The following is a 493,960-nucleotide window of genomic DNA, read 5'->3' on the forward strand; positions in this document are numbered from 1 at the left end:
CTGCTGGTTTTGCCAGCTGCAAATTTTGTTTGTTGGCTACTGGTGAAAAAATATCTAATCAGCGGAATATCCCCCAGATGGGGAAAAAACATGCCAGTGTAGTTTTTTGCAGACAGATGAGTTGTACTGCCCACATGCTGATACAGCTTCCTGAAAAGCTTTCTATCATTACAATATCCTGCTAAGCATGTGCCAGTAGTAAAACAAGTGTTGCTGAACCCAGGACTTAATTCCCTTATTGATTCCACAAGCTGACGAAGACCAGTTTGGTCAAGGTCAACACAGCAAGTCATACAAGCATGTAGTTGTTACTGAATCCACCCTGTCTTTGGGTAAGAGCTGCCATGGGTCACAGCGTCAGATATTCAGGTGAGGCTCATGCTGATGGCGGCTCACTCTTCCAAGCCAACACGCCTACTCCCTTTCCTCGAGTGCTGAGAAGCGGGACATATTACCTCAGACTTACTGTTATACTTCAAAATGGTCAGACAGGTTTAGCTCGGCACACACCAGGCAGTTTCCTGGCACTGTGTATAAACCTACCATCACTCATACTCCATTTCTGAAGCATTTGTGAATGGGGATTAAAATCAGACTACTGTTTGCTACTGCTGTCAGGCACCTGCTTGGCAGACTGAAAGCTGCTGTGGTTTACGAGTTTATACATGAGCAGATCCAATGTCATTGCCCTGTGGGTGGCAATGTCCATCAGAACACTGGGTCTTGATACTTGTAACAGTATCAGCCACCCAGTTTTAATCCTCTAAGAACAATCAGAATATATTTTCTCTTTAACAAAACTGATTTCTTAGCCTAACATCATGATATTAAAGTACCAGAAAATCTTAAAAGGCTGTGAACAGAATCCGCACGTTACAGCAAATCTAACCTGGTAATCAAACAGGGTCTTAACAGGACTACAACCACAAATGAAAGCCTTTCGCTATTATCTTTTTTTTTACATTGCTTCTGCTGCTTAGAAGAAAACCTTAACGTTTATGTAACATTTATTTGTGTTATTAAGCAATTTGCAGATGATGGCATAGAGATAGAATAAACAATCTCTCACACTCCAATGACCACATTCAAAATTGCAATTTATTAACAGAACATGAAAATATTCAAATCTGAAATGTAGCTTCAGTGTCTCATCTATACCCTCACTGTAAAGATATCACTAGTAAATCACTGGGGTTTTAGAGCTGCAGTGACTTGTCCCTGTAATAAAGCTATACAGGAATAGCAGTTTAAACTCCAAAATAAGTTGAACTATCTGCGTATTTTTACCTTAAAAAAAACCCAACAAAACGAAACCCAACAAAAATTTAACAGCTGTGACATGATATAATGCTAGTTTGGAATATACGTACATGAGAATAACATCCACAGAGGTTTTCCTCTTAACTAAACAATTCAAGATATAACCCAGTGCCTCAGTGCCTGTAAAAGGCAGAGAAAACTTTCTACTGAGTCCAGAAGTCTGGGATAAGGACCATATTCAGTCCAACAAACCTCGCAGTTGTCATTTATATATTACTCTGGTTCATGGTAAGCATGCAAATGAATTAAGAATAAGCCAAAAATTAAAATATAAATATTTGTATTAAATTGGCTTTAGGCTTGGAAACCAATAATCTGCATCCCAGAGCAAGATATATGCACAATATCCCTCAGACAATATTATCTTACCTCTCTATACACATGGATTACATACAGCTGTAAACTTTTCCATAACAACTTTGTTACTTTACCCTCAAAAAGGTGGCAGGATCAATAGCCCAACTGAAGTGCATCTACACCAGTGCATGCAGCATGGGCAACAAACAGGAGGAGCTGGAAGCCATTGTGCAGCAGGAAAACTACGATATAGTTGCCATCACGGAAACATGGTGGGATGACTTGCACAACTGAAGTATTGCAATGGATGGCTACAAACGCTTCAGAAGGGATGGCCGAGGAAGCAGAGGTGGTGGGGTAGCCCTGTATGTTAGGGAGTGTTTTGATTGTCTAGAGCTTAATGATAGTGACAATAGGGTTGAGTGTTTATGGGTAAGAATCAGGGGGAAGGCCAATGAGGCAGACATCATGGTGGGAGTCTGTTATAGACCATCCAACCAGGATGAAGAGGCAGACAAAATATTCTATAAGCAGCAGGGAGAAGTCTCACAGACACTAGCCCTTGTTCTCATGGGGGACTTCAACTTCCCAGATGTCTGCTGGAAATACAACACAGCAAAGAGTAAGCAGTCTAGGAGGTTCCTGGAGTGTGTGGAAGATAACTCCCTGACACAGCTGGTGAGCGAGCCAACTAGGGAAAGGGTTCTGCCAGTGTACTGGTTTTGTGTGGCAAGTGTTTTGGTAGTGGGGGGGTTACAGGGGTGGCTTCTGTAAGAAGCTGCTGGAAGCTTTCCCCATGTCCGACAGAGCCAATACCAGCCAGCTCTAAGACGGACCTGCCGCTGGCCAAGGCTGAGCCCATCAGCGATAGTGGTAACACCTCTGGGATAACATTTTTAAGAAGGAAAAAAGTTGGGACAGATGGAAGCGGCAGCCGGGGAGAGGAGTGAGAACACGTAAGAGAAACAACCCTGCAGACACCAAGATCAGTGAAAAAGGAGGGGAAGGAGATGCTCCAGGTGCCAGAGTGGAGATTCCCCTGCAGCCCGTGGGGAAGACCCTGGTGAGGCAGGCTGTTCCCCTGCAGTCCATGGAGGTCCACGGTGGAGCAGATCTCCACCTGCAGCCCGGGGAGGACCCCAAGCCGGAGCAGGTGGGTTCCTGAAGGAGGCTGTGACCCCGTGGGAAGCCCACGCTGGAGCAGGCTCCTGGCAGGACCTGCAGATCTGTGGAGAGAGGAGCCCATGGAGCAGGTTTTCTGGCAGGACTTGTGACCCCGTGGGAGACCCACGCTGGAGCAGTGTGCTCCTGAAGGACTGCATGCCATGCAAAGGACCCATGCTGGAGCAGTTCGTGAAGAACTGCAGCCCATGGGAAGGACCCATGTTGGAGAAGTTCGTGGAGGACTGTCTCCTGTGGGAGGGACCCCACGCTGGAGCAGGGGAAGAGTGTGAGGAGTCCTGCCCCTGAGGAGGATGAAGCAGCAGAAAATAACGTGTGATGAACTGACCGTAAACCCCATTCCCTGTCCCCCTGTGCCGCTGGGGGGGGTTTGGTAGAGAATCCAGGAGTGAAGTTGTGCCCGGGAAGAAGGGAGGGGTGGAGGGAAGGTGTTCTGAAATTTGGTTTTATTTCTCATTACCCTACTCTGGTTGATTTGTAATAAATGGAGTTAATTTTCCCCAAGCTGAGTCTGTTTTGCCCATGACGGTAATTGGTGAGTGATCTCTCCTGTCCTTATCTCGACCCACAAGCCCTTTGTTATATTTTTCTCTCCCCTGTCCAGCTGAGGAGGGGGAGTGATAGAACAGCTTTGGTGGGCACCTGGCATCCAGCCAGGGTCAACCCACCACAGCCGGACCTGTTGTTTGCGAACAGAGAAGGTCTTGTGGGTGATATGATGGTTGGAGGTCATCTTGGGCACAGCGATCATGAAATGATAGGTTTTGATTCTTGGAGAAGTAAAGAGGGGGTGGTAGCAGAACTGCTACCTTGGACTTCCAGAGGGAAGACTTGGGCCTGTTAAAAAGGCTGGTTGACAGAGTCCCTTGGGAGGCAGTCCTGACGGGCAAAGGAGTCCAGGAAGTCTGGACATTCTTCAAGAAGGAAATCTTAGAAGGAACAGGAACAGGCTATCCCCATGTACAAATAAAAAGCTGAAAGATGAGCCGGTGGGGAAGACCAGCCTAGCTGAACAGAGAGCTTTAGCTGGAACTCAGGAAAAAGAAGGAGAGTTTATGACCTTGGAAGAAGGAGCAAGTCACTCAGGAGGACTACAAGGATGTTGTGAGGTTATACAGGGAGAAAATTAGAAGGGCCAAAGCCCAACTAGAACTTAATCTTGCTACTACCCTAAAAGACAATAGTTTCCCAGTTGGCTGGAAGTTAGCAAATGTGATGCCTAGCTATAAGAAGGGCTGGAAGGAGGATCCCAGGAACTACAGCCCTGTCAGACTGACCTCGGTGCCAGGGAAGGTTATGGAGCAGATCATGCTGAGTGCCATCATGCGGCATGTTCAGGACAACCAGGACATCAGCCCCAGTCAGCATGGGTTTATGAAAGGCAGGTCCTGCTTAACTAACCTGATTTCCTTCTATGACAAGTTGACACACTTAGTGGATGAGGGAAAGGCTGTGGATGTTGTCTACCTATACTTTACTAAAGCCTTTGACACTGTTTCCCACAGCATTCTCCTGGAGAAACTGGCTGCTCATGGCTTGGACTGGCATAGTCTTCGCTCGGTAAAAAGCTGGCTGGATTGCTGGGCCCAGAGAGTGGTGGTGAATGGAGTTAAATCCAGTTGGCGGCTGGTCACAAGTGGTGTTCCCCAGGGCTCAGTACTGGGGCCAGTTCTGTTTAACATCTTTATCAATGATTTGGATGAGGGGATCGAGTGCACCCTCAGCAAGTTTGCAGATGACACCAAGTTGAGTGGGAGTGATGATCTGCTTGAGGGTAGGAAGGCTCTACAGAGGGATCTGGAAAGGCTGGATCAATGGGCCGAGGCCAACTGCATGAGGTTTAACAAGGCCAAGTGCCAGGTCCTGCACTTGGGTCACAACAACCCCATGCAACATGACAGGCTTGGGGAAGAGTGGCTAGAAAGCTGCCTGGCAGAAAAGGACCTGGGGGTGCTAGTCAACAAGCCAGCAGTGTGCCCAGGTGGCCAAGAAGACCAGTAGCATCCTGCTTGTATCAGAAATAGTGTGGCCAGCAGGAGCAGGGAAGTGATTGTTCCCCTGTACTCAGCACTGGGGAGATCACACTTCAAACACTGTGTTCAGTTTTGGGCCCCTCACTACAAGAAAGACATTGAGGTACTGGAACATGTCCGAAGAAGGGCAACAAAGCTGGTGAGGCATCCAGAAAACAAGTGTTATGAGGAGCGGCTGAGGGAACTGTAATTGTTTAGTCTGGAGAAAAGGAAGCTGAGGGGAGACCTTATCGCTTTCTACAACTATCCGAAAGGAGGTTGTAGTGAGGTGGGTGCCGCTCTCTTCTCCCAAGTAACAAGCGATAGGACAAGAAGAAATGGCCTTGAGTTGTGCCAGGGGAGATTTAGAATGGGTATTAGGAAAAATTTCTTCACTGAAAGAGTTGTCAAGCATTGGAACAGGCTGCCCAGGGAAGTTGTTGAGTCACCATCCCGGAGGTATTTAAAAGATGTGTAGCTTAGGGACATGGTTTAGTAGTGGACTTGGCAGTGCTAGGTTAACGGTTGGACTTGATGATCTTAAAGGTCTTTTCCAACCTAAACGATCCTATGATTCAATGATTCTACTATACAAGAATTCCTGTTTGAGACTGCTTTTGCTGACACAGCACATTTGTTACTCCCTATCCAACTTCCAATTGCTGGCCAAGTGAAACCTTATTAGCAGAATATTTTGATCGGGAAGAATGTTATAGGACCAACATTCAGGAAGAGTATGTACATTTAACCCTTAACTCAAGAGAGACTGTAGTCACAAAATTTGACATTACCATGCCAAATTGTGCACTAGAAATAATACGCTTCAAACAAATATTCATGCCAACACTGCAGTGCACATATGCCTGTCACAGTTGAGGAAGCCTTCACAGATGGCAGCAGTGTACTTGCAGGGCAAAGCAGGCTTGCCAGTTCCACTGTGCGGTGTGAAACACGAGCAAGTTTTCCTTCTTCTGACTATGCTATGTATATGGGTACAATGAGAATGTGCTGTCTTCGCTGGTTAGTGCTTAGCTCAGCTTGTAAGATATTTCTTTCTTTTGACGAGGTAATAATCTAAGAGACTTGGAAGTGATGGGTTGCAATATGTAGCCCAATTAGTCTTTTCTTAAGTCTATGAGAAACTGGCTTAAACTGGACTAAGCTGAAACAAGGTTAATGATATGCACAGTGATTGTAGTTCTTTCTTCATTAGACCAGTTTTAAAAGTTGAAGTTAAACTGCAGCATCTTTCTCTGCAGTCTAGGTTAACATTCACTATCCTGTCTGCAGTTAGCAAAGACCTGTTGTAACATTGCTTCCTGATACTTTACACCCACACTGACTGGGGACAGACTGGTCACAGATGGCCACACTTCAATTTAGGTCCTTAACATACAGGTGCAAAGCCTCATTTGTGACAACTGATCTGAACCGCACTTCATTTAATGACATACATACGCAAAGGTCTAGAGCTGGTCATAGCTTGAAGCCCTCTCGTCCCTTTTATCTGACTCAGAGAACATCTCACTGCCCTCCCCCTATTTCGACATGTACATATGAAGTCTGCTTCTTCAAGGATACAGAGTTGAAACAAAACATACTCAAAGATGTAAATAAACACTTGCAAAAATATTCTGAAAAAAATGTATGCAAAGAAAATGTATATGTTATCTCAAACCCAGTATGGTTTCCGTTGCTAAAAAACTACTGGAATTCATAGCTTTCCAGTAGTTTTTCAGTTGCAGTAATATGCTAGGGCTTTTAGTATGCCAGCTGATAACTGGGATGGGAGTAACAACCTTCTTGCTGAAATTTTGAAGCAATCTGTGTGGGCTGAATGGGCTACCAGTGAAAACTCCTATGGCCAGCACAGCTTTTAGCCCTAGCACACTATGGCCTGTCTTTTAAAAAAGCTCACTGTTCATTTGCAATCATTTAATGGATTGTTCTGTGCACCCAACGGAAGCCAACCCGTAATGAATGGCACTGCAGAGATCTAAAGCATCCAACCTCAGTTCTGAAAGAGTGGATTCATGCCCACTAAATACAGTAATAAAAGCCCATTTATTTTCTTATGCACTTTCCCTAGTGCACTGGAAAATGTCCTGTCTACTTGCAGCAGTATAAAACCTGCACAGTGCAAACTCTGAGATTTGCGTCTCCAGACACTGGCTTTATCATATTTTAACAGTAACCCTACATCAGTGTAAATGACAGGAGATTTAGCCCAATATTATGTACAAAACACACCTTCATTTTGCAACTTCTGCAAGTTCAAACTCATCAGCCCCTTGCTCCAGAGGCCCCAAGAATAGTGGTATCATCTTTGCACAGCAGGCAGAGTAATAACAGCAACAGAAAGACATTTTCTCAGAGCTGAACAATGTCAGAACTTTTTGCAAAAAACCAAAGCATTTTCTGAATTGCAATATTTGTCACCTTTGATACATACACCTAATTTAGACTATTTGGGCTCAAAAATAACTTAATTTATTCTCCAGTTCTTTGAGGTATCAGAGATGGTATTTTTCGTGTCTCAATTTTCTCATAAGTATGCAGTGTGTTTGGTCAAAGAGCTTTCATTACTGACAGTTTTCATAAGGGGCCTTCACCTCCAGTGAGGGTGGTGAATGTTTTCTCTTGAACAGAGTTAGTATGGAAACTTCAATAGTCTTTCTGTAATGCCACAAACTATATAATTGATTTGGAAATGATCTGTGTTAGGGAGCATCATGAGGTTACAGGTACTCTGTACTACTTTTCTCCAGACAGTAGCAGCATTAATTTTCCCATTCACTTGAAAAAAAAACCCTAAAAACCCCAAACTTTAAGAAAGAAACTCTTGCTTCGTGTTACCTGACACACATGCCTATGCCCCAAGCGTATTTTCTTTGCTTAACTTTGGTAGCATGAGTGAATGCAATAGATTACAGCCCGAAGTATAACTACTATTACAGGATTTTTTTATTTTTAAACTCTCCGCTAGCTTAAATGATTAAATCACAGAGTAGCTAGAACCCAACATATGTGATAGCAGACCAAAACTAGAAAAGCAGATGTATGTAAAGAAGCTGGTAAAGCAAGATGTATTTTTCATCACAAGAGTAGTTCAAAGGAAACGGTAAGGCAGTAAACTTTCAGTTCCCACACTGCAGAGGACTCAGTCTGCTATTCTGTGACAGAGCAGAGCACGAGCTCTTGCTGAGTCAGAAAGCTGCTGAAGATGTGTGAGTGTGGAAATGCTGGTCTGCAGGCAGGCACAGTGAGTCACACTGCCATTTGATACAAGCCAATAATCTGCAAGGAAGATGAAAAGACCAGGCAGAACTTTAGCAAAGGCAAAACTCTACAGTGAAGGAGTTCAGCCCTTTTTCCAAAAGTTGTTCCTCTTTGCCCATCCAGCTAACAAGACTGACAACACAGATAAAGAATACTCTATCATAGTGTATTTGGAAAGCTTTATGTACAAAATCAATCTCTTCCCCACCCCCAAATAAAGGGAAATATGCACATAACAACCATGCCAGAAAAAGGATTTTTTTCTAGATAAGGTGTGAGCAAATTTTATTTACATGTAATTCACTGGCTGACTGGCTGTAGAGTCTAAGGCAAGAACCAGGGGTGAGGCAAATGTAACCATTTAATGTCTGTTACTATATGCTATCTAAATATTGAACAAAATCTTTCTCCCTTTTTTTTTTTTTTTGTCTAAACTGTAAAAGCTTTAAGCTTTTCAAAGAATTAAGTTTTAGATATTATTTTCAAAGCAGTTTAAATGCCTGAAGAACCTCAGCCCAATTTTCAAAACAGATTTGCACACTTGAGACCTGAAGGGCTCATATTCTCAGAGGCAGCACAGTGCTTTTCAGAATTTGGATCAAAAACATTTTTGAAAAATAGAAGCCTGGTGAACATTCATTTCCACTAGGGAAGTCACTACATGAAGCATAATAAAGAGCTTAGGTGGAAAGAAGTCACACAATCACTGGTGGTGGTATTAGTGCAAATGTACAACTGCGTTGTGTGATGAACAGAGCTGGGCAGCAGAGTGGTACTGATTATACATTGATCATTTCCCTTCTGACATGAATTCCCCCACTGCAAATGCTGGCAGAGTTATACCAGATGTACAGGTAAGAATTTTCCCTGCAAAGGAAGCTGGTCTTTCAGGATAGCTCAAGAACTTAAATTTGGATGACCCATGTCTCTGAAGAGATAAACTGCATTTATTATGATTGCAGGTAAGGTTCACAAGACAGAGTTTCATTATTTTCTCTTTATTAGCATTTTTTATCCATTATAAAGAAATTAATTTGAAAAGATCAGGGAACTGAAATGGAAAGGAAACCTCATTACTTATTATTCGAGGTAATGTATACTAGATCTGCAAATGCCAGGAAGGACAAGTAATATTATGTGTGCAATACTGAAACTTGCAAAATGACTGCAGCTATTTCATCCCAATTTCACCAGAATACCCAAACCAAGCAACAAAAACCTACATAAGCCAAACTGTCCCAACAGCCCTGTCACACAATCATCATTAGTGCAGTGTCAGGTTTATGGTTGGACTTGATGATCTTAAGGGTCTATGTTTCTGTGTGTACCTTTTTGGCTCCAGAAGACAACATGCGTGCTAAGAGAGCACCATCACATTCAAAATAGACGCAGAACCTGTGGCATTTAGCACCTACTTGAAACACGCAACTTTCTGCCTCAGCTTTGTTCTGCTACATTTCCACCTTACTTCTCACTTGATCCTGTCCCACGACGTCCCAGAACTGAATAAAGATCAGTCCCCAGGGTCATGATAGTGGCTTTAAATATGAAGTAGAATGAGTATGAAGTAGAGCAGAGAGGAAGACTAGCTACTATTTACACAGTATAGACACATTGCTCAGATTACCCTAAAGAGACTCCAAACTGCAGCAGATGAAAAAAATAGCTCAGATTTTAAAAGTTGTTCACTGTGAGGTTGCTTATTCTTGTGAGCTGCTCTGAAACAAAGAAAGCCTAAAAAACTAGCTGGCCAAGATGAGAATGGGTGTATTTTGCGCTGAAGAATGGGGCAAGAGGGAAATTGGGTGGTGCTCGTTGGAAAGACAAGTGACTTCACAGGGGACATGAAGAGTGACTTAGAAGTCCCCAGAAATTGAAGTATGAGAAGAACTGGCTATGGTGGAGACAGCCTGCCCTTAAGAGAGACAGCAGGACCAGTGCCCTATACGATGTCTGGAATCTTTTAAGTACTATATCCATCTAAGTTATACGAGGTTTCTATCAAAAGTTCAGCATACCGTGAAGATCACAAGTTTAACAAAACTGATGTCCAGTTAGGGGTCAAACTTTCAAGAGCACATGATGGAATTTCTAGATCTCAATAGGTTTCCAAGAGTTCACCTTAGTAGGAAGGAGAAGGGGAGAAAGATAATGGAATACAGTAAAGATCTGAAAATGAGGGGGTTTAGAAACAGATATGCCACCTTCTGAAAAACTTTATCTGCAAAAATGTTCAGCCAACAACCTCGATGGCCACAATTTGCTGAAGAGTTACAATAGAGCTTGTGAATACGATGATAGGATTGCTCCATGAAAACAAGCACAACATTTTTGGCAAAAAATCCCTGAAACTGTCAGGTCTTTTTGGTTTTTATTTGCAACATTTGTTTCAATTATGGCCTATATGACTGCCTAAAACTCATTAAATTTTTTTTTTTTTTCTTATTTTACTGAAACACTTGTCTAACTTGCAAGGCAAACTGACAGACCGCTGATTCTGCAGAGGCAACAAATCAGTATCAAGAAAGATGACCTCCTGGAAGATATGCTTAGGATAAGCCTGAGCAACACTTGCTATCAGTTTGTAAAGAATTATTGTCAGTGGTTGTGTTGGTGGGTTTGGGGGAAGAAATACATCCTGTCCCTCCTTACAGTCCTGCAGTAAGCACAGACAAGCTCTTTTTCATAGGTGATAGTGATTCATCCTCTAACCTGGTGTACCTCCTCTTCCTTCTGTGGTTTCACAGCAATTGATAGCCTTATATGGCCTAACACGATTGGTACTTACATACAAACTTGTAAGAAACCCACAAGTGGTTCCTGGTGGTATCTATTAGCTCCTCATTTCCTGTGTGAGTTACTGGCATCTATATTTAAAACAGCAGCTGCTGGCCTATCAAGCCTCCTACTTTCTCACTGGGAAAACACTTTTAATCTCTGATGAGAATAGCCTAATAAAATAGACAATGTGTACTGATAAAAACAGAGTGTCTATACCATCATATAAAAGAAAGGGATTGAGTTTGACTTCATGTAAGGCTCTTGTAACTCTCAGCACATTGTTTACAGGAAGAGTAAGTGAGTAGGAGTGCTCCTGGTTCCAGAGAAGAAGTACAGCATAATACATTTAGCAAAGGCCAATTACTGACTGACTTCCAGATGCTACTGCATTATAAATAGCTATCTTTAAGATAGTAATTTATTACCGTAAGCTAAACTGACATATGCCTGAAAAGAAATTTACTCAGTTAAAAAATGTTGGGGAAACCAGCTGATTTCACCAGGAAAGGATGCAGGTTAGGGATATTTTGAAATACCTCAGAGTAAAAATACAGACTGTGCATTAAAAAATGATGTGATTGTACCATTTCTGTGTGGAATACCACACGCTGCATGCAAAAGAAACATCACAAGGGTGGAACAGTATGGCACAATTACAGTGTTATTAACCTGAAAATGTCTGTGAACTATGTATGTAAAATATTAGCATCAAGAAAATACTTAAAACATATAGGGTTTTTTGTCAACATCTGAATTATTTATAGCGTAGAAAAAGTTATTATGTGCATATCAATTTTGCTTAGGCATTAACTATTACTTTACTACTTTGCTTAAAATTCTGCCTGCACCTACAGCTGTATTATCCATTTTTATGATTCACAGCTGCCAGCAGTCCTTGTTGGAGTAATACCTCTCTGAAGCACTCCTAGTACTAAAGCAACTGAAATGGCAGATTCAGCTTTCAGCTTTCAGAAAAGAATTGCATAACCAAATAGGCAGCATATAACAAGATATGCCTTGAGCTAGTGTGCTGAAGTTACGAAGCAAGTTAAAAGAAAGGCTGGGAACGTACATGAATTTCAAATTAAATTACAGACTAAACACTACAGTATGACCTAATCTGCTCCCATAATTCTCCTTTTCCTTATTTTATTATTGTGGGAATTTTCTTATGACTTAGCTGAGTCCTATTATTATAACTAGCCTTGTGCCTTCTAAGAAAACATTAGGGTGCTCTAGTAAAATGAATGGTAAAACTTCAACTGTAAAAACTGTGGGGCAGGATTAAGATGTCAGTATAGATCTTTGATGAAAACTTAACCACAGGATCTCAGACATTAAGACTGAGAGATACCAGCAGGTAAGGGAGACAGCCTTCTTGGGTAGGTTGTCAAGCTTACTGTGAAACCCCTTGCTCCCAACCAACCCCCCCTCCCACTCCTATAATTATCTCAAATCAGCAAGACAGTGACAACTAATTTAGCTTATGAAGTTGACAGGTCTTCAAAAAAGTGACTATTATTCTATCTTCGGTCCTGTTTGTTTCATTGCTGTCTTAATGACAGTTTTCTATTCTAGCAATTTAACGGTTGGTTAAATGGTACCTATGTGACCTGGCAACTTAAAACCTACCAAAGTTATTATTTTCCTCATGAAGAAAAATAAGTTAACATTTCTGAGGTACAAATCTATTTCCATAATTCTATAGTTTACAGAAGGTGTTTATATGATCCTGAACAAGCTTTGTATGTTTTGCAAACTTCTAATGTACTCCTCTTGTATCCATGCCTGTAGTATTGACTGCACAGTAATACCTGGATTTTAATAACTCTGAAGTGAGAAAACATACTTTACGTGTTGTACCACTCCTCTCACATATTCAAGAGCACTTACTTCTAAAAAGAACAATCCAAAATTCTGTCAGACATGCTCAATTCAGCTGCTTTGAGTGTGGTTTAGACGCTGTGGATTATGTGCTTGATTTAAAACAAGGGAAGTGGAACCAGGGACAGGTAAGAGCACAGTGCTGTTCTAATAAGGCTTTTGAGCCTCATTTTCAGAACTAGAAAACCCTACAACTGCACAGGTGCAATTACTTGCTGTGACAGTGGCTGCAATCAACTGAGCAAGTGATGTGTTCAGGCACACTTTTACAATTGAAGTGTAAATAAGGTCACCTGTACATGCAAATCCTTCAGAAACATCAAAGCTGCAATAAGTTTACTTGTGTCCTGTCATTACCCTCAGGTAGCAGCATCAGATCCCCTGAGCTCAGAGAATCCTCCAGCCCACATAAGTCAGAAGTGACTTTTTAGTCCAGGTATTATTCTTCCTTGTGAGAGATTTTAATGAAGTTATCTGAGCACATTCTCTCTTCCCCTCTTTCAAAAACCAAAAGCAAACTGTAGTCTCTTTTCCCAGGACTTCCACAGGATATAGACTACAACAGCAGCTTTTTTTTGTGCCATCTAGTGACACTATACCTGAGAAAGACATCACCATCTCTTAATTTCTAGTATCATCTCAACTCTCTCTTGCAAATGCACTAATTCCATCTCTTCAAAGCAATCATCTGTATTAATTTGAAAGTCAAAAAGTTCTATCAACTATTGTGCCAATGTTTTTAAGGCATCCTTAAAAATGCAATATTGCAAACTCAAGAGAGAACAGCTATCACCAGGACAACTAAGGCTAATTATTGCAGCTTCTTCCCTTCAATGCACAATTTACCTGCAAACTCTCTCCCAACAGCAACATTTCCATTTGGGTTGGTGGAAAGCTGCTTCTCTTTTTACCACTGTTGGATGTGCTTTCAAAAATGGTAGTAGCATATAACTAGTGAAATGCAAAATTCCTTGGATGTAAAACTCTTCCCCTCGCAAGTACAAATTTACCAGCTTCTAAGCCCCCAATGCTTGCAGTTTATCACAAGTTCCCATCCTCAGGGTTCATTAAAGAATTCAGAATTTACTCCAAAACTCAGTGAAAACATCATATCTGTCTATGGACTTCAACTTCTTCAGGTTTTCTGAAAATGAAGTTCACAATGACAGCTAAGTTCTGCTTCTGAACCTTTCCAGGCAATTAGAAAAGTAGGGATATATAGTTATATCAAATATGTCCATTCAAAACTGCCTTGATAGGAAAAGTCTTAAGCCTGGAGTGCAGTGGTCTGCACTCAGGAACAGCAAGAAGTAAGGTAATGATTCAGGTTTTCAATTTCTTTAAAGCCATTATTTTTTTGGGCATAAGGAAATAAATTAGAAAGCTCACTTCTTCGAAAAACCAATACTACACATATTTGTGTAATATTTGCAAATACACCTGTTTTTACAAGTACCCTGTAAATTTGTAAATACAGTTCTGAAAACACATTCAGGTCACTTTATAGCACATATTGACTGACTATAGCTACATACATGTGCATTTTTCCATTAAAGAGGCAACATTTTATCATATTTTAAGTATCATTATATCATCACAGGAATTTCCTAGCCAAAATAATTACCTTCTTTCAATCCCATGATGGGTACTGCAAGGAGTATAGAAGTAGTATTATCTTGAGACTTTTTTTTGGAAATCTATTTTTTAGCAAATGTTCTCTAAATCCACTATGAAGCTTGTATTGCTAACCTCATTCTGTCTTCCAAAAGGGTATTTCCCTGGAAAATTGCATAATCTTAAACAACAGATGAAAAAAGCAAGCCAAGTAAAAATCTTTGGAGGGATTCAGTTCTTATACTATTCTAATTAAAAATTTTGCAAGCAGCTTAAACAAAATGTATAGTGACTCTCAACTGACAGACCCACTTTGAAGAAGGAAGTGAGTTCAAAGATGAGGAATAAGACTGGTAAAAGGATTAGAGGGCACAAGACAGAACTTAAATTGCAGTAGGGTTATAAAATTGACTATGGGCTTGAGATTACATTTGCTAAAGCCACTAATGCTGAAGACTCCCACCGAGTCTAATGGAGTTAGGATCCATCTCTGGGTAAGAAAAGGCAACTTCTTACACAACAACTTCATTCTGAGTACGTGCAATGATTCAAACCATTGGAGCCATGTGAAAGAAGGAAAAAGTTGGCTCATAACGTCTGTTCATGCAGCATTTGCCATGGAGAACACTAACAAGAAGGTAGGCAGTTTGATCAGATTTTTATGTTTGGTAGGCAGAAAAAAGTTTAATTCAATTGCACATCTACTGGAGAGATCCTACAAATGACTAAACATAAGCTTAATGCTTTCTGTTGCCATCTTCCTATTACGCACATGCGTCAGAGCTTGGGTGATGTCCTTCCTTTCCTCACCATTTCTTTCTGTCAGTCTTCCAAGCAGGGTTGATGATCCTGATAACATTCCTGAGAAGAGGTCTTATCAAGGAGTACTGCATTTAGACTTGATTTCTACACTAAGGGACTGGAAGAATGAAACACAAGCAAAAGAGGTAATAGTAAAAAGCACACAAGGGAGTGACATCCTCCTGAAGCCCCAGGATCTGAATTCTGCAGATTACAGAAATCTAAATCAGGCTGAATATATTCTACTGAATGAACTAAAAAGTGAAAGGGTAGATCCATGTATTAACTCACTGAGACATCTGCACCTATCATGCCTTCAGGAAAATAACCTTTGAATACATGTTCAAGATGACACGTAATAGTATGTTAAAAAAAAGACAAAACCATCACCACAGCTATAACTAATCATAGGAAAAATTACAAAGACCATCAATCTATTAGTCTACATGGTTATACACTATTCTCAACTAATATAAAGCTCATACAATAATTATCAGATATAATCAACTAAGTTACCATCTGCAGATACAGATTTTTGTGATTAGGGAAATATAAATTAACAATGATGTAACACCACCTTCATTTTATCATTATTCCATGACTCCTGGAAGCTTGGGGAGATTAATTATTTACAGAAGAACTATATGAAGGTGTATACCCACATATGGGACTTTCGTGGGTTTTTTTTCTGTCAGCTTCACAGGAAGATATTTCCTTAGCCAGAAATGGATAATAAGCCTACCCATGCCTGCTGCTCTCCTGTTGCTGTATTTACTGGCTTGCTAATCTAAATGAACAAATGGAGCATGGGAAACAAGCCAACAGTTACCATTGGAGACTTGGCATCATGATGTATGCCATTGGGTCACATTTGTTTTCTCCTTGTTATACCAGCAATGTAAATAGTTTGAAGACCCAAACTCCACACAAATGAAGAAAAGACCTTACCTTTTTGGATAGTAAGCATAGAAGAGTATGTGATGGAGACTCATGATTAAGTACATTTATTAAATATATTCAAAAGACTCAGAAAGAAATACTAAGAATAATCATATGCTTTAAATTACAACATCCCTTTGTTTGAATCAACAAAGCAAAATCATGGATAATCAAAAAGTCACCACAGTAACAGGCTCTGCTCCCCTCTTTGTATGCCTGTTGGCTGTGGAAAACATCTTACAGCTCCCAAGTTCCAGATCCAGCCTGTCTGTATCTGTCCTGAGCAGAAGAAAAAAGCAGTCGATGCTTTCAAGTTCCTACTTGTACATGGATGATGGAGTCCTACTATGAAGTCTGTTTTGAGGACAGGGAGAACAAGGTGAAGGCAGGCTGTATTAATGTAGATACATTGACATGGCAATCTACTAACTCCAGATATGCTATGCTGCAATTATTTTTAAAAAAGAAAACAAAAACCACACACACACTCTTTTAACCTTTTTTCCACTGCACATGCTTCTGTCCTAAAGGACTGATGTATCAGCGTCAGAGAAGCAACCAACCATCAGAAGTGTTTCAAGAGTTAACTGGGTATTGAACTCTGCATTTCAGCACCTCACTAAAACAGCACATTCTGCGCTCAGGGCACAATGTGTGGACTTTCTCTTCCACAGACCATTGCTATAGAGCTGGGTTACTGATATTTTTTAATCTGCTATCCTACCTTTTTTAAAATCTCAAGCGCCTGCAGTAAAAAAATGAGAGGAATCTGTTGCATGACTACTTCTTACTATGGAAAATTAAAAATCATGCTTTTTATAGCCATGGAATAATTTTCAGCAAAAGATTCTTTTCAGTTTCTTAAATAGTTAACAGACTCTAGCTCCTCTCTGCAGCAGTTGCTCAGTAAGCTGTAATTTTCTTGTAATTGGGAAGATAAAGGTATGGCTGAAATTCATGGACTTTCAGCATTACAAGCAAGTTTGGTTGCATCTTCCTTTTAGAGACTGATAAGGGAACTATATTTAGGAAGATTTGTTTGTGTTTTGTTTTTTTAAACACATACGATCAGTATCAAGTGTGCTAAAAACAGAACTCAGGATTATAATGGCAGTATCAGAGTGATAGGCTCCAAGTCTCAGTGTTTAAGGCCATAAGGGTCACCTGACCACACAGTCTTAGCTTCTGTATGTCACAGTACATTAATAACTTGTCCACAAACTTTCACACTGAAGACAACAACTTGCGTTTGGGTAAGATGTATCTAGAAAATTGAGAGCTTCCCACATAGGTAAATGAAGTGCAAAGAAAATTCATTACTCTGTACACTTCTGTTATTGCGAATATTTACCAACTGTAGAAATCGGCTAATATTTGCCTTTTGTTATGGATATGATGCCATGTAGCTTATCTGCAGGAAAGAAAATATGGGAGGGCATGAGTTGTAAGTATCAAATCCACAGTTTGCCCCCTCCAAAATAAAACCTCACTGATAATCTAAGGCTGAAGCTTTGGTTTTAGCTGCTCAGGTTAGAAATGCATTTCATTATTGCAATAGCTTGTTGTAAACTGATTTTTATATCTGCCTAAAATAATTAGGTGCTTCTATGCTACTGGACATCAATGAATTTTTGGTGTCTGGCTTACTTAGGCATTTTTCAAAAATGCTGCCTAAACACACTATTCACAGTACACAATAATAAAGACAGAGTATTCTTGTTTGGATCATGTCAGGGGTGGGTTACACTAATCACCTTTTTCAAGTCTGAGTGCAAGTTTCCTTGAAGTAAGATCTATCTGGACACAGCACTTCAGACTAGGTTAATCTCAAGCCCTGAGAGTGAGCTCACATTGATCACAAATGCTACCTGGATAATCATAATGGGTATCAACAGTCACAGGACTCTTCCCACCCTATCACTATAGTAAACACTCCTCCCCTCACCCCCCATTGCTGTGTGCACAAGAATATACTGGAAAGAATCTCCTTCAAGGACAGATTGAACTCATTAAAACACAATGATGACTCTAATTTCTTATTTCTGACTTAAAAACCCACACTGCACCTACTGTTCCAGATAAAGATCCCCATATACTAACCAGAAATCTTTCAACAGCTAAAACAGTTAAAGCTACCTTCAGGATTAGTTTTTGGGAAACTCAGCAAGGAATGACAAATGGATTTAAATCAAGACTAGTTTACCGCAACAGAAGGCAAAGACCAAACTGTTGGTATTTCTGCCTCCCTAATATCCCTTATGAGAGAGAGAGAGAAAGAAAAAAAACACAAACAAACCAAAACAAAACAAAAATCCCAGACCTGTCTGCCAGGTAATGAACCAACTGTTTTTGATCAGCAGAGTAAGATTTCATCCACTGTAGGGATGAATATGAAAAAACAGAAACAAAAAATTTGATGAATTAGATCTCATGGTTCAGGAGGTAAAAAACCCAGAACAAATCAATAAAAGACTGCCCCTAAAATGCTACTCCTACTCATAGCATCAAGCTGTCATTTGTTTCTTTTGGGTAATACTGAAATTGATTGGAACTGAGTGTAGGATGCACTCACAAGAATAAAATATTTGTAAACAAAAGATTTTTATTTCATTACAGAGCTGTTAGACCTGGAACACTGGGCAAATTCCAATCTGTGTAATTACATTCTGTCTACCTAAATTCTCTCTGCAGCCTTAATTGGAAATGATGTTTTTCTTCATTTCCTCTCCTACATTATGGTTCCACCACAGAAGTGTCTGCACTTGAATGAAATTACTTTTTATAGTCAGCATAAAGGACAACCTGGGACACAAGGATAGAACAGAGTTGTGACAAATGTAAAAGTGACAGAAAACTTTCCAAGTGGTCATTATAAGAACCTTTTAGACTCCTCTCTGGTGAAGAAAAACAGGAAAAAGTATGCTTCTCTTGGTATGTCTGAAACCAGTTAAGATTTCTCCCCCATTTTCTAAATAAATCATCAAGTATCTCTTGTTAAGTGCTAAAGCAATGAGTGTTAGCCTCCCATACTAATACTGAAGAATTCACACTTAGTTTATTCTTAATGATCTCTATATTGCGTGTGATGAGCAACTGTATTAAAGTTAAAAATCACACACAAAAGCTAATGAATGTCATTCTTAATAAGTAATGTATGACTTGCTAAATATTTATACTTAGGTGAAACTAGCAATAAAATAATCTTACTTTGAATTAGCTAAATATCTTCCCCTTCTCACTCCCCTCAATCTGAAACAGATGGCCAAAGCACTCATTTACTTTGCAGAAGTTACACAAGGAGACTGAAGAGTGTTCTCACTCACTAGTACTACAGATTTTCAATAACTTTTTTTCACTAGTTGAAAAGAAACTGTGGAAAAGTGAGGTGTTCCTCATTTCCTGGTAGGAGGCTGCAGGAGTATATTTGCATATGCAATCCCTAAGATCCTAGACTCCTTCTAAGACTAAAGGTCAGAAAGAAAAATTGCTACATCAGTTGCTGTAACATAATGCATATCTGTACACTTTACAGCACACAGCAGTGTCAACTATAAACAATGTACTCATTTATTACAAAACTGCCAACAGTGAAGCAACAGATTTCCCACAAATCATAAAGCTGAATGTTTTAACTGTCTTACATTATTGATATATCTATGCTTGTGTGTGTATATTTATATAAAATATATGAATATATGAAAACGTGTCATCATTAAATAGTCAGATAAACTGGAATATATGTAACTGAAATGTTAAGCATAAGAATAGGAATTTTAAAATTTGTCTAATTTAACGTCCATGCTACAATGTAATTGAAAAGCAAAAAGATTTAAGCTTTCTTCACTTAGCATTCAAATCTCTTCATAGAACAGTACGATAGAGTTTCTTCCCTTAATTATGTTAAAGAGCTGATTTGTGAGCAAGGTCTGGCATTTCATCTTGCAAGGGAACTTAAATCTTACACAATTCTCACTGAGACTAAACAGACAATGTGAATACAAGGACTTTTCTGTTTACAGAGTGAAACAACTTGATCTGACTGCAGGCTACTGCAAAATCTGCCATTGGTTACACTGATCAATGGAAGACAGAAAAGGGCCTTTAAAAAAACAATATAGAAAGAAATAGAAAAAAAATAAAATACAGTACACTTCAGCTTCAAATTGATTTGTTGCCTTTAAAATCCACAAAATTCAGGCTTAGCAAATGCAGAAGTTCAAGAACAACTTAATCACGTATGAAACACAACAGAATTGCAACATTTCCCTGACTGACTTATGACCACAGGCATTCCAATATATCCCCAATTCTCTGTAAACACGTCAGAATAAAAAGACTAAATAATGAAATTATAAATACCAATGTTTAATTTGACTCAATATGGTTTCCAGCACCACAGGATGGTAACACCACACAGATGTGAATGCATTCATACTCACATCTCTAAAATGTTCTCGTACCTCATAACCTCATCACTACACTTCTGGGAATTTCACCATGCCATCAAAACACGATTAAAGGCGGCCAACCTGTGAATTATTCCTTACTCAAAATGCCTGCCATCAGCTATTACCACTAAGGGGTCAGAAGTATATGATCCCTCTTTTTTGCCAGCATTTATGAAGATGAAGCTGGCCTTAATCAAGATGATTAACAACTCTCTTTGAAATGGCGGGAAAAGGCAGCAAACATTCCACAAGGTTCTCTTCAGTCTTTTTGGCTAGAAAGAATGTGGTTAGGACACAGGAACCCAAGGAACAGCTTTGCAGTAATTGAATATAAGGGGGAAAAAAAAAGCCTAAGGATATTCAGGATCCAGTGAAGAAGGTAGGAAACAGCAGGGCCAGACAGCAGCTCTTCATCCCAATCTAATAGGACTGATGAGCCAGATGGCAACCGTAAAGAGAGTATCAAAGAACTTTAGGAAGAAAATAAAATACCATTGCAGCTGGAAACAGGTTTATAGAAAACTAGTGTGAAGGCCAAAGGGACAGTGAAAGGTATTGTTCTCATGAGGAGAAAAATTACCTTTGTTGCAGTAAGCTATTCAGCTTCAACCCAGCTTTGTTCCATTTTCACTCTCCTCCAAAAACTCCAACTCTTTGGCATTCCTCCTGTAGGTGGGGTGGCCTCCTACTTACCCTACTAAATGTATAAAGCTGATAAAGAATAAATAACACAAAGCACCAGAAAACATATGCTGCATTTTTAAATGACAGTGAAGGTTATAAACTTCAAGCATAAATTATGCAGCACAGTGAACAAATCCAGATCAGTGCTGGCTTCATTAGTAGCAATATTAGCATACTGCTACTTTAGACATAGCCACTGCAAGCATGTCTGCTGTAGCAGTCATCTGCTCAGAATGGCTACATTTCACAAAATATAAAACCAGTACATCCAAAGAGAAGAGTACTACCCCCAGGGTGGAATTCTGTAACAGAAGAGAGAGCACTGATACAAGAGAGTTCCTTTCTTTCATATATCAAGTGGCTGTTACAGCCTTCAGAGGATGCCAGAAGTCAATGTTATTATTGAGACCTCCAAATCATTCTGAATTATGTTAAAAGTCTTGTAACTATCATGTAACCATAACACCAAGTCCTTCACTCAAAGTCCCTGCTCCTCACATCTAGCTGAAGATTCAGCTCTCCATAATTTTCGTATTTTCCTGTCTTATCTTTCATCTATCACTGTCTAAAGAACAGGATGACAATTAATGCAATCCTACTTTTATAATACAGCTTCATCAGAATAAGCAGCTGAAGTTCAAGTAGAAATGACAATTATGTAACCTGTAATTACTATTTCTGCCTTAATCAGAAATGTTGTTCTGAGACACTGGTCAGTGTAACGACACTGACAATTAATAAAACTAAAAGGGATTATAATATCCAAGAGAGTTAAGTCTGATTTCAGATGTCCAAGCCTACACCTGTAAGATGTCCTGGCTATCAGCTGCCTAGACGGTTAGCCTTGTAGCCCTAGCTTAGATGCAGCCCACACTACTTGAAGAATACGACGAACTTGCTGTGGGGTATATGGCAGTTAGTGCTGAACCAGTGCAAACTTTCCACCTTCCTCCATCAATAAGAGAGTGTAGCAAGTTTTTGAACAGTTTCACCCATCCCTACCCCAAAAGAAGCTCAAAATAAACACTAGCCATGATAAAAAAAACCCCAACATATGGCACTCAAACAGGAAACACCTCAAACTTGTTCTCCAGTGCTGCCAGTGGCTTGCTAAGTGGTTTTGGATGCATCACTGCAACTCCTAGGTGTTTCCAGCCTCAGTCTTTCCTGATTATACAATACATACAGCAGTACAAGTGTTGTGTTCTAATATTAGCTTACCCAGACACCATGTTTAAAGGGAACCAGTCATAGCCAGCATCAACAGGTACTACCATCATGCAAGTAACAAAAGTCAGTAAGAATACAACACTAAAAGTTGCATGCCTTTAACAGGGTTTTGAAGGCACGTTTCTTTCTAACACACCAATTAAGCCAGCTGAGTGAGCTGTCATTTAATCCATTCTGCCTCTGGTTCAGTACCTCTAACAGATGCAAAGATTACTTAAAGGAATACTGGGAAATGAAAAATCTCAGTTTCTTCTCTAGAATGCACACTTCTTGCATTCATCTAGGCAAAGTATCCAGAAATGGATGGGTTTATGCACAATATCAATACTTGGAACATTTGAAGCCACAGAGGTCTCTTCGATCTTTCATTCGGTTTGCAATTGAGAAAGCAACCACCTCACCCTACGCAAGATAAAAATGAAACAGAATTTGACATCACGTTAGAAAGGATTCAATTCAGTTCAATACAACATGGTATCAGAACTGCAAACCACAATACACAATGCTGCAAATGAAGAGAAATTTACTTCAAAGGTTCTTCACTTACAACAGATTTCAAGCAGCTAAACTCTTCAAGATAGCATCCTGCTTACTGCAAATTAATCTGGAGATATGGATCCAAGGTCATCACGTTCTTCTAATGACCCAAACTTACCAAATATTAAACATTATACAAAGCAACACAGGCCACTGCTGTAACAAATGACCAGACTATTCCACTTTGATCAGCATGGAGTCCCATAAAATTATCAAGGAGCTTAAACTTGTTTACCAGATTACAGTAATATAAAACACAACTTCTCAGCTACATTGTCCCTGAAACTGTAGTGCCCCATTTTTTTTCCAGAATTAATTTTATCAGTTCCCAAATGCTGTATTTTGAAGCTAGAAAGGATAATTAAAGTTGCTGCTTACACAGCCTCTTAAGTCTCTGTATCATCTTTTCTCTGTGCTGGAGATCAAACAGGATCCTCTCCCCTTAGGTAACTAGGCTACAGAAAGGACAGATTCTTTCTTGACTAACATACCACATGGTCATAAGGACAGGATGAACATATTAGCAACAGCAGTGTTGGCTGTATTCTGATTGCAGGGTCACTGCCGCCTGTGAGGGTGTGGAAGGCAGAAAGGACTTTGTATTTAGCTCTAACAGCTTCTCCTACTCTAAATAATTTTACTTCAGGTACTGGAAATTTGTTCTGGTGTTTAATGAGATGCAATGGAATTTGGATCTCTCCTTTTAATAAGGAACTTTTCAAAACATACCTGTGTTTAGGGCTTTGATAGAAACCATTTTGATTCTGAATTTACAGTTCCCTCATAGTTGACTAATTATGGGTCATTAATAAGACAATAAACCACTTTGATCCTGATTTGATTTAAACCACTTAAATTGAAGTTTGTCCCCTGTGACGAGTATCTATGTACCATCAATTTCCGAGTAACATTCCTGATGGCCTCAGATCAATAATCCACAAAAATAAGACACTAGGAAGTAAAAATCCTTAAAATTAAGTATACAAGTATAGTAAGACTGGATTTTGGTTGATGAGTTTGGGAACTGAGCTTGCAAGAATCCACTCGATACTCTTACAGTTAAATTATTCTGTGGCCTTGAATGAAGCGGAAGGTTATCGTTTCCCCTAATCAGAATTTTGCCTAGTTTGTGCACTACTAAATCTGGAAAAATAGTTCAAACTTTTGTGCAAATGCTGTATTATGAAATCCATGTTTGCTAATTCTTGCCTGTCAATGTCAGTTACATGCTATAGAGGCTGCGGAGGCAGCAGAAGTCCTGGTATAAGAATACACAGGTTTCCTGTTCTAGCAAGGCTCTTTGCTTGATCCCACATTTAGGAATTAAATATTAAGGAAAGAATTCTACTTTTTGATTAGAAAAACCAACCAATCAACCCCCTCGGCCCTCCAGCACGCTGTCCTCCTATCTTGTTACTTTCAGGAGATCAGGCATCCCCACATCCTTCCCTTCACATGATGTCTAAAGGCAGGCATAAAACTCTCACAACCACTTTTTTTAGGGTTGCATTCACAAATGAATGTGCATTTCTATTTAGTTATTTATATTGATTTATTTAATTTCCCTGTCCAATTATGATAAGTAGACAGAATGACAAAATCATGGCCTATCTAAAGTTCAAGCACAGTCCTGGCAAGTACTTCTTTCAAAAGTTGTCACTCAGTTCGTTTACAAATTGTACTGATTTGGAACAGGTTTCTTCCATACTCTGCCCAGTTTTTTAGTGAACAGATATGGCTTTGGAGAATCAGATCAATGGGTCTTTGAGTCCAAAGGAGAATGCTAATGTGAACCGGGATGCAACACGCAGGTTTCACCATGTAATGAGTGTGGCCAAAGAAAGTTGCAGGTAGTGCCTGAACCTCTAGAGTTCAGTGACAGAATTCATGCAAAAGGACCCACTCATAAATTGAAAATGTATCCATGAAAACATGTGGGTGCGTTCACCTTTTTTTAATGATTTACTAAGAATTTTATACACTAGAAAGTTAACAAGTTCACAAATGCTTGGCAATTTCCAAAATTTGCTCCTAAATGAGTTACAACTTAGCAATTACTACTACCTAAGTAGTCTTTCAGGTCTTTATATACTTATATATATTTAGTCTGTATCTACAGAATTCCCATGCAATGAGTGATAGTACTTCAAAGAGCATTTATTTACCATTCTCCAAATTCATAAAACTAGTTCAGATTCTTTTTCTGAAAAAATTACAGATCAGATCAATTTTCACAATTACAGAATAAGTCCACCCATCTACTATTTAATATACAATTTGACTCCCATAACGATGCTTCAAAATGCCAACAGAGGAGATATGTTCCTCACTATTACTCTGGAAAGCAAGTATCTAATCTGAATTTCTGCCAGATAATTCTAAAATCGGCTGTTTGTGAACAGCAGATAATTTTTAATTAACTCCCAATACTACATGAAGCTGAATTCTTCACTACTTATGCATTTCTAAATAGGTCTGCATTACGGCCTCAAAAACAAGAAGTGTGATCAGAAATCTGATATCAGTTCCTTAAAGAGCAGAACAAGCTACTTAATATTCTGGTGCTCCTGCAGTTTGATCTAATCCTCAATGAACTGTAGGAATGACAAAATATTAATTATGGACATATTTTGCTTCATTATTTATGCTTCATCCAAAAGGTAATGTTTAAGAAACAAACCCCTCATGCTTAATTCTCTGTCATCTTTTTGCTAATTATCACAGCAGGGGGTTGTGAGTTGAAACCAAATCAGCTGACTCCTACTGTTTGCAGCCTCTCAAACATGTTCTGCTTGTAAGCTGTACTTAAAGCAGGTATAAAAGTCGCGTTTGCATAAGCTCACACTCCTAACACTGAAATACTTCATTATTTTTAATTTCAATGACAATCTCTCTCTCATCTGGATTTAACATTAACAAATGAAGTCTGCACCTCCTCTCAATGGAGGGATCTTTCTAACACCCTTCTCTGCAGAACTATCTAACCAGGATATCTTGTTTTGTAAGGAACGGATGAGTCCATCGACAGATATTTAGGGAGATGCATATTGTTTACCAGCTAGCACAGTTACTTGGAAGTTGCAATGGGAGGCTGAGCTTCTCCAAGGAAAGCTCCATATAGAGGACTGACTCATCAAGCTACTTGGAAACGTCCCTTGGAGGAGTCTCCCTCTACTGTTTTGTAGGATGCTGTGGAGACCAGCTTCACAACACAGACCAGTAAAACATCCTTAGTCTATCACCGCTTCTACACATTCCTCCATCCGTAAACTGCCTACACCTGGGGACAAAGAGACTGTGCACTAATGGAACTATCCATCAAGTGAATACATCTATTGATTTAGACCATAAGGATATTAAATCTGACTGGAAATGGATACAAATATTCATATAGACACTGATGACATGCATGTAGTCCTTTTCCTAGCAATTATCTTTATGCTAGTTACACCAAATTTTCCCCTCTTTTTTGAGATCCAAAGTAACAGACCACAATTTTAGAGATGAATGACAAAGGCACACACAGTATGGCATAATTCATCCCATAATATTAACTCCTTTCTTTAGGGAACAAGAAAGCATCAAAACAATGAACTAGCAATATGCCAGAAACAAAATGGATGTGATGCTGCTCATAAAACAACTGCAGTACCTCTTAATTGGTCATTAATTCCAAGTTAAAACAGCAATGCTTTTGTTCCCCACTGCTGTAAAATGTAATAAAAAGGATTTTGTCTCTTTTCTTCCCTCTTATAAATATTCTCTCTACTTTTTGAATCAAACAATTGATCTAATGATATCTTTGCAGGTACATTTCATGAAAAAAGTCTGCTTCATTCACAGCTACCTGAAAAGGCAAATAAGTAACAAAAGTTTAATTTGTTTTGCCCCTTGGTCAAGTTAAAACAGTCATTTCTGTAACTTTCAACAGTACTGCAGCTTCTTTACGTTAAACTGCTTGCAAATAGTTGGCAGAGACCTGTCAAAATAATGTGCTTGGTTACTAAAGTATACTGTTTGACTGCAATAACTATATATAACACAAGGACAGTTAGTTCCACAAGTGGCTATCCTGCCTCTGCACCACTTCCAAGCAAGTGGCAGAAAGAATTCTTGGCTAATGCTTTGAAGAAACTTACCAGCTACAATGGGCTACCTCAGAGCCCAAGCCAAAGTTCATGAAGTCTTTTCCCACAGCACAGCAAGCAACAGAGTTAAAACAAAGAGAAAACCCCATACTAATTTTTTCAGAGAGCACCTAGCTGTGAATACAGAGATGAAGATTAAAACAAAATCAATTCTTTCTAAACAATTAAGCACAAAGAAACCCCATGATATGGTCAGCACTGCTGAATGGCAGTTTTGCAATATCATCAAAGTGTTTTGCAATTATTCTTGTTGAAGACTACAAGCTAAATCTTTGGCTGATATTGATGCATACATGAGCATCATTTATAAATTTCCCCTGAAGACCTAGGAAAATTCCATTAGTTGTTTAAGAAACATACTCTGGAGCTTTAAACTTTACACTTTGACAGCAAAGAACAAATTTGTACATCCACATGTATATGTGAGTATATATATTTATGCATGCATACGTATATATACACATACATAATAACACACACACCCCTACACTGGACATTACCTTTAATTGTCCTTTTTTGCCGGTCTGCATCTAAATACATTTCTTTTGACACTTGTATCCAAGCCTCTTCTTGTAAGCATTCTACAGACTTGCAGAGGTATATACGTATTGATAAGCCCCTCAAGCTGCTATTCTTTGTACGCAACCAGCGAACAAGCACACACAGAACATTTCATCATTGTGCTACAGATGTGCATTAGGGGAACACAAGAAAAGTGAAAAGCAGTATTTTCTTTTCCTCCTACACTAATTATCAGAGTCTCCCAATATTCTATAAGTTTATACTAAAACCAGGATATGACAAATAGTCTTCATCTGCCCTAGTTAATAATTTGCAACTCTGAAAACATCAGCAACATTACTAGCAGCATTAGTATTAATTATGCCTAGAGAAAAAATAATTACAACGTATTTATTCTAATTCAATCCTTTTGTTTATGTTCAAATCTTTCCATCTGAACACAAGACAACCACTTTCTAAACTCTGTGCCTAGGTAAGGCATGTCATACAACTGACCAGACAAAGCGCCTGGGTGAAAAACAGCATTCTTGTTGTTAACGTTACAGTGGTCCTGCAGTTGATTTTCTCCTAATAAACACACAGGCAAAACATCACATAATTTTGCCCTATTCTTCCTAACAGCCATATGCTATATGCATACAAAATCAGGCAAATTTCCCTTTTGGACTTAGAGCTGTTCAGTGTTGCTCTGCGCATCTCTTGTATTTGGTTTGGAAACAAACTCAACTCAAGCCTACCTGGCTTGGAAACCAATGCAAGCTAGAAGCATATACTGGTTTTTGCTCTGGATGGTTACCACAGAGACAAGGTTCACAACAACAAAAGACACAGCATTTAGTGGCTGTTAAAAATGCCTGTTGCTGCTGAAGCATAGGACAAGATCCATGTCTCCACGTATTTTTGTTGGCACAATAGCTACTATCTGGAAATGATGCTGCAGGTGGTATAGCTTTGTTCCACACTCCCACTAGTTTAGTCGTAGGAAGTCCACTGTGGTTTAAAATTATCTGGTCTTTGAGTGTGGAACTTATGGAAACCAAGATTTTTAGCACCAACAGTCTCACCATCAGCAGACTATATGAGCTATGCCACAGGACTTTAATCTGTCTTGGTAAGATGTTGGGAACTGTGCTGATGGCTCAGGATTACAGAGCACAAACAGATCCCAGAAGTGACCTTTGGAGGGTGAGGGTACGTGGCACTAAGGTTTGAAAAGGGGAAAAACAAATTAAATTGCTACATCACAAATAACATCTGGCATAAAACAGTGGCTCTCGCTCCAGGACTACCCTCATTGAATTGGGATATCTGGTCACCCTACTCATGTCATCTGTGCCTACTTCATCTTGATCCTTATAGGTCTGTCACTGGTTTATTTCCTTGTCAGTCTGAGCAGAAGCAGGAAGAAAAGCTCTGGAGACAATTCCCTTCCCTTGTAAGACATGAGCACCCTGCGTGATTTAGCAGCACTTTCACTTATGGTATCATTCACCTTTTCTAGGGAGTTTCAGTGAGTAAATTAAGCTTCCATACACTGTATAGATACTTGCTGTAAAAAGGTCCCAGTCACCCAAATTTATTTCTAGTCTTTGCTGTTACCCTGGATGCATAATCATAAAGCACATACCTGCAATGTATGTTTGCATGTTCCATTTCATCCTCTGCAGAACATGGTTATAGTGCTTATATAAACATGGTTATATGTGGTTAAATATGGTTATATAAATAGGTTACAATTATGCATTATAAATCAATGTACAGTACTGCACAGTGGAAAAACATGTTAAAATATCACAGGGGATGCATACTTATATTACGCGTGAATAATTACTACCGTTTAAGCCACGAATAACATAAGCAGAAGTTGTTACGTGAATGCTGGAAACAGGTTTTACAGCTGAGTGGGAAACAGAATACCATTTTAGGCAAACAAAAGAGCGTCATTGTGTCTTGTACAAGGTCTTGTAGTGAAAAAAAAGTTTAAGGAAACAGTACACTGGTAATAACATTTAAGTAATTGCTATATTCTGATGCATCTAAAAGTGCTGCTATTCTTAAGCTGGTTAAAAAAAAAAAAAAGCTAGCAGAAGTCTTTCATTGCAAAAGTGGTGATGATTCCATCATCATCACTCAAAGCCTCATTTATTGGGAGCTAGGAACAAAGTAAGTCAAAGAAAGCAATGAACAATGAGATATTTATTAAGACTGCATCATAAAAGTGACAAGTTATAAATTAAAGCAAGCTTTTAAAAAATTTTTCAAGCTATTTTAATAATTGTTTCAAGCTATTTCTTTTTTGGAATGAACAGTCAACAAAGGAAACTGCAGACATTGGCAAAGTGAGACTGGCAAATGAAGAGTCTTGTTTGTTTACTGGGATAAAATATAAATCTCCTTCAATCAGTACCAAAATGAATTAGCAATAAAAGTGCGTATTCGCAAGAGTATGGTCATGTTAATTATTAATCCAATAAACACTAACTGATCACTACTATGAAAAAGCTGATGCATTGCTAAAGCTCTTTCTGATCTGTTTCAGCCACTTGTTTTAACTGAAACAGGTCAGACAGGGTTCATTTAAGCAGCTGAGCTGACAGATCTGATGGGTGGCAAGTATCTGGGAGAGACAGAAGTAGGGACAAACACTGCAGTCAGAATTGAATTGATGAACATGTTGTGAATGAAATGAAACAGAGAAAAGAGAGCATTCTTACAATTTTATTTAGCCATGACAAAAAAGGATGCTGATTTTCAATGGTGCTTACTGTTACATTGACACCCATGGACAGAGTATTCATTAAAAAGAAAAAATTAATTCTTTAGGTCCTAGGTATCAGGTAACACTCATATGGGGAAACAAATCTCTCTACCAGGATGGCCAGTTTCTGTCTGGAATGCAATGGGAGTCTCTGTTGCCAGGATCCTTGCAGGATCATCTTCATCTGGATTGTGAGAGACTACCCAGACCGTTCTTCTGCTCAAACCTCACAATCCAGCTGGCCCAAGGTCCTACATAACCACTCCAGCACATGCATAATCCATTGCTTTCATCTTAACTGTATACGACCATTTTGACACCCACAGGCACAGTTTCATAGAGTACATACAAATGTCTTACCTATATTCAATTTGACCTCTTCTGCAGCCAGAACTCTCTGGGACACTCCACTCAGGGCAATAATTTAAGCATACAAATTGTACTAAACACAGCAGGAGTTGGCATGGGGAATCTTGAGAACCGACTAGAATTCCCACCTGGAAAGATCCTGAAGCCATCAGTCAAATACCTCACTGTGAAGGAGGCTGGGAGTCCTGTCAATCACCCAGATGCAAACCACTCCATTATCTCCTCTATGCAGGTGATGAATGAGGGAGTTCCTGGATAACCAATTAATGACTTACATGCAGTGAGTGTTCATATAGGGACAGTCCTGATATCCAGTTACAACACTATTATAACTATAGAACAAACTTAATTTTCTTTCTTACAACTCAAATCCCACAGCTCTTGTCACACTTACTATCTCAACTTCCTACTGATTTCAGTCAGAGCTCTGGTGATCTCTAATTGTCTGTAAGCCTCACAGAGAGATCATTCAGTACATTCTCAATCAAAAAACAACTACTGTGAGAAGTAACAAACCGTTTAAGCTACATGATAACATAATAAGATGCATATGCTTCCTTTAAGGCTTGCTATATTGTGAACGACCTTGATTCTTTACTAGATACCAAAATAAACTGGTTTAGAGGAATAATCAGTGTTCCATCAGCCACAGAACAAATACAAGGACTAATGCAAAGGAGATTATTTTGCTTGTGCTCAGATCAAATCTGCATATTAATCCTAAAGCTTAACAGAGAGAGGTTAACCTCAGTGGTGATGCATGAGGGTGATCTTTCACAAAAGAAAGTCTCCCTCAAAAACAGAATAACACAGGAAGAGCAATGCTCTCAAGAAAAAAAAGTTATAGGTTCTCAGAAGATGAAAAGTCCATACATTATATCCAGAGAACACATTCTTGTTCTTTCTAATACTTTTTTTTTTGGTTGGGAGAAATAAAAGAAATGGCTGCTTCTTTGAGTTTAATGGCATAGCTATGCTCTTCTAAAAGCCACTCAAACTCACTGGACCGCTGATGATAAAACTGTCACGAAACTGCTTTATTTGCTCTCTAATAAAGCAGACATATAGTCTGGATATATTTCAATTCCTGTCCAGCAAAATTTAAGCTATTTACCTACCCACCTGTTTTTTCTCAAGGGTTTCAGACTAACACACATGACATTTAATAGAAATGTTTGCAACCATACTCAAATGGATTGCTTCAAAACACTGAAAATGAAACTGCCCTTTCTTCAGGCTCTCAGGCATTGTTAGAAGGCTGCTGACTGCAAATGAAGGGCTTGATATTGATCTCCTTTACCTATCAGTACTATAAACCCCTTGACATGAACAGAATTAGTATGATTTATTTAAATATATAGAAAAAAACCCTGGTCCCTACAAGTTACTGAGTGTACACAGAGTACAAACTACATCCAGGGTAGCTGGATGCAAAGAACATTACCCTCAAGGAGTCTGATAACATTTAGAAACAGACTAAGCCTTAAATTTGCATTTCCTTGTGTGTATTACATGATATTACTAGCTCAATATTGCCTAATTGCAGTATACTGCATTTTAATTAGATATATGAATGCAAATTATAAATTAAATGAATAATTATAGAATAATTACTATTCATCATGAACATTTACTATTCTATTTCACTGGTTATCTGAGAAGTATTAAAAATGAAAAGCTATGGAGCCTTGCAGGGTAGAAATACCACAATTGCATTTTTAACTAATTCAGAGTTCTCATTCCTTAACTCTCTCAAAGAAATGCAAACACTGTTTTTATAGCTTAATAAACAATGTATTTTTCTAATTAAAAGGTTTTTCTACCAATTTATTATTCAGATCCCAAGTTCCTTTGCAACACATTCCTCTTAAATGAAGGATCTCCGCAGACTGCAAGATAATAACGGAAATATTTCCATGGCATCATGAACAGATGACAGTTGTCAGTGAGCAGAGGCCATATGCCAAACTCCAGTGTGTTCAGTTCTCTGCAGCTTTTAACACAAATGACACTTGGGACACCCTTGACAAAGCACTACTTAGAGGCTTACATGTCACTAACAGTGTACACATTCAGCAATAAAGGAGCTTTTTCTCCTACAAGACTTTCAAAGTGGCAATGGGCAACTACTTATTCTCTCCCCTAAAAGATCCACTCTCTTTTTTTTTCCTAACCCCAAACAACCTGTACAAGGGAGTGACATTAAAAATAATGAAACCATTACTGGGTTTTTTGTTATTGTTGTTAAGCTGTAAATAATTGTATATTTATTTAATTAAAGGCAAAGGATTCCCTTTTCATAAGCTACCATAGAGAGATTAAATATGGGGCAGATTCAGACTGGAATCACCAATGAAAACCTAAAGACACCTAAACTGAATTAACCTAGATCTGTATCAGTGGCAATTAAGTCAGAATCTAGCCTACCAGTTAATAGAATAAATTAAAAAAAAAGAGTGATTGTATAGATCTAGCCTTGTAGGCAATACATCCTACAATTCAGATAGAGGGAAATTCTGGAAATTGGTAGACGGAATATTTTGAAGTTCCTGTGGTTTTGACACTAAAGAGATACATAACAACGGTCAACTGCAACTATAGTATCATCTCAAAAATTTTATGGTTTAATGCAATAGTTAATTTTCTATATACATTAGCCTGAATCAAATGCCTGAAATGTCCAGGTTTATGCTTCAAAGTCTCTATGTTCATGAAAAGGCTAAATAAATGAAAACTCCATGATGTCAGAAATATTTTAAATCTATGAGATTAGTATATCCAGAATTCTTCTCACCTCCTTTATTTTAATGCTTTCTCCACTTCTGAAAATCACAAGTATTTCTAAAACCAAAAGCCTTCCATCACCTGAAAATGGGCCTAAGTATGAGTCCTTTTAATTGGTGGAAAATAACTTAAGAGTGTTTTTCCCCCTTATACATGATACATGATTCATAAACACCCAGAAACCTTTTTGGTTAAATTTTAAAGTGTTCTTATTTTCATAAAATCCTAAGGGGAAAAAACAATGCAACATTACCTTTGCTGGTTGCTGTAAGTTGATACAACACATTTATTCTTAAATTTGAGAGAATAAACAGAGGGACCAATGTGCCAGAGTTACATTGTAGGGTTTGGGGGTTTTTTTGGTGGTGGTGGTTTGATTCCCCCCCTCAAGAGCACTGTTGTTTTTAGCTGTCACACAATCACTAAAAATCCTAAAATTTTTAATTAACTTATAACTCCAATTAAATGTCTGTTTGCAAATTGGACAACTTTTCCAAAACACACATTTTCACATGACATAATGACACAAGTACCATTTTAATTCACTTTAAATACGTGCTTCTCATTGCTCAGTGACCATGAATGGTGGGCATTCATTGTTACTGCAGTGACCTAAAATGTAAGCCCTTCAGCTTATTATTTCTTGCTCTTTGATCTCAGTAAGAGTGGAGTTATTCTCTATGGTTGGGTACCTAGGCCAGTCAGGCTACTCAACTGCTTAAATACGAGCATGTCAAAACCTGTTTGTTGCCTAAAGTCATATACATTGCTCTCCCAGTCACTGACAGCTATGCATCACTAAAACTGTAAAACTAGACTTTTACCACTAGAAAAACTTCTGGTAGGTAGACAATGATACACAGCTATCTAACACAGGTTCATCTGTAAATGGTACTGATACATACAGAGGTATTGCTGCTGTGGTCTGTAAATCACCAACATAGTGATGCAAAATACACTGTTGTAAGACCTAACTGTAAGTAGTATTATCCTTAGAGCAAGTAAGTACATTAAAAACATGCTTTGACTTATTTGGAACACTAGGGGATAATTACTTCCATTTCTTATTTTTTATTCAGAAAATGGTATATGCCTTTGTACTAGGTTGCATGCTTATGGAACACCCAAAGTCTTCCGCTTATAAAATTTGCACCAGCATGTGGTGACACTATGATCTATCGTGACATGCTGCTTCAGCTTGAAGGATGCTTCATAGAAGAAACTGGGATGACAAAACATGCTTTCACATGTCCCTTTCACAATCAGAAAGATTAAATCACTAAGAAAAAGCAGAATTCACCTCAGATATATATTGAAAGGGATATTTCTTGGAAAAAAGAAAACAAAATGACTCTTTGTAAGTGCAAGGAAGAAGCATGTAGTCTGTAATTACTCTGTAGATACCTTTCTGAGTGAGAACGTACACAATGCTTATATTTGATTCTTTTCAAGCTGATGTAGCACACTAAGTTAAATAGGAAGATACCATGTAATCTGTCAACAAACATGTAAGACTAGTTATTACAAAGGATGTACCTGAAGGGGATAATTATCAGTGCCAGTGATTCCCAGTACAGCTAGATCACTTGTATACTCAAATCCTTTTTAATTGTATGCTCAGTACTGGACATTTTAAGTGAAACCACTGCCTCATCTCATTTATATTGTCCCTTGATCCCAGTGAGGAGACATTATGTGTGAAGACAAAATGTGGCCTTTAACACACATCCTGACAGCGACAAAATCCCCTGATGATGAAATAGATGGCGCTCTCTTGCACCTCTGGACTTTCTCAATATATTTTAGTGAGCAGTTAATCAATTTTTTGTATACTTGAGGAAGAAAATATGTGATCCTACTCACAAAAGTCTCACATGGGGAGTGTGTAGTGTTTGTTCCTAAGCGACATGGGGGCGGGGGTGGAAGAAGGAAAAAAAATCAGCGTGCAGTTTTGAGCTTTCTAACCTTTCCTATAATCTACTTAAAAGACAGAAGCATGCCTTTGGCACATGTTATAGTCAGAACAGCAGTGGAGCAGACATAATGGCACATAACTGACACAAATTCTGATTCTGTTGTGGTAATTACAGCAACAGCTTTATGATTAGGAAGCTCTCTTCACTTTTTTTAAATTTGCATTATTCCTCTCCTATGCTTGATTTAGTGCTTCAGTGGTACTTACAATTTGTCACTACCTTTGCCTGTCTGATGTTGTAGTTGGATCTACAGCCCATTCTCAGTGATGCATAGTTCAGTATTAGTAAAGGGCATGAAGCTGGTCCTTCCTTTGCCCTGCTTCTCTCCCTGCTCCCAGTCACACTAGGGAAGCCACTTACGTCAGGCTCTGTTCTGCTTTCTGCTGTTTAAAGCAGCCCACACCTACTCTCTACAGAAAACTGCTTACAGGCTTTTCAAAAATGATTTTACTGAATATATTCTTATAAGCCTAATTTACATACAACTTGTACTATACTGAATTTCTCTCCCATTCTTATCTCCCATTACCTTGGATAATTGAGAGATGACTAAGTAGTTCTATTAATTGGCAAGTGTATTAAATGTTTTGAACTGTTGCTGTAAATAGGGCTCTTTCCCACTGTGAAAACATAAAGGCTGAAATGCCTTTCCTAAGGCTTTTGGTTTGATGGGTACACTCTTCTTGAACAAGAAACCCCACACTTTGAAACAAGGCCTGGACAAGCAGATTTAGCACAGAACTGTCCGAAGCTGTCTTCCTCCCCAACCACAGTGCCAGAAGAATAGGGTGCTCTGGTTGTGCAGTTCTCTAAGGAGAAGAAAATGGCTGGCAGATCCACATGGCATGATTTCCCTGATTCTTTACCATTAGTCTTTATATGAATTAAAATATCTGAAATGCTGTCAGAGTAGCACCTATTACAAAACCTGTTCCTCCTCTTCCATGTGTCTTGTAAATTCTGCTTCCTCTGCTAAGGCAGGTCTGGCTAGAAAGTGCTTTAATGCTAAAATCAAAATTCAAACCTCTGCATGCAAATGCTTTTTTGTTGGCACTAATTCAGTTAATTCATAGCTGTAGAGACATTAAGTATGACCTGCCAGGAAGAGATCACTGTATTCCACATTATTTTCGATACATTACTTGTATCTGAAACAGAAGAGACTTCATGCCTGAAGAATTATCAGCCAACTAAGCCCATAGTTGATTGAGCATGAAATCTTTTTATAATCAAAATGATCATCCTGTATCAAACCCACTTCCCAAAATTCTTTTTGACATAAAGTATGTACAGATGTCTTCCAATGTATAGGGCACAGAAAACCTTGACTGAAAAAGTCACTAAGTATAATGGCATGCTGACAGGCAACCGAATCAACTAGAGAGAATTCATCCAATGACAAGAGGTCACCTGCTGATTCTTTGAAACATTACTCATAAGTACATTACTTTCTAATTACATATTCAAACACCATTTCAGGGATAACCTGAACATAAGACTTTTATGTGAAATGTACAGAAGATTAATCAGTATATTAAGAAGCATATGCCACAGCACTTATACAGACAATAATCCCTAATAAGTAAGAATCTTATCACAAGAAAAAAAGGAATAGACTTTAATATGTGGAACATGATTAATCATCACCCTGTAAATCACTATATACTAGTCCCCCAGCTCCTTACATAATCCTCCATCTTCCCCTTTCAACTGTTTTTTTGCTACACTTACAAGCACAGAAACAATCTTACAATTTCCTTTAGGCTTTTACACAGGCTTTGCACAGCCCATACAGTTGTAAAGTCTTCCATAGCTACAGTTACTCAGCACACACATAATTAGAACTATCAGAATTGCATTGGGTAGTTCCCAACATAGGAACTGCTAGATTCAGAAAAAAGACAAAACTGGAAAGGCATACAGTATGTGTTATGTTGCCTTGATATGCTGAAGGTCATAGCAGGAGAACACAGCTCTACTGATGTGTAGGGGATGGATATATTGTTGCCAAATTAACTTTTGGGAGAAAGTCTTTAGGTCACTTCCGGACTCCAGCACATTTTATAGTTAACTATATTTTAGCCACACTACTTTGACTTTGGAGCAAATGAGCTGTCTTGCTGTACTCTGATCAGGTTATCCAGAAAACAACCAAAAGCAAGACCTTGCTGAAAACCAGATGCATCTGAAAGCAGAACTTTCTGACTACACAAATAGCATAAAAACATCTTATACAAAGCAGAATACTGGATTAGCATTTTATTTTGGATATGGGCACCGTAACATAAAAAAAAGATTTTTATTTTCTACTTGTCATTTTTAATTGCATCAAATTGAAATTATTTCACTGCATCATGAGACACTGAGCTACATTAACCATATGGTGCTAGTCTGAATCACATGATATAACCCTTACTCTCACTACCTATCACTTTAAGACAGCAGCATACAAGCCAGCATGAAAAAACATTTCTGTTTGATAGGGGTTTTTTTTTGTCTTAAACCCACATCCCATGCATCTGACACTTTCTGTGAATTAAGTGTCAGGAGAGAACAGAATCTAACATAGAATATAATCTGAAAGTACACCTAAGTCATATACCACTTCTTCAGTTAGCCACTTAAAAAAAAATAAATTAAAGAACACCCCTGTGATCAAATGTAGCAAATCTGTTTAAGTGTTTTGGATTTAATTAAGAATTAAGAGATTGTATTTTGACTGAAAAATTAAAGCCAGACTGTGCATGGATCTTCCTTGATCTGGGGGAGCCTAAAAAGGCTGCATGAGAAGTAAAATAAGCTAGAATGGAGTTAATTTGAATATATTCAACTAACCACTGGGAAAACGCATCAAGAATTTTTTTTTTTTCCCTGTCACTTGAGGCCTTCACCTCAGGATTGCAATATCTCTAAAACAGCTATTCAACTAGAGTGTACTGGTATAGGAACAGGTGATGAAATAATCAGAAAGTCTTCAAACTCTCTCTATGTATATTAAGTCTATGAGAAAATGAAATCAGGGATTTATGCAGAGTATGTGCATTATGTTCACATTTTCCACATTATCTGTGTGTTTTCATATCACCAAAAGTGGTACATTTTTTAAGATTCACAGCAGTATACTTGAGGCAGATCATATTAACTTTCAGTCCACTGAAGCTGACAAAATGTAGCTCTTGCCTTGCACACCGAAATTTTGCTGCTGGTTCCAGTAAAAGCAGCATTAATCTCATTATTAGACAAACTAACATTTTGCCATTTAAAAAGTGGACTGTGCTTCAGTTGTAGAGGAAAAATAGCTGATTTCCAAAAAGCCCTGTCCACAGATTAATGGGAACCTATATACTGATATACTTCATCAACGAAGAGTAATACATCACTCAAACTCTGGATGGATACTATCAACCCAAGATGACATTCAATATCAGGAAGAGCACCAATGACTAGCCCTCTTCTCAATGTTTCAAATACTCTCCTGAAAGTTGGACAAGCCTTCCGCAGCTACAATCCCCAACAAATAGTTAAGTCACAAGAGAAAGCTGGTGTTTAGATATAACACATCTTTCCTAATAATCCATTAAATATTATGGCCATAGTTTACATAAGAAGTGTATAATTATTCAACAGGCAAATGTGATGTACTGTGGATAGATGGAAAATTCCAGTGAAAAAGGGTTAACTTGATGGTGTGAGAAAAGGCATGCCACAACAAATATTATACTCCATAGCATACATACAGTATGTCTTGTCAAGAAAAGAAGTAATTTATGCTCCTTTTACAATTTATACCAAGTTGTCATCATTAAAGAGTGAAACAGAAACAATTAGATTCTCATACAGTCCTAAAACTCTCTCTGTGCTTTAGGATGCAAAATTGCAGTGAGGGCCAAAATTGCATTAGGGCCATATCTGCCACCTATCATTACCTTTAAAGGCTTTCTGGATACTAGTACATGAAAGGGTTGGAAGTGAAACTCAAATTCAACAGGTGTAACTCATTGGTGAGTCTGTAGTCAATGCTATTTGTTCCTGTTGCTACTCTTTTAACTAAAGTTGTAAAGCACTTGTGGTTATCAAAACGAAATGCAAAGTCCAGATTACTTTAAAACAAAGCTTGACTAACAGATTTTTAGAAAGTTAAATCTTAACACCTAGTCTTAATTAAATTGTACTTGAGAGAGCAAACAGTTAAAGGTTTTGTCTGTGCTGGTTATTTAAAATATGAATAGCATGAAGATGTACAGAAAAATCTACCTGTAATCAAGATGCAAGTTGGATTTTAAAATACAGTACTCACCCTAACTCAAAATAATGCTCAGGGTACTTGGTCTGTCTAGGAGTCCAAAGGAAGCTACTTCTGAAATATTACTCATCTCACAGCATTATGAGCAACGCAGTACAACATTATGGAAAAGATGTAATGGCCAAACTTTTTCTTACGCTCTATGCAGAGTCAATACTGCCATGTTCCTACTGTTCAAATTAACCAGGCATTTACTGATTTATCCAAAAACAATTTTTGCCCTTGTACTCGCACTTCTAAATCTTCATAACGCATACTCTGTGTTATGTTCTTCTACTGAAAGTTCAGATCCTTGTTTTGAAAATCAAAACCATACAAATTGAAGTGCAAGTAAATATTACTTTTTCATATTCATTGGTAATCTGCTACCACTAGTAGGTAAATACAGATGTTCTTGATCATACTGACTAGCACCCAGTCTGTACAATACCCAGCTCACAACTTGATAATCAAGTATCAGACTACCAATCAGAGTAAGTTGGTCATACCCATTTCAACTCAATTAAGAAGTTGAACTGACAAGACTGTTGTGACAGTAAACAAAAACAGCAATCGTTATACACCAGGAGAGCATGCATAAGAAAAATCATACACCTGCAGCTACAGGATATTATATATACCATCCCAAACTACTGGGGGTGGGGTAGGGGGGGTGGGTGCAGGGGAAATAAAAAAAAAAAAAGGAAAAACCTTATACTTACCTCTAGCTCTGCTGGGACATAGATTCTTATGTTTCCTAAGAAGTGGCCCACATTAATATGCAATGATACATGCTGAAAAGAGGTCATGTTCTTATAAGCTCAGGTGACCTGGAACAACATTAATAAAACAATTCAAGGTTAGATTTATATGTGCCAAATTTCAAGCTGCTGAAGTATTCTCTGCATGTAGCATCCAGCTTTGGAGTTAAAGGTATTTCAGTCAGAAGCTCTTTAAATTTGCATATTTTTAAAGTAAAAACAACTGGTTTTATCAATAATCCCACACAGAACCTACATTAAAAATGTTTGTTGCTGTTGTTGTTGTCATTGTTTTTTAAATCTGCGTAATGTTAGAATAACTATATTCTTCTGAAATAACTGTTGGCTTCTGGAGTATTCAAACAGCTTTATCTGCAGTTCAGTTACATAATACTTTCAAAGAAAACCTTAACAGTACAGGCTGGACGTTTTTCAGTATTAAAAGTAATCAATTCTCTATTTGAATGGAAACGACTAGTATATTTGTACATTATTTACACAGCTATAGGCTAACAAATATTATATTTACAGTGTGACTTTGGTTATTTACGGACAGTAAGTGTTCCCAGGAAAGATATTTCAAGACTGGGGATCCACTTAAGCACCACAAGAATGAAAAATGCATTTCAAATAGACATATTTGACACAACAGAATGAGCTTTTGTGACAGTTCTTGACTGTCACAGCTAGAGGAATACGGACATTTGAATTTGCATCTTAATTTTTTATTTTATTGAAACAGCAGTCATTATACCACATGTCAAAAACCTTTCACTCTTTCTCAGCTATAAAATATAATTTAAGCACTGATGTTACAAAGTTTAAAACAAGTTAGTAGTAACAGACTATTAAAATTATCATACTGCATACAATAAATATAAACTCTGAAGGACCTTAGTATTGAGAACATAAATACAGTACAAAGATCATGGGGTTTGTAGAGCTCATTCTAAGTCAAGAAAATGACAACAGATGATCCAGGAAGGCATCTCAAGGTTTCTCCTTGCAAGTTAGACTTAATGAAATAATCCCTGACAACACTGATGTTACTTTACACCAGGAGTTCAAGTGTATTTGCTTTACATGCTCAAGGCTGATGACTAATTTTAAATGCTGACTTTTATAGCACATTACAGTGTTCAGTTGGACAACAGCACAAAACTGAGTGGATGGATTTTAAATCACAGCTGAAATCAGAAAGGGGACATTCGTGTGCATGTATTATTACATCAACACTGAAATTTATAACACTGGAGAGACAATGGGTTTTCTCTACAAATTACACAATACTCACTGTGCAGACCGTAGTTTTAAAGATACTTAATCACTTACTCTACCTTTTTGCATCCACTAATAATTCAGAAACTTTCCTTCTCCTTAATTTTCTGTTTTTCATTTTATTACAGAAAGGATATCCCAAGTCCTCAAAACTCTATTTCCTTTTTTAAATAAATAAACCTAACAGAGTGCTGAGGCCATAACCGTGGGCTGAGTAGTGCAAAGCACTGAACATCCACAGCAAACCAGACAATCTGTAAACAAGCAAGCAGATGCTCTTAGCATAGCTTGGCAGGACTGTCCAACTTGCATGAACTAGAAAGCCACTGTTGTTGAAATCAAATTAATTTTTTTCCACTACAGCTAAGACACAAAGAAGCTGCTTTATACTGAAAAATAAAGCATCAGCATAACTGACATAATTCCTGTCGAAGAGAGATCTTTGATTGGTTTCAACAACAGATAGATCACATCTTCTGAGAAGAAACTGCTTTACAGTAAAGGCATAAACAAAATTCTTAATCTATTTAACATAATCTTTTAAAACAATTATGTTAATGCCTTACTTCACCCTCTCAGCAATATTAATAATGTCATGAATAAAAAAAATAACTTCAAATTTGTACCTGTATTTCAAGGTGAACGGCACTTAGACAGACTCTGTGCAAACATTAGGTGTTTTTAAGTAAGCCCCATATCTATGTTAATGAGACTACAAAGGAGACTGTATTGTTAAGTACTATACTCACACGGTCTATTGCTAGTACATTAGGAAGCTAACAGCATGAATGACCTTGAAGAATGTTAACACTCACCAGAACAGCATTGAGCCAGCCCCTGCCACAAAACTACATTCTAAGTATAAACAAATCGGTATAAAAGACTGTATGTGTGTGGAAGGAAAGGAATCTGGGCGCTGAAACTCTGGGTTACCTCTGCAGTGAAACCATTCTGCACATTAGTAGAGATGTGCTGCATAGAGACAAGTAGCTTACTCATGCTTTTACTTCGCTGGTTCATCCTATGAAGCGGTAGTAATTTACACCTGTTCTTAAGGGGAAGGGGGAGACAATATAGGGAAGATAGGTGAACTGTTATCAGAAGCCTATTTTGATCATATAGACAGCTTACATAACACTGCAGCAAGCGCCTGGGAAGCCCTGCAGAAAGACTGATAAATGATACCATAATTCTACAAGAAAAGATAACTGACATGATTGATACTGAAAGACAGATTGATTGCACAGACTAATATTCAATAAATATAAGAAAGAAATGAAGGTAAAAAACTATTAGAAACACTAACAATATAGTAATAAGGTAATAGGAAATCAGGAACGGCTTGAGGTTCGGTTTTCTTTAGGAGCTTATAATTGTCTCTGAAGCTGAGACATACAGAGTCAATTGCCACTGAGGTGTCTTTTCCTTTTCAAAGAGTTACTTGAAGGTTATGTCAACCTTCTTTCAGTAGCATCACAGTCCATGTACTGCTACTCTTATTATTAGGAACTCAGAACTGTGGTAAAGATTTTTCTATAGGATAGACAACATAACTTAAATGAGAGACCTTACCACATTGAAAAGGCACGGTTTAAACTGGTTAAGTACTATATCATGAATCATGGAGCTGAAATTTAAGTTCTCTTGCTATATCAAATTAATCTGATTTCAATTTTAGAAATTGTATCAGAAACTAATATCCAATAGGAATTTTGCTAGAATAAGACCTATAAGGCCATGTGCTATTTGTCAAATACCATAGCAAGTGTGTTAATAAATATTATTTACTTCATAAAATTCTTTAAAGGAATGCATTACCCAAACAGTTCACTGACAGAGAGGGGAAGGCAGAGAACATGAACGGATCTGAATAGCAATTTGTACAGTAATAAAATAATAATGGCGAAACAGTGACTTAACGTGACACAGAGCTGAAAAGACATCTTGTCATCTCAGCCATTTCTCTGAAAATGCAAAACATTCTGCCATTTTCCAGTGCACATATGTTTGTAACACTTTCCTGAGCAATCTGTGAATTGTAACATAAATTGTACGTGAAGTGTAAGCTGGTTACAAGAGTAAAACGCTAATAGAAAATATAATTCATTTGTCGTACTAACCATGCAAGTATATGATGAATTACTGTATTTATTAGGTCTCCTAGTATAAGCACATAGCACACTGATTGATGGGTATGGTGCTTGTGGAGATTTACTAAGAAAGTTCTGAGTAATTTGAAAGGGTATATGAATTAGTTTGCGGTTTATGCTTTCTTCACCTTCTCATGGCTTTTCTTGTTGCCCAGACTCATGTTGTTTCCTTGGTGAGTCCACCTCATCCATACTTTATACTGAACTGGTACAAAGAAATGCTTTGCTGACTGCCTTATGGTACCACTTCAATAACTGCTACATTCTGCTGATAATCTCACAGTTTGCGTATATTCTACCTTAACCCAGACTGTATTTCACTAATAGATAAAATGTATGTGCTTGCTATAGACCACTATAGATCCTTTGGAAGGATACTGTCTTAATATAAAGTATCTCTCCTTCATCATAATGTTACCCCCTTCATAATTATACTTGCTTCATTATATTAATTTCCTGATTAACTGTTGAAAAAAATTTGTCTGGTTCAATAAAAAGCTTTTGGACAACAGAACTGAAACTTTGTTGAGTCAAAGACATAGGAAAGAAATTATGACAAATTGTGTATATATGGTGATACAACATCGTAAATCCAGTTCAGCACAGAACTGATTCCTTTCACATTGCACAGCATCACAAGGGAAAGTCTCATGCAGTCTAATAAGCATCCTAACCTTAGCCCAAACCCTCAAGCAAAATCTGGACATTGTACCATGCCCTATCACAATTGAATATAAGCTCCTTTGTGCTTATACAAAGTTAATTATACAAGTTTAAATAGGAGCAGTGATCCATACTTAAGGGGGGTTATTTGAAAGTAAAAAAGGATGACTGCATTTATTAAAATACCTAATTCTTTCTGTGTCCTTAAGAAGCTTCACTTTTCTTAACCTTACAATCTAAAATGTTAGTGTTTCTTATTTTAGTGTTTAGTTCATAATTTTGCTAGATATAAGAAAAACAGCAAATGTACACAGTTTAAAAGAAATGTGGAGGTGATTGCTCATTTGTGCTACTGAATTGGACCCTAGTTATCTTCTTCCCGGTCTGCTGGTGCTACTTTACTTCCCAAGTTTCAAAATGAGGCTGGGATATTTAAATTTATTATGGATATGATCTATATATTCCAAATAATGTAAAATCTAAACTGCAGCTATGGGATGCAAAAGATTGTTCTATGCTTTTTGTGATTGTTCTTAGTTAATACACAAATGTTAAATATGATGAAAATTCATTTCAGCATTTTAACATTAATATCAATTATCTATTTATACGCCCCTGTGAGATGGGACTCTATTTTTTAAGCTATTTTGAGATAATAATTTCATTGTCTTCATTTAGAGAAAACATGATTTTTCTCCATGATACATTTGGAAACAGTTCTAAAATTACATTTAGTCCCTCATCTCCATCAGTCATAATTTACTACTTCTTTTCAACATATTTATTATAATACATCACATTTTATTAAGTCATTCTGTTCTTCCCTCTGATTTGGCTTACAGGCTTGTTTGGTTGGTTTGGTTTAGGTTTTTTTCCCCTATGCCTTCCTACTACCAAATGGACTTTCAGTCAAAGACTTGAGGAGGGAAGAATACTCAACATCGGCTCTCATCTTGAGCATCACAGATTGAACCTGTAATGTCAGCAGTTCAGCAGTGAACTACTATTACAGAGGGATGTCATGGTTTAACCCCAGCCAGCAACCAAGAACCACGCAGCCACTCATCCCCAGTGGGATGGGGGAGAAAATCAGGAAAAGAAGGAAAACTTGTGGGTTGAGATAAGAATGGTTTAATAGACTATAAAAAGAAGAAACTAATAATGATAATGATAACACTAATAAAGTGACAGCAGTAATGATAAAAGAATTGGAATATACAAATGATGCACAGTGCAATTGCTCACTACCCGCCAATCGACACCCAGCTAGTCCCTGAGCGGCAATCCCCTGCCCCCACTCCCCCCAGTTTATATACTGGGCATGACATCACACGGTATGGAATACGCCCTTGGACACTTTGGGTCAGGTGCCCTGGCTGTGTCCTGTGCCAACTTCTTGTGCCCCTCCAGTTTTCTCGCTGGCTGGGCATGAGAAGCTGAAAAATCCTTGACTTTAGACTAAACACTACTTAGCAACAACTGAAAACATCAGCGTTATCAACATTCTTCTCATACTGAACTCAAAACATAGCACTGTACCAGCTACTAGAAAGACAATTAACTCTACGCTAGCTGAAACCAGGACAAGGGAGAACACACCTGTCACCTTCATGGAGCAATCTCAACACCTCATTGCTGTTTGAAGCTCTAAACTTGACAGTTAAGTACTGAAGGGTTCTAAGGAAGAAGATGATCAAGGAGTAAGAACAAGCACAGGCTCATTAAATTATGGCTACTATGCATATTTGTAATTCAGATTCAGTAGCTCAAATATTTATTTGTAGAAAAATAATAAAATATACTAAGGTAGGTGGTGAATATTTTGAAATATACTTCTGAGCAACCACTATGCTGTGATAAAAAACAAATCATCTGGTGCCTAAGGTAAGAGAACCCAGAACCTGATACAATACCCAATGATTCTAGTGAAAGCACATTTCCATGCCACTGCAGTACATGCTGAATTGACTTTTAACACTTCAATTCTAAGCGTCTACCCCTGTAAAAGGGCTACACAAACTTGTATACAAAACTAATGAAGTAGTTTAGACAATATAATTTGAACAGCTCTTTGCTTTTCAGGGTCCCAAACCCACCATGCATATCTGGAAATCTATCTTCTTCCCAGAAGTTTCTATTAGCATATCAATGAACATTTCACCCTCAGAGCTGTCTACATTCAACAGAGCAACTTCTATTGAGTGCAGTTGTAGCAAGATTCATTCTTTTGCTTTCTGAATTCAAAATACAGCAGATAGAATAATCTTACATTGCATATTAAAGTGTTTGTATTATCAGGTACAAGAATGACTGGAAAATTACAAATTAAAGCCCCAAGAAGGTATACAAGAGAAAACGTCGTTTTCAAAATTAGAGAAGTAGTTCTGTATTTTTATAGACAGATGAGGAGCTATGTCTAAGACATAAGTTTGCAATCCTTGAGTACAGTGTGCTTATGCTTGTGCCAATAAATAGATCCAAGGCTAGTAGATACAGTGCAGCCTGGAGTGCTCAGAGCCTTAAGGATATATGTGGTAAGATTTATTAAATGATAAAAGGACAAGGCTGCCCCTGGGTGATGAATTGGAAAGAACGAGAGAAGATAATGAGCAGGTTTTGCTTGTTTCAGCAAAGCTATATTGATGTGTCCAAGTAAAAACAATGAAAGAGTGACTGTACAGACTAGCTGTTCTGGTCAGAAAACGACAACTACTTACCTGTTGGGATAAAATGATTTAAATTAAATAATATATCAAAACCACTTAATTCGACATACTTTCTCTTATCGTTCCATCAGTGCTAGTCAACAGTGATTTTCAGAAAAATGATGGTCTTTCCTCCACTGCTGCCACGTTACAACACAATAACTTACATTTTACTTATTAACATATACTAATTTATTATCTTCTTCACAGTAAAAAAGTTGAGTAGGCTAAGGATTCAGAAACAGAATACACTGGGGAAAACAGCTTATTTAGTGCAAGGGAAGTGTACTTCTATAAATTCATGGTTCCAGGAAATTTTAATTTTCAAGAAAATCATCTATCTAAAAAAGTAACCATCACTGATTTCAACACTTCTCCAAAAAGCATTCTAGAAAATATATTTTAAAACAGTATTAACAGCTTACAAAAGAGCATTTGCCTGCATATCAAAAAGAAAGTTAAAAATATTATAAACTGATTTGTCTACAGCACAAGGACAGTTAATAAAGAGGAGATCTGATACCACATTTGTAGCACATAGTTACCATTGACGCCATTGTTTCATTCACAAGTGTTCTGTAACTCAAGGGAAATAGGATTGCTAACTGCTGAAACGTTGATTATGTAAGAAATACCTAGCTAAAATTTGCAGATCATTGTTTTGATTTTAATAATCCACATGGTCACTGCCATGAAAATCATTGCTATTGGATCAATAAGAGAGTGCAGAAATAACAACTGCATTTACTCATCGGTACTGTGCTTCATTCACATTGTAACATCCAGGTAGTTCCTATGTTCCTTGTTGCAGGGACTATTTAAATATTTGCAGATTCGTATTTACAAGGAAATGAAGATACATGAGCAGGTACTGTTAGTCACATCTCTAACTTCTGTCCCATTTTTTTTATCTGGCAGTTTCAGTCACTAGCATGAAACAGCTACTCAGCACAGCCACAGTGTTCACCTTCATTCTCTTAAGAAAAGAGTGTGTTCTTGATGCACAGTGCCCTATGCTCCAGAGATAAGGGATGGGGGTCAACGTTGGACATGCAGAGTTCAGCAGTTAACATAAGAAAGTGCAGTTAGAAAGAAACCCAATAGCCCACGTAAATACCAAAGATATCTGAACAAATGCCCTACTGTCTGTTTTGGATCCAGAAGAGAGATGCACTTGGGGTCAAGACTTCCACTCCTTCCACATCAGGGAACACATGCCCTACCATGAGAGATCATTTCTGAAGAGGCTAGTGGACTAAATCAGGGGAATCTCCTGTGGTAGCTCACCCACAGTAATATGGTACTGTTATCCTCAATCAATAGGTACTCACAGCTGTAACAGATTTTTTTTTTCTTTTTTAAATAAAATCCTGGTTTTTGCACTATAGTTAACCAGGTGTGTTACTAAAAAAGATGTCTCTGAATAGACAGTTATATCAATTCAGTGCTGATGCACGCCTCAAGAGGCAGCAAAACCAAACAAACAGGAAAAAAACCAAGCCCCCAGAAAAAGTGAAGCTACTCTACACATTGTTAAGAGAACAACTTCCATTCATTAAGGCTGGCTCCTGCATTTCTTACAGAAGCAATATTTCCAACACAGCCTTCCTAATGAGTCATTCCTAAGGATTCCCAAACAATCTGAATTCTGCTTGTGGAAAGTTGAGAAAACATATTCAGCATATGAAAAATTGCTCACTCTTCAAACAAAACACATGCACCAATTCCATAAGAACTTTTTCCTCATGCTTAACTCCACCAGACCTTTCAAGCTTTATCCTGAATGAGTTACTGCTCCTTCTGTTACACAGAGGTACCCTGAAACCTGTTCATGCCTTCCAGACTTCAATCTTCTGCTGTGCCTGCATTTCTAGTCTTTTGAAAACCTCCACCTATCTTTGAGTGGCTGATACTGGCTCCTTTCCACAGCTCCACAACCCAGTATAGCAGAAACTTTGCTAGTCTCATATTTCTTTATTCCCAGTGGCAAGTCTGCAGATGAGGACAAAGTGCAAGAATCCCATTCATTCCTCACTTATGCATGAGTGCTAACTTGACAAACACTGGCACGAACACATCTGGTAATAATGGAGGAAGACAGGCAACATTTAATCCATCTTTTATATCCTTTCTTCAATGAGGTGACACAGAAAACTCATTGATTAGCCATTCCCATTCATTCAGCCAAATTTTTGCTTCAAGGGGTGAAAGGGCAAAATTGAATTTTGCATGATGAATTGAAACAATATAAAGCTTGCTAATGTGCAGCATTGTATGGAGTTTGTATATAGGTGAAAAATAAAACTAATCACTGGTAGAAGACACTGTGATGAAGCCCTTGTGAGACCTTCCGTGGTACACAAGTCTCAACACCGCAGTAATTGTGCCATTTTTTCCACAGCGGATGTACAGTGTCATGCAACATTACAGACCACCCTGTAAAAGTTCATTTACTTACAGTCAAAGGAGTGAACATAGCAGTTGGAAAACAACAGGGCATATCAGTACAGAATACACTAAGTCTTTCTAATTTGTTTTCTTGGACAATGATTATATTATATAACAAGAGATTATGTCAACAAAAAATTTGATAAATGTAAAATGCTATTTTAATTGCTGATGCTTTAAAACATTCCAGATGATTGTTTCATACTTAAATTTCAAAGCACTTAATGTAGAGCCAATAAAAGGAAAGACTTTTTTTCTTTCCATTAGCTTTTAATATACAGAAGAGTCAAATCTCAGATTGAATTTGAAGGCTCCTGTATTTTCAGTGTAACAATCCTATTAAATTTTGATACTGCAGTTTTGCAGGATGTAAGGACTGTACGACAGTAATTTATAGCTGGATATTATAGAAATCTCTGCTTGACTACAGAAGTGTATTTTGCTAGAAGCAGGCAAAGTAATTTATTAATGTTTTCAGCACATATTGAAGTTGCACATTTGAACTCAAAATCCTTTAGTACCCAAATGCTTGAGAAATGGCAGTTGTGGAATTGTGGTGTACTTGCTTTAGGGAGAACGGCCTATTTCTTCTGCAGAGTATTCAGTTTGAAAACAACTTTGCAACAAAAAAAGTAACAACATAACATATCACTATGTAACAGACTTGCTGTCCATAAATTTCTTCCCCTTCCTCCTCCTCTCCCTACCTCAGTATAATTCTTCAGGCAGGAAATTTTCTCCTAGTGATGCAAACACAGCTAAACTAATTTCCAATGGAGAGGTGCATTATTTTTTACCTAAATCATTGAATAAGGGAAGCTTCATTTCTTTGCTTACTTGAAGCTGTGGTAAATGCTATTGTAACACAGCTGCTGAGTGATAATCTGTTTTGGACATTGTATTGAGTACTAGGGATCAATCTACTGATGCATTTTGGGATTGTGAGTATTTCTTCAGTTCAGTCAGCAATGAAATGAAGATTCCCATGAGATCAGGAAGGGAGCATACAGGGAAAGAACGTATCAAAAGCAACAGCCTTTGATGAGTAAGTTGAAGGTTTATGATTTGGCTGTTACGTAGCCACGTCTATTTTAATTTAGGAATGACATGACTACTGCACATCAGAAAAACAAACATGTCAGGCCACAATACTCCATGACATGAATTTCTTCCAAATAATGAAAATTGGTATGTCTTAAATCCTAAAGAATGTCTGTTTAGGGGCAACACTATTATGACTTCATTCTACTTAGGATTGAGGCTGCAGAACAGATAAATCCAACCAGCAGAAATTCTGTTCAGTCAGATTATTTGTGAACTACACAGAGCCAGATCACTAACTCCACGTTCTTCGGCTATCATTAGAGGTTTCTCAAGCTGACAAATATGATTCTATATATTGCTGTTACTACAGGTTCACAAAGGCAAGTTGACATCTTGAGATTAAAATCAGAAGATGCAACTTCATTGATAGGTAACATATCAAGCAGCATCAGAATTGAATGATGATAAGAATGTGGAAATAAATCATCTCAAGCAACAGGATGAGCTGCTGCCACTCAGCAGCCCCTAAACTGAGATGTCTTGTCTAAAGTAGTGGCATTTTTTCTCCATCAGTTTCTTACAGCATGGATATGCGATTTCATCTCAGAGGTGAGCAAAATGTGTCTTGGTCAAGCAGAGTTCTCTATTTTAAATTGTGACACCAAAGGCAATATTGCATGTTCTTCAAGTTAGCCTTCTTCAGGAAAATAACACACAAATGAGCACATTAAGCTCATTAGGTGCACAGGGTGCCCATATTTCTGACAAACAAAACATACAATTCTGTCTCGCACAAGGAAGAACTCAATGAGAACTTGGTGTACATACTCACACATACCGATCATATAAGGACACGTGGTCTGAATTTGGGCTATTCTTTTAAAGGTTTGCCAAGGATATATGTAATATGCTAAGGAGCTTCTACTATTCTGGTGATTAAAAATTCGTGCACCTATTAAAAAGTCACTGAACATGGCATAACCTTGAATATATTTACTCTCACACTATATTCTGTTCCCCCCCTTTTACAAATGGGAAGCTGTGGTACACAGAAGTCTGTAGTGGAGATTTGGTCCTCAGTCTAAAAAGTTTAGTGTAAGCCTTGCTATACATGTTTTCTCTATTAAGGTACTTTAGAGATTTAAGATATGCAGAAAACTTGAATCCGTTTTAACCTGGTGTCGTGGTTTAACCCCAGCCAGCAGCTAAGCACCACGCAGTCGGTCATTTGCTCCCCTCTGGTGGGATGGGGGAGAGAACCAGAAGGGTAAAAGTGAGAAAACTCGTGGGTTGAGATAAAGACAGTTTAATAGGTAAAGGAAAAGCCACACATGCAAGCAAAGCGAAGCAAGGAATTCATTCACTACTTCCCATGGGTAGGCAGGTGTTCAGCCATCTCCAGGAAAGCACGGCTCCATCATGCCCAACGGTTACTTGGGAAGACAAATGCCATCACTCTGAATGTCCTCCCAGTTCCTTCTTCTTCCCCCAGCTTTATATGCTGAGCATGATGTCCTACAGTCTGGAATATCCCTTTGGTCAGTTGGGGTCAGGAGTCCCGGCTGTGTCCCCTCCCAACTTCTTGTGCACCCCCAGCCTGCTCGCTGGTGGGGTGGTGTGAGAAGCAGAAAAGGCCTTGGCTCTGTGTAAGCCCTGCTCAGCAGTAAGGAAAACATCCCTGTATTATCAAAACTGTTTCCAGCACAAATCCAAAACATAGCCCAATACTAGCTACTATGAAGAAAATTAACTCTATCACAGCCAAAACCAGCACACATGGGCAACCCAAAATACCCATTTTTTTTAAGTCTGAATACCAGATGTATTCAGACACATTTTTGTTGCATGTGAGTATTATATACTTAACAGCGATGCAGCACTGAATCCAAAAGTAGGCTCTAACTACTGCACTAGGATTTTATTTAATTATATCAAAAATTGTTTCATTTATTTCTCTTTGTTTACCTCCATATACACATACACTTGAAAGAAGGACATCATAATATAGAAATTGTGGAAAGCCTCAAAACGTAGCTAAGGTAGCCATGCAAACGTTTAATGACATTTTTGTCCTTCTTTCTGTCAATTCTCACCCCCCTGCCCCAAGTGAGCGTCAGATCAAAGACATTTCAGACCTGGGTTGATAAAGGAAGTTAAGTCCTATGGAAGAACTATCCAAATTTCTCTTTGTTAGGCTTTCTGCAGGAGACACCTCTAATAAGGGTAGTTTCCTGGAGTGCGTCAGTACAAGAACTATTGAACTATGAGTTGGGCAGAAATGTAAGTCTGCCCCAGGCTATGATGTTCATCATTAGCTGCTGCAGGAGCTTGTAATGTGGACACAAGTTATCAGATGCTCAGCTGTACTTCAGCTGTGAAAATGGCAAACAAAATTAGTAACACCAGAACATACTGTCTTAGCAAAATTACACTACTAAATTGGGAATGACTGATTAGTCAGATTGTACTCTGTTTGGTGAGGCATGTTTTACAGAACTATATAGAAAGCATTTATACAGATCTCTCATAACAGCTCTTACTCTGAAATGCAACAAACTACAACTAAAAAAAAAGTGTGATTGCATATTCTTGGCACAGCAACACTGCAACCTGTCTTTGCTGAAGACAGACTGCCAGTAATTTTGTTTACATAACTTCCATACATGCCATCTGTCAGTAACTCTCCAGAGACCTCTCATTTATTTCTAAAATTCCCAGCTATATCTGACCCATTAATTAAAATGAGGGATTAAAGAAAACTAGTGAAGAAACATTTGCCTTTAATATCACCTGACTGGAAACCAACTGATGAACTTCAATGTTTCTACGTTTTCTTATATTTTCCCATATTAAAGCTCCAGATAGTTTTAAGCCATAAATATGAAAGGTCTAACTTTTTATTTATTTATTTTTACACACCTATGTATAAAACCTTCCAAATTTTTTTCATCTTCCAACTTTCAGTCCATAAAATTTAAAGAGACTTCCCATTCTCATGAGCTTTAGCAAATTACCAGCAGTAAAAATATCGGGTGTCAATACAGACAACTCTTCTGGTCTAGAGGAAATCATACAAACACATGTAAATGTTTACATTTCCCCAACATCATCAGTTTGAGAATAGAAGATGCAATTTAGAAGACTGAGAAAGAAATGATACAAGGACATAACTGATGAGTCAGATCCATGAACAGCATACTCAGAAGGTCAACTTGAACATACACAGACATCAGATGTGAATTGTGAGTTTTGCTGTAGGGTTAACTTGACTTACGAATGGTAAGCAAGGATGGATGATGGAAGACAAGTTGATATGGGTAGTGCTTAAATGATCTCCAAGTGAACAAACATAATAATGGGCAAATGTAATGAAACAAGAAGAGAGTTGATAGGGGAGACAGACGTACAACTTAAGAAATCTTCTACTTCAGCCTCCAGAAAGATTAGCAAGGTATTGAACAGAAGGATCATAATCCCCTTCACAAAGCAAATTAGTATCACTTGAAATTGAAGGTAAGGTTGCCAGTAACATTTAATCCCTCAAATATCTGTACAGGAAGGAGGGGGGAGAGTGAGAGAAAGGTGGTGGTGGTGGCGGGGGGAATAGTGTAAGCGACAGATGAAAGCATCTGGGTAAAGAAATACATTATAAGAGGGGAGTGAAGATTTGTTGACCAGGATCAGGGCAGAGTTTAAGGAAGAAGGATTAATACTGAAGGAAGACCAGATATACTCCATGGACAGAGCACTGTGCAGGAGATAAAGCTTAGGAGAAACAGCATGAAGCAAAGTATCCAAGCATAAAAATTCTGTAGAGGAAATGTTCGGTACAATGGCACAAGAATGATAGTTTCCAAATGACTGCAGGAAAAATGATTTTAACTCTTCTTGTTTTATTAAGTTTAAAACCAGAAAAGCTTTTAAGTTTTACATCTTGTTGAAGGTTTCCAAACATTAAAGAACTGTTTCCATATGTTAAAGTGAAGCTGACTACAGATGCTACAAATGGACTACCAGTTTGATCTGCTACCAGAAAGACATGCCATCAATTCTGCCAAGTTTAAGCTGGCATGTCACTACTGCCTTTACTGTGCTGCAAAATTTGTTTCCATTTGCATTACTGGAAATCTATGTAAAGGAGATCAAAACTCATAGTGCTAACCTCTGCATAGACAGCCATAGCAGACATACGTTTCCCCAAATCTAAATAAAAACCGAAGAGTTTTTAAAGTTATATAAACAGTTATAAAGGCAAAGAAAGCAAATTAAAATTGCAGTTTTGTTTCTGCAGATACACATTTTTAGCAGCTTCAATGCAACACTCTTATAAAAATCAAGACAGCAGTGTCACACAGCAACTCACCTGCAGAGCTACAGGAAGAACCCAGGGCTGGTACAGCCTCTGCCCAGTGCATTGCCACAGGACAATGCCCTCAGCAGAAAGGCTGTAACATCAACAGCTACAGGATGACACAAACATTACAGACATGATGGAGGTATCAGGCTACTGATATGCATCTATTCTGAGATACCAAAATATTTTATCAATAATTTTCCATATACATTTTCCTCAAGATATATAAATCAACTTTATTCTGTGAGCAGTGGCAACCATTTTTTAATTATTTCCTGAATTTTGATCTTGTCTTTCTAACAGTTTAAGCATATTCCCCCGTCCCGCCACCCCCTTACCCCCCCAAATTAGCAAGAAGGCTGAAAGAATACAACAGGTAAAGACAATTCAACCTTATTTATAATCTGTAAGATTTTGTGGACACTGAAGGCTAACAACACAAGTTTGGAAAATTTTTGTAAGTCCTACTATGTGTTTCTGACAGATGGCTTCCGAAATACAACAGCTGAACTAACTGTATTACAAAAGGAAGACTCACCAACAGCTAAATTAACACCTAAAAACACCTGGTTATTTCTTATCGAAGCTAACAGACGAGAGGCCCAGGTTAGGACACAGATAGGGAGTTATACCGGTAATAACTGACATTATTAAATTTTTGTTTGTTTGCCTGCAATTTCAGCGTTAATTTAAAAGATTGAGGGATCTTACCAGAACACATCAAAAGACAGAAAGTCATTATTTTACAGAAGAAGAGTACCTAATTCAGGATAATTGTACTGTAACAGCCCTCTGGCAGTTTTCATTCTCTGGGAAAATTGCCTTCCTTTCATGATATTGTATAACCCCATCTGCTATTATTGCTCATTTGCATTTTAATTTTATGAGGAATGCCTTCCCCAAAACCAAACACCAGAGTTTCTCTTCTTACAAAAGAACGGAAGGCCTTAATGTCAGAAGACATAAATGACACCGATGTCTCATTTATATAAACCACAGCCAATTCAGCAGAAGAGTTGGGCAGCACTGCAAGTTAGGACTATGCATGCAATGATACAGGCAAGGGAACAGACTCCTGGGTATATTTTTATTGTGTGGTGCAATACTGAAGCAAGAACATCACAGTTTATGTTTGTGTACAGTACTAACTTGATGATTAAGTAGCAATGAGAAAAACTAGAACATCTCTTGTTGTAATCATCTAGACATACCTAGAGACCTACCTTCTGGATTGTAAACTATCACATATGTGGATAACACACACAGAAGCACAAAGTGCAAAGAGGTAATGCAGCATTGCAAGAGCCTAGCCAAATGCCTGTTTTTTATCCAGGTACTTCTTAATCACTGCCACATCTCCTCCTAGCTCTGCCATCAGAAAGCCTCCTATTCTACCACTGTGAAACTCCAAATCTTCTGCCTAGTGAGCAAAGAGATGCAGAAGTGGCCCTACTTAACTGGGATTCAGCGTATTTGGTCCCAGTTACCTCCTGCCCCACCTCTGCCAGTTCTGCAAGTAGGCATTATGATTAAGCTGCTCTCCAAGCACCCCCAAGATGTTTCCTAAAGCTGGTCATGAGTTTCAGTTACCTTGTGGAAGGTACACTAATGCTTTAAGCGTACATATTGCAATACATCTACTAAATGGCACAAAGTTGAAATTTGAATGACACATCCTGTGGTTCAATTAGTGCTACATTTAATATCAAGTATGTGCCTGTAGACACTGTTTCCTCCCTCTTGGCTTGCTTTTCCTGGACCTCCTTAAAGGCAAATAGTTGATAATTTTTTCTCCTGACTATTAGACAGTGACAGAATTATCTGGAAATAAATTCTCATAACCAAAAGATGGCCATCACAGGGGGAGGAAAAAAACCTTACTACTCATATTAATGACAATTTTTGTTTAAATTTACTTTTCTACAATCCCTTTAAGTAGGCCCTTGTTTAACAAGGGGAACCTGCCAGTCCCTGTGAGGTTCCCCCCACAAATTTAATGAAATGTCGATTCAGTAAAAATATTTTAATTTCACTAAATGAGAAAGGATAAAATTTCCCAAACAATATATTTTCAATTTTCCCACTAGGAAAATGTTTTTTTTGTTTGTTTTTTGTTTGGTTAGTTGATATTTTTTTAAAAAAAAAAACCTGCTCTCTAAAAAATGACCTGAAAACAATCTCTTATGTATAACAATGGGCAAAAGAAAATGTTTTCAAAACTACTTTGCTTACAAACCCAAATGACTATCCAGGAAGGAGGCGGGGGGGCGTTAAGAAAAGGTAAAGATAGTGGGAATAATGCTTTTCTGCCTAGCCAGCTTCACATCTGATACTGGCTTTATTCTTCTGCTATGTTACACAAAAAGTAGCACAATAAACTGGTTTTCAAAAATTTTCTCTAACCGCTACTTTGTTTTTCTGTGCTCATGAAGGGAAAAGCCTCCTTTTTGTATTTAGTGGCTATTGGATACACTTAGGAGATAAAACTGTTCAGGACACAGGACTGATATTTTGACGTCTGTTTCCGGATAAATCATCATATGACCTATCATATGATGCCAATAATTTAAATTCTGCCTATGAGTTTCCTCTCTTGCTGGAAATGAGGACAAATAGTATACTTTCCAAAATACTAAGATTTACAGTATTAGGACTGATTGCCTACCCTAGTGTATATTTCCTATGTCTAACAATTCTGTTCTCCTGAAGTATTCTAAGAAACACAGACAATACCCTGTTCTCTGCTGATTTGCACAGGCCCCCAAATTCTCTTATTCCAAACTCTGCAAGATTTGCTGCCATGCTTATGTTAAACAGCAGCAGCAGCCATCCGTATTTTTCTCTGCACATAACACTAGTATTAAATAGAGGATAATTTCATGCTTCTTTATCATTCATGTTTAACATATGACTTATATGGAGCTTGGCATCTTTATGATGCCTCTGTAGCAGGTTTTATACCCAGCTTTTATCAAATATTCTCATCTAATCGTAAATACTTCCATGAGCCATGTAGCTGGCTATAGATGTTGTCAGTGAGTCCCACTCTCTGCCAAGTTACTTAGTGCTGGGGGTGGGAGAAAGCCCATTTACCATACCAGCCCATAACCATACAATGACACTCCATGCAACTTGTATAGCTGTAGCCATAGCTTCTGTATTCCACAGTTGTTTCATACGCTATGTTAGGTGTTCCCTAGCACCGAGTTCTTTTTTGTGACTCCACCAATATGGTTTACTCTTGTGGCCAGCACTGCACCATGCTATTTGCTGTATATTCTGAGCAATATACATTTTAATTAGGAACACATTGTAGGAAATTGCTACTGGCACACAAGGTGCCAAGTTACAGAAGTTTGGCGTGTCTGCCTGCATCATGAGGTCTGAGTAGATACTACCCCTAATAAAAAAAGTTCTGAGAAAATACATCTTCAAATCTTTTTCTTCTCTCCCTCCTTTTTTAAACTATTCTCCCAGGTCACAGATTATAATTTCTTTTGAAATTGTTACCAAGAACCATTGAATTTCTACAGAAACAAAAGCAGGAATGTTGCTTCAAAAGTCTACATAACTATGCAGCTTCTAACCTAGCAATAATTCTTCCAAGGCAAAACAAACTCTCTTAGAAGTTAGTGCCACAAACAAGTGGTTTTTAACCTCTTCCAAACATATGAACAGCAAGGAGAGAGCATTTATCTCTTTGATAATTTAAATTCACCATCTCTATCTCAGGGAACTGTTTGCAAAAATAATTTATGTGCAACTGTTTAACCCAGATTGATTACAGTGCCAAGTAATATGTCAATTATTTGAGACATCTAATTTACAGTGTCACAATAGATACTTTACTAAATTTTGCATTCATCTGTCACAGCTGTGTTCAATGATTTGACCCTGATTAAAATTCAGACAGTTTCTTTCTGTCGCAATTCTTTTTGATATCCCATTCATCTTTAGAATTTCAATAAAATTGGGAATAAAAGAGGAACATTCTAGCCTCTATTTACTGTATATACTACCAGTTGTCTGCAGACCCTTGCTATAACAGTACAGCACAAGGGGTTGACTGTGTTAGATCCTCCCCTCCTCCCAAGTCTTTCAGGAATGAGACAAAGAACTCGGCAATAACCCCCTCTCTTCCACTGGCAAGACCACATGGAGTGTTACAAACAAAAGAAATCAAAAGCTTCAAAACCTCATCACATGGAAAGTCATCTTCTAACCATACTGTGAGCCAAGACTGAGGAATTATGACTGATAAAGCAGCCTAGAACAACTATAAAGTTGATTCCAGAATCCATGAAAGCAGTGATGTTCTTACTGAATTATGGAGCTTATCATAGCACCAGCAGGGAAGAAAATGGGAATGCAAGAATGTACAGTGTTATCATTTAAAGAGACAGGCTTTGGTTGCCCGAGTGTCACCTGCATGAGTTATCTTTTGTTTGTTTGCTCGGGAACAAATGACCCTTCCAATTGCAACCGTGTAAGACATTAAAGTAGGAAGAAGACTGAACCAATCTTTCCTCTCACATGAGAGCTTACAGCATACGTTAAATTGCTACAACAGCTTATTTCAGTGACCTGATTGTATTTAGGAGAAATACAGAGAAATAGGAGGGAAGGCTTTGGTGATCGTCAGACTGCATATAAATCTACTGGCTAAAGCTGTCAACTGAAAGATAAAAAATTATTTTGTAAATCGACAGTTGAGTATGGAAAAATAAATAAATAAAAAAGCATCTCTGAAAAAGAAAACGAGAGCAACTGGAAATTGGCTTTGAGAGATGGTATTAGATTGACTCCTACTGCCAAAGTTCAAAACTGTTAGGCACAGATACTTCCTAACATAAGAAACAAACCGAGCATGGGTTCTTCAGTAAAAAGAAAAGATAGCAAAGGCATCTTTTCTTGATGATGAGACAAGCTTTATGTTGAAAAAAAAGAGAGAACTTCATGCAAAACTGTGTATCTGACTAAAATTCCTCCAGATCAAGCTATTAATATGCCTCCATTTCCTGTCAGTATAGCAAACTGAAAGCATGACAAAAACAATTAAATGGTGACAAATACAAGCAACAATGTCACAGGCTAGAAGGCCTCAGAAATTTTTCAAGTGCAATGGGATAAATGAATGCCAGTTTAAGAATTGCAATGTCAGTATTAAATGCCTTTCCATACACTTAAGCAAAGGATATGACAGACTTCCTCACATAGAAAAATTTCATTGTAATTTAACAAAATTCTTGGTTGCTGCATTGTCGCATCCACAACAGAAACATTATTGCAGCCCAACAAAGCTACGATGATCAGTGGTACCAAGAAAACACATAACATATGTTGACGTTTGGATGAAAAAGCCAACTACCCTGAGATATGGTGTTTGCAACATCACGTCACCTGACACTGTCATACTGGCCAAAAGAGAAAATTAGAATTGCTTAATGTTCTGATACAGGTGCTACCTCTAAGTAGTTTGACAAAGATAAATATAGATGTAAGAGATGTACTAGAGCCCAGGCATGCCGGCAGGAAGCTGGGCTCTAGTACAAAGTGAGATATTACTGGCAATAACTGCCTTTAACTATGAAGGCAAAGGCACAGCCTTACCTATTAAGCTAAGGCACAGCCCTGCTTGCCAGTGAAGAGAAGTCAGGAGCTGTGCCAAATGTACAGGTTGGATCTGGTCATAAAAACAGTACTAAAATATATATACATAGCTGATGCCATTCAAATGACCTGTGTTTTAAGCTATCAGTTTTTAGCATCTACTGTCAATACAGGCATGTTTTTGAAGAACTCAGAGTAATGTGATTTTATAATGCTTTATCAAAAGAAGTAGCAACAGGTGTCTGCAGGCAAACTCCTAGTTTCTTGAGGTTCTAATCCCAGGACCAGTGATTCTACCATGATGAATACATGACATGGAAGGCGAGGACAGGGGAGCAGGGCTTGCCTCGCCTTACGAAAAGAATGCTGGGCTGGATGGCAGTGGCAGGGAATGCCACATAACCTGCTTGCTGTCTTCAGCCACCCAATAGAGGTTACAGCAAAGACTCTTTTTGGATGTTCACCACAAAAGGTTGAAAGGCAATATTCACAAGCTGCAGGTTTTTTATTTTATCAAATTAAAAAAAAGGCAGGAAGACAGATGGGACAAACTAATAGATTTTTTTTCCCCATAATTCATCTATAAAATAGCAATAACCATAGAAAGTATGAAACAGGAAAAGGGACCATCACTGTGACCTCAATGCTAATAAAATAACAAATGCATAGTGCAAGTATCATTATTTGTTGTACAATGTTTTTTTATTTGATAATCAGATTCTTTTTTATTTTAGCATAGCATCAGTAACAGAAACACGATCAGCGAAGCCTTTGATGAACAGATCTATTTTGTGTCCTTAGACAAAAGCAAAATATGGTATTTCAAAAGACAAGAAACAGTCCTTTCGGTCAATATCTAAACCAAACTTGTTTTCCTTGACTGCACTCTGGGAAAAATCAGTTCTTTGGCTGACTAAAGACATGTTTCTAACCTTTAAACTTGCTACCTGCAAGGTTCTTTTATGGGATTCCCTCCCTCACTCTTGTACCTGCAGTATTTCAGTAGAATGCTAGAGATATCACTCATTTTTATTGATTTATCCATGCATTTACTAAGTGTTGGCTCTAGGACTTTCCAGACAATGACAAAATGCAGTTTGATAACCCCCATCCAACTGTTAATTGACATTTCTATCAATAGCCACCATCAAGACAGGAGGAAAAAAAAAATCTTTACTAAATTACTTCCACCAAAAATGTCAGTTTCAGCAGGTGCTAAGATTAATTACAGACCTTTGGCTCTAGCTACATAGATCTCAAAAGAAAAAAGCAACAGTTTTTAAAGCCTCTGCTGACAAGAGAAGCTAGGTACTAAATTGTGACTCCCAATTTAGGTTAAATTAATGCAAAAATCAGTTACTAAACCTAACTCCTGATCACATCCTCCCATGATGTTGAGAGAAGTCTAGTGCAGAATAATAACACTTGCCCTCCCAAATTCACAAGCAGGAAACGTGTTCTGAGGAGCCAGCATCTGCAGGGAATTCTTCTAAATCTTTGAATCCTGAGCAATCTGAGCAAGCTGCAACAATTACTTATAAATCCACTGCTAATAAGATGGATTTGGATAGCTGATTTTTCTAAAAATAAGGTAAGAACATTAAAAATTACTGTATATCATTTTCATATACCTTTTCTAACTGTTTCAGAGTATCATTTATTCTTAAGGTTTTTACAGAAAAAAAAAATTATTTCATGGACAAAACTATGGAATTTTGACCTATTCTGTAGCCACTGAGGCCACAGATTTTTATATATTTCCTTTACTTACATCAGAAGCAGAATGTACATATTCTCCATTTGCCACCCTTCCTGATTCTTGACTTCAGTCAGACTGTTAAAAACTAACTGTTGTTTAAAATATGCTAGATGGCTATTTATTGTTATAAATAATTTAGTTAATTTCTATTAATAACATGGTTGGCTGCTAACAAGCTCTAGAATTGCAGTTGTCAAAAAGTAAACATGTGAAACCTGTGAAAGGTACCTTGGTCCCAGCTGATGTGTTTCATTCAAACTTACCAGGATTCAAATAAGCAAGAGCACCACAATCGCCCAGACCTCCTCTGAGCAGTAAGATCCTCAAATAAGATCAAAACTCACAGATTTTATTTCACCAGGATTGAAACACTTAACCTCCTACATAAAAACAGAAGCAACAAGCAAAAAAAAAAAAGTAAAGCAAGGGGAAAGCCAAAAGAGAAATAAAAAAAGTGGTTTAAATAACTCTTCTCCTGCACACTGTTAGGAGTACTTTAGAAGATGCACTTTTAGGAAATGAGGGGGAAACACATCAAATGCAAATCACTGCAAACACCATTAACTATCACATCACTGCCCTGCCCACATTTTCAATTTCAAATGAAGAACATGTAGGTCCCTAGACTGTATCACATTCTGCGACACCTATACAAGACTAACATATTAAATCAGTACCAAGCTTCTTGTTTTGAACAACCTTCTTGCACTCACAGTAGAAAAGATGAAAAAAATTGACAGCACAAGTAGTTTTCTTCCTAAAATGCTACTCCAACCATTCCCTCAAGTGTCTCCATCCAGACTTTCTAGATCAACTCACAGAAATATTACAGAAGTTTTCTACATATAGAGGAATTCTATCATCTAATTTCACACCTTTTGGGTTCTGCATTAGGAAGTTCACAATGCTGAATGCAAATATTGTTATCTTTTATATCTATAATTGGATTTAATCCAGATGCTGTTATTTATTTTCTAAAATAAATAATATTGCCCATCAATACTTTATATCAAGAAGGTGATTACATGTTCAAGAACCCATAGACAAAAGGGGTCATCTTTCATTCTGGTTTGTTTAGTAACTGAAGACTGCCAAAATGTATGCAATTAGCCTTTTCATCTATGTTTATAGTAGAATATCTGGAGAAAGTAAGTAGCCCTTTTTTGTTGCTAAGAACTTTTGTGCCATGTGTGTGAATGCATCTGAAGTACAGCAACACAATTTGCAGGAGTTCTACAATAGTGATAAACATGTCTTAAGAGCTATTAAAGTTGTATTAAAATGTTTCAGATCATATTTGAAGCTTTAAAAGCAGCTGTTAAGCAATGTCTTGTAGTTCTTAAATATAAACTGTATTTTATTTAGATTTATATTCAAGTATTGGCAGACCAAATACTTCAATGTCATTATGACAAGTTGCTATAGAAATCATGTAAAATGTTTAAATCAGAAGCTATGGCCTCAGAATTATTTTTTTTTCTTATATAGTAACACTTCAGTCTTTAAAAACACTATTTGTCAATACTCTTCTATTAAATTATAGTCTCCTTAAGAGAAAATTGCTTTTTGATTAAGAAACCATGAAAACATTGCAGTAACTTATGAAGTTTTCTTTCAGTTTTTATATTCTCTTTGATTGTACAGAAACAGCAATAGCGATAGCTCTCTAATTTTGTGTATAGCCATCCATATGGCATACATATATTCTTTAAAAATAGAAAATTCTGTCTTTTGTCCTAAGTGTTGTCATTTTTTAAAAAATGCACTATACAACACTAAATGATATACAAACTGTGTATGGCAACGAAAAAGTACGGTACAGCTCACAGTCAATAGCCAAATCATCCACCAGCTGTTCCTCGAAGTAAAATGCATTCACGTGAATCTAGCAGATACGACTTACTGATGAAAAGGGTAGCCATCATTCACTGGGAACTTGTTTTTTTCTTAAGATGGAAAACAATACAATGTGTGTCTTCAAAATAAGTATTTTTCAGTAAGAGACTTCCTTTCTGAATTCTGCTCAGTGCCTGTCAAAAGACAGGGTTAGTGATAGTCACGCAAACAAAAATCTGACCACTGTAACAGATTAAACATATATAGATAGGATGTAAAATTAAAAAAAAAAAAAAAAAAAAAAAGGTTTTGGACCTACAGCATTGGCCTCTTTCTTCCTCCTTGAAAAAGCATTTAGGCCACTGACTACAGTCCTACAGCTACCAGATAACTTCTGTCTGTCTATAGGTCTATTTTTGGGCTAGAACAGACAAATCTAGAGAAGAAATTTCCAGACTCGGAAAAAACTCGGATCTTAGTCTAAAAAGACATGCAGAAGAGTGAAGGAGGAATTCCTGTCAAACGCAAGCACAGAATCTAAGCTCAGAACAACTCTCTCTATTTCAGTATTGGCATGTGCATTTCTCTAATGCTTGGGTTTAATTCCCAATAGTTTTTTGAGTCATAGCCAAGAAAAAAAGTCTCTGCACAAAGACAGGGAATTGTGAGAAGGCAAGGAATTATCACTGTCCATTTCTGGAGTTAACCTTTCAGGTTTCCTTAATATGCCTCTTTGAAGAGCAGAGTTACTCGGCAATAATGTGATGGCACTTAACATGGTACATTCAGGACTAAAAATTCTGAAGAATTCTTTCTTTCTTACCAGAAAGAAGAGAACGAATTCAGTATTACCTTTCAAAATTTCTCAAATTTTCCATAGGTTAGCCTATATCATAGGGGACACAATACCTGATGATCTGGCTGCACTTTGCAGAACTCCAAGTCACTTCCCCATTACAGCCAAACAACAGATAAAAAGAAAAGTAATTCCTCATTTCATGTTCAAATGCAAGTGTATGAGTTAGAAATAAGATGACAACAGCGTTATGACACTATGTTGTGGTTTAACCCCAGCCAGCCACTAAGCACCACACAGCCGCTCACTTACTCCCCACCCCCAGTGGGATGGGGAGAAAATTGGGAAAAGAAGTAAAACTCGTGGATTGAGATAAGAACAGTTTAATAGAACAGAAAAGAAGAAAACTAATAATGATAATGATAACACTAATAAAATGACAACAGTAATAATAAAAGGATTGGAATGTACAAATGATGCACAGTGCAATTGCTCACCACCTGCCAATCGATGCCCAGTTAGTCCTTGAGTAGTGATCCCCTGACCCACTCCTCCCCAGTTTATATACTGGGCATGACATCACATGGTATGGAATACCCCCTTGGACACTTTGGGTCAGCTGCCCTGGCTGTGTCCTGTGCCAACTTCTTGTGCCCCTCCAGTTTTCTCACTGGCTGGGCATGAGAAGCTGAAAAATCCTTGACTTTAGACTAAACACTACTTAGCAACAGCTGAAAACATCAGCGTTATCAACATTCTTCTCATACTGAACTCAAAACATAGCACTGTACCAGCTGCTAGGAAGACAACTCTACGCCAGCTGAAACCAGGACACCAATTTAAATAAAGTGCAATATGTGACAGTTAAAATAGAAAAGAAGTCCTGATTTCCTAAAACTGAGTTTCAGTAAAATATTAATAATAAAACAATCCTTACTATAAATGAAGAGTAGAACCTGAAGAGTTTAACTCTCATTTGGGTAAGTTATACATACTCTTCATTAATCAAGATTTTTTTTTTTCTTCCAATTTATTACTCTGCATAACAAGCTTTTTCTCTGTTACTTCAGGACTTATTTTCAAGAAATAAAACAAACAAACAAAATCTATAGCCTGTAACAGGCAAATAATTCAAAGTCAAAGAAGTGAAAAGACATTTTGAGCAAATTATTTTCCCTTCTCCTTTCATATAATTGCTTAGGGTAGGATGCTGATATTTCACCTCCTTGATAATGGATATGAATTCCCTAGCATAAAGCCAACTATACAATAAACAACAAATTCATACACTTTAAAAGCTCTGTTAAAAACAGATAGCAGTGGCCAAGAAACCAACTCTGACACTGCACTGACAGAATGACAATCAAAATAAAACAGAATTGCAGTAAAGACCGTGAGATTGAGATTATTATTCTCTTCTGGCTTTGTTCCAGGACTTGCATTCAGGTCAATTATCTTCAATCGATTACTGAAGAACAGAACAAGTTACAGAAGGCAACTAAAATGATAAAAGGATAAACTAAAATGAAATTTACCACCAGAAGGGATGTTAAAAAAAAAGTAAATAATGAAAAGAGGTAGGTTGCTTTAGTCTAACAGTACCCCCAGATAAATAAACCAAAACAATAACCTGCCCCTGCACCTTCCAACAAATTTCCATCAAGGACAGAGCAGTGAGATGCCAGGCTGCACTAAATGATGAAAGCACCACTCTGGAGATGTTTGTAGTCACAGGAAAGCTGTCAGAAACTTATTAGGCCGAAGAAAGGTTCTTCGTGCAATACAACCTTAGTTTCCCTAGTTTCTTTGTCTCTATCAGCCTTAAACATATTTCAGTTGTCCAGTCTTCCTATTCTACAATGTTTCTAGAGATTTTATCCAGAGACAGTGGAATCAAGACAAACAGGTTCAAAAGAGCCTGCTTAGGCTAGTTCTACATCACAGATATCCTTTGTCTGAGGTGGGTTGCTTATGCTTCACAGCTCCCTTGGGTTGCTTTCCAGTTCTCCCTCCTTTAGCAATATTAAAACCACTACTGCAATCTTTTAAGTCCACTGATATTCAGGCTTAAAAATAAACCTTTGTCATTTTCTGTAAGATCATACTTTGGACACCCCTCTTATCTCGTTCTCCAGAATAAGCACAGTATTTTCAAGAGACTTTAAAGTTATGTCTTGTTTGTACAAGACAAGTATAAGAATTTAATTTAGAGCTACTTTATTTATAGCTATATACTACAGTAACTCATCTACAGAAAGGCCAAAATTAAACATACTTTCCAAATCCATTAGCATTGAGGAGCAAAACATTTCAAGCTCCTGTTTTTTTCCCTTTACTAAGCTGGTTTTCCAAATCACTGAAACTGCTGGTCTTCGTAGCAATTCCAGAACACAGAAGACATTTGCAATGTAGGTCCACCAACTGTAGACCTGTTATAGCACTGTAAGAAGGATTTGATCATTTGGCTATTTCTATTCTTTTGATCTTACAGAATTTTCACTGAGCTCCCTACATCCCTTCTTGTTGCAGATAAAGTATACAACCCTCATTGTACAGTTTTACTTATGAGATTTGAATATATAAAATGCAACATGCATTTCCATGAAAATTACAGTAATAGCATGAACTCTACAGCATACAGCTCTAACAACAGCTTTCAGATGAGATGTTACTGACCATTCCAGAGAAACGGAGATCTATAATGTATGGATAGAAAGTGAACCTGTACCAACAACAACTAGAGGCATTACAAGCAATGAAGGATGAAGATTCAGTTCCGTATGCAAGAAGTGTCTGCTTCATGTCTCATCACCACTGTCCACCTTCCAGGATACAGCTCCATACAGGAGCGTAAGTCAGACTGCCTTGTAATTTCCTGCACTCTAAAAGCCAAGGGATTATTTCCAAAGCATCATCATGAATGAGATATACCCCACCAGTGCAAGCATAATTTGACCTGATTAATAAGCTAATAAGTTATCATTGTTCACTTTCTGCCTTTTGCACCTCCCCGGTGAGAAGGTATCATTGTCATAACCTGCCTTTCAGTGGGGGTTCAGTAACATTAATCTCAAAGACAGCTAACTACCCACTGCTACCAAAAGCATCAATTACGTGCGAGTTTGACATGACTTGCAAATTCTGCTGGTGAAGACAACAATCTTCCTTTCTTGTTACTAACTGTAATGGCTGGCAGGCAAATGGGGGTAGGGAGGAATAATCTAAAAGATAAGCTTCTTTACTGAGAGGTTTAACAAAGTTTAGTGATTTTTACGTCATAATCAGTGCTGTTAAAATTATTTTCTGGATAAAAACATTCATCAGCATGTGACTTGGGTTTTAAAAATACCAGATATGAGGGGAACTGTTTCATTACAATGCTACCTAAAGGTTTAAAATCTGCACAATATCTGTAAGAACAAAAAAAGGAGGAAAAAGAAAAGATAAAAAAGAGTTGGACAAAAAAAATGAAGCTTTCATCTTGTGAATAATCTGTAGGGGAAAGCTGCACCTAATTAAACTGCAAAATTGAAACATAAAAATTCTTATTTTTAAATAGGAGATAAACTTGGAAATAGTCTGAAGAAAAAACATATGGAATTTTTGGCTGCATCCCTTAGTTACTCACAATTCTTGCCTGACACTTGCTCACTGAATTCGCCAGCTACTTTTTAACAAAAAATGTAGGCAGAGGCAACTCACGGAGTAGATTGTAGAGAAGGACAACCCTGGTACCTGTCACTTCTTTTGTGCTCCTTCTTCTAAACAGGTGAAAGTCAGGTGAAGAATCACACTGCCACCTTCAACAGCTGTTTCTGAAGCAAAGCTCTCCATCACACCAGGAAGCTCAGCTCAGCAGCTCCGCAGTGTAATCTAGTTTCCACCAGAATTACAGCCAGGAAAATACATTTCTCCTTCACATTCTGATTACAGCATTTCTCTGAAACAGCTGAGCAGGACCACTGCTTAAAGCAGTTCATATCCTTTCTCACTGGAATGTGATAGAAAGATAAGCCATCTCAATACAAACATCTCCCATATATTGCCTTGGCCCAGAACCAAGGCGCCCTGGAACATAATTTCTAGACATCACAGAAACCTGAGGAAGGAATGCAAGTCACAGCAAATAGAACAAGGACATGGTTCCCTACCAAAGACATTAAGAAACTACTAGCTTCTTGCGATGACACTTATAAATACCTTCTGTGAAGCAAATTTTAAAAGACAGAAATGTCACCTCAACACGTAATTCACTCTGATAAAGTCCCCATCTTAATGTAGACACAAAATCATTGAGTTAGGTGGCTAAGTAGTAGCTGTGTACACAGGTCTCTTTATGGAGCAGGATCCAGCTTCTCACTCCTAATGGATATTAAGAGTCAAGAGATGCCTTGGCTTTCAAATGTCTCTCCCCTATATTTATTCTGCTATTTGTGGGCTAAAGCAAGGTAAACACCCTCTTAAATATTTCTCTTCAAAGGGCAAGCGAGCCGCAACAGGGTCTCAAACAGCCTTATAAGACTATAAGGTCTTTTCTCTATAAGACACGCTTGAAACAGGAAGATTTGTAGACAAGAATAAAGCATGCTCACCCCTTCTTTCTTGTATCAGAGGCAGTCCTGACATACCATTTGTTTTTGCTGTTTACGAACTATTTGTATGAACCATGGAGGAATAAATGAGATTACAACATTTGTTAATTCTGTTGACTCATCCAGAATGGGAAGGTTATTATATTAATTTGGATTTACATCAACTAATACCAGTTTACCCCAGCCCACTTGCATCAGTATACCAAATTATAATGACTGGTTTTAAGCAATCAGGCACACAAATACACTCTATTTTCAGTTTAATTCTATTATACTTAAACTAATGGCAGTAGTAGGTCTAAACTCACTCTTGTTGCAGGTTTTCTGTAGTTTGCCAACCTCTGATTATGTTTTGGTGAAAGCTAGAGCTACCTGGCATTCACAATGGCAAATCATTATCATCAGCATCCTCCTCTGCCAACATATTTGTCCTTACTTGCCTCCCTGCTCCCACCATCATAAATATAATATAATAAACACACAATTGCCCTCAGAATTTCATTCACAAAGAAAGAGAAAAATCTCTTTCTCAGCAACAGTTCTATTAGCTATACTCGGACAAACAGGACTAAGCAGCAAGTAAAGTCATAGAGTTTTGTTATTAAAGGAAGACAACATTCACAGAAAGTATTCTCTATGGGCACAGCATTGTACTACATAAACTTGCCTACAGCTTAGTGCAGCTTGCAAAGCTTATGCAGCAGTACTTTAAAATGGCAGGCTATTAAATGCCAGTTTTTAACTGCTCAAGCAAAAAAAAAAACAAAAACCAAACAAACCAAAACAAAAAACCCGGAAGCTTATTTCAGCTAATTGCTTTAAAATGCTAAGCCTCTAGATTTAAGGAATCAGTACAAGACTAACAAAGAAATCATGTACAGGTACGCACACACATACACAAAACACCACCCACACAAAATTAATAGATATTCCTGGATAGACATCCTGCGGTAAGCAGCTTTGAGGCTAACAGCTTCTTTATTGATCAGAACCTCTGATGTAACTTGACATATAGCCAAAAGGCTCAAGCATTTTGCTGAACAGGACTTTGTGCAAGTAGATACTTAATATGCATATCATGGGTTTAGTGACCCTTCTGGACTGGTTGATTTTTAAATTACTTTTCCCCCTTTTTGCTTATTAGCCTTCATTTCCAGAGAGGTAGGAATTAATGATCCTTTTAAAATAAGGGAATAGTTTAAAGAACTGTGTTTATCACTCAGATAATTTCTCTGAACATGCTATTGTGAGGTTCCATAATGACCACTTCCCAATACTTGTAGTTCTGCTTGTTCAGTCTACAGTAAGACTTTTTTTTTTTCTTCAACTGTTCTGAAAACTCCTAAAGCCAAGCCACATTGCTCCCTTCTCATGCACTACCAAAAGTAATAAAGATTTATAGGTCAAATTATGACCTCAGTAACATCCCAGCAGCCCATTATTAATGACAAACTTGCACCAGTGTAAGAGAGCAGAAGCATAAAAACTATCTCACTGATAAAGCCACAGGAAAAGACCTGTATTTCACTCACACTCAGCTGTACTGATTCTCCAGTGTTTGATAAAAAAGAATATGAAGATATATTAGAAAAAAAATTAAAATCTTTGAAGTGCCCAAGGAAGAGTCCTTGCACTCTCAATGTGACAAAAAAGGTCACGGAGGGATCACACAGAACTTGCCATAGAGGTAAGAACTGGACACAAAGGAGTCAGTAGAGAGACAGTTCAGGCTAAGGGCAGCATGGCAAAGACTCAGAACAGGAAAATGGGAGACAGGTGCTACTTCTGCAAGGTGGTGTATCACCCCCTCTTGTTCCAGTCCTCCCTCCAGCCATAGCTGCCACTGCAACTTCAGTTAGGATGCAGATTTTATGATGACTCCTTGCATGGTGTTCACTTGCACCTCTGGATGCACTAGGAGGAGCTAGTAATAGTCATCTTTACATGTGATAGGTCTATCTTTAGATTTCCAAATATGCCCCCACCAATGACCAGGAAGCATATCTTAATATGATTCTAAACAAACTTTACAAAGCTGATGACATTCGACCTTTACTATACTTGGAAATTGGTAGAGTTGATTTGGGAATTTTTGAGAACCACTTGGAATGGCTACCTTAATTTAAAGGCTGTTTATCTCATTTATTCTTAATTATCTTTTATTTACACACAATTAAGCACACAGCATCTACGTTTGGAAACTAAATTTTATTTTTAATAAAAAATTCTATAGATGTTAGGAACTGGGACTGATTAAGATGCAACTGCTGAAGCCAACTTATTGATCCCAGCATTACATATGGAGGTATGTAATTGTTTTCTTTACAGATGCTACTCAATCTGTTCAACTGCTTAGCAATGTTAAATGGCAGCAATTGACTTGTGTGGAAAAGATCATTTACAAAGGTCCCAAGAGAGACATCAAAGGTTTCTACATGTAGAAAAACTCCAATTTAAAAATGGCTGAAAATAGCTCAGAGATATTATTTTGGTGATATCTAGTCAGAATGCCTCTCTGATTCTACTTATGTCACTGCATTTCTACTGGTATCACATTTTGCTTTTGCTTATTAAAGCAATGAAATATGAAAAGCAAATCTATTGCAGCAGAAATGTATTATTACAGAAAGTGTGTTCAGAGCTCTGCTTGGGAAAAAGAAATTGATTGTAATTATTCCTATATAATTGATGCAAAATAAGCAGAAAATGTATTATCTAGTAAAATATCAATTTCCATGAAGGAAATTTAACAGGACCACATCTCATCAAATTTCAGACTTCAGTGAGAATTTTGGTTTCACTGCTTCCCTTGGGATAAACTGATGTTGCAATGTTCATACATTCCTAAAATTAAAATGATGGCATTGTTAAAGTACTATGCATTCCTTTTGCAAAATTCAGTTGTTTAACTGAAAATCAACTTTACCTGTACACTAAATAAATGCAAACAATTCTTAGTTATTCATCCAAGGTACAATAAAGGTGCAAAGTCATTATGCTGGGTATATACAAATGTGGCTGACAGATCATTATGGCCCACTTTCCCGGTAAGGCACGAATTGCTTATTTACAAAAAACCTCCCAAACCTCATGAATGTACTGTTCACTTTCATAGTGTTAAAGGGACCTCACGATCAGTGATGTTACATAAAATTTTCTATGCTTAATTCTGCTCTCATTTAAACCAATATAGCTTACACTAACTTTGTTGTGCGCCTCATGCGTCATCTAAGCAAAGAAAAACTGATCAGGAAAATGCCTTCCTAGTAAACCAGGATCTGAGTAACAGCACCATCTAGGGGTATCAGTTTCTGAAGTGACATTTAACCATAAATTATTTGTATAGAGCTATTTTTAAAAGCTTTATCTTCATTATATTATCATGAAGCAGTCTGAAGAACTTTGAGTTCTTTCTCAAAGCTTGTCTTGCTATCCTGTTCAGAGCATTGAAGGGTTGGGTTGGTTTTTTTTTTAAGTTTTCATTTCTCTGTTGAAATATCAACTCCACAAGATAATCGATCAACAAATCAAACTGACAGAAAGAATTTAGAACCACAACTTGAGCAATCATAACTACACTTGACACTTGTTATTGCAGTATTACATAATCATGTTAATAGTTTTAAAGTTAGTTATTTCTGAAATTTAAATGGTGCAATAAAGAGAACCAGACTGTGTGTTTGAGGGGTTTCTAGTGAAATTACTGTACTTCTTCCCTTCACTTATGGCAACACAATATTCCATACCAAAGGCACTGTTTCAATGCAGAGAACTAATTTATTCTGCTGCTTAAAATCTTCAGGCTTAGAAATATCAGGCAAAGTACACATTTGCAATAAGAGGCAAGTCAGACAACTTGCATAAAGAAATGAAGAGAGAGTGCAGAGCAAGACAATCAAACCTCATCTCTCCCCATGGAATGACAAGGCATTTAGAAAAACTGCTTTGGGAAATAAATCTTTGGCAGTTATCACACAACCTGTAGTGAACTTCCCCACAGGTCTCTTAAAATTTGAGCACTGATACACACTAAATCCAAGTGAGGGTTGTCACTGGAAAAAGGTCATGCTGTTTAATTTTCAGCTAGTCAGCTGCTGTTCACCATGCAGCTACATGAATCCTCCTCCTGACTTCCAGAAGGAATCTGCAAACAGATAGTGCTGACAGCCCCTTTTGGCCACAGTCCACAGAGCTCAGGCTAACCAGCAAACTGTACTTAACACATTTTTCTAACAGTTTCCAAAACCTGCCTGATAATCAGCATGGTGATAAGAAAAGAAGCATGGAAGAGAGCAATTTGGTTAGTTTATCCCTTATCTTGCAAGTTTAAAACCTCTATCGGTTTCAGGTTGATTGGGGAAAAGGGCATAGTGCGTCTCAAGGTTTTAAAGTTCCTTGTAGAACTGCAGTGAAATAGAAAATTCTAAGTAACAAAAAGCAATTGAGTTGTTGTCTCCCTCTGTACTGTGAATATTATTCTACACAAATTTTAGCAGTGAGTGAGCCAAACAATATGGGGAACACATCAGCCCTTAGAATTACGCTCAACTTTTCAGCACTGCAAGACTCATTCTGAAATCTAAAATTAAATAAATGGATTCTGTAAATAAATTTCTTCAGTAGAAGTCACATTTACTAGACATTTCCTGATGACCGCCATGACTGTATTATGTTAGAAACACACTTCCATATATAAATTGTACGTAGGACTACTTTGCACAGGGGAATCCATGCCTGCAAATCCTTAATTTTTAATAGTACATTTGATGAAATGGCTATATTCTCACATATCAGCACTAGCAAAATAGATTTATTAACCTTAACTTGGGATCATTTATGAAGATCAGCTCAAATACCTGTGCTCAACCAAAATAAATAGATTCAGTAATAATGCACAACAAATTTGTATCATATATCTCTCTACCGTCAACAGAAATTACATCAACAATCTAACAAGACCTGTTAATATAATATACTGCTCTCACTGTAGTTATGTGCACATGCGTGAAGATTCTGCCCTGTTTCTCTTTTCCATGGCCCAGGAAAGTTATGAGCAACTGGAACACCTCATTAGGAATATAAACACTGAGACACACAAAGGAATGCTCTAGCATACTTTGCCTAAGATCACAACACTGAACAGAATACCTGCTGCCATGTATCTAAAAGTAATACTAGTCTAAGTCCAATATATTGCTTTTATATTCAAAACTCTGCTGGAATTTTCTTAGACGGTCTTCTACCAAACACACATTTTCTGCACACATGCACATGATAACCATCATCTTCACATACAGTGAAGATGCAGTATTCATGTAAAACACAGTAGCTAATTTATTATTTGCATTTTATAAAAATGAAGTAGTATTCATGTAAAATGCAGCAGCTGATTTATTATAAAATATAGTTCATATATAATAATGTCCCTACTGAGGAATTCTTCCATTTTTATATTTCATACCTCAGGAAGCAGCCTAGAACATATTTTATTATGCTACAAATTTCTGTAGCAATGTATATTTAGCTACCTTAATTAATATCATCTTTCTGAATATGGGAAAGCCACAGCTCTCCATGACAGTATGCCTTCAGCAATTTATTTTTACATTGCAGGTTCTAGCTGCAGCAATGACACAAAAACTCATAACAGACCAGTAGTAACCTCTAGTACAAAGAAAATGAGCCATTAATCTGCACTGCTACCATTAATCAGTATACATAAGACCAGTGGATTAGTGGATGGAGGTTTAGTGGGTGGAGGACATTTAAATCCTCAATTCTCAATTTACTGTGTCTTGCACACAATGTTTAAGGACTTCCACTCTGCCTCCGCCCCAAGTGCAACTGACACTGTTTTCTACAGCTCTGCAGAAGGAAGATCAGTAAGTTTACAATATAGTTCACCATGTTCATACACAGCATCAAGTCAGCCTTGGTTTGAACTGCAAGAAGTTGGGCATGTGTAAGCAAGTTAGTGGATCCACAATTAGAGGTCCCAGTGAAGACCAACACAAAGTCAATTTTGATAAAAACAGTAACCAGTGTTATTTTTGAACATGGGCCCACAAAGTTGAAGTCTCAGGCCATAGTTTGAAGGGTCCTTTACAGCCAGCTATCAGCGTGCAGTAAGTCTCACACATCAGGATTCAGTGTATGGACATAAGACTAAATTCAAGTCCCTTGCAGGTTTTTTTTTTACATCGTCTTTGACATCTACAGGCACATTTGCACAATGATTTCTTATCTGGCTAATGGTATATGACCTTTTCTAATGGTATGTTTGAGGTAGAGGGGCAATACATAATAAAAGACTATTAATAAAAGACTTTGTCATTTAACTGTTGTTAAATATCATTAAATGACAGTGTTTTGATCTACAAGTAACATTTTGCTTTTGTAAAGTTCTATTCTATGCTAATTCTATTCAACAATTTTTAACTGTTGTTCCAGAAAGAGATCAGTATCTTAAATGGTGTAGAACTTGCACCAAAAATAAAAAATACTGGCAATCCAAAGCTTCTGCAAATACACGCCTAAGTCTGTTACCTTTTGAAACATCAGACCAGAGCTGTGTAACTCCAGAAAAAGAAAGTGTACCAGCGACAAGTAGAGAAATAACCAGAAAATATTGTGTACTACTACTACCATCACAAGTCAGAGTCCCCACACTATGAATTGTGACTGTAAGTCTAACAGGCTGTTAGAATTAGTCCATATCACCAGGAAATACGGATAGATAAGATTGCTCCAAGTTATGGGTGTATTAAGCATTTTTTAATTATTTAATTCCCTAGGAGCATTCCCTTTTACTAAGGGAGGAAATCTATTATTACTGTAATGACTAGTCTTAGCTGTACTAATTTTTAGAAGATTACTAACAGCTGTTTGTAATTTTAAAAGAAAAAACCAACCAACCCCCACCTCATTTATCATTTTAGTAAATGAGACAATTGTTTTATTCCCAAGGATTTTTTTTGCTTTTAACATCTCCTGCAGTCTTCATCTATTTTACACTTTCCTTGGACCTCCTCTCATCTTTTGGAAACCAAATAGTTTCCTGTGTAACTCAAAGACAATACTTAGATGTATCTTTCAGAGTGTAATGTCAACCTTCTTTCTCCATTTTCCACCTGTAATGAAGTTATTATACACAAAAAACCCCAATCTCTCAGTCATCTTCTATTCTTTATAGAGAAAATAAACGAAGTATTAATGGTTCCTAGTTTCTTTAGACATAGCAAACATGGATCTATAGCCTATGGCAGTTACCATACAATTAATCATTTTATGTACATTAGATAGATACCTAAACACATACACACACATAAGGAAAAAGAGAAGTACCAGCTATGTAGTACCATATAAAATTAATTCTATACCACCAAAGATCTCCTATACCTGAAGCTACAGCAGCATACAGGTAGGTTTGTACTGGATATTAAATGGGTGTCTTCTCTTTGTTTACATTACAATATTGTCTAGCTTTGGACAATCCATAGTACAGCCTCTCCTAAGCCCCGCTTTTGCTCTTAACAATTGGCAAGAACTTTCCAACTTCACCTCTGCCAAAAGTAACCTGTCATATATTGAAATAGTGCAAGACAAGTTGTTAAATAAGCATATGTAGCTAACGAACCTCAAATCTCAAGAAAACTTTCTTGTATGATACCAAAATATCAGTTACTGTATTTTACTATGAATATCTCAAACATGCAGCGCAATGGTACCAGATAATTGAACAGCCCTGAAAATGATAAAATGTTCTGAAGACAACACTGTAAACACTCCTAGACCTTCAGAATATTAATGTATTATTTTCTTGAAAGAGCACTACAGTTTCTTATTAAAACTTCATTTTTGATTGTGTTTCTAGTCATTAAAATCTAGTTTAATGGTACCATTCTGCACTGTCAAGATATTAGCATTTTAATAAAAAAAAGCTCAGGCCTACTAAGGCTTACATAAAAATTAATGCTGAGAGAGTTCATGTGAGAAGTCACACAGAGGAAGACAGGGTGTCACCTGTTTTTCCTCTTGCAACAATAAACAAGATTTCATCGAGCATTCACCACTGGAATTACAGGATCTGTAATTTATGGCCAAAAAAGTAGGGGAAGAAAACGCCGTGTTGTCTAAGTCAATCCATTATGGAGCACTGCTGTAGCTCATCTTGCAGGTTTCCAGCACAAAGTTAGCTTTTTAAGGATAGCAATTGCTAGGCAGCAGAACAACTATTTTGCAATTCTGTAATGTTTGCAGAGCTCCTTCTCGCACTGTATGCTCCTTTCACTAGAAGAAGAAACTCACTTGATTCATATAAATCCTGTGTTACTGGAATCTAGACAGACAAATTGGAAGGGTGTTATAAGAAGATAAAGCCATTCATATAATTGGAAAGAGCGAGGAAAATGAATACTTTCACATTGTGACAAAGACTCCTGATGTCCAGAACAGACCAGATGACGCTTTACTTTGCAAGGTCTCAGACAACACATCTGTCACAATAAACTGCAAAACCCCCTTTAATTTAGCAGCCAAGAGATAGAGGTTTGAATCATCCCTCCTGGGACTTCAATCTGAAGCTCCAGAAAGACTTTATATTTCAAAGTTGATCTTCAGACCTCAAAGGAATCAGTTCTTACTATTGCTGTCATTGAAATAAATAATTTTTCAAGTGTCACAACATTTTTATGGTAGCAAAGTATTTCTGTCTGTAGTAATGAAAGCACCTCTGTAATAATAAACACACAGCATTTATACTCTTTTATAATATTTGAAAAATTACTAAAATGAGCTCTGCTTCTAAAAAGTAAACGAGAAATCAACCCCCATATAACAACATGTATATTTATATGAGAAAGGAACTTCCTTCTCTAGTGTTACTGTATAATAAATGCCAATCAGCTTTTTTCCTGAAACATAAAAATGTCCTATTGGTGACTATTAACACAGATGAAAACCAGCACATGATGGACTGAAGATATACAATCACAGTCATATCACTATACTTTCTCAAAATGGTAAAAGCATTATAAATTCTAGTACATTCATTTACTGAATTGCTGTACTTTTTTGATAAACTCAATAAATATTGCTAATGCACCATGCTTCTCATTAAATTAACAGGAGTTTATTGATTGAAGCATATGACTGCAAGCTGTTTTTCTCTTGGAAAGCAGTAAATATTCAAACACAACATTGGGTCGGTAAACAAATAATGCCCTATTCTCTTCTGATGCAACTTAATCTCACTTTGCTAGAGGAAAAAACCAACACACTTTTATTGAAAAAAAAAAAAAAAAGAGTTAACTGATGTAATCAGAGTTAACTGTAATAGGAGCTAATGCAGGGAAGTTAATGTGAAAACCTACAGGGTAACAAGCTCAGTTAAGTAACTAAGTAACTAAACGGTAAGTATTCCACATCATGTAGCAAAACCTTAATTCATCAGCCCCTACAAGGTAACTATGTAGGTTCATTATCGTTTTAACCCAGTAAGACTGCAAGAAGGAAGTTCTCTGAAAATAAAAGAGTACTTGCAAGTTACCACGAGAGGCCCAACCCAGGATTACTTACTCAGACCAAACTTTCTACCAGTGCACATTTGGGATTCTTTATTTCCACCCAGTATTTTTGACACGTGCATCTTAATAATATATATGTCTGTGTATATACATATATACAAATTCAAATATTTGAAGCAGGCTGTGACTAGCACAGGGCAGCCCCTGAGCTCTTCCCACAGAGGTTACCCCTGCAGCACCCCCTGCTACCAAACCCTTGCCATTTATGCCCAATACAACATCTTTGACCTCCAATACATCACTGATTTCCTTGGGCTGTACCTGACGATTTACTCCTTGCATTTTTGCCTGTCACATATTGCCCAGTAAAGAAATTTCTGAATGAGTGCCCCTCCCAATGACTCTCTAGGCTGCAGCTTGCTAAGTACCAGCACGCAGAGCACCTGTCAAAGCAATGCAAGCCCTTGCAATGAATCTGTCATAGAAATATTGACAACAATAAATAATCTTAGAAGCATTTCACCCTTCTAGAGACAAGCAGACAAGTTCATTGTAACTCAGATTTGTAATCCAAACCTACCTCTTTTTGCTCTAAATGTTCAAAGACTGCCTAATCAACACTTCTCAAGCATAACAATACTGTAAATCACTCCTGCTCTTTCCCCTATCCTCAGGTCACCCAGAACACCCTAAAAAACTCTTTTGGATTTGCCACAAATGCCCTATGAAAGAGACAAACCTCTAAAACCCAAGTGCATTATTAGATATCATATATATCAGCAGAATTTATTGAATAAGCCCTCATCTTTTTATATTACTTTATTAAACCACTCTGCGGAACTAATTAATTATGAAATACCTTAAACTGGGAAAGGGAACAGCATATGCAAATTAATGTCATAATCACTCTTCACTAAGAAAGAAAAGCGTATTCTGCTAAGCTCCCCTGTATTAACAGACATGATCCAGTCAAATATCACTGAAAATGGCTAAGAAAAAGGGCTGGACTTGCCATTGGAAAACATGCAGTTTACATCAGAAATTTGCCCTGTTTGCATGTGTCCTGGTTTCAGCTGGGATAGAGTTAATTTCATCCCTAGTAGCTGGTATAGTGCTGTGTTTTGGAATTAGGATGAGAAGAATGTTGATAACACTGAGGTTTTCAGTTGTTGCTAAGTAATGTTTAATCTAAAGTCAAGGATTTTTCAGCTTCTCATGCTCAGCCAGCGAGAAAGCTGGAGGGGCACAAGAAGTTGGGAGGGGACACAGCCAGGGCAGCTGACCCAAACTGGCCAAAGGGATATTCCATACCATATGACATCATGCTCAGTATATAAACCAGGGGAAAGCTGGCTGGGGGCCACTGCCTCAGCTGGGCATCAGTCAGCAGGTGGTGAGCAATTGCATTGTGCATCACTTATTTTGTATATTCTAATTCCTTTATCATCATATTATTATTCTTCTCCCTTCTTTTTCTGTCCTACTAAACTGTCTTTATCTCAACCCATGAATTTTACTTTTTTTTTCCAATTCTCTCCCCCAGCCCACTGGAAGGGGCAGGGAACGAGCAAACGGCTGTGTGGTGTTTAGCTGCCTGCTGGGTTAAACCACAACAGCATGCACTGTTGTTTTGTTTATTTTAATCACCTTGTTTTTCATTGGAAAAGGAAGTTTAATGAATCAATATCTAAAATATTAATAATTTATCCTAAAATAGAAACAATTCTAATGTTTCATGAGAAAATGGGCCTATCTTGTTTCTATAAATGGTCTGGACCTCATACTGACAAAGGCTGTGCTTGGGCAGCTTTCAATCAGAAAAACAGAGTCCCTGGTATCCTTTTCTCTATTTTGTCATCTCAGCATTGAAACCTTCAGATAGCTCTCTACACTATGCTATACCTGCTCCCCCCATGTTTCGACTGGGATTTGTGTAAAGACTATCAATCATCACAAGAGGAAAAAAGCAACAACAACATAATAATTCCACCACTAAAAGAGACAAACATAGTATTCAAGTTCTTTTAAAGTTATGTTTCCTCTATTCTGCCAAAATCATAAAAATGTAGAAGTGATTTGAGCACAAATGGTTCAGTGCAGCACTATCATTACCACAGTGAGAGAACAGGAGACTGGGCTGAACAACCTTCCCCTGAAGGTTTAACCTCTGGTCTTGTTCAAGTTCTCAGATACTTCAGGAACTTGGCTATCGGCCTGTTTCCTCAGTCCTGGAAAGTCCGTAGCCACGTGATTGCTTGTGTTAATGTTCAATGAATAATTTCTAATTTTTTTACATCCTGCAGTGCCTAAGTAGTCAGCTGCTTGAGAGCTAATTACTCATTCCTTTCCTTTGAAGAACACTTTATGTGCCGTCCTTTGAAATGACTGCCGTAAGGGCACAGTTCTGCAGCACCCCTTTATACTACTTTACACGAGGCTTTCCACAATGTGAGGACCAAGACAACTGACAACAGAACACCAAAGGCTGATTTGTACATAACTCTTTCTTCAGCAGTGGTCTACCACAAACGCCTCAGTTCTCTTCCACTGCAAGTATAACTATGAATTACCTGTGGAAATAGCTTTTACTGTAGTCACCACGATACCAAGCTTTTGTCCAGAGCACATAGTAGTAATTGTGCTCTTCTTCCATTTCAGGAATGAACTCAGAGGGCCTCAGTAGTCATCCATTGCATGAAATCCTATTCACATTAATATCAAACATACTTAACAGGTATGTTTGTAAACACTTTCCTTTACTGTCAGGAATAGAAGATCCATTAGAAAAAGCAAGCAGGCCCTGCAGCTAGAATCCTTTTTCCACTTGATGATGAAACAGAGACTTAGATTTTTACAGTGATCATATTTATGGCCAACAGTCAAGGGACAAGAAAAGTCTTCTCCAATAGTGTCTGTCATCTACTGAGGCTCTCCAGTCTTGTTTTGGGAAACCCGCGGTCACCACTGCCACAGCAATTGACTGCTGCCATCTAGTGCATTCCCCCTCTGGCAGCTGCTGCTTGTACTGCAGAACTCTTTCCCTAGACCAGTAATTTTAGTTATCATCTTCAACATATTACAGTTACATAAAAGTCTCATATAAGATTGCCAATAGTTCTCTGTTCCTCAGGATATTATTTTCACATTTTCTTTTAGGAAAAGCATCTTATCTTCAAAACTATGCATGGATATGAGGAATGGTTATCAGGGCCATGAGTGTACTAACAGGCCTTAACAGCCCTGACCAGTGTCACCTGGGGCTGCCCTCCACACCCCCTGCAGATGGGCCTAGGGGCTCCATTTCTGCTTGGGCCATTAGTCCCTGCCTGAGCTCTCACAGTTATGCCTATCTCCAGCTCCGCCACTGCCATGCTTGTGCCTGGCCACGAACCCCACTGATCTGGATCCAAACCTGTGGGCCGACTTCCTAGCTGGACCTTGACTCAGTCTCATCACAATGGAACTGTCCAGTAATGACTGGGCTGTGTCTGACTCTGGCTACCATCACTGGGCCTGATCCTGACATGCCATTCAACTTTCTAGCTTGACCTTGGATCTGCCTCATCACCACAAACTTCCCTGGTGATCTAGACTTTTGGTTGAACATGGCCACTACCCCCAGTCCTGCCCCACCTGCATTGGCTGGCAAAGCCTCCATGCCCCCCATCCCTTAGGGAGCAGCCTGACAATCCCTGCTGCAACCTGACAATGACAACTCCATAATTCATTTATATTTTTTTCTTTTTAAAAGAGACTGCAAATGCTAGTGTCTTTCACAACCTTGTGAGAGGGCCTCATCTCTGTTTTACATTATAAAGGAAATAAAATGGAGCCAGGTCAAGATAGTTCTCCAAGACTGTGTATTGTCTGCTATCACCAAAGCTGACTTGCAGCGTTGTGTTCCTCCTGAATCCCAGTGCCATCACCACAGAGTGCGAGAAGCAACTTAAGCAAAGACACAGACTTTCGTAGCATTGAAAAAATCCAAAACCCTACAGCACTGTGTACAGTTAGGAAAGTCATAGATAAAATACTTCTGAGGTCTAGATATGAAAAATGAGAACCACGTACTTGCTAATACTTGTAAATGCTTTGATGGAAGTCAAATTTATCTAATTAATCACTGTTCTAAATAACTGTGAAGTACAAGACTTGACTTCATAATAATAACATGAAGTCATTATTGTATAATTTCATTGATCATCTGATTTTCTGTTTCACTGGATCATGTTCCCCAAGCATTTGTAATAATAGTAAGAATTAATAAGTGTCTTCAACAGAAACTAATTAATTTCAATTTCAAGCCATATCGCTGCTACTCAGGTTCTTAATGAGAAGATAATCCTACATTGCAGCCAATATAAAATATTTTCCTTTTTATGTTCATGGCTGATTCAACATGGGCAAAAGATTTTTATGCTGAAGCTAATTTTTTTTTAAGTTTCCAATATATCTAGATAAATACTCAAATAGAAAACAGACTGCCAAAGCAGAGTTGATGATTTACCCTGATGCTGAGTCAATACACTCTGATGCTGAGTATCTGCCTTCAGAATAAAAAAGGACTTCTTTCCTACATGGTACTGAAGATGCTGAATAAGGTACAAACCAGTTTGAAAAGATGCATCACAGACAGAAAAATAATGTTCACTGAAGGAAGCTCACACTGAAAACAAGACATGTATATTTTTCCATTGCAATTTATACTTGCAAGTAAGAAGGGCATACATTATTTCCAAAACACGTGAAATAGCCACCTTGTATAATTTCTATTTTCTGAATGTGAAAGATCTTTCTATTTTAGTCACATTCTGCAGAGCCATGAAGTGACATCCATCATTACTTGCTCACTGAGGCAGTATACACAGGAGAGAGGAACATTTAAAATGATTTAAACCAAACTTGGAAAGACCCTTGATGGCTTTTGAGTCTTTTAACTTCCAATAGACCTTCTGCCTGTAAAACAAAAAAAAATAAAGGAAGCCACCCTGGCTAAAGCAATCTTGCACATTATTGACTTAGATAACTGGCTTCAAGACAGCAATTTTTAAGTCACGCTGGAAAGCTGAAATAAGTTAAGGGAAAAGTCTCCCCTTAACCTCTCCACACATTTTTACTGTAATTGTAACATTTATCTTGCTGTTTGAGAACAAACTGCACAATTCCAAATCATGTCATAACTATAAAAGAACTTTTATCAGCCGTTAAACTTCTGTTACATTAGCAGTCACTCGCCTTTAGAAGTTTCACTAGAACTAAAGAAATCTTTGGGATTGACCTATTACCATTCACCTGAATAGAAGAGCTTTTCAAAATACAAGTAATCTCTGTCCTGAGATACGAACATGTACTGTACATCATCTTATGCACAGTTTTCATGCCAACAGACATCAATGAATAATCATTAAGATGACAATATGAAGGTATCAGAAATTTGGGAAGTTATTTTAAAATGTTTTAGCACTTCATAAATTATTTGGGTTTGCATTTACTACTAACATAACATGTGCCTTGCAAGGAACTCCAGCCATAAATCAAGATCCTGATGTGCAAGGAATCAGAAAAAACACGGAGCAGAAAACATCTCTGTACAACTGATTCCATGAACTACAAGAAAAACAAATAGCAAAAGAGACTGAAGGCAAACCAGAAAAAACAAGGACACTGCACTAAAGTTTTCACAAAGCAACATTGCCTGTTGATGACAGTAAAGCTCAGAATTCAAAAGAACAAAGAAATCTAAGGCTTAATTAATAAAATGGTGGTTTTACACATGCAGTGTAAATACAGTGGTGCAGATGACAGCAGTCACTTTAATCAAATTTTTACACAATACTGGGGGTTAATACCATATGTTGTAACTACTACCAGAAAACTTCTTTAGTTTCTTAAAATTTGGGTTCCAGGGAATATTTTTTGTGGATCACAGCAACTCAAATGAACTAAAGCAAGATTGTAGCTTTTGAGATGCTTGAGATTTAGTCCCTCTATTTTTCATTTACTGTATGCCCCATCAAGGTGTCTGAACTCTCCAAATGAAGCAACACTTTGGCAGAATTACATGGTACAGAAACCTGTAATCTGTTGGTTTGTAGTCATTAGTTCCTTCCATAGACATTGTGTTTAAAAAAATTAAAGAAACCAGTGACAACATTAATATTTAGTATACAAAGGTCTAGTAGGGGAAAAAGAGTTAAGTCCCTATGACTGAAACTGAATGTCACTGTCCAATGCTCACAAACTCCACATATAGAGAACCAATTTTCTTGGCAGTTCCCAAGTTCCGAATACAATCTAGTAACATGGATGTAAGGTAACAGACACATAATAAATAGTGCAAATATATCATATAATAGCAAAAACATCTGCAAAACTGTTAATGATATCAAGGTTTATTTAATAAGGAGGATGTTACCAGAATTCAGGAGCAGGCATCTTGGCACAAGAAATCTAATTTAATATCAGGCTGCTTTAAAACTTACCACTACATTGTTAGTTTAATTTAAATGGTTTGCAAACAAATTGGAACTCCAAATGAAGCCTGCAAACACAAAGATTAACCCACATATTACTTCTGAAAAGAACTTAAAATAGAATACTGCAATGTTAGGCTTTTGATTCATTTCTATGAAAGGGTGAAATACAGCTCTCTAGTATTCACATTACAGTGAGCATAACTGATTTGCTACTTAGGGTTTTCTTTTGGTTTTTTGTTTGTGTTTTTTTTTGTTTTTTTTTTTTTTTAAATGGGTTTTTCTTCTTCTCCTTCTGGAACACTCACCTTTACTCAAATCTTTCTTGTATTCCACTTAGTTCACTGACACCTTTCTAGTGGGCTCACTGATGGCTGTTTCATCAACTGTAAACAATCACTGATTTCAAAGCATCTTCACAAAACTGCCTTTTATCACATCCAGAGCTGCACTAGATGAAACTCCCAAATAAATCTTATTTTTAGCATAAATTCAACCTTTTCTGCCTTAGAAAATATGAAAATCTCCCATTGTTATCCCCTATGTATCCATCTTTCTTCACTTTAAAATCCTAAAAAGAAATTGAAGTCTTTCATGCTCACCTTTCAACGAAATCCCCCAATGGGTGAGTAGGAAGGTTCAGTGCTTGCTATAGTATTAACTCACGGCTAGTGTAAAAACTCCATAGCAGGTCAGGAACGATGTGGATATAAGAGAACAGCGTCCTATTATTACATTCACCCATACTATCTTGCTCTTAATTAACACTGCATCATTTCAAAGGGTAACACTAAAACTCTATTTTTAATTATGAAAGCATCCTTTTAATTGAAGGCCTAAAAGGCTGATCTTCTTCAACTATCTTGAATGCTGGTTTTGAAAACAGAATCATGGCTCACCCACTGTTTAGGACTTGGGCCATTTCCTGCTAGAACATGTTTTATTTCAAAACATTAGTATTACTGTTTGGGACTCCACCTACACTTAAGAAAGGCACTCTACAAGTAGTAAGTCAGTCTCTGCCATTTGACGGTTAAAGACTAGGAAAAGGAGAGGGAAGATGTGGTATTTCCCCCACCACTATCTCCACTGCTGCGATTTCTAGAACAAGAATAGAAATAGTACAAAGAAATTAAGTAATGAAAGAGTGAACAGAAATCTCCCTAGTTTCACTGTAGTACCTCATTCAGAAAGAGTTCTTTCATCATCTTCTAGTCCACAGAAATACTTGCCCACATAGGTCCTAAGCCACTGCCTTCTGGAAGCCTGGAGGCTATACTAGAAAAAGGACTGTTTGGCCATTTGCTTGTTCTTCTGTTTTAAGAACTCATTATTCAAGACAGGTGCATTTGAGTCTCTACATAGCATGATTCCTACATTGAACAAAGTGGTTTAAATCAGCTGCTTTCATTAGAACTGGGTTGATTTATTCTAGCTGAGAACTCTGGGCTACTGCTCTTGTTGACAAAATTCCGATGTTACTTTCTGTTCAAGGGTTAAGCTTTGAAGGTAATTGTCAGTATAGGCCTGCTCACAAGTCTGGACAGAATTAAAAAAAAAAAAAAGCACATTTTTCTTTTGGACTGATACAAAGGATGTATCTCAATTTGCACCATTAATCTCTATAAATGAAAGGATGGGATTTTTCAGCCACTGGGGTAGACTCCTGCCAAAGGAAATCACCTACAGCACCTCCAGAAATGCTTTCCTCAGGATCTTTGAGCAGCTTTGTGCTCTATCTGCACAAACATGGCTTAAAGGCAAAATGTGATCTAAGGTTTATGTAAATGTTCATTTAATTTAGGATAGAATATTCAGTGTAATGTTTTCCAATCACCACCTACTTCAGAAGATGCTGCAGAGTCACCTAATATACTCTTCCATCCCTGGAGACTCAGTGCTTAGTATTCTAGTCTTCCGTTTCCCAAATACAAGACCGCTACTCACTTTGGTATGCAAATCTTAGGAGTCAGGAGACAAAAATATCCAAATTAACAAAAATGAGGTGGCTAATTATGTTTCCTATTTACACACATCAGACAAAATTTTTTTTCCCAACTGTCTGTTTGCAATTGCTAGAGCAAGAAAGTTTCTTTCATAGATAAAATCCTGTTTATTCCAACTTTGGTTTGCTTGCAAAGCTGACCACTGCCTCCATATATACCTTCAGAGATGTCATGTAAAATTCTGAGCCCTGCTTACGTTTTACCATTTAAAAGGAAAACAATCAGGTAGGTTAAGCCCCTGTAGTATGTAAATTAACACATTATTGTTCTTTGAAGACTTAGTCACATTGATGTGACAGAAAAAATAGGTCATCCTTTCACACTCAAGCTCTTCACTCTTAGGACTCAATTTTCATTGTTTATTCATCTGAGTCAATAGGCTTGAATTGCTAGGATTTCTGCAACAGAATTCTAGGCAATAAGAAGAAAAAAAGCCACTAAATTTGCCAAAAAAGATTAATTTGTAATAGACATGAAACAACATGCTCAGATTCAGCCAAACTATGTGTTATGCAGACTGCAGATATGGATGTGTAACTAATACTAGCATAAAGGCCATGCTGTAAGAGTTGTCTGGAATAAGGTAAAGAATCCTTGTAAACCACATTAAAAAACCAACCCACCTTGGTCTGCTGTGTCATCCTCCCAAGACTCACTATGGCCTGCCTTATCACTGAAGCCAGCACTAGAATACCCACCCACACCCTGTTACAAATACTAAGAAAGTTTGGGCCAGGATTTTTCAAAATTGACAACTTTAAGCAGTATAGAAATATATAAACTTAAATGACTAATTGCATATACATTAAAAATGCAATTAAAAGCTTATACTGCTTTTAGCATTTAGATTACTTCTTTTTCCTTTCAGGATAGCCATTCTTGGAAATTTTACTTTCACATAGGACATTTGCTGGTTTCCCATAATTTCTGATGAAGAAACTATAACAACATTTATTTTGATACCATTTGTTTTGCATGTCACAAGGACTTTTAGATAAATGAGTTTGTCACTATAAATGGATTTCTCAACCTCTCAAGCTTTTATTTTCTTAAATCATAACAGACTTTCTTCAAGCAGGATTTGATGGCAAAATATGAGGAAATCAAGTATAGCAAATAAGCTAGAACTATACAAACATGGTTTCTGTCATCTATCATGCATTAAAAATACAACTACATACCAAGAAAAATGTATTTAATCTTTGCACACTGCAGACAACCTGACTGAACAGAAAAAAGGGAAAATTATCAATGGGAACAGACACCATACCAGCTTCTTTAGATCCTGGAAATATGAACTAACACATTCCCTAAGATCTATATGTCACCCAACATTTCATTTGAATCGCAGAAGTTCACATCAGGGTACAAACGCATGTCATCCTCCAGAGAAGTGAAACGTATGGTAGGACTAGGTGGCATGTGGTACCATTAGCAAACTATATCCTTCTTCGCATCTTCAGAAAGCAATTTAAAATTATCGTTGACACACCATCTTTTGTGAATCCCTGCCTCTTCTCTCCCCTGCCACACACAGCTTACAGCCATGAGGCAGTTTCAAAAACTATCTACGCTCAGTAGATCTAAACACAGAAATGTGTTCTGCATCTCAGATTACATTCTTATATGACTGAATATGAGTACAGAAGCTTTCATCAACTGTTGATGGCTTCCTTTGACATCTAAGTCTAAATGTTTTCAAATTGTGAAATTTCTCTAACAGTCTTTGCAATTTACAAATCCAATGCAAAATTCCTTGAGTTGGGCCAGACAGTGCACAGAAGAAAGTAGCTGTGCACAGACTTACCAGTCTCACATGGACCCTCCTCCAAGACCCTCTGAATTGGAGTGGAGTGTGTATGCACTGTTGGACTCTGCTGCCAAAGGAGTCTGTATCAAACTTAAAATTTCTTTTAATATTTCCAACATAGCTGTCTTCTAACCCAATCAAAATGAAAGCAAGATCTTTCACACCGGAGTATTTTTCAGCCACAGAAGGAAACAGTATGTTTCTCTCCTTAAAAATCTTTCTACTTTATGTGCAGCCAGCTGTGCAAAGCCTGGGGACAGAGCAAGCATCTTGTATAATCACACCTTCATGTTTAACTATTCCAGGCAACATGGAGAAGCGCAGTATAAGGGTGAATCACAAAACAGCCCACAGCTTCCATGTATACTTACGCTTAGCATCAGCAGAACGAATACAGAGTGGAAATCACTTCCCCAGACTACAATAACAATTTAGTCCACAAGTTACTAAGAGGCGACACACAGAAAGACTGCAAATATCAAGAACTTTATTAGGACATATATCTGATACACTATCAGATAGCTGTACCAAATAGTTGTATCAACCAGAATGGTCTTACTAAACTATTCAATTCAGTATCACTGCCCCTAAAAACTGAGTTCTTTCAATTAAAAGATGGGAATATGAAGAGTTACTACTCTATCATATAAGGGGAAAACAGTTAAATGCCTAAGTCCCTGAAGATGGACAAGATTCAATTTAAATTGCACTAAAATGTAATAATCAGTTGTGACAGACTGTGGATTCTTCTATGCTACAGGATCTACCAATTGTTCAGCACTTTCAATGCTACTACAAAAGAAAGTAAAACTAATCTATGTTTACGTACCTAAGTAACTTTCAAATTACTATCAGTAGGAAGCCTCAAAGTGTTTTTAATTATTTTTTTTCTAATGATTCTGCTCAATACATTCTGAACAGGGTGTTTTAACTTCTACATTTAAGAACAGTCAAAAGTAACCGACAAGGCCCAAAAGCACATTATTAATTGCAACTCCAGATCTGAAAAAAAGATTGCCTGCTCTGCAAAGCCCTTCCAAAGCTTTCCAACATGATCTCTGAAGACTTCTTGCTGTGGTTCCCATAATAAAACACTTTCAGCAGTGAACACTAACCTTACCATGCCTTTTTGACCACTAGCAAAATTAACTGTATGCCTCTATTATTCAAAACTTGTCTATAACAGAAAAAAAATTGGTGTCTTCTGTTGGTCTGTGTCTGGAAACAGCTGCTTTTCATTCAGGTAGAGACAAAACAAAACAAAACATATTGGTAATACAATTTGAGGAACATTTTTACATGATCCAGCAGATAACCCATCCGGCACGTGTCGGGGCAAAAGATCAAAAAATCATCTGAGCCTTTCTTACATGCATATGAGATCATAATTCAAACTTAAAACCCCCTCCATTTTCATAATAAGTGTACCTGAGTAGGGGAACAAAACACTGAGGTGTTTTAAGACACCTGTACATTTCTCAGGATGCAGATAGCACTGCATGCCGAGGCAGGGGGAAGAAAGGGAAGCACAGAGCAACAGCGAATCAGTCCTTCATATATAGTCAAGGACACCAAGATTTTGCACCTTGCAAAATCAGCAAGTAAATGGTTAGGTCTAAGTACTTATTTTTAAATGAAGTGTCTGCATGCAAAAAATTTATAGCTCTGCTCTTTTTTCTCCCTGTGTAAGCAAAGAAAGAGGCACTAACATTAACTGGTGTAGTCATGGTATTTTCAGAATGCTCCTCAGCCTCCTTTGTATTTAAGGATATTTCAACAGTAAAAAGTCACCACAGTTGCACGGAAGATCAGGAACATTCACCACAAAGGATTCAGCCTCTAACAGCAATCACTGAATACCTTTAACTTGATATGTATTAGGCATGGACTGCATTACAAGTACAGTCTTCCAATAATTATTTTCTAAGCAAGGCATTCAACATGCTTGCGAGCCCTTCTGCTACAACCAGTGCTGCTTCTTGATTTACTGATCCATAAAAGATCAAAAGATTAAACTAGAGAGTAATTATATGAAAAAAAGTTCTATCAATAAAGTGGTATGTACTGCAAATGCTTATAATTATCCCATGAAGAGTAGAAGTTTATCTTCTCTAGATACTTTAGTGGCAGTATTTTGATATATTAACACTGCAAAATTTACTTTGAAATCTGCAACACTACACATGAGTAAAAATTAAGCACTTCTGTCTGCAAAGGACCATGTCTTTCCCCTCCCTCCCCCAACACAAATCCTCAGTACAACTCGACTTGAATGACAATGACTTCCTCTTTGAGAAAAGTGTGTTTGCTTCATGTTAACACTGAATAGGAGTGTAAGAGTGGAAGTAATGGTGACATTAATCAAATTTAGACTCACTCAAAACAAAGAGTCCAACTTTTGAAGAGATATTGGCATTTGTCTTTGACAGAAGAGCTATTTTTATTATCATCCAGATTAAGGCTCTAGAAATAAAGGCCACATTCTTGTGTTCCTGTGAAGGATATATTTAATGGTGAGCTAAAATTTTGCTAAAAAGGTGAAAAATTGCAATTAATTCTACTTATTTCTAGAGAGAAATTTACATATACCTTGACCTCATCTGAAAAAATACACAGCATTTCTACTAAGTTCACATTTAAAAAAAAGGGGAAGAAACTGGAAAAAAGTCTCAAATTTTAAGACTTTTTGTTTGTTGTCTACCCAGGAATGGCACTTGGAAAGGAGTATCTTCGCAGCAGGGAGTTGCCTATTAGGCAAGGCCACTTACTCATCTAAAGAAGAATAAAAATGACTCATCTGAAGAAGAATAAAAGATACAGGAACCTATAAAAAAAAATTAACTTTCTAAAGAAATGGATCCATTTTTACAAAAAAAAAATTTTTTTTTTTAAGCTAATGAAAGAAAAAAAAACTTTCAACGAAAAAACAAGTCAGTTAACAACTCTCCTAACACTCAGCTCAAAGCACGCAACAGACCTGCTGCACAGCATTGCTCCATTACCGACAGAACCAAAGCTGGGGCTTCCCCATAGTCAAATAATGCCCAGTCTTTGAAACCAAAAGTCACAACAGACTTCTAAATCTTGTCCAAGTGTAGAAGGGCAAACAAGTAATATTTAAAATATCTGGCTTCTGTTAAAACATAATCACCCTGCTGACAAAATAAAAAGGGTATAATGTAATGCATGTAATAAGAGAATTCTTTCTGCAGAAGGTTTTGTTTACCCTAGAAAAAGTTACAATCTGGTCTCTTTGGCAGATACGAAGATATGATGTTGTTCCTTCAATAATGAGAGTTAATGCTGTGATCACACTGATAAAACTGATGCTAATCAGAATACATTTATACTCAAAAAATTGGTCTTTAAACCTTTTAGAATCCCATAATGTCCAAACATAGATCTGTCTTCCTGTAAGGGCTGACAGTTAGGTTCCAATACATAGAAGAAATAAAGCTGAAAAAGTATTGAACTTGGGTTATCATCACATGTCCAGACTCGGATCATGGCAGTTAAAGAAAAAGAACAAAGGATTGTCTTCACTCAAGCTAGTAACTAATTATATATCTGCCAAAATCAACTGATGCTACACTGGTACAAGAGGCAAATAAAAGATCAGAACTTAGTCCGCTGTTAGAAATACCAGCCTTCCACTGCTCGGGACTAGACAACTCAGTACTTTCAGTCCAGATACTCAGTTCCAGGGGAGCATACCTCAGGTTCATAAATTACTTATATAGTCATTATCATGCCACTTAAAATAATGAAATTCTTTTTTTCCTTGCAGATTTGCCAGAGGCAAAGATGTGAGCCAATCTTCATCTCAAGTGTTCGTCTACATTAACTGCCTTTTGCTATGACTTCATTCTTCCTTCAGTTTTTATTTATAGAAAAGTAATTTGAAAGAAATTTCCATTACCTACTCACACATCCAGTCCTCTGAAAAGGGCATTCTGACTTCTTGTTTTTAAAGTCTTTTTGTTATATAGGGATCATTTCATATTTTATTCTCAGAAAGCAGGTGCATGCACCTGCTCAGTAAATTGATTACAGATTATTTCACTACATAATGACATAACCTCAGATATAAGGAATGTAATAATTTTAAATACATAATATCCTGAATAGTTAAAAGCTAGCCCCAACAAAAGGGAGAGATTTATTTTACAAGGCTGTTTAGCCAGCTGCGATTGGAGTCTGCTACTCAGTGCATCTTCTATCACCATCACCTGTTCCAAATTCCTGAGAAAGGGCAGGGTAACAAGGCTCAAGAATGCAAAAGTCCATCATTGGGGTTACTACGATACTGCTGTTTCCAAGAGCTCCAAGAAAGCTAATTAGAACTTTACTTTAAAGCAATATGCTCATTGGCATATATGGGTCTGTCATTAGAAAAGAGGAGATACATCAGACTGTGTTCCATTATTCATATTATAATCCCACTTTTTTTTTTAAGATACAATTAATTCATGAATTAGAACATACAAAACCACAGTGGCTTGGCCCCAGCTAGCAGCCAAGCACCCACACAGCCACTCACACTCTTCTGCTAACAGGATGGGAGAAAATAGGAAGAACAAAAGGGAGAGAATTTGTGGGTCAAAACAATGACAGGAAAAAAATCACTCACCAATTACTGTGGAAACAAAACAGACTTGGGGAATTTAACTTAATGCCAGTTAACATTTTAATTACCGACTCAGGTATTTAGAAATGATGACAAACAGTTAAATAAACACTTACGGAAAACACTTTTCCTCCCCCTTTCCCGGGCTCAGCTTCACTCCAGACACATCCCCTCACCCCACTCCAGTCTCCACTCCCTCATCAACCCTGCAGGCTGCAGTCAGTCCCTTCAGGGGCAGTACCTGCAGCTCCACCATGGAGCACCTCCTGCTACACTGGCCTTATTGTTCTTCTTTCTGGACACTTTCTGCCCTTCCTTAAATGTGTTCTCACAGAGGCTCAACCAGCTTCACTGATGGGCTCATGTATGTCCTGCAGTGGGTCCATTGTGGAGCCAACTGCATCCCGCACAGGCCAGCCCCTGGCCAATTCTCAGAGAGGCCATCTCTGCAGGTCCCTCCTCTTGCCACCACCACCACAACCTTGCCATTTACGCCTAAGAAAAAAAAAAAAATCCAGGTAAAAAAAATTCTTGAACTCTTCCTTCCTGCCTTTGCAAGGGTTAATCTGTATGATTATTGGTTGGAGCCTTGGAAGAGGAACTTGCATCTAGAGCCAGCCCCATTTATTCTTTTGGCTCTCCCTGCCTACATTCAGGCGTCCCTCACTGATAAGCCACATTCTCTGACTTGCTTCCAGCCCATCTGCCCTGCCAAGGACAGCAATGCCTAAAATCCTACTGAGAAAAGAACGAAGCATGCCTCTATATACAAGAACCCCCCATTCCTGCAAATGGCAAAATTGTACCATTCCTACTCAGTTTCCCGTGGATATAAAAGAGGCATTTCATTTATACAGTGGTTTGGATATTGTTATATGTTCACTGGACCAGTGCTTCTGCCTAGCTGACCACAAAAAGTATTCCTATATGTATGTGAAATTAATTAGTTTTATACTAATCCACAGTGCCACACTGCAAGAAAAGAAAGCAGAAGAAAAAGATGGTATACACTGACAATATTCAGCTTGAACATAACAATTTTCACCTTTCCTTTCCAGGGAAACTGCCACAGTCAAAGCTTACTAATCACATAGCCATTACAGGACTTGTCATCCTGCTTTTGCAATGGTCAGATAATTAGATTTCCCTAGCACACAGATTACAAAGTTGATTAATTCTTTTCCCTAACTCCTCTCATCAATTCCCCTCGTGCTTCTGGCAAGTCTGAGCAGAATCTGGTCATAGATAAGCAACTGTATTTCAGATCCTCTCAAATAGAACAGATAGCTGTTGAAGATTTTTTTTTCTTTTTTAAATTTTGCTCTCATTAGAAAAAAAAATTGTTGAAAACTAAGTAAGTGAAACATTTGTTTCAAAGGGGCGTTTCAGACTTTTTTTTTTAAATATATTTTTATATACCTTCTGAATAAGCACAGTAGCAAGGCATAGTTTTCTGGACTTACTTAACAAGTGGAACAGACACATTGCTGCTTTCAGACTTCATCTCACTCTTCCAATAGGAACACAGTGAGCCACACCAAAAGGTACCTGCTGCCCACTATAACTGTTACCACCTCTGCCTCACTCCTGCTCCCTGTCCCAACCCTGCTTTGCGCCCCATCAGAAAAGAACACACTGAAGGCAAAACAGAATGAGAAGCCATGGAAAGCAGCATAAGAAGGCAAGGGCTGATACCAAGTCTTTCTGAGCCAGGGTCCAGCTCCAACTGTTTGGAAGTCAGAGACTTTATGAACCAGTCTCTGTACTTAAAATCACTCAATAAATTTATTTTTCATGAATTTACTTAACCTTAAGTAGATTTTTAGCATTTGCACATGCTTTGGGGAAGGAGTTTCATAGCTTACACATCACTGAAAGTACCTTCCTCTGAGCTTACTACCTTCATTGCATGTTCTGTTACAAAAATTACCAATTATACCCTCTTTCCAATATTTTACAGACCTTTATCAACATGTCATCTTAGTCATCTGTTTTCCAGCCTTTTCAGTCTATTACAACTCTCATATTGTTCCCTGTTCCTTTCCCAACAATTCTGGACATTCACATCGCTTTTTACCAGTCCATGATCTTTCCACAGAACTAATGTTACTCTTGAGGAGTTAATGGGTCAGCTTATGGCTCATTGCTTCATATGCAACATTAGGATTTCCCCATCCATGTGGATCACTTAAAATTCCATGTAGCTCAACATAATCTCACATTTTAGCATCCAGTTTCTGGAACTCTTCAGCCTTTACTAGTGTAAATTATTTAGTATAATCAGCACTTCTGATTAAACTTTCACTCCTTTACTAAGCCTCTTACACAGATACTGTATTCCCAAACTATAACCTTTGAGTTCAGTCACTAATGTATTTTCAAAATTCTACAAGACAAACTCCTTCCTTATGAGCCTATGTCAATATTCACAGAACTACTCAGTCCCAAGGGCTCATCTAATGTTAATGTTGTAGCCAATTCAAGGATTAAAGCAAACTCACTAAAAGCAAAATAAAGCAATTCATGGACAAGATACATGGGTTCACCTCCTGTGAGCCCCACAGAAATGAAGAATGCTGGTGGATAAGAAGTCACATTAGGCACAGTGCCCCAGGATCATTCTTCACGCAAATTAACCTGACACAGGGGGGAAAAAAAATAATAAGATTTCTGAGATTAAAAATACTCAAGTATGAATGATGAATTAAAGTGATCTATAATTTTTGTCATGAACCTTAACAAAATTTTTGCACAGGGATACTGGTCAATCAAGACTTGTTGTAAAGTCAGTTTGATTGTAATCAGTTCTAGCATCTAAGAAACACAATCACAGATGACAAACTCAAGTTAGATCAGGTACCACACTGAATTGGTCAACTTAAGCAGTTTACATGCCAGAACAAGAAAACCAACAGAACTAGATTCACATTTTTTTATAAACTTAATACTGAAGCAAAGCACAGGAGAGCAAAAAAGCCCCTAACAGCTCTCTTGTAACACTTTCAGTCAGAATCAAAGTTATCTAACCATTTAGACTGCACAATTAGAACGAAACAGTGTTTTAAACTGGCCTATGAAAATAACCTCCCTGCAAGATATAAGAAAATAATCACAAAAATAGAACAACTTCGCAACTATCATAGCAGAGATTTTTGTATATACTTCAATGTTACGTTAAGTTCTTACCTTTAACAGGGTCTCAAAAGAATCCACAGTGCAGATCCAAAGAAAAATTTGTCATCTCAGCACCAGGCAATTCTTTCAGATCTTGTAAGTGAGACACATGGGTTTAGACTACAGGTATCTAACTTAATCTAACTCTAATACTGAGAGAAAACTAAAATATCACAGAAAGGAAATTCCCTGCCCACTGATACCGGAGCTTCATAAGATGGTCAGCAGGAAACACTGATGGCATGTGGATTTATCTTCTCTTGATTTTTGACACATCACTCAGTGCTATTAGGGAGTTCTTCCTCCTAGTTGGGAGGAACAACCTGGTACCCTCTGCAGAAGAAAAAAAATTAAAACCATTCTTAAATTTTAAAGTATGCCAGAGAAGGAGGGCTGCCACTACCATCCTCCTTCTCCCCCCATTACCTCATTCTTCTAGGAGTCTGATGAGGTTCAATTCCCTCTTCCACCTTAATTTATAGCACCTGTCCCCCAGGAGTATGCTTCACAACCAGGTAGTTGCTTGTTGTGAAATTCACCTACTGAAGCCATTGGGCTTTACATACAGAATTTTAAGAGTCAAGGAGAAAGAGCAGGGGCAAGGTCTCTGACCTGGAGAAGAGGCCACATGCTGTAAGTGCCATGTGATATTAAACAGCCTCTGAATAAACTAAACAGCAGTACCTGCAGCAAGGATGAGTTCTTCCAACTGAGGATCATAACCACTAGATGGTGATACTCTTCAATGGTTTCTTTTTCACTGATTTTCTCTATACCAGAACAGATTCGTTAAGAGGAAGAGAAAGCATTTGTACCACAAAACACCAGGGTAAGCCTACTTACAAAGAAAAGGGAATAAAGCTCAAGCCTCCAACAACATGCAGAAGTAAAACTTCCCAAGCACAGGGAAAACTTTTCTGGGGGAGGGGACCGTGGGGAGAACCTATGCCTTAGACCAGGCAACAGCTGAACAAACATTGTGACAGTCTGACAAATTATAGCTAATGTCTCAAACATTTGTTGAAGAATCTGGTGGAGAAAACAGCCTCTGCAAAAGCGCTGGAGTTTCGTGAATGGGAAAACGTGGCTGGAAGAGAGGCCCACGGAGGGTGGGACCGCACTTCTCCAAAGCCACAATTCCTTATCTTCAGCAACCATGAGAAGAAGCACAATGTATGTGCCTGGAGGAAAAGCCAGATCATGGTCATGCCTGCAAGGAGAGAGAAGCAACTCCCCGATGACTCCAAAAACCCACCAACCCATTTCCAGAGAATCCTGGGAATGTGAACTGCGCATGTTGAGACCACTGACTCATTTCTGGAATGTTCCTGAGCTCACACTGTGCTTGCTCAATGATGGCAAACCCACACCTACAGGGGCAGACCCTTTAGGTATAAAAGAAAGGAGGACAAATTCTTGGCGCACGCCCTCTGGAACTGGATCTCTAGACTGGCTGGACCCAACGCTGGACCCAGGACTGGTGAAATCCTTTTCTTCTCTCTTCCTCTCTCTCTTTTTTCCCCACAGACCCTATACCTCATTCTTTTAAACATAAACCGTTGACCAAGTCTGGGACTAGGAGTGGATCCAGCTGCCCCTGGGCTCCTCTTTGAGAAGGAGTCTAGAAAGCAAGGGGATCCACTTTGAACCTCATGACCCAACGGGAAGGCTCTCCTTATTTTTTCTTTGAATTGATGCCCAAATAAGTAAGGCTTATGTATGGTTAGCATGTGTTGTACAGTTCACTAACATAGTTCATGTTCCTTTTTCTGTTTCTTTTTCTATACCTTCTTTCTCTTTTCAAATGGCAGCTTAATGACATGATGCAAGGTTCATATTGATAAGTTCACTTGTACTTGGGCAAGGTTAGCTTGGCTGAATAAACATTGATTGTTGTTTGAACTCCCCCGGTGTTGTTTCACCTTAATTCTGACAAAGGAAATCCACGAACCTGAGTCGCTCCAACCTTGGGACTCGACAAACGTTTAAATATTAGAGTTGTGCATTTAGGCAACTGGATTCCAGCTCACATAAACATTACGTTCTCATACCTTTTTTTTATTTAGTCTAGATCTGGGTAACCAACAGTTTTGTCTTCTGTCGAACACAAATACTCTACCTTCCCTAGTTCTAGCTACCACAACTGAGAGTCACAATATGTGAGAACATGTATCATGACACCATGCATGTTTTCTAATGAACAGCCTTCAAACCATACATGAAAAAAGGAAGCGTGTTAACACCCAATGCAATGGAAAGTGTAAATAAATAGTATACTGTGACTAGTTTAAATGGACACCCGCTCGAGAAATAAAAACCTAGCACTGATAAACTGCAGTTAAGAATATGAGACTCTTAAAAACTTGTGAACTTGCCAGAGATACATCTCCTCTGCACCATCCATCCCCATAAAGCAATCTGAAATGAATATCCTATGAAGTGATGAATATCCTCTTAATTCAGTTGAGTTGAAATGTCTTGAAAAGAATATGAAACATGTTAAATCAGCAATCCCAAATTTGTGGGCAGGTTAATCTGACAAAATGGTAACTTTAGGAGAGTAATTAACAGCAAAATGACTCTGCAATGGTTTCAATGCAACTCAGTTCATGAACGTACATTAACCTTTAGCCATTTTATGCATAAGGCATGCAGCAAATGTCTGCTCTGCTCAGATCAAATTTAAAGTAAATACACATTTAGATACCTGTGAACAGCTATAGGGTTTCTTAGAATTCACATTTATAAGACTGCATGAACTTCCAGATACATGCTTGTACTGAATTCTGAAGATCTGGGACCTTAAGCAGTCTTTTTTGAGGCGACATCTTTCACACTCATATTCAGTGACAGAAAGGTTTAGGAATTGCTTTTTTGGGAAGAATTTGATCATTTCTAAATACAAGAATTTATTCAACATAAGGTAAACATTCTTCTACCTCTTAGCATTGCAACTGAAAAGTTCTAAAATAAGGGCTGTCCATTCCAATAGTGAAGCACATCATTAAATAAAGTTTGAGGAAGCTTGCCTGAGCACTTTACCCCCTCCCCAGTAATTATGCAAGTATCAGACATTTGGAGTTGTTCGAGAAGCTGTGTAGAAACCTGAAGCTTGAAGGTCAAAGACTAAAAAAGAAAAAAACCAACACCCTAGCAGATCTCTGAAAAGAGAAAAGAAAGAAAACCAAAACAAAACCCAAACAAAACCACACAACAAAAGCAGCAATCCTAAGTCATTAACTCATGCCACAAATTATTAGTGTTATTTTCAAGTAAGAAACAGGAGCAGTTATAAGGAAGATGTGTAACAAAATGTATCTTTCTGAGTATTTTTTAAAATACTGCAGTTACATAACTTTACCAACCGAACTTCTGATTCATCAAGCACCCTATACTCTACTACATGCAATGAAACTTTTTGAGATTGTAACTGCAAGATTTGTTTAGGTGTTATACAACTCTCAATGGAACTTGATTTTACTGTATAGTCTCCTCTCCCTATGTGATTCCTTTGAATTAGATTTGTAATTACACTGCCCTTCTCTTCTTCAAGCAATATTCGAAATTAAATATTCATTTCCACCTGTTAAGTAATGTTTAAGCACTGGCTTAAGGAAACACATTACTAGTGCACAATTTTTATTCTTTCTCATTCTTCACTACCCCACAAACGATAACATGGAAAAGAATGCCCTTTCTACTTACTAATACAGTTATGTAAGTCAATTCTACAGTGCATAACAAGGCATTGCTATCAAATAAATATTATGTAAGAGATGCTAGTGTTACTCTCTCTAGGTATTAAAAGTCTCAGTCGCATTCCAAACATGCGCCAATGTTTGAGTTCACTTTTCCCAATTCCTGTACCTTAGAAGCCAGATTTGCTTATTCACTATCCACTCCAATTTTCCCATTCGGGAGAAAGTTCAGGAACTTGAACTTTAAGCTGAAGTTCTAGTATAGCGACATGCCTCCAGGGCCTAGATCTCTAAAGCAACACTCAAATATCTAGAGAATTGTGCATCCAAGTGGAAGTAACTTTTATGCAGAGAGGTACTAGAAAAGTGTAAAACTCCACTGTTAACACCAGCCTGAATTTAGTCTTCATAGCAGCTACCAGATTTGACTCTCTTGAGCAGCTGAGACCCAAATGAACACTTCTATCTGTCCAGCCACTGAACCTTTATATTAATGGACATCAGGGAGGGAGGAACACACTTGGTACAATATATCTGAGGCGGACTGGACAAGTAGTGTTTAGAATATGAAAAAAAATTAAATTAGTACATTTCCTTATTTAAAAGAAATATGAACCTATAAGCAGTAACCTCTATTTTTCTAGTTTGGAAACTAATTAAAGCAATCATTACTCAAATAACGTCATAGTTTGTCAGCCTTGACACATCCTCAAACTATTTCTAGCAAACAGAATTGAGCATTGAATTGTCTTATAAATTGATTTTTATTACTTACTGTTTCTACTAAGGTGGTTTCTGTTTGGTACACTGAGTTCTTCTCTGTTTGACAAGGTCACGCGTTTACAACATTATAGTGCACAGTTTGGACAGTCTAAAATATTTGTGGCATGGAAAACAACATTGTCGATATAAACAGTAAGCAACTGCATTTCCGTTTGTGACATTTCATGTTCTTTTTTATACCATTTTGCCAAATATCATTCATAAATTTCCAAAGAGTTCATTTCAGTTAATTCAACACTCAACATCCTAATAATCTTCTAACATAATACAGTATACTGGGATCAAAGCCAAGCCTTTTATGAAACTACAGAACACTAGAAAGGTATTTACAGCTTCAGTCTTGAACTGATGTATTCATAGAGCCTCTAGAGCAGAATCTGGACAGAAGCAGGTTTTGGGATAAAATGCTGATTTGAAGGATTTCTCATTTTTTCAAATATCTCACAAAGCAGTAGTATTTTTGACAGAATATTCATGCTGTTTTGATGAGGGAATGAGAAGTCTGAATGGTTAACATACACATAAAAGCTAAAGGAGAAGGCATAAAGGAGAGAGCAAAGCATCTGCTCACTCTTCCTCCTCTCCAGATAGACAACAGCACACTTCTATTTTCTTGTGCTCCTTCCACAATATAATTTTCTTTTTCCTTGTTCTCTCCTCCCTGTACTACATTGTTCCCATAGTCATTATGGTGACATTTAGCTACTGAAGCAAGACCATGTCAGATGCCTTTCACTGCCATAAAAAAAAGTTCTGCTTTTAGTCAAGCTCAGGCATACTTTGTTCTCTTGAAGCAAAGGACTCGAACATGATCTTTTTGCTGGCAACTTTCTGTCCTAGTTCTATCCAGTTAAACTCCAGTGGGATGTTTATGCTTAAATGGCTGTAGACAGATGCAAGAAAAAAATTAACTAAAGTGATTTATAGTTAATCCTTCAAAAGAAATAAAGACTACCAATTTCAACTGGGTTCAACTGGGTTAGGCTGCAATGGAACCAAACCCTGAATCCTATCCAGCAGCTGGCATTAAATGCTTAGTTAATCAAGCTTAACTGCAACTATCAATCTATCAGTTGCTTAACTGCAACTATCATTGCTTTCTGCTTTCCATGGCACATAAGGGATTAGACTTTATTATGAATGACTTACAGATGCTAAACCCCTTGCATAAAAAATGGCTGAGCCTTTAATGGCAAGTATACTATGGACAATATGTATTTTACTTGTTTAAAACCCTAAAGGTACTACTTCAGCTTTCCTTTTTTCTAGATGAAGATAACAATGTTTAGGTTTATTATCATTATTGTTCTTCATTTGCAAAGGAAGATCACAACAATAAGCTTTTAACTCTGTAGACAGTAACACAGCTGCAACTCATACCAGTTTGGAAATGTAGGCATTATGTTTGGTAGTAAACTCATCGCCAGTAGGGAGTGTGTTGAAATGAATCATTACCTTGAGATAGTACTTTAGGAATATTATTGTGAGCTCATTCAGATACTTGCCACCAATTGCAGCTGCTTCTTAAAACTTAATAAAAACATCATGAAAAAAAAAATCTTGTTCAAAAAAAGCCACCTCTGGACTAGGAATTCTCCAGAACAACCTAGAGAAAGAAAACATTTGAATTCCTTTGAATACTGGCATGCATCCATCTGCTGTACCTCACTGTACCTGACACTTCATGAATTACATTAGCAAGCTGTGGTATTTGTCTCAAATAGGGTCAGAATACTTACTGTAAACAAAAAGAAGAAATAATCATTCTCTTGCTGGGCAACTTCCATGACCCAGTACTTTCTCTTACCATTGCAGCACAGCCACCTTGTAATGGAAATGGATCTTGTATTAACAAGCTCTAAGCTCACTAAAGAGTAGTCTTTTCATACAGAATTCTTCATGAAATTACAAAAATGCTATGCATTCTAAGGCATGCACTTACAACTCTAATTTTAAGATATCTTGGTAGAAGCCAGCTGAAATTAGTGGCATGATCACATTATCGATTAAGTCATTTTACAATAACACACTTCATTAAGAAAGAACCAGAAAATACCAACAAGAAAAAGGGAAGAGTGAAACACCCCAATTTACATTAACCTTCTTCAAGAATGCAGAGATGCTGTAGCAACACTCTGACCTATTTGCCAGGATCAAATACTTGATTAAACTTCATTTTTGTTAAACCAGCTGTATCTTTGCATCCTTTACTTTTAAATAAGTGTTTCCCATCGTTGATCTCTAAAGCAGTCTCCAATAAGCAATTTAATACTTGAAAACTGTGAAAGCACAGTTATTCTGTTAAACATGATCCTCTGAATGGAACTTTGCCCAGTTCTGATTTATGACCATTAACTATACTTCAGTTTCAATATCATCTGATAGAAAGACAAATTAGCATTTTCTTAATACAATTTCTTCAGACGCAAGTGTGTTGGGAAATCCGCAAATAAATGTATATCCCCTTTGTTCAAAAAGTTTTGTTGAGCCATTGTCCTTTGTGCTCCAAGATAAAGATGACATTGTTTAAAACAGTGCTGCATAGCAATGCAATAATCTTGCTATAAATATTAGACCAGACAGCAGCCACAACCTCATTTTACTATGTTGTTACAACAATGGAAAAGAAAAAGCAACATCAAGAGGCAATCTTTCTCTACAAATGTTGCTAAAATAATCTGCCGGTTTAAAACGTCAAACAAAAGCCAACAAAAATCCGTATTGGATTTAGCTCTCAAAGGGCTATTCAAGTGCATGCTGGCTACGGAACCATCTCTACTTCAGGACTGAGAAAATGGTTGGCAAGGGAATCCACAGGAAAGGACAAGAAAGCTCTGCAATTGGAAATTATAGTATATATAGAAGCTGCTCTTTGGATCATTTGCTGTGGTGAAAGACACTTGCATGCAAAGGCCCAGCCCTTAAGTCTTCTTCAGAGGCTTCCCATGGTGTGCGTGCATGCTGGACACATGGCAGAATTTTTCTCTGTACAATCTGGAAACTGAGTTAAGCTCTCACAAAGCAATGGGTAACGCAGCAAGTTCTTGTCTCCGGACTGTTACATCTTCTGAGTGTATCTGTTCACAGCTTCAAAAAAGATTATTTTTTCATTTAGTTTTCAAACAACATTCTCACCACTTGTAACGCAACAGCCGGGAGGTAGGAACATGTGAGGGACAGAATATGTAATCATTCCTACAGAAACCTCATGAAAGGGAAAGCACCTTAGAGATTTGTTGTTGTTGTTGTTATTTGGGGGGGGGGGGGCGACATTGCAGTGTTACAAATCTAACTTAGATAAATGAAATTATTTATATACAGCAAACATGCTGTACTTTGGACTTCTATGTGGAAGAAAAGTGTTATATTCATTATTACTGTATTGGGAGAAAATAGAAATCAACCACCTGATCCACATCCCTGCTTAGAAACTTCCCCTAGCAAAAATGATCTGGATTAGTGGCAGAGAGGGTCTTCCTGGGAGATTCAGTACTGCCCCAGCCCTTTGACAGAAGAACTAATACAGGTCTCTTCCACTAGTTCAACAGAACTGCTTGTGAAGTCTCTTCATTATGAAATGGGGAAGGTACTGTTAAAAATTTGTGCTCCCAACTTTCCAATTTTTGGAAAGCATACTGCAATGTTCTGAAAACGAAAGGCACTGTACAAAGAAAACTCATGCTACTTCTCAAGCACATCTAAATGCTGACTTATATTGAAAAATAAAACAAAAACAGATGAGAGTAACAAAAAAAGCACAGCAAAACAAGCCAAAATGGAGTGTTCACACTGATATTAGCTGTAGTCATTACTGACTGTCATTTGACATCAGAAGTTCAGTTGTGGAAAAGACTGTTTTTCTTCACAGCATTAACTTAAATGAAAATGAATGGATTAAGTTTTATTTCAAAATTCTTAGCTTTGCTTCAAGTGCCTGAAGGCTACATGTTGCCTCAGACTAAATGCATCCACATCAAGTAAAAGGGAAGTGACCTTCTCATACAGGTGCTCTGTATGAGCACAGACTCTGAAAATGAAAGGATCTAAGCTTTAGAATTAAATTCCTATCAAAATTTTCTGTTGTTGTTGGTAACGTCAGGGAAAAAAAAAGGTTGCAGCCAGAAAGCAGGCACAGCTTGGGATATATTCAGTTTAAAGCATATTCAAATATTACCATGCAGATTATTAAAGCACATTAAACCACAAAATGGGGTATGTAACTGAAATACTCGTGTTTAAATACAAGGTCCCATGATACTAAATTTATCTAGATGAAAATACTTATCAAGACTCTTCAAGTCATTTTCAAAAAGTGGCAGATTTTAGTTTCCAATAAATATTAATAAACTCAAACTGAAAAAATAAAACTGTTCTCCTTTAGTAAAAAGTGACTTTGCATCTCCTGTGTAATGCTAAGAGGCTGTAGAGCCAAACTGAAAGAAGCAAACTAGCTGACAACTACTTTCAAGCATTTTATTGCATTCTTATTCTGAGTGATAAAAAGAAAGATGCAAATGCTGTATCACATCAGCTATGCTGGCATTATTATCAATGAATCCAAGAAGACTCATGCTGAATTATACAATGTCTTTCCAACACAGGACTGAAAAGATGCCAAATGTACTGATATTGTGTTAATGTGGAGAAACTACAACTTTATAGCTGGAAGCAGGGGGAGGAGAAGGCAGTCATTCCTCTGCACTTCTAAAAGAAAAATCACCAGTCTTCCACAGCAGAACTGAAAAGGAATGGCAGAAGTGGCAACTGAGTTTTATAGCACTCTTGGTCTGATCAGTTATTGCTTATGCAGACAGCCCAGCGCTTCAGCCTTTTTGCTAAAAACATTCATAATCACAGTAGATTTACTGTTCAATTTCAGTATGTTATTGAAGCAATTCTAGGAAAACTGACAACTCGGGAAACATAGGACTATGCTAAAATGTTCAAGTTTCTGATATTGCAGAAATCTCACAGTAGAAAAGAAAGTCTGTACTTCACATAAACACCGTAGAAATTCACACCTAAAGAATGGCATATCCTAGCAATTTGTGAAGGCGTGCTATTTAAGTGAAACAACTTTGGATTATATTTCTCTTGCTGTTCAAGAAGTGTCGATGGACTGAAAATTCAGCCTGCAAAAGATAGAAAAGGCATGCAAGAATTAGGAATCAGGTATGCAAGAAAGATGATAGAAAGAATGAGTGGAGTGGCTTTAAGCAATACAGGCCTTTGGTTGGAAAAACAAATATACCTAAAATAAAGCTTCAGCCCGTGGTTTCTCAGGCCAGATATCCAGGGCTTGTCCATAAGAAGTAACAGAGGTCTCCAGAAAATAAGACTGGAGGATCCACTTTTCATAACTAGGGAATGCATACAAGAATGCACTTCCTATGAATACATATTTTAAAATACATGTTTATTAAAAAATCCCAAATCAAACAAACAAAAACACCAAACAAAAACATATCCCTGAAGTGGGATATGAATCTAGCTGAATGACAATTAAACTATTGTTCTGTAGCACAGAAACAAGTACTCAATTCAGAGCTCATTAAAATCAAAAGAAATTGGAAGGTCTCAGCAAGGGGAGGTTGTATATAAATTTCATCTGCTTACCCACTCCTGCCAGATCCCCAATCAAAACAGTCTTTTCTGTCAGCATCCCCCCTACTCCAAATACACGTTTCCCCAAATTAAGCACAGCCTATTCCCTGTTTCACAGGATACAGAACACCCAAGACAAACAGAATCTCTTGATTATTCTTATCATTATTGCTGTACTGTACAGCCAAGAACAGAATTAGTTTCAAAAGACTGCTTAGTCCATCTTCCTGTCCTGAGGCAAGATTCAAAAAGAGGTATCTGTCTAAACTATCCTTATCCTACAACAATTTCACCACATCCCCCCAGTCAGAAAATAATTCTGTTATTTACACATGTTAAATGCAATCTTCCTTCTTGAAAATTATACAGCTTTTTTCCTCCTATCCTTGCAAGACCCTCTTACTGATCAGTACCTCCTCATGATCAAAATAATTACATCAAAAACCCTAAAACAAATTCACACTGTGGACTGTTAAATCCATGTCCAGCTTCCTCTTCTAAAATAAACAAATCTAATTCATTTAAAAATTGGTCATAGTAGATAGAGGCAAACACTTATTTTGGTTTACCTTTTCCAAACTCCTTTCAATTTGCCAGTAATACTTTCCATGTGACACAGGATTTCAGTATATATATTGTCAGTGCTAGTGAGAGAGAAATCATTACTCTTACGTGAACTCAGGTAGTTCAAAAAAAGTCACTGCTGGAAGTGCTACCTGTAACTATTCTTTCAGTTTGATTTTCTGTAATGCAGTTATTCTCCAGTTTGCATTTGATCATTTAATTTTACATTCCAAATGCAGTATTTTATAATGTAACCTTTCTCTAATTTATTTCATTTTGATTTCAGATTACAGTTACAATTCACAATTTGGCTTTCTAATCTTGCCCTTAAAAGTGCTTGCATAAAACACAGAGATAGCATAGGTATTCACGTAAGCACACATCAGCAAGAATTAAGAACTTAAGAAGCTCATCCATTGTCTGCATGTCTTCCACACACATATTATCTGTTGCCCTCATTCTTTACTTAAATTAGTAACATAAGAAGTATTTTATGCTCTGCATCCAAGTCCCACAGGCTGTACTTACCAACCTGGTACAACAGCATAACTTATCAATTTATGTCAATTAAAAGAACTATGTGTCAAATTGCTACAGCAAGATGATGATTAAAAATGGGCACTGTGTTCTAAGTGTTAGAATGTGAAGCACGCACAGAAATTCTCCTTCTTTTGGAAGTAATCTTTCAAATAAACACCGTTTCCCAAGGTTATCTATATCTATATAGATATCTATAGATATAGATAGATATAGATATCTATATCTAACAACTATAAAAAAGTTTGTAGAACATGTGCATGTGTGTTTTTGCTTGTTCTCTCCTTCACTGCTTCGTTGTTAAAATAGCATAAAGGTTTACTGCTGCTATAGGCTCCCAATTATTCAGATTTTTGAGTCAAAATACATCAGAAAAGTCTGATTGGATCCTCTTGCATTTATATAGCTGAGCGCACCACTCGCCAATCTCCAGGATGAAACTATGAAGTATTACTGCATTTTATTGTCCAGTCTTAGCCAAAATTCAGTGCTGAGCAAGTTGGTTCAGTTACCAAGCAAAAATAATTTTTCAGGCAGGTGCTTCTCTGCAATTAAGCTAGACTGGATTTTACAAACTCTTGTTTCCCTTTATTCTGCAGCAGCCAAACTGCATTCACTCATAGTTAAAAGCCCATCTGACCTAGTGAATTTATGGCAGTCTTTTTTAAGCAACCCACATTCCTGCTACTTGTTCAGTCTGTATGCTTAGCGTACTCTCTCTTTCTAGGGCAATAGCAATCATTTCCAAGAAAACTTAACCTTTACTTTAACTGTAAAAAAAAAAAAGAAAGCATTCTTTCCACAAAGCAAACAAGAAAGCCAAGAGACTTTTTCATACAGCAGGAAATCTGGTTCAGAGAGAACATCCTAGCGGTGGAAATACAGTATGTGACGATTTTAGCCCTTTGCTCATCTCTACTGCTTCTAAAAACAAGTTACCACATAGTGGGAAAAGTATGTTGAATGCTTCTTGGAGAAACAGTAACATGCTACTTTTTTTTGTGTTATCTGTATTTTGATTTTAACTAAGTAGGCCTTTTGATCTATCTATTTGAAGTACCTTCTGCAGTCTGACACCACCTGACTGTAAATTAGAACTAGCAGCAGCTGTTTCAACTGGCTGCCGAGACCAGCAGCAATAGGTGTCACAGATTGTAGGCAAAGAGCTGCAACAGGGGTGGAGAAGGCTATGTGGAACTTACACAACTTTAAAGTTCTGGAGATGTAATAAAGTGAACAGTCCTTAAGAAAAAACAACAGAGGATACCTCAGACTTGCTCCAAAGCAGCATCTTTGGCTCCAGTAACATTTTCTTCCACCAGCATGTTTCTTCCCATTTCATTCTGAAATCAGGTCTGTCCCTTCCAAAGCTTATGCAAAGCTGCAGCAACAGGCAGCCATGTTCTAAAGAAAAGAATACAGTTTAGTGCACTTCCCAGGGGAACACACTTTTAATACAGTTTTGACACTCTCTTGCACGTAATAGTAGATCTATTCATACAACAGAAAAGTTTTTGACCAGAGACTGCCTGATATTGCAGCCTGGCACAGCTCCCTTAGTTTCAGTGGGATTTTGCTGATTTACTCTCCAACCACCAGATTCATGGATTCCATAAACTCTTACTACTGATGTCAGAGTTTTCCAGAATAAGGAAGGATACCTTCACAAAGCTCCACACAACACAATGCCAAAATGGTTGTTTCTCCCCGGCAAACTTCTGTGCTTTCTTTCAGCCTCACACCACAGGGACATGTGACAATATAAAAGCCAGCTAGGAACTGTCAGCATCTGTTTACCATTTCCAGAGCCTGAGCAATACAGACAATAGCTGCTACCTCTTCCTCACAAGGGCTGACTCTTGGTCATACATCTTAATATAAAGCAAAAATAATTACCTGATGCAGACAGTTCCCTATGCCAAAAGAATCCGACTTCCACTGGATTAATATAACACTGCTATCCACTGCCATTTCAGTCATCTGACTTAAGATTCAGGAACTAGAGATGCTAAGGTCCAGGTAGTTATAATCCACACAATTGCACAGGATCATTCACTAAGGTTTGGGGTGATATGTTTTTGGTTTTTTAAACGTATATAGCAAGAAAACCAAATTGGAATGCTGGGGAATTACATTACTTGCATTTATTTATCCAAAGAATTTGCAGAGCTACATTTCACAGATACCACTTTCAGATTACAGCTTACCTACCACACTGGAGAAAGTTTATCTGTGTTCCAATTAGCAGTTTGCACTGGTTTTCGCTGTGACAGAGTTAATTTTCTTCGTAGTAGCTAGTATGGGGCTATGTTTTGGATTTGTGCTGGAAACAGCTTTGATAATTCAGGGATGTTTTCCTTACTGCTGAGCAGGGCTTACACAGAGCCAAGGCCTTTTCTGCTTCTCACACCACCCCACCAGCGAGGAGGCTGGGGGGGCACAAGAAGTTGGGAGGGGACACAGCCAGGACTGCTGACCCCAACTGTCCCAAGGCATTTTCCAGACCATACGACCTCATGCTCAGCATATAAAGCTGGGGGAAGAAGAACGAAGAGGGGATGGTCAGAGTGATGGCATTTGTCTTCCCAAGTCACCTTTAGGCACGACGGAGCCCTGCTTTCCTGGAGATGGCTGAACACCTGCCTGCCCATGGGAAGTGCTGAATGAATTCCTTGTTTTGCTTTGCTTGCATGTGTGGCTTTTGCTTTACCTATGAAACTGTCTTTATCTCAACCCACGAGTTTTCTCACTTTTACCCTTCTGATTCTCCCCCCCCCAGGGCGGAGTGAGTGAGTGGCTGCATGGTGCTTAGTTGCTGGCTGGGGTTAAACCATGATGCAGTTAGTCCGGTGCAAAGCAACTAATGAACTTACAGTTACTGGACACCAATTAAATTGAAAGCACACTATGTGATTTTCTTGATAATTACTGGTATGCTTCTCTGATCCATTTGCGTACATATGTCCTAGTAATTGCAATTTCAGTGCAGGTGCATTACATTAATTTCATATTTTGTGCACTTTAAATATTTACTTTTCTATGCCTTACTCAGAATTACACAATGAGTAAGTAGGAATGCAGTATGAAAGTTATTTTAATATTAGAGTAAATTTACTTTTGGTTCCTGATGTACCCTATTGGATTTTTCCTCTTTTGAAAGTCAGAGTCTTCCTTCTTCAAATATTCACTTTTCTTTTAATATACCACAACCAAAAATGAGTAACAGAGAACAAACAAAATAAAACAGCCCAGTGCAATGAAGGGAAGATCAATGGAAATTATCTACAGTCCCCAAAGCTGTGCCAGACATTTATTTCCTCTCCTCCACTCAGCAACTGCTTCAACTTTATACCAAAATCTTGGCTTTGGATCTCAAGATTGCAATCAAATCTTCTCAGGCATTTCAACTGTAGAATTCATCTGGCTGAAGACAACACAACTCATGTTCCAATCTCAACATTCCTCATAGTTCAGAGAAAGAAACTATGAAGCACTTCCCTTCAACTTTCTGAAGACCATCAACAGTAACCAACACTCCAGACTCTCACCTGTTATGCTCTGAATCCACCCTACTTCAGTAAGGACTGAACATTCGTCCCTAACCAGTTAAAAAGTCTCCAGAGCAAAAAGCACCTTCTGGCACACATTCAGCAGTGGAAGCCACTGACTGGAAGCACTGATGACAGTTCCAAGTTCATCTTATACTTATTGCATATCTGTCTTCACTTATAGTTGTTCCATATTATTCATTAAGTTTTTAGAAATCCATACATTTCTAAAAAATCCATAATTTCTAGTAAAATAGAAGAGTAATAATAATAAGGGGTTGATACATACATACAGCATTTTTCTCTCTTCTTTCATAAATTACATATGGAAAAAACATTGAGACAAAAAGCTCTACTGAATAGTAATTTGTTCTTGGTAAGGAGCATTAACATCACCCAGACTTAATTTGCCCATGCCTCCAAATCACTGGTAAAGACAAAATCCTTGCTATTTAGAACCACTGGAGTTAATGAGCCTGTTTTTCTTCTGGCAGTCAAAACAGAATTAAAGGTCTAATACAATTTTACTTAGGTCTTATTTTCCTTAGCAATCTAGCACATAAATGATCTGAGTCAGTTCAACATAGAAGTGTTCTCAACTTACTTGAGAGAAGTATGTAGAAAGAAAAGCTCTATTAGAGACAAGTTCAGCACTTAGGTTTGCAAGTGTTAACTCCCACAGAAGCCAGCAGCAACCAGTCCCCTGATAAAAGCCTCTCACGTTGTTTCACACAAATGCAAATTAGTAAATGAAGAAGAATTTTCAAAACCAGCAAACCAAGAAGGATGGAACTTCCCTTCACTTCTACCAAAAGCAAATCTAGTACCAGGATTCCAAAGGAGACATCTTCTGGGAACGTATTAGAATTATTCACTTGCATCAAACCTACTGCTCAGGAAGAGACTGACTGCTGATACAGTGAAGGAGAAAGCACCTTGGAAACCAGAAAACAAAAGCTCAAAACAAAGAGAAGTGGCATTTCAGTATGGGTACAACTCCTGAAGAAGGTCAAATTTCAGACCTTAACAAAAAAATTCTCATTTTGTGTCTTGACATAGTGAAAATGTAAGATCCACTTCAATCTTCTGAGCATCCATCTACTAAAAATGAGCTGTTTAACATATAATTGCAACAAACTGTATTTTATAATATGGCAACAAGTAATAGTTGATGAACAGTAACTCAGTTAAACAATTTAACATTTAAGATTTAAACAGCATAAACGAGGTATCTACATGTTTTTAACAAGGCCTCTGGGAATTTTTAAGTCAAAACTATTATTATTGTTGTGTATCTCATTATCTGTAACCAAAGCCTTGACTGCTAGCATATGGCCACTTATAACGAGAAACACATAATCAGTCAGAGAACAAAAAAAAAAAAAAAAGAAAAAAAAAAAAGGCAGAGAGACTAAAAAACTGAAGGATTTCAGCACTTACTTACCAGGCTGTTAACTGCATGATTTAAGTACATCTTTTGTGTATTTACTGCCTTCATTTTAGATGCTTTTTTCATCACTTAATCTTGTGCTAGGTACACCACAAAAATAAGTGCAGTTTCCTACTAGCTGGATTATATTATGTCTTTACAGTGAAGAGTATCTTGCGTGCAGTGTCCTGGTTGGCTCACTTAGAGCATTAAGGTATAGGTCATCAGGATCAATTAAGTACAAGGATCTATCCGAGTACAAGACAGAGACGGACTTAGTAGACGGAGTCCAGTGAAGGGTTACAAAGATGATTAAAGGACTGGAGCACTGCTCATACACAGTGAGGCAGAGAGAGCCGGGACTGTTCAATCTGGAGAAGAGAAGGCTCGGGGGGGATCTTATCAATGTGTATAAATACCTGATGGGAAGGACTGAAGACGACGGAGTCAGGCTCTTCTTAGGAGTGTGCAGTGACAGGACAAGAGGCAATGGGCACACACCGAACAACAAACATGAAATTCCATCTGAAAGTAAGAAAACACCTTTGGATGATATTCAAAACCCGACTGGACACTGCCCTGGGCAACCTGCTGTAGCTGACCCTGCTTTGGGCAGGAGGGATAAAGTAGATGGTCTCCAGAGGTGCCTTCCAACTTCAACCATTCTGTGAAGAGCTTCTAACTTTTTTGTGGATAGGTGTTATGCCACATTCTCTCTCTCTGTGTGTATATACCTCAAAACACCCCCACCAAAACCAACCAAATCAAAGGTGGCAGCTCATTCTTAATGCTCAGGCCAGCCTAGCTATTTTAGAAAATAGGTCAGGAAGATAGCACTGATTTTTCTGGTTTTGTTCCTCATTGGAACATGCTCTGTGGAGAGCCAAAATTAAGTTTTTCGGTTCTTTTAAGAGCAGTTCTTTGATTTCACCTCATCAATAAACTCTCCATAATGGTTTCCTTTGGTTCCCATTTCCTTTTATGACTATGTGGCTAGCCATAGCTACATAAGACTGCCTACATAAGAATATTCTGAACTGACAAATTAAAGTTTAACATGGGAATAGGTTGTGGAGTCAGGCATTAAAGATGAGCATTTTGAACTCAACAATTAACCAGTGCAGGGTTGCACACAGCTTATGTAACTGGCTACAGCCTCTGTATTTAGACAGGTCCACTCTTCGCCCAAATCATGGAAAGTAGTGAACCCACTCAGTTTGTGGCCTGAAACAGGCAGCCTCTGGTAATATGAAATATTTCTCATGCTACTCAGGCTTGAAGGCTCTGACAAATTACAACACGTATCGTGACCACCTCGCTTTTGAACAAAGATGAGGAAAAAAAAAAAAGAGTACTGCATCTGCTACAGGACTCCTAATTTCACATTGCATTTTTAGTTTAAACATAAAGAACACATGGGAGAAGAACAAGGAGTTTATTATCTTAAAATTTTATGGCTTAATAATTCAAGTTCTACTTTTTTTTAAAAAAACCCTATGTCTATTAAACACTTACGGACACAAGTCTCGGCACCTGCAGAGCCCAGAAAGAGAAACGAGCGCTGGTTTCCCGCCCGCGGCGCCCTGCTCCGCAGCCGCGGGGAAGGAGGCCCAGGCTGGTTCCGCGCTTGCCCTGTCGGTGCGCACCTCCAGACCGCGGAGGGGGGGGGGGGGGGGGGGGGGGGGGGGAACCCACGTTCCGCTTCACCGAGACCAGCGCTCTCCCCGTAAACCCGCTCAGAATACGCGGGGCGGGGCGGGGCGCTCGCTCCGTCCGCCGCGGGGGCTGCGGCCAGTCTCCCCTCAGCGCGGGGCGGGGCCGCCCAACGGCCGCGGCAGAGCGCGCCCGCGCCCGCGCCCGCTCCGGAAGCAGCAGGCTCGCGCCGCAGAGCCGCGATTTTGAGCGCGAAAGGCACGAGGCGGCGCTTCGCGGCAGCAGCGCGTGCCTCACCGCCCCCCTCCCCCCCCCCCTCCGAGCGCGCAGGCGCGAAGCGTCCCCGGGGCACGTCACGTGTGTTTGATCTGGTGAACGCACCCGTAATTATGAATTTTGGAATAAAATGCTAACTCCAAATACTGGTAACTTCCACTTGTCTTGAACTGCGCGGAACTTCTCGTAACAGCAAAGATGAAAGGTCAAATAACATGACGTTATCTCCAAAAAGGTTTAGGTATTGTTTTTCTCCCTTGAGATTTCACCAGTTTATAGTAAAATTATAATGAAATTTGTAATGAGCTGCCCATAGTGCTGGTCTGGTTGTGCCAGAGTGCGGAAAAAAAAGTACGGTCCTTCATCAGCTACCAAGAGAAACTCTGCCTAGAGCCTGCACGTTCCCTCAGCACCCAGGATACTTGTTTTACAGTGTAAGACATCGTTTTATGGTATGAACACACTTCAGCTGCACCCACGCTTAGAGTACTTTACTGTCACATTGCTGATTTTTCACTGGTAATGCACAAACTCAAAAATAGAAGCAATTACAAATGAAGAATTACAAGATTCAAAAACTCAGAATCCCAGCTCAACCAAGGCATAGCAGCTGCTGCTGCTCCAGGGGGTTTATGTCCCACTTCCCAAAAATACAAACCAATTCTTTTGCCGAGTCTGCATGGGGAAGTGGCAGAACTTCATCCTGCAATTTTACCCTACAGTTATATGAGGGAATATATCTGGGGGCAAACCTGCACAGGAAACGCACAGGCCCTGACAGACCACCAGGAAATGGCCGCCCTTCCCCTGTGTCATACGCGTGATTATCTTCGGGGCAGTCTATCGGGATGTTGCTATCGCTTCTGCAAGGCTGTAACGCAGGTTATTGCAGCCTTTTGCAACATCATTTTATTTTGCCCCCTCCTAAATCTGAGTAAGGATTCCCTTAGTGTGTTATACTCTTGCTGATGCCTGTACTTAATTCTCAAGAAACTCTGGAAGAACAAATCAAGCAAATAAGAAATAAACCATGTCACATAAATTAATCTTGAATTACTTTATTTTTCACAATAACAAAAAATAAATTAGTCATAAACAAAAATAGTTAACATTTTTTCATCAAAGAGAAAATGTATACAGTATGAAAAGGATGCTGTACAGTTCTGGTTCAGGTGCATTGCCATGGATACATATTCCTGAACGAGTCAGAAAGCAATTTGCCTCTACTCTCCCCCTTTAATTCACTCAAGGAATTGGCTAATCAGAAAGTTTAGAAAATTGTATTATGGATTTACAGTATGACATATATACAAAAATATATATGTAATACCTGTGCTATAAAATTCCCTAAAAAGCTGGGTTAGTATAATGAAAGAGCTGGACAAAATTTGAATGGTATATGCAAATAAATACATATTAGGTCCCTTTTAATAAAAAATCTGCCTATTCTAAATATTTGAAATATTTTGGTGCAGTGGCTTGTTCCATAGACACAGCTCAGAATTACATATTTCCCATAGACATCTTGTATTTACAAATAATGACAAAATAAGTTATAATAAAGTATATCCTTCTGCCAAAATCAATTACGAGGGTCAAGTAGACAATTTTATACATATTAAAAAAGTTAGGGTTTCTTTTGTCTCCATTCCTTCCTGATCCTCTATGTAGATCCTGAGTGACTACAATGGGACTTCACAAGCTCCTACGTACCCAACCCCTGCCAAGGCCACTGGTCTCACGAGACCCAAACACACCATGGACAAAACAGTTCAGGGCAAGTAGCAATGACAGACTGTTGCTGGAAGATCAATGATTTCTTAAAATTAAGCTCCCCTCCTCTCCAGATATAGTGGTAGATATCTATAACCCATTATAGTAAATAGGAATATAGAAGATTGGGAACTCACATTCTTAAAATTGTCTGGTTGCTAAAAGCTGAGAAGCAAAGAGCTGAGTTCAGGTCTGGTGTGAGTTCTCCTAAATGGAACTTTCTCCCTTTCACCAGGTCTGAATTTCACCCACATTACTGAGAGGTTATAATGATGACAAGTTTGCTTTAAAATATATTGAAAATGCTTAGTCGATGATTTTTCATTTCTGATATAGAAATAATTATTTTACTCCATTTTCTAAACAACAGCTAATGTATCCCCCCCAAGCACACTCTGTAAGCTTAGGAATAAAGGAATTTTTCTTTTCAGTGTTCAAAATTTCATGTTTTGCGTTCCAGTTACAGACATGTACATGAATTATCTGCCCAATAGACAGAACAGCTCTTAAGAAGCTGAAGACAGTAAGTGTAAGTTTCAAGAAAACCAGGTAGACACACAGTTTTTCCTTTCTGAGTGTGAAGAGGATAATTTTCTTTTTTTTATGCAATAGATGTTAGATGTGAGAATGAAGGGCCACTACATACTTCAACAGCTGTTCAATCACAGGTTCATTGCACAGGAATTAATTCAGTAGGTACTTTAATACTATGCATTAAAACTAGCCAACATGGACACACACACACACACACCCCCACGCACAAAAATATCACTGGACTGGCAGGAAAATAGCTCTCTTAATACCTGGACTTATTTCTAACACAGATTCTTACCAACCAAATGGCCAGTTCAGGATTTTGAGTGATTCTGGCAAAATTGAATATTGTCATCCAAAGGACAAAAGGAGGGAGGTGAGATAAGAGGAAGAGGAGGACACTTGTGGGTGTAAAAGGGAGACACATCAGCATGAGGATGAAGAAAAGCAAAGCCCCGGAAAGCACATTTTACTACTTACGGTGGTATAGATTATAAAGAGTGGAAGCAAAGTATTTCCTTCAGGAAGGCATAACCTCCCCTTTACTAGCCATAAGCCGTTTCCAGCACCCACCTCCTTCCTCCCTCAGTGGTAACCATTGGTGCCTTCTAGGACTCAGACATAAGACAAGTAAGTAGCAAGGTCCTGGCAATACTGCTGCCCCATGTGGTCTTCTGTTCTATGAGTTTCATGTACTTGAGTCACAGCTATACTGACCACTTTTATCAAGTCTATGAACAAGTAACGTAAAATATGTCTTTGCATTAACATGTCATTAACTTAACATGCTCTGCAACACGTTGCTTTTTTTCTGTATAAAAGAAACAAGCTCTGAACTACACCATATTGTCATGAAAGTGGGATCTAACCAACAACATTAATGTTAAACACTGCTTTATTCATGCAGAAAGTTCTCCATTTGCTGAAGTATTGGGGAAAAAAAGAAAATAGATTATGTGTGTAAGGAGGACGACACTAGTTCCCTGTGCAGGGATACTGAGGTAGTCCTGCATCGAGCCAGTGGGCATACACTACAGCTGGACTTCAAGGCCAGCAGGCTTGCAAGAACACCCGTCTCCTGCACTGCACTCCCCAGCACTTGACTGCCTGCTAACAAGCCCTTTTCTAATTCAGAGCCCTAGGGACTGAAGGTCAGAGACACTAAAGCAAATATTAACTCTGTCTCATTGCTGGCCAAGTCAGACAAAGGTCATTCTCACAGGAGCAACCCTCATGTTTCCACGCCATCATCTTCAGTTTTCTCAGCTAGTGAGAGAAAGGGAGAACCCCATGAATTCAGTGCTGCTAGTAAGGGCTCTCAAACTTGGCACGGAAGTGCTATACTCAATTCAACCTACATATGCTTGGATCTGACATTGCGCAGGAGCTAGCAAACCCTGATGGACCCTTGATAACTTGAGGAACAACTGCACCAGCAGTCCTCAATTCCAGAAGGAAAGTACTTTGAGACACACAGCCTGCTCTGGATCAAGCTGATTTTGGCCAGCTGCACGTCTGCAAGACATGAAAGCTGTATGCTGATTTTACCCCTATAAGCACTTAGGCTGCTTAGACTGTTTAAATCAACAATCTACAGCAATCTTCCTACACTTACTCTGGTCTTACTGGATTGTGTAAGGTGAAAATCTTTAAGGCAAGGAAGCATTTTTTTCCACCATTCTGCAGGCTTTTGACCAATGTTAAAATATCAGAAAAAGAAATTAAAGCATTCAAACTCAGAAGCCTGCATCATTTCTTACTTACATTGGTTCTACACCTGCTCTTAAGTCTACTGCATTCATTAAGGCCACCTCTGATTTACAGTGAAAGTAAAATCAGGCCCTTTGCAGGCATCATCCTAAACTGGTGCACTGCTCTATTAAAACAAACACTTCCTATAGTCACAATTTCAAAAGTGCACTTTGTGTGATGGTGAAATCTTAGCATAGCACTTACTTTGTGTAAATAATATTAGTACACTGAAGTGCTGAAAAGAAGGGTTCATTACTTCATTTTGCAGGAACAACTATTTTGATTATGCTGACACAAAAGAAGAGATGATAAATGATTAAGTTCAGCAACATCCTGGCAGTTTCCTTATCATTGGATGTTTAATTAGATGAATCAATCTTTTGTGTTTTATCTGGTACATCTGAAAATGTAGGGTTCGGCGTTCGGAAGATCTCGCGATGTCACGGAAGGTTAGAGGGTTAGTCGCAGCCTTGTGATGTACCTGTAATCCCGCCTCCCCTTGTTAGTATAAAAGGAATTAACTGCGCAATAAAAGGCGGAAGTTGGCACTCACACTGTGTGTGTTATCTGTCTCTTTCCCTGGTCCGGGCCGACCAGTGATCTATGTAGCGAACACTACATGAAAACTGTCCCTTTACTAAAGTACAAATTGTATAACCATAACTCACTGTGTTCAATTCACAAAGCTGTATACCTATATATAGGTGTAATACAGGGTTATATTGCTATGTGTATGTATATATTCTTTGATATTTAGCTCCTTTAGTGGCAGCTTAATGGAGCCTACAAGATGATAATCTCTGTAAAATAACCCAATGGCCATATATTCCAGAGCAGAATAACATATTTTATAAAAGACCAGAATCACCTGTCTATATGCTGAGTCACTGACTGTCTCACAGCCAAAAGTGTGTGCGAGCAGGTTATTTTCTATGAACTGATTGCAAACCTGATTACCTCTCTGCATTTCATTCGCCTTGTGGTTTTCAGAAAGCCTTTTTGTGGAACAGGTATTTCCCTCAAGCTGACAGGATACACTTCCTTGGGACAAAAGAGACAACAGCAAAAATTATATACTGTATGTCAAGATTTGCTGCAATGAGATATCCAGATTAAAATCTGTATTTACAAATAGTGGATTCCAGAGTTGTTTATGCTGCACTTTCTCCATACCACTCTTTGGTCAAGAATCTAAGGAATATAGTATGATCACAAATCTGTAAGTTATCTTCATGGATAAATCTTCATAATGCGGGGGAATAGGGTTGTGAAAGATTCATGAACTCAAATGAAAGGTTTTCTAATTAGCACTTCTGTTTCTAACAGCTTTGTATCAATTGATTACAGAGAAAAAGCCCAAACCAAGGTGTACAGAAACAGCCAATGACATTATTAGTTTATAGTCACAAAGAGTAACTTCAAATTTTAGGGAAAACACTTCTTCATTTCACTTAGCCAAACAGTAGTAGTTCATCATGTCCAAATATATTTTTCACAAGTGACTGAATCAAAAAATCTAAGGTTTGTCTTAATCCAAGGCAGCTTTTAGCCTACAGGAATTCCACCTTCTGGTGGCTTCCAGCACACGAACTGATGTGACTAGTACCACACTCAGCAACCCATTCTCTCTTCCACATCCTCTCCACCAAAGCAGTAAGAAGAAAAGAATACACAATGAGGCTCAAACATGGCTCTTCATCAGTAGCAGGACACCTTAATCACTGTTGGATCACATCACTGGGAGTGACTTAACATAGATTATTAAAACTGTTTTTCAACTCAGACAACAGGCACCTTAGAAATAGATGCACAGTTGGTTATCACTAATTTACAAGCAATATGCTGTAATAAACAGCTGAATAAGCAGAGGTGTTCATTTTTTTCCCTCAGCCTTATTTACACATTTGAAAGACCTCTCAGGTAAAGGCTAGAGAATGTGCAGATTATGCAAAAGCTTTCATCTGCACTGCATAGCACATTCTATTTGCCTTTAGCAAGTCCCGGGGTTGAGTACAGTAATTGCAGAAATGAAAAATCACCACCTAAATTCAGCTCTAAGTCTGGAGTCTTTCTTGAGTAGTAGAAAAGGAGTGGTATGAACAGATCTGCGGGATGAAACATCGACTAAAGAAAGACAAGTATGTTGTAATAACTGATCAAAACCTGAAGAATGTCAATAGCTAAGATCTCCTTTTTACAGATACTCAGCTACTACACTCATACTGCTGCCTGATACTAAGAGTAACAGACTACTATAAAGCACAGAGGCCTGCATCCTTTGGTGGTTGTTTCAGAAACTGGTGACATAGCCAGACTAGGTCTGGACAAAGTACTTTGGTACGGTAGTTGTTAAGCAATAGTGCAGAGACAAGACATTAGGCAAGATACCAGTTCACTGAAATAACTGCCCTACAGGAAAGAGACCTTGCCAATGGCAACAATCACTTTTTTTATACCAGCAAAGGCTCTTCACCTTTCTGGTAAATCTGTCTCACTGACAGCTGCAGTTGTTAAAGACTTAAAAGGCTAGATACTAGTGGCACTCTGGTAGGTAATATATTTTAAAATCCATACAAAATTACAAAAGTGTAACTTCAAGAGTTTATGAATTAAATATAAAGGCACTTTTTGGCAGTCAAGTGTATATATGTTTGCTGCCTGAGGACAGGAAGTTAGTTCAAAGTACAACTGAGAGAGCTTAACAGTGACTCTAATTTATTATGAATGGACTGAAGTAATTAAAATATACGTTCGAGTGCTAAGATAGTGATGATAAATGGGTCTTCAAGTGTCTGGTTCTTTGTGAAGTAATTTTTCTCATGTCCATGTTTCATTGATTTAGTCATCTAATTTAAGGCAGTCCAAAATACCGAGTAAGAGTAAGCACTCAGAAAATAATGCAGCAGCTGCATCCATACTGGTCAAATATCTCCAGTAGTTGCCTGTGATTGATTTAGTTTTCATTAATTTCACAATACTATGGCTGGTATGTTCTTTAAATAATTATCTGATGAGCAGGTGCAAAGAATAGTATCATTAAAAATTAATGCTTTAGAAAGATCATGGTTTCACAACAAACATTTTAAAGAAGTTAACTGCACAATAACTGTAACTGAAAGGGTGTGAGATTTAACCATAGTCTTGATGTACTCAGCAATATAAAAGAACATCTCTAAGAAGCTAAAACCTGCTGTAGTCAAAACAGTAACTCTGTTCAAGCTCCATCCAAAGACTGACATTGCCGCTTTAAGTCGAAGAGTATTTGTTATCTACGTCCTAGAAACCCCGACTGTCTGTTTGCCACGCGTGTACAGGATGCACAACAGGCTGTTTTGTAATAGGTGTAGACACAGAGCCGGGCCTGAACCACCACATTGCAATTGTAGTATTTATCTTTGCAGTTCTCATCTGTGGAGAAAAAGGGAGAGAGAAGAAACTGAAGAAAACAGTATTAGAGCAACAAATAACCAATCCCCTTTCTTTTTATCATGTAAAATCCCTTGGACCTGTATTTAAACATTCATTGTCAGGTTAGAATAGGCTACCTATGCAAATAAGTTAGATTATTCGGGATTTTCTACATTTAATATAAAGATAAATAAAACTGTGGAAGAAATGTACCTATCCCCATTTACACTGTTGTGGGTTGGGGGGAAGGGGGAGGTGTTGTTGCTGGTTTTTTTAAACACAAAATTTGTCTTGAATAAAGCTGATAGGAAAGTATTCTTCACTCAGGTACCCATCCACTTCATTTTTAGCTTCCCAGGAACTAATCTCTTGTGGCAGTGTACAGATGGCACCAGAACCCGCAAATGTTATTTTCAAGTACTGACGAATCTAAATACTGGAAAATAGTAAACCATCTCCCTCCTTACAAATGGTTTAAAATAACTAGATTAAAAAAGACAAAAAATCATGTACTTAACATTTCCCATTTTTCTAAGCTGTTAGGATGTGGTTTGTTCACATTTTGAAGTTTTCCTTTACAACCAACAGGGTTAGAAATACTCTTTTAAGTGACAACTACAATTTTCATATGATCAAGTATGTAATCACAGAAACTGAGGTGTTAAGAAAAAGACTGAATGACAACAACACTAATAACAGATGTAAAAATGAGCAATGCTGTACCAATCTGTTTTAAATAAAGAAAACCAACACAAATACAATAAAAACTTTTTAATAATATTGGTATACCGGGTTTTTATATAGTTATCTTAAATTATGTTGAAGAATAATTCTCAAATGAAAATTGTTGTAGTATGTAAGAGTTAAAACTGGTTCTAAATACTTGCATCTTCCTTTCCTTAGTCATTCTCATTACTATTAAAATCAAGTCTGTATGAGATGAATGACTAATTCCAATGCCAAATTATGTATATGTGTATATTTACTATATATAAAAGGAAATTGCTTAATTGCCTTTAATGTCTTAGTTTAACGTTATTGGGTCTTACAGAACCTGTTACCAAATACAGTATATCACACATGATCCTTTTTTTGTTTTAAAGACTGCATTCTCAAAGGTTTCTCTTGGCAAAGAGGCTGCATAAAACCACCCTATATGTACCATTTTCACAGAAGCAGATTTCTCACATTCTCAGCAACCTTAAAAGTAAGCCAGTTTCTTACATGTTACAAGGAAAACGTTTTTCATCAGAAATGAAAACCTACTTTTACACCATAGAGAAGAGCTGTATTTTGTTTAAAAATAAAACCCTGAACTTGATAAAGAAAATATACTCTAAAACCTCTACAAAATTATTAAATACTTTCTCCACTAGATGGAGTTAAAACAGAAGCTTCCTCTTCCTTACCTATTTCAGGGATACAATCTTGTGTGTTACATGGTTCTTTTTCTTCAGGTTTAAGCTGTGGATCACACTGAGTACTGGCTGTCATGTCATCTGATAGACACCGTACCTCTCGAACCCGAAATCCTCCTTCACAGGATTTGGAACACTGGAACACAAAAGCTGAAGTTCATGAAGACCATATGAGATGTGCAAATACAAAAAGAAAAAAAATGGGAACCTTGAAGCCAGACCCAGGTATTGCTGTAGCCTTTTATCAACTTCACCACTTCTGTTGCTTTTTGTTCTCCAACTATAAAGTCCCTAACATACAGGTGCAATTTCATTAAAGGTTCAAAAACATTTTTGACCACAGGGGCAACAACTGGACAAGTAAACATGGTAGACACTGCGTAACTGAAAGAATATTTCCCTTTCTGAATTTATTAGTTAGCTTCTTGCTCGTCTAATTAGTCTTGTTCTTCTCTGATTATTTATACATATCTCCCAAATCTACTCTTTCCACAGCATTCATGTTTCTTACTTTAAGAACTACCTGCACTGAACTTTACTACTTGACTGCACTACTCTCTTGCCTCCATTTATATACAATCAGGAATAATTTTAATTGTCTTTTTTCTAGCACTCAATTATTCTTCACTTCTTGCAGCACAACAATTTTACTAAGCATAGGTTTCTTTGAATTTCTAAAGAAAATATTTCTGTGCTCCTTCAAAGTCTGTTATGAAGCCAGAGACTTTTGTACTTGCTTGTCATGGTATTTTTAAAGCCAATTATTACACATTTCTGCCCATACTGAAGCAAATCCCCTGTTGACTTCAAGAATTTTGCCTGAGTGAGGTCTTTGAGATCTGGCTCACTGTCCAATTTGACCTAAATGCTCACAAACTTAATTAAAACTGTGTCATTTCTAATGATTAAAACCTTAATAGCCCCAAACTACTAAGAATGTTTCCTTTCTGACTTTTTTGGCACAATTATTTCTTTTTCTAACACTGCAAAACCAACTTATCGCTATCATAAAATCACATTGTAGCAAACTAACTAAAATATTCTCAATAACGTATTCTTAAATTGCTCTTTCATCTTTAAGTACAACCTTTTTCCACTTTAGAAAAGACACAGCCCCCTGGAGACAGTAATGGAACACTTGCGGTTTTTGTATAATTACTCATTACATGCCTGTATAGAATATTGTAATTATCCCACATCCGACAATAAGTTCAGGTTTGTAGAGATCTTAAGGACTTAAAATGGAACAAAGACAGAATTTAGATGTTACATACAACACACTACACAAAAGCCAGCATTCTGCATTAGCCAGACATTTAATCTCCATGACTGAGAGGCCACACCATTTATACTAGGTCGTATTAAAAAGTCTGCTAAAGATATGGACAGGTTCAAAAGCTAGTACAGGGCCTTTGAACCAGCTATTCTGCTCACAGCTAACCCCATAATCCTTTCTCTTCAGGTCTCACAGTAAGAAAGACCACATACTCTGTTGATAACAGTAACAATATCAGAAGGAGAATTGAAAAACACTTAAGAGTATGATCTTGTGAAACCTCAGCTAGCATATGTATTTGTTCCTACAGTGAAGATGGTCACAAAGGCTTAGAACTTTAAGGATTTTTAGACACCACTTCTTAGAAAGTAGGGACTTAAACAGTAACTAGGGATCTCTAAAATAACTGTCCGATTCTGAGTCTTAGCACCTTGTTTCTTCTGTGCCTGCCAAAGAGAGCATTTATTTTCACTTTCAGAAGGAATCTATCTGCCGCATTCTATGGATGTGGACAGCTGTATCTGTTGTGGCTACACACCTGCAGGTTCACATTTGAAAACAGGTTTGCTAAAGGGTTAGTTTAGGTTAAATAACTTAGTAAATAGCTCAGTAAAGAATCCAAAGAATTTCCAGCAACGTGAAAGAACATACTTCAATCTACTCGGCTTTATTATGAGCCTAACTTGGATGTTGTTTCCAAATAAACATCTTTACCTACAATTAAGGAAGAAAAATCAGGATTCCCTTCAGCTGACTTATTTTGTTAAAACCATTCTACCTTCTTTTCTGCTTTCTAGTGCTGCCAGTAGGCGAGTCAAATAACTGAGCATTTAGTAAAAGAGAAAACCAAAATAATTTCTCTCTCATGTCATGTGGATGAGGTATTTCCAAAGGTTCCTGACTAAGGGAACTCAAACAGAAGGCATCTGAGGCGCTTCCACATTTCAGAGCTGTCATTCTGAGTTTGATTTAAGGCTCAAGGAAAGGTGTAAGTTACTGCATTAGATATGATGTCATCTTAGTAGTTTTCACACCATTTTTCACTCCAAGATGACAATGGACTTTCTGATTTTCATTTAGGAGAAAAATGTTGATTTTTTTGTAAAAATCCAATAAGCTTTGTCAGGTATAGGAAATGATGGAAAGATAGATGAAACCAAAGGATTTTGTGGCACTGGTGAATTTAGCTTACCCACTTCCAGGGGAAACTGAAGATACATGAAGCTCTACAGTAAGTTTTCTCTCAGTAAAGTTTTAAGTATTAGAGGGAAGAGTTTACAGTAAAATATTATGGTAAAACTGACTTTAAAAACCGAATACATCCCTCATTCATTATTAAATGCTCCCTAATTGTAATGAAACTAGAGGCCTGAAAAGAACTTCTAAATGCACTACATAGTCCCATTAAGGGGCAAACCAACTTTATAAAACAGGAAGATTCTTGGAAGAAGAGATCAGTGATGAAAAGACAACTATGCAGTGTCTCTTTCTGGTCAAGATACTTCCTAACTTTCCTAAGTTCCACTAGGTATAAGAGAGTATGCTTTCTTTTTAGTATTGTTCCTGTGCAAGATTAAGTCAATTTCATGATTAACAGTTTTATCCAAATGGTGTTCCCTTTCAATATACATGGAAAAAGATGTATCAAACAAAACTAGATATAGAAAAGTGTGATAGACTTACTGTGCTCCATTCTGTATGAAACCACTTAGATCCACAGGGTTTGAGGTAGCAGGATTGCTGACTGGGAGGTTTTTCCAAATATGAACATTCATAAGGGTTCAAAACATCAAAATTACCTTCAGTTTTCCTAACACAAATGACTTCTCTCTGTTGAGATCCACTGCCACATTCAGTAGAGCACTGTATCAGACAACAAAAAAAACGTGGTGGAATTTGTTATTCTACTTATGTCCTTCAACTTGTTTCCAAAGTAACATGTTTCTCCATGTTATTTGTTTCTGAAATAGAACAACACTCACACATACACACACACATATACTTGCATTTTAAATGAATATTCAAACAGGAAAATTTGTAAAGTTTTGATTATTCCCTATTCTTGGACACATACCTAGACACTAACATCAAAAATCCATTTCTTTTCCACGTTCTTTCCTCAGTAAAATGAACTGTATCTTTCCTTCCATCACTGGCATATGTATGATTTAAAGAGAAAGGAAAAGGGTAAAGTATTCATTAAGTTTCTACAGTAGGGTTTTTATCTCTCAGAACCAGAATAGTAGCCTAGATAAACCTTTGGTTATTATCATTTTTATGTAGTACTAACATAGTAGCCAGCAGTCCCAGCTAGGAACCAGGACAAGAAAATGCTGAAGGATATAGTAATGACTTAATTAATCAAGTGACTAATGACTATAAGGGTCAGGTACTACGTATTTAATTTTTAACCTTAAAAATGGTTACAGCAGTGTTGCAGTTTAACCCCAGCTGGTAATTAAGCACCATGCAGCCGCTCACTCACTTCACCCCACCCAGTGGGATGGGGGAGAGAATCAGAAAAAAAAAGGTAAAACTCGTGGGTTGAGATAAGAACAGTTTAGTAGAACAGAAAGGAAGAAACTTATAATGATAATAACAATAATAAAATTACAATAATAGTAATAATAAAATAATTAGAATATATAAAACAAGTGATGCACAATGCAGTTGCTCACTGCCTGCTGACCTGATGCCCAGTTAGTCCGCAAGCAGCAATTCCCCCCACCCCCACTCCCCCCAGTTTATATACTGGGCATGACGTCACATGGTACGGAATACCCCTTTGGCCATTTTGGGTCAGCTGTCCTGGCTGTGTACCCTCCCAACTTCTTGTGCCTCTCCAGCCTTCTTGCTGGCTGGGCACGAGAAGCTGAAAAACCCTTGACTTGGTCTAAACACTACTTAGCACCAACTGAAAACATCAGTGTGTTATCAACATTCTTCTCATACTGAACCCAAAACATAACACTGTACCAGCTACTATGAAGACAATTAACTTTATCCCAGCCAAAACCAGGAAAAGCAGTTAAAACTGTACTTCTCTGAACTTTTATTCCACGTGGTACCACAGACTCAAAACATATTTCTAATTATTTTTATGAAGAAGATGACATATGACTGTAAGTGTCAGGCTTTTGAAGAAATCTAAAAGTGTAGTTTTACCTGTAGCTACACAAAGAAACTGGTATTTATTTTTCTAATAAGAAGAGAAGCATAACTTACTTTCTCCGTAAACAGTGATACTGCTTCTGCTGAAGCAGGATTGTATGCACTGCACTGAACCTTTGAGGGTTATAAGGTTAGAGCACAGTTTTGCAGCTTTGCAAACCCCACATTCTGTGTGGTTTTTAGAAAATGCCTTGATCTGTCAGGGTGTTCTTTTCATGTTTGCAAGTATCTATCTGATACAGTGCTGGTTCCAGTTCTGAAAAGCAAATTTGACTCACATGGACTCTTACTGCCCATTTAAAGGTTAAATACACACACAGTACTGTTCCTGGCACTTGTAAAAAGGTTTTTAGAAAATGATTCCAGCAACACATTGGTTTCTACGTTGCGTAAAGGACTATGATTTTCAAAGGATTTTTCTAGCCTAAACCAATCAAATGTTATTAAAAGTGGCGACTTTGTTTATATTTTGGGTGGAATTTATGATCCCTTTACGAGATACCCACGAAAACCTTGAGCTGAATGAAGAACCTTGAGATGAACCCACCCAAATAAATTCTACAGGAAATAACGTAACTGTGCTTCCTTTAACACTGAGCATCTCTGTCACTGCTCTCTTTTAATGGTTCATCCAAAAGACAGCATCTTAACATTCAGCCTTAGCTCTAGCAGAGTATAATACATAAGGTCATCCACCAGTGCTCCTTCCTGCTCTGGTCTACTGCCTGCTTTCATTTTGGTATTTAGAAGTCAGGATTTGCCTGTCAGATACTTCTTTTAGATAACATACAGAAAAGACTTTGTACCCTTGGTATGCATCAAACAATTCAATCTCATGCAAAGAAAGAAGGTGAATTAGCTTAAAAGAACATGAAATTGTAAAGGATGGAAACTTTCTTATTCTCAACAGAATGGGGAGAGTTAGGATGACTTTACTGAATGCTTCTCTCTGTGGTAGCAAGAATGGATACAAAGTTCCTATTCACCTGCACTGAGTGGTGTGAGTAACCCAGATTTTTATCTGTTACTAGAACTGCAGCTAAGTATGTTTTAAATATGATTTTGTTATTACTCCTACACAGTACAAATAATTATCACTTACACTCGAAAGCATTAGCATAGTAGTAGCCCTGTAATCTCCATCTCAGCTGTACCAGTTTAATTTCCAACTCCTTATCACCTGGAATCTGAAATGCAGTGAGTTAACAGCACAGCCCAGACACTTTTCCCTAAGAACTCCATGAAGTGCTGGTACCAGCAGTCCAAAAGGCTCTCTAGGCTGTATGAGAGCCTACGCAAAGGGATGTAAATGTCTGGGCAGCCGCTGACAGCTTCTGAAATGTCTTTGTTCCTGACAGCAGAAATGTTTATTTAGAAGACAAGGACTATTGAGATGTGGATCAAGGGAAGAGTTTACCTTGAGGAAAGAGCATCAGGATACAGGCCGCTAACCAAATTTTGTTCTTTTCATCTATTATCATGAATTTCAACACAACAGTACCGAAGCCAACTTTTAGGTTTAGCCATTCTTTTTTGTCTTATTTATCTTTTGGAAATTCCCTGTATATATCTATGTATCAATATATCTATCTCCCTGCAGATATGCATGATCACAAATGCTCTACTTTAAAAGGTGAGAATCTGTTGCTTTAGCATTCACCTGAATATGCTAAGCAGCTTTCTGTTATCTTTCATTTTATAAATACACCGTGTCAGTAGATGACAAATAAAAATGAAGGTACAGACGAAGAGAAGAACAAAATCTAATTTTCATCGAAGTGAAAAACCAGCAGGTGCTGAAAAGTATTGAACATCAACTCAGCAAAATAGAGAAAAAAAATATCCAAATATTCCACAGAGATGTAGAAATACCTTACAGCACACATCTTCATCGCACAAAAATACATTTTTTAAAATTAAAATACCAGCAGAAAATAAATACTTATGTTCGATATAGAGCTTACTTGTGTCCAGCCCCCAGCAAACCACTCCACTTTACCAGCACAGGGTCCATTATTACAGGGAGTCGTTTCAGAGGGTCTGTTATTGCCACAGCCTTCCAGAGGCAAACTGCTGACATGGTTCGTCATACAAACCACTGAACGCGTACGGACTCCATCACCACATTCCGCAGAACACTGGGGAGAAAAAGACAGAACACGTTCACTAGTCCATCCTCCAGACCACACAATGAAATGAGGAGAAGCAACAATCAAGAAAAGTAAATGATTTATGCGAAGTCAATTATTTTAACTTGTAATTCAGCTGTAGCAAATTATCTTACAGTTTCATACTTTTGAATACACTACAAGTAGTACCTGTCCTTTACAGTCACAAATGAAAGAAACTGAAGGATTCGGGAAGAAAGAAATCTGGTTTTTTATAGCTTTTAATTAGCTTTCTTACTTCTCCTTCCTTCTTCCTGTCTGTAAATTCTTTCAGTTTTCATTTTATTCATCTTTTTGCATACCAATTAACAGATCTGAGAAGGGATAATTTCAATAAGCAGCTTTTCAGACAGCAGTCATATTTCAGCCTTTGCATTGTTCTAGGAGTTTCTGCTCTGACCCTTCAAGCTGTCAGCCAGGTGAACTCTTACACTGGTTAAAAGGACAAGGCTAGGGCTAGGAAGACTCTGAGGGCTGTGGCTTTGGTAGTAAAATGACTGCAAAGTGCGTCCTCGAACTTTTCCATATAATGAGTTGACAGAGTATGAGAGCACAATAAAGTAGAAAAAGATAAAATTTTTTTGACAGGTGCTTTCAAAAGATTCAGGTAAAGCCTCAGCAAATAATTGTAACTACCACTAATTATTGCCCAGCCTGTTTCAAGTGTAAGTTGTTAATTAGTTTCTTAGCAGAAGCGTTAATTAGCAGAAGAGGTGAATGTAGAAGCTTATGTAAATTCAATGTTGCTTTCCAATTATATGACTTCCCAGTAACTAACATTCACCATTCTCAGATTATCACTGCTAAATTCTGAAAGCTCTTGATAAATAGTGATATGCAGATTCTTATGTCACATATTCAGATATAGTATACATGTCATCCATAAATCATGCAGGATAAATTCCACTTGTGCCATTACAGTTTGGTCGTTTCATCTACTTCAGTGGGAAAGTCTCCAACATTCCACTGTTCTAGGCAGCATCAAACTATTGACATTTAAGAAACAGAAACTTGCCAGGGAAATAATCAATTCTTGTGTTAGACTGGGGTTTTGTTGCTCAGTTCTTTCTTAATCTTCCCTTTCTTTCTTTTGCTTTTAAAAGGCATTTGGCATTTCATGTCTAGACCATTAAAATAAAAAAAACCTGCACGTGCAGCATGCTGAAAGATATGTATATAATTGAATTTAAACAATTAAACCCAATTATATTACACATGCAAAGAAAACCACAAATAAGTATGTAGTATATGGGAGAAAAAGATGCATTTGATTGACATTTCAGATTTTATTCTTAACATACAATGTAACTAGTTAGGAGAAACTATTACTTCCACAATGAACAGTACATTCCTTGTGAATAAATGTAACTCTGTATTGGAATTTTTTTTTTAAATTTTATTGAAAAAAAGTAAGAATGATTCAGAGAACTGGTAATGAGACACAGAGTTGACCAGTAGCTTGATTAATAACGGGTTTAACTAATACAGTCATCCATCTTCTGAAAAGAGAGACCAGTGACTGAACGTACAATTGGTTGCAAACTACTCTTCACTCACTTGCACTGAAGAATACTGGTTATTCATGTGAAACATGTAGCCACGTTATATTTATTCCACAGATACAGTATAGAAAAACATTTTTCCTATCAGCAAGTTAGCTTCCTTCACAAGATGTTCAAACAGAAGGGCAAAGTTTTACTGAAATGGAATCGCCAGAAAACTAAAAAAGTGATTTAACTTTTTACAAGTCATTTTTTTAACAAACAAAATACAATTTGGTATAACTAGAAATTCAGAATTTAAAGAGATGCTTATGTACTCCACAGAAATAGGAAAAAACTGCTCATTTCAGTTTGAAATGGTTTCTTCCTCCATCTGCAAGATCAAATAATTAAGTTTCGCTTAAATGATGCCTGTAAGTAACATAATAAACCTTTTTTGTTGGTGGTGCACAACGAAATTTTCCACTTTCACACAGATATGTAAAATATACTTAATCTCCTCAGCAAACCAGATCTGATGCCTAAAGAGGTCTGTTCAAAGTAAACTGGCAAAATCTTGATGTAAATTGTGCTACTAGTGAGCATTTTCCCATTCATGTGAACTAAAACTAAACTAAACTAAACCCATTTCAAACAGTCCACTCCTAGGTAAACTGACTGTTTAACTGAGCCCCATAAGATGGCTACTTTTCAAATCCACTGTACAGAAATAAATTTTGTGGTTGTTCATATTTTATCCTCGGCAAGCATGTTCAATTATATTATGCATAGAGAACTATGCATATACTCTGCAAATACTTTTCTTATTTCTAACTAATTTTCATTTGACAATCTAATTTGCTTTTCTCCTTTGCAAGCCAGAGCTGGGAACAAGTTTAGTCTACAAAGTCATCCAGAAAATCTCCATAGTCTTATGTTTTAAATGATTATGCATGAACTAGGCTTACATATCAAATAACAAAGGAAATACCAAATGGGAAGGTATAGGGTTGTCCCACCCTCTGCTGCAAGATTTTACTACAGATTAACTACCCTCAAAGGATTTACAAAGCAAACTTAAACCTGAATGTTTCTGCATTAAGTATTTGGTTTTTCATGTTTTTTTCTTCCTTTCAGTAAAAATCTTCCATGTGAAAGCCATGATTTCCAAAGCCCAAGGCAGAGAATAGGGAGTGTTTGGATAATGAATCCTCTCCCTTTGGTTTTCACAACTGACACACCCACTACTTTCAATTCTGTGCCATTGATTTGTTGCATTAAATACATAGTAACTGCCATAACATAACATTGTATGGCATGAGGAACTTTCACAAGCTGCAACTTCTCTGTTCTGGTCCTATTATTAAAGATATTTTGTTTCACTGTCTTGTTTTAATTGGCAGAAATTCCTCAGAAACCTTAGTCTGTGGAACACCCTCCCTAGATTTAAGGAGTCTGCCATTTCTCCTCTTCCTGAGGTCCTTCCCTCATGAGTTCAGTTTCAGAAGCTTTCCATTCCCATTAAAAACTAAAAATAAAAACCCACCCCTAATCCAGTGCTCTGATAGTTGTCAGAAAACAACTGTAACAGCAGTGCAGGAAAATAAGGCTAGTTCCTGCAAACTTGGAAAACTGCAAGTGGAAGCCTGAATTTTTGTCACAGCCACAGGGCATGGTAGAGCAAAAAAACCCTTTAACAGTGCCAGTTCCCTTTCACTAATGGCCAGCCCTACTCATTACTGGGGCAACAGACCACAAGAAAGAGGCAGCAGGAAATCTACCTCGAAGGTCCTTTCTCCCAGGTCTCAGCATCATTGCTAGCCTTAATTAAATTTTTAAACAACAACCAATTGAGTTCTGGTAAAACATCCCCATTTTGCAGGATTTCTGTCTACCACACTTCAACCTTCATCATCTTAATTACTCTCCACAAGATAGTAAAGTTTTTTATGAATCATCCTCCTAATGTTACACTACTGCAAAAAATAAAAATGAAGATAAAAATGAAACACATTCATGAAACCCTTTAGCATTGTTTGACCTACTCTGACAAAATCCCTTTCAGAAGGGATTTTAGAAGGATTATATAACCTTTGTTTTCCCAATAATAGACTAAGAATTGTATTTCAGAACCTCACTTCTGCTGCAGTTCCAAGACTAGGAGCAGATTTTCAAAGGACATAAAACTGTTGAGAGCAGCCTTGATTTGTTAAAAAAAAAAAAAAAAGTAAAAAAAAAAAGGGGGGGGGAATGTAGTCAGAAACACAGAAATATCCTTATGTATTGCCAAAACACTTTCTGATATCTGGATTTAAATTATTTCCCTTTAGAGTGCATCTATGCATATAGTAGGTACTGGATCAGAAGTCAAACTATCCCTGTATTTAGTCTAGCAGATCCATGGTACACTTCCAAGGTAACAAAAGTTTTGAAATATGGTCTTAGAATTTTTGGACGCTTCAGCTGGAACATGATTGCTTCTACATACGCATTGTTACTTTCTTTACATGTAATTGGTAACACTGTTGGTACTTAGATATTACTCATGCTCTCTGAAGTAACATTAGGGAACGGACTTCTTCACTATTCTGGCTCACACAACAAATAAGTATCACTTCCCTTGGGAACTGTAAGGACTTCTCAGGGCCTGAGCGCACCAATATGCCTTACTGGCCCTGACCAGTCTCACCTGGGGCCTCTGCCCACGCGCCTGCCTATGGCCCAGGGTCTCCATCTAACCTCAGCCCTGGACCATCAGTCCCCGCTTGAGCTTTATCAGAGATGTGCCTGTCCCCAGCCACAGCCTGGCCATGGGCCTTGTTGATCCCTCACCCTTGGACTCACTTCCCAGCTTGACCTTGACCGTGCCTCATTACCGTGGACCTGCCCCAGGATCACTGGGCTGTGTCTAACCCTGGCTACTGGCACTCAACCTGAGCTGTGGATTGATTTCCCAGCTTGACCTTGGACCTGCCTCATCACCGTGATCTTGCCGGATAATCTGGACTCTCGTTTGCCCCTGCCCTGCTGACGTAACTGGGATACTCTGGCCCCTAGCTGGCAAGGTTCCTCCCTGCCATGCAGACTTTTATATAAGCTAATTTTCATCTCAAGCAGCTGAATTGTGACAAGGAGAGACCAGGTCTAGAGAAGGAAACAGAAATCTCCACAGGTCCTGGCCGCCCTTCTATCAATGTCTCCTTCAAAACTCTCCTGGTTATATGTTTCATTGCAAATCATGAAGTGAGTTACCAATTTATACACAAAGAATGCAAAACTCTTATTTCCATATGATTCCCACATGAAATCAATAGAAAGGGGTATTTTATCTTGTTTTCCTTTTATACTGAAAATAAACAGCGATAATCAAAAATAACAAAACACCTGCAAAAGCTCCGTGGTGCTCTCTTTTCCCTTGTTTTTTTTCAGGATCTAGGAGATTTTATGTGAGCTATCCAGATTTAAATAAAAAACAGTGAAAGGCAAGTGTGAGCTACAATATTCATTGGTGGTTCCATATCTGAGTGGTCAACAAACCCACTTGTACCTGTTAGGTAATGCTTTAGGATTGTGAGGAATAAAGCATTGATTTTTATGAAGCATGCTACAGTTCTCTAATGGAGGATATTACAGAAGCATTGCTGTTAATCCTTTTAATGAAGAGTGAAATCCAGAGCATGTGTTTGATCTGTTTTGATTTTGTTCCCTGATGTGCAGCATTTTTTCTTTCTTCCCAAGATTTTATTTTGGCCTCAGAATCTCATTAACATCTAAGAATTGTTTGTATTTTGGCTTCTTTTCTAAGTGTGCTCTAAACATAAAATGAGAAACAAATGAACAGAGGAGATGGCAATGAGGAATAAACAAAAATGCAAGAGGGGAATGCTCCAGTTAGCTGGAAGGAAACACCCATGAGTCTCCCCTTGCTGTAAATCAGGAGAATGCAGTTTCCCATTCTGACCCATAGGAGAAGTAAACTTTCCAGCAACTAGAGCTGTCAAAGAATCAGTCATGTAAAATGTTTGCAAGAATCTTATCTGCTCCCATCAATCCAATTTTGTTGCTAACTTCAGTAAGGTTCACCAGCTTTACTGATTAATGGATGCAGTTTGGTGGAACTCTACCTTTTTAATGCAGCATAACATCTTAAGAGAATTATGAGACAGGAAGCTGTTTTTCTACAAACGCACGTAAAAATATCACAAAAGTTTGTCCAGACTCTCTACAATCAAAAGGGGTTAAAGATCATGTAGAAGACAGAGCCATGAAACTTAAGTTAATTATCTTATTTATACTCAAGATAGAATAATAAATGTAAAGACAGTCACATACAAAGTAAGATGAGTCTCACTTTGCTGCTAGAGACTTTTAACCTGTAATCTTTCCCACTGAAGTGAGTAAAAATTTCTGTTTCTCTCAGGATCGAGCCTGGGAGATATCAGAATATATGTTTAGTCTACTTCATAGACAAATAACAGAGCATATACTTTTCAGAAAATAAGGGTTTGTTTCTTAAGGATGAATTGCTTTCCTTCCTTCCTTTACTGTTCCACCAGCGTGCGCATGGTAGCTACACAACTCATGAGCTTTGCAGGTAAAAGTGTGTGTGTGTGTAACATACCTACAATGGACTCTGATACCTGTTTATCAAAATAACTCATATCAATAACTGTATTGTTTTAGGAACATGGAGGTTTTTTTAATTACTTAGGATTAATTATATGTATAAAGAATCAGTCTGTGCAGTAACTGAATCCAAGAAGGTCAATGCCATGGTGGGGAAACAGGTGGGCCATAAAATACATAAATATATGTTGTGGGAAAACAAGACGGGAGAACATGGCGAGAAGGCAGCCAAGTGTTATTTATGGAGTAAACCTACATATAGCCCACCCTGGGAAGGAGACACAACTACAAACAACTCTGTATATGCTCTGCAGGTTTTTAAGTGCACATATGTTGTATTGTAGAAGCTATATTTAGGGAAATTTAATGATATAATCTTCCAGTTCAGAACCACAGAAACCATTAATGAAAATGAAGGCAACTAACATGATTTTGCATCAATTAAAACTTTGCAAGGTTTCAGTAAAATAAGAAAACCCCAAATCTTTCCACCAATCCTAAATTAGATCCTGTCCTTTTCTTAAAACTCAGCTGTGACTATTCATCTCTTTGTCTCCCTGGGTTAAAGAATACCCTTGTCAAATTCTGCACAAATATATATCACAGTTATCAAATCCTGAAATTTAACATCTGTTGGCAGCAAAGACAATTGTAATTTTTATGTTACTGTGCTTTTTCGCTAATTAACCAAGGCTATATTGTAATGCCCCATGCATCACATAAATCCGGACATGGAAGTTTGATATATCCCTTGCTGAAAGAGAAAGTGTGTGCCTAACTGATCTCTGACAGGCCTCTGGAAATCTGTACTTGCTGATGTGCAACAGTACACATTAAGTGTTTGCAAAATGGGTTCAGAAAAGTACAGGCCAGGCCTTCTCTTATGGCTGTAACCAAGTTTGAACTCAACCATTTCAAAGTTCCAACGTTCTCAAAAGTTATGATAAGTTCTTTTACCTCTTATTTCCAGCCACAGCTGAAATGTCAAAATACAATGGGAAAGACTGTTCCGTGGTATTTCCAGCTGGGACCTGAAGTAGGCATGTAATAAATCTCACAAAGAACGTCTGTTCTTGTGAGATTTCCACCACAGTTTTGCAGACTCGAGAGGTTTGAATAAGCTTTCTTTAAGCATTTGAACTTTTGGCTGCTTATCTGAACCATTTGTGGCTGCCCATCGCTGATCTATGCTTATTGCTGAAGTGTGGCTTGGCTTAAAGTACTTTTTAAAGAATTGTTTGGGGAAATTACACATGCAAAGTCCATACACCTGGGAATGCCCATTTCTATTCCATGTCAGAATTCTCCTTTTGTCTTTCAGTAGAAACACACTCCTCTACAGTGAGAGACTTCTGACCCTAAAAAACAGCCCCTGAAAGGCACAATAAGAAAGCTAATGGCTAAAGCCCTGACTTTGCAAAGCTGTTGACTACTCCTATATTCCACTGACTTCCACTGGAATCACTGCCACTAAACATCTCTGAACATCCAAGTTATAAGGTATGTGTCAACCTTAGAAGATTCTGCACATTCTAGCCCAAATCTATGTTTTTCCTGAAATAAGCTGTTCCTTCCATTCTCTTTGTGAATTTAACTCCAAACCCACTGCTGGCAGAAGTGATGGTGAATAATGCCAACTACAGTAGCAAGCATTTGGAAGAAATTAATTTGTACACTTACATAAGCTGAGAAGGTAACAAAATCCATTCTTTACTCTCTGACCCTAAAACGTTTGTGGTAAGAAAAAACTCCAACATTTTCCACATTACCTGCTTCACTTTTATGTCTCATTTAATACATATAAATAAGCATAATAACATTCTACAGTCATAACCTTCAGCTACAAAACCTAATTCTGCAGAGGACAAAATATCAATGTAGAATAATGAAGAAAACATTGATGCTAGAGTCTTCACTGGAATGTAGGTGCTTTATGTGGTGGAACTGCACTGATAGTAGCTGGGCCAGCTTTTTCAAGAAAGATGTCTTTGAGGGCATCTCATTTTTCTCTCTTACTTGTAAAACACCACTTTAATAGCACTGTACAAAGAACAGGTCTACAAGCTAAAAAAAAAAAGAAAAAAAGGCACTGTCATTTCCCCTACAGCAAAACCTTCACCATTTGCACTAATACCTGTACTTTACCTGGTAACTTTCTGTCCATGCTATGCCAGAGTGTACACTGAGTGAATAACAACTGAAAAAAAAGTTCCAATGACAACCACAAAGATTTATTAGTGTATAATTTATTTTCTTCATAAAATCTATTTGAGTTGTCTGGAGGCTGAAAATTTTGCAGGCCTTTAATTGTAGCAAGAGTCTGATCAGCCTTTTTAAAATTATGTGACATACCAGGTACCTGTCCTACTTGTGAAGTTCCTCCTCCTTCTCTGCATCTGAAACGTGGAAAACCTTCTGAGTGTCCAAACTAATGCCTAACCTATGAGCCAGACATTCCTAACTTTCCGAGATACTACCACAAAATGATCTAAATATTGAATCTGTGAAGTTATGAATGTAATCTTACAGCTTCGATGATAAATTATACTATTTGTCTGCCAAAACAACAAGTCAAAGAAAAGGGAAATGCAATCAGGATTTTACAGATTGAAGGCTCAACTTGTCTACAGATGAAATTGGTATGCCAGCATCCACAAGAGGGACCAAAATACCAGGCTTTTCTTAGCCCATGTTTGTAAGCCTTTTAATGAAATCATATAAGTATCACTACTGAACAACAACTCTGAGCCCAATCACGAAACAAGGTAAATCACCACTGGTTTAAAATTGCTTTCATGTGGAGAATCTGACTCATTAGAATAAAAAAAACCATTCATGTTCACAAAGTACAAAAGCCTGAATCAACCTTGCCTGAGTTTATGAAGTTGTTCCCCTCTTTTCACAGCTATAGGATAATGTCCTGAACTTAAACCCAGACATCAGGCCTCAAACTTCCATCCCTTAAAAAAACAGTAGGGAAACTTTTAGAGTCTGAATCTTGAGACTCAGGGCTAAGCAAGGCAGAATAATAAATCTCAGCACACTCAGTATTTTGGGAAGTTCAGACACAGAGCCAATTCTAAATCCAGATGTTTGGCCATGTACCCGCACGCTTGCCCTTTCTGTGCATTCTTGTATCTAACACAAACTCAAGATGCCCTTGGGATCATTATTTTTTGTTTGCTCTTGCCTGTTTAACAGATCAAGGATAAACACAGAAAATAAGATCACTCCTTTTATGGCTGTACAGATGTGTATTTTTAAATTCTGATGCAAATAAGTTGTTTTAGAAGATTTGGCAGCACAAAGATAATAAGAAGCCTTACCCTGTCACTCCACTCTGTAAGAAACCAGCTCTTAGCACAGGGACCCATGTCGCAGTTCTCAATATCATTTGGCCGCAGCTTCATGTTACATTCCTCATCATCAACAATGTCTCCAAGGTTGCTGACACATTTCACATCTCGGGTCCTCTGCCCCACTCCACAAGGCACTGAACACTGTAACAAAAGGGAGGCTGCATCAGGACTATGCAAGAACTGCAGAGGTATATGGGGGAGCTGGGAATGCAGAGCTCAATTATTCCTGCTAAGACATCCACAGAAGCTATAGAACTACTCTAGATTGCTAGGAATAGGGAAAAAAAACACATTAGTAGTTTTAAATCATATTCTCAGTCTGTAGAATTCTACAGTATACTATGCAGATACATTTGGAAAACATGTCTTCTACAGGCCATGCTGCAGCTTATCAAAATGAACTGCTGGTATTTGAATAGCAGGTTGACATATTCTGCAGAATTTTGATCTTGACCTATAAGCAGATATGAAGCAAGAGAAATGCAAAGCAACACAACTTCTGAATCCCTCTTAGAAGTAAAGGTTGCCTTCTCCTGCCCTCTTTTCTTCAACCTCAGAGAGTGCTGACGGCTATCTCTGCCTGATATCTGATATCTCTGCCTGATGATGTGAAGCATCCAGATCATGAATCAAGATGGGAACATAATTTTCTGCTGTGTATGCATGATATGTTTTGATGAGTCCTGTAAACACTCTAAAATTCAAGGGGGAAATCTCTGGGAATCTGAAGATTAAAGACTGCAGTACCTGCATACAAAGGTACTGAGCAGAGCTTCCGAAGCCAGCCTCATTGTCTTTTCCCTGCTTTTGAATGCTTAATCATGTCTACTATATTTACATGTTAAAGTTATTTATCATGTAATATATACTCCCTACAGCAAGATACCTCACAGACTTCATCTTCAGACTGCAGCCATTTCTTCAACTGTTCATTCTAGAATACTGGCCAAAACCCAGCCTAGATGTGTGAGGTCATTAAATAGCAAAATACTAATAAAAACAACTACTGCATTGCTTATGTCATAAAGGGGGCTATTTGTCCAGAGTCACTCTCGAACTCTAGTCTGCTGCCTCCAAACTTAAAATTACCACAATGCCATATTTTCTAATCAGATTTAGATTAAAGTTTTTGACATTTGTATCTCAGAAAAAAATGGTAAGCACATGAAAATCTTAAGATGGGCTTACTTTTAAGATCACAGACCTATCTCCAAAGGGAGAACCTAACTGTACTTCAGTAACCACAAACACAAATAAACGTTCTACTGAAACCAGTTTGCAAACTCAATTGCTCCTTTCTTTATGATGGATCTTCCTCATGCCAAGAACTTTAATTTTACTTCCAAGAGGAAATTAATCACAGAATTTTATTGGAATTATATTTATATTCAACCAGCTGCAATTTCTAAAGCATTTGTTTAGCTTGATTCACCATATGCAGTACATGCCTAGAGGCTCTGTACACTGAAATACTTCTCAAAATGTAACAACACACAAAACCAGCTCCCCTTTTTCATCATCAACACAATAAACCAATCAAAACTTTACCTTTAATATAAATGTTACTGTCCTTTAACTCCAGATGGATTTTAATTCATCATGAATAATGAATTAACCAACCAATGTGTCTTTACATTTGTCTGTCTAGGTATTTCTAATTTTTTTATCAGGAATATATCAACGTATCACAGATACTTCATGACTAGGAAGGTAACAAAGCCACCATCAGCCTCAGAAATGCAGCCACTGAGGGAGTTAACTCACATAGACTTTACCGTGGGGAAAGACCCACTATAAAGCCACACAAAATCTGCTGCATGACTCTTAGCCTACTGTGACTGTGTGGATGGAAAGCTGTCCTGCTACTGCCAGTGCAGCTAGCCCATGCACAACACACTGTGTGCTGCAACATGCCTTCCAGCACAGGCTGGGGGAATTAGGAGCACGGAAGCACTTCAGCAGAAAGGAAAAAGGTTTAAGTTGAGGGTTTAAGCTAGAATTTTTCACTGTCTATCCACCCACATAATTCAGCAACTCTAAATTTTTTTTGCTTGTTTCAGAGCTAACTGAAAGAGATTTGTTTACCACTATGCCTAATACACCAGGATATTTTCTCTTTCACACAGTGGCCATGAAAGTATCTAGGATGGTTGTCAGGCTTTTGTAAGCAACACAGAAATTAAGGCTCAAAACTGTACCATCCACATTAATCTGAAAGTCTTGGCATAGCCTCAAACCAACTACAGTAACAGCAACTACTGACTCTATCCTTAATATATAAATAAGGTTAAATAATTCCTGGAACTAAACTCTACATGCTATGAGAAAGAGCAGTAAGTTTGCCACCGCAGGCAAACCTATCAGGACCATCTCAACTCTACTTCATATAGTATTTAAAAAAAAATCCAGCGCTCAGAAGGCTTGTGTACTTCTGTACACGCACATCTGTGTGTTTTGTACTACACAATCGCTCTTCTTCAGCTTCTTTCTGGTTACTAACAGTAAAACTTTAATGGTCATAATCAAGCAGGGTTTTCTTGAACTAAGATTCATATATTTCCAAGGCTTTTCACATTACACTTCCCTGTTTTAAACAAAAACAAATTTCACGTTTGATTAGTGATACCTGGAAGAAAACTCTTACTCTTTTCTGAGGTTTTATGCCCCACATTAATCAATCGTACTTACTGAAGTCCACTCTGTCCTAATCTGCCATTCACTGCAGATCTTCAGCTGGCAAGTGCTGGTTGTCTCTGGTTTCTCCAGGTGATGACAGCGGTATTGCTGAACTGTCAAGGTACGATTGGCATACATTTGCCGGCATAAGATCTGTCGATGCTGCATACCAAGGCCACATGTTTTGCTGCACTCAGACCACTCCCCTATATCCCAGCTAAAGAAAAAAAAAAATGATGTATTTTTTCAGTAAAGATTTCTTGAATACTAATCTTAACAGAAGTCAGATGACATGATTCAGACGCTGGTACAGAATCTTACAAAATAACACGCCTCTGCATGCATAACTTAATCCTTTATGAAGACAATGTTATATACATGTAACCAATCTACCTGTAGTGGTTGATAATAATAAGCATACATACAGATTGCACAATTCAAGGTTTCAAGACACATTACAAACATTAATTAAGCCACTAATAGCTAGGGTTTTTTTTTAAAGAATCTATCTATAATATATATTATTGCTCTAATGACACTTCCCAAAAATTTAAGATATGTTGCATAAAATTTTTTTTCAGTAAAGGCTCTAAAAAAGGACAATACAAAAAAAAAAAATCACATAATGCATCCAGGCATTCATTCATCAGTAAAACTGAAATAGCAAATGATAAGCAATGAATGAATACATTTAATTTTAGAGATGAAAAAAATCCTTAGATGTATTTTTCTCATTCCAAGATTTTACTGTATTTATTTAATCACTTTTGTATAAACATATAATTTTCCCCTTTCAGTTTTCATTTCAAGCATGAAGACATACACAACTAAGGGAAGTATCCAAATTGTTCACACATTTTATTGCAGAACTCTTGTGGAGAGCAACCAAAATCTCTGTATTCTTTCTAATAAATATTTACACAGCTTTGTTTATATTCTTGATATTACCCTGTGTAAACAAATGAAGCTGAATTAATATGAGTTGTTAGAAAGAAAAAGGTGAGAAAAATGCTTGGTAAGAGAAGACATCTCCAAGCAATCGGCTTCAAAAGTTCCTGAGTATCTCATGTACACCAGGAAACTGCTTGTCAGGCATCTCTAACACTGTAACAGCACTTACACCATTAGAAACTTCATGGTATAAGTAGTGGCCACTTGCTGCTAGAAGAGAACTAAAGAATGTAACCACAAGAGAGATGGAAAATACAGCTGCTGACTTGAAATAAAGTTGCTACAATAGCAACTGGGTTTAACCCTTTTCTCTTCTTGGTATACACCCTGGATGAATTGACCCCCCCTTTTTTTTGACTATTTAAAAGAAGTTGCTTGGGCAATTTTAAGTCACAGTGTCCTGATGGCAAGTGTCTTTTCAGAAGGAAATCACACCTGAGCTGGTTGTATTAGTGTGCTGGAAACAAGGACTACCACTTCAGAATCCAGTCTTCAAGTTGAAGAACTACTGAATTGCAGGAAAGAGAGGTGATGTTTATGAGAGAGTTGTTGTGAGCACTGTCAGCCTCATCTTAAATATGACACCATGGAATGAACAGGAGGGTACTATCTCACACTGATCCAATGTGGAGTGATATAACCTACAGAGCCTCTTCTTTAGACAGGTATATGCAGAAGCCTGTCACTTGAAAAAAATGTACCCATAGAGAGACCACATATAGTGTGTATGCCTGAACAATCACAGAAATTTTGAGAAATTACTACGCTCACTTGTTGCCAACCTCTCTTTTGTCTTCTCTGAATGCTATTGATCCCTGTAAAGGGGAAGAAGGCCACCAACAACTAAGGAAAAAATATCCACTACACTTTATGACACAAGTACATAGTACTTAGAAGTGCAAACTAATTTCCTACTTAGAATAGCCTCTTTCACATGCAAAACCTCAGTGACATTGGCTTATTTCACTTGACTTAAATTGTAGTATCTTACAAAGCTGGACATGGGAAGAGGTTGCAGGCCTCCTCTTCTGGAATGGGTTTGGTGCTGCTGTCACAGTAACTCTCAGACACCTCCTCGTGAGTGATTCTGTTTACGCAGTGGAAAACTGGATACTGTGACCCTGAAATGAAGAAGAAAATTAGGCGATGCATTGCAAAACACTCTGCAGTCATAACACTAGCACCCAACACTGATGCAGAAAGGAAAAGCATAACTTAACAACAGGAAACATAGACTAAGATTTTATCCAAAATCTCCAAATATAAGTGAGAGCTGAATGCTATACTGTTTCCATTGTAGTATAAAGTGACGTCCTTAGTATACAGAAAGTACAGCATGGCATTGTAGGAAAGGCTGACAATACATGCTCCTTGGTTTGCATGACATCTTTATAGTGCAGAGAGTACAAACACTAAGTATTCAGACAATTTAAAAAAATGCAGCCAAGCAGCCACAACACAGGCTTGACAGGAGGAAAAATTTAGCACTCATTCTGTTGTGCTCCTGGAAATAGACTGAGCCTCCTTACTTTAGAGTTATGTGGTGAGTAAACACATGAGAATATTATTCACTTTACTTGTTTTTTTGAAAAGATTCATAACATAAAGCTTACAAGTTAAACATTACTGTAGACTACAGACTCACTAAAAATTACTACTCTCCATATTTAATGCTCTGTCTTTAAATAATTTTCATGCTAGAGCAGAAAGACAGAACTCTACTTCTATTACTATTGCAAATTGACTACCAAAATGATGACAAAGAGCAAGGTGCTAACATGCCTACTTGTATTTTTTAAGTGAAAAGTTGGAGTACATTAACAAGTTTCCTGACCCAGGTGATCAAGGAGTCAGCCAGGAAAAGTGCTCTGCTACACCTGATACATAAAAACAAGGAAGAAGTAGTCAGGGATGTGAAAATCAGCGGCAGCTTTGGCTGCAGTGACCATGAGTTCAGGATTCTGAGAGGAGGAAGCAGGGCAAAAAGCAGGACCACAACCCTGACTTTCAGAAGAGCAGACCCAAACCTCTTCAGAGATCTGCTTGGAAGAATCCCATGAGATAAAGCCCTACAGAGAAGAGGGGTCCAGGAGAGTTGGTTGATATTCAAAGACCACTTCCTCCAAGCTCAAGAAAGGTCTGCCTCAACAAGTAGGAAATGAAGCAAAGGTGGCAGGATGCCTGCATGGATAAGCAAGGAGCTCCTAACAAAACTTAGACATAAAAAAGAAGTACAAGAGGTGTAAGCAGGGGCAGGTGATCCTGGAGGAGTACAGAGATACTGTCTGATTGTACAACCCACAACTGCCAGTTCAATCACTTGAAGCTAGACCCACTGACTTAAAAATTGGGTGATTTTAGTTGGTTTAGGCTATCCTACAACAACTAACTCCAAATGACTAATTATTTATTGGTATTGAAGCCTTATTAGTGCAGATACTCAGAATTATGCAGAGAAAAAAAAAAACACGAACAGGAAAAGTAACTCTGAACTCAAAGAGAAACATTTTCCTTAGGATGAACCTAACTTTCTTCCACAGAATGAAATAAGCACAAGTGGAATGCTATTCAACCAGACAAGCAGATACACAGTTTACATTTCTTCCCACAAACTTTTCCTGGAATGCTTTCCTCCTTTTCCTGGAATGCTTTCCTTCTCAGATTTCTTGTTTGTCATTTTGCCTTTGAAATGCATGGATGATGTGTGATTGTTCTGAATAAGGCTGATTTTTTTAAGTAAAACTGACCTTGATATTAACAATATACTTCATAATGTGGGGAAATATAGTGTACAACCTAAAGACAGAGTCATAAATGCCTAATTCTCAGTGTTTGCAATCAGAAACAGAATGAGATAAAAAACAAAATTCAGGTGGTTTAAGCAAGCACTTTTTCAACAGAACTCATATTGCTCACACTCGCACTGCTCTTGTCTGAAACACCTATGTTTATCTCAGAAAGCTACCACTGTCTCAGGAATGCACCCTATATAATGGTGTTTCTAGACCATGCATCAGAAAGATTGCAGAAAAGTGTTTTTTTAACATGTTACTGGCAAGATAGGAAGAAGCAGGGCACAAGTTAACAGTACAGTAGCTTCATCTTGCCGCAAAATTAACTTCTCTTTTCCTTAGATCAAAATGTATGTCTGCACATTTACAAAAACCAAACTGCCATGCCTCTGAGTCAAAGGCAAAAAGAAGTCCCATCTTGCCTAGAAGACCTAGGCAATTTGCATAGAAAACTCGGCTGCATCTTAGTTGGTATTTGTGTCTAAAAACAGAGTAGAAAAGGGCTAGGTTATAACAGTTAAAGCTTACGTACCTCAAATGTGGGTTTACTAAATCCTGCACTGTCAGTGACACTGATTCGTAAGATTATCGACACTACAAGTCTTAGGACACTGGATTGAAGATCAGTTTTCTCCAGCTTTCCATTTCTAACTATCCACTTGAACTTGCAGCCTTTGTCTAAGATCTGTGGTTAATTAGCTCCATGGTTTTTACCTCCTGGAGCTCAAAACCTCTATAGATTTAATGGTAACTGCTAAATAATTTTTTAAATTGTATTATCATATTTTGTGATTAACAATTGAAACATCTCATCCTGGGTTTACTGAAGTCAATTTCCTTTGTCATGCAGCCAGCAGGTAACTTATACTTGTGATCAAGAAATAGAAAGAAAGGAGATCAATACATTCAGCTATGTATTAAAAAAAATATTGCACCAGAGATCTGTAGTAATTCTAAATTATAACTTTATAACTTTAAATAAAATAAGGGTGGCCATAGTTGATGGTAACTGTTGGCTGGCACACTTCAATTTCAGGATAGAAAATTTAAATTACAATTCCCACTGAAGTTATATTTGTTCAAGAATTTAATTCTATCAAAAGCAAGGCTTTGTATCTCACCAGCTAACTTACATTAATACTTCAGAAAAAGCTAGTATATTTTCTGAAACCTAAGGAAAAAATCAGCAGTTTGCACTCTTTAATCTCCTTTCTAATTCTCCTTTAAAAAAGTAACAAACATGCTGCCATGGCTGATAACAAATTATCCCAAAAAATTTCCAAGGTGTAGATAACAGTTTTAAGGACAGGTTGTGCTCAAAGAAGATGAAGTGAGGTACTCCTCCTGTAAGATCTTTCAGACAAAATCTGGAGGAAGTTCCTTTGGCTCCAGGACTGGAGGAATTGCAGTGCACCAGCCCTCTTCTCTCTGGACAACAGAGAGGGATAACACGCTACTTCACTTCACTTCCCTGACAGGATGCAGTAGCAGTTTCCACACTGTCCAAATTCTAGCAGATCTATTTGCTCAGTCATCTTAAATGGAAATCTGGGACAAGAGTTGGTGGCAGTTCTCATAGGAAGCATTTTCACTTCTTAAAAAAATGATACTAGATTTTTTCCAAGCCAAAGTTTTACTGAAAAGTGCTTTGCAATCTCACAGCTTTTCATCAAAACTGTTAATTTATCCTTCCTTTTTCCTTAGGTAGCACAAAAATAATATTTCTTTCTTTCTTCTTCCAACTTAAAATTTTCTAAAGTTATTTAGTTTTGACAGGTTCATTTTGGGGAAAAAAAAAAAAAAAGAAAATTAAAGACCATGTATCATCTACATTTCTGCATGAAGAAATAAAGTAGCAGAAAAAAGGAAAACATGGAAAAAAGAAAAAAGAAGGAAGTGTCCTATATTGAATCATAGAAAATGAAAATAAAGCCTTAAATAGCACAAGATTTTTTTCTGATTTTTTCACTCCATTTTTTATCAGCCTATATAACTTAGTTTGACTTGAAATGCCTTATGGGCATCAGAGATTCACATAGGCTTCTCACACCAAGATCACAAGGAATGTTCATACAGTCTCAACAGTGTCAGGATCCTACTCTCAAGGTCCAATTTCTTTTGAATTTATCTTAATCAGAACACACACATGTTCTCCAAATTACGGGAAAAGAGATACTAATTTTTGACAGTTCTCTTGTTGAATTTCATGGACTAAATTTAAGCTGTATAGGAAGCTGAAAGATATCCTTCGAATTCTGTTTTCCTACAATTTTGCTATCATCATTTTGACTCAGATTTCATTAATACCACTGCCAATGGCTACTAGATCACCGAAGAAATGGCAAGAACTATGTTCAAATGTCCGTAAGGTCCACAGGAAATACAACCGACTTCTACAATGTAAAGGAAGAAGACATTTACCCTGATGTGTTCCTGCAACTGCATCATAAATTACCTTATTTGGATACTAAAATTCACTGCGTATATGATAGTTCAGACACTCAGCAGGCGATACTCACTGATTGCTACTAAACAATAATCAGGTGCAATTAAGGATTCTGCCCATATGACTTCTATTAACGGCACATAGTGTATTTAAATGCCAACCAAAACAATTCTGGTTTACAATCCCTCCTTTTCTCCACAAAAAGTCTTCTGACTTTTATAGGCTGTATTTTAGCTCTAACACTTTTGCAGTAATTTCTCCAAGGAAAAAAGTTTTCTCAATATATTGGGAAGCAATTTTGACTGGTATAAATATTGCTGGATTTTTTTAGCTCTATCTGTAGCTGTAACATAGACACTCATCTGGCCTTGGACCAATTTGCAAAGCTTCCTCTCAAACTAATTAGGAAGCAAACATTCTCAGTGTATATGAACTGGTGACGATCAGCTGAGTTCCCTCCCTGGTATGTCTTTATCTCAAAGCTCTGCGATTTTTTAGGTATGGTGATGGGTGGCTAGGTATAGTACAAAAGATTTCACTTCTACTATCACAAAAAACTTATTCGCCAAATAATTGCTTGTGCTATGCATTATTGAATTTGTGGTCACTGTGAACGTCTTATGGCAAAGATTAATATGGCAAGCTCAAAGTAGTGTATCCATCACATCCCAAAAGCCCACTAATTACCAGTCCTTTTCCATCCCTCTTCCTTCACACTTCTCCCCTATGAAAACCTCAGTTTTCTGAAGTCACATTATTGCTGTTCCAATGAGGAACATCCAATGAGGCAAAGATATGGCTGATGGAATCCCTGTGAAACCTTGCCGTAAAGATCAGAAAACTATTGACAAAGACACAAAAAGCACTGAGGGTGCATCTGACAAAGCTGGAGAGGCCAAATGGAAGGATAACGGATGCCAAAGAATGTTGAGGAAAGCAGCTGTGTATCAAGGGTGTGAGAGAGAGCAGCTTGCCATAAAACCCCGAAATATTTCCTTCAGAGGCAAATGCCATATATTCCCTTTTAGTTTACATACTTTGTATTTATTATTTTTAATTTTGTTGTTTCTACTGATTTAAATACAAGCACACATAGTAGTACTGACATGTCTTTTCCTTGTAAGATAACAGAAAACACCAGGTCCAGCAATGCTTTGTGCATACAAGAGCTGCTGAATAGTCACACTGCTTCTTCTCTCAATGCTTCTCCTCTCCCACGCTGGAATCCTCCCATGTGTCATCTATTTTCTGTGCATGTTGTATGAAGCACTTACCTTTCCCACATGTAGTAGTGCACTCAGTTTTTCCAATCTGTTTCCAGTTGTGTTCTCGGTTTTGTCTTGGTGGTTGCACAGCAGGCACCTGGTTTTCTGGCTGATGAGAAGGAAATCTTCCTGGCTGAATAACTGGAAAAGCTCCAGCTGACTGTCCAGTGAGAGTGTCTGTCTCCCTGTGCAAATCCTCATCCTCTTGATTTGTACTTTCTGGCATTCCTAACTGACCATTCAAGGGCTCCCCTGATGATGGACAATAACAAAAAAGTAAAATAATGAGCCTCACTTGCAAATATCAGTCTATGTTTTCATCCACTAATAACCACAACTGGAGCATCATTAAACTTGAAAGCAGCTTTAATCTGCTATGCAGAGACTTCCTAATAGTGTCCTGCGAAGATTGTGTTGTTTTAAACTAAGACAACCAAGTCTCAGCCAGCAAATACATGAAAAATTGAAGAATCTCCAAACGCATTGTAGCATTAATGCACCCAGTGTCAAAATTTCCCAAAGTTTTTTTTGTACCATGCTCTGTATTCTGTGCCTCCCCATGTCACAGCACAGCTGCTCCTCATTACAGACTGCAAACACACTTAGAAATTTGTCAAGGCAAGTAATGAACATTAAAAATAGGTCCAAACTCACTTGCAAATTTCCTACTGTCCTTCAGAACTTCATACAGTACACACAGACATATCCACAGCTCAGTCAGGAGCACGAGCTGTCCATATTCTAGCTTGGGGAGGCAACAGCTTTGTGTTTGATCCTCTCCAGTTGGGAGAGGAAAGAGAAACTGCAAAGGATTGTTTTAAATTATCTCAAACTCTGAAGAGAAAACTCATGTTCTATTTCATTTCTGAGACATGGTTACAACACTCCAGCTCATGCAAGGCCATGGTTAACATTTTAACAACAAAATTGTTAGTATGACAACAAAATTGGAAGTAGAAATATGTGAACAGATTCCCTGCTACAGTATAAATAATCCCTGCCAGTATTAATTCACTGAAGTTACCAAATCTATGGCAGACTTCTCTTCCAACACATAGGGTGAAATTCGGGGCCTCTCCCACATCAGTGGCAGCATTTACATTGAATTTAATAGTATTAATTTCTCCATTAGCTTATTGGGTAATGAAATATGTTTAATAATAGGAAATAGTGGCATTTTACCTGGCCTCCTGTGAGCAAGCAACTGAGGACTAATGACATTGTCTCCTGGAATGATATACTCATAATGTATACCCGGGTTAGGCTGCTGATGTATCATCTAAAAAGAAAAACACCCATATATTCACTTCTTCCACTTGTTATATTGCTAATGCTTAAATATGTACTTGAACTCATCAACTACGTAACATTATTTATCATTGGTCAGAATAGAAACAATGGTTAATGACTGTCTCAAAAAATGCAAAAAAGGTATTTATTTCTGGAAAAAATAAGAAAATACAGGTTACTATGTGTGCAAACAGAGTTAGCTTGTGATGGCAGAGAAACTATTTCTCTAAATCTTCTCTGAAAAATGTAAAACTGACATGCTCGGGGCCAAGGTGCAGCTGTGGGCTGCACCAGCCACAGCCTCGCCTCTCGCCAGCGTGGGCAGCAGAGGCTCACACCAGGCCTCAGCAGCAGAAAAGACGGTCCTAAGGTCACCAACGCATTCTCAGAGAGAAGGAGCTTGACACATGCCTGAGGAAAGATAAGCAAGGAAGAAATAAATCAGAGAAAAAGAAATACCACAGACCCCAATCTACAAATCTAACCAACTGCCTTTTTTAAGGTTTATCAGTTGAACTTGGACCGAGCACAGGCAGACAGCACATACGTGTTATTCTGCATGTACCATCTCACAAATCAAACTGTTCCTTTCATCACTGTGCAGCTACCTCTGCACCACTCAATGGAGACTCAACAATCAACTAGCTAAAATTACTAACATTATGCCGCTCTTACCATAAGCATTGCTCAATAGAGATCAAGTTAAAAGACTACAAAGGCCCATACTCGTTACAGCATCTGAAGAGCACCCATGCAACCCTCCTGCATCCTTCCATGTTAATTTTCAATTGAATGAAGATGTAATGTAAGTGCAGACAGACTCCCACTGCTTTACAGCTAGCCACAACAACTCTATCAAAGTGTTCTTTATGAAACACAGGCGGGAACCATAAGCTTTTCTCCTTGTAAATGTGAAAATGAAGCCAAGTGGTTTCAGAACACTGCTGCACAAGCCCATGTGAGCTGACACGAGCACGCCTCTGAAAGTCTGTGCCACTTCTTGTATGCTTGTTTAAGCAGTTAGGCATAATAAGAGCTGAGCAAGATATGACTTTATGAAAGCTTTTTAAAACTGCTAGCAGCACACTCCATACCCAACTGGCTTGTATTACGTTGCTGCTGCTGAAAGCCTGAGCATACTCATGCTAGAAATGCAGGGATGCCATCAGCTGCTAATTTCACTAGTTTAGCTTTGATTACTTAGTACTGCTTCTACTAACACTGCTGCTCTAAAAGTCCTGAACTCTTTATGGGGATTGGTCTGGTAGAAGCCTCAGATTACACTATAACTTAAAGTACCTTTTTTTTAAAAAACAAAACAAAACCAAACAAACACCAGCTTGCACTAGCTCTTTGGTTCTGACAAATCATGGGCCAGAAAGAACAAAGTCATACTATGCCAATGGCTTTATGACCCAGCAGAGCGCACTTACGCGTCATGGTTTTGCTAAATTTGTCACACCAATTAACACCAACTAGGGATTCAGACCTCTGTTTTTCCTTGTGTCAAAATCACTTTTTCCTTGCCAAACATAATAGCTGTTCCTCTTAACTCTGTCCCTCAGAGATCATTCACTTTTCTGAACCATCTAATAATGCATTGCCTGTAATATTTTTTTGTAAGGGTTGGTCCTTCCCATGTCACTTTGTTATCCAAAAAATACACCTTCTTTGTGTTTGGTCCTGAGAGAACTGAGCACTGTGAAGCTGACTTCAGCGGAAGAGTACGCCCCACCTTCCAGAACCAGGACCCTGTTCTTAAGATGTTTCCAGGAACAGCTTTCCAATGGTTCCTGTTTTTCCCATTGCATTTCTCAAAACAACTGACAGGCACATTTTATAAAGAGCTTAACTGATGAAGTTCCTATGAATATATTGTCACAGCTTTCTTGCAGGAAAACACCTGGCTTTATACAATAGATTTGCTTTGACTTAGTGCACCTAAGTCTTTGTAGCAACGTATACTACACACTGGGACAAAACTTGCATCTCTTTTTATCTTGCTAGTTATAACCTGCTGTAACTTAGAAAGCTTTTTCTCTAAATTTTTAGAGTGGAAGAAAGACAGCATGATCTCAGAAAAAAGGAACAGAAAGCCATTTGGAGTTCCCATCTGCAAATCTCTTCATTTTTCTACACACAGCATAAAGATCATGAGTATGGATGAAAAGAGAATTACATGATTCAGGAACTGCACGACAAAGTCTGAAAAAAGACATCTGTATCTGCACAGCTACAAATTTCAAACCGGTAACAGAGGCTGTGTCATACCGATGACTGATTTTCTTACATCTAGCACTATCTATTTTTATCTTCTCACACTATATTGAAAAATACATGAAACTGTCAGGTTATAATGAATTGTAGTATTCCTCATATCTACAAGAAATATCTCAGATAAGAGTCCAGTCAAATTAGATGTGGCAATCCACAGTAGCAGCCACAGAGCAAAACTGATAAAGCTATGCTCATCATGCCAGCTTTCTTATATGCATTGCAAAAGCAAAAAAAGAGACTAAGCCTCAACTAAAACATTAAAATATGATAAATTTAAGCTTAAAGTTTTTTTATGGTATTACTTTGGAAATATCTGTTTAATCCATTTCCTGATCCTTTTCTCTCTGGCTCATTAGGTATTAGGCATTAATCAGCTGACAATAAAAACTTAAGACCAAACCTCAGCTCAAATCATCCTGTAACTACACAATGACACATGTATTTTAAAAACATGGGACTCTGCACTGCAGAATCTACAAGGCCAAGCATTTAATCTTCTGGGCTTTTGCCAGTCTTATATTACAATCAATCAGAAATTATCCAAAAAGAAGTAATGTTTGCATAATTATTACATTGCTTTATTAAGATACCATATAGCAGATGGGGAATAACTTTGCCAATATCTAACATTTCCCAGCTGAGTAATCAGGGTAGTTACTACTCATTTTTCAATGAAATAACCCAGCACACTCACTTTTCCACTCCATATTGCACTTAAGGGCAAAAAAGCCATAGCTGGATGAAACAACCGTATCACCAGTTAACCTAGTTTTTCCAATGAATGAATATTACCTTGTGAAAGTATAATCTCAGAACACACCATTTATCTTTGAAAAAGTTGTAATCAATCCCAGTTACATTTTTTATTTCAATAATCTGTAAAAACCTGTCCCATCTGAAGTAACCAGCTTTTTCAATACAATTCCCCCCTTAGCCACAATTTGCCTTCTCTCATCCTTTCTCAAATGGCTATTATCTATGGTCTCCTAGCACAGCTTTGTATTAAAATCTCCCTGCTTCAAATCCTACATTCTACAGTTTTTTGGACTTACGTTTGTCTTCAAGAAAATTGAGACCATATCACTCTGTGAGAGGCCTTGTCTGATTTAGGTATTTGCTTCAGTTCACTGTAAAATTAAACTATGCTAAATTTTCTTGAGTAGGAATGTATCCAGAGAAAATCCAGTTCACAAAAAACCCCCGGATATTTGTATGCTTTATCTCTATTTTACTGAACAAGTAAAATTTGTTTTGCTGGATCAGTAAAGTCTGAGAGAAAAAGGCTTCATTGTTATTTAGATTTCCTATGACTTGGAGCAAGATGGGAACAAGAGCAAGCAATAGTAAAATATAAAAAATACAGTTTCAAAATTAAAGGAACAAAACAGTAATAAAGTATTGGTATTGAATGCAATATGTGTTGCATGTTAACAATGAACTGAACAGTTTTTTTCCATCAGGAAGATTAAATACAAGAAACTTACATAGACATCAAGGACTTCATTTGTTGGACCATCAGCTAAAAATGACTCTCCTGCAGTACTGGAGATTTCATTTGGGCGTTTATAAGTGAACATTGTCCCACCACCTTCATATCTCCCAGGTCGATCAATTGCCCAGTTTCCATTGATGATGGACCGTCCTGATCGACTCCGCAATGCTGCAGAGGATGGGGACAGAAACACAAGGACTTTGATCAGAGGAAATCACCTTCACATACTGGTGCCCAATCAAATCCCCAAAGGTGCATTACACTGTTAGGTGTTCTCTGATGCCAGCGGACAAAGCTGTGTGGCTGCTGAAAAGAACAGAGTTATATTAGTAGTAGCACAAAAAAGCGCCAAGCTTAGAAAACTTTGTCCGAACGCTTGGTATGTTTATGCTGCAAGAAAAGAAAGAAAAATCCAAGGTAGCTTGGCAACCTTTTCCAACAGTTTCTCACAGGTTGTCATGTGACTCTCAGCGAGCCAGTGGCATACACTGAACATACATGGATGCCAAGGCAGTGGCTTTCCTCCACTTCCTTCTCACTGAATTGACTATTTTGTGATTAGACAGAACAAAACACAGAGGCATATATAGAAAATCAGTACGTTATACAGTGCAGAAGCACCAAACAATTTAGGGACACATGAATATCCTGGGTTGCCAAACATTCCAGTTATTCTTCATGAAGCCATTTGGCTACTCCCTCCATTTCCTTTTCAGAACACAGTTATTTTTGCCAGAACATCTGCATAGCCCTGATCTGCAGCACTGTTTGGAATGACAAGCTCTCTGAAAATGCCAGTAGGATCTCTTGCATAAGGAAAAGTGACTTTGCAAATCAGATACTAGCCAGGGAAGGATAAAATATGGATTCAATATCCAGTTGTGCAGTGCATTCCCTTTGTCACCATGGGCAAGTCACTGATTTCTAGGTGCTTCTGCTCCTTCCTGTTCCTACTTCCTTACCTGTCTATGTGACTATAATTTTAAGTCCTTAAGGTCAGAAGCTCCCCACATACATGTGCCTAATTTTATGCAATATTACAGTTATATATTTTAAAATATAGTAGTATCTTGAGGCCGAAACCACATCAGACATTGTTTAAGTACACAGGAAAGACATGACCCTTTCCTTAAAGGCTCTACTCACAGATTTTCAATGTTATTATAAAAGAATTTGCTTTTAAACACAGATTTTAAAACAGACAACAAAATCTACTAATAACCTTGGCTGTATATTTCTCGGCAGTTTACTTTTTAATGCAAATTCAAGGCACAAATAATGCAAATTCAAGGCACAAACTTTGAAATTATAAAAATTTAGGGTCAAGGAGCCAGTTATTCCTGAGACTGTTTCTTCTTTGTCCTGTCACAACTGCGATACTAAAGTTAAAATAGTCTCAGCATTATACATAACTATGCTGCTGGGAAAAATTTAAAAAGCCTACATGCATGGCCTAAATGATGGGAAACTGAATTTATGCTGTTAATTCCTAAGTAATACACATTAGAGAAGAAACTTAAATTGTTCTTACATATTCCAGACATTTGAATTAACTTTATTAATCAATAGAAGCAGTCTTTCTGCTTTTGCTGCAGGCCTCTCAGTGAAGAACATCAGCGTGACCATGTGGTGAGAAACAGTCACAAAATGTCAATGTAAAGGCATGTTATGTTAAAATAAAAAAAGACAGCAATAGAGAACCACACTGCAAATATTGTTGTTCTTTTATATAAATTAGTTATTTTAAGTGCAATACTACTGCCACATTTCAGAATGTCAATCACTTCGTTACTCTTCGAGTACCCCTTGTTGAAAGAAAACCTTCTGTATTGAGAAAATTCCATAGTTAGAGATAAAGATGCAGATAAATACAGAAATATGGATTAAAAATGAATTATTCCAATTCAAAACAAGAAAAAATAAGGGAAAGTAATGAAAAATAGGTTTGTAAATTCAAAAAGAATACTTTTCACATGATGTGTGTCTATAGGCACAGATTCAATCCAACAAGAAACTGTTGAGGGGAACACTTTAATAAGATACAAGAAAGGGTTGGACTGGTAGATTTTTTTTTAATTATTAAAAGTAAATAGCTGCAAAGGAACATCCTGATATTTAAGTTTGAACTTCATAATATCCTATGTATGTTAGGCTGAGACCTATAACTTGAGCAGATTATTTTCTATTTGCCAAGTGTATATTCTTACAGCATCTTATGAAACACCTTACTGTTGGTCAGCACAAAATACAGGAACTGGACAGATCACTACCTTGATCCACAGGGCAAGTTCTGTAACCCTACTAGAAGACTGAGCTGATATCCAGGCTTAAAGAGAATACAGCACAGAAGAACTCAGAACAGAACATACTGGGTGAAGGGACAGTGACACTATCAGTGTCCTTGCCTTGTTAAGTTGCAAGATTCAAAGTCTTTTTCCCCTATGGAAGTGGTTGCTGATAACTTAACTCTTTTTAATTCACTTAATATTGATGAAATTGTTTATAGAAGATTACTTGTGTTTTTTAAAAAATTTTGTAAATAGTGCTTAGATACCATCATGTACTTATGTCTCTTGTAAGTCCTTACCATTGTTATTCGTTAATGAAAAAGCAATGGTTCATTAGACAAAGTGGGTGACTTTATCAATCTTCAAGCCTCAACCAACTAGAATTTTCAGTTATGTTTGTGATTTCAAGTCAGCTTGCATTAGTTTGCCTTATAATACATGCAGAAACAGAGGTATGCAATACTGATACATTATCTAACTACTAACAACAGATTTGAACTGCAGTTGTATGGGCTTTATTAGTCATCCCTGCACTAAACCGATACAGTCACTCCTCTAGAGAGGCTAAGGACTCGGCAACCTACTTTTTCAAAGTGATACGAGAACATGTGTGCAACCTGCAAATTTAAAATATGAATTAGTTTAGTCTTTATTAGTAGTATCCCAGTTTGTGCAAGAAATTTTTTTAATAAGATCGCATCTGTTTTTCATTAAGAGGAAAATAAGGTAGTAACTGAACAGAATGGGTATAGAAGTAGATAATTTAAAAGACTTCACATTATTACATTCCATACTTTCTACACTGTAAAGATTTTTTTTTTTTTAATCATTCTGGACAAAATGTACGATGGAGGAAGGTTAAGGAATAAAGCAGTTGGCTACCACCAGTTCCGGACCTATGAGAAAGAAGCCCATATTGTTGACAGTCTTTACTTCCAAGGAAATACATAGGACTGCCCCTGTCCCTGTAAAGAGCCTTGATGGGTGAGGTTTCAAACTTTGACTTCTCCCTATGTAAAATACTCAGTGGATCTGAGTGGCTAGACAGAGCTGCACCCACATAAGCTCAGAAGGCATGAGTCATGGTGGACAGCTTCCCACCTTTCTGGACTTCTGAAGGAAAGCAAAGTTAGCCTGTATCACTCCCAGTAGAGCACTAAAACAGCTGGCATAATCAAGAACCTGGTGCATTTGGCTTGCAGCTGAAGTAAAAAATTTAAATAACATTAATGGCTCTGGATCAGACCCTGTAAAAATGCATTCACGCATTTTGAAATTTTATTTTATTTAATGCTACATGATTATTTTCCCAAGAGCTATCATACATCCACTTGCCTCCCAGGTCTAATTTTCTGACACATCAACAAAACAGTCTCTATACCATGAATATTAGTTGAAAAATATTTTATACAACATCAGCCATGAAAGTGGCATTATCATTACTCACATAGTGCTGGGAGGAAAAATTACAGCTCACATACTATTGGATATAGGTTAAATATGAAATCCATTCACACTGTTTACATGCTATTTACACTTGCTACATTTTAATTCAAACAACTGTGGAGTAAATACTTCTGCAAAATTTATTGGAGACTGGTTTTACATTGTTTTTTAATATGGAACACTTCCTTAACTTTATGATCTGAGTATTTTTTCTTATACTGCTGCTAAACAAATAAAATAAATGAATTCTCAAGAGCTCAGAAAAAAAAAAAGAGAGCTGGCTAAGATTAAATTGTTGTTAGTACTGAAGCTGTAGAAAGATGGCTGTCTAAGAAACTGAGAGTCCATTAAACTTTCATTTCAAATCCATCATATGACAGGTCAGAAAGAGGCCTCCCCATAAAAAGGGAAAATGTGCCTCTTTTATGTTTTGATCACTCTGCAGCTACCACCTCAACTCTGCCCCCTGAAGAATTTTTATGGTGCTAATATTTTTAGCCAAAGCATGAAAGATTACGAAAAGCTTTACCATTAACTCCTCATGAGGAATTCCTCATATAGTCTGTAGCTGATTTCATCTATCATTCATCCTTCTTAACTAAAACCGTGTTGTTTACAGTGGCCTTCAGTAATGTTTTGCACTAGAGGTACGTAATATTTCAGGATACAAACTCTGATCAAGACTTCTGATTGGTCTACAATTTGATGGCAAAATCTCAATAGGCCATACATTAAGACTTGTATTTCAAGTATCTGAAGACTATTAATTTTCTACAGTTCAGCTTACAGCTCTCCTTTTAAAGATATTTTGCAGCTCCCGTCTTCCTGTTCAACAATTCTATACAGCCTTCCCTACAACTCGGGGAAAAAAAAAGTGAAAGATAATTTACATCAAAGGTAGTTGATGCAGTGGTGCAACAGACTGAAGTTCTGTAAACAATGAACTTGCATCCACTTTCAAGGTCAGTATTTCCAGTTAGAAGTTGATGTTTGATGGTTTATAAGAGTAACTTTTGTAATCCTAATTTAAACTACATAACTACAACCAGAATATTAAAAAATCCATCTCTACACTACTTTAAAAATAACTGCATTACCATAGTTCCCTTTCATTGTGTTTTTCAATCTAGTCAACTTTCTTGATTCTAGCTCACTGAATGTTAGCGACCACTTCATACTCTCAGATGTATTAAAAAAACCAAACCAAAACAAAACTACAAAAAAGTTTGCAACACTCAGAACTAGAAAAATATACAAAGATGTGAACTTAGTATATGTCAAAGCTAGGCTACAAGTAAAAAAGACTCCATTATTATTATTATTATTATGAAAAACATCATCCAGCCTGTATCAAAACTTTCAATAAAACTTTTAAGTATGTAACAGTAAATTGAGAATCTTACACAGAAAAAAATGCACTGCTCTTTACCATATACTACCCCAGCTGTTCTGGCATAAATCAGTCACTCCTCTTTGTCCTCTCCCTTCAGCTATAGCTAATTTAACAGCTAAGGTGAGTTTTGGTGTTCCAGTTTTTAAAAGTTTCACTCAACTTTTTCAAATTGGCGATTTCCTTATTAGAACTACAGCATCTCATTTACAGTATTACAACCAAAAAAACCCACACCACCTTAAAAAAATCAGTGTGGATACAATTCAAGTAAATGCATTTGCTCTTCTGCTCAGAACTCTCCTACCTTAGATTAAGTGCCTAGTGTTGCTCAAGCAGACAGAGAGGAACTTGGAAAAAGTTGGTACCATTGCATATCTCCTAAAGACAGTTATCAAAAATATGCTCTCATTCCCATGACAGCAGCTAATATGCATATTATTAGACATAAAGTAACTGCCTGATTAATTTTCTGCTCCTCTGTAATCTCCCTGTTTCCAGGATAACTGTCTGCTCTTTAATGACTCAGGGTCCCACTTGCTTAAAACTGACCAGGAAGTTTTTCCAGCGCTTCTCAACTCTGAAAACAAAGTAAATAGCTGCAATTTGGCCATCTTAAGATGATTCACCTGCAATATAAAAAAATATTAACCTGAAAAATAAAATAATTCACTCATGAACTGTATGTGTGAAAATAACTGCCTTGATGAAAGGAAAATGTCATCAGTCAGTCACAGTGGAGTAATGGTGAGTCAGTAAAAGAGTATTACATGTACAGACCCACTGCAAAGGTTAGAGGAATAACTCTATATGAAAACTCCTAACATACTTCCAGTTATCAAGTTAAGTTTGAACAAAATTAGCTTTCCAGATATTTTTAAGTACCTAAGTTAGTAACGAGACTCATTAAATCTACAGCAGAAGAAGATTTCAGGACTTCCAGAACTTCTCATTTTACAGTAAATTCACATTATGCAAGGAAAGCCTCTTCTCGTGGCATTTTCCTAAGTCTACTTCTGGGAAAAGCCCCAAACATTTGCTTGTGAAAATTAAAGTTCACATAAACTCAATGTAAAAATACATTCAGCTTGAGTTACAGAGCAAAGGTTCATACCACATCTTCATTTATCTCATTATAACATAATACAACAAAAAGAACAAAAAGAAAGTGAGCAATTATATAGGAACATATGGCAGCTGCCTCTGTAAGATACGTAATTTACAGTGTATTCATGTTAATTTGTCAGGTATTGCCAACCTGTGCCAACAATTACACATGTGGAATTGTTACATATCAGGCAGCATCATTTAAAGATACTCCAAAATACAAAGAGAAAAAGAGTGTCTCTGTTTTTTTTTATTCAGATTACTTAAATATTTCTGAATATTGACAGAAAAAAATGCCAGAAAAAGATTCAAGCACTTGCAATAAAGGTAATAATTAATTGAAAGTAAAATCAATAGCTTAGCATTAAATACTAAAATAAACATTTCTACACATGCAACCCCCCCCGAATTTTATAAATACCTGAGTGGTTAGCATGAATGAATGACTTAAAATCTAATAAATGGGTTTTGAACATCTGCTGTGAAGGTGCCAGGCAGTTTTCAAGGGAAACAATTCTGGGGAGCAGAGTATTTACAGGGAAAATTACTGTGAAATTTGGAATAAACCATTAGTTTGGATTTTAATTTGGTGGATGGGTAAGGAAAGCAACAATTTCATAGAACTATATGAAGGACAGCTATCTGAGCAACTTCTACAACAATTAGTGCACTGTGCAAAGTAAAATAAGAGTTTACAATTTATTTACCCTCATGTTCCTCAAATGTAGGTTTTCACAGGTCATTTATGTAAACGTTCAGTTTTAGTCAATGCAATGTTAAACACACCTTATATTATATAAAGTATGTCTGGTCTGGCATTGACAATTTATAAAATAGATGCTAAATGCTTTGTATGATCCAGAAAGAATATACACGCACTATTCCCAGCACAAAGTCCCACCCGTGCTTCAGAAAACTGGAAACATCCCAATCCATAAAAGCATTTTGATATATTTTTTAACCTTACTGCTGAATGACTCCTATGTTTCTAACTATTTCATATCTGAAGAGAAATATTTTATGTGTGGGCCTAGTACATCACTATCCACAGTACATTTTCACCCAAAGTTGCAGAGGCACAGTACCAATAATAAAATGAAACCTCTCAAACCTGGCAACAGCACTAATATTCAGAATAATACAGTACATTTATTTTCTGTCCTAATGCCTTTTTGTCTGGGAGAACAGTGTCCTAAGTCCTACTTAATTGCTTTACAAACCACATAAAGTCTTTCGACAGACAGAATCAAATTTATTTCCCATATATTAAAATTATTAAGTGTCCTTCATTTGGTCCTGGTCCAAAGAGAGAGGAAGCAGAGAGTAGTTCCTCTCTTCTGCGAAGAGGACTGCATGCTTGTAACTGTGGTCAGTGGGAAACAAAGTGAAGGCTTGTGCTGTTGAAGTTAATTGCAAATGTCTCACTGGTAATTTAACCCAGGGAACCTTGACAAGCTGCAGATGCACTCAAGATGCAAGTCAAAGATTGATAAAACATGGTAAAAATATTATTCGATAAATTTCCTCAACAAAGGCAGCTAGAACAGGCAAATGGGTGAGATGGATGGGGATCTCAAGCCACATTTGTTTTGCAGCTGCCAATTAAACCAAAGCATTTTATAGGCAAAGTGTAGCAACTATCTTATTTTTCCACCTCACCACAATTTTTATTTGACACATCACATTTGGAGCATATTTTTGGTATTTTACTTTAATAAGTTTTTTTTTTAAATTCTGTTGCCATTTAAGTCCCATTAAAATGTAAGAATGTTTTGGCTGAACTAGTTTTCTTTAGAAACACCACCACTGTGTGGATTGTCCGGCCCAGAGTTCACAAATGAGTTTCACCATGTCTAGTGCACACAGGCAACTCATGGGGGGATACAAAAGTGAGCCAGCCTTGGGTTGCCTTGAGGCCCTGTCTCTCTGCAGAGATGTCTCACGGGGAGCTGTGTAGACAGCTTAGCCCTGGGTTGTCTGATAAACCCTAAAGTAAACAGGGCAGTGGCTGCACCATTCAAAGAACCAAAACCCGAACTGAGCCTTCAAATCCCTTAACAAATAGTATGCCCTGAGTCTCAATCCAACCACTATCCAGTTGCTGAGGGAGCAAGGTAAAAAAAAACAAACGCAAAACCTGGAGGGTTTCAGCTTCAGTTTCAAATGACAACCTTGTGTATTCAAACAATCACAGACCAACAAAGGAAAGATAAGGGGAAACTCCACTCAGATATACATAATCCATTTAGGCATATATCATAATCCACTCAGACATAGTCATACACACCATCCCACAAGTCAGGGGGTAAAAACTCTAAGATTCAGGTTGGAAATGGTGGGAGTCACTTCTCTAACTATGCAGTTGGCTTGCGAAGGAAACCCTTCCCCGCTCCTTGATCGGGATGCCGGTCAAGGTAACTTCCCTGGGATTGAGAGCCCTTACCTGGAGGGGTAAGTGAATATTGTTTATGCTTTAAGTTTATAAAAGCGTTTGTGGTTATCTGTGAATCGCTTGTGGTTGTAATAATGTACTACTCTTGCCTTAAAAAATTGCAATAGTGCATTCCTCCATTGTATCTGTAAAACCTGCAATAGTGGCATGTTAAGTCTGTAAGTGAACTTCAAATAAGTTGTTTGCTTGTACCTTGCAGTTAAATCTGCAAGTGAAGTTCAAGTCGTTTGCTTGAACCTTGCAGTTAAGTCCTTTTCCGTCACAACCACCTTCCCAGCATCTTCAAAGAAAGTGCCCAGAAACAGCTGCCATAAATAATATGACTACTTCTGAATAAGCACTATGATGAAAGAAGTGAAAGAAACACACCACTTCTACTACTTATTTTTCCTGTATGAAAATACATTATATGGAGCTTTCAGAGATAAATCTAAAATATTCACACACTGGATTATTAAAATCAGTGCAGAATGGTAGATCTTGTACCACTAAAGCATAAAGTTACCCTTTGGTGAAATCTCCTGTGAGATAAGTCAGTCAGTTTCATGGTAAAAACCATGCGTAACTTGGCAGTGGGAATGTAATAGTAAGGGAGACTTGGAAGTGGCTAGTTTGTTGGAAAAGTCCAACAAATGGACTGCATCAAGCTGGCCATTAACTCTGAACAGCACACGCTTATAGCCTGTTGACCAGCTGCCATACCACAAGTCGAACTCCTAAAATCACTGGCTACTTCTGAGTATCTATAGGTTATAAAACTCTCTCTCCAAAAGTACTTGGAAGACAACTTTTAAAATAGAAAAGTAAAAGACACTTAAAAAAAACCCAAACCAAACCAACAAACTATTCAGTTTTACAAAACATAGCTTGCCTTCACGCCTCTCAGCCTTGCAGTATGGAATGCCCAATACATTTTAAGTCAATAAAGAAAGAGTGTATTGACCATAGTCTAGAAATACTGCATAGTGTATAGTTACTAGGCTACTTAAAGTACCTCTGATGCATAAAGAGAAGAAAAGCCAAATGCCTAAAGAGTCAATAACCTACAGTTTTAAAATAATGACATATGCATCAGTTCAAATGGATTCTCTGAAATAACTCCTTTCCAAAAGCATAGATGTTTGCAGATTATTAGAACACACCTTAGTTACAGAATTATTTAGGAGGAATTTGGCACGGTTCTTGTGAACTGAATTACGTATTATTTGCTGCTGACCTTTTGAATTCAAACTCCTACTGAGGTCATGGCAAAGCTCCCAGAGAACTCCAGGCTTAATTCAAGAAATATTAGTAGGACTAAGAATCTCATAATCAGCAAGAATCAAATGATCTTTAACAGTCTGATCCTACAAACCCCTTACTCTAGAGCCAACTGAGGATACTAGAAAATGGTCAGCAGTTCATTGACTGGGCCCTAAATTAATATCAGATTGTATACACTTAAGCTGAAGACAGTATCTCTGCAGGTGGGACACCTTCATCTCTTGCACTGTATTTGGTTTCTTCACTGGCAACCAAAACAGGGCAAGGGTACAGATCTTCTATGACAAAAATGGGGCATCTTCTAACTGTGCATAGCCAAGACAAAGTATTGCTGAACTTCTAACCATTTTGGAAGTTCAAAGCCATTACTGGTCACTTCAACAGTGTCAGAAAGGACCCAGATCAGAGAGTGGGACTTTCCACTGGGAAGTACTATATGACCTTATATAATCCTAAGGTAGAAGAATACTTTCTAATACAACCTTCAGGACAAAAAATCCCTTGTGCATGCCTCCACTATTCTGCAGTCCAGGGATGACCAGAAGCAAACATAACACAAAAGCATAATACCACTTTTCATGTGTTCTTCAGATCCTGACTGAAACCAAGAGTAAGCTGGATCCTGTGGTACCTCCAGTCCTTTTTCAAAGCCTAGGAACCAGAACCTTCTGCACAAGTATCCAAATTTGAGATACTTATTCATATTTGGATCTGGTAAGCATCTGAAATTCTGGTTCTCTCTTTCTATACAGTTACCCAAAATAGTATAATATAGACCCCTATCCTTACAAATCGTAATAATTTTTTCACCTAGTAGGAACTTAAAAATCAACTTTTTAGAAATCCAGCAAACATCTTTCCTTACAGCTTTGAATAGGTTGGCCATATGTTTATTTCCCAAAGATATTGTTGCATGTTATCCATGAACTTAGTAGTGGTCATAACATTACCAATTAAGTATGACACATAGGATTTTTGCTAACAGCAGCATTCGAGCAATTGCTTAAATATTTTCATAGTAGAGAGTAGATAAAAATGGAGATAAAAACATCAGATTTGCAATACTATTACAAGGAAATGATAATTCAAGTATACTATTCTTTCCAAGGAGTGGCTTATGCAGTTTTCTTTCATATCTAAAATATTAACAGTAGACTTCAGATGAACATTACGTTCTTCAGCATAATCCTTCTCAAGGAGTTTTTCTGATATTGTACTTGGGGAGCTATCATATCATATCAAATCAAAGAAATCCTGTTTCATATGAGAATAAATTTGAAACAGTGAATTGCATTAAACCGATTTTGCCAAGTTTGTCCTGAAGTTCTATTTTGGCAGGTTTTATCCTTTCGCAGTGACACAGTTAAAAAAGAGCCAGTACAAGAGATTCCTGCTCTGCTGTCTTAGGTCTAATTTACTGCTGTTTCAGTTGTGAGGGAACAGGCATCTTCTGGATGCATTTCCTAATGATTATGAGAGCCATCTTTTTTTTTTTTTTCTAAAAAAAAATGTGATCTAGTAAATTTGTATTGATTTGGAGACTGGACACGTCATCTTTAGTGTTAGAATGGGAATAGATGACTTAATGGTAGAGTTAGAACAGGTGGATGAGAAATCAATTGAGCTGATGGAAAATTTATCTTCAACATCTATTACTGGTTATAAGTTGGCTTTTCTGAATCTGCAGTTTTGTACTGCAGACCTATGTTATATATAGATGTCACGGAACAATCTTCATTACTAATACTAGATGAGTGTGCTGGAATCCAGTTCCTTCAGAGTTCATTTACACTTTGCCATTCATCTTGCTTGGCCACTTTTCCACAATGCATCCAGCAGGCTTAATGAAAACAGCATTGCCAATTCTACTTCAGTTTCTGGGCAATTTCCTTTTCTGGATTTCATGCAATCACCAAGCGCTGAGATGTTCAGAATGCAGTTGCTTCCAAGGACAAGCTTAAAATAAATAACATTTGTTAAGATAGTTCTTTAAGGCCTCATCCTCCTCCTGTCTTATCTATTTCATTTAACCTTGGTTTTGGTCCAAAAGAATCTGACAGTATTTTAAAATACTTAAGATTCTCTGGAAATGTCCTCTAGTTGTGATACATTTTTCTTTTGTGTTTGACTGTTACAAGCAAGTCCAATATTAATGAACTGATAAAGCTAAACTACAAAGGCTTTTTGTGCTTCATTTGTCTGCTGTAAGCTGTGATCTATCTACATTTCAATTCTGAATTATGCACAGAGACGTGTCAGTGATTGCAGCACTGCATTCACAGAAGACAAATTATTGTAAACTTTTCCAGTGCTTTGTTGCCTGGAGAACACATGCAGTCTCCTAACTTTTCATTTTAGATTTTCTGACTACCATTCTAAGCTCCCCTGCAGCCCACTGTTAAAAGCGGTCTAAACCCAAACAACTGATTGCCCTTTCTACACTATCTACAGCTGTTCTAGATGGTAAAGCTCAGCAAACAAGACCAGCCAAACGCAAAAATCCAAGTAATATTACTTTGGCACGAAATAAAATGTTTTGCTTTGGTGTCAGAACCTTAGTACCTTTGGCCCGACTCTGAAAAATGTAGATTGAATTTGAAATTTAATTGTGTTAAAATAAAAATTTGAAAATATTGTTTCACAAACAACTGTTGCTTTCCTGAAAGAGCTGTGGCCACAAGTACTAGACGAATTTGACACAGATGTGTACGTAGTTTTCATCCTGCCTCAGCCTTTTGTTGAACTTCCTACTTTTTGGCAGGTATTTCCCAAATTTTAATTACAATGACAAGAGAATTTTGGATCACTTGTGTAATTCTCTTTTCCTCTCTATGTATCAATTTATCAAATCTCTAGAGAAGCAGCATGGGTGAAGTTTCACAGTAAAATACTGCTGTCAATATAATTTATTTCATCACAGTTCTGAGATTGTCCTCAGAGAAAGAAGTTTAATCTTGCTCAGAGCTCCTCATGTGCCTGTTCTTGCAGATCGTCTCAGGCAACAAATCCCACTATAGCTTTCAAAAAATTCGTGATTTTTTGCTACCTGCAAAAAGAAAATACTATCTACTTGCTTAAAGGTAAAGGTTTTACAGTTAATCACTGCAAGCAGATATGCTCATTTTCTGCCACTGCAGCGAACAGTCATTTATTTTCCTTTTGGAGTATTCATTAAACTGTTGCTCTCTAATTTCCCCCTGCTGATGCAGCTTTCTCTTCACTAAGTTATGCCTGTTCCTTCTTTTCACTTCTGACTCCAAAAGCCACGTTGATGCATCAGCACAAGTAAAATGCTGGGGCAGCAAAGCAGAACAGACAATTAACTACTACTGCAATGACTAATATGGGCTTTGAGAAACAAAACTGATTTATCATATAGCCATACAATCTATTCAGGCCCAGACACTACAGCAGGTTCAAAGTCTCGGCAGCTTTGATAAAATCTCCAAACAAATTTCAGATTAAATCTGCATGTTACAAAAGGGCATGCATCTTTAGCTTCTATCAGAAGAGGATGCAGTATTTCCCCATGTTTTTTAATACAGCTTTCCCTGATAGGTATTAATAATAGCCAACTGAAAAACACATTAGCTAGTCTACCCTTCCTCTTTTGTTACGTCTCTTTGATGAGATGAGAAGCAAAATGAAACAAACACACTCTCTGACTACTGTACACTTCAACTTCCAATACTCTGGCACATGCAAGTTACTACAGAATATGCATACAGTGATATATGACATGGCATTTGCAAAATATGTGATTATATGGCATTTACTGTGCTTCAGTGTCACTACTGCTCTCCCACACATCATACTCAATCCCACTGGGGAACAGTGTGCAACAGTGAAAAATCTAACCAGGGACCTTTGAAAGCAGATATAAATAGTAGTGGTAATCAACCAGAGGATGTATTTAAATCCTTTTACTCACTCAGCTGCTAGAGTAAGACTGTAAATGTATGTCTGTATATGGGCTGGAACTTTTGAAATAGGGAGTTCATGAAGCAGATTAGATGATGCAAGTAAAAAGGTTAATTAAAGCAGAATTTCAGCATTTTGGCAATTCTTCCACTGCAAGGCATAAGCACTCCTTATGAATTGCATCTTGGGCTTCATTTTCAGTTTTTTTTTTTCTATTATTGCTTCCCCTCTTTAAAATTGCTCTGATAAAAAGCCTTTTCCCATTTTTCAAATGGGTGCTTTTGAGGGATTGATGACTTTTAATATTACTATTCATAAATACAGAATTAATAACATTTACATGACTCCCATGCTTTCCATAGGGAGTAAGTTACACAGAGGCAATACTCCCAAATGCTGAGATACGACTCTAAATAGCTTACCTGGAGCATACAATTCGTTTCGAAAAGCATTTATTGTAGGACATACTAATATTTACTGGGAAAGCAAATGAAAGAATAAGAGGAAACAACAGAGATGAAGTTCATCTTTATACTAGTGTTATGTTTATGAGGTCTCTAGCACAAAAATAAACCTGCTAAGTCCTCTCTAGCATGATAGGCTTTATTGAAGTTCAGAAAAGTGTGGAGGCATTAATGGTATGCTGTTAACTATAGATGCAAATGTTGCTTTGTGTAAGGATCTCAACAACCACTACCACAATTAAAGATACAACAATCCAATTCTGCACCAAGGGTGTTTCAATTCCCAATTTGTATCAAAGTGTATGGACTGCAGTGAGTGAAAAAATCCTGTAAGAAATGACATAACTCTTAAACACAGTCATTGTATTTTATGAGTAGTATATTATAGTCCTCTGTACTGGAGGGGAAGTAAGAGACAAGTTATCTGAATGCCAGCACAGTATTTGTTGAGGGTAAGAAACATTCCAACAATAACTGAAAATGAGCAGGTTTCCCATTATTCTGTAAATCAGCTAAACTAAAAGGACTTGCACAACTAATCTACACAGTGACAGTATATGATAAAGAATGATGACCTTTCCATTTATTTTTACATAGCCATTCTCTATAATTATATACCTGAAATACATATTATAAAGTACTATTAGCATAATCTATAAAAAGCTCATTCTCTTTTAACATGTACAGAAATTTCCCTTGAGTTGGAAGGGTAGGAGGAAATGACTGAATTCCCAATTCCACTAAAGTCACTGTAAATATTCTGCTGTTTTCAATGGTATATAATTTTACCATTGTTCAGGTTCATCCTGAAAATACTGAAGAGGAAGGGCTGGCAGAAAAGTAGACTGAATGAAATGAAATGAGGAGATAAGATAAAGGACAGCACTAAAATTCAGAGGAACAGAGAAAGAAATCATGCATGTCTTGTATCTGTAGAAAAATTAAGTTAAATGTATATGCAGTTGCACATCTACTATTCTGTTTTAGGAAATACAGCACCTCAGGGGAACTCTTGTGGTTCAGAAGGACACAGGAATTGATGAGCAGAATGTAACTCATAATTGTGGGGTTTCTTCTATAGAGAACTTCAAAAAGTCTTTTCACATTCTTACTTATACATCCTTAATTTCTTTCTTTAAAGAAGGCAGGGCATAAACTAAGGTTAAGGTTTCTAAGTGGCAGTCTCAGAACTTTAGCTCTTATAAGGCTTAACAAGAATTTCAGTCTTACCTCAATGAAAAAGCATGGCTTGAATTTTTAGCAACATATTTCCTACCATCCCTCAGTAAGATTGGGAAATACTCTTCACTGGCAATAGCTGTAAACCAAGTATTTAGAAATAACAAACAACATTCACGACTAGTAGTCTCCAGGAGGTATACATTTCCAACAGAGCATGTGATAGTTTAGCTATGCAGTTCCCACTGAACCTGCAGATTATAGTATTTGGCTTAGTTACATAATTTCAGTTAGAATCTGGTTCTTATATTTCAGGAGTTGATCGGACTGCCTGCTAATGGCTCTGAACGTGATAGCTGAGCCTTCTGGCACAGCTCAGCTGCACATTGGTTAGCCCAGCACAGAAACTCAGCACACATTTGGCCTAAGTCCTATGGGCAGATAAATGCAATTGAATTATCTTCTAATCTAGACACTACTTCAGTCAGAAGGGGCAGATTAGTGAAATGCACATGTGCAAATACCCCACTCTTTCCTCCAGCTGGCATAACAAAAAATGTTTTGTACCTCTTTGCGCTCCTGACAATTGCCAAGAACTGGAATAGTTCTAAGACAGCTAAGTTAAAAGAGCAGATTGTGATATCTCAGCACTGTATCTCATGAAAATCAAAAGCTGAAGTAGAAAGAATTATTAACTGCTTCTTTTGTTTGCTAAATAGCTTTAATTCCTTGCAATGAAGAACTGGAGCTAATGAATATTCCTAAACTGTTTTGAATTTCAAGTGGAATTGCTCAAGAATTTGGGATGTTCTGTGTGGTAAAGTTGAATGCTGTAACTCAAAACACACAGATCTGTGAGCTGCAAAGCACTGTTCCGTCCCCTACCTTACACATGAATTCCTCTGGCTCAAAGTCTGCCATTCCCACTCACTGGAGGGCTTTTGAACCTAGTGTCTGATTTCAGGAAAGTCTGACAAACGTGTTGACGTCTCAAATACAGTAACATTTGAACAAATGCTGACAACAGGATAGAGGAGAGATCTACAATAGTTCTCCCTTACTGAAAAGCAGGTTACAGCATGAGCCCGCAGCTATCTGCAACGCCAGGCCAGCCAGCTGGGCCAGCAGCATATGCAGGGTTTAGAACCAGCGCCAGCACACAGGGACGATCTAACCGGACACTGGCACGGAGACTGAAGTTACTAGACCAAAGAAGAGAGCTGAGGTTATTATGGGTGGGGGAATATTGGCTTTGACTAATTTAGTGGCCATTATGGTAAGGATACAGCAGCTTTCATTAATTCAGTGGCCGTTACAGTAAGGATACAGGCTGCAAAATAAACCAAACAGACTTTGTTCCGCTGGCCATGTTCGGCCCTGAAAAAACGTTCAATTCTTCACTTATTCTCTCTTCCAATAAAAGCTGACAACAGCATAGTAGATCTTGGTCTTCAGCTTAAAATAACATTAATTTATTATAGATCCTCCCGAGTATTTGGCTCTTAGCAAAGAATAATAATATATACACTACTGAAAGGCTGTCTCCATTTACCTGAGAACACTTTGTCAGAAGATGAATTCCTGGCACAATAAGGTGGGTGGTCAAAGGAGAGCTGGAAATATAGCAAGTCAATTCAGCACTGGTATCCACTTCCCTCATACATTATTTTCCGGCTATAAAGGCTCAGGCCAGTCTCACACATGTTATTGTTTATGTCAGTCCACACATTTAAACATAAAAAAGATGTTCTGGGACTGAACTGATTTGGTATTCATTTGACAAAGCTATCAAACCATGTGAAACACAACTGATACCTGGAGGTAAGCCCAGAAACCCAGAGACATGACAAAAATGGAAAAAATCTCATTTTATTGATGATTTTAATAGGTCCAAGAACAACAAAGAATATGACTGAATTATTTCATGAAAAGAAGCATGGGATTATCCCAAGTACAAATCATTTCAGTGTATCGCTTCTCATTCTATCGTTGTTCTTTATTCCTGAACTACCTATTAAGCTAATGAAACAAAAATTTTCTCTGATCAAACTTTTTCATGGAAACACAGAAAAAAATTATGGATTTGCAAGTTGTGAGTCTATCTCCAGATCACTAAATAAGTCTGGCTAATTAATGGCAGTATTTTGTCTGCAGTATAGATAAAACAGTGGAGTCCAGATTCTGAATAGATAATAGAAGAAAATGAGTTAGGTATCACTAGTCCAAACTATGTAATTATTTTGCCATCAGGAACTAAATTAAAGTTTTTCCAAGCATACGTGGGAAAGAATATATAATTAATGAGAAAATTGTTTTTTTCCTTCTTTTACCAACAAGTTATTTCTTTTCTTCCACCTACACTGTGCAAGTAGAACCTCTTGCAAAGTGCTCTGCAGACAGTTGTTTGCATTTCTCAAGTTCGGTCTTCTAGACTTTCTGGTTCCAGTCCCATAGGTGTCCTGATCAATACACTGAGCAGAGATTGTTATATATATACAGGCTAACACAGGCCCAGATTTTCCAGAGGAGCTAGAGGAATCTCAGTAGCAACAACAGGCCAAGTTTATGCTCTTAAACCATGAAATATGACCACAATGAATTTATCATGCTGAACATTAAATAGTCAACATTTCAGAAGCAAATTTCATACTTCTTTACAATTCCACCTTAGAAAAGAAAAAACCTTGTCTTTATCTTTGATTAATTCTTATTAGTTTGATAATGTCTATCCTCTCCCTTTAATGAAATGTCTCCAGTATCACTTTTTCAGAACTATAAAAAGTGAACAGCTATAGCCTTCATTTTTGTTTAAATCAAAATTTATATAATATATAATCTATTTCTTCTGCATTTCATACAGCATTTTTCACGCTGTTTAGATTAACAGTGAATTTAGGTTTTTGTAAAAGTACATCTAGTAAACCTAGTTTCATACTCAGCTGGGAACATGTTTTCCATATTTGAGATAAATAAGTGTGTCTTTTTATGAATGCTGTCTGTGAGTAAAGAGCTTGTTAAATATCTACCCTCCCAAAAGTCATTTAAACTGCCTTTCTGTTAGAAACACAAACTAAATAATTACTGCAATGGCAACAGGTTAAACATATCTAGAAAAATACTTCATGCTACTGAATGATAGCATAGATTCTTACCGAAGTCTTTAACTTTGTATGACCTATTTCAATCTGAATCAAGTCAAAAATAGGAGTTTTATCAGGGAGAGGGTAAATATAGAGAAATCAATCTTCTTAATCCATTTCTTTGTGGGCTAGACCATAATGATTGCCATAATTTAAAGTGGTTACATTCACAGGCCACTGCCAAGTCCTAAATCAAAGCACTGATATTTCTATGAACATCGTATTCTGCTGAGTGAGTACCTTAGAGATCCTCTCCCATACCCTAATACATTAACAGAGCAAGCTACCACTACTTTGGTGGGTAAGTTGTTACTATCTGCATATATTGTGATCCATAAATGACTTGTAGTATAATTCTGCAAACAAACTGGACTTCAAGTGCCATCTTGGGGTTGAGTGCCACTCTTAACACGTTGGCTCAGAGTCTGGAATCCTGTTGGGAACAAAATGAGATCAAAGTGGCTGGAACTGTCTCGGAGAATGTTCATGCTGCATGAGGGAGCCACTGCCAGTGCAAAAGCCTGACTCCACTCTCTTCTGCAATGTAACACAAAGGTGAAAGTATGCCGTTTGTTTGCTTTAAAGTGGGAAAGGACATGGCTTGGGAGAAACTCTGCTGTACTGCACTGTAATTTCTGCTGAACAACCTCCTCTCCTTCTTCTCTCCTCCAGTATAATTCATAGCCCAAGTGACCCAGAATCAAGGATCCAAGATCTCCTGCTCAGTCCCCTTCTTCATTCAGGCAGACCTCTGCCTACACAGCACCGAAAATCAAGTTTGTCAGGTGACCTCCTTGTAACATGAAGGTCACTGGCAAAGCACCCCTCATCTTCAAGCAGGAAAACATTTCATCCAACACGTCCATTCGACCTGCAGCCTGTTTATGCTTCACAGCATTGACTCCAATAGTTAACCATGTAAGCACTAGTTCAATAGCTAACCTGCTACTATACTATTAATATTAATGATGAAGCACCACTGAAAACTTGGAACTAAGAGCTCAAGTAAACTAAAACAACCTTTTAAAAACTACTTTTCTTTATGGGTCTTACTTCACCAACCAAGCTCTCTGTGTGGCCTTTGTTTAATTTCAACTGTTAAACTGGAAGCATACAATGCATTTTCCAATTTACCTCTTATTCCTGACTAATAAAATACAGAAATGGTCTAACTACTGACCAAAAAACTAAGAACATTTTTTTTGAGAGAAGAAAGCCAAAGATGGTCAACTATATAAACTTAGGAGAGTCTTTAGGATCCTTTAGAGGCTAGGCATGTGGTATGTAACTGCTTTATATACCGCACAGCAGGGCTGGTAGTAACTGCCAAAGTTTGCAGAGCTTGTATAGTTATTTTATAACATAAAGCAACTGAATTTGAGAAACAGTCATTCGATAAAGCTATTGAGTCTCCTACATTTAAAAACCCCTCTTTGTCAGAGATGATTATTACCAATCCAAGTAAACAGCAATCCACAGGTACTTCTCTGATGACTTTTGATAGATCTATAAATCCAGGTTAAAATTCCCCCTAGCATTTGTAGAGTGAGGTTTTGTTTGAATGGGGTTTGGTATTTCCCACTATACTGCCTTTCATTTAGCATCATCTTTCCTTTACTTTCTCCACTCCTTTTATTTCTTTTCTATTTACACATTTTTTGTTTCTATACTAGCCGCCACAAAAAAATCTAAACTAAAACACAAACCCTGCCCACCTCATCAGAAGAAACCATAACCAGGTGATCCAATGTCTCTTCCACTCAAACCAATACAATCATTGCATACATCTGCATTGACACTGTCTTCTGCTTAATGCCAACCCCCCCCAAACCCAAACCCAACAAAAAACCAATCAAACAAAAAAAAATATCCAACAAGAAAGCCAAGGTAAAAAAGGCATGGAGTAATACTGCAAACCACTGCCATATAAATAAGGTACTGGCTGAGCAACACGCAAAAAGGATTTCACTGGCATAACATACACAGCCAAAATGCAGCAAATACTGTTGTCTGAATGGTGAAATTCTGTGAAGCTCGGTATTGCCATCCCGCTGATCAGCTAACGGAGTTTTCTTTTTTGTCAAAGGAGTCGTTCAATACTCTTCTCAAATATATGATGTAAAAACACTGTTTCTTTCCACTTCTAAATGCATCATGAAGAGAAAGGCTGCAAGGCTTTGTAACACCTTTTTTCAGTTATTAAATTCCAGAAAAGATGGATGCTAGGCGCCTCATCAGAACTGAGCTCAATGTTAATCACTCTGGGACACATAATTCTATTTCTATCATCACTCTCAGTTTGGAGTACAGCAGGAAGCTCAGCACTTTATCCAGCAACTGATGCTGTGAACAACATAAGATCTTCAGTGCACCCATCGATAACCAATAATGGTTTCCAAGGCTTACTCAGGCAGGGTAGGAATATGAAAGCAGCAGAAAAAGGGCAACACACAATTGGATTACATTTCTAGAGAATGAAGATCTTATATACCTATTGCCCAAAAGCTGTAGGCCCTTAATTTGTGTTTGTACATGCATACATACAGGCCTGGGACTCACCAACATACCTGTGTTAAAAACTGTTCAAAACCAAGAAATATTGCTGCACTCTGAGTTGTCTACAAAAATCCCCATTGTCGCCCTGGTTGCCAATGACCAAAAAAGACAGTATGTTACTGCAACCTCAGCTTCATGTAACTTACCAAACACAACAGATTAATAATTTATTCAAGAGCTCTTCTCCCATCTCTTAGGTTCATTTTTGTCTACACTAAATAGGAAGATATCACAAATCTGATACAGTGAAGGTAACATTTCTCATTTAAATTGGCAGACTGAAATACTATTCATAGTCTTCAGTATGACATATTTATCTGTCTCCTTCTAATCAATCTCTGTTTCAGTGTTCCAAGTTCACAGCCTACTTGATTAACAATTATTTTACTTTCAAACTATCATGCTTACATTATTTAAGGACCAAAACTGCTAGGGAAAATATCTGACCACAAATGAACTAAATATTAAAGATCTTTCTGAGCAATATTGATATGCATATATTCCAAGTCCAGTGAGTTTCAACGCTGCATACTTTTCATTTATAATCCTATCAAAGATCCACACAGTAACTTCAGTGCTTAACAGCATTTCCTGATTAACTTCAGTCAAGACAGAAACAAACCCCACACTAAATACCAAAACACAAATCAGTTCCCTATACAATGACTTACTGTCAGATACAGTTTAGGATAGTGGTCGCTTGAGAGAGAAAGGAATTTTTGGTTATTCAGTGGAGAGATAAACTATTTTCCATTTTCAAACTAGGATATATCCACAAATACCGATGACTTTATTTTATTTTGCCTTTCTCTTCCATTCATTTAACGTGTCTTTCTCTTGACTCAGTCTCACACAAAATCTATTCCATGTGTTTGCAAGTATATCTTCATTATAGGTATTATTACTGTTATTATTACTAGGTTTTAAAGCTCTTTATTCAAATCAGGTGTTACTACATATTGCTTCACTTCCCGAGCAAAAAGCCAGGCCTTTCAGCTCGTCTAAGGCTGCACAGTTCCAATGAAATCAATGGCACCATTGTAATTTACAAGCTGCTGAGGATCTGCCCCTGCTTGTTTGAACAGCAGCTTTTTTACGTCCACAAGCACGTAGGCATAAAAGTCTGCCGAAAGTTCAAAAGCATTTTTAATTTTTGTGCACTGCTTTTCAAACACATTTAAAGTTATTTGGGCAGTAGAAAAAACACTTTTTCCAGCTTGGCTCCAAAAGTGTTTAATACAGTTCATTGCAGTAAGAGTGCTTAACGGGCATTTTCAGGCTGCTCCTTATCCTGCTCACAGGATCGTGAGGATTCAATTAATTAATGTCAGGAAAACACTTTGAAGATAAGAAGCACCTTCTGCAACGATTTTCTCAAAGAACCAAGGAGCTTTTGTTTCAACTGCCAAATTCTGGATGGAGGCATGAAGTACAAACCCATACACAGCAGAAAACACTACCAAGAGAAGGTGAAGGAGGGCACCCTTGCACAGCAAGAAGTTTTAGTCACTGTTCCCACCCTTCCCTCTGGAACTATTTACCATGCTGAATGGATTTTAAGTGCTCACTGGCTACACTGCTATTTATTATCAATTACAGTGTCCTGAAATACTTTTGGAACATCTTAACGATCTATTCAAGTCTGGGAGCCTTTCAAAGAACAAGAAACCTGGGCAGCTCTGCTTATACTCAGGCCCTATGTATGCAAAACTATGCACAAGATGAAAGGTCTGACCCGTTATTTCATTCCCTCAGAAGATCAGTTCTAGGATTTTTCTTATATTGATTTGGACTCTGAGAAAGCTGGATCATCATGACAGTCAAGAGGTTCAACATAAATATTTAACTCAAATCCACCATCATTTCTGCTGGGGATGCAAATATGCAACACCTTTGGTAGCACCCTCACTTTCACCTCTGTTGTGAAACCCAACACTTTGCAAAAGATTAGTATAATTTATCTGACACAACATACTAAAACAGAATCTGTACTTCAGACTCTTAAGTGTTTTAGACCAATTAAACATATTACCATTAACATTAAACATTTGCTTGAAAACCTCATCGACATAGTATATTTTTAAGGCTTTAAGTTGTCAGTGTCAGCACATATGCAGGCCTAAAGAATTCCACTATTCCATTATTCTGCACCATTAAAAAGAGTAGAAATTTCACCCTTGCAAGTGGTAGTACTGAACTACCTTAGAAGGACAGAAGAACAAGAGGTGAAAACTACAGCTCAGATATGAAAAGCTGTTTTTCAGTTTTCAAGGGGAGAAAGCCATAGTATGGCTGCTTTATACTGGAGGAGGGAAGAAAAAGCACAAGCAGGTGGCGATGTGTAACAGTTATCAGTTCTTGTTAAAATCTAAATCCAACAGGAATTTGATTCTACATATACAATATCGTACCAGTTTTAAGACACAGGTATACCAAAATGAAGGAGCAACAGATGACTTGCGTATGAGCAGATGCTACTGTCAGTGCTCACTCTTCAGTCCTGCTAATTCATTCTACCTCTAAGACATGATGAAAATTCAAAAATAGTAAATGAAAATGGCACAATTCAACCAAGCGAAAAGAAAGCAGCATTAGTGTGTGACTAATGACACTAAATTCACCAGGAAAATCTGCATCCTCAGATGTATACACAAAATATACTAACAAAATACTAAAGAAAATTTTGGACTTCATTATACAGTAATGTTGTATCTGCTCTGTCACTGTATTCCTTTAACATGCAGCACTCTCAGTTTTAGAATCTTACCTTGCAATCTAACAGATAACTTATTAACTCTTTAATACTAAGGAGAGTGGAGGGTGTTTAAGCTTCTTTAGAGAATACTCATCTGCACCTGCAGAATTAAGGCCAATGGAGATGTATCAAACTAACTCTGAAGCCTAGCCGGGTTCCAACATGCCTGATTTTGGTTGGACTTCACAGGAGCCCTGACCATATTACCATTGTCTTTTGCTTAAAAGAAGTGATGAAGCTAACAGACTGAAAAAAGCCTTCATCAATTCATCTCCAGAAAAGTGTTAAATTGCTATTGCTTCATCTGCATTAGGGATGATACTGAAATAAAATGCAAATGCTTACATCCAATTCCACACTCTCTTTTTCTTCCTCCTGAATCTTTAGAGAAATTGCAGGGCGGGAACAAAACAACTCCGTTTGATTTCACCTTTGCTTCAAAAGTATACGCAGTGGAGGTAGAGATGCTAAAGACATAGCACACATTCTAAACCGAAAACCAACAGAGACTAGTAAATTTTAAGATTCCTTATTTGCTTTGTTTCTCAGTTTAACTTTCAACTTTAGCCAACAAAATCTAACTCAGGAACATGACTCTGGCAGGATAGAGTATCAAACATCCTAAGGCATCAGACTCACCTGATTCTCCATAAATACAAAATAACGTTCATCTTCCAAGGTGCATAAAGAAAGTCACATTGCTGTTTTCTTAAGCATTTGAATGGCTGAAATAATTGTCTGGTTTTATTTTTACAATAACATTGTGTTCTACTTGTTAGTATGCTCATTTCACAGTCTGTTAACGGAAGACAAATAAAGGCAAAGAACCAAGATACAAGCTGCACTGTCCTAAATAGCTTGTGAAAACACTACTTCTGTTTGTTGTATGGTCATCGGATGTACTTCTCCCTGGGTTCTGGGTACGCACCTCTTCTGACACATGAACTACCACATGCAGTTTGTTACGAAGAAGCACTCCCAAAGGGCCACCATCAGTACAAGGTAATTCAAGGTTAATCCGAACACATTAATAGAATTTCCCATGTTTATCTTTTTAAATTAAACTACCTACAAGGTTCATGCCAACGTACTAAATTACAAATACATGACACTTCTTCACAAACTAACAGAATGGAATAAAATCCTGTATTTTCCTTTGCAGTTCTCTAAAAACTGTCTTCTGCACAACGCTCAGAATTGAGCCCACATTAAGAGGCACGGGGAAGGAACCCTCTGTTTCATTCATAAACCAGTGAAACTTTGTTTTTAAATAACTGACACACTTTGCAGTTTCAATGCACAATACCTCTCCCTCTAATAAGAGTTAACCACTGGTAGTAAACAATAAACTAGGTGTGTTGCTCATTAGGATTGTACGAACAGTTTCAAAACAATCCATGAAGAACTGTTTTGAACTAGACACTCAAAAGCTTTAGGAATGAACTATGATGTGCTATTAAGAGAGACAAGGGTTACAGGAAAAATTAATTTCTCACTGTATTAATAGATGCAGTCTGAAGAAACCTCTAAGTTCTTATGATTACATGCTTTTTTTCAACTGCCACATTGGAGACATCTTTTCAGAAGTCCACTTTATTAAAAATGCAACAGAAAATGATGATGTTGGAAAGTTACAATCTCTTAACACATATTTAAGACTGCATCATGCTTCTCAGTCTTTTTTTTATTGGCAGAAGAAAACTGAAGAAAGGTATTGTCTGTTTATAATGTAAATTTGAGTTCAAACCAATCCCCATGGCTTGGCCTTCCCCTGCATTAATTAGGCTTGGGGAACGAAAGAAGTATTTGGTAAGAATAACAAAAAAAATCAGAGGGAACTATTGTTCTGGATATGTAACAACCTCTTCTAGCTCTGCCAGACACTTAAGGAAAAATCAATCCCTCCAGTCCTCTGGAATATGAACCTAAAAGAGAATGATGAAGTGTTATGACAGAAACTCAACAGTAAACTTATAATTCCACTTATTGAAAGAATCTTTATTTTGCAGTAAGACTGAACATCTGCAGACACATTATACACTAAGATGTTGTTGCCTTAAGTCCTTACAAGCAATTTACAAGACAAATGATGGGGCTTCTTTTTGCCAATAAAAATGTATCTCTTCCCAAAGTTTTCCAAAGCTCTGGTATTGCTTATCATTTAAATGTTATGCTTTGGTTAGAGTCCTCCTGCTCAATGAACAGCCCTGCTCCTGCTCCTCCCTGAGGTTTAACCTCCCGTAATTTCAGTGAAACTCCTGTATAGAATCCTTATTTTAAGTTACCTTCAGGTGTTCCCTGCTCTGTACCAGCTACAGATTTTTATAGGTGCAGAGGAAATAGCTGTAGCTGTAGCCTTGTGCCAGAGCAATCACTTACGCCAACTGACTGCATGCTGACTCAAAGCTGTGTATTATTTTCTTTGGTAGAAGAGCTGGTGTAGGTGAATGTAGGTAAATGAGATGGACTGAGGTCTTAACCTCTTAATGCAGACTAGCTGCAGCTGGACTATCATGCCCTTAATAAAACCCTTTATTAGCATTTTGTGGTTACCAGTGGCCAACAGATAATCAGTTTTTCTACCTCAGGGTCCCTAAGCCAACTCTAGACCAGCAGTGCGAGCTGGTAACTTTTGCCAAGTAGCTCACTAAAAACAAGTACAGAGTCTCACAGCAGACATTCACCTGACCCAGAACTCTCAGCCACACTACCAAAATTTTCACAATTACAGCAGTATGATTATAACACAAATATGTAAAATAAATGGAGCCATGACTGGGGGGGTAACTACTGCTGCCACTGGTACAAATATGAAAGGAAGATTGGGTCTGTTAGGATTCTAAGCACCCAAATATTTCTGACACAAAGTGTTTGAAGTAATATTCGATAGAAAACAAAGACACTGGGCAAGTTCAGAAATAAAGGATAAAGTTTAATCTCCCTTGACTAACCTAATCACACAGTCTATAAATCAAGTTTTAAATCCCCATATATATTGGGTATTAGAAAAGACTTGGATTTCTTTTGGAATTTAATGCTGCAATATAAAAATATTCTCTGCAGATGAAATCTCTTTATTGGATCCAACCATGAAGCCACTAATCATGTAGAATTTCTACTGGGTGATTATTTTACTAAAAGAGATTTTTAAAAGGGTAAGAAACAAAAATGTTGAATCTGAGAAGTTCAAAGGGAAATAAGAGAAGCAATAGAAAAAAAAAAAAAAGAAAAAAATATGTTTCTTTTACAAAATCAGACAAAGATGTAAGAACACATTCTATCTGACCAGATCAAGGGATGCTTAAGGAACAAAGAAAGGTTTTTCGCTATCCAAAAGAGAATTTTGCTCAGAATAAAATAAGATTAGGGAATCAAAGAATGCTGTACAGAAATATCTATGACAATTGAAACCAGGTTCCCAACCATTTTTTTATTAAGTTTTGTTGTGTAGCATTCGAACAACTATTTAAATTAGTATCAACCTCTCCTCTTGGCAAGAAAAGGACAAAATGTGTCTTCATGTGATTTGGGAATTTGCCTAGGGATAGTTTATGAATTTGGACTGACGCCGGTCATTCTTTATGCATAGCTAAGTCAGAGTACAAAATTCATTTTGAATTAAAATTTGTAAGAAGTAAGAGAAGAAAAGTATTGTATCAGACCCATGACTAGCAAGGTAAGACCACTACACCTTGATCACAACTTTAAAAAAGAACATCCTTAGTCAAAGTAGTGTTTACTCCAGGTAAAAAGACAACTGAGCAACAGATTACGTATGATGGACTTCAATCAACTCACAAAGCTAATGACTTCCGAAGAGTACATGACATTTCCAAAATGGTCCCTTGGTGGCCATATTAGAGACAAAGAAGAATGGAGCGAAAGCAGAAAGTCAGCTGCATTTGTGAGAGGAGAATCCATGTTACTGAATATTCGTCAGTGCCGTGAAATGTATGTGTCCTGGTTTCAGCCGGGATGGAGTTAACTGTCTTCCTAGTAGCTGGTACAGTGCTATGTTTTGAGTTCAGTATGTGAAGAATGTTGATAACACTGATGTTTTCAGTTGTTGCTCAGTAGTGTTTAGACTATGGTTGGGGATTTTTCAGCTTCTCATGCCCAGCCAGGGCACCTGACCCAAACTGGCCAACGGTGTATTCCATACCATGTGACGTCCCATCTAGTGCAGGAACTGGGAAGGGGTGGGGGGCAGGGATTCGCCGCTCGGGGACTGGTTGGGTGTTGGTCGGCGGGTGGTGAGCAATTGCCCTGCGCATCATTTGTACATTTCAATCCTTTTATTACTTACTGTTGTCATTTTATTAGTGTTATCATTATCATTATTAGTTTCTTCTTTTCTGTTCTATTAAACCGTTCTTATCTCAACCCAGGAGTTTTACTTCTTTTCCTGATCTTCTCCCCCATCCCACTGGATGGGGGGGGAGTGAGTGAGCGGCTGCGTGGTGCTTAGTTGCTAGCTGGGGTTAAACCACGACAGTATGCATCGCAAGATGCTCAATTAAAACACACTGTTCAGAAGAGCTTAGATTTTTTAAGAAGCCTTGAACAAACTATGTATTGATATTCCAAACACTGCACTAAAACCAACATTGGAAGATGTATTTTCATGCAAGCTATCTGACTGTTTGGTTGTCAACTAGAAGCCAAAAATAATCTAAAACTTTGAGATCTAAGAAGCTCATGTTAATTGGGTTCAGATTAACAAAAATTGTTCAAACAGCCCACCTCTTTCATTTTTTAATGCATTTTCTTTGAAATTTTGCATTGAAGTTCCTTGGTTCTGTCCATAACTGGAAGCAGAAGTATAATCAAAACACTGTGGAAAAGGCTGAAATTAAAAGATTTTGGGGTCTGACAAGAAGCAGGAAATACTGAAAATCTTGCAGAGTCAGTTCTCCAGAGGCTTCCAGCCCAAGAGGGTCTGCAAAGTCATATAAGCAACCAGACTGCTGGGTGCTTTACAAGTCAAACTGAACAACCAGCCTTTCTGAGTTTCCTCTCACTATTTTGCCTACTTCTTTTTATCCCTTTCCCTTCCTTTCAAAACAACCTTTCCATATTTCAAGAGAAGGAGAAAAACATTCCTTCAATACAGAACTTATGCAACAAGCACCTCAGTGGGACTCATTGCTGCTGGCTGTTGTTCAGATGATGTATTTGCAGGGCAGATCTTCAAAGCAACAGCAGGCTTCAGCTGGTGCACTGCTGTAGTGATAGCTGTTTTTATAAGAACATTGCTTACAAACAAATGTTAAAAAAAACCAACAAAAAAACCCAAACCCCAACAACACCACCTCTGTCAAATGATGACAGAACAAGGAAACACAGGAAATGAAAACATGATTTCTGTGAGTTCCAAAACTGGTCAAACCCATTGTCATCAATGAACAGGTATGAGCCAAAAAGCTTAGCCAATGGGTGCTGGAAAGAAATAGTCGGTTTTCTTCAAATGCAGAGGAAAAAGAGGAAAAAGGCCAGGAAGCCATTTACCTGGAAAAGCAGCAACACGGAGAACTGTCCTTGAGATTCAGGCCAGATGGAAAGCCGCTGGTCTCCCAGGCCAGGCACCCAGGCTTCTTGCTTGGCACCCCAACTTAGTGCTATCTCTCAGCAGATCTCCCACAATCAGCAAGCAAGGAGAAACTTATTTAAAAGCTTGTAAGTGAAAACATCCATGGCAAGCAACATGCAGAAGACTATTTTGTAAGACAGTAGTGGAAAGCTGTGATACAGAAGTTAAGGCTTAACCACTTTTCTAAGGCCAGGGGAAAGAGTAGTTCCCATCACCCAGATGAGTAACATGGTCTGCCTTTTTTTTAAGATCTGCCATTTAATATATAAAAAAGAATAACCAGCTTTTGAGAAAGCATTTCTTTTGTATGTTTTCAAAATGTGCCTACAGACCACTACACAGAGTGTTAGATATTAGCTGGCTGTTAAATGAAGCCAGAAGGGAAAAGGTCACCTTGGAATTTACTATAATAAGATAACCTTGCCAGAAACTCTAAAATGTCATTATTTAAGCAACACCGGTATTGAAAAAATATATGCTCAGCAAAGAATAATGTCCTAGATATATTCTGGTTCGACTACAGGTCATTAGACTAGGTAAGACTCTTGTGCAACTTGAATTCAGTGGAGTTGAATTCATTAACACCAGGGTTTAATTTCACCTAAAGTCTTAACAACTTCAAGGGTTTTAGTAAGTGATCACCCTAACCAAGTAATACATATTGGCTACAATAAGATGAACATTTATTTAGTGAAAGAAACTCTCCCTGCAGAATATAAATTTGAAACTATTTTCAGGACAATAATTCAAACAATATGTAAATGTAGGGGCGTGTGCATGAAGAACCAGGCATCTTAGTAACAATCTTCAGGTACGAAGTGTTAGAAACATAGCTACTGCACATTTCTATCTGTCTTAATATACTGTCTCCTATTAGCTTTTAACCGTCTCGCATTAGAAGCAAACTTGCAACAGTTTTTATTCTCCTTTGTAATTTATCTACACATGCATTATCCTCAAACATAGGCTGAAATCCAAAGGTCAAATACTGGCATAACCTTCAAGGACTTCAAGTAGCACTGTATCAGATTATAAGTGAAATCCCCTTTACAGCTTCAGGAGTGTTCACACTGGATTTTAGATTGCCTCCCAGCCTATACCTTACATGAAGCTGTCCCACCATGATTCAGTGGGAAAATCCAGTCCTGGATTTTTCTGGTTTTCTTCTTTTAAATTTGATGATAAGCTCATCTTGTTTGTCAAAAATCATTATCTTCTAAAGGCTTTTACAAGTGAAAGATCCTATACCCTCCCTGGCTTTGTGTGTCCTAGAGGTTTACCTAGCATCACCACAGAAAAGGCCTTCCAAATCACAGAATGAACCAGCCCACGTGACAACACACATACAACTGTGGCTAGAAAGGATAAGCAGTAATCTCAATTGTCCTGTAACCTACCATTACCTTTTAGGAAGGAATGGTTGAATAAATAGAAAATTATCAATAATACAGTTAGTATACAGAAGAAAGTACAAAGACTGTTTAAATGTAACACAGTGAACACTTCACACTAGCTATGACTTTTTTAATAGGGAAAAAACACGCTCATTGTGACAGGAATATGACCACAGACGGCAAGATCCAAACTCAGACTGACCCAAAAAGCCTTGGCAGAATACACTTCTAAGACTTCTACCATCTCCAGGCATAAACCAGATACTCCTCATGCCTCTTCACCATTGTCTTGAATCCTCCAAACAGAATGTGATAGCCAGACTGGCTATGTTAAAGGTAAGTATCATGACCCAAAATAAGAATAGGTTGTAGGCCGCACATCCACTGAAACTATAGTTTGCAGAGGAAGACCATGAAATGATCGAAAATCACCCATGTAAACAAGTTTTGCCATAACCAACTAACCACAATACTGTACTTACTTTTCAGCTTAAGGAAATGTAACCCATTTAAAGTCTCAGGCCAGCATATGTAGTCTAAATGTAAATCCTGAAGTGAATCTGTCAGCAATTAGTGTAATATTAACACAAATGCACTGGACTGGGTAGATGCTAAAAAAATGCATGTTTGTCTGATCAGACTCTGAGCTTCTGTGCATGAAACAACAGTCATGTTAAAGCATTTTCCTGGATAGCTCAGCATTAGACACTTTGGTACTGAGGCTGTTTTTAAATCCATGTTGAGAAAGACAACTCTCTTAGTAGACCTGTGTTAGTTTGGGATTAAAGCATGGCCAAGCAGAGAGCAATTAATTCAAATTATTATTAATAAATTATTAACTACAACTAAGCAACCAATGCTAACTAAACTGAATTAAGTGAAGTGGAAAAAATCAGAATCTTCTCTGCTCATCAGGTCTCTTCTAAAACTGACACAGAATTGAACTTTTTGAGGTGGTCAAAAATTGGTTCAGCTTCTGTTAATGGCCAATTTTGTAGAGTCAGAAAATACCTAACCAAAAGTAAAATCTGAAGCACTGCAGGAAAAGACTGAGAGTGGAAACAAGGAGATGAGGCAGAAGCAAATGAGCAGGAGTTATCAATCAATAATAGCATTACCATGCTTTTATAGGAACGCTTGGCTTTGCAAACATTTTCCAAAAAAACAAGTTGTTCCTCTTTCTGTGTGGTATTTCCTGACTCTTCAGTTCAGTATTCAGGAAATAACTACACAACAGATTTGCTAGGATTCCTACTCATAAAAAGTGTACTTTACGAATATTATTCAAAATGTTCTGGTTAAATTTACACAGAGATTGTAACTGCCTCTTCAGCTATTAATAATTTACTCTGAAATTTCCTTATGGTTTGAACTTGCTGCACATAATTTCAGTTTACTTAAGAAGTGATTCCTTAAATCTTTTCTTCACAGTTTGGAGCACATCATCGTCTGTACAAAGAAATGTCTTTGTTGTTTAACTCCAGCAGAGAACAGGCAAGAGGACCAAGGACAAAAGGTAAAAAAAACAGTTATTCTAATCCAGATATTGTAATTACATAGTTTATAAGTAATGCATTCAGTAAGCTGTATATGTGAGAGAGACACTCCAACTCTTATGCATAGACTGACACATACAGGAATGCACTCAATGAATAATATACACGATAAGTAATACAAGGTCGAAGTCCCTCTGGGGGTTTCACAAGTCCATCACAATAAACACACATAATAGCATAGATTTGGGTTGCAGCACTTCCTAAACTCAAATGAAAAAATTGCAGATTTTGTCTCTGAACAGAAATGTAAGAATTATCTATGGTGCACTAATAGCTCTCACTACTTATTTGGGACAGCCACTGAACCCAATGCACACCTAAGCACTGTAACAAAAGTTTATTATAAGCAGATCCCTTGTATATAAACTAACTGACAAAATAGAAGAACTATCCTCTGCTGGCATATTCTTGCTTGTTTATTCCAAGCCCTGAAAATTCAAACACATATCCTCTCTCCTCCATATTACTATATGTGTCTGTTGCAACTTTTTTGCACAGAAACCTTTAATCTCGTATAAAAATTATAAGAAAAAAATCATTAAGAGCAATTAAAAAAATATATATTTTAAAGTGTATTAATCTAATTAGCACCACATGAAGGAAATCAATTACTTAATTGCTAACATATAAATTATAAAAATTTTCATATGATCACATGTAATACAGCAGTACCTCTAACAATGTTTATCTTCTAAATTCTCTGCCAGTGTTCTAATCTAACCCCTTTATTTGCTGTAAGTTTGATTCTCTAAACTGATTTCAAAATGTTCCTTTAAGCTCAAGAGCTGCTAACAATATTTCATCATGAGACATACCATTTGAATGTTATCTGCTGCAGGGAATACTGAATCAAAATATTTTTTAGAGAATCTTTTTACAGCCCCTTTACTATCAGCCACTCTTGTTTTCATATGAGAAATTCCTTAAATCCATATTCATGCTCAGGCACACCAATATTCACAAGAATGCTATTAACATCTCTTGGACTTTTGTTTAAAAAAATATTAATGTGTAACTCTTAGTTTAATTACAAAGACACTATATTGGCATGTGCTAATAGAAGATGCCAGAATAGCAGAGTATCATTTTACAGAAAGCAGGGAAAATGGATTAGATCCAAAGATCTCCTTATCTCATTTAGTGGCTGAAATAACTTAATTCCATGAAAAAGAAAATTGAAATACATAATATATCCTAAAGGATAAAGAGCTTTACAATTAGCAATGAAATAAATCTCACTATGAAACGTCTTTGTAGTAAACAGTATTCAGGTAAGGCAAATGTTAAAAGAGACTTGCCAAAACTCTAGTGTATATACTTTCATAAGGTATCTCATAAACACCTCCTGCCAACGATGGCAGGCAGTATGGCTGGTACCATTTGCAGAATCAAATCTCAAAGTCATATGACTCCTGATTCAGACAACTGCTCCAGAAACAAACTGTTGCTTGAGTTACAGGACATTACCAGATTCCTTCCAATCAGAATAAGTTCATTACACATGGTAAGCACATTTCAAAACTAATACATTTTCAACCATTGTATCTTTCATTCTTGTATTAAGCTAAATTCTATTTTTTACTATTGATACCCCCTAGCCATCAGATTCTCTTGCTGTTAAGGCTATGGATATGGGTAACAACCAGCTTCTTTGAATTAGGTTCTCAAGACCCAATATGCAAAAAAACACCTTCCAAATAATCGCTTCGGATTCATGTCATTTGGCTTTAAAATGTTGCCATTATCCCAAATCCCAATCGCAAAGATGCTGAAGTATTTATCCTCAAAACCACATGTTTTGCAGCGTAAGTGCTGTAATGTACTGGTCCCACTTAAGGTATTATTGTCCTACTTAATTCAGCGGCAAGCTTCCCATTTCAGTGTATGAGAACTGGCCAGCTGATGATTACCAGTGGGATAAAAAGTATGTCTTTGTCTCTTTTCTGTACAAGACTAGCATGTGACATAAGTGCTTTGCCAATGGAAAAGTTTGTCCAAGGTCAGCAGTTCTGTAGCCGAAAGGTCTAACACACCAGCCAGTAAGAAAGTAATGCTGAAAACTACTTTGAGAAGCAAGTCATTCTGTACATAGCTCAGGACTGTACAGCCTATAGCCTTGTTTACCCTTTATAGAGTCTAAACCTAAATTGTAATATGTAGCTTTTGCTTCTAACTGTAAAAAAATACCAGAGTAAATATACAGACTGATTAATACATTATTAAGTTATTAATAGCTATTATTTAGCAGTCCAAAACTGAACTGCTTTCTTTCTGAACACACAAACACACACACACACACGGAAAAAATACAAGATGTTTCCTGGGTTTTTTCTGATCTGCCTTATGGCTCTGTTAGAGGTAGTTCATTTTGTCTCACTAAGAAACACCAGCTAATGTTGCAGGCCTTTCTCAATTTGACTGTTAAAATATCTCCTTTATCAGATCGACACTCTTCCTACAGTAAAGATCTTCAAGAAACAGAAAACCTAAAAGGATTTTTAGCACCGGGGGTGGGCTGGGGAGAAGAAAATATTATGTTTGTGCTGTATGAAATTCATTCATTCAAAAACAGGAGAACACCTCAAAAAAAGAAAACATAAGCAGAAGAAAACAGAAACAATGTTGTTGAAGGTTTTTAAGGTATACAGAAATAAAACAGTATAGACCACTAGATGCGCAAGAAATCTATGATTTTGTAGTTTTTGTGAAGTTAATTATAAAGTTATATGAACAACCAGTTGAACAATCACTGAAATAGGCTATCTCCTTTAATCTGCACATTCTGACCACCCAGATAATGACATGTTCCAGAAACACTAAAAGCTTCATGTAGCACTGTCATGGTTTTTCTTTTAACAAAAGTTCACTTTCAAGTAGCAAGAACTTACAAATTTTATTCTGCAACCACTCCAACTTGTGTGCAAAAACCAAAAATGCAATACTTAAAATTAGTAAACCTTAATAAGCTACCATCATATTCAGCATCATCATTAGAATTATGCTTTTTGTGAGGGTCACAGGTTTTGCAACAATGAGCAATAAATAGATTACTACAAATAAATTCACAAAAGCAGTATGGAGAGACTGTCAAATGTTTGGATGACTTTTAGCTGAGTTTGAAACTCTTTGGGTAAGAAACCTCACATTCTTGCCTGCTTTTCCAGCACCTCCTGATTTTACAGAAATACCTCCTTGTGAAAACACACTTTCCTGATTGCTTAGCTGCTTCGTACTTTTGAAAAATCAGTGAAAAGGTGTGGAGCTTTATAAAAATTGTTTAATGAAACCACATGAACTCAAGACAGTCTCCTGAACACAGATAAGCAGGATAACTCTGACTCCCAGAAACATCTGCTGTCATCTTCTCAAAGAATTTTAGTGACCTTGAGCTATGATTTTGCATTGAAGAAACCATAAAATGTGCAAAGTCAAAGGAAAACCAAAAGCAACTAACTTACACTCGTTGCAACAAGAAGAATGTTGCTTACAAGCAGCTCTGATGCCTACAGCTGGACTATGACAGAACAGGGACCTGAAACTTCAGTTTTGCAAAGCACTCATCTACATGCTTAAAGGAATGGCTGCTGGGTTGTTTTTCTTGTTGCTGCTGCGGCGTAAGGATGAGTTTAAGATTTTTTTTTTTTTTTTTTAAAGTTCTTAAGTTTTAAAGACTTCTGCTTATTACCATAAATACAGAGAAACCAGTAAATACCAGATCTGAGTTTTGAAGCTTACCAGCTCTACCAGTGTTATGTGCTCCATAAAAATGTGCATGTCTAAATTTTGAATGCTGTTTTATCAGTGAGAAATTTGTGACCATCAATATACCAAAACCCAACATCCCAATTACCATTTCACTTGTCCAATAAATTGCTTGATAAATCTTTCTCTATTTCCATTTTTCTGATCTGTTAGAACATGTTCATTCCTGTCCTGGTGCAACTCACCTGCCTCAATAAACAAGCTTATCATGTACTGGTGTAAGCAGAGAGGCTGGAGACCTTCTAGCGGGAACTACAGCCTCAAGAATTCCTAACAGGGGAGGGAGCTGGCAAATTTAGCAGACTAAATCCATACTAGCAGCTTTAAAATGAAACATATGAAATGGATTAAAAAAAAAAAAAAAGAAAAAGAAAAGAAAAGAAAGAAAGAAAAGATGATAGCATAAACCAAGAGCTCAGGGGATAAGGAGTAGCATGGGAAAGAAAAACTTTGCCACTTTCCCATACATGCCAACAGCCTGGTTATTTTTAAGCAAAAAATGTTACTCTTTTTCTGTCCTGCCCATTCCAAAAATGTTCAAGTGGCTCAGGATATTTTAACATAGCTAAGGGAATTTTTCTGCCAGCTCTTTTCAGATGCTGGCATGTAAATCTGACAGAAAAATTACATTCAACTTCATGATTTTATATATTAGTAACGTGGCTACTTTCACTGTTCTGCCAAGTAAGTTGCTTTCTCACCCATTTTCTACCAAATGTACAAGTACCTATGGAAGCTCTTTAGATAGAATTATTCTTTTATTTCATCATCAAACAATTTAGTATTGATGGATGCTATACGAACTGTTCACATCAAAAAATGAATCCTAGTCTATGTAAGTGTATATAATGTATCAAAAATACATTTGGGTGAAACCAGGACAAATTAGAACTGATAAGATCACCCTATAAGAGGTCCAGAACATTTGGTTTTCTTAGACTGTGGGTAGCTTGTAATATTTCTTCACTTTTCAAGAATCACTTTTTTGGTAAAATTATGGAGTTCGCATTACAGTTCAAGCTGTTCCCCATAATAAACTCCCATCTACAGGCAAATATTTCTGTAGAAGTAGTTACAGCTCCAGCAGGAATTAAGGAGAAGAAAGAGGAAAAGAGGAGAGAAGCAATTCAATAATGAGCACTTTCCTTTCTTGTACTTAAGCAGTAGCTGAGATGCTTACCAGCCAGAAGTGAGATAAAGTAGCTGTCAAACAGGAGTACTGGGATTTGAAACTTCCAGGAACATCCAGATAGTTCTAGTAATAATGACACCAAACTAGCAAGAAAGGCCTCGTGTAGCTCCATTTCTATTATTTGCTATGGCAATTTTTACGACAGATCTAAGGATGGACTGACAGGTGAAGAGAAATTAAGGGGGGAGGGGCAGTTTTTACAAACCTTAACCAACTCTTCTCTCTCCAATCAGAATTGGCTCCAAAAAGAGAAGCACAAATGTAGGCAAACTACGGGCTTTGTAACCTGGGAACATGAGAGGTTACAACAAGGAATGGCACAGTTCATAAATGCACACAGGACAGACATAGATCTGCAGATAACCTCCAATTTGCAGCATACTAGACAGATCTAGAAATACACCACAAGATGCTATGATTCCAGAATCCTCTATGGTTTTGAATTAAGGACCTGCTTCAGAATAAACAATTGTACAAAAGACCTTGCATTCTGTGGATACCACCTCAGTATCACGTTACATTATCTCAATACAATCTTGATATACTTTCACTTTAAAAGAGCTGAATTTTTAGGCAATCAGAAGATGCTCTTTTCTCCTCAAGCAGTCTCGATACGCTTTACATAAATGAGCATGCTGCTTGGCTGGATTCTCGACCACTCAGAGGTTAATGATGTGGGAAGCGTAATCACCACAGCGGAACCAACTAATAGGAAACACCAAAGCCAAATCAGACAGACAGGGAAATAGATTGGAACAGGTCTACAGTGTTTGTCATGCGAGATCAAGCAAGAATGATAAACTGCCAGTTAGTTCTGATCAAAACATCTGTTTAATGATTCCTCCACCACCCCCCACGCCCTTCTCCTCTCTTGTTCTTGACATCTATTTCACACTGCTTAGAAGGCCTTTCCTGGCATAACCTCCACCCATTGCATTGCACTAGCACACAAAGAATGCTTTATTCACTGAGATGCAACTTACCCAAATAGTTGTTGCTCTTTGACATCTCAGTAATGTTGATTTTAGTAGCTCCTTCAGGAATTTCCACTATCTTGTGGTAGCCAAGATTTGTTAGCGTGTGTTTGAAAACTCCAGACACAACCTTGCAAGCAGTGTTGTCCCCTCCACATATTCCACACTTGTCAATCACCTTGTCTGAACCCAGATAGTCGTCACAGCCAATGCTCTGCAAAATAAAGTAAGATTTCTTTTTCCAAGATGTTGTAACTGCAAACTTCAGACAGAACAACCAAGGACAGTATGACTTTCAGAGAACATCCAATCCTGAAAAGATTTTGTGAATTAGCATTTCAGCAATTTCTTCCCTCGTTCTTTCGTATGCAAACAGGCAATAAAAAACAGAGGGCTCACAGACTTGGGGATTTCAAGTTAGCTGAAAGGTTTTTACAGCCTACTACCAAAAATACCAGAACCCACTAAAGAACACTAATGCATTCATCATTGCGGATTACACCCTCCTCAGCTGAAAGAAAAGAATCTCTTAACAACATAGTTCCTGTAGCTCCTAGTCAGAAAAGAGATGAAGAGCTATGATTTTGATATGATCCAAGACAGGCTTTTTACTAAAGCAGAACTACTTTATATATAAAGTGTCATCTTAATCTCCTCTAAAATTGAGCACTGAGCCTATTCTCACCAGAAGAGGTTTCTAAAAAGTCTTTATACTGTGTCTAGACAGTTATAGAAGTGATCCTCCTGTTCACTGAGTAGGAAATCTTCAACCCACTCAGTAACACCCACTTGGACAAGGTAGTTTAAAAAAAATTTAAATAATTTAAAACAATGTAAATTAAAGGGCAGGAAAAAATGTTACAGATTTGACACAAGCCAGAAAAAAAATCTTTCCAACTTACTGCACTTTAAAAGTGCACATATGGTAGAGACTATCTCCTCTTTTACAGAAACATTTCTGTTCATTGATCTTGCTGGTTTGTATTTACAGACTTTAAATAACATTTAGGATGAATACTTACCATCTACCTAAATGATTAACTGGCACATGTGAAAAAGAACTTCTCATTCAGGTAAGAATGAAATATTACATGAGACAGTAGAACAGAAGCTTATCACATAATTTATGAAATGTAGTAATTCGATGGAAAACATTCAAAATAAATGACAGAGTATTGTTCTATTATTTCAAATAGTCAAAAATACTTATAAATTCTTGCAAAATTCTTGATGAAAAAAATGGTTTATTATTGTTTTACGGTCTTTGCTGGAAGCAAACATCCAAGTAAGAGGGGGAAAGAAAAGAATTTTTTGATACCACCAACTTACAACATAGGGAGTATCTTGAGCCTTGGCATCACTGTATTTCTTTCCTATTCCCAATATTAACACTTGGCCCTTGCTGTGAAAAATGTTCTAAACTGCAAGCCAGAGTCTGCTTAGTTCCAATATAAATATTTAACACCCAACATGTTTTTTATGACTATCCAAGAAACACAGATAAAACCATCTAACTCATCATTGCCAGGATCATATGGAGCTTGACAATGATATCTGTTTGTAGTCATGAAACAAGACAATGAAGAAGATTCCCAAACACTTAGTGTTTCATGGTGGGATAACCTGGTAACTAAAAATCTGTTCCATCCTATCAAATCTAGTGTGAGCAGATTGTTGCATGATTTCAAAGATATTTTGGATTCAAATAGAAATATTTGGTTTAACATCTTGCATTTGCATTGCTTTGGGGAAATCTTAAAATCATGTACGAGCTCAATTTTTGTGCTTTGCCTCAAAATGCATTTTATTACTAACAATGTAATGCATTTGCTTAAACATAGGAATTACAAGAGTCTATACCAAGTCATACAATATGATTTCAGACCTGCTAAAACAATCTGAAAAATGTGAATGATCTAAATTTAAGACAGCTGTGCCCCATGACTGATTAATCTCTGTACTAGTCCTCCTTGAAGGATATGTTGCTGAGAGAATTTACACTTTCTCTACTGTCTATTTTTTGGATGGAAATTTATTGGTACTTAGCATCAGCCTATGTTATATAGTGACTTCCAGGAAATTTCCACTGCCAGCAAGTTGTTTTATGGAAGGAATTCTTTCAAGTATGAGGTGTTACACAACATGAATTGCTAGCGTAAATGTTTAATGATGTTCTCTACCACTACTGAGTCCCACACAGGTTAATACAAGTTTCTTACTCTTAGCAAATAAAAGAGAATAGAGAAAAGTGTGTTTCATTCCTTGAGACCGTAACGCAGAACTACTGTGGGTCATTCTGAATGGAACTACTTTTCACAGAAGCACCACAACCAATCAGTAAAAATGGGATTCCTTTGGAGGGAATAAGTACCAAACCTGTTTTAAATTCACATGTCATTCTTAGTCAAATGTTGACTGACATACAGAACAGCTGTCAATTTTTGGCTGTACTATTTGGAATTCTTCCCATATAGGGTAAAAGGAGCCTGTGTCACAAAAAGTGCCTGTCATGTTTAAATGCTCTTTCAAATAAATGACTGAGAAAGATACAAAGAATGAATTACTGGAGACAAGGAGCTAATAATCTGAAACCAGCAACTGACAATGAGGAAAAAACCACAGAACCACAAGTATATAAATAAGATTGTCCTGGTTCCGGCTGGGATAGAGTTAATTGTCTTCATAGTAGCTGGTACAGTGTTATGTTTTGGGTTTGGTATGAGAAGAATGTTGATAACACACTGATATTTTCAGTTGTTGCTAAGTAGTGTTTAGACCAAGTCAAGGGTTTTTCAGCTTCTTGTGCCCAGCCAGCAAGAAGGCTGGAGGGGCACAAGAAGTTGGGAGGGTACGCAGCCAGGGCAGCTAAGCCAAACTGGCCAAAGGGGTCTTCCATACCATGTGACATCATGTCCAGTATATAAACTGGGGGGACTGGGGGTGGGGGGAATTGCTGCTTGCAGACTAACTGGGCATCGGGTCAGCAGGTGGTGAGCAATTGCACTGTGCATCACTTGTATATTCCAATCCTATTATTATTATTATTATTATTATTATTATTATTATTGTCATTTTTTTGTTGTTATCACTATCATTACTAGTTTCTTCTTTTCTGTTCTATTGAACTGTTCTTATCTCAACCCACGAGTTTTACTTTTTATTTCCTGATTGTCTCCCCCATCCCACTGGGTGAGGGGGAGTGAGTGAGCCGCTGTGTGGTGCTTAGTTGCTGGCTGGGGTTAAACCATGACAAAGATAAACAATAAGATAATAAATAAATAACACAAGATAAATAAGATAATAAATACAATAAGATAATAAATAAATTATATATAAGTGCACTCTGTGTAATATATATGTATTTTACATACCAATAGAACAGGTATTTAGCAACAAATTACAATTTTACGACAAAAAATTAAAAATCTTTACTAATGTGTCTACTGAGGCTTCCATGGAAATGATGTGCTTTAAAGATGAATATTGCATAGATTTCAGAAGAAGAGGGCAGTTGTAACTAATACATTCTAGAAAACCTTGACGTTTGCTTAATACAGTTTAGGCAAGCATATAAAAATGGCTGTGTACTCTCTAATATCTCCAGATCCAGCAAGGATATCATATAGCAAGGCTGTGTCCCACATTTTCTATGGGAATCTCCTTCTAACTGTATAAAGCATAGATTTCTAGCACTGACGGGCCATGACATATTGGATCAGACACCTGTTACTCATCCAGGACTCAATACTTTGGATGTCCTGGGCCTTGGTCCAAAGTAATTTTCGGAAGATGAAACAAACACCTTTCTGACAAGCTGATTCTTTTTTCTCTCTGCTTTTAAACAGCTGCTTGAAGCTGTGCAGATATTTGGAATGGTCGTCATCCTTGTAGTACTAGGCTGGTAAACAGAATTCTAACTTCTCTCAGGATGCGGCATTCATTACATTTAAACACATGTATACACAGCAAACATAAATCCCCTTACCACATTGCCTAATACACTGTGATACATCAGCAAGAAAAAATGATGTCAAGGAAAGAAGCGATGCAAACTGGAATCCACTGTGACTGTTCCTTCCAATATTTGCTGTTGGAACATGAATAAGTCTTAACTATGTCAATAGATATGAAGATCAGAAGTTTTGCTAGATAAGCAGATAGGTCTGATATCTCACATAGCCTCCTTGTACAGCTCTGGCAGGTTGAGACGTAAAGTGGGTGCCAAATACATTAAAACCCAACTTAACAGCCCAGTACATTCTCACAATGGTGAAAGAAGGCTTTGGTCAATGAAGAATTCACAGTTGTTTTTCATCATGTAATACACATTTAAGGAAATAGGTTTGTGAATATGAGATGAATGAGAAGACAAAGGTAAATGTATTCTGCCCACCAAAAGGATTTTGGACAGGACTACTGCAAGCTGCTCCTTGGCTATCAATATGAGGAGGTCTAGGACACACCTGTCCCTTAAAACATTTTCTTGCAAAGTGCTGCTTCTTAGAAGAGGTACTTTTGACTTGCATTACCTATGCATCTTCTATATCACTCAACTATTTTTACAAAGTGGTTCAAGAAACTCTTCTAAGTTACGAGTTAGCATGAAAGACACTCTTCAAGAATTACAGCCAACTGTATGCCAAAATTAAATAAAAACTCTTGAGAGAAACAAGGGACAATCTGGATGAAATATTCAGTGGTGGACTTAATAGGGATTTAGGACTATGTATACAACAGAATGGGGCTGGTGCCAGGCATCTGAAAACATGAAGTGCTGATCCTTGAAATAGAAAACAGATGTTACAATTCCAGTACTAAATTATTCTATTAAAAATCACAATCTATGTGGTAGAGTGGCATAAATAATACAACATGACAATAACCTGCCTCTGTTGCTTTAGCTGCACTGTATTATCAGGTAGAAAAGCCACAGTTATGAGTTGTAATATATTAACACCATTAACTTCAAAAATTAGTTAAATTGACCGATAGTTAGCCAAAAGCTTTAATATGTAACTAATTTGGAGTCTGGGCATCCACGGAGCTAGAAAGCAAAAGAATAAAATGTTTACCAGAAGTCATACTTAAGTATAAGTAAAAAATTCTAAGAAAAGGGTCAGGGACAGTTATGGATATACCACAGCTGATCCAGCTGCTAAAGAAATGTTAGGCAGGGTAATGTGAGAAGAGTAATCAGGCAAGGTGCATGGTCTAAAACACCATTCAAGAAGCTAAGTGGGTAGCAGAAGAATACCTGGCTACTGATGGGAGACCTGTTTAACATCATATATTATCAATAAATCCTAGTTCTACAAATTGCTGAGGCTACTGCTAATTAAGTCTTATATGCTACTGTCCTATGAAACAGAGCTTCATGGGAGCCATCATATCTGCTGATCTGCTTGAGCAATACAACATCTCCCTCAACTTGGAATCACTGATTTAGCCACCAAGAAACATGTACTCTTTCATCTGCTCTGTGGAATAAATAGAAGTATTGAGATTAATGATTAGCATTGTGGGTAATTTCTGGGGGTTAACTACAAGATATGATGCCTTTACTTTTAAGTTACTGTTTCTCCTCTCCATATTCTAAAAAACTTGGTACATGAGTCTTATAGGGTGGTATAATGTAACAGTATCAGAACTAGTCATACCTCCTTTCTCAAACTTCTGGTCATCCTTCTAAAGTAGTTCAACATCCTTTGATAGTGAATCCAACAAAAATAATGAAATACCGAGACAATTAAAACTAGCTTTGCTAGCTGATAATATCTTCTCAGTATTCTAATTTGCAGTTAAAATATTTACTTGTTTTCCCTTCTATAAAGTGTCAAACTATTCAAAACTATATTTTGAATATATTAGAATTTAAACTGTTTAATACCATGTAATTTCTACAGAGAAGCAGGATTACATGAATTATTAAATATTATACTGACAGAAAATATTTCCTAAAAATGACTGGATCTAATGCTAAGGATTAATTATTTGCTGCATTTAAGGAACAAGAAAAATAAGATCCTCCAAATCTCAGATCAGGTGTTTTGAGTCGTTTTGCCTTGTAAGTATCCAGGCACCTGAGCAGCAACTAGTAAAAATACTCTGTGGTTTACATTAGAAGAATATTACATCAGGGTAAGAAAATCTGCATGTTCACATAAAACTGCCAAAGCAAATGGGTAATCCATGAAGCATTACCAACACATGGAACGATTAACTTTAGCACACAAATCCGGTCACATTAGTTTGTGTGGAAAATAGAAAGACAGATTTAAAAGAAAAAAGACATCCCATAAGTGAGTCTAGATGCTTCTCTGTTAGTATTTAGCTCTCATTTGCTGCTACCTAGTTTCATTTGTACTCTTAGTGGCTAGAAAATGAAACAGATTATTCTTAATAATATATTATTTAAATCTGAAAAGAGATACAAAATGGTGATTGTGTGGCATACAGAGAAATGAGACTCAGATGTGAACAGAATAAGAACTATTCTTATGCAGTCTGCCACCTAAGACAGGGAATACATAGTTGTTAGATGTATGTATTAAGGGCAAGCAAGATGTCGCACAGATTATTCAGTTTACCCACAAGGTAAAATACTCTACAGACACTTTTCATAGGCACCTTACCAGGACTTTAAATTAACAAGCAAGGATTAAAATCCAAAACAGGATACATGACTCCAGAGAAATTCAACACAGAGGGCACATATTCTCCTAACAGTGACTGCAAGAAATAAAGTAGACTGCCCACATCCTTAAACCTTTAACAAAGACCATTTGATAAAGTATTTTGAAATTCTATCAGATAGAGGTTTGAGAGTTTTGATGTAGGAAAACTAGCTGATAAGTCATAAAGCTAGTACCACCATATAAGTCATCTAGCTAGCATTATCAAATATGTCACCCTTACACTAATGTTATTTTCTTCTTGCTTTTTTTTCCTGGAATATCTATGAAATGGTCTGAAAAGAATAAATATTGAGGCAGTAACACTACAATTCAAACTCCCCATGGAACTACTCTTGTCAGGCTTCATTTAAAACAAGCCATCTTCAGAATTAATTCAGAATGATATGAACTTTTGACGAGAAGATATTTACTAGGACTGATTAAGGATTTTGCAAAATTTATATTTAGCTTCCCATTGACATTCAGAGAAGGAAGACAGGATGAATCGGTTCTAACTATATAACTTTTTTAATTAGGTATCACAGACTGATCCAAATGTCAGGAGTCTGGCATTTCCAGCATTCATATTGTAAATCTGCATATATTGTACTATAAAGGAACATCACTTTAAAGCAAGCCAAGATAAAGCAGAATTAATGATAGACTGGTACTGAAATCATTATTTTGAACTTCTGCCATTGTATGATGCAGAAAAAACAAACAAGGAGGAAGAAAATGCTTTAAAACTGACCTGTAAATAGGTAATAACTTCAAGGTTATGTGGTAGATGACTCAAACATCACCTTCTGAACACATAGCTATTATTTTGCTTCTTGTGCTTCTCAGGTCCATGAGTTGAATCATTTTAAAAAAAAACAGTGGTTTTTTTCCCAGGTATCTTGTTACTTCTGTAGCTTACTGTGTTTTCTTATAATTGCACCTAAGTAATCCATTCCAAGGATGCACACTAGTAACTCTGAATAAAGCACCATCACAACAAAAAAAAAGCAACAGTCACTGTGCTCTTCATCCACATAAGCAACAAATGGTAATACATAATGTGTGTGTGTGTCTACACAGCTATACACTTGCCCTGAAATGACCCTTATTCTGTCATATCTGCACTACAAGCTATATAGCCTGGTTTCTTTCCTTCCTAAAAGGAGGAATTGACCCATAATAGATCAGCAGTGATACATGTGATGGACTAATTCTGCAGTAGCAGCTTATTGAGCAGTCATTATTGGTTGTTATTGTTGAGGAGATTCTGCCCTACAAACAGTATGGGAACAGTAAATCCAACACAAGTTCAGTATCTGAGATAAGATTTTCAATTCTCCCACTTCTCTTCCCTTCTAGAAATTACTGTTTTCCTTTCATTCTCCTAGATGGTCTATAGGATTATTTTCACTAGTACAGAACAAGAAACATGGAGTACCTTATAGCTCTTGGTCTACTGTTATTATATTCTGTCAAACAAAGCATTTAGAGAGTAGACTATACACTGTAACATAAAAATTTCCCAACAGAATCATGCTACTAATTAGTACTGCACTATCTTCTTAGGTTCTGTTGGCTGCGTGGCACTATACAACAACAATTTAGTGCTTCACTTGCCACTAGCTTAATTTAGAATTTGTCAGTTTAATTTAGAATTTGTCAGAGAAACTGAAGTTCCAGTGAGCTATAGCAAAGTCACTGGAAAACTGCCTCTTCTGAGTTGTCTTCTCCTGGTTTTCCTCTTCAGCAAGACCGCCAAGGTCCCCAGACACATGCCTAACTGAAGTCCATAGAAGAAAACGTTTCTACACTTACCTAATCCCTCCTTTCAAAATAAATGAAATAAACTATGGCAGCTCTGAGAACAATAAAGGAGAAAAGTAATTGTAAAAAGAGGGGGAACATTACAAATGTTTTTAAAGTTAGTTTCATTCGGCTTTTCCCTAAACTCTAAAAATTTTCCTGAACATGTTTATTCAGGTCTACCAAAAAAAAAATGCTCATTCAAGCACAAAGAAATCATTCCCAAAATCTATGATCACGCTACAGCTGAAAGTCAGGAAAGATGTCATAATAAGCTAGAAATACAGCAAAAATTTAACAGAAAAAAGGAAAAAGCTAAGATTCTTAACAGATGAATAAAGGGAATATTAGAGCCACTTTGGGGAAAGTTGAAAGGTGACAAAAGCATGTAAACAAGACAATTCTTCCATAATTTTTGGTCTTTTCTACCAAATGCTGGAACCTTATATTTTTAACTAACTCCTGCTCTACTTTGTTCATGGTTCTGCTGTTAAGAAATTATATTTGACCTTTTTTTATCCCCATTTTAATAAACTGCTTCCTATATTCTAGCCAAATTTCTAAGGTAGACTGAGCTTTTCTTGCCATGTCAGGTGTCTTCTCCAGATACAGTCTGATGGTTTTACTTCCCAAACCTTTCAAACAGAAATGGGAAGACATTATCTTAATAATTCAACCAGTAATGAAATGGACACAGTTGAACTCGCACATTAGAAATTGAGTATTGCCCCCAGGACATATATGTGAAGTAACCATCTATACAATACATAAAACAGCTTCCCAATAGCTGAGATGCTAACTTAAAGACTTCTTCACTGACCAGGAATGTAACTGCATTTTTACAAAAACAATGCTACTGTATATTTTTGTAACAGTTTCATTAAAAAAAACAACTTATCTATAAGAGAAATCAGCTTCTGTTTTGTGACAACATACAAAGCACTTCATCAGCAAGCCAAGGAAGAGATTTTATGTCCTGGAATTTTTGTACTGATTATGGCATAAGTATAGCCTGGAGATAAGTAGGAATTTGTGGCTGCATGTGCACAAGCAGTTGGAATGGTTGGCAGCTAAACAGCACACAGACAAACCACATGGTATTTACTCCTAGAATACAGGCTTGAATTCGAGTTGGCTAGAGGGGAAGCTCCAGATCCTCAGGGGATACTTTTAAGATAAGCAACAGATACTTAATATACCTTGTATCTGATAGCACTATCTTTAAGTTACTAAAAAGCAGAAAAGTAACTAGAAATAATTAGAACCTCTGTATTCCTCAGAATAAAATTTGGGTTTGTGCAGAGGACAGAAATGCCCGAGTCAGGGCTTGCTGTTACAGGCATCATTGTACCTAGGCATTAGAGACAAGGCATTCCCCAAAATCCTGTAAAAACAGGGCATAGCTGACCCACCCAGTACCATGAGATGTCACAACACCATGTCCCACAGCAGAATACAGCTACCAGAAACACAGGAAACGCCAGGATGGCCAACAAAGAAAATGCTACAAGCCACACATATGGATGGAGACTATTAAGCCACCCTCCAAACACCACAGTCCATCACTCACGACAAAGTCCCAACCAACACAGGGACGATGATTGAGCTATTCAAGAGCCACAAAGTACTCACCCATGGACATAGTCAGGAGAAGGGGTAAATAAGCAGCCACCTTTTCAGATTGTTTTTAAATCTGGAAAGATAAGATTGCTAGAACAACCTGCAGTCACACTGGAGGTGTGTGGGAGAACCCCAAACTCCTTCCAGACATTAAGTCCCAGACCATGCCTCCATTATACCACTATTTTCACTTGGTTTCCCGTATCCAAACTTAAAGCTGCTATTGACATGTCACTCCAAGAAAATTGTTTTACAAGTAGAACCAAGTTAGAAACTCTGTTGATGCAGAAACCAGGAAAAAAGCCTAATTTTCCCTAGCACTATAGGGCCAACACAGCTATGGGAAAGTGAGAGTAATTTCTTTCTGGTTTGTGCATTAACTGAATTATTAACTAGACTCCAATTGTAAAACACTGATCTGTAGGAATGACACTTCAATAGCAGCTTAACTACATTTCTAATGCTCTTCTCATAACTTGTATTTTCTGCTTCCACAAACATACAATGAACAATATAAATTTCTCTATTATAACTTACAGAAAAGACATTGACAAATACTTTCTAGGAAGCTCTCCTTGCAGTATTTAAAGCTCAGAATACAGTATATAGATTTCAACTAAGTTCACTGAAATCTGTAGGAATCTTTGAAGCTGAACGAGGCCTTAGGAGGAACAGTCATCTAACACCTACAGAGCTTCTCCTCTCAGTGCTCTCTTGATCCTGAGAATGTATCATTACATGCTTCCAGTATTATTCTGCCAACTTTTATGCTATAAGCAACATCTTGTTTCTCACTGCATCAGGGGAAGGGGGGGACACACACGACAGCATTCATTCAATCTCAGCTATTCCTTTCTTCTACCATTATCACCTCCCTCCTGTTGCTGCTCATTGATATACTATTTACATTCTTGAGAGCACTAACGACTCAACACTGTTTTTTTCTTTTCTTTCAGCTGCTAACATATGCTTCATTTCAAATGGATACAGACTACAGGCTGATCTAGTTACCACAGCTTTGTACTGGTTTTGAACATGTACATAGTCATTTGTGTTTACAGAAAATACTCAAATCCCACCATTCAAATTGACTGCAAATGGTTAGAGAGATGGCTGAAGCAAAGGGGAGGAAGACAAAGGCGAAAAACGTAAAAGAGAGCCCAGACACAGGCTAACTAAACTGCAGTTTCTTCTTTGTGAATGTAATTCTCCCAATATTTGCTCAACTTAATATACTGGTGAAGCAAATGCTGCTGGGTGTTTTTTTGGATTTGTTTTATTTTAATTTCTCACCTTAAATGCTTGAGCAGATCATTGGAACCATTTAAAAGTAATTTACCCTTCCTAAACATACTATTTGTTTCCTTTGTGCATTTTGTTCAAGGCCTTTATTGTCTTGTTAAATCTTCACTTCCGTTTCCAGTTAACAGCATTTTGGTATTACTTAGAGGTGCTGTAATTTTTTTAAACAGACATTATTTGGAAAGCCCACAATAGAGGAAATTAAAATGACTGAATTCAGCAACTATACTTCATAATGTTCACTATTCCATGACTCTAAGAACATACACTGCAAAGCTTTTATTGCATTGCCATGACTGAATTTTATTTATTGGCTTTGGGAAATAGCAGCTTTTCCGTTCTCTCACACCTATAAGCAAATTCTGAGCACCAAGGTTAGTTCATTTAAACAGAGAGCTCTGCTTTACATAAAAGCTCAACACTGAAATGCTGCCATGCAGTATCAAAGCCTGAAATTCCACCTCTCTACCTGATGCAAGAGAGCCCTAGGCATTTTGAGGCACTCATTTGTTGGCAGTCAGACTGTCATTCAGAATTTATAAGCCTTTGGGCAGGAGCATGACAGAAGAAAGAGCTCTTAAGGGAAAAAAGCATATACAGGTAACACAGTATGAACTGCTGACAATTAAAAAGTACATGTGCTGGTTCATGACATTGCATGAATTATTGTTATCGAGCCACTTTCATACAAGGACATTTGGGGTTACAACATAAAGAGCTTGTCTCATTACCAGACATCTGGGATTTCACTCTTATGGCATTCTATTATGTTTTACTCAGGACAAGTTGCCAGAAAACACAAGTCTGCTCCGTTATACATTTAGAAAGTACTCTGCCCTCCACTTTTACAGGATTCCTTGCTTTTCCTCCTCAGTCCTTAAATGGATTCTTCTTTCTCCTTCCCATTCAAAAACCATGCATGGCTGAAGTCAATCACAGCATAAAGCTGCTCAGCTTTAAAGGCTGGTGTTTTATTTTCTTACGGCAGCCAGTTGCACTCAGTGTCCAACTCTCCTTCCTTTGAATATTCCAGACCTCCTCATGATGTAACATCTAGTGGACGCTGGACTTTTTTTTCTTTTTTTTTTAGCTCTCTTGTAGTCCAATTGTTCTAAAAGATGGTTCATTACCTTCATATAAAATGTCTCACTCAGTGACCATGGTCTAGACACACTCAGCTGAGCGAATGCAGCAGGTTCTTGAGCCAAGGATATGCAGGGAGCTCTGAAAGGATCAGTAAGATTGTTTTCTTCTGAATCTTTTCTAATCCTGCTCCCCCCATAGTTAATAAGCAAAGTATACGTGCAGCAAGTAGTCAATATTCCAAAATTTGTCCAACAATATCTACTTCATGCATATTTGTATTACATTAGTTACTCTTGATCCAAATCCCACTGAATCAGTGGAAAGGCTCCCTTCAAAATCAGTGGGATTTGGGCCTAGGAATTAGCTCTAGTCTCCAGTGAAATGCCACCTACAAAAGATAAAAGAGGAAGTGTAATTTACTTGGAATAGCTTACTGAAATCACAATTTACTTCATGGCCCTTTGTAAGTGTGGAGGATTTTCAGCTTCAAGTTGTGGGGTTCATTATACCACAAATGCAGCATGATTAATGGCTTTTCAGAGCCCTTTCACCTCAGACGATAACTTAGGAGGTCTCCATGGGGACTCTTTGTCTGTATCTAGTCTTATAAAGGTCTTGAACTCTGAAGGAATATAATGTTGTTCATTTTCTCATTTGATTTATGATTCTACTGTTTAGTCCCCAAATTTCATCTTAAGTTAAACAACCCTCAAGCCCACCAGGACAAGTACAAAAAGCTAGATGATACAAAGAAAAAAAATGTTAATGCTATCACCGATAGCCTTTTATACTCGGTGGCTGCTTCACAGATACCTTAATCTCCTTCACACTTTTGCCACTGGAAATGATCATTGTCGTTGTAGCCAGAACCAGAAGATTTGTTTTATCAATCCCAATTTACCTAACAGATTTACCCATCTCAATGTTAAATTCACACCTGCAAACACTGTTATTGACTTTTTAGCAAAGCATTTAGTATGTAAATATTGTTGTCTATAATAAACAATACTCTTTTTTCCTGTGTGTGACAGAGGCTTCAAGCTAAAGCCGTAAATATTTGCCTTTCTGGGAGTTCTCTTACACACTAGTTCCCTCATTAAGATCTTGCGTTCAAAGCTTTTAAGAACCATGCCAGTGTTGCTGTCTCAGAGGTTAGATATGCTTTTCCCCAATAAGTCTGAGAAGCTTTCACATGTGTTTTTAGTGATAATATCTGTTCCCCTTTCTGTCATCTAGTCACAGAACTTGCTTGCAATTTCTGAAACAAAAGTTTGCACATAAGCTCCTGAGGCCAAACTGCATACTGAATCCTTTATTTGTTATTTACAACATTCTCTCTCACATAAACAGGACTGTAACTAACTCCAGGATTTATCTGAGGAGTCTCTAAGAACTGATACAAGATTTAAACTAATTTAGCAAACACTCCACCCACCTTTAATAAAGTATGAAATCTGAACGCAAGCTTTGCTGCTTCACTGATCTGTGATTCATCCATCAAATATCCATTTGGGTAAGACAACATCTAGATGTACACATGTAATCCTGTTTAGCCTTTTGACAAAGAAACTTATGAGAAAGTCATCTTATTAGAGTTCTTTTGATTTGAAGACCCGTTTTGAATCAATTTCTTCTTCACCGATCCCACAAAAAGACAGCAAGTTTTGTTGGTCCCCAATGCAACACAGAAAATACTGATGTCATTTAACACACAGCCTGGAACACAACTGTGGAAGCTAAGGAAAACTGTCAATGAGAATGGGAAGAGCTGGGGAATCACGCCCATCACGGAGACTCAATTCCGCTGCAACTGAAAACGGGAAAATTGGGCAAATAATTAGGTTGAATAATGTCTTGGGAAACTAAACATAAAAGACAACTCACCAGAGAAGCAGAAAGTGAAACTAGAATGTTTTTTGGCTCATTTCAGGTTTCCAGTTCTGGGCCTGAAGCTGCTTAGGTTCAGTTCCAGTTAAATCAACATCAGTCTTATATAAGTTGGGTAACACGGTTTGATAAATCAGCCCACATTACGAAACATGAGAGAAATAGAAGTATCACATGATGAAAGCAGGTTTACAAAAAGGGGCTTGGGCCAGGAAGGCAGATTGTGTTTAGGAAGCAGGAAAAAGAACCAATATGAGCACCTCTGAGATTTCAGTGCTGCAGCTGGTAGTCAGAGCAGGACTGGCTAGAAATTCTGGCATTGCACTCCCAAGGAAGGTGTCCGGAAACACTACAACCAGAGCTTGGCAGTTGCAGGATAACCTGGTTTCCCAGGCTGTGAACTAGACAAAGCTGAGTTTTGTTTATTCCCTTCTTCAGATCTTGTGTCCCACTCTTGGGAGGTTAGCTGCCCAGGCTCAAGGCTAACTTTCAAAATGCAGCCATCCAGCCTTGAACCACAGAGCTGAGATGCCTCCTGACCTCCTTTTTCCCAGGAGGTGCTTCTAAGGTCAGGGTCTTGCCACTGGTCTCTGAGCTATGCTGCAGGTACACCTGTGCATCTTGTACCACCCTGATTCTGACTCTGGTCCTGACCTGCTGACTTGATTTTCTGGCTTGATGTAGGATCTAGCTCATCATTAGGGATTGGCCTTGCCAGCCGGACTGTTGGCTGAGTTTAGCAACCATCAGCAGACCTGTCCTACTTGCTCTGGAACTGGGGACATACACCCTTTTTGGTAAGGCCACCGTCTGCCTGGTTTGCTGTGATTCTCAGCTCCAGGTTCACCTTCTATGGATCAGAACGCCCTTGTTGTTCCTGACAGAGCAAACTGACCAAATTAGTATTTCTTTTTCCTCTGGCTGTTGAACTACCTCACTACTCCAAGTTCCAGTCAAAGGAAAAGAGATCTCCTGCTTGCTTAAGGAATAGAAAAAAGAAACCCAAAATAAGAAAATGAATATTGCTCTAGACAAGCTAAAACTCTCTGAATCAAAACAAGCAGAAAATGCACAACTTCAATTTTTTTCCTGATCAGGGGAAGCTTGCACTGTGCAGTTGTTACCTACATTTTACTGTATGGCATGATGTAAGACTGCAACCAACAGTGATTCAAAACCTAGGCAGTCTTGAAGCTCTTAGTAATGTGTAATAAGAAGAAAACAAATGTAGAATATATCGGTTCCTGCATGCTCCTACATTCTTTTTAAAGTTAAGGGGAAACAGTTTTTTCTTCTTAATCTTGGAATGTTAAATGAGTTGACAAAAAAATGATCCTTGAAAGGTTTTAAATTGCTAAACAAAAGGCTGTATTATTTAACACTACTGGGAACAAATGCTTGGTCCTCTCTCAAATAGGGTGGGGCTATCTGGTGACTATTAGAGGGAATCTGAAGAGAACCCAGAGCTTGAGTAGCTGAGAAAAAGGGAAATTTACTAATTAAAATACTTGGGTTTGTGCAATTTACAGTCCTTAGTAAAGTTCTATATATCATGTAACAAATTGCCATTCAAACCAGATCTGTGATCCACATAAGCTAGCATTCAGGATCTTAGAGTGACCAACAAAGTTGTTTCAGCAAGAACTGCAAAAATCACGTAGTAATCCATAGTAAGACTAGTAGAGTTTGGCATTATTCACAGCCAATGAAGCCAATGGTATTATGTTCTTTGACTTCAGAGATTTCTTACAGAATACTCATATACTGATTAAGAAGGTAAAGTCTCAGAATATCAATTAACAATACTGGAAAATACAATAAATCAAAATCCTCCAATCCCCAAAGAAAACGTAACTAATTTCCGTCACAGAATTTGAAACTAAATTTTACTATTGTACCTCACCAATTTGTGTCCTATAATGAGATGCAAGATTAATAATGTTGTCCACAAGGTGGCACTTAAAATCCTTGTGAAATCAAAATGTAGAAGGTCCACACACGCAAAAAGTTAATTTCTCACATCTAAACACAAAGTTTGTATTGCTCTTCTTTTCAAATTAGCCTCTACTACATGAGTAACAATTACTGCTATTTTATTATTGGTAATATGTTCTTAAAATTTATGAGTCAATCCAAAGATTTGTTTTGGTTTGGGAGGTATTTAACCTGAAATAAAGTGTTATACAAAGCTGAAATGGAGGAAAAACTCTCTAACTGATTTTTCTTGCATCATCTGCTCTCCTTGTCTGGAGACCAGGTGGACTTCATTTATCAATCTTTGATAAGTATTTTAATCTAAATCCTGCTGTCTGTCCTCAAAAGGAATCCTCTTTGACTTCAAAGTTGACATCAACTGGAAATTTGCCAAGTCACAGGAGTCAGCCTCTCCATGGATTTGATAAGGCAGAATTATGTCAATTCCATGGTCTTCACAATCCAAAATTTACTAACAAATTAAAATGACTTCTGGTTTTAAGGGTATCAAACAGAAGTAAATATTCTGTTTTTTTCTATTTGCTTGTATTTTTGTGTATAATTAAATCACTCCCACTGAGTCTGTGGAAATGAGTAGATAAAGATCAAATTACAGAGCACCTGAGAAAATTTTATGTACACAAATCTTTGGGACCAGATAGGACACAACCAAAGGTGCCAGTGGAGTTGGATGACATCACAGTGAGTTCATGACGATTGGTGGCAATGCCCAATGACTGGAAAAAGGAAATGCCATGTCCATCTTCATTAAGGGCAAGAAGGAGGACCTGAGACTCAGTTGCACATTGATCATCTTTCCTGGTTTCAGCTGGGATAGACTTAACTTTCTTTCAAGTAGCTGGTATAGTATTATGTCTTGGATTCAGTATGAGAATGTTGATAACACACTGATGTTTTCAGTTGTTGCTAAGTAGTGTTTATGCTAAGTAGTGTTTATACTAAGTCAAGGGTTTTTCAGTTTCTCATGCCCAGCCAGCAAGAAGGCTGGAGGGGCACAAGAAGTTGGGAGGGGACACAGCCAGGGCAGCTGACCCAAACTGGCCAAAGGGATATTCCATACCATATGACATCATGCTCAGTATATAAACCAGGGGAAAGCTGGCTGGGGGCCACTGCCTCGGCTGGGCATCAGTCAGCAGGTGGTGAGCAATTGCATTGTGCATCACTTGTATATTCCAATCCTATTATTATTATTATTATTATTATTATTATTATTATTATAATATTATTATTATTGTTGTTGTTGTTGTCATTTTATTTTTGTTATCGTTATCATTATTAGTTTCTTCTTTTCTGTTCTATTAAACTGTTCTTATCTCAACCCACGAGTTTTACTTTTTTTTCCCCCGATTGTCTCCCCCATCCCACTGGTTGGGGGGTGGGTGAGTGAGCGGCTACGTGGTGCTTAGTTGCTGGCTAGGGTTAAGCCACGACATCACCCTAATCCCAGCCCTCAGAAAGACTGCAGAGCCAATCCTTCTGGAAGTCATTTCCAAGCACACAAATACAAGGCATTTACTTCAAGAATGTTTTTGAAGAGAAAGCATTAAAAGCTTCTGAATGTGTCAAAGATAAACCTTTCTCCTCTTCATTTTCCTATTTTCCTTACCCAAGTCCCTCTTCTACCCTTGCCTCTTCCAAAAGAAGGAAAGTGAAAATACCACGAAATGATATAAAGAAATGTGAAACCACAAAAAAGGAATGATTATCAAAATAAAACAATACCAGTTTTCAACTGTTTCCACTGGACATCTTGTAAGATGATCTGGATCACTTCCTTTTCGTATTTTCCGTTCGAAGTTGCACTACCAACTAGCAATGGTTCTTTCTTTTCTCTTAATAATTCCATTTATATCTCTGTCAGTTTTACGAGACCCAGTCTTTGTAGACCAAGCAGTAAACTTGATTAAAACTGGCTAGATGTAGACATCTATATTTATACCTTCAAGAATTAAGGTTTCATTTATGCACTACTATTAAAAGCCACACCATCTTTAAACTAAAACAAACATAAAGCAAATATGCTTTTATTCTTCCAATACCAGATTTCTTTTTCTAAAGAAAGCCTTGAGCATCTTTTTCAAAGCCAAATTTGTATCATGGACATGTCACAGAAATGAAAAAACTACTTTAAAACAATAAACTCAAAATTTTAAATGGTAAAAAAGGCCAAGGATATTTGGCAAGAATAGCTCATTGCTCATTTTCTCCAGATGAATATTTATGTCTAACAACTCCTAGCTCTTTTATAACCAAGCAACACTGTAAAAATAAAGTCGGGGGTGTTTTTCCCTAAGTAATGGCTACGTAAGTATATAGCTGAGAAAGAAAATTATAAACTTAGAAGTATGTCCCTTTATACCACTAGTACCACTGTATTCACTCAGAACTGTACCCCACATATGATCTATACCCCTCCCTTCATTTGCATGTGCAACTTAACATTAGTGTATTCTCTTTCTAATGGCTCAAATTCACAGCAAGTAGTGAATATACCTCCACATACCTCAAACACACACAAATTCAAAGAAGTAAAACAGAAAAATGAATGAGGAGCAACAAGGTTAGTTAATGAAAAAGCAAACCCAAACATTAGAATATATACTTGACACAGAGTTTCAAGCCCTGTTTGAGCAATTTGAATCTTCTAAATTTCTCACTGCGATTAAAAACATTTGATGCACAATACTGAGGAGAGAATATTAAAAAACAATTTTGACATACAAATGATGATCCTCTCAGATCAGGCACTTCAACCTAGGTAAAAACTGTAGGATAAAATTTAACATGAACGTTAGTAAAATCAGATCTTAACAGAATTCTACACCAGAATGAGTAAAATACTTAGCTACAACAAAATTGTGCAGCTCTATCTATGGGGCTTTATGGCAATGCATGTCACATGCATATGTGACACACTCCAGAAGACATTAATTTATCCACAAAGTCATTTATGATATTGGACTGGAGGGGCTAAATAAGTCATTAAACACATGCAGTATTGCTTTCGTTTGGTGTTTATGTTCTAGGCTTCCCCTTTAGAACTTGTAAAAGGAAACTTGGATAAAGAGGGCATCACAAGAGATACTAACTATGAAAGTCCCAAATTTACTAATTTCACTCAACTGGAACTCACAGAAGGGCCGCACATGTAATCCTTTCCCTCTACACAGGAGGTACATTAGATTAGTAACAAGAAAGCATGTATTGCTTTGGCATCTCAAAGCTTTGGCTTCTCATCTTTCAGAATTACAGTTTGCGTTAGTGGACTTAACATTCCTTTCCCACAGAGACAGTTTCTGACACTTCCACTTCAACTCCTGTTTCTTGTCTTTGATACATCTCTCTCCTCTCCACTAGGGAAGAGCCTAGCTTTGGAGGGGCTTTTTTCCCCCCAAGTCTAAGCAAGGCTGCCTAGAGATTGGCTAGATGGTTCTCTCCTCAACATGTGAAGAAGCTGAGGATAACAATACTGGTTTTCTCTGGCCACTGTGAAAATGTTTGACCTTCACGTATGAACTTACAGATTTAACTCCTACAGTTAGATGAAGATTATTCCTTTCATTGCTATCTGTGACAGGTATTACATGAGACACCAATGAAGATTTTATGACTGCTCGAGAGTAATAGCTAGCATATGCCAGTACATCCCCTCTCCTGGTGGGATCCCCACCAAATATACACCTCATTCACCAGAGCCATTTGTCAATGAGAAGAATGATACAGATTTCCAGGAATTTATATCAGCTTTGCTGATCCATGAGGGAACGAAAATGTACGTGCTTCATAGCATTCTAATAGAACAGCAAGCAAATTACACCACACAGCCAGCTTTTTAAGCATTTTACTGTGTGAGGTACTTAACGTGTACAAACAAAAGTGCAAGGTTCAGTGGTGCATGTCCTGCAGTGGAAACAAAATAAACAGGGTATTCAACAGTGAGGAACCATGCCTATACTTGTAGAGCGAGAGATACCTTGAGAAAACTTCCAAAGGCAGAGCACAACAAAGATAGTGCAGCCTGCTTGTCTGTCTTTAACATCTCTCGTGTCTTCAAAGTTGCAGCCTAACCCTCATTTGCTTTACAAATCAAAGGAGCAATGTTGAGAATTTACATCCAACCACAGGATAACAAACAGCATTCTAATGGCTCTCACTTGATTTGTGGTTAGCTATAACCATAATTTTTACCCCAACATTTGATCTTACTTTGGCTTTCAAATATTTCCTGCTGTCCACAGACCTAATGCTCACAAATCTTTGATGCTATTTACAGCCCTTCACAAATAGATTGTGGTCATATCCAGATGCTGCCCACTTAATTAATCACAGATTTTCTACCTGCACAATAGCTGTTTTCATTACCTATCTGTGCTTTATGTTGAACTTCATTTTGTCAGATACATTTCAGAGAGCAAGAAGAAACAAACTATTCATTTTTGACAACTTTAAGAATCCAGATGACATTTATAGTATCTAGATATGCACCAGTTTAATGAAAAAAAAGCTACTCGCATAAAGACATATAAAGACTCTTTCACTAAGACATTCAATGGTTTCTTGCTGGCTAGAGAATTACCTGAGAGAAAAAAGGTTTTATTCTTGTTACAGTGGAAAAAGTAAAGCCATCCAGGAAAAGTAATCATGAAAAGATGGTCTTAAAGATATCAACTAGTAAAAGCTAATAAAAGGCAATTAAAAATATAAAGCATGCATCTCACGCTGATACCTCTGATAGCAAAACAATTTCTCTCACATTGTTTTTGTTCTAAGGAAAGATACTATAAATGGGACTTGTAGCTCTCCCCATACACAGAACCAATTTAAGGTTTATGAAATCAAGCTAATCACCAGCAATCCCACAGCAATAAAGAGCAGAACTTGAAACAGCCTGTTGCTGGCTATTGCCTTATCAAAGTAAAGATAGCTATTCAACTTTGAGACCTCTACTCTACAAACAGCTTATTAAAGAAGTTTGTTACTCAAGTGTTTTGAAGTGGCCAAGTTAGTAGTGTTTAAGAGTGAAGGAGATTAAGATGTGTCACCATAATATATACATTCCACTGGAAAACATGTATTGAGGGCAAGTGCAAGGCTTATAGGGCTTTTTCTTCATTTGATCGTATACAATTCAGTCAGCAGCACTCATTTCTGCCTGGGTTAGAAGAAATCTGTCTTAACCATTCAGAAGCCTCTAGGCACTGAATCCAACCACAAGCACGTGACCATAATATAGGAGACAACTAGTTTTACCACGCCTGGACCCTAGGGTCAGTCTGTTCACATACGTATCTCCTGCTAGAGCATTCAGAAGCACATCTAGGGTCCTGGGGCTTCATTTTTGTGTCTTCACACTTTCAAGTGGATCAAACTGCTCACATTCATCAAGGATGAGAATACTGTGATACAAAATACAACCAAAAAGTACCTGAAATTGAAGGTTTGACTATTTTTTTCATCTGAACATTACCTCTGCAACTAGAAGGTCCATATCCAAAAAAGTTCTAATGCTCAAGAGTTACCATAGGTTCAAATGGCATGTGCATCTCTATAATGCACAAATTGTTTTTTCACTTCAGGACACTTAAAACCACAAGGACAGTAAAGTTGCTTTAGTCTGAGACCAGACTAAATCTAACCTGAAATAAATTTTCCAAATCACATATAGTGAAGCACTCATGCCTGCTCGAATAGAGTGATCTGCTGCAAATATGCCAAATTACTTGATATCACAGAGCCAGCAAGCGTAAGCAAACTTTATGCTTCTATTTCAACGCAACCAGGAAAGCAGAAAACCATTTCAGTATCTAAGGTCGGATACCAACTCCACACATTGTAATGCTCTTGAAGAAGGTTATCTTTTTTCCTGGAATCTGTACACAAAGATGAAGTGTATGTTTATAATGTGGATCATAAGGCTAAGGCCTTCAAAAATGCAGACAGGGCTTCATGTACAGATGTACCAAACCCACTAACAGTGCAGTCTGAAAATTCATGAAACAGTTCTTAAAATCTAGCCTAATTTGACCTTGCTGGTAATGACAAGAAACAGTTAAATAAAATAATACAATTTATATCATTGATGTTAACTCTAAGCCTTTTCAAAACACCTCTTATCTAAGTGGCTAAAGCTAATGCATGTCAGTACCACCCTGATCATATCTCGGTATTATTGTTGGCAAGTAGTACTATGCCCATTTCAGGATTAAATGAAGGGTCTCCAGAATTCTCTTCAAAAGCTTGATATTTCAGAAAACAAGTGTAAAACACAATATAACCCATCCAAAGATATGGCTGTTTTCCCAATATAACATATCTACTCCTTACTGGCCTCAAAAGATTGCATTTTAAGTTTTCTCCTGAACTCTTACAATACCTACCATTATTACATTCTAGTTCATGAATGTCATAAAAAGCATAAACAAACAGTAATAATATTTGAAGATAACATCAGGAAGAGAGCTGAAGAACACAAATAGTCTCAGTGGTGACTTAAGTTTAGAATAGCCTCCTGAGCATTTACAGGCAAACATTCGCCTCTACACACACAGCAGTGAGAGTCTCTGCTTCCACAGTAAGTATTTAATTGTTTGAAGAAAGGTTCTATGGCCTAATGATCTCTGTGATGCTGGTTTTATCCTGCCATGTAGGAACAGGAGACAGAAAAATGGACTGGTAGATTTCCTGTTTGAATGGTGGAAAAATACAGTCTGTTCCTTCTAAAAAATCAGAAGTGGCAGAGCAGCAACTCCACAATGCAGCAGACATTGTCAATGTCACAGTCAGGAGTGGAATCCTCCATTCAATACAGTTCTATTTTCTTTCTATTTTATATCCTTGGTGCTGAACAGCTACATAGTATCAGACCAATTAACATCCATTTATACCACATGGGTGATTTTGCACAAGCATAAATGCTTTCTCTTTTTGAAGAAACTATATACTCCATGGAGCTGTAACTGAAATACTTGAAAAAAAATCTTTCAAACTTACAGGGTCAAGTTTTCCACTTTTTAATAAACAAAACAAAATAGATTTTATCCTTGCAAAGCTCTATGTGAGCTTGCATCCTGAAATACTGAAATTCTGCCTGTCCTGTAGAAAATAACAGCTCTTAAAGCATTTAAAATAAAAGGGGGGGGGGGGGGAGACACGGATGGACGACAATTTATGGCAAATCCCCTGCAAGAGAAGTGGAATCTAAATGCTCTGTTGCTTTACATACTCCTGTTGACCAGAATTGAGGAAAGGAGGCAGTACACCCTAGCTCTGTTACACAAGTTAACTACAAAGCCCGTCTAATATTCAGCCATCTGGATTTCTGGCTCTACATCAATGCTGTAGGGGAAGGAGATGTGTGAATCCAAAAGGGAGGAGACAACAAGAGCAGGGGATGTGATGGCATAAAACAGCCCTTTCCAAGTCTGTGTCTGCATCACAAGTAGCAGAAACAGGAATACCCATTTCCTATGAATGCAAGCAATACCTGAGAAAATTTCTTTGTGGAAGACTCCACACAGCTACAGATCACTTCTCTTTAGGATCTTGTGTGGCCCTGAGCATTTGTCAGACTTTTTAGACTGACCTTGAAAAAGATGATCCTTTGCTCTTCAGCCAGCGAGGACTGGATTTAACTAGTGCTTGTTTCTTAACATGGTGTTACTGTAAGGTTTGTGCCAAAGTACTATGCTGAGATGCAAAGAAGCAAACTTCAGAAATATCCCATCTGATAAAAAGAAAAAAATAGAATTTACCATCACGTGAAACATAGTCTTTCCAGGAACTGTTTCTTACTTATCTGCATAAGCTCTTCCTTGATCATCTTGCAACCAAGATGCTACAGGTCTGCAATAGATTCCCTTGGCTCACATCCTTCACTCACGTTGTTTTACTGTTTCTGGGTTGAAAAGAGTTTAGTTCAAATAACTTCTTGTCTATACAGTATACTAAAACATTGTTTTAAATACACCTGGTTTGTACTGCAGTGAGAATTTTCCTCACCTACATGTGAGAAATTATTTGCAGAGATTAATTTCCTTTTTGCAACATGATTTTGTGGTAACAGACATGGGATGAAAAAGTAGTAACACACCATCCCTACTTGTAGAACTCACGTTTGAAGATGGACAGAATATATTTCTGGAAAAACACTTAACTAAAACTATCCATCTTTCTATACCAATGAATATAATTATATAAAATAATAGTGATATAGAATACCATCATTTTAGACAAAAAACAGCCCTCCTTTTCACTTGTTTTAATAGACTGCTTATATGGGACTAATCAGTTTACATCATTACACGTTTTTCATGCTCAAACCCTATCAAATAATGCAATTAATATTTTGAGTGACATTTCTGCAGCCAGAAACCAGGTGGCCTAGTTTCAGCTGGGATAGAGTTAATTTTCTTCCTAGTAGCTGGTAGTGTTATGTTTTGGATTTAGTATGAGAATAAGGTTGACAACACACTGATGCTTTCAGTTGTTGCTAAAGTAATGTTTATACTAAGTCAAGGATTTTTCAGCTTCTGATGCCCAGACAGCAAGAAGGCTGGAGGGGCACAAGAAGTTGGGAGGGGACACAGCCAGGACAGCTGACCCAAACTGACCAAAGGGGTATTCCGTACCATGTGATGTCATGCCCAGTATATAAACTGAGGGGAGTTGGTCTGGGGGTGTGAATTGCTGCTCAGGAACTAACTGGGCATTGGTTGGCGAGTGGTGAGCAACTGCATTGTGCATCACTTGTTTTGTATATTCAAATCATTTTATTATTATTATTGTTGTTGTTGTTACTATTATCACTATTATTTTCTTCCTTTCTGTTCTGTTCAACTGTTCTTATCTCAACCCACGAGTTTCACTTCCCCCGCCCCGGCCAATTCTCTCCCCCATCCCGCTGGGTGGGGATGAAGCAAGTGAGTGGCTGCATGGTGCTTATTTGCTGGCTGGGGTTAAACCACGACACCAGGGAATTTGGTTGTTCCTAATTTATCCATTCTCCTCTCTGATAAAGTCCAGTTTTAGGATGCTGATTTTCCTCAAACCCAGAGTTGTAGACCAAAATCCCTTTTCTAGGCTCCTAAACCTATTCAGCCAACAGTGAAGCAGTTTCTCATAGAAAATGAAAACTTAAGAATGGTCTTTCTACAGATAATGACACTGAACATGCCAAGTTCCTTTCTCAGTTACGTCTCTTACATGACTTCATGGGGTTTGCATAGGGGTTAGATTTAGAAGCTTGAATTACAAAAGAGTTCTTTTTGAAACCTAAGGATTTTTTTAAGCTGTTACTTAACTAAGCTGTTTTAAATATCTCAAAACAGACACGAAAAGGTAAGAAATACTAGAATTCACTGTGAGGAGACCTCTCTATCACTAAAAATCTAGAATAACTGCTTCCAAACCACAGAACACCTGTTTGGAGAGAAAAGACAGCCAACACTTTCAGCGTCCTGGACAATACAGACAACATACAAGTCTTCCACAACTGTTACTAAGTTCTTGAACAACCTTAACCAGAGTTGCAAAGTAGACTGCTGTCCTGACACTCTATTGTTTTCCCTTGTTGGGGAAACTCAAGGGCTGGGAAATGTAACCAATACTTCCTTTACAAGTAGAATTTGGACACAGGGAAGAAAATGCCCTCTTGTCAGCTTGTATAAATTTACAGGAAGGTCCTGATTTGAACAAAAAGACTTTCCTTAATGATGTAAGAGAAGATAATCCATAGTTAAGCAGGGTGCAGGTCTTAATTGAGCTTGACTTGGTCTCTTTTTACTCTTCCCCACACCAGTGCTCTTCAAAACAAAATAAAACGTGACAGCCAAATTAGACATGCAGCAGTGAAATACAGCTTATTAACTCATTCTCATAGGCTTGTCATTCCAGGATGCAATTTGTTATGTTATGAAGGAAATTAACTAGTCCTTGCCTCCTGAACTACATAAATATAGAGTATTATTAAGTCTAGAAGATACTGTAAATGGTTTCCACTGAGCATATGGTACAGAACTGGAACTATATACTAGCAACAGTCTTGACACTTTCAACGGAGTTTTTAATTCCCTTCAAAATTTTTCAACGTTTTCATATATTCTAGCACAGTTTCTTGATATTTGAAGGATCAAGACTTACGATCAGGTATAAGCAAAAAGCTGTATTTAGTTATCTTGATATATTACAATGCTACAAACTTTAAAATATTTTTATTTCTGTTAATCAGAGAGAAAATGTGCAAAACATCAGTGACAAGGTCCCTAAGTAATGGAAAACTGTATGCATTTCTTTGTTTTGATTGGCATACAAATAAGGAAAAAAATGGGGCCTAATGCCTGCCTCAGAAAAATATGTTCAACTTCACCATCGTGTCAATAATGACTTCATCCTTAATTTGCACTAGAAGTTCCTGGTTCTTAGTATTTTCTTGCTAATGTGAAGATACTCAGGTTAGCAAAAAAGTCCAAGTATGAAGAGCTTCAGGAGAATCTCAAGGCAGTGAATGATCAGGCCCTTTGTATGATTAGATTCAATGGACAAAACTCTTCAGCTATAGTACAAGAATACAGAAACGTAATAAAGTCATGCCAAGTCAGATCAAAAGTCCATTATTCAAAGGCATCAACAACGGATGCATAAGAGAGATCCTAAAACCAGGAAAAATATATGTTATTTTGACAGTGTATTTTTCCAGGCTGTATTTTTTATTTGAGGCACAAAGACTTCCTAAGTCAGATATAATGTCTTTCATATCATTTAGTAGTCCTTTATTGAATATGCTTAGCTTAGTTCCTAAATTTTAGCAGCTCTAATTCCTATGCCAATTGAGTTCCACTGTTTAACTACAGGCCATATCATTTTACTTTGAGACTAACACTAGGTAATTTCTGCCAATGCCTTCTAGTTCCTGTATTGAGAAAGACAATGGCAATCATTTCCTCTTCACATTCTCCATGAACTCTCAAGTTTTATATGGACTTCACTCAATCATTACCCAAGTTATTTTTTTTCCAGATGGAAATGTTCAGCCTATTAAATTGCTGCTCATGCTATTCCATTCCCTTGTCATCTCTGTTGGCTTAGCTGCACCTACTGTTAGTTCTAAACGGTCCTATTTGAGATGGGGAGCCCACACATTTGAGATGCACATGCGCCATGTGTATGTTTTTCTGTCAATACATACTTATACATAGAACCACACACAGAACAACCTATTCTGTTTTCCATTGATTTCCTAATTGCTAAATTCTGATTTGCTTTTTTACATTTTACAATGAGCTGACATTTTCATAAAAACATCTATGTAAGTCTGTTTTTTTTCTGAATGGCAAACTAGTTCACTATCATCATGGTTCTTTTAATTGGGGCTATCTTTTCTTCAGTGGATGACTTGTCTTTAACTGTGCTGAACAGTATAAGCCTAAGCCACATTGCTAAAAACTACTATTTTTTTCTACTAAGAAGCCTTAGAACTGTATGTTCTAATACTTGGGGTTTATCTCTTAACCAGTTTCTTATCTATGGTATGACCTTTCTTCTTACCGCATCACAAACTAATTTATTTAAGGGCCTTTATTGAAGGAACTTGCACAAAAGCTGTGGAAATCCAAGTAAGATCTTCCTTGCCCCGTTACATTGATATACCCCTTCAAAGAGCTTCAATAGATTGGGTGAGCTTGATTCCCCTTTAAAAAGTAAAGCAAGCAGTAACATTCATTACATGTGAAGTGAGATTCCCGAGCACAAGGTCTTATGAAGTACAAATTATGACATAGTATCAATTTATACATGAGAGGATTACTAACACTTCAAAACAGTTTCTGAACATTACAGAAATTTGGGAAAATTCACATTTAAATTGGAATTCAAAGTTTGGGGTTTTTTCCCACTCTGTTGTGTTTGTTTCAATACATTAATTATCTTCCTCTTCCAATCTCATTCTTTGAATACAGCTTCCTTTAGTGCTTATGCAGAAGGCTGTTACATCTAATAGCATTTAAAAATCTAATTGTTTTTAAGATATGCTGTTAGGAATGTTCATTTCTCAAAAGTTCAATCCTGTTTTAAATATCATTATAAGCTCTGCTCAGACAGAGCCACAACCACATTCACAGTGTTTTCTCAGGGTGGAACTCATTAAAGGTTTGGTTAATTTTGGCATGCTAAGCAGAAGTCTGATATACCTGCAAATGAATGCAACTGCACCACTTTCACAATTGATCCAATTATTTATGAGGTCAGCCCACTGCTGTCCCCCATAGTGTTACTGTATTGTTTGCTCTAAAATGCTTTCAGAAGGTAACTCCTTCTGCTACTACCTTTCTTCAAATCACTTAAAAGTGTTTGATCTCGAACACTGTTTCCCTGCTTCAGTGGAACTATTTCTCAACATCTTTCTTCTTTTTCCTTGAATATCTTGACAGGTCAAAATAGATATGAAAACTGCAGGCAATTTTACAATGTGAAATCTTTCCCCAGAGCATCACCCATTTGGAATACCCTGTGAAAGTCACAGCAACAGCATTTGGATTCTTTTCTGATTTTCACGGTAGCTCATCTATCTCTTTTCCCAGAGCACTTAGGTTCAAAGAGTTGCACTTAGATTCATGCAGTTCTTCAAACAATTTTTGTGCTATAGGAAAGATAAACAATAACTAGTTTTTGAGCTATTGAATTCCATTCAACTTCTACATTGCAGTTGTAAATGCTGAAGAATGCACAGGCTGCAGCACACAGTAACAGACTATGCCTGATTGAGAAACAAGATCTGAAAATATAATGGGCAATTTGATATCACAAATGCCACCTCAAATTTGATTTCCTTTGGTTTTCCTTTGGTTGTTAGTGAAAAGGTGAGAATCAAGCTAGGTACATCAAGGGCATTTGAGAAGTACTGAGAATCTCTCCTTAGTGTGGACTCAACAGCTGTTCAAATACTCAAATATGAGTTTAAGTTTTGTTATGTCAAACATAGTCTGAATTTCAAACACAACGATACCTTGTTGTAAAACAGGAAAAGAGTTAAAAGGAATGTAATACTATGTCTCCTAGATTACTAGAAAATGGATACATATGCAACAAAGGTCAGATTTCAGGAATTTGACTTGCGTTTCTTACTGCCTATGGTGACCACACAGTCACCGTGTACTTCCTATATCCTTTGTATCCCCATCACTACTTTAACACAAATCCTGCCGCTAGGATACAAACAAGTTTAATTTGTGGACAGTTCCTGTAAACACATTACATGAGGTGGAGTTCGCACTATGAGTACTTACAACTGCAGCACTGCCACTGGCCTACTCCTGGAGCTACATCCAGACTGCACAAGGCATTCAGAGAAGGAAGTCATCAATTTATTCAGTCACTGCAGTTTTGTCTGCACATATTTGTATTAGAGAAGATATGAGAAAGAAGCACGGAAGTTTGAGCCAGGTTATCTTCCCAGAGAGGTACATATATTACACAAGAGTGGACAGAGGGCTGTCTGTGGTTTTTACATGATGAAATGTCCTCTGAGTCACATCTAGCATCTGTCAGCTCTCAGGCCTTACATTTCCCCAGCTTCAAAGATGATTGCTGATGATTCTGTGTCTTTTAGGCATTTCTTTTTCCTGGACTGATATACTGGAGAGAAGAAAGGAAGGAGCTTTGAGTAGTCATCTAAACATGGATCAGGTATTTGGATATTTTCAGCAAAGATGAATTAGAAGACAGAATATACAAAAAAAGTTGTTTCTCCTATTATTTGAGAAACAATTTTGACGACAGCATTTTTTTACATGTCAAACACAAAGGTTAAAAAACAGAGATATTACCATTGTCATTCTGAGCCTCACTGATTACATAAGAAGGGATTGTGTAGCAGGTTTTACAACTAACTAGATGAATAAGAAGAGAAGATAAATGGAAATGCAGCAGTTAATTTTGTCTACTCGAATCTTGTTCTTTTTATTTCCAAGTTTTTTTCCCATGACACCAAACAAGATAGCTTTTTTTGTTATTATGTAGACACTCCCTCCCCTCCCCAAACCTGCAAAGCAACAGGTCTCCATGAAGAATTATTCTATATACAATTTTCAAACTCAGAAAATGTTTCATTCAACTACTGTGACAAGAATTATATTTCTCTGACAGGCAGTCATCGTATTTGTCACCTTCCCACTATTCAAAAATATCTGGAGGCCATTTATCTTGACATTGGAATCAAATCAGTAATGCTTTCAATTGGAGAAAAAAAATATATCATAAGAACAAAAAATAATGACATAAGATTTGTCCACATTACCTCAGCATTACTCCTCTACATGTAGCATCTATTACAATCAGTACACACATAGGTCACAGTTCTAAGAAGCCTGTAGAATGAAATGGTGGTTTTTCTTCTTTGTGCAAACGATACATCTCTGAATAATTAGGTATCAAGGTGCATCCTTCCCTTCCTCCTTCCCTTTCTTTTTCAGGTTATGAGCAGGAAGTTTTGTAGACCATGTCGTAAGTAAAAGCTGAAGAAAATTAATGGAAAACACTGGTCCTTGGTCAGACTCCACATTACATTCCAAGTTGTACCTGTGCAAGTTTTATGGTTGTGGTGGGTATTGCAGAGATGTGACCTTAGAAAACCGTTAAGGAAGATTGGGTAAGTTCTCTGAATGATCTGAAGGACCATGCAGAAGAGAGACTGTTGTCTGAATAGATTCTACCCATATAAAAAAAAGTGCTTTTCTGGTTTCCTAATAAAAACACGTTAGGAGAGGTTTTCTAATCAAAACACAACTGAAGATTGTTCTACAGTGAAACTAGTCTCTGTATAGGTTTCTTTTATTGCCAAAGGTCATACATGTAAATCATTCTACTCTAACCACAATATGGTATTAACAGTGCTGTGCTGCTAGGCTGCCACCAGCTTCATACTATTTAAGTGTCAATGGCATGAAAACTACCACACACTCTATCAAGTGCACTTAATTAAGTACTGGAAAAGTGCAGAGAGAGTAACAAGAATTTACTTATGTGTATATGTATTATAAAGAAATACAGCTGCATATTCTAGTCTAACATGTTAAGGACACGTTCACATTCTTTCCATCGTCAATTATTTTAGAAAACACAACATGTGTTTTTGTAAATATCCATGTCCAAGGCAAATGATCCTATCAAGATTTGTTTTAAATTCCATTTCCTAGACTAATCAAAGTTAGCTCGGTCTTGGAAAAGGTTCATTATATGCACTCATTCTTTTTTTGTTTAATTTACAAACACTACATGTGAGGCAGGGCATGTGATCCTATGCACCTTCTATTACTATTAAAGATTTCTACAGCTGTGAGTCTTAGGACCACACTAGAAATTCTCATCACAGATTTCAACAAGTCAGTCTACAGATATGTGTGCCCAATTTCACACATGGAACTGGTTATGCCCCCTAAAGCTGACACACACCCATTCCAACATGCCAAAAATCACGTATCAGCAACCACACACCAACTATTTGAACACTCAGACTCGCAGTTTGTACATGCACTGTGACAAAAACATGGGTTCCAACTGAATGGATGACATATAAAAAAATTATTATCCAACTTTCCATGCTGATCCTGTAATTAAATTTGTGCACAGGTCTCACTAAGTGGATCAGTTTCCAGCAGTAAGGGGGCCAGCTTCATCTACCATTAACTCAGTGAGTTTAACCACTCCAACAGATGCTCTGTATGCCTTTTCAAGTTTTTTTTAACACATTTGAAAATTTCAACCCAGATTGAAAAAAAAAAAAAAAGTAAAAATTGCACAAAGGAAAGTTAGTCTGCAAAGACTTCTGGTTTTGATGTCGTTAACTTATTCCTTCAAGAAATCTGAACTGTCTATATTGAAAATTACATTAAAATTGAGAAGCAAGACAAACTCTCCAAAGTGTCTATTGTCTGATAGTAAAACCGTTAATTTCTCATCCACTTGCTCTTTCTATGGGTCAAACAAAACGTATGAAGTGTCTCTGCACTCTTTTTCTGGATTTTCCTTTACACAGTGCATCAATAGCTAGCACAACTGAAACAGTCCAGGGCAGCAACATTAAATTACTAATAATGATCAAAACCAGGCAATTGTTTTAAATTCCTTTTAAAACAATGCCTTCACAAGGCATTCATTAATCAATGAATGCTTAGATACTCTGATGAAATGTGTAAGTCTTAATAAACAAAAAGTGAAGATAAAAAAAACAACAACATTGTTAAGATTCAGATGAGACATGGGCCTGAATTTTACTGTGCAAGCTCATAGCTAGTTTTTATTTTATTTAAGTATTTCTTGCAGTCTGTGTTATGACAGTGTTGATTCCTCAGGATTCAGTACAGTCCCCTCCACTGATGAGCAGAGATAAATGAATGCCAAAAATCTCTCAGAGCAGTAGAATTTGGATTAAAAATAAAATGCCCAGAGGCAAAGCAAAGCATAGTCACTGCTGACCTGTTTCAATCTTTTTCTCTTTTACTGAAGAACAAAATAGAAGTTAAACTAACATAATCTGTTAAAACAGCAAATCTCGAGTTTTAACAGGTAACAATTTGGTCACCTCATCCAAGTTCTCAGTGGATTGTAGAAACCTAAAATCCCTGAGGCAGATACTACACTGCACACAGTTTATAGACAGGTAAACTGAGGACAAAGGAATTAAATAACTAGTTTCAGCCATTACTAGCATTACAACTCTTGTGACCTAGTCTAACATACAGAGAATCCAACTCTTACAAGCTCTTTTTTATGGAAAAGAAATGCATGCAAACTTCTGCAGAATCCAATTCATAGTTAAGTACCATCACATGCCAACACTGCTCCCCAAGATACACAAACCTCAGCTTTCTAAGCCACTCAGACTTCTCAACTATCTTTGCTCTGTAACAGGAGCTTTACAAGTTTTACCTGCTTGGTATGTGTAAATAAACGTCCCTATGGGTATACTGTATTTAACAAATACTTGCATGTTTTGCAACTTCAAAGAAAGAAATATTTAATATTTTCTGAAAAATAAGAGACCATATATAACAGTAGCCTAGTGTAGTATTCCTGCAAACTTCTGTTTCTTCCATATTGCTTAATAATACAGAAGTCAAGAATAGAGACTGTGTGAGCTACCCTTGAGATGGGGGAAGTTAGATCCACTGTCTTTCTAATTCCCAATGTGAAAAGAACTCTGGCCATTGCCAGTAGACTAGTCCCAACTGGCTTTACACTAGGGTTATGTTTATTCAAGTGTTCTCCTTTATGAAGGAAAAACTTGGCTTTATTTCAAGATAAAGAAAAAAACCTCCAAGCAGCAAAATATTTTAAGGACAGATGTCTGATCTTGAAACAGCAGCTAACATAGCCGGAATATCTCTGTGCAATAACCACTCATCAGCCCTCCCTTTCAACTGCATGTATTTCTTTTTATCCACTATGTTGCTCACAAAGAAGTAGCACAGAAAACAGTGTTCCTTATTATCTCCCAGGACAGCTTTAATTAATTCCTTTAATTCTAATAAAATTTGAAATTCTGTAACAAGTGTTGCTTTTTTTTTCCTCTGGGGGTTTAATTATGCCTATTATACCTGGAACTGTGTTACTGAGAACTATGACGTACATGGCCCAAACAGCAGCAACACCCAGGAACTTCATGCATAGGGGATCTCCTATGAACCCAACTACCACTTTGACCTTTCTTCACCCTGCTATGCTCACTGCCACTTGGCTGATGTCTTTACTTCCTCTCCACCTTGGTGTACCCACTTTTGAGACTCCTTGCGCTGATGCAATTTCATCCCAGGAATCTTTCAAGTTACAATTTAGCTTAAGAAAAAAAAAAAAAAAAGAAAGAAATACAGGCAGAGCTGCTAACTATAGTAATGGCTAATATTTTTAATATTTTCAAATGCTTTCCAATAATATCCCTGATGCTTTTAGATAGTTATAGCTCTGTCAAAACTTAACAACCCGCACTGAAAATTTCCTTGCCAACAATTTACTTGAAACAAGCTGAACATTTCTTTTCAAATAAAAGAAAATAGACAGTAAAAATAATTTAGTTTTTTCAAAAAACTAGGATTACAGAAAATTTTGTGTTTTGTAAACATTTTTAAAAAGAACTTATAACTAGTTTACTCAGAAATTCTTGTACTTTTCTTGTTTAAGATCAGGGGCTCAACATTGGCAAGGAGGCTGAGACAGTATCAAGGATGTGCTCTTTTCTCTTATGAAATGATGTCCATGTCTAGTCAAGATTTAAACCCCTGAGTATCACCATGACATCTCGTCAACACAGACTTGTTAAGAATTGGGCAGCACGACACTAAAAAAATACCCCAGCCATACTGTGCATGCTCCAGAGTTTCAAGTGAGTTCAAGACTTTGCCTGCAATTGCTACTGTCAGGAAGGAAAGTGCATGAAAACAGCCTGCTGTCACTGAAGCAGTAAAAGCAGCTCATAAACAGTGTATTTTACTGTAATGACCAAGGAAGAGACAGTCAGTGGGTGACAAGGACGAAAAGAGAAGCTGGTGCACAACTTAGAGGAAGCATATTCTCCCAGCACAGGGACAAAAGAAGAGAGGGTGAGTAGTTTACAGCCAGAACCTGCAGAAACTGCAGCAAAGGATCCCGAGTCTTAACACTTTAGCTGTTCAGCAAACAGCTGATATCCAATGACTTTTAAACACTTGCTGGCCTCTATGAGAGTCAAGGTGAATCCATGATGTAATCTCTGGGGGAGCAGGTCTTTAAAAAACAAAGAAAGCTCATATGACTGTTTCAAACACAGGAAAATTACAATATTAAAGTATATCTGTCAATATGCTCTCAAACTCTCTTTATCTACCAGCATTCTCCCTGCCCTGAGCTGGAAGTGGTACCCCCCAGACAGGACAAAGTAAATTTTAACAGCACCCCTATCTGCTTTGATGGCACCCCAAAAGCCAAGGGATTATCTAGCACTGATATGCTGCAGCAAGAACAGAGCTGTTCTTTCAAGAAATTCGTATTCAACAATAGGAGGTATTTTCCTAGCTTGACTTCTACACTAAAAATTATAATCTATTATATTTATCATGCTAACAGCAAAGTACATGCATCTTTTTCCCAGCACTTCCGTTCTCAGAATGTACAATCCATCTGCTAGTAACTTAGCTTGGCCTCAGGGATTATGTAATATTCTCACTCACTGTATGGCACCAATTACACACAATCTCAGTTTCAGTCGTATTTTAGACATTTCAAAATCTCTCACTCCAAACTACCAGTGAACGCACTGATGTAATTTAATTATTACACATTCTTTGTGCCAAGACATGACACTTAGGATTAACTACATAGTCTGCCCATTCTCGATCCCCAGCAAAATCACAAAAACAACTACTCTTTAGGCTTATTCTCTCTACTCCAAGTGCCTGATAAAGTACATTACAGGAAGCCAAAGTAACACCGCATTTCTATTCAAGGCAGATACACATTTAGGCTCTTGCTGGAAAGAAATACAAATTTTCCTCTGGCCCTAAACTGAGGATTTTCTTCCATTTAATTCTGCCTTTTTAGAACTTATTACTCTGCCAGTGAGTGCTTTTCAAATAGAAAACTGTTGATTCCTTTCACTTAGCTCTATTGTATCTACTGTGGCTTGAAGGCAAAAACATTACTTTGCTAGCTGCTGTGAAGAATTTGAGTCCCATTCCTTTTTCAATCTCGCATGCTTTCTCCAATCTTTTCTCTCTACTTTATCACTCAAGTATCTGTTTATTCATGGCAGGGAGGGGAAAAATGATAAAACACATGTTGTACTTAACCTTTTAAATATGTTATCTGGGTACTTAACAGTAATTCCGCTACTTCATTTGTTGAAAAAAAAATAATTCTCAATCAGGCAAACTCTGTGGAAAAAATGTATCATTTTTCCATAATATTACTCAGCAACAGCTAATGAGGTGTGTGTACCACCTAGCTAAATTTCCCAGTGCCTTTGGACTGTGATTTATTGAACTGGTCCTATGCAACCAGCAGGCACTCTGACTAATATTTAGGTTGGTATAGCAATTTTAACTGTCCAATGTAAATACAAATGCCCATCACAACATGAACAGTGCAAATTCTCTGACATCCAGCCAGGCACCCCAGACAACTGTTCTCCTGACCAAGACTGTTCTGCTTGCTCTGTCTTCTAGAAGGCCACAGCTCAAAAACTCTGGAATCACTTTTATGCTATTAATCAAAATAGAATTAAAATCCATTTTGAGCACAACTACTCATCTAAGCTTTTATGGCACATACAATCGATGAGAGAATTTAGTTCTGTATCCTGATCAGATTCTAACTCGCTTACAAATTTTCTCTGAATTTGAAATAGTATTCAACTCCTTATAAATGACGTTTAATTATTAATTTCCTAAAGATCTACTCTAATGCCCACCACAATATAATTACTGGCCAACTGTAGAGACACCAGACTATCAGGTATGAAGAACAAAGAGATTTTTGATATGTAAAACCATCTAAAAACCTACAAGAAGCTTTGTCTGTTGCAAAGACCTCTAGGAAGTGAGAATAACAAAACCTTACTGAAAATAAGTATCTTAGACTAAGGCACATGAGACTTGCACAATCCCAAGTAAGAATCCTTCTGCTGAGAAGAAAGAGCACTAAGCTACATCTTGTGTTTTGTTATTTTAAATTAGAAGAAAAGGAAAACCCAGAAACAAGACCCGCTTTACTTATGTAGGTGTTACTATAATTTGCTGAGAATATGGTGGGAACTCCCTTTGCTTAGAAAAACTTGTTTCAGAAAATGTATTCTATGTAAAGAATAGAGGGGGCCTAAATTCCACCCTACATTATTCCTCTGACTGCCAAAGAAATTGTCAGTACCCAAATGCAAAATGAATCTATAGTCTGTGCAGTTCTCTAGGATCAGTTCAATTTAAAGAATAGCCAGTATTTCAGTCAATGAGATTACGTATTTTCTTTTACAACAGGCAAAAGTGAAGAAGTAGGTATGTTGTGCTATGAAAACTTCAAAATTTTGAGTGACAGTAAATCTTGTCGCCTACTATCTCAAAGCAAAATACTAGCAGACAGTTTATTACATGCCCTCTTCTTCAGTGCTTTTTTGATTACAACAGGAATTCTAGTCTAGGTTGAATCAAATTAATTACTAACTAATAACAAATAACTTTAAGACAGAAGCATACATATACCACCCCATCCTGGTTGTGCCAGTTTAAATATTGTGCACACATATATGAAATAGAAAGTAAGGCAAATTACCAAAAGGTCAAACTACCTAAAACAATATGATCATAGTTACCAATGTGCACAACATAAAATGTATGGTGACTGCTAATAAAAAGCACTACTTGTCTCTAAGTTATCTCAGTGTCCCACATATTGCAGATATTTTATACTGTTCCACACAGAGAAACATATGAACTATTGCTGAATAATAATTGCTAACCTATGTTAATTCCTATATAATAATTGCTAAAACACTGCTTAAGTAGTCAGGTAGGTTGTAGCCAATGGGATAAGTACATATACTTTTTTATACAACACAAAACAAACCCTTTAGCTTTATGTTTATGTTGTCTTTAGGCAACATAAGAAACTCATCCACACACGTATCATTTCTGATGAACTGAGATATACTCCACTTCTGCCAGGCTTATGTGCTTCTTGTAGTCCAAATTTGTTAAGAAGCAGACGTTCCCCACTGACAAAGGACAAGGCTTGTAAGAGTAGATACAGAAGTGACCAGCTCCATCATCCTTCCAAGTGTCTTGTCACTTTGTTTGCATCTTTGCTTTCACTAGTGCTTAAAAGTCTACCCATATGAAAGAAAAAGTCATAAGGAACAGAATGTTTTTTACCATACAGCTACTTAATGGTCTTGGGATACAAACACATTCTGTTCAGGCTTGCTGAGCTTAACTAGACAGCCACTTCTCCAGGATTTGCTGATCAGACTGAACATTATAAAAGCTATCATGCACATGCAGTGGAATGCAGGGCAGATGAAAAACAAAAGCCTAAGCAATTTTAGGGAATCTTTAAACATTTTAAAATGTTTGCTTACCAGGAATACTAAGCAATCCTGTATGAAAAAAACATCATTTAAATTCTATTAAATGCTTCAAAGCCGAAAAGTCACCTTAACAAAACATCCCAAAGACCTAACCCCCCTGCAAGTTTTGACTACAGTGGAGATCTGACTCTGAATGAGGCCCTGAATAAGGTCTTCAGGACCGAGCTATAACTTAACAAGGTGTGCTACAAATAAGCAGAAGTTAAAAGAAAAGTATCATAAATGTGTGTATAGTAGCCACAGAAACTACAATACATCCCAGAAAAATATGCTAAAACATCCACATTTAAGAACTTAGAAATGCAGTTATCTTACCTAAATGGATGCCACAAGGTACCTCATACTGATATTTCATAAACAGCTTAATAATTAGTTCTCATAAAAATGAGACTATTGTAGCATCCACCCACATTAATTTATACAACTGCAGAAAAAAACAAACACCTGAATCATTTCCTCATTCCAGTTCTGCAATATGCCCAGACTTACTTGACACAAAAAAAACCCCACCCAAAACCAAAAAAACCCCAGCCACCACTCTGCTCTTTCCCCTAGCACAAAGTAGTACAAAACAAGTAACTGCAAATGCAGGTAGTACAGTGTCAATAAAATTTCTGGCAAACTTGGGTTCTTCCAATTACAAAACAGCCAAAAGATATACAAGACCAGCCAACAAAATACCAATGGTAAGCAAGGAAAGAACCAGCCAAGAGAACACACGGTTTGGTTTCCCATCTGAAGAAGGAGAGAAGGAAGGGAGGTGAATTTCCACCTGGAACAAATTCATAAAATAGTCCAGAGCACAGAATTGTGACAGCTGTATTTGCTGTTACACTGAATCAATATCCTGATCAAATTTTCCAACACTCATGCAAGCATCTGTTTTCTGCATTCATACCTATGTAAATATTGAAGAAACACAGCTCTCTCCCAAGCAATGGGAGGAGCTTGCATACACTGAAGAGCAGAATTCTCTAACCTCAGAGGAACCACAGTAGGTAGGGTTTCCCAGCATCTGTCTACAAAAGTGGTGGGAACAAAATTTTCTAATAGTGTGATATCAGCATGCACAATCTACATACAGAACCATTCACAACTAACCATGTCCACCGTTTCACCAGCTGTATTACACAGTAAATTGATCATATGTGCACAAAGCAGCAGAGTGACTGAAAAAGAAAAATTTTCTATGTACCTAATGATACATGAAGCATATGTCATTTCAAAAATGTATGCAATAATACAAAAAAGTATTTAAAAACCCATAACAAACTAGAGATGAAAGAAAATACAAACACAAAGGAAGAAAAAAGGAGGGGGGAAATGAATTAATCAATAAAACTGTACCACTATACAAAGAAAGTAAAGAGCTGCCCTCAGAAATAAGCTGAAAGTCAAGCAGAAAACTAAGCCCAACCCTTTCCTAAAGTCCTAAAATTGACCTAAGTCAGCTAGGTGGTTATAAATTTAAAAAAAAAAAAAAAAAAGTAGTAAAATGCAACTAATGCTTTCAAAACATTAAAAATTACAATTTCACACAATCTGGGTCTTTACTCCTACAAGACTCACCTGAACAAAACAGCTCTCAGGAGTAGTTTCTAAGCAGTTTTATTTTACATAACTTTGGAACCGGAAAGTCACAGGATGATGTGCTCAGTAGTCCTTAAAAGAATTAGGGAGCACTATCAATATGTGCAGTACCTACTTATGCCAAAATACCTGAAGGACTCTATAAATTGCCGTCAACAGTCCTTCTTGAATTTGCTGAAAATCATTATTCTAATCATAGCTATGTTATTATCCAGCATGTGTTTGCAGTCATGCAATACAGACAACTCATTGTGTAAGAATAAATATATTTCCACATGAACATTCTAGACTGCATTTGTGTTGCTTACCTCTACATTTAACATCAGTATCATTAACAAATTAAATAAAATAGATGAAAAATTTGCCTGATAGTTCAGTTCAGATGAAACTCCGAAGCTGTAATAAAAGACAGATAGTACAATGTTGGTTTAATAAAATTTACTGTAGCCAGGAAAATAGTTAAACAGCATAAAGGAATTTAAAGTATGTTGCATAATACTACTACACTGTGGTTTTAGTGACAACAGACTGGCTGTGAAATTAGAAGAGATTGTAAAGACATCAGTGCTGGCTGAGGAAAATCGGTTTTAAGGTAAAGAACTTTAATTAAAAGATCAGCAATTAGATCAGCAGAGGATACAATGAGACAATTTAATAAGCAAGCAAATTGCACAGACTAGTCTCCATGCTGGTGCCAAGTCTCTGTAAAAACTCTTAAAAAAACAGTTTCTTGAAATATTCCAAAAGACAGTAAGACATAGAGTGTCTTCATAATATTTTCACAGAGGTAAACCATAACACTGAATGACTGAGTGACACCTTCAAAATGACACAGAAGTCCACATAGAGAATTGTACCAAAAATATTAAGACTGGTATGGATGAAAATATGCATGAGCCCCAGAAGAAACAGCAAAGCAACAGTTTAAAAAAAATGGCCTGGGTTGGTGACAAAGGAGACACTGTTCCTTACAACAAAACTGAGGAACATGATGTTTACGTCAAGAACAGAAAGCCTGCACTGCATCACGACTCACCAGTGGAAGACTCTGTACTCTGGCAAAAGCAGGAGGGCAACCTGGCTGCAGCAGGTCATGTTTATCATTCCTTTTCCTGTTGGTGCAACAGGAAGACTGTTGCTGTGAAGTTACCCTTAACAAGAAAAAATGGACAATGTGCAGCAACTCTGCTTTGGGTTTATGGAGTGAGTTTCTGAGTCAAAAAGTCACTCCTAAATAGCTATTAGGTTAGAAGAGATCTGTTGAAAACCTAAGTCTTCCTCACCAAGCAAGAGACAACCCAGGAGACAGAGTGAGGACTGGACAGCCAGCATTCCTTGCCCTCCACCTTGCACAGAAGTGAGCCCAGCCAAACCACTTTGACAGATATGTCTTGGTATTTCAGAGTATATGTGGCTATGTGAGTGTGAGTGGTAAAATCAACTTGCCTCGAGATTTTACCACAAAACCCACCTTCTCCTTCCATAAGATACTGTATAGAGAGTTTTATCACCTTAATTTCCTACACCTGTAAAAACTAAATACAATTCTACTGTCCATTTCCTGACATGAACACAATTGTTTTTATTTATTCTAGTTGAGCTCTTTTCTTGAACTACATTTCATCTGTTGATGGTAAATTACTTTTAAAAGACTAGTAAAATGCAGTATTAGGGTAAATAATGAAATACCATCATAGCCCTATGTACTCTTTCTGACTTAATGAGGACACGTTCAAAATTCTAGCAAAAAAGAATCTACTTCATGAAGGCAGATGCATATCATTCTTTACTGCTTCAATATTTCTCAAGTGGTTTTGCCATCTCCCAGTATAAAAGGATTTCTTTTCTGGATACAATGAAGATGTCACTTACTACAATAGCAGATAAAAACAACACAAACATTAATGCTTCTAACGGAAGATGGTAGTTTTCAACAAGAAGACTGCTGTAATTTCAGCAAATTTTACAGAGCAGTGATAAAAGAGAAAAAGGAAATTACATGCTTCTCAAAAGGAAGCTGGTAGAGAGAAAACTGCAAAATCTTTAGTATCACTGCCTTTTTAACCCTGAACCACTTGTTAACTCACACTCACATCCTCTTTCAGTACATTCTTTTGAGGAGTGAATGCAGACTAGACTAGTCCATCACCGATTCTTGTAGGTAAGAGAGAATTCTTGGAACACCCAGATGGGAGACAAGCTCAGCCAAATTACCAATATTGCTACTGTAGTTGTGATGATTCTCTTTCCAAATCCACAATTTTTGGCATTATTAGGCAAGAAATGCAAGGACTGACAAACAAATGAACAAAAATTACAATAAATTTATCGCACTTCTGCTTAGTTCATTTTTGCAGCGTATGACGTTAGTGGAACTGGCATACCACACATAACCAACCTACCTTCTGATCAAGCTTAAGAAGCAGATGACCAACTATTCTTTAATAAAAAAAACCCTTCAATATAATTAAACTTCTACTACCTGCTGAATCCTTAGTAAAACCAAGATACAATACTTTGCACATTCATGGCAATTTTGCTTAGCTATTACTACTACGCAGGTTCATATTGCCTAAGAATCCAGCACCTATTCTAGTTTTCTAGAATGCACACCTCAAAGCTGCTGCAGCTTCCAAAAAATGGAGTACAACTTAACAATTCTCTTTTATGCTATATGCTATTTATTGTCAAGTAAAAAGTGAAGTCTGTACTAATAAAAAAGTTGTTGGGACTGGCTACAAAAGAACAGTTAAAAAGAACTTAATGAGACTATCTGCAATTTCCGGCATCTCTAACAACTAAATGGATGATACTGGCTTAATCTTTGGTTAAATGGTCTAGTTAAATCCCTTACAGCAATTGAAGTACTTGACCTAAAAATCTGAGTTCCCTTCACTGTGATTGCACACTTAATATCTACTGAAACTTTAAAGATAGAGGAAATGAAGTAAGTGGCTTCCATAGCTTAAGCCTGACTAAAGGAGGTATCGGTATTGGTCTTCAAGACTTTGCTGAAGAAATTCCCTTTGTTATCTGTAAGCCTTTCAATCTCAGCCTTAGTGAAAGAAAGGAATGAAAAGAAAAAACAGTACAAGTAGTTCACATGCAGGACACCCTTCATCAACTATTCATGAGGCAGCATGGAAGAATCTTCCAGCCTGTATGAAATTTTACACTGGTTGCCATAGGTTGTTGCATTTGAAAGCACTTAATGCTTCACTTCTGAAAAGCAGCAGACAGGAACTCAACTCCAGATGAGTGAGTGGTTGTTCCACAACACCCAACATTTATACACTGCACATCTGTTTGAACTTTAAACTGAAGAAAGCTAGGGTAAATATCCTCATGAAGACTCACCATCCTTTACCACCAAAGTGCCACTTGGCAACAAATGAGCCACACTGAAAAATGTTTATGTAAAAGTTATCATCAGGACTCTTTTACAACACTTACTGTTTCACAATGAGCTGCTCACAATTTTCAGTATGCCCTAAGACCTTTTCTTAAGCTTTGCAGGGTAAGCTCCATAGCAAGCCATATTTTCTTGTTAATTTTACCCCCAGAAAGCCTCCAATCTGTTAGATAAAATTTGGAATACTTCTTTCTAGAGTTCTAAAACTTTTCCTTATCTTCAGTGAAGTTGAAAATCCATTGTTGTTATTATCAAACCAGCCATCAGTTCTACAACAAACCATTTACAGAAAACAGTTTCCCTGGCACTGTTGAAAGATGTTAATGGTTTAAAACTGTTAATCAGAGAGAGACTATATTACTTTAACACCAACTATGAGTATAATTTTAATCTTTAGAGAAAATCACTAAATATATGGAATGGTAGACACAAAGCAACTTTAAGTAAAGACTGTTTCTTAATGCCAGGCTGGTTCTCCCACCACCACCCTCTTCTCAATCGGTAAGTGTAAGCAAGTGCAAGTAATTGAACCATCTGATCACTGGGAGTTAAATGAATTAAAATTTAAAAGAGTTAAATTAAAAGTATGCTTCAGCAGTTGGGAATTAGAATGCATTTATGTCTGTAAGTAAATTATCATTCTGAATTAAATCAATCACTACTTCAGTCTTGCCAAAGTATCAGAATACAAAGCATAACACCTACCCCCATTCTACTTACTGCTCAATTCAAAATTTGTTCTCTCACATTTCTAAATTCAGTCAGGACTATATGAGAGTCCTAATTTCAAGGCTGTGGAATAACAGATAGTTTTCCAAGACCTGTCCTCTCAATTTGGAGAATGACTGCAAGTCTTATTTATTATGCTTGGCTCACCAAGCATCACTGAGTATTAATCTCTGCTTCCTGAACTGTTAACACCCATTCCCAAATATCACAATTTTTGTCAAAAAGCAGAAATGTTTGACTTTCTACTGATTGACTGATGTGCTTGGCCTGATATTCTCATTCTTTATGGATATATAATTAGGAATTTAAGCTAGATTTTACTATTTTGTAATCCAGCTTTTAATCGCATAGGTTATAAATAACTGATGTGTAATATGTAAATGACAACTCAAAGATAATGTAGTCACTACTAGTAGGGGGAATTACATGAAACACTTTTTAAAAATTTCTTCAAATTTTCTTGTTATTTCACACTGATAAAGCACAGCAGTGCTTGTGGTAATGATAGTTCCAATGTGAGGTACTTCTCCTTCATTGGAAAATTCTGCATTACAGTCTTAAAATTCCCAGATCTTTGCAGGATCGGTCCAGATGAGGTTTTGCCAACGTCCCTCCTGCTCAAGAAGTGAGGGTGAGCTATGTGGTAGTAGGGACCATTGTACCCGTCAGACTACAAAGACAGCATGTTAGAAGATTCCATAATCCAACGTCGATGCTGAATAAGCTGCCTGAAGTACAAACTAATATGAAGCAGAGCCATAAGTTTCCACTACTCTGTGCTCTGTAGCGTTAAGACCAAATAGATATTCAAGCACACAGTTAACAGGACAGGAGGAAAAGTAATTCTCTGCTCCTCCACTACACTGAGCAAGATCAATGACCAGGAAATTCAAGGAGTTTATGCAAGGAGCACAGACTTGCAAAACGTAGGATCAGGAAACTTTATAAAGACCACAGAATTTGGCCTGTTATGTACTTACCACATTACTTTTAAAATATTTTCTTTCTGAAGAATTTTTCCCAGATTGCAACCACCATTTCAAATGAAGCTGTAAAAAAGTCACTACATGATGTTTCCTACTATCTATTTATTAAAAATCTCTAAGCACAGATTAGAATTCAAAGAAATCAGGACGCAAGTTTGTTTCCACATATCTGAAGATTAGTTTCCAAAAGAATGATTTCTGTTATTCTGCATACAATGCATACAGTCTCAGTATAAAGAAAAGACGTATCATAAGGGTTTTAGAAACCTGATGCTAGAATTAAGAAAGAGTCTAAATATTCTACTCTCTACCCTAGAGCAAAGTTAGCAGCACTTTGAAGTTCTGACACAAAATCTTCAAAGTCTGCCTAACATTAACAAAGAGTTTGGGTTGACATACACTGTTTAAAAGGGACTATGAAATCCGTAGGCCTGAATAAACTATCATGGTTTAGGATCCAGCCCTTCCATCCCCTCCCTACAGTCCTGTGTGGCTCCAGACCTCCCTGGCAGACTTCCCTTCCTCCTAGCTTTGGCCACAGGATACACCGCAGGATTTATATCCAGAGGCAGGGTTTCAGGATGCCAGGGTTCAGCATGAGGTCTCATCAACGTTTCCCTGTTCTGTTTCCACATTCCTTTATTTCTCCAGCACTATGCAGAACACCACAGATTAGAGCTACTGTGGTACCTAATCTAACCACCAACGAAGAGAGCAGATAAACTGCTCCTAGAAAAGCAAACACTCCTGCGCAATTCCTATCAACCACCACCTTGGCCCACAGTAACATTTCAACAGGCCGCATTTATGACATACCCAGCCTCTATGAGCATGAAAGCACAAAAAACTAATTTCACAAGAAAAATTCCAGGCTTCACATCCTGTTCAGTATCGAACTCGTCAATTCCATTGTACCAACAGCCAGGAAGATGCTACTGCTACATTTTTGCTATACAAGCACTCCACGCTTGCTTCTCCAGTATCTTGCATTTTGCTTCAACACAGGCATGAAGGAAAAGTGGGTGTAAAACACTAATATTCTGATTTCTTAATATTTAAAGCTTATTTTGCACTGATGTGTAAAAACATATGCTCTTCTTGGTACCTGGGCAGTAAACACTGTGATGAGAAAACTGTTCTAACTGTATTTTACTGGACAACCTTTTAAGACAAGTTGTAAGCAGTAAATAATTTTAAGATGGGCTTTTTGTATATTTATTGTATTGGGTAAATAAATAAAAGTTTCCTGGACCTGGTTCAAGGTTTTTATATTTGTGGGATATTTGCCAGTCTTTGTTTTAAACTTAAAGCAAGAGAAAGCAAGTACAGTGTTATATTTCACAGAACATCTATTCTGTTACCGCATGACAAAAACACCAACCATACTAATACTTACTCTAATTCACTGAAGAGTATCCCCTTAAACTTGGCAGTAACGTACAAAGAATTCCAAATGTAATTCTTAACGTCCCCAGCCCCAGACACTGGCAGAGTTTAGAAGCCAGGATTTCTTAAAAGGAATGCTTTTAACTTCAGCACTAACAGGGCTGAAATTATTGTAGAAAAAAGTGTATTTCCTTTTACCTTCAAACACCCACTGTCTTCTGTGCAATTCAGCCCAAGGTTATTGAAAACTCTATGTTCTACATTTGGTGATCCAAATCCTTCAGTCTTTACTTAGGCAAAACTCCCGCTGAAGTCAGTGAAGTCAGTGGGAGTTTTGCCTGGGTAAGAACTGCTGGGTTTGGCTCAGAACATACGTGGTGGCTCTGTAAGCTAAGGAGAATGTGAGTGAAAGTCATTGCGGCATGTAAGTAGCTCATATTTCCAGCCACGAAAATCATAAACTACTTCACAATATACAAAATAGCATCTCAATAATTTCATAATACTTACATTATGTTGTAGAATGCATATGACAAAAGGAATAGAGAAAGGCTTGTACAACTATTGATAGAGTTAAGTGACCATGATGATACTAATTCTGTGTGCAGTTACAGCTTTTCAGTACAAGTTCTTATTTAGCAATCATGAAAAAAAAAAAAAGGGACCTAAAATAAAAACTCCTCTAAAAAACACGCAGGCAATGATTACTTGAGCGTGCAGCTCTGCTTAGAGCCATGTATCTCATGAGTGGGAAACTCTGCTTAAAGCCATGTACCTCATCTTATCTGTGTCCTGTTGAAACCCATGGGATACTATTCTTCAGTATGTCTCACAGCCACACTAGAAAACTGTGGAGAATATCTGAGATATAGAAAGATTTAGGTTCAGAGAAATGCTTCATAGGAAATAAAACACTCTGTTACCTAATAGGTAGAATATCACTGCTGTGACATGTCTGTCCTGGGTCTTCAAGGCATCTTACCATGCTTGCACTTGCCTGAGTAAATATATTCTCTCTCACAAATATATACATGCACTCTGTGTGAATTCTCAGATTTGGACAGCCCTGAACACCATCGGTACTGTGACAAAACAGATCTGGGGACTTTAGTAATGGTTTAAGAGCAAAACCTGGTACAAACAGAAGTGAAATAATAAAAAAATTTACAGTTAAGCACAAATTTGATTAAACCAATTTTAGCCAACCTTCAACATTGCACAGAAATAAATTTTAAATATTCTGCTTAATTTTTAATTTGCTTCTGCATGTTTCCCTTCCCCTCCCTTTTAGCTTCTTTTGAGATTCAAGTTCATAAATAGCTTTCCAACCTTCACAAAACTCAACTTTTCATAAATTAACTGAACTTTTTTGCTCACTTTGAGCACAAGACCTTGATAAAACTGCATGACATAACACTATCAAAGAATCTAATACCTCAAGTTCTGCCTTTTGATATTTAAGTCCTACTCTTCTGCTCTGCCAGTATGCATGTAAAAAAGCTGAATCTGCTACCTGAAATTAATTATCACAGACATCTAGACCTCTCCCTCACTTCTTGAATGGGGACTTAAGGATTCAGGCTCCACCCAGGCAGCCAAATTTAAAAATTAATAGGAAACAGATACAAATGTCTTGCATACTAATTTTCTACCTCTCCTCAGTATTCTCTGTTCTGTATGTGTAAGAAACCAAGACAAAGCATTCTCACCTGTGTATCAACCACACATAGCGTTTTTCAAAAGATTTACGTAAGCTGCGATACTCTCTACACATATGTTCAGACAAATTAACTGGCTTGCTAACTGGTGGAAAGTCCTTAATTCAAACTCAAATCTGAAAGTTTTAAAAACAACTTTTCCCATACTCAGTATATTTCAAAAGAAAGTTTAAACCTTTCTAATGAACTGATGGAACTATACAAATATTTCAATTGTCCCATCATTCTCACAGAACTGTATGCAGTCTTACTCCACTAGATACAGAATGAAGACTACTTTTTTAATAATCTCTCTGTAACATTTAGAGCCTATAGACTTAAATGATAGTTTAATTTTTTATTTATTCTTTTGTTCCACCCCACCTGGCCTCTTTCCATCCAGGTTCATAAGAGCACTTTGGGAGACAATCATATAGGACAAAAGTTGTTGCAGGACTTCAGCAAGAGAAGCCTGTAGAAGACAAGAAGGATTTGCTCCAGGGGAGGTGCCACACAAGCCTACATTCCAAATATCAGAAAGTTACATTAATGGAAAACTTGCCTGCACCAAAATCCTATGTCTCATTATCAGTTAGTGAGTGCTCTTGCCCTCCAAAACCTTGGGGCACAGGGCTACCACCTGATTGCCTTCACTTCCCACACTACTCCTACTGCAAGTCCTTCATGACTTTCAGGAAGGGAAAAACTCCAGCTGTCCCATCCAAATCAAGTTATTGTATCAAAATCTAAACTAATTATACTTAAGGGGGGGGAAACAGATGCAACAGGATGCAAAGTAGTATTTCCAGAGAAGTTCGGATCTGTAATACAGGCATAGATTCTCATCTTCCTCACACAAAAAGTTGTTTTCTGTAAAAAGAAATCTGTCGTCTTTGTACCTTCAATGTTTTCAAGTAACAGGAACAGAAGGGATTTCTCCCTCAGGTTTATCTGAAGGAAGTTAACAAACACATTGACTTTCCATTTGGGAAGGAAGCCACATGTGGTAATCTGTTATGATGCCACTGCTGTACTTGCCTAAAAAATCTGGGCAAAGGCAGCTAAATATAGGGAATTTGTAAAGTCAGATGGTCCTGCAAATGTATTAGCATGCACGGTTATCATACACAAAAGCAGTGAGGACAGATTTTATCTGGGAGATTAAGATGGGAAGAAGGTACCAACTTGTGCCACTTCACACAGCGAGTGGGTTTAAACCTCTGTGGCATTTTTCTCCTTTTCTTTTCAGCAAGACTGCTGAACTATGCTGCAGCAGATATTCCGATCAGTTATGCCTCCACCTGTTTTAAAACCACTAGAGGAATTGAACTCTCTGCATTGTTGACACAGACCAGTGCATTTCAGAAGGGACAAAGCTTACAGCAACAGGAAACAAGTCAGGGGACAAATGAATACTATTACTTTAGCCTTCTACATAATTGAAACCACTAACTCTTCAGATGAAAAATAGATGCTGTTCTACCAGGTTGCCATGATAGATCTTAGAAAGACACAGACAGTTCTACAATCTTCACTATAGTGTTCTTCAGTGAAAGGGAAACTTGGAAATAATAAAGCATTTTCTTACAACTGAAGCCTGACCGCAACTGCTGCCAATTCAACAGTAAACTGGCTTCAAGTATGTGGAGTCAGATGGTTTCAGCTTCACCACTACAGGGAAACCAATTCTGTAGCCTGGCACAATCACTGTCTGGAAATCTGCCACGATTGTGCATTGAGTTAAGCTCCAGACAGACTGCAAGGGCTGAACTTTAAACCATTTGTATTTTTAACATACACAAATAAATTTATAGATGCATAAAAAAATGTCATGCTTCAGGGATTAACCTCTAATAACCTCTCTTGCTATGTTAACAAAGACATTTAAAATCTGCCTCTCCAAGTTACATAGGACTCAGGTTAATGAAGGCAATTCAAAAAGAAATTTTAGGGCCTCATTATATCTAATAAGGGATTAGTGACACCAGCAATTTTTAAGACCTTTTGTGGACACTTTGATGCTGCCCTGGGGGTTGGGACTCCCTCATTTTACCTCAGGATTCCCAGATGAAGGTAAGTTTGGCAAGGTGAATAGAACGTTACAGAAGTGAGTGGCATGTAGGACTCAAAAACAGAAATAATTTTCAGAGTGTCATGACATAGAGCTTTTATTGTAGGCACTCTACCATCTAACAATTTAGCATTATCCCTGTTTAACAGACGAGAAAAGTAAGGTTGGCCAGGTAAAGCAATCTGCCTTAAGATTGTAGTTATTCTCATGAAGCAGAGTTTACCAAGGAAGAGTACCTATGGCTGAGTAGTACTTACGTGATGCTACTGCAGCTACAGACACTCCCAGAAGTTTTCCTCCTCTTAAGTCAATCAAAGGTAAGACAAGAAATATATGGCAGGACAGGGACTAGTCAATGGGAAGTTTTAAGATCTGACCAGTTTTAAACACACTGAAAACTCCAATGGCTTACCTATACATTAGAGACAGACACCACGGGCTTTCGTAACAGGACATTATGTACAAGAAAGTGATCCTGCTAGCACTCCCAGTCAGAAAAAGTTGACAGTATAAGCCTGTCTTACCTCTGTTAGAGAATCCATACAGAAATTACCTGTTCTGAATGTCACAACTTCAGAAAAACTTTATTTGAAATATCTAACTAGACAACAGAGGATCCATATGGGAAAGACCCCTTAAATTAGTGTCGGGCTGCACCATCAAAACTGAAGCAATTACAGAAAGTAATGTATTGACAGGAAGAAACTAAAGCTGGTGAAACAATTCTGATGACATTCCAAATCAGAAAAAAACCATCAGAAGCTTGCCTTTTCTCTTAGTTGCTATTGTAGAACTGTTTCCAAAATCACTCCAATTTTTAAATAGAAAATGCAAAAGGCCTTACAGAGATGTTCATGACCTTACATATTTTCCAGGAAATTGTCAAGTATTCAGACTATTCGAGTTTTGTAGGTTTATTTCCAAACAGAAGGCATATTCCTAAATTTAACTACTTGTCTCGGAACCTTCAAGGACAGAAGGCAAAAAAAAAAAAAAAAAAAAAAAAAAAAGGAACAGAGATGGAAATTATCAGGTTTAAAAGAAAGTTCATAAGATAAGGTGACCTGCAACAAAAAGTTGAACATGCTTACCCACAAGGACAATTCTAATCTTATATTCCAGTATGACTATTAATGCTTCCATTTTTTGTCTAGACAAAACAGTAAAAATACTTAAAAGTAGAAAATACCAGGGAGAAAATTTAGTTACATTTTTTAGAACTTCAAGGACATGAAGTTTAGTTTGACTTACGACCATAAAGTTTCTACAGTTTGTATTTTATCTGAAAAAGTTCAACAAATCCCTAGTAGAAACCATTCCACAGGATAGATGTAGAAAAGAAAAATAAAACAAAAAAAACCCAAGAATAACCCAGCCACCCAATTGCTAAAGCAATCCGTTCATGCATCTGATAACATTTTACAACTGTTGATGTGACTTCACAGACTGTGGTCTGTAGTTTGGACTTTATGCAGCCTACACAAATACACATCAAGGCTGCAATCCATCAAAAATTGTGTATACTTAATTGAGAAGCAATATCGCATCACATTTTCTATCCAGAAGATACTATAAAATACAATTAAAATTAGTAGTTCACGTTCACTGGTCTTAGGGACGCAATATATACCAATATCACATCAAGGACACTTTGTCAATAACAACTCATAAAAGAATGAGTGAAAAAACAGTTTTTTGTCTGATTCAGGAATTATTTTAAAATGGTATGTTCTGATGAAATGCAAAGAGACCACAAAGAGACTAAATGCTTGCATTTATACATACATCTAAATACACTGGTAAGCAGTGGATAGTTTTTTTTACAGAAAAGCTGTTACTTATTTTCTAGATTGACTGTGTATCACAATTACAGTTATATTAATTCTTCATGGTTTAAACAGCTTCAAACTCAGAAGTCCATAATTCATATGCAAAGTTAAAAGCAGACAAAAGGGAGAGATACACAAGTGAAGTGACCTCTACGTACATGTCCTTGTAGGCAACCAAACAGAAAGACTACAGCGAAATTGTTTGGAACAAGTGAGTATGAAATTTCTTACATAAATTAGCTGAGAAAATTTTCTAGGCCTACCTAAATGTCATTGCAGTAATCTACAGTTTTAGGGCTTAACTACATGTGTATGCTCCAAATATCTTAAGATAAAAGTAAAATGTTGAATTAAAACATGAAAAGACTTAGAAATGTGACAAAAGTTATAGCTATTATCAGTATTCCACTTTCATTAGGCTTTTATTTACAACTGAATCTTACTTATAAAAGTGTTTGTTATTGACCATAACACATGTATGAAAAGTTGTTGCATTTAACCTCCTCCATGCTACCTTACGTTTACAAACAGCCACAGAGCTTCATTTGATTGATACTACCAGGACCAACAAATTATTTTTATGTTTATTTGAAGAATCTGTTTTGAAATGAATGTTAAGGTATGATACGTTATCAAAACAACCATATCCAAACAACACAAATATGAGAAAGTAGTACATATTGTGGATTCTGTTACTTTATGGACTACAATACCTCCCGCCAAGAAGAATCTCTCACAGTTTAGCATTGTAATAATGCATCTGTGTGACAAAAAGTTTAGGAAAAAAGATAACCTTTTCAAGTATAAAAAATATGAAGACTTCACTTATTTTTTTGTTTACATACCTATGGATTTCTAAATAGAAGTATGCTATTACTAAATTAAAATGCAAAATTTTGATTCAAGCTTTAAGCCAATTTTATAGAAGGAAGAAACCCCACAGGTATTTACTGCACTGAAGAAAACATCTCTGCTGTCAGCCTACTTGCCTATAAAACCACTAAGAACAGTAAACTGTAAACCAAAATCTGCAGGGAGGTAAAAGCGTACCTAAAAAAAATTGTCAGTAGCTGAATAGTGCTTTGAATTTTTACTTTTGTCCTCCAGAAGCCCTGAATCTTAAAATCACGCAAACAAACAAACAAAGCAGCCAAAACCCTCTCCCCCTCAAACACCACCATCCCCCAAAAGCTATGGAAGGCTTTTTAATCCTTTTACCATCATCACTGTAACCTGCTGAAGCATCCAAGCGAAGACGTCTCAGAGTTCTATAACTGTCAGGTAGTTATCGTACAATAATTTCAGATCGGATAAAAAATTAACTGCCTCTTCATATCTGTAAGTCTGACAATCCAGTGAGTGAATAATGTATTGTCCTGGGTTCCACTGGGACAGAGTTAATTTTCACAAGAAGCTGGGAGGGTGTACAGCCACGACAGCTGACCCGAACTAGCCAAGGGATATTCAATACCATATGACGTCATGCCCAGGATATAACTGGGGGAGCTGGCCAGTGGGAGGAGGGATCGCAGCTCAGGAACAGGCTGAGCACTGGGTTCCAGGTGGTGAGCAACTGCATTGTGCATCATTCACTTTATACATTCTTTTATTAGTATTATTGTTATTATTACTACTTCTCTCCTTGTGTCATCCTATTAAACTGTCCTTATCTCAGCCCACGAGGTTTTACCTTTTTCTTCTGATTCTCCTCCCCATCCCAAGGGGCGGGGGGGGGGGGCACATGGGGGAGGCGTAAGTGAGCAGCCGCATAGTGCTTAATTGCCAGCTGGGCTGAAAACACAACATGTAAAAACAGTGCTAATTAGGCATCACCTGATCTCTGAGACAAAGGCTTAATATTCTCATAGACCTAAACCAAATCACGGCAAACATCTCTCTGTTTTTGGGTTGGGTTTTTTTTTGTGGCAGGGGGCAGTCTGAGGGATACAAGTATAAAAGAAGTAATTTCATGAAGTTAATACTTTATCATACTAAGACAATGATGCAGAGGAAACTATTGGACCAATTTACAACAAAGATGCATCTTGTTTATTTCCTTTTTTGGGTTAGGCTTTAATTAATTCTGAAGCATCAGAAATCAACAGTGAATGAGGATCAATTAATCAAAGGACCCTGATTCTTGTATGGACAAGCAGAGTTGCTTCTACCATGGACTCAAGTCAATGAATAAATAACTATCAAAGCAGTAAAACTCGTCAAATTTTTCTTTAGTTATAACTTGGTTAGCTTCTGATATTTTTCATGCTAAACTACTGAATGCTGATTAAACAGGTTTTCTCCCAAGCATAAAATTATGAGTAGCTCTGAAACTCTTTTTTTTCTTTGAGGAAGAAAAGAGATTTTTTTAAACAGGAAGAACAGATGCGATGACTTCATTTTAAACGTCGTTACAAAGTCCCTCTTAACAATGTCTTCATTATTAATCTCAGCACTACTAGTCAATTGCAAAAAATGTTACATCCCAACATCTGCACCAGCAGGAACTCTTAACCTAATTAATTTTTCACAAACCTCACATGTCTGAAGATGTCATTTACCACAACATCGAGGTCTCAAGACACTGCATAAGAAATACACACTTAGAAAACATCCTTTACAATCATGCTTGAAAGTCCCACACAATTAATTTTATTCCTACCTTTTCCTTAGTTGCCAGTAACACTGTGATCTTAACACTGTTGGAAACATGGTTCCATTGCTTTGTGTAGAAATTCCTGTCTTCAAAAAGTAATGCTCACTATGGTCCTATCTGAGCAAGAAACTCACATATGCTATTGCAAGGGAACTTCTCACACAGTTGAAGCTGTGAACATGTTCAAGTACTTTGCTGAACAGGGCATGTCTCTGATAAAGGGGTACCAAAATTTAAGTGGTATATCATTTAATTTTTAATCACAGCTGATGTTGAAAAGTTAGAAATTCTAGTCTTCACTAGTAACTATAACTGTCATGATTACCAAACAGGATGACTACCAGGAAAAAGATCACAACACCTGATGCAATCTTTTGCTTTAAACATAAACATCCTTTGTACTTAAGACAGGTAAAAAAAATAAAAAGAGGTTACGAAAAAAATTCAAAAAAAGGAAAACTGGGATAATCCTGTAATAACTGCTGTAGTATCACAAAGTGCTAGGACATAATCACATATTTTTATTTTCCTTAAACACACAACTGGAAAATACTGCTTTTGGTCTTTGATTTGGCCTGAGAACTCATCTACTGCAAGCCCTTTGAAGCCATATACAAAGACTTCATCACGTACAGCATGGACAGAAGATGACAGAAAAACTTACACTAACCACCAATGATGGCACACACAGCAGTTCTATCATGTAAGAACATTTACCATCTGGAAAAAAGAGGAACAATAAGGCTGAAATAACACTCCCCCCCCCATGCAGTATTAAATAGTCATCCAGCTTACAACCCAACTTTCCATGAGACTGGTTTCATTACACATCCTGACTGAAACGTAGTTTGATTCTTCCACCCATTGGCAGAAGGTTGTTACCCAGGCAGAGCTGTATGTGATTAAGTGGTGCAAGGCACATGCCTGGACGCTCCTTGAATTACACACAGACCATTCACCAGTCTCCACCTTTTGACAATGTTTTAAAATTGGGGGTGGGGGGGAATAAAAAACTTGCTATGCCACAGCACTTTTATGAATGAAAAAGGGGCAGCATTAATCCTGAATTTTAGCACTGCCAGTCTAAAATTTAAAATGGTTTGCACAGTTTAGTCAGCTCTTACTATTTTTAGATATGCCCCACACCACAGGTTTTTTTTCCTTCCTTATGTTGCAGGACACCACATTTATTTCCAGATTCTCCCAACCAATACATTTACAACTCAGCCATTGTACAGATGTTTGTACAATGCATATAGGAAAACTTCCACCTAACCAAGCCAGCAGGATTTGGCTAATGACATCTCTTTCCTAAATCCCAAGTTGCTGAGAACGAAACCCCATTTATGACAGTTTTAAATCAGTAACAATTTGGCTTTCATCATCTTCATCTGAGCCAAGACTTCACCTTGACATTCCCAATGCTGATCCTCTACTTTTGCTTCCCTGCAATGTCTCCCTAATGAAGTCTCCAATAGTTTCCACAAGGCTGATTGTTTTTCAGGTCATTTCCTTACTTTCCTATGGATCCATGGCCAAATCCTCCTAAAGCAAACAATGTTTTAAGCAACAGTGTTCACTTCTTACTTTCTGAAATTTTGCCAAACTGTTTATGATAAAATAGAAATGTCCTTCTGACTTGAAGCAGAATTATCAGCATTTTCTAGCTACATCAGTTTGTTAACCAAGAACTAACTTCTTATCCTTTATAGGGAGATGTGAAAGTTCTACAGACTTTAACATGCTTGCTAGGTATTCCCAGCTTTCTCTTCAACAGAGAGAACAACCCAGTCCTGAAACTTGAGCGAGTACAGTGCTATAAGCATTGAAATTTGTTCTTGCAAGTTCTGAAGTGTTTCTTCTTCACTAAAATACAGTTTCACCAGCTCTTTAATGCTTAGTTAGCAGCTGGAAACAGCTGCAGATGTTAACTTTTGATCTCATCTGCTATCAATCAATTCTTAAAATGAACGGTTGCATATATGGCTACACCAACTGCCATTCCTTCCACAGACAATGGACTTCTGGGCATCACAATACTGACTTCTGACAACATGGAAAAACGCATTAGAATTTTCCAAGTAACACTTACTTTTTCAGTACACTGTATCTTGTCTTGTAAACAGGTATTTACTAATTATTCTTTCCTAAAATTGCCTTTGGGAAAATCATAAAAGAATTAGATGGTTCTTTTGTCACAAGTAGTATCTATTGCAGTGAGAATGACGAAATTAAAATTAACCTAATGACTCAATGTATCCACTACTAAAGCAAAAATGATGGACAGAAAAAACCCACACTTAACAAATAACATTTATTATCACCTTTAAAATAGTGTGATATTTAGGTAGTTTGTTAGGAGTGAAAACAAAGAAGAAACCAGAACTGTACTTGACAGATTCCTGGTCTGATTCTCACTATGAGTAAGGTCTTCCTTTAAAGCCTCTCAGGATTGGCACAGCTATGTGAAGAGATATTAGTACATCTAAAAATAAGGCTACTAATCTTTCCAATTTCTTCTGAATAAGTTATTACAATTGTTTACCTTTTTTTTTGAACCCTAAGCATGGTCTTACTTAGTTATTAACCATTTTTAAGTGGTTAGAAACTGATTTCTACCATTACAAATAAAGCATCATGACAACAGTTGTCACTCCTAGTGTTTCTCACTCTCATCTGACAATTAGAAGAGGTGGTCATTCAGAAAGAAAAGGAGGACACAACCCAGCCTCTGCTGTCTTGGTCTTACCAGAGATAATCCCCAATAGCCACGCTATGACAGCTGGATGCATTAGTATTTTCTTCATTCCACTATCAGAATGGTCTAATAGTGGGGTTGCTTACCATTTTGCTTTGCTTTAGCTTTGTTAATGTCTTGAACCATAGTAAAACAGTTGAAGAAATATCCATTTCTTATGTTGATCATTCTTAATCACTGGTTTCTTTGGTAGTGCATTGTTCTTCCCAGTGCCATCATATCACCAATAACCAAGTATCTCAATGAATGTAACACATTACAAGCATTTGGTGTATGGTCTATCAGGGAGCCCAAGGATAACATTGAATAGTTAACCTTGAAATACTAGACAATCACCTGAGTACCTGAAAATTTCAAAAGGACGAGAAACAGCCACGAAGCAAATGATGTTGTAATCACCTCATGTCACAAGCATGGTACGTGTGTGCTGTCCTTAATGGTGTGGGGCTACTATGCCCCGATCACTTATCCTCCTCCAGTTCCCCCACAGTGCCAAGAAAATCTGTGCCTGAGGTTCTCGGTATCAAAATACATAAGCAAATACTTAACAAAATTGTCTTCAGTTCAACAGATTGGCTCAAACAACATAATTCTACCATTTCAGCAAAGAATTTTCCATTTAATGAGGAACTAAGAAAAGTTATTTATACAGTTATTCTGTGTCCTTGTGCTTTTCTAGAGGATATTGGCTCACAGCTAACATCAAAACAGTTGGTGCCCCTGGCTAGAATACTTCACTATCACCTGCTCATTCGAGCACTAAATAAATCTCAGTTTTCAAGTACTTACAAGCAAGAGTCCAGCACGTGTTTCAAACGCTCTATTCATGCACAGATGTTAATACACCATCCATACACTGAATGTTATCAAATGTGTTTTTGTTGTCTCTGTAGCAGTTATTTAAAACTTGTTTCGAAAGTATACTGAAATTATTGAATTAAGAGAAGGAAGAGATCTTTCCTTAGAGGGGGGGTAACTTCTCATGGTAAACCTATTAACTGTTCGGGATTAAAATGCAGCATTTCCACATGTTTTTACCATTGCTTCTTTAATTTCAACTTCCAAGGAGCAAGGAGGCAATCTTGTATTAAAATACCAAGCTTTCTACTGCTGTGTTATCCTTTACCTGTGATGACTTACATAGTAGTCTGTATCTTTTCAAAAAACAGTCCTAAAAAAACTTTTAAATTTTCAGTGAAAGAACTGGTTTCTAACCAACATGTTTTAACAACAAAATAATTTTTCCTTTAAGTCAAAAATGTTAAAGGATTTATTCCCACCATCATGACATTTTGGGAAGAAATCTCATGAAAAATGGAAGCAAACATTATGCTGCCGTCAAAAAGCAGTTATGGTTGGAAGGATTAATTTATTGACTCCTAATTCACCTCGCTCTCCTGTGTCTGCCAAATAGGTGGGAGTGGAAATTTGTCAAACGCTTCTGTCTCTTGATAAAACCTTCCTCACAACCCACATGCTGAGAAAATAATACCTGTAACCCATGAAGAAACAGATTGACAGCTTCAGGCAATGACATACACAGGCAAACCTTTAATTTAATACTCTCTCATGCTCCACTTTCATGTGTCTCATTTAGAAAGGGTCTTTAAAGAGAAGCAATGTAGCTGCTGTCAGTGATATAATTGCTGTGTTGGTGCCTTTGGGTCCTTGAACACACCAGCAGATGATGTTTGATCCCTGCTGCTGTCCTTTGGCAGCGATGAATAGTAAGTGATATGGAAGGAACAGTCAAGAAAGCTACAGATCAAGTAAGGACAGGGATATGTCTCACACATACCAGTCCCCTTCTATCCACTGTCTTTCAACCATGCAGTGAAAATATGCTTTATGTTCCTGATCACAGCATAATTCCCTCCAACTCCTGACTCACAGGCTCTGAGCCACAGCTCACTGAGCACTGCTAGTAATCCATCTATAGCAGTATACCTGCAGGAAAGCTTGTAGCAAAATTACAGTCTTGACTTTAACAGCAGGGCATTTGTTTAGTTACTTAGCACAGCCTCTTTTGTGTGCCAGGTCTCGTTTCCAGAATGGCCCAGGTGGCAAGAGGCTGGGTAATTCTATCAACTAGTTTCCTTAAAATGTACATCATCCACGTAACATTGCTGTACACAAAATGAAAGATGAAGATAATCTCAGATGCGGGGTGCGGGGGAAGGGGAAGTGTTTTAAGAAGTGATATTACTTAAAGGCAACCACCAGGAGTTTACAAGAATTTCCATTCTTTTAATTAAAGATTTTATGAGTCTTGGAACACATTCCTGTGCCCTATTATACATCAGAGCACTTAAAAAAAAATTCAGAGCCTTGTAACATTACCATAAAGAGATAGCAAAACCAAAGAAATGTTTTTTAGAAGACCTATTTATACAATGACTGTTATGATTTTAAAAAAATTTACAATTACAGGGCATTATTTTACTTACTAGATTTTATTCTCCCCTTTTCTGTTGTTTGTGAATACCTTTCAATACATCCTAATACAAACTACCTGCCTCCTAAATTCATTGCTCCATTTATACGCTCAGCATGTTTGGAAAAAATATTAAAATTCTAGGAAATTCAAGATAAACTCACTGTGCCAGAAGAAAAAGCATTTACATTGCAGTGATAAAAATACATTCATTGGCATTCGATTTTAAGTGAATTATTACTTCAAAAAGCAAAGATGGAAAAAAAAAATAAAGCAAGTAAATCAAGAGGACTGATACTGGTAATGAAATATGATAAAGAAAGTATTTTGCGAACTGTTAGTTTCTAGGTAAAATAGTATTTCCAGGTGTAAAATTCATGGTAAATTCTTTAAAACATATGACTATCTAATAAGTAATCCAACAAGTTTCTAGGACAGCTTTCCAGAAAATGGTCTATGAACCATGTCTAAGAAACAAATTAGCTCATCCATCACACGTAACCATATATTTGGTAATGACTTAATGAATTTAGCTTAACTATGGTAAGACTAAGCATGATGCTGTAATTACTGTGGGAATTACTGTAGCCCTCAATCTGTCTTTTAGATGTTTATAGCATGGAACAAGAAGCTCAGCATAGCTTGAACCAGAGCCCAAAGTCAAAAGGCTTTGGATCTAGGCCTATGATCTGAGGGCTACTAAGGAGGTATCCTTACAGACTTCTGCCAGTACACACCGCTCCGCTAATATTTCAGTCCTGTCTTTCCCACAAGAATAGGTAAGGATACGCAGTATAGGAAGAACTAAAAGTCCTACAGAAATCTTGAGAAGAAAATTGGAAGAACATTTATTCCACCTAATCACAAAGGGTGAAAGAATACATTTTGAGCCATTTTGCTAGAACGTAATTAACTTTAAAATGAACATCCTACTACACTAAGTTTACATCAAAGTTTTTAAAGCAAAATAGGGTAGTGTTACTAATACTGCAGTTGAGACAGACAACAAAGCTAGGAAGAGTGAGGCAAGAATGCCAGAGGTCAAATAAACCTGTTCTGTAGTACTTACAGCAACAGCGATACACAGCATATTCTTATAATTTGGCCACGTCTGTGGATATTTACTTGACAGGATTATTTTTCAACTATGGTATGTCTCACTTTCAGATGTTCTACTGGTGATGTCAGCAATTACTGCCATATGTAAATTACCATCTGTTTTTTTTCTAACTCCAAACAGGGCAATTTTAAAGTAAATCCAAATAACTTTCTTTAATGTATGCTAAATAAATAAATGGTTCAGTCCCTCCTTAGTTACCAGTGCACAAAGGCTCTCAAACATCCTCATGCTTCAAAAACAGAAGGGCTAAGGGTGACATTTTATGGGAAAATATAGTCAAGGTGATGCATCAATTTCTCAGAAGAATCAATGGAAGCCCTATTAACCTTGGCTTGCAGATGGGAATACTCAGGTACAGAGATGAGAAATTTATTTTTGTCAGTATGTCAGTGGGAGGAATTATGTTTTCTTATATGCTGGCCCCATGAAAGTCAGAGATGGAAATGCTTGTTTCATTGGGTCATATCATGTGCTCCCTGCCTATAACTGAAGAAGTTGTACCAGTAACTGTAGCCTGGTGACTGAGCAGACATAGGTTAACTAGTTCATTTTCTGGCCGTACAGAGTTTCTTTTGAGATAGTGCTAGGATACAAAACCATTAAGGTGCTGGAAAGGCTAATTTGTCAAGCATATCTAGAAGTTGTTCTTATTGACAACTGTTTTGAGCTTCTGAATGGTATTTTACCTCTGTGGCCCAGGAATTTCTAAGAGCTGAGTAACAGCACTCCCTTACCTTACATGACTGTGATAAGGATAAGAAAATTGAAGACAACGAAATCCACAGATAAAACAGTTATTAAGGCCATGCCAATACAGCTGGTAACACAAAGCTGAATGCAATAAATGGGGATCGTTAACAGTCATGTAGCGTAAGCATTGTCATGTTCATTCTCCACACTGTCCCTCCACAGAAATGTACTGAAATTTCATTAGCCTACTCTTGTGTGACCTGCTGATTAGCTGTCTCCCCATGCCTCTTCACAAGTACACACCATTTGCCACATGTGCATCAGGTTTGCCCATGTAACACCGGAAGATTCCACTGAGTAAGGTCAGAAATTTTACTCCAACAAGTCAGAAGAAAGAGAGTTCTTCCTTGATAAGAAAAAACTCAGTCAAGAAACAGTGTCAAAAGGGCCATGACCTCAAGTTGTTTGTTGGTTCGGGTTTTTTTCCTCTCTTGCTTAAGCAGCCTATTTCTGAGATCAGCAAGGGAAAGCTCCATTCATATTGTACCACACGGAACTAAGTCACAATGCTGGGATGAGCTGTACTCCCCAGCTAACCTCAGAAACCAATTTGGCAGGCAGGAAAGAATTCTACACAGGGCTACACATACCCTGAATATGTTTTTTTTAAAATGCTCTATTAAGGTTTTCTTCCACAGCCCAGTAGAGCACAGAATTAATTCTATACATACATACGCATGCGTATAGGCACACATGCAAAGTTTTAGAAGCAAAATTACAACTTCAAGCTTACAATAAGGATCACAGGTCTTTAACAAGGTAGGAAAGATAATAATTAGGAATGGGAGAAATGGTTCAGGTCTAACAGAAACTCTCTTTAGTATCTTCTGAAACCAAAATAATCTATCTACCTTTAGGCATGAAAGAAATCAGTTTACCTAGAAATACAGTGTCAAAAACATTCATTTTCTTGTAACTTATTAGTATATTTTCTTTTGGCCAAAAAGGGAACCTTGTCTCTAAGTGCAAACTGTGTGTATTTTGGATTAATGTCTGAACCAAATCTTCTAAAGTTTCTTACTAATTCCTTTGCCAGTTTTTCAGTTAAATATGCTTTGGACCTGTAAGTGTTCACAAGTTTCTTGCAATGGGTTGCATTTGTGTACTGGGGCTTGTGACACCTGAACCTGTTCAGAACTGAATGATCTTTTAAAGTGTTGACAAGCTCACCTTGCCTCTCTGGTGCCTGTGGACAAGTTACATACTGCAGAGAAGACAGCCACTGTGAAAGCAGAAATGAATGGCAGCTCATGACAATAGGGTCCTCTACATTTCTGTGTGTTTATTCCTGGTCTTGCAAGGTGGGACACTGTAAAATAACCGTTCCAAGTATCAACCCGTAAGCGACCGATCAGAACCAGCAGATTCTGTAGCACGCAAAGATTCAGACTCAAAAGTTGCTCAGACTCCCTTACACATTTTAACAGATAGAATGTTATGTTTTCACCCTCTTTATGCCCAAATTCCAAAGGGAAGCATTTACATCTGCGATTAAACAAACATGGCATTTATAATAAAAAAATATATTAAAACAATCTTTGAGGACATTGTTTAGTATCTTCTACTCTTCATGTAAACTGCTTCATGAAGGAAGCTAAACAGTATCTAGTATTCAGATATTCTCAAAGCTAAATAGTATCCATACATTTAAAACAAAATTTTGCTTCTATAAACAGCTTTATTATATTAACTGTAGCAAAACATCCTGTTATCTGAACAAATACTATTCAAGAACTGAAAAAAATTAGGTTTAAATCTTACAAACCAGTTGCCATTCACTTAAACCTGTTCAAAGTTCTGTGTTGTCATAGATCATGTATTTTTATGATTAGTGAGATTATGATTACTTGCCACATTAAAATACAGATCAAATCAACATTTAATTTACACATGAGGCTTAGTTCTGTTTGTCCACACATTTTGTCAGCTAGACTGAATTTTTTTAATGCTAACAGAAACCAATACAAACAAAACTTGAAACTGTACAATTTGATTTTGCTTTTTTGCTGAGGAGGCCAGGCTGGTGACTTTAGTACATTTGCATAGTTTCACTGACACCTGTACTGATTCAAGTAGTACTGACAGTACTGATTCATGGCCAATGTGTACAAGATTAAAGAAGCTACTAAAATGGGAGGGGAATTCAGCTGAAACAACTAAAATCTCAAGGAAGGTGAAATTCTCCTCTGAAGATACAAGTATCTATCAAGTATACTGAGAAAACTATTTAAAAGGCTACCTGCTTCCCCATGAGTGAAGAATAACTATGTGCTTAGGAAGACTTGAAAATACGGGGATAGGTTATTGCTCAGGAAGACTGTCTAGTTGCTCAAAGACTTCTCAAGCCCAATGTATCTAGTCAAACCAAGGATTTTCATGCCAGAGATGATTCCAAACCACCAGATTAGTAGTGGGAAGGAGGAAACCTTAACTAAGTATTGTTTTGAAATTAGGAGTTCAGGCCTCATGCATTCTGCATAGTATCACCTCTTTACACCGCTTCATCTTTATTTTCTAAATCCTCATCACACAGGTTTCCCATCCGACGCCAACTTAGCCTTAGCTCTTTCTCAGTCACAGAAGATAGCAGTACAGTCTGTTGATGAGGACAACTGCTCCTGGACAACCCAGGGAGAAGGAAGCTGAACTCTATCTAGCAAGGCTGATCCTGGAAGGAGGTACTAGCTAGAGCTCCCAGCTATGGATGAAGAGAGTCAAGCTCATTTCCTAAGAAGCACACGAAAAAAATTTTGGTTTGGCCAACTGCAAACACAGTATAAGCTGCAAAGCTGTACACCCTTATTTCCCTCCTGAATGGAAAAGTGATGCAATGCAGTTTCACTGACTTCATGCCAAGTCATTCCTTAACAACAAATGAAAAGCAGAACATAATTATACACACATTAGAACAAGTGTTAGGGGTTCCTTAAGAGTTACAAGGGTAAAAACCTAACAGTTGGATTTTTGTAATTTTCTGTTTCTTGAACGGTCAAAGTTCTGCAGCATTAAAACACAGAGAGCGCAAGCTGGCAAGAAAAGCAACTTCCCATTGACTTTATAATCTATGACAAACTGACACTTTTATGAGCAGAACTTTTAGAAATACATACCTATAAATCAATTAAATATTGAGAAGTAAACAGAACAGTTCAAAGGAGCACAAAACTACAATACAGGTTCCTTTTAAAAATGGCTTCTCACTTATTTTCCCTGTCTTCAATCCACTGTCCGTCCACCATGGGAAAAAAACTTAACTGAGTAATTTCCTAGAGAAATAATATTTATGTAGCCAAGGTTCTGCAGCTGGAGCAGGGAAATGCACAAAATAATCGGGTGGTCTCTTACAATACAGGACAAAGAATTACTATATTAATAATAGTAGACACAGTATATTTTTATTATATGATTTTCAAAATTAGCCATATGAACATAATAAAGGCAAAAAATTTCTCACTACCTACTAAAACCTACAACCTAAGATTCATTGATAAAGTAACAGGCCATTTCTCATATTCTGTCTGCTGTATTAGCTGAAAAACTAAGAAGAACACTACAGTTTAAAGTACTTGGCATATGGATCACAGCACTAAAACATTCCACATTGCACTTTTACTGCAGAAATTCATTTCCAGGTAAGAACACAGCATTGCTTTTATTTTACTTGCTAACGAGGATAATTGGCAGGCAACACTGCTGCTGCTCTAGATTTGTTCTTTATATGGATCTCTGAAGACCACATGTGCATGTGGTGGTGACAGAAATATTTTCCATATGAGCCACCACACATTTTAAGGTCCCTCAGTCTGGACAAGGTGAGTCCATCTATCATTTTCTGTGCTCAATAACTATCAACCAGGAAGTTAAAAACTTCAGTGACAACTAGAGGGCAATGATCAGCTTCCAGTTGCTCTGATCATCAATCCATTTAAATCCCCTGAGCCTCTGCTGAAAATTTTCCCTGCTTTAATTAGATCAAAGGCAGCACAAGAATTCATTAAAAGACATTTTCTTGAATCAAAACCATTACAACTTCTCTTTTTAAAACACCCTGAAAGCAAAATACAGTTTATATCTATAAATGAGCTACATACGAGCTACATGACGAGAGCGTCAACCACAGACTGTTGGACAAGGTGCTTTTTCCAGTCACTTCCACTTTCTTTTACCAGGGAAAGTAATTGCTCTGGACTTTATTAGGCTACTATAAACTTATGACAGGGCTAACAAAAGACAAAGCTCTAAAGCAGAATCACTGTTTTCAGAAGATTTACTTAAGGCAGGCATATTATGGAACAAAACTGTCCAATGATTCCTTTAAAATGCATAACTATACATCACATTTCTGTTAGAGTGAGGGAGAATGAGTATCAAATGTGTTTTCTGCTAGTAACTTCATTAGATGGAATATTTTGTATCTAATAGTACTATGCTTGATGAATTATTTCCTAAATGACAAAGAAGTAGGTGAAATTTTCTGCTTTGGTATGAAATAAGAACTTGATGAAAAACTTCTCTGATGAGAACAAAAACCTGGAAAACTGCTCTTCATAAATCAAGTAGCAACTTCTCAGAGCATAGCAAGGGCTGTTCTATTCCATTACTTAAAATTTCTTATATTAAGAATGCATAAAGTCCCTCTTTAAAGATCTGACATACAGTTTAAAAAAAATAAAGTTCTTTCTGCCCTGCCACATACTAAACATTACATATATTTGCACAAAAAGGTTGTTATTAAAATAATGGAACCTGGAACTTTTACATGCTCACATCCCCAAAATACATCCTTTGTAAAAACTTTTGTAATCATGCAAGTTTTTTGTAGAAAATCTGAACAGAACACTACCGTCTACTGCTGCAAAGAGTATCATATTTCTCTGCATGTTAGTAAAGAAAAATTCACAAATTAGTCATCTCTCACAGAAAGCATATTGTATATCAAATCAAAAGAAGCTAACTTTCAAAATACTCTCCCTTAGTACCTATAGGCTTTTGCAAAAAAAACCCCAACAACAAAACCAAAAAACCCTCCAAACAAACACCCCCCCCCAAACAAAACAACCCCCAAAACCTAAACCAAAACAAAACAATAGCTTTTTACACGTGAAGCAAACAATGCAATTCTAAAATCTCTGGCAACACAAAAATCATTCAAAATCCGTCTTAATAGCTAGGAAGAAAATACAACTCTGACAAGACGATTTTTGACAAGACATTATACTTTGCTTACCTCGCTCCCAGGTCTTGCTAACACTGCTGTTTGAAAGCAGAGCAACGTTAGTATCAGGTAGCTGACAAACATTATTACCCAAAGTTAGAGCTACCCTGGAGGAGAAAACCCTCTGCCAAGTACTAACAGCTAGCAGATGCACTTGTGTCTCAGTATCAGCCCCTAGTTCTTCTAGGTACCGACTCTTTCTCCCTCTCCCCCTTTCTATCGCACTCACTGTACGACCAGGAGCTTTGCTCTCAGCCACTGCTCTGAAGACAACTGGTAAGTTGATCTCTTCATGTAATGACTTCTCCCTGCTGGGGGAGGGGGCTCAGCCAGCAATGAGCTGGGGGGCTGTAGTTAGTATAAAGCAAAGAAGGGGAGGGACAGAAATGGTCACTGCCAAGTTATGCATCTGCTGTGATTCATGGAACAAGCTAAACGGTAACCTTTAATGCACGAGGAGGTTTGGCAATGCGTTATTGACTTAGGCAGGCATGATTGGAGAAACAGGCTAAAGCAGCTTGCAAAAGATGCCTGTTGATGGTTAGACGGCATGTGCTACTTAAAGGCACAGCACCTCCTTTTAATGAAGAAGTTTATAATAAATAAATCATAAATTAAAATCTAACCAGGAAGCAGCCTATGGTTTTACAGTCAGCCCTCCATCAGCACAATCCTGCAACCTGCATGGCCTGATCCTGCCAGGGACTTGGTCAGAATCTACTAGCTCCTACTCCTGGCCTACAGGGAACCCAAGTGTCCATTTGCCCTCAAGAATGTCACAACTGCTTCCTGAAATGGACACTCATCCTTTAGGATAATCCTGGAGCAGGATATGGATGTAATCTCTCTTTCTTTTTCAAATGATAGCTGAATAAAAGAAATTTTGATTTGTAACAGTTCAATCCATCAAATAACCTGCTTTGACTAAGCAAGCAGAAGTGCAAGCCTTTGAAAATAAAAATCTTTTTTTTAGAAGATGAGTAAGACCTATTTTCAAGTAAAGAATAAAGCAGTATTGAAAGCCTGATACAAAGCTGAATTATTACACCTTGCAAGCAGACCACTGAATATTTGTCCCAAGAGTTAGTAAAATTGGAAACAGAGCTATAGAAGTTGGAGGGCTTCCCTTTAGTTGAGTATGTCTGTAATCTCTACGCAATAGACATTTTCTTATGGTAAACTAAGCAACATAAAAATACAGAATATAAAACAAGTTTTGAACCCCAATGATCTATCACATGCAACAACAGGAGAGAACAACTGGTCTATAACACATACAGGACACTCCAGTCCTGTATTCCTTTTCCTTCCCTTTCTCATTTTACTTTTTAACTTCTTCTGACTTTACTGTTGCCTATTTAAGTATTTTATCATGGGAATGTGAGACGTTATGTCTTCCTTAAAGTTCCAACTCCTGAAGTCAAGAAATCACACTATATTCTCATCTTTCATGTAAATACATATTTCTTATCCTTATGGTTGCAGGGGAAATCTCAAAAATTTGACCCAAGAATAACCTGGTCTCGTATGTCAGACACTAAACCACATGAACTCAGAACACAGGTACTTTAAAATATCTCAGGATTTTAGGAGGCAGGAAGTGAAAATTTTGGTGAAATTGAGAAGCACACCATTGCCATGTATTGGATTTCTTTTTATAATTTGGTAAGCTTTGTATACACAGCTGAATATGTCAGACTCCTCACCCTGTTTTTAAACTAGCTTTACCAACCATTCTTTTCCTCTGCTATGAGAGGTGAAAGACACAAATTCAAACAAATCATAACAACAGAATACTTTCATGTATTAGAGAGCTTTCAGAATTGTAATTAAATACAGTCAAATTCCTACACTTGTATAGAAAATGGGCGTTCTCACTGCTGCTAAAAGTCCAAATTCTGCTGTATTTGAATTTGCATATCTGGTTCTCCAGCATAGTTAAATCTGACCTGTATTAACTAGACATCATTGTCACTGCACCTCTTCCTTCACAGGCCTTTCCTTTTACAGGCTACTACTATTGTCCATAGAGAGTACTATCTTTTCTCCTTCCTAGCTGGACTCACAATGCTGTGTCTCTTCCACTTCTACAGAAAAACCTGTCCTTTTTAGCCTCTCAAATCAGCAGACCACCTTTCGCAGGTCATTACGCAGCCTTGCAGTGCCATGGTTCTGGCAGCATTACTGCCACTATCTCCTAGCACTGTGTTCAGTGAGGGCATGCCAGGTAGGAAGCAACGCAATGTAGGCCAAGCAGGACTAGGGCTCTCAATGGCAGAAGAGTCCCCTTCAGCTGACTCCCCTCAAGGGAACAGTACAAGCTTAAGATTTAAAAAGCCAGAGTGAGAGTTTCAGTACAGAGCTCATGAGTGACTCTTCCGAATGATCTGAATGATCTTAGGGAGCCGGGCACAGAGTTTTAAGCATGGTGACTGACAGCCAAACCTGCAGTTTTTGAAAACTTGACACTATAACCTTAATGGCACTTTCTGACAAAAATCATCCAGAACTCTATACTACTATGTTGATCTCACATATACAACATCTCCCTTCAAGACCTGAATGAAAGAAGCATTTCTCCCCTTTTTAAGGCAAACTGAAGGTTTGCAGGTTATACCATTGTGCTGACAGCTAAATGTAGAGCTGCTGTTACAGGTACTTTGTACACAGGTTGCCCATGGCAAAGTCTCCGGACTAAAAATGTAAAGCCAAATAAACTTCAGGAAATTTTCCATCAAAAGCCTGTCAGGAAGCCAACCTGTCCTTCCATATTATTTTTTAAATATCTAGATGTACCACAAAAGAAAAAAAGGATAGTAAGCAAACTGCCAACTAAACCAGAGTTCAAAACACTTTCAACATGAGAGCTCCAACTATGACACTTAAAACTACAGTTGCAGTGCTTGAAAAAGTTTTAAAAGAATACACTATTTCAGATGTTGCAGTTTGTAACAAAAACTCCAGCAATGAAAGTTGCCTCATGCAGATTGACTACTGTTTCCATAAAATGAAGCTTTGCCTTTTTGTGTGGTTCTTCACAAAGTGAACTAATTTTTGTGAGTAAATATATAGCATAGGCACAAAATTGCGAATCCTCTCTTTTTTAATGGCAGGTAGAAAAGTAAAATTAAAAAAATTGGGAGTAACTGTGATTTTAGTCTTCTCTCTGCTGATCATTCCAGAAAGCAGTATATCCTCTGTAAATAATAAAAAAACCTTATCAAAGTCTAACTGAATATTATTAGGATGAGTTTCTGAGTACAGAAAACTGTACTACATTCCCATTTAATAAGTCATATAACTAATTCTTTCCATATGCATTTAATCTTTCCTCTACAAAAATATACAGGCAGAATTCCCTGAAGTCCAGAAGCTGGTATTCTGTTCTCCGTAATAAGACAAGATATCTGTCCATACCTGCTACTACGTTTTCAAGCTTTATCCAACTGAACTGGATGGAATTGTGCGTGTTCACAACCACAGCCTTTCTTTGCAGCACAAAGTAACTTGACACTTAACACTATGCCAAACTTGCACTGCTGCAACCAAGATCAGCACTCCTCTGCAAACCTCAACAATCACTACGCTAGTACAAAACTATTCGTGCAACAGAAAAAAATCAGTTTAACTGAAGAGCTACTTAAGATATGAAGTTCTGCAGTAGCAGATAGAGAAACCAAAATACCTTGCAATAGTAAGATGGAATAAATAAAATATCTCTAATTTCAACACAAAAGCATCCTTGCTTTTATTTAGAAACATACAAACATCGCAAAATAATACCGTTATTATTTTACGAAAATAATTTAAATAGAAAATCCAAAATTATATTTTTTTTAAATCAGAAAAAGACATCAGGATCTTTTGAGGAAAGTTCCTGTCTCTTATCCTCAGAAATTAAAACATACAAAATACACAATGGATCTTTGGATAGTACAGCTCTCATTAAAAAAGTACTGACTTTCATCTGTGAACAAATTAACTGTCAGTCTCAAGGAGTTTTTAAATATCTATCAGTTTATGAAGTTTGCTTACTAGCTACCTCCTGCGGCAATTGCACCTAAATCTCAAACATGGAGAAGTTGTTAAACTTATCAAAAGCAAGCAATTTCTCTTCCAGGTGTAATAGCCTTCCTGTAATTCAACGTGAAATCATGAACACCATGCTTAGGTAAAATCACTCACAGTTACTTTGTTCTACTAAAGATATATTTGCTTAGAAAGTTGACCAAAATCCTAATATAAAAGTAATAGTAAGAGAAAACATGAGTCAAAACAACATTTTAAAGACTTCCTTTCTACTTGCTACAGCTTTAACATTTGTAGAGCTTAACTCTCAAACTCTTAAAGCCAGATAACATGAAATATAACTACGTATTTCAGGCTGAATTACTTTAGAACAAGACAATGATGATTTCTGTGTATTTACAAGTATTAATATGTACAAGTGAAAAATCATTAGTCTAATTCACATTTTGTCACTACGGGTGCAATGTCAATGCCACTGAATTTGGGAGGAAACAGAGGGTTGACTGGAATGTCCGCTGGTACTCAGCTGAAGCGTAAATGGATGAACTATTTAAAGGAAGATGAAGGCTGAAACAAGTCTGCCACTACAGCACAACCCACAAGCCTTTTATCTGTTTCTTAAAACAAGTATTTAAAATATCATTCTGATAATTTGCTTTGGCCAGACACCATCTTCCTGGAATTATTAACAGGAAAAGCAAATTAAGTAGACACTGCATATTCTATTACCATTTAAGAAAAGGTGTTGGTTTTTTATTTCAATGTTCCATATAAAAATTTAACAGAGGAGAAAAAAGGCTGAATGTACTAGAAATTTAGTGCAAATTACAAGATGCTAATGAATAACAAAAGAAAAATCAAGTGGAAAATCTACTATATTTTGGTTTTATTTAATTGGTCATCTTCCCCAATTAGTGATCTAAAGATTACTTAAAACAAAAAAGGAACAAAAGTTTAACAGAGAAAGTCTTATATGCTTGAAAAAGTCATGTGTAAAGATGGCTGCCACATTTAAAGCTGTCAGATAGGCATTGCCAGTAATTATCTCATTTCATTTTTTCCAGGAAGCATTACCTTCTGAATTTATTATTCAGATATTTTAAGGTTAGAATAAATTACTGCTGCCCTTCAGCCTGAACTACAGAGAGACACTGGCCATAAAACTTCACTAAAGATTTCTTCTATGACTTTTCTTGATTTAAAAAAAAAAAGTTTGTGTTTAATTAAACACTTGAAATAAAGAACTCTCTTGCCACCAAGTCAGGGAATTTAGACTGCAGAAAGAATGTATTTTCCTTGAAGTCAAAACAATATACTGAGGAGGATGCATGCGGAAAAATGCCACTCCCTGCCCTGCCTTCTTGGATTCAGGAAATAATGCAGCTGAACGACAAAGGGATTTCTTTACCCCCATGGAGGCTTTTACATCCACTTCAGTGGTTTCTGCATTTCACTGGCCAGACAGGGTGAAGAAAGAGAGCAAGAGATTCTCTCCTATACCCTCCCTTATACAGTTAAAGCATTTCTCCTTGCTATTGCAGTCCTTTTGAAAGAGGCATGCTCATACGCACACTGAATCTCAATTTCATCAGCATCTCTATCTTTTCTTGACCAAGAACAGAAGAAGTAACAATAGGTACAAGAAGGACCAGTACGGAGTATTTGGACGGTTATACATGCCATTTAACAAAACAAAACCCATACAGCTTGGGAAGGAAGTCAAAAGCGTGAGCGATGTATTACAGCCTGAAGGTTAAGTACATGGAGCCCTACGAGAACAAACCCCAGACACTAAGCACCTTGGAGGAAACAAGTCCCAGAGCCTCACATGTATTTCACTGCATCTCAGCATTTTTTCTTGAAGTTTTAACTCAATTTAAGTATTTCAGATACTAATGCTTCTCCAAGTAACTCCCAACACCTTATTCGTACCCTTTTGCTCTAATTTTTTATTAAGAAAGCAGCTGAATTCACATAATTTCTTGTCCAAAGAAACCTTTAAGGTGATAGTTATGTCCATAAAAGAATTCCATCCAAACCTGAAATATCGACTGGCTACCAGAATACACCATTGCATGAGGCAGCATGTCTTCCACCGTTATCTTACATAATGAAGCTAGGGATAGTCTTTTCTATCTGTATGTCTAATCATGTTTTTGATCCCACTATACAGTTATGGAAAAGACAAAGAGATGCTGTGGAAGAAAGACCTTTAAAGAGGTTTTAATAAATTAGTTCATACAGTCACTTTGTGTCCTTCTAATGCTTTTATTAGTTAACCACTTTCCAACTTACCTTTTAACTTCTATTCCTGCTCATTTCCCTTTCTAAACTGAACGATCCCCATTTTTCCCCTTGTTTCTCATCTAAATTCACTCCAAGTTCTGCCTCTTGCTCTGTTCCTCATCTTTTTCTTTCTTTGTTGTGAGGAAAGTACACTGTTAAAAAAGTATTATTGCGTCCTGTGGAAATGGCATTGCAACACAAGTTTCAAATAGGCATTTGTATATAATTAGGTCAGCCAAGTTTATGATACATCACTGGAAGTTTGTCAGCTACTTCAGTAATAACATGTTAGTCTTCATTATCATTTTCTTTTTCCCCTCTTACTACCATGATACTGGCAGTGCATGGTGTTTTTAAACTACGCTCAAACCCTGAAAAGGAAATCTGAGGATTTCCTTCCTCTTCTCCCTACTCAACTTTTTAAAGCTCAGACTTGTGATTACAAAGCAAGACTTTACTGAAAAGGTCCACCTTCAAAGAGCTGAGTATTACCCTCAAACTGATTTATCATCTTGAATCTTTCCTTCAGTACTAAATCTATTATCCCTTTCTCTTTTCTGGCATTACAGCGTACTAGAGGGAGGAAAAGACCCTTGGTTGTCACCTGTCCAGGGCTGGGCTAGAATGCATATTTTTCATGGCCATATTCCAATTTTCTGCATTTTGATGATAGAATTCTGGTTTATATCCCAAATTCTCAAAGCACCTCTTTGCCTCCCCAGACAGTAGTTGCATAGTGCAAGTAGAATAAGACAACATTTATGAGGCATTCCTTCCTCTGCCCAACGCTACATTTTGACTACAGAACAAGTGGCCACCATGCTTTGAACCAATTTTTATGAATACCATTCATTTTGTGACAAAAAATTTTCTCTCCGCATTTGTTAATCAATGCCTTCTGTTTTCCTAATAAGGCATTAAGGTTTTTAGCACCATATTCTGGCCCTCCTCACACTTTATTTTAATATTATTTTCTTACCTATTTTCATAACACACGATCCAACATAATTCATGCCATCTTCTACCTCTTCCTATACACAAAAAAGTGGTGAAACCAAAAGGAAGAGTTCTTTGATGGATCAAAACCTTAATCTCTTTCTTTGTATGCATAAAAAACAGACACACATTTCTTGAAAACTACCTCTTATCACACTACTTTCACATAAGGCATTTTGATCTGTGTTTCATGTTGAAGTGTAGCAAATGAGCAGCCACATAAAAATAGGAACTGAAGGAAAAAGCAGGCCTTACCCTTTAAAATATTTGAACTGGTTCCTTTGCACCTATCACAAAACTGGAATAAACTACTTGGTACCACTGCTATATTTGGATACTTTACCTAAAATAAGAAATGGGACTAGGCCTGTTTGACCTTTAAAAAAATAAATCCCCTCGAAAAACTTTAAATAATCTTTAACTAAATCAAATTAATTATAAATTACACAAAAAATGCATGTCTATTTCCAGGGAAAAGTAAGCCTCCTCCTAGAGAAAACATTCTAGATATAAATTTGAATCATGGTATTTCCAAGTCTTTCACTTCTTCATGAGAGATAAAGGCTGATACTTTTAACTCTACATGTAGAAAGTATTTTAAAGATATAATAAGGAAAAAGGTGAGGCCTCTGGATCATGTAAGTATACTTATTTTTTAATTACAAAAACAAATAAACAGAGGTCCTGGCAAAAAAGCACCAAACTGCATGATGTAATAGGCCATGACCAGAATTATAAGGAAGAGTCTTTTTTTCAGGTCCAAAACTACAACACATGAAAACTAGATTTCAGCGCTAACACACATTTTCCCAAGTGTCCAGCTGGCAAATGGCAAACTACATCAAACATGCTGTCATAAAACAATGGGAACAAGCTGTCTCCAAGAGAAAACTAATCAGTTAGGACTGCAAATGTAATCATAATTTACAATTTCGCTTGGAAATGTTCTTGAAATTCTTTCAGAGGAGGAAGCCCTTGTAGAACATGTTTTCATGCATATACTTTACCTGTCCTGTTATTTTCTACATTGGTAGAAATCTCAAAGCCATAACGATACTCTTTTAGACTGGGGAAAACAGATGTAGAAAGAACTTTGAAAATCATTGTGAGTCCTCCCCAAGAGTGGATCAACTATAGCATACTAGTCCAATATGCAGGTAAGAAATGTGTAAAAAACACTATGGTAAAACCTACATTTGCAAGAAATGAGCATCATCTGCCAACTAAAGATGAAAAAAAAGCTCTGCAAAAGCTGGCCAACTATTTTCATGCTTACTACTTAACTAAAGCAGTAAAACAGTATCAGTCAGCCTTCAAAAACTCTGTCAGGGAGCAACAACAGCTGGCTGCTCCCTAAAGGGACGGGGAGCCAGGCATCAAGCATGCCAACAAGGGCAGCAAGGCAGGCACCTTCACTGGCTAGGACTTTGTCCCACTGCCACAAGACGGAGCGGGGCAGATCCAGGAGTGGCACGCAGGGTCAAACAAGAGTCAAGATCACTGAAGAAGTCTGTGGTGGTGGGGCAGGTCCAAGGTCAAGCCAGGAAGTCAGTCCATGGATCAGGGTGCAAATCAGCAGGGTCCATGGCCAGGTGCACGCATGGCTGTGGCTGAGCTGGAGAGAGGCACATGTCCAAGGTAGCTCAAGCAGGGACTGAAGGCCCAGCGCTAAATTTAAACGGGGCTACTGGTCCCATGAGCAGAGGTGTCGGGGGATGGCCACCAGGGTGAGGCTGGTCAGGGCCATTAAGACTGATTAGCCTAATCAGGGCCCTGAAAGTCTGTGTCTATGACAAAATTCACATTTCTAATCACGTGTATGCAGGGCTAGCAATGGTAGATATCAACTAAGCAAAAGGAAGAAGGTAAGAGGCTGTATCAGGCAGCAGATAAACAGTCTTGAAATAGAGGTAACCTTGAGAAGGGAGCCAGTACTGTATACATTACACTATTTAGGGGACAGGACTAGATCAGCATTCCTCCTAACAAAAGAAAGTAAACATCAGACCAGCAGTCATACAGCTGGAGCACCAGAGCCAAGGACAATTCTGTAGCACAGGCACCTCTAGTTCTCTGATGTCACAGAAGTACTGAACCACAGCTTACTTCAGATCCAAAAGAAGAAGAAAGGAAGAAAATCTTGGAAGACTTGTAATCATGATCAAATTGTACTTTCTGTAGTTTATGGGAATACTAGGTTTCTCCTCTCTTCTTCTGACAGAAAAAATGAAAACAGCTGTTGTGTTGCCAAAGGAAATGTATATGCTTGGCTGAAGACTTGAGATTTAACTGCAATACTGATCAAAACACACTGGATTAAGCACTCATCCTCAGACCAAATACAGGAAGACAGAGGAGGAAGATTTCCAAAGTAATTTCATTACACAACCCAGATACCTGAAGTGAGCAGAAAGAACTAATCTCATAGTAATGTAACTTATGCTTTGGGCAGCAACCACACCCCAACTTTTCTCATCTAGTTAGAAAACTCCTGAGCCAAAGACCACCTCTTCCAATAAGACCATCTGGTCTGAGCATACTATAGCATACAACCTGCCCCTAATTGCATTGCAAATTAAAAGAATTAAAAGAATTAGCACTAGCCTGGGTCAAAATCTACCTCATTTTTCATCACTGGGGGTCCATGCCAGGTCAAGAACGCACAGCACCAACAGATCAGTTACACTGCTGGTGCAAATAAGGTACAAATTAGAAGCACAGCTGCAGTGCAAGAACAAGGCTTCTCTTTCTCTGCAGATGTATGCCATGGAAAAAAAAAAGAATGAACTCTTTTAATTAAAGAGAAACTGTGTGTCTTTACTGTCTTGATGAAAACAAAATTCTGATTGCTTACATAATAGATTTTTGGATAGTTTATCTTATAAATGTGCTTGTTTTTAAAGTAATCACATTAAACAGATGTTGCCCATTAGAACCAAATGAACTATCAGCGCACGTGGAGTCTTCCAGCTGTCTGGACTCTAGACAGTGGTCCCACATGCTTAAAAGTTTGGGAAGCACTGAGGTAGAGCAGATACCTGGACTTCGATTTTCTAGGTGTCTTGCAAACACGCATGTCATTTACAAAGAGAAAATGGCCATTTCTTGTGCATGGTTGATTTCTACAACACAGAAAATTGGAAACATACAGCTACACATTATGTTAAATCTTGAGCTAGATGTCTTGTATATGAATTCTGAAAATTCATATGCAGCTCAAACTAGATAACAAGGTTCTTATAATAATTATGCATTCCTGTGCCTCAAATATTTCATTTACTATACGATCAGCCACTCGCAAAACTGATAAATACTTGTATAAACAGCTGATAAGTCTCTGAGTACTCAGAGCATGTCCAGTATAATTTAACTTGAAATTTGTCCTCCTGAAACAGACAACTGAAACAAGTTCAGTACTGTCAAATTTTCTCATGGGACAAACAGCATGCCTAAATTCAGGAACAGTTTTCTACTATATAAGGAGGAAAGTTAAGCCCAAAATGACTGCATGAAATAGTTCAATACTCTGAAAACATTTTTTTAAAAGTTAGTTAGCATGCCATTTTATTTTTAAGCAGTTATGTACAATTTTAGCTACAGAGCTAAGCCTACAGTATACAGTGTAAAATCTCTACATAATGGCACAAAATCTGGAAATACTGTTTGCTGATAACAAGGTGTAAATAAATATAATATGAACACTAAGGAAAAAAAAAAGAACTTTGCAAAAGGCCACATAGAACAAAGGAAGTGAGGAAACATTCTCTATGTATATTTTGAAAGACGCAAACGGTGCTGATTACTTTATCCCCATACTCAGACTGTCTACGTGGGTTAAAGCTAGCAATAACACCAGTTCTAATCTTAAAGGCCCGCAGAGAGACATAAAACTTGACTGTTTGAGAAATCTGGTTGTAAAAGCACATCTGTGCAGCCAACACCATCACATGGCTGGAAAACAATCAGAATTCCAACAAAAAGCAAGTGAACAAAACCACAGAAAATTCCTTCAGTGTAGAAGGAAGATTTCCTTCTGAAGATTTCCTGCACAGTTCCGAGTCTTTTCAATACTTCATATCTGTATGGATCGTGTCTTAAATAATTTTCAGCCAATGTTTCAGGGAAGACTTCCTCACAATGAACTATTCCCCAATGAATATATCACTTAATTTTTACATACAGCTCCACATGCTAGCTCGTGTTCAATGAAACAAGTAATGGAACTCACCAGTTAGTTATTTTCCTAATGTAACAGCATTATAACCCTGCCATTCCATTGGTAGCATATTTAGTTTAGATTTGACTCGCCTTTTTCACATATATTTTGCAAACCACTTATTGCTGCTCTTTTAAATACGCTGTCAAGGGATTAGTGCAAGCATCCAGAACAGTTACAAAATTAAATTTTTTTTAAAAAATGGGGGGTGGGGGGGCGGGGGGGTGGAGAGTATATCTCCCATCTTTAATTTTTTGTTTGTTTAGAGTTTGGGGAGGGGTTTGTTTAGCTTGCTCATTTCACTGTGGATATTACTGTAAGAAAAGATGACTCTTGAAAGATAATGAATTTAAGTGATACTTCCCATAGAAAGGAAACTCTGGCAGAAAATAGTGTCACATAATAGCCAACATTATGATTACACTTGGGAAAGCTGGAGAGAGATTTCTCAAGGCATCAAAAGGACACAATTATCCTACTATACAGATCTCCAGGTTATCCCAACAGAACTATCACAACTTCCAGCAGTTAAAAGAGAACTTCCCAAGAGAATTTATGAACTTCATCAGAATACCGAGATTTCTAATGTGTCCTGGTCTCATGGATATGGTCCAAATTGTTAGTTACAGGAATTTGTCCAAGTGACTTTAACCCAAGATTAATTATCATTTATTCAGAATCACCAATACACACTAGCCAAGTATGCATTACAATCATGCTCCAACAGGAAAGAAAATGCCATCTTCATTCATAATTCGTAAGGATTAGGATTCTTCTAAAACTGCTTATCAATCCAATTACTGATGACCTTAAAGCACTACAGATATTTCAAACTTCTCCTCATCTGACAAAAGAGATTCCAGAAAAAACACATCTCAAAAAAAGAGACAATTATTATTTTGCTGCCTACAACTGAGAATATTTCTGGTACCCAGGGGCCTGCATCTTAACAAGTAAGCCTGTGGCGTAACACAGATTTGAATTTTCTTTCAAACATTCTCTTACATTCAAAGGTTAGTAGTCTAGCCATCAAGTCATCATTCATGCCAGCAGTCTGTCCATTAATTTAAAAAAGAATTACTAAAAGCTATATAGCAACCCAATGACATGAGCTGGTGGAGGATGGTAAGTATGACTAATACCACAGCTACTCTGCTGATGTATTTGGAAACCACTTGAAGATCAAACTGAGAGCTTGCCGTGATATTAGACAGCTGCATGGAGAATGCTGTTTATTAATACCCATCATCTGGAAAAAGTATACACAATACATAAATTCCCCAACCTACAAACAAGCAAACAAAAACAGACACCATTTCCAAACTGGCAGTTTTATTTTGTCTATGTAAGTTTGTAGATTTGTCATTACTTGTTTTAGAAGCAAGTTCACAATTAAGTACAGTCATTTTCTCCCTTTCCAAGGAAATACACCAAATAAAGTGCAATGATAGGATTTTCAGCATATGTTCTTACCCACACACAATAACAAATATCCAAATAAAGTTTTGGACTGTTACATGTAGAATCTTTTAAATTTTTGTGTCCTCAAGCCTGCAAAGTAAGTAATAGTTTTATAGTGTCTTAGTTAATTTATATGTAACCAGAAAAGGTGGGATTTACTGAAGATTGTTTGCTTCTCTTTCAATCCCAGTAACCATTTCTTTCATTTTTATAGTACCATAGACTGATTTTTCCCTTCTTTCTTTCTACTGAAAATGAATTACATTCTTCTCTCTTGTGTAATGTTTCATAGATAAAAATTCACAGTACAAAGTTCTACACAATATGCTGGAATAGAAGCCTAGTTCATACAAAATATGTATTGTTTCAAATTGTTAAATGCATTATGTGCAAGTAGATCAAAAGAACCCTTTAGTATACACGCTAAAAACATGATAGTAAATGGCATTACACAAATTCAATCTGCTGTGGACCACTAACGACTACTTATCCAAAGCCAAAATAGACAAGGATTAAATCAAGCATTAATCTATGAATTAAAGTATTTATTATGAAGTATTATCATGGAAGACTAGGCATTTATCCTAAAAAGGCTTTTAAAATCTCATTCTTTAACTTTCCAAGCACTCCTTTTACAACAAACAGATTAACGTTAATCTAAATGTAGTATTATCCAGGTGCTTTTTTACAGCTTTTCCAATCCTTCACCTCAATGTTCTCAGCTATCTTTCCGTCTCTGACGTCATTTTCAAATAGACTTCTCTGTAATACCCATTAGTCCCTGTTTCCTCATGATCTCTCGGCTTGATTGTTACCATCAGATAACAAAACAGCTACTTTGCCAATATCTTAGAGGGGAAAAAAATTACTGCTTTTCCAACAAATATTTTTATACAGCCTGACTGCTTGGGGCATGGTCTTATTGGTATATATTAACTTTAATGTAAAACATTTAATCTAAGTGCCACATACTGCTCATTTTTCTCTCATTTTCCTGTCTTGTGACATTGGAATAGTAGAATCAGCAGGTTCTGTGTGAACTAATTCTTAGGACATACAGTGAATTGCCACTTCTGAAGATTTTTTGCAACCTAGAGACACTAAAGTAAGCGTTTACTAAAGACTAGATTTCAATTTGTAACCTTTATTTCTAGAAAAAACTGACCTTTTGCTTGCCTCTAAAAAAACTGTAACTGTGAAGGATTCTAAGTCAGATACCGTACCCATTTTTACCTATTAAATATTCTAATATCCATATTTAGAAAATCATCAATATATCTAAGAAGAAAATTTCTTAGAAATCCGTATCCAAGATCACTATTATATGCATTATTAGGGAGATCATAATCAACTTCAAGAGTATTAAGAGATTACCAATTATGTCCTTCAGTACGTCTATCCTACTACCCTAACACTTTCTATCATTGCCTTCAAATTTGTGCAGGAGTCACAGACTATATTCCTTTCATTGTGGAAAAAAAATACAGTACACATACACAATTCCACATCTAGCTTTCATGCTATTCACTGCCAAGGCAGTTTGGCAAGCAGTGAAGATATTTCAAAGGAAAACATATAGGGCCTCACTCAGCCATATTAATGCTCCTTCACATTCCTCTTGCAATATTATACTGCCCACAAGTCTTATTTAAGTACATCTTCAGCAAGCACGGCTTTCAAAATTAAGACCCATGTGGAGAATCCAACATCAGCACCAGCACTTAGTTTTTACCTTCACAGAATAGCCATATTATTAAAAGAACTTGTAGTTAGATGAGAACAGAAAGTGATGTATAGGTTTAGAATTGGAATAAAACGTAAGTTTCCCAACTAATTTTAAAATGAAGAAAGTCTGCTGATGTCACCCGGTCATTTTGCATAATAATAATAATAATAATAATAATAACAACAACAACAACAACAACCCTACAGACTTAAATATATAAGCAAGCATCCCACAGCAGCACTGCAGAGAGTAACTCTAGACAAAGAATTATTTTTTTTTAATGAGCATAATAGAGGGGAAGTGGGCACTGTCCAATATATGGCTGAAAAAAATAACATTCAGACACCCCTTCCCCAACAAACGTCCTCTCTAAGCATGTTTATGTTATGCGTAGTCTAGCACATTGTTTTAATTAGAAGAATATATAGGTTTTTAATCCAAAAGAGAGTAAACACCCATTATGCTTAATTTAACATTCCTCTTACAAAATGAAAATCAACAGGGAAGTTTCATCAATTACAGCATGGTGCATCTTACACTAAAAGAAAAATGAAAATTGTCAGAACTATGGTTCTGAAAAAAAGTGCTGAAAGCAAAATATCCTCTTGCATTTATTTATGTAACAAAAAGCAACTAAGAATTTGAAGCCAAACTCATCAATGTAATTCCTAAAGCATAATGAGAAAAGACATCAGATAACAGCTCCTGTGCAATAATTACTGTTACTAGTTTATCAGATGTGACCAGAGTTGACCACAGGAGAGTTTAAAAACATGATTTTAAGGTAGCTTTGTTTTTACTTTGGTTTTAGTAAGATCACAGAGAACATTTTTATAACAGTCAAACTTTTCAATGTATTGCATGCTGGGCCCATCTTGGTCATATTTGTACAGTACGTGTATAAGTGACAGATTCATAACAAATTTCTGAGCTGGAAGTTGCTTTTGAATTACTTTCAAGTTCAGAAAAGTGGATTAAATTATGTTAAAGAAATAGAATCATTTAGTTTTACACAAAATTAAGTTCTAATGAATTTGCTCTAGAAGAGACTTGTTATGCAACTTGATGATCTTAAAGGTCTCTTCCAACCTAAACGATTCTATATGATAATTCTGCATCTAATCCTGTAGTTCTGCCACAAACTCAATCAGGCTTTAGCATGCTCCCAGTTTAATACTGCTATTACTACTCACATCAATCACACGATGCTTAATCTGAACATACATGTGGGGACACTGTAATACAGAAATACCCAGGAATAAATTGAGCATATCAACCTACCTATTTAAGGAGATTAAACGCACTACAATAGTAACAAAATAAACACATCGCTCTTCTGAAATGGACCGATATTACTTTTTGCTGTCTCTTGTATCACACTTTTGCAAACACCATCTTAAGATTTTTAGACGAGCTCCCTATCATTTCACATAACAGGCTACGAAGTCTTAAAAATGCACTTAATTCTGTCTCCATTTGGAAAAAAACACAGCAAAACCAAATTCTTGAAAATGACCTTAAAGTCCCTCTTTGTAGATCAGAAGCTGGCCAGGGAATAATCTTTCCTTTTACAACTAAAATTCCAATCAAGTCCGAGCTTAAACAGATATTCAGAAATAAAGAAAATAGAAAAATAGAGAAAATAAAAATCCTAAACTTCTATCTGTGATTAATTCTACTTTCTTCTAATAATTGATGTCAAAATCCTCCTTCCAACTTACATATACACACAACTGTTCTTTGGTGAACACTATACTGCTTACAGTATACTGCTTATTAGTGCAGTTTATATAAATATAAACAATACACTGCTTACACACTATGCGCAGAGCTTTCTTCTTCAGTTGATTAAAACGTGTGCTCATTGCAGCCATCAGCCATGGGAAAGCTGAAGGAAAAAACTGAAATCATGATGATAAAGAACTTCTTTAGCCTTCAAGGAAAGCATCCTCAGGGATGCTCCATTTAACATGTAAACAGCAACAGCTAGAGCTACCAAACCCAAATATCAGGGGACATGACATTCTGTCAGCAGAAAGTCCGAACTGTGACCATTGTCCATATGGAGATTCAGCACTGGCTTTCATTTTGCTGGTGCTTTTTACAAATCTGCCTTTTTTTTTTTTTTTTTTTTTTTGGCTTGAAGAACTGCAAATGCACAGCACCTCTAGGGTCTGTATCTTGTTCAACTACAGCCTGCTGACAGACTGCTGAACAGCATGACCTGTCAATTCACAGGGGATCTGACCACATCGACCTGATGTATTCTGGCAACCTTTATCATCTTAAGCTGTCCTTTGGAATACCTGTTCTACATCTCAAATTGCCTTTTCCATACATGTAAAAAAGGTTGGTGTAACTTTGTAGAATTCACTAGGTTGCAACACTGGGCATAATGTTATACACCTGGATAGCCTCGACAAATACACAAAAGTCTTTAATTCTCCCAGGCTAACATTTCCAGGAAGAAAGAAGGACATGTTTTAGAGGAAGAGATGAGGCCTGAACATACGGTTGCCATAACCAGTGCAGTGTAAGTTAATAGAGAAAGACTGGAAAGAAGGATAGGGTGGCTCATCCAACTTCTCTTCATGAATACATCTAAGACACACCCATAAACACCATATAAACAAACCAAAATATCACAAGCATAACAGGCCTAAAGGAGAAAGAGAAGGCCTTTTGCTAATTTTCTAGCTAGCAGCAAGCCCAATATCCCCCTTTGGAAAGGGAGCTGGAGGCCAGTGGCAATAACAGAACAAATTAGCTTTATTGGCCTGGAAAGTTTATGATTAGCATGGGAGGTCTGAAGCCTGGTGATCACTACAAAAATAACATTTCACTTCGACGCACATCTATCAACTCTCACTATATTAAAGTGTTTTCCTTTCTAAATGTGGGTTTCAGCTGCCGCGTCTGGCCACCATGTGATATGAAAGTGATGATCTTTAGACTATGTAACATACTGTTTTTCTAATCAGTATTTTGTATAAGAGAAGTTAGCAAACAGTGAATATTCTGTGTGCTTGTGTGCTTGCAGTCATTTAAAAAGACTTCAAACTAATATAAAATACTCATTCTTGGAAACACATACTGGAATATGAAGCACAGGTTTGCCACTAGAAGCAAGACATTTTATGGCAAATTGAGTGGACAGTTCTGATTTTTTTAAAATGAAACTACAGAAAAATAGACAGAAGTTGACTGCATAAAGCAAGATCAAAAATGCACAGTAAAAGTGTATGAACTACCAAATGTTCACCATGTATCCACTATCAAACATATTGGAAAGAATTAATTGTTGGGTTGGCAGGAGTACAACACCTTAGGCACTTCTGCAATAAAAACGTCAGATACGACGAGCAGACAGTATGATACAGTATTCTTCTTAAAGGTTTTAACATTTGTTATAAACTGATATATTATATAAGCTAAATCTTGCTTTGCAGCTATCTTCAGTATTTTTTCAGCCAGAGGCAAAAAACTCTTTACAAATGTGCCACCTCAACCTCTGACTTGAGCATATGGGATTGGCTTCCCTAAACATGGGTTGTCTTAGGTTTACAGTGAGAAAGAACTGCAGTTGTACTGAGAACCAGTTAAGGAATATATGTCTTGAGAAGGAGGCAAAGACATTTACATAGCTGCTGGTAGCTTACAGCTTCATGTTTTGTTGTTATACAGCATGTAAATCTCCCACTGTCCCCTCATCGTTGTGTAGTATGAGAAGGGTTAATGGTGGTCTTGCGTCTACGGCAATAGTCAGGGAATCTGAAAAGTTAGGTTCTTGCACCTAAGCACAAGTGAAATGAGCTGTGTGTGTTTCTAGATAGACATCCACATACAAATATAACCCAAGATCAAGTTTAAATTTTAAGACTAGCATTGAATGAAGACCAAATTTCATAATTTTGGAGAAATTAGTGAATTTAGAGAAAAATTAGAGATATTTAGTGAAATCTGACACAGATAGTAAAACTATCAGGCTGGATTGTGATCTGCAGATGCAGTTCCAACCATCACTTCCAAAATTGTAATGATTTTATATTCAACATTCCTTCCAGTCCTAAACGAACAGAAAGATGAGAAATAGAAGTGTTAGAAATTTCCTAGATCCCACATACACAACGACAGCTTCCCTCTTCCACAGTCTCTGTGCAGTTGTTGCCAAGGCAATTACAGAAAGGCCTCTATCAGTGTTTACTGCTTATGTGTCTCTCTTCTTATTGGAGAGACACGCAAATGTCCTTGTGACTTCTTTGTGCAATATTCTTTCAGCTAGTGGAGGCACTGGCCTAGTTATTTCTGCAAGGTTCTCTTCTAGCCCAGTAGTTATTTGCAGGCAATCACAATAGCGACAACTCTGCAAAGATTTTCCAAAAAGTACCAAAAAATTATATACCACTTAAAAGTATTTAGAAGGCTTTGAGTATTAGCTCTCTGCAATATTCTTAGTAAGTTATTTTCTAAAACACTTTAGGTGATCCCCAGTTCTCCTTCTTATGCAGACACATCTCAAATCCTACACAGAAATTAACACAGATTCCAAACATTCAAAGCTGACAGTTTCTATGTGCAGAATAATGTATGGGTTAAAAAGTTGATTGGGTATTACAGTTGATGAGAGCATGTACTATACAAACAATAAAACTGAACAGATTGATTTGAAATTCACATTAGACAGCTCAAGATAAGCTTCTGCATGAACTATTTGTCAAGTACAGCTGTCAGGATTCTGTGATCAAATAGCTGGTGACACTAGGGAAATGTAGTATACATTGGAAAGTTGGAAATTATTTCAGACTGCTGTTATTATGCAAACAAAACAAAGTGAAAGTTAAGTGGAATGTTCTTTGTCACAGCTGAAAAAAGGAAGGGCACATTTCAGAGAGAAGTGTCACTGAATGTCTATTGAATCTGCTTCTACAAAGATACTATTAGCAATTTTGCCAGTGACTTTAATGGACAATTAAGTGGCTGATGTGAATGCATTAGTAACTTTTTGTTTTCTTCACTAGACAGATATTCATGTTCTTCATTTCCTGTCTTCTGCTCTACATTTTTTTATTCAACAAACAGAATAAAATCTGGCACAAACATCAGTCTCTGATCAACTGAAGAACCAAAACTAGGCAACCTTTCAACCAAAATCAACAGGATTACCCAATGTCAACACAACACTGAAGTATTTGTTGATCTGATGGAATAAGCACAACACTGCACATTTAAGATACTTAACTTTGTTTCATGCAAGATTAAATTCAGTTGACTTATTAAGTAGCAAAGAGCTCAGCCGTGAAGAGACTTAAAATACTGTGGACAGTTTAGCCTCTATTAAAAGTTTAAGACAACTAAGATACAGTGATGACTTACATGTTGTCAAACTGACAGAGCAAATGGTTACCTCAGACACATGGCTTTTGTTTGCTCTAACCCACTCTGATTGGTCTACTACATTTAAACTTTTTAATGAGCATTTTCCTGGCCATGTTTTCAAACCTTTGACTTTTCACCAGATTGTTTCTAAGGTGTGGGCTAGTGCTTATAAAATATGGTCTTATTCAAATTTCTGCTTCTGACTATAGAGTTTTAATAGCTAACTGTAGTTTAATTCAGTTTCCAGCACCGTAAGTCAGAATCAGTATGGAAGATATACAAAGCAGGAGAGAAAGTTATAATAGCAATTAAAGCCATAAATGAATTCAGGCCAATGTCTTATGTCACTACTGCCCATATAAGCACAGTAAGAATGCAAAAAAATGTTAGAGATTTTAAAATATTTTTAATTGAACTCTTAAACAGTGTGAAAGTTATTGTTAGTCTGAGCTGGTCATGAGCTAGTAAAAATTTTGCATTTTAATTAGGTGTGATCTAATCACCTTTCACTGCTCCAACAAAAAACCAAAGCTTTATCCTTTCCAAAGCCAGGTTAGATTAAGATATTTTACAGATTATTCCCAATGTTGCTTTTAAATGAACAGGCTAGTTGTCCATATACTAATGACTTTTTAACCAACATCACCATATAGAAATCATGCAGGTATCTGCTGCCTATCCTCTGACACAATAACCCTGAGAGAGAAAATTGTGAGTAAAGGGAGACTTGGAATTCTGGAAGGACAAGAAGGCAGTGCAGTTGCATTAGTAACTTTGCAATTATGAACATTCCAGCTGAATATAAGTGTATACAGAAAAGGGCCGTTAAAAATGGCAAAACAAAGGCTGATACTACTTTTGCACTATGTTCTTATTCCCTGTGTGGATTTCTTCTATCTGTGTGGTCCCTTGTCTAAAATGAAAAACATTCCTGTAGGAATCTCAAAATCACAATAATGAGGAATAAGGAGAGGCTAGAGAATGACTATTGAAGCAGGGGCTAACACTGTTAGCATAGAGTTGATGTGGGAAATGAAGAGGCTGAGGATGGGAAGATGTGTGTCAAGTGGTAGGAGGAGTCAGACTAATACTCATAATTAAACTGAGACGAGAAACTGGAATAAAAGTTTGATGATGAAGTGAGAAAAGTGCAGGGACTGGATGGTTTAGGGGTGGAGTATCAGGGCCTTAGTATGAACCCATGGGTAAGTGAGGACTTACTCTTCCAGGCAGAAACAAGCTTTTTAAGGAAAATTGGGCTGTTCAATTCTCTTCAACCTTCTGATTTCTTGTAATCCAGACCAGCTATCCAGCTATTTGTCACCAGAGAAATAAAACTTCTGTTCCCTTCCTGCTACATTCCAGCAAAGGAAATTGAGGATAGAACATAAGCACAACAGGCACTGTCCATATAACTGGAACCCCTGCATGCTATAATACCAGAAAAATACTCTGTTCTGTAAAAGGAACACTAATATAGAACGCCCAAAGTTTTGTCATATACATTAAAAGGATCCTATGAAATAGGAACATAACATCCATTTAGTTGTGTATTATTAGCACTTCGTATCCAAGTGAAGACATTAGGAATAATGCTTTTGAAGTGATTATCTCAGGAAATATTGAAAGAGTTTATATAAAATTATTCAGGTCACAACATAGAATGCTTGCCAAACAGGCAACAAGGACAAATTGGAAGTGAAAACCATCTTGCATGCATCTTATGTCTATCTTAGAAAGGATATTGAACAGTAAGTAAAACATGCTCTATTAAAAAAAACAATCCCAAACAAACCCTTTTTGGCGAGATACAGCACTTGATCCTACTATATAAATAACACTAATGGTCCTTAAGAATACAATTTTAGCTTATAAAGAAAAGATCATGGACTTCTTGTATAGAACAGGTTGCAGAGGAGCAGCAAAAATCTACACAGGCACCACAAACACTGACCGGACTAAATCACCATAATTTTATCTGGAAGACTTTTTGTTCCTCATTAAGTGTGAAAATTCTAGAATATTGCAGCGTTTCAATTTTAGCTAACCATTATTAAAAAACTTAAAAGTATAGGACTTTTACTCATGACACACAATTAAAAAAGAACTAAAAAGGAAAATTACAGAATATATGTAAGAATCACTCTTCACAAAACAATAAAAATACATACTTGCAAAACTCAGTTGAATCCCTTAAATTAGTTACTACACATGTAAGAATGTCAAATAGAAAAAACTGCGTGCGAAGCTCAAAGATCTTGGCCAACTAGAAACAACCAAAGCCAGGCTCTCTCTACTTACCATTTATAAAAAAGGCTTTCTGTCTGTAAATGACAGAAGTACTGTAACAGTGACATTCCATTAACATTATAATCATGAATGGCTTTGATCCGTAGTTTATCAAGTAATTAAAAATGATACGGCTTTTCCATTTTTCCCCTGAACTTTTAACACTTTCCTGACAGGAACTGTGGGTGGCAGTAACATTTTCCATATGCAGTAAGACAGAGATTGCAGATGCAATGCCTACAGAAAAAGAAATTCATAAACATACCTCAGCTTTCATATAAATGCCTGTCCTCTTTGGTAAGCCGAGGCATACCAGTGATAGTGATCAGAATCAGGACATGCAATTCTGACCCACAGAACTACTGAGAACACCTCCTTCACAGTCCTGCAGAGATTTTTCTACAAAAAAAACTTGTCAGTGACATCGAAGGTAAGAGCGACTAGAAAACTGGAGCTCAGTTTGTGAGATTTGAGTCTCTTCAGTTCACTGAAAGATTTGCTCATGGAACATGGCACTGCTGCAGAAGATTTCCAAAGGCAAAATTTCATCTTGAATTTCACAATCAAATTTTAATAATGAATTTTCAACGCTTAGCAAATCCAAAGAAAAGTTGATGAAATCCCTTTTAGTCAAGAAGCCACTTAGCCAGTGGGGAAATTTTCAAGAGTACCTGAAGTGTAATAGAACCACAGATCCTGGTGCAAGTCAATACATCTTTTGTGTTTATTTTTCCCCAGTGCTTTGAGAAAATCTCTCCCATAAAGCAACAAGAACATAAAACATCTCTAAAAGCATTCTTCTCTTCTCTCTGAAATGACTGTTCTCTGTATTCAGCATTAGACTTCTGTTATGGTTCTGAAAGTGCTAACATCTTTTTTTTATTTGGAGAATAAGCTTGGCATTTTAAATTACAAATGTATTTTTAAACTCTTTTTCTAGCAAGCAATTTAGTAAAATATTTCAAAAACAGAACAAAGCACTCAAGAGTAAGTACCTGAAACACATTTTTTAAACAAGGCAACAGTGACTTCGGGACCCAGTAACTCCCAGGTTGCTGAAGGTCTTCACTAACACATGCATTGCAGTGCAATGCAGAGATACCCAAGTTAGTCTTCAAGCTATCTGGTCCAAATACAGAATGTAATTTAGCTGGGACAAGGTAAACCAACCACCACCGAGTTAGGTCTATGTTGCCAAATGGCTTCCACCATTGCTCCAAAAGGATCATCTCCAAAAATCTCAGACCTTTTACACCATGCTATGCCCAGAGTTATTACAGCTGGTATAACACTGTAAAATAAATGCTCCATAGGATTAAAAGAGGAGAGTTCGTGCAGAAGTCTGAAACTGGTTTTAAAATGAATTCCTGATTACATTTTACATTTCATACACAATCAAATTCTCATTCTTTCTTTGTCCCTCAAAAAGAAGAGCTTCAAAGAAAAAAAACTATCAAGAGTCCTCAATAAAAACAAAAAGCAAGCAGTAAATGCTATACTGTCAAAAGTTTGAAAAATATCTGGCTTTTTGTTTTCAAACATACCCACCCTATGAGTAGGCTTCATAGTTTTCCTTAACAATGTTCTTAAAACTGAGGAGAATGCATGAGCCAATTTCCTCCTCCTCTCGGGTAACTTTAGCCCCTGGAGGTTTTAAAGCTAGCCCTGTAAACAGTGATGTAGGTCACTAGTGCTGGAAGAGCAGAGTACTGGAATTGCTCAACCTGAGCTCTATGCAGCTGTACCAGCCCTGGGGTACATAATCCTTCTGTGCCAGGAGTCAGGTTTCTCCACACAAGGTTCACTGGCAACAGTGCCAAGGAATTAACCAGAGACTCAAGTCACAGGCAGGGGGTTATAAGATTCCAGAAAAGCCAATCTGAACACAGTAAACTGTAAACTATTAACTAAGGCTTCTAAAACCTTATCATAGAAATTAATTACTCCTGAGTAGAAGGCTGGCATGCCAGAATGTTTTCAGAGCCGCAATATTCTCTAGATAATAGCCCTAGGCACATCTGCTGAAATAGTAGTCCACCATGTGAAAGCTGAGGTTTACTGGTAAAAACTTCCACAAAAGACTTGCATAAATGAGTGCAACCACTCAACACAAACACCACAGAGCAACAGCCAAAGATACCTGCTTATAGTTCCCCACTAAGTGAGCTGAGAGCTGCCTTACAGCTAAAAATGGTACGTTTTGTGACTTTTTTCATACACTGTTACTTCTAAAGAAAAGCCTACATGATACTTTGCAGGCAGATGCAACTCATGCTGTCCTCCTTCAAACTGGCCAGACAGCAACTCTGCACTGTATAGACAAAGGGCAAAAGGTGTAAAAGTTTAACAGTGTTTAGTGTGACTGCATGCCTTTCTGAGAGAAAGTACCAGTACCAGGCACACTCAGTATCAGCACTGTGTGACTACAAAGCTTCTGGATGGCAAGAAGCGTGAGCCAAGAAACCTTCTATCTGTCTGCCAAAAAGCGTGGCAAAAGATCGCTTCAAAGCAAGCTAGAAATAGATTATTTGAGTGCATGAGGCTTTTGGCTGAAAATTTTTGACCGGATGTCATATGCATACCTCAGTTTCAGGGGTGCCACTTTATTGTGACTATTATCTTACAAGAGACTAAAAATAAGAAAAAAAAAAAAGGTACACTAAGGAGGGAAATAATCTGAATTAAATCTCTCTGCAAAGACACCACATCTTCTTCCGTACACTCCTCTGAAACAGCCAAGAGATATTATGTGGCCCAGGCAAGACTTCTTGATTTGGGGGGGGGGGGGGGGGCCTTTCAGAAGCTGACCAATAGCAAGGCAGTAAAATCAGCAGTCCTGTTGAACAGTACATTCATGTTATCTCAAGGACATAAATCACAAATTATAACATAGATGCAAAAGACCATCATACTTTACACTGTATTACAAAGAGAGGCAAAAGCAATTGCTGAAATTTCATTTGAATTCCTCACTACTTCCTTGCAAAATGTAACCCTATCTTCTCTGTGTGTTCAGACTGAAGGCACATCTGACGAGTTCTGCAACGAATTTCTACTGTTACCAATGAGTGTCTCATGTTACTCACTGCAGACCAACAGTGTCTTTTGAGCCATGTCCTGACTTCTGCTAAAACCTTTTATGTTCAACCAGTGATGAGTTTTCCTTTTCTGTTTAAGATCCTCTGCAATAAAAAGATGCGAATTAACATCACCAATTATACACGGTTGCTATTTTGTTGTGGTTTCCAATGTTAGGCAGCTAATTTTTAGAAAGGTATGAGGAGATAGAAACTAAACCTCAGGGACTGGTGACAAGAGGAGGTCATAACTTTTGCAAATGCTCACAAACTTTTCACTGCTACTATTTAGTTATCTGGCAATATTATTTTACCCATAAATTAGAGACTATTACATAGCTAGAAAATAAACTGCCAGGTGGATGATGCAGAACAGACTCCTTGTGCTACTCTGCCACTATTACAACCACTTGAATTAATGAGTTCTGATGCTACGTATAATTGCTGAGAATTATTTTGTTTATAATCTATTAAAAGCTACATGATGTGATTTATTGTATTAATGAAAAATAACAGCGTTCTCTCAAGCATTCAGGTTGTGTCCTATTAAAGACTGGGTGATTGTTTATTTTGTGATGTGTATTTCTTTATATCCTTCCATCCTAAAATTCATTACAAAGCCAGAAAACACAGACTACAAACATCAAAAGATTAGATCCATCCTGATAGTTCCTCAAGTCCTCAGAAAGTTACTACCTGTCTCTTGGAAGTAAATTCTGAAAGCTCTCAAGTGAGCAATAATGCTGGCTCCCGTAACTTTAACTCAGTAAGGCTGACTCTTCAGCAAGAGGCATGAGGTGCCAGCAATTAGCCTTTGTGACTGGCATGCCCAGGCAAAAAAGAGCAACCACAGAAATATGTTCTTCCCTAAAGGCTCATCAGTGTAACACAGCCTCATATAAAACCAAGAAACCATCATCCCCACAGAAAACCACATCTGTATTCTCTGTTAGCTTGTAAAAAAAGAATGTATTTTCTGAAATTGAAGGTGCAGCACTATAGGCATAATTCTTCCTGAAAATTGCCTTAAAATTCCTTTCCATCCAACTACTCTTCATTTGTATTGTCAATCCTAGAACCAAACAGACATTTTCACCTTCTTTCATTTAGTTGACATGCCTTTCAGGTAGGCCTGTACACTCAATTACCTAGTTAGTGCAAGGCATCACATCATTACTTATCGTGTTCACACCATCACATTAATTATTAATAATCCACCAACTAAGGGCTGAAACTAATTACAAAGGGATTCCTAGGAAAGAAAATCTTTTGTATGTGAATCTTTAATATTCCATTTTGAATAGAAGCTCTGACAATAATTTAATGATTTATTTCCAATTATGGTATTTCACTTCAGGGTAATACACAGCTTAACTACTTTAAGCCCAGCTGACATTGAAGTTCTGTCAAACGAGTATTCTCTCCTGCCGAAAAAGAGAAGGCAGCAACACTACAGTGCTTCAGCTCTAAGCAGTTAAATGTAATAGTAGCTGCCAACTTAGAAGCACATCATGGTAATCTTAGAAAAATTAAACTGTGTTTACTTTCACACACACAGATAAAGGCAGATCTTAAGACCTTCTGCAGAAAATCAGTCTTTGCTCTGACTTGTATTCAGAATCACACAGAGTACTGTCATTCCAGGTACAGCAACCTCTTCACTCACTGTATGCAATAAATCATATCTTCAAATATGTCTGCTAAGGAAGGAGTTCCCCAGCTGAGGAAAGGAAAGGCTTCCACTTCCATTCAGATTAAATGATCACAAATTACTCTTCTCAATTCCAGAAAGGGGGGGGGGGGGGGGGGAATCTTTTTACTCCAATTTGGAAGCTACAGGACAGACTCTGAAGATTATTAATGGAAAATAACTGCCTCACCCCATCTTGATTCAGAGATGTACCCTCTAAAGTGTCAATGCAGGTCATCTGTGTGTAAGAAGCAAATCTTGACATACTCTTATTATTTGTAATTAGGGAACTATACCTATGATATAAACACGTGAGCCTGAACAGTTGGTAACAGTTCTTAATACGATATAAGCTTTTATGAAAAATACAGACTTACTAATTCAGGCAATTTCTTCCTGTGTGAAGAAATGGTTAATTCATGTAATAAACATCTATAGAGTGAAGCAGAGGGCTAGTGTCAGCTCTAAAATGACCTTGGTACAAAAGGAACAGATGGCCCCTGTAACTACATTGATGGAATAATAAAATTAACTTAAAAAAATTCAACTGGCCGTCAAAATAAGACTAAAAATACGTTAGTAGCACAATGTAGGTCTAATCTGATAGTTAACACTTGTACTCAAGGAAATGGTGCAGAAATAAAAGGCACATCTTATTTCCTTATTCAGGACATATTGGAGGAAGCTGAGAATGTTTCAAACTGCATCTGTGCTACTTTACAGAATTTTCAGAATTTGTAGTCAATGCAATGAATTTTACAACCACTTTTGATTTTAAACATGAGGCTGTTCTGAAACATCTTTCAGGACACAATTATCTTGACACAGGCCTGAAATAGCTGAAGTCCTATTTCATATGTGTTCTAACTCATGTATACAAGGCTAAAAACGCTTTTTGTGTAAGTCTGCATATGCAAAGTACGATTAAGTGTAATACCAGAATGTCTTCCATGATCCAAAAGCAGAATACCATGCTAAATATTTGAATATTCTATTTTCTAACCAGCAAGACAATATTAACTTCCCTAATAAAGTAAAGCTAAATTTCATGACTGTGGCCACTAAGTATTATTGATTTAATGATATACTGAGTTATTACAAAAAAAGATGAGAAAAACCCCTTAACGGTAAGTTTGCTATACTTTGCAGTCCTCAGCAAAGTTAGACCTCATCATAAAAGGAGACTTGGTGTATTGTCACAATACCAAAATTTTTAACTTACAGTATTATTTGTGGCCTATGCTACCTCAGAAGAGAGTTCTGCACTGTTATTTTAAGTGCAATAAGCATGTACTTTAAACATTATCCTGATTTGCTATAGATATTGTACTGCGGAGAAAACAATGATAAACTGATAATCTTTCAGAAAAGAGTTATCTGAATTCATACTAACTAACAAGTTTCTTCTCCAAATCTAAGATGGCATGCAATTATCTTCTAAACCACAAGAAAGTGCCCTTTACATTATTAAAATATATTTGTACAGAACTGGATTGGGCACTTGAATTACATAGCTAATGCTTGGCATACAGCTTTTCTGTAAATCTCATTCCACAATTACTACTCTGACCAACAGCTGGTTAACATGTGTAACAGTTTTTTACAAGTTACCTTTCCTTATTTTTCATGTAACTGCCAAAGTTGTAGCTGTTAAAGCTAGGAGTTGCCTATTTGAAATCCTCAGGAAAACTCAAGATAGTTTTTTTTTTATCTATCTAGCTAGTAGGTTCTGATTTAACTTCCTTAGTATGTCTGAGATTCTCTCAATAAATCAAAACCAGAAATATTAACAAAAACCTTTGTCTGCTATACCAGATAAATTGTTTAATTACCTATTGATTTGCTTAGGTATATGAATGGGTATGCTGCACTACATATTTAGGCACGCAATTTATGTTAAGGCAAGAGTCACTAGATTAAATCATGAATTAGCTAGACACAATAGGCAACATTTAGTCTTCTGAGTCTAATTCAGCAGAAGCAAGGCAAAGGTTAATTGATTAGTGCACTCAGAGTTACAGAAACAGAAATGAAGACTCAGCATTTCTGCCTTAATTGAAATATCCAGGCACAAATGCTTTTCTTCCTCAAAGGATAAACATCCTTCGGCAGAACTGGTCTGTTCACACTGAGTAGAAGGGAGAGGGGCAGGAGATGGTATTGGGAACAAGGTCAGAACGCACTCACAGCATCAGAGGAAAAGGACTAAGAACAGGGGCAAGCACCCGTGACAAAATCTACTATTTCACAAGGGAGGTGAGGTAGGTGGGGAAGGGAAGAAACGCTAGAGCTTCTCTAACTATCCATGTGTCAAATTGTAGACATGGCACTTCAAATTTTTCATGTGCTTATAACAAAACCAAAAAGAAGCCACTCTGTTCATTTACTTCAGCCGGTATACTGTGAAGTTATATCATATCACATAATAGACAAAATTCTCCTGAGATTTATACCTGTGCAATCTAAACAGATGAGCTGATACTATTTTCCATATACTGACATGAATGAAAGTATGCCTACATATGCCTACTTATATTTTACCTTATATTTTAAATGGCATTTAATCAAAAATGTATAGTTATAGCATATCCAGTTCTCGTCTAGAATTCTTAGTGGTAAATAATAGACAATTAAGCCAAACCAGTGACTTATTCAAAGCTCTGCTTAGAGGAGCACACACACCAAACTATCACTAGATGACAGTGAACAATCAACATGCTTTACAAACCTCCAGGACTCTCCTTGGTGTGCAAGAGTCAACATAGCCAGTGGCAGTTTCTCTGACAACATTCCCCCACGTAACTAGCCTACACTCCTTAATAATGAACCAGAACTCCACCACTCCTGGAGGAACTCTGCAGCTGTTGGTTTTGGAACTGCTATGTAAATTTCCACCAGCAGCCCATACAGGCTTTTCCAATGTATAACCTTTCCACTTAGCTTTTTTCTGGCTTCATAACAGTGACTGCATAGAGAGACAAAACAATTTGTAAAGAGAGCTCTAAAATAAACTCAGTACACTAGGTCTTCTTTGTGTCACTCCACAAACAGCACCATACCATTATCAAGATGCCAACATACTTGGGATTTGAAGATATAGTGTCCATTTTTTAAAATATGGAAGAACAACTCCAAATATAAACTATCATATAAATACTCAATGGGTCAAAATCACGGTATGGAAATAATTTTTGTCAAAAGCTGTTCAACAATCCTTTCAATACTATGCTTAGTGTAAGAAAAATATTTCAGCAACTGTGCATGGATCACTGACTTCTGGCTTTTATACCATCTACTAAATTCTCGAGGTTTTTAAAGCACAAAGGCTTATTACAAAGCTTACCTCTCTTGCAGTATTGTTACACCAGTCCTCCCCCTTATTCCACCTCAAAATGTTTTTACAAAATGTCATTGAAGTCAGGCATGTCATAATGTGGGCTCCACCACACTAGGTAAGACTAATATGCAATACACTTATCTAATGATGTTTTTGAACTAAAGCTCATTACAATGAATAGATTGATCATAGGGTTTCTGATTTTTCATCAAAATCATTATGAATGATACAGCAGGAAGCCTAAATATGCCAGTCCAAGAGAAAAGGCTGCAATTATTGGATCTGAATTACTGAAAAACTCAAAAGTCAGAATATTAAGACAGAATACATTTATAAAGACCAAATAACAATGCTGACATCAAATTACTCAGTTATTGGGCCAAAACTATCAAATTCATTCCCTTCCCACCCTAAGAACAAACAGTAAGATATTCTGTCTTACAAAGGAGGCACAATGAAGCAGAAAGCATCAGCAGAAAAAAATGATGGGCAGATAAATGGCAGGAGACAGTATACAACTTGCTAAATTGTTTCAGATATTGCTGAAGGAAGGAAATCCAGTAGGAATAGATGACCACTTCTACAGCACAGCAGGCCAGAGGTGGCTCAAATAAAAGAGGTCTACCGCTATTTAAAAACTAACTAAATAAAACAATAAAAAATAAAAAAGCAAGTCAAATATGGAATTGTCACTGCAGAAGCTCCCAGGGCTGGGGAGGGAGATATTTTCTCATAATTTGGGATTATCATCTGGCTGTAATGTGACTGCTGCAAACACAGTAATATCTTCAAGGAATCTGACTGAATCTAAATAAATTAAAGATAAAGCCTCCTAAGACTAGTGATATTCAACTGTCACTGTGGTACAGTAAATCCTACAATGAAACTTGACCCCTACTGACATTAAATAAATAAAAGGTGTCAGAGTTACCAACTATTGTGAGCGTAAACTGGATTGCTGGTGGATTAAACCACGTTGACATTGCTGTTATGAAAGTGAAATTACATTGTGCTAAAAATATTACCAGAAATATAACCCAAAATAGTAAAAAAAAAGCTCCAAGTACCAGGAAAGGCTTAAAATGAAAGACTGGTATACACATTCTATCCTCATACAAGTAAAGAAGACTACAGATGTAAATACTGATTCTTCTAGCAATTCTATCGGCTCTGCTAGTTTTGCAACATAAGACGCAAAATACCTAGGAAAATACAATTGGGTCTATCAGCTATACCAGAACACTGAAACCTAGATGCTACACTATATTGAAATTTGATGCTACTTAAGTTACATTTGGAAAACCCACTGTTTTAGACTAATCTCCGGCACTATCCTGTTGGGAGTATGCGGAGGGATTAATATCTGCCTATGTTGTTATACTTACACCTTTAAAAACTCCACAAATGTAAAGAAATACAATCCAAGATTTTGTAAGACACATTATTTATTCTTTGCTGTACATAAAATTCATGTGTTTCACTATTAAATCCTGAAACTTAAATTTATGCATTTCCCTGAACTTCTCAAGTCCCCAGGACAAAACAAAAAACCACATACACGCACAGGCAAAAAAAAAGAAACCTTGCAATCTCAACACACATCTTTGTTCTCATAAGCCTTCGCACTGACCTATTTATTCCCTAAGGAAAAATTCAGTCAGAAACAGCGGCAGACAGCAATTGAAGAGTATCATAGCATTCAGTCCGTTCGGGGTCATGATCTGTTAGTTTCAACAACTTTGTCACTGTTACTTGAAGTTCGAAACCAACTCTATGCTATAGCTGGAAAAAAACCTCCACAGTTTGGCATCTGAAAAGCATTCAATTTTACAGTAATACCTGATATTGTGTAAAGCAGATGTTCTCAGACGATAGCCCACTGCCCTCATGAGATTAGTAAAGACCTTCTGGGGTCTGCAGAGTTCCTTGGTTTTGCTTGTAAAGCTTGTGCAGTTACCTAACTGGGCTTGACAGAGGGAGGAAAGGCTCTTCAGAAAAAACAATTCTTCAAAGATTAAGAAAAAAATTTATCTGATTTCACAGTATGCACACAAGTACAAACTGAAGATTTAAAATGCTCATATGAATTAAGATCTGAACAATATTTATTTTGATCATGCCATGGCAATGGAGAAAATTTGGAAAGAGAAACAAATCTCTTATCTCCTTGTTCAGTGAGTTATTTGAGCAACCTGGATAGAAAGGATTTCTTCCTCACCTGTCCACAGTCTCCTTCTGGCCACTGTCACTGCTACTGCTATAACTGCTAGAGAGCAAGAGAAGAGACAGCAGCAAGCTGAGGGGATCAAGCAACTTTTCTTGTCTTGTTACAGCTTTTGGCCTTTCCCTCCCAGGCAGAGTCAGATACTTCTCTGCCACATGCAGAATCAGAGAAATCACATGGAACTACTGCAAGGTCAACAGACAAAGGTCAGCTCCCACAGCTATGAAAGTGGTGGGTTTACTGTCATGCAAGGCCTTGGTCCAAAACAGACACAAGCATGGGTATAAGTCCACAAATGAACGCAGCCTTGCTAACTTCATCTTAGTATCACAGTAGATGCTGATCACTAGACTGCTGTGACATCTCTCTCAAAAGACTCCAGTTCAGAAATACACTTATTTGCTTCTTAAGTTTGTCTGAATTCTCTTTTTGATGGGAAACAGGCATGGTATTGCTTTGTCTGAATGCAGATTTCTACTTGGAAATCACTGAAAAGCCAAAGAAAATTTTACATTCAGAAAGTAAAGTCACTCAAGGAAACGGCTAGTTTGCAGTAGTCCAGTAAAAGTACAGAGCTGAAAGTCCCGTGTGAATAATTGCCAGCTCTTAGAATGATGCTGTTCAAGAGATGATAAGCTACTGCCACTGTAACTCTCCGTATTAGGTAACTGCAATTATTTCCCACTGATATACACTAAAAAAATGCAGCATATGCTGGACTTCCTATTTCAGTAACAACAGCAATGCTCATTATTCCTTGAGGATTTTGTCATTAATTACTAATTTTTTCATCTAGTGTAACTTTTTTCCCTACTAAATATGTTTTTCTGATTCTATCCATGTGAGATACATTAGTTAAGCATATTTATTAATATATCTGTGGTTTTTGTGTTACAATACTCAGTCAGTCAGTAAAGCTTCAATTTATCAAAGCACTTAAGCCTGCACCTAACTCCAAATATGCATGTAATCCCATTGACTTTAATGGGACTGCTTACTTGCTTAGTTAGGCATGTGTTTAAGAATCAAGGCCCACGTAAGCATAATTGTGCTCTTTGGCCTAGACCCAAGCCCTTAAAAAAGGAAATAAGCAGAATGGAGAACAAATGTTCAGTAAAGCTGTAAGAAGGCACAGCAGCTTTCTAGGGAATATGCACAACTTCAAAAACAATTTGTTTAACTATCTTTACAGAAAATGCTAACAATCAGAGTTAACTGGGAATCCAGCTATTGAATTCCAGCAAGATATCTTCAAACCTAAACTGAGCATTTTTAAGAACACTGATTCAATAAAGGTGTTGGAAATCGTAACTAAAAGAAAAGCTAATACTAGAGCATACAAGCATTTTCTCCAGGTGCGTTTATGCTGCTTCACACAAATCATCCAGTTACTAAGGAACATAATTGTCCAACACTGCTGAGCAGTGACACTTTCCCCTCTTTTTATGGGCTGAACTTAATTTAAAATATTTTTAGAACAACGTATCTTAAGTCTAAATTTGGAATATAATTTCAACTAGGTGCACTAATGTAATCAAGAATTCAGTACTGCAGCTTAAACTTCTACAACAATTCAATGCCTCTCTAGGTTTTATTAAATGGAGAACTTTAAAAATCCTTATGTGAATGAATTGTTTGTACAAATTTTGTCAAAAAAAAGGAAATAAGTTTGTAATGCTAGATGCTGTGATGAACAGCTAAGCAACTTGTGGAGTCCCACAGTCCTACGTCCTTGTTATCAGGTAATCTCTTAAGAGTCACAGCCTCTTTTCTGCTGGACCAACTAAAAATTTGCTGCCACTTCTACTTAATTCTTTTATTGATTACAAGTTCTGTGCTCCACAGAAACATAGAAAGTAAACAGTTTGGATCAGCGTAAAAATAGGCACAATGCTTCTTTTTTTTTTGGGGGGGGGGGGGGCGGAGAGAAGAAAAGGGGTCAAACTAAAATGCATTCCAATTGAGAATAACCATTTCATTTTAAAGCACTTGAAATAAAAGAAGTAAAAGGCTAACTTAAAAAATGTACTGGATATTGGAAGTGACCTCCTCCTAGTACTCCTCAATTCCCAAAGTGAGGGCACACCCCCAAGATGTGGAAAATCCAAGATCTAGCAAGATTTACCAAAATTTTCACATGTGTTCTCAAGCAAATACAGCTGATCTGAATGTGGGATAACACTTTAAATTCCTTGGCAATTTCTGTGGGAGTTACTCAATGCTGAGGCAAAGAATAAGAAAGGGAAAGGTTCAACAGCCTGCAATGGATACTTATGTGGAAAGTGGCACTCCCTCCAAGTAACAACTGTAACTTCTATAGGAAGTGGAACAGCTGCTACAGTATTGGTAGGTAACACTATGCTCAGTGTATCAAGCAGCATGGTGACTGGGATAATTCTCAAAGCGATGGGACATAGTTCCAAATCCCACTGGACTCACTAGAGCATCAAAATTGGAAAAAATTTCAACCACCTTTAAGGCTTGTAAGAAATAGAATATGCTTCCAAAAAATACCCATTTTCAATATTTTCCAACAGAATGCCTTGAAACAATTGTAGTAGCAAAATAATCTAATTTAATTTGCATTTACTTGCACTGTAAATGCTCAAAAGCTGCAATATTTTTTTCCAAAACAAGATATGCTACAAAATCTTATAAACAGTGTTTCTCATTTTTAAACACAGCCTCTCTCACTGGGACCTGCTTTATGACAGGATCATCAAAGCAATGTATTTGAGAAACTGAAAGAGGTGCCTGGAAAACTCATCCAAGATAAGACCATTTTGCATCTAATCCAATCTAGAAAATGTAGTTACAAAAACCGCACAGAAAAAAAAAAGGATGTTACATTCTTTTTTTTTTTAAAAAAAAAAAAGGCAAAAGAACAATTCCTCCCATGTCAATGTCCATGAAACTCGGGAACTGCTCCTACCAGGCAAGGTTCATTCTTGCCACAGCATGGCAAATTAAACACAGGAAAACCTGACAGCTGGAACACAATGCAAGTGGTGAAACTGAGGATTTTTTACTTCTTCCCCTTTGCATCACTGATGTTCAAAAGAGAGTAGTGGCAAAGGTAGCAGAAACTGTCAGGATATGAAATGACAATGGTTTCATTTATATTATTAAGATTATTTGAAAATACAAGTAACATTTTTCTGAGACTGATGAGTCTTCCTCATGCTTCCTAGCAAGCAAGGTCGATAAAGATAACATGGTTCTGATAAAAATGAAACCGAAACCTTCCTATTTAATGAGACTGGAATAATTGTCTGTGTCTCAGAATGGCACTTAGACACTTGACAATTCAAATGATCAAACACCTGACAGGTAAGGTTTTTTATACCTTTTTATAAAATAGTTACCAGAAAGTTTAACATGAGAAGAACAACTCTACAGAAAACATTTTCTGAGAGATGCGGTCCCAAGTTTCAGTTATACTTAGACTTTGCTCAGCAAAGCTGCACTGCAGGAGAAAGTAAGTAAGATGAACTCATTTTTTAACATTGACTCATAGTGCAAAAATAAGCCTGAAGCTTTTCTTAAGTACTGTTTTCACTGGCTGGTTGATATCACAGTGCAGAATTTAAAACTAATACAACTACAAAAACACAAGGCTTTAAACTCCTAATACATTAGATTCACAGAAAGTACATCATGGTTTGCTTGTACTGGCTGCTGAATAATACAGAAATATACGCTGCTTTAAGTATCTGGTACAGCTGAAAGGTTAAGCAACAACAACTGAAAGCCCACATTTTAAAAAGCACTGTACAGCAGAAATCAAGCATTTTATAGTCCAGGAAGATCCAGTTACTTAACAATGCTGTTCATGATCTACTTTTGGGATGCTTTAATTGGTTCTCTCCAGTATCTGGTCTTGTGAACTATCTTTATCAGGACAAGTGACAAGGACAGTAAAGCATCCATGAAGTATACTTTCCACAAAGTTACTTTTAAAAGCTAAGATGACTATAGATCTGCCTTGAATCTGTCTGATCATCTTCATGTTGTGTAACTGATGGAACACTGCACAGGCAAGATAATACTCCTGGAAAATCATATGCAACAAGAAATGACATCTATATAGAAATTTTATTCCAAAAATTCTTAGCTTTACCCTTTTTTGATATATAGATTTACTACTTCAATTATCACTGAAAGAGGGGTGGAAGTCAAATGAAGACTGGACTAAAGAATGAACAAGTAATATTTAAGGAAAACAGAAACAATGATATCAAAATCTATTTTATCCCATTTGATTTTCTTGCTGAAAACAGCAATGATCTCAGAGCTGTATAGAAGGTTGAAGAAAATCACAAGTACAAGTATTACTTGCAAAACAATGATTTTTTTTTTTTATTTTTCATGTCTTGGTCTCCTAGAGAATAGAAATTTAAGCCTTATAATATCAGAGGGGGGGAGACAAACTACAAAAGCAATTCCAAGCTCCAGTCTAGCCTTAGTAGCTGTACAAATTCATTAGGGTCCATAACAGACGTGAATGACCTTGGAGCAGTCTAGGAGTCCACTGCAAACATTCCAGAGTTCAGAAGTCACGTCCGTCATATTATGACTTCGTGTTGGCAAACAGGCTTTACAAACTTCAGGCATGTAAGATAAACTGCATCTACCACATACAGCCAACTCTAAACAAACAAATCTCACAGTAATAAAATTTATTTGTTTTAATAAAATTCTATAGGCTGTAAAACAATATCCTTGCACAGGTAGCATTTCCACAGGTCAAAGACTTTTCAGTCATGCCCCATTTCTTGAAATGTGAGCATGAACTGCAACAATCCCTTTAAAATAAAGGCTTGCCATGGTAGGAGACACATACAGTTATGACAACTATTTTCCAGTCCTAAAGAATACAGACATTTTAGGCTGCTTCCACACAGGCCACTGTACCTATTTAAGGGTTTAAATACTGGGTATTCAGACACAAATATAGTTTCAATGCATACCTATTTCCTCCATTGAATGCAACAATAATCTGATGGAAAGATCATGCTTCTTTATAACACTCAAGGGTTGCACAAGGCCACCTGAACCTACTTTAAAATTTGTTTCCTCCCTCTCAGCAAACATTGAGATGAATATTTTAAAATTAAGCAGTTGTCTGGCCCATAATTTAGGGTCCAATTTGCCTGTGTTTGTATTTTATTTAGATAAGCTTTAGTGAAGGCATAATCCCTCAAAACTCTCAATATTTCACATTCAGTCCTTCTCCAATTTTACTGCTGAAGACACCTTGAGACACACTTTTCTCTCCATGAGCTGTTTATGAGAATCTTGAATTGTGAAACAGGAATATTTACTAACTGCATAAATGTGTGAACATTTATTTTAAAAAAGTGGACAAAGTTAGCCAAGTTGTTCTTCAGCTTTAGACACATACACAGCTATAATAAAATGAGATTTGGTCTATCAACACAAACCCCCAAAAAGTTGTTCTGCAATGGCTAAGGTAAATTCAGACATACTGGTCTTTGTGTTTAAGTACTGAAAATTATGAAGACCCAAAAATACATTTCTGCTTCATATAAAAACCATTAAAACACATTTCATTCACTGAACAAATCCTAGCAATAAAGCAGAACAATACAAAGAAAGAGCATCTATTTGAATTTAAAAAGCCAATTTACCTTCAAAAACAACAGAAGCCCTACCTGTATGCATGTGTGGTATATGTGGCTTGAATAGCCCAAAGAAAAATGTTCAAAAAGACAAAAGTGTAGAATTTTTACCACAAGATGATTCAAGTGCTGATCAAAATAGCTTAATGTAGTCCTTAAAATATAAAAATACATCTAAGCAATGGAGCAATTAAAGTCAAACAGCACCAAAAGCAGCGGGGAGATGAGGCAAGCACAAAAACCTATATCCAAGCCACCATACTCTTTTTGAATTCATGTAACACACACTAGATAGCAATGCTCTCAGAAAAATCTCATGCATGTTTATTGCATTGAATGCAAAGGCATGATTCATATTTACTAATTTTTGTAGAATTACTAGTAGCTCCTAGAACAACTCACTGGTTTCTCACAGAATAATAGTAACTAATGCCCTCTTCAGCAGAGAGGCATCCACCGCTCTTAAAATTTGCCTGCTTCCAAAGAAGCTGCCAAGAAGGAAACAATTCACCATTCACTGCATCCCAAAAGAAAAAAAACGAAACAGAACAAGAAGATGCTTTTCCAGTATTATCAATTTGTTGCAATGAGTATTCCTACTGAAGTGACAACTTCCTCAGTAGCAACAGAAAAGATCTCCTGAATCCTGATGGACCAGCTGGAGAAATCAGACATCCAAGCTATCTTTCTGACTCTCTCCAGGAGACCACCATCTCAAACGCCAGCATGAAGTGTACTGAACTAATTTATTTTAGCCTAAAACAGCTTTCAGCAGCAATGAAATTGCTAAAAATTGCTCAATATGCTACTGAAGTTGTTGAGATGCAGGCCTGGGTTCTCTTCTGATAAGTATGTTTACTCTATTTCCCCTCTATCAGCTACCTCTCTTCCTCAAGGGAACAGTGTCAGTGCCCCTTGCTCATATTGTTTTGGATCACGAAAGCTGCTAGAAAAATTAAGAGAGCTATTCTGAAAGATGACATTTTTTCAAAAGGTTAATTTCTTTTAGGAAAATTCATTTTCTAATTTGTGTAAAATCAATACTCAAGCTATAGCTAGTTACTGAAATGTAACGTTAATACAGACGAACAGAGCTACAATAATTGTGTAACCCTTCGCCCACAGCAAATGAAAGGTAATGCGATTATCTTAAGTCTCCAGTTGCAGCAATTCCAGGCTGCATTATTTCTTGCTTGACATGAATAAGCATCATAGTCACAGGTGGTTACTGTTTTTTAGCTAATCTGCCATAATGTAGTCTTGCATGCAACCCCTACAGTACTTCCAAACCTTAGCAAGTACCAGTTGATTTAAAGCCATGTTTTCTTCAAGCTATCTGTTATAGTGCACATACTGCACGTGCATGTGAAAACATACACATTTCCTTCTCATACTACCCAAGCTGTGTAAGACTTCAAAGTCCGCTGTTATTTCCTCTACAGAATGCTCTTCCTTAACAGCGTCACTGCAAATTGAGAGCAGAATGGTCTACATATGGTTCTGCTCCAATTATCATCAATAGAAGCATCAAGTAAGTTACACCTAGAGAATCCCAATTCTTCCTTTCATCATACTTTCCACCCTACTGAACTGGGTAAAACTGTGTGTGTGCTAAAGAGAACAAATCAGTGATACAGCTATGGTGTAAAACAACCCTTCTAAGAAAGCAAGACTACATTCATTTGTTGTAATCGTATGTCATGAACGGTATAAAAGAAGAAGCATCTGCTTTGTAAGAACATGTATTTAATACTATAGCAGGAACTTAATCCCCTTCAAAAACATTATATTAAGCAATTCTTCCACCTTGCATTTTTTAAGATATCACCAATGCACGCTTGAAAAATCTGTATAAGTTCATTAGACTTGTGTGTAAAGGCTTACACCTCTCTACAGAAAACAGCTTGGGATACAGGGAATAAACATGGACAGAAAGGGAAAGAAAGTGCCTCGGTCACAGAAAAGTTTGGGATTAGAGGATTGATTTTACTCATAACTAGTTTCTGAAGTTGCTCTCTAGTATTCTGCAGATATTTTTCATATTTACATAGGAACCAAACCGATAGAAACATTCCCGCTTCTGTCATCATAGTTCCTTGTGCGGTCATGAACTTGAGAAGAATAAGCCAGACTACATATAAATAGCATCAACAACACCCGAATATCAGTAACTAACAAGTGTCTGACATTTCTAATTTCTGTAAGGTCAACATCCTGGCAAACAACAGTTACTAAAATTATAGGTACAGCTCTAGTATGGAAAGGGAAAGGCAATGTCTGTAAAAACATTTTGTATTTTATAGAAGAAAACAGATTTTTGTTTCAAAGTCATCTTTCCCTGCTATGAGATATATACATAGTTATGTTTCTAATTTCCACTACACAGGATTTGTTAAAACTACACACAAGCCAAACTACACTAAAATACTGCCAGTGAACTATTAGGATTGCTTGACTATGGGCACAACAACTTTAACCTTGGCCAAGTTTTCATTTCATGAAATGCACTCAGATGCCAGGTTAAGCTGCCTCAAACTACAAAGCTAACAATGTCATGTGGCAGACATCATTGATACATTTAAATGCACCACAGTTTAGAAAGAAAATCTATCAAGTTTAATGCATGTGCTCAAGTAGGTTTTTACAAGAGACTTTGAACAGATCAGGTGTCACTGTTTGTTACAAAGAGGGAAGTTATTCACAAGCATTTTGACAACTCTGCCGTTGAGCAAAGTATAAATACTCTTGTTCAAAGATACCATATTGTCAGAATTCCAGGAAATTGGATTATCTCATCATCAGCAACAACACAGTATATTCCTGTGACTGCAGAGAAGCTGTGGCCATAAAAAGGATTAAATATGTCAATCTTATGTAATAACATCGCATTTGTTCTGTTTTGTTCAAGTTTTGCTGCTATTTCTGCCACTGTGAAAAACCTGTCGTTACAATAAAATGTTTGGGGCCCCAAAATAGGGCAAAAACTTGCAAATCAATAGAATTTTTAATAAGGGTTTGAACTCACCTCACTGCTTTTGTGAAGTCTGAGCCATTAAGTGTATGATCTAGTCAGGTTTTTATTTCTCTTAGCAACCATGGAAACTGGAAATTTACATTACTTTAAATGAAAACCTAAATTGTGATACATTCATGTGACTCCAGTCTGTAGGGCTTCAAGAAAAGTCAAATACCATGACACTTGGCGGGGGGGGGGGGGGGGGGGGGGGCGGGGAACAACTGTCAATATCTAGATGCCAGTTTCACTGTGAAGCCACAAGAAAGTCTGGCTGATTTCAGGTTCTGTTAAAAATTCAATTTCAACCAATTTTGAACAAGCTCATTTTGATCTAGCTGTATGCTGCTTTACAATCTCTGATCTAATCTTATTAAATTTCACAGACTGAGGTGGTACCAGATGACATCCAGAATGCTTTTTTATTTTGAGCTTTTGAGAAAAGCTCAAAGCCCTTATGGGAAAACTTAACCAATGTGAAATTTAAACTGAAGGGAACTCTGCATAGACTCCTGTGAAACTAAACTGTATCTTGTAAACATGAGCTTCTGCATCAAAATTGAAACTCTGGTCTCAGCAAAGGATTATGACTCACATTCTTGCTTTCCCTGAGAATACTCTCCCACATCTTCGTTCTGCTCAACTTCCTGCAGATCAATGTGGTCAAAAGATACCGAAATTACAAAAAAACGGTTTGTTACAACAAAGTGCAACACTTTGCTATTAATCCATTCCCCATGTACATTTCACTACCATTAGGTCTCACAAATTGTATTAACCTATAAAACAAGGATTTGCCACACTATTCTCACTTTTGAGATGGAGAATCTAGGCATTAAGAACACATTTGGGACAAAGATGCATCACATGGAGGATACAAGAACCACTTCCCAGCAAGCCACCCAAAGGAGGAAAGTCACAATACTATTGGGTCCCACGTCAGTTAAAAAAATTGGTTCTTAACAGGGCTACCGAGTCTGAAAATGAGCTTTTGGGTCCAGTGTGCACATCCAGCACACACTCAGGTATCCTTATGCAGTGCTATATTAACGACAACCAAAGAGGTTAAATCAATTATCCAAGGTCACACAGGAAATCCATTGCTGAACAGCCCTGCCAGTTTGACTGGAACGGGGTCTGAATCCATACTCTCATATTGCTCTTAGAAGCAACCAACCAGCCACTCTGCATAGTCTGGTGACTTCAGGTCTCCATTACGTATTGGTAAGGCTTGAACTTTCCTGCTTTCCAAGTGTCTCTTCTTTAACACATACACTACCACAAATTTAATGTCTTTCTGTGTTCCTAACACAGTGGTACCTTTTTTCATGGCTTTCATTTAACACAGTAAGACAACATTTCAAGCATATTTTAAGGCAGAACAGCTTCTTAACTATTTGCTCTGGGTGCATCTATATATGTGTGTAAGTGCCTGCATAAAAAGAAAAACATATGCACACACAGAACTACTGTCTATATGTATCTTGCTCCCAAGGATTTATTTATTCATGTGACAAATTTGCCCATCCCAGTCTATCAAAATTGTAGTTTTTGTTTTCATAGAAGTGCCTAAAAACATACTGGACCCTTTCCAGGCTCTAAAGTAATATTATAATGTAGTTAAATGAAAACAAAGCCTAAATACTTAATTTCCTGCAGACCAGATTTCCAAGATTGATGTTCCAGTTTCCTGATTAAATAATAGGTATTTTGGAATATTCTGTTACAGTTCTTATTAGTATTTTCAATTTGCTCTCAAAGATCATCAAAACAAAATTAAGCATTTACTTACTATTTGGCTCCTTAGTAAAAAACAGCTTAGGTCAGACAGCATTTTGCTGCACTATCATCACTTTCTAAAAATTCTTCTACTTTCATTAAGACCTCTGGGTTACTGGCTCCTCATACTTTATTATTATTTCTTAGTAGTTTTGTAGTTTACCAAAAAAATCCTACAGTGCCTAAATTCTACAGTTTCTGAAATGACTGAATTGAAATAAAATTTCCATCTTATCAGTAATTTTATCACTAGTAATAGTAATTAAAATACTACCAATATTAACCTGTCACCAGTTCATATATTAGTACTGTAGAAGAAGAACAAACCTTTAGCAACAGATATCCTTTCATACTGTATTTCTAAGAACTCTGACCTGAAGATGAGCTCTGAAATATCACTATTCAACCACATAATTGCTAAAACACTGCACTAGCACAAAGGAAGTGCAGCCACAAACCAGCACGGGGTTATCCAACTGCAAAGGAAGAAAAAAAGGTGATCTCTAGACCATAGACATCATAGGAGGCGGCGTGGATTCAAACTGACAGAGAAAGTAACAAAAAAATCAAAATTAAAATGAAATATTAATTCCATTTATTGTTTCAATGATTGTTTTAGCACTCACCTCATAAATCCTCACACATACAAGCCTTTATTTTTCCCCAGAAATGTTCATAAATAGCCTCCCTCCTACTTCATGACCCCATCTGCCATCTGAACATTTCAATCTGCTAATAAGCTGTCTCTAGCATAGATACATAGCCTTTTTTTTTTCATTTGTAATAACTTATAGTAGTCTTATTACACATTCCAACCCCACTGCAGGTTAAACTCTACTAACAGACACTCATCAAGCAAGCAGAGAGAAAGTACACGATCAAGTGAGAATTCTCACAAAATAGGTCATACCATATCAAGCCTGCTCTAAAACTGTACAACTTCCCCCCTCCCGCTTATCATTACAAAATCATTTGTAGTTCTTTACACTGACAGTCTTCTAGTATAAACATTACCAGACAACAATCATTTCAAGAACACAGATTCTTCATTTTCATTTTTGTGCATGACACAACACACATCCTGCAGTGAGAAAGTTCCCCTCTCCAGCATTTCCCTGGGACAATAGCACAAAATCGATGCAGCCCAATCCTGAACTGACTGATGCATCACAGCCTCTACTGACATAAATACAACACACAGAGAACAAGCCAAAATACCACTCCGTCTACTGGGGGACTACTGGCAATGTCTATTTTTAGGCATCTAATCAAGGTGCAGGGATCTCTTTAGACATTCTGCAGAGAGGAATCTATAAGCCGTTTGGGGGAATTCTAACCTAATCACCAGAATGAGATGCTGAAAGTCTTGAACATTTCCAAGCTCTGATCTCTAGCACAAGAAACATAATCCAGCCAACTAAAACCACAGATCAGGGTCTTTTTTCTTTTTTTTTTATGATATCATTTATAATTTAGGAATAATTGCAAAATTTTCATGCATGTTCTAAATAAGAGAACAAGAATTAATAGTTATGCAGTCAGTCCCTACAACATTCTCCCCATTGCTTGCTTGTCCAGGTGTTAAACAGATCCCTTACATCTGAGTTTCAGAACATTATTTCTGGAGCAGTCCTCTTTGTTTCTTTGCAATAAAATCTAAATTACTTTGTTTCCTTTTGCTATTCAACCTCAGAAGAGGGGTCTTGTACTAGCTACATGATTCTCTTTTACAATCACTTTCCCATCTCCCTTGAATGAATTCCAACTGGTTGAAATTTCTTGGTTTTTTTTTTCTTTGAACTGCTGTAATGCAACACAAAACAGATTTGGTTCTCTTGGTTACTTAAAAGGCATTAACTATAAATTAGTAATTTCTGCATAAGAGAGATCACATAAAACACTTCCACCTCAATCACAGTACAGAGTACACAGTTCTTCATCAGCTTGCCTCTTTTGTCAATGCAGCACCATGCTGCAAGCTATCTTAATACAGGCTATCATAGCTTATCTTGTTAGAAGACACTCATGAATACTCTGGAAAGTGACTGAGAAAAAGGAATAGTTTTGAGATCACATTTATTTTGTATATTTACCCATATTCCTTTTTTGTCTACACTTCTTTTCCACATCATGGCAGAAAACCAGTAATTCAGAAGCAGAACCAGTGATCAAGGGCTTAGGTTTGTTTATGAACAACCATGTGAAAGGACTGGTGTGTTACTGAATGTTTCTTAATAAACACTCTCAGCATCCTTTGATAGTAGTATACTACTGTATTACAGGATTTTATCTTGTTTCTTTAAAAGCATGTTAGGTGCACAACAGGACTCTACTGGGAGGATTACTAAATTGCATGCACTGCTGTTTGTATTGTGAACTCAAAACCAACTAAGTTCATCTCTCTCACTTCCTACCCAGCAAATACTGCCAGTTGTAGGCCTCAGAAAGACACTTAAAATTATATCAACAGCTTCAAGCAAAAAGACAAACTTTAAACAAGAAAGTCAAAACTAAAAAGCTGGTCATTAAAAAAAGATGCAACACTAAACTGGTGAAAAAAAGGTCTAAAAGATAGGAACAGGAAAAAAAAAAAAGACTGGTAGGGATTTATAGAGGTTGGTTTACTCTTCAGCTGCTAGGATCATCAGCTGTCTTGGAGTCAAAGACTGAAGAAGAGAGTATATACTCAATACTACACCCAGAGAAAGTCAATAACACCCAAGAGTGACCATTTGATTATTCCAGCCCAGGGAATACTGCCAGATTAATAAACAAACCTGGCTTGACTTGCAGCCTGATATATATCAATCTGTTTAATCAGGGGAAAAAACAAGGCCCAACAACATACAATATTTTTATTTTCTATTCCATGAGTATCCCCAGCATTCTTGAAAACTTGACAATTTTTTAGTTTTATTTTGCATTTTTTAAATGTATTATTTTGAAACTAGTTTAGAGAGAACAGCACCTCAAATGTAGTGAGTTTCCCTAATTATGTCTCTTAATCATTAGAGATAATAGCATTTGCTTTCAAAACTATTTTTGTAGTGATACAATTATGTGTATTCTAACACTGTTATCCAACCTATAAAGACAGATGCATACTGCAGACTAAGGATTACATTCTACCTTTTTAGAAAGACATCTGAATCTGCAAAATAATTGTTAAAAAGAACTGCAGAAATAAGAACAAATTAAAGCTACACACAACTCCTTTGCTTTCCTACGTCTCAAGCTGCTTCGGATAGGCAGGTTATATATAATTAACTACCTTTGACAGGAAAACAGAGACATAGAGTGGAGCACAGAGAGATAATCAGAATTTGGATTAGCCATTCTATGGTGCACTTTAGCACCTATTTTTGCTCCAAACTGAAGTAAAGCAAACATTTTCCAAGCAATGTGCTATACAGAATATTTAAAAGCAGTTAAAAAAACATTTTATGTTTGTTTGGTTTTTAGTTTGGGGTTTTTGTAGGGGTTTCCCCCCCCCCATAATTTTTTTTACTGCTATAGTGTTACACAATTATGTAAGATATAATATAATTGGAAGTTCTACTTTTTTATTTTTTAAATCTTCAGAGTTACACAACGAAGCTGTTTCCTCTTTGCCATTTAAGAAATGATGTAGATAATTTGATCTAAAAGGAATATATTTAATACAATTATAAGCATCAGTTAACATCAAGTACATATTCTATTGATAGGCTATGGAACTTGAAATGATAAATAAAATGTTACAAAGCATTTAATTTCTTGAATTCTGACTAGGACATTTTTCAAGACTGAGATTTTACGCCAGGTATTTGACACGGGCATTTTTTACCACTTAAGAAAAAAAGTTTGTTTAATCAGACTTTTTCTAGCATAAGTATTTTATTTTACTTTTTCCCAGCAGCTCTGGTGAAAACATTTTAACATACAGTGATAACATTTTTCTCCAGTACTTAGAGATGTAAGCCAAATTTTAATGTTATTGAACTATGCTGCCTCTTTTCACAGGTTTCTTAACAGGCTGTAGTTCAACAAACAATGAAATCTTGCTTTGGGGTTCCAAGTGCTGGAGGGAAAAAAAAAAAGGTTATGTACACAATTCTGACATGCAGTTCTTATATAAATTCACTCTCATTAAATTAAATTAATTAAAAATTTTCATGCCTGCTTAAGGTTATTTCAGTGGGTTTTATTCCATACCTATACTGCATTAACTTGAACTGAATCAAGAACAGTTTCCCCCATAACTGGCTTAAAACTGGGGGGAAAAAAACCCCAAAACACAGCACTAGTATAAATGCTGTATTATATGGGCTGGATAAATAGTTAAATGCCATTGTAAGTAACATCTGACCCTGATAACATCTGTATTACTGTGTTATTTATAATGAGACTAAAGAGTGCAGAACTGTAGATTCAGATAGCAGCTTCATGGAAGAGTGAGGAGCTCCATCCTTTGGATTGTGAGGTCTTTCTCAGGACAAGAGGCTGATAGACAAGGGAAGAAGAACAAATATACAGATCTAGTGCTTACTCATTTTGTTTGAACTTAACTGACTTGAATGCTTTGCTATTCACAATTTCCTATCATCAGATTTTACATCAGTTTTAGCTCAGTTCAAAGGTAGTAAAGTTGTCCTTCCAGTATCTTTTACAATGCAGTGATTGCACCTGCTGTGTATCAGCTACCAGAAGCAACTTAAATTAGGTCATGGCCAAAGATCATATGGCAAAAAAAATTTCAGTGTTGCTTTATAAATGGAGGAAGGCAGAAAGACTTTTTAGAGAGTGAGGTCAAGAAACCTTACAGAGGCTCACTTACTCTCTGTAAAACACTTAACAGAAAACTATGCAAACAAAGGGAAGAAGCGGCAAAAGGAGTTATTTCTTAGCTCCTAGGAACCTGTTTCTTCCCTTAAGACCTTATTAATGCCAGGCAGGTGTTTCCCAATGCAATGCTTGGCATTAGCAAGTCATTGTGAAGAGAAACAATGAAGAATCCTACTTCCAACAGCCAAGAATTATAATGGTATACATGAAAAGGCAGACAGAAGGAGAGCACATTCTATTTTAACTGTAGGTTTTCACTTTTACAGTGTATTTTACAGATCAACCATTTTTCCTTGAAAGAAAACGCCTCCAACAGAGGTTCCATACACAGTATGAGCAAAACTAAATAAAGATCTAGCAAAATGCTGATTTTTGCCTCTTTGAATGCATCCTACCTACTCCTTGAAAAGGTCTTGAGCTCAGAGCATGGTGTCCTCACCTACTACTGATAGAAACCAAATAAAAAACAAGAAAAAAGCAAGCCTTGAATATTAACAAACTAGAGGTTTTATTTTCATTTGATTCTGAAATGCATTTCAGCATCTGAATGCCATTAGGCTCCACAACCTAGTTCTCCACTTCCACAGAGCATATCCTGTGTGTGATCATATCCTGGGCAAAGCCCTGGTGACAATTCTCTGCAGCATGCACCTTCTTAACATGGCGGCTCCCATGGTAAAAAACAACATAAGTAATTCACTATTTCAAGGCCTACTTTTAGGGATAAGGTCAAGTAACTAGAAACAGGTCATCACATTGGTCCTCCTCAAATACAAACAATGTTTGACAGTAATCTTCACTCACTTTTGTGCTAGTTAGGCTAATAAAGTACTGTTGGCCAGAGCATGCCACTGAGGCACAGACCAATGTTTGATTTGGTAGTGTCTCAGGCTGCTTTCAAAGTCTTCGTATCTCAAGGCAGAGAGCTCTACAAAGTTCCTGTGCAGTGAAGAATACACCCCCCTCTTCTGAGCAACCAAGCAAGATGAACAAGCAACAACAAACATTTTCTGTAATTTGGATGGACAGATATAGATAAGCACATGCCATTGCTTCTGCTATATTAATCCAGGTATTAGGTTCTTCCTCACATTATTATTGATAAAAAATGAACACTGTATTGACTAAGGAACAAGGAGAAAAGCTTCACAAGCTAGCACTGTACAGAATACTTGCTCAGAAGAACATACAAACTAAATATAAGAGGATAGAGAAAGGACAGAAGTCTGGCTCCAACTTCAAGAAGGCATGCACACACACAAAAAACCCAAATCCACCCCAGACCCTTTTTTGAAGTGTAAGCAATCAACATTACCCAAGTTGAGATTCCTGCACAAAACAGATTCTTTACCCTTACAAGAAGAATCATAGCACTACTCTATATTCCAACAGATGAGTTATGAGAATACCCCTAACTTACAGAAAGTACACAGTTCTTATCATTCCGATCTGGTACTCTGATCCTACAGCCATTAAGAGTTCCCTAACTTAAAACAATAATGCCACCTATAGTTCTCTTACCTGGACACTAGTGCACGTCAGCAGAGTTCCAAATGCAGAGCTCCTTGCCTAATCATGTTTTTCTGATGGAAATGTAGCATGCTTGGCTATGCTTCCTATAGCTGACTTAAGTTACTTCCCTATAAAGTTTGCAAGGATTTCAACATCTGATGCAATTTTATTTTTTTATTTTTTTTAAGGCAAGTAAAAGGCATTTTAAGGCATTTTGCTACTGAAGTTACTCATTGTGTGTGTTTTAAAACTGCTCAGACATTTTCAGTTAATTTCAGAAGGTAACTGGAAGATGAAAATAAACTACAATGCAAGAGAAAATGTAATATAAAAGTCAGGAGAGAGAAAACAGTTGTTTCTGGTACCTTTAAAAGATATCCACAGCTCCCCCACAAATGGAGTTGTATGTGAAATACTAAATAATATTTTTGTAAAGTGCGCCACTGTGTGGTAACTAACATCTCTGCAAAACCGATTTGCTTCGCAGATCACAAATAACCTTTTTTCTGTCTCCAAAACTACAAGTCAGTGCTCATACCTGCCCAAGTATTGGGAAAGATTCCTTCCAGCAGAAGTATCCTAGATGAGTGCAAAAAACGCATGCAACATACCTCCCTATAGGTACATTTAGTAAACTATGGTCAAGGCCAAAATTAAGATCATTCTTTCCTCATACTTTGCTTTATTTATTAAAACCTCCTCAATATTCTACTCGCATTTTTCTTCTAAACTTAAAAGTTACTAAGTAGGATCATCCCACAGGCTCCAGAAGAAAAATAAAGTATACACTGATTTAAAACAAGCAGAAAATATCTCAAAACAAGGAAAAAACACACTTCTGGCTAAATAGCAAGTTGAATAGCAAGAAGAAGCCCCATTGGTAGGCATTCTTTAACTTAACAGCACTGTGAAAATTTAATTAGGAGAGGCGTAGCAAATGTATTAAAACAAATGACAGATTGTCGTTGTTTAACCCCAGCCAGCAACTAAGCACCACGCAGCCACTCGCTCACTCTCCCCCCACCCAGTGGGATGGGGGACAAAATCAGGAAAAGAAGTAAAACTCCTGGGTTGAGATAAGAACAGTTTAATAGAACAGAAAAGAAGAAACTAATAACGATAATGATAACACTAATAAAATGACAGTAGTAATAATAAAAGGATCGGAATATACAAATGATGAACAGTGCAATTGCTCACCACCCGCCGATCGATACCCAGTTAATCCCCGAGCAGCCATCCCCTCACCCCCACTCCCCCCAGTTTAGATACTGGGCATGATGTCACACAGTATGGAATACCCAATTGGCCACTTTGGGTCAGCTGCCCTGGCTGTGTCCCCTTCCAACTTCTTGTGTCCCTCCAGCTTTCTTGCTGGCTGGGTATCAGTATAAACACTACTTAGCAACAACTGAAAACATCAGTGTTATCAACATTCTTCTCATACCTAACTCAAAAACATAGCACTGTACCAGCTACTAGGAAGACAATTAACTGTATCCCAGCTGAAACCAGGACACAGATACTCAATAATACTGAAACATATTCAAAGCATATATATCAGCAATAACCAGCTGTGGCACTAAATAAACATTTTGAAAAAACAGAAGTAGAACTCAATAGGACTGTCAATGAAAAAGCTTGTTCACTTTCCAAAATTCATCACAAAGAACATTGTTCAAATGTGCAGAAAAACAATTTTACACAGAAATAATAACACTGATTACCACGATCATTGCTATACTTCTTTCTTCTGCATAGGTAGAATATCACCCGGTTCTTCCTATTTTGCCTAGTTTTATTTTACAATTATTAGTTGCTTTTAAAAGGGTTTCATTTCATTAGAATTCAGCATCTAGTCTACACCAGGAAGTACATAATCATTTCCATGATGAGTAAAATTTTTTTGTAGTACTTGCATTATGGTATGTGCCAGTTATTGCAATGTCACAGACAAATACAAAAGTGAAAAAAGCAACAAACAAATTAGGATATTTCATCATAAGAACATATTAACTTTTTATTAAAGGACTTTGTCTGAAGAATGAGCTTTTACCTATCATCTCTTGTGCTGGACAAGTTATGAAGTTTTTACTTCCAACTCTGGAGGCCAGTTGAACAAAAGAACCGTAAACAGTGAAAAAAGACACTAAGAAAATGGTTAATGAGATGCTGTTCAGAGATACTTGGAAATATACAGCGGTTCTAACCTTCCTGCATGATATTGTAATGGCCACAACAACCAGGCTTTAAGAAGGACTTTAGTGCATATTACTGTTTTTAAAATCTTTTCTTATGCTATATTTTATCTTTGCTGATGAGATTAAACAATACTTCCATTTTAAAAGACTATTCTACCTAACATTGGTTAACAACGCAAAAAAGAGACAATTAATGTATTAAACATTCTGGTTTTGATGTTAAGACAAAACTTCTCTTTAACATATTTTCAGTGTTAACAGGTGTGACTGCAATTTACATATTAAGAACTTCTAACTAATGTTACTTGTGGTTGCCTTACATACTGTTTTAAATAGCTAAAAAATGAGAAGTGAGAAACACCTTCATACATGTTTAATTTTTATTTCAAATAAAGGTAAACCTGTCTCCATCGTATTTTTTATTCTGTTTCTAAGTAATTTTTATTATAGCAACATTTTCCATCTTTTGTTTCTAAGAATAATGTAAACTGGAAATACTAACCAGAAACAATGGTCCTGGGAAGAAACCAGATCATGTTTTTTTAACACAAGGATATTATTGTACTGGTAATGCAGCAAAATGTCCAACAGAGGGTGATAACAGACCATAAATTCCTTAGATGGTTAATTTAAATTATCTGACTGTTAAAAAAATAAAAATAATGTGCAGTTAAGGAATAGCTACCTAGTACAAAGATTTGAATAAGCTTCTTTACTCGAGAACCATTTTCAGTTAACTGTAAACGCTCACAACTTTTCCAAAAAATACTATCTTAAGCATCTGACAGTACAAAACTTAAATTATTTGATTCTCTAATCATTACATCCTTCAGCTACATCCATGTTCACTCTACAGTGTATAATATCAGTGTTAAGTAAAATAATTTCATTTCTTTTTACTAGTTTTCCTGCCTACACAAGTGGGATACAAAGTCTCGCAGTCCAAGGACACAGGTAATATATACAACTGAATATTCATTTGTGTATCTCATTTATTCATCTGTAAATCATAGGGAACATGAGATTCTACATAAGGAACAGATAACAAAGGAACAAGGTAAGTTATTTTAATACAGACGAATCTATCCTGAAACATGAAGTACTTTTAAGAAGAAGAATGACGTCTATGTCATCTGACATAACATCATCAACTTCCCTCAAATGCAAATATGCTACTGACTATTTAGAGGCAAAGTTTCACCAAAGATGTAGCACTGATTTTCTAATCTTGAACCACGAAAATCACTGAAAAAAGAACTGAGTCAATAATGACAGTGCTTCGAAGCACCGTGAAGCTGTAATACTGTATTTTCCTTTAGTTTGATATACGTATCTCAGAATACTCCCTCAAATACTAACTCAAAACTTTGAAACAAAGAAAAGTAGAGTGTGTTTTACACACACACAAAATTTCAACATAACTATTACGTGGCTGAACAGGTCAAGTCTCTTTCAGCTGACATCCACCTTACAATTTTACTGAGGTTGCAAGTAATGAATAAGGAGTAAACTGTTATAGATCAAAAGAACTAATCACAAGAAGCTGGAAAATGTCTGAATTAAGTTCCTCTTCAGAAGAAAAATACAAACCTTTTAATATTTTAGCTAGATCTATCTCCCAAAGCCTCTGATGCTCAGCCTTCTGCACAAGTACAGTTAATACTACTGCATATGATGTCAACTCCCTCAACTTCTCCCACCTCATGCTCTCATTCTACTTTGCCGTAGTGAGAACCCCCACAAAGTGCACAGAATAAGAAGTGCCTTTGCCTGCTTTATCTTGGCTTTCTCATGGCAATTTATTGCCTATAAGGCACTGAGTACCAGTACGGAACTGGTTCTATTTAACTCTTTAAGAATGATAGGCTACATCACTGAGCATTAAGCATTGCTGAAGAACAGTTTAAATAAACATCGAGATTTTGATTTTTAGGTCTATTTTCAACACCAAAGCAAAAAAGAAAGTTAAAAAAACAACAAAACCAAAAAAACACTACAGCCTAGGAATTCCTAGCCTTGCGAGAAGGCTATGGGAAGATGTTACTGCTGTCTACATCTAATGGAAGGGTAACAGAGCAGATGGAATCAGATTCTCAGAGATGTGCAGTGCTAGACTGAGAGACCAAGGGCACAAGCTGCAATACAGGGAATTTCAACTGAATACAAGGAAAAAGATTCCACTGCAATGTTGCTCAAACACTGGAACGGGTTCAAAACTCACCTGGAAAAGGCCATCAGAGCTATCTGATACAGTGGGCCCTGTTTGAACTACATGACCTTCCCAGGTACCTTACAATCTGAATTCTACAATTCTATGAATTCCAAGTCACATATTCACAGTAAGGATTCAGAACCTGTTGTTTGTTTATATGCAGCTTTGGGAAGTGGCATTCTCCACAGGCAATGGCTGATTTTCAGAATTCAGAACACTTTCCTACTAGGCTGCTGAACACTGCCTTTCTATCCCAGACCTCCAATACAAATGTATCAGTATACACTTTTGTAGTTGCACAGTACTGGGAAAATACAACAGCTGGTATACTAAATCTGTTTTTCAGTTTTCTGAGTCATAGATCAGAACTGTAATTAAAACAAATTTCTGGCCCTTTCTGAATTGGTTTGAGATCAAGGAAAGCTTCAAAGAATAATCAATTTCACACAGATCTATCATCTACAAAGGAAATTCAAAGTTATGGCTTTGCTTGCATTCAGAAATACGGAACAGAAACATACATGGCAGTGTCCAGATGTGCACAAGTTAAGAGGAAGATGGACATGCAGAGGAAAAGGTTGTATTCATACATGACTTCCTCTGGCAAACCAACTATTTAAATTGAACTTGACCTTTCACTATTTGAGTTCATGAGTCACATCTGACCTACTCCTGCTTCTTTTCCCAACATATATGGGGAACATCAGCCAGGCCTCAAATGGCCCTTGCTAGGAATTTATTTTTCACTAAACTTACTTGAAAGATTACAGATTTTTTTTTTTCTAAAAACTGTAACATTTTATTTACAATTACTACTGTCTCACAGAAAGCAGTGTATTTATTCATTACAAAGGCAATCTACATAGCAGACTGCAAAAAGTCAACACAGTAGCTCCTTCTGAACGCATGAAAAATAACCACTCGCTCAAGTATTTTCTAAAAAAACATCACTGCTGAGTAAATGGACAGCCAGTAAGACCTGATTCTTAAAAATGGCAAACATGGACCAATCAGAAAAGTTACACTAATACCAGCTAAAAAACCATCAAAATAAACACGTAACTGAATAAACCATTACGTTCCAGACTGAAAAAAATATCTCTGCTCTGAAGTTTAATCAAAGAAAGATATTCTATTTCTCTCTTATTTAAGCTTCCAATCTTTTTGTTCTGATTCTTTCATAGAACCTCTTCTGTAGAAAGCTAAATATGTGGAAAAAGCTCACTGGAAGTCACCTCAATTGTGGCCAGAACACCTTCTGAATCCAGCCTTTCAGCATTCCATAGTTTGTTCTCAGTAGACAGAAACATTAGTTAAGAAATAAAACCTGTAATAATAAAAGTTAACATTTTTCACATCTACTTAAAAAAAAAAAAGAGAGAGAGAAGTTCAAGACACCATTTCACAGGTACAGTCGTATCAACCTCTTACAGAAATTAAATATGGCATAGACGGTCTACAGGCAGACTTGCTAAAGATAGTAGCCTTACCTTGCACTGCCCTGCCACACAGATCGAAGTTCCGTTTTGGTCACAGGGTGTCCCATCTATCACCTTTTCAGCTTGTCTCACATAGAATCGGTAGCCTATCGCACGGCAATTCAGCTCACACTTCTGACTTCCCTTCACTGTGGAAAGAGACAGAAGTCCCCATTATAAAGACCACAGCAGTAGTTTTAAAAAGGAAAAGTCCATTAAACTAACACTAAGGTTTCAGAGGAAGAAACAAATAGGCAAAATGAATGCAATGTGAATGACTACATCAAATGAATGGCAATTAAGAAACCGACTCCAAGGTAAGCATTCCAACATTCCTTCTGAAAATTCAAACAGTATCTCAGTTTTTAATGACACCTATTTTCCTAAATGACCAAGAGTATTTTTAGTTTTATGAAAATTTTGCCAAATTTAGTCTTCTTAAAGCATAATAATGTTACTACATTTCATAACTCCTAAGTGTCAGCAAAATTACACTGTAATCAGAGACATGTATGAAATTGGACTCATATAGTCACCACTCAGTCCACATCAAATAAGCATACTAACATTTAGCATTAAGAAACACATAAAACAAGCTAGATGCAAATTTTAAAAAAATCCCTTATTTTTTCCTCTTCATTTTTACAAGTTGCACTTTAGTGACTATTCCTTACTTCAAGAGAAAATTAAGAAAAGAACAACTCTTTGATTTTTAAAAATATATAAAACACATCATTATTCAGAACCTCGTGATCTCTGTTGACATGTAAGAACCAGAAGGAAATCAGTCCATTCAACTCTGGGCGAGAGGAACACAGAAGACACAGTTATCTTCTCCTGTGAAAATCTGTTATTAAACAGGTACAGCCTAACACCACATCTCAGGCTATCAAGTTTGTTAACACATTTGTGTAGCCTTTCTATTTCAAATCATCTGTCATGGTGAAGTTGCACACAGTTCATTACCCTTATTTGCCAACTGAAATAACAATATTTTCTGTTTCTTTCTAACCAAGAGTAGCACTGTTACACAGTGGTGGTGAGGTACAAACAGAATTCCTTTTTCTTTTGACAATACTTTCCTTGCTGCCATAATAAAAACCTAAAATTCCCCTGACTTCACCAGGCTTCAGCTCATACCCTACAATGTTACCAAAACCCACTATTTAGTCTGTCAAAGGAGATGCTCTACACCTTACTTAGCTGCTAAAACATGGTATCCCCAGGATTTTCTACTTGACTTAAGTCTATTTTTGAATCTTCAGCTAAAACATAACAAATAGCCAAAACAAATACATTCAATTATTTCAAATATATATATTTAACATCTGTTTTGTGTAAAAGTAACAAACTTTTAGCTCAACTTAATTTACCCCCTGTGCAGACACAGAGTTAGTGCAGACCAATTCTGAAATTTGGATCTTAGATTTCCCCTCACACAGCTATTTAATTGCCACTCATATACATCATCTATTGCATCTGGCAATCTTTTGCTAAAATCCTCAAAAAACTCTACCAAAGTGAGGTCAAAGATCTGTTTACCTAGTTCCCTTTTTGCAGCAGCTATGCATGCCATGCTTAACCAGGTAATTTTTCCATTGGCTACTTTTTAAAGATAGATTCACTACCTTATCATTCCAAGGACTTCACTTAGTTATTTAAAAAAAAAAAAAAAAGTGAGGTATTTCCTGCAGTTTGATCTCCAAGTGTAACAGTTAGTTTTAATGATAAACTGAGCATTATTCTTAGCAGCTTAGTCACTTTACACATAACTATTTTCAGAATTCTCAAATAAATATAATCCAGCTTCAGTGATTCATTACAATTGAAATCAACTTGTCCTTTTCTGTGTCTGAAAGTGTCCTATTTTTATAACCTGTAACACTAGCTATCAAGCAGCACCTCTGCAGTGTACATTTTCTTATCTTCCCGTTCCCTAAAATCAAGTCAAACTAGCCATTTAGGTTTTCTGAAATATCCTTATCTTCTGTGTTGATTCCCTTTAGCTCAAATCCTGAAGCCTTACATTCCTGTACTCTTCCTCCTCCTAGTATCTCTCATTTGGTTTTGATCCTTTAAAATACTTATTCTTGAAATTCTCAATTTGCCTTCTAGATCCCAAGAAAAGTTTTGGGCTACTCAGAAAGATGAAGAAATTAACTGCTGAAGCATGGTAATTTTTCCTGGACCTATCTCTTCCTTTATTTATGATTGGACAGGACCCACTGCATTGCTAATGAAGCATATTAACAACCACAAGCAGACTGAGCTTACTTGCTCTGCAAAATATGACTTTGATTTTGTAACTTTTGTCTTTCATTCTTTCTTATTAGGAACTGTTCCTGCTCATACAAAAAGAAATATTAAAACAGCCACTGGCTTTGACCAGTACCAAAACCAAAAAATAAATAATCAAGCCTTAACAACAAACATACACCAGAATAAAAGTTTATATGAGCATCTCGCCCTATAACCCTTTGGCCTTCGATATTCAGATTCTCTTGATGAGCAACTACAAAGCACTGCCTTGGTTAGTCATATACAAATTACTACTACCTAAAGACAATATTCCCAGATGTCAAAGATCTGAAAAAAAATTTTGTCTAAGAAGAGCAAAATCTGCTAACTGAATTGTCCCTATTGAATGAGAGGCATTTCCCATTATGATTTTATGTAAGCATTGTGTATTTACTATGCATGAATTACAGCAGAACAAACATATTTTAGAGCTCCCTTGTAAAACAAGATACCACACTAGTAAAAAGTACTCCATTGCCTATTAACCTCATATGTATCTTGACACCCTCCCTTGCCCAGTATTTTGCCACAACTCTTGAGTTTTTATAGTTTAAGCTATAGGTCAAGCTACACTATTGGTTTGGCAACTGGACATAAAATGTCAATTAAACAATGAGCTGTAAAGTGATTGATTCCACACAGGCATCATATTTTAGTACTATGTCATCTGATGCCAGACTTTACAAAAGGATCTATCTGACCTCAGGGAATAGAGTAAGGCTTCTAGGTTAAGACCTTCCAAACTAGCTGGCAGCAAGACACATTACCACTCAAAAATGGGCTCTTAAGACAGTTCACTGTACAGGCACTGTTTTACATGCCCTCCTAAAGTATTTGCTTTTCATGCTCATGCCCACCTTAGCACAACCAAGTCTTTGTGGAAATTCTCGTCTTACCTTATTAGTGAACTTGGGTGAAATTTAATGGTACCACGCAGGTTCTGCCAGACATATTCATTATTGATTGAACTGAAGGAGGTGCCTTTAGTAAATAATCCTGGTAACATGTAATATATGGTTTTTATTTTACAGACTGAAAAAGTATCTAAATTAAAAAAATCAGTACATTTCTTATAACGTCCTCGCCAAACTAGTCTTAAGTAATTCAGGGATATCCTGGGCTTGTCTAAACTCTAGGACTTGGGAGTTTTTCTCAAGTCCTCTGTTGAAACTTAGCTTCCACCTTTCCTTACAAGGAACAAGACCCAGGCAGGCGAGAACAGGACCACAGCACAGTTCTGCCATCTCCCACTTCACCAGTAAGGGTACCGAGATCTCGTGTTTAATTACAAACTGCACCTGTTCTGCATCACAGAGCAGATATTGCAGTGAAAACTTTCTACCACAAATTAATCCTTTTACACGTTCTACAAAAAGCCCTGCAGATGGGCACTGATTTAGAAATCATTACGCTTCCAGACAGACGAAAACCTGAAGTCTATCACTACCACCAGCAACACCTTTAAGTACAAAAAACCAACCTGCTTTCCAGTTAATCCTATTCACTGATGCACTAAAATTCACACACAGAATGTATTTTGCATTGCACGTGTACTGACAAATATGTGTAAACCTGGAAAAAGAAAAAATGTGATTTTCTGAAGTGCTATTTATCAAGTTCACACAGCAAGCCATAGTCAAAATGAATGCAAGAGTGGAGGAACAGGGGCAACCCATACATGAATTTATAGTTGCTTTTATTCTCCTAAGAGTGACTTAACTGATTAAACTTAAATCACAGTTAAGTATCAACACATGTCATTTCCCCTAAACAGCCTTTTTTAAATGCAAATTTTAGGGCAGTACCAGTTTGAGACGAAAAATTCCACTGTGCAACCCATCCACACATTTTTTTAAAGGGAAAGAAGAGGAATTCAGGTGTTACTACAATACAATAAATGGCTGGAGTTCAAACTCAGTCTTCAGCAGCATTTCAGGCTGAGGTCTCTTCACCTACCTGACTGAGAGGCAGGACAGAGCAGCAGCACGCCTGCTGGGAAGCACAAGCAAGCATGGGAAAAACTGTCCTCCCCCAGGGTTCACAGGTTGATGCTCAAGTAACAATCCTAAACTCCTTTTAATCCCACCATTATGAAAACACAGGTTTGTACGAGCCCACAACACGCTGCCGGCGTAAGGCGTTGTCGCCTTGATGAAGAGGCACCGCAGGCCCGACAGGCCCGGCACTGCAGGCAGGCTCTGGCAGCACCGCGGCACCTCAGGGGACGAGGAGAGCACCGAACGTGATCGCTTGAGTGCGAGCCAAAATACAGCAACTCCTGGAGGCAAAACCCCCCTGACCGCGACGTTAAAACAAACCGGACAATAAATGAATGCTCCCTGCAACTGCACTCCCTTGTTTTTTCTCTCGGGCTCGCCCCGGCTCCAGCCACATTCGGGGAGCACAACCCCTCTCCACACCGCCCCGCTTCGAGAAAGTTCGGCCCTGGTCCGCTGGAAGGTTCGCAGTGCGTCTGCGCCTCCGGGCCTGGTCAGGTGCAGGGGCCAGTCAGGGAGCGCCCCAGGACCCCATTTCTGTCTTCTGCCCTCATTTACTGCCTGGCACGAGGGGTGGATTAGCCCCTCTGTGTAAGAACTCTGCCTGATTTTACTCTCATCCTGCATCCATCTCAGCCCTCGCTGCTTTCATTAAAGGAAAGCAGAAGAAAGTAGTGTCCTCAAAAACTACCCAGCCCAAATCTAAAACCTGTGCACGTTTAAAAAGGCAGAAAGTCGCCATTTTGGAACCATTCCTACTTGCAGAAGCTTTTGACTAGATATGTTCGTATTTCATTGAAAAAGAATACTTCCAAATGTTAAAACTTTACTGAAAGGGAGCTCTGCAGCCCAACTGAGCACGTTGCTCCCTACGCCACATTCAGGGGCACACAGCGGGAGCCCTCGAAGAGCATGGCTTGCAGCAAAGATCTCCCAAATTAACCTTGCCTTCCCTCAGTGCTGGTCAAGGCTGACACAACCCTTAAGAACAGGAGGGAGAGGCCGAGGCAGCTGGGGTCACTGTGTACACCTGCACATGTTCCATCCTACACAGCACCAAAACCTCCCCCCCCGCAGAACCCTGTCTCCCGCCCTCCACTCAGGCCTTCCTCCTTTCTTCTGATCTTTTGCCTTCCCTCTGCAGAAGGCCTAAAAGGAATTCCCCACCCTGAAGCGAGAGGCTCCACACCAGACACGTGCAGGGGGTGCTTTTGGACTTCATGTCAGCTATTCCCTTCCTTCAGCTTCCTCTTCCGATGCATTCTGCCACCTTCACCGACCTCTAGCCCAAGGAAACGCGGCGGGGAGGAAAACAGAGTCGGTGGCTAAGCAGCCCAAGCCGGTGGTAGAGCTAGTCAGCAGTGAGCTTGGAGAGATACAGAGCGAGCTCCACAGGCAGCTTGCCAATGCAAGGAATTTCAATCTAATTATATTCTTAGGAAAAAATGTTACAAGAAAGCACTCCAATTGCAATTCATTTGCTAAATAATATATTCAGCTGTTCAAAGGGAAATTAAAAATAGCCACAGAACAAAAAAAAAAAACAGGAAATAATGCACAAATCAAATCAAAATGCAACTGATCAGTAAACTAATGACACTGCACACAACCGTACGCTTACTGCCCTTACAAAATGTAGTAAGTTCCTCCTTTCTGTTTCAGCTCCTGAAATTGCAAGCTGCTTGGAGCATGTACTGTGTCTTATTGCATGCACATTAAATCTCCTACCACAGGCAATGCTAGCTGTAGGTGCAACCAGAATAAATGATACAACAAAGAGATTTCGGGTTCCCCGTACCATGAGGTAGGGACTGGAATGTACAAACTCTCCTTGATATGGTTCCTCAATCCAAATCTTAATTTAATGTGAGATCCAGACTCCCTGTTGTTATCTATGTAGCAGTCCTAGTTCTCCACAGAACATCACAGAATGCTTTTACCATTTGTCAGTTTTTGTAAGTTTGCCTAAACATCTAAAAATAGTTAGTAACAAGTTCTGCAATTTGAGAAACATGCCTTGAGGGTGCCCATAGAAAAGTGGCATGCACACTCTTGGCAAGCAAATACCACATTCATGCTAATACTACATTATGGGATTAAGCGAATTTAAATTAGGCTTCATTCTGTGTGCACACTGCCTTGTAAAGTCAACTTCAGTGCTTCTCCATAACAAGCCAAGATACACTCATCCACGATGTGTCAGAACCAATTGTTCCAGGAACACGTTGTCTCCACATAGCTCAGTTATTTTCAGGGCCTAGCTTGCCATGGGCTGTAATTCAGTATTTACTCACGATAAAAGCTATGAATCTGCTTTACAGGAAGTCTAATGGAGCATAGCAGACACTGGAAAAACTTTTAAGAGATGTGCTCATGTCTATCCATGTAACATCTTTAACTTTAGTTAAAGCTTACCAATGCTGTGGGATTTCAGGGATAGACTTGCAGGTTACTGACATTCTTGGTGATCCCACAGAAGCCCAGAGGGCAGAGAAGGAAGAACGGTACAGTAAGGAGTCTGGCAAGTCTCAGGCTTCTGTAACCACTATACTTGTTGGTAAAGCTATTGTAAGTCTACAGGCTAATGTCATCTAAATAAAGCAGTGGTCTCTTCCACTCAGGAGATGTCATTTAATAAGTACTGTATTCACTAAGGCAGAACTTAGAGTTTTGTGAAACCAAAGTTTCTGTTTAAAGGTTTTATTTTCACATAGGAAGTGCTTCAAGACGCATGATGTACAGGAAAACAAAGACAGGTCCAATACCCTACTAACAGGAGTCCTTTTGCCTACTACTGCGGCTGTAAGCTGACAGCTAGATTGAAGACTGAGAGTGATACACCATGCCAGACGCAGACCTAAATGTGGCAATTCCATACTAAAAAGCATCCACCAGTGATCACCTGTGGAGCTCAGTGTGGATGGCAATTGTTGGTGTAGTAATAAATGCAGGCAACTTTGCTTATGCAGTTTCCTATAGAAAGAAGGAAAATGCGTAGGAAGCAAAAAATACCACATTCCCTACAAAGCTTTCAGAAAAGCAGAACCACTTTATTTAAGGTTTCACTGTTTAGGATAATAGACTTTGTTGGCTTAGTTATCAGTACTGGAACATTAGTACAAGCTTTGCAATTTAGCAATAGAGGCTATCAGGTTCCATAACAGAAAACTGATCCTGAATCAGGTTGGTTTTCCACTGACAGACAGTTACAAGTTTTCGAAGTGGCCAAAAGTAATAATGTTTTTTACAGCAGTTACCTGTTGCCAGATTTCTAAATAACAATATGCAAACATTTTCCAGGAAATAATTATCATATAACTACATTTGGTTTTTCCAACAGAAATACTAATGTGGTGTGATCTGTTTTATTTGAGTCTCTTTTGATACTTTGTCCTTATTAGGCTTGGGAACATCTCTTGACAATAAGCAGAAAGAGCTGTGTTTATTTTTTACTTTGTCCCTTGCAGTTTTGTTAACTTCTTAAAAATTTTTATTATTCTGGCTTGGATTTCTCTTCCCCCCCCCAAAAAAAAAAAAAAAAAAAAAATCATTTTCCATTCTTCATTCCAGTGGTGGAGGAACATTTCCTTTTTTTTTTTACTTCCACTTTTCATTTTCTCAGGTAATAAAGATGTTTACAACTTTACCTTCTCTCAACAACTTAATATGATATTTAAAATATTTTCTACACAGAGGTCCAGATATTAAGGAAAAAAAAAATCAAGCCTTTATAACAAAACTGTAAGTACATTTTAATAAATATGAAGCCCAAAAGGAAGATACCATTCAAACAAACTCCTCATCTTTACCTGAACATACCACAGTTTGTTCTACTGCCAGATCCAGTAAGTCCTATGTTAAATAGTCATGGGGAACTACTACTGAGTAGACTCAGTGAAGATTTTTCTTCAGTGAACAGAAATATTTCTGAAAGGCCCTCATGTTCCATAATCTTGTCCTCATATTTAGTGTTTATGGCAATAAGAAACTTGCAAACATTGTCATTTACTCTACTTTTCCTGGTTTCTCCATTTCTCCCAAATCCCTTTGTCATTATAAAACTATTAATGTTACCTTGAAGAGTTATTGTCATCCATTAAAAATAGCTGGAAAGTTGGTTATTATTTCCCAATGAAATTAAAAGAAACCAACTAGTAGCAAGTCATTCATAAAAGCACACATATTCAAGTATCTCTTGACCAGCTAGACATCTGGAAATCAGAAAAAGGTATAAGTTTTATGTGCTTTTATGAAATCTCTTTTTGTTTTGACTGCCTAAAAATTTGTCTTGGTGTACTATGAATGTTCTACCTGGGTCCTGCTGTAAAAGCAGAAGAATGTAGGCATTTGGGAAGTTATGATGTTTAATAAAAGCTTCTGAAATGTCCACAATGAGCTCAGTCATGTCTGCCATTTTGAATTACTTCTGCAAGAATGAGAAATCCAAAGAGCTGCCTGTCATGCTTTAAACCCAGCTGGCAACTAAGCACCACGGCTTGATTACTCCCCCGGACCCTGTGGGATGGGGGAGAGAATCAAAAGAAGAGTAAAACTCGTGGGTTGAGATAAGAACAGTTTAACAGAACAGAGAGGAAGAAAATAATAATGATAATAATGATAAAATGACAATAATAATAATAAAAGAATTGGAATATGCAAAACAAGTGATGCACAATGCAATCACTCACCACTCACCCACCAGTGCCCAGTTAGCTCCCGAGCAGAGATCTGCCCCCCCCCTTCCCGGCCAACTCCCCCCAGTTTATATACTGGGCATGACATCACACGGTACGGAATACCCCTTTGGCCAGTTTGGGTCAGCTGTCCTGGCTGTGTCCCCTCCCAACTTCTTGTGCCCTGAAAAATCCTTGACTAAACCCTAGTTTAGTCTAAACCCCACTGAGCAACAACTGAAAACATCAGTGTGTTATCAACATTCTTCCCATATTAAATCCAAACCCTAACACTATACCAGCTATCAGAAAGAAAATTAACTCTGTCCCAGCCAAAGCCAAGACACATCAGCCTTTCATTTGTTAGGCAGTCAGAATCCAGACACCACCATTTGTCAGTCACTGAAGACATTGGCCACTGGATGTCTCCACTGCCCTATGCAACACAGATTAAAGTTCTCCGACAGTGAGGGGGGAAGTTTTTTTTTAAAAGGCATTGATCTGTATTTACAAGCCATCTCTTACACTTTGCCTACAGAGCACAGCAGCCACACAGACTTGCACTCTCTGGCCCTCAGAACAGCCAGGAGATGGCAGCTTCACATGGATGGCACTTCTGGTGAAGCTTTGAATAACAGTTCCAAGTATGTAGAATCAAAAATATGAAAATGTTGCTAAATAAGTAGAAGAAACAGCAGTTGCTTAAACTCAACAATTTTTGATTTCCTTTACATCCAGCAACAACTAAAACTGTATCAGTAAAACCCTCATAGGATGATGGGTGAAGAACTGTCCAAAATGTCAAGCACAGGTGCTTGTAAAAGGTAGGAAAGTTTTCTCCTCACCGTTTTATTCTTTTGCTGGTGTAACTCACCAATTCATGTAAATCTGATTAAAGCAACCATTTAGCAATTGTATGGTTTGACATCTCCTAGAAACTGTAGAAGATAGACCATTAGGACTTCATGGAAGATGTCTTCTCTTGCAGGGGTATGATAAAGAATTTATTAAAAATAAAATCAAAATATTTAGGGAAAATATTATTAAAGCCCAAACTACAGAGGGGAAAAAAAATTACAACTAATCTAAACAATCTCATTTTCCAGCCAGATTTTTTTATTTTTTTTTTTTAATTCTAGCACTAATCAGAGAGGAAAACCTGCTAAATTAAATGCAGTGCAATTTCTCATCTGGAAAATACCATAAAGTGCTCCATCCCATGAAATGCTGACCACTTCCTGAGGGAGGCTGAGAGCTATCAGTCCCAACTGCTATTAGCTTGGGATGTTCTGAAAGGAGCTTAATACTGCTTTCTGTCTGTCTTTAAAATTTGAAAGAACCAAGTATTTCTATTTGACTCTGTTAGAATCTTACTGGCCTCTGAAATCTCAGCTTGCATCCAGATCTGTATTTTGAAATATGATTATATCTCCATCAGCACACTAGTAGCCCCCCAAAATTTGCAAAGTCAAATAATGTAAAATTGTTGTATAAAATCAATACTTTGGCAACATTAGTAAATACACCTCCAAATCCTGCCTTCAGACTTCCCACAGTGTTTGGCCATTTTTATTTAAATCAATTCTACTGAAGAAGGACTTCATGTCACACTTCAGAATAATAAATGCCAAAGGTAGATGGGAAGAAAGGAGATTCAAGTTCGGGCTTGTGAAGCCCCCAGCAACATTCCAGACAAAAGCTTTCAGTCATCTCTTAAGGGAGTATATTTATGCTTACATAAACATCTTAGAAGTCTCTCTCCTATTAAAACATGAACTCTATATTTGAACAATAAAAATTCCCAAAGTAATGCTTTTCATGAAAAGACCATGAGTATAATATCCAGATCTCTGGTATTTGATAAAACTCCTAACAAGAATCCACAGAAAGTCTTGCCTCATATTTGTGTACCGGTGGAGTTTTCATGTAAACTAATGGCACACTTTTAAATATGAAGAGTGCATCCTAACCTTTCTTTGATATGAAGATACAAAATTACCAAGCAGCCAAATGTGACAGCAGTGGAAGGAGGGAACACAGTGCTGCTGTTTCTCGCTATCAAGCTCCTGTACAAAATGAGCCAGCTCCCACTGACTGGTTTTGCTGCATGATTGGCAAAAAATCTTTATTTTCTTTCTTAAACAGAACTTGCTCTGAAAAGTACAGCTTGCATTAAAGTCAAAATGCTTTCTGAAATAATGCTTCTCTGAGTTATTTAGCAGGGGGGAGGGAGAAACCTAACATTTTATCTTCAACCATAAAAAATGTTAAATCATTACTTACAAGAAATGGTAACACAATGTATTTTTAAAATTTTTGTATATAGGAATCAACTTTCATTTTACTTTAATTACACAACTCAGAGACAATAATAATGTTTTCAGTCATCTCAATCCACAGTTTCTTTAATTTCTTTTAAAAGACTGAATTTGCAAAAATTTCCCAGACAAATAATTTTGGATCTACCCATAACAACCCCTACCATTCCCTGCCTCTTTACCTCTGCTTTCTCCAGATGAGGCAGTGACTCTGAAACACATCTTTTTTCCACATATCCAGTTCCTGGACTGATTAACAGACTGCACATAATTTCATATCTCTCTGATTGATAACCTCATCATTTATAGTTTTCAGTGCTGCCATGAACATGGTAGCTTTGATGAATACAGACTTAAAATCCACTACCTGTGGTTGCATAAACTAACGGAAGTTACAGTTGATTTACACAATCTGAGAATAAGCCACCTTTTTTAATTCATATTACATATTAATAAAACTATTACACATTTGTTTTATTAAGCAATATTATTTTCTTCAGAAGCAAACTGTTCATAAAATAAGCTTTTGTGAAAAGCTCCAGCACACAGACAAGATGAGACAGTCATTACTGAGAAAGGATGGCATGGATTCTTTAATGGCATGCATCTGTGTGCACTGATGAAATTACAGAATAAATAAAGGGAAAAACACAGAAAGAGGTTTACAGTTGGGGAGGGGGTGGGAGGTGGGGTAAGGAAGACCCAGTAAATCAACCTGATAGTCTCAGTTTCAGAGTCTACAAAAAAGCACTGATGTTACTTTGCTTCTCTGTGATGCCCAGTTACATTGCTGGGGAGCCAGAGATACCACATAGTCCTGAACCGAACATACTGTTCCTGTCAATAAATGTATTGCTATTATACCAGTCACCTGTGTGTAAATTAATGCAAATATAAATATGTATAATGAACTAATTTTTACTTATATTCAGCTGAGCTATTTTCCCACTCCTGTACACTAGAATAAGCAGCTCCATAAATAATTAAACATACTGCAACCCAGGCTGCTAGGGAAGCGGTCACACCTGACACAAGCACACAAGAGTCTTGTCATGGAAAGGTCTGAGATTCCCATCTTCACAGCTAAGCAGAGAAGCTGTAACTTGTGCCACATATGAAGGCTCTGTAACTGAAAGAAAGCATCTGCTTTTATACTCTTTATACACAAGATCCTTACCATGTGTATGTATCAATGGGCAAAGCAAGAGAGGAGACTAAATCCCTTTTTTTAAGGGTTTCTGACTCAGGATTCTTTGCTCTGGAACAACACCAAGAAATTACCACCCAAGGAGCCACTGCAGAAAGAACAAAATCAGAAACAAGCAGCAGCTAAGTCAGCCCTATACTGACTGTCACTGTCCCTTAGGAAATACACGTCAATATGGTCTCACAGAGCCTTATATACTTAAGGATTGACTTAAGTAAAAAAATTATCATGCAGTGATGAGTGTTTCTGAAATACTAGAAGAGACTTGTACTTATTTAAATATTAATATAGCTATTATTGGGTCTAAAATGTCTAAGTGTATTTCTATGGCCTCCTGCCACAGTCCTTTAATAGGCAAGTAAATACTTAAGGATTACTTCAAACATTCTGTGCTTTTATTTACATAGTCATCAAAGGTATTTATTTCCTACATTCTCATAAACATTAATTTAAAAAATGAATGTTCGTTAGAACAATGTTTTCCCTAGGATGCCAGTGACCTGGAGCTCAGTCACTTAACTTGAAAGCTGCTTTCCCTCTGGTAGCAGATAAAGTCCTAAACATTCAGTGTTTGGAAATTTAGTTTCACATTACATTTATTTTTAAGACTATTCTTACATAAAAGACTACGATGATCATCGCTGAGACTCAAGATTTCTTAGCAACTTTGTTTCTATTTTTTCTTTTTTATCTAGGTTTTCAAAGTTTTCATGCTTTGATTGCTAGATGTTAAGACCACTGCAGAATACGGAAAGGTGCCAACTCAGTGAGCTTAGATCTGGGAAAATCTAACTGGAAGGCATGAGGAAGCCAGTTATTGCTCCGTGATGCTGGCAGCTGGTCTCCACTAGCCCTGACCCTAGCACCACTAGCCTCTATGCTCTTAGCAATTGGGCTTCAAAATAAGAAAGATTAGGTTCTCTCCTCACCTCCTGTATCTCCCTCGGCTAAGGGGAAAATTAGAGTGTCTGATAAAAGGCTATATTCACATGAGGAATTTTGCCCCACAAAACTAGGATCTGTTTCTCTTGCACTCTTTGTGGCATTACCCTAAATCCCATGCCTCCCAGCACAGCACAAGGGTGCCAGAGCAGGGCTGTAAGGCTTCTTCCTATGGAGGGCTGCAGTCACCACTGCAGGGAAGTAGCATACCAGAGTGCTTTCCAATTTGAGGTGCCCTTCTGCCTACAAATTTTGCTAGATTATCATTACATGCAAAAAATCAAACTAGATGTTCTAAACAATGTAGCAACTTTCTCCTGTCATCCCCCGTATTCTCCCTGAGACAGATGGAAAGAGCTGACAATGTAGGTTTTGCCATCAGACCTTCAAGTGGCGACACAACAGGCCATGCTGCCTGCTGATAAACCTGGAGTGCCTAGAACAGTCAGGCTCAAGTCTGGGCACTTGCAGAAATTACTGAAGCAATCTCAGAATGGTTTTTATCTTTGAGAATTATGGAGGTGTGTCAGATGACAGAAAACTAGAAAGGGACAAACAGTTTCTGAGCTGCGAAGTGCAGAACAAGGAGGAGCTGAGAAATGCTGAACAAGTCAACTCAGTTTAATTTCCTGGAAAAATTCCGCAAGAATTCAAACCCACTGTTCATAAACACACATAAAATAATCAGGACAGCAGTAGCAACCAGTATGGATTTGTCAAGATAAAAATCTTGTGAAACCCATTTAATTTCCTTCTACAAACAGGCTCTGCGTGCGAGAAGTGGTGGCTGCAATTTAGCTTGGCTTTTCTAAGGTGTTTAACGCTTCTTTGAGCAAGGAAAATGCCATCTAGAAGAAATTGCTATAAGGGATGTGCAAAATTGGTTCAAAAACTGTACGCAGTAGTTCACTGGCTGGGTTTTGATATCTATGGAGTGAGAATCTGCAAGATCTTTCTTAAGTACAGTTCCAGCTTATGTTTTCATGCATGAAGTAGATGATGGGATAGAGAGATGATATTCACAGGTAACACCAAGCTGGGAAAGGCAGCAAGAATATTGGAGGGAAGGATTACAGTTCAAAAAAAATGTTGACAGTTTGGGGAAGGGTTTGAAAAGGCAGGATGAAATGTAATAGGGATTGGTGCAATACCCTACATTTATGACAGAATAACCACCTGCACAAACACAGGCGGAGCAACTAGTGGGGAAGCAGTAATTACATAAGGAATCTGGAGCGGTGACAGTGGATCTCATTTAACGTGAGATATCAAAGGGGTGAACTTAAAAAAAATAAGCAAGTATTGTATGAGTCAGTATAAAACAGAAGGTAGTCTGCAAATCACATCAGTAACCCTAACATTCAGTTGGAGCACTGCAACCACTTCTGGACACAGGTCCATGTGAAGACCATCCAGAGGAGAGAGTGAGTGACCAGCACTCTAGAAAACACAACCAAAGAGGCAAGATTCAAATCATGGTGCTGTTTTGAAAAACGGAGGGGACACAGTCTCTAAGTAGAAATAAAGTACAGATGGGAATAAAAGTGTTCCTATGTGCACTGTGAACTGGACAGGAGGTAATGGGCCAAACTTTTATCATGGAAGATTTATATTACATGTCACAGAAAAATTTCCATTGGAAGGAATAATTAAGCCCTATTTACTTATGGAGACTGCAGAATCTCCACCACTTGAGATTGGCACTGGGACAAATGGAATGAAGTCCCTGTGCTCTCTTAAAGGGTTCAGTTTCCTAACCTAGGATCTCACAGAGCACTCAAGCCTTCCTATGTTTATTGATTGACTTCTTCCTTCTTCCATAGTGCCTAGTTATAATAGATACAGCAGTAGCTTTCGTTCAAAATACTTTTGCTGTCATACAGTAAACTTCAAGATGCTGTTGTTTACCATCAAGGAAATTGTTACCATCGATACAAACAGTTCACAGCAGTTTCTGCATGAATAAACCTCACACTGTGGCTTCTCCCCAGAGAAATGTAAATATTCAAGTGCAGTCCTAGATACACATATGTTCAGAGTTCAAAACAAGAAAGAAGGAAGATTTTCTTGCACCTGGCTGGACTCCGTCCCAGAGAATTGCACCAAGGATTATTAGCACTTAATTGTAAAATTATTTCTGATAGGACAGTTTTTGTCTCTGGAAGGCAGTAAATTGTGAAATTTCAGTGTCTCCCAAATCCTACTTCTAGCTCTGGACTACAGAAAGCATAATTAAATTACATAGTTTTCTGTCACCAAAATCATACGTGGAAAACATCTTCAGCTCGATCAGTGTACAGCTGTGAGTCTAACAGAGTAGGAGCAATATAAGTACTAACACCTAAAAATCTTTCCAGAAATACTATCACCATTATGCCAAAAATAATCCATACAGTAACTGCTGCATCAAATGCCTAGATAACATCAAACATATATTTGGGTTTCAGGCTATTGATTTAAAGGTTGCTGTTCATAATTTTCTTAGTTTATAAGAAAATGACTCTTAAATAATGAACTATGCTGCAACTACTTCAAAGCATCTTACATACGCTGAAACACCTTAGTTTCTATCAACCTTAGATTCGCCTCTTGAGCCATCTCAGTATAAATGTCTTAATAGGATGCTGGAGGTCAAACCATGAATCTCTGATAATGAAAATATCAGGGTGATCACCTGGTTGTTAAGTACAGTCTTCAAAACTAGAAAATCCTTCTCTTGAGTGACAACATAATCGTTATCATCATAAGGGAGCAATACAGAGCATATTTGTTTAAAGCTTCACTTTTTAATTTCCATGCCACAGTAGCCAACAGTTACCTATGTGTGAAAGTATCAGAACCATTTCAAAGATCTGAAACAATAAAGTTTCTCACTTTTGTGAAATGTAATTTTAAGGTGTTAAAGCTGTAATTTATAATCGCCTTACAATGAATGTGTGAGGCAAATTAGCCTGTTGCTTTGTGTCCATACAGCCAGGCTACTAGACACAAAACAATACAGAATTTTAGTGGAGACCTGGGACATTGCAAACATGTTTCCAAACCCTCAAGAAAGCTAACTTAATAAACTGCGTCCAGCCTAGTTACATTCATTCTTCCCAAAGCAATTAGGGAGAAGAGGGAATGAATGTTTAAATGTGCAAGTCATTTTCAGATGTCTGTGTCGGCTAATGCTTATTAACATAGCATAGAAAGAGGGACACATATTAATACAGCTCCCTTAAAATTTGCTAAAGCTGTTCTCCCCACCCCTACCTCAAGTTGGAGTCAATGCAACATAGTAATACAGCAATCCTTTCAAGTTTGGCAGTAAGACTGCAGCCAAATATATAAGCTATTCACAAATTTTATCCAAAAATGGAGGGCAAACACAGTTTGTGATTTAAGGTTCACCTGGTACAGACCTTACAGAGGAAGAAACCATTTGTGCTGAAATAGCAACAGTAGCTTTACCAACTGTAAAGAATCTGAGGGGGAAAGAAGGGGAAACTTCAGCAAAACACTGTTGTGAAAAATAATGAATCGCACTCATAGCCTTTAAATATAAATTACCTCTCTTTTAGCCAAAAAGCAGCTGTACAAAAGCTGATGTTAACCATTATCCATTTTCCATTGAAACTGTTCTGTACTGGCTCAAGCACTTTAAAACTATATATACATACAAGCTTTCAGCAGCTTACCCTCCCCCTTTCTGAATTACTGCCTGCTCTTCTGGTGAAAGTAAGCTGGTTAAGTCCTTTAAGCAGTCTACTCAATGTGATGCCCAATCCACAGTGAGTAATCAAGGATTTGAGGAAAAAAATCCACTGCTTCTCTTAACAAGAAACACAAGAGGGTTTTGCACTGTTATTCAATACCCAGACTAATAAAAGCAATTAAATATCCCTCCTCACTCAATACTCTCTTTTATTTGGCATTCTCCTCTATTCTAAAATACTCCACAGTGAAACAGGAGCATAGACATGAACTGGCACTACTCTATCATTGCAACGGAACAGCAAAATTGTATCTAGTGCTATCACTGTGTCTTTAAAGGAAAACAGAGGAAAGTCAGAGAAAAAATATAGCAGCTCTCAAGTTGCATTAGCTGCTATTCTTCTGGAATTAATAATTACTGGACAAGATATGTTGCCAAGCAAGTGACCTATTCAGATAAATTCTGAGGAGATTACTGATGGAATAAATATTTTGAATTTTGCAGCTCTCTAAAAGACCAGTGAGCTTCTGTTACAATATATCCAAGGATACTGACCCTACCAAGTGTTTGTGCTAGATAAACCTTACATATGCTAACACTTCAGCTATTCCAAAGCTTATGGCCTGTATATTGACCACCTTATACACAACACAAATGTAGATCAGATGCAAACTGCTTTATCTTCTAAATTTTTTCCATCTCTCTTGATTCTCCAGTCTCTATGTGTTTGGTCAGACTCTTTTACTGATGCTAGATGTCCATTTCCATTTGCAAACATCTCTCTAAGTACAAGGCCATGATTCCACCCCGCAACAGGCCGCAAATACAGAGTCACAGAAAGTTCCCACAGAATCTCTTTAACGTTGGCTGCGAGTCCTTCAAAAGACAATAAGGATGGCTCATGGGAATGAGATGTGAATGAAATGTATTTGAATGGAGCTAAGCATGTCAGAAGATAATTGGAGTCATAAAATAATTCTTGATCTAATATTATATTTCCACTGAAAGACAATCACTTCCATTTTGGTGGTGATTGTGGACAGAGTGGTGATGGTATGACGTGTGGTTTGGCACAATGTAGCAGTACTAGAAATAGGACGAAGATGCCTGCTGGTATTACATATGATTCAATATGCTTAGTTTAGAATTGACTAGCTAACAGCAAAGATGAGCACTTAACAATATTTTTCTTTTGTATTTACACTGAAAGCATTTGAGATGGTTTCAGAGTAATTTCCAAAATGCTTACAACACATTCGTAAGATAGAACTCTTTCTCATCAGTGTTTCAACCAAAAGCTCATTTATCCTTGTAAGAGTTAAATTAATCATGACATTTAGTTTCTCCTTTATTAACATCAAGTAAGATGGGTAAGAAAAGAATAAATAGCATTTTAGGCAGGATGCTTCATATTAGATCCCGCTACAGCCAAGACTTGCTTTATTGCACTGGATAAAATAGTAACCAGCCATGTTCTATAAATTACAAACCACAAAATCAGGATAAAACTTCCCTTCTCACAGAAGTACTCCTGTAACTGCTGAGATGTTTACACAGCATTGTGACGAGAGCCAAAAGAGTACCCAGACAGGTTGAGTCTCCTGCTCCCTAACATTGGGGAGTATCATATCTGACAAGATATCACTGTGATCAAAGCAGATTTATGTTCAGAGTGAAATAGCATTCAGACTGAGAAAGCATGACAAAATTGGCATGTGGGTCTTCAGAACAGGTGTAGCTTTTAAAAGCAAGAATTCCTGAGATGGACCACTGCACACAAATCTTCATCTTCACACAGCAGACACAGCATCAATTCTATCTGCAGCTGTTTTAGGCAGGAAGAACTAACCCCATAGTTTCGGATATTATTGCAAGTGTAATCTGACCTCATTTTAAACTGGATTTTATCCAGTGTTCCTGCAATACCCCAAGGAGGCTTGAACCACTGATGACTTCTAAACTGATTTTCATAGAACAGATCCAACATTTTTCAAATATCTTCTTTAATTTCCGAGTGACTAACATACACTGTTTCCATCAAGAAAATGTTTTATTCTAGTAAAGAAAACCAAAGCTTTTAATTTATTAAGTTCACCTTCTTCCTGCATATGCTGCACCTTCTCTCTGTTCCCAGCTCGCACCCCAAATGAAAACAGAACTTGGAGTCACAGATGGGCTAAATTTGTCAACCCAGCTAACGGTAAGAACTTTCCATCTTGCCAAAAGCAGATTTATCCAGCAAAAGCTGCTCTCCCCAGACAATAGGACCTTTGACACTTTTAAGTTAAACTTTCCAACTTAGCTGTTATCACTTGGAAAAAGTTTAAATTTTTTCTTTAAAATAAGGATGCTGCAGAGATGCTAGAGAAATGACTGAAAATATTTTTTGAGATAACTACCACTGATTTTAACAGAAGCTACTCAAACTCCATTGTGGTGGAGAATTCCCTCAGCAAACTTATATACATACTTGAAAACAAACATGCTGGTTTTGACTTACTCAGATTCATACATACTTGAACCAGTAACTAATGAACCTGTACAATACCTGAAGGAATTCGGTATTTCTTCATGGTTCATTTTGCTTACACTTTCCCGGTGCTCCTACTCTTGAACAGGAACCCAGTCCCTATGTATATCCCCCTTACACTGCCAAAAAGCCCATGCAGTGCCAAGACACTTCATCCAGCCACCACTCTCAATAAAGAAGTCCCGTGGTTATGCTTCAAAGACCTGATTTAAACCCTCTTGCTTCCTATACAGATTTGATGCAAATGAGAACGCAGTTAGGCACAGCCATCTCGTTCTCTGAGCAACAGGAGAAGACAAACCATGGGTCAATCACCCCACCCCATTCCCCAAGGTGAGTAGCAGTAGCCAAAGGAACTCTGTAATTCCAGTTTCTGCCAGTCAGGACATTAAATAAATAAATAAATGCTGCAGAATGATCTTATTGAAAACCCTCCAAATTTCAGTGCAGCAACAATCTCTTAATATTGTTTGAACACAAACCAGAGATTGAATGTTCTGCAATAAAATTTCTGTCAGTGATGATAATAAAAATATTAAATTTCAGCAATATGCTGACTTTTTAAAAACGGACATCTGTTTATATTTAGGTTCTTCGTGTGACTATATTCAAGAACAATGAAAGGATGAGACCACTCCTTCCCCCAAATCCCTCCAAAACTGGTGGGTAACTATGAAGCTGATTAAATTGAGAAATTAGCAGTGAAGGAAATCAAATCATGCAGTCCTTGTTCAGAGGAAACACTCCTACTGAAATTAAAGGGAAGAACCTGAAGTTCAAGTAATTGAAATCATTTGACATGAGTAAGGATGGCTGGACTTGGCAAAGGATCTGTAAGTGATCCTAGACTGTCCCTCAACGCCTCTCCATCCTTGCCATCTGAAACTTGCCTGGTCCCAGGGCTCTGCCAACTACACTATGTTGTATCACAGTTTTGAAGTGTGTAAAAGCAGAACCTTGCTAGACTTGAGAAAGTCTCGTTTCACATGTGAATTACAGAAAATTTAAACCATAGGGATGAAAACACTAAAGTACCTATCTGCTGTGCTCTACTCTACTCACCCCAGCAAGCGATATCAGATCACTGAAGTGGTTGCCATTCAAATCTCCATCCTTGGCGCTGCCACACCACTGGCATTGGACATACAGCAAAACTTGCCAACCACAGCAGCTGTGCACACTTAAATACCACCTGTCTTCTGTAGGTAATTTCTGGTTTACTATTTGAAATTCAGACTAGCCCACTTTCAGTGAGCCCCAAACCAAAGACAGCTATAGTTTTCTAGTAGGATTTATGCCCTCCAGCCACAATTACCAGCAGTCCTGTTACCTAGTTTTTGGGGAGTTCCTTGCCAACCATCTGAACATTCCTTGCTGGCAAAGAAAACTAGAAAGCCTCAACCTTGGGATGCTGGGTTGTCACTGCTGTAACCTATTTCAGTGGGTGACTGAATGTTTTTGTTCCAATGGGAAATTTTAAAGAAGCATTTGATGTCATTAGGAACAGAGACGGCCAGTTTCCCAGCACAGTTTCAGGTCACACGCAAGACTCTATTGCAAAGAGTGCTTGAACTAGGAAATGAGGAAGAGACATGGACAGACACAGAGCACTAGGTCTGCCTGGGAACAAATGAAAAGTGTAAACATTGCCTGTCATTCCCATTAAGAAATTGGTATTAGCTTATTTATAGCTACTGATCTTTTATTTCTCACACTTATTTTTGTAGAGATAAACAAGGACAGTAAATTTTCATAATAATCTAAATATATCATACATTAAAATTGTATGTTTTCACCATTATCAATAAAACAATTCTTAACAACAAACTGAATTAATGCAGACAGTTTAATCTGCATTACTCACAGTAAGTACTTCTGGAAATAACTAAGATTTTCATGCACTTGAAATTTCAGGAAATGGAGAAAACCACAGTGAGATCAGATTTTTTTGTTGCGTTATGCAGATATAAATCTGAACTATTTACACTGAAGATCTGAAGTGTCTGAGCAAAGGTTAAGAAGCTGGTTCCAGAATTTCAAAGCAAGAGATGTGAGTAAATTAGATTACAGTTCATAATCAACCCTATACATTAAATACATGTCCAAGGATAAAAAGGAACCGATCATGATGCAAAACTGTAGGTGCTTTTACTATAATTTTATTTTTTGTTTCTTTCCTAGATTACCATTTGAACAAACTATTCCAGTAAACTAGGTAATTTCCAGTAAATTAGGTAATGCCCACTAATATGCTTTCAAAAAAGAGCTAGATTCCATTGTACTGCCACTTAGGTAACACTATCAACACTTCCATAATCCTATTTTCAGAGATTTATGTTAATGATCTGCCACATTTTGCTGCTAGCTGGCAGACACGGTAACAAGTTAAGCATTCACACCCTCACAAATGAATGACCAGCTCTACTAGCTTGTATTCTCTACAGGACCACAGCCTCATACAAGTGTGTCTCTCCGGAACATGTACCAACCTGAGTATTATAAAAAATAATCTTCCACCATCACATGAAAAAGGGTAGAATGGCAAAATTCCCATTGACTACCATGAAGTCAGGACTTAACCCACAGAGCTTTTAAAAATAACATGTCTTTTAAATATGCACCATTGAAGAAATTACTTTTTAATTGTAGGACCAACAGCAGTCACACCAAGCAGTTTATTTTTGTATGGTAGGATGCACAAACTTTTTGTGATATGTAACAGCTTTCATAATGCTGCTCTAATATATTAATAATAGTAGAGCCTCCCATACTGTAAGCATATACAGTGGATTTCACAGGGAAGACCCTGCAAAATCTCAAAATGTATTTTATTTAAAGTGGTGCAATGGGCAATATATGGGCAGAAAAAGCAGACACAATCAACAACATACACTTCTGCGGGATCTAGCATCTGCTCAACTTATAGGCTGAATGTATAAAACTAGGTTAGGCAAGAAGCACAGATTTATTTCAGAAATTATTTGGAAATAGTCTCCTATTAGTTGAGCCTTAGTTTTTGTACCTTATACTGTTCCCAAGGATGTTGTTACATGATTCTCATTAGTGATGAAGTCAGCTTTAGAGGCTTCCGTCATATCACCACCTTTTTCCCTGCCACTTGTCACTTGTGGGAATAAGTATCAGGAGATGGGATCATCTTAGTTTGGCTGCACTCCCAAAGCCAATGAACTGTGTGGTCACACTTCATTGAAGAAGAACAGGTAAAAAACCTTACAACAGGCCAAAGACTGGGATTTTTCCTGACTGTTTAATGTGGAGTAAAATGGTCCTTCAGAAAGTGAACGAGGCAATTATCTGAGGAGAACATCTTTTATAAAAACATGGAAAACTTCAGCCATTAAATATCAGCAAATACAAAACAAAGAAAGAAGGTGACATTACTTCAGGATTGTGGTTGCGATGCTTAATTCTTTCCTCAGCCTCAGAAAGGTAATTTTAAGTTTGAAACATTAGCAACAGTGCTATTGGCTCTGATGATCAGTATGGATGGATTTGGTATTTGGCAGAGCCTGCCTACCTTCTCAGATTTCAATTTTAGACACTGTATACTGTGGGACTGCCCTCTCCTGACAATAAGCTGAGGTGGCCATGACTAGCCAGTGCATAACCATAAGAAAAGCCATAAAATAAGCAAATGAGATGGAAGCAAGGCTTACTCTCTTAATTTAGTTTTTGCTGGTTCCCACTCTGAAATGCCAGTTGAGACTTTTTGAAGGCAAATCAGAAGAGGGCACTGCACTTTTCAGATGTCCACTACCAATAAGAAGGACCAGACTATGCCATTTTTATGCAAGTCATGACTCCTATTCTTGCATTTATTAAAGTTCAGAAAGTCTGCAGATCAAAAAAATATTTCCAGTCAGTCAGTCAGCAAGCCTGTGGATATTTTTTGAGACATTTGACGCTATGGGTTAGTCACAGTTTGGGAGTTCTGTTTTTTTATGCTAGCCTGTAGACCTCACATCTGGTTACTGGGAGCACACAACATAAAATCTTAAAGTAAACAGCACTCTGCAATCATATTTATACATGCTTACTTCTAGAACATTAACAGACCCTCATTTATTTGGAATATTTACCTGACTAAAGTGAAGTACAGAGGAGGGTTATAAGAAACATTTATTTTCAGTGGCTCTTGATTTTGTTGACGTGCTGGAAGGCTCAGCTTTCTTCTCTTCTCTTTGGTGGATTACTGTAGAAATTGCAGCTACGTAACAGCACAGTGTTTGAGCTTGCTTTTTGCTGATTTCCATTCACTGAAGCTCACAGAGATCAAGTTGATTGTCCAAGGTCACACAGGGAGCAAATGGCTCCATTAGGATTACAGCTCCTCATGTTCCTGCAGTTCTTTATGCTGAATGACATGGCAAAGTTAAATCTTACCCCCTGAAAGCTTGCTCAATTTCTCCCCCATTCTTCTGTTTTACATCACTTCATTGCTCTTCTAGAGCTTGAAAACAATATGTGACTCAGTGACCTTTTTTTTCCTTCTATTGTATTTCTGAATAATAAGAACTACTGCATAATTAAACCACATATTTGAGTATTTATTTAGGTTTTTTTTCTTTAAAAGCTGCCCCTTTGCAACTGCCTTTGGAAGTCTGAGAATAAACTGCTTTTCTCTACCAGTCAATTCCCTTTAAAAAATACTGGGGGGTTTTCTTGCACTGAATTTATTTGGTTTCTGTATTTGTGGACTAGTTTGATTTGGACTTGATGATCTCAAGGGTCTTTTCCAACCTAAATGATTCTATGAATGTGGAAGGCTTGGCTGGGATTAGCAGCCAACTTCTACACCAGAAAGAAGAGAGGCTCTAACCTGTGCTTAAAAATTACCTATTTTATACAGTCCCTAAAAGAATACCTATATTAAAAGATTTCATAAGCACATACTGACAAGACAGGCATTCTGCAAGATGGTTACTGCTTGCAGCTTACATTCTTAGACTGTGAGTCCATCATCACTTGTATGTGTGTCACTTGTTTCACAGAAGTTTCTACTCCTTTATTTGAACTGATTCCTTCAAAGAAAATATATGGACGCACATGGAAACATGCAGCAACACAACAATAAACTAAAGGTAGCAGAGAGCAAACCACACAGACAGACGACTACTTAGCAGAAAATTCTACAGTCTTAGAATTAAATGAGTCCTGATCTGGCCTTCATAGCAGAAATGTGTATGGGTAATCTAGCAATTCAGAAAGTATTTCCAGGCCACTGGAAATATTTCCAGTTCAGAATGAGTGAGGCAATTCTTGGAAGAAGCAGCAATGAGCAATTCACATCTTTCTATGAGGTAAACTAGTCATATCAACTTGTGATTTATTAGAAGTATTAAAGGCAAGCTATTAAAATCTCCACTCTCTGGATCTAAAACAAGATCATACTCAGCAGAGATTCCACATGCTCAATAACTTAAATTTGTGTAACTATCCAGATAGCATCAGAATTCCTGATAATTGTAACCATACCAACATAAAGTGAAGGGTTAAAAAGATACAACAGGACAGCATGACACATACAGTATTACCTTTTTCTTTTTGTTACTCATGGGAAACAAAAAATATCACTCTCTCCATCCTTCAAGATACTGACAGCCTGTATTTCTTTTGCATTCAGAAGAACGGACAAGACTTTCCCTGTCTTGATAACCAGAGACAAAGGAATTATTTATATGTATGTTGGAGATATTTAGTGGTCCTTCACAAACCTACTTTCAGGAATCACAGGTGCAAGGTCAACTACACTATCGAGCTCTCATTTCCCAAGGCAACCTGAAGACAGAATACATTCCCAATGGATAAGCCATGATGAAATACAGAGCTTGATGCAGTTTATAAAAAACCTACAGGAAGCCTCCTCCCACAATGACTAGATCAGGTCCTCAGTGGGATGCAAACCGAGTGTTTCCTCCTCCCTAACACCTCTCTGGCTTATTACAACAGGGCACATATACATGCAGGTATGTGTTGACAGACCTGTGTGCCCAAGCTGGTTGGATGCAATCCAGGTGTCACGCCTGAACTGTACAGCAGCAGTAGCATGATGAGGTGAACTAATGCGCCTCCCTCTATTTTCACTAGACAGCCTCCTAAAGTCAAGGTAACTTTCTGGCAAAACACAAATGTATATATTTGAGATACACCAGCCTTCTACATATATGGTGTCTTTGAAAACAATGTTCAGCTTTCTCTGCTCCCTCGCCCACCTGGTGGTTGGCTCTTTAAGCATTTGTTTTTTTTCTTTAAGGCCTTACAAGAAACTGACCTACCAGCCCCAAACATCCAATTGCAAGGTCCAGGAACACATTTAATTCCTTTTTTCATGAATTTCAGCATATGATATATGAAAGCAGAGGACTACTCCATACAAATTTCATAGTTCTACAAGCCTACATCTACGGGCAGTAGCATGTACTGCCCTTCTAAGAAAAAGGCAGAGGGATCAATTATCAAGACATGACTGGGAGGAAGCCAAACTATTCCTACCTAAGGAGGAGTGAATCTACAGGGAGCCTCTTGATTCCTTTGGTAGGCCACAGAGCGAGTCTTATGTCCAAGTAATAAATTAAGCTCTGCAGAAGAGGGGCTGCTTCAGACTCTGGGCGTGGTGTCAACTCCTCCTGGGTTAGGGAGAAGGGCCAACAGTCTCCACTGGCCTCAGAAATCAGAAGTGCTAAATACTTTGCTTAAAGAACACTAACAATGAAGCACGTAAACCTTTTGAAACAAAACTCCAGGTATTACTTGCTGAGGTAACACAATTTGTTCCAAATGCTTGAAACAGTTACCAATGCCTTTTGCAAAAGAACTCCTTTTATAAAGAGAAAAAGAAAAAGAAAAAAGAAATTATCTGATTTGATCACTTCTAATTGTAAGGTCCCTAAACCTTCACATATATGTAAATACTTGAATTGTCACATCACTGCTTTCATTAAAAGCCTTCTAATACATAGATTTTATTTAACAGATGATATCAAAACACATTTTAGATACACAAGCTGAATAGCAGATTTTCACTCTTACTACTAACAGGAAATTATAAACTTCCCTTCATAAACTGCTAATAAAACAAACAATTCAACATGGAAAGTACTAAGCAATCCAATGATGCAGTAGGAATTTTCTATAAAATGCCCTATTCACTTTAAAAAGCTTTAACGCCCTAAAAATGGGGATGCTAAAAAACAACCTCGAGAGTCGTCTTTTTTCTGGAGCATGATTTCCTTGCAAATGACATCTGTGCCACTTAACACAGTAGTGCTAGAAGAATTAGAGAGAGCTAACATACCTCAGTAATCACCACAGCAAGGATACCATCATGCTGAAACTGCTATGCTACTACAGAAGAGTGCATGGCACAAAAGGCATGCCAGAAAGCACCGAGTTTCTGTGCATGCCAAAGCACTCACCAAGCTCACCAGAGCACTTAAGACTCTTTTTTATTACTGGAAAAAAATGTGTAACATTGGGTAAATACTATCTAGTTGTACAGGGCCTAAAAGGAGAGGTCATTACCTGTTCCAGCTGGCTGAAAAAGTAACTAAAAGCTTTTGTGTTTCCTTTGCTTTCTAGCAAATAGTTCATAATTTTTTTTCAAGTTTTGGGGGGAGACATTTTCCTTTCAGAAGTTTTCTTACCTGTGTGATTTGTTTGGGATGGTCTTTGCCTCGCACAGCTTGTTTAGGTTTGGGCCAGGAGAAAGATGAGGAACTCTGTGCTGAACTAAGCAACCCTCTAACCCACTCCTCACCTGCAGGGTAGCTCGTAGTTGAAACATCCCCTGCTTAAAGATTCACCACAGTTAGGTTAGATTCTAATCCAATTAGTTTGTTATTACTGAAAGACCTTGCCTCACATGTGTCTGACAAGTGACTGCTCCTGTGTTAACTTTTTTGACAGAAGAAAGTTTTAGGAGTAGCTCTTTACAAAGATAAATAAAAGCTTTGCTACTGGATTCAAAGCCGCATGAAACCAACTCAGTTTCAGGTTTCAGAAGAAATATGAATCTTATTTTACACTAATGAAATGGACTGGCACATGGAACCACATCTAAAACTTGCAGCTGTCATATTTGCATGATCCCAATGAGCAATCCAAGCACACCTTCCAGCTTTGTTTCTGAACATGCAGGTCTATTCCATCCAAAAATATTGTGTGTGCTAAAAACCCACACAAATCAGAAGAAACTAAGGGATAATTTTACTGATGCCCCTGAGACTGGAAACACCAACTTTCACATATGCTGCCTCTGGGAACTGCACAATTACATCAGTTGATGTGTGTAAGTTCTCTCTTCAAAACATACTTGGGCTTTGAATGTGCAGTTTGGAAACCAGCTGGACCTCTAAATGACTGGGTAATGACTTATAAATATGTATATGCCCAATGGAGTTACTAAGGTGTTTAGTGGTAATACATATTTGCTACTCAGACATGCACCACTAATAAAGTTTCTTATGAAAATGTCTGTAACAAGTAATAGTTGTTAGAGTGCAGGAGCTACTTTTCAAGGACTCACCTTAGCTACCTCAGCTTTATTTGCAAAGTACCAGCCTTAAGAGATCACCCATTTCTCTTGTTCAAAGTAAGCTATTTTTTTATTCTAGGATATGCAATGGATCTGTTATTTCATGAATCTGGTATTTCAGAACCCAAATGGACATGGTCTTGGGCAGACTGCTGTAGTTGACCCCACCTGAGCTGGGAAGTTGGACCAGACGATCTCCAGAGGTCCCTTCTGAACTCAAGTGTTCTGTGACTTACAACTGCAGGTAACAGCCTCTTATTTCTATCCAAAGACTCCAATTCCAAGTAGCTCATGTTTTCTTTCAGATTTCCCCTTATGAGTAGGAAAAGCTTACTCTGTGCACCAATAAAAACACCACCTTGCCCTGGCATCTTGCCCAAAAACCTGATGTGTATTGTACTTATGCATAAAGACACCCATAACAATTAATTACATCTTCATACCACAGGATCTAAGTAATTTGTGATTATTCCATGCAATGTACCACAGAATACTAAACAGCAATACAAACTGTCAAAACTCCCATTTTTAGGTTGAGTGCCCAAAATTAGGCAATAAAATTAATTCTAAAGTTTCTTAAACCATACATGAGATTGACAGACAGAACTGCATCCACAGTTCATCCAGACAGTAAGTCAGAAATATCTCTGCTGGGTATCACGTATGTTCTAACTCCTACGGATTTTATTATCAATATGACTTACTGTACCAAAAGCAGCCAATAGTGCTTTGCCAGCTGTTTTGACTTTACCTTAAATGTCACAATATTTGGTATTTTTCTTAAAGCTACAGATTAAAAAAAGACAATCCCTAGATCCATTTTAAAAATGATTTTTTTGATTTTCATGTGCGCAGAGACAATGTTTTTTTAAAAGTAACTCCATTGAAGGCCAAAAATTTAGTAAGTGAACAAAAATCCCTCCCCAAAATGTGGTCTTTGAGGCTTCATAATTTCATTGCAGTGTTGATGCTTTTCAAGGCTTTAGTTTGACTATGTATATTGTAAAACAACTATCCACATGATAGAAGGTGGAGTAAAAGAAGCTAGAAGAAAAAAAATTGACCCTGGAAAAGGAAATAAACATATTTTTTGTTCTGAAAAGCAGTTCCCTACTTTTCCTTGCTGTAGTACACAGAGCACAATCTACAGGACATGCATGGACACATACTCTAAATACTTTGCATACCTTCTCCACCCTTACACACAGAAAGGCAGCCCTCCAATTCATGAGCTCATGCAAGCCAAACAGTTCTAACATTTCTAATGCACTCTGGATAATGAGCAGAGCACTCTACAGTGCAGGATGCTGAATTTCCCTTCATGCATCTGCACACTCCCACACATAGTCTGTGTTCCAGAAGAGCTCATACAGAGACACCTCTCCATCCTGTTCCCAATGTATTTCAGCAGCTCAGCTAGGATTACTTCCACAGACTCCTACTAATCTTATTCAATTTATAGATTCAGCTTGTCACTTAAAAATGCTTTTATGGGTGTTACTTTTTATATTGCTGAGTGTCTGTTCATCCCTAGAACCCTATGAGGACTTGTAGGCATTAAGTCTGATCTCTCTTCCCGTTTTCTTCTTTCTATACAGAACCAAAGCTCATAGGCTGTCTTCAACTTTTTTTTTTCTTTTTAAACTGATTTTCCATTTATATTTATAAGGAAACATATTATGTACTTCTTCCAAACAATTACAGTTCTAGAGGGGAAAAAAATTAATGTGTATTGTATAACCTTGGGCTGAACTAAACTCTGAAATCACAGTCTCAGAATGCTGACTTATGTCTTTTGACCTTTTGGACAAAGAAGTATGCAATCATCTGACTGGGTTCCTCATTGTGCAATTTAGAAGACAACATCTTTCCTTTACAAAGACAGAAATATAGCATCAGTGTATCTGTCAGTAACAAAATACGGCATCTTCTGACTTCTGAGGACTTTTCAGGAGTAAGTTCTGATTCGGATCTTACAACTCTTTCTTAACAGTAGGTAAATCCACTGAGTTTAGGAGTTGCAACTGAGTTGCACCTGTAAAAACAAAATCAGATGCCAGCCTACAACTCTATTAGTGAACTCATCTTCCATGCATATATAATTCAGTCCTCCTTGCCCATAAGTCTGACATTCTTTTGGGTCTTCCTGGGGTACAGACCGTAAGCAAGCATTACAAGCACAAGGGGTCAGGTTTTCACATAACCCACAACTGTTCCCTACTTTTCACTTAAATATATTTGAAAATATAAAATTGAAGAAAATGTCAAATTCAAATGTTTTGAATCAGATTTTTTATATTAGGTATTTTTTGCTTTCTTTTTCTCTAAGCTCTCTGAAACTTTATTAAATAACTGAAATATATTAGCATCACTGTGTTTTCCTTTATCACCAGAGAATTTACAGATTAAAAAGTCTGGTCACCTTAAGATAGCTCTGTGCTTCTCTAGCACCAGCATGCAGACAGACTTCCTGCAGTAGTCAAGTACATTTTATTAATTTATTTTATCTAATTGCACTTGGCTCTCCATCCTTATTGAGGAGACAGCACAGAGGGGGAAACTGTGCCCATGCAGAAGTTTGCTTTTTAACAATGATCCCTACTAGAGCCTATTGTTTTCTCCTCATTTCCAGAGAGCACTCACCTGTTACAGGGTCATGGCCTGGTCACCCATGACTATCAGCCATCCAGAGTTAAACCCATTCTGTAATAGAAGCTTGCTTTCAGTCAGTGACCAAATACAAATGTCATTCTGGACGATCTTCCAACAGCTTATTCACTTCATTTGCAGTTGTCATATGGGAATTGCTATTTTCACAGCACATCTCCTGAGTCACAGAGAAGAGCAGCACATTCACTGGATGCTGGCTAGAACACGAGCCAAGGCCTCGCAGCTCAGCCAGAAGCAAACGGCGCTCATTTCTCAGAAAACCATTCTAAGACTGAACTAATGAAATTGGGATTTCTCAATGACACCACATACATACACAACAGACGTACTTACATTATACTTTTAGTTTGGATAAGGAATTTCCTTTCGATGCAAAACTCCCTCCCAAATCCCTACTCACCATTGTTAGTTCATATTGCCAAGCAATCTCTAAGCATGCAAACTGGATTCCTTTCAGATAAAATTAATCTGGAAACAGTCTGCTTCTGATAAATTGCATTTAGTTCACGGGATCAGACCACAACTAACCTAAAGAACAACTCCCAAAATGCATACACTTTAAATATTGGTCCTCAACATAGCCATTTTTCTCCACAAAAATTCACACTCCCGTTGCATGTAGACGAAGCCAATGTCATTTAGTATTGCTTTATACCAAAATTAAAGTATTCTGTGTTAAGATGAGGAACACAGCTCTACATTAGACTTTTTTAATATGTTTCTTGGACTTTTTAAAATAGACATAAGAAAACAGGAAATTCCCATCATGGCTTGAATTAATAATTTAAAAAAATAAGAATGAATCAATCTCCAAACCATACTTAATTTTCAATAGAATTGGACTATCTGTGCTATACAAACTTACATACATTTAAATAACATTATTTTTAAACATATACATTTATATTTTACAGATGACATGTTCTTGTTAGATATGTATGCCTGATTTCTATTCCTCATGAAACAGAAATTCAAATGAACTCAAGGCTGAAAAATTTTGCTCAGATAATGTATGCAGATAATTACTTGGATGAATGTTGAAGACCCAAAACTTTTGCATCTCAATGGTAAATATTTTCTACTGCCACAGAATTCTCAATCTATGAAGTTAAAAGAATATTAACATTTTTATTTTCTAACTACTTCTTAGGTACCCAAATACCTTGCTGACTTGCCCCTTCAGTGCCTGCTTGTTTGCACTGGCCCTGGAATGAGATGTCTAACATTTGAAAAGTAGTATTACTGCAGTATAGTTTCATATGTTATAAACTGATTAAACATGCAAGGTATGTTACATGAACTGTGGCTAAAGACAAGTAAGGTACAGTAATACAATGAGTACTTTTACTGAAGTCTCACAATGTCAGATGTAAGTGTAGGGGCCCTTTGGGACACAGACTTTCAAAAAAAAGATTACCACGAATAATCCCAGAAAAAAGGTCTTTTAGGTAACAGTGTATTACTTATTTGTCCTTATGCGAACTCCATCTCAAAAAAACAACAAGAGGCAATAGTCTCAGAAGCAATAAGCCTGAGGATTTTTTCTCAGAAGAAAACTGGTAGCTTTCTTCCTTGCAACTCATAGAAAAAGAAACACAGAATAATCAGCAGAACAGAAACATTAATGAAATGGCACTTCGATAATAGCAGGACATGTCTATTATACCCGGATTTTCACAACTATTTGACTCTTATCTTAAGAGATCCAATATCCTAGGCTATAGAAAAATCCTTTTGAAACTTGGATTTGTTCTTAACAACACAGCCTTTTCTTCTCTGAAAACTTAACACCTGCTTTCAAATCTCTATTTGTAATTCAGGCCCCTGTCCTGCACGGTTCTGTAGAGAATGGCTGTAACAGAAAGTAGAGGTATAGCCTCTGGCACATACTAGCATATCAGTCTTGCTAATATGACTACAAACAGCTGCGAAGACAAAGGTATACAGTTTTTAAGCTGTCTGTGGTGTAGGTGTATATGCCAGTTGTCAATACATGCAGATCTTCAGGTCATCATATTTTCATTGCAACTGATGCCCATGCTAACTAGATTAGACTATTAGAAGCATAGGAACATAGACTACTTTCACTTTGCCTTCCAAATTCAATATCCAGCAGTAACTGTGATCAATATCCAATATAAACAGGTGCTTTAGTCAACAAAAAGTCAACTTACATGTGAATGCAATAAATATTTCAATAAGCAATTATGCAATAAATATTTATTGAAATATTTTGTGAAATTATTGCAATGTTGCAATAATTTATTGAAATATTTCAATATTTTAAATGCTGCAATAAATATCTTAATATGTACTGCAGCATAGTTTCCTACATCATAAGCTGATTAACATTTAGAGTATACATTAGAGCTATACATACATCCAGCATTTCCTTCATATACAAACACCACAGAAGCCTGCACACACACAGTTCCTCAATTAAACGGTGGGGGTGGATTTATTAGTGTATAAATAAGATAAGACTAACTGCTGTTAGGCTTAGCCACATAGTTTTAAAATTTGTTTGTGCACAGTTCAGTGAACTAAAAAAACATATTTCAGTGCTGACTACTGGTAACTGTTTATTTTTGTCTTTTTATAAACATTCATGCCATGAAAATTAAACTCAGATAAACAGATAGATCAGAGGTACACTTCATCAGAATGAATATCAACATGTAAGTAAAAGCAAAAGCTTATTTATGCAGTTTTGTCTGCAAGAGTGCATGCATTAGGCATTATTCATGGGACTTGTAAAGTCAGATAGCTCGCCTGATTTTGACTTTAAAAATACTTTTTAAGTCTTCCACCATTTTTTTTGTTATGATTTTGATTACTAAAAGCTGCTACAACTGAATTGCCTGTTATCAGCTTGGGATTTTAAACTCCCAGGCATGGTAAAGTTACTGATTTTTCAACTCCATTTATGCGGAATTGAATTTTGCAGGTCTTCAATGCTAATCCACCATTCCTATTATTTCCTTTGGAAACCAACAACATATGTTGTCCTTGAGAACTTAAGTAATTTCTGTTGACTGGGGCAGTAGTGGTGAAAATAAAGAATTAACGTTACTATTGGATGAGCAAAAGCTGACTTCACAGAATAGTGTGTATCAGAAGGGCCAAAAACAATCCTGTATTAAAAGATCATTCCAATCCCCAAAATTTCCTGAAGGATAATGCTAAATGTTAACTGGAGATTTACATTTTACTCTAGGCTATACAGTAAGAGCAGGCATACTTTCACGTACAGTACACTGGATCACATTTCCTCTGTCTCAGCCATCCAGGGCTGATGCTAAGCATGTTTACTGATGAATTCTTCATGCTTTACAGTATGTAGCACATGAACAATATTTGAAAACTGAAGACAAACTGCTAGTACTTTATACAGCTGGGTTTTGTTCTCCTTATAAAATGTGATAAGAAATGTTATCTTTTGCTATAGAATTTTTAAACCAGGTAATAGTGAAATGCACTAGAGCTGGGCTGTACAAACATGCAGGAAGCTGGAGGGCCCTGCTCCATTTACCTCTGTGAATGAGCAACACATTGCGTATTAGCTCCAGGATGTGCCTTGGTCTTTGAAATAGAGAAGACTAAGGGATTGTCAGTATAAAAGAAGGATAAGTAAGAAAGGGGAGGGAAGAAATTCAATGTGTCAAACAAAAAGTAATCCATACTGCTATGCAGTAACAGCTCTAACCGTGGTGCTAGAAAACCAACACTGAAAGCTTATGAACAGTCACTAGAGAAAGCCAAACTTTTTGGAAGTCTTAAACCCAGATCTTCCTTTCATAAATGGTGAAAGAAATAACCAGACTTTCCTTCCAACTATTTTTAAGCTAAACATACACAGTATAAGTAACAATCAAACTAATGCATAAACACCTAAAAATACTGTAGGTACGTAAAAAAGGATTAAGAAAGTTCAGTAAAGTTGATAAGGGTTTCAGAAGAAGTAAGATCAATAATAAAAACCCCAAACACGAGCCCAGAACCTAACTCATTAAAAAATCCAAACACTTGACAGTGAGATTATTAAATAATGGAAGATTCTCCCAGGGAGAATTAAGACAATTTAAACTCAGAAAATAAAGTTCTAAATATACACTGAAACAGAGGATGGAAAAATTAGGCTAATCAGCACATCTTTCTTTACTCTTTTCCCTATTACCTTTCTATATGTTCATGGAGATAAAATTAATGTTTATTCTATGTGTTTGCTGCTGAAATTCAGATTTGATTAATGGACAAGCACTGGGAATCATGTTCTCTTACGTGCGCTTCGAACTCCATGGCAAAAACTGCTTCTGTGGCAAGCAACAACTGCCCTGTAGCCATAGCTCACGCAGCAGATCATTTTCTCAAACGTGCTATGCTTGACCTAAGGAGGAAAAGGATGCAAGAAGCATACTCCTGACCTGCTTTTAACTGTCATATTCAATACTGTCTCCAGCTGGCCAAGTAAAACCAGCCACTTAGCTGAATCAAATTCCACCCTTTACACCACAACTTAATTTGCCAGTCTGTTTGTAGACAGCAGATCTAATCATGCTGTAGAATAAGCAAGGGATAAGAAAATGGCTGGTATTTTTGCTTTCCCATGACAGTTTCTAGACCAATATATACAACAAAAGGAATTTTCTTGGGTTGCTCTGGACCCTTAGACTCTCCAATCTGGTTATATTTTTCAAAACAGTGCTTAAGAGTAGTCCTTGGAATAATACATTATACCATTAACCATAACGTTATTAACCAAAACATAAAGAGTGGAATAACCCAGAATAAACAGCGACATGTTTACTTCAGCAGGAAGCCTAAATTCAAATTTCTGATGCAATTCAGTTCAAAAGCTTTTCTTGCTAAAACTAGTTTTGAAAAAGAGCACTACATCAACTAAACAGAAGGCCATTTCATTCATGGAAGACCTTCTGGGCATCTAACAAAGCAAAGCATGTTTTCCAAGGTCTAAAATTACATGTGTTACAAATGCAGCATTTAAAGGAGGAAAATCTGGGGGAATAAACCAGGAAATACTGCAAGGGAATTGGTGGAGCTGACCCTACAATGCCAGTGTAAATTGCTTTTGAGGAAAAAAGAGAAACTATGCTAAACAACACACCAAATTACTCTCCACATGATTTTTACATGTGCTTTGGAAGATGATGGTAGTTAAAAAGTAACCTCAACTGAAATGCATCCAACAGCTGAAAACAAACTAGAGGCTTGTTTTCTCTTCTTGTGGTGCCCATTTAATCAGTTCAGAATCAGGCTTCTTGGAACCTCTCAGAAATGGCTGAAGTTCAGGAATATAGTAAGTACTGTCTGTCACACTGGCATTGAAACATCATTTAATTTTGGTCTAAGCTGCTTCTGCCCAAAGGACAACCCACTCACAGAACCTCATGAAAAAGATCCCGTCAAAACCCAGAAATCCCTCTATCCTCTAGGCTAAGGCCATAAGGAGAAAACACCTTTTGTTTGTTACTGTTCTTTCTTTTTCTGTGGCACAGCAGAAGTTACAAATCACAATTAATTCAAAGGTAACATTCCAAGTATCACGTTTTTCTTCCAGCATTTCTTCTTAACCTCAGATTCAAAGATTTATGGCTATCATGCCCCTCAAAGGTCCAGCATGATCACTAAACTCTGCCAACTGCATAGTATAGGTTGTACAGTTGAAATCCTTAAGATATGCCCTTGTCTGTATGAACTATGATGTATCTTGCAGAATGAAAGTAATTTGACTCTTGACACCCTAATTAATGCCACCAGTTAAATTCTTGCAGTCAAAGAACAATGAAACAAAAAGGTTTTTTCTCTTTACACTCTTAACATACACAGCCAGGAACTATTACAGTCCTGAGCTGGTTTTAACTGGACTGAACCAACAGGACCAACTCCAACAGATCCGTACTGAACCGTATCCCTCTCGACCTGACTGATCATACCTGCGTGGCACACTGGTGCAGAGTTTTACCAACACTCCTATCGGTGCACCCAGGCTTCCCAAAAAGAAAGCAATACTCGTATCTTCATACTGTATCAGATTACTTCACCTGATAATAGTTAGTGTGATATGAAAACACAGTGGGTTTTGTTTCTGTTCTGTTTTTTTGGATTTCAAGTAGCTAGTGCAACACTTCTTTGCAATTACCATGCATAGATGTTTGTAGATTTCTTTGAAAAGTTCTGTATTCTTTTGTCTCCGTGCTCATTTCTATCTAATTTTAACTTTTATGTATTAACACAAAGCATCATGCCCAGAAGTAGTTTAATGTTTCCACGACAAAATTTCATAATGAAGACTTGACATTTCTCAGACTTACTGGCACAGTTAAAATTAAAAGAAAAAAAATCAACATTTTAAAATGAGATATTTCAATATTTTCCAATCTCACACTGCTAACAATGCAGATATCTTCCAGAGAATCTTGTGCTTTGCAAGTAAAGCAGAATGATCTTGCCCATAGTTTGTTAACATACCTCCCAAATTACATAAGTAGAAAACCTTTTTTATTACTTTTATACAACTTTGAGGCAGTTTAAAGTCCATCTTCAACCTTCTATATCAAAATGCACCAGACTCACTTCAGAGTGCATCTTTCTTTCAATTCAGTAATGGATATTGAGAGATAAGAGGAGAAATTATAAACCAGAGAAGTCTAACAGTTCCTTCAAGGTTTCTTCTTAATTCATTATAAATTACTATTTTATCATTTTTTACTAGCTAAAGCAATTATGCATTGTCAACATAAGTAAAAGCAGAAGAAATTGAATTCACATTAAGGTTTCACAAAGTGGAAGCGGCACAGATGATAACCAGGGAATTATTCAGCCCTGTAAGCAAGAGGACTGATAAGCATCCACTGATAAGAGCTGACTTTAAGACCCGTCTTGCACAAGGGCTCAGAGACAGACACCATGGGTAATTCTGCAGCAGCAGATCGAGAGGAGCCCACCCCGATTCACTTGGCCCTCTGCTCCCAGACTCTCGTCCCACAGCCACACCACAAGAGGCAGATGTGGGTTCCAGCTCCTCAGCTGCCACTGCTCCCCACTGAATGTGACAGGTTCAAACTACCTGTATTAAATCAGAGCTGTAAACTTCCCTGGCTGTGTTAATGACTACAGCAGGCGGCGGCTAAGAGCAGCAGCACTTGAGGAGTCAGCCAGCACACACGTGAACTTCTGCTGTCCCATCGCTGGCAGCAGTTACCTTCAAGCAAAGCCCTGGGCAGATAGCTGGGGCAGTAATGCATTACAGCCACGCTGTTAAATCAGACAGAGCCTGTCTGTTAGATCCTTTAATATAATCACTGGGGAGCGCTGACAGATGAAGTTCCTCGCAGTGTTCCCTCCTTGTCTGATCAATCCAACATTCCTGCTTGCTTATCTGAATTCGAAAAGCTTTTACAGTTATATTGGGGGGGGGGGGGGCGGGCAGTTTAAGGCATTTTTATTATTATTAGGATTCTTTAGGGTTAAAATTCTGCACTTTTCTGAAACCAAGTTCAAGGTGTGACTGACTGGACCTTAAAAAATTTAGAATCAAAATACTACCACAAAAACCAACAACAAAAACATACAAACAGAAGGCATTGGTCACTGTCATACAATAGTATGGTGTAATACATTGCTATTCTAAGCAATTCTAAGTCTTCACTTGGCTCTTGTGCAATAATAATTTCACAGGGAAATTATAATTTCAGTACCTGTACTTAAGGACATGTTTTATATATTATATTTTCAGCGTATTTCTCAATCTGGTTACAAATAAAGTGGACTCATTCAATTGACTTTTTTCCCACTGTTTCCAAAAATTACATTTCGTGAAAACCGAAATCTTCCCTCAGAATATGTTGTTTTCGCTGAAAATGGACAGAGGGAAGTCAAAATCATTTGCATGTCCTTGTTTCATTTCAATGCTGAAACATTTTCTTTTACCAAAATTAAAAAAAAAAAAAAAAAAGGACATGCAAATAATATTACAATCATACATATATTTTTAAGTTTCGACAATACTGACCCCAGATTATGTGATACTTAAAAATTGTTTTGTATTCCTGGAAAATTTTCCCATTTTCAGTTTTTGTTCACACTTGGAATGAAAACAAGTATGCAAAATGTTAACACTGCAACAACACAAAGCAACCCTTTCTCTAAGGCATACAGAGCAGAAACTGATACAGTCACAAAGCAGACAAATAACAAGTATCATTACAACTCATGCCAAATTTTACGTAAACATTGACCTGTTGTTTGTTTACACATGCTTTAGCTTTTGTCAGTAATGTTAAAGCACCCCATATGCATTACAGAAAGCCCATGAGATATAAAAAGGGCATTTTAAACTGAGTTTGAGAGTCAGGATCTGGACACAGAAAGATTAACTAACTTTCTCACTGTTAGATAGGAAATCCATGCAAGCCAAAAATCTAGTTCTGCAGCCCAGCCACCCCTCTCCCTCAGAATACCAGTTCCAGTGCCTTAAGCTACATCATCATCAGTCATAGCTATCTGAGCGTAGGGCCAATAGCACTGCTCTGCCTTTCACCAGATCTGTATTTGGTTCATTATTTGTAATTTTATTACTTTACTTGATTAAAGTAATGGACTAGATGTTGACTTTTTAGTTGTTTCGGCAGCATTGTTGGAAGAACTTGAAATTATTAAGCAGTTGTTCTGCCACATAACTGGGGGCTTGTTTTGCTCTAATGAGATACAGTATTTGTCACAATGAAGGAAATTGCTTGCGGATTTGCTATAATGCCTTTTACATACACTGGGTTACATTTATATTGGAGTAATGAAAAAAACCCCACAGTCAAAGTCTATATTACTTTTCAGATCTGATGATGTCACCAGACTCATATTATTATATTTGAAAAAAAGATCAGGCTCAACTTTTTGAGGTCTGTTTCTGTTTTTATACTTGATATCCACCTCAGTGGTGTAATGGATCCAAACAGTTAGCTCTTTGTGATCTCTCTCCAGAGGGATCACTGTACCGTTTCAGCAGAACCAACCATAGTGAGTTGCACTTCAGTATTTTTAGGCCTCTGACCAAAATTACTCAGAAGCAGATCTCCTCTCCTTGCAGATATATGAGCAAATTTAATGCACAGTTTCTCTGGCTCTTTCAAACTTAATTTTAAATTTGTGGTGTTTGGATTTAAATTCAGAGTTATACAGTGCAATATGGAAAGCAAATTAACAAATTCACAAGTTGACTCTGTGGACAAATGCCAGAGATTTGTATCTATCTGGGTGTAAGAGGGAGGACTGATCCAGAAAAATATTAGCAAGAGTTGTCTCTCCTTTGTAAAAGACCTCAAACTGTGGCTTAGATATTTATTATGCGCCGTGCTTATAAAACTTCCAAGATGTCTAATGGAAACAGAGCACAATAGAAGCCAGTTCTGCTTTTCATTTTATATACTACCACTGGGAATCTCTTTCTTCTGATGTTCATCCATATTATAAGCTTTTCTTTCACAGTGGGTAAGATTTTCCTTGCTTTGAAAATAGTAATTCATCATAACAAGAAGGAATATCAAGAATATATAAATGCCAGTCGAACTACTTACGCTGGCTAAATTGGCAAATCTTTTTAATTCCCTTCATAACACTCAGCACTACCAAAAACCTCCATTCAAAACATTAACAGAATACTCCAGAAACACAGGAATGCCTATATTTAAATAATAATGTGCAGCACAGGCACCCACATTCATAGTAATAAGTAACCTCATTTTTCTAGCAAAGTTACATCAATGAGAGTTGTAAACTGCGCTCCTTTGAAATACTGGGAGATGAAGTTGGAAATTGTCAATCTGAGGGCTTTTAAAGGAATGCCACATTAAAAAACAGGCTATAATACTTAATCCTTATGAACCCTCTGTAGCAGTTTATCTTTATGGCCTCCCATCCCTCCCCCACTCTTAAAGTCTTGCACAGTGACTCCAGACTAAGACTGAGCTTGGCAAGTTTCAGTACTCCGCTTGAGCCACAGGGACTAACCTTGCAGACTTTCACCTTGTACTACAAAAGAAAAGTCTTCTCACTTATATGCCACAGAAAGAGATTTTATCAGAATAAGGGAGGCTTAAGCAAATTACTTTCAACTTGTGCTTGCCACAGGCTAAAAGTATGGGTATTACCAGTTAGCATGTTTCTAGGGATGTACTTTTGTTAAGCAGCAGTAACTCACAAGCTTGTCTTAAACTTTACCACTACTATGGCTCAGAGGCAGACACCGGGACAGCCCCTCCAGAAGCGACCCAAGCATCCCTGTAAACTGGTAAGCCTGCAATTATGGCCTTACCTGAGGGAGACTGGATTTTCTAGTTCGGGCAAAAATTGCTCATGCTTTAAGTGCCCCACATCATGCTTAAATGTAAATCACCAATAAACCACCTACTATTAAAACACAGCAGCAGAAGACTCGCCAGATCTGAACCTAACATCATCTGTACTTGAGCAGGCTTCCTAAACTTTTCAGCTAGCCACAACTTCTGGACTTGTGAATTCACACCACACCACTATTGATAACCATGATCAAAGCTTCCAGCCCCTCCTATAGACTGACCCAAACCACAGTTTCAGAACTAATGAGTTAAAGCTAAACCACTTATAAAGCTAATCAAGTAAAATCCACAAATTTTACTGGAACCAGAACTTGTGTATCTACCTTTTCAGTATATGTAGATGTTAATTTCTAAAATCCACACAATGACATAGAAATTACATTAAGAATATAGAATTTTGCACCTAAATATTCCAGAAAGCAAAAGTGCAAGTTCTACTGCTGAGAATATGCATAAGCAATTGTTGAGTACACAAATGGAAACTGTGAACATAAATGTTTAGATTCACATCTGACTCCCTCTGAAGTTAATGTTATCTTTCCTTTTGTATCAGCTGATACTGGAACGCGCTCAAAATGAACAAACCATAAATGAAAACTATCATAATATGTAATTCTTTCAACATAATGAAAAATAATCAGAAGAAATCAGTCTCCCAAACTAGACGGGAAAGAGAGAAATTTACTAGGACCCCTTTTACAGTTTGTTTCCTCAAAAGTTCCTTCAGTGTTCGGAGGTTTTTTGAACAAGGAATACATATACTACTTTGAATTTTTAGAAGAACTGTTATTACATAAGAAGTTCAAAAGTAGAATAAATGTTTCATTTAGTAGTCACAATTTCAATTGCTTAGGAACACATACAGTAAAACAAAAGACAGAGACATCATGCGGCGGGGTGAAGAAGGAAGTAATTTGGTCTCTGAGATGGTCCTAAAATCCCTTCCTTGTGTACTTGGAAGTCTTCACAGAATGAAAGAACACTCTGAATCCCATGTTTATGTGCCACTGCTTTCCGAGTCCCTGCCTGTACGCTCATGCAAGAGAACCAGGCCCAGACTCAGCAAAAGCTCCTTGAACCCCTGAACAGAGTAGGAACCACAGGTGGACTCTGAACTGAGTCATCTTTTTTCAAAGAAATTGTGAAAATTTCTAATGAGGTCCTGAGCCTCCACAGAATCAGGTACATACCTATTCTCTTAATATATAGAAATCTGGATATGATCAACCTGCAACAAAGTTTTGCAGGATCAGACCTCAATTGTGCTCACTTGTTTAGTTACATGGTGAAGTTTCTTCTAAATGACCTCATCCAAAAGCCACTGAAGTGAATGGGAAAAACTCCCACTAACCTCAACAATTCTTGGACCATTAGGACCTATAAAAAGTCGTATTTTTATTGTGTTCCTTTAACTTCAGCAGCAGCCTGACTGGGAGCTCCACAGCCTTCTACATACTCAATACCACATTAGGACAATCACTGTTGATCCCAGTAGATAAATGTGAAAGCTTTTTTGAAACCAAACACATAGAAGATATTATGAAACTGTTCAAAACCTTTTGAAATGCATAATTGAATCAACAACACACATAAACTGTGTGCCTCACATAAACTGAGGCAAAGATAATAATTTTAAAAATCTAAGATGGCTTGATAAGTATTTTTTAGCAGGGAGCCTCTTTTCTACTTCACTTACCAAACTCGCTTTCTGCATTTTCTCCCTATGTCTCAGTTGTTCATTTCTTTTTAAACATGAAAAGAATATTCACCAGGCATTTTTCAATTTTGCCTTCTATGTTAACCAACCTACACTGCACAGAAGAAAGTGTTTAAAATCAAGAGTTCTTGATTTTAAAAATTGAAAATTGTACAAGAAATGCGTTGAATAAATATTTCATACATTTAACAACAAAGATAGAACACCTGTTGACAGTCCTTTGCTTATTGTTGCCCTGCTTATTCAATATTCCCCAAAGTTAGTGTATAACATGTTAAAATGATTACACAGTCCCAATCTTCCACCTCTATTTTATCCTCCAGACTATTCCATGGATCTGGGACACATGGCAGGATCACTGGGGTTTGTGCAAGAAGTGCACACCTACAAAACACTATGAAACCTAGGTTTTCCCCCATTTTAGTGCATTGTACTACAAGAAATGGTTGTGCAGATCTGCGTGACAAAGACTCCTAGGACTACAATCATAATAAAAAAATAGTTTCCTTGTGAAGGTGTAAAATACATCTGTTCAGAGCATCCAAGTCTGTCTGCTACAAAAGGAATCTACCACCGAAAGGAAAAGATTTAGGAGAATTCAGACTAATTCATTTTTCACATCCCAAAAGAGGTGTCAGAATAAGGATAGGATGCCCTCTTTACATTGGTGTTTTACTATAAAGAAGCCAAAGGAAGTGAAAGATTTTGATCCAACAGCAAAGGCAAATTTTTGGAGTGATATTTTGGCTCTGAAGCTTAACAGAAGACTTCCCCCATGGACAACAGGAGTAAAAAAAATTACAGTATCATCTCAAAAAGGACTAACGCATCCCAAAGCACTTATTCTACACAAAGCACCAAAAAGTGTAAGAAAAGCTCCCTTTTGATAAGACAGTCGAGATACCTAACTTGTCACCCTGTTCTCTCCCTTATCTTGACAAACCAAACATACAAAAGGACCTGATGCTACAAAATGAAATGGAGATTCAAAAATATTATCATTCTACCACTGGGTAAGGTTGCCACACAACCCTTGCTAGAACTGACGAGAAAGAGGAATTCGCATTATCTTTATTTCCTAATTCATACATGGCAGAGGTTTTGGCTCTGACAAAGTTGTGCTTGGCATAAGATCCAAAACAGAGGACACAGAGAAGATGAAGACCAACCACTGAAATTGCCCGAGGCTGGTTAAATTCCTAGGGTATGTTAACTTAAAGCAACCTTGCTCTATGCTAATTTTCACTCCTGGATGATTGCTTCCATAACCACACCCTCTGATTCCTAGTAGGACTCTACTTCTAAGGTATTCCCATGTCCACACTTATACAACCCAGACTGCTCCCCAAATCAAAGGGATCCAAATCCTCAGTTGTCCACTTGCAGCAAGTTTCAGACTGCTCTGCACAGCCACTGGAGACAATGAAGCTATCTAAGGAATATAAATATAAGGACTGTTAAAGATTACGTGAGGTCATATATTGTTAGTTCATGTAGTCCTGCTTATTAAAGACTTTGCTTGACAGCTAAGTCAGACACTGAGAAAGCTACTAAGTACTTTATACCAGGAGGTTGGGTTTTGTGGATCAAAGTATTCCACTGATTAATTTTTATAGGGTAGTGGTGTTTTTTTAAAAAAATTCATTTCTGAATGTTGGGTGTCTGCATCTTGTCCAAGGGCCACTAACAGGTAAAAATCTACTATAGAAATTCAACCAAGATTTTGTTTATTCATTTTCAGAAGAACAAATAAAACTAGAGAATATTACAGTGGAAAAAAATTGTTGGGGTTTTGGGGTTTTTTTTTTCAGTTCAAATCATGAATGTATCCATTTGCATGGCATTTCTCAGCGACGCTTGCACAGTATCAGGCAATTTGTTGATATTGTGCACATGAATACTGATCTGAACCCATGGAGGTCTTGCTGTTGGTAGCAAGTAGAGGGAGTCAAGCCAAATTTTATCAAAGTAAGCTTAAAAGGATCTATACCACTCATTTCCACATGTGCTTTACAAAAATCAAACCTTCCTTCTATATTCTATTCTAGCCTAACAATCTTCATTACCACACAATCTGGACACAATTTTGTTTCTTAATCTGAAAGCCACAATATCCGTCCTTGCCTTTCTGCTCCCACCAAAGCAACCAAGAAATGTGCTTTGAAATAAGGGCATAATTCTTCCCGAGATCTTTACCCAACTCGCAATTAATGCAACTAGTCAGGTCAGATACTCTAAAATAAAGCAGTAAATATTGGTCAGCTGGATACAGAAGACAACATCTCTTCTACAGCAAAGCTAGGCTAAATTTATCTAAACCCTGTAAGATTAGGACAGACATAGCTTGTCAGCTCGTCTCCTTTCTCTCACTTTCCTGTCTTCTTAAAAATACATTCTGCTTACATGGTTTATGTTCAAGTCCGCTTTGGAGTGTACTGAGTTTACTGCTGAATGATAACATTCAATGGATGTCATTTCTGATTTTCCTAAAGGCACTAACAACCCTTTTCCAATTCTTGAGGCTCATCCAGATGTCCATCTATAAACACCCAAATGTTCTTGCTCTCATCCCTCTTAACCCATTTTCCCCTCCAAATAGCAAGTAGAAAAGCAGGGAAATTGAGGTATGCACAATGAACTAGAAACATTACAACATGCGGTACATGTGACCTATTACAGGGAAATGGTTTGATTTCATACATCAGCGTATGGTTCCTGCCGAAAATACTACAGTTAAAAATATGTATGCATTACTATTTGAATTGTAACAAACCACAGAATCCCAGGTAAAAGCCAGGCTCTGATATCACTAAGCTTCTTACAAATGCAAATCAAAACATGTATATTAATAAAATTATATAGGAAGAATAACTATAAAAGTTAAGTTGCCATGTGGAAGCATTAAGTTTCCATATATCTAAGTATCTAAGTGTATTTTTTTATTAAAGCTTTCTATAGAAGTAGTTACATATTTCAGTAATACACAGGATATTTACAATTTCCAGGTCAAGCTCAACACAACAGATGTTCAGGAAGCAGATTTATTGATGAACTCAAAGAAATGCCTCAGATACCGTAGTACAGCCATACTTTTAAAGCTTTGCAAACCTCCATCTGCTTTCTCTTGTGATCCATTCACAAATCAGGAATAAAGAATTAAAAATGGAGATAGTACAAATGAACTTCTTGTTCTGCTGCATTTGGATAAAGTCTAGTCTCATAAGTGAGCAACATTTCAAAGATATTTCAGTTAAAAATGAAACAGAATTTTCAATATTGTGTGAAAAATGGATACTTCACTGCCTCAGATAGGATTTCCAATGAGTCTAAAGGAAATCAGAGCTTATATTCTGTCAGAATTCAAGAGGAATTGTATGCCTATAGTGCTTAAGCTCCTGTGAAAATTTTCAGATACACGCTTCAGGATGACTTATCTTACACTGATCTGCTACTGGCTTGCTGTTCAGTTTAATGTTGCTCATTTGCTAAGTAACTGTTACCGAAACAGCTAAAGATTAAGACTGATCCAACTTAAAAGTAGCCCAACAGATAACAGAAAAGGCAAAGCAAAGCAAATTGCAGTACGTTTCATGTATCAACTCACGCAGTATTTGAAGACCTGAAGCCATCAGTTCTCCGTAATAGTTGAAGACCTGAAGCCATCAGTTCTCATAAAATACAAAACAGGACAAAGCTTTCACTAGATTTTTCCAAATTTATTTCCTAAACCTCAAATTATGCTAGATCATAACCCTGAAGAAAAGTGCATGTGAAATGTACATGTGAACAGCATGTAGAAAGGAATTATATCAGCTAGTTGTTTAACATTTATTTTAATTGATAAACTTTTGGGTTACAAGAAGGAACTGAGACCAACTCCTAGACAGGTCGGGTTTTTTCTACGCACATACTACAAACAAGTTAAAAAACAGGTGGTCATAATCGTTTTGAGGTTTTGTGATGAAATGTAAGAATGCCAATTCTGTTATTAACTATATTCTGTTATTACCTACCACTAGAGAAGTGTGCGCTATTTGAGTTGTAGCTAATCAACAAATGCTAACACCATCTACTCATTACATTTCAAACCTTGCAAAACTCTGGCTGTTGCCTCCTTGATGAATCTGTCTGGCTACAGCATTACACATAAAACAGGAATAACAAAAAAACCCAAACAAATTGTCATAGAAAATACAGTGCATGCAATTAAAGTACAAGCTTTAAGAACAACTAGCCACAAAATGGAATAAAAGCAATCCAGAAGATTTCTAACAGGTGGAGGAAAAAAAAAAGCAGAGAAGTATGGTCTATTGCAATGAGAAATGAAGACTTCAAACAGCTGCCTCATTGAATATAATACCGTGCAGCTGGATGAATTGCAGCACAGCTGGATCATTTCTTCAAATACTGTGTATATACTCAAACATCTCTATGTTCACTAACTAGAAGTAACTTACTAGAGAAAGTATAAATAAAACAGTAAGACTTCTTGTCCTTTGGGGGAAAAAATTAGGTTGTCAAAGTATCGCACGCAAAACTAAGCACAGCATATTCTGAGCCACAAGGAACTGGCAGTTACAAATCAGGAAAGGCCAAGAGTTCATAAACTGGGACTACGTTACCTTTGCTTCTCAAGAACTCCACTCCTCTAGCCAAGAAATCACAGGCATTCAGAAAACATACACCAGGGCCTACCTTACTAATCTTATGCAAGGACAAATTCTCTAATTACTCTAAACTAAAGTTCCACTTCCAGTTAACCAAAAAAGGTGACACAAATATTATGTTTCTCTGTATATTTCAAACTTTACAATGCTTCTAGGAATGTTTTACATTAAGATATAATGAAATCCAACACTGGACACTGAATGAATGCTTGCACTAATAACATGCATATAAACAATGTATATCTATAATTTGTTTATACATGTATCTCACAATTCTAGGAGAAGAATAAACAACACACTAAACCACTGAAAACAAGTATAATATATTCAGGGTTGGCCCAGAATATTCAATGATTTGCAACATTACACAACACACAGAAGGCCACATTTATACCTGGCCCCAACACTTGTTGTAAAATTATTTGTGCGTATTTGGTAGCTATATACAAACAGTCAAATGTAGTGACAGAAAACTTAGAAGCAACATCTAGAAATCTGACAAGACAAGTGTTACTTGTCAGAATTTTGATATTCATTTAGCAGACTTACAAACACTACTAGGAAGGGACTGCTAGTTCCCAGGAGGATCCCAGGAGGTTCACTAGTTCTGGTGGATGATTTCTGCTGATCAACTGAATGGAAAATCCTCTACAAAACACCTTACTAATGAGACTTTAGAACTGAATAAATGTTTCCTCACAAGCCTATATAGCCCAAGCAAATGAGCCAAAACCTCTCAAACTCTGAAACATCAGCAAAACTACTCTGTGCTTACAGCTGGTTGTTGAGGATCTGTAGGCACTGTCTGCTTTGTCCTGTTAACATACTCCCTATAACAACTCTCTGACTTCTGGGTACTCCATTCCAGAAGTGCTTAATGCTACTTGCACCTCTCAGTACCTGACCAAGATTTTTAAAAGATCAATTAGGCTTTTCTTCCATTTTATAATTACTTAAATCATATTAATTGGAGCTCATTCAGAGTCTTCAGTGTCACCAATTACCAGCAGACTGGAGAAGTTTCTTAGCAACTTAACATCTTAAGTTGGGCCACTACATTTTGGTCTGTCACGAGAAGCTATTTTGTCATTCAAAATGAGTGAAATCTGTTGTTACAAATCCAGCAACAAAAACCACGAATAAATAAGTGTAGCAGCCCTGCATTAATCTTCAGTCTCTGTCCTAATACCAAAAATTAATTCAGTCTAAATCATAATTGCCTCTTATTTGACACAAAGTACTGAAGTTGCAGTATTTGCTAGACACCTGTGGAAATTAAACATTTCATTTTCTACACAGCTTATCTTTTTCACAGCTGTAGCTGGGAGACAACTGTAGCTAGAAGTCAGGTTACTAGAAGGTATTTTGAAACAAAAGTAAACTCATAAAGGATTTCACAGCACGCACAGATCTACCTCTACATTGAGCTCTCCTCTGAACACAGCACAGGCTTCAGGATGGAGCGCTGACGTGAAAGTCATTTTAGAGAAAGAGTACCATGAAATCCAGCATGAAAATACCCTTCCATCCATTGAAAGTTTGGATTCTGATACATTTCAAGTAAACAGACGCCAGCTGAAATCGCCCAAACGTCCCGCCACAAGGCTGGGTGCTGACACCCGGCCCACGTCGGCCTCTTTCACTCCAGCTGATTTTGAATCACTCAGGTGGGTTTGGCAACAATGGTATTGGGGGAGACCAGGGACCTATTTTTCCCACCACAGAAAATGCAGCAGTGGCATTAGTGCCATTTCGTATACGCTTCTGCTGCTTTCAGCTACAGGAATTTTTATCCCAGTCGAAACTCAGCCTGACTCGAACCCTGCTCCGAAGAGCGATGCAGCGTACAGGCTCCGTACAGCTTTTGTCTCTCGGCAATCAAACACAAAAACGCAGAGAAGTTGTTAGGAGGAAGCCAGACCTGGCAATCTGAGGGAACGGAATGAACTCTGCCGGGCCTTCCAGAGACCCCTCTGGCTGCCAGAGCCGGCTGACTCTGCAGGCCGCGGCCGGTGAAAGGCGCTGCCCCCCAGGCCAGCCCGCCCGCTGACAGCAGGTTCCAGAGGCCCCTCCGCGCAGGCCTTCGGGTTCCAGAGACCGTCTGCCAGCAACAAACTATTTAAACGGCTTTCAAGATCTGAGCGTGGCTCCGTTCCTAGAAACTCAGCTGGCTGATGCGGTATTTTAAGCCAAAGACATCTTGACTCTACCAAGTGGAACTAAATCATCTCTACAGCCACCACTATGATGATCCTTTAGCCACGTCCTCATTCCTGTTACTGCCTTTGTTAGCCAGCGTCCAGTGAGCTCTAATACAAGTTACAGCTGCATGTGTAAAATAATACATACATTTGAAACAGCAAGAATTCCCGCTGTCAGTGCGACACAGGTAAATAAGCGTGCTGGCCTGCAAACAAGCGCATTCACCTGAAAGGGGAAACTGTGAAACTAGAGCTGGTCTTCGACAAAAAGCAAACAAAAATATCATGTGGAGGAAATGCTTGGTCAAGTCTGCGTTTTAGAAAACTTCCCATTAAAATTTTGCTCGAAAGTAACAAAATGAAAAAAATTCAAAAAAGGAAACAGAATAATTTCTGTGAAAATTTTGCATTTCTTTTACTACGAGGGAAGGGGGCAAAGCCTCGATATCTTTTAGGGCCAAACCATGTCTGATTTTCAGTGCACTGGGCTCTGATTTGCAAAACCCTCTTTTTTTAAGAAAGTGAAATTGTCTCTCAGGAGAAAGTGCTCAAACTTTGCGGTATTTTTCTGCTTGTACATTGCTACATTTAAAAGGAAGAAAAAAAGCCAAGTCTCCAAGGAATACATTGTTAGCTATTTCAAGTTTCACATACCAGAGGTACAATCACAGCTCCTCCTAGACTCCGAAGTCCTCTTCCAGTGGCGACGCAGGCAGAGGCAGTCCTGCCGGCAGCTCCCCTTCCTCATTACCTGGTTGCCAAAGAGCACCACAGGCCAGGAAAGCAGAACGTCCCTGCAGGACTCCGCATCTAAAGAGAGCGGAGCGCGCAGTGCAAAGCCACAGTGCGCTCTTTGCACAGGGACCGCTCCTACACCTGCCTGCCCGGCACAGGTGTAATTCTAACTGCTGTAACAGAAACCCATGGCTAGGACTGCAGTATAAAACACTGTCTATTACAAAAGCCTGGCTGTCATTATCAAACAGAAGTCAAAGCAAGAGGGTCTGCAGCTGACCAAGATTTTCTGCAGTTGTTGATTTGACAACGTATTTTGGATGTGTAAGACTACACAGGTATCCTCCTGAACAGGAAGCATCAGACAGATTTTCCTGGAGAGGACTTTATTTCTTCTTTAACCTTATGCAGGATTTCTGACGAAATGTCTGCAGTTGTCTCCCTCCTCTCAAAAAATGCAGTTATTCTACACTAAGAGAGACTCCTGTGGTCAGATTCCCACCAAGTTATCCTTTACAATGGAGCAATAGGTTTTCTCCTTTCAATAGATTCTCTTCATGCAGCCACCAAAATATCAAACACTTCAGGTAATTAATTTTTCATCACAATTAAAAATAGAAGTTAGCTGAAATAAGGAGTTCAAATTAAAGAGTTCAATTATCAGAATGATTAAAACATTTATTGCTTCTGTATATTTAAACTTCCTTGCAAGTTTTATGGTCATGTCACTGTGATGTTTTCTCTCTGCCACAACTGGATCTTTCCTCTCAGATCCTGCCCTTAAAGTCATTATATGCTATTGGTTCTACAACACGAACTAGGGTTTTTTCATTAAACACTCTAAATTCATAGGGTTTATAGTCCCTTTAATATGGCTTTTTTAATAAAGACAAAAGTTTGTGTTGGAGCAGTAGCAGATACAACAGGGGTTAGAAATGCAGCTGCACCAATCTGAACATGGGAGAAATAAAAATATGTGTATTTTTAAAAAATAATAATAATTACACTTAACTCACCATCAAGACAGGGCTGTAAATTATGGTTTTGCTGCCCTTATTGATCCAACATAAACATTAGAAACAAGCTGTGCTATGCAGGGGAGGGAAAAAGAAATTATTGTGGCATGTTTTAGATCTCCTGAGTCATCTTTCCTGGCACAGGGCAGAGTGAGTCAAAGCTGCTGTGTAGGAAGCAAGGAGATGGAGGTGGGCTGAGCTGTCTCAGCATTGGCTGTGTCTTGTCAATAGCAGTTTGAAAAGGAATGCGTCAGAGCTAATACATCATAAGGCTTTGGGGCCATGTTGTAGGAGAAGTCATACTGTCCACAGACTATGCTTTAAGCCACACACTTGCTGGGGTACCAAGCTCTTTTTTTCTGCCTAAATGCATGGTACAAAGTGCCAAAGTTGCACAGCTCTGAAAATTCCTTTTGGGCAACTTCACAATGACGAACAAGACTTTAATTAAAAGCATAGTATATACTAAATGTTCATAATTTGAGATAAAGATGTATAGCTCTGCAAGTCTTCACTATACCCACAACAGATAAAACCAGGACTGAGGCATGACTACATTAGAGAGAAACTTTATTAGATCAATTGGGAGTTAGATATGAGCCAACCTGAATCTGCACTGACTCATGTTGAGCTATAAAAATAGGTAACATCAATTGTGGATCAAAGCTGCTCATGTAAAGAAACTACAGGGAGTGCATGCTAAGTACCCACAGAAATGTCCATTTCTGGGTATAGGAAAAAGGAACTTCACACACTTGCAACACTCCTTGAGTCCCCTGAAAAATAAACAATGACTTCTAATACCTCCTTCAGCACATCTTTGGAAGGGTCTTTATTGTTACCAAACAGCATTTTGCCTTCATGCAATGAGGCAAGGCACAGAACCCCGAGGGCTGGCTCAGAGAGCTATTTACACAATGCAGTCCAGCAAGGGGTTCCCTCAGTCCCCCAGAGCACTACAGTGACAGCCGCACGTGCTGTCTTGCAGCCAACACACCCAGCTGCAGCCCTACACAGATGCTTCACTTCTTTCGCTTCAAAACTTAGTATGAGGCTCTATACTACAGGATAGACATTACCTCAGTTTATTAATGGCAAAAAATCACTAGTACCTATCACCCTTTTCTCTTTCTAAAACCATTAGGGTGAAGGGAGGAGGAACAAAAACATGAGAACCAGGAGGAATCCCTCCATCATGAAAGAAACTTTCCCATTCCTTTTCCAAATCTCTTGTTTTGCCTCCGTTTTGGAGCTGGGAAAGCAACTTAGCAAGATGATTTAAAGACTGAAGTAAAACATACACAGAGCACTAATTGCACCAGGGCAGATCGCTGACACTGAAGATGTGCACAATCTTGCCACTACATCAATTTTAGGACATACAGGGGCACGGTATTGCCATAAAGATAAATCATAGTACACTGAAGCCTTTATTTGTAATGAAGTCTTCTGGCAAAGAGAAACCCCTGCAAACACTGACTGTAAGACATTAAAAGCCATGGCATAATGTATTACTTCTATTTAACTGTGTGGCATTGTATTATATGTAGCTACTTACACAGAAGGCAATAAAAGCCGTATTCAAGAGACACTTAAAAAATACAGGTAAATTCTCTTCCTTCTACTTTGTTCTTCTCAAAACTAGAAAGGATAAGTAGATAGGCCTATATCCTGTGTTTTAAAATTTTAAGGTGAGACTGTGCCTCCATTTGGAGGTGAGGCATTGCATAGAACAGGTGGTACAAAGCACACAGTCTGTTGGTAAAGCAGTCTGTGGGCAACAAAATCATTGTACTCTCCTACTAGTGATGCACGCCAAGTGACAGAATGGCCTCAGAATAATAAAGATAGCTAGTCCACAGTATGCATACGTATTTCTCTATGCATAAATCCTCTTTGGTCTTTGAAGTTTTGTGGAAAACAACTTTTAAAAAATGTTAATTTGAAAAACAAGACGTGAACTAAATCCCTCTGAATCCAGAGACATATTTGAAGCATATTTGCCTCATAAATAATCACAAATCTCAACTGAGGTGGGCCCAGCTCTTGTTTACAGAAAGACAAACAAAATAAATAACTATTTCACAAAACATGTTTCTGGAGAAAGGTTAAAACCCCCAACTGACTGAGATTTTATCCTCCAAGGGTTAGGACTCTAGAGGGGTGGCAGACCACTACTAGAGCTGCTGCTGCTTTGTGTTCCAGGACAATCAGTTCAACATGCAGCTGGGGAAGTCCATAGCACAGGTAACCCTCCCACAGTCAGCAGCCCAACTGTCAAACATACCATTAGAAAATACATATTAGCCGGCCAGAGAGTCCTGAAATGAATGCATAAGGACCATGAGTCACATGCTAAGCTGGCATAAAAAAAAACATTAACCCCATTTACTGAAATGGAGCCATACTGAGCCTTTGTCATCAAAAGTAAATACATACAAAAAGAAGACAGTTAACAGTGTAATAGCTGAAGTATTGTTGCAACACTATACAGAGCCAATGGTATACCAGTCAAAGTAGGACTTAAATGCTTTCGTTCTGGTAAAATATAAGAAATATCAGTGTGAGATTATCTACTTGCTGACCATGAATAAATGCAGCAGATAAACAGAGCAAAATGAACAAGACTCAAACAGTCGAAGCCTGATGGCTTCCACTGGGTAAAAGTCACATTTCCCTTTCCAAAACACAGTCTCTAGAATAATGCAAAACCAAGCTGTCTTCCCTTACCTTCTGCAAAAGGTTCCCATTCATAAAATCGACCCATAAATGGCTTGTTATTGTATGATGCACATTGTACCTCTCTAATATTTCTGCTGCTTTCAGGACACATCTGTTTAAATAAAAAAAAAACAGTCACATTATAATCAACAGCAATGTTGTTATTGCTTTCTTATTAATTCACTTGAGAAAGTTAATGAAGGCATCGCCAAATTCTAATCCAGATGAACAATATTAACATCAGGCGACTCCTTTTCTCAAAAACAGGTAACAAATAGTGTGCTTTTAAGTAACAGTATCAAAAGTGCCTGTAGAAAAAAATAAATTTGTGGAGTTCATGGAGCAACAGTTCTACAAAAAAGGCAAATTTTTTATTGGGCTGTCATTTTCCTCAGCAAAAAGATGACACTTCAATATAAATTCAATAAATTAGATCCAAATCATTTCCTTTCCACAATAGCTTCATATTTTTCATTATTAATTTTCTGGGCTCAGATCCAACAGAGTTGAAACCCTTAACATACATGCTTCCATAACTTATTAAAAGCTGGCCACGCCAACTTCTTATTTTCATCCCATGCTTCAATACTTTACTATCGCTTTTTCTTTTTTATTTCTACATGCTGCTATTACAGTCATTGCATTACTTTGTATTTTAACTTGTGCCTTCAAATGCTAGCTCCAGAGTTCTTGAAGCTAAATAGAGGGAAGAGCTTCTTTTATACAGGTGCATGCATGGACATACACACATACTGAGGCAGGGCTAGTTTTACAGATAGAAGTAACATCTTTTATTAGGTAACCTGCAATGCAAGCCTTTGGCAGACAAGCCTGGTTTAGCTGTGAAGCAGATTCCAAAAGTAAACACAAGTTAAATACTTAATTACTTTCTCTGCCTGTATCCTCACACTACAGCAGTTACAGCAAAAGACTACTCTGTGTGTGGGCACACACAAAGGGGAGAAAGATTTCTAGAAAAGGCGGGGGGGTAACTAAAACAATTTCTATGCTAGTAGAAAATAGGCACTCTTCGGTCACGGGTGCATTTTTTCAGGTTCCCTTTAGACGATCAAAATGGCTATTAAAAACACTATTCAAGAACAGTAGAAACCACATGAAGAACTGGACTAGAACAGAAGAATATTTTTTCTGTAGGAGACAGATTTCAAGGGAAAACTAGAGACAGTATTATATGAAAGCAGCATGGCTAAATAACTGTGTTTTTGAAGGAACAGCAAGAGATTCAGTAAGAAGAGCTCTTATTGCAACTGTAAATCAATTGTCTTATATTTGTATAGGGGGAAAGATTAGTCATCTTTGCAGTGAAAGTCAGCACACCAGAGGTCCCGGAAGAGTTCTTGCTTTGTATCCACCATCTATATATGAAGATGTTTGTTAACTGGATCAGTGAGACGTCAAAGTCAAGACTTTTCAAGTGGGCTATAAACTGTACCAAAGACATGCCTGGGGGAAGGTTCACGGACTACTTTATCTTCCATTAGAATCACAGTAACAAGTCTTCTAGAATAAACACTGTTTCTGGCCAAACAGCACTCTGTGCTTTGTTTGCCCACCATTCTGAGATCTCCAAGTACATGCAAATATTGTTTTCCTCAACAAACTGTCTAAAAAAAAAAAACAAAACAGAAAAGCTTCCCTGAAAATAGGACCATGAGCCACCAAACTACATTAGAAGGGTGGGACCAAAAGTCTCTGCTAGTGCCAAATGCAGAAAGCAATGCTATATTCCCACAACTGAAACACGCATCCTTACATCTGTGACACAGCAATGCATCAAGGGTAATTCAGTCACAACCACCAACCAACACTAGGAAGCTTACATTTTTAATGGAAACCAATTATAGCACATATTCTAAAAGTGAAGGGACAGAACCTGAGCTGGAATAAATTAAGGTCACTACATTAAATTACAGCATAACAACATCGGTTTGCACCAGCAAAGAACCCAGCCTGAAGGGTTTCTTTTTGGAACGGTTTCCCTTTTTTTCTGGCACACATTTTCTGACAGTCTATTGTGAAGTTTTGTTGTTTCTTGTTTTTCCTTTTCTGAGCCTTGAGCTCGTGCTCTTGTGTACCAGTATTTCTGGCTCATAAACCATTTCCTGTACACCCCGGTCATACCAACTACAGACAATGTATGAATAAAAAGATCAAAATACTCATTGCTCTTGCCAAAAAATAGCGACACCCGCCCCTTCTAAGATTATTTTAATATAGCTACAATTTCTGGTTTTAAACTTACTGAAAGTTGTCCACAGGACAGAGGCCTCATTGCTTTAAAGCAGAACAAAGGACTGGCAAATACACCAAACGCTGTATGGATCAAGCCAAAATCCGAAGAAAAAGCTAACTCAGTAACGTCCGTGCCACTTTATAAGTCCCAACTCAGTTGTCCTTCCTCCATTTCTTTCATCAAAGTTTAATTACAAAATAAAATTTTGAGTAAAAACTTGAGAGTGTGACCTGGTCTGCAAAAACTCTTTGCTTTATTCTTTATACAGATTATACTCATTTTTCTTTTTAAATGTCTTCTAAAAATATTTTATGAAAGAGTTAACTCCAAGGTGCAACTAGTCAAACTTACTATAGATTATGAATCACCAAGGCTTAAAAGTTATACTATACGTATATACTAGTTAACATCCCTACAGCGTTTGTTAACCCCGCCTAAAATTTTAATGCATAGCTGAATGAAATGACAGTTTTACATCACCTAGTGCTCAGCCCCCCTGAAAATGAAATCCCTGAGCCTTTCTCAGAAGAGCTAAGAGCGCCAGGCACTTTCTCATGGCCCCTCTGGCTTTTTAGCACACCTTTCAGGCAGAAAAATACACTGTTATCGCTAAAAGGAAAAAGCATGACCCTGTACAATCAAAAGTGACACTTTAGCATAGGGGTTTCTGTAGATACTCGGTTTTTATTTATTCCCTGAGAGTACAACCTGGTTTTACATTTTAATTACTATATCTGTCAACGTGGTGACACATTTCTTTCCCCCTCTCCAGGCTGATTTACGAACGCGGGACAGTCACAAACACATATAGCTTGACCATAAAACTCCTGAAAGACAGCAACGGGCGTCTGTGATGAGAAGACAACCACCCCCCCAAAAGCTCATATTTACAACATCTAACAGTTGTACCTTACAGAGTTCATCATTTGCTTCCCAGCTCACACACATGGCTGGGAGATCCTGGAAGACAAGTGAGGACAAAGCCAGGCTTTCCCATAGCACCGTCCCCTGCAGCACGTGGTCTGCATCCTGCAGCAGGTCACACTCTGTCCGAGGGTCTGCCCATGACAGAGTCCCTACACCCTTCCTGGCCCTCTGCCAAACAAATAGCAATTTTGCTTTAAAAAGCAGGCAAGTTGGCATGTTTACAGATGAAAAAATGTTCCTGTGGCCAAGCCAGAGTACTAGGATTTAAACAGCCTGGATCTCTTTCCAAAATCTTCCAGAGGCTTTCGGAATGAACTTGCTAAAATATTTAACCTTATTGTGTGATTCTCCCTTGGTTCCCCCTCAGTGATATGAGGGCATTAGGATCGCGTTGTCTGTTAGGGACTTGAAAACAATTTTCTGGAAAACAAAATGTTGACTTTGATTCATTGTTTTGTTAACGACAGATCTGGAATTTCATTTTTTCCTCAAAAACTTTATTTTGTTTTGTGATTACTGAGGGAGTTATCTACAGTTTTTCATAGAGGTTTTGATACAAAACCAAGATGACCTCTTTGGACGTTTGTAAAAAAAGAAATAAAATCTCCTTTTTAAACCAGGTCTGTGGAGGCCAGATCAGCAAAAAATATACATTGCATATATACCAAGATAAATCTCAGATTCCATCGCATAGAGGCAGATGTAAATTATCTAGAAAACTATACGCTGGGAGACTTTTTTTATTATTATTCTTTCAGTTGTGCGCTATGAAATTAGAAACAGCCCCTAGAATCCATAATTTTGTACGGTTTTAGATGATGTCTCTCCTACTTAAAATACGCTGCTTGGAAAAACCAATGCTGTAAATTAAGCATGCGGGACTTTATTCAACTAAGCACCTTCAAAGTGCTGGACATCTTCACACAAGGTGAGATGCTTTCAGAGCTTCCACTGCTGCATTTTGATGTGGCTGTTTCAATGAGCACGACATCTCGTCCAACTTTTCTTCCTGTACTTTCAGAGTGTGAAATTAACAGCAGCAGCACAGCACTGCATTGATGAGGCAGCCAGCGCTTAAGACAAAATATTTTAGAAGTATCCCTTTGTCTTTTGGGACCTCAGGCCAAATTTCTTGAAATGCACTGTCTGCAGTTGATAGAAACTTTGCACTTCTGAAGCAGTAGCTTTCTTTATGCCTCAATTTCATCTGAGATATGCAGATACAAAAGTATTCTGAGGGACAGCAACACACAGTACTTCTCTTTGTCATGTACCATTACAGCTTTCTTAAAATGAGCTGCTAGTACAGCTAAGACTGTCAAACAAACCAACCACTCTACTCGCTTTTTAGCTTTTGGGAAACACTCGAAAAGCACAGTTTTTTAACAAATCTTTGACACTTTGGTTAATTAATGAAGTGCTGACTAAACACCAGAAAATTATCAGTCTGCCAGCAGATGTGTGCTCACACTGGATGCATGCCTGCTATTAGCAAAGCTGTACTGAGATAATGCACTTCTGCAAATGCATAAATGGGCCATTTTGATCCTGAAACCACCTCTAAAGGCAATTAAAACATTGACTAAGATTTTTGGCACTGTTTCATTCTTATGACCTACAGTAACTGGCAAACTCTTTTTCCAAGGCCCCATAGTCCTTCTGGGTTCTCCAGGCTCAGGCATAATTAATATTTTCTATGTGTGCAATACTATACATTAAATTAAGTCCAAGTAATCTAGTTGTACTCTAGTTTTCTTTTCTGCAGTGGTTCTGTCTAATCATATCAATCCTTTGACATTCCAAAGGATAAACATATCTCCAAAGAAAAATAATTAAAATACTTCTTTCTGAAACAGTAATCTGAAGATTCTTCTTTCATGTTCAGAACATACTCTTAAAAGTGGCATGTCCTTGCAATATGCATACTATATAAATTCCAATTCTTTACACAACAATCCACCATGTCTACAGTGAACTTCTGCTCTGAAGTGCTGGTGCCTTGTTCCTCCTGAAACCTATGGAAGTTCCATGTCCACATCTGAAAGCAGAATCTGGGGTCCTTCAGATTTTAATTCTTCTGCTAAGTTGTTTCTCTCTGCATTGTCGAGGACCATGCATGTCCCTATCAGTGTCACTTAGAATCAAAGCAACCTACTACCATTGTCTAGCTGAACACACACTGAAAGACAGCAACAGATCCATTTAAACTACTGGAGACTCTTTTATTCCTCAAATAGCTCTAATTTTTAAAAATGGTAACAGAACATGAAGATGACTGTCTGCCAACTAAAAAAAGAAATAAGGTATATTAAATGCGTCTAGATATCTGTGGCACAAAATATTGGGCAGATTTTTTATTAAAATGGAATTGATGCTTCTGAAAAACAAAAATATGCAAGAAACTTTAAAATGCGATATTTTAGAAATCATGTGAAGAACAGCTCTGCAGTAAAAACAGTGCTAGCCAGCTCTAGTTACAGTCCATGACCACAGACAGTACGTTATAAATGTCTGGCTTGACATGGAATGAAAATTAACATCTGTGAATGCAGTGGTATCTGGACAAGTTTATGAGGAATGAGCACCTGTATTGTCGAAATCTCGGCACTGCCTCAAGCGATGAATTTACACCTACATGTCTGTTGCAGTGGAGATTAAGCTTAGTTATGACCATCATCATAAACTACTAACTTTCTTTACTAACCAGAGAGAGATTCCGAAGCGATGCAGACTGTAAGGGAGCAAGTAATATAAGGTCACAGCCTTTCTCTTTTCCCTCTCTGCTTTCAAGGGGTTGCCTGTCATAGATGGAAAAGACCTTAGACGTGTGCACAATACAAAATCATTATATTTCTACCCAAATCCCACTCAGCTAGCAAGGAGCTTGTGTTTGGAACAAGGAATATGGTCCATGGCAGAGTGCCTGCCTTCCCCAAGGTACCTGCTGGCTCCCACTGCCATGGGTAAGGGAACTGTACCATCTCAGTCTGCAACTTAGGAAGCCTTTTCGCCATTAAAGATTTCAGTTTTGCACCAAGAAAGTCCTCTGAATCTAACTAGAAAAGTCTTTGAAGTGTTACCCAAACCTAATCATTCTTAATTTTGCAATGTATCAGACAAATAAGGCATTAATGTATAACGTGGCAAATGCATCTGTTACTGCTTTACCTTTTTTCCCTTCCATAGCACTTTACAGCTGAATACACAGTATGTCTAATAATGGGGAAGAAAGATGAACCAAACAGATGAAGAAAGAAGTACTTCTGCTTAACTTTACAGGTTTGTGGCTTTTTTTAAATTCATACTGACAGATCCATCTGATTAGATTGAAATAACTTATTTTATTTAAGATTTTCAACAACTTGTAAAAGATTTAAGTCCAGCTTTGGTTTTAAATAAGATGTTAGCCATTCATCCATCCCACACAAAGCATCTACACTGATCTAATGTGCATGACTGGAAACGTTTGGCACTGTAAGCTTAGGAGGGGCTCACTAAAGAGCTACAGTAGGAAAATTAACAGTACAGTTCCTCAGTAGTACCAAAAATGTGTCAAGGAAATAATCCATTTCTGTTTATTGCTAAAATTTTACAAATGTTATTCCAAAAAACCCCAACCAACCAACGAAAAAACAATCTGACAAACAATAATTGGTTTCTACAACATCTCAGTTTAACAATTAGAAAATGGAAGACAAATACTGAAAACAGACCATGCTGGAACAGAGTATCATCTGGTGTAAAGTGATATGCAAGTATGCTATGGAAGTCAGAGCTATGTCAATTCACACCTGCCAATGATCTAGCCGGTTGACTGTTGCTAGTCTTTTTCTGATCCAGCAAAAGACCAGATGACTATCAACTCATTCCAAAGCCATTTTTTCAGAAAGTAGTTACTATTTTACTGTCCCAAATGTCTTTTTAGTGCCCAGTTTTCTGAGCGAAGAAGTACTTCAGTATCAAGACTGGAGTGCACATAGGATATTCTTTACATGATCCCAATCAAGCATCAAAAGCTTGGCATTTGCAACAGAAATCATAACTACTTTGTACAACGGCTGTTCTTAGTCTCGGCAGTGGTATCGTTTTTCTATATAAATATGCTGCACAAAAATTCCACCAAATACAAGAATCCCTCCATTCAAATACCTATTTATAGAAACACTACATAATGCTCAAGGTGCTTAAACTGCACAGTATTGCCTCATTTAATGGGAAATCAATGAGAAGTTATTTCCATTTGACACAACCTGGCTCAAAGTCTGAAGAATGCCTTAACATGGAACCTTTCAGCCTCGCTGCAGATTCAGTGTCTAATCTGTCTACATTGTTCAAATGCATCTGAAAAATGGAGCATGTTTTAACAGTCCTCCTCAGAAAATGTGAGGTTTATGTACTAAGGATCGTTGCTTTAATATAACAGTAGTAGTATTCTTTATACTAGAAAAATCACCCACTCCAAAACCCTTTTTGAAAGGCACCATCAATATCAGCTTTGAAAGACCCTGAGACAAACTCATACTTGATGCAGCTCTAGTGAAATCAACAGACTTAAAGCTAAGATGATATATCTAGTCTTCGTAGTTTGTAGAAAATGATGGCAATGTGATAAAACATCTACTCTAGGGTTTCCAGCAGTACTTTATTTCATTTTTAAAAAACCCGGTTCTTGGACCAGCCTGTTCTTTCTGGGGTGCAGTCTTTATGTCACGTAGGTTTCACTACTTCATTCGTTTATTCTACCAGCTTCATCAGTATGTGGGAATAATCCTCTACCAGTTTTCTATATGAAAGCCCAATCAATTTCAATGGAAATTCAATTGCATGCATTCCATTTAAATAAATGGCCTTTGTGTGGGAGGAAGGACTACCTGAATGGTTCCAGCAGGACTGAAAGTTTAGGGAAGTTTCTGATTTATATTACCATGATATTCCACTTTTTAATTAAAAATTATTACAGCAATAATCACAATATTCTTAGAGAAGGTTCTCTATTCTCAGGCAACAGAAATGTTTATGCAGTATTACATGAGGCAGAAATGTACAGGCACAAATGTACAGATGTTACTACATCTAAGGTGAATTCTGGTAAGTCTGTTGAGAAAATGCATTTTATTCTTTTTTTGTTAAAAAAAAAAAGACCTACAATGTGGAACAATTTGTTTTCCACAAAAGGTGGACAGTTGTAGAGCACCATAAACGTAGCTTTAAAATGACTATGAGTTTGCAGGAGCCACGTGTAACAGAAATTACAGCATTATTCGTATTTTAGAGTTCTTTTGTTTCCATCAAAAATTAGTTTCTGATACAACGGACTCTTACACTGTTTCTGCAATATATTCTTTCTACCTAGGCAATACTACTTAAAATAAAAAAAAAGGACCTTAAACTAACCAGCAGATACATTTACCATATTTTATCATGCTTTGGTATAAGCTACAGCTGGTAGCACTGTCCATTTACTTATGAGTTTGTCCAACTTTAATCGTTCAGACTAAAACTTTCCACTCCTGGTATCTGTCTTAGTCTCATTTTTTTGACTACAGTATTTCATCCAAGAATGAGTCTGAACGAAAACAAGAGGGGAGAAATGTTTCATTTTTTTTCCCATGCTTCAAATATTCTGATAATTTTTTTTTTTTCCAAAATATAAGTGCCTATTTTATTTTAATGAGTGAAATGAAGTCAGCCAGGAAACTGGGGGTTTTTTTTTCCAAGAATGCATCCTCTGCCTTTTATATGGAAATCTACCCAAATATAGCCAGGCCACAAGATTTTGAAAAAAATGCTGATAACCATACTTTGTACACACTCAGTCAAAACTTGTTAAAAGTTTTGCTGCTAAACTACTGGAACAATCTGTGTACAAGAAGTATGTTCCACATCTGAGGCTAAAAGAGGCTGAGAGGTTTTCCAGCAATTATTGGTACGTGCTCCTGAGGTAGGTATCAGGGGCAGGCACTGGAAATGAAAACAAGACATCTCTCTCTCTTCTGCTCTTAATAACCCCTCGAGCCTGTTGCAGACAGCATGGACAAAGCAAGGAAGCAGCCTAATACAAATGCCTGTACCTAAAAAGCATGGAATACTTTGGAAAAACTTGGATAAATCTTGGGACTGGGATTCAAGAGATTAGACTGGATGAGCAAGTCAGCTGAAGAAGGTAGTGGGAAGAAAGTGAAACTGGATGAAACTGCAGGGAAGCTGGGGAACCTAAGCAGAAGAAGGAGAGATTAGAGGGAGGCAGGAGAGATGGGGAGAAGAGATGGAAAATACTAGACAAGGTACTAAGAAAGTGGAAAGCGTGACTGAGCAAGAAAACATGGTGGGACAGCTTCTGCTAAAGGGAAGGAGCAGAGATAGGCTGTATTTGGAGGAATGGCAGAAACACCTGTGGTGAGAAAAACCTATGAATATCATGGCAAAGCATTTTCATTGCCCTGTAGTACTAGTAGAGGGTAAATTCCTTCTACCACTGGCTCAACTGCAGCGGTCTGATGAGTCCTGTGAATAGTGATGTATCACATGATGGCATTCTGATTTTGAAGGCTTTTTTGTTTTTGTTTTAAAACTATAAAGTTACATACAGCAAGTCACAGGGCATTAAAAGAATGTTTAACCTCAACTTAGAAGAGATTGTCCATGCAATTACTATATAATTTGGCTTGTTTTGCCTGTGAGGTCCATTCTCAACTATATGATTACATACTATTTTTTCCATATGATCTATGACTCATTCAGTGTGCAGAATGGACATACTCTGGGGATGAACTGGGGATGTTTAGTTAGAAGAATTATTTATATAATCTCTATCTCATTCACTGTAGAAGCTAGTAGGTTTACAATGGAAACACAGAATAAGGAACATGAAAGATGGTCAGCAGTTTCTGGAACTTGCTACTCTACCAGTTTTTGGGGGGGGAAATGTCACCCGTGGTGCAATTAATCCAATCCTTTCTCAGTTTGTGAACTATGTACTTTCCATTTTGGGCGTCTGCCTGAAAACCTCTCAATCTGATTTGCAGATGTGCTGCCAAATCAGAATTACAGTTTTGGCCTTTATTTGGCCAATTTGCATTAATTTTGCTTTGACTAGTGTCAAGCAATAATAAATATGATACTGAACACACACACACACAAAAAAATCCAATCCCAATTACTCGACATGGGGCATTATTGAACACTTCTTTTAAACCTCATTCTTCCATATCTCAGCTCCCTTTCTTACAATAGAGATTAGATCTGGCTATCACACAGCTGCTTTGTGAATGTTAAATCAAACACTGCAGTAATAGTATCAATGAGTAGTCCTTGGAGAAGCCATTTTTTCTCATCTTCTGCAAGGAGCATTTTTAAGGCAGGAAGCCAAAGGCTGAATAATAAAGAGAATAACATTGAGTAGTGTATCACTAATACCTAAGCTGTTGATCTATATGGGGACCCTGGGGTAAAATAATACGTTATCAGGTAATTAAATCATTTTCACAACACACAAGAGTTACCATAGGATTGTTGACAAAACTCTAGTTCTGAAAGCTCTAAACCTTCACAGGGTTGACTTTGTCACATTAAGAGAGTCCTTTTAATGGCAGTTAGCTGCTCAAAGTCAAATTACATATCATCACAAAAAATTGTCACCAAAAAGTGGCCCAAACTGAGGTCTTAAAACAGCCGTCAAGATAGTGTGCTTGCTATCTTTAACAAATGATAATGCAAGCAGAAATACAGAAAAAGAAAACAGTACATTGCTTGGCTGGAAAGTTACTGAATGTTGAAGCCAAAAACCAAAGACTGTTTGCAGAAAGAGGCAGGGGATGTTTCCCTGGCTTCTTCCCCCTACAGACAGATCACCCATTGCCTCTCTACCACTGCGGTGACAGATATAAAAAATACAAGATTGGCTTTTCCACAAATATAAGTCAAGAGTTTGAAGATAAACAGCCTTACCAACCTATCACTAGAAAGAAACTCTGCTTTATTAATTACATTTGCATGTCTCTACATGTGCAATATGCTGCCTGCAAAGGTGTTACTTCTGGACAAACACACAGCACACTTGATGAAGTACTAGGAAATATGAGACAGAGCACCACAACCTGATTTTTTTTTTATTTTTTTTTTTAGTATCACCACTGCTTTAATTATTTCTGGGTTTTGCATTGTTCTGTATGCACTTAGCTCTTAATATATCATATGCAAAACTCTTATTTAACTGTTCTGGGCACCACAGGGCATGTAGTACTAACTTCCATTTTCACCACTTCTGGGGAAGAGGGTTTGGACTACCAGCATTCAACACAACTACTCTGTAGTCAGGCAAAGGAACACATGCTTGCTAGAGGTAATCCTACATTTATGTTTCCTCACCTTCTACATGAGTTTTGGCTATGTACTGTTTTTGAGTCCTGCTTAAAAATCTAAAATTAAAAAAAAAACCACAAAACTGAAAACCCTATCAACAGCATTGCTAACAGACCACTTCTCCTTCAGCACCCTTAGCTTCACTTCGGCAGCTTCCTCTGCACTTCCTTCTTCCTCCACTCACCTCAGTGAGTACAAGAGAGGATTGGGATTGTACTGGTGGGTACTTTCACTGCAAGTTCCTGTATTAATGTAATTTATGTTCTTTTCCTGCTATTTGGCTTAAAAATGCCCCTTAAACTTGTTCATTGTTATCAGCAGTACTGAACTAATCTCCTAAAAATACCAGGAAAAAATTACTCCTTTCATGTACCAAGGCAGATGCTGACATCTGACAGTAGGTGCTTTCTAGACCTGTAATTAATGGGAATAGTTAACAGATGTTCATAAAAACAACACTAAAAAAAAAAATTTGTAAATTAATTCAAGGGATTTCCCCTGATCAAAGTTTCTAGACATCTGCAGCTTCCTCTGCTTCAAAAACCTGGATGCAATTAAACTAACATATGAATAAAAAGCAAATTTCTCGTTCAAGTTACAGAGTGTTGAACAATTATGCACCAGAATTTCAGACAAAGACTTGTCAATATGAATTGACAAAAAGAAACAAAGACAAGCTGGAATGCCTTAAAATATCTCCCACAACACTTGTCTATATTCATAAATGATAACCACTCAAATTTACAGTACCTTATTAAACAAATCTACAAATATGTCAGGAATGCAACTGTCTGGTTGCAACTCCAAAGTCACAATTTTTATTGATTAGTTTCCTCTTTAAAACTTGGCACAGAGGTTATGTCTGAACAATAACCAGGCAATGCATCTAAATCACCCTGCACTCACGTTTTACTGTGGAACAAAAAAATAATCGTTTCATTTCAACAAGCATCCGAATGAAGTTCCCAAATCACTCCACAGTATTTTAAGTGGTAATGCTGCTATTCAAAACTGATGAAGTGATCGGATAACTGTAGATCTTTTCCCCCCTTCCTCTCCCCCGTGACACATGCATTCCATTCACTCTAAGAATTAGAAAGGTAACTTCTCAGACAATTCCAACTGCTACATGAAACCTACCATTCATGGTTCACCAGGAAGTTAGAAACAAATGTTTTAGCCAACTGATAGGCATTTTGGTTTTGATTTTGAGGCACTTAAATGAGTTATTAACATTGTTATTACTATACATAAATGAGGGTCTGAATCTTCAGCTATTCTTGGACACAAATTCACTCAACTTCAACCAATATTGTAGACTTCTTCAGTTTCACCATGCAACCCATTTAACAGGCTCAGAATTTCAAAATAATCCTCACAGAAGAAAAATGCAGCTCAATGCTTCCTGCAGTATCGTAAAATACTGAAGTACTACCGTTAACCATACCTTTTGAAGTACTTCTGTACATTAAAAAATCAAGAAAATATATATTGGGAAGTTGATAGAGCCTCTGGAAAATTCAGCTCCCAGGGTGCTCAAGCTAAACCCCAAACATCTTAATGGCACTAAATGTACATGAAGTGACTAACTCTTATGCTAAAATATGGAAAATGTTTACCACGTATAAACACCAAGCACAGACAAGAGATTTAGGAGCAATAGCATGAAATATAAGAAAGAAGTTGAAAACTTAGGTTGAACATCACAAGGATTATCTGGACATTTTTACAAGAGGAGGGATTTTTACATGGAGAGAACTGTAACCATGGTACATTGTCCTGAGCTGTATTTATAATGGTTTGAGCTACTTCATATTTAATGTGAAGTTATGTATGGCCACTGCTTCAAAAGCAGTACTATTGTCTATGGAGTAAACATAAATGCAGTCAGCATGGGCACTCACTACGGATTTTCCAAATTTATGGTGTGAACCCCACTTCTTTCATAACATTTGAGTGGAAAACATGGGTGAAAGGGGTTGGTGCCATTCATTAAAGATCAGAACTCAAACTAGAAGCATGACACAAAATGCCTCAATCATAAATAATCTGTTCTGCACAACACAACATAGAGTTAAGATGGTTTCATTGACCAATTATGGCCATGTTGGCGTTTCTTGCCTTAAAAAAAAATTTAATTACTCTAGTGTGAACTGAACGTTTCAGTTTCTTACTGTGTCTTTCTGATAATTCCCTTGTACGTTTTACAGATTTTTATCACTGATACATACTCTCAACCTTCATTTTCCAGTGGAGTATTTCTGTTTTATTGCCAGAAGGTGTTTACTCTACCCTAGGTGCGAGAGACTGTGAAGGAGTTTATGTCTCAAACATTGTGGTGGGGCAAGTTCTGCTTAATGACTAACTCTGCTTAACAAGGAACTCTGACTAGCAAGGAAGCCCAGGTGAAAAGAAGCCCATCAGCAACAGGAGGAGAGGGCATGCTGGAGGTTGTGCAGCTCCCTGTCCTCGTGTCCTGTTCTGGTGTGCCGAGCGAGCAGGGCAGCTCACCACGTATGGCAAAAGATCACATCTGCAGGGAAGGGGAAGCTAGTCCCCAAACGACCCCCAAGCCCACGGCCCAAAGGCTACCTAATTAGCCTAATTATTTTGAGTGTCCACCTGAAGGAGGGACGAGGATGATAAAAGGACGCAAACCGAAGCCCCGGGTGCGCAAGCCCACTGGAACTGGACCCCTCGGCTGACTGAACCCAGGACTGGTGAAATATTTCTCTTCTCTCTCTCTCTTTCCCTTTTCCATAATCCCTACACCTCATCCCTTTAGACATAAACCGTTGACCAAGTCTGGGACTAGGAGTGGATCCATCCACCCCTAGGCTCCTCACTGAGAAGGAGTCTAGAAAGCAAGGGGGTCCACTCTGAACCTCCTGACTCAAAGGGAGGGCTCCCCTTATTGTCTTCCCTGAACTGATTGCCAAATAAGCAAGGCCTGTAGTATATGTTTGGTGATGTATGGTTAGCACATGTTACACAGTTTACTGACATAGTTTCATGCCAACATTTGTTGTGAGCATGCCAATTCTTGTTGTGAGCAAATAAAAATTGAGTTTTGTGAGTTAAAGGATGATGATCTCTGGTGTCATTTCACCTTAATCCTGACCTGGGAATCAGCAAACCTGCGTCATTGTCCTGAGAAACTGGGATGTGACACTAGGCTCTACTGTATTTCATTTGTGTCTTACTAAGTTGTCTTTGGAGAAAGACAAAAATCTCATCATTTCCGTATGATGAAGAGAGCCATCATAAGAACACTACAGATCCCACAGGTCACTTCTCCCTGACCTGGAGAACATAGGCTATGACTGTAGCCATGTATACATTACCAACTTTTTACCTGAACCTATCTTTTTGGTCTGTGTTTTTACAGTTCTTGGCACAACAGGGCATTAGAAAGTGACTCTTGGACTCCTAGATGCTCGATTAGTTTAAAATAACTTAGATTTCTTGATCAAAGTAAGCAACTGAATCTTCAGTTAAAAACCATAAGCCTCTAGACACCAAAATTTTCTGAATTGTGTGATTTTGGCCTTACTATGAACATTTTACTAGATTAGTAAGTAATTAACCTAGTAATAATTAAATTGCTTAAAACAGCTAATTTTGTGTTCTGTTACTGCCAGAAGTACAGAGCACACTTGTGGAATAAAACTATTTGGGAGAGCTTCTAAAGTTACCCCACCATATTTTTCCGAATTATTTAAGCCAGACAGTTTCCCATAACTATTTAAGTTCTAATAAGAACATCATAATGCAAAATATTTTCTAATACAGTGTTCTCGGATGTTGAAGGGGATGTCATAAAGCCACAGTGCAGAGACGCAGAGGAAACAACTCTGGTCCAAGAGCTTTATCGAAGATGTCTCTGTGTGACTCTTTCGTATACAAGGGACAATAGATCAAACTACATATGACAGTTTACGAGCAGTATCTCTGTGCCAGTGCCTGGTAAGTTAAGCCTGCATTAGTGACAATGCATTCTGAATTAGTATTTATAAAATTCTCCTGAAAATATCAAAACAGTCAAAGAAAGGACAGTACAACCCTAAGAAATGTAAGCTTTTAATAAGCTTCCTGTACACCCACAGAATGTCAGACTACCAAACACACATACAATCCCACAGTGTTTGCAGGGAAAATTCCTCACATAAAGTCAAGGTTAAATTTCCTCAGGAAAAGATATGTCATCATAACCCCACTTTGCCACTTATGTGAAACACCTACTCTATACAAATCTCAAAATGAGAATAAACAAACCACACAGTAGCTCTTTGGGAATAAGAAGGGGCTTTTCAGTTTAAAAAAAATAAAATAATTTTCTCTTAAAAATACATGGTCGTCTTTTGGCTTTACCTCAGTATCTGAGCATCTGAACTACATTAAAGAACGCACACATCCTTGCAGCACCCCACATCACTTCTGAAAAGACCTGTCAGGGAATTACATTTTCTGTTCTGTAAAAAATTAAACATTTCCACTTCTACTATTGTTAAAACTTGAAATGTTGGAAATGTTTCATTTTCTATAGAGTGGAAAACTTCCAAAAATGCTTGGGCATCATGCCAGCAAGCTGGTGAAATGGCCCAAGATCCCAGGTGCCAAGGGAGCCTGCCAATGCCTACCTATGTGCTTAGGTGACAGAAAGGCACATAGGTTTTTAATGGACTCAACACATTCCTGAAGAACATTTCAATTCTATTTAATTAGTATTCTGCATCCAAAAAAGCTTTAACCCACACCAGTCAGAATTAATACCATCATCACTAATATTCTTTAGGAAATTAAATATATTAATTTATCCCATCATGACAGAGCTGGGGATTTACCCTGAGCTTTTTACCTCACCTCATCTCTTCAACTGTAAAACCTCTTTCCATTTCCAAAATTGTGTTTTCAGATACTTTGCATTCCCTGCTAAGGTGCCATTCTCAAATGCTGTGCACACAGGAGCACAGATCCAAGTAGAGAACTCTATTCAGAACCAAAAGCTGGATTTTCCATAGCTGTGCTACCAGAATAATAGTACATATAGCTGAAAAGTCAGGCTGAGAAAGTAAAAGTAATCATTGTTTTCTGATCCTATTTAGATACTTCTCCAAAACACAAGTGACTTCTTGCTAAGTAGCAGTCACATAAAATACTGGGAAAGGCAACACAGTCTAACTGGAGACATGACAGTAATCCATATGAACCAGTGGGCAAGCCAGCAACTGTGAATGAAACTGGACAAGCTCAGCAAAACTTCATCCATAAATATCTCACTGAGCTCTCAACAATTAGTCTTTCATACATTATAGCTTGGTTTTTGCAAATTCATATACAAGTAAAGGTATAAACTCGGTCAAAAACATACCTCAATGCATAGCTAAAGACAGTTTAGATTTCACATCCATTTTGCGTTGCTTTTCAAGGTGAAACTCATCCCTGCCTATTTTTTCATACTCCTTGCTGCACTGTAAGTAAATCACTGAAACAGTCACTATTTTATTTTACAGGCTTTCTAACCAGAGCATTTAAGTGGTCATGATTACTGTGTGACTTCAGACTCAACTGTATTGATTCAATTTGGAAAGTGGGAACTGCAGAAGAGGAGAGGTAACAAGCTGTCAGGGTAAGCGGGGCCTTCTGGCCTGAACTTGCCACCAAGGACAACATCGAATCATAGAATGGTTTGGGTTAGAAGGGACCTTAAAGATCATTTAGTCTAACCTCCTGCCATGGGCAGGGACACCTTCCACTAGACCAGGTTGCTCAAAGCCCCATCCAACCTGGCCTTGAACACTTCCAGGGATGGGGCATCCACAACTTCTCTGGGCAACCTGTTCCAGTGCCTCACCATCCGCATCATGGATTTCTTCCTTATGTGCAATCTAAACCTACCCTCTTTTAGTTTAAAATGGTTGCCCCTTGTCCTGACACTACAGGCCTTGGTAAAAACCCTCTCTCTCCATCTTTCTTATAAGCTCCCTTTAAGTACTGAAAGGCTGCAATAAGTTCTCCGCATATTAAGGACAGAGACATACTTAGAATTAATAACTTTACCAATAAGTCATAATTTTTACAAACAATAAAATAAATCAGATGAAACTGACTTTAAAAAGGGGCACTCTGTATCACCAAATTTATGCTGCAAAACAAGTAGGCTTGAATGTCCAGAACCCTGAAAGCTTCCTTGTGTACACTGCCCAAGCAACCCTCAGCCTGAAGTTAATTTACAAATATATTCTCACACATGCAGACACTGACAAAGAGCTAGTGACTTGGCAATGCTTCAGACAATCAATAACAAAAAGTGGTCAGTAAACAAATGTTCCATTTCAGTTGCTTCCTTTGTTCTGGTGACAAACAACGCAAACAAGTTTGCGTTCAAATTCTACTTCACCCACACGACCATATAATTCTCTTTAATGCAGGGGGAAGTAAGGAAGATTTACTCATCACTCCTCCATTTTGGACGAATACAGCCTACGTTTGAAGAATCTTACTGTACTGCAAAGAGCTTATGGTTTCAGTAAGATCTCTCAGTACTGTTTGTGTGTAAAGGACAGATGTTTACTGCCTGTTTCCTGCTGAAGGAGGTGACAAGCAGCTGCATATTCTGAGGTGAGCATGTACAAACCCTACATGCAAGGTGCTGAAGAGGGGAAGCCACTTGTACAATAAGAAAATAGGTTTAACGACCTGCAGGAACACTTGAACAAATACAAGCATTTCTGCGGTTCTCCCTAACCAAACCCCTCAAGTTTAACTTTTATGAATCAAACTGTCAGTCATGTAAAATGAGATCAGCTATTAATGAAAAAACAATAAATGAACAATAATGAGGAAATGACCTAATGGACCAAGGCAGATTGATTTAATTTGTTATTAATTAACTGCCCTTGGGAAAAACTGTAGAGGGAGTGACCAAACACCAGGATAACCGTTAACAGAATACTTTCCTCTCATAAATGAGATTTTCATTTTTTGTATGCTCCAGGAAGGATTAAAAAAGAAAAAGAAAGAAAAAGATACTGTTCTCCGCATGCTGGCAAGACTACTGGTACATGTCACTGCCGATAAATTAAATTAAAGCCCACGTGCAGAAGCATTTAATCAGGAAGAACAAGCAAACAACGTGAAACACTATCGGCCTTGTTTTGCTCTCGTCCTGGCCTTTACACTAAAACCATTCTTAGCAACTTCTTTTTTTATAATTATATTAATTACCACATTCTAGGGAGAAAAATAACCCTGAATGGCAATTACAGCTTCTCCAAGGGTAACAGAAATGTTACTAAATAAAGAATATGACCATGTAGAGTTCCATGCCTAGGAGGAGCTGCATCATCTACTATTTCTCTTTGTTATTAAAAGTCTCCTGTAATCTAAATGCTGAGTTCTTTATAACTGCATTTATACATGCAACAATGACAAAGATGCAGCAACAGTACGCTCACCTATTTTTTTCCTCTTCATCTACTGAAGTCTTCTGTTTAAGCAACAGTTTCTAAAATTGACATGAAAATATTTTCACTCCTCTTCCCCTACTACCAAAAGAAATTTGCCGATGGCCAGACCACTCGTCATACTGACCTGCATGTCTTGCCACTGTCTAATTCACAAGCTCACAGCTGCCTTCTCTCCAGCCCACTTGTCATTCTCAACAAATTTCCCCTACAAAACTTCCTTGTCCATACCTCAGCCACCTGGGATTGCTTCTTTCTTCCACCTCATTCCTAACTTCCTCACCTCTCACCCCTTGCTCTCTGAAAAGAGATCCTTCTTGGAATCTATTCTGTTACATTTCTTAAGTTAGGCAGAATACTGTCCAACTTTTTGCCTTGATGCAGTAAGGGATGAAGTAAAGACTGGGACATTTGTGTATCGCTTGGACACCAGTGAGCAAATTCAGCATAGAAAACTTTCCAAATTAATGCCCATGCACTAAGTTCATTTCTCATTTCCTTCAAAAAACAGAAAGTGTTTTTCAAAATAGCAATTTGTACCAGAGACTATTCTCAAGAGGCTCAAACTAGCCCTTTCATGTTTTCCATTTCAGACAAATACACTAGAACTTTCTTGACATTAGGTCTCTTCAGTCAACTGCTCCAGTCTCAATCAATGAACTTTATTCACAAATAAAGCAAATGTAATAACTGCTACAGTAAGAGGCAAAAAGGCACTCATCTGGTTTGCTTAGGTCATGTTTTTGTTATCCTGATCATATGATCTGTTGCTACATCTCCACTATGCAGGCTTCCACTGAACAGAACAGGATTTCTAAGAAGGAAGAAGAATCAGATGTGCACCCAACCCAGAAAAATATGGCCTCTTTTGTCAACATATTGAGACCACCCTTGAACATCCTGCTTCTAATATCCAAATATGAACTTCTTCAAGTTTGCAACATTAAGTTGGGTTAGTAGCCCAAAGTAGACGCAAATATTAGGAAGAGGTACTTTAGGAAATACTAAAATGACACAGCCAGAAACTGAAAATTTTAGCAGGATGAAAATTGCTTGTGGGCAGAAACAGCAAAACCTCACCAGCCTCCCAGATACAATGGGAGACTGCCCCAGAGCACAGAGCTACATGCAGCGAAACATTTTTGAATGAAGTAATAGCAGAGTAAGTTTTACTTAAAAATTAACACAGAACAGATTTTTCTCTCCAATAAACTAGGAAGTCAAAAATCAAAGCATGTAGAGCTTGAAAGCTGGTAAAAGTAGCATCTGTCACAGAACACACACAGCACCATGGAAAGATAATGGAGTGATCTAGGCTACTAGGTGCTGGCTCTAAATGCTATTTAGAGCATGACTAGCACTCCCAAAAGGATAGCCTTATCTTATGGGATTGAGAAGCAGGAAACCTTCATAATGTGGTCTACCCCAACTCCATTTTTCAATTTCTTACATGGAAAAATATTAAACTTGTCTGTGACTCAGCTTCTCCCTTTATCAAATTAGAATTGTACGTATTGGTAGGTTTAATGACTGCTTAAAATCCTTGAAGGTATGGTATTAGTAACTATAATATTATGCATCTATTTTCAGTATTCCCCAAGACACTTTAAAGTAAGTTCACAAAAAATTTCATTAAATTAATAAAAAACAACGTTCAACTTAACTTCTTGACTATGTGAACATTTAGCATACTAGGGAAAACCAATAGCTGTCCAACAAATTCAATATAGGAAAACGAGACTTACATTTGTGTTGCAGAGTTTATATTGCTTGTAGGTGCCAATGCAAACAATTGCTGCAGCACTTTGAGGCTGGGGCTGACCCTGGACTGCCTGGTGTGATGCAGACCCATGATGGTTTGAGTCGCTGCTGTGAAACAGGCTTTGAGATACAGGAAATGAGGATGACTGATAAACTGAGGGTCCCAGGACTTGATGTCCAGCCTGAGGCCCACTTTCTTCTTGATAAAGATTCCCATGTTGAATTGAAGGACTAGCTGCCTGGCTGTAAGTGTTCATGAAACTTGGACTCTGATGAAATACATGGTTCCTTGATGACTGTCGCTGCCTCCGAAGTTTCTGAGGCTGCTGACCAGTATCAGTTTGTAAAGGTAAAATGTACGGCACTTTTCCATATCCATACTTTCCTGGACCAATGGGATTTCTGTTTCTGCTTCTAAAAACAGAGAAGGAGGGAGAAAACAGTTACTGAATTCATAAGTGAAAGAGCAGTTAGATACTTACATGACTCCTTATTTGTCAAAGTTATTCACTGCAAAGCAATAGGTAACCAGAACTTGCAATCTATTTTACGGAAAATATGTACAAGCTGTAGTCTTGCTTGGTGTATTGGGAATCTCTGAAGAAGTCTACTAGTTGAACTAAATCCTGGGCGCTCTTTGGCTGAGAGTCACATGGGAAGTCACTTAGTGTCAACTAGCAAAGGCAAATGGTTAGGTATGGTATAAAGTACCAGTTTGGGTGAAGGTCATTGTTGTTCTTCTAATCCCTAGGACTCTCCTTTAAAATGGAAATTCAGAAAATCAAAGCTGTATACTCCTAAAATTCATAACCATGTTTCTGAGGAGCTTGAGATGCATAACAGCAGGAAATCCCTACTGTGGATTTGAGTAATGACAGAAGAAAATTTGAATTCAGTATGGCAAAGATCATTAAATATTCTGTATTCATTTAAAAGGCCTCCTGTGGTTCTGCTACATTTGCTACTTAAGAAATAAAAATGGAAACAGAAAAAGGATAAGGAACATCAAAATCTTACTGAAAGACCTCTGGAAAAGACAACTGCAGGAAAATATTCTTATGGCACACAGTTTTTCTCTTCTTTGGCCAGCAGATTTACCCCCCCCTTTTTTTTTTTTTTTTTAATAGACAAAGTGTGGATTAGCAATACATTTAATTAAAAAGTCATGACCCCTCAATTTGTTGTCAGGATAAAAGCCCACCCTTCACTGTACATTACTAAAACATGACACAAGAGCTTGGCAGCCCCCAGCACTAATCACAGAAGTTTCAGGTCTGCTCTCTTGCGCACAGATCTCTTCTTACTTACTGAAGACCCTGCATTTTGGGCCGTATTACACCTGTATCAGCACTCCCAAACAGCTGGTAGTCCCGGGAGCGTAGTTTTGTCCTCTGCACACTCACAGCAACACAATGGACTCGGTCTAGAAACTCAGCTCCAAATAACAAGTGAAAAAATGACAAAATGAGTAATACATTTGGGTCATACCATTCAAGAGGGTTAATCCTGGAATTTTATCTGCAAACAATAGGCTCATTTGCATTTGCTTTTCTTGTCATCCTGTACAGCTCAACATCGCATCAGGCCTTGATTTCTAATGCTGCGGTCTGAAGAATAAGCTGGCAAAAAAGACTTCTTCCCATTCAAAGCAATGTGTGAATACATCTGGTTTGGGTAACCTTTGCAGCTCAAGAAGGGAGACACCATTAAAAGAAGGCCATTTTCTTTCTCTCTGTAAAATGTATTTATATTTTTTAATATATATAAAATAGACTTGAACTTCAGTGAAAACCAGAGGTTATAAATTGACATGCTTATTTTCTAGAAACTGAAGTGTTACAGATGTCAGGCAGCCACCAGATCAAAGAGACTCTTCTTTGGGTTTGTTTTTTTCTTGTGTTTGTTTTCTTCCCAAGTCTTATATTCTCCCAAGACTCTTGTTACACGGGAACCTTGGAAGTCATTTACTTAACATTCTAGCTTTATGGCCACGTGGGGCTTTTAATCAATCTTGCTGGCTCAAGGATGTGTGAACAAGAGTGTTGATTTACCCTGGCAGATAAGCGACCAGCACTCTTGAGCTGTTTATACCCATTAATCTGCTCTGTCACAGTGATGGTCATTGTGGAGGTAGGGTTTTGGTAGTTACAGTAGAGAAAAGTAGTATAATGGGTTTTGGCATTAAGGGAGGGGAAAAAAGCTTCCTGTAAGTGGACACAAGAGGAAAGAAGGAGAAATTACGAATGGCAATTATTTCAGAAGTTGATACTAAAACCAACGTGACATAAACATGCACAGTTTTGTGTTGTGTATTGTGTGGGTTTGTTTTAATGGGCAAATAAATTGATTCCCCCTATGTTGCTGCTATTTTTAATTTTTAACGTAACTCTTCATTTCTGAGCAAGAGCAAAACAAGCAAAAAAAATTTTTCTTGACATTTCTAGTCCTATTCTGCACTCTGAAAACACTTCAGTATCATAGTTCTCATGAAGCATCTTAGATTTTGGAGCAAATTGGTTCATCTTGGAAAACAGATACAACTCCTTATTTTTACTTGCTCCAGTCAGTAATGATTCTTACAGACAGATTCTTCTCAACCTGACCGCACCAAATCTGAAGTGTTTGAGATACGAACCTTGGCAACAACTCCTGGCATCGAGAAAGTTACTGCTTCCTTGCAGGGAGCACAGACTGCATGGGGTGCTGTTCGCAGGGATAGACAGAGGGTGGCCAGTCTACTGAAATTAGCCTTTCGAATTTATCATCTACAGTCAGGTTACTTGCATTTTTCATCAACAGGAGGAGAAAGCTGCTAATAACTGAGCAATAAGCTGTGTACAGACCAGCAGATTGGTAGGAATATGCCTCTGTCCCAGCTTTCTGAACGCCAAATTCATTGCAGCAGCAAGGACTAGACTTTTCCAGAGAGAAACATCATCCGACCCACCTGGAAGAACTGCTGCCTGGCAAACTAGGAGAGGTCACGCAAAAGGTCAAAAATGAGACTGATGTTTGACTGTTTATCTTCAGTTCAGGGTCATGAATCAGAACTGAAAAGAACTGAAGGACATGCGAGAAATGCTGACATAACCTAGGACTCTTTGGCCTGAATAAAATTATGAAATGGGCATATAGTAGTCTTAAACATAGAATGACAAGTATCTGAAAGACGGACTCATGGTTGAAGGCAGCAAGTGTCCAAAAGCTGCTAGAATATCATTAAATTATTTGCAAAAATTAGAAAAACTTGATTTTGAAGGAAGCCAGACTTTTTTCTTGTAAAATGGTTGATAGCTGCAACAAACATACAACAACAGCATCTAAGAAGTGAAAGCAATAACAGCATTCTTACTGTTAGTTCCTGTCTCATCTTGGCTTCTTTTTCTACACTGTAAGTTGGAAATGCTGCTGGTGCCCCTACTGATGAAGAAATGAGGCACCATTTCTGGTAGCCTAAGTTTCCAGCACCCTTATGATGACATGCCCATGGTTGCCTCTTCCCCCGTAAGAGTTTGGGCCAGAATAACCCAAGACGTTGCTGTGTACCACTGAATACAAGTTTCAATTTGCTCAGGTTTTGCAGTACTTATGACCTGGAATTTTCACGGGAACACACTTCCTCTGAAATGGAAGGTTAACTTTTTGTAGCTGGGAACATCATATTTCTTTCAACAAACAAACTTCTGGAAACAAAGTGTAACACAAAACCTCTAATTATTAACATCTTTATCAGTGTTCATGCATTCATTTAAACCAATATTGCCTGGACTGAAACTATTCCAAACGCTGTCTGTTTTGCCTTAAACCATCTTTCATTCACAGTTGGCAACATCCTTATAAATTCGGAATGCAGTTTGTTGCAGTGTAATAAAGAAACTTGTAAAAATAGGTTGGTGGTAATTAACTTCTATAATTCTAGGGGAGTATCAGGCAGAATTTATGATGTCATGCAGCAATGAGGGAGGGGGTGTTATGTAGCTCCATACACAATGAGAAAACAACAGGGAAAGAGGAATCAGGGAAAGGAAAGGGGGAGGGAAACCAGACAAAATCTACCATTAACTTAATAATCAGAATTAAACTAACCTTGCTGACGCTGTTTGCTTTATGGTAAATCAACCCAGCTTTGATCCGCTGGTAGATGGAAGTATGTCAAGCTTTAATGGCTTGTTGGGAGTTTTCAATTGCCAGCAGGACTTTTTCTTACCTGTCATTCATTATGAGCCACATAAATCACTCCTCCCCACAGCATGGCTTGGAAGCTCCTCCTTATTGGTCCTTTTTTTTTTTTTTTTTTAATGCACACTATCATGACCTGGGTCAGAGTTGGGATGCACTCACATTTAACGCAAGAGGTAAAGGAGGAAAAAAGAATTAGCAAGTAACAGCACATCCCCAAGCCTTGTGCCTACTTAGCCAGACCTAAGCTAGAGTGAGATTTTGCAGCATTAGACTTTACATATCCAGGTATGCTAAAAACCCAACAGTCATCCTTCTTAATGTAGCAATGGTTAAGAAGAGCATTGAATAGGATGTTGGGTATGTACTGCTACAGGAGAGAAGTTGAGTGTATGAACCACAGTCAACAGCTCTCAGACAAACTCTGAAAACCCAATCTGAGCAAGATCTGAGTTTTAGACTCTGAGTTTTAGACAACTTTGACAAAGCTTTTCCAGCAAGGCGTTAGATTCTGTGTTCCATAGTTAGTTCATGGTTCTCCAGCATTAACAGAAATAATTACATGAGTCTGGCAGCAGAATGGAGCCCTATATTCCTCCCACCAGCACAATTCCTAAAATAGCTGTATTTAGAAAGGATTCTAATATATTTCCAAAACCTGCAACATGCTGCACTGAACTGACATACCAAGGATATGACTGTGTCAACACAAACTCTTCACATAGCCTATATGAAAAGAACAATAATGAATAATGCTTAGGTTCCTTCTGATAAATACAGTCCCTGCAGATCAGATATTGTTTATAGATGGATTTACTTAGGTATTAAAACCATAAGTTGGAGCACTGATCATAAGAATGATCGCAGGGTTGAACTCCAATAGGTATGAGAAGTCAACCACTGGCACTAAGATACAGCATTATCATGCTCAGAACTGAAGCAGTTAAAATAACACTTTACTGCTCATTTAACTATACAATAAATAGTTAACATTCAAAAGAAACCCAACTCCCAGAGAGGAGAAAACACCAACTGTTAAAAAAACAGGTGACAGGAAAAAGCACCCTGGGACTTTATTCTGAGGGATTACTCAGTGTTTCTCACTTGTGTAAATCCAACGCTCTCTTTGCACATGCTTGGGCCCTTCAGGAAGTTACCTTCTACATCAATCTTTTAAAAACCACTCCCCTTTTCAGCTAAACCAAGTATGACTGTATTAGCAGAACAGTCATGCTAATTTTCCATTGCCTGTAAATTAATGTTCATACTCGGAAATTTAATAGGTTTGTCAGGTGTCCTTCCTTCTCAGGGTCCCTAGCCCTTAGATGTGCAGAGACAACTTAGGACTGGGGAGAGCTATGTTCATTTCCTACACCTGTTTCATTTAGAGAAAAGTTCCTCCTCCTAGGTCATCCAGATCAGCTCAGGCAGAGAAACAACATGCTCCCAGGTTTCTCATATGCTAGGCCAGTTAATTTTACATGAGGGCTTTTGGCTGTGTATCTTTATGTCAGTCAGACTTCTGCCTCTGCTGATCCACTCACATTAATAAAACTATTTAATGTAGGCCAAGACTTTTATTTAATTGCTTCTGATAAAAAGATATCAATCAGCGATTGTCTACAATACTTTGCATGGAGAAAGGTCCTAAATACCCCTTCAAGAATTGGAAGCAACAGAAAGGAAGAAGTATCAAAAAGGCAAGGATAAGTAAATCTCACCAGTTCCTTCACCTGTTAGGCACTGTGGCTAAACTGTCCAGTATATCAAATAAACACTTAATAATAAAAAGTTTTTCAGTTCTTTACTGGACTGAAGAAAAGAAAGAGGGACTAAGAAGAGGAAAAGAAGTATTCAGCAATATTTGCAGTCAGTTAGGATGAAGACTGCATGTACGATGGACAAGCAAAGGGGGGGAAAAATGCCACCAAAACCAGAGTTATCATCTAAAGGCAAATTACTGCTTAACAGAAAAATGTATGTTGAAAAGCAAGTAGCTGCATCAAGTGTTTCATGTCAGACCATAGCCAGTAGACATCTCTCATCTATTGTGTTCATCTCAGGTAGAGGCATAACAGCTGTTTAATGCAGATCTGGCAATCTTCTTTCTTTGGGCATAATTCTCATAAACACACACACCTCCCTGATTGTTCAGACAAATCTGTTTAGCATTTTGATAACAAAAATGATGGGCCCCTTTAAACTTAATCCAATCTAAATATATTTTTTAATTCAAAAATGCATTTGCCCAGACAAGTATGAAAATCAGGTTTTGTGCTATTAGTGTAAGGATTGTAGCAAACATTTTAAAATAATCATTATTAGCTAGTATTCTTATTGGTCTAACTATTAACAATTTTTCTCATGTTGAGGATAAGTCAGATGAGACTAATGAGAACTGGCTCCTCGCAGCACATTTTGAAGGACAAAAAGGAATTTTGTTGTAGTAGCTTTTTCTAATTTTAGCCATAAGCATACATGTGCCTTGGTCGGCAAATAAATGCATTATCACTGCTTCATAGAGTTTATGCTAAGAACAATGCTTTGAACCTCAAGTGTTCTTGAGGTTCAGTGAGAATGAAGTACTTTCAGGGCTGGTGGGCTTGTTATTCATATGGAATAGAAACCCTCTTTGAACCAAGGATATGCAGCGTCTTTAAAATACACAAGTAAGATTACAGATTTCCTGGGCTTCCACCTGTTCTCTTAAGTGCTCTTTACAAAGCCTCTCTCCAACATACCTTTTTAATTTTTTCCCTTTTTTCACCACTTCCTTTCTCTTTACATTTCTCCCACCATTCTCTAAACAGAGGTTCCCTGGCTCACTTCCAGCTGAAGCATAACTCATTTTCTTTCTCTTCTGATATCAGACAGAATAAAGAATGTGTTTTACATGAGCTTTGCAGCATTTCATTCAACTTATCTTCTAGTATCAAAATACTTCTTCTCTTGTAAATGAAAAATTGCAAGGTTGCACATTAGCAAAACCTCTCATATATGACACCATGGAAGACCTGTTATCCTACTGTTGGAATGTTTTCTTAGAATGAACCCAAAGAAACTGCCAATTTCCCTCATTTTCAATTCACAACCTTTCACTCTGTTTCTCAAGGAGTAATGTAATATTCTGGGAAGGTAACAGCCTTCAGCCACCAGTTTCACCAGGGATGAGGGGGAAAAACTGCAAAAGAATTACAGGCTTCATGATACTTTTTTCAAAATTTTCTCTTGCCTATTGGCAGAAATTATTCCGCAAGCAAAGGAAGACAGTTTTCTTCCCTGTATGCCCAGACACAACAACCATCGTAATAAAAGACAACAGAATCCCATCACAGAGCATTTGCATAGCTGTGAAACCAACACTTAGCAGTTTCTTTCAATTTTGTTGAGAGTTTGGTTGAGTTTGAAGCTTTTTTCAAAATCTTCAGAGGCTTGCTTTACCAGGAATCCTGTCCTGGACTTAACAGGTAAGTCCTCTAATATGCTAAGGAAACTCATCTCAGCAGTGAGTCTGGTCTAACTGCACATGTTAGCCTGATACTGCTTTGGGTGCCCAGGACCCAAGCATTCTTCAGGTTCTTGCCTATTCTTCTCACTTGGCAACTAAGCAGTTGCCTATAATCTAATCTCTGAAGTGTTACTGACTGTATTTTTGTCCTATCAACACAGCAATCAATCCACAGCTAGCACCTACTCAAGCTGAACTTAATAGTGATCTATCGTCAGAAACAGAGGTTCTGTGTGCAAGATGGAAATGGGAGGAAAGACAGAAGAAAGTGTACAAACATGATATATAGCTTTATTCCCCAAATAATATTCCGCATTATGTACCACTGCAAAACGTCTTTTAAATTATACTGATTTGTGCTTTTGCATTGCAGTTATTAATTTTCTTTAAAAAATGTTCCAAAAGTGCATTTCTTTGATTCACACCAGAAACTTAGTTCTAAAGGAGCTCAGTCCCCTTAGACCCTTATCAAAGCTCTTCAGCTTAAATTTAAGTCCTACTACCCATCATGGTTTTAACAGGACTACATACATACTTAAGTTAGTAGGCCAAATCCTCTTTCACTAAATCAATTACATACATTCTAACATTTAAATCTATTTCTGTGGATAAGTATACCAAGATTTAACCTAATATTTTAGGTCATAGCAAAATACCCATTTAGCAGCATTATATACCTTTGGTTGACAGCTTTTAAAAGACACTACCCATTTACATACAGTTCAAGTATTTAATAGTTAGAGTTGCCTTGATTTTGCTTCTAAAGAACTGGAAGTGACTTATTAGCTATTCCTGTCAGCAATTAAGTTATTGAAATATCATTCCAACAGTTAAAATGTAATTAGGAAAAAAAATAAAGGGAGACCAAGAAGTCTTTGCAGACACAAAACTTCAAGTAGAAAAAAATAGGTCCCAATTATGTAAGCTTCTGTTAACAGGATAGGTATGGGTATGTATTTTTTAATGTACTTTACTGTTTTTTTTATTATTCCTGAAATTGTATCCTTAAAATAATTTCAGATATACATTTTTCATCCCTGGCACTTACTCCATAATTCAAAACTGTTACTGGCCTACAACTGTCCTATTCAATCATTTACTTTCCAGCTCTCCTACTGCTTTTAATTTTCTTTTATGTTTTATATACTCGTAGGCACACAGTTAACAAGGTTTACTTTAAAAAGACTGTCCACCATGCATTTTTTGGCCCCCTCTTCTTAAGTCACAAAATAAACTATTTTATCCTGGTCATAACTGCTATCAAGTTTATACCTCTCAGTATTTTAGCAGATTCTTTCCCAAGAATCATTTTTAACAAAAATGAGTGATTTACTGGTTCTGGGAATATATTTCCATCTACTCAAAGGGGAGATCTCTCAACAGCCAGGTTGATTCACATCAAAAGCCACATACTCACTTTCCACCAGCTCTAAATCAATCCGGAGAAAAACACTTAAACATGAATGAAAGAAGGGAGCCCTTTGACTCTGTTCTATGTTATGACAATGCATGCCTATCTGCTCACTGACCTAGAAAATAGCCTTAGAGCGGTGAGCAGTTACCTTTGCTGAATGTTTGGTCATGAGAGCTAAACCACCCCTTCTGAGATTATATCACACATCGGAAAGCGGAGCTATCATCACAAACTTCTTTTGCCACATTATAGCATATTATTCACACTTCATCAGCACATTTCATTGCAATTAAGTCAGTGTAGGCATTCACTTCATTTTACTGATTTTCATTATCAAGGTAACTAAAACAATGGAACTAACCAGTTTGGTCTACACTTCTGGTAACTTTGGTAACCACACCATGATTTGTGGATATTCACTACTTCCCATGTATCATATATGCATATAAGCATTAAAACTATTGCAAGCATATTTGACCTAAAAATTTCAACTGCTAGAGGACACAGAATAACCAACTATACCTAAACAGTGCATCTTCTGTAGGAAAATGGATTATACCGCAGGGGTGTTTCTTCTCTCATTTCTATATTATACTAGGGGAAAAAATATTTACATTTTTCTGACAGAGTAGAATTAATGAATAAGGTCACTACCTAAATTGCCTCTTAGGAACAGGTTTAATTAATTGGATTAATATGAGATGCACATGTAGACTATCTTAAATGAAATTTTCCATCCTCAGAGATCACCACTAATACCACAGTCTAGCATAGTTGCAATACACCCAGTACAATAGCTTACTGCATTGGCTTTTGCTGATCTCCCAGGAAGTGCTATATATCCTCATTTATGTCACTTTCAACACTGAGATAGGATTCCAGAATTTGAACCCAAATACTACAGTCCTCTTTTTCTTTGAGTTGAATAACGCCCCTGATGCCAGGAAATTCAGTTACAAGTCTGCAAGTTTTTCCCCTTAGCTTCATTTTTAAGCTTTGATTGAATAACGTAACCATGCAGTTGGCAGGTAAACCAGCAGAAATTCAACGCAAGTAACCACATAACTCTGCTGAGATGCATTACAATTGCGATGGGAGCTTTGTTGTGTTTCTACCCCTTACTGACCCAGCAATAATTCATTGGTAAAATGCAGTCCCACATCTGACCGAATGCTAGCAGCGTTCTCACTTCCCCCCCCTGCTCCTTCAGCCAACCCACTTCAGGAAGGGTTGAAATGTTCAGCACTAAGATTAAGAAAGCTTCTCGGGTGGCTTGGAATTACAGTATCATGTTAGGTTTTTATTTCTGGTAATACCATTCAAAGTGTGCTCACAGTAGCATAATAAAAATTGATACTAATTAGGCAATAATAAGTGAGACCTAGAGCATATCAGGGGGATTAATAACCAGATGAGAGGTGGGACAGCACAAAGTCAGCCTGAGGCCACAACCACCCCAGCTAGCTATTCATTTTGCCAGGAAATACCTCATGTGATCTTTACTGCTATTAGAACCTGTTTGGAATTTTATTCAGAACGAAAATAAACATCTTTCTCATATGGCTTTAAATCCCCCAAGTGCTATCAAAATGAATTCTTTGATTACTACTGCTGCTCTTATATTTTTCCAGAAAACTTATCCTCAGAAAAGATCAAATCCTTCTCCCTCTGTCTTACTCCTGCATACACACCAACCCCCAATAAGCTTTTATAACCATATTAGGTTTGGGGTAAAATGCATCACATTTTCATTCTATTAGAGAAATAATGAAAGGAGGGACGGCTAAGTACTTGAGCTGGGTTTCACTCCAAATATTAAGAAAAGCAAACACCATGCCAATAAATATAAAGCCTCAGAACTTGAGAAAATAATACCTTTGTGAACCTGCAGGTCCAGCAATCAAACATTTGTCCACCTCTACAAACTGGAACTGACTAGAACAGGTCACAAAAATTACACCAGAACACACAGCTAACGATGCTTAAATTGGTTAAGGACATAACAACTGATTGTCCTTTTAAAGGCTAATTGTAGACCTGCCAACTGAGTGACCTACATTTGCCTGGTCAAAGCATCTGTGAGAGAGGGGGAAAAGAAATACTTTCAGAAAGGAAATTCTGTTTTGACATTAAATGACACACTCTTCCTTTCCATTGCTCACAGGCCTAGAAATGCAAACTGGCCCTATGCAGGGTACAAAGCAGAACAGCAGACTTTCACGTCAGCTGCTGGCAGCAGAATAAAGACCAGAGAGCTATAGCCGTGTGAGAAGTTGATGATTTTTGGATTATTTCCTCAGTGCAAATCGTTTCTCTCATTCCTCTTCCAAATACAAAAAGAGCTTTAGGGAAGCCCTTTCCTTATTAACGTACTTCTTTAAACTTGCACTATTTATGCAAACCCGCTTTACTTATTTCATTATTCTGGTGATAAATGTATTTTTTCTTTCTGCTCCTAAGAACCACTTACAAAGTACGCATCGTGCCTACAGAAGCGGACATAGAATTTCTGCAGGTCCACCATGAAAGTTCACTTGTACAGAAAGCAAAGGTGGCAATTGTAAGCATCATAACACTCAGCACATCTGTGTATAATTGTGGTTTTGTCTTCTCTATCACCAAAATAGAGAATTGGAAATGAAACACTTAAGAAGTACTAAAACCTAGTCCATGAATGATATTTCTTTTTGAGATGTGTCTTCTCTCTTAAAGCATGTTAGCCTTTTGCATGCCCATATTACTTCTCCGTACTTGCCTCTCTATAAAGATGTCTAAATGCTTTGATATTTTTTCCACTATCTCCTCATCCCTGTTCTTATTCTATGGTATGCCCCACGCATCTTATCTAGGTGAAATAAAAAACAAGGCTGTGCTAATGGGAACTCAACTTTTCAAAGCTGAGAAGAGCTCCCTTCCTTTGCCAGCAGACAACCCAAAGAACCATCAGCTTGTTTTCTGTGTTTCCATCCTCATTCCAGTGACTGACTATAACTTCCCAACACATTTCAGTTATGCAAGAACTCTACTTACAGCACTATGATAAAAAGGGGAGCACTTAAACTTTTCCAGTTAGGCTTCTAAGTGTAGGTTCCTCAAATCTCTCTCTCCCTGAACTTCATGTGCAGCCCTGGTTTCTAAAGCCTAATTGAACCACATATGACCTAACTTTCAAAAGCCGAAAATGTGAGTATCCTCTTCACAGACAAGGTACGTCAAAATTTATGATATATAAATGATATTTTGAATTTTGCTAAAGAAACGGAACAGTTCTTTGTCAGCCACCTGGAAGCGGGCAGAGAACTTTTCCACTTGTTGCTAAATGACACAAACATATCTGGCTGCTTTGAAGGACTGCTATTGCTGTCAAAACGTATTTGCCTTGGAAGACATCCAATTCCATCTTATCATGCTATCAAATGTGAACTTATCTCAGTCACAAATGTCCATTCCTCTTCTATTGTTTTATGGAAGTCTGCTAAAATTACAGCTTTTATATAAAGTCCAGTACAGTAAATAGGACACCCAAAAAACTTTCCACTGACTGTACATACTGTGAAAACACAGATTTGTTTTTTTAATAGCCTGACACCAATTTCCAATATCACCCATATAGTGAACATTGAACACTCTTATACAGTATAAAAATAATGTCTAGAGTAACTTACATTTTGAAATCCATTTTCTATATATCTGACAGGACCAGTAATTTCCTTTGCAAAGGTTTGTACTCTGGATTTAGCAAATTAAGGAAAACTATTAGGCTTGTCATTCTAATAATTTCATTTTCAAATAACATTTTTTGTTCTCATTCTGTTTTCACAGTCACCACCAAAGAATCTGAAAGTTATGCAATACAACAGGCTTTAAAGCCACCAGGGACCCTCCTAACACAAGATGGAAATAAGTTATTACGCAAATAAGATTAAAACACTGACCTTGAATCCACAGTCTTTTGCCAAGGGGCAATGTGCGTGTGGGTGGAAAATCAACTGTGGTACAGAAGCTTGCACTGTGCTTAGGAAAGCACAAGAATTTTCGAAAGCAAAGGCCTCCATCACACAGGAAAGTGGAGGCACAACGGACAGTATGATCATTTTAGTATTTCATACGGCGAGGCAGTTATTAGGAAATAACATCGTTTCACTTCTGCACACAGTCAATATTATTTTCTGCTCATTGCCCTCTCATGTTCCAGCCGTAACTGCAGTGATTGTTTCAAACTGTTCCAGTCTCTCCTGGCCTGCAGAGGCCACCACGGCAGCAAGGGACAGCCTGCGGGGATGGAAACCCAGCTGTGCCAGCAGCCTGGCAGCAGGTCTGCTGCAGAGGCCAGGCCAGCCGGGATTCCCTTGGAGACTGAGGGTGCCAAGGGGCTGGAGCAAACAGGCTTTGAATGACTTTGTGCTGACGGTTCAAGGACAGGCTTCCAATATTAGTAATAACCCAGCTATGTACTACAACCTGTATCTCTTGCGCTGTGCAGCTGAGAACAGAAGTGCATTATAGAAAATTATTAAGTAGGAAAACAGAAAAAGAAAATATGACTTTTGTCTCAATGCAGTCATGTCAACGCTGCTACTAAACGCCTGCCTCTGGCATTCTCTGAATTTTTATAAGATTATCAGTGCCATACTGAAGTCATACTCCATAGCTCTAGGCTATCTATTTGCATGGGTTTGAAAGAAAGACAAAGCAGTGATTAAAGGAAATGGCCAACACCTAGGAAGATCAACATCTGAACAGCTGGTCCCCCCTTTTGAAATTTATGCTTCACTGAGACAAACAGGAAGCTAACAGGTTAATTTCTATTTTCAAATATTCTTTTAGGTGGAGAGTGTTTCTTGCAGGGGCTGAGGATGTCTTTATGACCAGCAACAGAGTGTCCTACAGTCTTATTCCAGTCAGACTGGAATATTGCCTCAAGGTAACATTCTTTTTTTTGCTTTGGGTCAGCAAGATGCCTTTAAAAAGGGAATTATATTTGACTGCTTCACCTAAGAATCTTAAAGAAGCAGATGATATGAAGGAGAGGTTTTCTGTTTGGGGGTTTGGGTTGGGGTTTTTTTGTTTGGGTTGGGTTTTTTTGTTAACTACCCCCAAAAAAATCTCTCCATGCATCTCCCAGAAGAAGGCTGAGAGGGAAAGAACCAGAGAACTGCTAGAATACACAGTCTGAGGAAAGATAGACAGAATAGAGACGTTTCAGGAGCACTCCCTCCCAGGGAATCTCCCTGCCCATTCTCAGTTTCCAGACTGGAAACACATCTATTTTCCTTTCACATACATATATTTAAAAAATCTGATCGATTGGTATCTAAGAAGAGAAAAAAGTGTTTCTCCAGAAACTGGAAAACTAATTGGAATTAATTGTAACAGCACAGTTCCACCCAGCCTTAAAGACTGAACAGCTAATATTATGAAATTGATATATACAGTGTTTAAAATATTCTACATATTAAACACCACATTGGTTAGTTTCATCAAACAGGAAATTTTGCTAAAAGAGGTGGTAGAAAATGAAAAAGGAAAAAGAGAAAACAAAAAGCCCATAAGTAGAAACCCTTTGAAAAATACAAAACAAACCTAGAATTTTGACTAGAAAAAAAAGTGAAGGGGCAGTTGGCCATTCTTTATGAAAAAAGTTTGATGAATCTTTTTTTCAACCAGTTAAAATCAGAATGGCTATTGAAGTACAGAATCCAATTATAGAGCTTTTAGTATTATGGTGAAGATGGAAATGTCAAATGAGAGTGTAATAGAAAAGAAGAAATATCTCAATACATCATGAAACAAATCTTAAAGGGAAATAAGATGATCTGTCTAGTACAACTGTAGAATAATTGTATCTGTCCTTGGGTATTATGACATAAGTAGTCAACAGGGAGGACAGCCTTCCACAGAAGATGGTAAACATTGTAAAAGTCAATCTTAGTCTTTAATAACTTTTCCGTAAGTATTAAAAAATATCAACTCTAATCTGACATGTTATTCTTATGATACATCACTCATAGCAAGAATAAAATGCGTGCCTAGACACATACCTCTTTTCGGGCTTGGCATTCTGCCTCTGGGACTGAGAATGCCTGCTGCCTCTCAACGCTCCTCTGCTCAGATGGCTGTTATTCTGGCCTCCCGAAGAAGCAGAAGCCCGAAGGCCAGCCCAAAGCTGGTCTTCATTCCTGTGAAGTGGCACAGACGTACGGATGGCAGAAATGACGTGGCCAGGATAAGCCGTCAGCGAGTCCTCGCGGTGGCGGGAATTCTGATGAGGAAGAGTTCTCTCTGAGGCCGGGTACTGCCGTCCCGGCCGTCGGTAGCCCCTTTCGCGGTAATAGGCCGGGAGGCAGGGCCGCGTTTGCTCCATCACACCGCCACTGCAGCTCCGAGAGCAGGCGGACCAGGGGCCCCAACTTCCCCACATGCCTGGGATTCCTGCACCGCTATCCTCAGATGCATCTCTCTGCTCTTCTATCCTCTGGGGAACCTGTAGACACAACAGACTGACTTAGGAACAAGAATTCACACTGTAATAGAGGAGAGCACTAATACCCTTTTTAAGGCATTCACTCTGCAGTCACAAGTGAAAACGGACGACAGAGGAAGTAACTTGTCTTATTCCCTGTCAAATGGCTGCCTATTCTGCCAGTATAGGAGGAGGTCTCCTACAGCCATCAACCATTCAGGCCAAAAGTATTTTTTGGACTATGTGGATGGGAACAGATGTTCTTTAGTTCTCAGCAATGGAAAACATTGCATAATACAGATTTTGGAAACGTGGAGATTGAAAACTGTTATAATATTAGCAAAGCCAGGAAGTAAGGTCATTTTTGGTGACGAAGTCAGGTCAACAGGCACTGACTGCTCTCTTCCACTCTGATGCCTCAACAATGGACATTGCTAGTGGTTGCAATAATATTTCAGGAACTCCCATCTAATGTGGAACTTTTTAGGAAAGCAATAACGTAAGAGGACAGGCTGATTTCCAACCAGCCAGAAATACTGCAATAGCTAACTCTTGTATTATCACTTTTCCCCCACCTCCCACATTAATGCTTCAAGGAAAAGAGCTTTTCAAGATGACCCACCCAAACCTACATTCACAGAAATCCCCATCAAATGCACTAAGTCAGGACAAGTTATTTGTCTTGGATGCTCAGTGCCACTTAGCCCATACTCACCATTCAGCAGCACAGGGAAAGCAAAACAAAGAAGAACCCCAAAGAGAGAGGATTTTTCTCCTGAAGGAAGCTAGGGAGGATTAGGAAGGACAGGGACTGTTACTCAAGCTGTGGCCAAATATTTAAATACCCTGACCTAGCGGTTAGCAAGGTATCAGCACAGCCTAGAAGTTAAAACCACCTGTCCCCATCTCACTGCGGACTTGTGCCCCAAGCTTTACCCACTCCTGGAGCTAAATATAGTCAGTGTTTCATGCTGGGTAGAGTGCTCAACTTTGTCGCACAGAAATTAGATCCATTTTCATTAAATGCATAGTTTTTCTGTTGTCATTCTATTAGTGTTATCATTATCATTATTAGTCTCTTCTCTTCTGTTTTGTTAAACCGTTCTTATCTCAACCCATGAGTTTTACTTCTTTTCCCAATTTTCTCCCACATCCCACTGGGAGGGGAGGGAGGAAGTGAGTGGCTGCGTGGTGCTTAGTTGCTGGCTGGGGTTAAACCACGACGCTTCCCTTGTCCAGCTGTCCGAATTACAAGTTTTCAAAGCAGGCTTCCAATGTCTGATTCTCACAATTATTAATATGCAGAATGTTCTTTTAAATGAGCATCCTTTAATAGTTTATTTATATTCTGAATAACCTTTGTACCAACAAGTACACACACATATCAATTCAATTAGGAAGCAAAAAAGGCACTGTCCACAAACAAATGCTTGCCATACCTCTCCAGCCCTATTCAAGTATGTAGCTACCTCAAAGCGAGCTTTGGAAAGACAGCCATGTGTGTCTGTATGTCGCTTACCCCCCTTCAAAGGATGACCTCCTAAACACCTAACTTCCATTAATAATTCTACCTCAAACAGTATTGTAGAAGAGCAAAAGATTAACATCTACATACTTTGCCTCTAGTCACAGATAACATGTACAGTCACTAACTGAACTGCAAACCACCTATGCCAGTGAGCATACATTACTGATCAGCTAGCTATAAACATGGCAGGCTTTGGTGGAATGTGGTTTGCAAACATGGGTTGAATAGACCATTACAATATGAAAAGCCAAGCCAGCGCAGGGTTTATGGTGCTGCTGTGTAATAGTCAGTTGTGGTCTACATAATCTGAAACATTTCCCCACTCTGAGATTGCTCTCACACTTTCATCACCAACCACAGAAAAAACTGCATTTAATTATAACTTGTGAATAATAAAAAGCATCTGCATTAGTGTGATATGTTACCCATTTTGCCAATGTTATTTGAAAACAGGAGCAGATGTCTTTGTATTTAATGTGTCTTTTTTCTGTGGGTACCCCATTTGGTATCAGCCTTTTAAATCCAATAGCCTGTACAACCTAATACCACATAATGTCAAAATTATGAATAACATGCAACAAGGTCTTGGTTTCTGGCTGTTACATTTGCTTTCATATCCAATAACAGAACACCACTGGCTCACAATTTGACCAACTAAACAAGCTACTCTTCAGTTTGTGATTTTTTCACTGAATATTCACTGTTCATACTTAACTACACATTCATGTAGCTTTACCACAGACATAAAATGAGAACAGTTACACATAGAGATACTCTTCTGGTCTGACCAGTAAAATTTTTTTGCAGTAAAATTTGCTTATTATAAAACTAATAGTCCTTTGTTAATCAAACAAGTCAGGTTTCATTTGTCTGGACTATTTCTTAATCATTTCTGATGGTTCAGTACACCTTTTTTTAAAAAGCCAAAGATACTTATGCAGGCAACAACTAAAATCTATTAGTCTGCAAGCAACTCAAGTCACCACTAACATAAGAAATATTTCATTATGCAGAAATAGAAGCTGATACAATAGCGGCAAGTGTTGACCTGTTGCAGAGAGAACTTTCTGGCTGCCAAACTCCATTGCAGCAAGAATTGTTTCAGATAAAATGATGCTTTAAATGACTGAAGGCAACGTAAAGTAATTTCACACCCCTTAATCTTCACAGTGAGAGAGTTCTAGACACAGCACAAGAAGGTTTAATCTAGCAAGTTAAGTAAGAACATGATAATAAAACTAACCAAAAGGTAACAACATAATGTCTTATTCTGATGTACAAATTCATCAATACTACTTAGTTATAACAAAATTGTGAGACAGGAATTTTCAGTAGCAAATCAGGTTATGCCCTTTTATTTTTAACGTCTCTGTTTTCTTACCTTGAGAAAGATGGGGGCTACAGACTAATCTTTTAGAGAAGATGACATGTGATTAATGGCATAATCTACTCAGTGAAACCTTCTACGAAAGACTGAATAAATTGAAGCCACTTCGTTTAAGGAATGGAAAACATAGGGGTCAATAGCGAGTCTTCCGAACAGTTTACGTAAATAAATACAAAGAGCTGTTCATTTTCTCTTTGCAGCAAGTTGTTCTCCATGTCTATGGAGCCAACACAGAAGTAACTGGATTTAAATTTAATCAGAGGTGATGCAAATTAGCTAGTAGGAAAAACTACTTAGTGAAAAGGCAGACAAACCACGGGAACCGATTGCCTGAGGAGATCCTGGCACCATGGAAGGTGAGCCCAAACCTCTACCAGGAACAAGCAAGGTGTAACCGATCCTTCCCTGGGGCAGAGGAGCTGAAGTACAGGACTCGCAGGTCACTTCCCCTCCTTTGGTCCTGCCATTTCCAAGTTACTTTGTAGCCAGTAATGAATTCTATCACAACCCTAGGGTACAGCCAAGAAATTACAGGTAGCTACAGGAGACAGCTGAAGTATTCCAGAACATCTCAGAAACACCACATATTCAGAGATTCCTGACACTAGGTCCCTCCTCCTCTTCCTTTAAAAATTACCCATTAAACAGCACACATTCTAAAGGGAAGAGTTTGAGCCTGCACTGGGGAACAAGTGAAATGCATACTGAATTTTCCTTGCCAAGTTAAGTCATGAAAGTAATTTCTTTAATAGAATTGCATAGCCTGCAAAAGGGAGAGATCAACTAACCCATTGAATGTACTTTCCCATAGTTCATGATTGATTCTTTCTCTAGGTGACCTGGTAATATTCATTCTAACTATAAATGCACCATCAAAATATTTCTGTCTACTACAAGTTAATCAACAACCAAATATTTTGCTCTACAAGTTCAATCTATTTTCACCCCATAATTCTAGCCCTTTCTTTCTTTCCTATACATTTTTCAGTTACTTGGCAGGAAAAGGTTTGTAAGTGGAAGCAATACATTTCACTAGGTATAGCTGTACAGCAAGCAATGTAAAGAAAAGTAAGATAAGCTTTCAGGTGTGCAAGTGCTTGCAATTTCTACATCTGCACTGACTCCTATTGCGAGAGACTGAAAGAGTTAATGTCCCAAACATTGTGGTGGGGCAAGTTCTGCTTAAAGACAAACCCTGCACAGCAAGGAACCCAGGTGAAAAGCCCATCAGCTCAGACAGCAGCAACAGGAGGGGGAGGGCGTGCTGGAGGGTGCGCAGCTCCCTGTTCTGATAAGCTGTTCTGATACAAAGATCAAACAACGGCCACCTCTGCAGGGAAGGAGAAGTTACTCCCCAAACGACCCCCAAGCCCAAAGGCTCACAAACTGCTCATTAACCCGCCTGGAGAGGGACGAGGATGATAAAAGGACACAAACTGAAGCCCCGGGTGCACAAGCCCACCGGGACTGGACCCCTCGGCTGACTGAACCAATACTGGACCCAGGACCGGTGAAATCTCTCTGTCATCTTCTCTCTTTCCTTTTCCACAATCCCTGCACTTCATCCCTTTAAGACATAAAACTGTTGACCAAGTCTGAGACTAAGAGCGGATCCAGCCGCCCCTGGGCCTTTCTCTGAGGAGGAGTCTAGAAAGCAAGGGGGTCTGCTCTGAACCTCGTGACTCGACGGGAGGGATCTCCTTATTCCCTGAATCGATGTGTATGGTTACCCTGGGTTACAAGGTTTACAGAAGTAGTCTCATGCCAATTACTGCTGTGAGAAACTCCGCCACCTACTCTTAGGCCTCCCCAGTTCAGTTTGCTTCTGTCATGAATAAAATATTTAACTGATCGTTTGATGTCATTTCACCTTAATTTAGCCTGAAGGAATTTTGAATTAAACATGACTCCCTGGTCTGTCCAGTCTGGGTCGTGACACCTATCAAGTTGCTATCAAAGATTTTTTAAATCAGAAATTTTCTTCCTAGTGACTGTGATGTACCAAATATCTTCAAACCTGTCACCTTTCTAACAGTGAGTGGCAAACTGAATTGAGGCTAGATTTTTAGAAGAGTGCTTGCAGGGTCACTCTTCTCCCTTTACATATCAGTACTCTGCATCCCTTTCCGTTCTTTTCCCCCAGTTTTCTTGTATTTTGCTAGTTTGATACTTTCATAAACAGGAGCTGCATTACATTCAGGTTTTATTCTGACAGTCGTCTTTTTCAAATTAGGTAGTTTCTAAAACAGTCTGTTGGGTTTTCTTTTTTTTTTTCCCCCAAAACATCATTCATATGTAGAATAAATGTATGAGGTTAGTGTGTACAAAGTATATAAAACTAAAATTTCAGAAAGGAAGTACTTTATTCACCTAAATTGAACCTGGCTGAACAAACAAAATGCCAGAAAAACACCCTTATTTTAAGTGGTCACAAATGATCTAATTTAATCAGAACCTGTTAGAAGGTCAGAACTACTCAATATTGGGATTGTTTGTTTAGAAATAATATAAGAGAAAAACATCAATACCAGCCCAAAGTCTGTTTCAGGCACAGTTAAGCAGATAAGAGAACTCCCCAAAATCTTAACGAAAATACCACTGTGGGCAGGCAGTCTATGGAACTATGTCATTTCAATTTTATTTTTTTATTTTTCTAAGACATACTAAGAATCTCCCTGTTTCTTTGCAAAAGAAACAAACAGGGGTTTTTCCTCCCTGTTTCTTTGGGGTTTGTTTGTTTATAAATTGGTTTGTTGTACAAGATCTGTAAGATAATACTTGTGATTTAACTTACTGTTTTTGAACACCAAACAGAGCAAGCTAATAAACTTATTAAGACAGCAGAAGTCAACACACAAAAGAGGGAGATGTTTATCCACATGGCAAACAAGAAAACAAATTCTAATTCATCTGTTTTCCTTCATTTTCCCCAGGTCCATGCAATATGCAGCATATTTGCTTCCTTGGGTTAACTAACCCAGTTAAGAAAGACAATTAAAAACATATCACCAAAATTTTTTCTCAAAGGAACTGAGTACAACTCCCATGGATGTAAATGCTAACTAGGCATTTGTTCTGTTCTGCATACAAGACCTTCATACTGATTCCATGCAGAGCTAAATAAATGCACATGGAATATTTAAGACAATGGAATTTAATCCTAAATGCAGAACTAAAAATCCATAACTAGCATTCAACGTTACCATAAATTATAGAGGAACTACAGTGCAATTAAGTTTGTTTGATTTTAAATATTTCACACACACATTTTACTTATCTTTAAGCATAAGTATGTAGATTACACAGTTACAAAAACTCTGTATAAGATGGGTAATACATTGAATTAAACTGAAAGCAGAATACTTTAAAATACTATGTCTCTTACTTCCTTAATTACATCCACTATTTTTTATGTCTGAAAAAAAAAAAAATCTAACTTTATATTCTTTACTTGCTTACTTCCAAATTTTACGGATTTCAGAAATTTAAAGTTAGCCTATAGAATTTTAACACACTTAGTAGCTTTTAGGCAGACAAATTCTCCATTAAATCACTAATACAATAGTTGTCATTCCTGTAGCTTTAGACTTATGACAAGCATTGCGTCTTTCCTCACTTCTACTATATTACAACCTTAGATCTTATCGAATTAAACATGCTACCAGTAGGTTGACACAGACTATATTTTAAATAGAAAAACAATTTCTCTTGAATTCACATAATTCAGCAATCACTCTGATCCTGAATCAAAAATTCCTGCAAAAACTAGGAGTCCACAAGCTATTGAAATACATTGCAAATTTCTAGTACCAACTCTGTCAGAATTTCAAAATATGATCTGCATCTTGGGATTTCAGCAGCAGTTATTGAAACTATACTATGCAAGAATGTCCCTGAAGAGGAAGTATCACTTGAACTGAAAGCCACTAATATTTCAAACATAACTAGTTGTGCGTGAAGACAAGGCCTGACAAAAACTGATTTTAAATACTGTAGGATACTTCATCCTATTAAACTTCAGCTTACATACAAATGAACTGTTTAGAAAAGTAGCAAAAAGTGGATAAATCAGAGGCCCATTTAACACAGTATTATATTTCTGACTGTGTGGAAGAAGCAAAGGTTTAGGAAACTGTAAGAACCAGGACATGTTCAGAGACATCCATGGACCCTCTGTTTCCAGCTAATCAGCAATTTAAGGGCCTCCTTTAGCTAATCACCATATTCAAATTGTTTTTCATACCCACTACTGGACTTTATCTCCATGAATACAATTAATCTCTTTTTTAGATTATTTCTAATCTTGGTTTCCAAAAGATTATGCATTTTATATTGAAAAAGTGCTTCCTTTCCTCTGGTTAAACATGCAACCTGACAATTTCACTGTGTCTCCCAAATTTTTTCAGCATGATAAATGAAGAATGATCATTCTGTATTCTCCTTAACCACACCATGATGTTTGATTTGAAATCACTGACACAACCCAATTCCAGGATCTCTCTCTGAAATTCAGCAGTCCTGATCTGTTCAGTCTCTTTTTGTATGGAAAACAGGCCAGAGTTCAGGCTGTCCTCATTCTCAGCACCTTTTCCACTCCTACATTTTGACATGGGTGTGCAATGATGCATACAGTACTCCAAAGGAGAATTAATGATGGACTTTCACACTAGTAATGACCATAATGCTTGGTGACAGTACATACCTTTTAACCAACTATGTATTTAAGTAAGCTGCTATAGCCACAGCCAATGTTACCAAGTATTTTGCAGATACTGAGCATGTTATAGCAGTCCAAATTCAAAACTGAAATGGGATACAAGGCAATGGCAAGCTTTAAACCTGAAGATACTTAAACAAAATCAGACATTCCTGGTTTTTTTCCAATTTCAGTTTAGATACAATATATTTCATAGATTTAGTTTCTAACATGTTATCCAGTAATTCTTTTTCCTGGTTAAATGCCCTGAATTTAAGTGCATTCATGGACAAATTAACTACATCATATTCCTAATTATACATCTGAAAGGAACGTAACAGGTATGGACGTATGTTTTGCAAAGCTTTACAATATTACTTTCACCCAAAGAAATTGTATCCAGAAGAACATTTTATCACCTGCTCAGAAAAATGCTACCAATGGTATTCACACAGTAAAGTCACGTTCATGTGCTAGATGTAAAGTGGAATTAACAGAAGCCAGCATGCCTTTTTTATGTTAAACTACTACTATCATATTTGTCCCGTGCTTCCCAGAGCAAAGAGCCCTAATTCTGTTAATATTCCTCAACATCCTTCAGGCTTGAGGCATTTTTTCATTGTCTCTTCCATGGTTGTTCTTCTCATTATGCCACATATGATAACTCATTCTATGACACCAAATTGTCACCATTATTAAAGGAGTGTCAAGGCACTTGGAAAACATGACCTCCTTTTATTTATTCCATTACCTCAGTGTCACAACTCCTTTATTTTATAGTTCTGACTGATTGAAGATTTCGCTAGGGCAAAGCCTGTCACAAAAAATGTCCATGCAGCTTTTACCACAGCCAGGTTCAGCCCAACTAAGGATTCAAAAAGCCACTGTAATAGTATACTGTTATTATTAAAAATGTGTACATCATATCTGGGATGAGATGAACACAGTATTCTTCATGAACATTCACCATCTTATAAAATTGATCAATGATCAATCCCACAAAGTAAGAGCTAGTCTTTGCCCTCTTAAAATTTCAAGAGCATAAAAACAAAAGCAGGCGGACCTAGACTAGAACTGAACTGCAGTTCAGAGCAGAGGATGCCAAATTTTGAATGGGTTGAGGAAATTATAGTTAGGTTTTAGAACCTGTTCAAGTGTAACATCATATTTCCCTGCCAGTGTTGTAAACACATCTATGGAACTGGTTTAATTCTTTCACCAGTCTAAGCATCTTAAGGGAATATTCTTCCAGCATTAGCTCAGCTGATTTCCAATAAAGGCCATACCCATATAGCCATGACAATTTCCCAGCAGAAGGTCTTTACAGTCCATTTTATAGATGTTCATTTGCAACAACCATATTTTTTATGCCTCTTACAAGAAACATGTGGAACATTGGTGGTTTGATAAAAAACAATCTACCAAAAAGCCCCTAAAAATTGCAGATAACTTCTCAGATCTCTCAAGGCTAGCAGAAAAATGGAGCAGAGGCCAAACAAAACATCATGACGCAATGTGTACACATCTGCCTGGTTAGTATGCTCTGCTATTTTAATCCTTTAGTGCATTTAGCAAGTCTTTAATCAGAGTAGTAGTAAACCATTTGAATTTTACAGTACATGGTAAGTGTAAATATTACCAGCTTAAACGATTTGGGTTTCCGTTCTTTGTATAAAAACTCTGTCTGAACATCTGTGCCTGTGAAGATTAAAGGGCTAAAAAGCCTGGAAATAGAAGACCTTTGTATTCACAAATCACTGAAGGGAGTTACAACGCCTGGAAAGCTTAACGGCCCCTTCAACCAACTTTGACCACATCTGAAGAAACTTTAACATTATTTAAATAGTCTAGAAAGTAAACAGATCTGAAAAAAGTTCAGAACAGTTTTTGTGCCAACAGAGCTTGAAGCTTCCTCCAAGTTTGGCAAATTTTTTTCACACCAAGACCACCTCCACTGCACTCTGTGAGCCTAGTGTTTTAAGGCAGAGGTTTTTTTCCATTTTTCTGTGGGACCATTAAGTACTTCCAAGTAAATAGATGGCTCACTCCTGACCTCAACTTCTACCAGTTCTATATAATCACTCCTTATCTGCAGTAGAATTGCTTCTGATTTTACAGTAAGGTAAAGATGACAAGCATTAGGCCCTTACTATATCACAAATTAGGCTTCCTTATTTTAATAAACTATTTCCTCATTACTGACTATCATGTGACCTATGTCACTCAGGTTGTACTACCCTAGGCCTCTTCCAGGTCAATCATCTTCAGCTGTGACAAAGGTGTTGCCATTCTATCATATTTCTACACTTGAAAAAATTCTTTGGGATCCACATGTGGTAGAAACATGGATTTTATTTATTCAGTAATTGTCATAACACTTCTCAAGATCTCCCTCTCAGTGAGTCATCTACCCATCTCTCCAGAAGCAGAGAGGACAAGCTGTCATAAAATAGAAAGCAACATTCCCTAACAGAAGAACTCATCTGTGAAGCCACAAAGCTTCTCATCTCTATCGTTGCTCTGATCCAAAGCCTGGGACAGAACTAGCATGCAATACTGCTCTGAAGGAAGATGAGAAGCTTATCTATGACCTTGTAAGTTCACCTGCTCTGGAATCCAACTGGAACAAAGATCCTTTCATTTTTTCCAGAGAAACACAGAACAAGCTTTAAGCCCCTCATGCTCCGAGCTTAAAGAAGTCGGTATTTTTTAATTAAAAAAAAAAAAAAAAAAATTCAGAGGTCCATGATAAAGCAAGTTAAAAATAACAAAACCATTGGCTTTGATTTTTCAAAGAGTATATTTGTATAAAATAATGTATCCTTATCCTGTCTCCTTCCCCCAAACAAAGAAGAATTTCCTAACCATTTTAATCCACAACAGCAAGGACAGGGAATTAGTAACAACGCAGAGATAGCAAGAAAATTCTTTCAGCTGTTGTTCTAAATATTCTGTTGCATTAAAAGGCTAATGTTAAAGAAAAAGTCTTGGCATAGACTAACTCATCTCTCCTGTTTCCTAAAGATCACTGTAATTAGAATAGCAACGTCATTAGCTAGAAAAGCTCTGTTTTTACCAAATTTTCAATGAATGCAACAGCATATTTATCTATACAGCTAAAGTCAAGCAACCATGCTGAAGGCAAGTGGATATACTGACCAGTGGAAAACTGCAATAGGAATATGGACTGCATTTCAGTTGGTAGTCTTTTATGGAACTGATGTGTATGAAAACACAATAATCATGGACAGCAGTTACCTTATAAACAAAAAAAAAATTACAAGAAAAAAAAAGTGTGACAGCTGCAAACACTTCTTGCAAGGAACATGGTGACAGCAGCTGTACGCAGATATGTGGTGACTAAGGTGCTCTAGTAAAATTTAGCTTAGTGCATGCAGCCCAGCAGGACAGAACCACAGTAACTCTGTAATAGGCCTGTTAGCAAGAGCTGAGTTCCAGCTCAACAAGTCCTGACAAGTTATAGATTTCACTCACTGTTGACCTGAGGGCAGAGCTTCACCCTACCTGAACTGCAAGAAAGAACATAGCCTTCCATTACATGCTTTTGCTTCTCAGGACATGTGAAAGCAAGGTGGTGACCAGGTGTGGTGGACATCCCATGGTACTCCTTAGAACTATCAGGCATTAGCCCTGGTGTCTTGGCCAAAAGCCAAGCTTTGATATTAACTGCTTTACCTAATTCCAATTTTCCCCAGTATTTCAAGGATATAATGCTTCATGCCTCACCTTTTACTCTATTATAGTGTGTTCAGATGTATTAGGCAGCTGTACCTTTTTCAGTTAACAGAATACTGACTTTTAGGGGGTACAGTAGGGTAAAAGAACAATGGAAATGAAGAAACATTGCCATTCACTGTCATTATTACAATATAAATTAAGGTGTAGGATCACATTTATATATACAGAGTTTCCTATATGAATCCTAAAAATGATATAGTCAGATTTAGTAACCAAATTCTTATAACTTGAAATAGTACTCTTGAAGTTACCACCCTCTCTGTACACTACACCTTCATACTTAAGCATCCTCCTTCTACAGCCCAGTAGAAGGAATCATTCCTAGCATCTTAAGCCATGTGCTGGAGCAAGCAAGCAAGACTGCCAGGGAAAGCAAAGATGGAAAGACAGGACAATGAAAAGAGATCAGTGGCCTACTTCTTGATTTTTTTTCAAAGACTGAGGACAGCAAGACAAAAACTAATCTCCTTGCTCTTGCCCCTCTAAGTAAGTAGCCCAATTAATCTAAGAATATGCCAGAATTCCTTTAAGTCTTAACATTTCATTACTTGTCACGTAAAAACATTCCGTTCCTAGAACAAACTTCAGGGAGGTACATGACTGCCCAGAAAACAGTCTATCCTACAGCAAACAAATGTAGATGTTAACTGATTTAAAAACTCTAGATAAGGGCATGGGTGCAGGCAAGCGAGGGAGACGCAGTATTTTTAATCATCTTATCCTAGAGCAAAGCGGAAGTGCATAGATCCTTGCGGTCAATCCACAGTGACAGATTAATTTGTTTAAAAGAACTTCTGATAAGCTCCTAATTCAATTTCACGTATTCTGCCAATGCAATCAACACAATGCTATTATGTGGTAGATTTAAGAAGGAAAACAGAGGTAACTCAGAAATTACTCCTCCTAGAGGTAAGGAGAACTTCTGTGTCTACTGAAAAGGAACACACACACACCCACATCCCCCAATCAAACCAGAAAATCTCACTCTTTCCAAAAGCCAGTATACTACAGATAGGAAAGCTGTTCTGAAGTAAATGTGAATTGTAGAAATTGCCTTTTATGAACAGAACTACTATTTGAGTAATGATGGGTTTTAGCCATTACATTGCATTGCTACTCGGGCAAAATTTCCACAACTGAACTGCTCTAACAGCTCACCATGACCAAATGAGGGATCTTGGCCTTCCCCCTGTTCCCCTCTCTTCCCTCAGCTTCTGATCCTGATCCTGTTCCTTAATTCTCCTCATTTAGCAGCGATGACCCTTCTAAAAGCACATTCAAATCCAACACAAGAGAGAGGGGGACAAAAACCCACAAAAAAACCCAACAGACATCTGAAACCCTATTCATCTCCAAATTGTGGGCAGTATAGCAACATTCACTTCATAGATAGTTGTTTTTCATAGAGACATTGTCTGTCTGACAGCAAGTCACCCAGTTTATTTCTTCTTTAATTTAGAGCCAGCAAAAAAAACACTAAGCCCAAACAGGCTCAAAATTCTTCAACAATATCCTGATACTTCTTCCATACACTGAAAATTAGTTTGTTAATATACTGTACCTCCATTGGAGTCAATACTAATCTACAGCTGAGTGACAAAAAGATCCACATAAATTCAAAGCAACTCCATTGCTTCAACGCTACTATTTAATGCTGTAACAGAAGCAAGATATTAAAACAAAGCAATATTTACATCAGAAATTTTATTTGGACAAACTTTACTACTATTTACATTACCAATTTTACTAAAATAAACAAGGTACAAATGTAACTACATTTTTAACTGTAACTACATTTTTAACATGCTTTCTTAACACAGCAACATACAATTAATTAAAAATCCACTCAGGAATGATTTCTGAAAAATTGGGAATACAGACTTCCGTGGTTGTCTGGAAGAAGGACTGTTATGTTTCATAGTTTAACCTTCTGTTCATCACAGCATGACACTTATCAGATAAGGTTAAATAATATTTATTCAATAAAATAAGCATAGGGAAGGAAAACAGAAAGCTTAACTGCATGATGAGCAGCAGGAGGGCTGTTCATATGTCCAGTACTGATGGACAAGGAAAATTAATTGTTCAAATATTAAGAAAGATTTCAGTTTAACCAATTTCAGAGAGCGTGGTTGATTTTTAAACACAAGTGGCAATTATTTGGTTTCACATAACATTTCTTACTTTTTTGTTAATATTGACGAGTATTTTGGCCTTATGGAGGAGTACACTTGATACTTAGAAACTATATACTATGAATGACAAGTAAGTTAGATCATAAAAAAACCCAACCTCCAAGAAGCTACCGACCAACACTATAGCCCCTGTCTTCAGCAAGAAACCATAAAAGTCTTTTGCATAGGAATTTTTATTTCGATCTGATGAACATACCGCTTTTAATGTATTTCTATTATTGTCCAAACCTGTGCTATTTACAGAGATAAGATTAACAAACAGAGAAGTACCAAAAGCTTGGATGTAGGAAGATGTAAAGATGCTCTTTGTTTTCAGGTTTCATGCACTTCTGACAGGAGAGACAGCATTGCTTGAAGTAAATAAGCACAAAAGCTAATTCTATATAAAAATCAGGTAGCCAGGTCTTTCTGAAACTAGTAATTCTGTATTTGTCAATTCTGACTTTGTATGACAGACAAGCTTCCAAGACTTTAATTCCAAAATTATAAAATCTAAAAGAAGAAAACATTGCCCAGTCAAATGTTTTCCCAAAAAGAAGTATCTTCTTACTAGCTAGTGTTCAAAATATTTTTACTTTAATAGCCGAGCTTAAGTTTCCCAGAGAAACAAAAGAAGGAGAACTGAAATGGCATAGCATTACATTTAGTCTGGGGATGGCAGTGGGGGGCACTTCTGAAAGCAGAAGAGTTACAGAATAAACTGCAAATGAGAAAAAAGGAAAAACTTCCCCATTTGGTCCTGTTATCCCCCCAAGTCTTAATTCCACTATCTGCACTTCCCTACTATGGAAGTAATTTGGCTCATTCTTCTATCTAACAGTCCCTAGGCTGTCATGCCAGAAACATATTTTTGTGTGTCTGAGGAAAGCAACCTGTTGAGCTCTGCTCTTCCAGATTTTGTTAATGAAATTTCCCCTAAAAAATGGTTTTCTTAAGCTTGCTGCTTGATAAGATAACCTTCTTTCTTCATGTTAGAGTCCTAAACATAAGCCACTAAGTCAAGAGTAGCTAAATAGTAGCTTTAAGCTTTAAAGCTATAGCTTTAAGTAGTTCTAACATATTGAAGCCAGATAAAAATTCTTACAAGAGCTAGGAAACTACAAACTGATATTTTTTCAAAAATCTACATTATGTCAGCCTCTCTGAAACTAGTATGACTTTAAACACAGATTCAAAAAAAAAAAAAAACAAAGGATGAAAATCTAACAAGATTTTAAAATAAACAGAAAATAGTTATTTCCTGATGGTTTTAAGTGTTTTCAAGTCCTAAAAAACCCAAGATCTCAGCTTAACTGTGGGTGTCCAAAGGCAGTTACAACTGGATTTCCATCAACTGCTTTGGGGATCACCCTGGGTTTTATTTCATTTTCCGAAAAGTTTTAGTCTAAGAAAAAAATCTAGACTATGTGGAAATATTTTAATTAATTACTCAGCCAACCACCCAAGTCCAATTCTCTGATTTTATTTCCCTGTCCATAGCTTTCAGAGCAAAAATAACTATATGCAGGGTGCACAAGACAGAATCCAAACACTCTCCAACACTGTACATTCAAGCATCAATCATGCACACATACTTAACTTTAACCTGCAAAATAAACACACAATAAGAACTGGGGTATAAGCTAATGTTTTATTAGAATTCAGCTCTAGTTACTCAGTTTCCACACACTGTGCCCTCTGAGTGTGTATATGAAAGTTACCAAACACCACTGCCTGACCAACCCAGTGGCCTTCTGTGATGGAGTGACTACATCAGCAGACAAGAGAAGAGCTACAGATGTCATCTGTCTTGAGTTCGGTAAGGCCTTTGACACGGTCCCCCACAACATCCTTCTCTCAGAATTGGAGAGATGGATGTCACGGGTGGACTGTTTGGTGCACGAGGAATTGGTTGGATGGTCATGTCCAGCGGGTAGCGGTCAACAGCTCAATGTCCAGATGAAGATCAGTGACAAGTGGTGTCCCTCAGAGGTCCATATTGGGACCAGTACTGTTTAGTATCTTCATCAATGACATGGTGGAACTGAGTGCACCCTCAGCAAGTTTGCAGACAACACCAAGCTGAGTGGTGCAGTCGACATGCTGGAGGGACAGGATCCCGTCCAGGGGGACCTGGACAAGCTCAAGAAGTGGGCCCATGGGAACCTCAGGAAGTTCAGCAAGGCCAAGTGCAAGGTCCTGCACATGGGTTGGGGCAACCCCAAGCACAGATACAGGCTGGGCAATGAGTGGATTGAGAGCAGCCCAGAGGAGAAGGACTTGGGGGTGTTGGTTGACGAGAAGCTCAACATGACTCAGCAATGTGTGTTTGCAGCCCAGAAGGCCAACCATATCCTGGGCTGCATCAAAAGAAGCGTGGCCAGGAGGTCGATGGAGGTGATTCTCCCCCTCTACTCCGCTCTCGTGAGACCCCACCTGGCGTACTGTATTCAGCTCTGGGGCCCCCAACATAAGAAGGACATGGACCTGTTGGAGCGAGTCCAGAGGAGGGCCACAAAAATGATCAGAGGGATGAAGCACCTCTCCTATGAAGAAAGGCTGAGAGAGTTGGGCTTGTTCAGCCTGGAGAAGAGAAAGCTCCAGGGAGACCTTATTGCAGCCTTCTAGTACCTAAAGGGGGCCTATAAGAAAGATGGGGACAAATGTTTTAGCAGGGCCTGTTGCGCCAGTACAAGGGGTAATGGTTTTAAACTAAAAGAAGGTAGATTCAGACTAGATATAAGGAAGAAATTTTTTATGATGAGGGTGGTGAGGCACTGGAACAGGTTGCCCAGAGAGGTGGTAAATGCCCCAACCCTGTAAACATTCAAGGTCAGGTTGGATGGGGCTCTGAGCAACCTGATGTATTTGAAGATGTCCCTGCTCATTGCCGGGAGGTTGGACTAGATGGCCTTTAAAGGCCCCTTCCAAACCAAACTATTCTATAATTCTATGACCACTTCTGTTATTCACTACACTGTTAAAATGACATATTGCTCCCCAAATCCTTTCCTCGTCCTCTCCCTTTCTTCCCGCAAAACTGACCTCCTCACACATAGAAGGAACTCTGTCAAACAGCAGAGAGATCTGTGCAGAAACACACAGGAGATGCTGGCTGGGTATGCCAGCAAACACGTGTCCAGGTTACTGCATAAAGAGAACGGGAACAACTTCCAGAGCTACAAAGCTGAGAACTCACACTCACTTAGAAATATGTTTGACTTGACCTTCAGAGCTACTAACAGGCCCTCTTGTCTGAAGCCGATAGGTGGGTCAGAAGGTTTCTGAAAAGTTCAATAAATACAGACTTCCAGTCTAAACAGAGCTTGGCACGAATAGAATCCTCTCCTGTAGAGCCGAGAATGACAGACAGCCTTGGAGCCTGTATGAGATTGTCACTAGGAAACTTCTGCCTCTCTTGTTTTCAGTAAAAAGAACAGCTCCAAGGTGGTTACCATGCCTCTTAGTGCCATGCCTTCAGTCCCTTTAACTAGTACAGAAGACACTCCAGACCCACAACATTTCTCATTCAACTGAAAACAAAGAACCTGATTTTATCAAAATTAATTCCGGAGCTTCACAGAATGAAGCAATTGTTTCTCTGACTTACTCTATTTTAGCTAGTAGATTTTTTTTTCCCCCTAAGGCCATTTGGAAGCTGGATTGCTGCTTCTCTCCACTGTCAATGTTACAAAAGAATGTCTAATTAGACAGAGTACTGAAAACAGAGCAGCAGCATGACCACCTCAACTGCACAACAAAATAGAAGAGATCTAAAATAGGGGAAAATACAGTGTTGTACTCAGGTTTATAATAGAGCACTTGCGCAGCTTGAGAAATGCTGCAGACTGGACCATGCCAGTTTCAGACCGCATCATTACTGACCTCATTTAACTTTACAATTAGGCTGCACAAGGAGTTGAACACGATAGCTATGTTCTTCAGAACTATGACTATTGGATGACTTCAGATTTCTAGTCCATACCTATGGAGCTATTGTCCAAATAATTTTTTACCCTAAAAACAGTGGCATATGCACATAAAAAAAGGAAATCCCACAAACTTGCTTTTTATCTCCTTTTAAAAGTACAGCTTAAAAATAAATATGCATCTTGCATTATTACTTAAAAATCTATAGTAAAAAGCAATTTTTTAAAAAATAGGTTATTTGATACCTTTAATAATTAATTTGTTATGTCTGAATACCAATTAAGAGACAAGAACAACACCGATATAAGGTCACAGCCTGTAAAGAGATAGAAGAGCACTCAAAGGGTCTTCCCTCAGGTGTCTGGTAGAATCAGCAATAACTAGACATCATTCCTGACAAACATTTGTCCAACACATTGACAGAGACCTCCATCATGGAAATTCTAAATGTTATCCAGTCAATACAATCTATTCTTTTTTATATCTTTACCATGAGAAGTTTTTTCTAACATCAAACCTAGTTTCCCTTGCCCCACTTTAAATCTATTTCTTCTCATCTACTCCACCACAGAAAGAAAGAATAGGCTTCTCTTTAGCACTCACAAGTATTTGAAGATTATATCTGCCTCCCTCACCAGTCGTCTAATCTTTAGACTAAACAACTTGAATTCATTCAAACTTCCCACAGGGGCAAGATTTTAAAACCTCTTGAGGATAATCACTGCTGCCCTCCATTTCTCTCTAAATTGTCCACTACTTTCCTGAAAAGCAGTGCAAAACCCTAAGTATTCCAGCTGAGACCTCACTAATGCTGAGCAGGATGGAAGGTGTACAGGCTGCAAGCCTTCTTAGACATGCCAATGTCTATCATGAGTGAACCGTTCACAAGAGCACAACAGGAAAGTTCAGCAGTTTCCAGCTCTGATCTCTAGCAATTTAAATCTAGCAACAGAGTGTGGTTTGGGTCCAAATTCTGTTTCAGACATCTCCATCTCTGTAAAAGAGCTACCTAGGAGCAACTCAATGCTTCTGCTAATCACTCCATGTTTGAGCACTGCTCTCACTCACATGAGCTCTTCTTCCCCTTTGTCTTACATGATGAAAATGCTCCAAAGCTTGAGTAAACTGACATGGAGCTATTTGTGACCTGCAACACCCCATACAATTACTCAGCTAATTAACCATGATGAGCCTCCTTTAACCAAGCACATCTTTATATTAAAAAAAACAAAACAAAAAAAAAACCCACACAGAACAAAAGCCACCTTATTCCCAGAATTTTATTTAGATTGCATTGCTTTATGCATCTTAGTCTGTTTTCTACATTTACCTTTAAGTATACAAAATCTGAATATTTCTACTGCTTACCTTTCTGTGTTCAATTGAAGGCTGTGGGATGACAAACTGAAATCCCAGCACTGCTAGGGAACTGAGAAGTCTGAAAAAGCAAACAGTGAAACAGAAGATGTAATTACCACTAACACAAACCACACATCTACAACTTATTACAGGGCTTCAAACTGCAAAAACTTTAGACACTTGAAAACCATTACTAACCAAAGCAGACTCACTAAACTGTATGAAATGTTCTTATGACATTCTCTTCACAGCAGGCAACAGAAGGTACATACATGTTTGTCTATCTCTAAAGCAAAAGTGCATCAAGTAGAATCCATTGATAGTATCTCCCATAACTTTATGTTTAAATTAAAATATTTTTGGCAGTACATATTTTAACACCTCAGCATTTGGTGTCAAACTCACATACGCTTTACAAGTTTTCTAAAGTGCTATGTAAGAATTCACCCATCTGTGAACTAAGTCTGCTTCTAGCTCTGGCTCCTCATTTTACAGATGAACACTCCACCTCCAGCACACAGGAAACACGCAAAGAATCACCATGATTTTGCAGAAAATAGGTTCTTCCCCAACTGCCTAACACTTGTGGAAATTGAATAACCTAATGGGCACAGAAGATGGAAAGTAGTGGACACAGCTCACCAGAGTCTCAGGATAAGCAGCCAAGCATCACCCCAGTCCCCACATCTTCAGTCTGAAAGGAGTCATAATGGGAACCAAGCCCAAACAAACTTTGTTCTGTCAAGCCTCACCACCATAATGACTCCTAGGAGCCCATTACAAGTTCGGCTCAGTTAGCTCAGTCTTTTGTTTGCTATAATTTGCACCGGGGACTGGTTTGCCCCCTTCTAGCAAGCCCCTTCATCAGAAAACACAGAAAGGTATGAGAAGTAGGATTAAGATATCTTTATTTCTACCAGGAGTTTGACTTTTCAGTCCACAAAGAGTATGCTTTGGACCCTCTATAAAGAGGAAAGCTGTTAATGATTTGCTGAATTTCATTGCAGAAGTAAAACTGATGGATTTGGACACAAAATCCATCTGCAAACTAATGGACCAGACAAAATCCAGCTGTGCTTCCTACTCACAGTTCCTTCCTTTGCTCCCTACACAGTAACCCTTTAAATATTTCTCATTGTTTCAGGTATTTTCAGAGACAGATCTCCTAAACCGAAAGAGGTATTTTTATACTAAGCATTTCATTACCACCGATACAAATATTTTTCTACTAGGGAGAATTTTTTTCTTGAGTGTTCTGTGCTTGTTGTAGCTAACATACTGCAAAAGGAATCATTGGGTAACTATTGATTGCACATGGCCTACCATCACCTCATCACCACAGTCTATGCCCCTCTCTCTCAAAGCAATAAACCATTCAAAGGCAAGAAAAAGTCATTACTTCCTTGCTGCTACATCAATTTACAAAAAAAAAAAAAAAAAAACAAAAACAATTAAAACACTTTAAAAGTCCATTAGAAGGAAGTATTATATTTCACAAAGCTATTTTTTCTGATAAAGCGAAGTACAGAGGTGGCTGAAAGCAGAGCCAGTGTAAGGCACTATAAAGAAACTGCACTAAGAGTCAAAATGTGCAGTTCAGATCAAGACCCAATAACACAGTGGTGGATGGAAGCCAAATGCATGAATGAAGAAACTGATTTGCCAATCACACCTGAAATCAAAGGTAGAAATAGAAACAGAACTCAGACCTCCAAACTGCAAAATGACAGCATCAAGTCTGTCTTTAGATGACCTGCATATCCCTTTTTCAAGTGCTCAAGTGATCTCCCAACTATTCTCAACGAAAACATGACAAGCTTCTAAGTAGGCTGAGTGCAGTCTCTGACAGGCCCAGCCTACACCCTCTACAAATTATATTTAACCTTCTTTTCAGAATCTTCCTACCCACTCCCTGCTTCCTTATGACTTCTGCTCCCTATAATCCCTCAGAGCATGTGAAAGAAGGTTCAAACTTTGCATAAGGGAATTAGTGCTTTTGTCCTCAACAGAACAGGATTTTTCTGACCAGTCTGAAGGACTACAGATTTCCACGCATAAATTCTTCTGAAATCATGTACAAGGTTGGGAGTTCTGAACTGAGAACTGTAATCTTCAAAGCAAATTACTTACCAGATTAAAGTTTTCAGTTCTAAAAGGCAAACTTTTAGTATATGTGTGATTACTCCATGCCAAGCTTTTCCTGACCATTCATTCATTAATGAGGTTGCACTGTAATCACCATCTGTGCGTACATGCTTAAGGACAATTAAGCTAGTTTTTAAGTTCACTTCTGCATCTGCAATTGGATCTCTCAGAAACAATGGTATCAACTTACTATTTCAAACACACAGGAAATCTGCCAGGAATACTTAAGCTATCCTGAGGTAAGCCTCTAGCTTCAAATCAGTGTGCGGCTATTTAATTTTTTTAATGTTGTATCCCTCAGTAGCTTGCTTTGGCTAACTTCTCTGGACTAGGCTTTTTTTATTTGTCATGCTTGACTAAAATTAGGCCCCCCGAGCTACAAAAATAGGCTTCTCCAATTTCAGTTGGTTTGTTTCAGGTTACTGTGCAGAAAAGCCAAAAAGAACAAGTGCTCCTCAAAGGCAAAACTTTTCAAGTATACGGGAACAGGTCAGGTACCAATTGCAGCTGATTGATGACTGTTTAACTCAGGCCTTTGTGTAAGAACCTTGCTGGTGCAGCCCATGCTCTCACAGTTAGGGCGCTATTTGGAGCCAAGTACCTAGTTTAAAGCAAAGTAAGGCTTTAAACTGTCAGTCTATCCAAGCTGCAAAGAGCAAACATGCTCGCTTTCTTTTACTGGCAATACCAATTTCTGTTTAACGGGCAGGGTGCAGAGCAAAGTAAAGCAGTATTAGCTCTATTGTAGGAGTAGAAAGAAAAAGTTTGCTATTTAACACGTCATTTAGGAACACCTCTCAGAGTTCTTCCTGTCATTGCAGTATTAGCTCTCCATGAATGAAGCTGGAGGGTACCAAAATAGATTTCTTGCCTGGTCACTGTCCCTTAGTAGCTGTATTTTATGAAGGGCTATCATGGCCAACTATGGATTGTCCAGATAGGAGTGAAAGTATTTTAGCCAAGTGATTAGTACTGACTAGTGCAGTATGGCTCTTGCCTCACATTCCCGAATTCCTCCTGAATGAAAGTATGCAGAACAGCCTAAGTCTGGGACAGCTTGGGAGGAGCTACGCAGGGAGAAGTCTCAACAGGAAAGATAATACAGGCCGTGTCAATAAAATTCAACAGATATATTGTGATGTAGAATCTGCCCTGGCATATTAGGAGGGTGCCAGAATTGCAATTCAAAGATTGATGTCTGAAATTCACAAGAAGGAAGGTTAGATCAGAGGTGTTACTAACAGTATCTCCATATAAATGAAAGAGCATGCAGCTTTTGTTCCTCGCAGGAGGCCAACTTTTGTTCATGTAGCATCACAGCTGCTTGTTTTATCTGAATCTGCTTGCCCAACTACAGAACTGGACAGACCAGCTTAGAAACAGTTGAATGTTTCCTTTGTCAGGAAAGCTGTTTGAAAGGTCTTTCCTGTTTGCCCACTGGCAAACTGTATCAGGAATGCATAATATAAATCCCTGAATGAATGGCAGCACAGGTACTAAAACATGTAAATCGATAATTTAAGCTCAGTGACTGTAGTTGTACAGCTTCCTCAAAAAAAAAAAAAAAAAAAAGAAAAGAAAAAAAAAGAAAAGAAACTGTCCAATAATACATGCCATCACATTGGCATACACTAGCTAGCAGATGCTTTAAGCATAAACGAACACCAAGAACTTCCTTTTTTTACTATCACCAAAGAATGCTATGTCTCATATGCATGTACTTGATTTTTTTGGTCTTTGGACAAGATTTTTATTTATCCTCTTACGATACAAATACTTTTAACACCAAAGCAAGAGACAACCAAATTGATATTTACTGCAGTGTGTTAAGAGCATATTAAATAAGATTTTAAATGTTTTGTTGCATCACTCACCTCAAAGAAACTATTAAACTGTCTACCATGATCCTTTAATGCAAGGTGTCTTGAAGTGAAAAATACCTCTTCACTGTGGTACAGCACAATGCCAATCACACACAAATCCTACAGAACGAAAAGAGAAAAACATTTAACACTGCTTATTCAGTATTTTCCAGGATGTCTATTAAACTGAATACAGACCTACATTAGTCATCCCTACTTCAATTCTTGGGACTTTACAGCAATTCAAACTGGAAATCCAGTGTGTTACATGAATAGACTGGACACACCCCATTTTTTGCAACAGGACTTCAACAGTGCCAAAGTGCTTTGCTGAAAGGCCATGGGATGCAAATTATTTATTTGATTCCCAAGGATGCAAATCTGATGTTAAAATTACTTGCCTTTTTATCTCACATTCCTGGTATGTCACTTGCATGACAATAAAGCAAACAGCTTTATTTAAAGTCTTGTGTTAATAGAATTCATAGAACTGGGTTACCAATTTCTATTGTCTAGTAATATTATTAATATACTCTCCATTTTGTGAGCAATGCAAGGATGATTCTGTTGTGAGTGCTCATACAGTCTGCAGAAAAAAAAAACAGAGAAGAGCAGTGTTGTTCCATCTCTATTACAGATGGCAAACCCAGTCACAATGAAGTTAAATGCCTTGCCCACAGTCATGGAGGCAATCTGGGGTTAAACAGCATTCTAAATACAAATTCAACTGATCCTTATTTCTATCATTGCATCATGACTACTGCAAATGCATAGAAGCCCTACCAGCCCTTGAGAGGGTTATTACGTAGGCAAACTCTCATTTGTCTGGAAACACTCTCAAACGTTCAGACACCTGGGGAGTTCTTATTTTGGTAAATTTGTAATCATATATTGGACACCTAAAATGCTGCACTGGAATTTTCAGACAGAAAAGAGATCCTTGAGGTAAGGAAATACAATATAAATCAAGGGGAGTGGGAAGGGGAGAGAGGCTAAGAGGAAATAAACCACTATTAGGACTGAACCTAAATCCATACATTTCAGACCTCAGTCAAGCACTGTCTGTATCTTGCCATTTACAAGTGGTTACATGTCGAAATGCAGTGGAGTGGACACAAACAAGAGAACATTACTGTTCATAGATGAAGAGCTCTCAATTTCTTACAGGCAGCCAGATAATTAAAATCCGCATAGAAAGGAACAAGACTTAAAAGAACTTAAAAAATGTGCAGTTAGATAAAGTACAGATCTTGCTGCTAGAAAACATGGATTGTTTGCAAGTAACTGGACAAGCTAAATATTCCCCCCCCCCAACAAAAATCAAAGAACAAAAAATATATTTTAGGAAATACTTCTAACAACTTTAAAAGAAAATTCCTTTTTTTTTTAATTATTTGATCATTGAGTTTTTTAAATGAAAGGCATTAAAAGCTGAATATTTGGAAAAGTATAATGACAGAAGTTCTGCATGTAACAGGTTTGAGTTAGTCATGAGGAAGAAAGCACTAGGGCTCAGCTAAACTTCATGCTTTTTTTCTGCAGTTCCATGGTTGTCAGAAGATCTAAGAGGCTTTCTCAAATTTATTCACTAACTTCACTGCTTAATGTTGTACAATTGTTTTTTTAAAAGATGGGCAGCACTTCTGTAAACAGATTTTTAGTCCAGATTCCCTGCAACGCTTTACAGCACTTGAGCTTTTAGCACAGTTTCAGAAAAAGCTACATTCCTTTAAATGTTTGGCAAGTCCACGTACACAGCACTAACACAAAGCATTTAGACAGATCTCCTAAAATACTATTTACTAACAGACATTTTTAATTGTGAAGGAAACAAATGTCTCACTTCCTGCAACCTGACTCTTAATTACCAGGCATACTGAGGCAATAGTCCTTTATATCACTTAATTAAAATGGAAGATATGCATATAACATGGATTGTAACCACCATGGTTTCAAGTTCTTATCGCTCTGGTTTTTCCAGATGTACTCTCTCTCTTTTTTCTTTTTTTTTTTTTCACTCCACAATAATTTTTTTATCCAATGTCCTTGTATAGAGGGAGACAATCTCAGCAGAACATTGTTACAGGATATAAACTCACAGAAAAAGAAACGTGCACTCCCCTAATCCACTCTGTAAACTGCATCGCATTTGAAAAGTGGAAAAGATACTATTCTAGATCTACTTTTGCGAAGAATCAGGGGAGGGAGCTACAGTGTTTCTGGAGATTGTTCTAAAAAAAGTGCTTAAAATCCACGCATGTTTTCAATTTTTTCAGTTCATCTGGATCTTCGTTGTCAATGGCAGGTTGCATTACAAACTCAACTTTCAATAGTATTTCAATGCCTTTTTCAAAATACTTCTTACTGCAATTCATAGATGCATTTCTTTTGAAATATCATTTGTAGCACATAGCGTAAAAACTGATAAGTATCTAATTGACTTAAGAGGTTGTTTTCAAAATTATTTAGGTGCTTAGGTGCTTACAGCCTAGTGAAAGACATGTCATTTTGGCAGTGGTGGTTTTGATATGAAAATGGGCAAACGTGACAATCATTTCCCTCCAGAAGATCCAGGGCAAAATGAATACCTGAAATGGCTAGACAGTTAACACTAGGATTAAATAACATGAATTTTGGCATGGAAACTTTAAAAAAGCCTGATGAGGTGTACTACGTGCTACTGACTGCAGTAAGTCTTGCAAATGTAAAAGTCAAATTACCTTCCCACATGGGGCTTAAAAGCACTATAGACGGATCTATTACAGCAGAATAGATATTAATATATCAACTGTAACAACTCAGACTCCTGTACTTCCGCAGAGTTAGCAAGACTTTCTCCACTGCGTTAAAATATTTGACATTTCAGCAATCTTCCCCATTTTAGCTCCAAGTGGGATGAAAACAAAATCTGTGAAACTGGGCAGGGCAAAACCAAAAACCACCCACCCTCCCAGCTCCCCCCCCCCCCCCAAACAAACAAACAAAACAAACTAACTAACCAACCAACCCAACACACGGGATGGAACAGAATTCAAACCTCCTTTCCAGAACAACCATGGCATGTCAAATAAAGGGAGAGGTGTTTCATTGCACATAATAAAATGTGCATCAGGTCACATTAAATGAGACTGGATAAAAAGACCTTGATTAAAGTCTCCTCCCCTTTCACACTGCGGGTGAGTGATCCCAACACCTTTAAACTGCTGCTGCTGCCAGTCTCAGCAGTTTTACTACCAAGTAATGAGCTAATCACAACTATTTGTCTTGATATTTACTGAAATTTACTCTGACGCTTATTCTCAACATTACCTGCGGAGTCTCCTTAATCATCTCAGCCTAGCAGGCCACTTGTAGTCAGACACTGCAGCCCTTTGTCAGCAGGGCTCAGATGAGTGTCTAAGTGAAATCAGAAAACAAAAATCCTAATTTGTAACAGAGATTTCAAAAAGGGGCAGAGCTGGATAATGGCAGTAACTCGGAAAAAAAATATCTAGTAGACTCAAAGACAATCCCAGAAATTTGCTGAAATGGACACAGCAAGATTTCTCAAAGGGTTAGATGATGCAATACACAAAATTATCCGGACAGACACCACAGACACTGTACAGAAAGTTAAGAAAAGAGGAAACAAGCCTACTGGGAAGACAACAGTGAGATATCCCACTTTGCTAATTAACTTAAAGAAATGCCTTCCTACAAAGCAGTTTGAAAATTTGCAGAAAACCAATGAATTAGTTATCCTAACCTCTTAAATATCATGGGACCACTCACATGCAATTTTTCATGTGACTATACCCTTTGTGTGTTGTGAGTGGATGGTATTTCACTTTCATGAATTCCAATGTCATTTTAGCATCAACCTATACTTCTCATAAGTCCTGTCGACTCACATATATCCATATGCATCTACGTACTAACTGTAACAGAAACTTCTTAACGTGTGCATATGAACAGTACCTACTGAAACAATCCAAGACAATCTATTTTAACTCACAAGTACGTGAGATAGCATATGTTTCTACATGATGTAACTCAACAAAGTTCAGAATAGCTCTGAGCTTTTAGCCTATTTTATCTTGTTGACTTAAATATATAGCAAGCCAACTTAAATTTCCTTCAATATTTATCTTTCTGGTTAGACTACATACCTTGCCAGCTACTGACAATGGCAACTTGAAGTCGCTGTGAAACTTGAGCATCATTCCGAAGTCATGTTTCCACTGATGTGCAAAACTCTTTTTTTGTATTATTTAGGAAAAAAAATCATAAATAATATTTAGAAATACTTAAAGAAAAATATTATACCTTTAAGATTGCCTTTGAATCTGTTGCCTTGCACATTGATAAAGCATAGCGTATCTATTAGTTTAGTTGTTCACACCTATTAAATGTTGTTCAATGCAAGTCCTTTGGATTGCAATCAAAATTCACTACATTCACAAGACTTTGATAAAGCACCTCACAGTGCAGCAGGGTTATCTAGCTACACAATTTGTGCATACATCCAACAGCTTGGACTGCAGCTGTTGACCCCTACCCCCAGAGTTTTAATCTCTTCAAATATTCATTAACTACATTAAAACATACACTTGCCTCTGAAAGCTGTGTAACAGAGAAAGCTAGCATTAGATCTGATGAAAAGTTCTGATGCTTACATGGAGCAAACATTTTCATTAAAACAATAATGTCAAGTTACTCCACCTAACCCTGAAGGTGCCTCTCTGTTTTACTTTAAATGCTTTGAAAATGTTAAAGTTCTCCTTCTGGGTGTGTCTAGAACTACTGCAGTCCAAGAAAGTTCAGTGCCTGTCTCCAATCTAAGCTTGATAGAGATCCAGAAGTTTTCATTTCTTTGCCTAAAATCTCACAGAGAACCACCCCACAGTCCAGTAAGTATACTCCACAAACAACATACAGGATCAAGCCTCTTACATTCACAGGTGCAACCATCAACTGTCTTTTAAACATAGCCTCTGGAATCATCTGCTTTTGCATAACAGCTTGGTGACTCATGCCCCTGTGATAGGGAGCCGTGACTCAACAGTCTCTGCATGAAGTGGAGAGGCACTCCCTGGTGCCTCAGGGCCCCACCTCATCCACTAATCTAGGTGAAGGTGCCTACATTTCTATAAAGTTGCGCTTCTATTTGGAAGCGCAAAAGACCCTAAATAAAACAATAACTGTGAGGTTGAGGGCCATCCTGGAGTAGTCTGAAATTTCGGTCCCGTTTCTAGAGCTGTTTCTTAATTCAGCGAACATTCCACTTCTCAAAGAACAATTCCAGCTCATTTCTTTGGGATTCAGTGAAAAAAGTGTGCAACCTGATTATTTGGCATCCAATTCTATAACATGTAATTGTCCTCTGAAAATCCAGGAGACAAACTAAAAGATGGTGAAATCCAACAGTGACCATACACATGATTTCCCAAAATATTCATTCAAAAGATACAAATTTGGGCTTGTAAAAATACTGTTATGCTGGAGGGTGCCACAATTCAAACAATTTTGCTTCAGTCTTTGTTGAAGTGCATATAATTTAATAAAAGATCTAACAAAGGTTGTGACATTAATCTTGTAAGTAAAGGGGAAAAGCAAGAAAGTGTTTGTTTATAGGTTGTGAGCTGCAGTCATATTACATATTACTAGTAGGATTTGTTTCTTTAATTTTCCTCTAGATTTTGGCCAAATCCCTGGCATTATTTTTAAAGCTGTGTTTAGTAACTACAATTTTTAGAAAAATGATTTTTATTATGATGACAGTGTAGGTGGACAACCTCATTTCTAACTGAAAAATGTTTTGCCAGGAAATCACAGCTCAAAGTGCATCTTTCAGTTCTTGAATCTATGTTGTCTTCTACAGGAGCGAATTTAGAAAACGTTACTAAGCTCCAAATTAGGGACCTATAGAGCTTCATCAGGTCATTGACCTTTCCCTGACTTTATTGTCTTATTTTCTAAGGACAGTCTAAAGTCAGGGTAAAGTTTTCCACAATTTTCTAAGAAGAAGTAAAGCCAGATACTATATTATACTGAAAACATCCCTCAATTCTTCAAAAGCCTTTGTAGGCAGAATAAAAGGAAACTAGAAGCACCTCCAATAAACAGAGGATAGACCAACTGGTTGTAGCATGTATTTAGTATTCTATTTTATACAAGTTAATTGGTATTGCTGCGCTAGGGTATGGATACAAAATATGCACTCAGGTATCTGTAAGTACATAAAAAGAAGCCCAGCACATAATTAACAAATCTAAGGTAGCCAAGCCACATGGTGGTGGGGGTTTTTTTTACCTTCCCTTCTTTCTCTAAAGAGGCTAGTACAGGAATCTTGATACCAGCTTGTCACCATTCACTGATCTAAGGAATTCCAACTCTTGCCATAGCTGTTCTGTATCACTAGTGCAGAACAAACTGGATAGACCTTATATATGATGAGTATGTAAGGACCTGAGCAATTCTGTTCCCATCTGAAAGTACTTACTCAATGTTCAACTAGTATATTCTACTTGTGTCATGTAGACACGGCTGCAAATTCCCTTTGCTTACAGATCCACTAATAATCATTGCACACACAACCACTAAGGGCAGCCTGTTCCACACTTAATCAGCCCAGAGAACTGAAAGAAGTCCTAGCAATTTCAGCATTTGAAAACTATGAAAGGTGCTACTCATCACAGCTCTACATATTAGAAATCATCATCTCTTTTAACAAGACACATTCCATATATTTTAATAAATTTTGCTCTCCTTTTAAAGAACTTGTTTGCCACAACCTGAGTATTCCAAACCAAGGATGTAGAAGTAACTGCTGCACATGTAAGAGGGAAGGGGAGATTACATGTTAAAGACCCTCTTCATAAAACAATCATTCTTAATCTTTCCATAATCCTGATCAACATTAATCTGATTATTAATATTGAAAGATGCAGAAAAAGGAATGGTTAACAGCCTAAAAAGTCAGGTGGAAATACCTGACATCTCTATAAGCACTGATTCAAAATATAGGTGAATCCTTCATTGTTGTGACAAACAAGAGAAACAGACTTGTGTGAACTCTGCTATGATTAAACAACTACACACTTGCCTACAAAATGAGCAGGAAGAGCATGAATTTATTTTCAACAAGTTACTGTTCTAGATACTTTTCTACCAAGCACAAGTAGCTATAGCGGTGTTTTGGATTTCATTCATACACTGCTTCAAGATGCACTCCATGTTGTGGAGACTCAGGTAAAACTGTCTGCTGTGACTGGTACTTAGTATGCCCTGGCTAGAAATATTTAATTGAGAAAGTAGTATGTACAAAATGTCAGTCTTCATATCTGTTTATTTAGTAAATGTCTTAACAATACTAATATTGCAAAGCATGTAACTGCATTTCAGAGCAACTAGGGATCCCTGAAATTTCTTAGACCCTCTTTTAGACGTACTAATTTCTTTACCTGTAAATATGTCAAAGAAAATGAGCTTTTCTTACACACCTTTCATGACTTGCTTAACGACAGCTGTTTTCAGAACAAAAGGTGTCTCTCTGAAATCAAAGAAAAGCTTCTAAATTTCAACCTATCTTAGTCTGAGTTTCTTCAAAACATAGGCTTGCAAGAGCATTTAATTGGGGTTTATATCAAGAGGTAGATGATGGTTCTGAGGACCTACCATCTTCTGCATGAAAACTAAGGACCCACCAGCCTCACTCGAAGAGTTGTAACACATCCTATTTGCAAAGGTCATAGAAAACAAATATTTCAAAGCTAATCGAAGGCACATGTACAAGGAAAGTGACAGACAACATATTTCAGTAGTATAATCAGCTATTTCTTAGTGACACATCTGGGAGACACCCCTCTCATCAAGTAAAAATCACATATATTACATAATTACTCTGCAGTTAGAAGATACCTTCTTTTTGCAAAGAGGAAACATTGTTTTTCAGCTGTCTCTTAAATGAGAACATCTGTCTGGCAGAACACAAGTCTTTTTTTCATTTTTTTTAAACCACTTACCATACGAATTAACCTCAACACTGTTCGATAAACATTGTAAATATATGCCCAAGCACCAATATCCTTCACATAGAAAAAAAGAAACAAAATATAGGAGCCTGTGCTTCAGAGAATAAATTTTTTGGCCTGAGCATTAGGCAACATTCCACAGCATCACAGGTGAAGATCAGGTGTTCCTGGTGACAAGATACCATTCAAAATAAATATTTCATTTACTGGTAAATAGATGTGTGTCTCATTAGCCTACCACAACTAACTCTCTGCATGGCTCCAACACAAATAGAAAACCTGATGTGAAACTTCCCATTCTCCAAATTAGGGCCGATTCACACTAACAGAATAGTATAAAGAGACAGCAGAGCTCTGTGAACACACAGGAACATTTCTAACAATATAAAAATCCTGAATTTTATAGCTCTGATTTTCTAAGGATGAAATTAAATGGTAGATGAATGCTTAAATGTACCACTGTCCTCGGGGGAAAAAAAAAAAAAGAAAAAAAAAATTGGTGTCCCTGTCAAGGTACTACCTAAACATGTAATCTCAAAGTACCAGCTTTCACAAAGTTCCTTCCGTCCTGCTCGCAAGACTTCTGAGGTGCTTGGGGTACCAGCGTTAGAACACAACAGGGAGGAGAGTATGCGATGAGGACTTATAATCTTTGCTCACTTATTCAGAAACAAAATATTTTCTTTGGAGTATCAGTGGAGGAAACATCTCCCTGCATAAGTAATACCTCCAAATAACAATGCTTTCTGGAAATACTTTTCTGGGAAAAGAGCAGACAAGTGATAAAACTGTATCTGTACAAGGACACTCCAAAAGTCAAACCAAACCACTTTTCAAGCTTGTTAGCCAACCTCTAATGGAAGCCTTCTTAGTCCTTGGAAGAGATCACTAGAGATCACCCAAGTTACCTGAGGGAATATAGTCTTGTCAAGATTGACTAAATATTTCTCTTCTCCATAGCTATTAATATCCATTATTGTCAGAGATGCTTAATTTTCTAAAGTAAAACCCTGTGCAGCAGAACAGATACTAACGAGAACATGTATCTATAAATATGACACAGGCATCCATTGAAATTACCGTTAAGATCCTTGAGGCTCAATTCCATACTTTGGCTACAGCGACTCCAAAGGCTTCTGTGGCATTATTTTCTGTGTACAGAACTATAAATGGGATAAAAATCATTCCCAGGGAACTTCAGAGATTTCTCTGCCTGTTGTGTAGTTCTCTGGTTTGGGTTAAGCATTCTAAAGAAAAGCTGGCATTCCCTCAAGACTTGAATGGGACTTTGACACAGAAGAATGATTGAAAAACAAAACAGAAAAAAAACCAACCCCAAATCCAAACTTACTTGTTAGTACAGGTAAAAGCAAGGCAATTCAGTGTCAGTTTATTAGCCTGTCTACTTACAAAGAAAATACATTTATAAATGGATATGCCAGGCCACAGCCAAACAAGTATCTCTCCCCCACGCATTCCAGCAGCAAAGGAAGGTGGTCTTGGTAGTCCAATGACTCTACCACTGTCACTCAATGAAGCACTGCACTGCAAACCACTGGCTTCCTGTACTGTCTCTAATGGAGATTAATGTGGGTACAAATCCCAAAATAACTCATCAATTCCTTTTCTACACAAGTTTTCAAGGACAAGTGTTTTAACATACATTTCAATACTGCCGTAACTGGAGAGAAAAACAACAGCGACTACCTACTGGCGTACATTTTGTACTAACCAATGTCTGAAAAATGTGACCAGGGCCTTCGTAATAAACATTAAACATGATTAAAGTCCTCTTCCATTCAGTTTGCTCCTGCAGGCAGCAAACCCAACTGCTTTATTTTGGCAAAAAGAAGAGGGGTTTGGGTTTTTTTTTTTTCCCTTCATGCAATTCCCACCTGAACTGAGCTCCCCTTAAACCAAAGTGACTAGCACTGCTCAGGTAACGGTACTGCTGCAACCCAGTTGTCATTAAACAACTAGGCAATGACTTTAAGCCACTGTACTGTACTGGGGCATGGAGGGGCACAGGTGTACCATGTTCTTAAAAGCACAAAGATTCAAACAATAGAGTGTCCTCTAACATTCGGGAGAATTTGGGCACTAAACACCTTCTAACCAGGTGCAGTATATGAGAGCAACATAGGGTTTCAACTGGGTAGTGGCCAGATGCCAGGATGTAAGAAGCTTCTCAGGAACCCACATGGGGATACGTCTTAGAGACCACTGAAAAATAAGAGACCTATGCTGTGATACTATGGCATTCAGATAAATCCTAAACATGCCTTTACCAAATAAAACATAACAAATTAACTGCTCAGGTCTGTTCTGACGGAAATTTCATATACCTAATAGCAAGACTTGGGTGCTTTATTTTTAAAGTGCAGTTTAAACTGCTAGATCATGGACAGGAACACAGCTCACCATGGTAGCTTATGCATCTTGCGTTGTAGATTTCAGAGTCTAGGCTCCTGAAACATCTTGAAATGAACTAGTTAAAAAAGATTGTTTAAATTACTTTGTTATAAATAATACTGTAAGAATTAGGAGATTCTAGCTTATTGCTCATTAAAATCCTCTCTGATATGAGGCTCCCCACATACTGGCACAGCAATGCAACAATGGAATTTGAAGATTTATTGTTTTCTTTTATGTTCCTACATAATGATGAATGATAGGTCTAATGAGAGGTCTTACAAAAGCACTGTGAAATTAAGTAGTTCTTTCATAATTTTGAAACAGAATATGAGGGAATTTAAACCTAACATGAAACAATAAAATATCAAGGGATCTCTGACAGCTAAGTGCAAGAATGACAGTAAGTCGTCGTGTAAATATTTTGCAAATATTAAATTCTGCATGCAAATAAATACAGGTATAACTCAGAGAACACACTGAAGAACTGCTTCATAGAGTTCTGTTTAGCCTTCATCCACAATAGAATTTAGATGAGAGCTCCGGCACAACAACATAGACATTGAATATCCTTATCCTCTGGGCTGGATATACACTGAATCTTATAAAAAGTTCACTGTTACAAAACTGGATAGGCAACCAAGATAGTAGCATCAGATGCCAATTGTGCTGCTACGCCTTTACGATTTAAAGGGGTACATTTGCAGAGGTGCATCTCTTCTTTATAGGAAGAAGATGTTAATGGAGATAAAAAGGAAAACGCTAAGTTACCAAACTTTAATTAGTAAAGATGTCAAACAGTATCATTGTGTCTTTTTAAGAAAGAGAAATGAAGATTCACTATGATTAGTGACAGCAGAAGAAATATAAAATTCATATGTTCAGAAACCCAGACACAATTTATGTTCTCAATTCTACCCTTTGAGACTGAAGCTGCTCAATATAATTTTCCTGAAGTCCTTATTCAGTTCAGGTTCAGTTCAGACTTCCAGAAATATCCTAATGCTTGTATCAATCATACCTCCATGTGGTGAACCCTTCAGCCTCCTGCATTATAAAACTGAACTGCAAGATCCTTTAAGAGTGGGGAGTCGAAGTTATTTATTCTTATCCTGTCAGTTTGAAAGGGATTTTAGACACCCTACAAATCTTGTCTTGCTGCTATGCCTCATGTGCACTGGTGGTCTAGATGACAGTTAGTATTTCAGTCTATTTAACGTAAACTGCATAAACTGTTACACTCCTACAGGAGATATCAGTCCTTGACACGAAAATACAAAGATAATAATACATTCAAGGAATCTCAGGCTATCAGTCAGTGAGCAGCAAAGTTGAAACATTTCACTTGCTGCAGATTAAAATCTCCCTATTAGGAAATATATAGTTTGGCAGATGCTGTCCAGGGGCCTGCGAAGAATGAATTTATGGTTGACAGATAAAAGATACTAACCTCATGGAATCACCAACAACCCTTGTCACCCTTGCTAATAGCGTTATGCAAAAAACTAAACTAATGAGCGAGGAAGACTGTATTCTGTTTTGACTTCCGGTCACCCTTTCCAGGTCAGGTTCTAGGCTTGAGTTTTTCTCAGCCTGTAAGTAAATCTGCCACTGCTTTCAAGGGAGGTTTGCCTGACAGTAGGTCTAAGACTTGACTGTATAATCTGACTTTGAAAGAACTGAATTAGTTTTGCTACTTGCAAAGTCAACTCACTGAAGCTGATGCATATGATTACCCACTCTCATATCTGCAAAAGCCAGAAGGGTTGAAGAGAAAGAACAGTAAGAAATACCATACTTCTCTACAACTCTCCTCCATGGGCTTGCAAAGAAAGGCAGGTTAATGGAAATCCCCTTTTTAACAAAACAGTGGAAACCAGCACTACAGTTAGTCACAGCACAGTAAAGAGGTGACTGTATCCTGCCTTCCCACTTCGCCATACACTACTTTATTGAGTATAAGTTAGCTTATTCGCAATCCCATCTCGCAACACAGCAGTTTGGGCAAAATTATTACACTTAGTTTTGAGGGACCCTGCATCCCACAGCTCAACAACATACCTGGATTAGGAAGATACCAAGAGCCGGAAAGCGTGACTACCACAATACAAGTCTACCCACTGACAGCATATACAGCCTTCTGGCTGTATCTAAAATCAGTGGTGACTTCACATTAAAGTATTATTTTCTGCCTATATATAACAAAGGTTATAATGCATAAGCATCTTTGCTCACTATTTCTGTTGGTCAGATGTAACTTAGAAGTAGTTTCAAGAGTTGGCAGCCATGCAAGTCACAACAAAATCCACTCTCACCTTTCACTTCTCTTTTCTGACCACAATAAATGCCAAACCTAATTCAGTTCACTGAACTCATCTACAATGCTGAAACCTCTGCCATCATCATAGCATGTTTAGGGAACTTTTGTAACCATTCTTGCTCAAGCAAACTTATTCAAGTGGCTGGGATTTTGCCTACGTAAAGCAAGGGCGAAGAATTCTGAATAGGGCCCTTACTGCATCAGGTTAAAGGAAATCAAAGGTCATCTCTTGGCAGTAGAGCCTGAATGTATTTGTGCTTGAGGGCAGGTTATTACAGTGCACTGACCTTCACCTGATATCACTTAATGCTTCAGGCAAAATATCCCTGCATCTACTGACTGAAAAATGGGGATTTAAAAATGTGAATGAGAGACTTCTTTAATTTGCAAGACAACAAGAACAGCCAATTACAAAGTGCTGGCAAAGAAAACTGAGTAGCTCCTCCAACACTGTGGACTTCAGTTGCTGCTTTAAATAGTCCCTATGCCACAGGCAGAGAGCATGCAAGACCAGTAGTGATCTTTAAAAAAAAAGTGACCAAGTTTTGTATGCTTGCTTTTTGTTTTTTTGTTTGTTTGTTTTTTAAATCGGAGTCTACTGCTGTTGTGTAAATTGCTTAAGGTCAGAAAATTAGGGGTTTATACAGTGACTTGCAATCTTCTACTTGAGTACTCACTGTTGGAGATAGGTGAAGACTTGCTGAAAGGAATGCAACTCAAATGTAATCACTCTTTGGGCACTGCTTGACACTATTTCCTAGTTAACCATAAAATCTGTATGGTCTGAGTAAACAGGAATTTTGAAAAGCCCAAAGTTTTGAAAAGCCCTTCTAACGTAACTTTAGGAAAACAGCAAAACAAAAAGCAGAAACAAACTCAATTGCCAGCAAGGTACATTTAGAAACGGTTTCTCCCCCTCTTCCATTTCAAAGCAGTAGAAACAATCACAATTTAATCACAAACAGCATGGTTCAAAAGAAGTCAGATCAGTTTCTGTCCAATTCTAACAGTATGAAAGTAGCAAAGACATTTTAGTCCCTTCATGCCCTCATAATTCAAAACTGCATAGGGATTTTCTTCTTGTTTAAAATAATTACTAATTATTTAAATTTTAAACATGCTCACAAACTATCACTCTGCATTCAGCCCTGGTGTGATGAATTTGGCCGGCAACAAATACAGGCAGAAGGGACAGCTTCATGACAACTGATTAATTACAGCAGCATTGTCAGTGCCTAAGTAATAAATCTGAACCTGATCCTGTAAAATTATAAATATTCCTATGAGAAGCAACAAAAGCACTCCAAACTCCTTAATGCCACTGGGAGCAAACCCCTGAACTGTAAGGGGAAAAAAAAGAAAGAAGAAGAAAAAAAAAAAAAGAGACAGTCTTTTTGATGTGCAATATGTATTAACAAGTACAAGCAATGTTTGAAGAAGTAAAAGAATATAGAAAATTACATTTTTAATGGCTGCTTAGCACTACAAAAAAAAATCAGCACTGACATCCTGCCTTAACCCCCCACGTTTAAACACATGAACAGTATTTCCTGGGACATCAAAGCTGAACAATACTAACAGTTAATGGTTAACACACTCTATTCTTTTAAATCCTTATTCTTATACTGTTCTAGTTAAGTGCTTAAATTCTACATACAGACCCAGAAGATCTGCAAGGAGGTTTGCCCGCCGTTCCACACTACTTCCCAGTGAATGTAGCTCCATGGAACTACAGGAACGTGAGACAGAGCTTTCATTGCTGCCAGATTAAGTAATTGCATCCATTCCATGTAATTTATCACCCTTTTGGGCAGCTTGTGTCATGGGATGTCATTTTATTGCAATTATGCAGGGTGGGATTGGACAGGCTCTTGCTTCTCTTTGCCAATCTGATAAGCAAAATAATTTCTTCTTTTTACTTTCGTAGAAACTACATGTTTTAGATAAAAATAACCAAACAAAACTACAAGTATAATATACAACCAACTAATAGCAGTCTGGTGTTACCAAGCCAGGACTACAGCAAGCACCTTTACCATGGAAAAAAATCCAGGACATCTGAAAACTTTCCAAGTCAACATTTACTCTTGCGTTATTGTCAACAGTTTGGCTGAATTTGCCATTTAGAGATAGGTTTGTCTTTCCATGCGCTTCTCTCCCGCTAATCCAAATAGAGTATCAGGGGAATCCGCTTGATTCAGGATTACAGATTTTAGTCATAGGATATTCAAGTATCTAAGTGATGTTTTTCTCCTGGGGGAGTAGTATTCCATGCTCACACATATCCAAGTGCTGATCCAGCAAGACCAGGCACAACAAATGTTTTTCACCAAGAAGCAGCTTTCGTGAAGAAGAGCTTTTAAAAAGGGCTTCTTTACCCATCCTTTTCCCTAAACAAGAACAGCAAAAACACATTCCAACTTAGGTATCATGACTCGCGTAGAAAGCAACAAGCAGGAAACCACGCTCCTTCTATGCAATGTTATGGACAGTATCCCTAGGCTCACAATAAACGTTTAACTTTGGGCAGCCTTCTCCTCCTGTTCTTTTATCTCACTAGGCCATGCAGTCACAAAAGACAGACCTTGCCCCACCTCTTGGGCAAGCAAGGTCCAAGGTGTCACACCAGCCCTGCTTCTACACTGACAGAGACAAATTTGGAAGGATTCTGCTTACTACCAGGTTTCTCTGCTAAACTTCATTCCTATACAAGAAGAGGTCAATACAACCCTCAGACACAGATTAAGTTCAGAAGTTGAAACTTCTGTGGTCATAACAGTTATCGCTTGAATTTAACAAAAAGGGAGTATTCTTCTCTTATTTATTGCAATATTTTACAGAGTTTGGGTTTAGGAAAAAAGCACAATTAAGTCAGCAAAGTGAAATCAACAAAAATGCAGGGAAAAAAAAGGTAGCTTTCTAAAGAACTTCGTTTCTCTCTACATTTAAATTACATCTAGCTATGTATAACTTGTGAGTTTATAGCAGTCTTAAAAGAAGGGGAATACAGGATCACAGTTATGAACAAGCGGATCCTCTGCAAAGGGTTGAATTTTATCCACCAAATCCTGTAATTTAAACTTTTTTTTTTTTTGGTACATAGAGAGTCTCCCAAAGGCCCCAAGTTCTAGGAACCGACTATACAACAAGCATAACTCCTGTTAAAAGAAAAAGTTACTAGTGCCTGTACAGTCAAAGACAAGACTGCAAATAATAAGGGCTCCAAAATCATGGTCAGATACATTCCTTTTAGCATTTCAGGATCTGTAAGCCAGTCTAATGATTCTGGGGCAGACCTACCTCCTGATTCCTAAACGCTCTATGAGGTAGTACTGCACACTAACGAGCTGCCATTGGACCACAAACGTAGCTTCTGTGACTCTGCTAAACGTCACCACCTGATCAGCAAAATTTATTTCCAGATCTCTGAAGCTTAGCCATTTCTTTCCACAAATCAGACGAAGACGTTAAATATATCTGTGCTGATAAAGCCTCCCTCCCTGCTCCTTTTATAAATACGTTATAACTTGCCGATTTGATTCTTTGTTCATCAAAATTCCCAGTTCTTATGTTGTGGGGCATTCCCTGCTCCTAATGAAACAGAATTTCATTTTGATTTGTGTTTCACAGACAGTTGTGCTGAAGTGATGATATGGAAAAATGTTTGAGGAAAGGAGAGCTCCACACTTTAGGGCTTCAGCAGGGCTGAACTCCAAGACTACAGTCATATCAACACTTGAAAATTTTCATGTTTAACACCAACCGATTAACGTAAACGAGGAATATGAGCCAATGCCTGAGAACAGTTGCATTCATATATTCTGTCAAGTCATTCTACCAGCAGAAAATGAGCTTTTACCACAGTTCAGACACAGCACTAGTCTCATTGGAGAAATAAACAGCACTGCGTGCTTGTAAAGCCAGGAGATACACAGAAGTAGTTCCTTACATGTGAATGCAAGCATGTCAACAGAGAGGCCTTAAAGAAATACTGAAATGATGGTTTTAAATGCCACTAAGAATTCATGACTGAAACCAGTGGTCATTCTTTCTAATGACAAGAGCACAGCACATGGGAATGCCTCGATCTGAAAGCCACTGAAGTTACAGATAACTTTTTCCTTGACTTTATTGGGCCTTAGATCAGAGCTTTAAAGAAAAGAGATAGTGGCTCTTGCACTTACTGAGAAAATCTACAGAACCAATGGAAAAAAAGTCATTTTTTTAAATAAATTTTTTCCATATAAGGAGTTTGGAATCTTCCTGTGAAGGGAAATTCCAAAACCAGGACCAAAATAAATACTGAAGTGGGATGCCAAGTAGCAGCAGCACAGGACTGATGTGAAATAGCCAACAAGCAAGTCCTTAAGCTGTGATTTGAAGAAAGACAGTAATAAACCTGTGAGGCACATACTATGTAATTTGTTTTTGTTCATATGCAATAGGTATTTTTATTCCAGTGCTTTATTTTTTTCAAGCATAAAGCACTTTGCATGCAAATTATCTTCAGGAAATTCAACAGTTGGCCAATATCCTGTAATTACCAGACCTTGTTAAGAGATAAAGGAAGTGGAGCAAGATGCCAATAAAAGTTGATCACCAGCACACAGCATGTCAACGGTAATGTTGAAAACAGAAGCCACATTCCAGCAACTCACAGGTATATCATCTAACCAACAGATAAGGCTACTTTCTCTCACAAGGATCATATTGAGATCTTATCAACATTGGAATATTTCTAGTGCAAGGACAGTTCCTGCCAAGAAGCCTCACATTTAACACTTGGTACTACCATTTAAAAAAATATGTAATGGATGTCTGTAGATGGTGTTGACAAGTGCTGACTGTTTAACAGCAACCAAACTTATGAACACTGACCCATCCCTGGGAATGCCATAACCCTGCAGGGAGAAGCTACGTGAATTTGATGTGTGACATGACACTCACAAGTCCTCAAGAGAAAAATGGGTGGGACAGAACATTCCAGGAGGAGATAACCAAGTTGTTTTACATTACAGAATTTGTATCTGTTATTGTCAACTAACGCAAAAATTAAAACAAAAAAATAATCAGGCAATGCTGAAGCACACTGTTTCAGCTATGCTCCCTTTATACAGGGTAAGATAGGAGGCCAAATTCAGTGCCCATCAGATCACTCTGTTAATCAGTCTTTTTTATTTTTATCTGCTTAACATCTCCCTAATTTATCTTCTAAGTGAAATACTAGACCATGCATTCTCCCTAAAAATCTAACATACATAAACAGAATCTAGTGTCATGTACTATCCTGAATGCAAGAGAAGTTATTTAAACGCAAAACACACAATAATCTGCTCGCTCTTAACCTACTATACTATAGATTAACAATACAATCATGTGCGTTGATCATATATTTAAACCACACATATTCAAACCACACATATTCATAACTGAATTAGCTTTACAATTACCCGATTCACCCTCCAAACTGCATTTATATCAGGTTAAGCTGCTTTCTGAAAATAAAAGAACTAATAACAGAACTGTATATGTGCCTACTTAAGAAAACAAGACTTTTCATAGAATACATTCTCCAGCTAGCACTATGACCACTGGAACCATTTCACAATTAAAAGCTACAAAATGCTTTGCCTATCTACAGTGGTAGAAGTGATACTATCTAGGTCCAAACTATTTGAGACATTGGTCTGATACAGGAAGTTTTCTGCTCTTTTTTCCTACTTGCAAAAAAATAACAACCTTCTAAAACTGAAGCCTGTTATGATAATACAACACTACAGGGAACACAGTAAAAATTGCTTATGCATGGTTGACTTTGGAGTTTCCTAGTTTTTTAAGTGCTTATCCATCAAACCTTAACTTTCTCTAACGGACAACTCAAAGGCCATAGAAGTCTCTACACTGACTGCACTTAACTGTAGATGATAAACCCGAGTTTTAAAGTAAAAAAATCTGAACAAAGCATCACTACTAAGTGTCCAACCAGCACTTCTTCACCTCCATTTTCAGTACAACTGGCACTGTGAATGGTCCGAATATCACACATCTGATGTCACATCACAGAGAAGTGAGACTACTATGTGGAAAACGAACTTTTCTGCTGTCACTGTCTGTACGGAATCACGCACTCGGGCCAATCTAAGTCTTCAATATTATTCTGTTCCTTTTGGGTTTGCTTTCAGGCTTCGTTTAATGCACGTTTGCCTAGCACAACAGTTACTCAGTTTGTTCTACAGCAAAAGCAAAGGGTTTATACTGCGATCATAAAACTTATCACTGCCTATCAGCAACCTAATTAATTTTCTGCAAATAATTCTGCTGGAGCTCTGAATGAACCTGTTGTATAAAGCGTGAAAAGACACACATTCTTTGCACATGGTGCAAGAAATCTTGCACCATGCAACACCTCCAAGTCCTTCTAAGAGTTAGAGTCAGGAATCAGAAGTTGCTCCTTCAATTCCGGCGGAACTGTTTCAGATTAGAGTCACCATCAGCAAAACCTGGGATTAGCCCTGCTCCTAAATAAAACCTGACAAACTATGTTCAGGGCACAACTGTGACAAATAATCCATGTTTCCTACCTACACTCATTTTGAAGGCCTCTCTCTATACAATAACCCAAACCAGCTGACCTCTTATTTCTAACTTCAGTAAAAATTCCCATTTTACGGCACTTTCCTCCTTGAAAGGCAGTCCCTCCTAGTCTATTTAACTCCATTGTCCCACTAGATTCCATGGGAGAGAGGTGATGGAAAAGAAAGCACCAAGAATTACAGCTGTATCGGGTTTCATTTTAAATCCCTGATGATACCGAATGGGTGGAAATCACATCAACCAGTAGATTACTACATCTTGAATGTAACTCTTAGTTTTGCTGATCCCTTGATTAAAAACATATAAAAGAATGAAAAAATACAGAAAAAGGTGATGACACTGGCAAGAGATGCGGAAGAACTCCCATACAAGAAGTGACTAAAAAGCTAAGAATTCTTTACCTTGAAATAAGGGATAGCTGAGGTAGACAACAGAAGAACACGGTCCTGAAATAGCGCAAAGATAGCAAGTAGAGAACAAGCATAATTCATTTTACAAGGACTGAAGAGCATCAGGCGATAGATTTAAAAGCAGCAAGAGGAAATAGTTTTTCCACACAACAGGTTAATAATACCTGTGGAACTCACTGCTGCCAGGTTTTCTGAACTGTTCATGCTTCTAGCACGAAAAAAATGTCTGGATGAATCAACGGCAAGTGTCAAGGGCTATTAGACGCAGCAGTGTGTACACACTGACGGTTGGAAAAACGTAAAGCTATAGGTGGAGAAGAGGTGGCATTCTGAGATTCCCCTCTGCTACAGCGTACACCCCTGTAGCCTGACAACGGAACACGAACAGCTCGAGTGTTGCTAGAATTTAAGCGCAGGCGAGAGCGTAACAAAGCCAGGAGGAGGAGAGCGTGAAGAGAAATACCGAACGACCAACACAGTTCATGCTTTGCACTCTGTGCTTAGACAGACCAAAAGATCTGGCCCGAAACAAGAACAATTGCGACACGCATTCTTCGCGAGGAGAGTTATTCGCGTCTTTTACTCTCTCATACAAACTGCTGGATCCAGCTCAGACTACGTGCGGGTACTGCTTCTGGTGGGACACCGCGGCAAAACGGAGCGGCTCCTCCTCACACACCCTCTGGATGCAGCCCCGCGAAACCGAGCCTGCAAGGAAAGCGGCTTTGAAATGGCTACTTACACAGCCAAACCCAGGCGAAAACACGAGGCGCAGGAATCCCGCGGAGCGGACCAGAAAGCTCTCTCACAGCCCGGCGAGAGCGAAAGCTCCCCGGGCCGCGGCTTCAATCCCGGACCCAGACTAAGAGCAGCCCTCAGCGCGGCCTCGCAGCTCCGGCCACCCCCGAGCCGCGGCCGCCCCGCGGCACTGCCCGCGCACCCCAGCCGCACCGGCACCGCCGTCCGGACGCCCGCTCCCCCCCACACACACACCCCACCCCCGGCAAAGCGCCGAGAGCCCGCCCGACCCGCTCGCCGCCCACCTGGCGCGGGGGTCCCCTCCTCAGGGCGCTGCCGCCGCGGGGGCGGCCGGGCCTTGCCTCCTCCTCCTCCTCACCGCTCCGCGCCGGCGTCCCTCGCGGCGCACGTCCCGTCCGGTCGCCCCGCGACGAGGCGCTCTCCGCTCGGCGGGGGCGAGAGGGCTGACACCCGCGGGCGGACCTCCGGCGCATGGGAGGCGGCGGCCCCTCCGCCGGGAACGCCGGAGACGCGGCCCGCGAGGGCGCCCCGCAGAGACCCGAGGCAGGTTCCCGGCGGCTCACGGGGCTGAGGGACAGCCTCTCCCCCCCTCGCTCCCCGCCTGCCTCCCGCGCAACGGGAACGGCGGCGCGCTGCCCGCCGCCTGCTGCCACCTGGCGGCCGCGCCGCCCCGCCGAGACGCGCCCGGGCGAGGCGCGCAGCCGCCCCGACCCGCCCGTCCTCCCCTCCCTCTCCCTCAGGCGGGCCGGCGCTAACGACGTTCGGCCCCGCTGCCCCGGGGAAGCCGCCGAACGAGGCGGAGACCCGCCTGAAAGGAGGCCGGGGGAGGCAAAGGGGAACCGCACCTTCCAGCAGCGCCGGTGCGCGGACGTGCGGGGGGGAAGGCGGCGTATGGCGGGGGCTACGACGGCGCCTGAGGGACCCGACGCCTCACTCCGGGGCGCGGGCGGGAGCGCGGGGTGGGGAGCGCAGGTGCTACCGCGCCGAACGGCGCGGTAGCACCTGCGCTCCCCACCCCGCGCTCCCGCCCGCGCCCCGGTAACACCGGCATTTTGGAGGCCGGGGCAGGTGCTGAGCGACGGGGGCTGCCACAGGCCCGGGGGCTGCCACAGGCCCCGGGGCTGCCAGCGGGCGGGAGGGGAGCGTCTGCGCTGGCAGAGCCGCTCTGCATGTTTATGTCGTACAGTATATTACAGCCTATGTTTTCTTCCCTCCCTACGGCCTCAGGCTGTTGGCGACGAGGGCACTAAGGCGCCCCGTGCTGCTGCCCTCCGATGCCGTGAGAAAACAGGAGAGGCGAGTGCCATCTTCCTACCCACTGGCTGGGTGAAAGACCATCTGCTTCTAGCAAAATTGCTCACAGCTAGAAGATCATGCGTGATCCTTGGCCAGCGTTTGCCCAAAAGTCTTGAAACCAAGCCAGCAACAGCGATACGCTGGCACTGTGAAAAGCAAACCATGGACGAGCATAGACGAGGAGGATCTTTTCTTGATAACTTTTGAGTCGGCATCTGAGGAAAAAATTGGGTTTGTCTCTCTGTTCCTGCTTTACATTAAGCGTACAGGACCTAAGATCCCTAAGGGCATTTTTATGGAACAGTGCAATAAAGTGTCCAGCATGAGCTCTAAACCTTAGAACCAGATAGTCACTGGCAACAGTTCATTGCAACATTTAGTTTTATGCTTTAGAAAAACCCCCAGACTATTATTCTTGTGCTGGAACTGACCCAACCAGGTGAACCCATTTGCTTTAAAGCACAGCAAAACAGGTTGTTTTTTCTTGGCAACATTTTGGGCTCGCTTACACTTGAACCCAGCCGAACCAGTAAAAGATGATGTGTTGACTGTGCTATTGATTGCACCAAAAAAACCTGCTCCATTCCCAAGCTCATGTATAGCAAGAGACTCTAAGCAAAAGATCTACTGCAGAAAACTTACTTTTTCCTGTACATTCACCAGGCAATTGCCACAGCATAGCACTCCCAAGCAGTTTCAGATGTCTTGTGGGCTCCACGGCAGATCTTGGTTCTAAAAAGACAGCTGTATACAGCTGTATGTTAAAGATTTCTCACAGGCAAAGAAAGGCTGCATTATAACGCTAAGAGAAGGGTAGCTATGCTACCTCCAATAGATCGAGGTCTCACTTGTAGTAAGTAAATGGGTTTGGAAACCACAGACATAATCTAGAGATAATTCCTCCAGTCCGTCCCGAGTTATGCTGTGGTTTAGTATCAGGTAAACCCGTCTCTGTGCTTCAGAAGCTAGACTGAATCCTGTTTGGCAGTGGTAGACAATCTAGCAGGAAGCAAATGCTGCTCTACTCTGGCCACGATCTAATGAAATACATAAATAAGTAACTAATTGCTAAGCCAGGTAGAATGTGGGCAAGAATAGCTCCAGCAGATTACAGTATTTTACTTCTAATCTCTACGACAAAGTAAATGTTCTACTTCATCTACTCTGCCAAATATATAACTACCGTTTGCTTCTGGGAGAGACACAACTGCAGCCAGATAGACCAGACACAAGAGTTTCTTTTCAAGAGCAAAGACCTAAGGACTTAGGTATTAATAAAGTAATTAACGTACTTAGCCAACATGGTGGGATTGGTCTGCCTGAGACAGTTCCTAACTCCTGATACTAGGGGAAAGATTACTTAACCTGTGCCAGTCTGAAAATTAGCTACTGAACTCTGTCAGCCCTCAGGGGGATGAAGACTTGCTTCTACATTAAGGGAAGCTGAACAGCGTTCGCCTCCACCCTGGAGGTCCCAAAGGCCGGTTTGGCTGGGCCCTAATAGCATCAGAAGAGTCAGAGCCATGGTACATTAAAGCAGAGACCACAAGGAGGCCTTTTGGAAAGCCAAGGAACATACACTTGTCTCTGTCTTCCCCTCCTGTCTCTTCTGCTGCCTTTACTCTAATTTCCCTAATATCCCTCTTGTTTTCTGTTTGACTTTTGGAATGATTGCTCCCTCCCAAGGGCTAATGCAGAGTCCTATCTCTCATTCCTCCATCTCCTCTTTCCCTTGCCGATGAACTGTTCAGAACAGCATGCGTCGTATTTTCCCAGCGGTGCAAGAGGAAGTTGTTGTCATGCTGCTGAGGGGGAGAGGAGCAGTCCTTCCCACACCTTATCTGTGCATCAGAGCGGCTGACACTCAATTTCTTCTGAACAATTGCAGAGCTACGAGTCTCCTCTTCTCATTATATTGCAATGTTATCTGAAGTCTTTCATGGTCTCACATAACAAATGTGGCTATCTAAGGAAAAAAACAATATAGTCAGGCTATTGGCTGCTCTTTTCTAAGAGGTGGTCATGAAGGGGATTGTGAAATGGCATCATTCTTTTAAATAGAGAGCAAAACATAAATGCTTGACAGAAAACAGCATTTATAAGGATTTTAAATGTAATTTTTCCTGCAGTAAACCACAAAGGAAGTGCTTGCTTGAAGTTTTAATTTGCTAGCAGAAGATGCACTAGAAAATAATGCATTTGAGGGAGGTGTCAGCTCACCAAGGAAAGATAGATCTGGGTGAGGACAGGAATCAACCTACTTGATCATCTGTTAAGCACACGGTGATCCAGCCACATCTTGTCTCCTTGTGTGAGGGCAGGGATAGCCACCAGCGCAACTCACCCAGCAAGTTGCAAAGTTTCAAGTTTGAGATGCAAGGGGTATCGGGGTATTTTTACTTCCAAAGCTGAAAGACTTCCCTGCCCATGAGCCAGTTCTTTGGCCAGCTGTCCCAGTGAAAGAATAGGAATTCTATTTCAGTCAGTTTCATTAAAATCCTTTGGGTTACAGCAGACTGGGAACAAGACATTAATGCTACTTTGAAAATTCAGACTAGATTACAGCATAAAATGGTAAGACTGCCAAACAGATAACAGGGTAGAACAGGGGTCTGCCCTGCAGGACTGAACTGCTGCTCGCTAGTCACAAAGAAACATCTCGCACTAATAGTGGGAATGAAAGTGTGTGAAAATCCCCATTGGGATAAGGAAGGAGAGAATCTGAGAAGGAAGATCAGATTGTGGTAGAGTAGGAAGCTAGAGTTTCCCTCCCTTGAATTGTTTCAGCCACTTATTATTTGTTTCAATACTTCTCTGTGAGCCACTAATTGTCGCAGTGGGATCTTTCTGCTTCATTTCCTTCTCTTTGTGAGCGCAGGCGTCAACATTGCAAAGAGTTAGAAATCTGCTGCCTAGTATACAGAAGACAATGTCAAATTTGCAACACGTCCAGCACAGGTCAATGGCACAGTTAAGCCTTGGAAAGTGCCTTCTGTACAAGCATTAGATTTCGAGATCTAGGGGGAAAAAAACCCCACTATCACAAACCCCAAAAACAAACAGGAAAAAAAAAATTAAAAATGGAGACATGAGTTAGCTTGCTGGCCTGGAAGAAAGACATTGTAGTTTTTCAAGTTTTCTCTTCATCCCTAGATCTGTTACTCTTTAAGCCAGAATATTTAGTAGAAAGAGTACGTGACACCAAATCAAAAGAATAGTAGCTAGCTCAGTTGCAGCTTAGCTATCCTGAACAACAGTAGTGTTTTGTAGTTCACACTCAGACACTCTGTTCATAAAAGCTTTCCCTTTATGTCCCCTACCTATGCCTTTCCCCAGTCCTAAGTCAATCGCCCCTGTCAGATCCTTGCCTGAGAACAGCAGAGGTGCATAGAAGATGGGAAGTTTTTCAGTTAATAGGTCACATTACAGGAATGGGAGAACATGCCTGTTTTATACTTATTCTACTTTGCATGTGAGGGCGAGTTCCAGGAATGGCACTTCACTGGGACCTGCAGTCACTCTGGGCTGTGGTACCACTGCCTCAGTCTTAAGGAAAACTCCACAAAGCACAGCAGGGCAAGTTGACTTTCTAGCCAAGCGAAAAAAGACTTCCTCCTCCATAACAAATACTTCTCTTTGGTCACGCTGGAGGACTTCTCCATATTCTGGATAAGCACCAGCCAGATCATCTACAACTACATAGACCACGTCCCTTGCTCCTACTACTGTGCTACATGCAAATACATCGACAGTTTTCTTTACGTGGACATACTACTTTTTTCCATTGCCTTTGCTAATCACCATCTTTAGTCCCTTCGAGCTAGCATTACAAAGTTTATGTCAAATAACCTGCCTACACATGTTTTCTGCTTAAGCATCCCTTTCAAAGCACCTTCTTCACAGCAGGAAATATGAATGAAAGACAAGCAGAAGGTTACATAGATTGAGGTGAAGCAAAAATATGCATTTAGGAAAACATGAAAGTCATTCAACTGAGTGGCCTTTTTAGCTTGTCTTTCTTATCTTTACTATCTAATAGCAAGACTGTAGACCTACAGCACACACAGCATGCACTGTTTTACATTTATTTTCCTTTGTTGTTTCTCAGCTGCATAATTTAAACCTTCTTTCTTTTACTGTATCTGTAAGTACAACACGTTCTAATATTTACAAATGGAGAGTGACTTGGCACAATATTGGGTGCAGTCTGTCTGCCATTAGAGAGGCATTCTCCAAATGGGCCTGTCCGCCTCAAGAGCTAGGAGATCTGAGCTGTTTGTTTAAAACCTAACTTCCTCCGAAAATAGCCATTCACAGTTGTAGGTCTATTGACAACTGTTAAATAACTGGAGATTTAGACCAAAACATGGGTTAGAAACCTCTTAGTGACCAACTAGTTATCCTATGATAAGTGGGAGCAAAGGGTGCCCAAGTTGTTCAGAAACAAGCAGCGAGGAAGCAAGCCACTGTGCTAGGCAGAAAGCCTATTAATGCTTAACACTGCCATGGAAAAGAGGTAAGAATTCAACTCTTGGACCTTAGAAATAATCATGGACTTAAGCATCTTTCACAGGTTAGAAACTGTAGATGCCCAGTCACCAACAATCTTTGCCTAAGACATCTTTATTTCCTCTGGATGCAAAGGGACAGTTACAAAGACCTAAGAGTAAGACTCAAAATTTCCTGTATTCTAGCCGAAAAGCAGCTATGAGACAAAGGATAGGAAATGCTGAGAAGAGTAGTTATAAACACCCAACTCCCTCAAGATGCTCCTAAATCAGGGATTTATCAGTGGGAAAACATAAATAGCAGTGCTTGTAGTGCAAACATGTAGTACTGCTTGCCACAACGTGCAGCATGTGGCTAGAAGCTTCCAGTAGAGAAGCTCTGCAGCCAAGATAACCACCTCCATTAAGCACCAATGACAGGGGGAGAATCCACACACTGGTTCTCCTTGCTCTGCATCTCCTCACTCATCACAAATTTGTGCTTTTCTCCCCATGCTGGAGCTCAACAATTGAGCTTTCTAAGCAGTGTGAGAATAACAGGATGATATTGAGAAAATTGTTCTTGAGCATGAGCTTTGACCCTTCCAGGCAGTGAATATGAGACACATGGTCTGGACAAGTCCCTGGCACATTAGCTGCCTTTGTGAAGTTATTTGCTGATTCAGAGGTGTGAAACTCCAAAAAACGCTGTGGAAGCAATGGCACTGCTTGTGGTACTGAAACAGCATGGATTCCTCCCAGGCTGTTACGACTTCATAAATATTGACTTTGGATAAATCATCTGACAAAATTCTGGGATTGGGTTTTTGTTTTGTTTTGTTTTGCTTTTTTTCCTCTCTTTTTCCTCCCAAGTGGGTTCCCAGAGCTAATTTGCTTAAGGCAACATACATGACACAAGAATAAGCCCTTTGAATAGTGATGCAATTGCTTGGTCATGAAATGAAAAAAGGCTGGATTTTGATTGATAGTTGGACGTCATGCTGTTTGTTTGATTTACTCTGGATTCTTTGTCACCTCAGTGCTATTCCTGCCAACACATGTCAGAGCACTATTGATTATAGGCTGAAATACTGTTTTAAAGTCTTTTTTGAATTTTACACTTACCAGTTTTCCTCTTTCCCCACTGCCCCTCCCCCCCCAGAAAGCAATGCAATTTTACCCATGAATCTTTTTTCTTTAAGAAATCTTCTAAGCTACAACTAGCCACAAGCTGGGCCTCATTCTTTTTTTCATCTGCAGCAGTGTGAAAATTAAAGCAACATAATTTACTTCAGTGAAATGATACCTATACAGTTCATTAGAATTAGGTCTAATATACTCCAGAAAAGTACTATTTTTCACTCTGCAACATCATTGCAATTGCCTTAGTGCACTACTAGTTAGCAGTCACGACAGCTGTCACCCAATCAACACCAGCACACGATTCTCCTAGTGTTATGCACGGGAAAACCCTGATCCACTGCAAAAGTGTCAGGAAGTTACAGTGAAGACAAGTACACTGAGGAACTAACAGCTTCCCTGATTTGGAGGGAAAAATAGACACTTCTTCGCCTAGAAAAGCACTTCAGTGTTAAATGTGCCTATGTGTTTTGCTGAATTGGGCCCAAATTTCTAGTCTTATTCTCAACAGAACAGGTTGAAAGAAGAACCAAGAGAAGAATGGGGGCAGACAATAACTACATCTGAGAAGACAGGAGATTAAATATGACATAAAGCATTTAGCTATGCTCTCCCTTGGCAATGGCAAAGGTCGCTTGGTAGACTCCAGCAATATTTCCAGGAATGCAAGAGTCAAGTATTAATATATAATTTGTACTCATTATTTCTGGCCCCTGCACTTCAGCACACATCACTGCACCTATATCAGACACACCACACCCACCCCCTCCCCTGACTGAACTCACATATCTAGCTTGGAATAGAGGCTGGTTTCAGACAGTTATTTTCTTCAACATTACCCACTTTCCTGATTTAATGATTCATGGCTGAACTTAAAATTATCTGAAAACCATTGCCACTGAGAAAAACTTTAGTATCCATCCTCAAGCACTCACCGAATGTCTAACCTGGAGAACAACATCCAGAGATCCAGCCTCTGTGATATGGCTCTGATCAGATACTTTGAATGTAAGTCATTGGCAGGAACACTCCTGTCATCATTTCTTGTCATGCTGTTTGCTGGCAACTTGATGCTAAATAGTTTAATGTTTGTATCAGCAACTCAATCAGGATATTAATTTGAAGCAGAAGAGAGTTGTTTACCAAAAATAAATAAAAGGCTTATGGATGATGTAAGTACTGAGCTATGGGGCTTGCCTCCCCATACAGTGGACATGCCTAGATGTTTTTCCCCTGATTCATGAACACAGTTGGACCACAGGCAACCTGCATACTGACCTGCAGGCAAATCTTATGTCAAAACATTGGTCTATCCTCAAAACATTTCCAATGGATGAGGAACAGCATGAAAGAAAACACTGTGGCTGCCCCCTCCCCTGCACCTCCTGAGCATTAATAGGTCTGCATCATCTTTTACTCTCACTGGAGTGTGTTAGCCCTCATACAGTCAAGCTTTCCATTCTGCACTAAGAAGAATAAAAGTGCAATTGAACACTGTGTACAGACTGAATTATTAGGTTATTAAAGAGAGAAGAAGACAGGAGAGTGGAAAATGGACATGTGCTCAATTTCCCTTTTTGAAAAGAAGGGGGTTTTTTTAGGATGAGGCATATGCACGCAGCAGTTCAGGGAGGGTATGTACAAGTTATCCTTGTACACAAATGGTCACGGCCAAGACTATCCAGCTGCTTTGTAACGCACTTTCTACACTGTGAAAAGTCATCTTTACAGCCAAATCCCTATGAGTATAATCTGAACGAGATTTTACCCTGTCCTCTGTAGAAAGAGGGAGTAATTTTGCGGCAAGAAACCAAGACATGTTCCACGTAACTCATGAACAACAATTCCCTCATCTAATAAGCCCACCCTAGGGTTTATTCTTGAAAAGTTTATCAGCAGAGTAACTAGAAGTCCTTAACGCACTTGAATATATTTTCTATGCTAGAGATTCAGATCATACATTTAGCAATATATAATCTAGCAACTACAGGATACACAATTTTTAACTGCCTAATAATCAACGTTTAACTGAGTCTGATTAACTACAAGTGCCAAACACTTACAGTACAAAACACAGACTCTTCCTTTTATTTCAGTTTGGGCTCTTAAGAAGCATTAGACTGTAGTGAATTGTTAAAATCCTGCCTTTTTTTTTCTCTTTATTTCTCCCTACATAGAGATGTAAAATAGGTTGTCAGTATAGTCTCCTCCCTGCCTTCCTCCAAACACCTCACACAAATAACAGATATTTCATTGCAGGAAGTATCTTTTCCCTGAGATGATACAGCATAGCTGAGCTACATAAGAATCTCGGGTGGCACAGCCCATCCAGCCGTGCAGAGCCCCATTTATCTCTGGCTTGCTCCCTGGCCAGGCATAGCACAAGGATGAGCTGTCACCATGAAGCTTGACCCAAACAGAGCTGGACCCCACACAGCCAAAGGCTGAGCCCCAATGATGAGCCCTCCCAACAAGCACTTGTGCAGCAGCTCGTTAGCTGCCTGTTCTCTGCCTGCCCTCTAAAGTAACACGCGATCTGGCCTCCCAGAAAAGCTGTTGCTTCTAAACCTTGAATCAAATTTCATTTATCTGCTACAGTGGTATAAAGGGAGAAACGAAGGGGGTGGGGAGGAGAGATAAAGTATTCTATTTCACTGAAAGATTAACATGAGGATAATTTAGTAAACTAGACTTCATATGTTGTCTTTATTTGTCCATAATGTAAACAAAACTCAGTTCAAGTAGATGGTCTATAGACTCCAAGCACTTGAAACAAGGGATGAGCACAGGCACGCATAACTGGATGAGGAGGATAGGGTTCTTGGAACATCTCAGTGTAGGTATATTCTTAGGGCTATTATGCGCTACATACAGCATAACAAAACATCTGAACCCCGCTTCACTGATCTACCTTCCTTAAAACCTAATCTACGTAATATAAACATCTGGTCAGCAGGACAATTATACATGTAAGTATATTTTTATATATATACACACACAAACAGAGCCTCAGATTAGATAGTTTCTCACATTCTATAAAGAAGTAAATAGAAGTACTATCGTGGAAGGCATTTTTCTCATGTTGAAAGAACAACTTAGAGATGTTTAGAGAGTGAGTGCAATACACCTCGCTATCTAAATACCTTGTAATTCCCAAATTCCTTAGAGTAGGCATTGCTAATTTTTTTCAGGAAAAATATTTCCTTCTGCATTTCAGCTGCACAGAGAAAAAAAGAAGTTTACATGTAGCTTTGAACAGATGTGTTTACAGGCACAAAAGAAGAAAAACATAACCTTACAGCTACATAGCAATTTTTCTATTTGTAGTGTTTCTGGATGTTAACTTTACAGTTCCTGTAGTTTATTGCAGTTCTGTGGGGTTAATTAAAATCATTCTACAAAATCAGATAAACAAGAGATAAACAGAGAAGGGAAAGTGTGCATTTTATGTACTGTGTATTCATCTTGAGTGAAGCCTGCCCCATGTGTACAATCAAACATCTGTGGAAAGTCTGCACTTTGACCAGAGCAATCACTCCTTGCATTCCAGTTTGGTAGCTGGTTCTTTTCTTGAATTTTGTGTGTGTGTATGTACGCATGCACACATACGTGGCTTCAGCATAATTTTCACAAACTAAAATGTAAGGCAGTTTCCATGATATTTTATTAATGTAAAAGTCCTTACATTGTAGACAGATAATGTTTTAGACCTTCTACTCTGAGATTTTATAGGAATTAAGAAGCAGCCTTTGTAAGTCATATGTACCAGTCACATACTGATATGAGAACAATCAATACAATCAAATAAACCAATCTAGATTCTATTTACCCTCTACATATGTATAGGATTTTCCAATACATGAGATGATCCAAAATAGAATTAAATCAATGAGAAATACCATATGGATTTCAGCCAGCTGGGTCAGACCCTTACATCGCAAGCAAGAAACAGCTTACGTTCAACTTTTAAGTAATCATTTTTATACAGAAAGATGGGCCCATGATTGCTTAAGAGGTCATATTCCTCAGGGCTCTGAAGAGCAGTTTGTTTCCTAGTTGTAGTATCTCCACCTGCCAAAGTCATTCATTGTGGCAACTAAATGTTACTCCTTTTGATGAAACCTGGCATTTTACTCTTCTCAGGTATAACTTGCAACATACAGAATACAGAATGGCACTGATAAGCTCTGGATGAAATTTCTTTAGTCACACCAACATCCTTGCCTGGGAACTTTGAGAGCTGTGAGATGAACTGAATGTTTTAGGCCAACATCACCACGGAGTTAAAAGAATCATACCAATAGGGGAGGCACATCTACTTCTGGCTGAGAAAGAAGAATCTGCCTAGTTCTCTGTACGCGAACCTTCAACAGACAGATGCAAAGAGCTACAATGAATTCTGCCTGTTCTGCCTTCATTTGTCAAGTCTGAGCAGCACCCATGGGTGGCAAGAGTTCCACATCTACATTCATGGCACACCACTGTGTTGTGGTAAACACAGAACAGAGTAAAACATCTTCACTGAAATAGCATTGGTGCACACGTCAGCTGTGCAATTTAGGAGGCAGGCATTGTGTAAAAGAACAGAAAAAAATTATGGTAAGAGTAGCTCTTTGCATAACACATTTTTAGATTCTTTTACCTGAAGTCAAAATAGATCTTTCATGTCATCGAGAAGACTGAGATTTTATTTAAATTTTGAAGATAATTTCTGATAAATCATTCTGTGATAAAATGCTGCAATTCCCTTAATCCGGTAGGGCACTACCATATTCTAAAATGACACAACAACCAGTAAGAGAATGTGCCTCTGCTAACATTAATCTCTGTTGCTACAAAGTAACAGTTCTCCAGTATAGCATCTCAGATAATATGCAGTATTTTTGGTACTTACGTAACTCCCAAGTAGGTTGCAGCAAAACAGACTTTTTTACGGGCTATTAAAATTGCTCCAAGTCACTTGGTTATTACTTTCCATATTATTATGTAATTTACTTCCACTATTTCTTTAGCAACCACTACATCTTTTGGAACATTTTGCAGCTCAGAGCCAGAGACAACTGGACCAACTCCCTAAATTCCATACTGCACCACTGAAGCATCTGTACATCTTGCCTACCTTATGTCATGTTTTTCCAGGGTTCAACGTCCATCTATAAAAACCAGTGTAGTTCCATTTATTTTTCTTCAACAGCCATCCTTTTGAAAGTTTAGCATTTTCTATTAAAATTATGGAAGTAATTTCAACTTTCAGAAAGCTAGAGAGAAACCTACATCTCTCTATATATTATATATACTGTCTGCACAGTGAGTTAGAGCCTAAGCACAGCTTGTCAACAGAAGTAGCTAGAGCCAAGTCATAACCTCCACTTTAAGGTGTGGACTAGATGAAAGGAACAGAAAATGCATTACAATGCCCAGAAATCTGTTGGAGGTTGAGAGAGATCTTCAATCTTACTAGCACTATGCTCTGCTTCCCATGTTCCCAGGGTACCGTGCATTTGGGGATTCCAGGTTACAATGGGGTGTAGCTGGCTGGAACAGAAGTGTAGTCAGAGAACCCTGGCTCTGCACAGCTGAGGTTTTTGACACATCATAGAAATGCTCTGCACCAGTAACTCTGAGTCAAGTACAATGTTTGTTTTTCTACCTGAACAAACTCACAGTTCCCTAGTATGTGCAATGAAGAATATGAAGCTGTTCAGCTAGGGCATTCTCTTTTGGATGGGACAATCCTATGCATACTTTGGGATCTAGAGAATTTCCTTACAGATTATGAAATAATTAGTTGGCCAGAGACCCAGCCCTGGACCCATTCAGTAGGAAGGCAAACTTTATTCCCTCACAATCTCTGACTGGAGCTGGATAGAAAGCTGTTTTTTAATCCCTAGGGGAAAGTTGATAGTTTTGAGATGATGGGTTTTCCAAAGAAGTTTAAGTTACAGTAAAAAAAAAATAAGTTTCCTATTTGTTTTTTCTATACTTTTCTGGGTTTCTCACTTTCATCCTATAATGTCCTCTAGAAAGAAAAGAGTTTGGGGGAAAAGAGGTTGGGGAAGGAAAAGAGAATGAATCTTCCCACCCCACTAGTTTTCAAGTATTTAATAAAAACTGTTTCTTAATTGGAGAAAAGATGGAGATTAGTAAGAAAATGTGTAAGTGCAAAACCAGCCTTTTTCTAATTGCTAAAATAATCCCAATGTAACCCAGAAGAGTGTCAAGATTCAAACTGTAAAGCACAATCCATCAAAGTCATGAAATGCAAATAATTACAGAGTTTTTGGAAGTCCAAGATTACTGTTAGTGCAACGTAAAACCAAGCTCCAAAAGAACTTCTTTAGCAGCAGGCAGAAGAAAACTTATCATAAACTTTTGATAACCCAAAAAATAATGAAGCCTTTTGAACTTTGCTGACAGCAGATGGAAATGTCTGGGGGAAAAAAGAAAAAAAATAAATGAAACAAAATCTAAACACGCATGATTTAGAAACACTTCTGCTTTAGAATCACAGTAGACTGATGCAGAAAATACTATAATGTTGTAGGGGATTAGAACTCTAAGCAATGAAAAAGCAATGGGAGTACAATGTTCTGGAATTATAAAACTTAAAAGAATTAAACTGAATTTGTGACAAAATTGTTTTTAAAAGACATTGTTGGGTGGGGTGGTTTTTGATTGTGGGGTGGGGTGTCTACCAGAATGCACTACAAGGTCTTTTAGACCCATACCAAAGACACTGACTGACACCATTTAGTGTCTAAAAGAAGATGAAAAATTACTTCTGTGGTCACCTGTGTAAAAAAGAAGTGGGAAGTAAAAAGTGGGGCAGATAAATGAAGTCAGATGCAGGCCATTTCATAGTAGGTACCACTAATTTTAGGTTCTTTTAATCAGATTAATTCTGATTCACATTACTTTGGGCTTGGACAGCAACATCAAAAGTTACCCTAGAAAGCTCAATTGTAAGAAGTGCTAGAATCACTACTGTTGAAAAGTGAGAATATCAAACTTCAATTGCTAAAAAGGTTCAATATGTTCCAACAGAAAAATTCCCAGTATCTTGCAAAATTAGGTGTTTCAGCAGATAGATACAATTTTTCCAGATATGCTCAGATGAGGTCTTTTTTACCTGGTAGTAAATGAAGTTCTATACAACTTCTACTGTTGAGAGATCAAGACATAAAAATCAAGGGCTATCGATCTCGGTAATAAAAGGTGTGTTAGGTTGCAAACACATTAGTGTCCTTTGCATTGTTAAAAAATGGTTCAAATTAAATTAAATCCTTTATCTCAGCCATGACTGTTGCGTTGAGAGCATCTTTTTAGCCAGGAAGTACAACGGCCTAGTATTTCAAAGGCATTTATCTTGAGTGTATTCTGTATACACACTGTTCAGAAGTGGGTAGTACCTAAATAGTCAAAAAGCAACTGTACAAGCAAACTCAGTTTTTCTTCATCAGGTTCCACAGGACACCCAGCCAGCCTGTGGAGTGCAGGTTCTCAAAGACCCTGCCTGGTCTCCTCCCTACTGCACCAAGTTCCTGTCCAGAAAGATGGGTCTTTGAATCACACAGCTATGGGTAACCAAAAACAAAGAACATGAGTCGGAGCAACGCTTCTATGATTTTATACCTTGCTAGTTGCAACTGTAGCAACATCAGGTCATTGCTCAAGTGGGGCAATAAATCAGAAGCCCAGATACTACAAGTAATAGTGCATATATGATGTAGAAGCCAGTTGTACAGATCCTGAAGCACACCTCATGAAGAGTTCAGCACCCTTCATTTACCAACAAAGCTGTTACCTCCCCACTTGCTTCACCATGAAGGTACAGGATAAGCCAGCAAAGACCATCTGCCCATCCTTGACCATAATCTCACTCTGCCCTGTGCAAGTGCAGACATCTTCCAGAGATATTGCTTAGTTGGCTAGATAAGAAATACAACATGAAAATCAACCTGCTATAACAGACCCTTCAAGAGCATACACCTTCTCTATGTAACCTAGAATAGCTTACAAAATACCAAATCTTGACGTGTGTACTGGCCCATGTTTTATCAGACAAGATTTGGAATAAGCATTACTTAGAAGCAAACACCTTTTTAACAGAAGGAGGAAAATACATTTGTGTCTCCTTTTACAAAGAGAATGGCTGTTGTTTGAAGATGGTCATAAACTTCGAAAGATAATAATAATCTTTGATGGGAAGAACTGATAGGAAGAACCTATAAAAAAAAAAGAATCAAACCTTAAAACTGTTAAGTATGTTTCAGGAACTAATACCATTTCACTGCATGAGATAGGGGAACATATAACAAACATCAAAAACTGTAGTGCATCTATAACACCTTTGTAACCACCACAGAAATCAAAGGTTCTCACACATCAGTGGATTGTTTGACAAGGTGGAAGAACTGTCTCTTCCTAGAGCCTTATCTTAAAGTGAGCCCAAACCCTCGTCAGCTTGGCTGTCCAAGGATGGCTAAGTTATGAATGAACTCTAGGAAAAGAGATAATGCATCATCCAAGGATATCATAATTCTGCACTTTCAAGGCTTCCGTCAGACTGGAGGACCTCATGGCCCATCACACAAAATCAACACAAAATAGAGACTCAACACATCACTTAATCAGAATTTCTTTTTCCTTTTTTTTTTTTTTTTAACTATCCTTTGGAAATATGTCCCTCCAGGGAATCCAAAAGCATTCTACATTGTCTGTCTTCTGTTTTGCTTCTGCTAGGGCCCTGGCCTGTAGAGCCATCAAAACCATTATGAAAGGCCTCTTAGCTCAAAGGAAAGCAAGAAAACTTTTCCACAGACTTCTGAAGAGTAGCACTAAGACCTGCTACATTCAAGACACAATCAGTAACATTTATAAACACACAACATCCAACTTTTTAAATCCTTATGGCAATGTACAGGGCTGTGAGAATCACGTGTTGACACTCAGCATTCTCACACTTTTCTTCATGACAGGATTCCAAGGCTAGGAATAAGAGAGCACTTTTTTTTCTGTTGAGGAAGATAGAAAGGCTGAAAGTGACAGGACATGGGAGTGAGAAGGAAAAAGTCTTCCCTAGACTAAATAACGTAGAAAAAATTCTTCTATTCCCTTTTAAAACACAGAAGGCTTCAAATGTGTCCATTCTGTTACAGACATTCACACCTACCTACACCATTTTGCTTGACTCATGGCATATAGCAGTGTGTCATGGGAAAGAGGAGCACTTATAAAGTCCAGCTGTAACATCACAAGGTGAGTCATGATCCAGATGTGTATCACTGATAATCACACACCTTGAGAGAGAAGCCAGAGCACCAAGAAGCAGATGAGAAATGCAGTCCCTTAAATGCTGAAGGATGAATTAAACAACAAGTCAATCAAAAGTAAGTGACAGAAGAAATCTGTATCAGCTTCCTCCTCTACTTCATCTCCCATGGACAGATTTTCATCCAAGGTCTGATGCTGTCGAGAAAGCTTCTGCCAGCTCATCTTGAACAACCACCACTCCACTTGAAATAGAAAAAAAACCCCCAACGTTCCTAGTTGTTGAAAGCTTTCCAGGGTGCCAACATTAACTGCCAACTCTTGTTGAAGTGGTCCCCATTTCTTACTCCTATGCTTCTTTACCAATTTTTTTTACTGTCTACTCTCTCATAAGGGTAAATGCTTAAACAAATGTAAAATAGATACAAACATAGGCACACAGAGAGACACAGAATCTATTCCTAATCTTGCCATTGCCGCAACTCTTTTAGTTTTAGAAAAAGGAGCCTGGACATATTTTAATCACAAAAAGCTGATTAGATAAATCTGGCCTGATTTGTTGTTTATACGATAAATTGTTGCAACGGTTTTACCTACCACACTGCTGGTTCTGGCCCACAGAGCAGATATAAGTGCCAGGTTGAGCTTGGTCACACTCCCTCCTCAGTATTTACTCTGATAGTCATTCCTTTACCCTCCCTGTTCTTCTATGACTGTGGGTACTCACTGTCACAGGACCATAAACATGAAAACTTCTGAGGCTATAATTCTTGTTCTTTTACAGCATTGGGTTTTTTGTTTGGTTTGTTTTCAAACAGAAAAAGAAACCCACTGCTGTTGGCAGTATGTACATTTCAACAGGTTTGTTTCTAACTCCAACACACTGTTTTTGATGCCAGTCCACTGCTTTACCAGTCAATAATGTGCTCATTCACCCCTAATGAAGGGTGGCAGAAAAGTTCAGTAATCAAGGGACAACCAGCATCTCTTATCCCCTCGTCACAACTGCCAGGCAATAGGAGATGTGGAGCTTGTTGTCAAGTCACACTTCTAATAAGGCTTTCAAAAGCAAACCACTGCTCAGCACTGGCCGGCCAAGTATGCATCTTGCCCATTTTCCCTGTACTCTGACTTGTTATCAAAGTTATGATGTGTGAAGATAAAGCTGATCAAAAATAGCATGGACTTTATGTTCAAGCCATAAGTTATTTCTCAAGCCCTGTAGTACAAAAATAATCCTAAATATCAGTTGAAGATTATTATATAATAAACTATACCCTGAAATGTGACTTGAGAAATCTGATATATATTTTGCAATATCCCTGAAGAACAATATGCTATAGGAGCTTAAGTCATCAAGTCAGCCTCTCAGTACCACCATAAATTGTGCAGCATTATGCTCTACTCAGGCACGAAATAAAAGTCACTGACAGAAAACACTGATTGAGGTAGGCCATTCCTCTGCCCACCTGAATTCTTCCTATACTACATATTACTAGTTCATTTTAGTTTTTAAGTCTCAAGGAACAGGAGCAACATTTTAATTTTGCCTGTAAAACTACCCTACGTTTTAGGCTGACTAAGTCTTTCCCTTGTCTTCGAGATATTAAATTCACATCCAAATTCACCTCCTTCCTGGAATTTGCCTAGATGTCATTAATCTAAGGAGAGAATTTTGTCACAGCTGGAGTTAGTAAGCATCAGCTATGGACAGCAAAAAGAAATAACTCCCCAAAGCTTATGTGCAGACATTCTGGCACCTAAACACAGACTAAACTATTTCTATACTGTCCTTGCAATTTCACTGTATTTCTTGTATTTAATCAAAATAGCTATAATTTTCTTAATCTCTTTAAATTTATGACTCCTTGTCTTTCTAGTACCTTCATTTGTGTCTGTGTTATTAAATTACCCAATAATTCTACTTCAAAGATAGGCTGAATAACCAAACCCACAGAGACTATGAATCTTGTAATCACAGAATCATAGAAAATGCTAATGGCAGGGACTCTTAAGGACTTCTATTCTGCCCCACAGCAGGATCAGATCTACCTGACAGTTCCTTGTTAGAGCTGTTCTTAAAAGCCCAAGTCACAGAGACTTTACAATTTCCCAAAGAAAGAGGAGTACCTTATCCCTAAGCATTAGCCAAAACTAAGCAGAATTTATCTTATTGCAATTCAAGTTCTTTATCTCTTTTCCTATCAGAACTTGAAAACACATTATTCTTTCTACTTTGCAGTAGTTTTCTAGGTATCTGAAGGCATTATTTGAGTATTGATCAGTAGGGATAGCAACAGTGAATCAAATCCTGGTGCCCTGAAATTAGTGAGAGTTTCTAAACAGCAGATCCAGGTTGCCATCCTTATTTATAAGCTTTTAAAAACTGAGCATCTATAACTTTCTGCCCTAATATACTGTGAAGCTTTAGTCTATGTTAACAAGATGAATACTGACCTGGAATTTTAAAGAATAATTGCTTTGTAGAGTTTAAAGGAATACTGTTTAAAGGAAGATACCTGCTCTTTAAAGACAAACATTTTGATATAAAGGTCTTTCAGTAAGAACTGGTAGAATATTGAATGGGCTAGTAAATACCCCTAAATAAATGTTTGATATGTGCACTATATTTAGGGGAGTTTGACTAGGAATGAAGATATGTATATAACACTAATAGAAATACCATCGCCTTGCACTTCAAATGGGATTTCGAAATATAGGAACTGCTATTGTAAATCAGGCTAGTAGTTAAATCTGCTATTGTTTTTCTTCCTACTGTGACCAATGATAGTGCTTCAGAAAAAAGCCCAAGATTTCAGCAGTTCTTTTGGCCTCACTGACATCTGATGGTGACAAGTTTTATTGCTCATTGTTTTATTGTTCATGCACAAAAATGAAGAAGAAATTTAAAAAGCAACTCTAAAAACACTGCTTTCCAATCTGTTTGAATGTTCTTGTCCATGTGCTATGGAAAAGTTGAAAAGAAACACAGGTGGGCTTATTCAGAGCACACATCATTATAAACACACCAGTCAGGTTTTCTCTCATCTCGTCAACAGTAACAGTACTACTTTCCTCTCACACAGGTCCTTCTGGGACTTGAGATCACTTTGTTCCCCTTCTATTTCCATTTCCTTGTAATACGAGGGTGTGGCTGCAGCACCCTTCACTCTCACAGCATTGGAATAAGCTCAGTATTACTTTCTGTCCCTTTCTTTAAATATCTACACAGTTTGCTTGCTTCTCTGATTGCTGCTTCATATTGAGCAGATAATTTCATTGAGTCATTTACAATGATATTTCATCTTTTTCCTGAGCTTTGCAGCCAATTTATGTGTGACTGGCTAAAATTATTCCTTCCACTGCATGCTACTGAGCATTTGACAATCATTCCACCTGTCATCACGGTGCCTGAGCCTGTGACTTCACTTTGTACACAGAAGTCTTTTGCAGTTTTCTCTAGTGCTGTGTATTTCACAAGGAATTTTTAAAACTCCTATGCCAAATGTCAGCCCTGTGCCCATTCAATTTTCTTCCATCAAATTCTTCAAAATGTCAAGTTCATAACAGCCATCAACACTAATGCTGAGATATTTCTTTAAACACCAGTTATTCAATTCACTATCACCTGTCTGCATCCTGTACCCTAGATCTTCACTTTATTTCTCATACTATGCATTTACATAAAATACAATATGTTGTGCTGAGGTTTGCATTCAAACTGTCAAAAAATATCACCATTCCTGACAACTTCAAAATTTAAAGGAAGTCCCACTATGACTGTCTTAACACCTTAGAAAAATACATTTAGTAATCTTTTATTCACTGATGTGTAATGGCATCTGCAGACTTTCAGAAAGCTGCTGTGAGGGCACTCACTCCCTCTCAGCAGCTGCTTCACTGGTTTCCTGTGAGGCAACTGGACTATGAAATGGCTCTGCATCAACAGTTGTCCTGCTTTATTCCTTTGACTTCAGATTATTTTCTTCTTCCTAGCATTTTCTGATCAGTCTCTTTATCCTTGTTTACACTAGAGAAATTACTTATTGCTTGTTCGGACTGCAGAAAAGGATGCAACTACAAGCTAAGTGCAGAATGTGTCAGATAAATGCCAGTTCCCAAAATGGTTCTGAACGGACTTTGTCCTTGTGTGCGCTGGCAGCAAACCCAAATTCATCTGTGATTCTGCTGCATTACTGCTGATATTTATTATCAGCAAGATATAATTTTCCTACTATAGACATGTATCTTTTCTTGCCAGATATTAAACTTGTGTCATTCATAAATACTAGGCCAAGTCCCTTTGCCATAGAACCCTCAGGAATAACTTCTACTTGAACTCATTTTGCCTCTCACTATTGAAAAGTTTGAAAATAAGTCAATGAAATAGAAGGCCAGATTTCTGAATGGCCTAAATCTGTGCATTTCTGTTGATGGTGCTGATAAGGCCTATACAAGAGCATGAAGCATATTTTAAATTCACATTTTTCCTTTCCTTTCATTAATGTAATATGCTCTGGTCATCTTCAGGCTAACATCATATGAAAAACCCCTTTGGATTAGAAGCCAAAGCCCCATGAGCATGCAAAACTTCCAAAAATGTGTACTTGGGCACAAAAGTTTATCTATGTTCACAATCAAAGGCTGCTGTAAATTGCTTGCTAACTTTCAAACCCCAGCTTGATGGAGGTTTCTACTTGCTCTGCCCTTCTCATTTAGAGGGCATGAACTGTAGACTAGAAACAATGCATGGTAAAGACAGTTTTTACACTGAATGCTGTTTGGCATGAGTGCTGACGATTGCTCTGGATGTGATCACAACAAATATTAAGCAACAGCAATGGAATAACCAGACTCTCCTCCTAGCTAAATTCAGCTGCTTAAGAGCACCCCACATACTGCGTGGGGTGACTGATCAATACATTTGGCTTGCCTTCCAAATTGTCATTCACCTGCGTGTCTGTGACTGAATAGAGATCTGCATATATATCCTTTATAAATTTTCAAAGACCAACATATGCATAAGGACTCTGTACCCAAGCAATCCAGTAAATATTTTAGGAAGACCTCTTTTGGCTACCTGGAGAAATTAGCAAAAACCCTGGGAAAGCAGCATACATTTGAACCACAAACAACAGGAGTATCTGCATTAACAACCCTGCTTAAGAATAGTTTGGTGGTAAGAGAGACACATAAAGGAAATAAATCCCGCCTAAAAGGTCCTACAGCATCTTCAGCAAAAATCCAAAGGAACCTCAGATCTTCACATAAAGACTTACACTGTAAATTGCAATGTATTATATTGAAAAATAGTTCCACAGTTTGAAGAAAACATGTCTAACAAACAGGTAGTTGACTAAGCAAAAATAAGCATTCAGTATCCAGTATTGAAACCCTCAAGTTTTTTAATCCATCCTTATACAGTTTTGATTCCAACAGTTTCAGGACTTGCTCCTGAGCATCTACCAATTCATCTGTTGAGTTTATCCAAAAGGTCTAACAGCATGTTACAGGGTCATTATTTTTAGTACACCTATTCACAACACACTCACATGTTCTCCACATCCCAAAGAACTGCTGGTTTCTACCAGAGTCTTTTTTTTTTTTTTTTCCTGTCAGCTGCTGGATCAAGAACACATGATATTTTATGGAGACAATGTCCTACAGGAGTAGATGTCCAGAATGCACAACTGCATTCCTCAGAATAGAGAGCATCTCTGTTGTGTTAATCTTTAGAAGGTATACTGATTTCTGTCCTTTTCCAAAGTTTCACTCTGCTAGTAAGAGGTCAAATGCAATTTTTCCTCAAGTATGTAACCAGGAAGAGGCTGCTTATATCTCTACTTAGCTGATGAAACTGCCAGGGAAAGAGTCCAGTTGCAGAGACAGACTTTCCAGGAGAGAGACATCTGTTCACTAGCAACTGGACTGCAATTACCTAACTTTTTCTTCCAATGTTACTGACCAGTAAGGAATCAGAAAACAGCCACACAACTGTATTTTCTACAATAGTTTAAGTTATTGGAGGCCTTCTAAAAATTACAAGTAGCAATAGTGTAACAGTAGCTTTTAAGAGCCCTGAGAAAGATCACCAAGACTGATAATGCCAGACTAGTACAAATGACAAGTGAAAACCACCATCCCTAAAAGCCTATAGCCTAGCTAAGCAAAAGTAAGATGAACCACAGACAGGATATTTTTACTCACTTTAAGGCTAGGGAAACATGGCACAGAGAGACTGAACTGCCTGCCTAGCTCTCTGGGAAGTGAACCTGGGTGCTCTAAACTAGCACCATAACTAAACACCATCCTTCTCACATGGTTTTCACTAAACTAAACAGCAGAAAGCATTCTGTGATTTTCTTTTGTCCTTTGTTCCAGGACAACCTACTACAACCCAGGGCACGTTAAAGTAGTACAGCAAAGCCCTTCCATTCCCCTGCTGCAGTCTAGCCTAACCATCACTGAAACTGCAGCCCAAACACTGCAGCATTTGGGAAGCGTTTCACATACCATACTCTGCATAATAACCTGAGAAAACAATAATCCCACTAACTGGCTCCAAATCCAACTTAGCATGTGCCTTCCAGGTCCTTCTCTAGACACCCATACATGAATGGGACTAGATTCAGCTGTGCTGGGGAAAAAAAAGGAAAAAAAAGAGACAAATATACTTGCAGTGCAAGATGCTGCACCCTCCTTTACCTTACCATGACAAAAATCACTTTCAAGGAGGGCAGCTGCTGGATGCTACCTTGGTATCTTCTTCCCAAAAAGAAGTAAGAATTGTTGAGGTCAAAGGTGCTAACGAGGTATGCTGAAATGAAGTCAGATGGCACAGCAGCTGCATTACCATGGTAAAAGGGGCCAAGAGAAGGTAGAAAGGGCATAGTTGTCTTAATCAAGAAATGCACTGCTTCAGAGTATGTTGGTTACAGCACCCATTGTCCGGATTAAGCAAGGATCCTCTGAATGAACATTTGCAGCTGTCTTCTCCTTTAGTTCCTTTCTGAATTTCACCAAAATTTACTTGACCTCTTTGCTAGGGTCTAGGTATTAAGACGCTGATTTCAAATTAATGGCCTGACAGAAAAACTTTTTATGAATTATACTGGAGTTAGAAACCAAACCTACCCTTAAGTAGTGATTTTCAACTTTTACAACCTGGACAAGGTGTTTTTCCCCCCCTTGTAGTTTTACAGTGGAGGATTAGCAGGAGTGTTCACACCACAGTTCCTTAGAGCCTTAGATTTCCTGTTAATGCACTCTGAGTTTCTGCCTTGTGATGAGACATTCCCCACTATAGAAACTTTCTAAGAAAACCCACACATTTCTAAGTCTGGTGATGTGATTCTATAAGCAAAACTGAAATCACCATTGTAGACAAAGATCCTATGAGTAGAGTAATTATTGATTCCATATCTCTTCTCCTAATAGATTCTGAACAGGTTTAAATGACACTTTGAAAATATCTACTGAACTGAGAGCCTTGCTTCTTAGGTTCACAGTACTGCAATGGCAATAGTTTTAGCAGAACCAGGCAATCTCATGTGAAGATAAGGTTGTAGTTCACACCTGAAATGAGTATGTCGCTATGTCTCAAAACTTCCATAAAGTGCTTTTATCAGACAAGAAGTTAAACTTGTCCTCCTCTTTGATATTTTAGCTCAGTGAAAACACTGACTGGCAGTTTTCAAGAAATCACTGCTTTGCACCAGCCTGAAACCCATAAACAATCCTAAGTTGTCAGTCGAAGGCTTGTATGTAACAGCCAGAAAACCTGAAGCCTGTCAAGCTTTGAGCTTGATCTGGATGTTCTCTTCTTATAAAGCTTTCTTTCTTCAGTACACAGCATTGTATGAAGCAAGCCTCCCATGACAGATTAAAAAAAATAATAATAAAAAAATACCAGCACACACTACAATACATAGTTAGAACACACATGGAGAATGAAGAAATGCCAAGTTAATTTCCTTACCCAAATTTGTCACAGCTGCTTGGCTATTTTCAACTACAGTAATTACAATAATAAAAAATCACAGTGAAATTAATGAAATTGAGTTAATGATTACTCATACATTTTTAAAGTCCATTAATAATAGATAAGTAAATGTTATTTCAGGGGAACACACACACAAAAAGAATGATTGTTGCAAGATAAAAAAATTCAGCTTAGAATTACTTAACCACTTTTTTAGCATCAGTTTAAATCTTGAAAGCAATTGTTTAAGAGGACTAATAAGAGGGACTATAAGACAGGACAATACAAATGGGAATCTAATTCTGCTCCTATTGACAATACAGAATAACAGAGATCTCAGGAGTTCATCTCGTTCAACACCTGTTCAAAGCATGGCTGACTTTGACACTGGATCAGGTTGCTCAGGTACCTGTTCCCGAGTCAACAGAAAAAAAAAAAAAAAAAAAAAATCAGTATCTACTGGTAAAATTACATTCATTCAAGTGAGTCCTGGGAATGAGCCTAGTTCAAGGAAATTCTTTCAAGTTTTGCTGTCACACTTGAGCTACTGCTTCCCCAGAATGGGAAAAGTATCATTATCTAGCTGACCCAGATTAAAAGCATGAGGAAATATTTTTTTCAGATATTGATCTAAAATTATCTTATTTCAACTAAGTATTATCACATCCTTGGGAATTGTGCCAGCAGTATCAAATATTGGTATCTCTATAAAAGATCACCAAATATAATTCTATTTGATGAACTGCCTGCTTTGATAAAGATAAAGATTTGGTAATTATTAATAAAAGTGGCAAGTGCAGTGTAAAGGTTAGAGAGTGGGATAATGAGCTAAAATACTTGGCTCTTCTCCCATCTTGGCCATGTAACTAGTGTGTGATCTTGAACAAGATATTCAAGTATTTCATTCACTGACTTTGGATATTGGAAGTCTAAATACTATGAAAGTTCAGGTGTGGGGAGACAACTGGCATTGTAGGAGAAGAAAGGACAGTTGATGTTGCCTCACAGTCAAGCCACAAATACTTCATTAATACAGCTGCTGGAATGCCTCATACTAATAACTGCAACATTCAAGAACGTTGGTATGTTCATATCAGTTTACTCTTGACTTACAGTCTCAACACGTTCACTTCACAGTTATTCCTTTAAAACTACTAGGAGACTATCAAGAGTATTACAGATATTTAAAGTACAAATTCCACCATTACGTATGGCTGGATTCAGCTCTTAAGCTCTAAGATACTCGAAATACAAGAAAATAATTCTTTACCTTCTTGTGTATCTTTTTCAGGGGAATGCCAGAGTTAAACAATTCTTTCTGTCTCTCCATTTCTTCTCTATGCTTGTCCAATCTTTGCCCTGTCTCAAGCAACAAGATTAGCAGTTGCAAAAGGACTCTTGGTGTTATGAACAACTGTCACTATACTTGAAAACAACAATAACAATCTACTACCTAGTGCCAAGAAAAATGCTCTGTACATCTTTAGCAATTACCTAAACTATTGCTCGGCTCTGGGCAGAACAATGTTTTGTTGAAAAAAGAAAAGTTACCACTAAATTTTAATTACACATTAATCTCCTACTTTTTTTTTTTTTTTCATCCCCTTGGTTCTTACTGAGATCAGTGCTCTGAGCCATATTTCATCCCCAAGTCTAGCATTTGGAGCATGCAAGCCCTTCCAAGGAAGAGTTCCAAAAGTTTTCTGATGTTTTGGTCTTATGTGCTCATAGACTGCTTTTAGCCCTGCTCCCAGTGCACTTGGACAGCTTCCTCCTGAACAGAATCAAGATTTTCAGAGAACCTGCTATTGCCTAGGCAGCAGTCAGTGAAATCACACAGACGTGCGTGCTGTTGAACAAAACGTTCCAAGCATTTAAAAAATAATAATAAAAAAAAACCTAAAAAAAAAGCTAGCATCTAGCATGCTTTTTATTCAGTTTCTTACTCCCGCCCACCCTGTAAAAAAAATCTCAAGTTTTATAAGATAGCAGAACTTATGGAAAGCATGGAAAAGACATTACTATTATAGTATTAAACACACCACAGTGTCTGTGCACATGTATCTATACTTTTAAAGAGAAAAGCTAAAAGAATATTTTAAGAGTTACGGGCATAACATTTCTAATTTTTTAGAATCAATCAAATTTCATTTCTTACAAGATTCCTCTACGCCCAATTTGTCTTCTTTCACCCCTTCTTTTCTTCCTTTTTCACTTCATTAAAAAAACCAAACTGAAACACAAAGACAAAACCCCAAAGAACCTTCTGAAGGATCCCTGAGGCACAAAGTAAGCAAATAGAACATACTTTTTCTCCAAAACCTGCAGGTAAGTATTTGGATGAGGAAGTGAATCGTTGTTCTTTGTAAGTGACAGCAAACAGATGGGCAATTTTTGAACGAGACTGGGGGGGTGGGGTGGTGGTGTCAAATAAATACATTTATCTAGTATAGTGAATTTCATGTCCTGTAAGGGGAAAAAATGCAACAGGGCTTACCTGCAACTTTCTATTGCAGAGAAAAAGAAAACTCAGCAGATGAAAATGAATTATTTTAAAATCTATAGAACTGACCTCACTTCCAATATCCAATCTTACAGTCTTTGCAAAGATAAACTTGGTCTTTTACTTTTGGGACAGGGCCTTTATGAAGACTACAGGTTCTCAATACACATGTCGATGCAGGTTTTAAAGTTACTGTGCTGCTACTTTACCTTTTCCTGATCTCCAGGAACTGGTACAAATTACTCATTTACTAGTTGTCCAACTGGACACTAAATCAATGTCATTCATTTTTTGAAGCCTCCTAGAAAACTATACATACTTACTTAACACTTCTCAAAACTTTGCTTGGAACTTTTTCAGGGAGAAGCTCTGGAATGAAGAATTTGGAGCCAGCTGAAAATCAACAGCAAACTGAGGGAGACCCTGCTAAGCAAATCATCCCCAAGACTAAAGTGCAAGTTCCCGCCTTTTTCACTCAGTTGCCAGGCTCAAACAACTGTTGACTGACAACCGCAGTGTTTAGGTGTATAGACTTAAGTTTTTTGCCTGCTAAGTTCCTCTCCTTATTTGTTGTTTCATGGAAGATGTTGGTTCAAATTTGGTGACGGATTTTAAGAGATTGACAAATCACACTGAGGTGAAATGGTAAACAGAAGGATTTATTATCCAATCAAAGAAAGAACTGTAGAATGGTGGAAGTCTACACATTAAAGTCCTCATGCTTGTCTGCAAGAAAATTGCAATGGCTTCTGTGATGGGTTGACCCTGGCTGGACGCCAGGTGCCCACCAGAGCCGTTCTATCACTCCCCCATCCTCAGCTGGACAGGGGAGAGAAAAATATAACAAAAAGCTTGTGGGTCGAGATAAGGACAGGAGAGATCATTCACTAATTACCATCACGGGCAAAACAGACTCAGCTTAGGGAAAAATAGCTCAATTTATTACAAATCAACCAGAGTAGGGTAATGAGAAATAAAACCAAATTTCAGAACACCTTCCCACCACCCCTCCCTTCTTCCTGGGCACAACTTCACTCCTGGATTTCTCCACCAAGCCCCCCCAGCGGCACAAGGGGGACAGGGATGGGGTTTATGGTCATCACACGTTATTTTCTGCCACTTCACCTCCTCAGGGTGAGGGCTCATCACACTCTTCCCCCGCTCCAGCATGGGGTCCCACCCACGGGAGACAGTCCTCCACGAACGTCTCCAATGTGGGCCATTCCCACGGGCTGCAGTTCTTCACGAACTGCTCCAGCATGGGTCCTTTCCATGGTGTGCAGTCCTTCAGGAGCACACTGCTCCAGCGCAGGTCCCCCACGGGGTCACAAGTCCTGCCAGAAAACCTGCTCCACGGGCTCTTCTCTCCGCAGATCCGCAGGTCCTGCCAGGAACCTGCTCCAGCACGGGGTTCCCAAGGGGTCACAGCCTCCTTCGGGAACCCACCTGCTCCAGCTTGGGGTCCTCCACGGGCTGCAGGTGGAGATCTGCTCCACCGTGGACCTCCCTGGACTGCAGGGGGACAGCCTGCCTCACCAGGGTCTTAACCATGGGCTGCAGGGGAATCTTCGCTCCGGCGCCTGGAGCATCTCCTCCCCCTCCTTCTTCACTGACCTTGGTGTCCGCAGGCTTGTTTCTCTTACATGTTCTCACTCCTCTCTCCGGCGGCTGTTTCTCACTGTCCCAACTTTTTTTTTCCTTCTTAAAAATGTTATCACAGAGGCGTTACCACTATCACTGATTGGCTCGGCCTTGGCCGGCGGCGGGTCCGTCTTAGAGCCAGCTGGTATGGGCTCGCTCTCCCTCGAACACAGGGGAAGCTTCCAGCAGCTTCTTACAGAAGCCACCCCTGTAACCCCCCCCACTACCAAAACCTTGCCACATAAAACCAATACAGCTTCAAAGTGGCATATTACAGTTGTTCGCCTACTGTGTGGTCTCAAGTCCCATGGCAAAACTAGTTTTCCTTTCTTTCACCAGATGCTCTGGTTTTCTGAGTTTTTTCCAGTGTCCTAAAAGGCCTTTCATATGTCTGTTTAATAACCTTGTCTTGGGTTATTAAACTCTGCAACTACTTGGCCCCTGGTTCTAAACAAAACAAAACAAAATCTTTCCTCAAGCACTGTCAGTAAATTTAAGGAAATGAACTGCACTCCAACACCACCAAAGAAGAGAATGTTCTCACTCTCATGGTTTCAACTTTGAAAAGGAGTAGAAAAAATCTACACCACCCCCTCTACCTGGAAGGAGCAGAGAATGCAATCATAATCTCAGAGGAGAAGATTAGATTGCTACTACTATCACCAGCAGGGTCCTGACTCAACAACACATAAGCGTCAGGTTCCACTAAAAGCACTTAGTTCAGTATTCAAGTACATTCTTAAACTTCACATAAATCCTTCGTTGAAATACGACCCAAGTACAGGCAGATGCATGAAGTTAACAATTATGACAACACTTCACCTAGTACATGTTTTTGTGAAAGACAATAGTAACAAGAAAATGGGGCAAGGTTTATTACTTAAAATTGAATTCTACAGTAATTTCAGAAATGTATTCAAGAACAATTGTATTAACATTTGAAGAATAAACTACTTAATGGAATATATTTCCCATCAGAACTCTCTCTTTCACAATATCCTTACAGCTGTCAGGGACAGGGAAAACATCTAGGATGAAATGTAAAGCATTGTCTAAGAAATAGAGTTTATCTATTTAAAACAATTTACGCTACAGAGGTTAAATGCAATAGAAATAGTTCTATCGATTGGATTTCTCCTTACAAAAAGTATAAAATGGCACTTCATGAAACAGCGGAAGGGTTATTATTCTTAACTGTAAATAATAAATGGAAGAAAATTAAGCTCCTGCAGGTCTGTATTAAGAGAATTGTGTGGGTTACAGTTCCACTTATCAATGAAAAAAGTAAACTAGGATGTTTATAGTAGATCTGTATAAAATGCCAGACGCAACCAGCTCTGGCTGATTCATAAAATCACAAGATAAAGTTCCAGTGCTTCCACTTAATAAAATGTTGGTAATGCCTGCTGAACCATTAAGTGTCCTATCAAGATCTTTGGTTTGAGATAAATTGTTCCGTTTTACGACCCACTAATTTATAACATGGATTCAGGTTGCTCTAGAATGTACGTCACTGGGAAACACACAACTGCACTTCCTGCTGTTGGTAACTACTTCGTAAAATTATTTGAGATACAGTGTATACAAAAGCATGCATGCAAACACTTGCACGTGCATACACGTGCAACATAAGTATTAATCTATCAACTCAGCTTCTGAAAAAAGGATGACAGGAGTGTAAAGACAAGCTTTTAGTCACCTTGTGAATTTCTAGGATAAAGTCTATTCTGCCTAGATTAAAAATTTTCTCTCTTTTTTTTTTTTTTCTTAAATGTAGAGACCTTATGGGCAAAGAAGAAAAAAAATTCAAAAAGTGGGTTTGTGTTTGCATTTGTTTGTTTGTTTGTTTGTTTTAAACACCTGGCCTGAATTTCTACCATTATGAAATAGGATCTTTCACTTAAAAATTTTGGGGGTATGAACTGTTTTATGGTTCCCGCAACAGAGCAGTTCTTATTCTTACAAAGACAAGTCTGAATGTGGGACTGATCCAAAGGTGACTTCGGACTGACAACATTCAACAAATACCTAAAGCTGCTGCAAGCATGCAGGTGGTCCCCTCTTTACTTACATGATCGAAGCATAGCAGTTAGTGCAGTATATAACACAGGCTAAACTCTTTCTTTCAGATTTTGTAACTTGCTAGGCTTCTGATAAATGTTGTAGACTGAGAAAGGTGGGTGGAGTGGACAAAACTGTATGCTCAAAATGAAACACTTAATAAAACAGAGAATGAGAGTCAGGGAAGTTGGTTTATGCACTTTAACATATTTGCTTCCAGAAAAATAAAACACAAAAAAGCACACAACTATGAGGAGGTAAGTAGTTTGCACAGCTATGAAAATTAGCCATAGACTATTCCGTTGGTAGGAACAGCTTTAGCGTGGTAAGTAGTCTATACATAGAACTCAAAATAAATAATATTTTAAACAATCATAAAGTTCCATGTAATTCTGCAGAATATAAAATAAGCAATTTTAGGGAAATGTGGACTTAAGTACTTACTGGGCTTAATTTGTGAGCATCTTTACAATAGCTAGGATTCCTAACACTAGCAAAATACTGTTATCCAAAACACTATGGACAACTGTTACAGAAACACTTTTTTGTTTTGCTTTTTAATGCTTGTACCAGAATTATGCTTTTGTGTTCCTAGTAATAAAACACTAAATCTGTACTGTGTTGGTCAAGTTTTAAGAAAGTACCAGACCCCATTCTACAGTTAAAATCTCTTGCTGACCTTCAAACTCTGCTTTAGGTAAGCAGCTTTATGGAGTAAGCATGTACCTGATGTGTACATACAACACATTATGGCTCTAACATGGTAAATGCCTTTTTTTTTTTTTTTAAAGAACAATACCAACAGGAAAGAAGTCTTCCAGTGTAGAAAAACTGCATACTGCAAAAAAAATTGAGCAATTGCAGTGAGTCATCCAGTGAGTCATTAACTCAATGAAGTTAAAGAATCAGCTGTAGCACTGGACCCAAACAAGGCGAGGTGGATGTAGTTTTTTCCTTCATAAAGAAGCTTGTTCTCACCCTCCTCACCTCCCATATCCACAGATTGGTACGTATAGTCCTGTTGGATCAGGTTCAAAACAGATTTTATTAAGGGAAAAGGGCTGAAGAAGGTGATAGGCACCAGGGTAAAAAAAACCAAAACAAACCAACCAACCAGGAAGCATTCAGGACTTCAGGAAGGAGTGTCCCATTTCAGCCTTGGAAGCGTTTTAATGCTTTCCTGTTTAATAATAGTGAGAGTAGGAATGTAGATGAAGGGTGATTGGATTTCTTCCTACAGAATAAACTATACCTCAGACCTGCCAAAAATGTATCAGCCCTGCTCCTTGTTTCCCATCCCGCCGAAGCTTAACGTTGGACTTTTCCTTTTTAACTCCAACAACCAAAAGCAACTCCCAGATGCCACTATCTTGACCCATCAAAATGAGATGCCTCCAGACCAGACATCATGCAGTCCTGTGGCCTCTTGTCTTTTCATTCTTTTTAAGGAATGAAATACTTAATGTACATGATTAGACACCACTGCTGAATACTTGAGCTAACACCCAATAGAAGTAAAGGCTGTAGTTCACACCTCCCACTGTTGTTGCAGGCTCTGGGCAAACTTCTGTCTGTAGCACCTACATCCAACTTCACATTTTTGAGGTTTTCTTTGCTACTAGAACAGCTAAGGCCTAACTTTCTTTAAAGAAAGAATATCAAAGCTGAGACTGAGAGGAACATCATGGAAGTATCAAAGATTTATTTATGTGGGAAACCTCCTTTTCAATTCCAGATACAGATCAAGCTAACGAGACACAGACAGAAAGGAGTTCTCTGCAGCACTGTCTATGCTTAAGTTCTTGTGAAAGCAAGAAATATTTTTCATACTTGCACCTCCACTAATAATAAAAGCAGGAGCACTAGCAGTGTTGTATTTTTATCATGAAGCATCCAAGAAGGTCTGGATGTTGCTGAAGAGTTAGCCAAATTTCATCAATGCAAAAACCAGCTGCATTCTCCAGCAGTACAGTTTTAAGGACAAAGTTTTGTAGAATCAAAGACAGCTGCAACATGCTTTAAGTAACTGCATGTAATCCTAATTCCATTCCCTGTTGCATGCAGCTACATTAGAGGAGCAAGGATTAATGTTGCTACATGTTGGACGTTGATTTTAGTTGCAGCTCCAGAAAAGAGCTAACAGAGCTCAAAGCCAATGAAGTAGCATTTAAATACGTACTTAGCGTTGGAAACTTCCAAAAATCTTGAGACTAAACTCCTGTAACATATTTTAAGGACAACCCCACACTTCAGGATGAAAATACACATCTCTTACCAGCTTGGTTAAACAAGACTAAAGATTTTTGTCTCTGTATCAAGACTGTTGGCCAGACCACAATGAAATATGAGTAGATGTTGATGGGAATATAAAGGAATCAATCAAAAAAATTGTTAAGTTGAAGAAGAAAGGAAGAAAAAAAAAGAAAAAAAAAAAGAGGCCAGAAAAATGTTTGAACCTGTTTGATCTATAGCCTGAAGCTCAGGTCCTGCCAGAGAAAATACTCTTCTTTCTTTTTTTTTTTTCTTTTTTAAATATTTGGGAGAGGCATAATGGAGTAAGAGCACCATTTTCTGTAAAGTAAATGGTCTGTTTAAGTGACATTTAGGTCACTTTGAAGATTCTGTGCATGTTTGTCTCTGATTTTCCAAGCCACCAAATCATTCAGGAGTAATCTCAGATCAGAGGACTTTGACTTGCACAGGCTCTGCAACCATGTCTTGCTTAAGGTCAGCAACATAATAATCTCTGAGAAAATCCTGAAATAATAGACTGTCCTCTTAAATCCCATGTATGAGGAAGACACTGAGCACTGGACGGCTGGCAGGTTAGCAAGTGATCTCCCAGACAACATTAAAAGATGAGTGGTCCAATTCTGTCCTTAGACATTAATTTCAGCCAGTTCAAGCTATAAACTTCTCCCCAAAGGGGAACAGGTGTCTGGGCTGGACCCATCCCTGCTACAACGTCTGGAAAAGGAACAATATCATAAATTTATATGTGCATGACATTTGCCCATAGAATGTTTTCTGCTCATATCTGAACAGCACCAAGGAAAGATGTCTGTTGATAGTCAGCTACTGTCACCCATCACTTCTCATCCACTTGCAGTGTTTTTCAAATTAGGACTGGGGGCACTTTATCCTAGTTGCCATCTTTTGTCTCTGCAGAAATGATCTGCCACCTTCCCAGCAAAGGCAGCAGATGGGAACAAGCTGCTGCCCCAACAGAAAAATTAATCTAGCTTGAACTTCTCTTGAGTTTATCTGCTCTAACACAGAACAGTACTATAACAATGCTTCTCAAGAAATGTATTAACCCTTTAATAGAAGTGAGCAAATAACTGCTTCCTCTAGAAAACATGAAGATGATTGGTGCCAAAGACTTTTATGACAGTTTGCACAGTTACTGGTTTTCACAAAACACAATGCTGCCTGGGGATGTCTCTGGCAGAGTGCCAGGAAAGAGACATCATGTAGTAAGGATTATCAACACTGCTCATAAGGCATCTGTAAAGGACCTACACTTTCTAAATTGATATAGGCATTCATATGATACAGCAATTCTTTGTCATTTTATAAAGTGATCACTAGGAGTTCCTAGAGTAAATAAAGCAGTAGAAAATACTCTAAATCACTGACCTGACACATGACAGAGACGTCCTGTTTTAACACAGAGTCTGCAGAAAGCCGCCTTCTGGAATGAATTGGGAGAGCAACCAAAGAGAACAGTTAAAGAATGTTATGAGAAAAAGATGAATGTTCATTGAGGTTGGGGTGCACATATTTCTCACTGAAAATTACAGAGACTTGCCAAGCTGTACAGGCCTGAAATCAAAAGTTGCAATCCTGGCTCCCAGTTCACTTTTTCTTGTGTCTAGCCCTCTACTTCACTCAACTGCAGTGCCATAGGCCTTCCTCTGCTCCACAGCCCTATGCACTAGAGGCAGCTGGTTTGCCCGATTCCCCATGTTCTAGAAGAAGCCCTTCTAAAAAGCGTATTTCCCAACTTCAGATTACCATTACGGTCCCTCCCTATCTCATAGCCCACACTCCTCTACTTTTGCCACCCATCCACTCTTCCTCCCCTTCTCAACACAGTCTCAGAGAGGTGAAAATAGGAAGACCTAAATGACAGATTTTGAGCTGGTTTGCTCCTGGTGTCCAGCCACAAAAATAACCAGTTCCTTCACCTATGTATGATCAGAAGTGAGCCTAAACTTCTAGATGCAGCTGCAAGAAAGAATCCATGGCCTTTCCAAGTTCCTCCTAGGAAAGGAGTGATATAATTTGAAACTAATGCAGGCACTCATTTCTCAGATCTCATAGTCGATGCAAATTTTCCAAGAATCCCAGTAATTTAAACAAATTTAAAAAACAAAGACTTTTACTGGCCCACAGTAACCAAGCTGCATGTAACTGCTTTGTTTCACTGTGTACAAATAATTGGTATTCATTTCCAGGAGATCACCCTGGAGTTTACCCTAGCCAAAATCCTGATCCCAGTATCATAATTCCTGCCAAGAATATGTTGTACCTTCAAGCTCTAATTTTCTCTGATGTGAAGACTGATGTCACCACACAATGCTAGAATGAAGGAAAGCCAAACAGCATCTGACATCATACTACTTTAGTCCAGAATTAAAACAAGATAAACAGTTACACTCACCAAGTTAATATCTAGAATATTCTGTAAATCCTTCTGAAAAAAAATATACTTTATGAAAGAAGTAGCCTTGAGCACAGCACAAAACTGTGTTTTGAATGCTTAAGAAAGTCTTTTAAAGCTTTGTCTAAAATAGGTGAAAAAGTTTCAGCCAAAATCTTGAAATAATTTTTAAGTGAGCTGCTAAAGACAATTTCCAAGAACCTACTTAAAGTTTTACAAGATTTTTTAGCTGTTATCATAAATTGCCATTAAAAAAACCCCAAACAACAAAATACTGCAAGACCAAAAGCCAAGACCTTGGCAAACCTGTTCTAGATTTCCAAATGCTTCTGATTAGGAATCACCGAATTGACTGTATTCTGAAACAAATGTGTATGAAAGAACCCACAGCGGAAGACTCCTCTAAATCAGCAAATATTTCAAAGAGATGTTAAATATTTAGCACTTAAGGTCACACAAGAATACCTACTTGCAGTACATTGTATTTATCACAAATTCCACTCATTCTGTAGGTACAATGAACAATAAACAAAACAGTGGCATGATTTCTCCCTAGAAAATAAGGCAGACTAGTTTAAAAAATAAAAGTAAAAAATCCAGGCAATACTTGACCTGTGACTGTTACAGGTGAAAGTGCTAGTTAATGAAGTCTGTGTTAGTGGCAGCCAAGTAATGGATTGTCTCATCTGCTGATTCAATTGAAATGAGAGCAATAAAAAAAATTTTTACAAAAGCGCCAGGAAAAAAAAAAAAATCCCACTGAGTCTAGCCCTACATGTGCTAGAACTATTTTGCTCCACACTGACAGGTGCCCCTACCCCTAGCATTCTTCCTCTTGGCCTGTTCACATAACACAGCCATGCCACTTTAGCTTTACACCAATAATACTAATTAAGCAATAGCCTCTCTGTAGCTGTTCCCTGCTGTAGAGATGGGGAAAAGGAAAAAGTTGCCTGTGCCTGCCTTCTGTTGGACCAAGCACTGAAGCTACAAGCAATGCTGACAATATTTTCCTTAAACAACATAATACACTGGAGCTTGGAAACAAAGGGTGGGGAAAGTGAGAGCCTCCTAAGGGGAGTAGAGCAGGAGAAATATAGTAGGATTTGGCTTCCCACAACAGTTCTCACACCTCTAAAAATACACAAGGCTGCCTCACTCTCTGTAGCTGCCCAACACTTAACATATACTACAGATGAGATACACAGCACATGGCTACCTTAACACCTTTGTCAGCTCATTGCCAGATACCTAATGCAACCAAGTGTTTGTATTTCACTTTTGCTGCTGTTAAAATGTAGGCCATCAGGGGATGATCCTCTCCAAGTCACTGCTTTGTATCCTATGGCCTCGTTTGAATACCATTTGGGATGAATTTGACAAGTGTATTTTATAAGAAGGTGTCTCTGGAATAAAAAGTGAAAGCCATAGAGCAGTGAGGCTGCACAAATGCCTTAAACTAAATAAGCTTTAATATGAGAATCTTTACAATTGACACTCATCTGTTGTGCTGAAATACCTCAGACACATTCATAGATCACATACCAAGATACACATTATTGAAATGCTAGTTTATCCATGCAGTGTGACAACGCTTGTTGAAGTGAGGTGTTAGTAGAAGATGTGAAAATAAGTGACTAATCTTAAGTGGGCAACATATGTTGATCGAATTTGAAAACTGCCCTGAGCACACCTAGACCTATTAAAATACCTTCCTGACACAGCCTCTAGTTAATCCCTGAGAGTGAGCCTACAGCTAACATCATCAAACAAGGGCAAAAGTTCAGTATCAACAAAAAAGAAAGAGCAAATAATCAATACAACTTTCTCAGACCACCTGTGGTTCCTTTTTTGGTTTATTTGCCAAGCAGGAATGAAATCAAGATTCATGCAATTTAAAAAATCATAACAACAAAGCTAAAGGGTCCTTAGCATCTCTGAAGTAATTTTTTAACCTATGTAACTCACTCTTTCTTCAAAGATGCAGACCACTTATTTTTTTCTTTTAAATAAAACTGAAAATACTGCAAATGGTACTCTGCAGAATATACAAAGAATCTGTTCAACAACTTGAATACCTGTACTATCTGCAAATTACCTACTTTCTTTGTAGTTGCCTAGCACATAATAATCACTGTATATGACACAGCAGCTGCCTTGCAACCAGTCAGCTCACCACCAGAGAAATGGCTATGTCTGACTGAACTGAGATAAATTTATGTCAAAATAACAGATGAGACACATGTATTTCTAGCTTGTCACCACTTTTAACATATTTTGCAACACTCTTTCCTACTCGCATGGATATACTATTGTAATGACCTGAGCGAAGAAGCAGTTATCTACTATCTAACAACATCTACCCTAATTCACAGTCTCCCACTCTATCCATGTGACCATGTCACTCTCCTCCTTTTGCAATATATGTATTCAAAATAGCAAAGGAGAGAACTTGTGTGCCATACTTCAAGGCATTTTCAAATGTGACAAAAGCACCTACTGATTTAGATTTCACTGAAGTCTAGCATGACTTGGGGTACGCATCTCTCATTTTGGAAATCTAGGACACTGAAATTTTACCCCAAATCCAAGTAGAGCATGTGCTTGTTCATCGTAAAGTGGGTTACTTCCGTGGGTGCTGACTGGCATGGAAGAAAACACTGGTTTTAGTTCTAAGTGAGGGAAGCAGACAACAGGTGGGAGGGATGGAACTTGTCTGTACAAATTCAAACTTTTGCAGACATCAATATCTGGATGACTGCCTAGACTACCCTTATAGGGGAGAAAAAAAAAGGAAATGCAATTCCACTGCATTGAAAAGATGGACATCTAAAATACATCAGATGTTTCACACTGTAGATGTGTCTACTTTCCTCTAGCCAGCACAGGATCTAGACAACTAGCTGAGGCATAGGTGTCATCAGCATAGACACACAATAAAAAATTGGTTAGGGTAATTCCCACCTTACACACAGGTCACATGTGAAATCCCAGTCACTGAAATCACTGGGAATCTTGTAACAACTTCAATAGCATCACAGTTTTAGCTCACATCGGTTACCTAGTTTAGAATTTGCTTTTGTGATTATGCATCCTAATAAAGAGCATAAATCAATGCAAATACCTTTTAGAATCTTCAGCAGCATGTCGACTTGCACTTAAATCTTGCATTATTACATCTGCAGAGAAGATGTATGTCCACACTGAAATAATGCAGCATAAATAAAGCTTCATAAACAATCCTGTGGATCATGAGAACTGTTAATCATCTAGAAATTCAATCTACAAACAAAATGAAGAAAGTAGAGTTTAGACTCAGTTCTACAGCATCTTGAATCCAAAGTGTAATCTACAGTAAATTACACTGGGGTGGTGGAAGGGGGTGGAGACCTACACTACTCAGTTTTTAATTAAGAAAAACAAAACAAACCAAAACCCCAGCATCTACAGTTCCATGAAACAAGCTCTCTACTTCCATTTTGAGTTACACCTTTGTTTCTTATACTTGCAGTTTCAGATGTTTACATATGGCTAGAAATATTCTTATAAAGCAATCTACTTTGCATTCCATCATCAATGATTGAACAGTATGTTGGGTAGACATTAATTAGTCAATTAAATTCCTCCTGATAAGAACAGTTCATAGTTTACATTAATAAATGAAAATAACTGATCAGTATGAATGTGTTTAAATGCTGATAATACTTGGAATAATTTAAATATAACTGTGGTTATATTAAGATTTGTCTTGCATAAGATATTAATTCCAATTAAACCTACAGTAACAAGCTTTATAATTAAAAAGGACCTGATCCAAAAACTTAAAGTAATAAAAGTACTTAATTAACAGGCTGCCTTTAACCTTACATCTCTTGTCTCAGGCCAAAAATCAAAGATGTTTTTGGCTATAATGAGTCCTAGTCTTGGAAAATCCTAAAAAATAATGGAAATATTAAAGTGTGTGATTAGAAGTAAGCACGTGCTTAAGTATTTTGCTGAATAATGGTAATATGCAATAGATGGAGCTCAACGTCTACAGTTACATCTAGAAGTGCTGGCAATTCATATAGAAAAAAGTCATAGGCTACAGATTCCCACATTTATTCACAATAAGAAAGAATGACTGGGTATCTTGCTTTAAAAAGCAAAAGAGAAAAAAAATTTTTTGCTTTGCTGATTACTTCTTAGTCTAGACACAGATCCTCAGGACAACGAAGGCCTCAACTCTAATAAAGCAATTAGCATTATTATAACTCTTGAATGTACAGTGTGATGTTTCTGCTTATACAGCTGTCAATTAGATAAAAACTGAAAACAGAAGAAATAAAACCTCTAAAGATATGTTGAAAATTCAAATATAGCCTCTTGGTTGTTCATTGCATTGTTATAAAAACATGAGAGTGTTTGTTAGTTGGTCATTTAAAAAACCAACCAAACAAAACCAAAACAACAACAAAACGACACAAGTAACTGCCACAACATCAGAGAGGTTTTCATGCTCATGTCTTTTGGGGAGTGATTATGTGTTTTGCCATGGGTTTATATATTCCTGTTTCCATGCATTCACATGCAGTCTCCAGAAGAACCCAAAAATCACTGTAATAGATGTTCTCTTCACTAGTCACTCTGTATTCCAATAGCACTTGTCACACCTGGGAAACCTTCCCTCTAATATTTATCCAGTTCTTCTCTTCTCTAAACTGACAAGCCAGTTCATATTTTCTGTATTACAAAAACCTGAATGTTTACATTTTATTACAGTTATTAACATCTCTTTGGAATCTAAGTAACATTTCCCTGGAGGATCTTGTTTGTAGACTTACACAAAAGCTTCATAGTCAAATGACTCCAAGAGCTTTAATGTGTGTACTTTACCCAGGATATGACAGTTGTATGAAGCTTAATACATTCTATTGTCAGTGCTGAGTTAGAAACAGAAAGCAAGCCGTACTCTGTGCTCTTGGTTTCTTTCATCACTCTTCAGAATTATTTCTCTACTTTATTAGAAAACATATATCATTAAAGCCTAATGCAAACAGGCAGCAAATGTGCTACACATCCATATAGAACACAAACCACAGCTCGTATTGTCTCACAATATAATTTCTAAGTGTAATACAATAGCTAATCAATGAACTCAGCAATGTTTATTACTGTAAAGTCACGGCTCCTCTACATACTGTTATGATTTCTTTCACTGAGTGTGAATTACATTAATACCACTTGGTTACTTGCATAACCAAGTAAGACGTCTAGACTATGTGAGCATGTAATACAAACATCACATTCACGGGCACAATTTCTTCACTACTGTAGTTTGAATTAACTTTACAATCTCTTGTCTAACGATATGTTATAAATAGATGGAAACCATATGTCATTCCAGGCTATGTCCTCATGTGCTTAAGTGTGAAGTGCTCAATACTACATGCAGGAAGGCTTTTCGTTACCTTTATTCTTGAAAGCATTCTCACTGCTTTGAAAAGGTTAGTGCTGTTTATGTTATCCATGTCTAGTATTCCACAAAGAATGAATTTGTTTATGATCTGCTCGGTGTTCATGTAAAGTTCCAGATTTGTTAGGTGTAAAATGAAGCACTGCTAATAGCAGCATTTAACCTCTGGGACACCCATGCTAGTCAAACAAAAGTGAAAAGAATAGTTTGTCTGAAACTAGAAAGCATCCTGGTTATGGATGTAGCTTTGTACTACATGCCATGCACTATATAAAAAGAATGAAAATTGCACACAAGATTTTCCTTAATATGGAATTAGCTACCTAATTAGGAAGACTGCAACAAAAGGTAGGATTAAGCATTGTTACCCTGTTAACCAACAGATTACAATACCAAGAAATCTGATCCTGCTGTCTTGATTACATTATTTTATACTGTACCAATCGGCCAAAGTCCAGAGCAATCATGAAGCCATCAGTTTGTATTCTCCAAAAAGCTGGATAAAATAATTACTTATAAAGTCCTCAAGTCATGGAGTCAGTAGTAAGGAATATAGCATTGCCCTGTACAAACACAGTTCTTGGGGATGCTGGATACTTCTAATGCTAGATTTGGTATAAATATTCTAACCTGCAGGCTTTTTTTGCTTTTTTTTTTTTTTTTTTTTTTTTACACTCAGTATACTTCCATCAGTCAAGTATGTTTCTGCTTGCAATACATCTATCTATAATTAAAAAAAACAACCACCAAAACCAAGCAACTCAGAGCTTGAGAAGACTCAATTTTTCCCCTATTAAGACTTCTTGATTCTTCACCAAGGCTTCCTGACATTTGATACAATAAGCAGAAGCATCTGTCCATCCCATCTGTACACAAGTATGGCATATGAGGTCCAATACACAGCTTGTAAAGAAATGCTGTTTTCACCACAGTAAACAGAGACAAGAGTTCCTCCAGATGAGCTTATCTTTCTTCCCCCGAGAGCAGAAGCCTAGCAAAGCTAGCCAACAAAATTAGATACTTGGGTTGTATAAACAGTCCCTTAGATTCAATTTCTTTTAGCTCATGCTCAAGAAAATCCAGCTCTGAGGTGATGTGTGGAAGCAGATACCAATGAGTCTTTTACAAGATTGTTTAAAGTCTGTGTAGTCTACACTATTTTTTTAGCATGCAAATATCAAAGTTTATAGTCACTTTTGAGTAAAAGCAGCTTTATCAAAGCATAGAACAAAGATAGCTAGTCTCCTCTTTTCCCTCTCCTTGTTCTACACGTGTGTAACAAAACACCAAGCCTTACAAATCCCCAAAAAACTGATGCCTCCAACTTAAACTGAAGAGAAAAAGAATTTCACTGAAACTGGACTTCAGGATGTAGCAGAGTTTGTGCAATGTGGGAACAGAAACATATTCAATAGTCTGTTTTCCCAATCAAAGCAGATAGCAGTTATGGAGATTTTGAATATGCATACTGACCTCCCAGTCTAAATCACATCTTTGGGAATGTTGCTTAATAATATGAAATAGCAAGCATTTGCCTCGGCTTCTTTAAATAAACTAGTTAACAAAAAGCAGTTCATCCTGATGTGTCACTATGATAAGAAGCAGCAACTGAAAGCACTAGTGTTTGTCACTTTTACAGTCTATTGCTCTGATTGAAAAAAAAAAAAAAAGTAGTTGCTTGTCCTGAATTTGCAGTACGTATAGATAGTGGACTCACTACTGTTTGCACAATAGCCTAACTTAATACGCAGATGGCCAATGTTTTAATAGGTTAACGTTTTTAAAATTATTGTTATTTTAAATAGTTTACATGATAAAAGTATGACCATTTGTAGCAGTGGAACAAGATATTTCACTTTTCTATCATTGAGCTACACAGACCTGAAAAGAGAGTTTTCAGCTATTTCCGGATTCAGATCTAACACTTGGTTCCAGGCAGTAGAGCAGTTTCACTTACTTTGCAATGCTCTGTTAAAACCTCTTCCCAGTACCTTTTTTCCTCAAAACTGACAGGATCAGCTTTTGGTTTGCATCAAGTGAATGACCTCTCCCTTTGTTCCAGTGTGACAGCATGTCTGCAGCTCTATTACTTTTTCAGATCCTGTGTCAAAAGGAGTGTATGAAATATAGCTCTTCATCAGTCTCCTTACTGAAGATCAAATTTCAATTGCATAATAAACATGGACTCTGCATGACATAATGGAGCCTTCATGCATGATACAGCTAAACTGAAACTGAAAAAAAAGTAAGATACATCATTATCTGCCCTTGTCTGGACATAGAGGAAATTTCTCTCAGAAAATAAGGAAACTGCATAAATAATCCAAAAATCAACGGGAAAAAAGTTTTCAAAAGACTTAAAAGTCAAAACATTATCTTTTTAATCCTTAAGATGATTTCCAGCCAACATGTGGAATTTTTACAATAATAGCTCCTGTCCTATGCAGAATGGCAGGCTACGTGAGGGGACCACAAGAGTCCATTTTGGATGGGATATCAATGAAATATTAACAATATCAAAATTAAGTTTTATGCAGCATTTAAAGGCTTTTGAAGCAGAAACAAATAAACAAATAACTGCTTTCAGCCTGGAAGGTTTTATTAAAAGGTCCCTAGCTTCAAAATCAATGGCTACTTTAACTCCTTAATTTATACCTGTAACCACAGAAAATTTCTATATATAGTACTTAAGTTTCAGAACATCTAAGAATTTGCTGCTTATACCACCTTCAGATTTTTAGCTACTCAAACTCCTTAGCAGCTAATGTATCCCACAAGTCTGTATGACTTGACAAATAATTTTGATAAACACATAAACAACATATAGCATGCTAATAATTTTAAGATCACCTGGCTGCTTAAAATCA

At 37.9% G+C, this 493,960-nt stretch overlaps 1 protein-coding gene across 3 annotated transcripts; it reads right to left on the minus strand.

Annotated features, from left to right (window-relative positions):
- Positions 1 to 116,587: 116,587 nt before the first annotated feature.
- Positions 116,588 to 451,199, minus strand: THSD4 (thrombospondin type 1 domain containing 4). 3 transcript variants are annotated; one of them, XM_075045410.1, is made up of 18 exons: positions 450,878 to 451,199; positions 430,099 to 430,206; positions 426,089 to 426,158; positions 406,825 to 407,267; positions 391,667 to 392,096; positions 370,923 to 371,025; positions 316,610 to 316,746; positions 194,143 to 194,347; positions 155,697 to 155,872; positions 151,828 to 151,924; positions 150,655 to 150,897; positions 145,134 to 145,263; positions 143,204 to 143,408; positions 140,483 to 140,656; positions 130,846 to 131,019; positions 127,394 to 127,573; positions 124,426 to 124,570; positions 116,588 to 123,016 (listed from the first exon to the last, which is right to left on the minus strand). In XM_075045410.1, exons 2-18 carry the CDS (start codon positions 430,125 to 430,127, stop codon positions 122,874 to 122,876), a joined length of 3,084 nt encoding a protein of 1,027 aa, XP_074901511.1. In that variant the 5' UTR covers positions 430,128 to 430,206; positions 450,878 to 451,199; the 3' UTR covers positions 116,588 to 122,873. The 3 variants fall into 3 exon arrangements, with proteins under 3 accessions (XP_074901511.1, XP_074901512.1, XP_074901513.1); XM_075045411.1 differs by lacking the exon at positions 450,878 to 451,199 and adding an exon at positions 450,577 to 450,819; XM_075045412.1 differs by lacking the exons at positions 316,610 to 316,746; positions 370,923 to 371,025; positions 391,667 to 392,096; ... (2 more) ...; positions 430,099 to 430,206; positions 450,878 to 451,199 and adding an exon at positions 261,242 to 261,480.
- Between the last annotated feature and the right edge of the window lie 42,761 nt (positions 451,200 to 493,960).

The sequence above is a fragment of the Buteo buteo genome, chromosome 13 (assembly GCF_964188355.1).
Source record: "Buteo buteo chromosome 13, bButBut1.hap1.1, whole genome shotgun sequence".
Taxonomy (NCBI): domain Eukaryota; kingdom Metazoa; phylum Chordata; class Aves; order Accipitriformes; family Accipitridae; genus Buteo; species Buteo buteo.

Coding starts and splice junctions, on each gene's coding strand:
- THSD4 (XM_075045410.1), bottom strand. CDS start 430,127: ATGGTAGACAGTTTAATAGTTTCTTTGAG. Junction 145,264..150,654: donor CACTACTACATGTGGGAAAG/GTAAGTGCTTCA, acceptor TCTTCATTTCAG/GGTCACAGTATCCAGTTTTC. Junction 123,017..124,425: donor AGATTGTATCCCTGAAATAG/GTAAGGAAGAGG, acceptor TTTTCTCCACAG/ATGAGAACTGCAAAGATAAA.